Raw genomic sequence first — 576,716 nt, forward strand, 5'->3', positions numbered from 1 at the left:
CCCATCTCACACCTTCCACCTCCAGGCGTCCATGCCGGGAAAGGACCCCCCAGCTGCTGCCGCTGCCGCTGCCGCTGCCGCCGGCGCCGCCGCCCAGGCCCCTTAGGCTGCCGGTGGCGCCTCAGGCGGCGGGTGACCGGCAACGGCCGGGCCCGTCCCGCGCGGCAGGTGCGCGCCGCCGGCAGAGGGGCGGGGGCGCGCCCGGCCTCGCGCATGCGCGCCGCCGCGGCTGCGGCCGGGAGTTCCCTGGTTGCGCCTGCGCGTTCTCCACTCCCCTCGGGCAAGATGGCGGCGGGGAGATCAGTCCAGGGGAGCGACTGAGGGGGTCGGCTGGGCAGCCGGGCTGACGGGGAGAGGGCCCCGGCGGCACGGCTGAGGTGCGCCCGACGGAGGCGGCTGTCGGGCAGCGGGCTGGGCCCGCCCAGGAGGTGGTGAGGAGGCCGGGGCTGCCCCGGAGACCGCCGCGGGGATGAGGAGCTGGGGGGACGGGGCAGGGACCGTCCCTCGGCGGTGAGGAGGGGCAGCGGCTGCCGCCGCCGTATGCGCGCCCCCCGGCTTCCCCTTCACGCCGCCTCGGGGAGGAGGCCCTGCTCTCGGCGCCGCGGCGGGAGGCGGCGGAGGAGGAGTCGCGGCGGCGCTGCCGGGCGGGGAGAGGAAGGCGGACAGGTGAGTGAGCGCCGGCCCCGGCGGACCCTGCCCTCTGCAGCGGGGCCTTTTCTTCGCCCCCACCTTCTCGGGCGGCAGCCTCTATGGGCAGCCCCGGGCGGGTTTGAACCAGCCGTCCGCCCGGCCAAGGCTGGTGTGCGGCCGCCCCTCGTCCCCGGCGGGACAGGGCCGAGTCCCGCAGGTGCTGCCCCCCAGGCGGACGGAGCTCGATCTAGTGGGTGTTGCTCAAAGCTGAGAGTGGCCGCTTTTTCTTTTTTTTTTTTTTTTTTTTTTTGGTGGTAGTATAATACGATTTGACTTAATGTAGTGGTTTTGTTCTTCAAAGTCTGCCTGGAAGCATTCAGATACTCAAGAGCTAAAATACCACTGGGCTATGAAGGCGATAGGGTCAAGGCCCAGCGACTAAGTCTTTAGTAAGACTAAGTCTTTATCTGCTGTCTTCTATGAAAATATACTTAAAGTTCTTGACCTGCAAAAACCTTCGCCTAGCTGTTAGATGAGTCTTTAACTTCAAAACTCACTATTAGCAGGGCTTGTTTCTTCTGTTATGTGTCCTCTCTGACCTCTTGTAATGAGGGGTGGATCTGTACAGGTGTCTGTGACTATAGTCTCAGTTTCCGAGGTTGTTCTAGCCTCAGTGGCCTTTCATAGCTTCAGAAGTGATTGAATGTAAAGTAAAGCAGTTCAGATTCCTGTAAATGTATATCAGCTTCATTGTGTAACTGCAGAATAATGGAGAAGTGAAAATGCAAGTGTACTAAACTATATAACTGACTTGTTGCCTTGCTCCCCCCTCCCCCCCCCCCCCCCCCCCCCCAAGAACTATAAACAATATGATGGTGGTCACTTGTACAACTGGGAAGACAAGCCTTTTGGTAAAGCTGTCATAGAAACTTTTAACTTTCTGAAAAATAAAATAAGATTCTGCAGGAACTGTTTTCATGTGCTTGCTTTTACCAACTACTAATTGAACAAGAGGAGATTTTTCTGTGTACCAGTGGAGAAGCACAGATTTGAAAGCTTTACTTCAGCAGTACTGCTAACATTTTGGTAAGTTAAGGCTACAGCAAGAGTTAACTAAGATTAGGTCACTAATTGAAATGCAGAGAAACTGAATCTTTTTCCTATTCAGGTGCTGTAATCTTATATTTTTAAACTGCGTTTGAAAAAAAGCATATGCCAGATGGGTTCATCCAATACAAAGCACTCAAGGAATATTAGTTGTAAAGTGAATGTCATGAGATCATTGTTATGCTTCAGCTTCAACTTCCTTGATGTGTTTTTTTTCCTTTAGTTATGGTGAAGACTATATATAGAATAGTTCTGCCCAGTGAGAAAGACCTTCCAAGTACTTGCTCTCCTTGGATGTTTTAGGTTTCAAAAAAAAAAAGTATTTGGTAAAAGGTATTCAGACTTAGTGGTATAAAGGAAAAAACAAAACCCAGACTACGGAAATGCAAATGATTATATAGTTGATGAAATATTTTTTATTTCTAAACAATGCAACAGGAAACACTGCTGAGCATAAGAACATGTCTTACCATGTGTCTTATTTCCATGCAATGAAGTCTGTGCTCAGGTATGTCATATTTTGATACCTAGGCATCTTTTGCACAAAATGTTGAGTAACTAACATCACAACTATAGTTTCTTTAGAACGTACAACAAATGCCATGAACAATGTGCTGTGCCACTGCGTGCAGAAAGTTTCCGATACTGTTTTGATCTGTGTTAGTGCTAAATTTAATAGCTGTTGGCCCCAGTGAACACCTGTGTTTTGTATTTATAGTACCTTGTGAATGCTTTAAAAAATAAATATTTGTGTGTGTATATATATTTACTTTCAATAAAGACTTGGAGATTATTTCTAGAATCTTCATATATCTAGGTGATTTCTAGAGTAAGGGAGCTATAGCCCTCTATGATTTTTTTTAAAACTACGTAGCATAGTTAAGAATAACGCTTCCTTAGTCCTGTAATGATCAAGAAAAATTTTTGATTTGGCTAATTTTATTTTGGGTAGACTTTGAAAATTCTTTCTTTGAGTAAAAGCAAAGTACTTTGTATTGTCTTACAGTAGTTAACTTTTCTTGTTTGGTTGGTGTTTTTTGTTTTGGTTTTTTTTTTTTTTCCCCAGCAGCTCAGTAGCAATAAACAGAATTATTCACACAGATATCATATATATGCTTTTGGAAATATTTTATGGTAGCAAGTTGTCCTGAAATACTGTGTGCGGCAAGTAAAAGCATAACACTGATTTAGGGTAGTGTGCATCTTCTTTCCACTTTCAAAGTATACCACAGAAGTTGTTTCATAGCATTATACAGTATAAATCCATTAATTCTGTGATCTTCTCTCATGCTACTTGAAACTCAGTGTGAGTCTTTTGTTGTTGTTGTGCGTCATATATTCTTCTTTGAGTTGTCTCGACTTAATTTGGACAGAAGAAAGCAGTGCTTCTCTTTCCTTTCTTCGTATGAAGTTACCATGTTTGCACAGTATGATTTTTAGTAACCAGTAGAATAGTGATGGAATAAGCAATGGTTTAGTGGGATGAAATTAGGTAGGTAACCAACTTGGTGAATAAAATATGCACTGCAAACTTTTCATGTTTTAATGAGGGTTAAAGGGAAAAAAGTATGTCAAGATTATTTTATAAGCTTTCAATGAAGACTCCATTGTAAGTTTAAAAATGCAGTACGACTGTACTAAATGAATTCCACTCATCTGGGAAGTAGAATCCAGTAGTTGTAACTGATCTTTAAATGGATCTTCTAGTTGTTTTCTGTTTAAGTTCTTGTTAGTTCCATCATCTATTTATTACCAGTATTAGCAAAGCAAAACCACTTTTACTGTACAGTCTTAGCTTTGATTCCTCCAGATTCACATACCCAGCTTCTAATGTTTTGGTATTTAATACCCCACACTGTTGGGATTTTAATACTAATTAACTTGAATTATGGCTAAAAGCATGACTTTGTTAAAATAGTGTTAAAATAACCTGAAATAGCAATTTCAATGGCAAGTCATGCTGTGCTGTTGTAGAACTTGGATTGTTGGGTGTGATTGCCATTCAGGTTTAGTTGAAAATTTGTTGCATCAGTTGTAGGTGGATGATAAAGTTAGTAGGCGGTAAGCGTTTGCTCAAAATACCAGAGGTCTGTATTCAGTGAGGATGGTATATTTCAGTGAAGGTTATGGGAAGGAGGTAGTTGGCAGAAAGGTTAAAAAGAATAATGCTTGTTGGTTTTTGTTATCTCCACAGGCTACTATAACAGTACCTCTAATGCTGCTTGCTGGTCATGGTCACAAGGCTAGTAAATGGTAATTTGAATTAACTGCCAAAGATTAATTGGTTTCTATGAGTATGTTCGTTTGTGTCTTTATTAGAGGATGACTGCTTTAATGTTAGTCATCGCTAGTGGAAATGAGAAATTTTAAAAACATAAATGCTTTTTGATATCAGAGAGAATTAATTATGCCATTACTTTTATGAGAATTTTCAGAAGGTGAAAAATAAAATTCAGTAGACAAGAATATCTTTTTCATCAGTCAATACAGTTGTATTAGAGCACAAATAGTTTGATTTCTCTATGGAGATTATAAACTTAAAACATTCTGAAGTTTGAGGATCAATAGTATTTTGAGGTGTCTTTCATAAGCATAGTATTGTTCTTCAGGGGTGCATTTTAACACAAATTGATAGAATATTAACCTCTACTGGAAGAAGAGACCTTATAATGTAGACTTTTATAATTCAAAATGAAAAGAATTTAGGCTTATGTGGAATAGTATAATGATGTCACTCAATGCTGTGATTTTTTTGAAGTTATGAACTCTTTATTCTTATCCTGTAACAGAACTCTCATGATGCACCAAGGCATCACGTAAAGCTTAGCTTTTCACACGTAGATTAAATTCTTTGAGTGAAAATTGTGTATTTTTTGTGGAAATCAGATACCAATAAAAAGTTTTCTTGTTTGAGCAGTTAATAGTACGAGTGTTGGTTGCTTTCAGTACATTCTGAAGGGTGCTGAGTTTCACAAAACTGAATTTGGCTGTTAGTAGATTGGTCTTTTTGTAGTAACTGGCATGTGGAGGGAACTGGAAGGAAACTAGGACTTCTCATTGTTGTGTGACAAGAGTGCAAAGAAATCATGAAAGCATAAATTGTGTGAGTTGGCTCTCCCTTTATTAATGGAAAAAGGTTCTCAGGATCACATGAGCTTTTTCTTCTCTCTGAAGCCCTTGCTATGGAGATCCCACAGTGCTGCTGTTCTTCCATTTAAAGGGCTTCAGCTAAGAATCTATTCAGAACTAAGCAATAATTTTTCTTATATAACAGTGTTAAAAATCCCAATTTAACACACAAATTTTATACAGAAATTTAGTTATATTACTCAAACATGCCTACTTTGTCTCTGTTTTTTCACTTCAAGCTAATTGAGTCGTATATTGAGTTTTATGACTTGGTTGTGCTTTGCTGCTATTTTTTGGAGTTAAGATTTCCACTTTTTTTTTTACATACTTCAAATTGAAATTCAGTTGGTCAATTAGAAGCATTTCCCTCAAGCCGCCTCTGGCTTGTTTTGTTACAGGCTCTACTGGAGTTTGTGTTTTGATTGCAAACTCCCTGTTCAGGTAGTGGGGTGACTTCTGTCTAATAAAATTATTTGAATGCCTGAGTAAGCGTGTCAGGATAGAACTTACGGCTGTCACTGTAAATGCTGAAGTGGCTTCCTACTCCTTATTTTAGTTTGTCTCCTGATGGGTGATTTGTTTGGTTGTTTGGGTTTTATTTTTGTGGGGTTTGGGTGTTTTTTTCTTTGTTATACAGAAATGTTTTTCTTAACTGGGTTTTGGGAATATGGAAAGGTAGGTATTATGCTACAAGAATAAAAATATGATGTAGATTGAGGCTCTGGTTATGTATACAAGAAATGAGGTTCAAACATGGTGGTGAAAATCAAAAGTACTGTAGCAGTAAGTGTATCCCTATAGCTTTACTGGAAATTACCCACCAGATTGTCTTTGCAAGATTTTTTTTTTTTTTTTTTGGACGGAAGTCCTGTGAAATCTTTGGTCACAGGCAGGTAGGCACAGCAGAGGGGTGTTAATAAACACAGAGAAATATGGCACATTGTGTGCAGAGATTTTTGTTGTTGCAAAGAGTCTTTCTTGTTTGGGGTTTTTGTAACTAATTTATATAATGTAACTAATTTTTATAATGAGTCTTTGTAATAAATTTGTGACCTTCTCTGCTGAGATAGAGTTGATAGAATTCTTTCTTCTCTACAATTCAGTCATTATAATGATAGTTCTGTTTGTTTTAGGTAGCTGTTAGTGCACTGTGGGTGTGAAGTTCTTCCTTACAATATCTTATCTTGCAGCTCATCTCTGTTCTCAGAGATGATTGATTTGTCAAGCTTGTGGAGTTTGATGTGAGTAACATTGCTTTTCATGCCAGTTGCACGTGGATTTGGAGGAGAATATAAGAGGTGTTGATGGTAAAAGAGTAGTTATATGTTGTAATTAAGAGAAACAAAGGAATGTGCTGCAGAGCGAGGTAAAATTGAGGTGAATGTATAGCTGTACCTGTATTTCAGTGCTTTTGTTTGGGGGGAGGAGCAGGGGAAGGTTTAGTTACTCTTGCAGCACAGACCTGAAGATCAAACTTACACAGTCTGTTAAGAAGCAGTAGTATATACTATTGTAAGAGCACTACATATTGAAGTGGCACTTTTCACGTGTATGTGGGTTCTTTGTTAAGGAATGGGATAATCTTTTTTCATAAATGGTGCATACTATTTTTTATGTACAAACTACTTAGATGCTAAACATACGTTTTAGGAAGTCCTGCTGTGTCATTAATGTTAATGTACCTTTCTTTGGGTATGTTTGAGAGCATATGAAGGATGTTGTGGGAAAGCAATTTACCAGGTTGATACCTACTTAGCAGCATTGGAATTTAGTAGTTCAGAGATTAGACTTTTTCAGTTCCTAATTTTCTTAGAAGTGTTTTCAGACATGGTAACGCTACTGTCCTGGCATGTAGTAGCTCTAGGAATTAAGCTTTTCATGAGGCTGTGGTATAAGAATTTGAGAAGATATACATGTTATACAAGAAGCAGTCATGCTACTTGTTATCCTAATAGATGCTTTAATGATCAAGGCTTCTTCTAATAGTGGGATATAACAACAGCTTTCACTTTTATTTGAATGATAATGGAAACATAGAAACATTCTATTCAGTAAAAATTAAAATTAGACCAGCAATTTAGCATGCCTTCATTTGTCAACTTTTTTGTGCAATTCAATGCTGAATTCTAGTTCCCAAAGCTTTGCGACCTTATCAGAAGTCTGCTTAATGCCTTCTAAGGGCCTAAGGATGTGGGTGACCTTCACACTGCTCTTGCCTATTTAGTAAAAAAGTACCTTTCCTGTAGATGATCTAGTGCCTGATTTGAAATTTTGGTATTGTGTTGCAATGTGCTTATTTCAGTGAAAATGATGGCCGTTTTCACATTTTGCTGTTCAGTAAAAGCTTAAGATAGTTAGGTAGGTGTTGCGTGAAAAGGGGCAAAGCGGTTTTGGCAGAAGATAAATCCCCTTGCATTCTAACACTCCTCACCGAGCTGGCAGGCTAGGTGTGGCTAGGTTTAAATTCTGAGTGATGCCCAATTCAGCCCTATCAGTCCAATCGCATTTAATATGTATTAAACTATTACAATTTGGATACACTAATAGTGGACTGCACCTTCAGTCTAGTCATGCTCCTAAACTAGCATGGCCACTCTCGAGTCTTTGGTCATGTTCAGTGAGAAACCGAAATGACCAGCTACTTAAACAGTGCAGTTTATTTAAACAACACATATATAGGTTCTTAGGATTGCTGGTGATAAATACACTGTCTGCAAAGCACGTGCAAATAAAGATATTGTTAAGTATACAAAATGCATGACAAAGTTATAAACAATACAGCCTGTCTATAAATGTAGGATAGAGATTCCCTAGAGAAATTTCTAAGTTCCCCGAGGAAACACTCGGTATGATCTAAGTCTTACCCAAAGGTGTCCCTATGCGGGGGAAGAAAGGCTCAGCCCATCAGCTGGTCTCGGAAGTCAGTGATGGAGTTCTCCTCGACTTGTTTGCGATGGTGTCTTCCCTGATAATCCCCCCTCTCTGGGGCTATTTTTATACTATTTTTTTATCTTCAAAGTGGAGTTTGAGTGACTTTAGTCATTAATACTTTTACTATGATTGGTGTACTCAAGGAGGAGTGGTCGCACCTTGGAGGCAGGTAGCCTCCGGGATGGAGGTGTGTTTTGGTACATTGTAATGAGCAAAGTTCTCACAAAGGACAGCATTTCATCAACATTTGATTAAAAGTTGGCTCGGGTAGCATGTAGGCAGCTTATCAGTTCCGTAGTACCATCTCGTTCCCATATCTGCTGTTCGTCCCAAGGGAAGGCCACGGAGCAATCGCGTTCCGTTCTATCCCTTGTGTAGTTTCGCAAACAACCTTGTACAGGGAATCGCAGATGTTGCATTCTTCGTGTGCCGGCTGCAGCTGTATTCTACCTCAGAAGCCTCTTGATTTTATGACTTTCCTTAAAGTGTGAACAATGCTGTACTTTTGTATTCTTGGCCAATTTAGTAATTATTCCAGAGGAGGCATTTCATTTTCATGAGAAAGAGAAATCAGCTTCCATTCTGAAAGAGAAATTTGTATTTTATCAGTCCTGCTGTAGTGTCCTTCCAGTGCCCATAATGCTTGCCCCAAGGAAGGAGTGTCTGTCTTCCTCATGTTTAGGAGTTCTTCCAGTAGAACGTTACCATTTATGATGTGCAAAGCATAGATTGTAAAGGCCTAAGTAGCTGCAGTTCTTTTACTATAGTAGAATGGATACAAGACTGAAGTTGTATTGAACCCAGAAGTTTGGTTTTGTGGGTTTTGTTTTGTTAGTTGTTTTATTTTTTGGAATTCTGATGTGTGTGTTTGTTCGTTGGTTGTTGTTTTTTTTGGGGGGAGGGGGGTGGGGGGGGGGCAGGGGGATGATTTAGGTATTTGAATTAGACATTCCACAAAGGAAACACTGTACATGCCTTGAATAATGGGATTTCTGGAGTTAAATGCCTGCCTTGTCTCACTGAGATTATTTGCACCTTCTGTATTATTTGCTCAGAAAGATCTACATTCGAGATGTCTACTCTTTCTAAGCTCTTTCCCACAGAACTTGCAATCCAAGGGCTCATGTAAAGTCTCCTTGATTACTCTGTATTAGTCATTAAAGACTTGAATGTGGCATGAAGTTTGGGTAAAATTGTTGGCTGTCTGCTGGTGCTATATGCCAGGATCTAGACCAACCAATAAGAAAATGCTAATTATCTTAGAAATTACTTATTTACTTACTTTTGGCATTAAAAGCCTCCTTGTCAGCAGCTTTGGCGCAAAAGCTTCAGTGCCAGTAACCTTGACACTATAGTCAGCACCCATCGCTGCTGAGAAGATGGCATCAGCAGGCAAACACAGAGATACATGAGATTCTGAGATTAGCAGAATCTAATATATTCCTTCCACATTGCTGCTTTTTAACACAAAGCTAAATGGACTTTTTTATAACACAATGTAACAAAACCTTTGTTTACAGACGTTATCAATAACAAGATTAAGCACAACTCTGAATATTTCCCAATTCCCTTATATATCTGTTTCTTTAATCTTTCATTGGTATCAGTCTTCTTCCTCCCCTCCATTTCAGCAGAGTGACTCTATTGGGATTTTGTTCCCTGGTATTCAGATTGTTCAACTACAAGCCTTTCATTGTATAGGACTCTAATTTTAGCCCAGTCTAGTGGAGCATTGACTCAAACTTCTGTCAAATTCCTATTTCCACAAGAGGAGGAAAAAAAGCCACAGAGTTCCTGCCATTTGCTCTAGCATTTTTCTGTGTTTTTTATTTTGTTGTCATTTCAGTGGAAACTACAGATCTAAATTTGAAATACAAGCTGAAAAAGGGCATTAGCTAATGCGATTTTTCTTCTTTGGTTCCAAATATAGCTTATTTGTTTGTATGTATTCTTATATATATTCACGACTGTTTAAAAATTCTGTATACTGAACACGACTCGGGGTAGAAATGCCAACACAGAATAATGGTACTTAATTCACATGTGTAAGTCTCTAAATATGGTTCAGAATGAGCTCCAAAAAGGTTTAAGATCAAGACTGAGCTTGGAATCAATGAAACAGTTTGAATTCAATCAGACTGTATTTATTTATTTTTTCCACTTGTATGTCACTGTAATTGCATCCAGGCTACCAGGAAGTACGGAGTATGCTTCAGTACCAGTTCATACGCGAATGTGGTTATTATATTTTTGTCTTAGAATATCCTTGCTAGTTTAACATGTGTGCACTGTAAGTCGATGTCCTTGCATTCAGTTAGACTCACTCCACTGTTGTGTTAATGCATGCCAGTGCAATCAAGTAGCCAGAATATTACAAGACTTCTTGTTAGTTAATATAAGACTAATGGGATGTTTGAATTGTCATGGAATTAGGTCTCTGACAAAAGGTTTAGATGCCAGTCCAAGTGATGGCTTGCTAATTAAATGTCTAAATGTCATTGTTAAGACCTTGAGAACTGGACTTGATTCATACAGCTTTTTCCAAAACATGTTTCAAGTGCTGGAAGCTGAAAAGAATTAATTGAATGGAGAAAGAGAGCTTGTCTTCCTCTAAAACCAGTGGATTTGTGTATTGCTTTATTTGCATGAAAAAGTAGTTGCCTGTACATGACTGCCTTTATACTGTTCCAAATCTCTCTCTCAATTTTACTTGTGAGCAAGATGTCCAGGTCTTTTTTTTTTTTTTTAACAAGGGAAATAGTGCCTTGAATGATGTAAAGGTACTGAAGAGTCCATGTGACAGTCTAGTATGCATGCAGCAAGGAAGACCTGAAACTAGTTGCAACGACAAAGCCTGGTTGTAATTCACTGTTTCGTATTTTAGAAGTCTCAGGTGGTTTAGAATGTTCTAACTTGTTCACAGAGTAATGGGGAAACGTCTACCTTCAACGTACTGGAGTTATTATGGCCAAGTTCTACATTTGCTCTCTGCCAATATATTAACTCTTGCCTTTAAAGTCGACTGCTCTGAATATAGGTAGCATAGGAATGTATGAATTTACTTGCCCAATCAGTGCTTACTGCTCAAAAATTTTCTGACTTGTGACTTGTAAGTGGTGGAGTTCTTTAAAAAGCCAAGTAATAGTTTGTGTGGGCAGTTTGCCACCTAGTTTGCTGTTTGAAGGAGCGTTGTCTATTTTAATCCAATTCGTATTCTTCTAATTTTATTGCACCATTTGTAAGAATGGATGGGTAGTGCTCTTCATCATTCTTGCCTCTGCTCTGCATTTCCCAAGTTGTTATGTAGTTGTATTGCAGGAGTCTCTAGAAGCCCTGTAAGCATTGGAATTGCTTTGTGTTGGGCAAACCTCAAATCCATAAAAAGACACAATTCCTGTACTGAAGCAATTACGCTGCTCGTAGCCTGTGGTGTAGAATGTTACCAGACGTTTGAACTGGGGAATAAGGTTTTCATGAGGCTCACTAGTAGCACTTGCCAGCGTTTACTCTTTGGGAAAGAAAACAATAAATAAAAGAACAACAGGAAAGTATCAACAAAGTGTGGACTAGAAAGCCTCTGCTCTTGTAGCTCGCTTGCTTTCAGTGAAGTCCTGCTATACAGCCTTTCGTGGACGTGCTTGGACTTGATGGAGTGGCTGCGCTCAATCACATGATGGACATGTTGATGTACCCTTCCATGTGGCAGGTGCACATCTGGGCACACAAGAACAGTTCCAGTCAAGTCACTCATCCAGATGACTTTAGTCACATACATATTTGATCACATGATGGATGAATGCCATGACGTGAATTCGCATGAAATTGCCAAGTGGTAAGACAGGTCTGGTCACAAGATAGGGCAAAAAATTCAGGGAAAGTGGAAAAAGAAAGAAGTGAGACTGAGGAACAATTAATCCACAATCTTAAATAAGAAAACTTCAGTTACTGCCAGTTGTGTTTCTGGTTTTCTGTTCGTGTGACAGAAGGGATTTTGCCACTGACATGGGATCTCTTCTATTGTTTCTTCCTTGTCAGAAATTGTAATGTGTGCTGTGAAGATTTCTTTCTCTTGGCCACCTGAGATAATTAGTTTGCAAAATTAACCCTTGTGGGAAGTGATTCAAATTCTTGGGTTCTCAGTTTGCCTGCAAGACTACTTTATTTGGAATTTTTGTTTGTGTAGAATCCATGTCTTATGTTTGCTGGAGTTTACTCAGGATTGCTCAGTGCCAGGCAAACTTTAAACTTGAATGGTTTGAGTTCTAACATCAAAGCAATATCAATTATTTCTATTAAGGGATTCAGTACTTGATTAAAAATATAAATGGTTATAAAAAAGTAATGGATCAATAACATGCAGATCCATGCTGAGGAAGATCGTCTGTGTGATTTTCCCTAAATCTCAGCTAGTTAAGACTTGCCTTCTACCTGTCTTGCCTTCGGGATCTTTGAAAATACAACTTTTTGTTTAAGATTGAAGTATTTGGGTTATGTGTTAGGAGGAAAAAAAAAAAAGTGTTCTTCTAGTACACTTTGCAATGGAGAGCTTTTCTAAATATGGTTGTGATTATTTAAAATTTTCCTTTCCCGTGTCTGTAGGGATTGGAATCTGAGATGCAAAGTGTATCTGTAATCAGTAAGATATTTTTCCTCTCAGTGATAGCCTTTTTTTTAATTGTACCGCTAGCCTGAGTGTTTCAAGAGAGTTACAGTGTTACACACTTTAATCATGCAATTGTATCATAGGGTTCTAAGATTTAATGCATGCAACTTAGGTATTTTGATTGTGTAAATTGAGTAGCTGGTGGCCCTGGGTCCAAGCTGGGGAAGGGAAGCTGGCACTCAAATTTGCACTCTAGATCAAGGAATTTTAAAACGCTCCTGGCTTCTCAGTTTTTGGCAGATTTAAGCATGTTTTTCTGCTCTGTTACTCCACTGATGCTTTATTTGTTCTGGGCACAGCTGTCAGCCCTTTTCTTCTTCAGTTGCTTTTTCCCAGTACTTTCCTGAGGTGACTTGGGCAGTGGTAAATTCTTAGTAGTATCTGTCTCAGATGCTGGCTTTGTTACTTTGAAGTTGCACGTTGGTTTCCTAGATGAAGAAAGGCCCAAAGAAAGGCCAGTTTTGTGTGAATCCTGAAAGTGTAGATCGTAGAGCACTGTTGCTACATATATAGATCTTGGTACTGGAAGCAGCTTGCCTGGAGGTGCAATGAATACTTCAATTTTGCATTCCTTTTCTACTGAGCAGGTAGATCAATTTCAAAAAGTATTCATGCTGCTTGAATACTGGACAGCGCAGCTTACGCTTGAAGTTTTGTTCCTTACTGTAAGCAGGAAGCTTTCAGCAGTAAGCTGAACCTTATCATTAGGAGAAAATATCCTAATAGATATTACAGAGTCCTCGGATTTTTATAAAAATGATTCCCACCCTAATGTAAGCAAGAAGTCTTTTTTTCAACTTCACTGGTGTTACAGAAATTAAGATTTTAAATTAAAAAATTAAGATGCTCTTAATTCAAAATAACAAGAGAAAAACATAACTAACTCCTAGCAACCACCCCACCAACACCATAAAACGTATTTTGAAATGAGGCTGTGGATTTTTAACTTTCAGCAAGCCCACTAAACTGTGTGCCAAAGTAGGAGGGGAAAAAATATTTTAGTATGCCACCAATGCCTAGAGGCTTGTGTAACAGCAAATTCCCTAAGGGAGTGAGACCCAAATCAACCAAGAAGAAGCATTTTTATGGTGAATAAATAAGCTGAAGAGAGCAAGAACATTTCCAGAACAAAAGCTAGCCCAAAAATCTGACACGAATCATTACACTTGATGGTTAACAGGGCCGTGAGCAGGAAAACTGCGTGCTAGCCAGGTGTCTGTGGGGGCTGTGCTACCTGGGAGCACAAATCCGATTTACGGGAGTGCTGCCTCCCACAGCGGCTCATCTCTGCATACACAGAAATCAAGTAATGGTGCAGTTCTGCATTGGTACTGAGAAAAGAGGCGGAGGACTTTCTTTCCTAACCTTAACAAGCAATCAGCTAAACCTCAGTAGTGTGAGACTTGATTATAATTATTGCAACACATTCTGAGTGTACGCGTATTGTGAGGAATTAAATTCTTGCAGGATTAAACGAGTTGTGAACATTCATGTATTTCAAGCCCAGAATGGATCCCAGTACTGTTCACTGTGACCCTTATATTAGAAGCTGCAGAACACTAAAAGTCAGTATTTCTTAAAGAAATATCTTATTTCACCTCGTGTGCTCAGTTTGTATTGAGCATTTGTGATTTGATTAACCACACCCATGTTAGGAAATTCAGTTCCAGTTTGTGTAGTTTCCACCTGGTGGATCTCTTTAAACTTGTGACAAATTTGGAAATATATTCAATATACAGTAATAAAAAACAGCCTACTTTTTGCTAAACCAGCTAAGTTGTACTCCTTAAACCATACAGCATAAATCTTCTTAACAAATTGAGCCTTGTATTGCAGTCCTACTTTGAACTCCTTAGTCATTGCTGTTATGTACTGAAATGTGGAATATTTTGAGATTTTTAAGGAAGGTGTCTGTATCCTGAGATTCCTTGTCAATACTATATCTTGTAAAGGACAGCTTTTCGAGATAGATTTGATACGGTTGTCATGTCCTAGCTAAGAGCCTGTGAGGCTCAGGCCTTAATTTGTTTAAAAGATAATTACAGTGAGAGAACACACAGCCACAACTTTGCAAGATCTTTGTGTTTCTGGACCTTGTCACAGCCATTCTTAATGCAGTGGGCTTTAAGAAACTTGCATATAGCTGGAACCTTTTTTTTCTTAGCAGACTTTGACAATGGTGATAGTTAACATACCTTTTCATAAAAGGTCTTTGCTTACAGGATTCTACAAAAATTGCCCTTCCCTCCTTTTCAATATCATGGACAAAAAAAAACATGTTGATGACCTGTAGCTAAATAGATTTTAACTGACTTATTACTGCTAAAATGTCAGAATGCTTACAAGAAATCAACTCTTGCATTGAGAACATCTGGTTCAAACCAAACAAAGGGAAGACTGAAAAGAAGATTGTGAAGAAAAAGGTAAATATTCCATTGAAGTGATAGAGCTTCCATTTGTCAGAGTGGTGTGGAGTTCTGGGATGCTCCTGGGTTCACTATAAAGTGTATATAACTGTGTAGCATCCAGTTTTTTAGCAGTGACTTCTGTCAGCCACAATGTAACATGAAACTGATCATCCATTTGCATGTGCAGTCATCGATTTGTCATGTGCAAATGTGAACACTGCATCTTCTTACGGCTGATGCTAAATATGAAGAACAAGCGAAATAGGGCTTTGTCTTGTAACTCAGGCCACTGTAAGTATTATAGGTATGTGCTCAGTTTCTTCAACTGGTCCTGACCCTTAATCAGTCTCTGAGCAGCTGATGGATATGCAGCCCTGGGTAAAAAGGTGCATCAGAGCCAAGAGCTATGTGACAGTTAAGGACAAAGTATTCGAAGACGGAGTGCTTTGATTACAAAAGATAGCACTGATGGAGACCAGGCAGATACAGAGCCTGTCACTCTCCAAGAAACATTGGAAAACATCAAATTTTTGATCTTTCTCTAAACATGTGATATTTTTTTACTCTATGGCCCAGTTGGGGAAAAGTGGAGAAATCTGTAGTACTGAACAAAGTTGTCTAGGAAGAGCGTTTCCTCTGAAAAAAAATTCCCCAGAGAATCCCTGAGGTACACTAGACAAGGGCTTTTACATGGAAGATGTTCAGCCTTCAAGACCGTTAACAAATCACTGAAATGGAATTAAAGATGGGTTAGAAGGTGCAATTACAGGTTTCCCAAAGTGCTGAATAAGCCCTTAGTTTGATGGAGGTTTGGAATGAGTGGGTAGGCACATGCACGAATCATTTGAGTAAACTAAGCTACACTTGAAAAAGTCAGCTCTTTAGTTTATCTGGTCAATGTGAACTCACTTTCTGCAAATTAGAGACAAATAATAAGTTTTCTAGCTCACATCTTTAAAACCAGCTTTCCAAATTTCTGTAAAAGTCCACCTCTTTAGTGGGCTGAATGAGCACCATCCATTCCTATTTTCTGCCTTTTCAGCTTTTTTATCTTCCTTTTACATTGTTGCAATGGAGATTTTTGGATAGGATTGTTTTTCCATTTAAAAACCAAAAATCTCTGTGAAAATCAGTGCACAATGTTAATATTGGGTAAGGTGAAGATATCTGCAGTTAGTTGGGGAAAGCAAGAGCTTATGTATGTATGTATTGAACTTCTCTGTTGCCTTTCACCTGAGGTACTGCCCAACATTGCTCTGACTTACTGCCTCCTGATGTCCTACAAGTGAGGCCCAGATTAAGTAACAACTCAGTTTGTTGATATTTGAACAGAAATATTTCTGATAAAGACTTGTACTTTAAAGTCCCTTAGAAATGAGGCCTAGCAACTGTCGTGCTTTGCCATAGTAGTAAGAGGAGGTGGAAAAGAAAGGTAAATAAAAGGAATGCTGAACATATAATATGCAGCTGGTTAGAAGAGAAAGAAAACACAAGGCACGGCTGAAGTAAGAAGTGGTAATTACAATACACAGATACAGTAAACTACCTAACAAGCCTGAAAGAGCTGCAGCAGAAGAAACAAAGTGATATGATACCAAGATACTGTGATGTTCTTAATTAGAGGATGAGGAAACCATAGGTAATGTGGCACAGAGTTATGTCAGGTGGGCTTTATTATGTAGCTGAGAGAGAAGAATGGGTAAATGGATGGTGAAGTTAACTGGATTAATGGTTTGCTATGCAAACTCTTCGTTATTATTGTACTGTTTTTAGAACATTCATGACTAGTACTACAGATTTGGCCATGACTCCATACTGTGTCTAACAGATGTAAGTAAGGAAGCAGTCCTTCTCCTTGAATCTTCATTTCTTTAAGAAACCTGCATGCAGATGGAAAAACTTAGTGACAAGGAAGAAAGCATGAGTGAGAGATACCGCAGAGAGCACAGTACTTAAGGACAAAACTGAGGAATCGGCAAACAACAGAGAGCATTAGATAGTAAAGGATTTAAAGAGCAGGTGATACTTTCTTACTTTCTGTACCTCTGACTTTTTAATGAAATAATTAAACAGCATGCATTTTTCTACTTGGCTTATGTTATGTGACTTTCCAGTAGTTAATCAACCCCCATGAAAGACAGATAATTTCATTGCTTGTGGAAAAATCTTCTCAAGTTCAGGAACTTGGAGCACAGCTGTCTGGAAGAAGGAAAAAAAAAAAGGTGGAATTTTAGTACATTAGTATAACAGAAAATCCTGAAAGAACAACTTGATTTCAGGTTCTCTATTCTCAGTAGAAATTTCCTATTTATTTTTGTAGGACTGGTGTCAGAATTGGGTGCAATGTGTTCTGGATGATGCATTAGGAACAGTGGTGGAGTTCTCTTTTCTGTTCTTTATGCATCTGCATGAGAAAGGTGATCCTTTATTTTTTTTATCCTCAGGAAACCTCTTTTTCTGATGATCTTTCTAATGCTTGTAGTTGGAGGCCGTCTGTATGAGGAAATAATATGCAATATTTCTGAGAGAATCCTGATGGACAAAGTAGGGATACAGCTTTTCATGTTCAAAACACGGATATTAATGCTGATGGGAGCAGGTTATGAGTATTCCCAATGTGTGTATATACAAACTACCTTGATCCTAGTCACATGATAAGGACAAGGCTCAGAGGGAACAATACACAGTCTGTGTGTGGTAGGGAGAGACATGAAAGCAACTTCACCATTTCGAAGGAAATGAGAAGCAGAGAGCATGTTCAGCTTCATCGACTTCTAAAATAAAGTTGAAAAACAGGAGACAATCTTTGGTTATAGCAGCTGCTAAAAGACTTTACCAAGTCCTGTGTTAAGATGAAATTTGCATCTATGTAAAACAGATGTGAAATGTTTTAGTTTATTTTGTTAATAAAATCTGTTTATACCACCTTTCTAAAAGACGCAGCCTGGTGTAAGTCAATGTGTAAAACTTACATTAGTAAGTGAAGTTCTGACGGCAAGTTCTCTTAAGTCAGCAACATTACGTTTCACTTTTGCGAGTAATACCAACCATAATGCCTGGCAACAGAGAGAGAATTTAACTCATTATCCAACCCACTTACTGCCCAGAGTCTTGGAGGTAGGTAGTACTCTGCACGTAACAGTGACTAATACTGAAATATCGATCACTTACTGCTGCAGAGGATGAGGTTGTGAAGGCACAGAGAACTGTCCCATTTATGAGCCAGTTATCTAAAAACAGAAAACCTCTTGCATATTCTGTTGTAATAGTCTTGATTTTTTTATGGAGCAAATATTTTGGGGAATGCACTTCTTGTTTTTAAAAACATGTATCTTAAGCTGCTCAGCGATTCTATTTAGCAGGGTTATGACAATTTTATGTGGTCTCAAACTGGATTTTTTAAATGCAGAAAGAAGTTGGGAAATACTTAGTGCATGGATTGCATAAAATATTCTATGAAAAGATTGCCAGTTCCTTTTCTGGAGCCAAATTCCCATTTGGCTGTTTGAGATTGCTGTGCTGGGTAGACTGCAGGGATCTTGTCCAAAAAAAGGGAAGTAATTGTATTTTGAATACTGAAACTGAGCTGATATTTTTCAATACTAAAATTTTGTGTCCCTGGGATTTGATAGCTTACATGCAGAGATTTCATTCTTTTAATAGATTTTAAAGGGGTTTTTTTGTGTGTGTAATATGGAGCAGGTATTGCTAGGTCTGTCTTGGTAATGGTATCTTTCAGTGAATGAAAAAGCCATCTTGTACCTTCTGCCAGATAGAAAATAAGTAACCAAAAATAAGCTTAGTCTAAATAAGACTTTTCTCTGTACAATTCCTTTCTGTGTTTTATTTTTTCCTGAGAGCCTGACCTTTTTTGTTGAAATACTGTTCCATTGGTATCAGTTCTATGAGCAGAATCCGGTACTGCACACAGAAAGCAGTTTTGAAAGAAAGTAAGGTTATGTGTCAAAGTACTATTCACCTGTTTGGCTGTATACCAGTGTTTTCATACCACTGGAAGATACAGTGTGAGAAAGGTCATCTTACTACTAATAACATGCTTTTTATTAAACTGAATTTCACTTAATACTAGATTTTGCTTCAGAGGCAAGTGCATGTGACACAGACACAAAACATAAGCTACGATTTTTATGAAATCATAACAGACTGGGCATTACTATGAGCAAGGAAGGGAAAGCTTTCTGCTTCCCATTCAGCTGTCATTTTGGCAGAACGTTATTAAGAGAATTTGTGCTGCTGCTTATGCTCTGCTTGTTCCGTAAATAAATACAGGACTTCAGGCTGTAGAGCAGTGAATCTAACATTGCTGTTCAGCACTGAATTTATTCCAACTTAGGTGGTGTGTGATGACCAGGCTAAGAAAGGACTAACCAGTACAAGGACTAAAAAGAATCTTTTCACAGAGCGAGAACTATAGTTAGTTTTTCAGAGTTGCAGAAAATGCAGTATAATGTATGTAAACAAATGAAATACGTTATGTAGCCTTCGATAATCCCATTTTGGATTCTGGAAAATTAACTGTATTTCTCAAGCTTAGTTTTTCACTTAGAAGTATCCAATTTAGCTTTAAAGTATATAGGATTTCAGTTCCTCTGGCATTTTCCTTGGCATTGGTTCTCTGGTGTTGTTTTTGCACACTGGAAGTAGTCATTCCAGACTGTGGTGCATGTGCAACTTCTGAACATGATTTAAAACCATTACTGGACCAACCTGATTGGTATCTAAGACACCACTCATATTGCAACAACTTGCCAACTGATAATGTAGGTGTTGAGCTATGTCTATACTTACTTGAGTATACACTTATGCTAATGTAAATAATTTTAGGATGGAGAGAGCTGCACAATAAGAACTGTGAACAGTTTGCTTTGCTTTTGCGAGGGGAGGAACAGTGGTGTTTATGAGTAAGATATAAAGATGGCTTTAGATCTAATGCCTCGCTAGGTTCTAAACTTTAAACCTCCGAAGAGTAATGTGATCATTTGTTACAGCTGAAGGAGTATGAAATCAGTCTCTGTGAAATGAAATTGAGTAGATCAAGAACCAGAGGGATGTCAACTATTGCTGTAATTAATAGAAGCTTTGTAGCAAAAAATCAGGTAGCCTGAAACACTTACCCTTGAGTAGCGGCCCACTTAGCTTTTATTTAAAATGGTTTACTGTGACAGCTTAAGTGACATGACCCCTATGGTTAGCCATACTGATGAAGTCAAAGAGGATTTTGTGTGATACTATGCTGAAAGTAGCAGATGACTTAATGTTACACATCTCCTTAATCATGAAGATATTTGATGAAAGGTTATCTGGTAAAGCGCATCTTTCCTGAGTGTGGAGTATTGCCTTCTATGACTAGAAAAAAGAGCCGTGAGAAAAGAGCTGAAACTAAAGTAGTAGTATTTAAGTATCTGTGGTGCAATTACTCTCATGCATACACAGGTCTGTAATGGCTTTAATTTCTTCTGGTCCCAACCACGAGGTATCACGAGCCCGCATGTTTCATACAAATCAAAGAAGTGATTATAGGAGGAATGAAACTTCCTCAGGCATGTAAGGTTACATGTTTTTAATGAGCTATCTATCCTTATGTCCACTTGTATAAGCATATAATTCCATAATTTATGTGAAGGGCCACAGGGAAGGGCATTCACTTGCTCTAGCTGAGAAACCGTTGCACTTTTCCAGATGTCTTCTCTAACACAGTGTTCTGTTGAGGTGGACTGCGCTGCCCATAGATTTATTCTTGAATACTTCTAGAGAATTAAAAAGACTTAATATTGTGCTGTTTCTACATATCTGCCTCTTATATTATAGCTTGATTATTTTTTTAAACAACATCGCCATAGTACTTGTTACCTATATAACTTTTTTTTTTTTAAGTTAAAATACTGGCTGTGAACTCAAACAGCTGAAATACAGCTTACTTTCTGCTGTCTGCTGTATTCAGTAGTGTGCTGTTATGGGGTTTTAAGTCTTCTTAAATCCTTGTCCTGGGAGAGAGGTCAGTTTGGGGAAGAGATTCTGAAATAGTTTCATGAATTGATTTGTTTATTCATCTGTCTTGTGGATTTTTTCTTCCAACCCATCACTAAACTGGTACTTACCATTCTGTTTGGTATAGCTTAAATGTATACATATTTGATCTGTTATTAAACTACCAAGTAGTAGTGAAAACTTCATATCTGAAAAGCATGTGAAAACAGTATTTCACTGAACTGCAAGTAAGTCTGAGATATGAGATACCCTTGAAGGTTATGCATATTGTTGCCATTTTAATAGGCAGTGTCTCTATGTATTTCTTTAAAAACTAGATGACCTGTATTGGCATTAATTCTAGCGCACGCAGAACTTCCTTTCATTGCTGTATAAAAGCAAAGTATTTCGCTTTATATAAATGCAAAAGATGGGAGTCTCACACGGTGCTTAGTCCTCGTGTGGTTTGATGGGAAGGAGAAGGGCATGGTCATCGTCGTGACTGACGCCATGCGGCTGCCGGTGAGCTCATTTCTGCAGAGCGCCTTCAGTCCCTTGCCCATGGTGATGCTCCAGCATAGAGCAGCAGCATGGGGCTGCTTCTGCGTGAAGGTCCTGCCTGCCTTCTCGGGGGTTCACAACCCGCCGGGCGGCTGGCACGTCACCCTGCCTGCCTTAACAGAAAACCCTAATTCTCTATTTTACGTCATGGGTGCGCTGTAGGTGGTAACAGGTTTTGGCCGGCGCAGGCCCCCGTGGTGTGCGCGGCTGGGGAGGGCCGCAGCCCTGTCCCGCGGCGAGGGACGGCAGCCCTGCAGGCAGCGGCGCTGCAGCTCGCCGTGCGTCCCTCCCGTTAGCCACCGGGCGGCGGCGTGCCCCGCTCCCCGCCTTGCCAGCCCCCGGCCCCGCCTGCCGCGCTTGGCTGCGGGAGGGCGCCGGTGGCAGTGGCGGTGCCGGTGGGGGTGCCGGTGGCGGTGGCCCGTCCGCCGGGGGCGGGGCGGGGTCGCAGCTGTTCGCTCGCGGGGGAGCCGGGGAGGGGGTGGGGGGGTGGAGGAGTGGGGGGCGGGCTCATCCTCCGGGTCGCGCCGCCCCATTGGCTGCGCCAGGCGGCACGTGACCGGCGGGGCAGTATTGGCCGCGGCGCTGGCGCAGCCGGTGGGCGCGGGCGGGGCCGGGCCGGGCCGGGCGCTGGCGGCGGGATGGAGGCGCGGCGGCCGCGGCCATGGGGTGAGTGCGGCGGCGGCGGCGGCGGCTCCCCGGGGCCGCCCCGCACCCGGGCGGCGGGCGAGGAGGGGCGGCTCCCTGCGGCTGTGACAGGGAGGCGGCGGCGCTGCCGGTGTGGGAGAAGAAAGCGGCTTTTGTGGCTAAAAAAAGAAAAAAAAAAATCCAAAAAAACGGGGCTGCAGGCGCGGAGGGGAGAAAAGCCCCGCGGCCGCGGGGACGGGCGCGGCGTGGAGCCCCGGCGGGCGGGACCGAGCCCCAGCCCGCTCCGCCGGGCGAGGGGCACAAAGCCTTGGCGGAGCCCGGTGGCGGCCGTGCGGGAGGAGGTGCCCGCCGGTGGCACCGGCCCGGCTTTGTTAGTGGCGGGGGGTGCGGCGGTGCCGCCGCTGCCGCAGCGCGTCCCCTCGCCGGGAAGGGCGAGTGGCGGGGGGACGGGAGGAGGGAGGGAAGGAGGGAGGCCGGGCGGCGGCGAGCCGGGCCGGGAGCGCCTTCGGTGCGCCCGGGGATCCGCTGACTTCTTACAAATTTATTTAACATCACAAAGAGATGCCCGGGTCCGCGACTTAACCTGAATGCTGTGGGAAATCTTAATAAATTATGTATGAAGCAGTGGGTCCTTTCTTCCCCTTTGTCAGATACGCAGCTTTTATTCTAGTAATTAGGTCATTGCCAGCAGAACGCTCCTTGCTTTTGCAAAAATGTGCAGCGATTTTTGGAGGACGACGTGTGCTGCCAAATTATTTCACCCTATTCGTTGCTTGGGTCAAGGTTTAAAATTCTTCCCGTTGACTTACATGGAGGACCCCGGCTATGACCTGTAAGGAGCATTTTTCATTTGGTAGGGTTTTCTGCAAGGGATCACTGCAGCCTGGTTTTGACTTGATTTGGATAGTCATATGCTGAAAGATGCCTTTTAAAGGCGTAGCAAGAAACATGCAGCTTCTTAGTTTGCGTGGAAGTCTTTCCAGTAAATTACTGTGCATACATGAATAATACAATATAGATCAATTTCAGTTTTTAAATACCTCCGTGCTCTGCTGTTTGATCTGTTGAAAGAGCTCCTTACTGTTCTTTCTACGCTCTTTTCATTATTTAGTTAATTTTTCTGTTACTTCTAATGCAGGTAATAGATTTATGAATATTTTGTCAAAATTACAGTTCTTTGAAAATGCGTGTAAGCATATGTACTGAAAGTAGGTTGCTGGAACCAGACTCTTCTGTATTTTTCAGGAGACTCAAAGTAACTGTTAAAATTTTTTTTTTTCCCCTTCTCAGTTCTGTTAAATACAATGATGCACAAAAAAGGTTTGATGAAGACAAGTCCAACTCACTGAGCTTAAATTTCTGCTTTTTAGTCAACATGTCCTCAAAACATTTTCTGTATATACGGTTGTTTTTAGAATCATAGATTTCCTGTCTGTCAGTGAGAGAGGCTTTGGATGATGTTAAATTTTAAAACATCAGCTGAAGACTTACCATTTGGAATAATTGGTTTCAAAAGGTAAATTGGTGATACTAGATGTTTCTCCTGTAACGTTTTGTATGTTCGTTACAGTTCCTTAAATATTAGAAGATACAATAGATGCAGAGGTGCTTTCACTACTTTTTTCTGAAAGGAAGGAGGGTGACAGAAGCACAGTGTGATTATGATGATTATTATGGTGATGCTTCTTCCTGTACCTTTTTAAGTCTTAAAAAGAATCAGTATTGCTTTGTGTAACAAGCGGAGTTGTTCCTGTAAGAAGCTGTAGTCACATTCTTAAAAATGGCAGCTTGAATAAAAGATCACTTTTAAATACAATGCTGTGAATTATTTATGAGCGTGGACTTTCCTAAACATCGTCCCTCAAATGCTATCGTGATACTTGCCAAAACATTTGTCTAGAATATTCAGTTATGATAAATGTTCTGATGTGTGTTGTCATAGTGCACTGTTAGTGTATCATCAGCATGGACTAATACAGCATAAATTGGAAATGCACATGGGTTACTTTGGTCTCTAAATTCTTAGTTAGGTATCAATATGTGTCTTAATTCAGGTGGTAATATGTTTATGTTGATGAAATGTGATTAATTTATTTCTTCATCGATGTAATGAAACCCTATTTAAAATAGGCTATACTACTAATGACACGCTGTGACCGTACGTTACTGTCAGTGAAGGACAAATCTCCACTGGTGGTTTTCCAAAATTCGTGCGGGACCTGTGTGAACAGATGCTGCAAGACAAGTGGTCTACTGTTCCATAAAAGTGCTGAAGGGAACCCTGAAGATGACCCTGATAGGTCACCCAGTATGGGGAAATATTTCTTAATTATAAAATAGTAATTTTTCTTTTTTTTTTTTAATTAAAGCTGATTTATTTAGTGTTCGGGGTTTAATTTGTGTTTTCAGTTAAAATAGGAAAATGAAGACCTGTTTCAGACTCTTTAATAGCTTAAACTTTTCTAGAATTGAATCCCTGAAAGATTATGTGAAATATGAAAGTAAACAGGAACAAGTCATAAGCAGTGAGGGCATACACAATTAGCGACAAATAGCAAAGATGATCATCATGAAGAATGAGTGTTCAGGCTTGTGAATCATCCCTGGTCCAATATAAGTTATGATTCAAATGATGTCTGGACTACTTTGTGTTCAATATAGTATTTAAATGCAAATCATGTTTCGTATTTTCACAGTCGTATTCTGAATGCAGCATGACTAACCAGCTAAGGAACTTCCCAACCCAGAATTATAAAGGAAGAAGTGGGGCTTTTTTCTTGGCAGTGTAATAAAAGCTGAACTTGACTGTTCATAGCCTGAAATAATGACTTCTGGATTTCAGTTTTTTTGTATTAATAGGAATGTGGTTTTGATTGTTAGCATTCTTTAGTAAAATCCTGAACATGGGGTCATTTCTGTTTGTCACACACACATGCTTGACCCCCATCATACGTGACCTGTAATGAGGAAGGCAGCCCAAGACTTCAGACCATCATCTTCTCTTTCCTTCTCCTCCTGGTCTTTTAAGGAATGCGGAGAACATGGATCGCTTCTTGTTTCAAACCTTCATCAGCCAAGTTATGTTTTGATTAGGAACAACAGATGATGCTTCTGCTTATGGGTGATGAATACAGGCCAAGTATTGAACTTACGGAGGTATCCCAAAATATAACAGTGGATTGAAAGCTCTTGCCAATTTATGAATTCATTTATGTAAGAACAAAACCAAAAAACCTCTCTACCATACCTCCCCCCCCCCACCCCAGTCGAAAGGATTTAGGAAGCTCAGGTATAGGAACACTTCAGTGTTTTAGTCAGCTGTCCACAAGGATAACCATCATGCAGGAAGTGGATAGAAAAACTAAGAAGAAAATCCTCTCGATGCAGCTGACGTTTAGAGAAAATCATGTGGCTTCCTTTTAAAGGGACTAACCTGTTCACACGTTTTATTAGGATAACCGATAACAGTAATGGCTTTTCATCTGGCCCTTGTTTTTTTTCTACACAGATGAAATACCCAGGAATTCAGAGGGTACCTAATCTAGAGATTACCATTTGGTGTAATTTGTTGTGAATTTTTTTGAATGTCCACTTTTGCAAATTTATTAAAAGGAGTAGCGTTATGTAATTTGCAGTTCACTTTCTCATGTCAAAGCCCTTGTTGCTAAAACAAGCTGATGGAGAACGGTTTTCTGTGATGGCTGTTTTCTGCTCCTTCCTGCGTCTCTCTGATGACCCGAGCGTGCTAATGCCGACCAAATGGGAACATGAACAGAAGGTACCAGATCTGCTGTTCCACTCACAGGCAATTCTCATTCAGTATAGAATGACTATTTTCTTAATTCTCTTTAACCAACCACACCCAAAGCTTTATAGCACTTTCAGACTCCTCGTTGTATTTGTGTGCCCACATAGCCCAGATGAGGAAAAACCAAACAAAACAGGCTGCTTTCTAGCTGCTACTGACTAGAAGTTTTGGGGTTCGTTCTTAAATGCAGGTAGGGATAGGAGGATTAAATATGCTGGCAACAAAAGCCATTTTAATAAAGCATAGGCTTATCACTAGGTGGAAATAGCATAGGTCAGTGTGATGCTGCGGAAGGCAGAAATATAATTTTTCTTCTCTGTCTGGAAAGAATCAGTATAACAGGCTTTTACGATCTCGGGTCGATGGCGTATTTTTCAGTGAGTAGGAAAGGAGTGTATTAAACAATGCCTATGAAGGATAAACATTTTTAAATCGGCAAGCCTGGAAAGCTTGCCCCAAACTGAAGTGGGTAAGACAGTCCCTGGCCTACTGATACTCACTTTTGGTAAGTTCCTAAACACAGCACTTGGAGTGCTGCTATTTTACCAGAGTCGAAAAAGGACAAGCAGAAGGATATTTACATATAAACCATTAAACCTGAAGACAAGCTTCAAACAAAATAATGGAAAGTATGATGCGGGATTCAGTCAACAGAGAAATTGAATTAATGCAAATTGACATGGGTTGGTACGTTCAAAATAAGAAAGGCCAAAAAAAACCCTCGCTTTATTCTCATGAGTGTACTGATAAAGGTAGCTGTATGAAAATGGTCCATTTAAGGCTGACGTTAGTCAGTGGGGCTGGCTTACCTTAGAGCAGCTGTGACGGATTTTTGTCCCCTGTCTGTCAGCCTTGCCCCTCTTTTGGAAATAGCCGTGTTAACAGCTGCCGCACCATTGTGGTTAATGGCCCAGCCTAGTAAAACCAGCACCTATTTCAGATTACCTTGGTAGTCATGCAGTAATCTGCAGTGGTTGAGGCAGCTGCCGCTTGAGCAGCTGAGCCCTTGCCTCCTCCCTGGGTGGGAACCTTGCGGAGATGGGTAGGGAGGACAGCTGGGGGCAGGCACAGGGGCAGTCTGCCCTGCCCGAGCACTGACCCCTTCCAAGTCAGAACCCCTAGACCTACTGCTGCAAAAAAAACCCTGTTTTTAAATGTATTTAAGCTAAACTAATTGGAAAAATCTCATGACGGTATGACTGTTTTTCTCCCTGAATTCAGTGTGTTATGCCCTTGAGACAACAATTCCCCATTAGTCACATGGGAATGAATTGACAGAATGGTAAAGAATAATAAGGACAAGGTATTGGGCTCAACACTAAAGAGTTGGGTAAAATTTGTGCATGTAGAAAGAAATCAGAGTTGATGGTCCTTTCCAACCTCAGTAGTCTAGATATTCATAAGCAATTCTAGAATTATATTTTAGATAATATAATCTAGATATTGATGAAGATTAGATTCAACGATTACAAGTTGTTATATTAAGAAGATAAACTGCATTGTGAAAAATCTTCAGTTACAGAGTGCAGGAGCGCATCTGCTTACTGGTGGTGGTGGTAGAATGCTAAATTCTGTTTGATTATTGGAGAGTTGAACATCTGATTTACTACTGTCAATGAAGTTTGTAATCCAAAATCAATTACATGAACAGGGGCATTAATTGACATTGGTGTTTTTTGGATTGAGCCTTATTGAAGAAACTAGTTTTGCCTTTTCTTCACTGAGTTTGATGTCTGAAGTAGCCGTACAACTTATTTGCTAACAAAACTCCAAAATAATAATCACCCTCAGGCAGTTAATGTGGGTGACAGAATAGTTATTCCATTGAAGAGTTCTAAAAATGAAACAAATAGGTTGTAGTTATCTAAAAACGTTATCTAGCTTTACATATAGACAGTGCCAGGTCTCTGTTGTTGAAAAAACATATGGTTTTATATCTTAGATTATTCTTAGCCTTTGTTCTGAAAAGACTAAGACTAATTTGTTCAAAAAAAGTTGTTTCTTAAAAATAGGATGCTCTAGTAACAATGATGGCTTTTATGGATGAAAAGAAGATAGTAATGGAAGCCTGAAATATTTTCATAAGAAGATTTAATTAATATATTGCAAATTGTTGGAGTTCTTAAGTAGGACCTCTTTAGGGCATGTTGGGTATGTATGCTTATTGATTTAAAAGAAAAAGGCTCTGATAAATAAAAAAAATTCAGTTTTCAGAGAAGATTGCAGTTTTTTTCCTTTTTTCTTTTGGGATTTGAGATAAAAAAGAGTGCATCTAAATTCCTGATTTCTTGGCAGTTGTTACTGGTATAGTTCTGTTAATGTACAAAAATGCATATCTAAATCTTAACAGTATGTTTGCATAAATTTAGGCTTCTCATTAATTTTGATTTTAGTGTGTAAAGGAGTTATATCCAGCTTGAAATTCTTCTTTGATGTGTATATTCATGCAAAGTGCTGATTCAGTAAAGCGTGAAATTTCTTGTTGTCATTTCACCTTACTTTGATAGGAGATGGAGAAGAAACCTCTTAATGATGAGAAATATGGGTCAGAGAAGTAGGAGACCTACCTTTTGGGCACTTCTTATAATGAGGGAATTAAATTTCAAAGTTTCTGTATTCCAAGAGGGTTATTTCTTGGAGTAAATCTCAAGAAAGGGGTATCGCCATTCCTCCCTTTGAATGGTGACCGCTCTGCGAAAAGGAAACGCAGTTAGAGTGAAAACGGGAGCTTGACTGAAGCACTGTAGTGAACTTTACAAAGGTGGGTTCTGTTGCATGCATCATGCGTTTTCCCTGGGACTGGGTAAAATGTGAAATGGGTGTTGGAGGCCAGAGCTGTTCCTCTTCCCTTCCTCTCCAGTCCCCCCCACTCTAGTGGTTTCATACAGAGGAGGTGGGGAGAAGAGTCATTTATTCTAGATTCAACCAATTCTGGCCCTGGTAATCTTGAATATGTTTGTGTGTGTATGTGCGGTAGTACGGCTTCAGGCTACTGGGACATGTGTAAACTTTTCCATGCTTTCCTTTTGACTGGTTACTGGTTACTTCTGCTGTGAAGTAATCGTGAGGTGATACGCGGCTGTGAACAATGTCTGGCCAAGAGAGGGTCTAGAGTTTGTCTCCTTCCCCAAGGCAAGTGTTTTGCCCACTGAGAAATTAACAAGAAGGGGGTACATCGATACAATCAGTTTCTATTGACGCCACTAATTCTATGTTTAAAAAAATTTTTAAGTAATTTTTTTGTACTCAAATAATTTGGAGCGTAAATCCAAGGATTAGTTTTGGGACCCGAACTCTGATCTGATGTGTCTAGTTTGAGGCTATTGGTAAAAAACTGTTTGCAGAAGAGAGGCAGATTTTAATTTTTAAGGTGTTAGCTCAATATACGTAGAACAGCTTGTGTGTAATGGAGCCTTGCGATTTCACTCTACAAGCTAAGTGCCTGGGAGGTGTCACGGTGTTCAGTGTCAGGAAGCCTAAGCTGCTTTGTGGTCATGCATTACCTGTGTCTGTTTCCCCCATTTTAAAGTTCAATAATGCTGTCCTTTGTGAAATGCTTTGGCATTTTATTATTTCAGGAGAAAAAGATACAAATATCTTGGACATAATGAAAATAAATACAGTATTCTTCTGTATTGAAGTTTAGGAATATGGTATTGGATTTCTGAAGCCCTAAGTCCAGTTCCTTCCTGTGCGGTGAGCTAGGCAAGGATGTTGCTGAATTTACAACTTCTAATGGATGCTGCCAGCCTGTGTTGATAAATGACCAATTTATACCCATTTGTTCGGTGTCAGTATTGTGTTTTAACATAAATATTGTTCTCTCTCTTGAGTGTTTTCCCCTCCCTAATAACAAAGTGTATCCGTGTTGTTCCAGTCTTTGTTGCTGAGGCAGCAAAAGCTTGCTCGTCAAGCCTCTTCTCGTATGAGAGACCCTCTAGTCCCCTGATCACTTAGTATCTTTCTCTGCGCCCACGTATGTTCACTTTTCTTACTCGAGTCTTTATAAAATGACTTGATAATTCCGGCGATGGCGTTTCCTTTCTTTGTGCCGGTCTGGTGTTGGCAGTGCCGGGGGGCCCTGCAGTTGCTTCTCACCACTCGCTGCTTCCAGGTGGCGAGATTCCTACACGAGTGACCTTACGTTGTCATACTCATTTAATTCCACCCTGTTTCTACTGCTCCATTTCTCAGTCCGTCGAACTCCTCGTGTATGACACGTAGTCCTCTGGCCTTGTGAACCCTCTTGAATTTATGGGAGGAAGTTTTGATGCCACTTCTTGTGCCAAGGTCAATAATGAAACATTTAAAAATACCTGTCACAGACTACTTTTGGGGGAACTTTGCTAACAACCAGCCTCCATCCCAGCAATTTGGCTTGCAGCACTGCCCGGTGTCATCTTGTCTTTGAGCTGCTCCTTACCACGTACAGTTTTCCTGCTGATCTCTGTTACAGCCGTGGCTGGTTATGTGGCACCGTGTCAAACACCTCGGTGCAGCTGGGGTTGGTGAGACCCATTATTTCTAAAAAGTACTATACTTTTTTATTATATTTACTAAAAAATGCTTTACTTTGACTTAAATAGTAGTCCTTCCTTCACAGGCAGGAAAAAGGAGAATTATCTTGGAGGGCCAGGGATGTAGGTATGCATCTGCGTTCCCCCAAGAAGTCCAGAAGCCTCAGCCGGTGGCGTGGCAGCATTGCTAGTAGAAGCAGATGCTTAGGTGGCTCACAGCATATTGCTAACGTGAGACTGGCTGCCTTCGGTCCGGTTTTCAGTGCGGATGTACTGACTGCAAGCACACTTTGACCAAACCTCGCCATGCTCCCAAGGTAGGATGTAGGCTTTTTTTTTTTTTTTTTCTTAACCCCCCCCTAAGAGGTTCTCTTTAAAATTGTTGCCAAATTCTGAGGTGTCGATGTGAATGCCCTGGCAGCGGAGAGCAGCTGCCAGGCATTGCTGCGATTCCGACCAGTGGCTCCGCGGCTGGCAGAGCTGCAGTCAGGCAGCCCGGCTCCTCCGGATGCCAAACCGGCAGGAGTGAGTTTCTGCCTGGGGTGGTGTCGCTTATTGCCCGTTTGGGCATCTGTTTAACATAAAAATGAAGATGTTTTGGATTACCCAGCTTGTGGTAATCAGCTAACTCAAATGTTGTTTTTTTTATCTGAAAATCCACAGAGTAAAGTTTTGACATTTGAATAAACCGGGAAGCGACTCCTAGTGTGAGGCAGAATGCTGTCTCTTAGTGGTGGTGTCCTACTTCCATGTTATGAAAATGAAATACACAAAGGAAAGCTTAGGAACTTAGATCAGGAGGGAGGGAAGTCAAACCAAACCTCCCCTTCAGAAAATGGATCCTTACTCATTTAACATAAGCACACTTCAGCTTATTTTGCATTTAAAATATCAGAGCTGTGCAGTTGCTGTCTTTCTACTGTAGCTCCTCCCCCTTGTTCAGTTTTCTCCATTTTCTTTGTTGTGTGTATGCATCTTGTTAATGTGGCTAATTGTTTTTCATTCCAAATCTGCGCATGAGAATTCCTTAGTGTGGACAGAAAATGGGAAACCTTTATTACTTTTTTTTATCACTACCTGTTCTTTCATACTGATCGTTAATTAAAATGATGGGATAAAAAGAGATTCTAGCTAGAATCAAAATGCATGTCAAATACATGGCACGCATTAGTTTCTGTAAATTAGAAGTAAATTAATAAATGTGTGGTATACTTGTTGAAACAAACAGATTCTACCAATATTACAACACAATACTAATTTGTGGCAGATAATGTAAAATTGTTTTCACTTCCGTCTGCCTTTCCTTGGGCTTGTGTGGAATTGTCCATGTAGTGTATGTTCTGAAAAGAAATGTGAACTACAGCTGTTAGTTTTATTAATAAGAATAGAAGCGGTTACTTTCTAAAAAAAATCCAGCCGTACATGAAATGGAACAGAAGCAGTGTGCCCTTTTTGATTTTTTTTTTTTGTTTTGTTTTGTTTTGTTACAAGTCTCTGTGACAGCTCTCCACCTTTTAGGTGAAGCAGCCCAGTGATAAAAGCACAGAACTCACAGAACAGAGCAGCTGATTCAGATTGCCTTAATTTCTCTAAAAATGAGGTCTCCAGTAAAGCATGACCAAATTTTGAAACAGAAACTTGTTAGGGATTTTTTGTCTTCAGCTTATTGGTAACATCATGGAAATCATAATTCCGTAAGTGGCAGGCTGCCTCCTTCTCCTGTCTTTGATGATGACAGGTGCTTAGGCCATGCAGACTTGCTTCTTGAAAAGGAAATAAGCTAGCCGTGTCAAATGCACTACAGCTTTTGTTATTGTTCCTGTCTTCAATGGTGTATTTTCTTTACATTTTGTTGAGTTTAAATGTAGAAAGATTGAACACAGTTTTCAAAATTTGTATTGGGGAACTAAAACCTTTTTGAATAATTTTTCCTATTTTTTAGTGGGATGGATAGTTTAATTAAGATTTGGAAGAGCAAAGTTGATTACATAAGGAGTTACACAAGCAGTAAGGTCAAAGGCCTAGTGAGAGGATACACAGAAAGTGCTAAATAAGAGCTTTTAATTGTTTCATCTTTTCCAAAGTGCTGCAGTAAAGGTGAAAGGGAATGTTGGCCCATAAGTAAGTTTTTTTTTTTTCTTCCCTTTGAGTTACAGGCCGCATACTTAGGAAATTCCCGCAATGACTTTGGAAGGGTAACTTGTACACATATGAAGTGCTAGGCTTCCTTATATTCCCTTGAATGGCTGATGAATAGCAAATTCATAGCTTCAACTGTAAACAGCTTCAAACACGGTTAGCCATGTATTAGTTAACTCACGTTGCTAGATGAACAACTGATGATTTTTGGTTTGGAAAGTGGGAAACAAGTTGAATTTCTTAATTTAAATTGGAGTATTTGTTTCTTTCTCCATTGTAATACCTGAATAATTGTGATGGCATTCGAGGACTGTTATATTACCCAAAATAATATGGGATATCTAGATATCAAGAATAGCCTTTTATCTTTTTATTTTACCATGCAATATGACCTTTCTTGTGTTGAAATTTTTAATCTTTATGCCTGGGAGGGTATTTTTACAAAACGCTTGATTACTACTACATTTGATGTTGCCTTTTAAAAGTCCTCAGTATTTACTGTTTGCCTTTCATACAACATTTCCTTCAGTTTGTGCTCTTCCTAGGAATTTTGAACATCTGTGACTATCTTTTGTTTCATAAAATATGTAGGCAGTCAGCATCTTTTAGGTATGGTTGACAGTGCTTGTTATCTATCCAAAAATGGTTAAATATAGTCTATTATCTGCATAGTTTCTCAGTGTTAGAATTGAAATGCTGAAGTAAGGATGCTTTTTATGATGCTATGATTTTCTTTCATGTATTTTGTCTTACCCTAATACCTAATGCAATTGTTAATGAATTTCTTCCGTTTGCTTAATCATGTGTATCAAATGGAAGCCCACCAAAAAAAGTCTTTGAACTGACGTTAGTTCTAGGCATTAATAGTTTGGTGTAATGGATTTAAATTAGATGTTTAAAAAGTTGAATGGTAAATGGGAAGGACAGAGAGATAATTTTATGGTTAGACAATTTTTTTTTTCTAAAATGTTTAAATTTAATGTTTTCTCTTACTTTTTTTAGGGCTGAGGGTAGCCCAGGATGGCCGCAGCTTCATATGATCAGTTGTTGAAGCAAGTTGAGGCATTAAAGATGGAGAACTCCAATCTTCGGCAAGAGCTAGAGGATAACTCAAATCACCTAACAAAACTGGAAACCGAGGCATCTAATATGAAGGTATTGCAAGCTCTATGCCTGTGCTCATCAGTGTTTCTTTTACTGCCTTTTGTGTCGTGGACTGGTAGTTGCTTAACAAGTTTTGTGTGCTTTTAGATTCCCACAGAAGTCCTTTTGCAGGCTGTGTAAGGGAAAACTATCAAATCTACTTAGTGAAGAATTTTTTTTTATTATTCTTTTTTAAATTTTGAAAATGGAAATATTTCAAAACAGTTTTTTAGAAACAGTGTCCATTTTTCATAGCTTCTCTTTCTGGTGTGTCATGATAAGCACTACTGTGTTAGCACTGCTGTACTTAGCAGCAGGAAGACCAGTCTGCTGACGTAGTTTGACAAAGCAAGTATTGTTCAGCTTTTGAAAACATGGGAGAGACTGGAGGTTTTCAGTGTTTTAAGGTAAGTTTAAAAATTTTGGGGTTTACTACAGTTACAATGTTTAACCTCCCCAAAAGAAAAGTGAATTTTAAAATAAGACCACAAGTTCTCCAGCCTCTCCCAAAGCCTGAATTCATACTTAATAATTTCACCCAGATCTGTCCATCTGGTGTTTATTGGCTAGGTGTAGGCCTTCAGAGCCACCTGTCCAAGGGGAAACACTAGGCTCAGCTGGAATTTAGATGGATTTTGATCAGTAGGAAGGTACGTACACAGCTGCATTCTTGTGATCTATGACACTGAACAACACAGAATTTCACAAGCATTATAGCTGCATTACTGTGGTGTTCTTTCTAAGCTGACAAATCCTGCGTTTTTTTGCTAACAGCCAGCAAAATCAGGCTGCTTTTGGTACCTTAGATAATGCGGCTCAGAAATCGGTGGTCTCTGTAAGTACTCCTGTACAGGGTAGGCGTATTCTAAATACTAAACAACATTTGTATGCCCATCTCCTTGCTTTCCGATCTTCATATCACAGACCTGCTGTTCCTTTATCACTGATCTTTATTTTTTATAATGTGGTAATCTGATGAATATAGCAATTAAGAATACTTTGAACTGAACTTCCTTTTCCGCCAGCATGTGGCTTGTGACCTGTATATTCACTGTAAGAAGAAAAATTTGCTTGTGTTCTGAAGCACTGTCACTAGTTACAAGACTTGAAAGAAGCACAAATTTTTCAGATACATTTAATCCTCGCATTGCAGTGTAAAATGAAAATGGCTGTGCTACCTAAATTGAAATGAAATTATAGTCCTTTATACCAGCTATTTAAAACAGTGCTTGGCATTAGCTGCTGTGGTAAAAAAAAAAAAGTGTGCTTGCTCAGTTATATATCTGAAAGCTAGTTCTATCATTTATGCTGTTTTTCTTAAGATAATATAACAAATTTGTCAGTAACTCCTCTTCCCTCCCTGTCATTACAGCCTAAAATAAGGGAAGAATAGGAGAGATGATCTTATAGTTTGAAAGAGTGAAAATGTCTTTTTTTCCTTTCTTTGTCCCTGTTCAGTTTTTTCTTTTTTTCTTTTTTTTTTTTTTTCTCTTTTTTACCCCTTTTTTCTAGCATTTGTGCAAATAATTAAATTTCCACTGACCTAGAGACAGACCAGCTGTATAAGCTGGTCTCTAGGGCATTAATTTGGGATGTGGAACAGCTTTCTGTCTTTACTTCAAACCTGGCAGACCACCAAATGGAAAGTGGCTCTATTGCACTGCACGGAGGAGTGCTTATGAGCATATTCAGTGTAGAGGTCGCATTTTTTTCTCTCCTGAAATGCCATTCTGGATCTAAGGGATTTATCCTTAAAAAAAACCTTGCAACTCAAATATCAAGCTCAATATGTTTCTCTTCATGCGTGGAGAGGAGATTGTTCAGATTAATTTGGTATTTTTTTTAATCCATATTCTATGAAGAAATCCTAATCAGCTGTATTCCTCAGGAGTGGTTGCTCCTGCACTTGAACCAAGAGGCTGTTTCTTTCACCTCTTTGTTTCAGATGTGTTTGGAAAGGGTTGAAACCTAGCTTTGACTTGACTTGAACCTGAAGGATGGTATGGGAATGATCTTGGAGTCTGAGTGGAGTCTGGGAGTGAAGTTTGATGGGGATCATTGCAGGATTCTCTTTAGTCAGGAGATAATTTTAGTTTTGCAAGCTTTTGGAGGACGTATGCGGTGGCTTTGTTCCACTGAGAGAAAATGCATGGTTTGTATTGTTCCAGTGTCATAATTAGGGATAATTACAAGAAAAGTAATTAGAAGAACTAGAGCAGGGAGACCGAAAGCCCTTTGGCTACCATATAAGCAGTTAAAACTCCCAAGTATTTTGGAAAAACGATCCTTTGGGAGCATGTAAGTGTCACAGAGACCTAGCAGCCCCTCCCACCAAGTAAAATCCCAAATATTAGTGGGAGAAGGGGAGCAGGAGTGGAGAAGACAAGCTGGGGTTCTGTGGCAAACATCAGTGTTCTTGCACCATGAATTTTGATCTGTGGGCTAGTGCAGAGACATCTCACAGCGGTCCTTTGGACTGCTAAGGTGTTTGCTTGTGTCTCTTCTTTGGCCTTATGTTCTTTAGTTGTCTGTGAAAGGCAATAGTTAGAAAGGGCATTTTAAAGAAATTTGTTTTGGAAGTAGTAGTGTTAAAATGTTGTGTAAGTATGCCTCATCTTTGTAATCGCTCCATTTCAGAAATGTAAGGTGCTCATACTGGAATTAAAAGCTTAACATGAGCTCATCTTGCACATGCATTTATTATAAACTACTACTGACCTATATAAGAACAATGTCTGAATGCTTCATGGTTAAAGCTAAATTTCATATTTAAAAGTAAAAGCTGTTCATTTGCTGACCAGAAAGCAACATAATGGGTAAACAAAGATAAATGCGGTAACAGGGGTGCCAAAATGATTAGTAAAACAGTGTCCACTTTGTTTTTTAATTTGTGTTGTCCTAGGGATTAACTGTTCAAACAAAAAAAATCCCTCGGAGTATTATGACTAACTTGGGAAATTCAGTTGTTACTGTTGGCTTACTGTCAGATGAAATACAGCAGTTCAGTATGATAAAATCTTGTGTCTAAATCAACAAATATGCTGTTTGATGGTCGATGAAATAATGATGTTGGCCCATAAATGAAGAAAAACTGTTTCAGTGTCTAGATGTAGATAGTAACAGTAACTGCATAAAACACAGGCTACGTACAGATTTAGGAAAAAAATGAACATAGTTTTATTTGAATTCAAAGCCTGCAAAATTCCTGAAGAGACAAAAAGCAGTCCAACGTCAGCTATACTACTTTGTGCAGTCTGACTTTTTGTCAGACTCTCCTGCCTGGTTCTTTTTCTTGTTTACAAGCCAAGTATTTTTCTGCTAAGTATGGCTTTTTTTTTTTTTTTTTTTTGTCATAGCTAACTCATGTCAGCATTTTTCCCCATGTAAAATTTTGGCGGAAATAGGTATGTGTAATAAACTTCAAGTACTCAAGAAGTAGCAAAAGAGTAACGTCATGCTTGATTTCCACACTCACTCTCTGAGTGCTTGGATTTTGCAGTAGATGAGTAATGTGTCTTATCTTGTGTAAGAAAGCCATTTTTATTATATGCGGTGCTCTGTGGGCATAGCGTTCTCTCTTTTATCTTTGTATAATATACTTAAAATTATACTCCAGATATGATTTTCCGGCTTAATGTCCTCTGTATTGTGTTCACACGTGTCGATAATAAAACAGGAAGACTGTCAGTAGAACTGATGCAGATTTCTTGAAATTTTTTGAGAAATGTTCTAACCAGCTAAATATATACTGTAAAGAAACAAGGTAATGGTTAAACTCTTGTTCTCAGAAAATCACGAGCTGCTTATTCATGAGATTTTTTACAGGTTTTTGTTTTGTGGAGGGTGGTTTTTTGGCAGATTGTTGTCCTCATATAAAGGTTTTAGTTTTAATAATTTTCCTTGGATTTTTGGGTTGTCATTTTGTTTGTTTGTTTGTTTGTTATAAGGAATTCAGGTTTAAAAGACAAAGTCCTAGAAAGCTAGTTACTATGATGTCCAGTGCAGGTCCAAAGAGTGGTTTATTTTTGACATGGATGCTGTTTGTGGGTTTCTTCCACTAATTAGGTAATAAACCTTGTGATGCTATTATGTTGGATTGGAATGGATTTTGGCTAAATAAAAAAGCAAGTGCTAAGGTATTTTGAGGATTTTTACTTTTGTACAATGTTAAGCTAAGATAATCAAATGTGGTTGCAAAAGAGATTTTACGCCTATAGAATACATTATTCCAGATGTACTGCAGTGTTCTGCATACTTTGCGAGGTTGATTTATTGATACTCAAATTAACAGAATTAAAGGTAAAAATGTGATGTGCCTGTTTTTCGTCTTGTTCCTGTCATGATCTATTTGTGAGAATATGAGAAGATTGTATCTTATTAGAACTGAGTGTGGTTTTGTAATTAAATATTATTAAGTTGCATTTTATTTTATCTGCAAATATGACTTCCTGTAATATATTTCTATGACTATTTAAAGGGATGAATATACGAATCCTTAGCCGGCCTAGCAGACTTACTAGCAAGATGGCAACTTAACAGTTACAGTAGCTCATTTGTCTCATTAAAAAGAGGGAATCTGAAAAATATACTGCTTCCAGCTTGGACTTTGTTAGCATACATTTGTTTATAAAAACAGAAGATTGATGTTCAGAATGTTCAGGAACTAGCTGGCTTGCAGTGCTTTGGTGCTCTGTTATGCTTTTTGGACGTGAGCTCTTTGTCAGCCTTGTGTGGAAGTAAGCTGTAATAGTTAGGAAAAAAAAAAAAAGAGTGCTGGTCCTTTCCATCAGGTATACCAGTGGCTGAATCACGTAATTTTTTTTAGACGTTTACACTTGTAGTGACATAAGATTTCAGATGCTATTGGCATCCTTTATGCCCCTTGCCTGAATTTTCAGTTTTACTTTAAAATGGCTACTGAGGGGTTCTCTCTTTCAGAATGTATGACTACTTTTATCAGGTGTCTCCTTGATTAGGTAAGCAGTGATCACGTTTTCTTTTAACTCACCAAACGCCGTTTTATGGTCTTACAATCTGCTTAGCTACCACTTCATAGTATTCAACCTTGAAAACCTACTTTATTCTGATCAGCTGTCTCTGATCATTGGTGTTTGATGATCCTTATTGTAAAGCATAGAAGGTGCTAGGACATGTTTTTATAAATGGCATGGGAATTTTTATTTCAATGTATCTTGGTAAGCCACGTCCTTGCAAATTAAAATTTGAAGCCTGACATGTTCACAGAGACCTCTGATACATACAGCTTATCAGTTTGTCATGTGCTGTATACATATGTAGTGTGTATCTATCTATCTGTAATGAGGTTCCTCAAGTAGATAAATACACTTAAGAGATTCCCATGTTTGCAATCACATCTTCAGAAATCTAACAACAGTTTTTCTTCTAAGGTACAGGAAATTATACATTTTGCTGGGGACACTTTCTGTGTCAGATAACAGGATTTTCCCGTCTCTTTCCAAAGGGAGAGTGTTTTTAGCTTCATCTTGCTATTCCCCTTTTTCCTTGGTTGGTTTTTAGTTGGTATCACACATAGTAAAATGTTTCACCAAGGCATACAGAAATAAAAAAAATAATTTAAAAATTATGTTAAGCTATGAAAGCAAAGCATTCAGTACACAGAAGAGAAATGCGTATGTTAAAATAGATGTATTTGATCTGGGATTGCTGTAGTAAATAGGCTACACATAGTAAGCAAACTGCAGTATAACTTGAGAAGTTTGTATTTGAATCTTGAATTTAGTATGGTAGACATTTCTTTGTACATCCAGTTACATATCAGAGTATTAGCATCACTTCCAGAACTGTCCCTGGAAATCTGATTTCCAAGTGATTTGAGTTATCTGGTATGTTGTTATTTCTGCTAAGAGGTCAAGTCAGATATAACATAGTCTATTATAATTGCTTCATGAACCAAAACCAATGTGGTGATGCAATATTTCCACAGTAATTGCTCGTATAGATCTTAGGGTTATGTCCCTACTAAGCAGAGAACATCTCAGTGTCCCTGTCTTGAATTTAAGTGTCAACAATAAAGCTTATAGAACAAGGGGATAAAACAGATATAGTGAAATGTCAGAAATAAATTCTATTCACCCAAGTGTTTGAAAGCAACTTGAGTATGAAATGACTGACCTGTCAAAACCTCTTCCACCCTCTCGTCTTCAGCAGCAGTTGGTAGGATTGAGGTATGACCCCTTTGGTGTTAAAGAAAGAACAGACAACAGCCTAAAAGAGCTGTCATTTACTGGAGTGATTGTGAGATCTGGATACCTAAAACTGTAGTCATGCAAATTATAGTCCTTCTGTCAAAAGTCTCAGTTTGTCAGCTGGTAGTTTCTTGTTTGTTCATGGATCCTGAAGTTCCTCTGTGGCAGGTTCCCTCCTTGCAGCAATGCAGCAAGGATGGCTTCTTAGTCAAAACTTCCCTTCTGCACAAGCCACTAATCCCTGCAGTTCTTCACCGGCCCGTTTCCGCTTGCTTCCTGACGTATCTTCCTTTATTTGTTGTCTGTTAAACATAATGATATGTTGTCAAACTATAGAATTCAAACTGAAGAAAGTTCAGTAAATTTTTTATTTTATTTTTTTGTTTGCTCTTCCACCGGACAGACATCTGCTTTGCTTACCAAATTTGTGTGGATGTATGTAGTTTTCCCTGCAAGATCCGTTACATGTTGACGTCCTTCTGGTTATGACAGCCACTTGTGATTGTCAGACAAAGATCAAGATGTGTATTCTGTGTTTAAAATGGCCTCAGTATGCAAGTTACGGAAGGTGGCAGGTGTGATGCCACTTTTTAAGGAAAAAGAAAAGTTTAGGAGAAACTACTGATCTGCATACCTGCAAGCTTGAGTTGGTAATGGGTGTGTTGTCAGAAACCACTGTAAAGAACAGACTACTAGTGGGCAAAGAGTTAACATTTCTTTCTTAGGGAGAAGTGTAGCTCACAAATATGAGTTCTTTGAAGGAATCGTTGAGTAGGAGGTGAGCTATATTGGCACTGATGAGTCTGCTTGGATTTCTAAAATTAGTTTAGTAACGTCCCTCATCAAAGACTCCTGAAAAACCTAAGCTCATATAGGAAGGTTCTTCAGTTACTATCGAACTTGAAGATAGAAAACGAAGAGCAGAGTGAATACTTGGGGATTGGTTTTTTTTTATTTTACCGGTAGCGTCCTAGTGAGATTTCTGCTGTGACCTGTGTTTTTCCAATATACTCATGTTATCTGGAAAAAAAGAATGAGATTAAAAGGTTTGAGTGATGACTTTCAGTGTAGCAAAAATGAACACGGAATGTGAAGAGCTGCAGAAGAATCTTGTGTTATTGAGTGACTGAACTGAATACGCAGCAAATAAAATTCAGTGCTCCAAAGCATAAAACAGTCATGATGCAAAACAGCCTTAAGTTTATATATGTAATGAGGGGTTCTGAATTGCATGGCGGCAACACAGAAAGAGGTCTTAGAAATACTGTAAGTATCCGAAAATGTCTTTTTTTTTTTTTTTAATCAGTTGTCAGGTCAGTGCTTAGTTTGGATCCAAAAAGTCAGGCTGATATGGGAATTACAGTGCATAGATGAGGAAATACAAGAACTATAATTATGTCAGGATGCTGCATCCAGAAGTTGAGGAGTATGTCCTGTTCTGGTGAACCTCTCCAATAAGGTTCTAGTGGAATTAGTATAGGCGCAAAAGAAAATGTGACACGAAAAGCTTCCTTAAGTGGCATGATTGAATAGAATGTGACTTTCAGCTGGAGAGAGAGGGATAGAATGGGGAAAAAGGTTGTTGAGCTCTAAAAGATCATAAAATAGCATGAGGAAAGTTAATAGGGAATGATTAGTTTCCCTCAATACCAGATCTAAGGGGTTGTGAAATAGCATTATCAGATAGCCAGTGGAAAACAAACAAAACAAGGTTCGTTTCTCATTTTAAGTCTTGGCCGTGGGAGCATTAGGATGCCAAAAGAATTGATCAGGAGGTAGTACCACTGGCGATGTGTTTTCAGAAAGTCTGCAAGCCAAGGCCAGCAGGAAGCGAGGGAGAGGGCATACAAGAGAAATGGACAGTAGATTTTGTTTTGTTCATGTGTTCTCACTAGGTTCTTGCTGTTGGAGGTGGAATGTTGGTGTGGACAGCCGTTGGGTCTATCTTAGTGTGAAGGACAGCGTTTGCTCTTGGTTCTGTTCTTTTTTTTTCCCAGCTGAGTTACGCTCCCTTAAAAAGGGAGGAGGAGGACAAGGAGCAATTGGCCTCCTTTCTAGAGCTCCCGAGCATTATGAAGGAGAGGGAGAGGGACATTCAGAGGTTGAAGGGGCTGGAGTGAGGTGAAGGAGGGAAGGTGACAGCAGCAGCCTGGGAGCCCATGGCTGAAGAACAGATCCAACGAGCCTGTGGTAGAGTAGGAAATGGAGACCTCTGGCTGGCCAGTGATGGAGAGCCCTTTCTTGGACCAGGTAGCACTCTGCAGTTCCCATCTGCCCTGCAAAGGTACAGCGGGCAGTGGGAGGGTTGTACTGAGACTAAAGAACAGCAATTGAAGTGTCTCTTCAAGTAACTTTTGTTGTTGTTGTTGTTCAAATGGTTAATATTTTTAATAAAAAGGTTAGCTAATTATCCTGGTTTATCGTTCATCTTTTTATTTTGTTTAAAAACTTCTCAGTCTTCTTTGGGAGCTAAGCGGAAAGTGTTAACGAGAAGGTCTAAGCAGCTCCACTACAAAGCTCTGGCCACCTGAAAAGTAGCGTGGTCCCTAGTGCATTAGTTTTCGTGTACCTGGAGAACACTTCAGCAACTAATTTCAGGAAAGCATTTCTGGTGAAAATTTGTACTGATGCCAAATGGGACTAAAATATGTGGTAATTTAACTTCAAAAAGTCTATATGAGGTGGCACTAGGATAACATTGTCACATTAAAAAGTGATAGGTTTTGGGCGTTGGGTTTTGGGGTTTTTATTTCAAGAAACCAGAGTTGTTAGATTATTATATAAAGGTCCAGAGAATTTGAATAATTTGTCAATATGATCCCATAGTTTCCTTACAATTTATGAAGCAGCATCAAAGCATCATGGTCATCCTGTGATGTCAGTACTATGCTGCTATGAGGCTGCAGGCACGTCACCATTTTTTACTGTATCCCTCAGTTCTGGCGCTTGTTTTTTCCGCATCATCCTAGTTCTGCTTGCGCATGCCCGGCTTACAGCTTTGTGGAGAAGAATCCTGTTTACCTGGATACAGAAGGTAGTGAAAGAAAAATTTTTGCTTGCTACTAGCAGCAGTTCAACATAAATTTTCCCTCCTTAATTAATGAACTGATGAGAACCTTCCAGCATGCTCCTCGTTTGCTCATTGCCATGCAAGCGGCGTACCTCAGAAAGTGGTGCCTGTGTTGAATCTGCCCTTGCCCTGACATTGTTTCCATGCATCTTCCAGCCAACTCTAATGAGTCAACTTCATTTTGTCTGGCTGATTTTTTCAGCATTCCGGCTGATGTGGCCAAAGTTAAGGGTTGGGGTTTTTTTTATACTTTGTACTCCTGGCTCTCAGGAGTTATTTGTATGGCACTATGTGCTCTGCTGACTTAATAGAGCTTGTTTTTCTTCTCTAAACTTCAATTTTTTTTAAGCTTACTTTGATACATGCTCTGTCTGGCACACAGTAGAGGCTTTGTCTTGATTTCTTTGATACTTCACTGAATTTTGTTGTGGCCCAGCTTCAGGGGAGCTTTAAGCAGGAACATAAATTACAGCAGACAATAAAGAGAAACGTAGAAGGAACTAGAAGTGTTTTGAAGAACAGCTCAAGGTGCAGTAGCAAATGAGGAGTTTATGTAATAAGTTTCCTGCTTTTGAGAAGGAAGCTATGCGAGGGAATCAATGAATCGAAAGCATAAATTAAGGAAATTTCTGGTCAGTTCTTTTTATCAGTTTTCAGTGGTGGGGATGTTGCAATGAATGTGACCCCCAGATCTCTCCTTTGCCTGTAGCACTAACAAACCTTGTGACTGAAATAAACTACAAAATAAGTAGTAATTTACACAATAGAGTTTGTTTTTACTTTTTTTCCTCTTCAGGTGAAAAAAATACCACAAAAAAAAAAGACTTAAAATGCATTTTATTTGAGTTTGTGTATTCAAACTTAAGGAAAAGCCAGCTTTAAGATAGACAATGCCACTGTGATTTTGTCAGATGGTTTTTACACCCTATGATACAATTTTACCTGTTCTACAAAAAAACCTTCCAAAATTAGCATGCTCAGTGCTCACAGTTAGGATGGAAATATATCCTTGTCTAAAACAGTGTTCGTTTCTAATTTACCTATGCAGATCAAGTCTTTAAGTACAGATTTTCATGTATATAATGATCTGTAGAGAGTCAGGTATTTCTCTTCAACGTTACTTCTTGACAGAAATGCAGTCTGCAGGAAAAAATTGACCTTTTTTTTCCGGAAAATTATATGTTGGGGGGTTTTTTTGTGGTTTTTTTTTTTTTTTTTTTGTTTTTGTTTTTTTTTTTTTTGTTTTTGTTTTTTACAGTATTAGAACTAAACTAAAACTGCATTCTCTTCTCTCAGCTGGATTTCTTACCCAAACCATGTCTCCTTGAATGAGCTGTGGTCTCACTTATGAGTGGGTCACATACTTCATGGAATTTGCACGACTGCAGTCACTGTCAGAAACGCTGTCTGCAGACAGCTGAGCTAGTAGAGAATTCAATGAGAATTGTGAGATACAGATCTCAAATAGCGCTGTGCCATCCTGGTCAGACAGTGTTCAAAATTCAATTACATTCAGTACAACCTACCAAAATATTTTTGATTCATTGATAATGTATATTTTGCTTTCAGTGTAACCAGATTATGTTTTGTATTCTGAAATAATACAGACTTTAAAAATTCACTGCAACCTAACTGTCTTTGTTGTGCATGGTAATAAATCAGCTAGCTGTAGGAATTTCATATTATACCTGTTTAATAAGGGAGAACTTTGAAAATATAATAGTAACATAGGATCTGACATTTTGAAAGTCAGGTTCCCTTCCAGATGGTTGTCTGTATAGGCCTTTGCACAGCAGATATCCATATACCCCTACGCTTGGTGAAAGCCTATTTTAGCTTTATATTCATCCCATTCTACACAATAGGCGTGATAAAAATGGACAGCGAGTGGTAACACCGGAACAGTCTTACTGTACGTGACAATAGCTAGCTAGTCTAGTTTGAGAGTGAAATGACCTGCGTATTGTCCTGCACACAAAGGCTGTTCATCTAGAGAATTAACTCTTAGGGGCCAGTTGGCATAGTACTACCTGTCTTTTTGCTGCCTAGTAGTCTTACATTGACATCGACAATGCCTATTTTGAGGCTAAATTCCTAACGATTTTAGTTTGTACTCATGAAAATATTGTTTTTCAATGTTTTTCAACAAATGCATTGTCTGGTGAAGAAGTAGGAAGAAAAGGTATTGATTCAGCAGTAACACTCCTTGCCTGTGTAAACATTTGTGGAATATGCACTAAATTCTGAGTTTCTGTAACTTGTGCTGTGTTAATTCATCCAGTGTTTTCTTTCCAGTATATATTTGGTTTCCAATTAATTTCAATTCATCCTTTCCCAACATGTAAGTGCTTGAACTTTTGAAGTCTTTCAAGGGAAAACGGTAACCATGGTTAGCATAGGAAACATTATAAGCCTTTTATGATTATATTTCTTTTTATAATGTGAAGTTGCTTCTTCCTTCTCAAATCAATTCCCTTACTTTCAGTTGGATTTTGCACAGGCTGAAAGTTTTTCTGGTGCCCCACGCACCGATGCCGTTCAGGAGAGAAGAGGTGATGCCAGTCTTAAGGCATGTAAAGGAGACTGTCACATCAGGATTGTGACACGGGGAGGAAGAATACTGGTAGTAGAGTGGATATGCAAGGGAGAGGGCAATGGATAGATCCTCTAAAAATAAAAAGTAACTTCGAAGATATTCATGTGTGTTGGTCATTTGGTAAATTCTAACGTGTGAGTGGAAGAGACTCCCATGAGCTGAATTCATTTTTACAAATTGAATTAAATGATGAATTCTGGGAAATACTTCTCTTCAGTGGCTGCACAACTAATGCAAGTGGACATTTGCGAATAACTCTTTTTTTAAGTTCATGTGAACTAAAAATATGGTTGTAAAAGTCATTTGGCATCTTACAAAACACAGACATTTAAAATATCATTTAAGTTATTTAATCAGTAAAGAAGCAGCCGTGGCATTATATTATGTTTGATTTGTGTCTTTTTAACTTTGTTGGTGTGATTTCACAGTAAGTAATATTTTTTAGCACGATCTTTGCAATTCTAAAGATTCTACCAGAATCCAAATTGGGTGGAAAATTGAATATTATTTTTTTATTACTTTGATTTTTATTTTTTGGAATTTAGGTGAAATTGAGCTAGTGATGAATATGGTTACTGACGTTACTTCAGACAGCATTCTTTCTGAGCATAAAATAAGATAACGTTAGTTGATCTGACAGTGGGATTGCACTAAAAACTTAGTACTGACTTCAGTATGTGGTTACAGCAAGTGACAGCTCTTGAGCATAGTGACACCAAGTGAATATTTTTCTTTTAGAAAATGACATTGTTTGAAATTAAAATGAACAGCGTCGTTTCACATAACAAATGCTTTCCTCTTTCTACAAGGTTAAAAGTTGAGTTGCTCCAGTGTTTCCCCTCGGTCGGCAGCACTGCCATCATTGCTGGACCTGGTTATAGTATAGGGTTGAGCAACCAGAACGATCGCTTGGCTCTTCGGGCAGTTAGAAGGGCTCCCAACAGGCTTGATTAAGTAGCAGTGTAATTTGCCAAAATGTATAGAAGTAAAGGGCCTCTTCCATAGCTCTCACTCAGCCCCTGTGAGTGTCGCACCGTGTGTGATAGTATTAAGTCACTGTCAAGTTCATATATGTTATGAACTTGACCCAAGTTATGAAGGGTCGTGTTAGACCTTGAAATTAAGTTCATGCTATCTGTAAATGCATAGAAAATAGTATTCTGGTGTCCATCCGCCCCTGCTGTTTTGACATCTAATATTGTTGAATTTGAGTGATGGATGTGCTTTTTTCCTGCCCTTTTTTGAATTTTAAACAAATTTTAAATAGTAATTGTAACAATGCGCAACACTGGGTTGAAATTCAAAAATCACTTTCAGTTTTGAGTGCAATTGTATGTTAAGTTTTCTGCATCTTGGGTTAAAAACATGAGTACGGATGCTGTCAGAAATATTCTCATTTAAAAATACTGCTGATTTGGTTAAAAATAATAGTTTTCAGTCATACAGTATAGATATTCCCATCCTATGTGGTACTAAGATCGATGTTCAATTACTGTCTGAAATTGTAAACACTTTCTATGTTTGTGCAGTTAAACCTGTTTTTATACTCAAATGTTGTAAATACAGTGGTATCAAAGGTAAGCATAACCTAAAAAACCTAAACTGAAGGATAACTGGGGTTTGTTTACAAATGTTGAAAGAAACACACAGTGAAGTCTGTGAATATGACAGGAATGTCTCTTCACACAGGCCCAGGTACAGTTATTAGCTGAAAAGGGGGAACAGGGTCTGAAGAGTGTCTTACTAAAAATTGATTGAAAGAATAGCTGTTGTTGGAAGTCTTTTTAAATGTAGACTCATGCTTACGTTTAAAGGATCCAGCAGATGTCAAAACGTCTTGTTGGCCTACTGTTCCAGCTGATAACTGGCCTGTGAGTATAGCTGGTGTACTGCCAGCGGCGATTTCATATATTTAATTTTCGTTATGATTGTCATATGTTTTGGCATTCACTGAATGCAGAAAACTTAGAAAAGTGAATATAAGTAATAAAGCTTACTTTGTTTAAAACAGAGAGGGGTGAGGGAAGCAAGTACTGTTCACAGAAGACCAAATGTATCTGACTTGTCTGAATTGTCGTCGCTGCTCCTTTTTCTGACAAAGGAGGGGTATATGTCTAAACCAGAATGTCTTCTTACAGCTACTGTATTTTAAAAATATTTCTAAATATGAATATTAATATTTACACTTAAAGTTCTCAAAAATTGAATGTACTTTTAAATCTTAACTCATTGGGATTTGAAATCTGGCATTGTTAGCATTGTTCTTTTGTGATTCCTTTCTTTATTAGCAGCTTGAGTAAATTCCCAGCCCTTAAGCAATTTTATTTACATCCCTTACCACTTAGCTGGGTGCATATACTGTTGTTTAAGTGCTTTTCTTCTCAGTAGTTTTCCAGTTGCTTGCTTATGGGTCTGATCTTTGTTATTTAATTATCCATAAAGTAGTTGTAAGGTCAGGACTATGTTCATAGAGTCCAAAAAAAAAATAAATTGACATTGTGTCTGTACTTCACAGTCCAGAGACTGAAGACAGAAACCTTTCTAAATGATGATGAGTCATAGGGCCAGCTCCCTTCCAAAAGCATTCTTTTGTACTTCTGCAGTAGAACAAGATAAACTAGGTTATATTTAAGTGACCATTAAAATAATTTGACTTACGTTCTTTAAAAGAATAGAAACAACTTCTGCAGTATTCCTTAGACACACTTACATTTGTGTATTTTTTCAGTAAATCACTAGTAAGTCAATAAAGAATTTGCTTAGAATAGTGCTATAAACCACTACTAATCTATTTATTCAAAGTTACATAACTAAACAGTATTAATTTAGCTTTAGTTAAATTGACTCAGGTTTATTTATGGAGAAGATTTTACACTATTTAGCAGACATGATATCAAATGTAATATAAAATTATTGTGGAAAATTACTGTCTCGAAGCCCTGTATTAATTTTTTGGGGAAAGTGGGAGAACTGCACCTAAACAGCATTAGTGTTGAGTCCTGGAATTATAATAAGTGAATAAATAAAAAATTGCATAATCACAGTAATGGGTAACTTGCCACGTTTACTTCAAATGAGTTATTGCAGAAAACTTATCGGTTCCTTTATTCAAGTAAAATTATAAATTCCCTAATTTGTCGTTTTAGCACACTGCCTCATTTTCCACCAGTACCTGGCCCAGGGGCTGCATCTCTCTCTGTAACCTTTGTCTGCTTAATCATTGTAGATTTCAAAGTGTGCTGTGATTGAGTTTGAAGTTGACGTCATAGCCTCATAATGGCGTTGTTGTTATCTTAGCAATGGTACTACAGAAGAGAAATGTAGAAAAATATAGAAAAGAACACTTTACCTACTAACTTGGAAAAAAATGCATGTGCTGTTGGAAAAAAAAAAAAAAGAATCATTTAAAAACTAATAGTTACAACCTAAATTAATGAGTTGTAGCAGAGAAAATTGAGAAAGGTGATCCGGTGTGCTAATGTTTAACTGTTGCCAATATTCAGAAAGAGCAGTCCCTAGCTGCCTGGACACCTCAGTCGTGTGATTTGGTACCGCTGGAAAAGGCGATAGGATTTCCACTTAGCTGTTCACATTGGCTCTTGAAGCAGGAATACTCATTATGTCGGAAAGTATCCTGAACATACGATTTCTGAATAGCAGAACTGCCACGCAGGGAGGAGGGGTTGGATGTTTGGGTTGGGGTTTTTCCCCCTGCACCGAGGTACTGCTCTCAGAGGAAAGGGATTCATTAGTTATTTCTAAATTTATCTGAGTTGACAGGTCTTTCAGAAGCCTGCAAAACTCCCAGCACTGCTCCACGTATCCACATTGCCCTTTTAGGCTTTTAAGCTAAGACTGCTGTCTGTAAATGTTATCTGCCCTTACGTCAGATAATGTAGGAGTCCTTCTTTGAAAAATGTGGGAGTCCTTCTTTGAAAAACACCAGATTACTTGTTTGTCTGACTTTGCTGACAAGGCAAGTGTTATGTATAGAGGTGGCTGGGCCATATGGCTAATGAGGATGCCCTTGAGTGTACTTAAAAGCACAAGCACAGTGGAGATGTCTTTCCGAGAGCAGTGATTTTATCACCCCAGACTTGAACCTAAAGCCTCTGCCAGCATTAACAGGTAGTGCAGTAAGAGCAGATCTGCAGATGAATTATGTTGAGGCCCTAGCGTGCTTACTGTATATGTTTCAGGGGATTTGGGGTTTACACTAGCTCCAGCCTGGTCCCGTGGAATGAATGCCTATTAGCAGTCTTAGGTGTAACTGCTAGCTTGGTTTGATTGGAAAGGAATTAATCCCGTTGACGCTCCAAGATCACCCTGCGATGTGAACCAAAGTCCAGCTGGTGGGACAGATGGGAATCTGGCATCAGACTGATCCAAACTAAAACGGGAATACGGACGCACACCTTGACTCCATCAGTCAGGCAAATTTGCCCTCAACTCTACCTGCGGAATTATTTCCGCAAAACGGTGTAAACATAGTTAGTGTGTCTGTATTCCAGTATTCCTCATCCTAGAGTACCAGCATCTAATTACACGGTGGGTGGCTGCAGTGACTGTGCTGCTACCGTTTGCTCCAAGTCTAGCGCTCGGAGATTATTTCCCCAGAACCCTGTGCAGTTCTTTACCCAAAATCCTTTTACTACTTTTGTTTCCTTTGAAAAGAGCAAAATTCATTTAAAAGGTACCTTCTGTACAAATTGCAAGAACTATTAATGTTGACAGTAAGGTGTGCTAAGCTCTTAAAAGAGGAATACAATGATGTGGAGATCTTTTAAATTGCCTAAAATTCATTAGTTTTTAGGTCTGAACAGCAGTACAATTCTGTGTGTAGAGTCTATGTATGAAAAGCGTGCAGTACCTTCCATTATTCAGAATTGTTTTCATTTCCTGACAACTGCTGCTTCTAAAAACATTTTCTATGCCACAGTATGAAAAATTACATCTTAAATTCCAGTAAGGGTTTTTTGCCTTGTGGCCAGTGTTTTCAATGTATTTTTCTATTGATGTATCCACCATTATGATATGGAAGAGGCATTCACTAACTTCCATCTAATTTTCTACCTGAATTTGGGCCACTGAGCATTAGGGACCTGGGGGCTTACAGGCCCCTTGTAGCGTAGCATTCATTGTTTACTGTGAATCTTCCTGTGCATTAGAAGTATGTTCCTTCAGCTGTATAATTTTATCAATAGTACGTGGCAATATTCTTGGCTTTGAAGCTTCAGCTGCGTGAAGGAGTCCTAAATATCTTTCTCGTAGGCACGGTGGTGGTGGTAGTAATAGTCATAGTAATAAGCCAAATAATATGACACCATGAAGAAATCCTGAGTCTTTTCCTCATAGCTGTGGTGACGGTGGCATTGGTGGTAGTGGCAGCAGTAGTAGTAAGAATAATATGACTCTCCTTGCTGGTTTACAGTGGTGCTAAGGCATTGCAGAAAATAAATCCTGGGGATTATGCTGCTCTGATATCTTTGAGGTTTAGAAAGTGCGGTGTTCAAGAAAACTGTTGTAACTTTTCATTATGTATCCAAATTTCATTTTTACAATACTAACTTTAGGTATGCAGGTGGAAAAAATTTAACTAATTTCTCTCTACTTCCATTTCCCCATCTGTAAATTTGAGGTAAGTTGAATGCAGTTCAAGAAGAACTTTTAAATAAGATGGTAGATTAGACTACCAGAGAGGATGAGTTATTTGGGATATACTTTACATCATGACAGTGCTTGTGGAAAATGTAGAATATATTTGATGGCAATTAAAGTTATGACACTTGATGACTGCTCACATGAAATATAGTTTACATCAATTTCTCAGTAGCTGTTACATAAACGTGCACTTGAGGGCAGGATAAGATGTATTTACCTTGTGGTTTATTATTGTAAGGATTTCTTAATTAAGCTTAATTTCTCACAGGAGGTGCTGAAACAGCTACAAGGAAGTATTGAAGATGAGGCAATGGCGTCTTCTGGACAAATTGACTTACTGGAACGACTTAAAGGTGAATGTAGAATTATGTTTTAAGTAGGTTAATTTGTTTCTCAGTTGTTTTTTCTTTGGGTTAAAATTTTCTAACTCGGCTGCATCTTCTTTCCAATGCTGACTTTGATGATTAGGCATCATCTCAGTGACTGTTATTTTTGCTAAGCATTTTAAGACACATTCTCCAAAAGAAAAGTTTCTCTGCTGTTTTTATGTTTTCCTACTGTTACTGTAGAGCTTCATCTTAATTGCTTTTGATATAACTTGCAATTACTTTAAGTTCTTCAGAAAAAAATACATTGGTTTAAGTTAATTATGGATTAATTCCACCAGTTTTCTAAACTTGTTTGCATGCCCTGCCCCTCTCCTTGTCGTATTGCTGGAATTGTAGCTGTCGTGCTGCAGATTGATGCCCCCTTCCCTGGAGAGCATGTGCTGGAATGTGTACCATCCCATTATATGGGATCTGCAAAGCAAGCCCGGACCACTGACTCCCTCTATAAATCCATTTTCCCTATCACTGAACCAGAAATATCGTAGGGTATGTCTGCATTTAAGGGCTCTGTGGTGGACAGAGTTGTCATCATTTACATGACAGTGAAGCATCTGCAGCATCTCTGAGAAGGAATCTATCAGGAAGTAGGCCACAAGAACAATTCATACGACATTTATGCAAAACTCTGCCCATTTCTTAAGTCCTCTGGGAAAGTGGGCAGGCAGGCTCGTGTGAGGATACTGTTCTGATTGTCAGGATTGCAGTTTGGCCATCTGCTCAGATGACTATTATTCTCCAAGTGTACCGTTAAGATTGGTTTTGTTCACATTATGTTCTTCTGTGGGTTTCCATGCGAAGTGTTTCCATCAAAAAATCATGGATTTGCTCAGGAAATAAGAAACTAGGATAGAAATGATCTTTTAAGTTTGTGCTGCTGAACTTCAGCTCTGAAAATGTTTGCTCTTTGTCATGCAGAACTGAACTTGGAAAGCACCAACTTCCCTGGAGTGAAGTTAAGGCCAAAGGTGTCCGTGCGTTCATATGGGAGCCGGGAAGGGTCTGTGTCAAGCCGTTCAGGAGAGTGCAGCCCTGTTCCCATGGGATCATTTCCGAGAAGAGGATTTATGAATGGAAGCAGAGAAAGCACTGGTTATTTAGAAGAGCTAGAAAAAGAGAGGTAAATTTCTTTGTTTATTCATCCAGTATGGATTGACTTCTGACTTTAACATGAAAGTTTATTGACACACATAGTATTTAGCTGTCATGCATATGGTTTTGATCACTGGTATATTTATCTTGATAAACAGGTAAGGAAACCAGGAATCTACATTATATTTAGATGCACAAACACACAAAAAAGTCTTAAAACACATTGTATGGTTTCTAGTGCTTCTTCGTATATGCTTTTCATCGTTACCCTTTGTTGGCTGAAGGTTAGTTTATTTTGACCAGCAGGTTGTCAGCATCTGAAATATATTTAGAGAGAGGGGGTGGAGCATCCCAACACCTCCATATCTCCTCACCACTGTTGATAAGTGCTGAAACTGTAACAATGTGATGGTGCAGTCTCTTTCTCTTTTTTTGCAAATCGTTATAACAGCCATAGCTGGCTGATCAGTTATTTACTATTAGCAGGCATTTACGTAGTGATTCGGCTCTCTCAGCAAAAGTGCCATCTAAACCAAAATGTTTGCTCTTAGCTTCAAGATGTTGTTCTCATCTAATGGTTTTTGTTGACAAATCATGGAATTTTGTTTTCTTGGAAGGTAGTGCTATCCATTTAATAGGAAGAACCTATTTTCAGGGCATAATACAGATTTGTAGCGCTTTATCAATCACTTACAAAAGAAATGCAAAGTAAGAGATGTGCCGCTGTTTCCACTGAAGCCATCTTTATATCTTAAAATGAACCTGACTGAATGATGTTTTCAGAGGCCTATCTGTAAGGCAGGGTTTCCTAGAGATTTGGTCATTGGCAGCTGCTTAATGGATGAGATGTCAGGCTGGAGGCTGCAAAAACAAATAAACAGCAACACAGTATTTTTATGCCTCCTTGTCATTAACAAGCAAAAAAACATCCGCTTTGGAGTCCTAATACAAAAGCTTGGTAGCTAATAAGAGGTTTGTGGGCAGCCCGTCAGAAACCCCTCCTCTAAAGGCCGTTTCCTGACATTCACTAAAATTTGTGCAGTCGAGAGCTGAAAGGAGTTCACTATTCCTCCAAGGTACTATGTCTAGATTCCTTTCTTTCGGTCCTATCAGCAGAATGAAATTAACTTCCCATGGGTCCATACTGAGCCTCTTCTAGCAGCCACTCTGTTTTTTCATTTTCCTCGTCAGCATCACTGATCATATTTGTTCCATTGCATAATATCTAGATTCCTGAGGAGCTGTATAAGAATATTAAGGAATTTGGGAATCTCTTCTTCTCTGTCATTTTCCATCTTAATAAAATGGTGTGCTTGTTTGTATTCTTCCAGTGCTGGTTTTTACCGCATGTGATACTAAAATCTTTAAGTGTAGTTAGGGCTTCCAGTTATGATTCAAGTGAACTCCAGGGCACTTGGAACAAGGAGAATTGATTTATTGCAGCTGGCGTTCTTCAAGGTGGTTAGCACATCTGATTTATGATCTGTGATCCTTTCCCACTCCTTGTGGCTTCTAAGGTGGTAGTTCTTTGGACATTTCTACACGGTACCTTAACACACTGGCACAATGTATGCTGCTTGTGCGCAGCAGTGCTTGGGCAAGGGCCAAATCATGTATTGACTGTGTGTGAGCTTGGCAAATTCACGGCATGTTTAATAAACTAATTCATTAGATGTTTATTAGTGTAAACGTATCAGAAACAAGAAAAAATGCTAAAACGTGTTTTGTATTGAAAAAACTATTTAGCTTGGCTAAACATGGTCTTCTGAGGGGCAGAAGATTAATCAATTGATTCACTTACTAGAATTAACATGAAACTGTTTGCCTGTTTCTCATTTGCTTAGCTCTCCTCTAATAACACAGTCAGAAAAAGAAAAAAGAAAAAAAAGAAAAGAGAAAAAAGTGGGGAGCATATGTTTTTAAGTTGCCAGTTTAGAATACACCATTAGTTAAATATCTCGTGCTGTCTCTCTGGCTGTTTCCAGGTGTATTTGGTAAGACGCTGTATCAACAACAAAACTTTTCAGAGTACGCTGCAGGTTACTTTTTGTGTTGATTTGCCTTTTGCAATTTAGTAAATTTAATAATCTCACCTTTGTAAATTCTGTAATTTACCACTAGAGATTACTATCTTATGATGAATTTTTTATGAAAATGTTTGTATGCCTTGTTTATTCTGTTTTATGCCACTCGTATTTTTATTTCCTTAATGTTGATTTTGAGTATTTCCTCTGTCTCGTGACTTCTTTCTCCTCCTACTCAGATCTCCCTCTGCCTGACTGTAGAACTTACCTAAATCTTCACAGCATCTATCAGCAGAGTTTCATTTTCAAGATTTTATTTTATCGTCTACCAACTGAAGTGAAAATATTAATTATAATTGTAATTTGCATAATGCAAGTAGAGTAGCATATAGTTTGTTTCCCTTCTCCCTTTTAACTTGGAATAACATTGACATAATTATGCAAAAAAGATTTCCAAAAGAAGAAACCAGTTTTTTGCATTCATTCAGCTTCATATATTGTTGGGAGCTTCAGAAACGCCACATTAGAGAAGTCTTTTGAAATACCCACCCTTCAGAAAAGCAGTTCAAATTGGAAACTTCTTGTTAACTCATAAAAATAGTGTCAAGTTCCAAAAGCTTGCTTCATTTGCCTTGCAGCATTCTCCCTGCACTTGACAGTGTAAGACAGAGAAGAGAATTTTCTCTGATACTGTGAAAGTCCTGATGTGAACAATTTTAGGGTATAAAAAGATGAAATAATTGAGCTGGGTTTTTCCATCAGTTTTTTTCCCATGATTGGTAACAGCTCTTGCACCTTAACTACTCTCCTAACCTCTAGAAGTTCCAGAAGGCTGAGAAGGAGCTGTACTTCTGGTTGGTGTAGTATCTGACAGTGATGTGAAGTGCAGGGAGCAGCTTATCAGAGGCATCTACAGAGACTTGCTGCTTATTTTCAAGGAAATGGCAAGTGCAACCTGCTATGGTTGTACCTGCCCTTCAGGCTTTGTGCCGAAAGACATTGTTAAAACCTGAATTCTCATGGAGCAGTGATACCAAACTGGTAATCCCAAATGAAGCATTATTCAGAAGCAAAATTAAATTAAAGGAATCACCCTCAGGTTATGCATTATGTTGTTTATGGTGCACTGATGGTTCCTAAGTTCTTTTCTTGCTTCTAGCATCGTTGTGCTTGTCAAAACAGATTGAGTGACACAGTGCCTCACAAACTCAATACATTTTACAAGAGGAGCTTAATCACATGTTCACTTAGCTGAAAGTAATTCCTCCAGTTTCTACTACCAGTTCTTTGACGTCCGGAGGCAGAATTAGTCAGTCCTTTCACATTTGCAAATCCTCGAATGGTAAAACGACTTTTTATAAGGATTGCATTAATTATGCTTTTGCAAATTTGATTTCACAAACTGGACACAACCGGTACACGAGTCTCCAAGGTGGTAAAAAGGGAAGCCGTGCAGAATGTCTGCATGCGCGGAGATCAGGCACCCGGGGTACCTCGGGAGAGGGTGGGCAGGTGGGAGGCCGGAAAAATTACTTTCCTTATGGACTTTCCCTGAGCACCATCTATTAGCTTTTCCTTCAGTCTGTCCAAAGGACTTAAGAAATTTCGGCCAGCCCCATCCTTGTGGCTGAGGAATTTGTTTTCCTGTAATCCTGCTGCAGTTACCAGCAACAGTATGGTAATTGTTGTTTGTTGCTTCTTTTCGCTGATTTTGAGTGTAAGCCTGTCTGATGTAAAAACTGACTGGTAAATGACTTACTGTGTAGTCTTGACATTCTTAAAACAGTTCTCTTTCAACATAACTGTTGAATCAAATCTGGAAATTTATGTCATTCTGTTCATGCTTAAAAACATTCATCACTCTTAGAGGTGTGTAGTTTTTCAGCCTCTTGCAGTTGAAGTGAGGGACCTTGTCAGTTTTAATTTTCCGTTTGAACACTGGTGAGGTCACTTGCTTTGAGTATGAATGTCGAGTCATCAAAACTAGTTTGAAACATTTTTAAAGCAGGAACTAAGTCGAACAGATCCTTTAAAATACATGTTTTTAAATTCTTTCTTCTGCGTGAAGTTCTGTTATGTGGAAGTTTGATCATCTCAAATCATTACTGGGATACATTATCAAAGTAGTCAGGGGAAATTTGTATTTTTGTTGTATGCTGTGGTTTTGTTCCTTAACATCTTACAGTAATTATCCAGAATGCGTTTGTGTGCTTTATAAAGATTAATATGGCTCTTGCTCAGAAAGACCACAACCTGAGTTGGGAGAGAGGGATGCAGAGGTTAAGGGACGGGAAACAACTTTGGGAAAACTTGTATGCAGCTTTTTGTCTTCTGGCCAAGTGTTGATTTTAGCATTTCCGTTAATGTTAATGAGCAATATTAAAATGCCAGAAGGAAGAAGAGTGCTCACAAAGAGCATTTGTAAGAAATGAATAAATTTGTATTTAAAAAAAACCAAAACACAAAAACCCCCAAGAATAACTTTTATGTATACTCCTAGCCAGATTTTGCCTGAAAGTTTAAAAAATATTTTGAAAAGTGCTGTAACAATGCTATATAACTATATTGACAAAATTTACAACTATATAAATGTAGCTCATGAAGGACTGGTAAAATAGTATGTAAAATTTCTGATTTTTTTTCTTGGTAGTCTGAATACATTAATCTTTGTATCTTTCTTATATACCACTAAGGTATGCAGTATGCTTATGATACCCATTTAAAATGTTTTAAACAGCTGCAATGCTTAAAACGTTTGATGGAAAATACTCTTTTAATACTCACAGAAATAGCTTGATTTTTGTGTGCTTTACCCATAGTTTTGGTATGGGTGACAAAGTTAGTAAGGAGACACTGCAAAGGCGAAGGAGATAATTTAATTCAGTAGTGTGATTCGGGAATGCATATCCTCCTGTAACATCCAGACCTTTTCTTAAATGTAGTTTGATGCATAGTACAAAGCATATTTTCTAAAAGAAGCAGAATAGAAGTTAGCACATGACTAATAACTGTTTTTTGCTCTCACAAAATGCCTCTTAGTTTTAGATTTCAAAGTGGTTTTGTAGAGGAATGTATGTATTTTCGTCTTTTGTATAGGTGTGGACCTGATATACAAGAAGCTAGTGACTTGCTGTAGGACAAGTTCCTCTGTCGCTGTAGGACAGAGAAACAACAGACCTTGTTTCTCATTTAACCCTTTTTATGGGTGTCGATGCATATTTCTGTACCTACATATGGTAATGAGGACTTAATAGTGAGACATTTCTCACGTCTGTTTTTAATAGATCTCTTTTGCTCGCGGAGCTTGAGAAGGAAGAGAAAGAAAAGGACTGGTATTATGCCCAGCTTCAGAACCTGACTAAAAGGATTGATAGTCTCCCCCTTACTGAAAACGTAAGTACCTTCAGTATGCTTGGTCATGTATCTGGTGCTATGATCTCTGTTTAGATGCTGTGTATATTTTATGAATTTGGCGACATTCTCTACTATAATTTTAATTTAAAACGTCTTTTCATTCACTATGAAAAGCTAACTTAGCCAAAATAATGCATTTTTTTCATATATAATTTTACACGTTAAAATTCGTACCTATCAGTATAAATGTCAGTGATAAGGAGGAGCACTGAAAAGTTGTTGTGACAAATGAATTACATGTCAGTGTGCTGCTTCTTAACTCTATCCGCTGAAGATCTTTTCTCTATCAGTTCTGTTATTTAGTGGATTCTTTTAGTTTTGAGAGCAATATTAGCCTAAGAGACAATTAACACAGGAGCTCTTAATTCATAACAATAGGCAAAGTGGTGCTGTAACCTGTGCAGGTTTTGTTCCTCCAAACTTTTACCTTGGCATCTCCAAACTGTTTATAGCCAAGTCACCATTGTCTGGGATAATGAAGATGTCTGATAACCCAGATAATAACACAGGTTTTCCTGTTGTCAGACCTCAGCAACTTGGATATATTTGCAGTGCATTCCTTCACACATAGTGTTGGGAAGACCTGGTTGCCCATCTTTACAGAGTCATACCTGGTCAGGAAGCAGTCAGACTCCTGGAAGTGGGAACAGACAGTGGCAACGCCTTGGTGACTGGGGTGAAGCAGCAGGACTTCATAAATCTGAGTCGTGGCTGAGCTTATCAGAGCACCAGAAGCAAGGGGAGACGGTCTGAAAAGGGTCTTGAGGAAGGGCAGCACATTCCCAAAAGCACTGTCAGCTATACCTGTGTCACTCTATTGTAGGTTTTAAGATTGTGTCCCCAGTTGCATAGGTAATTAATTGACTTAGCTCTTTCTATTATTAGAATGTCTTACTTAACATCTGTGCTAAATCTCTTTTGTGGTAATTTGTATCCATTACTACTTAACTCCAGCCACAGGAGAATGACATATCCCATTCTTTTTAGTACCATTTTACATATTTGTAGATGATTGTCTCGTTTTGACTCTCAGAATTGACCTTAGTAAAGTGTTCTGGGAGGACTGCTCTTGGAGGCTCGTTTATTTGCAAACTGAGTGATTTTCCAAAACCAGTGCTTTGCTTCTGCCTTGAAAAATCTGTTGGTTGGAATGGCTTGCCGTAAGCTTTGTTGCTGTTCCTGGATTCAGCACTTGTGCTTTTTTGACAGGATGGTTAGAAATAGGGTAGATAGCAGTAGTATGAATCACTATGTGCAGTAGTTCGATATCTCTTAATATTTTTGAAAATACTGATTGAGATGGCATGCATAACAGTTTTGTTGCTGTGCTGACATACATTAGTAGCCAGATGTGCCAGGCTTATAATGAATGAGGCTGTCTCAATGTACTCTTAGGTTAGTCATTTGACAAAACTTGCGGGTAGTCTGTTGGTTGAACAACATTATGTGTTCTTGTTTTTAATAATGCAGTCATATTTGAAGGATCTGTTATTGTTTTGTTTATGAAGTTTGGTGTGGAAAAGTAATTGTTCTGCTTTTGTTCAGGGAAATACATAGTTTACATAAATGTTACTTACTAAAACGCCTTCTCTGTGCTTGAATTTCAGTTCTCCTTGCAAACAGATATGACCAGAAGGCAGCTGGAGTATGAGGCAAGGCAAATCAGAGCAGCAATGGAAGAACAGCTAGGCACTTGTCAGGACATGGAGAAGCGAGCACAGGTATAGTTCGTCTATAGTTTATTAGAAGAAATGGACAAAGTTTTCCTGCATTTCTCTTAAATTCTTGGAAGTTGTATCTTTAAACTGTGTGTAAACATGGTGATACCTTAGAGCATTTAGTTAGCTTTTCAAATACAAAAATAGGAATCAGAACATGGGAAGTAACTACTCAGCAAAAAGTACCTTCCTCTGCCTGTTTAAAAGCCGACTTGTGAGTAGGCAGAAGTAGACAATTTCTTCAAAAGAAAATATTTTTAATGATTATTTGCTTATAATTTCTTACCATTTTAGCTTCAAACAAATGTGTATTTGCAACTGCTTTGCTTTGTGTCTGTCATGCTGGGTTTTTTCATGCTTTTAAGTTTAGAATAAAATCCAGCTACTATTGTGAAGTTTCCTTAACGAGAAACCATGTATCAAGGAATAATCTTTGAAAAGAAGGTATTCGAGTAAAATGTAATTCACATACCTATCTGGAAGTTGTTTGCTCTCACCAAGAGTTGTTTTGCATTCATGATGAGGACATGTACAATTCTATATGCAAATCGTGTTACACACATTTGGAAGTATAACTCAGAATGTAATTGTGTGGAACCTGTAAATAGAGTAATCAGTGGCTTGATGGTTATAAAAACTATTCCTCCACAGTAGTAGAGTGACAACTTGAATTCTTTATTACTGTTTATTTCCAGAGATGCTAAATAAGCAGCTTGGTAAGATAACCTGGGGGTTTTTATGGTGAATGTTACAAAAAATGTCCTTTCAATAAAAATAGTCTCTTTAGGCTCTGTTTTTCTTAATGGGTTTACTCAACACAAAATTTTGCTACATAGGAAACATCTCTAATTAATTTTGTTCGTAATTAGAAAAGCTGCTTTATTTTTTAAAGTGAGTGATTTACTAGGACTTCTCAGAAAATTCATGTGGTTGTAAGTATTTAGCAAAACAGATTCCCTGCGATTGTCAGGTATGTCCATAAAGGCTGTGTAGGGATTTGTCCATATAGACCTACTCAGACAGACCCAAATTTAATCTGCCTGCATAATAATCTGATCTGGAAGCCGTACGGCTGCGTTACTGAGGTTTATCAGCAGTGGTGGTGCCTTGCGCGAATTCAGCGGTGCACCTTGCGTCAGCCAGTCCTGAGTGAAGGCAGAGCGGACTGGGGATCGTCTGCGGGTGCCTGGTTAGCCCTCTTGCAGGAGAAAGTGTTATGGCATTGACGCTAGAACTTCTGCAAAAGTTCTCTGGCTGCTAACAGCTTAAGCTAGAGTAGGGTGAATTAAGCTAAATAGGTAGGGTAGGCTGCTGGCAAAATTCTAGATGCGCTCAGGCAGGGAATAAATGAAATTTTTCAGGGAAACAATTTGACTGTAGTTATAGCACGATGAAAGTAATTTAAGTTGTCCCTGAAGTAGCTGCTACCCTGCTTGTTCTTTTTTAATTTTGTGGGGGAAAATTGCTACCAAGGAGATGTTGAAATATTTTATGGTTTTCTGTATTAATGTTTGCCCATGGGTTTATCGTAACTGTTTTACTCTCTTTATATACGTGTAACACTTACATACTTACAGACGTTACAGTGTCTGTTGTGATTACATCAAGATTATAAAATAGGAAGTAACTCCTTTTGCATGTGTTTCTTATGAATTTGGCCGGTAATTCCTCTTGGTTTCATTTTACCCAGAACAGGTGCCAAAACTGTGTAGAAGTTCATTGGCGTACAAATACATAAAAGCAAATTCTGGATTATTTCACTGTGATGTTCGTATGTGCAAACTGAAACATTCATATTTGGCAAGTATAGTGAACTTGCTAGTTTTTCAGCTTTCTTTCTGCTCTGTGTTTTCCTTCCACCCTGACTGATAGTGACACACAATAACAATGCAAAATGTAGATTGAAGAGAGAGAAGGGTTCGGCTATATAAAGGCTGGCGTTGCAGACATCTCTGTACTAAGAGTCCCAAGGATTATTCTGTAAGGGAGCTGATAACCTTCTGTTGCCCAAGTAATTGATGCACTGGCCACCCTTTCTCGTGGACCTTAAAATAATGGCCTTCTCCCTCTTTCATCTGTCATGGTGGGGCTTTGTTTCCTCTGTCCTCCTCTTTCCGAAGCAAGTTAGCTCACAGCATCTCACTGTTGATGTTGTCATTTATGAAGATTGTATACAAGCACGTGCCCAACAGTTACAGTTATTCAGAAAGATGCATTAGAAGACGGTTAGCAATTTATTTTAGCTTGTTTAATTATTTACACTAACCAGTACTATCCCTTGAAGTTCGTGATTTCACATGGTAGTTCTTACTTGAAAAAACAAAAAAGCATACTTCTCTGTGTTTTATTTTGACTAGTCAAATGTTGTAGCCTATATACTTATTACTAAGTAGAAGAAACGTAATTTCTGTAAAAAATAAAAATTCCAATTCCAAGACTGAAGCCATGTTAACATAGAATTTATTTTTCCTTCATGCCAGAACAAGAAGGATCTCATTTTTTTAAGGTTTAAAGTTCCTAAAAATCTCACAACAAATGATCATTCTCCCGAAGAATTTATCCTGAGATCCTTAAAAGTTTGCTAAAACAGCAGACCACTAAATATGTAAGAAAATTTGGGTTCTGGAGTCTAGCACAGATAAAGATTTCAGCACTGTTAGATTCATACAGTGATCGTGTTTGTAAATGTAGACCCATTAATAATTTTGTCTATTATGTATCTTTGTTTTGGGGGAAAAAACAGTAACCTTTTAAAAACAAAATAACATTCCCTATTTTTACTTTCTAGAAAGTTTCTGGTTTTCTATCACTGTGAATATGGGGATTTTTATTTTTTTGGTGAGAAGTCTTACTGGAGCAGTGAAATTCAAATAATTTATAACTTTAAATGTTAAGTTACTTTATCCAACAATTTTATGTTTAAAGGTGATGAGTAAATGTAACGGTGAATGGGAATATACTATGAACAAATAAGAATAAAAAGTGATGTTTCTTGTATAGGTTCTAAAGTTAAAACCATTCCTGGTGCTCGTTCAATTGTGTACCTCTGTTTTTGTGTGTTTGCCGTGAGAGACATATTCTGTCAGTCGTGCATCACGTCACTAATGCACAGTTATTTCCAGCAATATATTTTTATTATCTTTCTAATACTTAAGAATTTTTTGTCCAGGAGCAAAGTGGGGATGAATTATTCATTTGCCTCATGTTTTGCTGAAGCTTCTGTGTGTGCAGCTTTCAAATTTTTATTGGCAGTTTTTCTGATACGTTGCTTTACTAATTCATATCAGATTTATAGTTTATCGTTTGTAGCTTTGCATCTCTACTAAATGCAGATGTTTATGATGTTTTTCCCATAGCTGTGTCTGATGCATATGTCAGGAGTTCTTCCTATTTTGTGGTTATATTTTCTTCTACATTTCTGAAATTTCTGGTTTCTATTCCATGTGTTTCTTTCGGCATTAGCACCTTTTAAAAGTCCATTTTATTTCCATTTTCAGATAAAAAACATGTTAAATAAGATTGGTTATAATGCTGATCCTTGCACTGTACACTGTATGCAGAAACCCTTTGCTTTTTTAGTATAGCTTTGTAAGTGTTAATCGGGCAAAAGAATCAGGATTTGTCTTTGAACTATGTGTCCGTTTCATTAAGCGGTCCACCACGTGAAAAAAAATACTATTTAATCAGTTTGATGTTCTGTTCATATCCTGATATTATTGGGCTAATTATTTTCTGCCCACTCTTAAAGTCAAATAATGTCAATTTATTATATTATCAAGCTCATACAGGGATATATAACTTTATACACCAACTGTTTCACAGAATCATAATGCATCCTGTGCTTCACAATACAACCTGTATGGGGTACGTGTATCCTGTAACATTTGGGTTTTTTAACATTCCCGTTCCTAACCACAGAATAGTTGCGGTGGGAAATGAGTAGCAAAATGGGTATAAGAGACTCTGATTCAGTTGTCTATAAAATCCCAGACAAACCAAAGAAGCAGTATGTAGTTTTCTTCGTACTTAGCCTGTTAAATTCTTTGAGATCTGTAGGAGCAGAAACTGTTCAGAGGCTGTGCATAAACAAAACTCCCAAACCATTAACCAAATATAGTAGAAGTCATTCAGGATTTCATACCTTCAAGACACTCTGCAAATATACATCTCTCTCAAATCTCAGTAAGGCAAGTAGAATTATAACATTTGAGATGAAAGTCAAATAATTTGCTTAAGGTCTGCACAAAATGTCAGTTTCAGAAACAGGAAAATGGTGCAGGTTAACTGGAGCATTTATTTTATACCTGAATGTGTACTGTGTGACAACCTACTGTGTCCAAATGAGTATCGGTTTTATTAAAAACCCAGTTTATCACTATGCTTTGAAAGTTTGCAATCATGCCTGTATTTAATTATTAAGAACATTTGAATTATCATGTGAACGAAGTATCTGTGTTTACTTGTAGTCAGCTGTATTTGCAAAGAACTCTTCATATTGTCATTCTATACAGCAAGTAAAAGGAGTTTTTGAACAAAACCAAACATGAAAATGCATTCATTTCAGGCAAGGGTGGCAAGAATTCAACAAATAGAGAAGGACATTCTTCGTATACGACAGCTCCTGCAATCACAAGCAGCTGAAGCAGAGGTTAGTGAGCAATTACTTGCCTTCTTTTGATTATGGTATAATCTTTTTCTAAAAAAACCTAAATTATTTGAATGAAGTGGTAGGCAGGGTTATTTCCATCAGCTAGTGATGTCACAGTTAATTAACTAGTCAATATACATAGGCTCTTACTTTCTCTCTTACCAGTGAACTGAGGGTGAAATACTTGCCTGAGTCTTGGTTTTAGCAAAAAATTATAAAAATCAGTTGTACGTGCCTTTCTAAATATGAATCTCTGATAAGCGCCTTCATGGTTTGTTTATCTCTCTGAGAGAGATAAGATTTTAAAAGGGTGAATACAGTTTCTGTCGGACTTCCATTGTAGAATCCTGGCATATTTTTAGTGGTATGTATTGGGTTCTATATTAAGAAATACAAGATAATGTTTCCTGTAAATTACAAAGTCCGTAGTCATAATTGCCATTAGCAAAAACTGCTCTCATAGTGGAAATTCACTTACAAGGTCAACTCCATTTCTTGTGCTGGTAAATTAAATATAAATTGAATGTTGGGCCTGAATATTTTATGTTTTGTCTTCCTCCAAAATGACTGCCGTGAAAGCTCAGAGCAGCATTTGGATTACTAAGGGATGTCTGCTTTTTCCAATTTGAAAAATAATGGTTTCATAATTCTAGGATTTTGGGGAAAATCTGGTTTTATAAGTGAATCAGACAGTAGTGTGTATAATTAAAGCTGCCTTATCTTTTACATATTAGCCAGTCCAGGTGTTTATACACATTGATGAGATCCCCCTGAGCCTTCTTTTCTCCAGGCTGAGTAGTCCCAGCTCTGTCAGGCTCTCTGCGTATGAGAGATGCTCCAGTCCCTTAAGTAGCGTTGTGGCCCTGCACAGGACTTGCCTCAGTAAGTCCGTTTCTTTATGGTAATGGGGAGGCTGGAATGGGACACAGTACTCCAGATGAAGCCACACCAGCTGAGTAGAGAGGAAGGAACACCTCCCTCCACCTGCTGGCAACACACTTCTTATTGCAGCCCAGGATACTGGTGGACTTTTGGCCACAAGGGTCCATTACTAGCATGTTCAGCTTGTCCACCAGGTCTCCTAGGTCCTGTTCTGCAGAGCTCTTTTCCACCTGGGTGGCCCCCAGCATAGCCTGGTGCCTGGGTTTGTTCCCTCCCGGGTGCAGGACTGTGCACTTTCCCTTGTTGAGCTGCATGAGGTTCCCATCAGCCCATTTCTCCAGCCTGTCCAGGTCCCTCTGAAAGGCGGCTGAACCCTGTGGTGTATCAGCTGCTTCTCCCAGTTTACTGTCATCTGCAAACTTGGTGAGGGTGGAATGTGTCCCAGCATCCTGGTCATAAATTCAGATGTTGAACAGTACTGATGCCAGTGTTGACCCTTGGGGTACATCACTAGTCACTTGCCCCCAACTGTACTTTGTGCTACTGGTCACAACTCTCTGGTGCCCAGCTCTTCTGCCAGTTTTCAGTCCACGCCACTGTTCACTTACCTAACCGTTCATCGTTGTGAGCTTGTCTGTGATTATGTTACGGGAGACAGTGTCAGAAGGCGTACTAAAGTTGATGTCAATAACATAAGCTGTTCTTCCCTTGCCCAGCGAGCTAGTCACCTCATTGTAGAAGGGTCCAGCCTGACTTCCCCTTTGTAAAACGCTGCTGACTGTATTCAGTCACCTTCTTGTCTTTAATGTGTTCGGGAATGCTTTCCCGGAGGATTTTCTTTGATCCAGGAGGATCACCTTCGGTTGCCAGGGACTGGGGTGAGGCTGACTAGCTCGTAGTTCCCTTGATCTTCCTTCTTGCTGTTCTTGGAGATAGTGACATTTGCTCTCCTTCAGTCTTCAGGAACCCCTCCTTGCTGCCATGGCCGTTCAAGAATGGCCTCACAATGACATCATCCCTCTCCCTCAGCACTCATGGGTGCAACCGATGAGGCCATTAGCACTTAACGTATGTCCAGTTTGCTTAAGCTTCCCTAACCTGGTCCTCCCCACCAAGGGTAATCTTTCTTGCTCCAGACTTCCCTTCTGGTCTCAGGGACCTGGATGCCTGAAGGGTGGTTTTAATGGTAAAGCTGAAGTATTGAGTACCTCAGCCTTTTCTGTGTCCTCTGTCCCCAGGGCCCCTTCCCCATTCAGCAGGAGGCCTGCTTTTTCCCTAGACTTCCTTTTGTTGTTTAAGTACTTTCCTGTTGCACATCACATGATTGCACAGCAATGCTTTGCTCCTGAGACACCTCACGCCACTTCTGCCTCTTATACTCTTGCTTTTAATGCCCAAGTTCAGCTAGGAGCTTCTTGCCCATCCATACAAGACTGCTGCTGCCCTTGCTTTGTTTCCTGCTTGTTGGAATGGACGTTTCTTGAGCTTGGAGGAGGTCATCCTTGAACATCAGCCAGATGCTAGACCTCTCTTCTCTGCAGGGCTGTATCTCATGGAATTCTAAGCAGATAAGCTGAAAAGGTTGAAATCTGCCCTCCTGCAATGTGGGTCTGTGGTCCTGGTTTTTGCTCTTCTCCTTCTTCATAGGATCCTGAACCCTGTCATCTCATGGTCACTGCGGCCAAGGACACTGCTTTCATGTCCTTAACCACTTCTTCCTTCTTTGCAAGTATCAGGTACAGCACAGTACCTCTCCTTGTTGACTCTTCTATCACCTGTGTGGTCACAACTCCCCTCCTTGCCATAGAGTCAAAGAGTCATTGAGGTTCGAAAAGATCTTTAAGATTATCAAGTTGAACCATAAACTGACAAATCCCCCTAAACCGTGTTCCTCAGCACCACATCTACCTGTCTTTTAAATACCTTGAGGGGTGGTGACTCAACCACTTCTCTGAGCAGCCCGTTCCAATGCTTGATAACCCTTTCAGTGAAGAAATTTTTCCTAATATTCAGTCTAAACCTCCCCTTGTGCAACTTGAAGCCTTTTCCTCTCCTCCTATCACTTGTGACCTGGGAGAAGAGAACAACCCCTCCTTGCAGGTAGTTGTAGAGAACAATAGGGTCTCCCCTGAGCTTTCCCAGCCTGTCCTTCCTGAAATGTCTGTATTCCTCAGTTGCAGCCTTCCAGTTGTATGAGCTGTCCCAACATGGCTCCATGATCCCAATGAGGTCATAGCCCCATGTCTGCACACACTGTAACTCCTCCTGTTTGTTCCCCACGCAGTGTGCATTAGTGTAGAGGGGCCGGAGAGGGACCCAAACGTACCCATTCCCCAGCACAGGCTTCAGAGCTTTCCCCACGAGACAACATTCTGCTGCATCTCCTTTCTTACATGCCTGTGCTCAGGGGGATTCCACTTCATCTCAGTTGTGTGGATTGTCTCCATTCTTCGCACCTTTCACCGAATTATTTGGCTGCTGAATACATGGAAGTTCTAATATATCAAAATTCTGTTGTGGTGTGTCTTATCCATAAAGTGTCTGGGTGGCTGGTTGTATAGGAACACATTTTAGGACAGAGTCCTAAAGGAGGTGGTAGGTAAAGGAGGCAGTCACTGTGCACTTTATAATGTGTTTTAATAATTTCCAAAGGATCGACATCTCTATGGAAAACAGATGCATCTAGTTCTGAAGTTCTGGTGGCAAGGAGGAAGGTAGTAGCAGTCAAACTGTAGAGTCTACGTAACTGAAAAACATAAACATGAGGCATTTATTTTATTTTTGTACTGTGCCTGATACAGTGATACCCAAATTGAACGCGCTCTTTATGTTTATAAAGATTTAGTAACAACAGTAATAAATACCATAGCTTGTCTACTGACATAGTTGGCCCCTGTGGTGATGCCAGTCACTGTTGAATCCAAGTGCAATGTATTTTGTAGAATAAGACCAAATATAGTACCACACCATAAAAATAGCTTTTGGAAATCAATGAGCAGAGAAAATTTTGGCTCACATTTTAGCATGTTTTTAAGGTTTAGGGAATTACTAAAGTCTTGTAAATGCTGCTAGAAGAAAACTGAAGTAATTTACCTGCAAGTGATGGTACCGTCAAATTTCGTGAAACTTCTGTTAGATATTTTGCAAGATTTTCATAGTAAAGTTTGAAATCCACCGTAGAGTTAGACCCCCTCCAAAGAGATTTTTTGGCCATCAGGTACAATGTGAAATTATTTAAGAGAAAAAAGCAAATTCTTGGCAAGTGTTTAGTATGGGGTTTTCAACTTATTATAGTGGTACAGGCCTTTCTTTCAAATTACCTGTCATTTGAAATATGTGAGGTATTTCCATTGGGTAACGTTGCTGCAGATAAAAAGTAAAGGATTTATTCTGTACAGAGATTATGCTCAGCAAGCTTTAAACTGTTTAAACCGTGATGGACAGGAGTTCTCTCAAAAGATTTGACTCACTGGACTTTCTTTCTCCTTTGACTCAACTGTAGCAAAAGTGTTTCAGTCTTATGGTTTCTAATGTCTGTGTCTTGCATTGTTCTTTGTCTGAGCTTCTTACTTATACCTGTATGTGTGTTCTCTTTAATATGAGGTAATGGCAAAATAAATGTTTTCTGGTGTCTAGAAAATAAGAGTGTATCTGTAGTTTTCAACACACAGAAAATAATAGGGTAGTTGAATATTGGGGAAAAAAAACCAGTCGTTTATGTGTAGAAGAGTATTCTGTCCTAGTAAATACACAAGAGGTTGCTTTGACAACTCACGCTGACGAAGCGTTAGGTAAAATTATTTGTAATTCGTTGTCTCGGCAAAAATTATCAAGGCCTACTATGCTTGCAAATGTCGTAAAATAGCTAGAGATTTATTATTTTTCTTTTAGTAAATACAGAGAAATTAATAATTGACAGGTGATAGTTAACTGTTGACTTCTGAAGCACTTAGAAAATAGCGGCAAACAAGATGGAGGGAGCAGCTCTGTCCGCCTGTAATAGGCACTTGTGGCAAGAGCCAGCAGGCACGCTCCGTTAGAAGTGACTTTTGCCCTGTGGTGCCAGAATTCAGAAACAGATACGCCCTGTCAAAAGCCACGCTTAGAAATGGGTGGCGCTGTTTAGCGCAGGGTTCTCCCGCTGCTGTACCTCCGGTGGAGGCTGCAGACCCTGCAGCTGTGTGCGTGCTCTGGTCCTTTGCTGGTGCGGTTGGGGGTTTAGATATTTCCATCCACGGGTCCCGTGTTCAATATTAAAAGGTGATGCAAAGAGGGGGCATGCTTGCAGGGGTTATACGCTGTCTTTACAACCACTAATCCACAGTCCATCACGTGAATATTAATTTATTTACTGTAATGCTCTATCTATACAAACATATATTTTAATCGTCCACATGTGTGTGGATGCTTATTATTTTTATATTTATGTAATATGCACATATAATAAGTATGCATTGGTACTTACATTAAATAAATTAGTACATCTGTAATAAGTACCTATTTATATAAAGAATCTGTTTTCAGTAAATACCTGCTATCTGCTGCCTGCATTACTGTTACCTCCTTTGGGCCACTCTGCATGAAGAGAGCAGCTTCTCACTTCAAATTACTTCAGTAGCTGAAGTGGTGAAAACTCCTTGCTATGAACTTGCAGATTTGGCATTCAGGGCCAGCCAAGGACTCTTGTGACAGTAATGTCTGCGCATGTTGTCAGTGCTTTTGAAGTTAGGTAAGTTAGATAAGCCCTGCTAGTAACTGTTTAAAATTTATAATTATAAATCAATTTGGGTGTTAGGTACTTATTGTAGTGGCATATTTTTGAGGGTGCTTTGGGGGGAATGGGAATCCAACTCATTCATAAATAGCATGTAGGAAACAAAATGCACGTGAATGGGAGGAGAAGGACAGAGAACGCCAAGGAGAGCAGAAGCTTTTCTTGTCAGGGAAAGAAATATCTCTCTGTTTGTGCTCTAGATGCATCAAAACCCGTTTAATAGGTACACCGTCATCACCACCCCAAACCCGTGAGTGTTCTTGAAAAGTAGTATTATTGCCCGTCAGGTTACCTAGTGGGTCAGAGCCTGGCTAATGAACAGTTCAGCTTTTCGCCTCTCAGTGTGCTGAATACTACATGTAGTTCGTTATTTAATTGAAAATTACTGTCGCCTACTTACTGGAAACTTCTGCCCCGAGTTACACTGGGGGCTTAGATCTAGATTTTGTCAAAGTCGTCATTACACTTTATTCCAGATAGAAAGGACTGTGAGATGGGGTTTCCGCATATAATACACATCACGTCGTATGGCAAGGCCTCATCTTGAGCGGGTCCCCACTCTTGTATTGGCAACCAAAATTTCTTTAGTCATTGTATGAGCATCAGTAACAGTATCATTTCATATAAAGAGATGGTGATTTTTAAAATTACAGATCAGATTTAAAATAATAGTAACACTGTGTCTCCTAAAAGATTTTGTGAGTTTTGCTTTGTGGGTTGCTCATTTTCCATAACTGAGCCATGACAATGTTAAGAAAAATGTTACCCATCATTGTTTTCAATTTTCTCATGTTATTACTTTGTCTAATACTGCCGTGTTCTTTGACATATCTTATTCTTGCAGTTAAACCCTATGTGTTTAATTTTCTTAAGTCTGTCCTGAAATTATCACTTCACACGTATTTAGTCAGTTGCTGGTTTCTGAAACTTCTTTCAACATCAAAAATTCTCTGACTTTGAGGCTCTAATGTCTTCATAGGAACAAAATAGAGTTATTATGCCAGTGATACTGTATGCGTTTGATCACCAGGTAACTAAAGAGGTTTCAGTGTGTGTACACCGAAGAGAAGTATGTTTCAGCTAATAGTTAAAGAGAGATTTCTATAAAGCAGGATGAAGCAGACTATGCTATCACAGGCTGTACTGCTCAAGAACATTGCAGAACCACGTAGAAACTGAATTTAATATACCATGTGTAGTTAAACAAATTAATTGAGAGGGTTGCAAGAGTGTTGTCTGTTAAGGGGTAGTAGGCTCTGAGCCTGAAAAACGAGGTTTGGCATTAAAACTAATACTTTGAGAATAATTGTGCATTGGGGGTAAGGTGATGGCATTTCAACTCCAGACTTCAGTACGGTTCCATGGACTTACGTCTTTCTGAAAATCTGAAACATTTTAAACACGTTAGTAGATAATATTGGATACTTCACATGCTTCATAACAGCTCAGTTACTCTGTTTGCTTTATTAAGAAACAGTATTTAAAAGTCGGATTTTCGCATTGATCTCATGATCCCCGCCAGTTGCAGGGACACCAGTTTAATTTTCATGTAGATGTATAGAAAATTGGGTCTCCTGAAGGAACTGAAACGTGTCTGTACCAGCTCGCCAGATCAGTTGAATTTATTTTAATAAAATATTAGGTAGATCAGTATCAGGTTATATAAATTTTATTTGCATCAAAGTGGTTATTCCTGCACTGTTTGTCCTTGAAATTTAGCAGGATTCTTACAGTACGGATATCCTTCTGTTCACGCAGAAATTATTGGTCTTTGAATGCGAATCTTGATTGAGCTGTGCTAGCCGCCGTCTCCAGTAAATGCACGGGCCACGTGACAGCGCAGAGAAGACAGTTGTTTGCTCCAATTCTGTTACATTTCTGATAGCGATGTGAGCACAGCTGGTGGAAAAATGGTGTTTCTGTGTCTCACAGCAAATCCTTTGTCTTGCAGGGCTATAATCCTCAGAGGACATGCTTCACTTTCATCTTGCAGTTTTTCGAAGACGCTCGGTCTCAGCTGTTAATTTTTGAGGCAGAGGGTTATGAAATACAAAAGTGCTGTTGAAGGGCTTTGTGAGGGCGCAGCATTGATGCGTTCACAGTCTTAGAAAGCTTTGAATGGTAAAGTGTACTTCATTTCGGCATGTAATTTCATAAACTCTTATATTAACAGAGAGCACCTCAAAGCAAGCACGATGCAGGTCCCCATGATACAGAGAGGCAGAGTGAAGGTCAAGGAGCAGCAGAAATCAGCGTGGCGACTAGCAGTGCTGGTCAGGTAAATTGATTATTTTGTTTGTTGAGAGTATAATTAAATACTCGAAATGTACAATGCTTATATATTGGTATATAGCTAATGGTGTTTGTATGCCTGATCATTTTGAAAAGGTGTATGTTTTTCTTCTTTCTATCTATGTGTGAGAAATTCTTTGTATTTATTGGGAGGAAATGTTTTAATAAGATGAAGTATAAATATTCAGTAGTGCAAGGAACGTTTTTCTTTTGTTTAAATGATTAATGAGCCCACTGCTATGAAAGAGATAACAAGAACGACGACAGAAAATGTATTTTATTGTAGGTGAGCTGTAATATCAGATGTATGATTTAATTATGGAAAATTGTTCAAATTTTCACTTTTGAAATTATCACTGAAATATCAGTGATTTTTAAAAAAGAGAAGAACCGAAGGGCAGATTTATCATTAACGTTTCTTTAATACTGTTTTAGATAAAGCTTTGAAACAGTAGTATCAATGAGGTAATCTGGAAGTGGGCTGAAGGGTTATTTAAATGCTTCTGAATAATCTTTCATTGCTGTTCCTTTTATTAGTGAAATACATTAGTGGAATATTTTGAGGGGTACATTAAATTCTTCACTTGTCTTTTAAAACAAATATTTATCAAAATTTACGACTTCTCTCAGTGGCTAAAAATGCTTTGATTTATTTACCAAGCGCTAATGATTATTCCCTTCATGATTTCCAACTGTAGCTGAGACATTCCCACTAGTAATTGGGGTTTTAAAGCATTACACTACCGATTTAATAGTTGAATTCATATGCAAAATATTTTTGCTACTCCAGGGAAGTAGAATTATTTAAATACTACTGCAAGTGTCTTGTACAAGAAGATTTATCAGAAAGAGTTGTGGTTTGGCTAGAATATGTCACTTGATTAAACATTAAGCACAGCCCATAGTTTTGCTTTTGAAATATATTTGATCACCATTTGGAATTAAGCGCTATCAGCGATATCTGAGCAATTGCTTGAGGCTCTGAGTCTAATTCTTACGACAGCTTTATTGTTTGGGAAGAAAATAGTTCAGTGCTGCTTTGGGGCTGAAAGCGTAATGTATTTAAATAATTGATGCATTGTGGCTGTATCATCCATCTTCAGCGTATGAATCGGGAGGTTTTCCGGACAACATATTCTACAGGGAAGGAAGAAGGGGTTGTCATGTCTTGGCAGAGTTAGGCAAGTGGGAGATTCATTCATACTTCATTTGAGGTCTTATGTTGAGGATTTGTGCAATTGTTAACTTTGCCTCATAAAAACGTATAAAACGTGCATATTCCTTCCTCCTGGAGGTGGATAGAGCCAGGGCGCTCAATCTGTGTTAAAACAGACATCTGGGGATTATTTACTTTCAGTGCGAGTCCAGACAGAGCAGGTTTAATGGATTGGGCATAACATTTATTTCTGATAAACCAGCTCAATATGCTTTGAGTAATCACTAGTCAGTGGAGTGCAAGAAAAGTTTTAACCAAATAATTTGCTTCTAATTGGTTTTGTAGTCATATAATCAGTGTTAATTGAAACATTGCCAATTGAATCCAGGATTTCACAGGATTCAGTTATGTCCTTTCCTGCACCATCTTTCAGTTGTCTTCTCTTTTCCATTACACTTGCTATCCTGCTGCTGAAGTAAAATTTTTTCGTACCTTAGTTTTGCAAGTTTTTATAAAGGAATTCAGTGAGATTCAAGGAGAAAACAAGATGAAGTAGAGAGATGAAAGATTTTGAAAGAGAAGGTTCTACACAAGAAGGGTCCACCTAGCATCTCCTTGTCATTTCCCATTTTCTGAGATGAATGGCTATACATCTTACGCTGGTTCTTTCACATCTTTCTTTAGGAGCCAGTAAGATACACTTTACCTGGGCATCCTGGCATCCTCAGAGTAGCAAGGCCACGTGATGGCTCTGAAGGACATGGTTATCTGAATCAAGGTTGATACTGTTTTGGGGAAATGATAGAAAAATTATGCTATTTCTGTCTACACAATGGGGAATTTTAATAGGTAGTGCTCCAAACTTAGGTCTTTTTTACCTTCTTGGATAAAACAATCATGCTGAATTTAATAATGGAGAGTTCTGACACGTACATTATGCTGAAGCTGTAATCCTCTGAATGTGGTTTGAGGTCAACATGACACGAAGAGATTGCTCGGTGTAAAAATCTAGGAATCATTCCCATGTTCCTAGCACTGCAGATTATTTAAGTGAATAATTGAGAAAATCCAATGTAATTCTCATTCTAAGCTTTAAGATTTTAAATTTTGCCTGTAGTCAACAGAGAAAATAAGGGCTTGTTTATATAGGAAATATATATTGGAATAAATTGTGTGAATTTAAATCATTCTGGTTATATTCTTTTAGCATAATACTTATTCTGGAAAATGCATGGAATGTTCTGGATTCAAAAGGGAGAGTGAAACGAGTATAATTGTGTTTAAATATACCCGTATAACTAGAATTTTTTTCTGTATAGGCGAAGAGTACATGAAGTTATTCCTATCTTTTACTTACAATCACGTTCAGCTTCAAATTTAAAATATTGAATTGTATGAACAGCAAATACTTGGAGAGGAATAAATATTCTTTCTTTATGGTGCACCTAGAGAAAACTTAGAAATTATTTCAAAGTCTCTTTCATACAGTTTTCTTCAGTGGGTTATATATTTCTATTGAAAAAAATTATAGTCATTGATAACTTAATTTGCAAAACAACATTTTCAAACTAATAATTTCATTAATGGATTTTAGCTTTTGTAGAGGATCAGCAAGAGACTGGTGTAAAACAGTGTTCTGATACTAAAAGTGTTTGCTAGTCAAATGTGTTTTTAATTTCCCCAAAGTGAACAGGAAGGGAGGGACATAGTGAGGGAAACTTCACAGGTAGGAAGCAGAGAAAGAACAACAACAACAAAGGGAAAAAAAAGCAAATAGAGCGAGTGGATAAAAGATGCTAAAAAAAGGGAAAACATAAATACATAAAATGGATTTAAAGAGGACAAAGTAGCTAATAACTGAGTCTTGCTACTATACGTAGGAGCATGCTATTAACAATAATTCCTAGGAGAATTACAGCAAATAGCGTCAGCATTATATTAGAGCTTTTCATTAAAAAATTGAAATGTATATATACACTCATAATTTTGCTTTTGATATGGACAAATTCAAGTGGGGTTACTCTGTGTCCAGATGAATCTCCTTTTACTTGTCAGTTCTTGCATTCGTGGTTGTGTTCTGAAGTACTTACTCCTGCGCACTACATAATCTGATGTAAAAGTTGAAGCTGGTCTTTTCTCTCTGTAAAAGTTACAATTCAATTCGTTGCAAAGTCCACTTCTCCTCCTTGTTGGTGAAAATAGTAATTATAAAATAATTCCATTGAAAATACAACCCTATTGAGACTTAATTTTAGGAAAAGTGGTTAATAAAGCCCGGCTTAACGTTGACCTCTCAAGTTGTGTCAGGGCAGGGAGAACCTAACTTAACCGAAGTCAGCTGGCAGTTCATTACTGTCAGTACGATTTCATGATCCAGTGCTGAAACTGAATTAGGCAATAGTTGTTTTTTCACTCAGACTTTGTTTTATACTGAATTGTTGTTTAAATTTGTAGGGTTCTGCTGCTCGAATGGACCACGAGACAGCCAGTGTTATGAGCTCTAGTAATAACTATTCAGTTCCTCGCAGACTGACAAGTCATCTGGGTACCAAGGTAACCGAAGATTACAAACCACAGGTCGCTAATGCTACATTTTTACTAATACAATAACCTCATTGTTTCTACCAATAGTACTAATATTAGCTGAACGATCTATCCACACGTAGTAATTTTAAAGAGTTAAAATTTTGGAATATTTTTTCAACTTTTAAAATATGTGGACAGAGATAATTTTTTTTACTTGTTGATGATCAGTTAAGAGTCTTTACAGTAAGGAAAAAATGATTGGTAGAAACTACTAGAATATCTAAAAAGCTTATGATGTTGATTTATAATCCATGATGAAAACTAACACTTTTAAGAGCAGTGCTTTCAATACTTTTCCAGAGTTCCAACTCCACAAAACGGATGCAATTGCTGAAAAATTAAACAGGGCGGGGGGGAAGAAAAATTTATGTAAGCCCTTCGCGGTGATTACTGTCTGTTCACAAAACACTGTGCTCAAAGTACATGTGCATTGTGAAAAGGGAGGGGAAGAATAGGGCAAATCTGTAACACAAAGTTGTTCATGAACAACTGGAGTTTATACTGCCTTTGGAATCGGCAGCAGTTACAGATATTATCAGCGGTGTGCTGAGCGCCGTCTCTGGGAAGCAAGGCCTATTAGCTTGACATAGTATTAATTACTTTGGGCCTTAAAACAGCGTTATAATGTTGTAATTTCGGTCTGCGCTGTATGCATGTACCAAATGGAGGTGACATCAGCTAGTCTGTCTGTCTGCTGAGTTTTCGTTTCAAATTGTAGAATTCCCAAAAGCTGCAAACAGCGGGAGAGCCCTGAAGGCAGGGAAAAGGACTGGGTGTGGAAGGGTACAGGCAAGGAAACAGGTTGTACTGAGGGTGCTGTGAGGTAGGAAAAGATGAATATTAATGCCTGAGAAGAATCATAGAATGGTTTGGATCGGAAGGGACCTTAAAGATTATCTAGTTCCCTGCCCTGGGCAGGGACACCTCCCACTAGATCAGGCTGCTCAAAGCCCCATCCAGCCTGGCCTTGAACACTTCCAGGGATGGGGCATCCACAGCTTCTCTGGGCAGCCTGTTCCAGTGCCTCATCAACCTCATAGTGCAAAATTTCTTCCTCATATCTAATCTAAATCTCCCCTCTTCCAGTTTGAAGCCATCACCCCTCATCCTATCAGAAGGGAAAGTGGTAAAGATTACAAAGAGAGGAATGCATTTACAGATGCAGCGAGAGATGTGTCTCTGGGCAGTGCGTGTATACAGAGACAGACAGACGGACAATTTTTTTTTACTATTATTTTTTCTCATACTGTATTTGCCACAACCTAGAGGCTGGATTTTGGTGGCTTCTTCAGCTTTATTCTCTGACAAAACCTTTACCTTCCAAATCCAAATCAGACTGGATTAAAGCTGCCACTTGAAATATCTGTCAAGAGGCATGCATAAAGCAGATTAAATTCACTCTCCTTTAAGAATCCAAGTGGTTTGTTTTAATACTGTATTTGATTTTTCACAGACCAAGAAGACAGGATCTCCAAACTGGGATGCTAGGCTGTCATAAATTGTCTCCAAGACTATTTAAGTGGATTTTGCATGTGGTCATACAGTTTCACAGATTCTAAGATTTCTGTTGCTTCAGCAATCCTATAGTATTGAGAGAAGTCGATGTTAACAGACTTGCTGCTTAGTCTACGCACTGATATACAGGTTTTTTTTATAACTCGGTATTTGTACTCATCTTCAGTCACATTTTAGTTGTCTCTGAAGAAAACAAATAAAATCACTCATTGTTCTAGTAACCAGTGCAAATATCTAGTTATTAGTAGAAAACTTTGTCTAACAGTCCAAAGTCTCATTTCTTCCTTAATTGGTACATTCTAAAGAAACACACACTCTGCTACTTTACAGTTCCCTTTGATAGTTTCTTTATGTTGTGCTTTGATTTTGAATGTTCCTGCTTATCTTGGCTTTAGGAGTTTGGAGTTTCTAGGTAGCATCTAAAATCATCCTCTACATCTAGTTATCGTACTAAAACTTCACTAGAAGAACCAAATGTGTTTCTTGATTTAAAGCTATTATTGAAGAAAACAGAATGGGAAAGACAAACCAAATAGTGTGTTGGCCACTATGTTATTCATCAGCCAAGGGAATCCGTCAAAAGTTTCTATCTTGTAATGAGAAATTTAGTTACTCCAAGTTAGATGTGTACTCATGGGTTTTCATGGCTTGACAAATGCTCAGTATTTCATATATATTAGAAGAGCATTTCTTTGCTTAACTGGTTTTATGCCTGTAAACTTGAAAAAGTGTTAATTTAACTCTTCAGTTTTGCATTTGCTATAAATAATCTGGCCCATATGCAAATCAGTAATCATAACAAAAAATAATTAGTTAATTTGAAATAATTTTGAAGGACGACTTTAAAATACATGGATGTCAGATTTTTTTTTAGCACAATGTAAACTAAAAATGCATGTAATCGTTCTTATCCTTTGTCTAGAATAATTGTATTTAATACCAATAACAAATAGTTTTTCACAGAAGAGCATCTTTACATGAAAGTGTGATTCATACAGAACTTTCTTTTTTGAGACAGAATTAATTTTAAATATAGTTCAGATTTCTCAAACTGAAACACTTTCATTAATATGTTTGTTTAATCTTTTTGTACAATGGAAATTTAGAAGTCTTTGCCATTGGTCTTGTAGATTAATGCAGTTACATACAGCTACCACCCACTTCTTCTAGCCATTTAACCACTACGTGAAATTTATTAAGATTATGAATGCTGAAGTAGTAATAGTACTTAATTATTTCTAAATAGCACAGGTTTTTGCCCCATTAAATATGGGGGTTTTGCTCATGTGTATCCGATTCATTCAGATTTCATTTTAATTTAATTAAATTAAGTGTGTTTTTTAAATGTAACTGTATTTTTAAAATCATTTGACCTGCAGGTGGAAATGGTGTATTCATTGTTGTCAATGCTTGGTACCCATGATAAAGATGACATGTCAAGAACATTGCTAGCAATGTCTAGCTCCCAGGACAGCTGCATAGCCATGCGTCAGTCTGGATGTCTGCCTCTCCTCATCCAGCTTTTACATGGCAACGATAAAGACTCTGTCTTGTTAGGAAACTCTCGTGGTAGTAAAGAGGCCCGTGCCAGAGCCAGCGCAGCGCTGCATAACATCATTCACTCCCAGCCTGACGATAAGCGAGGCAGACGGGAAATCCGCGTGCTCCATCTTTTGGAGCAGATCCGTGCTTACTGCGAAACGTGCTGGGAATGGCAGGAAGCACACGAACAAGGCATGGACCAAGACAAAAACCCAAGTAGGTTCCGCAAGCTGTGTAAAAATGTTTCAAGGACATACTGAAAACACTGAATTTACAGAAAGTACAACTTTAAATTGACTTCTTGTTGAATGTATGTGAGTTTTCTGATATGTGTGTGTGTGCTATGTGCGTGTGTGTATATTTTTTTTTAAGTTGAGGTAATGTTAGGAAATAGTGTCTATTGACGTATACCCTATTTATTCGGTATATGTCCCTATTGATAATGATACCCTATTTATAAACTTGTTACTTAAATCATAGACTTTGGTGTGCTTTGCAGATAATAATTTTTATATTTATAATCTGTAAATTAATACTGAATATTTACTCATTCTCTTTTACATTTTAATAGATAATGGAACATATCTGCATAAATAATCCCAAATTGCTCTTCACGCAGATGCATTCAGGAGACAACACATTTCATTTAGGAGAGGGGCAGAGAGCACAAATTAAATACTCTCAATCTATTCAGTATAATATGAACTGTTATTTATAATGCTGTATGTAAGAAATATTTCAATATTAAAATACAAAAGAAGTGACAATGTAAATGAATAGCAGTTTTCTCAGGGCACGGTTAGAGAAAAGATTTAACCTTCTGGATTGCTTAGCTACTTTTCTGAATTGAGGGCATTTTGTAAATCGAGGCTGTAGGTGTCTATGGCAGATGTACTGCTGAAATCAGTGGGCTGCGTCATGGGTGTTGGGGTTTACCGCAAGAACCGTTCAGCAAGAGTGGGGCTCTGAACAAGATGTACCAGTGCCATTTGTGCAGTAGCCAGGATCTGGCTCACTAAAACATGAACTTAAACACTTCTCAGTTAAGAAACAAAGGGTTTTAATTAACCATTCATAGGGACGTAACACTGAAAGAAACACGTTAGGTGGCATATTATTTAATGCCACCAGAATATTTAACCTTATCAATTTGTTTCACTATTAACTTTTAAAATAGTACGATCTTTTTTTTTGTACTGGGAGTCATATTCTTAAGTAATACATACATTCAGGATTCTCCGTAATTTCTTATTCAGCATCAAATGTATTTCTAGTACGCACGTTTGTTGGTAACATTCTTAACTAATTGTTTGTGGATTACTGGGAAGATACAAACTCTCAACAAAACTGCAGTTGATCTATTTTAAGATTAGATTCACTTTGGAAAACTTATGACCTAGGCAAAATCACATAGGAAATACTAATTGTTACCTATTTCTGGATCAGTGCCTGCTCCAGTGGATCATCAAATCTGTCCTGCGGTGTGTGTTTTGATGAAACTTTCATTTGATGAAGAACACAGGCATGCGATGAATGAGCTTGGTAAGACCAAATATATTTCTCTGACTTCCTTTGAGAAGCTTGCTGGAAACGCTGGTGCGCCTTGTGTACTCCACTGGATATATGGCTTTTTTTACCACTAGTTTAAACAGATCAGCTATTAATTTGTGTCAGTTGTTGCCCTCTAAGTGATGAATGCAGTTTAAATTAACCAGACCATTTTCCGGTAGATAAATTATTGTGTCAGTTACTCTTTTCTGACATGCATTGTGAATTTTGGAAGAGTAGTATTATTATGGAAAAACTTGCAATTTTAGAATTATTGGACTTACAATGGAGACTGCTTTCCAGGGTGGGAGGTTTTTTGTTGGTGTTTTTTTTCCCTTTTGTCCCGAGTTGGTTACTGTTCAGCAGCCTGAATTTTTTACTCCATGCTCGGTAAATTCTGTGGATGCAATTTTCCTTAATTATCCACTTTTCATTATCAGTGAAAATATTCTGTGTATTTTTATCAGAAAATAACATTCAGGGATAATAATTAAATCAGTAATTTTCAGATTTACTAAATAGCCTCTTATGTAACTGGTGCGAGTTCATCAGTCAAAGATGATTTTGTCTGGGTGGAATTAAAAGATGAGTTTGCTTCTTACTTCCTCATAATTCCTCCTGTTCCTGAAATCTCAATGTCACACTGTCATACCTTTCAGCTGCTACTATGCATGGGATTCAAGACTCAGAGTCAGTATTTAACAATTTATTCACCTTTCTGAGCCTTCTGGTTTTCAGAAGTTTGAGATTTGTTCTGTACGTGTAAATGCAATTTACTCCTTTGTATTTACGTACTGTACTCATGATATTTGAGTACAGATATTATTTATTTTCTTATTTGTTCGTTTTTAAAGGAGGTTTGCAGGCCATTGCTGAACTATTGCAAGTGGATTGTGAAATGTATGGACTTACAAACGATCACTATAGTGTTACCTTAAGGAGATATGCAGGGATGGCTCTGACAAACTTGACTTTTGGAGATGTGGCAAACAAGGTATGAGTAGAATTTTAAACATACAGTAATTTCAGTTCATAGCCGTGTTTGAATTGTAGTTCTCAAGAAAGGTGATAAAACTCCAGGACAGGATAGGGGGTTTGAAGTCAAGACGGAAGTTCAGAATATCTCTGTCATTCCATCCTGTTCCTGACAGAGAGCATCACAAACTGAATGTTGTATCGTGCAAGCGTAGTGTCAGCTCTCGTAGTAAATTAAACCACTTTTGATGTGTCACTGAAAGTAAGGATTTTATCTATTGGCTTAATTTTTTATGAGCATTAGTTAGTATAACCCATAATGATTATAGACCAATGATTATGGATAGTGAGATTTTTTCTAACAGAAACTGCTAATTGAGTTGAAGTTTGTAAAGTTGTCAGTTATTTAACGATACCATTACTGGCTGATGAAATTTTGCAAGCCTTTTCAGGCTGGAGTTTGCGTTTAAATATTTGGAGAATATCTGGCTCATAATGGACAATACTTCAAATTATTATAAGAGAAAATAGGTTCTCTAATTTCTGACAAAGACCTTGCTTTCAATAATTTCTTGCCCGAGAGTTTGCCAAGCTAAGGATCTTAAAATAACTTCATATTGAGAAGACTTTTATCTTTCTACTCTAGAGGAAGACATTTCAGGAGTGAATGGAAATGACAGGCTTCATATAAGTCGCTTTTTGTTCAAAGTTTCAGACAAGAGTAAAGCATAAATCTGTGCTGCAAATTAATTGCTTCACAAAATATTGGCTCATTACATCATCCAGTTAATAACTGCTACAGGGCTGCAGTTACTGGGTTTATAGCATAAACTAAACTACTCGGAGATGCCAGTGTACATGCTGTCCAGCTGATGAGTAGAACACTTCTAACACATACTCTGGTTTTGAATTTTTTGTTGTGCTTTGTCACAACCAATTTCCAGCGTAAGCCTTGCATTTTTTCAGTTCCTATTGTATTTGTGAAAAGTTGTTCTTCAAACGTTATAGAAATGTTGCTATATTTGTGTCAGTTTTAAATATTCATATTAGTTTTCATATTATGTTTATTTGAAAGAAAAAAATATGATTGTGAGACTTAATAGACAGCTCACAGGTGATTTTTATCTGATGCATAGTAAAGAATGTTTCTAAGGTAGTAAATTTCCAGATCAAGTCCTAGACCTGTTGTAAAAAATACCAAATTTAGCACAAGTTTACCACTTAAGTATGCTCCAGAATAGAGACTGACAGTTACGCTTAACTCTTTAGTAGTTGTAAACCAAATATTTGTTGTTAGCAACATATTTTACTGTGATAACTTCATAACTTCAGCTATGATTAGCTTAAAATATTCAAAACATGTGCAGAAGCAAGCCACCTAACCTGTCATTTAATTCTGTTCGCTTTCTTTTTTCTTCTGATTCCTAACAGGCTACACTGTGTTCTATGAAGGGCTGTATGAGAGCTCTTGTAGCCCAGCTGAAATCGGAAAGTGAAGACTTACAGCAGGTAATGTCCTTTTCAGATAAAACGGTTCTTCAACTTGGACGTTTCCATCACTTTGCATCCCATGAATTTCATTGCGCTGTATTAAAATACAGTGTTTCTGCTCTCCTTTCCTAATACTTAACTTCCTTCTACTCATTTGGGCTCACCACCGGTTATTTTTGTACTTGAATTCTATCATCTTCATGAAGTTTCTAGTGTGCTGTCCACAGCCAGCCCTCTCTTTTTTCAATTAGTCTCTCTCTTTGAAGTATGTTTCGTCCATCGCAGCCTGGTTTGGGGAAGTGCAGGGTGGGGGTGTGGAGGGAGTTGTTCTTATGTTGTCTTGTCTGCCTTAACTTTGATGTAAAGTTGGTACCTGTACTCGTTCCACAAATTGTGCGCTACAACTTTCTTCTTGTAAAAATGCTTATCTGTGGGTCATGTTCTTTTTTTTTTTTTTTTTTTTTTACCAAAGCACATATAACACATGGGCTATAAAATTCACTTTTATGACCCTGATCTGTTAGTGGAAGTCCAGTTTCAAAGACAAGTTTGAGCAATCTTACATCCTCTAATTTAGTATACTAGTGATGGTGCTAATGGACTGGGATTACCTGGAGTGTTGTGGTTCCTCCTACAGTTGCAGCAAGTAAACAATAGGGGAATAATGGTAGACGAAGCTGTATTTCAAAAGTGAATCTGCATTTGACAAGTCATACATAACTACTCTCAATACCAGCATCTCCCAAAGAAGCTTTCTAAATATAAGCAAAGTGTTTGGTATGACACCTGTGTGTCTCTTCCAATGGCTCTTGCTATGTAAGAAAACAGCCTGGAAGTGAAGTCTTTAAGAAGTGCTTAGGGTGATCTTACAGTTGAGGGCACAGAACTGTTCTTCACTGGTATGGAACTTGTTTAAAATTATTAAATATTAACTTAGAATCCATTTTAATTAATATATACTGTTAACAAACTAGAACAGCTTTTGGAAGGGAAAACCTTGTTTTCCTTGCAGTTTGAGTGAATCATCAGATAAAAGAAGAATTTTAAGTAAAATTGACTTAATCTCTTAAAACACCGTTCACAAAAAAATTTCTCCCCTAGAGGATGAGCTAGCTAGTTACAATTGAGAAAATAATAAGAATTACAATTGAGGTTATTGGGTAAACTCTGTGATTTAATATTAGGGCAGATATTAAATATATTTAGGATTCCTGAAAAGGAAGTCACAGACACATGGGCCCTCTGACCTGCAATGACCCCCTACACACGCATGCGCACAGAGCAGGAAGTCCCTCACTCAGGAAAAGTTAGAAATGGGATTTGATAAGAATATGGACAGACAGTGGTCATCAGGCAAACCGTATGGCCAAACAGCCAGACAGCTGTTTAGATGCAGCTGTGCTTTTCTGTCCCCTTATCCCTGTGTTTTCCCATGCTTGTACCTCCCCAAATCACCTAGATCCTTCCTTTTTCCTGCCTTTGGAAGCCTTTGGGTCCTCCCATCCCATTGTAGTCCCAGAATGCTTTTCCCCTGGATCCCATAAGATGTCTCACATCCCTACACCAGGACTTCTGGACTGACCTGCCTAAGTCCAAAAAGTGCAGAGAGCTGCTCCCACTGACTTCCCTGAACGGGTGTCACACCTGGGTCTTAGGGCTGTGTCTCTCCTGGGAGAGCCCTGGAAGGAGCCTGGCCAGGGTGCCCCCTCCTCTGAGCCCTTATTTCGGGTTCCCGGCTGCCTTTGGGCGCCTGCGCTCCTCTGGGCGTGTTGAGATGGGCCTCTGATGGGCTGATGGCTCCTGCGGTGAGACTGGGAGCAGCCAGGGCAGGGCATTACTGGGCTCTTCCATCTGCCACTGCCTCCCCGTGCTCCCTTGTGCGCGTGAGCCGGCGAGCATTCATCACGTAATCTAACAACCTCACGCACTTCGGTGTCAATGAGAACATCCATAGGTAAAAGTTTTCTATCAAATATGTCATGACAGATATACATGCGTACTGCAGCCCTTAAATAGAGGGAGTTTAATACATAATGACTGTGCTCTCTAGTTGAGAGTCTCCCTCCATCTACCTGCTGCCAAAAGCAAGGACATAGGCTGAATGGCTGCTCATCTTCTGGAGATAACTATTCTGATTGTAAAAGACACAGTGTATTTTTAAAAGACTTCAAAGAGCTTTATAAACATTAATCCAAGTAATCATACTATCTGAGAGACAGGCAAGTGTTATTATTCTATTTTACAAGCACAAAAGCTGAGAAAAAGATGATGTGTATCTCTCCTAAGATTACATCGGTCCAGTGCAGACATCAGAGTAGGGCACAAATCTGAATTTTTGGAACAATTTTTCAACCAGTGTGGAAAGCAGGGAACCAGATTTCAAATATTTGTTTTAGGTGGCCACACACAGAAGTCAGTACCTTTGATCAAACTACATACTGAAATGTTAGAACAGTCTAGCAGGCAACACAACAAAAAGCAGATTTTAGCAAATTTTAGTTCAGTGGCTGAACACAACTGCTGTTAATGAATCCATAGCATGCCAGAAATCCAGGAGGAAAGTCTAATAACCTGCTAAAGAAGTAGCTATACAGAGATACATTATTTTTCTTTCACATTTTGCAGGTCATTGCAAGTGTGTTGAGGAACTTGTCCTGGCGAGCAGATGTAAACAGTAAAAAGACTCTAAGAGAAGTTGGAAGTGTTAAAGCATTGATGGAATGTGCTTTAGAAGTTAAAAAGGTATCCTCTATAATTGATTGAGATAAGTTTTGGAGAGATTGCATTTATTTTACACAAAATACAAATATTGTTGTCCTTTTTGATAAAAGCAGTTGGTCAAATGTTTGGGGTGCTTTAGGTATCTTGCTTTGAAGAAGAGAGTTGCTTTGAGTTAACATAGCAGCAGACCACAATGTAGCAATGACATCTCAAAACTATTGGTATTTCTGTGATTTTATTTATGAGGGTTGACAGCTTTTGCTCTTCAGTTTCTTGAGCTATGCTGTTGAAATAGCCTTTTTTATAATTTTGCAATTTAATAAATCCTCTTTTGAGTTAGTGAATAGATAACTACCACTTCTGTAATTTTCTAGATCAATTTTTGGTATCCACACAGGATTATATTCCATCCCAGAGTCTCCTGCCAGCTAGTCTTCAAGCCATTTTTACCATTATGGCAGCTAACAAGTATTGTGGCATATGCTTCTGAAAACCTTGGGGCAAGCAATACCAAATCTGAGGAAGGAGAGAAGCGAGCAAAAGTATTTATGTGTGCACTGCTGCCTGCGTTTAATTTACCAGCCCAGAAAGCAGAAATTGGAAAATACATAACCACTTGCAGCAAATGTGTATATCTGAGAGCTTGTGATCAGTAGTTGAAAACCTCTCTAATTCTGTCATTTTGTTATTTTCCTAGGAATCCACCCTAAAAAGTGTTCTGAGTGCCTTATGGAATTTGTCAGCACACTGTACTGAGAACAAAGCTGACATATGCGCTGTTGATGGTGCTCTTGCATTTCTAGTCGGCACACTGACGTACCGGAGCCAAACAAACACTTTAGCCATCATAGAGAGTGGAGGAGGAATATTAAGAAATGTTTCTAGCTTAATTGCTACTAATGAGGACCATAGGTGCGTATACTTTATCTGAAAATCTTTAGCAGTTCCACATGTGTACTTAGCAGACAGTTTCTGTGACTGAGTCTTAATATGAATGCATGTATTAAGTATAGTAATTAAGTATGGTGGATTTGTAATGCATTTTATAAGGCAAGTATTTCAGTTATGAAACAGGAATATGCAAACAGATTAATACCTGCTGCTTGTTAATGATGAACTGTACTAAAAGCTAACTATTCATATTTGTAATAGGATTTTATTAGCATTCAGATGAAAGCTAGAGGAAATAAGAGATAAATTTGCACTGGAGAATTCATGGTTATCCTTTCTAAGGGCAAAACTTGCCTCTAGCATAACAGGTTTTTGTTTTGCTTTGTATTTTATCCTTTTGAAATGCCACTTACTGATGTTTGTTTTCAATTACTCACCACCAGGCAAATCTTGCGAGAGAACAGCTGCTTACAAACCTTGCTGCAACACTTGAAGTCGCACAGTTTGACAATAGTCAGCAATGCATGCGGGACCCTGTGGAATCTCTCTGCACGGAATGCGAAGGATCAGGAGGCGCTGTGGGACATGGGAGCAGTCAGCATGCTGAAAAATCTCATTCACTCAAAACACAAAATGATAGCCATGGGTAGTGCTGCAGCTCTAAGGAACCTCATGGCAAACAGGCCAGCGAAATACAAGGATGCCAACATTATGTCTCCAGGATCAAGCTTACCATCTCTTCATGTCAGAAAACAGAAAGCACTGGAAGCAGAATTAGATGCTCAGCATTTATCAGAGACTTTTGACAACATTGATAATTTAAGCCCAAAAGCATCTCACCGTAATAAGCAGAGACATAAGCAAAATCTGTACAGTGAGTATGTCCTGGACTCCAGTCGGCATGATGATGGTATGTGCAGATCAGAAAGTTTTAATGCTGGTAATATGACTGTACTTTCGCCATATTTAAATACTACAGTATTGCCTGGCTCCTCCTCTTCCAATAGAGGTAACATAGAAAATTCTCGATCTGAGAAAGACAGAAGTCTGGATAGGGATCGAGCAGTAGGTTTAAATACCTATCATCCAGCTGCAGAGAATACTGGGAACTCCTCTAAGAGAATAGGAATGCAGATTTCTACTGCTGCAGCTCAGATCGCCAAAGTTATGGAAGAAGTAACAAGCATGCATATTCCACAAGAAGACAGAAGTTCTGGTTCCACTTCTGAAATGCACTGTTTGACAGAAGACAGAAATGCCCCAAGGAGATCAGCCACTGCCCATACTCACTCAAATGCGTACTTCCCTAAGGCTGAGAATTCAAACAGGACGTGTCCTGTGCCTTATACAAAAATGGAATACAAGAGAGCTTCAAATGACAGTTTAAATAGTGTGAGCAGCAGTGATGGCTATGGTAAAAGAGGCCAAATGAAACCTTCCATTGAATCTTACTCCGAAGATGATGAAAGTAAATTTTGTAGTTATGGTCAATACCCAGCTGACCTGGCACATAAGATTCATAGTGCAAATCATATGGATGACAATGATGGAGAGCTAGACACTCCTATTAATTATAGTCTTAAATACTCAGATGAACAGTTAAATTCTGGAAGGCAAAGTCCCTCTCAGAATGAAAGATGGGCAAGGCCTAAGCATATAATAGATGATGAAATGAAACAAAATGAACAAAGGCAGTCAAGGAGCCAAAATGCAACCTACCCTGTGTACACTGAAAGTGGGGATGATAAACACATGAAATATCAGTCACCTTTTGGACAGCAAGAGTGCGTTTCTACCTTTAGATCAAGAGGATCTAATGGTTCAGATCAGAACAGAGTAGGCTCAACTCTTGGAATGAATCAGAAAGTAAACCAGTCCTTGTGCCAGGTTGATGATTATGATGATGATAAGCCAACCAACTATAGTGAACGTTATTCTGAGGAGGAACAACATGAAGAGGAAGACAGACCAACTAACTATAGCATAAAGTACAATGAAGAGGAACATCATGTCGATCAGCCTATTGATTATAGTTTAAAATACTCAACAGAAGTTCCTCCTTCTTCTCAGAAGCCATCTTTTACTTTTCCAAAGACTTCTTCAGTGCAAAGCACTAAAACTGACCATATTTCCTCAAGCAGTGGGAGCACATCAGCCCCCTCAGCTGGTTCAAAGAGACAGAATCAGCTTCACCCAAATTCTGCACAGAGCAGAGGCAGTCATGCGCAAAAGACTGCCTCCTGTAAAACTCCCTCTATTAATCAGGAAACTATTCAAACTTACTGTGTGGAAGATACCCCAATATGCTTTTCAAGGTGTAGCTCTTTGTCATCTTTGTCATCAGCTGAAGATGAAATAGGACGTGATCAATCCACACGTGTGACAGATGCTAATAACACACTACAGATAGCAGAACTAAAGGAAAACAGTGGGGCTTTATCTACAGAAGGTGCAGTAAGTGAAATCACATCAACATCACAGCACATCAGAACAAAGTCCAGTAGACTTCAGACTTCTAGTTTGTCTCCTTCTGATTCCTCTAGACATAAAGCTGTCGAATTTTCTTCAGGTGCCAAATCTCCCTCAAAGAGTGGTGCACAGACTCCGAAAAGCCCACCAGAACATTATGTGCAGGAAACACCACTCATGTTCAGCAGATGTACATCTGTAAGTTCCCTGGATAGTTTTGAAAGCCGTTCAATTGCTAGTTCAGTTCAAAGTGAGCCTTGCAGTGGAATGGTAAGTGGTATTATAAGTCCCAGTGACCTTCCAGACAGCCCTGGACAAACAATGCCTCCAAGCCGAAGTAAAACGCCACCTCCTGCTCAAGGAGTTCAAGTAAAAAGAGACGTAGCTAAAGGTAAAGTACCTAGTGCAGAAAAGAGAGAGCCTGGTCCTAGACAGGCAGCCGTAAATGCAGCTGTTCAAAGAGTTCAGGTACTGCCAGATGCTGATACGCTATTACATTTTGCCACAGAAAGTACACCGGATGGGTTTTCTTGCTCTTCTAGCCTGAGTGCTCTGAGTCTTGATGAGCCGTTTATACAGAAAGATGTAGAGTTAAGAATAATGCCTCCGGTTCATGAAAATGAACATGGAAATGAAGCGGAACCTGAAGAGTCAGACGATACAAAGGATAACCAAGAGAAGAAAGCGGACAAGCCTACTGAAGCAGAAAAAGACATTCTGGATGATTCTGATGACGATGATGATATTGAAATACTGGAAGCATGTATTATTTCTGCAATGCCAACAAAGTCTTCGCGTAAAGCCAAAAAGCCTTCTCAAGCATCTGCTCAAAAAATACCTCCTCCTGTTGCCAGAAAGCCCAGCCAGCTGCCAGTTTACAAACTTTTGCCTTCACAAAGCAGATTGCAATCCCAAAAGCATGTGAGTTTTACACCAGGAGATGATATGCCACGGGTATATTGTGTTGAAGGTACACCAATAAACTTTTCAACAGCTACATCTCTGAGTGATCTCACAATAGAATCGCCCCCGAGCGAGTTAGCCAACGTGGACAGTGTGGGTACGGGAGCAGAATCAGGGGAATTTGAAAAGCGAGACACCATTCCTACAGAAGGTAGAAGCACCGATGAGTCTCAGAGAGCAAAAAGCGCAACTGTGACTCCTCCAGGCCTGGATGATGACAAAACAGAAGAGGGTGATATTCTGGCTGAGTGCATTAACTCAGCTATGCCAAAAGGAAAAAGTCACAAACCTTTCAGAGTGAAGAAGATAATGGATCAAATTCAACAAGCGTCTTCATCTGTAAGTAATAAAAACCAATCAGAAGGTGAGAAAAAGAAGCCAACATCACCAGTAAAGCCTGTTCCCCAAAATAATGAATACAGAGCACGTATAAGAAAACCCACAGAGCCTAAAAGCAACGTTAGTAATGAAAGAAGCTATCCAGAGAACAGAGATGGAAAGAAACAGAATCTTAAAAATAATTCAAGAGATTTTAATGACAAATTACCAAATAATGAGGAGCGTGTAAGAGGAAGCTTTGCATTTGATTCCCCTCACCATTACACACCAATTGAGGGAACTCCTTATTGTTTTTCACGGAATGATTCCCTAAGTTCTTTAGATTTTGATGATGATGATGTTGACCTTTCAAGGGAGAAGGCAGAATTAAGAAAGGGAAAAGAAGCAAAAGAAACAGAAATTAAAGACTGCACTAATCCAGAACAGTCTTCAAATCAGCAACCAAGTAGCAGGACACAAGTTTGTCAAAAACACCCAACAGGCAGAAGCCAGCCTAAAACTTTCTCTCAGTCAACTAAAGATATTCCAGACAGAGGAGCAGCTACAGATGAGAAAATGCAGAATTTTGCTATTGAAAACACACCTGTTTGTTTTTCTCGCAATTCATCTCTTAGTTCCCTCAGTGATATTGATCAAGAGAACAATAACAACAAAGAAGGGGAAGCTGAAAAACGTACTGAGGCTCCTGATTCGCAGATGGAATCAAACAGACCACAAACTTCTGGTTACGCACCTAAATCATTTCATGTTGAAGATACTCCTGTATGTTTCTCTAGAAACAGCTCTCTGAGTTCTCTTAGTATTGATTCAGAAGATGATCTATTGCAGGAATGCATTAGTTCTGCTATGCCCAAAAAGAAAAAACCCTCAAGAATAAAGAGTGAAAGTGAAAAAAATAATTCCAGAAATACAGGTGGTATATTGGCAGAAGATTTAACACTGGATTTGAGAGAGATACAAAGGCCAGATTCAGAACATGGTTTCTCACCTGATTCAGAGAACTTTGATTGGAAAGCTATACAAGAAGGTGCAAATTCTATAGTCAGTAGCTTGCATCAAGCTGCGGCTGCTGCATCGCTGTCTAGACAAGCTTCATCAGACTCTGATTCTATCCTTTCATTAAAATCTGGTATTTCACTAGGGTCACCATTTCATCTTACGCCAGACCAAGAAGAAAAACCTTTCACTAGTAATAAAGGTCCAAGAATTCTTAAACCAGGAGAAAAGAGTACATTGGAGTCTAAAAAAGTAGAATCTGAAAGCAGGGGAATCAAAGGAGGCAAGAAAGTGTATAAAAGTATAATTACAGGAAAAGCTCGCTCCAATTCAGAAGTTTCAAGCCAGTTGAAGCAACCACAACAGACAAGCGTGCCTTCAATTTCACGTGGTAGGACAATGATCCATATTCCAGGAGTTCGAAATAGTTCTTCAAGCACTAGTCCTGTTTCCAAAAAGGGTCCCCCACTCAAAAACACGAACTCCAAGAGTCCCAGTGAAGGCCAAAGTTTGACTAGTTCTCCAAGAGGAGTCAAGTCATCGGTGAAACCTGAGCCAGCTCCTGTAACTAGGCAACCATCAGGGTTGAACCAGAGTGGATCAAGTAAAGGACCTTCTAGATCAGGATCTAGAGACTCCACTCCTTCTAGACCTCAACAGCAGCCATTAAGTAGGCCTCTGCAGTCTCCTGGCCGAAACTCAATTTCCCCTGGAAGAAATGGTATAAATCCTCCCAACAAACTGTCTCAGTTGCCAAGGACATCATCTCCTAGCACAGCTTCAACTAAATCTTCAAGTTCAGGTAGAATGTCATATACATCACCAGGCAGGCAGATGAGCCAGCAAAACCTTACAAAGCAAACTGCCTTACCTAAGAGTACCAGTAGCATTCCACGAAGTGAGTCTGCTTCAAAAGGGTTAAACCAAGCTCTCAGCAGTGGTGGATCAAATAAAAAGACTGAACTATCCAGAATGTCATCCACAAAGTCTAGCGGAAGTGAATCTGACAGATCCGAGAGACCTGTTCTTGTTCGTCAGTCAACTTTTATTAAAGAAGCTCCGAGCCCAACTCTAAGACGGAAATTAGAAGAGTCAGCTTCGTTTGAATCTCTGTCTCCTTCCAGGCCGGATTCTCCCACCAGGTCTCAACTACAGACCCCAGTTCTAAGTCCTTCTCTTCCTGATATGTCTCTATCTACTCATTCAACTGCCCCAACTAGTGGTTGGCGAAAATTACCCCCTAATCTGAGCCCTTCTGTAGAATATGATGGGAGACCAGCAAAACGTCATGATATAGCTCGTTCTCATTCTGAGAGTCCATCTAGATTGCTGATCAATAGATCAGGAACATGGAAACGTGAGCATAGTAAGCATTCGTCATCACTTCCTCGTGTAAGCACTTGGCGAAGAACTGGAAGTTCCTCCTCAATTTTGTCAGCTTCTTCAGAATCCAGTGAAAAGGCAAAAAGTGAAGATGAAAAGCAACATGGAAGTTCTCTTTCTGGACACAAGCAAAGCAAAGAAAGCCAAGCACCAGCAAAAGGTACTTGGAGAAAAATAAAAGAAAACGAAATTCCTCAGATAATGAATGATCCTCAGCATTCTTCCTCGGGTGCCACAAATGGCTCCGATTCCAAAACTCTCATCTATCAGATGGCACCAGCTGTCTCTAAGACAGAGGATGTGTGGGTGAGGATAGAGGACTGCCCAATTAACAATCCTCGATCTGGAAGGTCCCCAACTGGAAATACTCCCCCTGTTATTGACAGCGTTTCAGAGAAAGGGGGCATGAATGGTAAAGATTCTAAAGAGATTCAAGAAAAACAAACCCCAGGGAATGGAGGTGTTCCTGTTCGTACCATTGGTTTAGAAAACCGTCTGAACTCTTTCTTTCAGATAGACAGTCCAGACAAGAAAGGCACCGAAACAAAGCCTCTGCAGAATAATCCTGTTCCTGCACCAGAAAATAATGAAAGTACTGTAAGTGAGCGTACACCATTCAGTTCCACTAGTTCAAGCAAACATAGCTCTCCCATTGGTGCTGTTGCAGCAAGAGTGACTCCTTTCAACTACAATCCAAGCCGCAGGAAGAGTAGCGTGGACAATAGCTCTGCTCGGCCATCGCAGATACCAACACCAGTAAATAACACCACGAAGAAACGTGACTCCAAGTCTGAAAATCCAGACTCCAGTGGAACTCAGAGTCCTAAACGTCACTCTGGCTCTTACCTGGTAACTTCTGTTTAAGTGCAACAAAAAATAGATAAAACTGATGTATTATATACAGCAGCTATTTAGAAATTCTGTTTCAAATGAAACTGAAACATTGGGGATCGATTTTTTTGTTGTTTTTATTTGTTGTAAATAGGTTAGATTCTTGTTAGAGGGTCCTTGTTCTGGAAGCCATATTTGATAGTATACTTTGTCTTCACTGGTAATATTTTGGAGGAATACCTGATTGACAGTTTGGAATAAAATTGCTAACGCAAATATATTTGTACAGTATGTTTAACATGTATTTAATTAGCGTCCCATCCCATAATCCTTTAAATATTGCTTGTCATTGAAATCATGGAACATTGCAGATAGAGATGATACAGTCATATTGCTTTATCAATCATTTCTAGATTACAGACTGACTAAACTACATCAGGGAAGAATTGGTATTATTTATGCAAAAAAGTATACTCAGTTTTAGTATCTGTGAGTCCATCTAACCCAATAATTAATCATGTGGCTGTGAAATTCACAGTAATATGGTTTCCGCTGAACAAGCTTTCCCAGCCTGCTTTTCTGCATGAATGGAACTGATGGTTCATTTTCTGAAGTAATGATTAACATTTCCGTGGTCACATAATGTGCATAGATAGTTATGGTGTAACAATTTACACTTTCTTTGTGCTCTGCAAAAAAAAAAAAAAAGGAAAACTGTGTTAACTGTAAAACCTTGAACAAAATTATTTTACCTGAATTAGATTTTATCTTAAAGTAGGTAGAATTTTTTTGCTATGCTGTAACTTGTTGTATATTCTGGTATTTGAGGTGAGATGGCTGCTCTTTTATTAACGAGACATGGGGGATGTCTCAACAGAGACTAAAATGAACATTTCAGAATAAATTATTACTATATGTAAATTGTGTGTGTTACTTCTGCATTACATAAAAATACAGTATTTTATTTTGAGATGTCACCATATAATGTGTTGTATAATGCACTTACACTTAAGGCCTGATCCAGCAGAATCTTGCACCTCCAATATTTGTTCTTCCTTATCACTGACAAATGGCTGTTGTAGGATGCTTATAACAGTTGCAGGATCAGGCCCTAGGTCTTCTGTAATATATTTGTAATTGAGACAGTTTCACACATCTCAGGTGCATAACAAGGCTAATGGCAGGGTATTTCCAGTATCCAAGCAGTATAATTCTTTTCATGACTGCAAGCCTGAAACAATATTGTATCTATAAAAATAATATTTGTAAAACAAAAGATTTTTTTTTTTAATTGGGGGAAATAATGTAGAATGTGAAATAGTGACTATAAGATGAAATTCTAATTCTATTTGAAATCTTAATGCATTTTTTTAATTTATTTTTTAAAAATTATGAAGGGAAAAATTTCACAAGAATTCCACGGCAGCAAGAAATTAGTTATCATAGTAGAAAAACAATTTTATACACAAACCGGGACACTTGCTGCCTCAAGCCTTTTTGATGCGAATATGGTTTGTGCTAGAACAATGCTGAAAAGACAAATTTGTGCTTTAAAAATGTAGTCTGAATTTAGATGAGAATTGGTTTAAAGTAGAAACATGAGAGAACAGAACATTAACCATTCTGTGCAGATAGAACAAACCATGAAAAGATATATCAGTTTTGTTGTATCTCAACTGGACTATTCTAAAATTAGCATTCTAAATAATCGATATTCAGGATTCAAAATGCCCTGATTTCAGGAAGCCCTGAAATAGAGCAATTTACCTTTATGGTAGCTTTAACACAGTTGCAAAGTGTATCACATCTGTGGCTTTTGTACTTCACCTGATACTGAAATTAATCCATTTTTATCTTGAATTCATCATAAGACTGCTTATGAACAGAATTGAGATACTGTCAGCAGACAGAAGGCAATTTAGAGAGTTAAAAGCCGATACCAAAAATACCTGTTTGGCAGAAGTAGCATCTTATTTGCTCTTTTGTTCTTTGCGTCCTGTCAGGTTTGTGACATGCCGTGTTTCTGTATCATCTGGTGAATCTGTTAACAAGCAGCGCTCCTCATGTTAGCGTTTGAAATATTTTGCATATAGTATCTTCACAAAACTCTTAATGTGAATATTAGTGTCCTTTTAAAGGTGAACTAGAGACAGAGATTACATGATGTGTTCAAAGTCAGGACTTCTGTTGGAGTAGAATACAGAACTCTATCCTTGAGTTTAAAATGCAAAACCACTTTTCTTATGAAGTATGTGATACTTTCTTTTTTGTTCTGAGCTTTTAACTAGTACTATGAAGATATACCACATAACCCACTGACTCTGCATCTATATCCTGTCAATTCAAGGTTTTAAAGGTAAACTCAATCTCAGTAAAGAAATTCTGATTTCATTTTTATAACTGAGGGAATCAGAAAAAGATGAGGTGAAACAATAAATAATTGTATGCATATCAAACACCAGAATGTCTTTGAAAATTTTAGTGGCTTCTCTAGATAGTCTTGGAGGTACTTCATGATCATTATAATTGGGAAGTTTCTCTTAGTATCCTCCTAAGTAACCTATATTTGTAGCAAAGACAGATGAGAGAAACTTTCCAACTATAAGGGTAGCGATACACTAAAATATGCTTCCCATGGGAGTTGTTAAATTTCCATTATAGAAGTTTTAAGAAGAGGTTTATGAAACATCTCATAGGGATGGACTATAGTATATTTCATATTGCCTGTATGCAGAGGTGATCTTTTGAAATCCCTTCCAGATCTACATTTCTCTGATTCTTTATCTAAAATACTTAGTATCCACTAAGAGCCTTTTAGAATATTTAAGGACATCCATGATGTTTGATTTATGTTAGTGATGAGGATACAAAGTTATATTCTAAGATTAACTATAAAAACAGATCCCAGAGATATAAAATGGGGAAAAAAAAAAAAAAAGGAAAAATGGCTGTAATAACTATATTTGGTCTGGGATTTTGTTAATGATGATAGTCAGATTTGATTTATGCTGCTAAAGATTTACTCTTATTCCTTGATTTTATGAAGTTGACACAGGAGGTAAGAGGACATTATTTACGTTGAGACAAAACAAAGAAAAACAAGGAGCTAAGGAAACCAAGACTTATTTTACTTATTTTCTTCTGGGATGCACTGCCTTTCTACAGATTTTTGGTAGAACTTTTGTGACTTGTGCTCAGACCTCTAGTTGTCCTTGAATTAGCTTACCATGTCCAGAACATATCAAACTTGTACTTAAAGATCAGTTTATACTGAAAATATACTCATAAAGCTCATTTCAGACTGACTTACAGCTTTGTCCTCTTGATGTGAAAAGCACAAACGTGACCTCCCCACAAATAGTCATTAGTTCTCTTTTTAAAATGTGCTTTCACTTCAGTTTTTTGCACTGTGCCACAGTTAAGGTTATTGCTCAATTTCTGTGAAAGTTCTTCCAACTAAACATTGCAAACTTTAAAGAGGAGCTAATCTATTTCTATTTTTCACGTGCAATTCTCTTATCAGAGTATTTTCCCCTGAAAGCTTAAAGATAATTCTCAAAACTCTGTCAGAGATAACAGCTTAAAAATTGAAAGCCTTGCCAGGCTTTCCTGATGAGATGGGAATATTGTTTCAAGCAGGATTTGGCTGCAGGAGAGAAGTATAGTTTATGCTATAAACTTCAGTAAGCAACAGTATTCTTCAACATAGACTAGTATCTTTGATGGCTTTGGGAAATTAGTTGCTGTGTGATGGGTAAAGGGGGAGGGAAAGAAAAGGGACTGTTTCGGAGAAATGAGAAATTGAGATTTCCAAGAAGATAGCAGTGTATTGGCTTCTTCATTCTTCTTAAGGATAAAGATCCAGATTATTTCTAGAATCGAAGAAACAGCACACGCTGTTGAGAGAAGTTTTCTTCTCCCTTCCATGCTCCTGGCTGTGAATCCTGGCTCTGCTCTGACCTTTCAGTGGACTAGCTTGCCCCTTTTCTAGCAGAACTGATGGGGGGCAGTAGGATTTGTGCTGCATTTAGTATGCTGAATTCGCTCTGTGCAGAGTTGGACAAGTGCCTCCTGAGCCAGCAGAAAAAAAAAAAAAAAAAAAAAAAACAGCAGGGCTGGTAGACAGAGGTTGGGATAGTTTCCTTTATGGGTGGTCAGTGAGTTGGATCAAGCCATTGCAGGCAACTTTAAGCTGATATGCCAAATTTCAGACCTGTTCTTCACCCTTTTTGAGACAGCAAAAACAAATTAAAGTTGGGGATTTTTTTACTCTAAACTGTTGTTCACTCTGAACTTCTGCCTAATGGCCCCTAATGTTTTGCATTTAAATACATGATGTTCAGTTATGTCCTTTATCCTGGAAATTCTGACAACTATCTTCAGAAGTACTACATAAGTCTACAGTTTGTGCTAGTGGAAAAGAAATATTTCTTCATCAAAAATATCCAAATAATAAATTGTTCTACCATATGTAAACATCTAGGTGACAAATTTTAAATTTTCAATATTAAATTCAACGCAGTAAATGCTTTCAGTAAAAAGATTTCTTGCAACTAGTTGCTTTCTGGAAGAGGCTTGAAGAGGGAGAGTGCATCTCCCTTCCCTAATGAAGACAGTACTACGTGCAGCAATAATCTGGAAAATGTTTAGGTGGACTCCTACAAGCTTTTCTATTCTCTTGTTACTAGATGCCTCCCAAAGTGTCTTTTTCTCATCTAGCTTTCATTAAATAGTATGAACAGCCACAAGAGTGTTGCTTACAATTTCCTGTAGACTTCCACCTAAACATAACTTCACATATCTACTGTATTGCCTTGCATCCACCTGACAGCTTTGTTCTTGATGAGATGTGTGATTTGGATGAAGCTGCAAATACAACTGAAGTGTCAGTTGATATGAAGCATGACTTCCTCCACATGCTTAAAACTTTGAGGACCTGCTTAATACCAAATTACTCAAATGTATTCACTCTTTGGTTCCACAGCCATCTTCTTTGCACTTTTATGTTTAACCAGAAGAGATGCCCACACTTTTATTTTCATTTCAAATCACGTGTAGAACTATGATTCCTGCTTCATAGTCTCCTATATGCAGAATAACAGATTGTATCTGAAAATGTGTTTATAGAGAATGTTATGTAGTTGAGTTTTTAGTCAGAATGGTAAGTTAACTGGTTACGTGTTGTGTTTGTTTACATATTGGAAGTGCAAGGGGATTTAATGTGGTGCAGAAGAGCTTAAGAGTTCACAACAGTAATTAAGTAGGTGTCAATTAATTTGTGATACCAAGATTAATATAAAGTATGGACTTAATATATAGGTTTTCTGCTGACAACTTTCAGTTTACCAGATGTGCTGTTTACTAAGACTGGGTAATGCCTCCCTAGCATATTTTTGCAAGTTGCTTTTCTTAGGAAATTTCCACATACTAACAGCCTTATGTGTTTATGAATTTCTGCCACTTCAAGATTTCAGGAAACAATTCTAATTTTGCTGTTTGTGAAAGCATCCTTTGCTTGAGTGGCTGTGGAATTGCAATTAGGCATCAGGAAGATGTAGCGGGAGCTTGTTCACTCAGTGAAACGCACTTCTGTCCAGACCTCAAGCCATACATACGAACAGTGTCTCTAATGACCTACTTCTTGGTGGGATTTAACATGCATAAAGCTTGTGCTGGTTCTCTGCAAGTAATTAAATTGTCATCCAGTGAGATCAGATGCATTTTCCCACCTGTAAATGTTGTTTCTCTTGACAAACTCTGCCCACGAGTATTTTTACTTCAGTTTTGTTGTTTGCTTCTGCCTGAAATGCATTACTGTTTATATCCTAACTCTGTAATTAATTCTTTCTTCAACTATTCTAATGTATTTTGTTTCACAGTATACTTATTCTGAATTTAGTCTTGCTATGCATAATTTATTTATTACTTGCAGTGTTATATAAAATTTCCTCCTGATTGCACCTTGTGAGACTGGAATTGTTTTCTTGGCTACTACGGAAAGTTAGGTGTCTGTTTGCTGTATTAGCAATGTGATTTCATTTAAAAAGGAAGTGGCCGTTAAGACACTTCAGCAATGATTCAGCGTATCAGAACAAATGCTCTAAAAAAGCACACAGTTTTGTTTTGGTGGTAGTCATGTTTCAGATAACTAAGAAGTGGAAAAAAGAAGCTCAAAGACATGTGGTTCACAAGTAGAGCTCTCTGTTCTCTTCTGTGTTTCATTTGAGAACAAACTGCACAAAACAAGATCTAGTTGCAACACAGTGCAATTCCATGATCTCTCTGTTACTTACAAGAGGGTTGCAAGAAGGCTTATTTCATTATGACTCATAAACATAGAAGAGGCTCAGTTAATTCCAAAGTCCTTCTTTTCCATAATGAATACATTCTTTAGTCACCAATTGTATACAGACCATGAAGGGACCTAGACTGATTAATTCCCAACACACACACACAAACATGTATTTAAATATACATGTGTATTTTGCACCCTTACCTTCACTTTAGGCTTTGGCGTAGTTAGAAGCATTTCAACAAAAAAAAAGGGCACTGTTGCTGATTTACTAAGATCCTTTGTTTTCTAGTATTTGTAGCGTTCTGTTTCATAGTTGAGTAGATGCGTTACAATTCCAGGACTGATTAGCTGGTACCTTATTGTTGAAGTGTTCTAGAGAAAGATGCACGTAAGTCTTGACTTAAATGCAGAAAAGGAAATTCCCTTGCTAGTAATTTAAACATTTTTATTCAGAACAAAGAAAAATCATTGCTACTATCACCTGCAGTTTAAAGTCAGCAGGGATCATGAAAGCAAGGAGATTTTGAGTGATTACATTTAATACAAATCAAGGTAGATTATGCCTAATTCTGTTCCTTCTTCTAACAATCCTCTGTACAAAAAGCATATTGTTTGGGGCAGGAGGGGAAAGGCAGTTTGGATGCACCATAACATGGAATTGAAATTTGCATGTGCATCTTACCGAATTATTGGTAAGGTCTGTGATGGCATACATTTAGAGTGGAAGTAGCTATGCAAGAGTAGGAAGGTAGATGTAAAAATTAAGCCATAGTATCAATGTCAAAAAAACTCCCAATTTTTAATCTTTTCTAATTATTATTAATTCATTGTGTGATGAAAGGGAGTTGGCATCTTTTTTTTTTTCGTACTATAATTGAGCAGTTGAACTACCATGATGGATTATTTGACACCTTCAGGTGTTTTAAGTCATTTGGAATTCTTGCAAATAGAAATCCCCTAGCTTAAGTGAAAGCTATGAATTCAGTGCAAATACTGTATTACTGTGTCACAGGTGACTGATGGTTCCTTTTGATCTTACAAACTGACTGTACGCAACTGTGACTTTACACAGCTGTCAGCTGTTCTATAAGACTAAAACAGTAGGCCAAAGAATGACTGGGTGTAAAACTGAAGTCTATACTTAAGAGACATAGTCTTTGCAAATATGAAGGAATGAAAGATGGGTAGAAATCCTTATTTTCCTATTTCCATTTTGCCAGTTCTCCTGTTACCAGCTAAATAGGAGTTTGATAGAGTCTTAGCAGGTGCCTGACAGTCTCCTCTGTATCTCTGTGAAATAATATATATATTGTCTGCTGTGCTGTCTAAATTAATTCATATAAGTCAAGGCTTATAGGTGACATAATTCGAAAGACTTCTAGCTCTGAACAGCATACAAGTCAGGACAACTGTTCCAAGGCTACTTTGTGATTATCAGCTGCTCTTGTGGTGCAGTACTTACAAATTGAAAAAAGTAAGCCTAATGTGGCTTTAGAACAACCCATATAGCTTAAAAAGGCTATTGAGATTGTTTATAGGCCTCTACCATTGAGATGAACAAAAGTGATCCTTCTGCTGATTAATAAAGAAATTTATTAATTTCTTTATTCATGTAGGATAGGCATGTAGGATAAAGAAATTTATTCATCCTATTCATGTAGGATAGGCATGAGGTACTGCCTCTCCAGAAAACATGCAGAAGACAGGATTTCGGATTGTTAACACTGAAAGAACTAGAGTAGTCTATCGGTTTAAAATAACCACTTCCTTGGGGAAAATGGTGTATACCGTCTTTTAAAAGTGGCCCATACAAGAATGGTGTGGTTAATTCACCACATTGAAGTTTCGTGGTAAGTAAATACCAGTTTTATGAAACTAAATAAAGGACAGCATTATTTTGTCCTCTATGGTGTTGAAAGTTCTCTGTTGGACTGACCTAGTTCACACCTGTCTCTTACTTCCACCTTAGGAGTTATATTTTGTGAAATATGTTTCCATTTTGAACAGTTTCTTTTTTTTTCCCAGCTCCTATATTTTATTTAAAAAATATATTTTTTGAATCCTTGCTTATAAAGATTGAGGAGAAAATCCTTCTCAGCTTGCCCCCTTCCCTCTGATGTCTGTTGAACGAAACAAGATTTCACTCTATGTCCCCTTTCTTTGTTCTGCGTTTTATCTGCAGTCCACTATGGAGCTGTTCCACCAATCTAGCTGAAAATATACCTCCTCCTAAATGACTTCACTAGTCCAATTATTGTATAGGCATTTCTTGCATGCTTAGACTATGCAGTGTAACATCAGATTAGATAAATGTGAACATGTAAGCTAGGTCTGAATAAACTGGCATCTCTACATGACACTTCCAGTAAAACACAGAACTCTGTCGCCTCAAACCATCTACATTTTCTTGGGCTTCCCCTTCTAGTCAGGGCATCTGCATTTATCTCAGGTGAAAAGTACCAGCCTGTAACACAACCGCTTTGAATTTTTTTTTTCACACACACAGGGCTCTTGCTGCTGGTTTGTTTTGTTTGGGATTTTTGTTTTGCTATTTTTCTTCCCAGACACCCTTAACAGTAAAAATAGAGTCTGACTAATGACACCTGACTTGCTGGTGACAGTGTGCAGTGAGGGAATTCTCTGCTTGAGATACCCGAGTGCAGCGTTCGGTCCCTGCCACTTCCCCTTCCACTGCTGTTACAGTAAATGAAATAACCTCACCAAGCTATACACAGCTTTCAGAGACCAGTATCCCTGCCACTAACCAAAGGCATTACTTGCAATCTTGAAATTTTGTTGCAGACATACATGAGTCCTATCCTCACCAGGAATTATATGTTCTCTTTGTATGGCTTTAAAGTGTTTAAAAGCTGTCAAGGTTTGATTGCTTCATCATTCATTTTCTGAGGTCAGGGACAGCAGATATTCGGGAAGCGCATGCAGCTACAACGTGCCTGAGCTAGTGTGCTTTGTGACCTACTTCTGTCTCTGAATTCCTCAGGCTAGAAATATGCAGAATTCAAGTTTGAAATGTATTTCTTATGGCACTAGTACAAATACAGTGACTGGATGCCATATACTTAATGAAGTCATTCTATAGTGATGATGGGGATTAAATTGACGTGTCTGTACCCAGTGCTTCATTTTAGGCACGCTAGTTTCAAGATATTGTGAATTCTAGCACCAATAAAAGAGACTGGTGTGTAATAATAGCATCTGCAGGAAAGAACACGTGCTTCCCCCATTGTGGTTAGTCATGTATGCCACATGATCTAATCTGTAGCCCCACAAACTCCATTTCCAACATTTTTTTAATTATTTTTCCATCTGAAAAAGATGCTGAAAATAATTTTTGTCATCGCCACAAATACTGACACAGGCTATGTAGCTTTTGTTCTGTTACAGTAAGTTTAAATATTGTTTTAAAAGATAAGCTATTAATCTGTTGGTATTAAAAAGCTGTATGAATTCAAAGGAAAAAATAACATGCAATTGTCAAATATAACATCAAACAAATACACAACATCTTTCTCAGTAGCGTGAATTAAGTGGAGTGACTAAGAGCACACTTAATATGCAACAATGGTACTGTGCCACTCACAAACTGCAGCTGTGTTCAACACCTTCTTTAATGCAGTGTTGGAGCAGCATTTCTCAAGGTGCTGTCCAGTGGTAATCCATAATGCACCAGAAATTGCTTTACCAAGTAACTGAGAAGCTAAAAACACTCCAGAAATCCAAGGGCTGGTGGGGGGGGAACAGGGTTCATTAAGTTTTAGCCTGTTTTTTATTTAATTGTATATGAAGGTACGGTAATACAAAATAAATATTTCTTTGCGTTTATTCCTAAAAGCATTAGATTGTTCTTCAATGTAAGCTCTGCTAGAGCAGTGTCCTTCAGAGGGAGATCTACATTTATGCTCTTCTGGTGGGTTCGAACCTATGTGTCCCAGAAGGAAAGGGCTATGCATATGATTTGACATAACCAAACAGCAATCAGCTTGGTTTGCAACGTGGTTTAGTGATGTTTCATGCAATGGTCACATCATAAGTATGCCCTGCATACTGCATGCCCACACAGAGACACAATGAATACAACGAAATCTAGTCTGCCCACAGTTCACACTGTACAGAGAATTAAATGGCACAAATGGTTCTTGAAGCCTTTATTAGCTTTAAGATAAGACCACCTTCTCCCCAGTCACAGGGACAGGGACCACAGCCTGGTGTTTGGAAAGCACAACCCGACCGCTATGGGATCTGATTGCCATGCAGGAGGCATGCAAGGGAAATACTTGCAGGCCAAGGCTACAAAGGCCGACGACCTGACCACCTCACTCCTTCCCTCCCCTACAGCCCACCTTGGTCTTGCTGAATGCAGGTGACAAGAGCTGACGGACAAGCTTCTGTCACTGTGGCTGATGCGCAGATATAAGCACTGACAACCTGGACAACAGAACAACTCCCAAGGTAAGGACAGCTCTAACATTTCTCAGGTGGTGGGGATCTCAATGGAAAGTCATTTAATAGATACACAAGTGTGTATGCAATGGAGATTTTAAAAGAAAAACAGCAAAGAAAGAACAACATAGGAAATCCGTTACCAAGCCAGTGTTAACAAGATGAGAACATTTTGTTGGTAAGCAAAAGATGTGTAAGTAATTATTTGTAACAGATTACCTCTTAGAGAGGTACACTTAACACTGTATCAGCCAGCTTGATAGTAACTGGGAGATAACCCCCCAAAAATCTGTCTTTAGCACTGGACAACTGTTGCATCAAATCTTCCTTCGTAACTTGACACACCTTGTTTATATAACCATTTTTTTAGCTGAGGAGCTTGTTGAGTCATGTTTGTGAGGTGCTGCCAAATCGCTGACTTGCTACCAGACAGCTGCAGTCACATTTTTGAAAGCTGCTACTGCTGAGGCTGCACACTTGTACTGTTCATATTTTCTGTTGTACTTTGTACAGTGTATTCACTCCTGACATAATGAGAACAAAGACAGGAGACAACAAAACTGCCCATCATTTAAAAGAATGAATAGACAAATAATTTGTTAATCGGTGCCAAATGCTGATTCTTTCTGAAGGTTTTCCGTAGCTCTTCAAGTTTTCATGACTGTACTGGCAGTTCTTCCCTAAGAATACCACTGCGTTGCACTGGGTCTCAGCACCCTCCTCTTCCGTATTTCATCATGGGGAGCTGCATGCTTTGGTGGAGCAGAAAAAAAATTTAAGAACATGGATAAATATTCAATAATTGCCTTCAGTTCTTTGTCCTAGTATGTAGCTGCTGCATGAATTTTAACTGGTGAGAGTAACTGCACAAAATGTGCCTTGTGAAATTCAGTGTGACTGAATGTTTGAGGGACCTCTGAAAGTCATCTGGTTAAACTCCCTGCTCCAGCAGGGTCACCTAGAGCTGGGTGCCCAGAACCATGTCCAGATGGCATTTGAATATCTCCAAGGAAGGAAACTCCACCTTCTCCCTGGGCAACCTGGGCCAGTGCTCCATCACCTTCACAGGGAAAAAGTTTTTCCTGATGTTTGTGAGGATCCTCTTGTGTTTCAGTGTGTGCCCATTGCCTGTGGTCCTGTCACTGGGCACCACTGTAAAAAGCCTGGCTCTGTTCTTTTTCCACCCTCCCTGCAGGTATTTATATAAATTGATAAGACCTCCCTGAGCCTTCTCTTCTCCAGGCTTGAACAGTCCCAACTCTCTCAGCCTTTCCTCCTAGCAGAGATGCTCCAGTCCCTTCATGATCTTGGTGGCCTTTTGCTGGACTCTCTCCAGTATGGCCATGTCTCTCTCGTACTGGGGAGCCCGGAACCGGACCCAGCACTCCAGGTGTGGCCTCACCAGTGCTGATTAGAGGGGAAAGATCACTTCCCCTGACCTGCTGGCAACACTCCTCCTAATGCAGCCCGGGAGACCACTGTCCTTCTTTGCCACAAGAGCATATTACTGGCCCACGTTCAATTTGGTGTCCACCAAGAGCCCAAGGGCCTTTTCTGCAAAGCTGCTTTCCAGCTGGATGGCCCTCAGCATGGACTGGTGCCTGTACTGGTCCCCACTGCAGGACTTTGCACTTCCCCTTGTTGAACTGCATGAGGTTGCCGTTGGCCCACTTCTCCAGCCTGTCCATGTCCCTCTGGATGTCAGAATGACCCTCTGGTGTACCAGCCCCTCCTCCCAGTTTGGTGTCATCAGCAAGCTGGCTGAGGGTGCACTCTGCCCCATCATCCAGATCATTAAGGAAGATGCTGAACAGCACTGGACCCCCTATTGACTCCTGAGGCACACTGCTAGTTACTGGCCTCTGGACTTTGTGCCACTGATCACCACCCTCTGGGCTCATCTTTTATTAGCGCTCGTAGTCCATTCAGGGTATGTATATCATCACTGCTGCACTCCCCTACCGCCAGTAAGATTTCACACCTCACACGGGTGACAGGCAGAGCTGGCTGTGGCTGCCAGACCTCCCGCCGACTTCCCTCTGCTAAGCGCTGTGCAAAGCACTGAACAGAACAGCACTCCCTAGCGTGCAGTGTAGCCTTCTGGCCGATTGTGATTCACCAAAGGCATCAGTCAGTCAGTCAGTCAGCTCGAAGTGAATCTTGGCTCGCTCTGCGCATTTCCTCCCTTGATGTGGTTTCTCCCAGTTCGCACAGGCCAGGCGGTACGGCCTATGCCGCCTGACGCGCAGCGAGCTACCACGGGGACTCCTCGGCACCGGATCATTCTCCCATAACGTTCCCGGCACCGACCGAAGAATTTGTGCCGTCACAGGCCCGGCCGCCGCTGAGCTCGGTCCCATGAAGGGCCCGTCCCGTCCCGTCCCGCTCCCCTCGCTTCCCGCCAAAGCGCAGGCGCGGCGGAGGCTGCGCGCCCGCGCACGGCCCAGCGGCGCGTACGTCGCGCCTCCTCACAGGGTGAAGCGCTTTAGCGACAGCACCGCCGGCCAATGGAATTGACGGACCGTGCGGGAGGGGGCGGGATTTCCTGTCCAAGGGGAAGTGGGGTGAGGTAGGCGTGGGCCCGTGTCCGCAGCGGCGTCGGTGCTGCCGTTGCTATGGCCGCCGCCGCCACCGGCACGTCTCCGGCTGATAAAGAGAGGTAGCGTGGGCCCGGCCCTATGAGGCAGTGGCGTGCCTGCCCAGCTGCCGTCCCGCTCCTGCCGGGGGCTGCCGGCAGCTTTCCGTGGAGCGGCGCGCGGCCGGGGGCGCGTTAGGCTGCAGCGGCGGTGAGGGGGCGGGCGGCTGCCCGAGTCCCCAGCGCCAGGCTGGCGGCCCGGGCGGCGAAGGGAGGTCGGGGCTCGGGACGGCGGGAGGCGGGTGAGGCCTGCGGCTGTGACAACAGTGCGTGTGGTGATACTGCAGTAACACGTCACGTAGGTCATCTAGGAAGGTTATTGCAGCAGGTGTGTGGCAGCGGGAGGTCTGTTCGGCAGTTTCTGAAGCTGGAGTGCTCGAAGCTGTGTTGTCCTGTCGTTCTTTTAATATATCGTTTCACTTAAAGCTCAGGAAAGGTAAACTGAGCCAGAGAAGGCATTGGTCAGTGTAGTATGTTGGTGGCTGTGAACGTCAGTAATATTCTGCTCTTTCCCATCTCCTTTTTCCTTTGCAGAACTCTGCCACTTACGCAGAAGTACTGGTTTGCTCATAAAGAGGACTGTAGTTAATAGGGGAAAATACCAGCGAAAAGGTACTTAGGGGGAGAAGAGTAGCAGAAGCTCATCTCAGAGCTGAGGTGACAGTGGCTAGTTTTAGAGGCAACAAGAAATGTTTCCTGGGAGGCAGTAAGGATCAGTGATCCTTAACAGTCTCCAACCAGCTGAACATTAGTCTGCTCCAGGTTATTTGCTCACTTTCTGCTTCCCTGTCTTCTTACGCAGTCATAGCTCCTTATTCACATGTAGGCATTCTTCAGTCTCCGTGTAGGCCTCAGATAGTTGGTTTTCTTTATTGTCTAGTAAGAGGAATAATTGAAGTTCCATCACTTTTGTCCCCTGTATGTTCTTGACAGGTTTGAATCTACTGAAAAATCTTAACTTTTTAAGCTCAGTTTTTCAGAGGCTTAATAACTTACACAAATCTGGGTGGTTCTGTGTGTGAATGGAGGGGGGCGGGGGGAAGGCAAATCCATAGCCAAAAAAAACCTTGCTTTTTGCTTCTATCAAGAACTTAGCAATTAGCGTACTGGAAACCTTCTTTAATTCTTTTCATGGAAATGTGTATCTTTCCTTCTAGGTTTCAGGAGTTTAAGAAAAGGGTCGAAACACTCTCTTTCAGCCTACTTTTTTTCTCAAGATAGATAGCGCCGTCCTTTCTACATGCTGTGCCCCAAAAAGTAGAGTTATGCAAGGAACACTTCAGCCAAATAGTCGTGCAGTGTCCTGAATAAAGCAAAAAGGAGTTTGCAATGCCCTTACTAATTCATCCAGGGAAAATAAATGGTTGTTCTAAGCTGCTGTGAGAACTTTTGTGTCGTAGCCATGAGGTCTATTTTTTGTTTTACTAGGAAACTACTGCATAAACAGTCAAGGAGTTGATACTACTTACTTAAAGTCACTATTTTCTCTTTTTAGATTCATCTGCATTTATCCAGCATATTTGAATAACAAGAAGACAATAGCAGAAGGAAGAAGGATACCTATAGACAAAGTAATTTTGTGTGTGGTGGGGAAATGTGATGTTTTGTTATGCTATGCAGTAATGTGTAGAGAGTTAGAAAATAAATCTCAAAGCTGTTGATTTTTCCTGTGGCCCATGGCAAGTAGCTCAATAGCTGGAAATTACAGTGTATTCGAAGATAACCTAGTGTCAGCATATGAATTTGGTAGAAGAGCACTGGGTTTAAGTGTCTGCTTTCATGTGAACAGCACCTTTGGCAATCAGTGATGAAGAAAATTTATGAAGTTATGAGAAACTTAATGCATTTAGCCACCTACATAAGTAGTTTGCCAAATGTGAAAGTGGTGCAGAAAAGAATAGGTAGCTAACGATTGTTTTTTGGTGACTGACTATATATGCCTATATTCTGTACCCTGTCCCCTTTGCTGCTGTCAAAGATAGAACTTTAAAGTGCACGTGGCATCTAGACTTGGTAGTTGATGTTGCTTTTAATCTGCCCAGAAATAGTTTTTGATCATCTCACTTCTTTATAATATTGTTAACAAGGACTCATGGGAATTTAAAGGGCTTTTCTCACTGCTTAGCGTTGGGGTTTTTTTCTGATAGTAGTTTAAAATCTTTCTTGAGTAAGCAAGTTGCCAATCAAAGATCTGTCTATGGGAGGAATCTGCTGTGCTTAGAAGGTTTCTATTCTTTTCTCCTTCAGTTCTTGCTGTAAGTTTGCTGTTGCTGATTTCTGGCTTTTGGGTTTTTTTGTAAATACAGTAAATGCTATTTCATTTCAGTTACTCTTTCTGAGTAATTATTTCACTTGTTCCCCTGTCTCACTGTTTCCTATTTTACTGATATCTTATCTCTTTTTCTTTTTTTTTCATGTTTTCTAGACTGTAGGAGCACTCACAGATGACTTCTACGGTAGATTTGTCATTATTTGAAGTACCTCCTCTTTCCCCATCTGCTTTTTCTAGTTATAGAGTGTAGGGTGGGAAACTGCTAACTATTGCTGTATAGGTAGTTCGTCATTGAAAAATAATTAACTGTAACACATTGTTTCAACAGGCTGTTGAAAATCCGACATCTACAGAAATCCAAGATGTATGTGCAGCAGTTGGATTCAATGTGCTATTAGAGGTAATTAAAAAAAAAAGACACAGCAAAAAACCACTACAGACTTGGTATGTGTCTCTATTTTTCTTTCATTATATCTTTTCTTACAGACAGGATAAATTACAATTGGAAGTTTCTTTAATCAACCAAGACGTTTCCTTGCTTTGAGTAATAACTGACGATAATGATGGAGTAAATGTAATGAAGTAAAACTGTATGCACAGCAGAAATAACCCAGATTTCTGAGACAACACGACTTTTAAGCTTATAAAGAGATTACTTTTATTTAACTATCCTTCTGAGAAGACTATCCTAGATGCTTAAAAGTGTGTCAGAATAAAAGGTGATTTTGCAAGCTGCAACTGCAAATTAAGCTTTTGAAAAGGCATATTTTTAATGAAAGTTTGTTACCTTTTGGAATGAGTGTCCTATAGGAATAGGATTCTGATGCTTGAAGTCTTCGGAGTCCTTTGGAGTTATGTTTTAACCAGAGAATGTTAATTTTTTTTACTCCAATACCTGCTTGCTTTTTAAATGGTTGAAGTTGGTTACTTTTTTCTTAGGGAATGAGTCTGGGTTTCTGGGGAGGTAACTATTCGCAATTGGTTTTCTGAAGTAACTAGTAATTTAAAATACTGTTAAATTTTCTAAGAAAAATTTAGATCCTCATCTAAGAGTGTGACTGGTATCCAAAAAACCAGTACAAAATGACTTTGCTTTTCAGAAGCCAAATATATTCCTATTAGTGTACACCAGCCTGTGAAACCTGTAACATTTTAACAAAAATAGAGGCTATGAGTATCCAAAAGCAGTAGGCCTCAGACCGTGATGTATGACATACTGTCTCTAGGTGACCAGAAGGGATTGTGGCAGTGGAGATGAAACAAAAAACGGTGTCGGTTGGTCTAGACTGATGGGGAAGTAGAACAGTCCCTGTAGCAGCAGGTTACTCGCTAAATTGTTCAGTACCAGTAGCTGGTTGCAGCAGTGCTTCTGAAAAAGTTACACGATAGCTTTCGATACTACTGCAATGGCTAAATGGTGGATGACACTGTTAGAGAGCTAGGGTTATGGTTTACATCTGTTCATAATTCCAGGCTGCTGTGACTTAGATCAGTTTGCAGAAAATTATTCCAGTATTTATTATAATTTTCTCCTTTTGTATGACAGAAAAATAAGATGTATCCTAGAGAGTGGAACAGAGATGTGCAGTACAGAGGTAGAGTACGAATCCAGCTCAAACAAGATGATGGCAACCCATGTTTACCTCAGTTTCCAACGCGTGAGTAGAGTACATGGGTTAGGCACTTTATCTGTTAATAAAACAGACTGTTTATTTTGTTGTGTTACCAGATTGTTTAATTAGTTTTACTATTATAAATTTTACAACTTTACATTAAATCCCTTTGCCTGTGTAAGTGAACCAAATCAAGTTGGTGTGTGAGCGTTGAGTGGAGTTTGTAAAATGCTTGTTGCCTTCAATCCTGCTGTTTCTTCAGTGGTTGGATTGGAGGGGATTGTGGGGAGTGTTCTGTGTATGTTGAACAAAGCAGCGGTTCAGTTTTGGCCTACTGTTTGTTGACAGTTAAAACAGAGGATTTGGTATTGGAATGGCTAAATTCCACCTTTTTTTTAGCTTACATATATCAGCTAGGCGTCAGTATGGACACCAGATTGATAAAGTACAATACTGAGTTCAGTTGAGTATTCTGCTGGCCTTTTTCATAAATTAACAATGGAACAGCTCTCTTCACACTGACTAATAGGAATAGTTCATCTTGAATTACAAGTAATTTAGTCTTTTGCATTTTTCCTGAAAATTAATCAGTGTATAAAATGGAAGCAAATGCATATAAGAAGTAGTATGTATTTTAAGGAAAGAGCAAGGAGAATACTGAATCCAGAGTAGCGTAAGAGTGCTGTGGGTCAGGAGGAGACAATTTAAAACCATATTCCTGCTGGAAGACAGCACTCCCTTTCTAAAAATGCTTGTAGCTTTTTGCCTGGTCATTCTGTCCCAGATATCTCAGGCCATTAAAAGGTGAAGGGAAAGAGTAACAGGATGCATATAGATACTTTGGAAAATGTCAGGTTATGTGCCTATCTGCTGTAACGTTTATCAGTCCTGCACTTTTTTAAAATTTAAAAAAAAGAAGAGGTTGAGAAGAGTTTTTCACAAACTTCTCGCTACACGAGAGAAGGAAATAGAGCTCCTAGGCTTTTTATCTAGTTTAACAGAAATCTAAAGGGTGCTGAAGTTTCTAACTTTGAAAATGTCGGAAATGTTCTTAACATAGTAACATTGATTTCTCCCTGTGTTTTTTAGGTAAATCAGTAATGCTGTATGCTGCAGAAACCATTCCCAAACTGAAAACAAGAACCCAAAAGATGGGAGGTAGCGATCAAAGTGTTCAGCAAGGAGAGGGAGGCAAGAAAGGTAAAGGGAAGAAAAAGAAATGAGCTCCTATTTGGAATAATTGTTACATCACACAGTTGTACTTACAAGTGTGGATGGACACATTACTTGCTGCAACTCTGAAGTGAAAAGATACAAGCAAGAAATAAACAGGGGAAGCTGAGTAGAACTGCTTGCTTTTATTGGAACTGGAATGCATGTAGCTGCCTCGCATCTGTGTAACAATAGATCTGTCTTCACACACAACCTTCTAGCATCCACTTGTAAAGGTGGAAGAACGTAAGCAAACGGGGTGGGTGGGAGAAATATTACTTCCAGAAGAAATATGCAGCTTTGAATAAATAAATAAATATTCTTATTCAGACTTAGATATCTGAAAACTGGTTGCCTTAGTAAACCATTTATCTATGCTAGTGAAGTGACTGTTTTAATTCCAGAGGGTCTTTGTTGCTAACAGAAAAATGTAATTTTGTGGCTCTGTGCACTTCCCTTGCTAATAATCTTTCAAAACTGCCAAGTGTACTAATAAAGGTGACATGTTGATTTAAAAAAAATATAATTTTATAGAATACTTTTTCCAAAAGTGTTAATTTTTCCTCCACAGCCAGTTGTAAAGAAGTCAGTGACACATATTGTAAGGATAATATTGTGAAGTTTTAAGATAACTTGAAAAAAATAGCTTCCTTTTCTGTCTTGCATAATATGGGATATATTACACTCTATACTATCCTATTTTGGTTGTTGTTTGAGAGCTTAGGAAATGTAGCTTTGTTTTCTACCTGTCAAATACTATTTCAGATGTCTGGGGCTTGCAATATCTGTTAAGTTAAATTTAATTTTTTTTGTATGTAGTCCACAGGCAAGGACAGAAAGTTATTTGGAGGAGATGAGTTGGTCAGAACAGTTGTCCACTAGCAAGGCTCCTTCGAAGTAATTAAGAAATGTACTGTGCAAGTTAAATGAGGGATAGTTCAATCTTCAGGAGACTGAAGAAGAAGCACCAATGCCTGTTTGGAGTTTAAAACCAAAAATCCTGCATGAGTTTTTTAATCCATAGTATATGAAAACAAAGTCAGATGAATGCATTCACAGATGACTACTGTGAGCAAGTTATCAGATTTTTTTTGATAAATTTCATGTGACAATATTCTCTTTTAGGATTTTTCTTGTTCATCAGCTTTTTCCCATTTTAAAGATAAAACAGCATTCAGAGTGTATCCAGACATTTAACGACTATTATTCTAAAGTAATGAAACTTGGTAAAATTCTTGATGATATCCCTGCTCAAGTTACTTGTGCTTGTAGTTTGAGTTTTCTTATGTTCTTACATTTCTTGTCTGCTCAACAGCATCTCTTTCAAGTAGATGGTAAGTTACCAGTGCCCCTTGAAGTTGATGCCGATAGGTACTGATAGCGCAACTGTGTAGAGCCCATGACTTGTGAATAGTTCAAAGTCAATTGTGTTTCCTGTCGTCTCTCTAACACTTTGTGAGTGTGGTTGTGGTCTTGCACTGTTTAACAAAGAAGGAGAACGCGTCCTCGTTCTCACTGCAGTTGTGCTAAATCCAGAAGTGTGAGAGCAGCAGTATGTAGGCTGGCTAAAACGGAACGGCTTGGGAGTACAAATCCTGTGTTCTAATGCTGTAATTGACCATGGTGGTGTACAAATGTCTTGGTTTTTTCTGCTGATGTAAGCCGCCTTTGGAGTGTCTGGCCTTGAAAACACACCTAAATTTTGAGAAGTTAGTTAAATAGTATGTCTGAGAGTTGATGGAATGCCATGGGGTGGGAACAGGTGCTATCTGAATAGGGTTTTTTTTGTTACAGAAAACAACTGGATGTGGTCAGGGCTTGCTAGTTACGTCTACTCTATAGAGTTAGGGAAGTGCTACAGGTTAGTTGCAACATGGGAAAAAATACCAAGTGAGGTATGCCAGCAGGAGTGGAAGACAGACTTAAAAGACCATAAGTGCCCATGGATTGTGGGGCTCAAGTTATTCTTGACTTTTCCTGAGTGCTGAGTAACTTTCCTGAAACTTTAAATAAAGTGAGAGCTCTGTGAAAACTAATTGGTATGATAGCTTGGCTGCATAATGGTAAGTGGAGGGGAATGACTCCAGCCATGTCATGATCGTGTTAGGCCCAAGTATTGTAAATTGGAGCTTTCTAATTGGAGCTTTACGTTTAGACTTGGGACAGCTGAAAAATGTGGAGGCTAAGTCTCATGGGAGATTTGTTCACAGTAGCCAGAAATGGGTGGGTGTCAGAAAAGGGTGGGTGTCAGGAGGATGGGGCCAGGCTCTTCTCAGTGGTGCCCGGCAACAGGACAAGAGGTAACGGGCACAAACTTGAGCACAGGAAGTTCCATCTCAACACGAGGAGGAACTTCTTTACTTTGAGGGTGGCAGAGCACTGGAACAGGCTGCCCAGAGAGGTTGGTGGAGTCTCCATCTCTGGAGACATTCAAAACCCACCTGGACACGTTCCTGTGCAACCTGCTCTAGGTGACCCTACTCTGGCAGGGGAGTTGGACTAGATGATCTCCAGAGGTCCTTTCCAACCCCTACCATTCTGTGAAATTAAATATCTTAAGAACTTGTCTGTGCTATGGTATGTATGTTGAGAAAGAATCTTAGTGGCATTGCTTACAAAAATTTCCCAATCAAAGAACCCAAAATAGTAAAGTTATTTTAAATATATGAAACTGGGATTTAATCAAGTTATCAAAGAAAGCTCTATGGATATTTGGGTAAAGCTGACTGGTTGTTTTGTTTTGTTTTATTTTTAAGCAAATAGTGCACTGCTAGGAAATCAGATTATTGCTACCATTAGGGAGTTGAAGTCTGGTTTCCCCCAACCCCTGCCTACTTATCCTCCCCATCTCTAAATGAGTTCATCATTTTGCTTTTTTTATTTTTATTATTTCTGGCTGGCTTTAGAGTAAGTACAGTGTGTGAGCAGTATTTGTTCCTAAATGAGCTGTCACAAGATTAAGCACAACTCCCCCTTTCCTGCCAGAGTTAAGCTTATAAACCAGACTTTAATTTCTGTATTTCCTGTTTTTTAATAAACTGGGTTCCTTAGAAGATTAAAAACAAGCAGTTCAAGGTAGTACATCGGATTCTTCTGCAAGTCTTCCCACCTTCTTCAGCACCTTTCCCCTCTCCCCCCCCTCAGTTCCTGGGAACAGGGGAGGGTGTTGGAGGCCACTGTGGGACTGGGAGTGGAGACAGGGCTGCTGTAAAAATACAGAAGCACTGCAACTGTTGGTCTCAATGCTATCAATAAAAAAAATTTTGTTTGAAAGGAAAAACTTGGTGATAACGGATGTGTTTATTTCACTTGTCTTGCTTTTACAGTTTTCTGTGAATTTGCTCAAGCAGTGTAGTTACTAAAAAGACACTGTGGTCTGTGGCTTCCTGTAGGTGGCAATATTAATGCAAACATGCATCGCTGAGTGGGCATTTACTCCACATCTGAGACAGGAGGAATATGGATGTTGAGCTGCTGTCACTCCAGGAGATAGTAATCCAGCTATTTAAAAGCATATACTTGTTATTTTCCTATACTTTTTTTTTGCGGTACCTAGACAAAGATGAAAACATTTGGAATGCACGTGTGAGCTTAGAATCCTTCTCACAATCCTTCTAACACTTTCTGTGTCAGCAATGGATGGCAACGTTGACATTGGGCATTAAGCGGATCTGAAGACACAGGCAATCAATAAAGGAATCACAAAAAATGAAAGTTCGGCACTGCTGTGAGACAGATGTTTTATTCTTTCAGATGTGTGGAAGGGGGCACATAGCTGCTGTAGCAGAAGCCCAGTCATCGTTATTCATTCTTACTGTAAAGAAAGTGGGTTTCAAAGGGTTATTTTGAAATGTGTTTTATCTTGGAAAGTGACAATAACGTATGGCCCTATGTAGTTCTCTGCTGTCAACCAGGAAGCAAATTTCCCAAAGGCCAGCTCTGCAGAAAATAGCTGTTCTTAAAAGCTTTGCCTTTGTGTATATCCCGTTCCTAGTGTGTGCTTAATGGTTACAGCCGTTTATCCAGAACTCCTTTTGGGGCAGCGTATACATCTGGGGTGTTCATATGTGCTGTACTGAGAGCATGAAAGGTGGCACGGCTCCCTTGTTTCCTTCTCTGTCTGTAGCTGCAGGTGTAGCTGTGTTGGAATGGAATGGAACAGAATGGACTATTTCAGTTGCAAAGAACCCACAACGATCATCTAGTCCAGCTGCTTGAGCCCTTCAGTGCTGACCACAAGTTAAAGCACGTTATCAAGGGCATTGTCCAAATGCCTCTTAAACACTGATAGGCTTGGGGCACCAACCATGCGTGTCCCAGTGTTTGACCATCTTCTTGGTAAAAAAATGCTTCCTAATGTCCAGGGTAAACCTCTATTCATGCAGCTTTGAACCATTCTCATGCCTCCTGTCACTGGATCCCACTTACTTAGCTTCTTCCTGTTACAGACTGACCTTTATGGGTTTGTTTTACCTCTTAGGATAAAATAATCTCGCTTTTCAAAGAGGTGGGGTTTTTTTCCCCTAAAGAAACAAAGACTTAATACAAATACTGTCTTGTATTGCTTTATAACTTTTGAGCCTGTTGAGTCATTTGGTTGACATGATGAAGAGTCAAGGTCTCAAAGATAGTAAATTCCCACAAGCCATGAAGCTGAGTGATCAAATTAGGAGATAAGACTATGTTAATGCATCATCCAGTCAAGAAACTTTTTATGTCCCAGATGGGAGAAGGGAAGGCGAGGAGGATGTTTATCCTTTCTGGCTGGCAGTTTGCTCTGACCAAAGGCATTTAATATGTTGGGTGTTCAGTCAGCACCCAGGCAGCTACAGAGTAAGTACAGATTAGAGCTGGTAAAATAGCTACCAAATGAGCTGCCTTTTGACAAAGGACTTGAAAAGATGGCAAAATTGACTATATCGTAGTGGCTGGTGTAGGGGAGAGAGGAGGAGACCATCTGCCATTGGTAGTGTGGGACTTGGGAGAGAGCAGCACACACAGCAAGTAGGAACCAAGTGGTCCGTAGCACTGTAGCACCATTTCTTATGAAACACTATGTGTGTCTTTTTTCTCTGTTGAGGTTTGGCGGGTTTTTTTGTGGGGTGGGGTTTTTTTGTTTGTTTGTTTGGTTGGTTGTTTTTTTTTCCCCAGATAGAACTTAGCTATGTCTAATTGAAGGCTTTAAGAATTCTCCTCCTGCAAGGATGCAATAATAGAAAATAATAGGTACATAAGGTGTTACTCGTTTTGTGGAATTCCATAGCCTCAGCAAAGGCATTGACGACACGGCCTTCCAAAAGACACTAAATTCTAAGAAGTTCATCTGGAATCATTTTTACTTGACGAGTTCATCTGAGGATGTTTTGCTCTGGAATATCGTAACATTTTTATGTGCAAGTAGGAAATCCGTTCTTCAGAAAGTTCTGTCAACATGCTTGTACAACTGAGGACTCCCTCGGTGGCCCTAGGCTGCGACGCCTCAAGTACTGTCTCATTCCACCACACTGGAAGAAGTTCTCCTTAAAGGCAGGACTGATGGTCACTGTATGCTCACGGCTGCCAGGCGTGCAGTTTACAGGAAATACTGACAGTCTCTCATGACCAGCAAGCATTTGTGATTTCATTCTTTAGAACGCTGCTCTTCCTCCTTTACCTACGGAAGTTACTGTTGGTTGAGTCTGAAATGTGGGTGGGGGGGTGACTAAGGAATTAGTTGTAATATTTTTGTGTTGATTCTCAGACTAAACAGAGCTGACAAGACCAAAATGCAAATTCAAGGAAATCTCTTAAATTTGTCAAATAAAAAGAATTGTGAAGGTTTCACCTGACAAATATTAGTCTACTTAAAAGAATTTCTATTCTTGGTGAACTATCTCGCTTTGGTTTGAAGAATTTGGTTTCATTGCAGTAGCACTGGCAGTGATGTTCACTGTGGAGTTTTTTTAAACGGTTTTCTGAACTTTTTTTCCTTTGTGCTGAGTTTGGAAATGTGTAAGATAAAGCAGAAGAAATGTCCTGCTTACAGTGGTAGCAAAAAGAACAGTGTAACACCCCCCCACCTGCCAATAACTATGCGGTATTATTTGTTTAGGTCATTTATGGAACACCAGAAAATAAATGGGCGAGGAAAAAACTTTGAAATCCCTGTAGTTTACCGTTCTTCCTCTCTACATTTCTAAAGAATGGTAAACTTTGATGATCCCTCAGGTTCAAGGCTATAGAGTCTGGAACGCTGCGCTGCATTGGCAGCTGCTTGTGGTGCTCAATACTGAGAACAGATCTGTAGCCCAAACTCTTCTGTTAGGGCCTGATGCTCTAAAACAGCTCAGTTAGTTACACCCCGAGATCCAGCCACAAAGCAGAAGTACTCCCTTCAGGCTTTTAGAGAGCCTTCTAATTCCACAATAATTAAGTTTGGGTTAAAAAAAAAAAAAAAAAGTGAATATCCTGTAAAGCTCTTCTGCCTTCTTAAAGTAATTGGGTTTTCAGTGTTGAGGTATAGGGTTCTTAAGAAATACTGAGGCATCGTACCAGTCCTGTAAGAATCTCTTTATTTGTGTCCATTTTTTATTTAGCATATTACAGCTTGAGCACAGACATAGAGTAGATGTGTGTACCAACATTTGCACGTAAATGCTGTGAAGAAAGACTTTGAGAAGAGCACTGATCTGTGGGGCCAGCCCCGTGGAGTGACTTGCAGGAAAGGATAACTTGCTGCAGAAATTCAGTCCTTCCTACTTGCGTCAAGGCAAACAAGATCAAATTCTGTTAACAACAGACGGTAGTTTTATTTCAAGTAGAAATCTGACAAAAAGAAGCACTGAATTTAGCCGATGGTCAAGAAACAGCAAGTTGTAAAGACAGGAAGTTGATTTAAAGCCTGTTACATCACTCTTAGAGAATGTTTTAACACTTAACTAGAAATGTTTTATCCCCATTAATAACAGTGGAAGAACTGTTGAGTAGTATGAGAAATGAAACATAAGTTCTGTCTCTACTACAGACCTCATTAGACTTGGAAACTCTAAGATTTACCAGCAGCTTTTAGAGAAGTAAGTTATGCAGTACTTTGTACCTAAATCAAATAGACTACTAAGTAACTTTATTCTAATTTATTACTTCTTGTTTTAAGAGGTGAAACTAAATACACTGACCACATGACTGCTCTGTACACCGTTGATAGTGTTTAAACCACAGCACTAGGATTTAGTCTGGCTTACAGAAAAGGCCAGTGAGTTTAAGACAGAGAAAGAGAAGACAAGAAATTAAACCACTTAAATGGTCTGTCACCTCAAACTTTTCACTCACATCTACAACTTTGTTGTAAGCTTTATCCCCTTCAGCACATCCACTCATAACAAAAAGTTGTTATGGAATGATTAGCTGTGATATCTCCTTCAAATGAAAAACCATGTGCCATCCTACAGAAAATGATGCACTTTCCTACCCCTGTTGACAGCCCTAAGGGCTGTGCTTTCCAGTTTAAAGCTTAAAATGCTTTCCCTTAAGACACTTTTACATCTCTTCTCATAATACCTATCTCTCAAATTTAAAATTGACCCGCTGTGCTTCACTCTTTTGAAGGTCTTGCATCTGAAAATATACAGTGAATGTTTATATACCAACTTGTTGCAAAAAGCCAAAAGTCTTCAAAAGTCCATTTTAAGATTAAATCTTTCGAATCTAATATTGCGGACCAGAAATCACTTTTTATCACATCAAAAGCTTAAGCTTATCTTCTGTGTGTTCTACAAGTTAAGAACTGTCATACCTTTACTGTGGGCTTTAAGAAACATCAGCATGGAGATGTGCACAGGGAGATTTCAGTAATTCATGCTGAATTTGTTGAAAATACTCTGGTGTGAAAAAGTAAATACAGGTTGAGATCTAAAAAATTTATTATTTTTCACTGATTGCAAAAAGGCCTTTAGTCTCTTAACAACTTTGGTTGCATTTTTACTGATTGGTCAGGAATATATCAAGTAACGACAACAGCATCTCCATTCATGAACTTTCAGTGCTCATGCAAAGCTGTTCTTAGTACAGTCATAAGAGACTGCAGATTTCATGAGCAGAAAAAGCTCATGGAGGTTGTAGTCCATCCCATTAACAATGTAGTTCTGCGGAATGACACCCAAGGCAGTTAATATTTCAACAGGTCTTTAGGACCAAGTGATCGTAACGGTATCGCTCCTTAGTGGAAGGTGGTTTGTGCTTTTGAGTGTGATCTTAAAAGGCACTCTACTAACAATTTTAGATGACAACTTTATTTAGCAAGAAGAGGCAAGGAGTTGTACTTCAGTCATCTTGTGCTGATCTTGTGCAATTTAATGTGTCCATTTCTGGCAAATTACTTCACGCTAATATAAGCTTGATCACTTGAATGAAGTTACTCTTCCCTATATTTAGTATCTATCCATTTAAGAATACACACACTGTACCAAATACTGCGTTACAACAAAACATGCAACAGCAAATAATGTCTATCATCAGATGCCTAGAACATGTAATTTCATCATTTACAACTTTATTGGTGGGGAATACATCCATTATGCCGTCTCTTACAATAATTCCCTGTATATTCAAGATCTGTTCAGACTGTATTTTCCTTATACAATATCTTCATGTCACCAGATGCACCACAGTCAAGTGTTAAGAGTAATTACATATGCAAAGAGACAACTAAAGTGCAGAGCCTGTGGGTTATATACTTTTTATTTATGTTACTGCAGAAAGAGATTACTAAAAGATTTCTTCTGCATGAAGATGAATAAAATATTGTCATTAAGCTTCAGATGCTGCCCACTGCATTGCTTTTAAATAAAAATGCTTACTTTCTATACAGACACAGCAAAGTAGTCAGCAAACTTATAACACATTCCTTTAATATATCAAAACGTTTCCAAGGCAAAATTCTCAAAATTATACCACAGCTCCCAGTAACATCAAGCTTCATAAAGGAGGTGGTAGGAAAACTTTATCCAGTTAATAGTTTAAGTGCTCTTCTTTTCTTCACCTAGTAAGTTCACTGTTGCTTTCTTGGCTGCAGGAAAATAAAAGCAAGTTTAATCTTAGACGCCTACGGACTACATGGCTTACTCAGTGCTCCCAAGCTGCACAAAAAAACCCCAACAACTTCCTTTTAGGTCACAAAAGAAAATCATAGCTTCTGTATACACATACACACAGACATAGCGATATAGAACTGATCATACGAAGATGTAAAAATATAAACCAGAAGCAAGAAGCAGCACAATAAACAGCACAGACTGACTTACAACCATTGTATCAATAAAGCAGAGCTGCTCACAGCATTTAGGACGTACAGGTTTCCAGCTAAAAATAATACTACCAAGCTGATGAAACAGGGCTGGATTAACGCTAATGTGTGTCTGTACATGCATGCATGTGTGCATGATTTCTTAATACATGTATGTGGAAACCTTTATATGTGAAAATATGAAAGAGTAAATGATGGAATGAGGACAGAAAAACCCCATGTGCAACATGGAATAACATTATTTAAGATACCTGTCTAACAATAATGATTCAGGAAGGGTCATGCAACAAAATTTCCAAGCGTAGTTAAGAAAGGCAGATCATTTAAATACCAACAGGAAAACTACTTAAGTTGGTAAGAGGAAATGAGACTATGCATTGTTCGGGGGGAAAGGAGACTTAAGGTGCTTTGAAATATCTTATAAATAAATTTCCTTTCAAATTAAATTTAAGTAAACTGTTATTTTAGCTACCTAATACATTTCCTTCCCTTATTAATAAAACTTTCATCAGACATTTTAAGAGTACAAGGGTCCACTACAGAATGCAAGGAAACAGAAGCAAAAATTAAGCAATTTACAGGCTGTGATAATATTTGTTCTAAACAAATAAAAACCTAAGCAATTTCTTTAAGAGTGGGCTCAGAATCCTTTGATGGCCAGAGGAAGGAAAAGTACAAAGACTTACAGATGGGAAAACTTCATTTCATATGTTGCTGTTTACTGGATCTGCTTGACTACAAATTGGCAGCCCTTCTATACTACCAGGTATTTGAGACGCTATTTTAGGAGATGCAAGAATACACTGAAACAATAAATGTATTTATGGAAGGTATCTTGCAAGGATGTTTGGACCTGCCTCTAGACAGAATATTTATAGTGATATAAACTGTGGTGGGAAGACACACAAACTAATTAGCCATTTCTTCCACTCATACAGCTTGCACTCATTCTAGAGTAACTCCGCTCCTAGAACATAAGATCCACCGCAATCCTCTTTTCTTGGCATCTTCACCCAAATTTAACTTCTCCATTATAATTTACACCGTTGTTGTACAATTTTTTCCCCCCAAATGATGAATATTAACTGTACTATTAGAGTTGCCCAGGGAAATTCCTCCTACTTATGTCATTAGTGAATGGTCTTTTCCTCACCTTCTTTAGTGATGGTATCTGCAGTCTCTGCAGCCTTGTCTTTCAGGTCTTTAACAACACTGTCAAGCTGAGCTTCGTGCTTCAGGAAGAAAGGCCGGATAATTCGATGATAGAGAAACTCTGCCCCGTTAGAAGGACTTGGAGCCATGCACCACAACAGGAAGCCACACTACAAGGAACAAGAACATCTGCATAGGCTGAAGAAATGAGCAGGAGACAAGGTGTCGCATGCCTTCCTAAATCTGCCACAGACTTCGGCATATTTAAAACAGTACATTGCCCCCTTCATTTTGTATGGTCACAGTCCCATAACTATGCACATCAGTACAGTTACATACACTGAATCTTTATATGGGAATAATTTCATGGATACTGATAGCATAAACGAGGAAGGCTGTAGCAGTAAAGCTAATCTGGTAACAGTTGTATCAAGATTACATGTGTTGTTTTTTTTTTTAAAGGTAGAAGTATAAAACCTGATTAAACAAAATATTAGTCTCTCTGACTACTTCTAAACTATGTGGCACAGGCCTGACTGAAGGTCTAGGTCCCTAAATCACTTAAATCCATCCAAAAGATATCCCTGTCCTCTCTGTCTCCCTGCTTTGAAAATGCAGCCAGGCAAAGAATGGGACTGTGTGCATCCCAGAGCTGAAGCGTCGAGAAGGAAAGATAGATCCGAGCCACCCATAGCGCACAGACAAGGGTAATGTTTTTGGATCGTGCAGTTTAGGTATAGGTTTTATAGCACAACCTGCTCTCTGGGGGAAGAAAACCCGACCACCACAGTTGTGTAGGGTACTATTTCTGCATCTTACAAATGGGATTAGACAGACAGCTATTACATGTATTACAAATAGCTGTCTTCACTACTGAAGCACCTTTATTTGCCTTCAGTTCTGCTGCCATACACAATACAAACATAGCTATGTAAAACAAAATCAAAACATTTAAGGGACAGGAAGTGTCACAACCAAATTTGCTTGAGCTCTGTAAGTATATATAAGTGATTTTACAGGATAAAACAGCAACAAAATTAAGCAAATTTCCTCACCCATTGTACAGTCATTTCAGACACAAACAGTACAGTATTATTCCATGTCAAAAGCCCCTCCGGAAAATAAAGGCAGAACAGCTTTTCAGACCACCTTTTCTTAAAATGCAACATAAAATGATCCCAGCCTCAGCCAAAATGTGCTTTTTTTCTTTTAATGTTAGACATGATTAAATATTTGAATATTTCTACATATTTTTGGGAGGAGAGGGAGAGAGGAAGAAAACACAACAACAAAACCTCAACTCTTCCTCCTGAAAAAAACACCCACCACACAATTAGCTAAGTTAGGCACCAAAAATCAAACTAATCATTTAAACTACAACAAAACCATAAGCAATTTAAAGCTCTGCATTTAAATACAGTAGCACTTATTTAAATAGCTTAGATTTCAGAAGTTTTCTGGTTTTCACAGCAGTATCTACAGCAGCTGAAGAGATGTTTCAATGCATGCGCTAGAGCTTCTGAAAGTCATTTAAAAAATATGAGCAAAGTCGTACTTATCTATGAGGTTTCCAGTATACTGCATAGTGCAAAAGCATTTCCTAGCAACTAGTCTGATCATAGTATCCTTTCAGAATTTCACTGTGCCTAGCCAGACGTTTCTGCCTCCTCTCCTTCCCTTCATACTTTTGATTTCCCATTGTATAACTGCAAAGACAGACCCACATCCAAGTGGGTTTTTTGGCATTATATAAGAAACTCCTAAATAACAATTTGACCATTACAAGGTGATTTAAGTCAAGAGAGGCTATTTTAAAAGAAAGGTTCTGATTCAAGTTTAGCAAAAAGAAAAAAAAAAAAAAGAGTAAAATCGCTGTTGAATTATGAAAACCACACAGTCTTCTTCAGGCAAGCCTTCCAGGTATGTATTTTGGAATATATTCCCTCTATTCCTCCTCAGACAAAGGACCTTGAGATTGAATGTTCACTAAGTTCTGCTCTTCATACCTGAAAAATTCTGGCTTTGTCTTCACTGCAGCGCACACCACAGTAAAATTGATGCCCCTGATGCACATCAGTTGAAGGGAACACCTACTGTTTTTGGAGAAGATTGCTACTCCTTTTTGCTTTAAGGCCACTTCTCATTCCCCTTGCCCTAGAGAAAATCATTTATGATTTATTTTGAGCTGGAGAGGTTTCTTTACAGTTTGTCTCTTTGAAAAGGATCACTGATTCCTGGGGATAACAACTGCCTTCTACAGAAGATTTTGCCAAACCAATTTACCATCCTTTTAGGTAGGCTTTAAGCTTTCTTCTTTAAACTATTTGATTGTTGTGTCAGAACAGAATGGCTTAAAGGAGCGTTTGCCCAGAAGACAAAAAAAGTTTTTTCAAAGTAAAGTGTATACCAGTGAGAATGCCTACCAGGAACATTCCAATGAATTAAAAGAAATAATTCAACATGTAATGAAATTTGTCACCAGTAAGTAGCAACTCATGCAATATCATTAAGCATGGTCAGAGAAAATAAAGGCAAAAAGTGATGGAATATTAATTTTCAAAAGCTTCTATTATTTGGAACTTAATATAACAGAAAGAAGCAGAGTCAGAATGCCACATAACAGAGTCAGGAGTCTCCTTTCCTTCCCACTACCGAGAATGCTCCTAGGATGGCAACCTCTGCTACTTTCACTGGCTACAGTATTTTAATACCTTAATGCCAAACAAATCTTTAAATAATTAATAGAAGTATTGAAAAACAGATCACATACACATGAAATCACGAGTGGCATGCGTGCCCTGTGCTTCAGAGAAAAAAAGCAGATAAATAAAAAGTAGGCATTACAAAAAAAGCCCCACAAAACCCAAGGAATCTTAAAATAGTTTTCAACTGGAGAACAAAATAATATGCAAATACCATAACATATTCAAAGGAGTTCTTGAACATGCCTTTCTCCCACCTATAAAAACGCCTAGTATGCTGAAAACTTTGGAGTGACGGAGCCTAGGCTCTGGATTTAGGGGAATATAGGAGCAACTGTGATTAGTGCCTCCACCCTGCACATTAAGGTATGTAGAAATACTGAGCAGCTACAACTCAGTTTGGAGTGGAAGCTACAAGCTGTATGAAATACATGTGAATATGAGAATTTAGTATATTTGGAAAATGAAAGTGAGCTTGAAATTTGCATGAATGACATATCTGTGCTACTATTTCATAACGTCATAGAAGAGACACGGAGACATCACAAACTGCACTACCAGAGGTTTTAGTTGTGGATGGACTGAAAGTTAGAAGCTGCCTGCTTCCTCCTTTTCCCCACATGGAGTAACTTCCACCCTCCTACCCAGTCAGCAATGCTTTCTGATTCTCAGCCAACACCTTCTGTCTGCCTCTGTATGACAAAAGTAAACCTCTCCTACTACCCACTACTTAGAGTAAATACTCCTATGTGCCTTCAGCAGCTATTGTAGAAAGATGTGCATTTACCATAATTGCTTCCTTGTGTTTGCTTTTGATGAACTGAGAAAAGTACCTTGCTGTTGATGCCATCACTACATGTAAATGTGGCACTTTGATACAGCATTATCAGAGCCACCTGTGGTTGGTCTTTATTTCCTAGGTCAACCTGAATTGCAATTGCATGCTCTTCAGAATTAGTGCTGTGGTGGCATGAAGTAATCATTGCCACATCTTTTACCACCGAGAAGTTAGAAAAGAAGCTCTGAAAACACACTGTATGAATTCAGAACTGCAAGCATATATCCCTGCTGACAATGGGTAAAGTCATAATCCTGCTAAACTCTAAGGTGAAGCTGAGGAAATGAAATAACTGCATTAAGTGGTTAAGGACACATTCTTCCAGTGCTATAAGCAATTCTTTTGGATCCTATTCAAATCAGATGAACTTGCACTTCGCTCACTATTTGGCCTGGTCTTAATATATTAAAACAGTAAAACTTTCACATATGTGTGAGTATGTGTGAAATTCACATATGCTAAATATCAAAATTATCAGGTTCTTCTTAAAAAACTTGCAAAACCTTTTAAGCTTAAAATGGAAAACATATTTTTGGTTTTGATTAAGGGAAAAAAATAAGCATGTGAGGGGAGAGAATTAACTTTGTGAGACAGGCCAGAACATTTTTAGTTTGAAGCAGAAGTTTAAATATGCGCTTTTTCTTAGGGAACTAGGAAAGTAAGTGTCCAAACGATTGCACAGTTGATGCCTGTTAAAGATTCAAAAGGAACAATGTGGAAGTGTAACTGAGCTGTCCAAGCCAATTTTTGTCCCTAAAATACGTCAGTTCCTGGAAAAAGTGACCCCACCACAATAGCTGGCAAGCAAATCCTTTCAAGAACTTTGATGGGGCTAAACCAGGCTACCAAAGGAAAAGAGAAGGAAAAGAACCGCCCATTGAAAAAGAAAATAGGCAACGGTTCTTTAAGCTAAACAACTGACTTTCCAGTAAGCTAGAATGTCTTCCACCCAATAGTATACACGGTAATTGGCTATCTCCTAGAATAATTGAACATGTTAAAGTTGATTGATGATACACCACACATCAGTTGACAAACAAGGCTTGGAACACATTAAGCAAATCATTGTTGGTAGTCAAACCACACTAACACATGCACAATAGCAACAAGCTCCCATGATACCTGTTGTTTCCCTTCAGGAAAGTAGGCTTAATTAAAAATGAAACCTGTATGATTCAAACTATTATTATGTTGCAGTTTCCTCCTTTGCTCCCAATAGCACAGATGTCAATACTTACTTTTGCTGCCTCTGTGATTTTGCTCTCTACTTCCACTAATGCACTTAAGCAAAAACAGAGCCACACTGTAGGGTTTACCATGTACTGTCATTTTGCCCAAATCTACCTGAACATCAAGACAAAGAACTGTCTTTCCATGCTACAGCTACACCACCTCTTTTTTCCTAAAACATGTCAGACCTTTCCCTGCCACCCATCCCAACTTGCCCTCTTGCCTCACAAAACCATCAGCCATAAACAGATCGCTTTCATAGTGCTAAATTACATGTAATTGGCATCTAAAAATAAGGTGTGGTCCAGGAATGATTCCAAGGAAATCTATTGTCATCTATCCATTCTTGAAGACATTAAACCAGTTATATCAAAGGTCTCATTTCATGAGAAAGGTCACATAAACTAACATACCTTTAGCATGTAGTAGAATGGGAACCAGGACAGAAAGATATCAGAGAAGAATTCCACTATGCTGAAAATGCCATACACAACCCAGTAAGTCAGCCACTGTGTGTCATCATCTTTGTTGGGACTTTCAATTGCCTTGATTCTGCAAGGAAAACAAAACAGGTGAGCAGATCAGTAGCATCAGTCTCATCTCTACTGGTCAAGTTTTTATGACTCAGATTTGCTGTTACATGTAAATCCTCATAATTTAAATACTCTATATGCTATACAGAAGAGAACTAGGTAGTATCTATCACACAGACAACGTGCCCAACATCTCTGAAGAGCAAAGCTTTTCCCCACGTCAGACTTCAAAAAGAAAAGATACTCAAGCTATTTCTAGCTCTGTGATTAAAAAAAACAAAACAAAACAAACAAAAAAAAAAACCCAAAAAACCTGAGCATCTTGACCTTGTTCATAGGACAGGGAAGAGAGGGGATAATCTTTGGGCAGTTCCAGTTCTGGATGCATGGTGGTAATCCTGACCAGAAGACTGTTGTACATTGAAGCATCAGTGATCCATGTAACAGTTAATCTGAGTGAGCCCCGGCCTGTCCTGCACACAGCCTGGCTTTCAGGCCTGCACTGCGCTGCACAAATTCCCTGATCACAGGATAAACTCAGCCAGCTCACTGAAACTGAGGATCCTGCAGCAGCTCCCGCTGGGTACCAGTGACTACACCGCCTGCATGGCCTAAGAAAGATCTCCCTCCTTGACAGTTGGAATGATGAATAGAGTTGTTGTCTTGAAATACAAAAACTACAGTAGCTTAAATTATCAAGATGTGGTAACCTTGTCTACAGATGAGGTCTGCACAGCGTGCTGTGTGCGGATCAGAGGCCCATTCAGTGCTGCTCAACTCGGGGTTCCCAGCACCTACAGGGATATAAGACTGTCTATACTGTTCTCCGTTTCTTTTTAGTGTTAGCTCTAATAAATAGCATTTTAAATGAAGTTTTACAGAATTTAAATTCCTTTCTTACTGGGATCATAACAGACCAGCAACCGCCTGGTACAAAGAGCATCTAGATAAAAATTTTAAATCTCGTTCAGGATTTTGAAGTGAATCTCAAATATCTTTACTCATAATGTACATGCATTAGGTAAACCAAGAAGGTAAACCACAAGATTTGCTCTAACTACTAACAAGCACTTGGTCTACAGAAGCAGGGGAGATCCAGTACCCCCTGCACCATACAGTGCAGGAGAACATATCTGCATCACCAGTTGTTTTGCTCTATAAATCCATTCATACAGGACTTGCAAATTCTGATGTAGACTACGGTATTAAGAACAGGGTGGAGTAAAGTCTTGGGCTTTTTGCATACTGACTAACTGGGTTTTTGTTCCCCAACTGCTACGAGAATGCAGTTCAAGTTTACACGGTTCTGAAAATAGGAAGTTGAAAGAAAGATGCGCACGTGCTTCCTTCAGAACAAGTAATGAAGTGGAGACTCTGGACTCACTAAGTTTCAGATTAGCACTGTAAGAAGTTTTAGAAGTAAATGTTAGCACCTGTAAGCCTGATAATGTGAAGCTTAAGAGTATTAAAAAGCATTTATCCTCTCCACTCATGCTGTAGGATTAAAATCTGTAGACTCAGTTTAAAGAATTTACTTTTAATTATTTTATAACTTATTTCTTTAATAACAGCTATATTGTTGCTGAAGCAGCATCTGTAGCATATATCAAGCTGCAAAGTTTACTTTTAGTACCTAAAAAAGATGGAGAGTTAGGCAGGTTTACAAAATAGAAACCAGACAGACGGCTGGCTGTGAGTACATTTCCTGGTTTGTGAATTAAGAAATCCTTTGGACTCTGTCACTTCCTAGTTCTGTAAATAAAGGAAAAAAAAACCCTAAGAAAAAAAATTCAACCACGTGACATGCCTTATTTTTTAGCAAAAGAACTGTCAAACCCACCACATGCAGAGAGAATTGGTGTAGCTACTGAATTGAATTACTTTGAAACGCAATACAAGGATCTGATACTTAATTTATGCATTATTTCCATTAGAGTTTGTAGCTGGCCAGCAGGGTCCTGCAACAGGAAGAACAACAGCCCTTGCCATACCCCATCATGCACAATAAGGTGCTGTTATTGAGGTACTGCATCAGCACAACCAGAAGAACAGGTTTTCTACAGGTGGAGAGACGTCAGGTCTGCTTACAGCTGTTCCTAACACAACACAATGTTAGGAAACAGTAGTCCAGGCAGCCTGCACAAAGGCAGTGCCAACTTCATCTGCTCCTGCCCTCCCACGGGTATCAACCACATTTTTGCTATGCCCACACCTCTCAGGTATTCTAATACTGCCGGGTGATGGGGTCCTACAAAAATCCAAAACCAACCCAGACAACATGGGAGGTAAAGGAGAGGGCTACTGATCTATTTTCAAGGTGTGAAGTTTCACGGTACTTCTGGACAGAAAGAAAACATGCAAGTGACAAGTAGGGAAGTCAAGAGTGGTGGATGAATGGAGGAAAGGAACAAATTGCAAAGTTTCTCAGTATTAAGGAAAACTTGCTTAGTGGGGGTTCACTGTGTGAATTTCTCTAGTTCTGCTGACAGATTCTCCATTGGAGGCATACAGTGGAAGGCTTATTTTACCACAGTAAGCATGCTAGCTTGGTATTTGTGAGAGACCACTTTGCAGTGAAACCGCTAACAGTGTTGCTATTTTCCAGTCATCATCAGAAGCCATCCATGGATTTAAGGAAGAATTGTTTAACTTCCGTTAACATTGTTAAAGTCATCTTAGTAATCACGAAAATCAGTTTTCATAAAAGCTTAGAATCTCTCATTTTGTGGCAAAGGGCAGATGGCATATCACTGTGTTAATGAGGAACCCTCTATTATCTTCTCTCCTGGAAAAACAGATGGCCTTTGAGAGTTCCTAAACGCAGTGCCATGGGTGCGCTCCCCTTGAACGTTCACCATCTGCTGACGAGTTCCCTAAGGTGATGTCTTGAAGCAAATACAGAAACAAGACACTTTCATGGTCAGTCAGTCAGAAGCAACAGTACTACAAGTAGTCAAAACCCCATCTGATTTAACCAGCTGATATGCAGCATTAAATCCATTCTGCACACTGTAGGAAACAGCGCATTTCGCCTCCCATAATGGTAACAGCCACGTCAGCTCTGAGGAAGGGCATAAACTGCAACTGCTAGCAATGACTGCAGTCCCAATCCCATTCAGTGGGAGGGGAGGAAGAGAAAACAACAGGATGTATCAGGGCCATCAGTGAATGAAAGTTTTAACTGAAGTCAAGGAAAGGCAAGTATTTTATAAATATTCTGCTTCAGAATGGGAAATATGTCCCCCAGCTGAAACTGCCAGTGAAAATCCAGTCCCTGTTAAATAAGACAAAAGTTATCTCCATCCTTTGCTACTTACACACTATTTCAATAGTAAGTCACAGAACATACTCCTTACCCAAGAACAAGTAAGTACTTTAAGTTATGTAGAGTATCTGAACAGATAGGGGTTTTATCCATTTAAAACTATACTTCTTTCAACATGAGAATCCCACCCTAATTAAACTTATTCTTTTAAGTTATTCCCTAAGTTATTAGGTATTTCCCTGGTGTAATGCTCTGCACAATTAACCTTAGGAGATATACATGTTGCTTCAAGCCAAGAACATTTTATTCTTCCCCATGCTAAGTCATGAATCAATCAGTGTGATATTCAAAATGCAATCTCCATCAACAAGTGAAAAGATACAGACCAAGAGGCACTGCCAGCGCAGCTAACTTTGGGACAGCCTTCTTGTAACAGTTACTTATACATTGCAAGAGCAAATAAGACAGTCTCATTAGCACTTAACATCAAGATTTCCTAACAAAGGAGCAAGCATCCAAAGCCTATAGTTTCAAATTTAAAAAGAGATACTGTCAAGTTTTTGTAAGTTTTTTCTAATACTGATTTGACTAAATTACATTTTAGTTACGTGTAGTAATTACACATCACGAAGGATTTTATATGGTGCTGACACACTGTGGGAAAATAACAGAAAATCCACAAGGATGACTGCAAACATGCTCAAGTGACCTGCAGCTGAGGTGTTGAAAAGTACATACATCACACATTGCTTAGACTTGTGAGCTTGACAAGTAGAACATCTATGCTTAGACAACACAGGCCCGTGATAGACTCCAAAGCACCCTATCGAACATGCTTGAGATTCCTGCGCTGCTGTCAGCAAAAGAAAGCACAGTGGAAAACTATGCCCGCCTGAATCCCCTATACACAGGCGAGAATCACAGAATGTGTTGGGTTGGAAGGGACGTTTAAAGGTCATCTAGTCCAACCCCCCTGAAGCAAGCAGGGACATCTTCAACTCGATCAGGTTGCTCAGAGCCTCATCCAGCCTGGCCTTGAATGTCTTCAGGGATGGGGCCTCCACCACCTCTCTGGGCAACCTGTGCCAGTGTCTCACCACCTTCATTGTAAAGAACTTCTTCCTAATGTCTAATCTATACCTACCCTGCTCTAGTTTAAAGCCATTGCCCCTCGTCCTATTGCTCCATGCCCTTGCAAACAGCCCCTCCACAGCTTTCTTGTAGGCCCCCTGCAGGTACTGGAAGGCCACTTATAAGGTCTTCCCAGAGCCTTCTCTTCTCCAGGCTGAACAACCCCAACTGTCCCAGCCTGTCCTCATAGGAGAGGTGTTCCAGCCCTCGGATCATCTTTGTGGCCCTCCTCTAGAGGCAGGTTCATTACACTTTCTAGCAAGGACTGAGCTCTGCAGAGCCTGCGTTCCCACTTGCGTGCCTCTGCCTGGGAGCTGCTTCAGAGGCAGCCCAGTTTGCAAGGTATTGAGATTAAATCTACTCTTTGCACTTCATCCGTGGCATTGTGGTTGTTCCTGCATCCTGCCTGGGTCGGCACAGACACTAACTCTAGAGAACTTTCAATAAAGCCTCAAACAACTATTTACAGTAGTTCCACATCTTGCAGTTAAGAGCAGTCACTAGGAACAGCTCCCAGTAGACTGGATGGTAAACATCACAGCTCAATTATTTTAAAAACAGATGCACGTCCAGTAGTGAAAACGTGGGCCTACATTGCACTTGTGGAGATAGATGGGGAGCCAGGTAAAAACTTCCTTCTTAGCCAGATCTGTCCCCCGATAATCCCACTAGCTGGTGATGCCAACAGGGAAGAGTAGAGGCTGCCGTGCTCTCCAGTAGTCCAGGGCTCGTATCAGCTATGTAGCTACAGTATCAGAGTACCGGCTGAATTTTGACCATGTGCATCCTGGAATCAGTCAAACTGAACTCTTGAACAAGTGTGGTGACTTTTAAGACTAGTAAGCTGCCAAGTTGAGTTCTTCACTTAAAGCATCTGACTCATTTTGACAAAAAAATCAGCTCTTTTCAAATAAGAAACTGTTACACACTCCTGAACTAGCTCTGGCATAACAAATCACTGTTAGAGTTAATTCACACATACAGTACTCAATATTATAAGTACACCAGTTACAAGTTTGTGGTGGGTGTGGGTTGTTTTTTTTGAGCTGAGTCCAGATGTGGAAACCAGAAATAAAGAAAGAAATGCCAAATCAAAATTTTCTCTAGTCTCGTGTGATCACTCAAATCCAAGCAATTTACAAGATGCATCTGATGACTCTTGTATAAATAAAATCACAGGTTTAAGACAAAAGATTAGCCTCCATTAAGCCCAGTGCTCATGTTGTAGTTAGGGAAGACTGGACCATTTTGCGCTTCCTTCCTTCAGTTTTCTCATCAGTGTTATACTAAATGAGTACGCAGGCATATTTGTGACCGTCTTAGCCAAGCATAACTCTTCTCCCCCGCCATTTAACTTAAAAAACCCTGGAATTACCTTACACTTACCAGTCTGCCAAAACTCTTTACAGCAGGTTGTGGTGATTAAAAAATAATTTACTTCAAGATAGCTGTCCAGACACCTCTGTGGGATCAAGACTCCACTGCATGACAGACTTCGTCAGTTTGGTGCCTCCCTGTCATCCTCATTTCAGACTCATCTTGCAGGCTGCCTCCTTGCATTATTTCAGTGAAATAACTACCTGCATATTTGCATTTACTTTATCATTTTGTCTCCTGCACTTACATCCACCAGTTAAAAGCCTTCAGTCTTCCATCTTTCATCCTCGTTACTAATTCCAATAGCAGAGTTGTGCATTTGCAGATACTGAAAACATCTTCCTGCCAAACGTACTTACTTACACAAGTGCTGCAGTCCAAGTCTACCATCTCCCCGCTCAAAATTTTGTGTAACCAGAAGATGGCAGGAGACAAATTCATGAAGGACAGCAAGGGGGGCTCACTGTCCATGCAGACAGTTATTAGAAGACAACAACAAAGAACATGACAAGTAGTACAAAGGGTTCTACCTTCTTTTCTTCAAAGAAAATGGAGACTGAGGCAACAAAAGGAGCACATGCCGTTTTGCCCACCAGTGAAGCGAGTTCTACAGACTACATGTTAACTCATCACAAAGCTAGATTCCTACAAAAATGCAGCAATCCTCTCATTTCATTGCTCTCTGCTCATTCTTGGCCGGGTCTCTTCCACAACAAGTATTTGTAGGGCCATACAATGAGTCAGTCCCCCAGTTGTGACTCAGGTTAAAACCAGCTTCCCCCACACATCCACGCACACACAGACTTTTTTTGCTGGGATTAACATGCATCAGTGCCTCAGTCCAGCCTGCCAAACCATTTGGTTACTGCTTGTTCTGCCACATAGGCCAGGCTACGTGGGCGGTGCTGTGCAGCAGGGGCTCCAGCAGGCTTCAGGTCTTCACTCCCAGAAAAGCCGTCCATGCACACTCTATGGAAGGGGGATTTCCTCCACTTCCACCCTTAACACAGGCAAAGAAAGTCACTGAGGGCCTCAGTGGGGCTTACCTGTGTATGCGGTCCCGGGCTAAGCTTAGCCAGCTTCACTGCTGACTGTACTCATCCACATTAACAGTTAGACCAGTATTGCTACACTGCCTGCTAGAGTCTGAAAGTCCCATTTTGGAAAAGTCTAATCCCAGGCTATATTACGTTGTCTTTCCTGAAGGTACTGACAAGAAGGAGAAGCTCCGTGAAGTGAGGGAGCTTTGGGAAAAGCCATATTTTACCTGCGTAGTGCAAACATGCCACACCCCACCAGAAGGCGGCACTTGCTAAGGATCCACAACACAGTGCTTCTCTGCTTGTGACAGACAATTTTGTCAGAGGGAGGCAAAAAAATGTTTCACAGGCTTTGGCTGCCTCTCCACAGCTGTTACTGTTTAGGGTGCAGGCACACAGATCAAACAACAGTGTTGTAACCAAATGGAGAAGAACTGGGCTGTTGCCACATGCTTACAATACAGAAAGAATAAAAGTTACATTTTCCTGTCAACCTATGCTGCACTGTGGAGACTGTATTTCAAGTGTAATTTTCTTAAAGTTCTACTACTGTTTTTTAGTTCTGTTTACTACAATATTGGCTAAAGAATTATAGTATGGCCTTAATTTATACCAACGTACAGTAAAGCATGAAATCATGGTGCAACGCTTTCAGACTTGTCTCAGTAAAATGCTGATGTTTTGAGGTAATCACTGTGTAAGGAGTTTTTAACTAGAAATGAAAATCCTACAGTTTTAATTATCAAATGTAATTAAAAATTGATTCATGAGGGAGTGGGAAAGGGATTAGAGTTTTAGGCTGAGGACTAACTTCTGGGTTGAGGCTGGTTTGCAGAGACCTGAAGAATTCCCTTTATGAAATTTTGTACTTTATGAGTACAGTTGCTAAACCATGTGGCAATAAAATTTTGAAATTTTTCTTTTTAAACAAAATTAAATTTTATCCAGTGTTCACAAACCCTCACATGAATGTTTGGATTTCTTTTCCTAACAGGCAAAGACAGCCTCATTATCCTCATCTAAAAATCGTGTACCTTGCTCACTGTATGCATAGTGACAAGTAGGCTTCCTTCCTTTTGGGATAGCAAGATGTTGCCAGCTCTCCTGTGTCAGGTAAGTCTCGTAATTGTGAAGAAAGATTTTTTAAATGTAACTAGAGTACATTACCACAACAAAACAAACAGGGAAACAAGAAAAGCAACTAACAATAATCCACATTTTTTTAATCTCACTTTTTGACTCCAGATCACTTTTTCAGCATTTAGGATCTGCAATTACACACATAAAATGTTAGAAGCACTGTGACTCACCAGGAGAAAGGGTACTTTAAAAATATACTCCAGCAAACCCCACTGATGTAAGTCTAATTATTCCATTAACATCTGTAGGCCTACATCAACCCAGTTGCTAGAGATCAATGCAGTGAGAGAGGAGAGTCCATGCAAGGTGCAGTACTGTAGCGCATCAAAATGGTATCTACATCAATTATAAACTGGAAATCTTTCAATGAGTTTTATTCAGGTTCTGGACCCACCTGTATAATAGAGACCTTTATATTTTTAACCTAAATTTAAGATATGGAAGATAAATTAAAATTTTCCTACAGTTATCACAATATCAGACTCTCTTTTGCATCTAACCACTTGCTGTCTCTAGGAAGGAAAGCACATCATTTGTCCAGCCAACAGACAAGACAGCTTTTATTTTAAACATGGCACTCTAAAACCTAAAAGACAAAAAGCAAGGATATTTGGAGGAACTGATCTAACAGAACATATACAAAAAAGTCAAAATACACTTTTTAGTATCCGAAGCCCCATGAAGAGAGTATCAGCTGGGAGAGGAAACAGCCTAAGTGCAGAGAGATTTGGAAACTTTCTGCTTATATTTACCCTGAGCGTTGTGAACCTGGCTAGATACACCAGCTCTCTCAAATCACTTTTATAAAGCAGCAGCAGAGCATTACTGGTGAACACTAGCATATCATGCAGTGTTTTCCATGAAGGAAAAACATAAGCATTCTCCTGAAAACTTGTTAAAAGAAAGCAAATTTGCTGCCCTAGCTCTCAACAAATACAGGAACAATTTTACATTTCCTAAACAACTATGACCAAAGAAAAGCCGTGTTCCCGTTTTAGAGGTACGGAAGAGGCAAAGGAGCTAAGAGACAGGCTCAAGACACCATGACAGTATTCAAATTAAGACCTGAGTTGTGCGTTTGTACTTCTCTACAATCAATCTAGATTGTTTCCTGTTCGTGAAGTACCACAAGCAGCACTTAAATTCAGCTCTTTTTGCTATTGTGTAAGTAACAGCATTACATCAGCCAAAGCAGAGAGAGGTATAATTGTACTATATTGCTTCTCTACCTTGAAGACACCAGTAATAAGTTCAGACATTTTAATGCCCTAAGCTATTTCCATCTTTGTGATTTTTAAACTGCACATGACAGCACTCTGAAATTTCCAATCCTTTGCACGCATTTCTTAGTCATCAAAGGCTGCCTTCCTGCTTGCACTCTCTCTAATTTTTTTGAGGCAGTTAACCACCTCTGGCTATGGGTGGAGTTACATTTAAACAGGCTAGCTCTGGAAAGTTGAGAAAAGCAGTGAAGATACTGGCAGTGTTGTTTACACACTGACAACACTCAACTCCTCCATCTACTAGTCTGAGTATTGCCTTGTGCAGTTAAAGCTCACTGTAAGTACAAAAAGTTGCTTCTATCATATGTGGTAAACTTTTCAACGCTGGTCTACTGCAAACACAAAAGCCTTTAAACAAATGTTAGACTTCAACGTAAGGTAACTATTCTATTTCATCAGACAGCACTTAACAAAATTTTAGGGAATAAGACTAGGGTTTTATGACAAACTTTAATCCAGATTGTCTGATTTACTGGGAAACAGCCAGATAAGGTTTACTTGGAAAACTACTGCTTAATTTGGCCTATGTCAAGAGCCTCAGGTGGGCCCTTGCTGGTGACATGGCATAGAAGACTTTGATTTTTTCAGGACATTTTGTATCCCTAGAGAAGAAACTCCTCCTGAACCGCAGTGATGCGAAAGCTGGCAGCAGCGCAGCTGCAGCTGTACCACTTCATGCCAATAGCCAGGCACACCCCATCTGCTAGATCTAGCCCAGCGGCTACAGCCTCCAGCACCTCTCCACTGAAATTCCCACCTGCTGCACAGCACACACTGACAATGAATATAGAGAATGACATAAACAAAAAATAAACTACAGAAATATACAAGGCCTGACAGGCAGATACCTGCACTTCCGTAAAAGTGTCCTGGGTTTCATGTGTGAACAGGCTGAAATCTGAGCTGAGCATCCTTCTCTGGGCTTGTTTTTTTCCGACACATTTTCTTTCAGGCAAGCACAGAGATGAACAGTAACTACCATGATGAAGGTAACCCAGAACTAAGATCCTAATAAAACAGATTTAGAACATGCCTAATGGCTCACTCACCTGGTAGCCTGTTTGCTATTTTAAACAACTGTAAGGACAGAAGGCGGTCTCCCTTGCAGAACACAAGACATCAGTCCCTTCATGGGGGGAGACTCCTTCATGAATGCCTTTTCTGCTAAACAGAAGCCTGACCCAGTACTTCGTTGTTTTTCACTTCACACAATTCAGTCACTGACAATGCAGAAATGATACACTGATCTATACACAGCAGAAGAAAGTAAGTTAACCAGGGACAAGTAGTCTCCTTTTTCTCTTTCAGTACCTTTCTGAGACGTTTCAGGCTTGGATCCATTGTTGAAACACCTGTGTAAACATCAAACTAACACCCTGCACAATACCTTATGTTTACCAGCTTCTGACCTCTACCAGAAGGCACAGCTTTTACAGCCAAAGCCATTTAAGGGTGTTTGCAGCTATTAAGAGAGCTGAAAACTGTGTTCTGCCCAACGCTAGGAAGCAAATTCCACTACTGTTAGTTATGTATCAGGCTCTTCAGCTGTCTTTTCACACAGGACAGATCAAATAGAAGAGATGAATAAAAAAACCACCCTGGCTAGTGTTCTTTATGCTTTGGGTCTTTATTCTTTATCAGCACGGGGGGCAGCACTTGGCAGCACCCTGACTGCAGTACCGGATCCAGTGCACCAAAAATGAAAGCAGGAGTCACTCTAATAATTCAGCTTCTTCTTCTAACAGCTTAGCCCTGCATTTGGATAGAGATCCTACAGTAGATACAGAGAGTGACATGGTAGCACCAAGACAAAAAGAAACCCATATGGTGGAAGAAGGGTAATCACCAAAGAGGATTCTTACTCTTTTTCATGGTCAGGCAGCCTGTGTTTGATTCCAGACTGAAAGCCATCTTGGGAGATAGCACAGATGTCCTGGTGTGCTGCTGTCAGACTGATGCCGTAACACTGTACAGGCTAGCAAGGGCAATACTGCCTATCCCAATTCACACACCTCACTCCCAAAAAAAGGCAAACTGAACGGGACTGTGAAGCGTGTGCACTAGCACATGTCCTCTCACGTCTCCTCTGGACCCACACAGCTGGCTCTGCAGGCAGAGCAATGCATGTGGGGAAAATGCGTCGCACCAGCTCTGTATCAGGAAGGAAGGGAGGAGAGGGGAGGCGATCAAGACCACCTGTGCTGTCAGCAGGCTGCTTCATGAGCTGGAACCTGTCTGCAGGTTGCTACTGAAAGACATGGGCATGCAGCACATCACATGCGTTTTAAATTAGATTTTCACCTGTGATTATAATTACCTTCTAAAGCTGTTTCAGCATTGAAAAGACAGCTAAAGGGAAAGCGTTAACTGAGCATGAACTGGAAAAAAAAGAATTGGCACTGTATTCATGTGCATGCTATTCATTATGGTTTTTTGTTTAAGTAAAATTTATAGCCAAGGACAACAGCATAAGCACACATTACTGAAAAAAAAAACCCAACACCAGAACACCCTAGTGTACTACTGTCTGGGAGGTAACTTTTCACGTCAAGATATATTTAAAACCAGCTTCCAACATGAAAAAGGGTAGACACCCTACAAAAAAGATTTTAAAAATATATAATTTTCCAGATCTGGGAAAAAAATTGGAAGAGAAAAAACCCCAGTACTCATATTTGATTTGCTACTGTCTTGCCTTCACAGCTCTAAGAGCTTTTATTATTAATTTATTCACCATAGTTGCATAACGGCAGATTTAAACTATAATCCCAAACCAGTTTTTAAAACAAATTTAAAAATTTAAATAGGATTTTATACAGTAATTATGTAAGTTTAGAAGTGACCTGTCAGACACAAAATATTACATAAACATAATTCCTAGGTAGCTATTTTAAGGTTTTGAAGCTTTGTTGGCTGATATTTTCACTTTCAATTTTTGATGAAAAAATATCTTTTAACTAGTCCTTTCACAAAGCATTGCCTTAAAGAAAATAAAACCTAAGTTTCTCCAGAGTTCTTGGCCTATAATGTCCTAAAATTAGTGCTCAGTGGAAAAGTGTTGCTTAGTTTTAAGCATCATAACCATACGATGTTTCAAGAGTGGGTAAAACTATGTCAATTTCCCACATCTCTGAAAAAAACAAAAGAGAAAGAACTTATTTTGTATTGCCCAAGATCTAATTACAGAGAACATATTTTTAAAAGTCAATTTCCCACAACTCTGAAAAACAAAAAAGAAAGAACTTATTTTGTATTGGCCGAGACCTAATTACGGAGAATATATTTTCGAAAGTTGCTGACTGTATTTAAACACGAGTTACTTAAAAGGCAAGCACTGTGTTTCAACAATACAGCAGTATAGCTGGGAAGAAGGACCTCCATTTTATGAACGTATTAGGCTACACAGAAGGCTTTATTTAGTACACTTCTCAAGTCTTTTGGAACATACTCCACTGTGGTCTTACCTAACAGGAAATCCATTTTGGTCTATAACAATATAATGCCCATGAAAGATACCACACATTGTTTTAAAAAAAGGATCTAAGGAGGCTTTCCTTTGAAATATTAGGTGGTTTTAAGTTCTTTTACACCCAAGAGGAGCTGCAGCATTGTCCCTCCTACCTCTCACCAGCTAGGTGGTTTTGGAGTAAACAGGACTCCTTAATGCATCTCTGTGTCCAGCCCATTACATTACCCAGTGCTTCGCACCGAACATATGCTGACACTGCACCAGCGTCTTTCTGCGTATCTGGGAGCGTCCTCAACTGAAAACATCGCTGAGTTTTCACAACCACTGTTACAACAGCGATTCTCCCTCCTGCTACCAGCAGCAGGTAAGACACAGCGATCCGGCCTCTCCCTGAAAATGACAAAGCTGGGGACCTGCAGCTGAAACGTAGCGTGCTACAGGAACCGGTTTTCGAGTGTGGAAATTACCCAGCGTCTCCCATCTGTAATTTATTACGTAGCACTTGCCAGATGGCAGAAACCCTGCTCTTCACTTAGCACCTTGCGCCTATACACGCTAAGGGACGGGGTGGGCGGGAAAACTCAACATTTCGGAGCGGGGTCCTGGCACACCACTCTGACGGGCTGTGATTTTGCAGCCCTGTCCTCTCCCCAGCGGGTAACGCAGGCGATCATCGCGACAAGAGGGGGAAGAGTCGCGACACTCACGACACGTAGGCGGGGTAGCCGAAGCCGATGACGTTGCAGAGCAGAGACGCGCCGTAGCCCACCACCAGGTACACGGCGACCGCCCCGACGATGGCTGCGGGGGAGAGAGAGAGAGCAGAGAACCGTTAGGGCGGGCAGCCCCGCACCCCGGGGTTCGTCTCACCGCCCGCCCGCCGCCGGGAGAGAACGAGGAGGAGCGGGAAGGGCGCGGCCGGAGCGCGGCCGCCGCCATGGGCCGTTCCCCCCATCACCCCCCAGCCCCCCGTGCGAGGCAGCCCCCTGTCCCCTGGGGGGACGGGGGCGGGGGGCGGCAGCTGGAGCTCACCGGTGGCGATATAGGTGCGGTTGACGCCGGTTTTGCTCTCGATCTGTTCGAGCACGGCGGTCATGCAGTTCTTCTCGTGCAGGAACCGGTCAAACCTCTGCCTCATCGCCGCCGTCATGGCTAGGCCGCCGCGGGCGCCCCGCTCCTCAAGCCTCCACAGCCCCGGGCGCACGACGACCAAGCAGCAGGCTCCTCCTCTGCCGCCGTCCGCCCGCCCACAACCGCGGCGGGAGGCGGCCCCGCCGCCGGCGGTAAGCGGCGAGGCGGGGGCGGGGGGGCGGTGGCAGGCAGCGGGGAGCCATCTTCCGCCGGCCCTCGCAGCCTTGCCCGCGCCGCGAAATGGAGGCCGGGGGGCGCCGCCTGGCCTGGGCGCGGGGCCTCGACCTCTCCGTGTTTCTGGGGAGCCCCGAGCCCAGGCCGAGGAGGCGGGGGGCGTGAGGCGTGAGGCGGCGTCCCCCAGCCGTCCTCGCCCCGCGACGGGCGGTACCGCCTGGCCGCCTCCCCGGCGAGGCTGGTGTTGAAGCGTAGAGTGGCGGCCGGGGACATCCCTGCAAGGGAGGTGCGCCTTGTTTCAGTGAGCAGGTGGTGGATCCCCCGTGTAAGCGAAGTTAAGGAGAAGGAGGGCCCATGCATAGCCAGCTCTGGTCCCCTAAAATTGCTCAAAAGTTGTGTTTGTTTGTTTGGTTGGTTTTTAAAAAAGCCATATGCATTATCACTAATTTCAGATGTGATGAGCAAAAGTCAGAAACGGATGGTAGGAATTAACGTGATGTAGAAGAAAGGTTATGATAACATCATTGCACAGCTACCCAAACGGTGTGTTACGACACCAAGGGCAGCGGCTCCTGGCTGTAACTGTATCTTAGAATTTATGGAGTGCACAATGTTCTTGCCAACTAAATATAATTTATTGGCTATGATGTAGTCCTGGAAACTTCCTTGGCCTGGCTGACCCTTCCCAGCAACTCCTCTGCATCTGACTCAGCGTTACAACTAGTAATGCAGACGCTCTATGCCTTCTTCAAATCTGTGCCACTCATAAGCATGCCAGAAAATACAAATCAGTCTTCTAAAGCTTTTGTGTGTGTGTGTCTTATCTTCACCTTGGAAAAATATTTAATGCACATTGTGCTTTCAAGCTGTCATTGTTTTGGGGAAAAGCATCTTGCAAAGAATTTAAAACAAAATCGTTTGACTGCTGAAATACCTTTTCTTCTTTCAAGTAGCTGTCCTACTAAAGGCAGAGGTGATGAGAGGAGGGAGAAAAATACATAGTCCATAGCCCCGGCTAAAAGGCTCATCCTCTAATTTCAACTTGTTTTATGATAAAAGGATCTATCTTGTTTAATGGAATCGTAAAATACAGTCAAAAGGGATTTCTGCAGGTTATTAGTCCAGTCTGCTCAAAGCAGTGCTAATGCCCTGGTATTCAGGGTTTGGACCACTGAGGTCTGAAAATCCTCGTGGATAGAAATTCTGCAGCCTTCTTGGACAGCCCATTGCTGTCCTGAACTGCAATCACAGAGAAGATTTTTTTCCTCATATTTGAAATTGAAATTTCTCTTGATGTCACGTGTGACTGTTTCATCTTGTCCTTTGCTCTGGTCCTCTCTACCTCTGAGGAGGGTCTAGTTCTCTTTAACATCCAAACAGATAGCTGAAGGTAGCAAGCCAATGTCGCAACTTGGCTTCACTTATGAGACAAGCACAACAATCCCAGATCCTGGAGCCTCCTTCTATGCCATATGTTCGAGCCCCCTTCCTTTCCTTTTCTTTGTTTGCCATATCCATCTGATGTGTCTTGGCTTTTACAGGGAATTAGGTGGACTGTCTGGACAGGCGTTAGATAGCATGAAGGGATGCTGCTGCTTTTAAATTAATAATGGCTAGTAACAGTGCCAGATATCCTTAAGAAACGGTCCTTTAAAAGATGTGTGAGAGATTTAATTCTCAGCTGTAGAGAGAACAAAATTCTATACCTGCATTTAAAATACACCAATATTAAAAATGTTAGCAACTTCACTGACATTCCTTTTGTCAAGTAGCAAGAAGTTGCTGTGTAGCAATTCCCCATTCTTATAAGAATACTTTGCTATTCCGATGTGCCTAAGGATTAATAGTGACATAAGGTAAGCATCACCAGAGGATGCAGAAAACAGTATGACTCCTATTTTGTTTACAGGTATGCTGGAATGTGGAGAAATTACAGGACCTGCTGAGTTCTAAGTGAGCAGCTCAAACTGAAAAGGGATCTGCAGACTCGGATCACATTTTGCAGGAGTGCAAGAAGCCCCATGGAAACTTACTCTGGTCTTTTGGTTTTTGTTTTCTCTCCCATGCTCTCTCTCCTCACACTTAATAAAGTCCCTCTAAAAATTCTAGGTTTTTTCATCATACCTGTAAGACCAAGGAGGAGAGCAGATAAGACACAAAACTATTATAGAAAATGGAATCTAATAAAAATGTTAAAAACAACTGAATTCCATCTGACTTTTCATAATAACGCTTTGTATTTTTGTTCTTTTATTCCAAAACATACTTTTAAATGTGGCATTAATATCTCTCCCAGTTGATCTGTGCTAGACAAACATTTTCAGTGTACTACAATGTGCTGAGCAAATTCCTTTTAGCAGTAACATGCATAACTGTTTTGTTTATGATGCTTTAATTGTTACAGAGCAAGAGAAGAATGGGTTGTTAGAAGCAGCAAACTGGAAAAGCAAATAGAAACAAAGGTAGGGTATTGTACTAGAAATATACCAATGCTCTTCCAACACAATACGGAGAACACACAATATTGGGTAGTGCTCCTTCTTGTTCCCAGAAATGGCTGAAACTGAGAATAAGGATGGAATACTTTAACTTGAAGGAACTGGCCTAGAGAGGAAGGTTAAAGGAGCACCGTGTGACCTGCTCAAGGAGCTTCTGCTGGAGATGAGGAAAAGCAGAAAAATGCAGCAGGACTACCCCGTGGAGGACCAAGAGACGAGTGCCTTCCCATCTTGCAGGTTTTGAAAGTAGTGGTGTCCTAGACATCAGAACCAAAGCACATGCAGTAGTAGACAGTTTGTCCAGGCTACTCTGCCTCTAGCTATAGATTATCACAAAATACCAAAGCTGACATCTTAAGTGACAGGCTGCAGGACGCATCTGGGCTGGGAGAGGAATTGCACCCTTACACCACATGTAGACTGGCAGGCTGAGAGTTGCTACCTGCTGAGGGTTGCTTTCTGAAAGGAACTAAAAGAAAACAGCATGTAAGAGGGTTATTTCCTTTCTATTGTCCTCCATTATTAATTTTCCTTTTTTGTACCCTATTTTTTTGTCTACCCTTTTTGCCCAGTTAATGCAAATTAGTATGTTTGCTTCTCTACTTTGATGTTTTAAGCTATTTAGTCTGATTTTAGGATTAGAATGGCCTAGGGACAAGATATGCTCACTGACTTCATCTCTCTTCCACCCTATGTATCTTTTCACCTTGAGCTGTAGTCCACTCCTATCCTCCATCCAGCATTAAAGGTTAGCCTCTGGCTTTAGCACAGGTGCATACTTCCTCCGACAATCATCTTAACGTGGAGTTTGAGTGGATGATCATGCCCAAAGGATGTGTAAATATGTTACCTGGATAATCTGGTTAAGCCTGTTTGAGTTCAGTGTTGCCTTAAGTAAACCATGCAATCATGCCCTGTAGCATGCGCTGTGCTTTACTGCATACTTGTCCTGTATGTATAACAATGTACGTGTGACTGCCATTAAATTAATGATTACTTGCAAAGTCTTAAATCCAAAAATTATTAGGAGAAGCCTAATGCAGATTTTTCTGTGCAGGCTTACCACAGCTCTCTATACATAATGCAAACAACGTGATCACTGACTTTTCTTTTTCCACAGGTTCCCTACCTCCTCTGTAGGGTTCAGAGAAACTCACCAGGGTTTAGTTACCATACTTCATCCAAATCTTCTACTGAATGCATCTTATTATTATAATTTCTTGTGCATCACTACATGTGTGGCCCTTCCTGTAGTGCTTCTCATTTAATAAAAATTATTTTTATTTTTACTTTTCTTAACAATCAGGGAACTGAGACAAACATGGATTCAAGTCTAAATTTTCACTTACTTTTTGTGGGTGATTTGCTATACCTACACCTTGCTTCAAATTTTTTTAACTATTCGTGTTTCTCAGCATGGGTTATATAGTGTTGGTTATATAGTATATCCACCATCCACCTGAAATACCGGTCTGTGTGAGCTCTCCCACTCACCTCATTTCCCATGTAACACGCTAACTGAGCAGAGCAGGGGAGGAGTGCTCGCATTGTCTCCTTGTAACTTTTGCGGAAATCTAACCCAAAATACAAGCTTACAACAGCTGGGGGTGCTGAGCTCACATTGCTTATGAAAGTTATATCAGTGCTTTCAGCCCTCTTTCCCTTTACCTACATTAGCTATCCTTTGCTGGAGATTTTAGCATAGAAACCATTTATTGAAGGGCTGAGCGGAATTAATGCCCTTTTCTGATGACCTAGGCAAGCCTCAGACCAGTTCACTTGGTTGCAGATTCTCCAGGCTCTGCCTCAGTCTTTATTCTAATTAACATAAACTGCAAATGCATGTTTATTGAGTCCTGGGTTTGGCTGGTTCTTGGCTTCTGGGACTATCCTCCTAGTCAATGCAATTCTATCCTCCATGTTGGTCATCTTCTTCAAGCAAAACTTTCTCCACCCTCAATTGTCACTTTTCCTGTGCAATCTAGCTCCTCTTCTGACACTCCTTTCCCATTGCGCAAACGGCTGACCCCTTTTTTTATTTTCTGCTACCTTCTCTCCTTGTCCCCAGTGCAAACAGACAATTATGTTCCAAGTATCTTATTGTTGCCTGACTGACTGCCAAGGCTGACTGATAAACAAAGATTAAAAACCCGTTTGACTACATCACCGGGTGATTCTGCAGGTTCCTTGGAGCTGTGAGGTGTTGCCGGTACCAGGTAAACTTCTCCATGCTATACCTTGCCCTTCTACTATCCTAATTGCCCTTGCAGCTTGACAAGAGGCATTGCCAACTTTGCCCTCAACACATCTATGCACGCAAGTTCACTGGAGGGCCCTATGTGTAGATTTATCTCTGGGGAAATACTATAACCTGAACGTGTCAGCTTTAACTAAACTTGCTTTGCATGAGCTAATGGGTGAAAAGAGTGCATGGTATTTTAGCAAAGAAATCAGAAAACATAACAAAGTTCCAAGTGAGAAAAAAGAAACCGCAATGAGACACAGTTCCAAATCCCACTTGCAGACACATTTTTTCTTACATGTTGGTTCTGGCTAAGCAAGAGTCTTTCAGCAATGTCTCAAAAATGGAGCAAGCACAAATGTTCAAATGTGTCTCTTCTCACTTGTCTGTCCTGGAAGCTTGGGCTCACAGTCTATAAACTTCCATTATGTTCTTCAGTTAGTACGTTTCCACTATGTTAAGCAGCTTATTATCCAAGAGTGTTTCATAACTTAGGTAACATTTGACACACAGATTTTTTCATTGTATCAGGTTTGGGTTTGTTTTTTTTTTTTCCCCCCAGAAACCATGAATGGGATAATAGTAGCATAGATGAAAAAAGGTATCAAAGTATATTTTCTAAAACACTTTTTTTTTTTCTCCTTATCAGTTGCAGGAGCTCCTGGTACCACATCCGCATGGGGGAAAAAAAGAAAAAGAAAAAAACAGATGTAGCAGAGCAGAGAAAAACACTAATAGGAAGAATACCCTGATACCTGAAAGGGATGCTGGTCATGTAACTTTTACAGAACCTCCTATGTCTACCCTTTCTGGTAGAAGCTGAACTCTCTGAAACCCCGAGCAATGGGATTTACCAGTTTGCACTCAGACCCTTCCATTTGTCCCTCTGTCTAGCCATATCAGTACTATCATTAGTCCTTGACTTCCCTTCCTTTGCCAAAGTACTTCTGTAAGTCAACATTGACTTACAGATGTAAGCCACCCATCCTCTCAAACATCACAGCAATAAAGGTAGAGGGGCAATAGTCACTGCCAAATACCACTGCGTGGAGTTTGCAGGAGAGGTACCAATATATGTAAATGTGCTGCTTCTAGTAAGATTGTGCTCTAAAGTCTTCTTAAGATATTGTTCCTCCTATACCTGGTTGAATGCCCTTCCCTTGAACTTCTGGAGCTATCGTGGATTCTCTTGTTCTTTGTTTTAACTTAGGAAATGACGCAAAGGACACATTTCTCATTTTCTGTCCCTGTTAACAGTTAAAAAATGAGTTGTGTATATACATACTTCTTGTATCTTCAAGATAAAACTAGGCTGGTGTCTTTGTTAGCTCCTTTCTTTATTCAAACAAGCTTGTAAGCACACTGAATTAATATTAAAGTGCTTAATTTCATAGCACAGCCTCAGACAAAATTTCTCTAGATCGTATTCTTCTTTGTCGTATTTCTCTAGATTTTTTTTGCTACTAATATTTTTCTTCTAAAAATATTGAAATTTGAACTGGGGAGTTCCATTGGCTCAGTACAAAGCCTGATGGAATGCCAGAGGCAGAGGGAAGCATAAAATGTGACATCCTGCTTTTGGTGCTTTCAGTGAGTTCTACTGTGTAAATTCACCACAATTAAGCCGCTCCAGGCTGGTGCACCTATCATCCCATCATCCTCCTGATCATCTGTTCTTATCCTCTCTCCTCTGCTGGTTTGGCTGCTTCTGGTAGCTGAAGTAGGAGACTATTCACTGCTTTATACATCAATTTTTCTACTGGTTCTGTCCCCTGTAGCTTCCTGTGTTCCAGTGCAGAGGAGGATGGGACAGCAGAGCTGTCAACCCCAGTGAAATTCCCGTGGAAGTGCCGTCAGAGGGAGCTCAGGCACTTTGGCGGGGAGGGGACACGGCGAGAAATGCTTTAAATATTCACTTCTAATCGAAATCTACGCCGGCAGCAGCAGCAACCTCCGGCCTGTGGCGGGTGAGGCTGAGCCGCCACAGCAACTGCAACGGCGAGAGCAGCGACACCCTCTGCCGGCTGCCGCGGAGGTGGCTTTCCACGGGCGCCAACCCGGGGACGGCTTCGTCGGGGGCATCTTCCTCTGGTACATCTCCCTCGTCCTCACTGCAGTTAAAAACGTTTCCCGTACCCGCTCATTCACAGTGCGAAGTCCGAATACTTCCAAGCACTAAAACTTCATGACTTCAGCCCAAAGCCTCGACAGCAGCGAAAATGAATTAACGGGAATATAGCCTGAGAGGCTTCGTGCTTCTCTCCCAAGGCCGTGAAGTTCAAAACGCGGAGGGTGAAGCAAAGCCCGACCGAGAGGAACCCGACTACCTCAGGCGCAACAGCGGGACGGGCGGAGGAACGGGAAAACGGTGTGACCGGGCGGCGGGGAGCTGAGAGAGAAGCTGAGGGGGCAGAATATCGTGCCTCGCCTCAGTGGCCACAGCACCCGCTATCCCGCCTACCGCCGCTAGAGGACGCGGCCTCCACCAACCGGCCACCAGCAACACCCCACATAGCGGCGCAAAGGCTGGCGTGACGCGCTGTGACGTCTCGCGGCACGCATTGGCTGCCTCCCGCAATCACCTGAGGAGGGGGACGACCCCTTCCCCTCAGCAGCTCTCCAGCTGATTGGCTGGCCTAGTCAGGCCCGGGAGCCGCCGGCCCGAGGCGATTGGCGGAGGCGGCTGCCCCTCCGCCGCCTCCCCGCCCCGCTCCCCGCCGGGCGGGCGCCCAGCAGCTCCGCCTCCCCCACCCCCCGCCGCTGTAACACCGTGGTTCGGGCCCCGCCGCGTCGGGATGAGCCGTGTTTCTCCATGGAGACCAAAAGGGCCGAGATCCCCAGCAGCGTCTTGGACGACCTGTGCAGGTACCCTCCAGGCGGAGGCGTTCCTGTGATCGCCTCACGTTCACCAGCTCCGCCCTGCGGCCTGCCCCCCCCATGCGGCGTCCTGTGGTGCCCGTTGCCGGGGGCGGGGTGGGCACCGTCTTCCCACTCTGCCCCCCCCCCCCCGCCACCTTCCGTGGCGTGGGGTCTTGAGGCCTGGCGGGACTCCGAGTGGGGAGCAGGGGACGGCGGGCCCGGGGAATGGGGCGGTGCCGGTAGCCCCGCAGTGGCTGGGAAGCGGAAGGAAGGGGCTCTGTGCGGCCTACCCCCCCTCCTCCCCCCCGCCATGCCCGTGTGGGGATGCACCCGCCTCCCGCACGGCTCCCCGCCCCGATGCGCCGCCCCCTCAGTGGAAGCGGGCCCGGCGGGTCGGGAAGGATACCCGCTGGCTCTGCGCTGCTCTCGGCAGAGCCCGCTGTAGGGCTGAACGGGCTTCGGGGAAGAAGCCGAGTGCGGAAGAAACATCGGAAACATGGTTCGTGGGGCTTTCCCTTGCGGTGTTGGGTAGCTCTCGCCGCTCGGGCCGGGAAGGTGAAACCACTTTGGCGGCGTTTGCGTGGGTGGGAGAGGAGAGAGAAGTGTTGGGGCTGATGTGGCGGGTGTAGTGACGAACTGATGTGGTCCTTCGCCGTTCGTAAGCCTGGTTTCGTTTAGAAGGGATGGCAGGGGATTCCTTCTGCTGACTTACCTCTGCTGGAAGAGACATGTTGCAGTGAGACTGAAAAGGAAGAGCCAGAGGAATTCCTTCCCTTCAACCTGAATCAGTCCTCTCCCGCTTGTTGGTCCTTTCAGAGTGGAATGGTTATCTTTGCTTATCCTAAAGACTACACCTTTAAATTTTCATAAAACATGGGTTCTGTTTTCTTGGGGAGGGGGGTGGCTCTTCTTCCCCCTGTGCTCTCAACCTCTGATCATTTGTGGCATAGCCCTTTGGACTCCTTATCTAGTGCCCAGAATTTGATACCCCAAACTGGATGTGACATTTGACATGAAATAATCCTTCTGTTTTACTGTCTCAAAAGGACCCCTTCTGAAGTATTTATGTACAACAGGGAAAGGTTACTAGATGCGAAGGATAGTCTACTTACAGGAGTTAACAGGAATTACTGTTTTCAAATGACCGAAAAAGCTCAGAAGTGCTTGGGAAGCTAGAACTGCTCCACTCAGTAGCGTTTTGTCGTGTATCTAACGCGAGAGCCAGAGTTTGCAATACATGAGTAGATTTTCAGTTTTCTAAGTCTGGCTTCTGAGGCATGTTCGTGTTTCCATCATGCCCTCTTTGGGCTCCCTACAGAGGGATGGGACTTGTCTTTTAGATGCCTGCTCACAGGTGAAGTGAGGTCTAAGACTTCTTCAGAAAATCCAAAGGGGAATCACAGTGCTTACAAATAGCCTATTAGTGTGGGGTGAGTGGTAGAAGGGCACATGAATAATCAGATCTTACATGGTTATAAGGTCAGTCCCACTGTCTTACGCTGGTCCTCTGGGCTGCTGTTGTCTTCTACCTTTGAAACAGTGTTTTGTGTTATAATTGTATGAATGTAGCTGTGTGCCTTTAATAAAAAAAAAAGCCTCAGAATGGTAGATCGGGGGTTTTAGTTGCTGTCTGTCTCACTCTTCATCTTGTCTTAATTCACCTTGTTGACTTTCATTAGTGATAACGTATTATCCCTGCTTCAAATGTGTTGCCTTGCTTGGATACGCACAGAACAACTGAAAGGTGCAGAGAAGTCAGGCTTTCCTGTGGGAAAGAGAGAAGGAATTCTGGTGTGAACTGGAGGAGTAGCAGGGCGTGAATAGCCCTTGGCTCAAGGGAGAAGATAAGTGGAAGATCAGTGGTAACGTGCTTCGGGTGTTTGGCTATAAACGGGATATGAAAACATCTGTCACTTCCCACATTCTTCAATCTATATATGATATTAGTGGAAATTTTGGTATAAAGAGCCAAGCAGTTTTTCATATTCAGTTATTGAGAAGATTCTAAATATTTTCTAGCCCAATCTATACTCTGTTTTTCTTTTTTAAAATTCTGTCAGCAAATAAATCACAGTACTAAAATAATTATAATTTCAGTATAACATGTTTGGAAAGTTACAAGAACCATACAAATTCTTTAGTATCTTTTTATATGAACTGTAGCAGTGTGAGCTGCAAATCTAAATAACTCTTAGTGAATTTTTAGGAGATGACAAGAATTCACATTACTCTTGCTAAGCTAAACAATGAAATAAATCTGCTTTCAAGTCAAGCTTGGCCAGTGGCTTGAGATTATTTTTTTAGTGGTTTCTTTTTTTTTGGTGTATTTAAAAAACAAAAAGCTAATTTAAAGCTTAGATGTCTGCAAAACAGAACTCCTGGCTTTATTTGTATCCTCAGAGTGCTAGAATACCTGTCAGATTTCTGCACTTCGTCTTTGGACAAGAATGTTTTCCTTTGTCTTGAAGCAAAAGGTCTGGGTTCCCTGCAGAAAACTCTTACAAACAAAACCAAGAAAACTTGTTAAACATTTGTGTACATAAGATATGCAATCATCAGTACTTCTCACTGGTTCTGTGATTCTGTCTGCCATTTTACCTGCTTGATACATTTCCTTATGACAGAAAGACCACCATGAGCTGGTGCTAATTCTATCAACATAATGCATTGCTGAATTAAAATGTGTTTACATTTTACATTAAGCTGAATTCTTGAGATTCCTCACAGGGACTCCTGTCTGGGTGGAGGTTCCACACAGAGGCTACTCAGAAAGGCTCATGTGTAGGTCCTCAGATCACTTGCAGCTGTTCCAACTAATTCAGCCAATTAGTCTAAATAATAATTCCACTGTTCGGGGCAGCTACAGCTGTTTCCATGCCTGCAGGTAATTCTTATAGCAGTTGCCAGCTCCGAAGGCATACAAAGGTGCCTTAGCTGGTATCTTAATTTTGTGTGCCTTGAGGGAAGGGTGTGGTGCTTCTTTTGTTTGTTTTGTTTTTGTTGAGACCAACGGGTTAAGAAAACCCCATAAGTACTGCTGGGTAACCTCTACCACATCAATTATTTTACTTTTGCAATTGTGAGTTAAAACTTCCAAGTTTTTAGGTACTGTGCAGAATGGCTGAATTTCTTTTTGTAGTAATCAATTTTGATCTTAAGTTGACAAATACTGTTCAATTGTATAGTTAATTGGGCTAAGACTCCACATTTTTATTGTCTCTAGTCACTTAAAGCCACTCAGTTTTGAGACACCTGAACTGCTAGAAGGGTCTGGATTGTGTTCTTACACTGGGTTTGTGCCTTGATGTTACTTTTACAAGGTTTCGCTTTCAGTATTTGTGTGATCTTGTATCTTGCTAGGGTAAAGTTTGGCTATTTAGTAGCAACTGCAGCATTTGGCATCGAATTAACTTTTTAACTGGACAAGGGAAATTTAGCGTACCTATTTCTTCCGTGGAAGAAAAAAACTCCAAACCCTGCAGGCTCAGTGTCTACTTGTGGGTGTTCTGTCTGAATGATAATCTTAGTGTTTTTCTGTGCTGTGAGCAGTGGAATATGTAATAATTTCATATAGATTATAGCTAAAATTAAATGTAGAATTTTTAATGCATTTTACTGAAAATTCTCATGCACATTGGCTTTATTAAATCAAGCACACTGGCTGAAGGGCTCTCAGGCCGTGGGCTTTGTTTGCCCTGTGGAGCTCAACATATAAAGTTACCTGCTGTAATGGGTATGTTCAGAGTCAAACATTCATAGCTGACTTCACAGAATCTAATACTGAAATTATACAGCACTGAAACCTGTACTAGAGAATCAGTATAAGCTAGCTCTTAAAAAAACCCCAACAAAACCAAGCAAAAAAAACCACCAAAAAAACCAAACGCCAAAATGCAACAACCAACTCCCCCCCCGCCCAAAAAAAAAAAAAAGTCCAAAAAAACCCAACAAACCAACCCCGAAACTAAACCCCAGAACTTTTTCCAACAGTATAAAATAACAATCAGGCTTTTATATTCAGCTATATCGATCTGTGTGAGAATTGAGTATAAGTGATAATGGTGATGGTGATTATTGTTAAATGCTTTAATTGCAAAACCATGCTCCTAAGGATAACAAAAATAAGATTAAAACAATAGTTTAATGCACTTTCATTTAATGGTTGGGGTTTTTTTGTGGTGGGTGGGTGTTTTTTTTGCTCCCCCACTCCTTGCCCCCCACCCCACCCCGCTGTCCCCCCCAAGCTGTCACAGTTTTTCCCCGTTTTCCCTGCTGGTAAACTAAATTAAGAGACTTCTACATTTAGAGTTCAATTCAGGGAGTAAATGTTACAACTCTATACTTATTCACAGAGTAAAACGTTACTTGCCAGTACTTGAAAACAAGTTGAAAGCTAAAGCCAGGTACATAATGTGTTCAAACACTTGTGGAGTTCCTAGGCTGTTCTAGATCACGTAATGCTGGGATACAATTTATCCTAGTTCTGGTAAGTTGTTGTGTGTTTAAGCTTCAGGTGTAGGACTGCTCTGACCCAGGGTGTTAAATAACAAGTCACAGGTATCCAGGTTGGGGTTTTTTTGTCATGCTGTCAGGTCTTACTGAGTAGTTCTTTACTGAATAAATAAGTGGAGGTACAGAGTAGTAATGTAGGTTCTGGGGCTTCTTGGTGCTCTCTTCCTCCTATAAGCAAGTGCTGTTACTCCATCTTTTGAGTTCAGGACTGCGGTTGGTTACCTCAGCCAACACCCAGATGCCCACTGAGCCACTCACTCCCCCTTTTCAACAGGATGGGGGGAGAAAATAGTGTGTAAAAGCTTGTGGCTCAGGATGACACAGGAAGGTTCCTTACCAGTTACTGTCATGGGCAAAACAGACTCGACTTGCGGAAAATTAATTTAGTTTATTGCCAATTAAAATAGATTTGGATAGAGAGAAACAAAGACAAAAAAACGTAAACAATACCTTCCCCTACATCGCCATGTTTCCCAGTTTCAACTTCACCCCGTCATTCCAGACTCCTACCTCCTCCCACCTGAGCAGTGCAGGGGGATGCAGAATGGGGACTGTGGTCAGTCTGTAACACTTCGTCTTTGCTGCTCCTTCCTCCCTGCTGCAGCATGAGGTCAATCCGATGGCCTGAAATTCCGTCAGGAATTATCCATTTGCTCTGGCATGAGATCCCACGCAAGCTGCAGTTTGCACACCTGCTGCATGGAGCACCTCCTCTCCCTCCTTCTCTGACCTTGGCATTTGCATGGCTGTTTCACACTCTTTTTCTCTCTTCCTCTGGCTTTTTTGTGCTTTCTTAAATACGCTTTCCCAGAGGTGCCACTGTCTTGGCTGCTGGCTTCAGCTGTGTTAAATGGACCCTGCGTTGGGTCCATTGGAGCTGTCTGTGTCCAACGTGGGGTAGGCCCGGTCTCTTCTTCCCGGAGGCCACCCTGCAGCCCCCTGCTGCTGACTCCTGGGCACCTGCACCTAGTACAATCTAGAGATACCTGTTGTTAGCACTTCAGTCGCCCTAAGTAACTTAGGAGTTAATGTTTTGATTAATAAGTAGAGTTACAGTTGGCTTTGCTCTTGTTATTACTCTAAGCCTAATGCTGGCATGTTCTTATTCCTCTTTGGTACTACTTCTGCATGTTTTATCTTCAGGTTTATCTTCACCTGCGGTGCTGGGGCAAGGGAACATCAACTAGTTACAAAACAGAGTTTTATTTTTTTTACCTTTAATCTACAGCAGCTTTATATGTAAGGGTTATTTTCAGCAGTAATAGAGCATTCAAAAAGAAAGAAGCAGTTGGGGGATGGTATTGGCAAGTAGGAAAATTTTGTTGTTGAAGCGAATAGTGTTATTTATGCAAGGGAGACTGTCTGCTTCTTTAAGGGTATCTGGTCAAGGACCTTTTTCAATGTGAAAACAGGATAATAAGAAAAGGAGGAAGCCATAAAAAACTAGTACAGGGACACAAACCTGAGGGAGGAACGTTAAGGGAGGTGGTGATGAGAACCAAACCTGGCCACAGGTTGATGAGGGAGTGTGGGAAAGTTCATCCCAGCAAGTTTATCTGAGCCAGGACCTGCTCTTGGGAAACTAAGGGAAAAAGGGGGAAATCAGAACTAAAAATAAGCAGATACAGACCTAAGAAAACAGAAGGGGAGAAAATGACAAGAAACAAACCTGACAGTCACACTAATTGATGGGCTATGAGGAAACTACAAGCACCATTTCCGGGATGATCAGCCTGGCCTTTGCATCTGATAAGGTTGTAAACCAGGGGGATCCCACACACCGGGCTGCGAGGGATGTGGAGGGGGCAAAGCTAAAAGAAAGGGGTATAAGAGGGGCTGGTTGTGTGTAAAAGTGTGCCGGTCAGCAAGCTTGTCTGGCTGAGCCTTTTGCCTGATTGCCATGGACTGTCCTGTCTTCTTACATCTTATTAAACCTTTTCTTAACTTTCTCTGTGCGTAACCTCACTCTCTACCCCACATACATGTGTGCTGCAAGGATGAAGTGCCAGCTCTGTGTGTGAGCAGATGGGATGTCAGCTACTGGAAGGAGGGGGGATGTCTCGGTGCCAGATACTTGCATGGGTGGGCATCTTGGCTTCCAGCCCCTGGGGTGGGAGCAGTGAATGTCCTGAAGAAGTTTCCTGCCAGGGAACTGTGTGAGTGAGGGGCAGAGTGCCGGCGGCTGGGCTGTGGATCGCAGCCCCTGTGCCTGGTGCCAGCTGCTGTGCTGGTGGGGGGTGTCTTATCTTCCCCAAAACTGGTGTGCACATATACTCACTAGCGAACTTCAAGCTGGACCAGCTGGCAAGGCTGGGACCTGTGTGATGGGTATAAGGGCCTGGGATCTGGGCAGGGGTAGCTGTGCTGGTACTGGGGGGACCTGTGAATGTGCATGTACTTGTGAACCTGGAGAGCATCAAGTGTGCTCCTGCACTAGCGACCTTCTGCCTCTACCAGCCGAAGAACAGAAAGGGACTCGGCTCTCTGTGCCTGTCATGTGTGAGTCCTTATGTAGGTGCTGTTGAAGGCAGCACCTTGTCTGTGCCAGCCTGTGTGCCCAGCTGTGTTAGTGTCCTTTGTGTGTATGTGTCCCTGGGATACGTGCTGGGCTTTGCTACTGGTTGAACCTGCCATGTCCCTCAGCCTGGGCAGAGACCCCGGTGCACGGGGCTGGGCTCCAACGGCCAGGAAGGAGGCAATCCTTGACCAGAGTGCCTGTGACAGGTAACCACTTTTGACATCCCTTAACAATTTATACTTATCAATTTTTTAAATAAAGATGTCTCAGGTATTTCTGGTTCTGGCAGTAATATTGTGAGCTTTTGGAATGTGGCTGGTGGTACTCAGGAGCTGAATGTAAAAGATCTCTGACAAATGGTTTAAGTTCAACTGGGTGTATGACCTTAAATTTCTAAAAAGAAAATTCTGTTGTTCTTGATTTTACAAATAAAAAACTCAAGTAAAGCTGCTTCTGCTTAAGTAAAATAAGCTGTCACAGTGCTACTTATGCTTACATCTCTGGGGCTCTACATTTCTATGCTAGTATCTGAGCTAAAGCATCAAGGAGACTTGAAAAATAAACCAATTGTCCATGTTCTGGTTCAGACTGAGAAAATTAAGAGGATCGTATTGAATTTTAAAATCTACACAAATGAATAGTTTACTTTTGCTTTAAGTGAAAACACGTAGCCATGTTTAACTTGTGTCCAGAAAAAATGCATTGACTTCTGTTATCAGAGTTTGCAGATGTTCTTTACTGGATGTGTAAAAATGCTTTCATCCTTGTAATATAGCCATTTACGTAGGATGTCCTCACCCTGCCTATTTTCACAACTGTTAATTTACTCAGTTTATTGTAATTGACTTTTGTGAAAGAACATCATGATCCATTCTCCTTCTGGATTTTAGAAGCTGTATTTTACTTTGATGTGAAAATCTTTTGCTGTCCAGTCCATTCCTGGTGGTCTGTTGCTCTGTGCTGAAGGATCAGGAATTGCGCTGTTGCAATGCATTTTTGTTGTTAGATTTATTTAAATCAATACATTTGGCTAATCTTACTCTTCTTTCTTTTCTGGCAGCCGATTTATTTTGCACATTCCAAGTGAGGAGAGAGACAATGCAATCAGAGTGTGTTTTCAGATTGAACTTGCCCATTGGTTTTACTTGGACTTCTACATGCAAAACACACCAGGATTACCTCAGTGTGGGATAAGAGACTTTGCTAAAGCTGATATCCTTTTTATTACTGTGATTGTTTTCTGTCTCAGTAGATAAAGTACAAACTGAATATTGTTACCGAAATTTCATGCTTGCGTCAAGAAAATGTCAGTTCACGTGTTAGCGATTAGAAATTAATTTTGGTGGGTATGTGATTTTATCTGTTCATTACTTCCATAATTTTGTGGCATCCACAAAAGAGATGTTTCTCAGACTGCTCAAGAACTATGGCAAACAGGTAATTTCTGATCTTTGAGGATTTTTCATCGTGGTTGCACTTTGGCAGACTAGGTGGGTCTCAAAGATGAGCTGTCAAAGCTCTCCATGTTGTTTTGTTTCCTTAATTTTAATCCCTTTCCAAGTAAATAGTGACATAAATGCTAACGTAGCTGAAGGTGGTATGTGTTCCTCCATGGGCAGTGTTATGTATTTGTTGGAAGTACTGTCAGTTGCTCCTAGAAACAGTTCTTTTGGTAGGGGAGAGGATGTGTTTTTACTGAATTCACACAGTTGGCCTCTGCTTTATTTTTTTTTTATTTCTTACAAGGGCTGCTGAGGTATACACTATCTAGTCCTTATGTGCTTGATGTGGGATTGGAGTATTGCTTTTAGCTTTCATGATTATAATACCTGTGGTTTCACTACCCAAAATACTTCATGATAATATTATCTGTTGCTTCACTGCACAATGTACTTCTCTGTTAGTTTAATAACAGAGACTTACTTTGAAACACTACAGCTTTTGTTTTAACAATAAACTCTTAAAATATGATAAAAATAAATAACTCTTAAAATAAGATAATTTAAAATATAATAAAATATGCTTGATATTATGTAGTTATTTTTAAATTTATTTTAGGTATGTTTTTAATTATACCTGTATTTTCAGACCAACAGAATTCTTCTAGTAATTGTATGCAGTGCAGGAAAAATGCAATGTAATAGATACTATTTGTTCATCCAATCTGTCCCTCTCCAGCTCACATTTGCCAGAAATGTTAGTTCTGCTGCAGTGTCATATTTTTAAGCACTCTGCTATGGAATAATTTTTATTGGTAATATAATTTAATGTGTAATATATAATATTAATACTTTTATTAAGTACTTATGGATTTGCTTTCAGAGTTTGAGTTATAAATGTTGTTCATGTTTTCTCTGCATGGTGAGTTTTGGTAAAGTGTATTAGAATTTAGAACTCTGTAAAGTGATGCCATTAAAATAACTTTTTTGCATAGTAAATACTTAAGTACAGATTCTGTATCGCAGTCTTAACAAATGACTGTGGGAAAAATTTATCTCTTACATCAAGCAGGAGGTGAAACTGTGTTTTTGTTTCTTTCACATCAAAATGAAAAAAACCTGTTTAAGAGTAATACATATTCAAAATAACTATTATGTGGTTACTTTTTCTTCAAAATTAGGGGAGAAGTTCCTTCAAACAAAGCAGCCTTGTGCCATCTTTTTTCTTGTCTCTCCTTTTTTTTTTTTTTCCAATTGACTTGAAATTGCCAAATTACTTGATGCTTTCTGACCTTTAGAATTCGATAATGGATTATTCATAGTATTTTTTTTACTTCCAAGAGAATATATCTTGGGGGCACGTAGGGGAGGGAATGTGGTTGTCGTAAATGTTGAGTGGGTATCTTTTGTATGTCTACCTGTGATTTGAAACTGAATGCTTAAGTTTATCTTCCTTAACATGCAGCTGTACTCTTCAATCACTGCCCTTTTTTACTGCCTCAAGGTGAAGACGTACAAAAGGTTTTAGAGGAGTGGAAAGAATACAAAATGGGAGTGCCAACCTATGGTGCAATTATTCTTGATGAGACACTTGAAAATGTAAGTATGGACATAGTTGTAAAGGGCTAGAGGGAAGGATGTTGTATGCTGGCAGAAGTAATCTTTTTACTGTTTACCTTTTTCATCTGGAGGAGGAGGGAGGGAAAGTGCTTCAGATTCACAGAGACCTAACAGTTTCTTAACACTGTTGAGTGTGTACAGAAATATAATATGAGAGACAGTGAACACACTTCCACTTGCTTTCCTACTCAGTGCTTTTTTTTTTTTTTATTCTGAGTTGCATGATCCCATAAAAATTTTCATAGTTCTGGCTAGAATACAGAAAACCTAACCTTCATCCAGGCTAAAGTATCTCTTTGGAGAAGCAGGGGACAGAGAAGGGAAGATATTTAATAGAAATTGGTTAGAACAGTAGGGTTTTGACAGTTGCATTCACTTGTATTTTGCAGGTTCTTTTGGTTCAGGGCTATTTAGCAAAGTCTGGTTGGGGATTTCCAAAAGGAAAAGTAAATAAAGAAGAGGCTCCTCATGACTGCGCTGCTAGAGAGGTAAGTTATATTTGATTCCCTTAAATTTAAGCTAAATAAATGAAATTTTGCTGAGCATGGGAGATATCTGTTAGATGAAATGACATTTTACTTAGGATCTCTGTATTGAAATCAGGTAAATTAATAGTCTATTCTTGAAGGAGGCTTCTGCCCATGGCTTTTAGTGCTTTTCTGAGTTCCACAGTGATAACCAAGGGTGTGGTTATGTAATTTAAAAATCACCGTTCGGTGTTTTTAATGATTTTGTACTAACTTGCTAAGTTAAGTGAGTACTACTTTTAAATCTCTCTGCTGAACTATCAGTTTACTTTTAAGTATTATTTTTGTTGCTTGGGAAATCTTATGTACTTTGTGGCTTTTGGAATATTAATTTCAAGGGCCACCATAACTGTAAAAAGGTAGAGAACGGGAATTTAGCTTATGTACACTGCGCTATGTAAAGAGGCTCGACAGTTAATTTGGAGGCTGTAGAAGATTATGTAAAAATTGTGAAGAAACTTTTATATTTTTCAGCGATGCAGGAACAAGGATCAATGTATGTGGCAAGTAAAATCTGAAAAAGACAATAATCTGTGGGATTTATTGCTGCTGGAGACCTATATATATATATAGTGAAGCTGTATATTAAAAATAGCCTAAAAAAGAATATTACTGGTATAAAATCAAATGTTCATGTAACATAATACATCCAGAATTTTTGAAAGGGAAAATTAAGATGAGGGAAAGTAGTAAGATGTATTAGTTTTCTTCATGGTTGGATGGGATCAGTATCTAAGAAATAATGGATTTTTTTTTTTAAATATACGTGTCAAAGACGCATGAATGAAAAATTCTGTATTTCTGGTTCCCTGATGGTGCTTTCCATACCACTCATATATTTAATATGGACTTGGAAAAGCAAGATAAGGTGTTAAATTTTAACATTGCACTGTCATGCGATAGACAAAACATGAAATAAACTTTCGTGTTAGCAGTCACTGATCTCTGAGTGTAGGACATTATTTATATAGTATCAAATGACTTGCCAAAGAGTGAAACACCTGAGCTACAAATTCAGTGGGCTGTCATTGCAGAACTCAAGGGCTGGGGAAGGATGAGCAGAGATGTATTAAGGTTGACTTGATTACTCAATGCATGTCTTTTTCCCCTTACTCCACGGGGCTTATGCAGTTAAACTTTTACTTGTAAGGTTCTCTTAGGGTTGTTCTAAAGGACTGACCTGAAGGGAGAGGAGACCATAAAAATGTATGGACCACAGCACAGTGTCCAGGACAAACTAGGCATAACTGCTACAGAAAGGAATGATGTGAAGTATGCCTTCCTCTTTACTTTGAGTTATGCTAGCAAAAGCTTAAAAGCATTAAAGTGGTCACAGTTATACTGGGGAAAAAAAATCTTTTGGTGGTGTTTTTAGTTTTAGAATTGCTTTAGATTACACTAAACAACACCGTTGCTATGATCTTTTTCCATCAGGGTAGATTGTCATTGTGCATAAATTGGCAAATTCTTCAAGGCTTGCATGTGGCCAGGAATCAGGATGTCTATAACATTTGTGCATAAATTTTTTAACTGCTTTTACTGGAGTCAGTGCACATCTAAAATCATAAACTGCATCTCTATAAGGTCTAATTGAAGAGGTATTCTCTGGGCAGTGCCTACAGTGCAGTGGAATTTCAGAACTTGATGAGGACAAAACCATACTAAATGGATGATTGTCTTGGTAAAAGCAGTTTCTACAATGAATTAACTTAAATGATCTGGAAAGATCATTTAGGAAGGGAAGACATGGGAGTTAGTAGTGAGAGTAAGTACAGAGGAAAAGCATATCTTCTTTTAGTTGAGACAGCGTGTGGTGGTGGGGGTTTTTTTGGTTTTTTTTGTTTGGGTTTTTTCCCCCCCTCTAAACTCTGCTGTTCTTAATGTAGTTAAATGGGAAGCTGGCTTTTTTTTTATTTTGATATAAGAGGGGTTGTACATGCTAATTTGAAGACTAACTGGTCAATTCTTTGCTTTGTCTTAAACACTTCTGTGTTTTTCGTATTTGTGCTTAATTTCATCTGCATTTTCAAAAATTGAACTTACAACTATTTTGCTGATACCAATATATACATTGGTATTTTGCATAGCATATTTTGAGTATTTCCTGCTATTATCATTTTATATACAGCTATTTGGTTCTATTTTTCATTACGCATACCCAGAGCAGATGGGGGTTGAGTGAAGATCCTGTCCCTCTTTTTAATTATAAATCTGGTCTTTAAAAAACTTAACTGTGGACTTCACCTTTGGATTATTGCCAGTGGGGCTTGATAGCCCTGGGGGCATACAGTTCTATGAGTGATTGTTGACATGCATGTCTGGGCCGAAATACTTTGGACAGTGGTATCAATCCTGGATGTTTTCTGAGTACTTGTATTTTCTCTGGAGATTTCGAAGACTAGAAAGCTTCTAAAAATGAGTATTTACTTAGCAAGCTTAGAGACATGATCTGATTTAAGTTATTAGGTGTGTTTGACATGAATCTTGTTATATTATAAACCTTGTATATTTGAGAATGTTGTCAAAAGTAAATATTTCGAAGTAAGGCTTTGAGGAACCTGACCTAGCTGAAAGAAGTCCCTTGTTATGGCAGGGGAGTTGGACTAGATGACCTTTGAATGTGCCTTGCAACCCAAACGATTCTGTGAATCTGTCATCCTTCACTGAAAGACCATAAAATATGCAAATAAAATGTTCTTTTAAAATATCATTGTCTTTCTAGTAATCTCCAGCAGGTATAACACTCCTATTTTTTTTTCTTTGCAGTAGCTGACAATGCAGTTTTAAGCTTGCTTGTCACTGTGACTATGCTGTTTGAATTTTGTAGTAAAAGTTTTGTTACCCTATTGATGGGTTTTGTTGTGAATGTGAAAATGATTCTATCTATTGGGGGTAGAAGGTTCATGAAGTAGAAGGACTGTTGGAAGAGAAGAAAAATTGAGGTGCAAGTAAACCTTGCTAGAATCTGAAGATGTCTTTACTCCCCAAATAGTAGTTGCTGTCAATAAGACTTTTCCATGCATCCAGCAGCATAGAGGAGCAGCTAGAGACTCCCCATCCATATCGATAAATTGCTACATGAGGGTGTAATAGGGTTGTTTCAACTTTTATTGCAAGTCTGTCTGTCTTAGAGAAACATAAAACACTTTTTCTATTATTATGCATATATCTATGTGTAAAGGCTTGTTTTTCCCATCAGTGGCCTGCTTTCATGGATAGATCTGAAAAATAGTTGTTCCTTCCCTTGTGATGATGGGTTCTGAAAAGATAAATCTGAATACACACACTGATTTCATCTATATGCTCCTCAGGTGTTTGAGGAAACTGGCTTTGACATAAAAGATTATATCTGCAAAGAAGAATACATCGAGCTGCGAATTAATGATCAATTAGCACGGCTGTACATCATTCCAGGAGTTCCCAAGAACACAAAATTCAACCCCAAAACTAGGAGGGAAATTCGGGTATGTGTTATCTTTTTTGAATTTATAGGAACCTTGTTGTGGAGCTTGATTTTTAAAGCTAGTGGTCTGTAAAATAATGAAACTACCAAGCATGATGAATACTTCAAATACTAGGTACAAATGGCATCTTTGCACTCTAGGGTCTTGTCAATTTCTTGCAACTCTTCTGCAAAGACTGATTCTTGACCGTCTGTCTGATGCCCCCATTCATCATGAAAACAACATTAGAGCATGCTGTCAAACTGCAATTCTCCACTTCTTTTCTTTTAGGTGGTGTATGTGTTAATCATTTCATGTTACTCTCAGTTATAGCTGCATGTGTAACTATATATTCTTCTGAAGATGTAATTATTAATTGGTGATACACAAAAGCCTACATATCAGAAGGAGAAACTAAGGATTGTGTTCTCTCTTTCATGGATAATACTATCCAGATTTAGAGAAAAGTGTATTTTAAGGAGGAGGTTGGAAAGGGGACACAAAATGGGAACTATTTTGGATGGTTTATAGAATCACAGAATGGTTTGGATTGGAGGGGTCTTAAAGATCATCTAGTTCCAATCCCCCTGCCATGGGCAGGGACACCTCCTGCTAGACCAGGCTGCTCAAAGCCCCATCCAGCCTGGCCTTGAACACGTCCACGGTTTGTATACCATTAGGCTTTTAAAAGGTATTGTGAAAGGGAGAAGCAAAGACTCGGGTAGTAGACTTGTTGGAAACTTTGTTCCTGATAACCCATAATTTTTGAAGTTTGAATACCATTCTTGTATTACAATTCAGTTTAAAACAGCTATCCCTGTATTTTCATGCAGATGGTGCCACTGAGCCGGGCTCTGGCTTTCTAAATAGGAAAAGGTACTTTAGTTGACTAGACAGGAGTCTCTTAATTTCTTGCATTAGAGACCTGTTTTTCAAAATATGAAGTTAAAGATGATGAACTCTGAGTGTTTTTAAAATGTGCAGTAAATATCCCCCTTTGTATAACAGTGACCATCTGTGTGGGAATCATAAAGGGTTCTTACAGATTTTTGTCTCCCTGCTGAAACACTGTCTTCATCTGATCTAATACAACCAGGCATGCCATTTTTGTATTCCCTGTAGAATTATATTGAAAACCTGTACAGTTTGTAACTTCTTCCGATAATATGCGTCTTATTTGAACCTGGGGTTTTGGGGCAATAGAAAAGCTCATGTGGGTTCTTTTATACTGCCTATGTTCATAATTCCTGATTTCATTCCCATTCTGCAAAGTATACAGTTTACAGTTAAAACTATAATGTATAAATTATAACACAAATCCTATCCTTTACCCATGTTTTTTTCTTTTGTAACGAAACCTGAAATTTACTCTGCAACTTAATCCCCTTCTTTCTGATAATTTTTGAACTAGTATTGGTGGTCTGCTTTTGAAGGTGTTTCAAACAAAAATAGTAAGAATAGCAGCGGCTTTGAAAATTTTTTTAAAGACTCTACCTTTACTTATGGCATTCAGTGTGCAGTGGTTTGGTTGGTTGGTTTTTGAAACCCTAAAATACCTTTCATATTTTAGGTGCCGTATCTTGTAATGAGTATGTGCTGTACCATCTCTTACTCTGTAGTTGCAGTCAGAAGAATGACCCCATTGTTAAATAACCTTTTGTGAAAAACCCTGTTGTGGTCTGTTAATTGAAGTCTTCCCTTATAATTTTTTAATTAAGGGAAAGAATTGTGGTTTATACACATTTTGTAAGGCTACAGTAGTGGGTATTTTGATTTTTATTTCTTGTTTTTCTAGAATATTGAGTGGTTTTCCATCGACAAATTACCATGCCACAGAAATGACATGACCCCGAAGTCCAAGCTGGGTTTGGCACCTAACAAATTTTTTATGGCAATTCCCTTCATCAGGTATGTTTGATTAGGTATGCTACACCAGTGACTTTCAGACAACTCTAATTTCTTTAGATTTGTTTTAGTAAGTAGATCTTGTTGCACTTCTCCGTGCTCACAGGCCATTGAGGGAATGGATTTCCCGAAGGAATGGAGATTCCACAGATAGTGACAATGGGTGTTCATCTACGGGGAGCACATCCTCTAAGCCCAACTTGGAAAAAGCTAGGTAAGAACCAGGTCAGTTTAACACCTCTATATCCTTTCTATAAAACACTGGTCATACAATGCTGCTTGTCCTTTCTCTTTCTCCAAGTATTTGTGTTGCAGTAATAGAATGGATTAATAAAAAAAAAAAAGAAAAAGCATGCATATCTCCTAGGACTGTAAATAGGATGAGAAGTTAATTAATGTCATGATACACTCTTTTTTGGTAAATTCTCACATGTCAGAAGTGACGTAATTTCATGAGTTCTTTCTATGAGAATCCAAAAAACAGAAGCTAAAACAAGCAGATAACTTTCAGTCCTTCGAGTTAAATGCTTTTGTAACTTCCACAAAGGAAAAACAGGACTCTCTAAAGTAGGACTGTAAAGCACTATCAGAAGTAGCTAGCTAGATAAAACCTGTGGGGGTCATTAGGGGAGTAAGTGCTGATGGCTTTTGATTCAGTTGAGCAAGTCAGGTAGAGCAAATTTTAAAACCTGTTCCCAAAGAGAAGGCTATGCTCCAGTAATTTGAGTCAGGTCAGCACCAGCACCACCAACAACAGGACAAATGTTAATATGGACCTGGCCTGCTGTCTATGCAGAACATAGGTTTCCTACCAGCAGGGAAAACAAAGTTGGGTGAATGCAGTTTCCATACTAAGTTTCTTAAGCTTGTCTTCCAGGTTGTTCTTAAAAAGCAGAAAATTCTTTCATATTTCTCTGCTGCTATCAATAGGTTTGAAGTTGTGTTGTAAACTCTGTGTGTTTTCCTGTACTAGATCCAAACTTCGCTGTAGTCAGCAGGTGTTTACAGATGGCTCTTCAGGAGAGCAGTGTGTGAAGTCAAAACAGCCACAGAAGCCATATAATCATCCTGAGATGTCTGAAGCTTTGAAAATAAAGGTAAGCAAACATATGCATCTAGGCTATACAAAACAGATGACTTTGTTCATAAGGATTCCTCTCTGGCATGAAAATATTGAATTATCACCATTACATGCAAAAAAAAAAAAAAAAAAAAAAAAAAACCAAACCATGGGAAAAAAAGAATAAAATCTTGGGGATTCTCAGATTTATCTGGCGTTAGAGGTGGTGGGTATCAGGTGGTAGTTGTGTTGTTTCAGGCATAGATAGCAATTACTAATCAACGTTTTGGTGTCCTCTGTGTACCATTTTGAAAAATTTTGGGTACCACTAGTATATATGCATCAGTGTATGGGAACTCCCTGAACTGAATTTGTTGTGTAATACAGTGTATATAATAGTGCAGGAGAGACTGAGTAACAGCTGATTGCTGTTTGTAACTTGAGTGTATGTTTGGTTAATTTCAGTGTGCTTGAGTTTGTCTACAAAAGATTTCCTTTACATGTTTTGAGGTTATTTGGAAGAAAGTTTTAACTAATAAGTTGGAAGTGTCAGTGCAGTGATGTTCAGTGCTGCCATTTAAACTCTTTACTACGTTTTGGACTTAATGGCAGAGTCAGAGCTTGAGAAGCAATGGCAGAAAGCAGCATCAAGACGCTTCCACCCAAAAGAAGCGAACAAATGGAGTCCACAGTCAACCATTTAAGCAAAACCATACCTTGGTAAGAAACGTGCAGTGGCTGTCTCATTAACTGGTTCCAATAATGCTTAACAAATGTCCAGGACAATGTCTGATGAAAGAAGGTAGAGCGTGCATCTACCAAAAGTATATTTGATCAGAATATTTGGTACGTATTCGTAAAAATAGGACATTTCTTACTTTTTATGCATATACATCTATAGACAAGAACATTCTACACTTGAAAGTTTTCAGTTTGGAAGTAAGTCTTATTTTAGCAGTTGAAAATTTGTCAGCTGTTTCAGTAGACAATCCCGCACCTTTCCAGGTTCCTGTCAGGTAATAGCCTACTCTAGTGTATCATAGTAAGTCAGTGTAGTACATGTCTTATTTATTCATGTATGATGTATTATTGTAAGAATGGAGTTTTGTTATGCAGTGATTAGATACAAAGTGGTAATGCATATGCTTATTATTTCCCTTCTTTCTAGCAAAAATGTTGAGATGCAGACTTGACTTGCACACCAGAATTTCATATAATTTTTTAATCATACAGTAAAACTACAGCAGCTTGTAAATTCCAATATGACATTTTTGATTTGTTACTTTTTTTTCTTGCAGTAAGTAATTGTCTTTGTGCCCATAGTTCTGCTGGCTGGGAGAAGGCTTACTGAGATCTCTCTCTCTTTTTAATATAATGTCTTTTTGATCCCTCCCCTCCTGTTCTTCGTGGCTCTCTAATTCTACTTTGCTGGCTCTTGTGCAGCAGTGAGCTCCAGTTCTCCATGCAGCTCAGCTGGCTTGTCCAGGCTGTAGTTTTTTCTTGTTTACTGGCTGTAAGATAGATTCTTCCTGTTCTGCCTTGTGGTTTTTACCTTCCCTCTGTTTTTCATGTAAAAGTGCAGAAACCATAAATTCTTGTCCTGTAAAATTCTCACTGTAGCAAGAAATGGTTAGTTGCACTTGGGTCTGGGAGTAGAAGAATGAAAAGTCAAAGAACTGACTGCCCAGAAATTTGGCTGTATAGAAAAAACTGTAATAGGAACCTGTAGGATCTTGATGGAAACAAGTGGAACTGTTAATACTCCACAGTTACTTCGTAGGCTCTTTACAGATTTTGAAAAATACTTCTGTGGTGTTTCATTTGCATTTTCATGATTGAGAGTCTTTTGAAGTTTAAATATTTAATGTCCCAGTGATGATTTTCTAATACAATTTGTAGACCAGGGAACTCTTAATTCACACAGGCTGCAAAGGACCATACTTTTCTCTGTATTTGTGTACTGACAGCAGGACACCTGGGGCTAAAACTTAACTCTTCCCTGGCGAGTTCTAAGTTTGTGTCTCTAATACACACTAATTTAATTGGCAGTAGAAGCATGTTTGCAAATACATTCCCCATGCTTTTTGGAACAAGTCAATTGAAGAATGGGCTTATGCATGTGCAACTTTCATTCCACACCATTGTATGCAAGACCTTTCCAGCTTAAAACATTTAGAAAGTACTCAAAATTTTTCCCTAAAAGCCTGCATTTTAAAAATGGTTTGTAAACTGTTAAAAGGTTGCATGCTTCTGAAAGACTTCTGGACTTGAAGGACACTTACTAGATAAAGTAACACGACAGAACTTATGCTGTGTTATAGGTAAAAATAATCAGGAGGTGTGTCAAAGCAAATATAACCACCATACCTTTTAGCTGATGCTTAAGCAATAACCCTAAGAAACAGAATGCCATTTCTTTATGAAGTGTGTAACATATGATCATTCTCTTAACCAGAAATGTGAAAAAAAGCTTAATGTGAGAAGACTTCAAGAAAACTTTGAAACAGGCAAGTGCAGTCTGAATTTTCATCCATTGTTATGCGTTACAGGTGGAAGGCACCTGAATAATGATGACTGAGGATTTTTCCTCGTATGCTAATCTACCAAATGTTATAAAGCCATGTTTTTCTAAGGCAGTCTCAGTTTTGTGGGTGTTTTTTTGGTTTTTTTTTTTTTACTTGGTTAACTTCATGTGCTGCTTAATTTTGGTTTTGCAGTTCTTCTCCTTAATTGTTAAGACAGTCAGATTATACCTGGTGGTTGAGGAAAAAGTAACTGAAAGCTGGTTTAGGAAAATAGCATCCGAGTCAACACAATGCTGGTTATTGAGTGTTGGTTTAAAGCTTTCTTTCCTGTTAGTAATAAGCTGCAGTTGATATTGGACTACTCTGGAGTGCGTACACAGTTCTTTACTTACTGCTCAGAAAATAGGGCCATATTTCTTTCCTCTTTATTAAGAGATGACTTACAAAACAGGACCTGTGGATAAAACTGGCTATTGAAAGTGTCCCCAGACTGCCATGACTTAAGATTTGTTCTAGCCACTAGACGACTTGTAAATACCGCTGTTTGAGTTCCCTTCTTCTGTTTATGACCAGACATACAGATTTTGTCATAAATATTAAACGAATATACATTTGAGGTATGACTTTGTGCTGTTATTGGTACTCTTATTGATAACTATCTGTTTAAAATTTGTTTCATGCTTTTTTTTCTCTTTAAGCAGATGCAGCATATGAGATGTGTTGCTCCAGTGAAGACCCACTGCCAGAACATGTAGAGGGACATTCTGTGGCATGCAATGGCCATTACAAATTTGCTTTCTCATCAAGAGCTTTCTTGAGTTTCAAGTTTGACCATGATGCCATAATGAAAAGTTTTGACCTCTGACAGCAAAATTATTAGGAGCAAAAATCAGACTTGCCTGTTGCAATTGAGGGGGGTTTCTTATCCAGCCTTACTCTTTCTCAGGACTTTTTTGTTTTATTTTGTTTGGTTTTTTTTTAAATGCAATGCAGGGACTGACTGACAGTTTGGAAGGGTTTGTTCTCTTTGCAGTATGGGAGTGGCATAGTCAAGTGTTGCACTTTAAATGCAGTATAGCCTTTGTCCACAAAAGTACAAAGTACCTTTCCAGTGTTCAGTTCACTCGTTCCTAGCTGTGCGTTAGAGGGCATTCTCTTATCTTTGGTTGTTTGTTTTTTTTTTTTTAACTTGCTGTGTGTTTTATAGAATGTCATTGACTTTTTTTTAACTGTTGGCGTATACCAGCTTGCTAAACTTTTTACTGCTCTGATGTAAATTATTGGATTTGTTAGTCATTATTGTGTAGTACATTGCAATATTATGGCAGTGGCAATGAAACTGATTCTCAGAGGACTCCTCTGTCTTAGTGATTTTGAAACCAAGTTGCACATTTCGAACAGCCTCAGCCTGTCATCCTTTCTCTGTCCTGGTTGCTTGCCCAAAGTACCTTCCCTCCTTCACACTGATAATTTCTGTTGGCTGGCTATCAGTAGAACTTGGAGTCAAATCTATAGCATGTTGACTTCTTGTACCTACTCTGCCTCTGTCTTCAGTAAGGATACATAAACTGGGTAGAACTTACCCATTCAAAGTGTCTAGCTTCAACTCTTATGCATTGTCCCCAGCTGGGTAAGAAGGAGTTGCAAAGTTTTGTGTCAGCCCAGTTGCAGCTGCTTTCAAAAAAGAAAAGCTTAAACTTTGTTTGTGAGAGGTTACTTGTATAGAATTTATACTGAATGTAAATAAGCCTCTGTAGATCTTGCTGAGGAGGAAGGCAGGTGCATGGATAATAGAGTCATTGTGTGACACTAAACGGCTTAATCGGGCTTGCAATAACTATTCTAAGGGTGTCCAGTATTGTATTCTGTGCTGTTGTTCTCAGATCTCTTGTGTAGTGTATGCTCTGTATATATCCAGTAGTATTGAATTGCACTTGCAGTTAGCATTTAAATAATGTAGCCTCAGTCGTTTTCAGCTACAACACTTTCTTAGTGAAAATATCAAAGATGGGCGGGGGGGGACACACACACCAAAAAACTAGTAAGAGTTGAGGTGACAAACTGTTAAATCACCCTCATGATTAAAGTTAAGGGGTTTTGAACATGTGCTTTGCAATTGAGAGAAATGCACTGAAATAATTTGTCATAGCAGCTTGTGGTAGCAAGCATATTGTCCCAGATTTAAAAATAGACTTTTCTCTAAAATAAAGGTAATTGGTAACTTCATAGGTTGAATGAACTACGCCCTTTTCTCATCACAGTGTATGCTCATGCACTGAGTCTTTATGCAACTCATGTGTCATCCAAAACCAAAATCCTGGTCTTCCTTCAACCACCCTACTTCATCTACCCTACCTGATCTGTTACCTAGTGCTTTTCCTCAGAAATAGTTTTAGAACTATCTCCTGGTTTATTTACCTGCCTGGCACCAGGTGATTTGTGGTTCTAATGCTGTAATAATCTTGGTGATAGGAATGCTGGACTTCTGTATCAGTCAACAAGAGAAGATGACTGCAGCATTTCCTCCTTCTGGAAGACAAGAGTCCTGAGGGCCTTGTCCTTCAAGACCAAATTGTGAAATAGCTCAATCTAGCTTTGTCTCACTTTGTTGTTTTTTTTGTTTTTTGTTTTTTTTCTAAAAAAAGTATACAAAGGCCATTCAAAACAATACATGTTGAAGAACAGTAATTGAGAAGGTGGGATAATGCTGGAGGAGGTTATGTTATTCAGCTTCAGGTGATAACTAATCTTTAGTTACTTCTTTAGTGCAAGTAGTTGATTTCCCAGCAAAAGTGCCTTTACTCATGGTGAGGCAGAAGTTTGTATTCATATCCTGAGGCTGCTGCTGCCTGTGGAGTTAACAGGACTCTCCTAAGGCATGATTAAGTATCAGGCTGTGGAAATCTTTAATAAGTTGATTTTTCAGATAAATTACAGTTATATTTCAGCTAGTTCTTTGTGAAATAAGGGGGATAATGATGAAGCAGTGAACTTGGAGCTTCTGCCAACTGTTTGGGAAATCATGTCCTAGGCAGAGGGAAATCTTTAGGATGAAGCAAGTGTGTCCTATGAATAGGAGTTGCTTGCTGCCCTCTGTACTCACTGGGTCATTTTTTTCTTCTTAGCGAATGGTTGGTCTTAGGAGAAATGAGTTGCTTCATTAAGCAACCCAAAGTGGGGCTTATACATATGTCATGATTTTAGTAAATCTAGCCTTAATGTGAGTTGCAAATAAATGTGATAAATATGCAATAACTTACTTATTTGTATAAGGGTACTGTTTCTTGTAGTAGCGTTGCTTTCTGCTTTCTCAGTTAAGGTTTCTAAAACAATGTAAGTGTGGTGGCATGTGATCTACCTTATGGGTTCTGTCATGCCATGCACTGTGAACATTTTTAATTGTTTACTATTGTTTATGTTCTTATTTCACCATCCTTTTATAATTAAGTATATTTTTAAGTTTAGAAGTACAGTTTACATTATGTTCTGTAAAACAGTGAAGAAATAACAAGTGAGATATAGATTTTAGTTCTCTGAGGTTTCATTTTGTCGGAGCTAGACAGAAACAAGTAACTGCATGTCAGAATTGAGAGCTGGTGTCAAGATACTTGAAAAAAAAACATGGCTCAATTTGAGAATGCTTGCTTGTAAGGGGTTAATCACATTATGAACGGTCATTCATTGTTCTTGAAATTAAAGAACTTGTGGAATAAACAAACATTTAACAAAAAAAACTACAAATGTGTGGGTGCTGGGAATCTAGTACTAGTTTGCAGTTTCTAGTACGACACAAACTCCCTGCTTTAGTGTGAGATTTTAGCAGCATCTCTGCTTCACAGAATGCTCTAAATGTTGAACTCAGACTGAAGAGTGATCTGCCTAATTGAACGACATATGTCCTGTGCTGAAATCCTGTTAACTTCAGCTCCTCAATGTACCTGCATGTGTTTGAAAGTAGCTGTGTCTTACATAGTTTGAAGTCTGGAAGCAGTGGTACTGGGAAGAAGAGGGGAAATAGCTTTATTTATTGCACAATCAAAGTATTTTTTTAATACAATATAAATTCTTTAGACCAAACTTGCATAAATAGTTTCTAATAAAATGTTGGGCCTAGTCACTGTTCCAGGCTTCTGTGCTGTGCTCCAGCCTTCCTCATTTAATTCGGTGATTTGAGAACAATTCTTGCTGTGTTTTTCCTTCACTTAGCTGTGGCTGTTATAAACATAACAGTTCCTTTCAAAAACAAGGCAGGCTTTGGGTCTGGCTGTTCCTAACAGACTTGCTCTCAGATTGTAATTTCAGATACAAAATTATTTTTTCCAACTTTTAGTTACTGTAGTAGAGTTGCTTTTGTTGGTTTGCAGTTTATTGCAGCACTCATGTCATTCTGGTGTGAAGAGCAAGAGTCTACAGTAAGAATCCAAGCTCTAATATCCTGTGGTGCAAGACAGCACTGCTGCTCCATAGGTGACTGGCTGTCCAGTTGTTGGGTCAGTGGGCTGTTTAATCCTCAGCTACCTGTTTTTATATAAGTTCTGAGCAACAGAGGTTTTTTTCAGAGGTAAAGTCAGGTGCCTTCATCTTTTAAATGAGGAGGCTATACTCTATAAATGTGTTCCGAAGCTCAAAATTATTGAGAACTGATAGAATAGCCTCTCTTGTTGATTTAAAATCTGTTTATTTACAGAAAATAAGTCATGCACTGTAAATGTTAAATAATCTGGTGCTTATACATGACATCATTCTTTCAGATTGCTTTTGTTATTACAATATTTCAGTTTTTGAAGCAACCAAAATTATTTAAGATACGGTAAATTTCTACAAGCTAACTGAAGGTGCTTTTACAGAAAATTAGGCTTGGAAATGTCACTACTCTTGCATAATAGGTTTTTGTTCTTATGCATTTATAGCAATAGTGTAGTTCGAGAATGAAAGTAGGCTAAATGCTAGTATTTGCACTGTTCTTAATCCTGTACATAAGCACTGATCGATGCAGTACAATTTTTGCTGTGTGTGCATTTCACTGTTTCAAGTAGATTGTGAACTTAAAAGGAAGACAACATACGTAGCAATTACGTTTGCCATATTCAAGATCATGCAAGAGGAAGTATTCTGGATTAGTAGTAGTACACTAAAATTAAATGCTTGGATTTTAACTTGTCTTTTCATTGAAAATGTTAGGTTAAGCTAGACTTGTAGATTCAGCTTTACAGCAGCCCTTCTCTTTAACTTGTTCTCAGCTCTGGGATACTTCTGGGAAGTATCTCTGGGAAGGAAGTAAAAGTGTCTTCAGTTCCTCCTTCAATACTTGCAGGAGAAAAGAAGGCTTGCTTTTAAGTAATTATCAAAATTTCACAGGGTACAGAATGTTTAAATTGGAATAGGTCCACTATGAAATTTACTGAAAACACTATTTTGCCAGTGCTAATCACTTCTATTGTTGATCAAGAGAAATAGCTTCTAGTTTTCATTATGGGTTACAGTTCAGTGCCTTTAAGAAAATGATTACAGCTTATGCAGCGTTAATCATTTTAAAACAAGGCATTCATAGCTTTTTAAGAATATAGATCCTGCAAACTCAATTCTCTACAACACGCTTCGCACTGTGAGAAAAACTTTGCAAATTTTTTAAAGCATGTTTGAGCAAAATTACTGAACTAAGGAGATGAACCACTTGTATCTTAGTGGTTGGGTATATATTTTTGTTATGCAGGAAAAGTATGCAAAACTGCATGATTAAGAGCTCTCAGCAAATACTTCTCAAGCCTATACTTAAAACAGGATACTTAAGTAACTTTACTATGTCTGCATGGCACTGCAGTATGTGGAAGCTGCTCTTCAGCCCTGAGGAGCATTTAGCTGGGTTTGCAAGGCACTTTAACATTAGAAAGCAAAACGGACTCCCCATAAGAAGGTGGGGTTTTGTTCATTAATTTTGGCATAATGCTAGATTGCTGGATGTGTTCCAGGACCCAGGCTGACTCAAGTATTTCTGCCCAAAGATAACACTTTTCTGTGCAGCATTGCATGCCTCACAGAAAATAGGGAGCCGGTGTTCTATTATATGGCTCATTGCATGAAGGGTTATGTCTTCCTCCTGTTTGTTTAAAGCTCAAGAACTTGATCTGTTTTCTTCACTGGTATGTAAGTGGCATATCGGTGCTATTTAAGTAGAAAGTACGTACAGCTAATAGGGTTAAAACCATGTAAAGTTACAGATTTTATTCAATTTCCATTATGTTATCTTGAAGAAAGTTTGCATTAGTCAACTCATCAATTTTAGTAAATAAAATCTGTAACTACCTGTAACATCCGTTGTACTGATAGTTGTGATTTTATTTATTATTCACCGATTCAGAAACTGAAGCACACCATTTAAGAGGCTAAGACTAAACTGACATTTTCTTCTATACTGTAATTTTTCTCTGCAAAATTAAATGACTTTATACATAAACTTACTGAAGTACTGAAGTATGAATATAAGCATTGCTGATCAGTGTGAACTGTAAAGCCTGTGCTGCTGGTACAGGCTATTCTTTCATTGTAGAATGTTTAAATGTTGCCTTAAGCTATTCAGTAGCACTGATTATATATAGTGTCAGGAAAAGAAGTATTATTTAGAGTCAGTTTTAAAGGTGGACAAGGGGTGCATTGAACACAATCGAAAGCAAAAAAAACCCCACCTTTTTAAAAGGTCATTAGATGTACTGGAGAAAGGAAGTATGTGAACTGCAATCAGTGCTTTTAAACAATTTATGAAATAGTGATTATTATTTTTTTCGTCCATATAACTTGTTATTAAAAAGAACTGGATGTGTGGAGACAGTTTCACATGTGCCCTTCCATTTCTGTAAAGTGTTCACTGAAGCTGTAGAGGGTTTGTGGCAAGTAGTAATGTTCTTGAGCGCAGCTAAAACCTGTGATCAGATGTCTGATGAATTCTTACAACTTTGTCAGGAAGGTTCCCATAATAAGAATGTGAAGTGTCATACCATCTTAATAACTTATCTTGGAGAAGGTCTTTGTGGTACCAGTAAGCAGACCCATTCAACAATAAGATGACAAGGTATGGTAAAGCAACCCCCGAGGCAAAGAAACAGCATTAGAAATTTATTCAGAATATAAGAACATTTGTAAAATAAGTATTATAAATGTCTCTGTATAAATAAATGCAGTTTTTACAATTCTATTATCAAATAAACACAAAATAGCTATTTTACAGCAGCTAGGAAACTAAGAAGCAGCAACACATTTAAAGCTAAGTCAGTAAGGTGAAAAGTTTCTAAAATTACAATGTATGGTACAGTATTAAAGGAGGAGAAAATCCTAATAAAGCTAGTAGAACAATACTGACATTAATGCAAACTTACTCACATGTGCTTTGCAATAGCTAAGAGTACATTCAAGCTGGTGAAGATTTATGCATTTAATTAGAAAAAAAGTACTTTTTTTCTGAACACATTGTGAAGTACAAGGTTTTCATGCACTCTTGCGACTTAGAAAATCAAAAGAACACCCTAAGATTAATCTATGAGTGAAAAACTTAGGCTCTGTTGGCAAGAACCACCTATTTTTCTTGCTTTGCAAATGTATTATTTCTGCAACAAGTGTTAAGTGAGTTAGGCTGCTGTGACTCAAGGTGATTGCATGCTGGTCTGTAGGCTGGTGTGCTGGTATTTGGAACAGTTGCATAAAAGTAATTAGTTTTTTGTCATTTATTCTCAGGGTCGATGCCATTTTAAGAGGTACACTGGAGCTGCAGCTAATCATTAATATTAAAACAGTTTTCACAATAACAGTAAACCTTTCACCACTTCCCTATTGGCCTTTTGCAGTATGCCAACAAATGAAGCAGTAGCTGCTCGCTTAGGCAAAATAACTGGTGGTCTGGCAAACTATAGCTACTGCTGAGGCTGTATCACAACAGTCTTGCTTTTTTTGTCTGTAAGCAAGCCCTATGGGAAGAAAGGGGCAGTGGCTTACATTTACTGTTGATTTACAATTTATTATATTATGCTATTAGAGCATAGCTGGCAGAGAAGATATGCACTAAACGTAGGCCTGAAAAAGACACTGAGGAACACTGCAGCTTTTTATGCCTTTAAACCCAGATGCATGAATTTGTATCTTTCCTTTACCGACAGGTTTCAATTCAAATGCTTTAAGCTTCGTTATATTATGTTTAACATCATCTCTAGCAACCACGAAACAGAAAAAATTGAGCCTAAGAGGAAATACAGTGCAGCAGTGGTTTTTAGTCACCTTAAGTCAAAGGTATTTCACATGGACCGTTTAAGATGACCTCAAGTTACATGGGTGTTTTGGACGCAAGAAGACAAAACTGTAACTGCATTCTTGCCACAGTACACAGTGGATAATTTTCTATGTGTTTCTTCAGAAACAAGTGTGATCAGCTACCACTGAAGTTTATGGCAAAAACCCACATTCCTGTTGGTGAGAAATTTGTTGGCCAAGAAGGAAAACACAGTAGATAGATACTTAGCAGAACCATAAAGAAATCAATGTGCTTGCTCCCTCAACAAGCTGGTTTGCAAAAATTTCCATTTGCATTATGAATTCAGAAGTGCAATTATCTTGAGAAAGAGGACTGATCAAAACCAATCCCAGGGCATGGCTACTTACAACTTAATTTTGAAATCAGGATTGTTTTTGCTATTGCAATCAACCGTGTGATATTGGCTTTGTAGTTATGTATCAGACTCCAGAGAAGTAGGAATCACTACTCTAAGAAGAAAACAGCAGCTACAGTAATAAGAGATGTCATGAACACCAACTGCTACAGTTTCAGGTGTAACCAAGACTTAACAATAATGCCATATTCCAAACACAAATTCCCACAGCTATTTTGGCTGCCATACCTAACCCAAGAGTAGACAAAAACAGTTCGAGTCCTCTAAAAATATTTCCTTAGTACTAGAAATTGGAGAAATAAATGAGAGAAGTTATCATAATTCTAAATACACTAATAAAACTTGAGGTGCAACTCGACATGTAAAGCAAAAAGGAGAGCCAACTCCTGAAATCAGATTCACTCAAAAACAGGTGTAACACCGTAACAGGCTAGCAAAGTTAACGGACTCTAGTTTGGCATGTTAAAGCAAACATGGAAGCTGTTTTATGTACTCAGTCAAAAAGAAGAAAATTCTGAATGAAACAGATGTTACAGCAGACTCCTGTATTTTGCTCCCCAGAGAAATCAACCGGATCCCCATGCTTTGCTTAATAAGCAAAATGTTCATTACCATAATAGGCCAATTACAGTAACATGATGTGACTTAAAGAAGAGAATGTTAGCAGTAACAAAAACTAACCTAAGAAGCTGTATGAAGACTTCACCATTCACATTCTGTTTGTGGCTGTATGTCCATACACCTACACATTTATAGTTTTGTGCCTATTAAATATTAAACAGGTACATTCCTAATAAGTACCTTTTTTGGTCAAAACAAGTATAAAAAGAAGACATTCTACCTCTTGATCACAGAAAGCTGTAAAAAGCACTACACATGTGACAAAAATGGCCCAGCTTCTTAAAGAAAACCTTGGTTATAATGTATTAAACAAAAAAAAAAAACAAAGCCAACGGTTTCACAAAATAACTGCAAACACCATGCAATATAAATACCAGGAAGTCTCCTATAATTTCTTACCCAACCTTGGCACAGACTATCTGTCTGGCATGGTGACACTAACTGGCTTTAGTCCTCTTACAAACTGTAAGAAATACACCATTATCACCATTTTTCAGAGGTGTAACTGGAGTTTCTTGGTGTTTTTTTTTCCCAAATGAACAGGAGTTTCCCTACCTGGTCTGCACTATGAGCAGCTATGTACTGCAAGCATGGTGCAAAAAAGCAAGCCTGCCTATCATCTCGCCACTCTGCAGCTGCCCGTTCAGTTGATTTAACCACAGCAGCAAGTCCTGAGGATAAAATATAGAGCTGTGTGCAGAGGGAGCTCAGGAATTGGGAAAACTCTCAAATTCTCTCCAAACTGCCCAAATTAAAACCTCCTAACATGAATTATTTTGCTATGTGACACTGTCACCCATGAGACATACATAAAATGGAAGCGAAGCTGTATGAATATAGACATAATGACACAGACAACATACATAATTATAGCATGATAATTCAGGCACTGCCATTTTACATTATGAAACAGTCCTTAAGGTTAACACTTATATTATCCCCATGGCACCTCTCTGGGATCCCAGAGAAGGTGCTTAAGTGTGTCAGTGTTGACAGTCAGAGCTTTTAACGTTCGAAGCTACCTAAGAGTCAGCCTCCAAAAGACAGACATTTATAATGGCACTAAGCATCTCTGAAAGAGATGCATTTAAAGTGAAGTTTCATTGGTGTGTGGTCTAGAGTTCTCTTCTTCTAGTAAAGCTATTCTTTGCTTGAGCATCCTTACTTGTGTTTCATGTCTCTCCACCATGGCCATCATTTGCGATTCCAGTTTCTTCAGCTTATTTTGATGCTTTTTCTTTGCTTTTTCATAAGCTGCTACCAAGTTGCTGTTAAAAATACAAGGCAATAGAAGGTCATTCAAAAAGTCTTAATCATAGCCGGTGCTACAAAAATCCACCCCAGAACCCCAAAGTTTGGGTAGTCCTCATCTTCCTAAAATTTACTAGTGCTTTAAAAATCATTAGATCCAAAGCCAGATCAATGCTAATCTCCCTATCTTTTTGGGGGGCAAGTACACCCCTTTACCAGTAAACCGATTACTGAAAACACTTTTAAACATGGTTCTAAGAGGCAGCTAGAGGTTGCTGATGACTGTGAGTCAGGATAGCACAACATGTCATGATTTACAAAAACATTCCATGGCCAGAATCTGCTTACAAAATCCAGCACTGATTTTGCATCTTCCATTGAAAGCAGTAACAGTTATATCCAGAGGATGGCATCTTGTACTAATTTGTCAGCTGCTAAGTATCTTCTGTGCCTCCACCTTGACTCAGGGGGAAATCTTGAGATAGGTACTGCTCCTCACCACAAGGGCTTTCAAGTGTAATTTATTAATGAAAACTACATTGTGAGCAACACGCTCCTTGCAGGAAGGGCAGCAACAGTCCACCATATATATTCTCAGTCCATCCAAACCCAGCGCCAACAAAATCTACCGAGTGAGCAATAAAATTTAAGTGATTATCAAAGACAGTTTATTAATAAAGAGGCTGGAGCCAAAGAAAAAGGTGCAATTTTAAACAAAATAACAAGATTCATAAATCTGACTAAATGGAGATTTTTGTTTGTGTTAATAATAATGCATTTACTAGTAACTCATTTAGGATTAATGCATTATTTCCCCGACTCTGTTCTTAGCTGTGTAGTTTTCAGTGTCCTACATGGGAAGTTTATACCTCCCCCATCTATAACTGCGACCTTAAAGAGTCAACTTGTGTGAATGCACGGATCCAGAAACTGCTCATTAAGGTAGGAGGAGGATTACAGTGCATTACCAGAACACGGCAAAAAAAAAAACAATGGTGCATCCATCTGCTGGCAGATCCTTTACCTGTTTGCCCTTTTGAGGTCATTAACAAATTCTGCAGACTGCTGATGCCTGATTTCACTGCTCTTCGTGAGTCTCTCCAAAGCACTCACTAACTCTTGCACTCTAGCTTTCAGTTTCTTCTCCCTGCATCAAGAGAAAAGGAGAGGGGAAACTATTTTGAAAACAGAAGTAATACTTCAGCTTGCAAGTGCATAAGTGGTTGTCCTGTGCTGGGTTGATTGACAGGCTGAAAATATTTTTCTTACTACTACTTGGATAATACCGGAGGTAGTTCTTACACTAAACTTTTCCGCAGGTTGATTTTTTAACATTCAGTATTTTAGATAAAATAAGGGATCAGAGATGCATCAGACAAAAGAGAAAACAAACTTCTCTGGTGGATCATGGTCTTCTATGTATTCAATCACACTAAGGAATAATCACAAAGATACATAAAATTTAAGAATACTTGGCACAAGTCACCTACTGTGTGTTGAATAAGATAGCAAAGAAAACTACCAAGAGAAATCAAACATCATGGTAATCATATAGGAATTTTAATTACAAATAGCATACTATTGCTATTAAAGGTGATTTGCTAAACAAATTTCTTTTTACTTAGAAATTACTATAGAATAATAGAATGTGTTGGGTTGGAAGGGACCTTTGAGGGTCATCTAGTCCAACCCCCCTGCAGTTAGCGCGGATATCTTCAACTCGATCAGGTTGCTCAGAGCCCTGTCCAGGCTGACCTTGAATGTCTTCAGGGATGGGGCCTCCACCACCTCTCTGGGCAACCTGTGCCAGTGTCTCACCACCCTCAGAGCAATTCCACTGATATCAGTTACTGCCTCAAATTTACCCAAGTAACTATTACAGTAGAGCCAAGTACAGCCAAAAGTAATTATTACCCGAGCCTGTATTACAGTAGATTGCTAGGTTTTTTAGGAGGTAGCAGGTTCAGTCCATGTGGCAGTGGGAAACAGAAAAAGTTAAGAACAAGAGAGGGGAGTAGAGACAGAAAAGGGCAAGAACAAGAAATACAGAAGAAGAGAGTGCACAGGCATTTTCTTCTATGAGGTACTCTTTTCCTTTCAAATAAGCCACAGCAGTGAGGGTTAAAATGCTTATATAGTTACCAATAGTTACTTACCAATTGTGAACCAAAAACTAATTAGATGAAGTGTGCCAAAATGGAACTGAGGTACCTTATAATATTGTTACGTTACAAATATCTCTATGAGGGAAGGTAAAAGCGAACAAGGCAGAAGTTCTGGGGAGGACTAAGCATGAGCTTTAAGGTGGCTTTAAAAACCATTTCCCAGAGCAGGCAAGCATGCAGCATGGGGCAGGTGCTTCCTCCGGGGAGCTGCAGAGCTGGTGGCTGCTATACAGACACGGGACGGTCCCACCTCTTGTGCAAGGGTGCTGATGTGGGGACCCCGGAACCTTTCTCTGTGGCCCATCCTCATAGCGTAGGCAGCACGGAGAGAAAAACATCAGATTTGAAAATAAAAAGTAAGGGTGCTAAGAATGGCATGGAGCTGGGCTAAACTGGGACAAAGTTATATTGGCAGTGTCAGAGCTGACACTTGGGAACTTTGCGCGCATGGAGACATTTGTCTGTGCTTTGCTGCCTAGAATCGCCTTGTGGTGATTTGCCTTTCCCTCCCGTTCTTGCAGTGCTGCTGAGTGAGTGACCTGGGTTTCATCTCAATAACAAGGCTACTGCTGGCTCCCACATAAGCCCACTGAGCCCCGCGGAAATCAATACGCTAAAACTCGCGAAAGCTTCCCCACCTCTGCACAGACCACAGGGGATGCTCCTGGAAAGCCATCTCACCAGGCTGCAGTTCCGAGGGTGGCCTGGCAAGGGCAGCATTTTATAACCGGAGAGAAGGAGAGCACATGTGGCACGTCTGGCTGTGCCCGGCCTCTGCAACAGAAGGGCTTTCACAAAGTGAGCCGGGGAAATATTCCAAGTTAGCAGTTTATCCCAACACACTGCAGACGCTGGTTTACTGGCCAAATTAAAAAGGACATAAGAGGGGCCTTGTTGATGAAGAATCATCAGTATTCTTTATGCGTCCTTTCACTGAAGTAATATACTCTCAGTTTTCAAATTACGCAACCTTCTCCCCTAGTAGTTAAAAGCTCACTGCCACCCACCCCAAATATAAATTTTATTTTTTATATCCTATCTTAGCAGTCAGAAAGACTCAGCACAGTCTACAGTCAAAATCTGTGCTCTGCAAAGAAAACAGGAGCGAAAAAGACCCAGTTTTTACTTGCAATAGAAGATAAGTAAGAAAAGACCAGACCTGGCAGAGATCACTGTTACCTAACACATGTGTGAGACACTACTGGTATGACAGAACAGAGTAGGGTAAATCTGGTGCTTGTCCGCTCCAAAGGATGTCACACCCAGAGGCTCTGGGGAAGGCTCAGCACCATGCCCAGCAAGTGTTACCTCGCACGAACATCAAGGCCAATGGAATAAACATTCACAGTATTTGGGGGTGTTGGTGGATGAGAAGCTCAACATGAGCCGGCAATGTGAGCTCACAGCCCAAAAAGCCAATTGCATCCTGGGCTGCATCAAAAGAAGTATGGCCAGCAGGTCGAGGGAGGTGATTCTGCCCCTCCACTCTGCTCTCGTGAGACTCCACCTGGAGTACTGCGTACAGCTCTGGAGTCCCCAACATAAGAACAACCCCAACACAAGAAGGACATGGACGTGTTGGAACGAGTCCAGAGGAGGGCCATGAAGATGATGAAAGGGCTGGAGCACCTCTGCTATGAGGACAGGCTAAGAGAGTTGGGGTTGTCCAGCCTGGAGAAGAGAAGGCTCTGGGGAGACCTTATAGCAGTCTTCCAGTACCTGAAGGGGGCCTACAGGAAAGACTATCAGGGAGTGTGATAGGATAGGATGAGGGGCAATGGTTTCAAACTGAAAGAGGGGAAATTTAGATTAGATATGGGGAAGAAATTCTTTACTGTGAGGGTGGTGAGGCACTGGAACAGGTTGCCCAGGGAAGCTGCGGCTGCCCCATCCCTGGAAGTGTTCAAGGCCAGGCTGGATGGGGCTTTGAGCAGCCTGGTCTAGTGGGAGGTGTCCCTGCCCATGGCAGGGGGGTTGGAACTACATGATCTTTAAGGTCCCTTCCAACCCAAACCGTTCTATGATTCTATGATTCTATTTGGATGGGGAGAGATAACTGAAAATCTCATGAGGTTGATTTAACGTTACATGCAAGAAAGGTGTAGCTGTGAAAACACTGCACACAGTCCCATGGGAAAGAACCCCGTAGAACCACAGTTTACTTCAGCTGCAGTCCTTAACACACCTGCAGTAACAAAAGCTGTGTGGAAAAGAAATGGAGTGTAAGGACTTGGAGGAACTTGTCATGCATGGTAAAGTTTGGTTGCTACGGTGACTGTTAACCTGATAAAACTATTACATCACCTTTTGTCTGTTTTTGCACCCCCACCTTTCAACCAGTCATGTTCAGTCCGAACTCAGCTAAACATTGAGAGATATTTCTTTACATTTGACCTGTAACATCCTTGTCTTGCTGCTTGCCAAAGGTAGAGAGCCAACAGAGTGGTAAGCACCCTGGGCCTCCACAGGCTAGTTAAACAACTTTCAGATGCTAGTTCTGAAGCACCTAGCTAAATAGGTAACAGTGGGTAATCCCTCAAATCTATAGATGCTTCAAATTTACATTTATACCAGTAAAACACATGTATTTCCTGAGCTGACAAGATCCACACAGTTCTTTTGGCTTTTCCTGGTGTTTGAAGTCAGTGAAAACAGCACTAGTTAGTGCCTGCTCCCACCTTCATCTCAGGGAAAGCAATGCGCAGTTTGATTGCATGTGCTGAAACGTCCCAAAATCTTACAAAACCAACACATAGTGAGCTACTTTTACACTTACTGTTCCCAATTTAAAACATGCCCATCTAAATATCCTTGCTTCAAGAGACATTTCACAGAACAAGTTAACACCTGAGTGTTACTTCACAGAACAAGTAACACAGCAGCAACAGTAGAGGCACAGTAAATACCTTGTTTTAGTCTGGGAAATGGCGATGCGTATACACTTGGTTAATGACTATTACACACAAAAAACATGTTAAGGTTTACCCCAGAGTGCTGTACCTTCTATTTTAGTAGCAGATGAGAGACGTCAAGCCTGTACCTTACTAGCTGGCCAGCAAACGCTCTACCTCTTTGTAAAAATCCCATGCCTCATAATGCTAACTCTTCCCACTTCTCTCCGTTTCTATCGCTAATTACCTCAGTTTGGACAGAAAGAATTGTCCTTATTTGTGTCTCTCCAAAACTGATTGCTCAGTTGGGCAGTGAACAGGGGTGATAATGAATCCTGAGGTGCTATTTGTATTCCTCTAATGCATTAAGGGTTAGCTGTCTTTATGGAATTTCTAGCACCACTTCACTTTCCTGATTGCTATTATAAATCAGCAGGATGTGAAGAATCAGCCGCTACAGGCTTAATAAGACAGAATATTTCAAAACAGTAGTCCTAGTCGTATGCAGCATTTTTTCCAGGATGAGAACATGTCACAGCTGCGAACCAGGGATGGAACTGCATGTGATGTGACCACCATATGGACATCCTCTCGATAGGGATCGCCGTATGGCTGTGGCACAGCTGCCTGCTGCCAGACAGTCTTCCAGGGCCTGAAGAGCAAACTCACACAGACACTTACACGCCAAACTCACACCGATACCGTGCCCTCGGGCTGTAATACAGACCAGTGTGGATCCTGAGAAACCATTTATGTGTGTATTTTGATGGGAAGAGGGAAGGAGAATCAAGTGTTTTCAGAAGAACACAATTTCTGTGAGCCTCCAAGTCACAAGTCAATTGGACTGCAGGAGCCAGCACAGCTTTTGCTCCCAACAGTTCCTCTTACAACTGGCTACTGCCGCTGGAGCTGGGGAAAAAAACCAGCCGCAGCACCTCATCCATGAGCACATATTCCCAGAAGAGGGAACAAGCTTATGATCTGAGCTCCCTTCCAACACAAGGGCTCCCTGCTGTGGGGCACTCGAGAAGTCAGCTGGGGAAGTCCCTGACTGCTGCCTTTCCAAGGAAAAGCTCAGAGTTAGTCTATTTAGAGGCCTACAGCCTGCCCCAACATCTGCTAAAGGCACTATTTTCAGTGAAATGCCTGATGCGCTGGTAACAAAGACTTTTGTTTTGTATTTTCACAATCAAAACACTCAGTGGGCAGCTGCTAAGTGGTTTTCAAGGGCTTTTTGTCTCAGACTTACAGGATGGTTTGAACAGAAAGGTAAGCTGGTAAGGGCCTAATGTATTCTCTGGTTTCAGGGCTACTGATGCCGAGAGAGAGCAGGGAATTCTGCCAGAGCCGTAAAGGAAACTACATAACATCGGGCATATTTCTGCAGTTTCTGTCAATTTGGCCTCCACACAATGACACCATGTTTGGCCCAGAATAATGTAAGCAAGGTCTTGCACACCTTATATTTTCCCTCCTGTCTGGGCTGTTCCGGACATGTTCAAGTTTCATGTGCCAGGAGTCTTCCCAGGCGGGTTTTCCCGCCCTTGCTCATTTCACCGAGAATTCCCCAGTGCTGCAAACAGGAGGCTGCTCTTCCCTGGCATGCAGAAAGTTGATTTTTCTGCCCCTGGCTTGGAGTGTACCCAGCTAACACCCCATCTTGTGAAAACACAAGCTATCGCCCCTCTGCCCTGGGGTCAGGAGCACCCACAGCTCTTGCCAAATCTGGAGCAAAAGAGGCGTAACGAGCTCTCCCCAAAACAGAGGGTAAGAAGGTTTCCCACAGGTGGGCAGAGGAGCCAGGGGCCTTTGGGACCTGATTATCCTACGCCTCGCCATCCCTAGGAACATCCTTTTACCCACCACTGCCTAAACCAACCAGACTCCTTCATATTCTGGCTCCCCGGTCGGGGCAGCACCATTAACTTCAGCTCAGCATCTGCCCCTCAGCGCTGCACACACAAAGCCCTGCGGCAGCAGCCAGGCAGCCAGCCCAGGGGGGCAGAGGCACAAGGTTTCCTGGCTGTAGGTGGCCATGCAGGCTGGCCAGCCCCAAGGCATGTGGGGTTCGGGAAGGGGAGGGAGGAGAAGCCTCTCCTGCACGGCCCCTAGCTTTCTGCATGATCCCCAGCTTTCTGCATGGTCCCTGCTTTGAAGGGGAGGCACACACCTTCCATCTCACACTTGGCTCCTAGTTCCTTTCCTAATATCCTCCTGTTATTTTAAGCCTGGCATGTTCCTGCACTCCCCTCTCTGCCTTTCCCAGTTCCAGCTGAACAGGGTGACACAGGATTGTTTTTCCTAGGCATTTCACTCCTCTCCTCTCAGGAGATAACAGCTGGACATTTAAAAGGAATGCAGATAAATTCTCTTTTCATCAGCAGTTTAAAGTAACATCTTACATCAGACTGGCACGCAGAATCCCCAAGCCAATTCGAATGCATGCGTGCCTCACTGGCCTGGGCTGGCCTGACGAGGAGAACAACTAATATATAATAGAGATTTTTTTTAAGAGGCAACAAAACAGGACACAAATGCCAAAGGAGTCTTAAAATCACCCTCTTCAACGCAATGTCTTCCCATCTCACCTCCTCAGATATCAGCGGGCTTGAGAACACCCGTGCTGCAGGCCACCCATGCAAAGGCAGCCTTTTCTCATGACGAAGAAGATGAAGAGTGCTTTAAAAAACGCTTTGGTGGTGGTGTAAAATACTGTACTGCTTTGTTGCTGATTGTCAGATGCTTAGAGCAGATCTGAAAAAAAACGGATGGTACCAGAGGCGGGTGCTGCACCGCCGGCAGTGGGGAGACAGGATCAGGTGTGGTCCTGGAAACAACGGAGCAGCGGCACGAAGGCAGAAGAGGGCTGGAGGGAGGCAGCAGTCAAACCTCCCACCCGGCTTCGTCAGCCCAGCCGGGAAGCTCTCCAGACCTGGAGCTATTTTGGAGCTCCCTGTGAGGATTATATCCGAGCCCACCAGCAGCTCAGCAGCTTCAGATAACCACGCAGTGGTAAGGAGGACTATTTATTCCACGTCAAAAATAGAGAAAAAGAAAAATTATGGTTGTCTGTGATGCACATATTAAAAAATAGCTACCCAAAGGCGCTTCTGAGGAATCTGTCCCTTGTATCACCATGAGTCATTTCTCTTCTTGCGAGAAGGTTTCTCTCAGTGGGGCTCTCCAGGGGGATTTCCAGGGAAAGGCCATGCCTCCTGAACCCCTCAGGCAGCCAAGGGAAACCACAGCAGGCGGCTGCACAGTCATAAAAAAAGACAGACATCCCTGAAATTCGTGGTGACTGCAATCCATGCCAGTCTCTGGCTTTCAAATGTCTGAGTTGCAGATCTCCCCATTTAATGGACGTGATAATGACAGAACAGAAATAGACAAAAGCAGACAAAAAGCAGCCAACGATGCACAATGGAAAAACTCATCAGGAGCTCCTGAATACCAACCCCTGCCTCTGACTGCCCCCTCCCCCCTTTTATCCACTGTGTGTTTATCCTGTACTTTGGCCAAACAGAAAGAGGGTTTTACTGATTCAATTCTTAAGAGCATTTTAATTCTGAATCATTACAATATGATGTGTTTTAGGCGCTTCTCTTTTCATTTCCAAGACTTAGCCTGTGCATCAGAGATGCTTCTACCTACTCCTGGATCCTGCCATCATGAAAATAAGGGTGGCCCTTGAAAACACGTCAAGCTGAGATGTTGTCACACAAAGTTTGTGGAAGTTTAAAATAAAGGAAGGTGGCTTTATTTCTCTCTGGCTGACACTGTGTCAGGAAATAGTCACTGCCATGCCTTGGCACAGCTTTCTGTTGAACTGGTCTCTGTCTCAAGAAGTTTGGTGTAACACAAGGTTGTGGTCTTTGGACAGGCATAAGGACCTAAGACTGCAATGAACAAAAAACTGTGTCTCAATAGACACACGGAAGCTCTTGCAACAGGACGAATTTTCTGTGTCCTACTAGAAATACCTGCAGTTCCCACTTCCAGAGAGGCAGGACCATAGCTCTGTGCAGAATGTACGTTTTGTTAAAAGAAAAAGAACTGCTTGACAGTCCTACTGATTACCTCCCTTTTCCCTCTCCGTGGTGACTTCACAATTAGTAACATCACTTACCAGGTTATCTCTCATTTCAAAAGTCATCAGATATGGTAAATATCTTCTTTGTTGTGTTGCCAAATGGAAAGTCACCCTTTTGTGAGGGAGATCCTGAAACACATCTAGACTGACACAAGTCACGTAACCCTGCACAGCCATCAGAGATCATAATTTTGTGCCAACTGATGACCCAGCTGAGGTCTGAACAGTCAGTTGAGTTACAGTGTTTTGTCTGCCATGGCCCTTTATCTATTATTGTGAGATCCTTCTTGCCCAAATATTTTGATGCTTATAAAGGATTCTCTAAATACAAACACAAAATACAACCCTATGCAGACAGGAAAGCTATCAGTGACTGGAAATACAAGGAGAGACTGCAGGAGGACCTCAACAATCACAGCATTTCTAATAGGGCCTGGGGAGATGGAGAAGTTTTGGTCTTGCCAGCTTGCCATTTTTTTCACAGAATGAAACAACTTAGAAGACAAAAAAAAAAGATTAACTGTATCACCATTATTGTCACCCTGTTAAAGCAAGAGCATTTCCTATCTGGAGTTCTTCTTACTGCCTCCTTCCTGCCACCTCTAATGCATTTATAACCTGGTGTGTGCCTACTAAGTTATAAACTCACACAAGTCAGCTACAGGGCTCCCTTCCCCTACCACAGCAGAGCAGAACACACCAGCAAGGAAGATGTCATTTTAAGGTCTCCCTCAGAGACTGCGTAACGTGCCTGATTTTGGGGAATTCAATCAGATCTCTCATAAAACCGGTCTCTGGCACAATCGTGAAGGTGTCAGTGCCAGGCCATGAGGCTGCTGGGAATACATTTTTGCCCTCCCAAGAATAAAACATTTCCTGCCAACAAGCTCATTTATGGATGTGTCAAACTCAAGAAAAAACTGAAGAGGCCTCACGTCCATTGAAACATTCCATCATTACACCAAGAAAGGAGAAAGGGGAAAACAAAACTGCTAAAGACTCTGGCAGAAAATATTTATGCTTGGCTGGAACAGGACGTGTCTCTAAATTTAGTGGCCTTAGCCTGCAATACCAGAAATTCAGCAACCTAGATGTAACTTTTACAACATGGAACTTGCAGATAATTTGCATTTCTACTAGTTAGCATAGTGGTCATGGAAAAGAAAAGCGATTTCTTTGGAAAGCCCATAAGATGTGTTTTAATGCTGAACACTGCTACGGGAAACCCTGAGTCCTACTAAAATAAATACATTATGAAACCATAAATGAAGAATTGCTCCTGCCTTGAACTTCTGCTGATGGGCACTACCAATGACAACTCCGGGAGCTTCAAAACACGCTTCTAGATTCCAGATTTATGAGAAAATCCACATCTGCAGAGAGAAGACAGGCTACCTCTGTGGATGAGACTGTTCTGCTGCTAAGCCATTTGCAGACTGTGAACAAATAAATGCTTCCAAACCACACCAAAATCCAAACCGTAACCGCGTCCCGCTGTTTTATTTGAGTTTCACTATTTCAATTAACTGAGAAGAACCTGACAGTTCTGCAGTGACAGAAGGACAGAATGGGAAAGCAGCAGAGGAGGGAGCTGCCAGCGCTTTCGACTCTGTGAAGACAGGATGGGGAGGGGGCAGCACACAGGGCTGCTGATTGATATCGCATTCTCTGACAAACAGAAAGGCTCGAAAGAAAACAGAGTTTTTGCCCCTGTCTTTGCAGCTGCTGTCCCCTGCACTAGCATCTACTGCCTGGAGTCACAACAGATAGGTCCAATTGCTGGATGTGTGCACTAATTGCAACCAGCACTTAAATACTCCTGAACATTGGCATTTAAATGTTGCCTCCAGACCACAGATTCAGCGTGCCATATTCACTTGTTTCACAATTCCCTCCTGCCGCCCCAGCAAACACAATTACCAGGCAAAATATTTTTTAATTCTGGTCCTACTTCTTTGGTGGGTGAGAAGGGTGCTAGGGGCAGCCACCAGGGTCTCTCCTGGTTCACACACAGTGCCAGCACTTGTTTTCCCATACAAGTGGGAAGAGCAATGAGGGATTGGCCCATGCTAAGTGCAAAGAGTTAAATCCACTTGGTCCCTAAAGGTATCACAGTCACTTCAGACCATTCTGCATTGTTGCAGCACTTGCAGAGAGGAAAACGCACTTTGATTATTTTTAAAACTCTTTTGTGGATCCATGACAGTGTAAATTTCATTGTCGTATCTGAGGCTCTGTTTATCCAGGATGGCAGTTAGGAACCACTTGTACTTTTTAGCATAGCTGCGGCTAAACAAGTTGCAGTAAGCTTTCTCCATGTGCTAGGCAGACCTTCTACCGACTTTCAGAGAGAAGACTTCAGGATAAGGAGACTAAGCATTCAGCATGATTTGGCTGGCACACTGACTAGGGAGAAAAATACCCTGTCCACACAGCTCACAGGAACTGTGCTTGAGCCCTACTGGCAGTAGCAATCACATTTAGTACAGTCGTATTTCCATTACACAGAGAGTCTTCACTCCAAAATTTATGTGCAGTTTAATCCGATTATTTTTCTTTCCCATTTCTGCCTGACAAACTGTACTTGCTAGGCCCCTGGCTGGAAATCCATGCTAATCAACTTAAGGACTACTAGATAAAGCAAAGTTTTTTTCTCTGTGTTGCCAGCAAACCACATTTCATGACTATACTCAAGCCTCTGCTAACTAGGGTCACCGGCATCTTCTTGAAATCCAGGAGCAAATAACAAGAACACGAAAAAGCTGCAGCTTGAGTGAAGACAGAAAATGCCAGCGGAGCGGCTCACACCGGGACTGGAATGTGGGGGGTATGGGGGAGGCCAATGGCTCTATGCAATGTTTATGCAAATGACTTTGTTGATGGGTTTTACCCGCCCCCACACAAATGACAGTTTTGATTATTTTAACCACAGAACTTTGTTTCCTGCATCAAGCAAACTAAATACTCAGCAACTGCCAGACTATTAAGCAAATGGTATGAGATGTATTGATTCTGCAGTGGTAACGATCTTACATTTTTACATAATGCCTCTCAGGCTTAAGTGTCCCCAGGCGCTCTACAAGTTGCACCTATGAAAAAAGCACTTCAGGAACGAAACACCACAGCTGCCCGGGAAGACGTTCCACCATTAATGAGGGTGGCAAACACCAAAAAAGCAAAATACACTCTTCCCAGCCAAAATTCTTAGTAGCGTTTTGGACAGGTTCTAAGTACAATAACCACATTAGATATTAGGCAGCCATGTCTTAGAAAAGCCGGAACAAGTACTGAAACAACTATCAAAACAATGAGTATCTTTGTCGTGAATTTTACCACATAGGTGGTGCGGCAAAAACTGCTGCACAAACAAATATCTAGTTAATGTATAACTGTACTGAAAGCTTTGGCGTAAAACCTGGCTGTTGATAAAAGCAGTTTGTCAAGACATCAATTTTCTCTCTCGTTGGAAAACTAATGCTTCACACAACAATGCCATTCGTAATTGAACTGTGGCTCTACTTACATACTCAGGAGACAAATGCAGCGTCTGAGTCATCAAAATCACTGCAATTCCCACTCCTGTAACTCCTACCCAAGTTCTAATCTGTGAGAAACCTTCTTACCCAAAGATCACACTTCACATCCTGTCTCCACTAAAGGTTTTCTGCATGCCCTCAAGCAAGTCATGTCACTCTTTTGTGCCTCATATTCTTGCCTGAAAATGGACATTCCTGACATTATGAGGGTTTCTTAGGGATACAATTAATCTGAATTTTAAAGAACCTCAAGGAGAAAGAAGCTGAGTACCATGTGAGGACCTTCATCATCTGGAGAACAACAGCAAAAGAGAGAGGAAGTTTAGAAGAACTTTGATCCTTTTCTGTCCCACAGGAAAAACCTGTGATCACTCTCAAAATCACTTGAGGGTAAGAGCAAAGGCTCAGAATGAAACCTCGCCCTGGACCAACAGAAGTCACCACATCTCTGGTGAAGGAAGCTGCTTACCGCCGGAGTGCATTTGTCAGTTCAGCAGTCAGTTCAGTCTCGTTGTACGGTCTCAGCTCAGCTAGTGTTAACGGTGTTGCGGTGCCATCACTGCATTCCTGAGAAATGAGGAAAGGCCATCTAATTTGAAGTTGCCATTTTAGTGGGAAAACTCTGAAAACCTCTTAGTTTGCAGTTACTTTTAAAATGAGGTGAAATAAACATCACGATGTCACAACAATGTGACAGTGTATCAACATACTAATACTTCACAAATCCTTCTAGATGCTTCCTAAACCACCACAGCTCACACATTTACAGAATTCTGCTATAGTGTGCTTAACTGCTGGTGCCTTATATTACTTTTGACACCACATTTGAAACAAAGAGGCACTGCATCAAACAACTCAGATGATGCTTTGCTAGAAACAAGAAAAGAAACATGCATTTATAAACTGGCTGCAGGTTTTGTTTTTAAACAAATTTTATTACTGAGGTTTTCAAGGGATATAGCACTAAACCAGCAGGCTTGAAGTTCTTCTAGGTATCACTATTTCTTCATGTAAATTATTAATGTAAATGCAGAAATCTGTTTATTTTGCATTACACTAAAGGGGGAATAATCTTCATCCTCAAATTATTCCAAACTGTCTGACTTGGAAAAAGAGACTGTCGTTATAACTGCTTCATAGAAATGAGCTCTGTTTTTTCATATTTTGTGTTTGGAGTAGGGGGAGGATGGTGTTTGGCTTGTATTCTCTTCCACTGTTTCCAGTGAGTGGCAACAGGCAAGACACAACATGCCCAACCACACAGTAGCTTGTATGTTTGGCAAGAATAGCTTTGTTGTGCTCCTCCCCAAAACGACAACCTTATTTTAGCCCAGGCTTAACAGCAATTCTGCAAAGTCCTCGTAAGTCACAGCATGGAAAGAACCACCTAACAACTGGAGAAGAGAGAAAAGACATACATATAGACAAAAGAGGAGAATGACTAACATGATAAAGACTGCTATTGGGAGGTATGATAAACCGTATTTACACCGATTTTGGAAACATTTCGACTTCTGACCTTGCCCAATTTGTCTTTGCTTCCGCTGCTGGTTGAGCTGAGAGACCTCATTCTCTGCTCCTTTTGCTCTTCCACTTCAGACTTCAAGTGCTCAATGTGGACAAGGTAGGCCTGCTCCTGGGCTTCTCGAGTGCTCAGTTTCAATTCCAATGCCTTCTTCTCCTTCTCTAGCAGGTAAAGCTGTGCCTTGAGCTCTGCCATCTCCTCCTGTTGAAGAAACATTATCAGCATGCTGCTTCATGGGACTACATACCTAAAGGAAGATGAGTTTAAACAAGGTCTTCATCCAGTCCTCTTACTTGAGTGTTCTTTCCATGGAGAACACTTACCGGCATCCAGAAGGGTTTTTATAATCACAATAGTGTATTTGTCAAAAGACTGGTGTATTTTGAGAGTGAGTACGACAAGCTGTGCCATCCCTTAATCAGCCTCAGAAATAAGCTCAGAGGCAACAGAGCAGCTATTGTGGTGCTGAAACCAGAGTATCAGGGATCTGAGGAGGCTGCCACAGTTGCTGAAATTTCTTTGGTTCTACCTTGCCCTTCAGAGACCATTGCCAGGACTGTCTGACTTTCTTGTCAAACAGCTCCCTAAATGCCAGATTCCAGTTTCTTACTGATACATAAGAATTAAGAGTTGGGTTATCATCTCATTACAGTGGAATAGGTTTGAGGGACTAGGACAGCAAACACAGATCACATATTCCTGCCTCATAGTACCAGCCTCTGTGGTAGAATAAGTCAGTCAAAAAGGGCAACTGGATATGGCGCTATCGGATGTCCATTTTTAATGTCCCTCTTCTAGGTGGCCAGAATCCCAACTATACACAACTGGAGGTTGACACAATTGCTCTTGCTAATATTCTTCCATAAACATAATCCACAGAAGATGGACACTGCTACTTCATAGAAAGAAGCTCAATTCTGAGAGCTTATTCTTGTACGTAATTCTTCTGCCACTCTGATGTTTATGACAGGGCTGTCAACTGTTGTAACACAACCGCTATTTGGGGACAGACCTCTGCTTTAACATCTGCTCTGACAGTGGCTGGGCACAAGTGTAAGAACAAGGTATGAGCGCAGTGACCCTTTCAGCACTCCCAGCCTCCCAAAAAAAGCAGCTGATGGCTATCCTGAACCAGAAGGTTCTTTGTGTTTAACAACCCTTCGGAAAAGTTTCTTCTGTGAAATGTCTCATTATTTTCTGAACCCAGGAAAACCCAGCACCTACAGAACATTTAAAGAGATAGTCCTAGAAACACATAACATTATGTGTTAAAAAATCACCACCAAACAAACAAAAGACCACCAAAACAACAAAAAAAATCCAACCCAGAATCATGTCCCCACTGTTGAGCTTGCTGTGCCCTACGTCACCTCATGGGTGAATACTGAGTTCATGCAGCCATTTTCTGTATTATAGTTCAGATTTATACTTGTTCACTGCATAAACATCTCTGAAAGACAGAAGTTTCTTGTTGTGTGGCCTGCCTAGGAGAAAATCACTATTTTAAAATATTTTTTTAAACAAAAGAACAGATTCTAGTCACAAAAATATCAGAGGTATCTTACCTTATCTTCAAAAATAATGCTCTTTGTATTATACCCATTATTATCTAAGATTATACAAACACGGATCTTGAATCATATTTAGACTTTTTCTATAGAAAAGAATCTACATTCCTACCAAAAATCTGCTGTCAGGATTAAGATTAAGCAGTGCGCACAGGTGTAGCACGATTACAAACAGCATATAGTAGTTACAGGTAATCATTGGCTTATTCAGAATCACCAACCATGCAAAAATAAAATCCATATCCTAAAAACCCTCAGGCTTGGAAATGTTTGTATAAGCTTTAACACCATTCATTTATTCATCTACTCGTTTGTGAACTGAAGGTCGGGGTACAATCAGTTTCATTCAATGTGGTTTACAGAAATTTAGTTGTTAGGCAAACTTACCGTTAATTTCCTTTGTCAACAGTAAAAATGTAAATACTACTGATAAATAATGATGGGGAAATTTAGTTATAGGAGTTGAACTGGACTGTCTGGTATACTTAAGTGTAGGCATTTAACTTCTTAAGCCTCCATTTCTAAAGCCATTAATCTACTTAGCCTGCCTAGTGAAGGCTGAGAAGTAATTTGAGCAGAGTATTTTGGCACTTCTGTGAATAGGAGATACTCTTGACAGAGGGCTATCTATGTGGGAGGGTCATGACAAAATCTTCCCAGGCTGGAAGCTGAAGCTAGGCAACTTCTAGAAATAAGGAACACATATTTCGTAAAAGAAAAAGGTGAATTTAACCACTGCAGCAATGAATCTGTGGAACTGATTTTCCTCACCACTTAGAAGTTTTACCTTAAAGACTGGATGTTTGTACCACATACCCTAGTATGTGCTATATATCCTAGCTCAAAATAAATTTGAGGATCAAGGGTTAACTCCTTTGTTTATGAAGACAGTAAACTTATATCACCATATATGAATACACAAGTTTGCATCCTGTCCCAGAAGACATATCATGGACTCCAAAAGCACCCCATATACGTTAGTTTTCTCATATGAAGAAAATGTGACTTTGAAGCAGACAAGCAAAGACAAAGCAGGGGAAAAGTGGAAGAACTGTCAGCCAGTGCCTTACAGAGGCTCCTAGGGAAGGAGCAGGAAGAAATGGAAAGGCTGAAGTTAAAAACTAAAACTACAGTTGAGGATTCTGGTATGGACACATACAATCTGGGAGGCAGAGTGGTAACAGTAATGTTTCATGTGGGAAAATTTAAGCAGCTCAGGTTTACTTAGAGAGTTAATTAGCCTTTACATATGCAGTAATTTTTTCCATGAAAATATGTTTTCTAAAGATAGCATCTAACTTTAATTTCAATATCGACATCACCTTTGTATATTTACTATCCCCTTTTTTCCTAATTACAGGATGCTGATGAAATATTTTGCAATTTAACATATCTGCTTCTTCAGAGTGTGGGCGTAAAGCACAAGTGGCGTTTACAAAATGAAACCCTGAAGGAGGAGATAGCACGTGGTCACTCTTACAGTTGATTGCAGAAGACGTACGCAACCCATGCAAATTCACAAGCTTCAATCACCAAATCTAGCAGTCATTTCAGGACTAATTAATTGAATATTGAGGAATATTTTGTACTTGCAGTCATATTGTAATTCTGAATTTGAGGGAAAACTAAAAAGACAATTAAAAACTCCTGACCCAATATAATCAGAAACACCACGACATCCTCAAAATGAAAATTCGTGTTGGATGCGGTCATGTCAGAAGAATAAAACATCAAGGACTCTGAAGTGGCAAGAAGTTCTAAAAGTCAGGAAAAGGGAATCCAGGAGGATCACAGTACACAAGGTGGAACACACCAGCCTTCAGAAGTAAAACAAATATCAGAGCATATAAATGCCATGGTCTAGTTAACTGTATTTTACTATATACATCTATAAGAGCGTGAAATGCTGCAACAAAGGTGGACAACCAGATACTTAACATTTTCCACAAAGAGACTGTAGTCTCAAAGCACATTATAAGCAATATTATCACCACCTGTACACAGAAGAGGAAGAATTATCAGTGTAGAAAGCTGAGACTTCTTATCTAGATTAAGTCCTTTGAAATGCAGAAAGGCTGTAAACCAAGAATTATTTACACCCATCAGAATTAATCTCCTTGCTAAGTGGGGCATGAAAACAACTGACCTCAAAGCAAGACCATTGAATGATGACAAACTGCAGACAAGAATATATTTGGAAACATGGTTAACTGTTGCTTGAAGCAAAGAATTGGATTTTACAGAAGTACTGGCAGACCACTATGCCTTACATGCTGGATCACTAAAAAAATAAACAGGGCAAGAAAGAAACCATCCCCAAACCACCTTTTTATGGGTCATATTATCAGTAATGAAGAACTAATGGTGTAACGGCATTTTCAGAACATTATCAGCATAACACATAGATGCACGAAGCAATATGACTGATGCGGTGATCAGTTTTTACTGGTAGTCACAAATGAAGGTGCCAAAAGATGAAGCAGAGATTCCAACAGAGATACAAATTTCAGGAAGAGAGTAGCAGGTCGTAAGACCCAGCAAGGCAGAAAATCCTTGAGTAGCTCAATCAAGCTGTATCATCCTTCCTAAGAATGTGGAAGGGAGGGAACAAATTAAGAGCTGCTACATGATGAAGTCCTCTGCAGCTCAGACAAGTCCATCCCATGCACTCAGAAAGCGAAGACATCCATTGAGTTCTGCCCTTAGGTTCACCTATGTTATAGCTTGCTGAACATATCAGCAAGGTGTAATGCAGACTTGAGCAACAACCATGGATGCCAACAAGGTGGCACATTCTCTTGGGGCCAAAGTGCAGCAGAGTGTAGCTGTGCCTTTTGTAATGCATATGCATAGAAGGCAGGAGTTCTCAATTTCTATAGCAGGAGACCACTTACCAACAAATCCATTCCAAGCTTTGACAAACTTGTTTTCACCATATCCTTTTCAGAATCCTAGGGATTTCCTGCAGTTGTGAATTCCAGCACAGTACAACAAATTATAATGAATAACAGTACTGTCAGTTTTTCTGTACCAGAAAGGACTGAAGGTGACTTCAGCCACCTATATAAAATGTGTGTCTGTTTTCGCATACACTGCATACAAACGAACCAAGAAGAAAGATTTCTTCTTCTTCTTCTAGGGACAATTCCTGCACTGAAAACCCAACGTGCTAGGTCCAGCCAGAAGTTATGAGTGGATACCACATGTCAAAAATAGTTACATGATCAGTTAATGAACAAAAGGATTACCAGCACTCAAAACTGTGCCAGAATGATGACATGCAAATGTTGATGTTCCTAATCACAAGGGACAGCTCTGCAGTTTGCTTTTACCTATCAATTTAAAGACAGAGGTAAGAATGGCGTACAAGAGATTTCAGCAAAGATCTGGACGCGAAAGAGGAGAAGGAAGTCTGATATCTGAAATATACATCTAATTATCTACAAATGTCTTCCAGTACATCTTGCATGCTTTAATTATGGGGAGTATGTGCCTGTTGGCGACAATATATTCAAACAAGTAACATAAGTTTAAGTCTTCTGACTGGTAGCAGGCAATCTTTTTTTCTGAACCGCAAATATTGACTGCATTATTGCAAAATTGTATTTGTCATCATGAAAGGCAGCACCACTAAGAACATAATTATCATTACTAGGCTACCAGTTAAACACCAGTAGCACATCTGAACAAAAATCTATAGCTTTAGAAGCTTACAAACCTATTAAGAATTGCTGTCCCACATGGTACCTGACATATCTGCCCTTAGTTGACTAAAATAGCACTTGCTAACGTGCAGAAATTAAACTTGTTTAAACTGAACCAAACACAGACAATTTCTAAATGCAGACATGCACTTGTATTGCCTTTAATATGTTCCTATGTTTTAGTTCGCCCTCTCAAAGTCAATACAGAAGCCAGATTTAAAATGATGTAAGCTCTATACCTGGTCAATAAAGGTCAGTTTTTCTAGATCACATCTTTAGAACTGGACGTATAAACCAGGCCCGAGGGACCAGAGTTTTCTCCGAAAACCTCTGTTACTGCAAGTCGTTATGCACCGCAGTCTTTGCTCGGGCTCTGAACTGAGCTATAGATTGCAACACAGTGCCTAGAACAGCTCTGGACTTGTGACCAACCACTGGAGAGCATTAGGGATGGTAGTTTCTGACAGACCATTCCTCCTCCCACGGCAATACTAAAAGGAGGTGAGTTTGTTCTGCTTCAGTTCGCGAATATTCAAGATGCACATTTGCAAGCTTCTAAGTAAAGTAATGAACTGTCTCTTGGGAAGTGCTGTATCATGCTTTTGGTCACCCTCAAGCAACTCAGTTGCCATATCTCTTAGAGAACACATCTGGTTTGCCAAGGAGAGCATTCCAAGTTTAGAGCCACAGATGAAGCCCTCGCCTAATTCAAAGCACACGTAGCTCATCACTGTTAATGCACTGCCTTCTGTCACTTTCTGACTACTGGATTTTCAGCCCTCATTATTTGTTTGAACAAAGTTACCCTTTGTTACCCAGTGATCACCATCAAAGCCTCCCATGTGTGACTGAGCATGTTTTGCAGCGCAGGGGCATTGCCAGCAGTGCAGTTAGCCCGTTGGATATAAATACAATACCTTCATTGCCATAAGCTCCTGCATCAAGACCGCATTTTCCAGGTCTAGCCTCTGGCTGTCTCCACGAGGTTTAACGTCATAACTAAGGGGATCAATGTGGATGCTTTCCAGCTCCAGCATTGTCAGTTTCACTGCTGCCCTGTCATTTTTCAACTGCTGGATGTAATCTTTCAGCCGCTGCTCATCCTCCTTTGTAAATTCCGTATCACAACTGCTTGCAGTTGAGCTGGTAGTACTGGAAAGAGAAAGAAAGGTATTAAAAAAACATTTGGAACGAAATCCACTTTTTTTACACCAAAACACTCTCCCAATACTTCATTCACACATCTGAGTTTTACTTAAAAGTTCATAGAAAGGACACACGTAGCATGGAGTGGATGGTGTAATGTTCAGAAGATGCAGAGGGGTGTGATAAATTCAGAAAATAAATTAGTTCTCTAAGCTGCATGAGAAAATTGAATCATGTGACAGCTTCCCTGCAAAGCCAGATATTTAGTGACATGTAACTGAATTACTTTTTCTGGAATTGTGTCTTCTGAAACAAGTCTTTTTTTTAATTAAAAAAAAAAAAAAAAAAAGGCAGCTACTTAAGATTTCTTAGCAAAACCCTAGCAGGGCAAGCTTCTCTCTGCTGCTTAACCGCTGAGTCTTCATCTTCTTTGTGAACAAGCATCTGCTAAGGAAAAAGAATCATCGCAGACCTCATTTATCTCTGCTGATGGCAATACCAGCTATCGTCTCAGATATTTTTAACGGATACTCGTAGGAATCAACCTGAGCAAAATTCCATGGGCAGATGCCAGGAGGTAGCATCTTTCAATTCGTGTTAAGGTGTACTCCTCGGAACACTGACATTCCTTCAAGGGCTGGAGGGGTTTAAAACCAACCCATAAGTTAGCAGGATTTTCAATAAAAAGTCATCATCAGACTTGGCAGAACTTCTCCTGTCCGCAGGCATCAAACAAATGACTGCCCATTAGTCTGCCCCACAGAAGTTTACAGAGAAATAGCAAAAAGGGAGAATTAATGTCTGAGAGCAAGGGTGTCTCAGTGCTGCCTACCCACCTACATGCATGCCAGTGCTGCAGGGGGCCGAGACTGATACAGCCGTAGCATTCCACGGCTGAATATAGTTGCAATAACACTAAAAGGAAAATAAAATGCCATGTTGTTTCTATAACCTCACTCAGAGCTGCCTGCTGTCTCCTGAGGTCCTGTAATCAGCTGCCGGGTGAGGGATAAGTCATCCATTAACCGTGCTTGTCTGGAATGCTAGATGATCTCAGTTATCAGCAGGGGAATAAATCACTTTCTGTATCAAATTGCACTGCTGTTCAACATTTTTGTAGGAAGAAAAAAAGCCCCACCCGCTACATGCTGTGAGAGTCAGGATGATGCCCTAAAATATATTATGCATTATGTGAAAAAGGGGAAGCCTCTCAAGATAGGCTTGATTTTTCTCTTTTCTTTTGGTTCTACTTCAGCTAGAACTACATTGATTTTTAAGTGCCTCAAATAATTGCCAATCTTCCCACAAATTCCAAGCACAGCCTTGGAGGAGATGGAGAATTGGCAGGTCTACAAAGATTTCTCAAAATCCTTCCCTCTCATGAAATATCACATTACAGTTCTTTGCTACAGTTCTCTGTCAATTTCCCATTATTCCTTCCTTTTCTTAGGGATAATAGGTGCCATATTTACCACAAGTGTAAATTGGTCTTTGCTTGTTTTCGTCCATTTCCATCTGCAGTGAAGCTAAAAACAGCCAGTACCTACACCACATAGAAACCCTTTAAGGCTGAAACAAATTTTTGTTCATACTTTCTTCTTCATTGGAGAATCTCGAAACACTTAATAAATCTTGCTTTACTGAGTCTAAAGATACCTCTCTGAAGTAAATATTGATATAAAAATCACGGGGGTAGACAATGTGAGAAATACTTAATTCTGTACTGAAGTCATGTTGCACATTTCTTCAGCACCCAGAGACAGCAATTGCACAGTTTTTCTGGATTAAATGTAAAACAGCTGTCGCTGGAGGAAGGACAGCTTTTAAAGCTTACACAGGCTTCAAATCTTGGGACACAAAGAGCTCATCTCAGTTTTCGCTTGCAAAGGAAAGAAAGCCTAGCTCTCCTGCTGGGAATGAAACCTGAGCAAAAATGCTGAAAGTCTATTGTTTTGCTGCACTGGACCCCCGTACTCACTGGGTATTCACAGATTTTGGCCCTTGAGGGTCCATGGCTACGGACGCATATTTTAGGGGAGAGCAGTCCAAACTGAGGAAGGCAGTCTGGGCTGTTGCCAGTGATTCTCAGGCTGCTTTTACTTCAGTCCTGGCTGCCTGCCTGCCTGCCTGTCTGTCTGCAGCTGAGTTGGCTCCTCTGGTGGATTGCTAGCAAGCTGCTCTTCTTCTTTTTTTTTTTTTAATATATTTTTTTAAGAAGGTGAGGGGAGCTTAGCGAGGAAGCTGTCTCAGGCAGCACACACAGGTACAAGAACGCTCCCTCCACCCCCACATTCAGCAGCAAGCCCCCCCACGCAGAAGACTGGAAGCAGTACGGTTTGCAGAAAGCCAGGGTAGAAAGCACACTTTGGAGTGCTGTAAAAATGAGGCTGCGTGATGAGGGATGGAAACAACGCTGCAGTGTATCTGAACTCCCACAGCACCGCTCTGCCAGGGCGTGCCCCCCCAAAAGCCCCACCATGCAGCTCTCCACAGCCATAATGCTAGTCCGTTGCTGCTCTATTTAAGGGCCCACAGCTGGTGAGCATATGAATTTCAGATATTGCTCTCCCTTCTAACAGCAATCAGGACAAAGGAAAACAAACCGAGAGAATGCATATGCAGTATAACGCATCCATCCAAAAACCACATGGAACTGTTGCAAAAGATGTGCAGTTTCTCATTGCTCAAGCACATAGGTGAGGATAGAGAAAGGATCACAATTTCACCACCTGGAGGGAATACAACGTCAATCTGCTCGTTCTAACTGCTGTTGTATTCAAAGCAAGCAAAGAGAAATGTTCTCCCCACTCGCTTCATCCCTCAATCCCTTTTACAACAATGTCATGCCTGGATGACGTCAATTTAATTTTCACATACAGCTTGTGGAAAATATGCAGGTTGGTATAGTATAGTATAGCGTGCAGTTTTATTTGCTAGCACGCATGTATGTGTTCGCATGCACGTATGTGTGTACAAAATGCAGTGGATGCATAGGAATGAGGCTTCCAACAGTGCCTCTGCGCGAGTAACTTCTGTACGCTACAAAATTGTGTCCATAAAACCCCGTGTAAGCTTCAGTTCATCTGTTAAAAATCAAGTCAACAAATAAATCTGCAATTCAGCAATGGCTGATAGAACTAAAATAATGCTGTTGGAACTGAATCCACAAAACTTGCTTGAATGTCTGTACGCAACCTTACATTTTAAAGAATGCATTTGATGCCCAGTGTACATGGGCCAGCCATCTCCTACGTGAAGGTTGTGGCTTGAGATCTAAAACAGCACAACGCCAAAAGATAGAAACTTCCTGAGAAACTGAAGAATACTCCCAACCAGCCAAAAGACAAACAACAGTATACTTGGTTAAAATCAGAATCTTTGGTGAAACTACCCTGCTTCCTCCTGAGACTAGCTCAGTCCAGCAATGAAGCTTTACATAGAGAACATTAAGGTATGTATGTGTTGGGATATTTCTAAATAACTTACTTGCATACTTCAGCCAAGATAATCTTGTCTGTCAGCTACTTATCTGAAATCCTGAGGTGATTCTGATGAGAGATATAGTCCTACATTTGGCTGAGTTCAGATATTTTGTGACACTGCATAATACTGAAAAGGATTCCCTTTGCATGTAAGAGACCAGCTCTTTAGCCCGTGAATCCAGAGGTAAGGCCAGGCTTACTAGCACTGCAGGAATAAAATCCACCATTTTCAGCCAGTGTTGCAACTGGAGCCCTTCTCTTTTGTTTCCTTCTTTTTAAGGTGCAATCAGTCAAACCTCGTTGGCAATGTAGGTTCTATAGTTAGCTTCTGTCCACTAAAATAATTATGACTTCCAACTACACTGCAGACCTTTTTCTATTTTCAAAAAATGAATTGGCAACATTATTGTCCTGCTGCCAGCAAAATAAGTTGAGATGCTTGCTATTATTTTTATTCAGTTCACCAGTAACAACCTCTGTGATGCTCTTTCATTGCATTTCATTTCTTTTCATTTCAGTTGCTCCCTTTTACAGTCTTTAACCACTTGTCACTAGTGGCTCACCAAGCATTTATTCTCGGTAATGTGTTCAGTGATTTGACATTCAGAATCTCATTTGAAATGCCAAAGCTAAAGATGGGTCAACAATTTCATTATAAGTCCCTATTCTACAGGATTTCGAACAGCAGGGAGAATTACTCATTTGTCACAAGTCTCAGCAAAGGAGAGTTTTCATCATCCCACTACCTCTTTACTCAGTTGGTTTCAAAGCGAAAAGATAGCAATACATATCTGCAAAACTAAAATCCCGCAGCACTAAAACAGCTATGGCAAAAGATCAGTCTTGCAGATTCAGAGTATGTTTGAACCACATAATGTAAAAATGTTTTCATGTTTTCATTCCAGTGTAGTGGTCCCCAAATGCTGGTTCACACAGCGCTCACTAGTGATGTGGGCTTGTTCTACTCCCCAGTTTTATAGACTGCAAAGTTCTTTAAGACAAATAAAAAACATTAAGCCTGCAGGAGCAGCTAGAAATCTGCAGTCTGCTTTCCTATATCTGCTTGGATTGCTATTGTAATGGAAAAGGAAAGGGAAACCATCAACATCAAAGAATCATAGCGGGCTGGAGGTCTGCGGCATTGGGATGTCTGTCTAGAGCAGCAGGGAGCCGAGTGGCAAGGCAGCACGCATGAATGGGTTGAGAGAGCTGGGAACACAGGCAGGATAACGCCCAAAAGCAGGAGCAGGGGCCTGCAGAGAAACAAAAAGGATCCAGAATGATAGGGAGAGGAGGGTTAAAGACAAAATCTTCAGTTTTTTAAGTCTGAGACAGAACATTTACTGATAAATATAGAAAAGTGTGTGCCTTTTGAACCACCACAGATTTTCCACTCGTGGTCTGGCACAGTGTCACGTGTCTGTAAGCTGAAAAGGGGACGACTCTATTTTGAGACAGGGTCCCCAGGAAGGAGAAATCTGAAAATGCCTCTACCACCTATCACTTGAACACAACAGAGGGAAAGGAAAGAAGATTTGTGTTTCATGGAGAAGCTAAAGTTTCAGAAATATTTTCACCAGTATGTATGTCCAGACAAAGACAAATTACACTGGGCATGGGGGCAGGGGAGAGGGATCACAACATGTAAGTGATGATCGGATCAGGATGCCCACATGACAAGTTCCTCACTTGCTGTGTGCCCTTTGGGTGAGTGAGAGAAGCTTTTCTCTCTCATGTTCCACATATATCAAAGCAGATAATAATAGTTACCTTATTCAGTTCGATATCTTGCTCCATGCCAGAGAAAAATTATCCTACAATGATAATGGCTCAAGCTACAGCCTCCCCCTTGCACACAGAAGCACTGACATTTGCATTCATGACACAGTTTATACTGATGAAATTTGAAATCCTACGCCATTTTAATCATACTCCGCTGAAACTTTACTCGGCCAACATGTTAGGTGCACACATACACTTATTATCAGCTGGCCACCAAAAATTCATGGTAAACAATGAGCATGAGGGATGATTTTCTTCCCCAAAAACACACACTTCCCTCCCTCATCCTCCCCCTCAAAAACCCAAAAATTATGTTGAACAAAGCAAGGACTATAGAGACTATATTCCTACCAAACACCGTCAATGAAAAGCTAGGAGAACAAACACTAAAACAAGAACACCTTCCCCCTCCCCCCCAACTTCCACTCTGTCAATACTGGAAACTATCTAAATTATTTTCAAGAAAAAAAATAATATTATGCCTTAACCAGGTATCTCACAAGAAAAACACTAAGGTAGTTATGAACAACCGAAAATGACCCTTTCAAATAACAGAATGGAAAACAAGCTTAGTCTAGGTATAGGTGTTGCCACATGTGGCCACTTACAACAGGTTCATGTGCAGGTGTAGATATCACGTAAGCACACAGGGATTGAGACAAGTCACATATATGAAACAGTTTTGTGTAACTTCTTTCCAAGGCCAGTAAATACTTCTGGTACAACGAGTGATCGATGCGTTACTAGCGCAGATGCTGCCACATTAATTTCTGAATAAAGATACAGCTTTCTTTGGACTGGAAGTGCACCATAAAACTTCTCTGAATAAAACATTAAAATTTACCAGGCATTTGGACCCTGTTCCCTCAGGTTACCTTTTTGCTCACTTTTTAGCTATTCCATGCTAATCACAAGGCAGGAAATAAGATCCTTTGGAGGAGGCATCAGCAAGAAGAGGAAATGATATAGTACTAAAATAAACTTCTAAAAGTGTCAAAAAAAAATGACAGCATTTGAATAAAGAACTGGCTCAAAAACTGAATTAAAATGACGTTTTAGAGTGAATCTGAGAAACCAAAAATAACTTTTAAAAAGAAAAACGTTCATCTATATTTATCCAGGACGCTTGCCAAATTCGTATCCATACACAAGCACGCATATTCACTGCACAGAGTACAATTACACTGCAGGCAGGCAACGACTCAAAATGAAGCTGCAAGCAGATGTATTTGAACGGGAACACTTCTGCAATAATAGCTCATTTAAGTTTAATTATTTTATAGTTCTTCAGAAAAACTGCCATATCCAGCCTTTCCTGGAAGAATGCACTCTGTCTGTCACGATGCTCATTTGCCACTCCATGTGCGAAAGAACAGCATGGGAAGGAAGAATTTGGAAGGGGGCAACAGAGAACGAGAAGGGAGAGGAAATAGTTTAGAACAAAATGTCTAGATTTGCAACATTTAGAAAACAATTCTTGAGCACTCCAAAATGCCAATGGAAGCATACTTCTGATCTCTGGTTTTCCATAGGTCTGTGCTGTCTGCATACAATAGATATGAATAAGTAGTACATGATTTGAGTTCCAATAAAACAGCAAGAAAGTCACTGAAGTAAAACAAATGTAATGGTTTTGCCCTTTATGAGGAAGATCAAAGTTCAGAATCACCCATTTGCAACAAATTTACACAAAATCCTTCTTGGCTGGAGCTGCTCAAAGTCTAAAGACAATCAGACCACTGAGGCATGGTGACTAACAAATCAAAGCAAAGAAGCCAGTGGACTGAGGTGAGGGAGGTAGTTCAGCAAATACAATACAACTCAACGTTTGGTCTGAAATCAAACACTTGGGGGTCAGGGCAGTGGAGGAGTTGCAGTTACCTTGTGTGGCTGTTGGATGACAGGCTTTCCCAGGGCTGCACGCTACAGCCAGTGACTGCATAGGCTCCCCCGCAGCTCCCATCTAGTTTCATCAGCAAGGCTTTCGCTGCGTTCTCAGCTGTCTTCCTGCAGTCGTGAGCTCTCTTAAGCATCTGAGTGATGTTTTCATCACCTGTCTGGTCCCCTAGTTTTCAAGCAAACAATCCGATTCAGAGCTTTGAGGAGGGGGATAGAAATTACAGCAAGAGTAGAGATGCTTCTACGCGCTCTCAGTTTAGACCAAGACGATGACAATGAACTAGCAATCTGTGATGTAAAAGCAACTTCACTTCTGTGCGAGTATCAGTGGTAACTACTGGCCTGAAGGCATCTCCCTTCCCAGCCACAGGCTCCAGGTACTTGTTGCTCCGGGTTACATGTCTTAAGTGATGTTCTATCTTAGCTAGCTTCTCTGTTTGTAAGGGTGTACATTGTGCATTAGGATTAGATTAGGGCGCTCACATTAATAATACACTGGAAAAGCCTCAGCCTAAATTACAACTCTTACTCCAATCAGTCCAGTGCTGTTTCACAGTGTGGTCATTTCCAGTGCTTTGTCTCACAAGCACCTTTATCTCAAGCCTGACAGTTTGCCAGAACACTTTCTTACAGGTTACCTTTCCAGCTGGAAGCATTGCCTTACTGCTTAGAAGCAGCCTTTCAGAGTTTACAGCCATGCATACTAACTCAAAAGAAAACTAGCACTGGTGTTTATTAATTTGCTATAATTTCTAATGGTTATGCAGCATCTATGCAGCTCATAAGCTGTCCCTTCAGCAGAGGCAGGACAGAAACCACCTCTGTCACTACTCTCATAGTCCTAACTCCAGCTGGACTCAAGTTGTTAAAGACAGACACGTTAGTGGCTACACTGAAAGTCTGAACAAAGCTACAATATATTCATACTTTACCAAACACCACGCAAAGATATCAGAGAGTATAAAAAAACCCCGTTTGCCCAATGTCAGATTTTCATTTCATCCTTATTTGAGTCAAAGACCAATTACCAGTACTTCACACTCGCTAAGTGAAGTGTGTGCACTAGAAATAACATCAATGCGGAAGAAAGGACGGAGAATGTTCTGCTAAGAGCAGCGGGATATGCTCAGCTCTAAGTGATGCAGAAGCAAATCCCACGAATTTTCCACTCACAGATGTTGATATAAAACTTGACTAATCTTCAAACCAAAAATCTGCTATTTTATCTAGGTGTTTTAATCAAATTTCATGGTGAAGTAAAGGTACATAAACCAAACACTACTTCCTCACAGCTGTGCTACATAATGGGAAATTGTCACTATTTCTATCACTGGGCTGTAACTGATAATGCCATAATTAAGACCTGTAGACAGACACCTATATAAAAACTCAACTATGCACTCTTTCATAAAATGCATGCGAGATGAAGTCCTACTCAAACCCAAAGTATTTCTCCCTTCTAAGACTTCTTTCTGCCATCTATGTGAATAGAAAATCCAAGTCAAAATTCACTTTTGCTGGCCACTGATTTCTGCCAGCAGGGAAAGCTCCCTAGCATACGGAGCAAAGGAATGACCAGAGTCTGGGAGAAAGGTGGATGAAAATCTCAGACATCCACTCGAACGTTTAGTGCATGTCACACACTGCACAGGCCAAGACAGGTACACAAGAGCCTGCTTCTTGCACTGGGAGAGATACAAAATAAGGGGCACGGTTAGCAGCACAGCGACTGTGGGCTGAGTGCATCTTAGTCATCTGAAACAAGAGGCTGACCATGGCCAGTCCTGTGGCTCTAAAGCCAGATGGTCACTGTTGTCTCTAAAAGCTCTGCATTTACATTTCAGTGATTCCTGAGAAGCTAGTGCTATAACACTGCTTCAACCAGGCAGCTACCCTGCCTCAGCACAGTACAAAGTGCTATTCTTCTCTCTCTAAAGGTTTCCCCTCTTCGTACTTGAAGATTACTACAGCTACCTTCTCCTATCAGTACAAGGAACAGGACTATAAAACAGAGATTAACATTCATGGTGCAAACACCTCTTTCTATCAGAAAAGTGGAGCCAGCAGCAACAACAACCTCCAAACACTTCAGAATAGTGATTCCAACCTCCAAACACTACGGTAGTGGTTCATTCCATTACTTAGCCAGCAGCATATTAAAAAACAACATCTAGCCACAAGATTAACTATCCACAAAATACAAAAAAACCAGAACATACAGGCTAATATCCCTGACAAAACAATAAAACATACGACAGAATGTTTTGAAATTTCAGAGCAAAGGTAAAATGTGGGGTGAAAAACTAGAGCCATTTTGGGGTTTTTTTTTGGGTAACTACTCAATGCTACCCTTGTACTTCCTTAATCCCAGTTTTTCATAGACTATACTCAACTTCTGCGGGGGTCATTGTTGCTGGTTCAAACAAAATCTGTACTTGCAGTTACCACAGCTGTATGGCCCTAAGCCACATATGCTCATAAGTATTGTTTAATAATTCCACTCTGTACAGTTGCATGCCTGTAACAGCCTCACCACTGCCAGAACAGGCATCCCCTTGTAACAGTATATGTAGGTTAATTTAAATTGATGGTGAATTTTATTATTTAATTCCAGTCTCTCTTTTTCTTTTCCCCTATTTTTTGGGTGTGTAAAATGATCTAATTAGTTAAAAATGAGAAAAGACCGGAGAGCAGTCTTAAGTGATGGGTCATGAGATGATTCACCATTACAACTGCCTTCAATGCTAACTGTCACCCAAAAAAAAATAATACATAAAGTGATTCATTGACATCTTACCAACAGAACCAACACCTGCAGCTCTGAACTGCCCGAGAATGAGACTCTGCTCACTTTCTGCCAATGCCAACAGCAGCTCATATGCTTCTATGCATTGTTCACTGAAAGAGAAAAGAAACCACAGGAAAAAAATATCAACACAAAATATATCTGCAATTTAGAGAGAATACACCCGCAAGAGGAACAAAAAAAGAGGTAGCTGAACTGCATGATTCCCTACTATGTGTCTAGCAGCAGGGGTATTAAATGACATAACACAACACACATGGCTTCTATTGTAAGCATGCAACAGTCTCTCCTTCCTTATGATGGTCCCAGGTTGGCCTCAAGTAATGTAAGAAATTAAAACAGAAAAGAATGGCCTGATGTGAAGTGAGCTCCAGAAGCATGTTTGAAACAGTCAACAATATGAATTGTGGTCAACATGATCCCTTTGAGAAACTTTTTTCAGGCCTTCTTACTATACAAAATACAGTACCCTACTATATAACTATACTACACAAAGTATATTAAGAAGAAAAGAAAAGACAAGAAATATATTTGTTGCTCTGTCCTGGCTGTAAGATTTTCCTCCTTACAACACAACAGCTTCTAAATACAAGTGGCTGCGTGGTTGTAGTTGCTGGCAGGGGTTAAACCATGACAACAGAATACATTCTTTAAAAAGCACACAGTTTGCCTTAAGACCAGACTGCCTGTTCCAAATTAGTTGCAGTTGAAGGAGTTAAACGATACCGTCTTCTTTACATATAGTTTAAAGCAAATTTAGATACTTCTAACCAAATAGCAAGCAATTCATCCACAATTTCAGATGATGTAATATAAAGTCACTCTGAATTATGTGGAGTACAATACTACTCTTGGACCACTGCTCTTGTGAAGGGTGTCACCCTAATACAGAGAACCTGTATCTCAAGACCAGATACAGCAGAGAGAGTTTAAGCCTACACACAACCCCTAATTCAAAAGTTAATTCAGTATTTAAAAATTAAAAGATAAATCCCTATATTTCTATTAGACCAAGTTTGCTACTGCTGGTTGAAATTAGGGTTGAAACACTTGTATCAGTAACTTCAGTTCTGTAGTTTGTCAAGTAGTTTAACCAAAGGAGCATTTTTTTCAGGGAGGAAACAAAGAGAATCAGTGTTACTATGGCACAGCAACAATTTCACTCTCAAAGACTTCCATCAGGTCTCCCCAGCTCCCTCTTTTTCTGGCTGAGACACCCCCTGCGTAGTTTCGTACCTGTACTGCAGCGCAAGCCTGAGGGCGGTGGCGTTGGACTCGTACTTCCCAACAAGCATGCTCATCCTCTCGGCATTGCTCTTGCACTCTTCCAGTGTTATTGTCAACAAGTCATTCTGCGATTTCAAGTGCTCAATGCGGCTGTAGAAAAGGAAGTAATTTGCAACCTTCAAACTTAGCTTGCAGACACTGACCTGAAAACTCTAGAACAATCATAATTTAAAACAACAAATACCGTTTGGTCTAGATAAGGTTTTTAATGAAGATGTCAAAATCTATCAGTTCTGTGTCCCACATCCAGAGCCAAGAGGATAGTAATTCCTCTTAGGACAGATTCTTCCTCCTCCTCCTCTCCTCCCCGTAAAATGTACTCATAACCCTGTGCAACAGCAGCAAGCAGAAAGCTGTACCCTTATTTTGTAAGCCACAAGACTGTGTAGACAGTTTCATATTAACCTTTTGCTTAATTTTTCTGCCTCCATTCCTTACTTCCCGCTGCCACATTTGCTTCTTGTTCTAAGTGGCATGTTCATCAGTGAAGTGTGTGGGTGTGTGCAGGGATCACGCAGCTGCATAAATGCCCCCTTTCTTTGGAACATCCAGAATAACCATTTCACCTGAAGCAGTATTTTGGTTGTGATTGGAGAGGTAACATCCGAAATACGAACAAAGTTCCAATGAGGCAAAGAAATCTCCAAAAGTTCTGGCAATAGTCAGACAGACATATCAGAACTTAACTGTAATATTCTTCTCAATGAGGTTAACCCTGAAGTTGAAAGGGAGGCTTCAGGATATCAGTGTTACTGTTTATTCTCACTGCTGATAACTGCACTCACTATACAGTTGTATACACTGTACACTGTACTATGCCTAATCACAAGAGTTGGACATACACCAAAAAGAGACAGGCAAATGATTTCAAAATTTGGACAGGTAGCTAATGAAGAAATCAGTGCCATCCAGAACAACTCTAAAATCACTGACTTCTTAACAGACACAGGAAGAAAGGTTAGTATACCATTTATTCAGCTATAGGAATAAAGCCCTGACTTTCCCAGCTGCTAGAACTCTCAGATGCTTCATCTCCTATATCTGCTTTGACACCTCCTATAAGGATACATGTTGTCACAGCATGATGCATTGTGCAGTGCACAGAAAAAAGCAAAAGAAAAAAAGGGGGAAAAAAGAAGAAAAAAAAAAGGATCACATTTTGCAGCACTACAAAAACATGAGCTACAAATAAAAGAGATACTGTACTGATCAGACTAAATCTGAGATAGCCATGGGGAAGAGAGAACTCGGAAGGAAACATGCAGAGACATGATTCTCACATTCCTGATCCACAGGTTTGATTTTATGTGCTGAAGAGGACATGAAGCACTGATTTTGACAGAGTGTATTGAAGGATAGCACCAGCAGTATTTTACCTGCAACCAGAAAGCTGCCATCTTTCTTCTGCAGACAGAAGTCTATTTACTGATACATATGCCCCACCACCATACATAAGTACATCCATTGATACAGTTAATGCTATAATTCTGTTTCTTCAGGACAAACCAAAACAAGCTAATTACAGAATGATGGAGAATAGGTTATGGGAATCCTTATTTCTAGCAGTGATGTGTCTTATGAAAAGAAGATGCGCTGTCTACTTGGTCAGCCATAGAGAAGGACACTCCACAGCACAGGCTGTCACAGGTGCCATGCTGACCTAATAACGTGTGACCAAACCTAATTCACACTAATAAATCCTTAGCATATGATTCAGTCTTCTCTTTATCAACTACACTCCATATTTATCTGGAGCTGCCACAGTTGAGCTGGGATGGAACCAAGAAATGTTCAAAAAGGATAAAAATGTAGTAACTTTAAGAAAGCTAACAGCAGACAACACATCTGAGCGTATCTAACTTTTCACCTTACCTATTTAATCTCTCTGTCTCCACTTCAAACTCTCGGATTTTACTTTCAGAGATAGCAGATCCATGTGAATAAAGAGTCTGGAAGATTTCCTGGATGTTTGAGCAGTCTTGGAGGGAATGTGCCAAATGCTCAGCCACAGTACTAGACACCTGCACAGGGCAGTTGATAGATCATTGTGAATAGATAACCACTGGATTCCTCCCACAGGCAGTCTGCACTGAGAGCTGCATTTGCTTGCTCGCGCTCACTTCAAGGCATTCATTATTCAGTTTTTACTATGAATTTTACACTGAATAGAACATTTACAAGTTTCCACTTTAAGAAGCTATTTTGATTTAAAATTCTGCTAACCAAAGGGTGAAGCCCACTATTTCATCATACATTTAGAAAGCCTAATATGCAAGTTATTTACTTTCTTGAAAGCTTAGCAAAAGGTCAGAGCTAAGTTCTTCAGCGAAACAAATATTAACACACAGTAACAACAGCATTATGGATTTACATTGGCATTACAAAGCAGACCCCAGTTCTCTGTTGATGAGAAGCTGCAAAATGCAACTGACCAGTCTTTTCTTGAAGAACAGTATTTTGGAGGAATTGACTCCAAAATTACCCTCTTCAAGTCACTCAGAGAATGGTTTCTAGCCACCAGCTATTAGAAAATGAGATCTTGACACTGGGTGAAATATTCTCTGTTGAAATGTTTTTCTCAAAATAACTTTTGAAGTATTTTCACAGTTGGCTCATATATTAATTTAGTAAAAAAAACCAATGCTGCTTTCAATGGAACATCCTCAGAAGGTATCATGCATGCACGTAATTATCAGTCCTTACCCCTATGCTGCTGATTTCTGATCCTAAGACAGGTCTATCAGATGATGAAGACTCCGATCTTGTCTTTGACAGCTTCACTCTCTCAGCAATCTGTAAGTCAGAATGCTGCACAGGTTACACAGGAACCCACACTCCACAAAGATCACACAAAATGCATTTGTTCATTAGCTACGCTTGCAAACCTGAAGTAAACTACGTAGCATTGGCACCTGTGTTGTAGCTGAGAGAATAACAATCATTAGCACACAATTCCTCTCTACAGCTCAAGTTCATGGGCCTGCTTAGGACCCCAGAAAACTCTCTGGGGATTCCAGGTATCTCGCAGTTAATCGCAAGCCTGCACAGCAGCTGTGCAAAACGAAACCCGCTTCTCCCAGGTAACGAGAAGCGTTACTGCCAGACACAATAGCTCACCTTGGCTATGGGAATGTCATTGCTACTGCTGCTTGTGCTCAGCTCTCCTGTGCTGGGGTTAATGGGCCGATTGGCAGGAGTGAGACGACTTGGGCTGGATGGGCCTGTTGCCTGCACGCTTTGCAAACGGGTTTGCAGTTCCCGAACCTACAACAAAACATAAGGTTCTGGTTTTTTCCACTTTTATGGTTTAAATAGTTCGGAGATTTTCTCATTGTCTAGCCAAGCCTAATGGCTTCTGGCTCAAGCGTAGAAGTTGTATTTTGTCCTGTGGCGGCCATGAGGTTTTCATGTGGGGAGCAGATGAATGGAGGTTGTTTTAAAATTTTATCGTCAGTTTTTTAAACCATTTGCAATGTGGAAATATGCAAATGTAATACTGTAGAGTAATTACTCAAAGTTTCAGTTTGTTTTATATAACCCTTTCAGTGCAGCTGTACTATATGCATAGAAATTACTCTCTGGGGTGAAGCTAACGCTCCAGCCCAAGATTATGATGCCTAAACAAACCAAACGAAGATCCTGTTGTTAATGGAAAGCTCCGGTGTTGAAAAAACGCTTGACATAAATATACCATAGGATAACTTTTTTATATTTAAAGGTCAAAGAAATTCAAATGTTAATCATGCTTTCATAACTACAGTTAAGTAAAGCTACCATATAGTGAGCAATGTACAGACAAGAAAATACCAGGAAAGTACCCAGCCAGCAGTCTGCAGAAGCACTCTATAAACATACGCTGTGAACACTGCATGGTCCTCAGAACAGATCAGATACTTGCAGAAGTGACGTCAAAAGATTTTCAGGACTAAAAAATGAAAAAATAAATAGTCTGCACAAGCCAAACTATAGCGGAGCTAAGGATTATCATGTTTACCTTGGAATAATTTTTAACAGACAAAGAATAAATGGTCTGCTTAACACAACAATTATGCCACAAGGTAAAGTGACAGGGCTCATTTTTCCCACAGAACCTCAAACAAAGAGCGTGAGATGAGAGAAGGGGTAGGAAACCATCTGAAGGGGAAATTTCCCTGAATATACAGTATTTACTTTTATACGCAAGTTTCTATGCCAATTTTGTTGGAACAGTCCATCTGCAAAACAGGACTGGTGAAATTTTACCAGAAGTCCAGTGAAATAAAAGTTCAGTCCGTTTGATATTCCCCTGTAGCATGAAGTGCAACTCTGACTCCTATTCTCTAGAACAAGGTGGGACTTTATACTAAATATAATACATTTACACAAAGAGCTGATTAAGCAAGCTGAAACCCCGTAGTCAAAAAATATCAACATTAAAGCCTAAGCTTGCTTCAGCTATCGGCCCACCAAGTGCATGGTCAGTGCTTTAGCAATCTCTGCTTGAAGAAGTGTCAGTCAGCAAGTTCTCTGCACGACTTATATGGATGCCTTCAACCTACTGCACCAAGGAAAGAGTTCAAACTGGAACTGTTTCCAGTCACCAAAGCAGTATCTTACGCCACATACGATCCCCTACAGTCTGCTTCTCCTTCCCTATAGGGTACTCGTGCCTCTTCCTCAGTTGTATGCAAACTGAAGGTCAGGTTGCCTGAGGACTTACTGTCAAAATAACAGAATTTTGAGGTATGTGCAAATTACAAAAAAGAAAAGAAAACCCCATGTGTTTTATGTAACAGAGCAGAACAATTTCATGTTACTAATAAAAAGCTGTAAATGGCAACAGTAAGAGCACATAAAAGCTAACTATGCTCCTAACTTCCCAGTTCAGATGTAGAGGAGTGCTGCACCTTAAACAAAATGAATCCAAACAACTCCATTGGTCCCTCTGTTAAAAAAAAAAAACAAACAAAAAAAACCCAGATAAAGTACACAAAACCTCAAAGCAAATCCCCAGCGTTTAAAGTAACTTGCTGCAAAATGGATACCGGTGCTCGCCCCAGAATTATACATCTTAACTGTAATTACATCATGAAGTTAACTGAGCAGAGTGTACAAAGTGCACATTCATAGCGTGTATCTTCTACATATTTGCAGCTGAGGCCTTGTTTGTTCATATAGACATATATAATTTCAACACGGGTATAGCTGCACTAATGCAAACCTTAAGGACAGAAGTGCTCCACTGATGCAAACCAATCGTTTCAGCCTGCTGATGTGCATAAAACTGAAATAAATCATGTACGCATGTTTCTGCTTGCAGATATGGAATGCCAGTGCAGATAGGATTTGTACTGTGGCATTAATACTGGGGAAAAAGAAAAAAAGCAACCCCGAAACGTCATTAAATCAAAATCACATTTATTACTATTTCTTTTAACCTGAGCTGTTCCAAATTAAATTCCCCAAGTGCTTAAGTTACAGCATTATTTAAAAGCAACCAAATAGGAAAGCCACTAGGGATGTATTCTTCATAAAATCAAATCCCTGCTTCAGTGTCTGACTTAAAAATTGCTAAAATATTCACCTATGCGCAGAAGCTAGTTCTGGAAGACTTCAGTCCAAAGGCAAGTAACATTTTAAATTTAAGGGCAACCAGGAAACAGAGTGTTAAAGTTGCTGAAAATGCTAGGCATTCGTTGACTCCAAAGTTTAAATCCACCTTATGTAAGGACAATATTATATAAGACTGTAATCATATCGTTTTCCTTTAGGCTATGTTTTATTACTGAACAGTGACTACTGGCCACAATTACAGAGCCAATTATTCTTAAGGATCTGTAAAATAACATTAGCAACAGAAAGAAAAATGAACACAGCTAAGACCATAGCAAGGCAAAGCTTTGCTCAGGAAAGCATTTATAAAAGAAAACTCAGAGCACAGCACAGTTATCAATCTATGCAAGTCATTGCTTTAATACTGTACCATAGAAGCCACCACAACTTAAAGAAACTGCCTGCTTACTCATGCTTCTTGATGTGTTTACCGATTCAGGCCTTCATTTGAGAAATTACATGCTGAATTAATTGCTATAAATAACTGCACTAACTTTAGCAACGCAGAGTACTGGATGGTAATTCTGAGCAGGATAACAGGGCAAGTTTGTCTGACCTCTAAAATCACCCATCTCACAATTCACACATTCACCAAGCCAGAACCTCATGACTGGGTTGCCCACCCACCCACCAGACTGCCCAGAGACCGCTTAGGTAACTATTTCTGGTCACCAAAACCTCCGCCATAAATAGAGCAGTATGTACCACCTCCTTGGAAAGTACTTTTCCACACTAGTAGTAATTCTACAGGAAAAATAAAGGAAGACCAATGAACAGGAATCAAGAAAAAAGAGCTCAGAAGAGCCAGTTCCTTCTCTGGATTGGTGAATGCATGAGTTATGAAAATAGTTTAAAAAGTACGATTCAAAATTGTCTGACCACCTCTGCTCAATATTTCTAACAGTCTGCACTGTCGTTGTAATATAAATTATTCTGAAGGTTACGTTTATCAGTAGAATGAAGGCAACTGCAGCCCTGCACAAGAGACACAATAAACACTTGGAAATGGGAGAGAGGGGAAGTGCAGATCTTACAGGAAATGGATCGGCCAAATCTGACGGGTGAAGACAAGCAAAGAAAAAAAACCAAAAAAGTTCCACTGAAAGACAGGAAAGTGGATTTGTGAGTTGGGGAGGAATAACAAGGAAAGATTTAAAGAAAAGATTTCTTCAGCCCTTGCATCACGCCAGTTTAAAGACGGAAACACCCAGAAGGATATAAAAATTGCCATTACGTCCTAAACTCTAAATTGAGATGGAAAGTGGCTGATAGGCAGATCTAATTATATGACCAGGGGAAAAAAAAGGAAGAGAGAACAGAGGAAAAAAGGAGAAATTCAGGGAAACATCTGTGAAGCTCACAATTAAAATAAGGAAGGAGCAAAAGATTTTCTAAACAGCTGGAGGAAGTCCAAAGGACTACAGAAGTAAAGAAGCACTGGAACCTTGTAAAGAGCAGGAGCAGGGGCCTTAAGTGAGGCACAAGGCAACAGAGCCGTTAAGACTTCAGATCAATGGATAGCCTAGATACCAAGATAAGTCAGGTGCAAAACAGACATTCTCAAGTTATTAATATAAACTGAAATAACTGGAAATTTTATTTATTAATATTTAATGTTTAGCAATATGAAGCGATTGTTTAGCTGCATTTCTAATTTTTTCCTTCGAATGCTGAGAATGGGAGTAGGAAATAGGGAAAAATAAAGCATATTTTCTCATGGGTACCTTAAGAGCTAGATAAAATCATAGCAAGGGTAGAAAAGAAAAGGGGCTGACACACTACAGTGACGTTGGATTTATGAAAGACTTCATAAGCGACTAACAGACATCATGGACACGTTTGCAGAAATGCATAGTGGCTTATAGAAAATACTTCAGCAGAATATGCTCATTATCCATAATCATGTATCTAAGAAACATGGTTTTAGTCTTTGTATTTTACACATGCATACTCACAACTGCATGATTTGTTAACATATCCTAAACAAAAAACTACAGCTACAAACTGCCTGTTTTTGTCACTGATTTCCACATCCAAAGGACACCTGCTGCTTTTGTTCCCAAACCAGTTTCAAATAAGGAGTATGCCTGTGATTCTTTTCCTTCTACCCTACTTGTGACCTGTTTCATCATGCGGTATCTTTGAACCCTTCGAGTAATAACATTTTTTTCCCCCAGCATTTTAATACCACTTCAATTTTTTCCCCCTGCTACGCAGAGGAGGAAGATGAAGTACCACAAACCACAGGAAGTGTGTATACCTCCCCCACTTTCTAATTTATTCACGCATACAGCAAATCTGTAGAGGGGAAGATGGAAAATGAAGTATCAGCGTGACAATTCAAGCTGCTCTGAGGGGTGAGGGCCCTTCCCAGCCTAAAGCATCCCTAACCTTTCCATCAGGCGTAGTGGTGATTACGTTCAGCCAGATAATTTTCAGCCCCTCTTAAATTGTTAGCACCAGAGCTAACAAGGTCTGATTTACTACAAGTCGTCTGTTGTGGTTGACTGAGTATGGTAAAGACGTTCTTCCTGGTATTTATAAGGGCAATCTCCTCCGTGAATTCTCTGGAACTGAATGAGGTTAGGCCTGTTACTCAAGAGTTCAAAAGAGACATTTACAGAATCTCTCTCCTCTGCAAAGATGTCTCCTTTCAAGGAACAAGTAAGAACTCAACTGTCACTAGGAGCGCTACTCCTCTGGCAGATCTGAAAAGCAACCTGCAGTTTGAAAAATTATTTTGAGGAATACAGAAAGGGAACACCACACAAACACAACACGGGAAAACAGGTACTCTGCTAGTGTTTATACCTGCAGCTTTTTTGAGTAGCAGGAGAAGCTACAGTGCACTGGGTGATACCAAGCAAGCACCCCACTGCTTTTGATGCCTTTCAGACAAAATCCCACATGCAGTGCTCCACGAGGAAAGATCTGGGTGCTGCACCTCTATAAAGGATGCAAAGCAAGGAAAACCACGGACATGGTAGGACGTGGCATGGGAAGTGAAGGGTGGATTCCCTAAAAGCTCCGAGCACAACTGACATGTTTTGATCCAAGCGAGCACACAGTGGAAACAAACACAAGCGAGGACAGTAAGCCTATCTCAGGCTTTTTTTCATTTATTTTCAGATTAATCACTGAGCATTTGCATACAAGCCTGGAAACAGAAGCAAAGCCCTAGTTCGTTAACAGCTAAGCAGAGATACTGCTGCATAAGCAAATACCATGCAACTGAAGGAGGCGGAGAATGGAAATAGCTTTTGGCTGCTACCTCAGGTTTCTGGTGCGCACCAAGAGACGGGGAGCCAGAACAGTTCAAGGATCGCTTTAAGCTGTGCAAGCTGATAATAATCTCTGAAGGCCCATAACATAATCAGTGTTCTCTGGCAATCTGGAATGATACCTTCTGATCCCAACACAAATGACGCCAAAACAAGGACAGTCGAGCAGCTTGTGCCAGTTTTGTGTCATCTGAGAACAGCGTGGGCTCAGAACGCCTGCGAGGCCAAGGACCTGACTCCTGCTGTGGTTTGGGTAGGTTTCAATGCCTCGCAAGAAGAAGGTATTTTGGGACAGCCCTCATGCTAAAAAATGAAATTTCTTGGAATGGGGGCAATCTGGCAGCTGGAGGGATCATGCATTAAAATGGCACTTTTCTACTCCTCTGCACACTATGTTTTCATGAAGGTCTTAAGTTGAACATAGGTAAAATATTAAGTCTGGTTTTGTTCTGGTCAGTTTGGTGAATTAAGTTGAGTTTGGAGCAGATACAGAACAATCCTCCTAACTACAACTGAACAAGTTGACGTATGGCTTATGCAGAGAACACACTTCACAGACTTCCAGAGCTGGAACCGCCTTTTCACCTTAGACTTAGTCCTTCAGAACAGCCTCAGGGAACCCTGAACGCTGCCTGCACCCACTGCTTCTGATGACAAAGGGCTGCTTGGGACTGTGCTGAGGCACTGCTCATCCGGCAACTTTATGGGCAGTAACTAAAAACCCCACAACTTCTACTTTGCAGTTGTGATGGAGTTTATATGCTGTACCAGTGCTGCTCATCCGACTCCCCCGGAGAATATAAGAGATTTTGTGTAAGAACACAAATATTACTTTTTCTACTACTATTTAAGCCTGTTACTACATATAGAAGCTGTAAATAGTGCTGACCTGATTACAACCTTATTCTCATGTAATAAAAATATTAATCCCATGAACTGGTACAGAAGTTCCCCAACATCTTATCTGTATTACTGACTTCAGGATTACGGTCAGCTGTGTGTAAGCAGTTTCTAGGGCATTGACTGGCCCAGGTTTAAATAAATTTTATTTTTAATATGGCAATATAATACAGAGGTAAAATAAACCTCTGCGTTATGAAATTAGCTGCTACACTGCAGGCACCCTACAGAAATAAGTGATTACCTCATTTACTAATGACTCGTGAGAAACAAACTCCATATGTAGGTTGTTCCTTAGCTACTGTTCTAGAAGGCGGCTCGATCTGTTAACTGAGCACAATAAATACCTAATTAAATTAAATCTCCAACAAGCCTGAGAAAAATGTATTGAAAGCACTCTGCTTGATTACAGACATTGGTCTAACGTAACAGACCTATTGATCTGGTCGACTTCAAGCTTATTCACTTCACCCAATTTAATTTGAGAAGAACAATAACTAAATTTTGGTTGGATCTCCTTTCCCACTCTCCAGGGAAATAATCTGAAGTGACTCTGAGTTCAGGTGGCATACAGAAAATATTTAATAGGTCAAAGAAAACATTTATTTTGTTGCAACTATGGACGCAAAGTTACATTAAAAATGCAAATACGTTTCCACTGCAACAATTACATAGTGCTGCTGACAGGGTCATACACCGTGAACAAACTTCTCTGGCGGGGGCAATAAACCAGTTGTTCTGCAAGTTCAGGATGATATTAAAAACCATATTTCAATAAAGTACTGTATAGGTGCAAGCTAAATGAAAACAACTGAAAAAAAATCCCCAACCTGCCAGCTGAATATAGAGGCTGCTTGATTTTGTGATGCTTTGTGTCAATGCCACATTAACCCTCCATCTACTGGGCAAGACATCTACCCCATCTGTCTACGAAGAATTTCCATAATCAAAGAAGAATTAACATTTTAAATGGCTTGCTGTATACGAAAGACAGCTCCCAGTCTCCACAGAGCACTTCAAGACTTGCCCTGTCCGGGGTCACTGGTCTGAACACAGTTCGGGTCAGTAATGCCCCGCTGCTGCTGTCACCCGACAGTTGCTCTAGCCACTTGCAGGAAACAAGCCGATGACCTCAATTCTGTTTCCACCCGAGATGCTTCCAGAACAGAGAGACAACAGGAGCACATGCAGCATCCCTGCTAACAGTTCCAACAGGACCGGCCAGCAACTACTAGATCATCGTGTTTAACATGCTATCCTTTCAGTCCCAAGCCCTGCCTATACTAAGGAAATTGTGAAATATTCAATAACATAGCCAGTACTTGGGTGGCTCCACAAACACTGGGTTCACTGGGGATTCCAACAGACTGACCAAGTCAGCCAGTATCCGCACGCACAGAACTAAACTGCATTTTCCTCATCATCTAATCCAGCCCTTTGCTACTGCTGTCAGACAGACAAAACGTAACAGTTTGGTGCAGAGATACGAACGCTAGCTCTAGAATTAATGCAGCTGTATTAACTGCACCAATTTAAAGTACATTTTTTTTATTTCCTTTAGACACAATCCTAATGTAACAATCCTGGTTTTAATAGGTATCCCTGCATGGTCATACATTCATTATACAAACATATCTTTAATACTTTACTTCTTAAGTACTTTACTACTTAAACTACTACTTCAATACTTTAATACTTAAAGCTCCATTTTCAAAGCAATTAGTCTTACTCCTCACTGTTTCTTTAGAACCACAATCCTCTTGTCTGTTAGACACATCATAGTCTAATTTCTGGCCTAATATAGCCAGATGTGGCTTATATTGCTCTGCTCTTGCTCCAGTTTTGTCCCTGAGTCTGAAAAGACATTAGCTCCCATTCTTACTTGCTTTCTCCAGCACTTTTAAGGAGAAATCAAATTCAGATTTTGCTTTGTCAAGTTGAACAGGACACTCTCTTTAAGTCACTTCTCCATGTAAGCTGCCCATTCCTCTGACCATCTTCTACACCTTTTTTTTGCCAATTTAAACTGAACCTCTTCAAGCATAAGAGATAAGAACTACATATAACATTCCAGATCAGATCTCACCACTCTTCCATTAGTCTTTCCAACGTCTACTGGAAATACCTTCTCTGAATTTGCCACCATGCATCAAAGGCTCAGCCACACTGATGCCTGAAGATACAAACACCAATTCCTTCCCCTTTTCTGTTTTTCAACTGAGGAGCTTCTGGCTGTCAGCACAAATTCTTTTTACCAGTCTTTTCAGCACCTTAACTTGCACTCCATACTTCTCAAAATTTATTTATTTTCTCACTTCTTTCTTACTTCTCAAAATTTATTTCTATTAATTCTGTCCTCAAGGTCACCTGTTTTTCCCTTGTTTGATATCCCAGTATCGATCTGTATCTTCTGTAGTGTCAATATCTGCATTTATGTAAGCAAGTTTCACAAGCACACGCCTCCATTCTCTGCCTGCTTCCCGTGCTCCAATCCTACAATAACTCACCAGGTGCATAAATGCTGCTTCTGTAGCTCAAGGTGTAGTACTGCCTCTGTTTGAAAAGAAGCATCACTATAAAACCAATCCACAACCTTCAGGACTGAAAATGACTTACACTTAACGGTATATAATTTTACAGAGGAATAGGTGAAGTGGTCTTGTTTTTATATGATAGCAGATGACTATTCTTCCCTCATCACACATACCTTTTTTCAGTGTTAAGAGAGGCTAGAGAATTTGCCAAGGCAATTTGTGGCTCAACATCTGAAGACTGGAAGTCTCACAAACGCAGTGTCATGCTAAAATGATACAGTCACTACAGAACAACGTTGTTTTAGAAACACAGCATTTGCATAAAAAGTCAATCTGCTCCTAGGAGGTAAAGAGCAACACTTCCAATAATTTTACCACGATGCGGTGGTCCAAATTGTCGCTCAAATTGAACACAAACTTGAAACTGCCTGTTTTAGAAACAAAATTATTTCATATCTAGCCAAAACTCTGCAGATTTAACAGGGACAACGTTCACACATTTTAAAAGTAACAGAGACTGAGATCACATTCTCTTGGATTTTTCATCTTTTCTGTGAACAAGTTTCCAGTTTTTTGTTTTGCTTTGTTTTGTTTTTTTACTTTGGACTCCACACAAAGCACGAGGCCTTTATCTGACCTTGCAGCACCACAAAATGTAGACAGGGAAGCAGGACATGGCTGGGACTACTCATTGTTCAGTTTTGAGAATTATTACCCACTGACAGGAGTCCTGCTCTTTTTCTTTCTCCTAATCACAAATTGAATTACCATCAAAAACAAAGAAATATTTGTTGTTTACAGGAAAAACAAAAAAGCCTCACAGGAAAATTCACTAAATGAACATCTGCTTTCTCTATAGACAAGTTACGTATGCTTCCTTGGAGATGAATATCAGGTTTTCTGTTAAGACATGATTTCTGACGTGAGGTGGTTGTACACCTTGGCTGTTCATCACAGTTTTGTCCTAGTTCTGTAACTTGTATAGGTCAACTTTAAAAACAAAGAGCCCCCGAGCCAGTACAGGAAGTGAGATTAAAGAAAAGCCTATTCTGGTGACAAAATTACACAGGCTAGAAGCCACCATCATCTACACGGCAGCCTTACCCTTCTACGCAGTCTGTCCCTTTCTTCACGAATAGCATTCATGGTGGCCTTGGTCCTGTTCAGCTCCTCCTCTTTGCTACACAGCATGGCCGTGAGGCTCTCATTCTCTTCCCGCAAGCCAGCGAGCTCCTTTTCCCATCGAGACCTCTCTTCAGATAGATTTGGATAAAGGTCACGTCCCAGAACACCCTCAATCTCTTCCACGGTCTGCAAAAATACAGTCATCAAAAACCAGAAAGAAGTAGAGAAAGGTGACTGAACAAGACTAATGGTACACAGGACAGACGCCTGCAACAGGCAACTATATATACTTATATGTACATACCCAGCCCCACAACACCATTAGTTTGCTTCTTTTGCTTGGTAAGTAGTATCAAAAAATATTATTGCTTATTTTGTTCGATAGTTTGACCATTTTATTAAAATATTTCATACTGACCAACACCAAAGCAGATGGATGTTTTATATGCAAATAAAACATATGTTACCCGTGAGTGACATAATGAAAAGTTGGTTATTTATTGTCATCAATACATTAATCTTAAAGAATAAATCATGGCTACAGCAAGATTCCTTAGCGAGGAGGAAAATACAAAAGGAAAAAAACCCAATTTTTAACACCTACTTCAAGATGCCTCTATGGAAGAAGCAGGCACAAAACTTTTAACTTTTGTCAGGTTCAGTTTATCCTTTTAAATCCTATTTCATGTCTCTCTCTCACAAAACTGCAACATGTTTAGAGTCATAAATATAAAACTCCACTGAGAGTATATGCACTATAATTCTTCTTACATATTTGGTAGTAAGCCTAAATTACTCTTCTAAAAGAGCAACGCTTTGCAACATCTCTGTAAGATGAAAGAAGCCTTATATTAGTTTCACTTGGACCTATACGTCTCAAACTATGACAAGGTAAGTTATTTCAACACAACATGAGGATGAGTTCAAGTTCTGAACAAGCATAGGGCGGTTAATCTCACAATGTGAAGAAAAGCTCTGTAATGGCAGGAGCATTCTCACTTGAGGATGCCAGCTTTATTTTAAACTGTGCCTCTTGGTTGCTGTCTTCTCCTCCGTCTTCTCCCCTCAAAACTCCTCTCCTCTTTCACACAGTTCCCCTGCTGTTTCCTCACCCCTCTAATGCCAAGTTCTGCTGCTGCCTCCTTCCTCCTTATTCCCCATGTTCCTAGTGTTGCTATTTTTCCAACAGCTTCCTTTCCCAACCCTCTTCTCCTCCTCAGAGTGCTACCGTGTGTGATAAGCCTGGAGCAACACTGAAAGAGGAAGGACCGTCACGAGGACACAGCAGCTGTGGCTTAACACCACAGAGGTATCTTCAGACAGAGAGGCTGGTTCTCCAGAGCCCATTGCTACCATCTGCCCACACAAGTACAAAGTTCAGGCAGTGAACAGCAGCATCAGCATGGGTCTGACTCTCGTACTTAGGGCCACCCTACAGTCCTTAACAAAGCAGAGGGACCTCTGTGCTTGCTTCTACACTCTTTCATTTTGACATGATCAATAACATTTGGCTGACCAAACTACTAATGCAATCCTCCGGTTTGACAACCAACATGCTACCATCCTCCATGGTAAATAAAACATAAATATTGTACATGGATATATCTGTTTAAACTACTGGGTTGTTTTATTTTTCTTCAGAGCAGTATCACAGAGCAGTTTTATCCAGCATGCTGCTGTACAGCAGATAAATTCAGGTACAATTTCACGCATTATAGCATTGAATTACAATGTAATGTTTGGAGCACAGGGCAGGATGTCCTGTCGTGGTAATTCCAGTCTTGTCCCTGACACTGCCATCAGTACTCTGCCTTAGTGTTGTGTTACAGACATGGTATCAGATTAAATCAGCAAGTATCAGGTTTAAAAAAAGCAAAAAGCAGCACTTTTTCACAAGGCGTAATTCAAGAGTAGAATTTATTCCTACCAGAATTTACGGAGGCCAAAAATTTAGTTATGTTAAAAAACACATTAGATACAAACGTGGAAGAAAATTTCCGCCCATGATTATTAAACGCAAAGACATAATCTCTGGCTCTCCTAAACCCACCTTGCTAGAAGCATCTTTGAAGGAAGGAGAAGGACACACTATGTGTGTCCTTTTTGATGCAGTTTTTCCATTGGCATCTGACACTAGACAGATGGACTTTGGTCCAATCCGGTGCAGCTGTTCTCATGTTCTAAACAGTTCAAGTTTGTAAATATTTACATCTCTTTTTTAATCCATAGAGTTTTAGTGGTAGGTGTCTGTTACTGATAGTTATTTACTCTTCAAAATATACGAAGCATTAACCAGCCTACTCTGTGGAAATTTTCTTAAACAAAGGGTAGTTTTGTAACTGTTCAGTTTATCAGACAATCTGATAAACCTCATTTCAAGGTCTTTTTGTTCTTTGTGGGACAAAACCAATTGAGCTAGCCAGTGTCACATGATTCGTACGAAGCAAAAAATAAATTTACCAGCAGCAGCATTACAAGAAACCCAGTGAAATGTAATCATCAAAGCAGAAGGATTCAAAATGTTTAAATGCATTAGTTCACTGCTGAAGAAAAAAGTCAACAGTCAAAGTAGAAGACAGTCAGAATGTTTCAGGTTTCCATTCATGATTACACCTGTTTTAAAAACCTCCCAGTTCTCTGTCTGAGGAAGCAGGAAAGGAGAAATGACCTGCAGCCGCGGGTGGAATTGTGGAGAGGGGCTCTACGTGTAGGTTTTGCTATATTAAACACATTGGTGACAAACTTCCCTAGCACATCATCAGAGCTTGTCAGAGAGATTCCTGTCTTCCTGAAAAGTTAATAACCTTTGCATGCTTTCACTTGTCAAACACAAACAATCCCAGGCTCTACAGCACAGGCAGTGGGGAAAAGCCTTCACCAAAAATGGCTATGCATGTAGAGATCACATGAAAATAAAAGGCCTGCATTTTGGACCAGGAAGAAGCTGCTGACAGCTACTTATCATTACAAAAGTTTGACTGTAGTTAATTTGAATTAACAGTAAATAATGGGGTTAAAATAAAAAGCCTGTGAATTAAGTTTATGGCAGCTATTCTGACATTTTATTGAATCCATCTCCTGCAGAATTTTTCATCTGATCTTACTTCAGAGACCTGTGTGGACCTCACACAGACCAATCTCTACCTGTTTTCCAGGACCCATAATCTGTCTTGGTGAACACTGACTTCTGAGAGCACTTAACCCTGAAACTCCAGATAATACTGGGTAACATTCAAAGTATTGATCCTAATCCTCCAAGACACTCAAATAAACTGCCTTAAGAAGGTTCCCAAGAGTCCCAGAAGTCGGTCTGTCTCTATCAAGTCTATCAAATATACCCATGTTCTTCGAACTACTACTCAACGTTAATTTCTTTGTAGGCAATTATATTCCTCAGGCACCACCAGGGACAGAGGGAACCTTTCCCAGCAGTATGCCAAAGGGCTGTCTAAGCCATCTAGAACGGTCACAGAGCGCTCCACTTAAGAGAAAAATGTCAATATATTTGTTCTTACATAAATGAGTCACTGACACCTTTCCATCTGACACAAAGAACTTGCTCAGCGCTTCCCCAATACAGTGAGACACTCTACAGTTCCCCTGCTTTCAGGTTCTGAATCGCAATCCCTTCATTACATGTGCTGTCAGGCATCCCTCCTCTTCTTCTCTTACATGCACAGTAAAACCAAGACATACAAGTATCAGTTGAACTATTTGTTCCTGTGTCTGGCTTGTCTCATTAGAATTAACATACCACACACGATTTGTGTTAAATACTAGCTTCATGTTTTAAGACAGCAAAGTCACAACTTGCACACAGTTTATGGCATCTTACCTTCAAATTTCAGCGAGTTATTACATATTGTGTTTTCGGTTACTGGTCAATGACTAGCTGTGTGACCAAGTGATAACTTGTTTGCAAGATAACCTTCAGAAAGTAAATTAACTGCTGAGTGTCCCCGTTTCTCTTATCTCCGAAATAAGCATAAGACAAATAGATTTCTGATTTGAGATTGAAGGTCTATTAGTAGCTCCTCCTGCTCCTTGGAGAATTCAGTGTGAAACAGGTGTACTACTGCTTACCCAGCACACGCTGTGAGCTGGTGTTGATTTCTGTGAAGTACTTTGACACTTTTGGAAGTAAAGCGCTATTACTACAGAATGCGATCAGGTGTCTCAGGCAATGTACGTGCTGCATTTAGAGCCTAAGGTTGCCGTTACCTTAATGGCTAAATCACAATGTTCACTGGCGGTAGTGAGTTGTTCAATATGTCTATCCACTTCTGCCACTGATAAACTGCAGCTGCTTTTCTTCCTCCCGCAGACAACATTTTCCAGACCTGTCAGCACTCTTTGCAGTTCTGAATTCAAGTCACTACAGTTATCTAAAAGAAAGCAAAGCAAAACAAAACAAATATCGCAACAATTAGTGACTCAGTGCAAAAACAAACTCTAACCCAGGAAGCGCCTGCTGCAGAACAGCTAGGACTGATATTGTTCTAGGAATGTCCTTGCAATCCCTCACTTCTTCCTCACCAACTGATAGGCTTGAATACCACAACGACATTAACTGAAATCACGAGTTACCTCCCATCTGACAAATAACACTCCCTCTACTTATCTGTAGTGTTTATTCTTTCTTCAAAAACCTCTCTTTTCTAAAGGTCAACATTTTAAGACACCATGTGCTCACATGCTATGCTATTTCTTTTTTCTTTTTCTTTTTGCCATTCAGGGCCTATTATCCTGATTTTATTACCCTCAAAGCTTTTCTTCCCTGTAAATTCAACATTTGCTTTCTGCTAGGTACATTCATTGACATTATGACTTGACATTTTTCAGAGGAATTTTTGTGGTTGTACTTAGGTACTGCCTGATTTTAAAAACCCTGGTGTTCACAGAAATGATCCCTACTCACTATCTGAGAGCCTATATTTCATTTTTATAGCTATTTCTTCTTCAAATCCAACTGAAGAATGTTCAGGGATCATAACAGCACACCTTGCTGTTTGTTATGTTCCGTACTACAACCCTATTAGCAGCATACATAACACCGCTATTTTAATTATAAAATGCAACAGAGAATCACTTTGGTTTCTGTCTTTAGGCAAAGCTCTTCTAGTGCCTTGGGCACGGCCACCGCATCCTCCGTTTCTGTGAGAACAAGTGGGTCTCAGTACCTTGGTAGCTCACTTCATAAATTGTTTTTGGTTCTCTTATGCTCACATCTGGCAACAGACAGTGGCAGTTCCTAAGACAGACACGTGGTAGAATTCACCCTTGTGCCATCATGGATGTCCTAGTTAGTTCTTCTGGCCTACTTGTTAAGAGTTTGCAATAACTACCAGCAGCAGAGCACACAAGGGGTGCACTATGAGACAGCAGTGCACCAGCAGTTCCTATACCTTACTGAGAACAGCAGCACGCACTCTTGCTGGAGGGTTTTATTTCTACACTACTGCTGCAAGTGTTTCACCATGATCAAGAGTTCCCTAGGAGCCTCATAGCTGTGGTTCTTATAGGGGACTAAAGCAGCGTGGCATTGAACTGCGTCTGAAATTTAACAGACATGAGACACCAGATTATTGTAGACTGCCTTGAAATCTCGCTGTACAAGAGAAGACAACACCAAAGCCCTACCCCCAAAACAAATGCTGAAAAGTAAATTACTTTGATTTTTTTTTTTTTTGTAAAAATACAGGGAAAGAAAAGGAAGGAAAACTAAAGGAAACAAAAGTCCTCACATTAGAATCCGTTCAAGCAGAAACTTAATAATAACCATTAACTTTTGAAAGTAAAAACATTCATTTTTTAAGAATATAAAAACCTCTACTAAAATATCTTGACCCCATACAGTATTTTGCTAAGTATACTTTGAATTCTGTATGTCAGACACTTTGTGATTACATTATTATTGATATTGTTCTATCAATGTTTCTAGAAATTAAAGACACTGAAATATAAAAGTGCCATGGCAGGTCCCGCATTTATAAACAAATACAGCTCCAGAGCTGATGTATTCATTTCAATTTAAGAAATCATGCAGAATATCTCTTTTATATAGTTGCTTACAATATCAATATGTTTTCTATATTATTAAATTCCACTTGAGGGCAATGAATACTACGCCCAAAAGTTAGCCTACTCTTAGGTCCATCCCTCTAACAGGCACTGTATTGGAAAAAAGAGCAAAAAGTTCTCAATAAGGAAGTGCACTACTCCAAACAAGGGGAAACTGTTTCAGTACAGTTTCTTATCTCTGGAAGCAAATATTGCACGTTGCATTAAAACCATCAAAGCCTCAGGTAGAGTTAATAGCTTAATATTTAAGGATCACAAGTTCTGCAACAGGGCTTATGACTGCTGTTTCAATGATTTCCTAAAGCACTGCTCGTGTACAATACCACTCACAGAAGTTCCCACGCACCCAGCTAGTTTACCTAGGGAAGAAAATGAAAACAAATTATTTGGTTTTAAATATAAATCAAGAAAAATAATATTCTGAAGAGGATTCTGAAAATTAGTCATAGTGAGGATTACACCAGGTTCCTGCTAGTCTATACCTATGGTGCTCAGCAATTGTGCCCAAGCACTTAAGGATTATCATCCTGAAGGCCTAGTATCTCCTGATGCTTATATTGCAAACTTTATGGAGTAATTACTCCATACTTGGATGTTCTTCAAACGTAATTGTGCTTGGATGACAGATGAAATTCTGAAGGGAAGATGCTTGCCCTCTTAGTTCTTAGCCAGAAAAAAATTAGTTACAGACTGTAACTGGAGTTGCTTCCTCCTTGCACTGTATTTGAACGGCTTGCGTCAGATTTATCCTTGTCTAAATCCATTTCAGTAAGCTATCCCTTTAAAAAGGCTCTCAATTTTCAAAGAGTGCAGACATCCTTTATAATTAGGCTGTAAAAGAACTGGACAGACAGCTCCCTTCCCCATGCTTTTCCGCCTAACTTTTACTCTGTTTGCAACTCTTTTATAGAGACTACTTTACAGGCACATTTAAGGTACGTGAATAGCTTTTTCCCCACTCTTTCCCAAAAGTCATGAGCTCTCCTGAAACAATCCTTCCATTTGAGACTCCACAGCTACCCTACATCATGGCACAGAGGTTACTTCACATGTAAGGTTATAGTCATGGAGAAGGTCAGCATTTGTTGCAATTATCGCAGCCTAGATTAATTAATTTCCTCACCAACCATTTGGATTTGCGTTTCAAAGGCTATGATGCCCTTCTGCAGTGAGAAGGCATCATGTCTACTAAGCAGCATAACTCACCCATGTCGGCAGTGACCATGGTGGACTGATTCTCTGGTACCGAAACAGAATTCTGGTCCATGCTGCGTGAGTCTTCATTAACCTCATGCTGGCTTTGGCTGAGCTCTGACCGCAGCTCTGAGTACTCATCTTCCTCCCTGGGAGAAAGAGCAAAGGCAGAAATAAAATCCTCCAAAGAAATACATGTCTCTCTGACACTTATTTCAGACCTATAAGCCGAGGCACAGGACACAATCCATGCAAGTATAAGTGTTTTATCCAGCCAGTAAAGAAGACTTTATACCCTTTACCACAAAGCAACTGTGCTATGCCCATAACACCCACTTGCAGAAGCCAGTGCCAGGTTTCCACTTCTTTATTCCCAATTTCATTATTATTCCCAATTTCATTATTATTCCAGACCCCTGTACAAGGAAACAATGGGTGGAATGGAGTGCAAGCAAGGATGTGCACAAGAAGGACATACACTGCAAGAACTCCCCAGCTGACAATTCTTAATCAGCACAGTGGCTTTTGATCCCAAAGTGGATTATCAGTAACCAATTCTGGTCTCTTTCTCAGTTCGAGGATGCTATCACCTTATGTGCAAAGCAAGTGTGCACATGCACGTACCCACATGTGCGTATCAAAATGCTCCTGGGGACAGGCAGGCTTTTCATTTTCCCTTCCGAAAAGGAAGAGAACAGATAAGTGAATACAGCACTGAACTGCTGGAGTTAGTGGAAAATAAAAAGCCTCGATTACCTAGGTTTTAACTTATTTGTCAAGCTGGTTCTGCTAAAATAATTTGGGACACAGAATACTTTAGCTAAAGCTAATGAGCTTAAAAAATCAGGGCTTTTCCCTCCTGCCTCCACACGAAGAGTTCAAAGCACTGGGAAAGAAGATAAGTAAATGAATAATAGCTTTGCCTGAGAACATTTGTAAACATTTTTTTCTTTTGATCCACTTGCTGATTCGACTCAGAATTATTTTCTTTACTTCCATAGTAACTGTTTTGACATTAAAGTATATATTTTAAACATGAGAAAAACACCAGTTTATCCAGGTGCAGAGCCCCCCTGATAAGTAAGCGAACAGACATCATGTCATTACACACTAAATCAGATACAGAGATTCATTTTGCTGCAGATTCAGCAGAAAAGTGTGAGAATGGAACTGTCTGGATTTGGAAACAATCAGAAATAGTAAAGAGCTATCTGGGGATCTGTGTCTGGGAGGGGCACCTGTAATGTTAAGTCTGCTGTGCGTATGTTACACGGTGATGAGTGTTTCTTGCAGAAATATTGCAGGATTTAGCCTGGAGGAGTGTCTGGATTTGCCAGGCAAAATAAGAGAGAAGATGGCCCATACGTACAGGGAACAATGACAGAAGTAAAGCCTGCTTTCAAAGTAGCAGAGGTGACAATTTATGAACCAGGCCAACTCAAAAAAGGAATTTCAGTTTGCTTGCCAAGCAGGGTTTCCCAAGGTACTGTGATGTAATTTCTACAGGAACTATTATGCTCTTCTACCTCTTAACATTTGCTTCAGCGCAAAGAAAGTCTGACTTTATCAGAAGCACTTAATGACTATTATTAAACAAAAATGCAGGACAGCTGGTTAAAACTGAGATTTAATCAAAGAAAGGTCTTTAAGGTACCATGCCATACATGTTTAAGAAAGTGTGAGAACTAAATCATGAATAGCAGGAATTAAAACAGTGTAGTGAAGACACAAGCATGAGTTAATGTTCCATGAACTTGTTTATTATTAGCCACAGCGCAAGCCAGTAGTAATTAGCTTTAGACAAAAACAACTACCAAGCACTCAGTTGCACTTTTTTGATCTGAAGGTCATTCATTTTTTCATTTATGAAACAATTAGCCCTACTTTTTTAAAACCTGAATTACCTCTACAATTGGACAAAAATTGATCATAAAACAATGCCACACACAATCATTTCCCACCACTCTTCTTTTGTCTCTTGTTGCATAGATTTTATGTTTCAAATCCAACACGGCTTCATCTAGCTAGCACTGGTGCTCTTACTGTTCAGTTTAAGGACCCTCAGTATTTTGGGGCAGTGGAAAAGTATGTCAGGTGGCAGAACTCACGCCCTTCTGACGGCTCAAGCCAGAAGTCAGTTTCTGAACGAACTAATGCTTCTAAGACCTGACCAGAAAGATCAGAAATCCATTTCTGGTAAAGCAACAGCAAGGTCAATTGGTCTCTCCACCACCAGTCTCACAGGGGTCAGACTGAGGGCTAAAAACGCAAGGGGGAATTCAAGGGGAGCGATGTACCACAAATACAAATTCTGCCTTTAAAACTCAAGTTGGCAGTACCAGATGACGCTGTTTGATACCCCTTTCCCCAAAACAGGAGAAGAGTCCTCCAGTGGCACTGGAAATGCAAGGTGCTCAACAGCCAACGGTGACGAGCCACTGAGCTCCTGCCACACCACCCAGAAGGTGGAGGCATTACAACGCCCTTGTTGCTGCCACCATCTAAGGCCTGGCTGGAGAAGGCAGGTATTTGTTCTCCTACAGGCCCTGGTGGTTCCCAGTTCCTGGACCGTCATGTGGAGGCAACTGAGATCAGATCAAGCTGTTCTAAACAGAGTGGCCTGGGATCAATGTTTGTCCCAGTTTCAGCTGGGATAGAGTTAGCTTCCTAGTAGCTGCTGTATTTTGGATTTAGTACGAGAATAATGTTGATAACGCATATTGTTTTAGTTGTTGCTAAGTAATACTTACATTAAATCAAGGACTTTTTCAGCTTCCCGTAGAAGTTGAGAGGGAACACAGACAGGACAAACTGGCCAAAGCAATATTCCATATGACAGACATCATGCTCAGTGTATAAATGAGGGTTGGCCAGGGGGCAGGAATCCACAGGTGTTGCTCAGGACAGGCTGGGCAATTGATCGATCGAGTGAGAGTGACTTGTGTTGCATCACTTTATTTGGTATATTCTTTTACCATTTTTTTTTTCTCTTCCGTTACTGTTCCGTTTTTATATCAACCCGTGAGGTCTTGTTCCCCCTCCTTTTTCTCCCCCTTCTCCCTGCCCTACTGGGGGAAGACAGTGGGGAGAGCGCGAATGGCTGTGTGGTCCTAGTTGCTGGCTGGGGTTTAAACCATGACAATGTTGCACCAAACAAGTGTGTTTTACAGATAGGTCTGCACTTATTGCTTTACTTATGTTCGGGTGCAACCAAGGATCACAACTGCTGCACAGACACTGAGAAGAACTTGATCAAATAGTGAGCAAAACAGCACACTATCAGCATCCTTTCACGCCACTGACGAGTTCTGCCGGGACACTGGCGAGGTGCACATTCTCTTCGCAGCTGCAAACAATGCACTGTTTCACAACTTAGGTGCCAGCAGTTTTTCAACAATCACTTTACTTGAACAAGTATTTTCAAAGCATTCTAAGACCATCAGATAGAGAATACTACAGGTGCATGTGTGTGACTGCTCCCTGTGTATACACACTTGAGGTCCCTCTGAACCAGTTCTCTTGTGAACAAATAGAGACACACTTGAGACAACATGGGAACTAATCACTGAAGGCAGGTGGGGCAGGGCACTGTATGCTGAAGCCAACACTATCACACCCACACTGCCATGTGAATTGAATCCAAGCAGCTTCCACCCAGCACATATTTAGAAGCTAGAATCAGAACTCCAGATCCTTGTGTAAATATGACTATACGTATCATGTGTTATTTCTTGTCATGCTGTAGTCTATTCTCTCTCCTTCTTCCTCATTAACTCCAACACAACCTACTTTCTGAATATATTTCAGATTAAAAGCTGTAACTCTGAGCAAATGGTTTTACAGCAACGGGTTACAACCTTCTTGACAACCGTTTCAAATAATCCTTCGCAGACCCCAATGTTCAATGGAGTATATTTCTGTTTGGTATTGGCAATAATAATAATTGCTTATTATTTTTAGAGTTGCACAGATGTACCCAGACAGCCACTGGTTTAGAACTGAAAGCAATTTGATCTCTTCCTTTTTCCTTTTGCTGAACCTCAATTTGACATCTAAGAAAGACCATCAGTTGGTAGGCTGAAGCTGTTTCCAAACAACCAAGTTACAGATGATTTTGCCAGCCAAAGACATGGTTAAGAAAAAAAGACCTGAGTTTGAATGAATTTAAGGCAATAGGAAAAGCTTTCAAGTCAAGAATATTCACTTTCAGTGTAGACATAATTCCTTTTTAGCACGCTACTGTGTAATTTGTAAATCCTTTCTGTGCTTCAGAGTTATCAGGTGTTCAAGTATTTACAATATGCCTACAATTGGGAGATTGGCTTTGCTGTCTTGTAAATTGGACGCACTTGGAGTGGAAATGGGAGTAGGCATACACCTTGTCAAAGGACAGAGAACCTTTGCAAGGCAAAAAATTTGTCTACAAATTGAAACAGCAGAAGTGGGGGTAATACTGCCACCAGCATCCATTTGACACTCTAACAGGAACCCCAAGCTAGGACCGCTCACTTCTAGAGTGAAAGGTGTTCACTGTAAAAGCAGCAGACAAAATGTGCTCTGCACAGTCATCACAGGCTCTTCTGCCCAACAGGCTTGCAGGGATTGACAAAAGCCTATGACTTGAGTTTTACAATGAACTTAAGCAAAACACCAGCCACCTCCTGCCACTCTCTCCCTAATAATGTAGGCAAGAACAGTGAGACACTGTCACACAATTAAAATTTTCCAAGAAAAAACAGAACCAAGGTTTATGTCTCCAGACTGCTCAAATAAAAAATAAATAAAAAAAAAAGCATCCTCATCCTAGTAGACCACTTCTTTAGTGTCTCTGTGCTCCCAAATTGCCACCTTTCTAGCTGGTAGTGGGTAAATTCTGCATTGCCACACATGAAGAACTAGGCAAGCAAGAGGCTTGTCCACTTGCACAGTATGAGTATAGGCAACTCTCTTCTTAGCCTTACTATCAAATCAGTTACAGCTGTATTTCAGCTTTTTTTTTCTTTCCTTTTTTTTTTTTTTTTTTTTTTTTGGTGAGGTTGGGCTTCCAAACCAGCTGGGCTGTCCAGAGCAGCAGCAGGGAGATAAGACAACTGCAGATGAATGTTGGCTTGCTCCCACAACCATGGTGACCTAATTTTCCTTAGGGAATATTGGAAGAACATAGTGCAAGAGCAGCAGCTAACTTCATGTGGCCACACACATGGAACTTGTTGTACCCAAGAAATGGCTAGCAAACCTAGAACAATCCTGGAAACTTCTGAAAATACTCCTGTAAGATTACCGTTACTAAGATCAGCACATCAGATATACCTGGGAATAGGCAGAGGCACTAACAATACGACTCAAGCCCTCTAGAGCCGGCATTACTAAACCACATGAGCAAAAGCCATGACACTTCAAGCTGTGTAAAACCCCTGACATTGCAAGGGACAAAAAAACACAACAAAACAAAAAACATCAAAAGACAAAGAGAGAAAAATTCTTGGTATGGAGAATATTAACTAGCTTATACAGCCTGCCAATGCTCCTCAAGCTGTTGCAATACCTTATTTCAGATTGAAACACTCTTTCTGCTTACTTTCTGCCCTACTTTCTGAGGGTACTACTCACATTGAAACAAAGAGCTACAAATTTAAAGATAACACAGCTTAAGGAGGATAGTCAAATACTCTCCGTGAAATTCTGGTTTCTTCTAATTGTTTCCAGAATATTTTTGGGTTCTGGAGGGAACGACAAAGAATGCCATAAAGCAGCAGTACATCAAGCTACATGTTAGTTTATTTTTACAGCCTAAAAACGACACATGAACATACTGAACAATCTCTGTGTCAGCACTGGGGAAACATTTATGTGTTATGCAGTTAATGGAAACTCAAGAAAACTGTTTCCAGAAAGACAGTTGTGACAGGAAGAGTAAAGCCTCCACTCAGTATTACTTGCAGGTAATCAAGAGTCAAATCAAAACTGAAATCCCTTCTGAGTTCTGGTTTAGAGGAATGTGTAAACGCCGCAGTTCTAGCAGGGCCGTGCTCCCAGAACCCTGCCTTCTCAGGACTGTTCTGCTCCAGCTCCGGGGCTCGTGGAGCGCTGTGAGTCACACCTGTCCCAGCAAGGACAGCAAGTACACTGCCCTTGCTCTGCCCGATGAACGGCTCCTCAGGAGTGACGCAAGCCGATCCCAGAGCAGATTTAGCAGGAAGTATCAGTTTTCCTTCTTTCAGTTGTCTTTACAAACCCTATGGAATCCCTCCAATTCTACCTCTGCTTGACATTTTTAGGAGAAATATTACGCCTCTATTCCCCAGGCACCAAATTATAAGCCTGATAAAGATAACAAGCTATTCTAATCATTAGAGGAAATAAAAAATCCACTAACTTAATAAACATTTTTGTTCTTACTAAGTAAAAACAGAGGAGGCATCCTAGCTCTCTGAGCAGGACGAGCTCTTATATGGTAAGACCAAACAGGTAGGGCATGACAGTGGTGTGGCGTCTGTTGCAGCAGCGTTGTTCTGATGCCTTCAAAACCCTGCACGCCCCCAAAAGGGGCAGCAGAACTGCACTCTTCCCAAGAAGCAGCAGACACTTCATCAAGCTCAGTTCTTATGCCTCACTTTCCTGTGCGTGCCACAGCTGACCCGTTTATGGGCATGGCTAAACATTCACACTATCCACCCGATTCCAGTATTTTGTAAATGAACACCAAAAGCTTGCCACAAGGACTCCAAACAAACAACTTTTATGGATTCTATGTAATATTTTTCTTAAATGTCATAGAGTTCTTCTGCCACTCAAGAAAAAAAAAAAAAAAATAAATCAATGCAGCTCTCATGCTTCTCAGATTTTGCTTTTCAACCAGTCTTTTCAATTGGTAGAGCTTTACCACAGAGGAGGGTGGGATGGACAGCCAGTATCATGCTGAAAGGAAAGGTGACTTGAAACAAGACTAACGGGAAGTCTGTCTGCAGAGGTATCGAGCATGAATGAACAAGGGAGCCACAGGGATTTTTTTCAAAGAAGGACTAACAGTTTAGAAAATACTTACCTGAAAAATCTCACCATGATCATCGATAGTTATGATCATCTCAGAGTTGGCAGTATTTATTTTCTTAAATAACATTAACATAATGTGATATGATCACTGCTTTTATAGTGGTATATACGCGTGATGATACTTTCTCTTATTTGTGCATATCAATATTTTCATGACAGGTTAAGTGAGCAGTTGTAACAACACTAAAGGAATATTTAGATGGTACAGTGCAGTTCTTTGCAGGGCTCATTAGTCTTTGCAAAGTGTGATTTTGCCATAGAGAATGTAGCACTTTTGAGCTTCAGGATGATACTCTGCAGAACACGTACTTTAATTACGGGCAGCTACTCAGTACCAGTCCTAATAAGCCTAACTACCTTAAAGTCATCATCAAATCATATTTAGAGTATAATTCACACCATGTTTTGCACCATTCTTACATTGGCCCAGAATTTCCAGGAAGCTGCTGTACCTTATTGTTGTTCCCTGTAGTCGATCGATTTTCTTATTTAATTCAGCAATGATACTGTGCAGCTCTGTAATTCGTTCCTCATAGCGTAGCGTTGTTCGCTCCTGCACGTCTTCATGCTCTCTCATTAGGTGGGATTGTTCACACTAAAGCAGAGAAAATAGGAACAGAAAGGGTCGTATGAATAACTGCACAGAGAGCAGTTTCAAGGCAAAAGCACACACCATTACTCGTTTTCTTACTCATCAAACCAACACTGCCTTAGCAAGAGAAAAGACAGATGCAAAATACTGACAGGTATGCAAAGATATGTAATTACAGGATTTTAGGAACTGAAAGCCTGTGCAGTTCCCTTTATACTATTTTTTTTTTCTAAAGGGTGAAAGTAGCCCTTCCTGCTTGAACAAAAAACGCCATTTGCAACTCAAAATAGCTATAAATACCACACCTTTGAAGCTGTGAGATTCATGATGCTTCATGAATCTCCAAAGATCTTCCAAACGTGGTCTGAATTAAAACAAGTCCTAAGGCAGAAACCACCCTATTATAAAGAAAAGTAACCAGACTTTGAGGTTATGACTTCTTGTCTAGTATGAGTATTTGTTTTTATCAGCCTTTAAAGATAACACGGCATATTTTTTATTATTTTAATTCTCTACAATAAAATGCTTATTATTTGAACAATTAAAAGGCTACCTGGCTGCTTGTTTTTTCATACGTATCACAAAATCCTCCTGTTTCTTTCCAATATAATTTTAAATCCAGCGTCTCTGGATTACTCTTCATGCCAGCGAACACTCCACTTCAATTACAGCAAGCAATTACAATCTACTGCAATTACAATCCAACACTGCATGCTGATTGAAGTTACGCTTGGTAGTGTCTGAAAAGAGCAGGGCTTGTAACTTTTTGCTTCTGACTCCCTGCAGGAAACAGTCAAGTCTCTTTGCAACCACAGAATGGAATGTACTATGCTGTCAATAAAAGAAAATTCACAAGCCAACTGACAGTATAAAAACCACACTCCTTAACTGAAGACCTACAATGCAAGACCCTAGTAGCATTTCTAAAAGCTACAATTTATAGTAATGTATGAGGTCCTCCAACAATGCTGCATCAAAACTTATTTTTTCAGATCAAGTAAACAGTTTATGCAGAGGTAACTCCCTCAATCCTTTGTATAATAAATATGAAAATTATACCCCAACTAGCAGCTATGCCACAATTTTCATAGTTTGCCCTCAGTTTTTTTTTGCCACTCACATTTACAGCTTGAGAACAACATCCGCATAAAACTCTGCTTGAAAACTAAAATTTACATTGAGCTTCAGGAACATATTTTTTTAAATTTTAAATAAAATTTATTTCAATATTTTTACGTTCCAGGAATATGCACATTGAAAGGTAGCCCAGACATTAGAGCACGCTTCCGCAGACTACAACAAAATAGCTTCTTACTCCAGCTGGAGTCAAAAGCACTTTCACCTAAACTAAAACAAACAGACCATATCTTCACACTGAAGAGGAGAGCAAAGGGTCACATTTTAGGAGACTGATCATGTTCACCTGGCTTTTAAGACTTCACGTTAGGAACTGACATGGTTATACGCATAATGACTCTACTGCAGGATCATTCCACAACTTATTTCTTACGTTTCCCTATCTTAACATCGCATCTGCGTGAAGAACTACCACGGCTTTCAAAGAAATAACACAGAGAAAATATTTAACAGAAGTTCTGGAACAGATTTAAGTGCAATAAAGAGTTGCTTATTCTGCCTTTCTAATCCTAAATTTCCTCTGAAACATTGATACCCACAAACACTGCCTAAGCATTATCCAGATCAATCAATTATGTGCACTGTTTTGTTTTTTTTTTCTTTAAAACCAAAAAGATGTTTCAGCTAGATTGTGTAATAATTATTTTCAGACAATAAATAAACCCCCTATCACAACAGTTTTTGCCTTTCTAAGCTGTGCACTGAAAAGTAGAATTTGTTTATCTTGACTGAAGATATATGGACTCTTGCTAATGGACCTCAGCCACATTACCAGATTTGCTTTCTGTTTTCTACATCCATTTCTCAGTTACCATTTTTCAGGATAACCATCATTTAGTGACAGACATACTTTGTGAACAACCAGCACAGCAGTCTGGTAATGTAAGACAACAGCTTCACGCTTGATTTTTTAAAAGCGCTCTTGGATTATCTTGGGCAAAAGTAATGGGAAAAGGCAGAAAGACAGGACACGATGTTAAGAACGACTGCTGTGCCTTGGAGGTGGGTGCAGAGTTAGGTCTCGTAAGTTCTGGTCAGGTCAGACGTAACAAGTCTAAACTCAAAAAGGCAAAACCATCCAAACAATGGAAACATAGTTCAGTATAAATCCCAAAACGCAGCAATGGAAAATTCTTCTGGTTATACAGGGTTGCTCCTTATTATGGCATATTCATCTCAAAGCTTAAAAGGGAAAAGAAACATGCATGTTTTGGTACCCATTGCTAAAGTTTTTTTCCGGGATACTGAATCTGTTCGTCATCCTCTTTAGCTTCTGTGTCCCTTGAGTCTCAGAACAATGATCTGCCACTTTCCAAGCAGTACACATTCAGCTCTTGCAGCTTATTTCCATGCCAGCACACAAACTTTTAAAGATACACACCTTACACCCTTTTCCTCATCCCTCTTTGAGCCTCCTACTTATTTTCTGATCACAACCATTAAGAGCTCTAATTCTCTGAGAAAGCAAACACGGGGATAATCCGCTGAGAGGCTGCAAAAGATGAGCAACTGTTAAGGTCAGGAGAGAAGTTTCCATCACAGTTCACAGTTTATGTGACCCTTGGTTGGTTTTTGGTACAGACCGAAAAGGTTATTTCAATTACAGTATAAATTAACAATGCCTGGAAACACCTCTGTCTGACCTCCTGATGCTGGGAAACCACCACAAGAGCGAGATGACTATGAGAGAGGATGATGATAAGTGAAAATATTTTAACCCAAGGATATTGTCTGAACACATGATTCTACTGCCTGTTACTGTACACAAATTCCTAGCACAAGAAACACTACCGGTGCAAACTTTTATGTTAAATTTGCAGTGTTTAGTCAGAGGATAACAAAAGAACCATCAGCAGTGCTCCTACGTGATTCCCCAGTGCCTGGGGCCCTGCAGAGACAAACACTGCTATGGCATTGTTCACCAAGAATACAAGTCATCGCCTGAACGAGCCTCAACACAAACCTGTTTAACAGGCTCACAGGAGCTAAAAATCTTCGCTCAACTAATACAGCATTTTAATCTAAGAGGACTGGCAGATTTTAAAGTGGCAATCCATTCACCTAATTTTAAGTATAAACACAAGTCCACTGTGCCAGATCCCCTATCACAAAAACATGCATGGTCAGAACTAGTTGTCTGGTAGTATATTCTGTGTATACTTGATATGGAAGAATAATACAAGTACACAGGGCTAATAAGACATCACACAACACAATGAGTAATTTCAGCCTTCACCTGCACACCATGCATTTCTACTTCAAGTTACTTTGTTAAATGAGAAACTGAAGCCTTCCTGTGAACTTCTCATGTTCTTACATGCCTACAGAGTATTGGTTTTATTCTTACACTGAAAATCTGCTGTCCCCCGTATATTCTCAATAATCAAAAGGATAGTAAAGAATTATTAGTGCAGTTTTGGGACTTATTGCCATGTGACAGAGGATCCAGAATGATGCAGCACAGACTTTGTTACCCTGTCTCTACAGCTGTTAATTACAAAATTACAAGGACTAAGCACAAAGAATGAGAGAGCAGGACTACCTTGTGAAAGGAGATGAAATGAGAAGAAAGATGTAGTAAGTGAATTGCCTATTCTTGTTGTATTTGCTGAAACGTTCAGCATGTACTAAATCCCATGTTCTACCATAAAACTGCAGAACTCAATGTCACAGGATGTAGGAAATGCCAAGAATGTAGATGGATTAGAAAGAAGATTAGATAAATCCATGGAGGATAGGACCATGGAGGACTATTAAATGTGATGCAGCCACCTGCTCACAGATGTTGGCAGAAAGGTGGGGGGGTGTGAAGGAGGACAACTCTTTATATGCGTTCCTTATGCTTTCCCTTCAGACATCCACCATTTATCATTACCAAAGCCAGGATACCGTGCCAGACAGAGCTAGTAGAAAGCACTACTTTTCTTCTCGTAACCACAGAAAGATTTTTGGAAGGAGACATTAGTTGTGGTTGACCAGTACTTTACAGCAAATTTCATTCAAGGGATCACTCCATTGCCAAATTGTACACCGATACAAACACAGAGACAAGGAGATCTGCTGTCTTACTGAAATAATAGAAGGGTGTAGGCAAATGCTATAGCCGGTCTCCACAGACTGCAGTTTTGGAAATGAGCATGATACAACAACCAGTAACCAATTACGTCCTTTTACAAAATTTTAAGCACAGGTTATCCAACTATCTTTCTTCACCATTTGTCATCCATTACTGGAATCTCCTCCACTCTGCAAATCACTCATCCTTTCTTCCAAAGGGTCTCACATGCCTCATGAAATGATGGGAAAGGTATTACCAAAAATACGTTTTAAGAGCTATTTGTTCCAGAGAGCATTTACCATGCCAGATGAAATAAAACATGTGCTGCCTTTGTAAGTATAGTCCAGATGCAGAATAGAGACTTAATACTTACCCACCAGCATCTGAATATGGTTATGCAGAACCTCAAACACCTCTTATTTAATTTATGACTTCTGAACCTCTGATTTGCATTAGTGAGAAAGAAATGCATTAGACAGAGGTTGTACAGGAAAAAAATGATATGATATGATATGATAGACGATACAAATTTGGATGAGTTCAAAAAATTATGTTAAATGGAGCAGCTACTTGGAAGTGATGCAGCTAGAAAAAGAAGAAAACACAAAGTGGCTTCACCAGAGTCTGTCTCAGTACATAAACACAGCCAACACATTAAATACATAAATTGTGCTTGTTTAATGGTTTATTCCTTAAGAAAGATTGTATTTTTTTGAATAAACACCCCAAAAAATTCTATCCATTTGAGGGCTTTAAAAAAAATTGAAAAGAGCTAAAACATTAAAACTTTATAGAAATTGTTCATTAAAAAGTATTTTTTTTTATCTGAAAGCTAGCTAGCTTTCAGATATCCTGATTTTGTGTTATTCACAGTTTGGGTAGCAGTGGTCACTACACTAGTGTCCACAAGCACACAGCCCAAGATCATGTACAAACCCTCAGTATTACAAATCGAGCACTACATACATACGCATAATGGGTAACCCATCAGAGAAAACACCAAACAATCTTGTGCTAACAGAGCACGTGTTAATTGGGATTAAGTCCTTAACCCCAGCCACCATCAGTGGGGATTCATTACTGTATGGGAGCACCTACTAGGCAGTCTTCGTTGTCTGAGAGATGATATATGTGTTTTTAAATAAAGATCTGTAAATAAAACCAAAACACTGATAAAAACCTGTGGTTAGCACAAGACCCTGCAGAGTTATAAATAACAACAAAGTCAGTGTAGTCATGCAGAATGATGTGGAACGTTTGGATACAGTGGATCCATCTGACTAACGATTGTCAAATGCAGCCTCATATCACACTGTATGTCAGAGAGAGGACTCTCACCTCAGAGTGCAGCAGAAACTAGAAAAGGCTCTCAGGGTTATAGCTGATAAACAATGTGTGGCTCTGGCTCACATATCGAGGGGAATAAAATCATTGAAGTGTTTATTTCTGGATGTTGCATTGATGGTCTGCAATAACAGTATCACTTACAAGCCCCAAAAGCCTTAAAGATAGCTGAAAAAATACCAGGAAATGCAGACAAGGGCCAAAATACTGTTAGAGGACTGAAGTAACAGCCTGAAAATCCAGACTGCTTAAACGTTTCCACATTTGGCTTGAGTTTAAGTAACACAGAAGCCCCTACCAAAATGCACTGAAGACTCTGAACGCGCAAAATCACAGAATGGCTGAGGTTGATGACAGGGACCTCTGGAGGTCATTTATCCAACCCCTTACCCAACTCAAGGAGGGTCACCTAGAGCAAGCTGCCCAAGACCAGGTCCAGGTGCCTTGATTACTTCCAAGGCTGGAGATTCCACAGCCTCTTTTATATTTTACAGGACAAAATGCTTGGATGGTCTCTATGCAAGTATAAATGAGCATTAATTTTGAGTGAGTTTTGAAATGTAAAGTACTTATAAAAGGTGTTTGCCAGAATGACAGTATCTCAAAACAAAGGTTTTGTTTATAGAAGAGAGGAATCTTAAGAATAATGGCTCAGTTCTCACTGTCTGCATTTGCCTCTCTACATTTATCTTGATCTGAAATTTTTTTTTTTTTATTTTTTTTTTTTTAAGAGCTGTGAAAGCATGAGAGTTCAGACTTTATTCTTATTTAATTCCTTGGCTTTCCACTGACTGTGTTTTCCACAACAGATACATACAAACTGGCTTACTAGAAGCTAGGCTGAGATCACAAATACTTTCTCACATACCACCAAAGTACTGCCAATTCGCAATAGCTTTTGATCAGTGTTAATTTGTTCTGTGTTTGAATCTGACCCAGGAGTGGAAGGTCTGCAATCAGTTACCTAATCCGCTGAGAGTATGTAGCAATTTTTACATTCTAAAATATTTCAAAGCAGTCACTTCTACTTTGGCTTCAAAACAAAACTAATACAATCTTTCTTTCTATTTTTTAGAAGAATGTCATCAGCACATGCAACTTAAGACCCACGGCAACTGTGTTTCTTGCAGTCTTAAAATTCTTTTCACTTGTGACATTGTTCAGATGTTTTATCCTCTCCCCACATACCATATTCCTCTTTGAAGAGCAAGGACAACACAAAATCAACAACCATCTTCAGAATCTTGAACTATTGCTCACCTGTGCTTTTGCCAATTTCTTTTCCAACAGGTCACGCTCCCTTTCTGTTTGTTGTAGACGTTTATTAAGCTCCACTATGTCTCCCTTTAATGAAGCCAGGGCTGCTAAATGAAGCTAGAAGACAAAAGAAAAAAAACCAACAAATTATCCAATTCTGAAGCCATGTAGCAGTAGCATTTGAAAGAAGAAATGGTATTATACAGCAGCTACAATATCTGTGGATTTCTGCAGTAGTTAATAGGAACTTTAGTGTAACAAAAGTCTGAAAGAAATCCACACACAGCTATAAATACTTTTTACATGGAATTCTCCTCTCCGGACAGCACAGACATTCCTTCTTCAGAAAACACATTATGAGGATAAATACAAAGAAGCATAATTCAGCTGGAAATGTGTAGATTGGTTCTAACGTTAGCTTAATAGGAAGTAGCTCGAGTCTTGTGTTATAGAACCTTACATTAAATGTTTGACTCAGATTTGTACTATAAAAGAAGGTGTATCACGTTTTGACGCCTCCAGACATACAGAGGTTATGAGTTTAGTGAAGGGAGTAACTCCATCCCTAGGATTTGGGTTTATTTTGCAACTAAAGCTTACTCCACTTTGAGCTACTGCTCTGTAGCTGTTTTTCTCCTCGGTCCCACGTCAGCGAGTTTCAATGATTCTAATCTACTGAAACCACACATGAAGAACCTGAACTATTTTTCTTTCTGCAGCAGATCCTTTTGATGAAAGACATGTTCTACATTTGGAAATACACAATATGCTAGGATAACTAACATAATCTAAATTATGTTAGCTACGTAACTTAGAAATCAAAGACAATTCTTAAAAGAATCCTATACCTGTAACTCATTCACAGTCTCTTCCTGTCCTTAAATATCCCATTCAACATTACACCGACGGCATCATTTGGAATTCACCACTCAGTATTAACAACTGCGACCGAAAAGTCCGGGAGGAAAACTAGTCACTAATACCAAAGTCTTTCTTTGTAGTATTAAAGAAACAACTCCAAGTTATATTGGGTGAGAAAACAAAAGTGACCTTTCACACTGGACCCAGTGACATGGCACACACCGCTCCGCTGCCAGGACAGTCTGAAACATAAACCCTGTTTCTAGTCCTCCAGACAGTTTCAGTCCTTCACTCTGACATTTCATCCAGCAGGTCACTTTTATGTTATTTTTCTTGTTCCATCTCCAGTCAATCTGCTAATGAGTCCTATTTTGATATCAGTTTTGCTTTTACAATACGGGAAGCCAGCAAAACCATAGGTGTTTTCAGATACTGACATGTGAAAATAGATGTGTGTCAGCACAGAGACTGGATCGTTTGGCAACAGCTCCTTCACATACAGTATTCCCATTGTTATAGAAAAGGCCACCTCTGGCTTCAAGACAGAAAATGTAACTTTTTTATAAAGATTTTTAGATGTGAATTCTGCAGTTTTAAGTGCAGCGTAATTATTTATGCTAGAAGCTCTAGACATCCTCATTCGTGAGTTCAGTCAAAAGCATTTTTATTATGTCAGCTACAAAAATGCCTTATGCATGTACAGTTATTAACTTCAGTACAAATATACACATACACAATTCTACGTTGCAGTAGGTTTAAGATTCTCTAGGCAGCCTCATTTTTCAAGTTAAAAAACAGTAGTTCAGGCCTGCTACAGGCATCTACTACATAGCTTCTTTCAAGTAAGTATGCTGAAATCTATTAATAAACACAGAAACTCCCTGAATATCTTTAAGTATTCTTGGCCTTCAGCAGAAGGCCTTCCTTTCTGCCACAGGGAGGTACGCACTGGTTTTACAGTGTGGAGAAACAAGAACCAGCCTAATTGTACCAATCTGTTCATAATTGACTTCCAAATTTCAGGAAAGCTAGTGAATTTATAAGCCACTGTTTCATTTTCTTTCCTTAACAGAGGAGAAATTCTGCAATGAAGCTCACCATTTTTTTCATCAGATCTTGCATACTTCACCACAGCTTTCAAATAATAAATGAAAGAATGTCTACAATTCTCTAAATTGAATAAAACAATGCTACATAGTCCAGTAAGTATCATTCCCTTTCGTACACTATAATTAAATGATCATCATCTGCGGTTTTAATTAAATACCACACCAATAATGTCCACACACATGGTGCTGTAATATAAAAGGACACCGTTAATTTAAAAATCTCAGCAAAAAACTACTTGTTCTCTGAACAGTGGAACCAATGAGGCAGACTTCCTATGGCTTTGTCTTTGTCCTCTTCCCACACTGCAGACAGCTCAGCTCTTCTTCACATCCCCTACCACACCCCAAACTGGGTAAAAAACAGCATTAATTGCGTCTAGTTTTGTATCGACGCTGCTGCCTGGCCTGGTGACTCCTGCCCATACAAGGGTATCCAACACATCAGTTACATCAGGCTCCCCATTCAACACAGGGTCTCTCCTCTCCAAGTAACCAAAGGATTTCCTTACTAGTTACAAGGAAAGGTTCTTACATCTTTTACTATCCAAAATTATCCTTTTCTTTAATAAATTGGACCAGTCCAGTTCCCAAGTACTAATAAAATAATAACGAAAAAAGGAAATTACTGAAAGTGCAGGCTAGTCAATGGGAAGGTATCATACACCAGGAAGGGATGCTTGGGGGACTCTGTGGTTTCATGTATGTGCCCAGTGCACACAGCAGTAAGTCTACTCTGCCCTGGTGAGACCCCGCCTGGAGTACTGCATCCAGCTCTGGAGTCCTCACCACAAGAAGGACATGGACCTGTTGGAAAGGGTCCAGCGGAGAGCCACAAAGATCCTCAGAGAGCTGCAGCACCTCTGCTATGAGGACAGGCTGAGAGTTGGGGCTGTTCAGCCTGGAGAAGAGAAGGCTCTGGGGAGACCTTATAGCAGCCTTCCAGTACCTGAAGGGGGCTACAGGAAGGATGGGAGGGACTCTATCAGGGAGTGTGACGATAGGATGAGGGATAACGGTTTTAAACTGAAAGAGGGGAAATTCAGATTGGATATGAGGAAGAAATTCTTTACTTTACTTTACTTTGAGGGTGGTGAGACACTGGAACAGGTTGCCCAGGGAAGCTGTGGATGCCCCATCCCTGGAAGTGTTCAAGGCCAGGCTGGATGGGGCTTTGAGCAGCCTGGTCTAGCAGGAGGTGTCCCTGCCCATGGCAGGGGAGTTGGAACTAGATGATCTTTAAGGTTCCTTCCAACCCAAACCATTCCATTATTCTATGATATGCAAGTAGTGCCTCCAGCTACTACTGCAACACAGTATAAGGTTAACACTGCTAGCGTAGCTCTGTATTCTTGTCAGAGCCAAGCTCTCCTCCCCAATTCCTTAAAAAAGCTGTTAAAAAGTATTGCTGCATCCTCCCTTAAAGCATGAGCATTGCCACAGACCATGCTTCCCAGTGTGTTTGTATAGCACACAGCAGGGTGGGAACTGGAACAGGGAACTTTGGGTGTTCCTGTAACACAAACAAGGAAACATCTGAGCAAAGAGCTACAGTCAACAAAAAAAGTCATTCCGGGGGGGGGAAGCTCACATTTAGAATTCAAATTTAATAATCCAAACGATTGACGTTGGAAAGATTCCATTTAAAATCTCAACTGGAAGGCAGTGGGTCAGTCACGACTGTAACTCTGCAGCGCTGAATCACTATGGGATATGATAATTGAGAAAGAGAGAGGAGAATGGAGGTAGCCATATGGCATACCGCTTTTTTTTTTCTCCCCTCAAGCAAACAGCGACAGACAAGGCAGAGTTACTATCACTAACATTCATACCAGATATTTATAGTTCAAGGTGGGCTGCCTCTTAATGACACAAGATCATGAAACAGATCAAAACCTTAGTAACTCGTAAAAATTAACACTGACGCCAGAAAGATTCCTCTTTGTACAACATATTGGTCTGAACCTTCAAGCAACAGCTCCCACAAAGAACTACTTCATACAGAGAAAAGAGTTCATTGACAAAGTCTATATTGTTCATAAACTTTATATTGATCCAATAGCTAGAACTGAATTCCAGCAGGTAAAAACCCACTATGTGATGCTGATGCACCCAAACTGTCCAACAGGACAGACAAGGTCAACACATGCAAGAACAATGACTGAAATGGGATCAGAGAAGCCAACCAACATGCTTCTCTACCATCATCCAAGGAAATAAGAATTATTTCAGAAAATCAGACACACAGTATTAATAAAAAAATACAGCACCTATCTTAACTAAGAAGCTACAATTTCTATGAAAGGACAACAGCAGGTTGTTTACTGGAACATATATAGACCACATTTTATACCCAACACCATCCTGCCAGGTTTATATATATTAAACATATAATAACAATTATTATTTATTATTATACATTTTAATAATAAAAAATAACAAACTGTGCATAGCATTCTATCTCTAAAATGCAAACCACTTTACAGCTAAGTTTTGAAAGATGAATAATTAAAAAAAATAAAAAAAGCACAAACTTAGGAAAAGCAACCTCCTGACCGCACTTCCAGCCTCCTTTACGACTGCAGTCTCATCCCCATTATACCCGCTTCTAGAAACATCTCATACAATACTGTAGACATGATTTAATGACCTGTATTTTGCACAGTGCTTTAAACACTGCTTTTGGTGCCGGGCTTTGTGAAATATTCTATGTGGGTACAATTAAAAACAATATTTGCTGGCAGTCAGATTTCTCAATGATTTTGTGGGGAAAAGAACACAAAAGCAGATGAGATAGTAATATGAACTGAACGCCAAGGAAGCAGGGGACTACTGACATGTCAGTATTGCTGGAAGTGTTCTAAGGCCATGAACAAAACAAGAGAAAGATGCAAAGGGCAATGAAGGAGGGTGCTGAAAACACAATAGGTTAAGGTTAAAACACTGTAAAGCAGTATAATTACTCTTATATTCAGCATTTTTCCCTACCATTGTGAACTGTGATCCTCATCACTAAGTTTGATCCACGCTTTTCTTTCCCTCAGCCTGGAACCAGACTAATTAAACCACATTGCGAAAAACAGTTGTAGTCACTGCATATTTTTGCTATTTTCAACAGAGAAATCACAAAAAGGACCTAAGCACATCCTTCTCTGTGAAGTTAAGGAACTTGTCTTACCTTTTTCCTCTTGTTTCCCTCCTTTCTCGGCTAGGAGGAATAGAGGCAATTCAGGTTCAGAAATTCAACCTCTGACACAACAAGGGAGCCACAAAAGCATCAAGATCATGGTAAGGAGACATCAACCCATATACCAATACCAATCTGCCAAACACCAGAAGACAATTTACTTGTTCTATGTCTGCCTTGTGCGACTGTTGGTAAACCCTACCATGGAAGAAGGCTCCAGAGGAGATGTGCCATGTGAAGGGCAACGTGCCTGTGGAGCTCTGGGAAGAATGCAGGGTTTTATCAATCACAGCAGTTGCAAAGAAGCTGACTTGATCCCAACACCAAGGGGACCTGAGGGTGGTCTTTGTTTGAGATAAACAGCTATCAACAGCTGAGTGGATCGGCTGGTGGTGCAACGGTTTCTCCCCGAGTTCATTAAAAGAGTGTGAATGTCTCCCTGCGTTAGCCAGCCCAACAAGGGGGAGGTGTGTATGTCCTCAGCACAACATAGTGTATAAAAATCAGAAAACTAGCACAAGAATTTAAAAGAGAGCAATGGGCTTGAGCTGGCTTCAACCCATGGATGCCTTCCTAGCGAGACTGGGGATGCCCAGCACTGTGAACGTATTATAGAGACCGGTAACGGGAATCACATTAGTATCATGACTGAACTGTGTATTGCAATTGCTATATTCTGCTACGTGTGACTCACATTTGTATTGTGTTTTCACGGTACGTATCACTCTGCTAAATTAGAAATTGCATGTAACATCAACTATCTTCAAATAAGTAAATCTGATGCTAAACATGACACCCTCCATGTGCGGAATATCGAAAAGAATTTGGTCAGAGAGTACTGGGCTCCAACATCCCCTCCTCTCTTTTGTTTTCTATTTGCATTTCACCTGGTTTAGTGCAAATAGCACACAACACAGACGTTTTCTTTGTATTGCTATTACTTATTTTAATGACAGGCAGTATACACAAGAACACCTGATCAAATATTCAGAATGCTGCCTCACCTCTGAAAACCTCCCCAGGTTTTTGGTTGGGGTTTTTTTGTGTGTGGTTTTTTTTTGGTTTTTGTTTGGGTTTTTTTTTGTTTGTTTTTGTTTGGTTTTTTTTTGGTTTTTTGTGGGTTTTTTTTTTGCTATCAAATGACACTGGACAGTACACTGGATTTGAAAACCCAAGCTGCTTTGTAAGATGAGAGATGGGAAGCGTAGAGGATAGCATGGAAAACACAGTCAGAATCCCAGCTAAAACTGCAGAAAGGGCAAAACAACAACAAATGCCTATACATTGTATTTTCTGACACCCTTCCTCTTCAGGGAAAGAGGGAAATATGACTAAAACCTACAACTGCTGTCAAAGAAATAAAAAGTTTGTTAATGTAAGTTCGTAATGAAAAACACATTTTAAGACACAGAACAATAAAACCATGTCTGGATTTTGACTCCAGGAATCTTAGGGCTGTGATTGTGCTGTGCATTGCGAACATTCATTAATGGCAGTAGAGAGCAGTATCAAGGTTAGCCCAGGAAAAGCTTAGACAAGGCTGTCACTTGTCTGCTGATGTGAATGAGACCCTGTCATGCTGACACGTGGCAGATGTACTTAAGACATGTAATAAAGGTACAAGAGGAAAAACACAGAAGAAAAAATATGAAAGAAATTACAGCACAGGCTCACGCAAGCAGGAAATATCTTAAAAAAAATTCAAAACAAAGGAAAATGTAGGCAAAGCTTAAAAAACTTTTAAGAGGAAGTTAAAGATACAAAACCTGTGTTAAGACATTTGCTGTATGTAGAAACTCAAAGGCATTGTCTAGTTTACATTTTATCAGAAGCACAGATCAGCACTACTTGCAAATAATACACTGACTTAAAGTGATCATTATATAAATGTGTAGCTACTCTCAACTATTTTACTTCTCAGTTCAACGCAATTTTCATGCCACCTTTTCCTGGCCGTGGTCCACGAAAGGTGCATTTTTATGGTTCAAGAGATGAAATAAATGTAATCAAAGTCCATTTCTGTGAATGTACTGACAAGATGGGAGTGGAAAAACTTAAAAGAACAACCATCTCCCAGAACCAGTGACAGAACAGCTTGATATTCCCTAGACAATTTCAGTTATGATCTTTAGAGCACAGCCCTGAAATACCACAGTCAACAGCCCTTTCAGTAATTGCCTAAGGCAAAGTCAAAATGACTAAAAAAGCAGCACCATTGAATTGTTGGATGTGCCCACACAAATGCCCTGAAACTGTAAGTTTGAAACAACTGTTATGTGCTAATAAAAAGCCTACAAATTTTTAGTAACATAGAAAATGGACATTTTGTGACTACGGTGCTGAAGCAATTATTGTCATATGAAGCACTAGACAGTTACTTCATATACTTGTGCAATACTAAACAAATAATGTGCCAACACAAGCCAGGATGGAGCCATCCAAATTCCAGAAAAACAAAGATGAAGTGTTTGTAAGACATACTCTGTTATAATTTGAAAAATCTGCAGAAGATGTGTTCAATCTGTTTACACTATTTATAAACAATTTCAACTGAGATTTTTTTTTTAACTGGAAATTAACATTTGCAGGCACTTGTGAATATTTCAAACCATTTTTTAAAACAAACAAACACAAAACTCCCAGCAGAATCACAGTAAAATTGTTTGATAAAGAAAATACACTACGAGATTGTTCAAAAAGTGTCATGGAACAGGTAATCTAATGCTATTCCAATGAGTAGGATCAGTTTTAGAAAGTATCAAATAAATAATAAAGGATGTAATCATGAAAATGATCTTCCTTTGAAAAATTAATCTGACAATTCACACTTGATGAATGGAGCACGGTGCTACTTTGTACTTCTGCGTGTGCCTGAGGGCTAGACTAATGGCTCTACTTCTGTTACAACAGATGTTTACACCTACATGGAAAAGAACATTTTAGGTGATCTGAGGAGAAAAGCCTAATAGAAGAAACCAAAAGAGATAAACATCTGAATTTAGAGATTGCACTAAACAACTACACTGCAAAGTTTACTCCTTTGGGATTCCTAAGAACCTCAACTGTCCCTCTGCAGGGCAGCCCGTGTGTCCACTCGGATAGACTCTTACCTGGCCTCGGCACCATGTAGGAAAGCTCATCCTCGCTTTTGCTCTCCAAAGGAGGAAGCTGCTGCCGCCTCCAGTCCCAGCGAGGGACCAAAGTAACAGCAATGCAGGGGGTGGAAATGGGGCGGGAGGAAGAACCGTGCTTAGGGCAAAATACTGTCTTCATTTCAACTCAGTCTCAACACATTGTCTGCAACCAGAGCCTTGCTTTAAGTAAAAATAAAAAAATGATATTAATACCATTATGAGGTAGGCAGGGGTTGATATGTCCATTCTAAGCAGGATTTGACCCTATTTCAGTGAACTTATTTAGCATTCCTACCCTCCTTACAATTACTCTCAATATAATTTAAGCAAGGCAAATTATCTCTTTATCACTGAACTGATGAAAAGAGGAAAGAGAGAAACAAACCTTTTTTCTTTTTTCCCCTGACTCCCCTTTTGCCCAACACAACCGGAGAAAATGAACTGAGAAGGGAGAAAGACAGCGAGGTTCAGTGCACGTCCTTATCCCTTGTAAATCTCAGGATGTCAAAACCAGTTTCTCTGTTCCTTTACAGTTTGCAAGGATCGCTGCCGAGGTGATGGGCACACAGTCTTCCACTCAGGAAAAAAAAAAACTAATCCCAAGAATGCACCTCACTCAGTCCCCTGCATTTAGCATTAAGGAGACCCACACTCTAGTGCTGGACACAACAATGTCACAGACAGACTGTAAGCTCATCCACATTGACTTGTTTTCCAACAGCCCCACCATTTTTTGTATCACCTTAACTTGCTCCTTCAGCCTCTTCTGACTGAGAACAATCCATATCTTTTGAAACAGAGATCGCCATGCAAGAGCCGCTCAAAAATCAGATACTACTTATTATGATAATTTAATAATTTTAAAAGGCATCCCATGGTTCTTGTGTTTCCTTTCAAAACTTCTCAACCAGACAATTATTTCTGATTTCCAAAGATAAGACTGTGGACTAGCAACAAAGCTGTACTTACAGTGATGCAAGGATCTTTGTCTCCAGCATGACCCCCATGATCTGCTGTCACCATAAATTTAGAGAAAGAAAAATTGTACTGCCAGGTCAAATCAGTGATCCACCACATTCAGCAGTCTGTTTCTGCCATAAACCAAAATCTGATGCTTCAGTAAGGACAAAAAAACCCCCAAAACAAAACATAACAAAAAAACCCCAAAAAAACCCAACCCACACCAAACTCATCAGCTAAATCCTCTACAATGTGCTTGTCCAACTGAAGTTCATAGAAAGAAAACATCTTCCCAGCTTTTCTCAGTCAGCTCATGCCCTAAAGTGCTTTATTAGAACATCCATTATGTAGCTTTCAAAACTACAGCTCTAAAATGATTTTTAAAAGCAGCTAAACAAACAACTTCAGAGCCCCTAGTTGTGGCAGCAAAATCCCCTGGATGAGTATGTGCTTGCTTAGCAAAATACCTTCAGTTCAGCTCTTAATTACTTCAACATTCCAAGGTTCGCTGCATCTCTGAGACCTTCATGTTCCCCTCGCTGTTTCTTTAACCTCAGGCCACCAGCCATCCCCTCTTCATAGGGCTTCTGATGGCCACTCCTCCCAGGACCCCTGCACCTGTAATGGCACCCACCAGTTACACGTTCTCCAGAATGAGTGGAGAACAAGCGGAGAACGAGTTGAGGTCTCCAGTGAAACTCCTGGCTTACAAGAAAGTAGCATTTTTAAAAATGTTTTTAGAAAGATAACATACTATAAACACTCAAGTTGCATACAGCTTGCCAAGTATCATCCACCTTTACTCTCCTGGCTGCAAATCTCAGACTTGTCCGTGATACATTCCCAGGTCAGTGTCTCACTACTGCAGGTCAATTCTTGGCACAAGCCAACAGTCCCCTTGGTCAGACTTGCCGTTTTAGGCAGATCTGAGTTCTTTTGCTAAGCAATCTTTACCAGCCAACCAGTTCAAAACCGGATGCACAATTTCCCCAACAGGAATTAACTTCTTCAAGCTTAACACAAATCCCTAGGCAGGAAAATGACTTACGGTACTATAACCAGTTCCTGCAGGAAGCTTCCACAATTTCCGTCTAGCTACATGCCTTATACCTTTGTAAAAGTCATCTTTCAGTACTTCACTCATAAGCAACATCCAGTGCATTCTGGCACTTCCAGACTTCTCAAGCCCTGCATCTTTCATGGACTCCTCTTTCTTATTACCTGGTCAATACATCAGTGGAAAGCAGACTGATTTTACTGAAAGCTTTGCAGATGCATGGCAAACTGTGGGAGACTTTGCATTACTTCTTGTTGAGTTTTCCCACTACACTGGACATTATTAGTGAAAGTGTAATTTTAACAAATTGGATAGAAAACAATCACTGTCGCAAAATACAGCCCTGATACGGCTCTGTGATGAATCAGTTTTAAAAATAAGTATGTTACAAAGACAAGGTTCAAGAAGACAGTAACTACAACAGTGGCAGAGGAGTTTGTTTGCAACACAAAAAGCTAAAAAAGCATCTGCTTAGCTGGGTTTTAGTACATCAGTAACTAGTATTTTTTTTTTATATTCAGATGAACAACTAACCTCAATTCTTCATGAAAGCATGTTAAATAAAGAAAACTCTCAAGCACAATTTCTATGTTCTATCCTAACAAACTCCCTTCCTTTTAAAAACAGTCCACAGGTCTATCCAAATAAGCTCTTACTCTCTATGGCATAACTCACTTGAAATAAACCTCTTATTGAAGAGCTCCACTTAAAACCTCTTCCTCTTTCTGGAAAAAAAACACGAAAAAAAAAATTGCATTCATGAAAACCCCTACATTTTTTTCTGTGAGGCCAAAGCAGTGAGTTGGGGGACTGAAAAAGTGGAAATGCCCTCTACCACCTGGTTGTCCTCCAACTGATACCCGTTGTTTGCATGTTCATATCTGGTGCTAACCATCAGAAAACCTTATGCAAGATCTCTGCATGATGCCTCAAACTCCTGCCTGATATTAAGTACCTTTAGAAGGAAGCAGAGAGCACAGAGATACACCGTTCGTAAACCAGACTTTTTGAAAGAAATTCTATTGCATGAATGTATTTTTCTTTTCAAGTCACTATATGGCTTACATTTTAAGCAACGGAACCTCCAGTGCACAAACAACGGAAAAGGTCAAAATAAACACTGATAAATGTTTATTATCAATTGCACTAGCACAGACAAGTCTGCACAGCTGGCACACTTCAATCTGCTTACTGAATAGGAACTTACGTAGATAGGTTTTTCAGTATTTCAGTAACACTTGGATACATTATTCCATTCAGGAGAAATATTTGATTTTGTTGTGCATAGAACTAACAATCCAACACGGTACCTTTCTCTGCAGCATCAGGCATAGCATTTTGTTCAAGTAGCTTCATACTTTTTCAGCCACCTATTTAACAGGCTTCTCCAAATATAAAAGCAAGTAGCGGTAAAACTTGCAGAGAATCAAGTATTTGTAGCATGGCAAAACCGTAACAGAATCTTTGAGTCAACTGGTGGTAGCAATTTGTATAGGCGGCATCGAAAGTAATTCAAAGGTACAAGTAGGCAGTAATTAAAAACCTGAAGCTAATCAAACTAAGTGTCATTCATGAATGTAATAGTTAGAATTTCAGCCCAGTTCACAACTCTGCCTGCACAACTCACGGGTGCGAAAAGGTGTCTGGTAAATCCTAGTACAAGATTAAATCTGTTTCTCAAATCTGTCTCTCCTCCCACAGCAAGCCCATTTTTGTTCTTTTGTATCGTAAGTTCAGATGCAGGGACTTGACAGATGAGCTTTAGTTCTTCTTCAAGTGAGGACACCTTTATTTTCCTTTTCAATTGACGTAGAAAAAAAAAATAAATCCCTTGTTCGTCAGGAAAAAGTGCATAACAATTTTCTTAAATGTCAATAATTTCTGCGAATAGAAAAACAATTTTCTAACGACACCACTATGTATTTTGGTTAAGACTACTGATTTTATGTGACCTTTTCCCTGCAATTTCTCTGAAAAAGAATAAAAGTTAAGATTTAAATGTTTTAGAGTGTCTACTGGACAATTAATCTTCACTGGTATAGAAACACACTCAAAATGTAATTGCACTTGATGAAATTACAGATGCTTATAATTAGCAAAATTGAAAGCTTCAAACAAACATTAAAAATAGCAATTTAGAGATTAATTTACATAGCATTTCCACCATTACGTACCTGTCTCTGCTAAGCCCAAGGCAGGTTCACTCTGTACCCTGGACTCTGAATGCCAAATTTGACCCCATATTTCACCTATGCAATCCTATTAAATAAACAGGAGTCGCATAGATATTTATGAGTCCAGAGCACAGTTCCATGGAAAGTGCACATCCCATGAGATTGTCATTCTCTCCTTGAGTGTAATTTTCTTTGCTTTAAATCATCAAATAATAACACAAAAAACATTACTAATTCTCTAAGGAAGTCAGGACAGCAAAGGAAATAACTTCTAAAGCATTTAATAAAATACATTTTTTATGTTTATATCATACAAATGCATGCCCACATACGTACATATCCAAAAGAAAATCAGGGGTCACGATAAGACAAAATTTATAATTTAGAGGCATTGCACGTGTCACACATCCCACTTAACACTTCAAAATGTCTGCATCCTTCTTATGACCACTTTCACTAACATACACAAAAAAAGACTTGCTGTGAACGTGGCTCACAAAGAGCTTTCAAGCAGTAACTGGCACAGCAATAAATCTACATATGGTTCAGGAAATAAATCTTGTGCTCTCTGCTGCCCATATAGGAACATTAATCTTAAGAGGAACACAATACAGTACCTCCTTATCTGTTTAAAGTGGGGCAAATATTTTACTCATGTTAATTGTCCTGACAGAAACGGATCAACACTGCATTAATCCATTTAACACATGGCTTATTTTTCACCCCTGCACATTACATAGGCCCAAACGCTTGCTTGTGTTAATTCTTCATAAAACATGTTGCTCACTCACATAGCATTCTCCTTTGTATCTTTATATGGCATGTGGCACATTATTTACATAATTTAGTAGAATGAAAGTGGAAGTTACCTTTTTCATATTCCGTGCCTTCACCATTTGCGTAACACAATACTTCACAATTCAGGTGAAGAGTTACATTGCTGCATTATTTTATTTTTAATTTACATTCTCAAAAATAGTTTCTGTGGGCTCTAAAATCATGACATATTAAGAAGTATTATCTTTAACATAATTTTAATAACGAAACAGTAACCACTCCAATGTAACTGAAGAAATATTGGTGAAAAAAAATAGGGTCATATTTTTCCCATCTTAAAGCAAGTTTCCTGGTTCAAAGAGCATAGTTAAGAAGTTGTATCAAGCCAGACCACTGGCTGACAGTCCAGCATCCTGCCTCTGAGTGGTGAATCACTGGAGTTGGACAAAAAGTGTTAAGAACTGGGTACGCATTTGTAATGCTTCCCTGGTATTGCTTTGCATGTTCTGCACCTCAAGGATAACTTTTGTCCCTTTTAATCATCTTTGTATCACTCATGAATTTATAATGCTCTCAAAACACATACCTCTTTTTCTCCCTTACCTTCTGAGGCTGACATGCCCTAATTAACAGAAGGTGCTCTTTCACTTTTGATCCTTCCTTTTGCCTTTCCTTGCCTTTCTTTGAAGCACTCTGGTTTTACAGTTCTGGTTCTTGACACCTTACAGCCCTGTGGGACAGTGCTTGGCCCACAGCTGACAAGACTAACCATTTCTTGCTGTCAGCAACCTAAATCTATGCATATATTACATCACTGGCCTTTGCTATATTAACATTTGGGTAAATCTAGCCCATATGTAAGCAGTTCTTGAGTTCTCAAGTATGTCTCTGGGGTATATTCCATGGTTCTTTTGTGGAGAAGTTCGAAGTTGGTTTCTCCCCGCTCCTCAGCAAACTGTATCAAATGTCTTTAGGGGAAAGCAGTGGGAAAGACATTAGCAGTTTCCTCTTGATGAAGTGGGTAGGCTCCAGCTTAAGCTAAAGCATTTCTGGGGCTCTAATGAGTATTCTCAGCCATCAGTTCAAAATGACACAGAGGCATCTGGTGAAAGTTCTTGTGTGTGAACACCGGTAACAACTACTGGTATGTAAGTAGGAACACAAGATAACACAAGATATGTCTACACACAGGACAGGTGTAGAAAGAAAAGAAGCCAGCTTTCAGGTGACAACATCGTGGTATGTACCAGAGATGACAGTTAGCCAAATCATTCATATCCTATAGAGCTGTGGATAACTTGACGCTTGTGTTGCTGACATCAATGAACCTATTTTCATTCATATTTTGACATCAGAAGTACGCAGTTCTGGTGAATCACTGCCACATATACCCAGCATCCATCCTGAGCAACATTCCCCCGCTTTCTCACAGAGCCAGCTAGCTCCGCTAAGCATGCCGTTACCACACCCGTGCTGTTTCAATATGCAAGCACACCTACAATATACCATGTTGACTTAACTGTAAGCCCTGACGTGCACACAGAGAGGTCAAGGGCATGCAGGTGGCTGCACCCTCTCCTCCAGTCTGCAGCTCCAGCCTGAACTCTCCCTTCCTTCCCTCCTGCCTGCTAAAATTTCCCCTCTCTCAGGGATCCAGGCCTAGAATACTTTTCTATGTCCTTTCTTTTCTGGACTGTTGATTGTCTTCCCTACGTACTGCTCTTCTCCCGTTCCCTCTCTTCACCAAAGCTTCCAGGCTCACCACAGCATTGCCCTGTGCGGCCCAGAGCCTGCAGTACAGCAGCTGGGGTCCCTCTGAGGATGGAATTAGCCCCTCATTAACCCTCTCACTCCTGCTGCTATGCACCGATGCAGCTAATTTACCTAATTGCAGGGAGGGATTAATGTTGTCTCTGTTTGCAGGCACCATTTTTGCCTACTTCAGCTGCAATGCTGAGTATGCAGCAGAAGCAGCGCTCTCAGCTGCCACAGATATCTAAGCCCCAGAGAGCGTAACATCTCAAAGCCTCTTTCTAGAAATCGAAGTCGATAAACAGATTTTTTAAAAAAGACTTTGTGACAAGGATCAGATTTAAAACAGCAAGGGCCAAGTCTAAAATGTGTTATTGCTGGAAAAGAGCAGCAACATTAAAAAGTAAACTGTAACTTTTTTTTTTTTTTAACAAGCTCATAATTGTGGAACGCATCATGATTTAACTTGGCTGAAATGCACCTAACTGCCGAATCCTGTGCCAGAATTTTGGAACATCTATTGAAAAAAAAAACACTTTTAAAACCCTGCTGAGATAAATCTGCTTTTTAAAAAAAAGTGATAGTTGTAGGAAACTAACATTAAGCAAGCTGTCATTAATTCTTCACAAGGATATTCTTCCTCTGCAAAAAGAAGGTGCTCATTCCTCCTCCTCCTAACCCCATCCCCCATCTTTCTCAGTCCATTTTCAACTAACATAAAAGCATTTTGCCTGTTCGAAGAACCTAGACAAGGTACTGCTGGCTACCTTTCATACACAGCTACACCTCAGGTGTCTCACCATAGAATCATAAAATGTGTTGGGTTGGAGGGGAGCTTTTAAAGGTCATCTAGTCCAACCCCCCTGAAGCAAGCAGGGACATCTTCAACTCGATCAGGTTGCTCAGAGCCTCATCCAGCCTGGCCTTGAATGTCTTCAGGGATGGGGCCTCCACCACCTCTCTGGGCAACCTGTGCCAGTGTCTCACCACCCTCATTGTAAAGAATTTCTTCCTAATGTCTAATCTAAACCTACCCTGCTCCAGTTTAAAGCCATTGCCCCTTGTCCTATCGCTCCATGCCCTTGCAAACAGCCCCTCCACAGCTTTCTTGTAGGCCCCCTGCAGGTACTGGAAGGCCACTTATAAGGTCTTCCCGGAGCCTTCTCTTCTCTGGGCCAAACAACCCCAACTGTCCCAGCCTGTCCTCATAGGAGAGGTGTTCCAGCCCTCTGATCATCCTTGTGGCCCTCCTCTGGACCCGTTCCAACAGGTCCATATCCTTCTGCTGAATTCCAATTCTCGGAAGTTGAATCTGCCATTAGATGGACTCAGAATGGTTTTTTACACAAAACTATTATCAAAAAATAGTCAAGCTTGACACAAGTTGCACAATTGTCACTGAAGTACAAGCAGCAAAGCTGGAAGCGACAAACCGGGCAGAAGCAGCAACCCTCCAGTGCTGGCAAACCAGACCCTGATCAGCCAAATGCACACATCCCTCCTTCCACCCTCCCCACGTTCCTGGGGACAATCACAGGATAGCATTCTGTGCTTGGAACAAGGGTTGCTGTCCTAGCAACACACTTTCACCATCACTGCTTCTTTCACTCTTCCTCTAATCCCACCAGAGGCTGTTTCCCCTTTGGAGGAAATCTCACTGCAGAACCTGGGACTCACAGAGCAAACTCTTGGCATCACACGACTGATGCTGAAACATATGCTTAAGTGTTTACTCAATTTCCCTATATGAACCTAAGATTGTATTTGGGGCTCTTCCTTCTAGCCACGCTGATGTTGAAATTTCTGAGAGGATTAAGACTGGGCAACAAACTAAAAGCATGCCAAATGTTTCCTTCTGAAGGATGAAGCCTTACCTTGTGATCTCAACTTAATGCTCCAGACACCGTTCCATTTCAGTCGCAGAGCACTCAAAGCACGCTCAAAATACTCTCGCAGTCTTAACAACTGGAAGGGTAGAAGAGCTATAGATGCCACTGTGAATTTGCTCTTACTTGAGCCACACAATGGCATACCTTCCTGCCAGCTCAGTTGCTCTGACATCATTCTAAGGCAATCTAATCAGCAGGAACCCAAACATCCACTAGAACAAAGAGGAACAAGTAAGATTGGATTTTACCCAGAAAAAGGGGAAAGTAGGTAATTGTCTTCTCTTGTTCTAAGGTTCCAGAACCAGACAGTGTATTTGAAAGTCTGGGCCACTCTAGATAAAAAACTACTGATACACACTATATATTGCTAGAGTAAAAAGTTGTCAACCTCTGTTAGGACACACTTTGAAAGAGCTATTCCTAAGGCCTAGACTGAGACAGAAAGTTTACAAAAAACGTATTCCACCAAACTTCCATAGTGGAGAAAAAGCAAGCCTCAGCCCTACTGTTCCCTTCCCACTTCAAAGAAATTGTAATCACGAAAGTGTAAGTGTACGTACAGTGTAGTTTAGCTGTAAGGATATGTAAATTTCAGTGCAATTTTTCATGTTCCTGACACCCCATATAGCTACATCCAGTCAAATTTAAGTGCAGGTATTTCTTGAAGAAAGGGAGGTGAGGGGTAGGAAGGGAAGAAACATTTCCTCAGATTGTGTCCACCAACTATATGAGATTTTCAAATTTATGTTCTCAAGTAACTCCAGTAGAGTATTTCTGTAAAAGTAATTTGTAGTGCTCTTTAATCCTGTCACTGAGATTTCCCATTTTTCCAGTGTCAAAAGCCGAGAACCGGAGAAATTCATAATCTGCTTCTCTGAGCTCTGATCATGCACAGTTCATACACACTCAAAACCTCCACTGAAGCTCCATTTATATACGTATTATGAGACCAAAACAGTCCTCCTTGCACCAGCAGAACATTACATAGTCCCCTCAATGTACTGTGGGTCAAAACTGGATTTGTATTAGCCTGGTTAAAACTTTTTCCTGAGGTCAGTTCCACTGCCTGGCAAAAGCATGAGATTCAAGAGTAAGACTACAAAAGTGCAACATGCAGGATACCACAGGAACCCTTATCTCACCTATCTTTCCCCCTTTTTCACATTTGTATGAGAATAAATGCCAGTTTGGGCTGCTGTTAGAAAACAGAGCAGGAATGCTTATATATCGTGACTAGCAGAGCTTTTTCTGAGTCACCGCAGTCCAAATTCTCCAGTGGTGACAGAAAATTTGTAACTCCTATTTTATGGCCCTCCTTGCAGGTAGAAGCACCTGTCTCCATAATTCAGTACCGTCCACCAGCCATACTCTGGAATCGTCAATTCTGCCTTCTCTTCCTTTTCATATGAGGATGCAGCAACAGCAGCTCATAGCTTCCTTATCAGGCTGTGCACAAGCACCTACGGAGACATTCGGCTGTAGAGCTTACCTACACTTCCTCTGGAGTCACCCCCCCTTTTCCCAAAGGCTGTGATGGCAGACTGTGCAGACGTGGTCTGTAAATGGTGCTGTGAATTAGACCACCCTGTTCTGAATTAATAAACTTGAGTTTCCTGAGATTTAAGTTAGCTGCTTTTCTTGAGTAAGGACATTAAGGGCTTTTCTTTTCTAATTAATAGCAAATGTTCCATTACATTAAAAAAATCAGAAAATAAGACAGAGATCTGGAAAAGAATTTGAGGACAGTATAAACCAGATGGCTCTAGGCAAGAACATTACATTTAAACATAAACATCTTTCTGCACAACTCATGCACATTTTTGCAGTGTTACTGACTTAAGAGTTCCAGCATTATCCCATGTCCCAGAGCTATATGCTGCAGGAGATATAAATGCAGCACAATCAGCCAAGGGAAAATTAGGTTGGTGTTTTTTTTTTTTTTACATCCTCAGCTATCAATGGACAGATTTGAACTGCCAAAAAAAATTATGGAAACTGTGAGAATCAACCACTCCGTCTGCTCAACCCACTCCTCAGCCACAGGCAGAATGTATGCAGATGGAAACGTCCCAACCCTCTGAAATCCCAGCAGGCCTTACACATTGTAGCTTAATTTCTATCTGAGCTGATTTTGGGTTTCTAATCCTTACAGATGGGATGGAGCTGTTTCTCCCACCAGTCTGAATCATCCAATTTAAAACTATTACATCCTCCTCCTCCACGCTCCCCACAGACCATGGGAAGTCTGGAGACTCTTCCATGCCCAGTGTGACAGAATTACGCTAGGATCTTTCAAACAATTTTAAAAAACTATTACATGGGCAGAGATTTAAGAAAGTCCTCAGCTGCCCTTCACTTAAGTCTCTCAGCTAGGTAAAACCAAAATAGCATTGTGGCATTTAACTGATGCAGTTTACATGCTGCACTAAAAAACCCTCAACAACAAACCAAACCACACAACCCCCCCCGCCATCTCCCCAAAACAACAAGAAAAAAACCCAAGATAATTTCATATTCCTGGTATCCAAGTCATTTAGTCTGATCTTCCAAATAATACGAACATAGAATCACAGAATCATGGAATCACCTAGGTTGGAAGGGACCTTTCAGATCATGTAGTCCAACCATCAACAATAGCATTACATCCAAAAATTCCTGTATCGCATTTAAAGACAGAGTTGGGAGGCTCATTATGGTCAACTCTTCTGAATTAAAGCCTGCAAACACCACAAGCTACTGGCAAAGGATCTTTGGGATTTCATAAGATGAGTCAGAATATAAATTAATAATACTTAAAATATTATTAAATAAAATAATGCTTAAAAATCTTTGAGTGATAAGTACCATATAAACACTTCACACAAGTAGGTAATGATATTTTTCTCCATAAACAAGAATAAATGAGATTGCTTTTCTTTTGCAAACATCAGACAGGGAATGGCAGACCTGGCACTGGAAGCCAGGTGTTTCATTTCCCAGACCAGTGCTCTAAGCATTCAACCATCTTGGCCCCCAATGAATTTTATGAATAATTTTGGCAAGCACAACATAGTGTTAACACTGCTTACTATCCTATTCTACTGTGCATGAATTATATACTATAGCATTGATATAAAAATGTTTAGTTCTTAGAAACTAATAAAACTCTTAAGTCAATAATCTTTTTTTTTTTTTTTTTTTAAAGTGCGGTGACATTGCCCGGTTTTTGGTGACAAAGAATGGATTTTTTTAGATTAGGACAATGGAATTAGCAAGCTTGTTTTGAAATAGTAATTGAGAAAAGACATTTCATTCACATAAAACCACAAATGCACCAGTGATTTTATCTGTCTGAAGCAAAAACATGGAGGGAATGAAAGAAAAGCTTTTATTGTTGTACTACAATGAATATGGAAATGAGGTTTTTTTTCCATTGCAGACATTAAAATTAGGTAACACTTTTTTTGGAAATTGTGTAGTAGGTATTAAAGTCAAGATATTTCAACCTGTCTTTGCAGAACAGGGAAATGAGAAAAGCTTACACAGCCTCCCTTGTACCTTTGTACCAAACAAAAAAGACCTTATAGATCAACACCCTATACCTTAAAATATTTTAATGCAGCAGCTATAATGCAGAAGGGAAAGTAAACTAAAAAGGAACAAAGATATACACAAGCTACACTGAGCACTAGTGTCCAGAACAGAGTATGTAAAAGGGGCTGTACATTATTTATGGTTAAGAAAGCAGGATCTCAGATGGGAATTGAAATAATAGATATTGCTTATGTTAGTTCCAACTTGTTCACATTTCATGGAGGCTCTGTGGTTGCTTCAGAATGCCCTGTTTTCTATTATAAATTAATCATAGTAATGTGCTCTGTTGTCAGACATCATGGAAATATAGAACCAGCTGACAAACAGAGTTCTTACCCTCATGTGAAAGATGACCAAATTAGTTCTTCACAAAGCACCCATCAATAGATAAAAATACATCTGTCAGTGTACATAAGAGGTATGATTGGAAATGCAACCTGGATTTTAAAAGGCCTGCGAAACTAGAGCAAATTCAACGCACTTACTGTTATTTGACCAGGGAAGCAAACCCTGACACACAAACAGTCTGAAAGATCAGCAGTGGTATAAAGCTGATGAATGAATGGTACAGAACTGTAGGATGATTCACGTTGGACAGAAGGTCTCTAGCCCAGTCTCCTGGTCACAGCAGAGTCAAGGTTGTTCAGGACTTTCTGTACAGCTGGGTCTTGAAAACATCCATGGATTTGAAGGTTTGAAAGCCTCCCCGAGTAACCAGTTCCCTTGCTTGACTGTCCTCACAGGGAAGTTTTTTTCCCCATATATTCAGTTAACCCTCATTTCAACTTATGCATGTTGTCTGTGCACCCTCCCACTGTGCACCTCAGCAAGGGCCTGACTCCCTCTCCACGATAACCACCCTGCAGGCACAGGGGGCTTCTCTTACATCCACCTGAAGCCATCCTTTCTTCAGGCTGAATAAGCCCAGATGCTCCCACAGCAACTGCTACCTGACCATCTTCGTAGCCATCCACCGAACTCACTCATCTTTATGGTACTGAGAGGCCCCAAATGGGATGCATAGCCAAAATGGGCATAGAAAATAATGGATCTAGAGTACAAGGTACAACTGATTTAAAACCACAACAGCACGTATTTGTTAGCTAAACAGCTTCACCAATAATGCCCAGCTGCTAAGAGATAAGAAAAAACACTGGAAGTAATAATGAAAAGTCTTTCCAAGGACCCTTACAGAAATGCAATAAGGCTATATCAGGAAGTGGCTTCACTTCCATTCTGCCACCATTACTTTATTAAAAAGCAAACAAACAAAAAAAAAAACATTCAAACACCCAAACAAAAAAAGCCCTAGATGTTGCAACCACAGAACACGTTCAATTTAAGTAGATATTTCAAGTATCTCACAAACACTTCATTTCCCATTTAATTAACTTATACTTGGACATAAACAATGCCACAATACAGTAAACAAACAAGGTACTAAATTGTGCAGAGATACTTAACTGGCAAGTCCCATCTTAGCGAACTTCTTCAATACCTATGAAAGGGAACTAAAAATGAACTAACGACATCTGCAAATGAGAGCAAATGGGGTGGTGCTGCAAACATCAGTGAAGACTGAGAAACAATACAAAAGACCTACAAAGATGTTTTGGAAATTAAAGAGAATTTGGAAGAAGGCCAGATAATATAACATGAGGGGATATTACTCTAAGAGTGAGTTAACATGTAGGAGGGCCCTGAGGGAGGCACAGAGGGAAAGCAAAGCAGCAGGAGAAAGAACTGTGAATTTACGGAAGGGTTCTTGTTAGGGAGTCAAGAAGATGACAGCTCTTGTCTGTGCAGCTCAGGTAGGAAGCCATCTGGAATAATGCGTTCAGTCCTGAGAAACTGAATACCAAGCAGAGACTGAGGTACTGAGGGAAATTCAGAAAAAAACCCAAACAACGAGAAGCACAAAGCCACGGACCTGATTGCTTTGTGTGTCTATCTACCTGCTCTCAACTGCCATTTTCATCACAGCAGATTTGAACATCGGGGAGGCACGTGAAGTTGAGATGCATAACCTGAGTAAACAGCAAGGAGCATGAGCAACTAATTCCAGGGTATGGAACCAATGAGGAAACGCATTTTGGCCCACAAGAATTTAGATACGGAAGAGTAAGAAAAGGCTGTATGTCACCATTTTTTTTCTAACGATATGATTTCATTCAATTCAAACAATCTCCAAAGAGACATTTTTGAGTTTCCATTATTTAAAACATGTTGAAGAGTTGGAAGAGGCTCTAAAATACTACACAGTAGTAGTAGACAAAGATATGTACAAGGTACACTGAGCACTAGTGTTAGGAACAGAATAGGGAGAAATCCTGCACTAAATGCAACACCTGAGCAAATAATCTCTGAGGCCTTTGCCACATCTGGTGTTCTATGTCACCTTTAAAAACTGCCCCTGCATTTAGTCTTCTTAATCTCTTTAGAACTTAAAAGTATAGGTGAAAACAAAAAAAAAGGAAAAAAAAACAACCCAAGAAAAAAAGAAAGTATAGAATTATTCTTTCCCTGAAAGCCTTTAAAAATATAATTTACATGTAGAAAAAAAGAAAATTTACCTGCATAACTAGATTCATACCAACAGATCTTTATTACTATACTGCTACTTCTAGTGCATAAGCTAATAGCTTCTCTTAAAATACACCTCTGGTAAGAATAAAAGAATTGTGCCTGAATTCTTTAGAAGAGTCACAGTTGTCACACATGAGGAACACTACGGGAAAGCATGTAAATCCATTAAACGGGTCGCCTAGTGTAGTTTTGATTTGCGTTCTTGTAATCTTGCTTTAGGTTGGCGTTATTTCTGGCTGTCCGCAGAAGGCACCTGCAGAACACCTGCCCTTCTGATTCTCTCCCCCCATCCTGCTGGAACATCTCTCTTATGAAGAAAGGGATTTGGGTCTTTTTAGTCTGGAAAAAAGAAGACTGAGGGGGGGGTCTTATCAACGCTTATAAATACTTAAAAGGGTGGGTGTCAGGAGGATGGGGCCAGGCTCTTTTCAGCGGTGCCCGGAAACAGGACAAGAAGTAACGGGCACAAACTTGAGCACAGGAAGTTCCACCTAAACATGAGGAGGAACTTCTTTACTTTGAGGGTGGCAGAGCACTGGAACAGGCTGCCCAGAGGTGGTGGAGTCTCCTTCTCTGGAGATATTTAAAACCCCCATGGATGCGTTCCTGTGCAACCTGCTCTGGGCGACCCTGCTCTGGCAGGGGGGTTGGACTAGATGATCTCCAGAGGTCCCTTTCAACCCTACCATTCTGCGATTCTGTGGGGCAGTGAGCGAGGGACCGGCTGGGGGCTTGGCTGCAAGAGGGGGACAACCCACCACAGTGCTCTACAGCATGGAGCCACCCAGCGCATTCCCATCACGGACAGCAGCACCTTGATCCACTCCCTTCCTCCAAATACACTCCCAAAGACTAATTTCATTTCGGTACATGACCATAACAGCAACAATGACAAAGAAGGCAAATGAGTAAGGAGAAGCAGGAAGTTACTAAGTCCAGCAGTGGTTTGGTTTTTTTTTTAAATCTACCTAAATTTAAGAACTGAAAAGACACGCGAATCCAGCCTGTTAAAATGAACTTTCCAAAACCTAAGCAAGATGTTATATAACTCACCAAAACGCAGAAAAAATCCCCTGTGCCAGAGGAGAAGACTGCAACAATCGGCTAAAAATAGCTTTTAAAAAATGAGGGAGTTCACTTCCAAATGAGCGATCCTGACTTTGCTGCTTTCATGCTGGCTGTAATCCAACACAGCAAGGAAGAGGTTTGCTTCTGCAGGTCTGACTAATGCACAACTAATTTCAGAGAGAAGCAACTTGCAAAACCATCAAATACCAGTCTGTTCCTCATTCTGTAACGGCCAGAACACAAAATGACTTATGGGTATTGCACATAGGTAAAATACAGGTAAAGCACACATGCACTGTAGCTTTTCACAGCTCATCTGAAATGGGTTTTACCACATCCAAAAGGTTCCTTCTGTTGGAATGAAAACTGCCAAAAAGCCATGGCCATAAAACCTCTTCCAGACTCTTTACAATTAAACCTCTGTTTTTTATGGAAGCTCAAACAGAAGAAAAAACTGGACAAAAATGATAGCAAAGCTAACGGTCAAATCACAGAGGAAGCAAGCAAACTCTGCTTAGGAAGCAAGCCCAGGAGATTCTATAACTACAAACCTTGCTTCTTAGTCAAGAACATGGAATTAGCCTGCAGTAAAACACCCATCCTAAAGATCAAGGGGGGAAACGCTGTCTCCATTGTCAGAGAACGGCATTTCTTTCTCCTTCTGAAAGGCTTCTCCAGAACAGAAAAAGACTCTCTCAGCTGAGATACTTCAAGGAAGCACCTACTTCCTCAGTCCTCATGACCATCCTTCATGAGTCAGTAGGAAATTCAGTGGGTCACAGCTTAAGCTCTGTTTCATGTTACCGATGTGTACCTGCACCTTCATATACTCCTACAGATCTATGTTGCTGCTTCCTACCTGCACTGTGTTTGGAATCAGTCTCAAATCATATTGCCTACTCTGTCCATATCACCATTAAGGGATGTATCAATTACCTCTCCTTTTGGCAGCACTCATCAGCAAGACAGCAGGGCTAACTCTGCTTGCTTTAGTATGAGATTCTTCCTGAAGCTTGTCATTTCTTCCTCTCCGGTGCCTTCCTCTATCGTTAAAGACCTGCTTTGTGCTTTGGTCATCTTGAGTGCTCCCATAAGTGCTCCCAGCATACATAAAAAGGCATGGAAAAATGCTGTTGTCTACGCGTCCTAGACTGTACCACCTGTCAAACATCTCCGCTGCCTCTGTGGTGAATTTTTTGACCCTGTCTTCACAAGGTGTTTTATTCAGGTGTTGACGGAGTTCCATGTGGAAAGGCTAACTTTTGCCTGTTTTTTGAACTACTGAAGCCATGCACCAGAGGAGGAAAAAAAGCTGTCAAGTAAGCAGGACTGTGACAGATTTCCACAAATTTAAATCTGAAAATTAACGGTGTAAAAATAAATATGGTGTACCCAAATCCCAAAAAGCAGAATGGTAACACAAGTGAGAAATGAGCAAGTCTGCTACTGGTCCATGATCTCGCTCTCTCTCAGCCTCTAGATGCTTGCTTATGCCTCCCAGAGCATCCTGTCCACAGGATGTGGATCCTGTGACACTTATCCCCTCTCTGAGTGACAGAGTGTGAGAGCAACTGGGTTGGGGATGTTAATAAAAGACAGTCAGAGAGAGCATGTGAGCAAGCAAGAGTGCCAAACCGTGCATGCCTGCCTCTCCAGGCACAGACCAGCATCCCAGCAACAGCTGTAAAGCATGCCACGAGTTCAAACAAGGAAGAGGAAGAATGCAGAAGAGGAAGGCCCGTGGACATGGCCGAACATTTAGACCACACATACAAGCTCTCTTTGTTCTCTCTGCTACAGCATCACACAGTGACAAAGGGATGGGAAGGGAGGTCTCCAATAGAAACCATAATGTGTACTATTTTGGCTGGTAACAGAGGATTTGTCACACTGGGTCAGAAAAGCAACCTATCTGAGGGGTTGTCTTTAGTGTTGACTAAAATACTACATTTCAGAAGAAACAAGGACAATAAAATTCATGTAGTAAATAAAATACCCTGTGTGGAAGATTAAAATTGTTCCTTATTCCCTACCGTTATTTGGGCTGAGGCAGTCTGTGCCACATCACCTTCTAATACTGAGCAGGACTAGACAATGTACTGGTAAAAATAAAAATACCCGAATTCTGTCCATGCAACAGCTGCCCTCATGATAGCAACGAAGGAAGTGAATAATGTATCTGAACTTCTATCGCTGCTGATGCAAGGTGACGAACTGAGTTAATAACAGAGTAGTTAATGGTGAAGGTGACTCCTCTAAGTCCAGAGCGGCATTCTTACTCAAAGTTTGGAAAGACCCTCCTTTAACAGGAGGAAAAGGAATGTAGCAAAAATACAGGTGGTGGCTTCTTCTCTAGGTGTGAAGTTTTGGTGTATACTGATTCATACAGGATGGATACAGTGCTAATGTCAACCAGCCCAAGCACCTCCAAAAGGAAGTGGAAAAAAAAGAAAACAAATAAATAAGGTCAGACACATTGAGAGGCCCGCACCAATAAAAACCATAAACGAGGCATGAAACAAAGCAAGAACTGTTTGCAATGTTACTTAGAAGATGCCAAAGAAACATACAGCAAAAGGGAAGGCTGCTCTACACCTTTCTCTTATCGTAACTGCTAAAAAGCCTTCAAGTTTGAGAACCAGGCTGGAAAAAAAAATATTTTTTTTTAAAGCAAAGATATCTTTGGAAAAGAAAAGATTCCTTGGATTTCCCAAGAGCATGTTTTGGAGCACAGCTCCCTCCCAACTTCCTCAACAACAGGAAAGTAGCTAAGCCACAGGGAAGTAAGTGGAAAAGAGGATCCTGCACTATAAATCCTTTCTGCCTTGTCTCAGCCTCCCAAAACTAGTATCAACTATTTAACAAAGCAGAGGTAGTAGCATTCTTCAGAAGCACTGGCCAATGTAAAGTGAGAAGTGACGTTTAGAAGCAAGCCTGGATGTAGCGCAGGCACATTCATTTATCCAAACAGACAGGTGGAAGGAAAGAGTGAAATGGACTGCCCTTTTCTACCTTCTTCATTGTGGACTTGGTAGCGAGAACTTCTCCTGTTTGAGCAAATCACGTACAATTCCCCCCCACACGGACACCCACTCCAGTCCTCATGAGCTCTGTGGCTGTCACAGTGGTGCTAAATTAGAGAGGGTTCCAGGAGTTCTTCACCATTGCCCTGTGCACCCTTTCTCATATGAAGGAAATAAAGGAGATGCCTTACAGGCTGCTGGGGCTTACCTGTGTAAGCATGCACGAGAGCTGACTGGTGAGGTTTGCTTTGTTTTCTAGTAAAAGAATCTAATGTATGCAAAGATGTGGAAGGAGGTTAAGGCAGGAACAATAGCTGTTAGACAATGATTGAGATTAAAGGGGAAATGCTTACAGAAAAAAAACAAACGTATTTTTTATCAGAAAACCTTATTACCATTATCTGTTGCAACCATTTTGCGTAGGCCCTGCCACACACCAAAACCACCCACGTAGTCTGGCCCAAAAGAGTTTACCCTCTAGATAAGAGTGTGCAGAAACTAACTTTCCCTCAAATACAGTGTATTCAGATGTGTGGTCTAAATGCTAATGATTATTGTAATTAAGTATTATCTCGTATTTTTTATTTGTCTCTAGCTGTTCTGTACTGCCAGGTAGGTTCACATCAAAACACCATTTACAGCCAACCTGTATTTGGCGTTCCAATAAATGTACTGATGGGAATTAAAAGGACTGATAACAGGTCTATTCCCGCAACTGACCTCTGCCCTGTTTCCAGTTGGCAATGCAAGTATAATGCCGATCAAAATATATGGTATGAATACTTAGGTAAAATTTGGTAAAAAGCCACTTTAAAATGTTGTCAACACCATATTCACTGCAAACATTACTTTAACTCAAGCGCAGGCAGAATTTGTTAATTACTTTAAAAAAAAAAGACATTTTGAGTTAAGGAGTTCAAGATGCTGTATTTATTTCCACTACATAACTGCTGCACAAACTTTCTGAACATTTTATATAAAACAAGCTTGCTAACTGCTTCTGTTGTATTAGTTGTGGGGATGGAGGTGATTAAAAGCTATGGAGAAGCTTTCAGATCAAAGGAAAGAACAGATTTACTACAACATGAGGTTTTGTTTGGTTTATTTTTCAAGAGCACAAAGTTTCCCTGTAACTCTAATCTTTCACTGATTTAACCTTCCTAGTAAGCCAAAATTCTTTCTCATTTTTAAAGTTTCAGTGGTCATCTCAGTCATGTAATTCATCTCACCTGTATGTCCAATACGTGACCTCCTTCTGTCCTTTCGCTGCAGCTCCCATTCCCAATATCTCACATTTGAAATCTTTATATCCAGGCCACTTAATTGCCACCAGCACTTCCTCTCCATGTAACCTACACTTACCTCCGACATACAGCGTAGCAATCTCAGCGCACAACTGAGAGAGTTTATACAACTGCTCCCAATCCTTCCTGAGATACTCAGTGAGCTAATTACTCACTCTCTTGTTCATATAAAGGTAAAAGGTATTTACAGCGCAGGGAAAAAAAAAAAAAAAAGCCAGAATCACGTCTTAAGTTGCTGGTTCTCCTAGTTAAGACCATGCAGAGGTTAAACTCGCAGGGTGGGAACACCGATTATCCAAAGCCCTACACTCGGCATGTTGAAACTTAGATTAAAAAAAGTTCCGTTTTGTTCACACAGGCCGGCACCTGTCTGAGGTCCCCCTCGGTACTTCTCCCGTTATGAAGCGGGGGGGGGGAAGCTTTAGCTGCAGAAAATGGAAGGCGGGGTTGGCATAAACCCTCCCGCTGCCTTACCTGGCTCTCTCATCCTCAGCGCCGCGGCGATGGCACACGGCCGGGGGCAGGGATGTCCCAGCACATCGCTCCTTGCGGAAAAACGAGCTGTCCCCCTCCGCCGCCTTCTCCTGCTCCTCCTCCTCTCCCTCCCTTCCCTCCCCCACCTCCTTCCCCGCCTCCCCCCGGCCTGGCCCCGCTCCCCACGGCCACAAAGGAAAAGCGGCCGCTCAGGAAACACGCACCGCGAGGGGACCGTGAGGCAACGCCAGCGCCAAATAAAAGTTGTGGGAGTAAGGAATGGGGGGCGGGGGGGGAAGAACACAGACTGGTGGAAATAAAGATGCCTTAGTATTCTGCCCTCGCGTCTACAGAGCTTCAACGGGACGCAACGGCGGCTCCGTCCTGCTTTTAGAGGAGAAATAAATCAATAAACTCACCTAGAACGCACAGTTTGTGGTTGGCTTGTTTGGGTTTTTTTTTCCTTTTCTTTTTTTTTTTGTTTTTTTTTTTTTTTTTACCCCGAGCGGTATTTCTGGCTGCGGGTTTTCCGCCGCCCCCGGCAGGCACAGAGGGGGCTGCTGCCGACCGGAGGAAGGGCCGGGCAGCCCCCGCCAGCCCTGCCCGCCGCAGCGCCCACCCCGCACGCATCCTTAGGAGAAGAAGGGTCGAGAGCTAAATGCCCTGGAAGAGAGGAGTGGCCAGGCCAGCAACTAGTCCTTCAACTGCTCCCCAAACACCATCAAAGTTGCCTTCTTCAAACAGGAGGAAAACCTCCTCCGGCTCTGCCCCCTCTTTCTTCATCTCCAAACCTCGGGCCCTCCCGTGTCCCCAGCGGGGACCAGCGTGAACACCCTTCAACACACCTCTCACCAAGCACCTTCAAGCACGTGAGTCCAATGCTGGAGCGGCACTTTGCATAATTCTGCATTTTTGGCCGCTCGTTTCTCTCAGTGCCTTCTGCACAGCCCTCCATATTCTACAGATTCTTATTTCTGCTTCGTTTACAATTTGTACAGAATGTCACAAAATGCAGTAGAATACTGATTATTTGTGAGAATTTCTGTTTTCCTGTTTCCTTACGAAAGCTCCTTATCCACACGAACAGGAAACCTTGTGGTAATCAGCCTCCTCCCTTTTGTCAAAAACACTGATGCTGACTGCCTGGGAAGCAAAAACAATTCCATCCTGAGTTCAAAGGCATTTCTGCATTCCAGTTGTTTCTCTGACAATGCTATGTTACAGAGCAGCCAATTTTTATTTCCGATAGCAAAGCAGCAAACTGCACTTTAAAAAAAAAACAACGAACATATACACAATAAACACAGCTCCTCATATCTGCTTCTGAAGAACAATGCCCTTACCTTAATAAACTGCTTACTTCTCCCATTAGCAGTGAACAGAGCATCTTACGACTAACAAACTCCGCAATTTTTTAATCAGTGCAGCTTAATGAAGCACTAGCTCCTTTCACACCCTCAGTCTCTGCAGCATAGGAAATATCTCAGCTTCAGCCTCCTCTCTGAGTAGAGCCCCCTGCCCTCAATCAGTAAATGATGAACATGTGACAGCAGGACTTCTCCATCGAGACTCATCTCATATCAGTAAGAGCTTTCACGATGACCCAAACCACAGATTACTTTACGTCTCAATGGTACTTTACAGACCTTATCTGGAGGCTGGGGAGTGTTCCCTTTGCATATCACATTTCCAGATCAGCAAAAGATTTATTTTCAGGTGCTCACATTTGTAGTAAATGTCCAAGTAACAAACCTTCAAAAATAAACATGCATATACAACAACAGAGGACAAAACGCTCTACAGTTGAACATAAGGTTAGAAGTCACAGGTTAGAAACAGAGGAGAAAGGCAAACTATTATTTTAATCTAAAGACGTGCACATTCTTCTGTTTCTGCAGTGCTAAATATCACTTTGACAAAAAAGTAATACATTATTTAATAAGGCAAATTAAAACACAAGATTTTTCCATTCAAGTGGCATCCAGAACATCCTATAAGAAGTGTAAAAGCACAACAGGAAGATAGTCTCCTTTTCTGTGATGTATTGGAATTCTTAAACCTTTATCTATAGTTGTCATCGTCATTAATGAAAAAAATAAGGAACCATGAAAACGTGAAATATACAAGATGATCATTAAGCTCAGCAGAAGACCAATAAAATGAACATATATCATCGCCAATACTCAGCTTACAAATGTCACCATGCTAAAATCCATTCCAAATAAAGTTCTGCGTTGCAGATACTAACAACACAGGCAACTTCAGTATGTCACAACGTAGACTGTCATGTTACTATCCACGTATGATCCTTTATATTTGAAAACACACATGTTATTTGTCACTGCTGCTTGCAAGCCTTTGTTTAGAAAGGCAACTAACTAGTCGTCAGACTAATATTTTTGTCTCTTTCCCTATGGTTTAGTACAAAAATAGTACGAAGCACTTTCTTATGGAAGGAAGCCACTCTAAAAAGAGTCAATAATTTGCAAGAGAATGCCCATCTCTCGCACAAATTGTCACAAAAAAATCTTCATTGCTTGGCACTGCATGGTTGGATGATAAATTTCGTCACAGGTTTGGTTTGAATATGAATGACAAAATTCAATTTTGAGCTATTTTACTGAAAAATGAATTCCCTAAATACATACACTCGCACACAGGGAGTTAAACACTGGAATACATGAATACATTTGTATAGATATGTGTTCCTTTTATAAGCAGTAATTTGGAAATTTGATTGAATACCATAAAGAAAATTAAATTTTGTTCATTATTTCAAGATTAGCAACATATTTACACAAAACTGAATTATTTGACAATACATCTGTAAATAATAGCTGTTAGCTGTCGAGTGACATGGAGCTTCCTTGGATAGAGAGTTTTTGGAGCTCCTAACCTCACCCACCACGTGAATGGCACTGGTAGTCATCCTCAGTTTATATCTCCAAGTCATTGGCTCCATATACATTCGACAATAGTCCTGCCTTGCACGCTCTTACCATTACATGATTTTTTTTTAAATAAAAATACCATGTTTCCACATAGTCCTGATGTTCTACTATGCCAGTATTAAATGCACAGGCACCTCCAGTCTATTCCTCTTAATTTCTCTATAATTGCTCTGTTCCAAAGTGGTTCCAGAATCTGCCCCTGCCCCAAGTGCCATGCTACCACTGAGTTGTGCATTTGTGACACATGACATGTTCTTCCAGTTCCCTTCCTCATAACTGATACCGGCATGCCTCTGTAACCCTGAGGAGCTCTTCTGGGTTCATCACCAAATTGTGATGTTTTAACAGGTGGTTTAGATGATGTGCAGCTTCTCAGGATTTGTTTGCTTCAGACACTTGTGTGCTCAAAAGCTTCCTTCTGGGTTTTTCTCCCCTTTTGTGCTGTAAATAAGTAAAAATCAAACCAACTGAAATCAGTGGAACACTCTCTCTGATATCCTCATTTAAATGTGTCCTCAAAGATACAAGGTTCTGACCAGCACATTGACATCATCAAAGCACTTTAATAAAACTGTTTTGAAAGAATCAGACCAGAGCCAGGTGCTTCTGACAATGGTTTACGTCACCGGGAACAACCAATGCTCATACTATCAGAAGGAACTTCTGAAGAAAAATAGTAAAAACTTCACATTTATAGTACAATGAAACAGCCAATGAGCACACAAGTGTGTGTGTTATGGCAGACCAGCCTCTGAAGCTCTCACATTTGGAAAATATTTGACATGAGACACAGACAGGCATGCTGCCAACCAGTAATGATAACCCTAAAAGCTGTAAGTAGCTATAACCACCTCCCCACTCCCAAAATATATCTGTTTATAGCTAACAAACAAGTAAAATAGTACTACTGGAGTAATCCCTGGGCACCTTGCAGAAACGGTAAACTCAAAAATAGCCTCTGTAGCAAATCTTCTTTTTTACTTTCAGCCCTTAAATCTTCTTCCTGTTCTTCTAAAAGCAAACAGGATTTTACAAAGATTTTTTTAATCATTATTTTTTAAATCCATATTTTTGTTTCAGAGAAAATAAATCAATATCCAGCCAAACCACACCAAATATCCAGCCAAACCATATAAACAAAAGCAGCAAGGGGTGTCAGAAAATACAATAAAAGCAACTGCTCTATACACAAATTTCCTTTGGAAAGGTTGCAACATATTCCTCAGACAATAATCCGAAAGATGTGCTGTTGTACCAAAAAGCCTGTGCTATGCCCAGCGCTCCTGAATTACATTAGAACAGTTAGCAGCTTCATCTGACCTATTTATGTTCCCTCTTTTAATGGGCATAGCTGATTCCACAGAAGAGCTATGCAGACCATCTGTCGGAAAGACATTTAAAAAATGTTTGGAACATATCAAAGATAACAGCGAGTGCAGTATTTATTCATTTTTCCATTAAAAATAAGCCTTCTCAGTAATTTTTTAATGAGGTTTGTTGAGTAAAATTTATATACCGTCTCAAAAGGAGTATTTGTTTGACTAAGAAAAACACTCAATGGATTCATCATCCTATCCCAGACGCTGCAAAGAAAGGAGGGAAATCTACAGTTACCAGCAAACTCATTAATATTACATGACAGTCGTTCTACCCGTAGCAACTCTACCATTTGCATTGCTCCAAATAAAACTAAGTATTCTAACAGACAGACAAATTGGGGCAGGGCAGTAAGTGCATAGAGCGGCGCTGACTGAAACCTTATTAAAATGAGCGCAGTGCTCTGACATGCATGCCAGTCTTGTCCTCCTTTGAAAATCATGTCTTCCCTTCCCTTCTTCAAAAAGCAATGTGCCTGGCAAAACAATTATTTCCGGGAAACAATGAACTCGGGGAGAGGAGAGCTTCATATCTCACAAACACGGCAGACAGCGCAGCAGTAACGTTAACCAGTTCAATATGACCAACAGATTTTGATCTGCACAGCTAAGAATTAACTCATACTTGTGTAAGCCAAAAAAACCCCAACAAATCAACAACTTTTTCAACAATTGGTTTCTTCTTTTGTATATGTATATATGTACATTTACGTAACAGCTTTTACATATTTCATGCATACAAGCTCTGTCTGAAAACCTAGCCTTTTATCTCTCTCTCGGTAATTCTCATGCAAACAGAGTTAAACTTTTGCCACTCAGGCATTCAGATTTGGCCTAAAATTGCACGCACAGGTAAATTCATGCCTGTAACCAGCACTTATAAAAACAGGGAGAGATGAAGATTTTCCAGAACAAGTATAGGGCTGCTCACACATACCTGAACTGCAAAAAGGCATTATTTTCAAGAATACCAAATACATCCGATTGAACCAATCTTTTGGCCAGTCCTGACCCGTACTCTGAAATCCCAACGACGGAAACAGACTAAATGTTCATTTGAACGCACCCAACATCGTACAAAGGGCTTTCATGCGACAGCAGTTTACTGCAAGCTGACCCATCTACTTTGTCCTTAATTCTGCATTAAGAACATAATAATATATAATAACAACGTGTTATATGTTATAATATACATGATATGTAATAATAACATGCACAATACATAATAATAACAAAGTAATTCTGCGTAACACACAATTCTGCATTGTGTGTTTTTATTAATCCTGTTTCTAAACATGAGCGAAGAGCCGCCTCAGTTTAAAACAGGTTCTACTCATTTAGCTTAAGTTAGTCAAGAATACCTGAATTTCTAATTCAAAATTCCGTAATTTTCAGTTCCCTTCTCTCCCTTAAATTAACTCCATGTCATGCAAGTATATAATTTTTAAAGTTGCATTTTGCTTACCAGGCTGACCTATGGGAAAGCTCCTCATGCCCTGGAAAACAGGCAGCTCTATTACAGCACAAGCCACGTAGGGATGCAAGCCGATTTGGGTGTGTCAGTGATAAACAAGTATGGACAGTGATCGCGTGGAACAACTGGTTGCATTAGAGTCACAGAATTTAAAACCAGAAGAAACAGTGATGATCTAATCTGACCTCCTGCATAACACAGGCTGTATAACCCCACCTAGCAATTAACCTGCCTCTGTGACAAGTTTGATATGGTAACTCAACCAACACTGGTTTTGCCAGATCCATTTTGAAACATTCACCTACAATGCTAATTTGGAGCATGCTGCATCAGGCAGGTTCTGCACCTCCCAGACGCGCTTCCCAGAAGACAGAGGGATGTCCTCTTCTGGATCCAGAGATTGCTGCCCCGCGTTACCTCACACCAGGACACCACCCCGTGGTTGTGCCGACTGGCTAACTTGCACAAAGCAGCCGAATTAGCTCACCCTCCAGCAGAGCAACCGTCTGTCCAGTGCCTTGTGGAGCACACACACTGGATGCAGCAACACCCAGGCATTAGCACCAAACAGTTGGAACTGTCAAGCTGGCAGCTGTTCCGACAGGGGATAAGGCCAAATGTGCTGTTTTGGCTCAAGGACTTGCATCACACCTCAGGATGAACACCTGGGGATGACCCAAGGCGGTTGGTTCTCTTGCATGACTTCAGTGGGCTTCCACAAGCCGTGTGAAAGCAAGGTATCCCACAGCTGTAACACCTAAGTGAAACAACCCCGGCAAAACATTTATTCAACTTCTAATTGTTTTTGGCATCGCCAAATAAATTATTCATATGCAGTAGTGGACACCTACCCTTTCAACACAAACATTTGAGTAAGATTTATGTTGCGGGTATGTTCTGTAAATACTAAGACATTTTTATGTCACAGAGACAAAACCAATTAGATTGACAAGATAAAATTATTTTGGGTTTTCATATTCTTCGTTAAATTAGGTTTTGTACATACCTAATCTCTTACATGATTATTTCAACCAATTTGTTTGACAGCCTGAGCCCATATATAGAAAGAAATATATTTAAGATTGAGTTTTAAACTCTTGCTTTCTTTAGAACAGAGGAATTTCCAATGAATTAATGTAACTGTTGTATTTTACAAATCTACAAGATTTTACAAATCTACAAGATTTTACAAACTTGCCGCTTTTTTTTTTTTTTAATTTAATACTTTCCTTATACCCACGGCCATTCCAATACTGAGAAAACTCTCCCAGAAAAACATTTGCCTTCTGACTGCAACCTACTCCTACTCTCTGCTCAGGACTAACTCCTTCAGTATTTATCATGAGTAAAACCAAAAGAAGATAACCAAAGTGGTCTACCTCAGAAATCTATCTTCAAGTTAACTATCTCTCCTGCCCTTTCAAGTGCAGTAGTTGATCAGCAGATCAAGCATTAGACAGAAAGCTTTTGCATACTGTACCTATCTTCCGAGTCATTTCACACAATAAAACCTGTTTGGAAGAGCTGCAGCACTACAAATTGCTCGGAATGTGGAGGCAAAACAGCTGAAGCGCGATTAGAGTTAGAAAACCCACACTGCTGTAACTGCACTGTTCAGCTCTGTGCACCTCCTCCTGCCTCCTCAGGTAACAACAGCTTAATTGTACTGTTAAACAAAAGGGGGTTTTTCTGATATTATTTTTTTCTGGTGCTGTATGAATTATTAAATTAGCTACTGTATTCAATTCTGCTTTGTTTATCACTAATAAAACCACCAGTCAAGTTCTAAAAGCAGAAGTATTTCCGTAAGATTTGGAACAAGACCACCATTTGCCTTTTATATTCCAGGTTTTCGTGTTGAGTTACACATATGGCTACATGTTTACTACCAATACAGAAGAGCAAAGATAAAATCTTTAAAAAAATACAAGGGCTTTTCTATTTTGCAGATGTGTAGGTAAGTCTTTTGGCAGCTTTCAACCTGACATCCATCATACTGAGGGACACATTATGTCAGGTCTCTGTATTCTGGAGACACATCTGTCGAATCCCTGTTCAACATCAGACTCAGTCCACCATAACTTTCTGAAGAACATTTTCAGCATTTATCAGAAACAAGGTCAACTCATAAGTGTATAATAACTAGAAGTGTATGAACTGCTGTGTTTGTTGGTTTCCAAATACAGTAATCCTTTAGGGGAAACACTGTCAGCGTAAAACATTTTATGCAGGAATACTATTTTCATGCTTTTAATTTTTATATAAAAATACGGAGACAGAAAATGCGAGAGCACGTAATCCTTAAGCAAACAGAGATGTGGTTTTATGGGCCAACAGGCAATATGGCTTAAGGGAGAAATTTCCGGCAGAATGCTCTGATCACAGGTCACTTGATTTAGTTGTAAAAAGTTATCCAAGTATTCTCTCAGCTTCTAATTTTTTTAATCCTATTGAATTGTACTGTCTCCATACTTCCATGATATCACACTGCTTTCCACATTTCAGATGGGGAAATACTTTTAAGAAGATGCATAGTTGAAAAAGCAAGGTTTCGTGGATGTCAGTATCACCATCTTAACTACAAAAAAGATGTGTTTTGGTGTTCAGAAAACTTGGCATATAACAACTCTTGGATTTCAGTTTTTATTTATCACTGGATAAACCAGGTACAGTGGATTACAGCAGATGACTGCAGAGGTTTAGCTCAGACAAACAACCTTGTCTCCTCTCCATTAGGAATTTATAATGAAACACAAACACATCTCTTGTTGTAACAAAACCTGCAGCTGTATCCTTTCCGAACTGTCTAAGGAGGGCGGGAGGCACGGCCAATGGTGCTGACTCACACTGACAGGAAGAGTTAGAGACAGTGCAGCTGAAGCAGCTCTTCCCTCCTCACCGACCTCTCCGATCACCTCCAGAATACATACCTCTTCCCGAGCCACTGCAGCTCACAGCCATCGCCACCGAGTATGAATCATTCCCGGCTCCTGGCTGCGTCACCATACAACAACGCAAACCATGTGGCTGAGAAGCCCAAGTGATGTCCAGCTGAGACGGACCTCTTACAGACAACAGCAACCTCAGGACGGCGGTAACAGCAGCTGGACAGCCTCAGCCATAAAAACTCACTCTGCCTGACAGCATGACTGAAAACTCAAAATAACCTCTTTTAGAAATGCTTTTGACTTTCCCCCAAGAGGTTTACTGTATGAGCAGATATATGTCCACTGTATGCATATATATTAAGAGCAGATCACATGGTCTGCTCAGGTGTGAGACAAAAAAATAGTAATTAAGTAAATTTCACACTTGCATTTTTCAGTAGCATATGTGATTCTTACAGTCTGTATTTACTACAGTTACTAAAAAGTGTGATCCTGATAGCTTCTGTAACTTTCTCAGGTCAGTTATACTCCTGAGATAATCTATATACTTATATATGTATACTTATATAGATATAAGATATATATATTTGTACTGTTGTATAAGCATCACAGAGGTTACAGATTCTAGTCTAAATTTAAGCCTAAATCTAAGCCATTCATTTGTCACCCAAAACTATTACTGCAAAAATATTTTCCCATTACAAACAGCCACATTTTAGAGTTGATTTCTCACTGGTGTCACAAAATTATTCCTTTTTACAGTGTTGCATAAGTACAATTACTATTACAGAGAAATCTCCCACTGATTTTCCTCTTGCATTGTCTCAAAACTTTTCCCAGAAATATTTCAATACTTCCATCCATGTAAAACAGTTTGTGTGCACATGCACTAAACACTAAACACATTTTATCCAATCAGCAGTCATATTAACCTTATTTCCGAGTATTTTAATAAACAAATATTTACAGAATCATGTTGCCCTCCTATCACTATCCTTCATCTAAACAACCTTACATCTTGAGTTTGGAAACCTTACATCTTGAGTTTCATTTTTCTGAAGCTCTTTGACAAAATTAACCCCCATTGCTCTTTTCTTTCATTGCTAGGCAGTTCTCATTAACAACATTCCCAGCAGTGTCTGGTAAAAATCTTTATTAATGGTAAAAGCAGCTCCTCAGATTAATATGCATCCAAGGTAATATTTCATCATAACATTAGCCCTTTATAAAAAAATCACAGAACGACCGAATGTTTGAGGGGATGTAGGGGACCCCCGGAGGCCATCTGGTCCAACCACCTGGTCAAGCAGGGTCACCTGGATCCGGTTGCCCAGGACTGTGTCCAGGCAGCTTTTGAGTACTCCAAGGATGGAGACTCCACGACCTCTCTGGGCAACCTGTGCTAGTGCTCAGTTACCCTGTAGTAGGTTGACCCTGGCTGGACACCAGGTGCTCACCAAGACAGGCTATTACTCCCCCTCAACTCGACAGGGGGAGAAAAAATACAATGAAAAGCTCACGGGTCGAGAGAAGGACAGGGAGAGATCACTCAACAATTACTGTTACAGGCAAAACAGATGTGGCTTGGGGAAATTAATTTATTACCAATCAAAAGTCAGAGTAGGCTAATGAGAACTAAAAAGAAATCTATAAATCACCTTCCTCCCACTGCCTGGGCTCAGCTTCCCTCCTGGCTTCTCTGCCTCCTCCCACTGCCAAGCTGCACAAGGGGACAGGGAATGGGGGTTCATCACATGTCTCTGATGCTCCTTCCTCCTCACACCCTTCCCCTGCTCCAGGGTGGGGTTTCTCCCATGGGAGACAGTCCCCCGCAAATTTCTCCACTGTGAGTCCTTCTTCACGAACTGCTCCAGCATGGGTCCCTTCCATTGGGTGCAGTCCTTCAGGAACGCACTGCTCCAATGTGGGTCCCCTGTGGGGCCACAGGTCCTGCCAGCAAACCTGCTCCAGCATGGGCTCCTCTCCACAGGGCCACAGGTCCTGCCAGGAGCCTGCTCTAGCTTCCCACAGGGTCACAGCCTCCTTTGGGCCTCCACCTGCTCCAGCATGGGGTCTTCCATGGGCTGCAGGGGGATGACCTGCCTCACCACGGTCTTCACCGCAGGCTGCAGGGGAATCTCTGCTGTGGCGCCTGGAGCACCTCCTCCCCTTCCTTCTTCACTGACCTTGGTGTCTGCAGAGCTGTTTCTCTCACATATTCTCTGGATGCAATTGCCGTTGCGCAGTTTTTCCCACACCTTCTTAAATATGTTCTCACAGAGGCACTACCACCGCTGCTGATGGGCTCAGCACTGGCCAGTGGTGGGTCCATTTTGGAGCCGGCTGGCACTGGCTTATCGATTGGACATGGGGGAAGCTTCTGGCATCTTCTAACAGAAGGCACCCTTGCTGCTCCCCTGCTACCAAAACCTTGCTATACAAACCCAATACGGACCCTTCACATGGAAAAAGCGTTTCCTGATGTTCAGGAGGAACCTCCTGTGTTTCAGTGTGTGCCAAAGCTGTTAGGAAGAATGCTGAGGTGATGCAGCATGATCTCCAGTGAACTACAGACTTTACCATATTGCAAAGCTGTACCTGAGTTAATATCATAGCTTACTGCAAATCAAGCAACTAACATTAAAAACTCAAATGTTAATAACTGGTTCTGGTTAGAGGCTTTTGGCCATTACCATATATTACAGCAGATGCAGCAAATAATTTTTCATCTTTTTTAAATCTTTATAATTAAAAACAATGCTCTTTTCATTCTGTTTTAATTAAAGTGACAGTGAAGCACTTGCAACACCAAACCATAATCCCTTTTTACACCTCTATCTGTAGAATCTGAATATAGACATGCTCTATTCCCCAAGAAGGTGGAACCACACACATTCTATTAAACAATAAAATGTTTAGAGAGTTGTTGTGGACAATCCAAGGCTACAACAAGAAAAGTAATTTGACTAGGGAAGAGCTGACTGTTAAGGAAATCCAGACACCATCTGAAACCAGACCATGGGGTAGCTGGACTTCTGGTCTACTGTCATATGGTCTTAGCTCTTAGATTCAGCTTAAGAAATTATCTTCTCATTTATCAATTTAAATTCTACAACTCCCAAAAGCTTGTTTTCCTTATTAAAGCTTTTCCATTTCAACATGGAGCTGTTGGTCCCACTCCCACGAGTTTGTTTCCAGACCCTCACAGGACATGGTGCCTTGGAGGCAACAGAGAACAAGCCTCCAGAAGCAGGGCAGCCACCAATGAAACAGAAACTCCCCTCTTAGGACAAGAAAGCTCCAGCCCTGCTCCTGCTTTCTGCCCAGAGCATTCCACCTCCTCACCCATGCCAAATCGTTTGGCTTGTACTCCAGCTTGTTCAGCTGCTGCCTGAGCGGGCAAGCACAATTTCTTTTACCTCACTTCCCCTCAAATGCAGTGCTGCTTGTTTTCACTAACATCAACAAACTCCAGGGGAAAACTGGCTGAAAAGGAAAAGAATCTGGAAGAGCACAAAGAGTAAGAGGAACAGGAGAGGAACACGGAGACAAGTTCTTCAGGAAATTGAAGCTGAGGACTGGAAGTACAACACAGTATAGCAGAAGCAGCAAGTGATGAGATCAGTGATCAATCAGCAAGGAGGGCACTTTAAACATACGCACTGAGGTTTTACACCAAGGTGTCTTTGGGATTTAGGCAGCTAAACAGCACATAAGCTTACTAGTAAACACTATGGGAATGGGAAAAAAAGTAATTTTAAAAGGAGGATTTTCCTTTGGGAGAATGCAATACGGAGCGGTTAACAGAGACTGCAAAACACAGAGGACAAGATTAGGATTTCTGAGGTGTTTAAACTCCTTGAAGTTGGGATCACATCATTATACAGGTTTCATACATCAAATCAGCCAAGAACATAGCGTGTGAAGGAAGAAAGGACAGCTTGGTTTTAAACAACCTGCATTTGAGAGTGTAGAAAATATCGTGGGAGCAAAGAGAGATGAGCAGCAGAGGTATTTCCATCCAGCTGCAGTGTCAACTACTGCTTCAGCGATGGTATCGGAGGAAACCACTCAGTGAACATTAGAGGAGAGTAAGGCTTGTGTCTACAGAAGGAAAATGTTCACTGGTATGCTAAGAATGGCACTGTTTCTTTCCGCTGCCAAAGAAACCAGAGAATCTAATCTAAAGAGGTAAAGGACAAATTCTGCACAGGGGTTTCTCCAGAGCAGGTCAGCAGCACAAACACGGCTGTGAAGACGAGTGAGTAAGAGTGGAATGCTCGTCACTTCCAATTAATGAACCAGGCCCCCAGGACTACTAGTCCTGCTACCAGGAACATTCTGGTTGTTCTCTGTTTATATCATGCCCCGATGAGACTAGTACTGTTAGAAGTACTCCTGGAAGAAAGGATTGCAGCTGAAATTAATTAGCACAGGCAGGTAAGCTATGTAACAGCACTGTGAAACCCTACAGTTTACATCCCAGACAAAATTTACCCCACAGTGGGTTAACTGAAAGCTAAATCTCTACTCTATTAAACATACAAGACCTAGACAAATTTTGTCTACCAAAAAAATAAAAAAAGTCAAATTTTCTTCATGTGTTTAGCAGTGCATCAGCAGAAGTTTAAATCATCATTAAAGTTTAAACATCACATGAACCCTGTGTCATTAAAAGAGTTTCCACTCTGCAACAGCAGCAACGATCCAGTAACACTAAACAATGGCACTCAAGTGAGAACAGAAGCAGAAGAATCCTTTAATCAGTGGCCAGCAGCATGAGACATCAGAAGTGTGAATTCTTTGTCTCCATTTAGCTACTTAGCCATTTCTCTCTGCACATCTCTTCCCAAAATAAAGCAACAGGCAATGTCTCGAAATGACTCAAAGAAGGCAATATGCTACCAACTTTTATTCAGAAAAATTCAAAATATAGAGAAGGGTTGAACCAGACATGCTGGCAAGCCTCTTTGTTGGCAATGAAAGTTTTCAAGCAGAAACAGAATGAAGTCTGTTTCAGAAGAAGGAAATACTTGTCTGTAACGACAGTCCATTAAGCTTAAGGGAAAAACAAAGCTGACACAGAGATTTTTGCTGATGGTCTCATGTGATGCCTCAAGATCACAGGCATACTTTTTCATGAGACGTAATATAACTAACAATTCAAAAGCATTTTGTGTATGAAATAGAATCATCTGTTGTCACCTGACACTCGGGGAGAGACATGTTCTTTTAGGGATCCTTGGCAGAATGATGATGGCACTAAATTGTAACAGAATATTATGATTAGTACAGCACAGAATTTGTGATTAGAATGGCACAGGATTTCTACAAGCAGAATCAGTATTGTAAAATCTGTAAGTAGCATAATACAGAATTTATAGTAACAACTTAACTTATAACTTCTCATTACCTGGACCCTCTGCGCATTGGGTCAGATCTTAATGCATGGTTTGCTGTATCAGTTTAACAATCAGAATCTAGATTTGAAAATCATATAAACGAATACGAGTCACTCAGTCTGCGGAGGAAGCAGATGACAGTGGAAGCGTCCCTGGCCACCGGAGGGTCCCGGGTCTCACTGTCCAGCAGCAGCTCTGGTCCAAGTTCCCCACTTAGGACTCGTAACTTGTTGATTTTAAAGACCGTGTGGTGGGTGCTGTTACGCTGCCCTGTTCTGTGATAGGGTCATCACCACCACCGGGTTGGCCGGCTGCCTGGGGCCTTCAAGGCCTGTAATGGAGAAGTAATCACCCTGGTGCCCAGAAACTTTGAGGCTGGTAGGGAGGGGAAGAAGAAATCTGTTTGGTTTGTCGACTTGGTGCACAGGACCTTCAGAGCCTGAAAATGAGGGGAAGGGAACGAATATGTGATCAGGGGTCAGGAGCAGGGGATACTGGTCACACCTGTGCACTCAGGTGTCAGCAGACAAACAATGATACATTTGAGCACATATCTGAATAGAATTCAAGTGTAACCAAGCTTTATGATCTTTCCCTTACCAGAGCCAAATACATCACTTTGAAGTTCCCCATAGTATTCAGGAGCACGGTACTCCCTGTGAATACTTAAACAGAGGGCAATACCCATCAGAGCAACCTTGCCACAGCAGAGAACAATCTTGACTCCCACAAAGCCGTCATGAAACCACACGCTGACAAAGCACTGGTGTGTACCCATGCCCAACGCAGACCCTCTGGACATGTCCAGTAAACCAAACAAAGCTCAGAAGAGGTTTTCAGTGCATATACCTTGATTTCCTGACCACTTCCCAGCATCAGAAATTGGACTGACACAAGAACAATTCACACAGCCTGCTTCTAGCTACCGTTCTTCCTACAAGCATTTAAATGTGAGCTGGAAGTGAAGCAAGACAAACTGTTCTGCTGGGGGACACAACTGTCCCCAGGAGTCTATGATACCAACTTTTCATCAACAATGTAGGTACAGTTGTTCAGTGATTGGGATGTCTGCGTTTCAGTCATCCAAAAGGAAAGAGTCATTCACATGCAGATCACAAAACATAATGAGCAAAACAAGAACAATTTTCAATATCAACAAATAAACCACTAGATGATAAAATTTCTACCCATATTCCATCACTGAAACATTCTGTGTAAATAGCAGCCATGTGAATTTGGCTAAATTTAGGACAGTGGGGTTTTTTTTATTTTTTTAAACTACTAGGAGTATTACTAAGGTGATTTTCAGTGACTGAAGCTATGCGCAGTACTCTATGACTACATGAAGAGGAACAAACGAGTAAATGTGCAAGCTTTGTGAAATCTACCCACGTATTTGCTTTTTGCAACTACCAGGGAAATCATCTGAAGAAAAAAATATCCCAGGAAGCTATAAAAAGAATAGCAGAAGGATTCTTTTGAATGCTGAACAATCCTCAATCATTGGGTCAGGTATGTTTAAAACCTTTTGAACTTGTAGCAAGTCCTCCTTCAACCAGGCCCACCTTATCCTTACACATAAGCAATTCCAAATAACGTCTATTTTAAAATAAACACAAAATACCTAACCATTCCAAAAACAAGCTAGCATGCAAATCACCAGTAAACTGAAATACGCGATACAGTATTACTTCTTAATTTTGTTCAGGTACTTTCAAAGTCTAAAGTGGCAAGAGAAGGAGGATATTATGCAAGTAGAATAAGAGAAGACACACTGTCACTGATTTTCCACAGTAAACATTTTGAAAGAAAAAAGACCTTTCCTGGTAGGAAATATTAACCATCAGATTTCTGCTTAAATGTTGCTTGGGGGTTTTTTTGTTCACAAAAACGGCTTGTTGTCCCAGCTCCCCATCTCCATTTAAAATAAAACTATGAAGACAGGAGGACTTGGCAGTGCATCTGACAAACATTTAAAATTACTTGATTTTTCACCTGTGAGAGCATCTATTCTCTTTGCAGTTTAAGGAGATGGTCTATTTGTTAAATTGGCAGGGCTCAGATAGCAATATCTAAAGCAGCCCTTTTTCTCCAGAGCTGTTAACGTGAGCGAGTAAACGTGCATACACATGCACATATACAACAGGTAACACACAGTCATACACAGCCAGCAATTCTTGTATTACAGCAGGATCAAGACCCCAAAATATTTCAGTAATCCAGTGCAATGCTCCTGAATTATTAAACTTCAACCTCAGTATTAGTTGAACCCACAATTAATTACTGCTTTTGATCAATTCTCACTACCATTTCTTTATGCAAAGCTTTTCTATATATGCATGGAACCAAAGAAAGAGTAAAAGTAGAAAACTAAGCTATAAACACAACAGTACCACTGTCATCACATTGCACAGATAAGGGTCTCTGCAATTGCACATGTATTTTAAGGGTATCATGAGATAAGTGTTCTGTTTGATGTAGTCTTTAATTGTAAGACAAAATGTTTAGTCAAAATAGTCTTTATCTTCAAGATAAAAAAACATTCCCAGCTGAAAACAGAGGAAGATTGTGGGTAGTAATGATGTAACAACAAAAAGTCTAAGGTCAACCAAAAGAGATTTCAGGGCCCTGGGAAGAACGCGAAAAAATACAGGAGCACAAGCAGCGTTTTCCTCAATCCTCCCAGTAATAGGGAGACTTTGGAAGAAACAGGTGAGCCCAAGATATCAAAACCTGGCTCCAGGACTGGTGCCTCTGCCAAAACTTTGTGTTTTTAAAACATGGAAGAGTCTTGGAGGCACAAGGTATGCTGGAGCCTGATGGCATCCACCTGTCCAGGTGGGGAAAATGTGTCTTTGTACATAAGCTGGTGGGACTGATCGAGAGCGCTTTAAACTAGAATCAACGGGGAAAGGGGATACCAACAGAATTTGCCAAAGGTAAGCCAAGGATTGGCATGGGATTGTCTGAGGGTGGCGATACTAGCGGGAGCATTTACGTTGCTCCTGGGAGCTACAGAGGGTTCAGGAGCATATCTGGAATGCTTGTACACCAACACACGCAATACGAGAAACAAACAGGATGAACTGGAAGTGTTGGTTAGTTCCCAGAACTGTGATATCATTGGTATTAGTGAGACTTGGAATGAGTCCCTCGGCTGGAGCGCTGGGATGGAGTGCTTCAGGCTCTTCAGGAGGGATAGGCAGGGCAGGCAGGGTGGAGGTGTCGCACGGTATGTAAGGGGGAAGTCTGATTGCACAGCCCTTACAGTTAGCGGTGATGTTCCTGAGAGCCTCTGGGTGAGGATTAAGGGGATGGAAAATAAAGCAGATGTTGCAGTGGGTGTCTACTAGCGATCACCCAGCCAGGATGTTAGCACTGATGAGTTATTCTGTAGGCAATTAGGAGAAATTTTGGTAGCCCCTGTCCTTATGGCTGCACCTGGGGAGGTTTAGACTGGACATTGGGAAACATTTCTTTCCTGAGAGGGTGGTCAAACACTGGAACAGGCTTCCTAGAGAGGTGGTTATGCCCCAAGCCTGTCAATGTTTAAGAAGCGTTTGGACAATGCCCTCAACAATGTGCTTTAACTTTTGGTCAGCCCTGAAGGGGTCAGGCAGTTGGACTAGATGATCATTGTAGTCCCTTCCAAATGAACTAGTCTAGTCTAATCTAGTCTAGTCTATGATGCCAACATTATTATTGTTTTCGTAAAATCCAAAGACTGCTATACCTCTATGACACAGTAATATTCACTGAGGAACCCTTTTTGCATTTGTGTACATACTTAATTTTAATAATAGGTTACACACATGAGGTGATCAGTAAGTTTTTTCTTTTGGTGTTTAATAGATGCAGTGCTCTACGTATGCAATTACCCTGTTTCTAAAATAAGCACATACCCACCTTTGTTTTCTTGGGGAAACTTTTCCTGGACTTTGAACAGCAAAAGCATTTCATGCTATAGTGAGGTACTGCAAAGGAATACTAGTCCCTGTCTTCCAGTCTTCAGCTGATTCACGTCTTTATCTCTACCCTATTCTACACACTTTGTATTTATTCTGTTACAAAAAGAATCACGGCACGCTGCTGTCAGTTGGTATACTCCACTGCACCTTAGCCTTTCTTGGTTCTCTAGCACAGCAGCTGACAGTTTCACTAGTACTTCCTCTACACTAGGTAATAAACTAAAGTAATGCCTAAATTACAATTGTAACAGCATTGCAGGTTCAGAAAAAGCCCTACTATCTTAGGGACTTTGATCTTAGACTCAACCTCTACCCACAAAACGCAACTGCTGCAAAGGAGAATTAACACTCAGAAACCAGCATGGCGAGCTCCAACATGACATCAGCTCCTTTGCAAAGCTGCTTTCTCATCTCTGCGTTGCAAATGTAAACAATAATAACTGGTCTTCAGCTGTTACTATCACAGTGAAAACTGCAAAATGTGATGGGAATGTAATTGATGCAGAGGCAAGTCTAGAGACTGACAAGTTCAACTTCTGAAAGATGTGAGCAACTGATCTCTGACAAGAAGTAGCATAGTTGCTAGTGATAGTAGTGATCTGTAGAGTGTGAATCACTAACTCCTGTACTGCTTATTTGATCAGGGGATGATCAGCAGTCTTCCTGGCACACCGCAAGTGGCAACTGATTGGGGCAGCAGAAGGCAAGCGGCATCAGATACCAACTTTTATTTTTATTCACTGTTTGAAAGGGGAAAGAGCCCATTTCTCTTTTTGCAACAGAGCATGACATTATTTTAAGTTTCACTGAGATGGAGAGAGCATAAAGGGACCTGGTGGATCACACACACTCATACTGCTTGAGGTATTTCTCTTTTCATAGAGGTTTATTTTAGAGAGACTCTTCTAGGGTCTCATTTAGAAGTGTACCTGTACTTTATTCTCTCGTTGTGATACTATTGTGACTAGCAATATTGTTCTAGTGAGCGTACTCAAGATCATGCTCTCAAGAGTATAGCCTGAATAGTTTGCTTTGGTTCTGGTCTGCAGAATCTTACTCAGTTTTAAATTATTTGTGAATCAATCTTCTCACAAGAGTCAAAAAGGGGAAAAAACCAACAGGAACAGAAACAAGATGTATAAAAGCTACAGAAATACTAAGTGACAGCAGAAGGATTCTCAGAACAACATAAAACCTGTTTCTAATCCAAAGGCATATTTTTCCTTCATAAACCATGCTTCCCTTGGAGACAGCTGATGCTTGTTGTATTACCCCTTCTGTTTTACCCACTATTTTTATAGGCAAATAGACTTCAGTTCACAAAAAAACTAGTCTAGACAGCAGCCTCCTAAAATCCTCAATCCAGATAAAGTACCAGCCTAGCAACTGCTAGCACTCGCAAAGGTCAGGGTAGCCAGCCATCTCTTCCCTCCTGGGAGACAATGCCTTGGCTGGGTCTCCTTCCCATGGAATATTTTAAACATTCAACCTCGCTGTGCTCTGAGAGACTGTGTGGAACCAACAAATAAGCAGGTTGACTTTTTCCAGTTGCCTATGCCATTGGTGTGCAGTGGCACAAACATACAGAACCAAATGCCACAGGGTTCTGGTATATACCTATGTCACAAGAAAAGAAATCCGGCTTTGCTCCGGTAGCTAAAAGTAAGTAAACAGATTAAGAGCAACAAGGAGTTACAAAATCAAAAGGTTTATTCTCTACTTTGTGTAATCTGTATTAGACGCCTCCATTTGATGTACACAGGATATGAAAGTGCGCATCAGTATGGCATTTGCTCTTTAAATCTCAATTCTGAATGAACTTCATTCTAACTGAGTTCTAAACTATTTTAAGTTCTAACCCAACTTTCAAGAGAATTTTTCTACCCATATATGAGCAGGCTTCTGAAATTTCTTTATTTTTGAGGAAAAAAGGAGTGAAGGGAAAATCACTGGATTTACCTTGTCAAAACAGACAAAATATTGTCCTCTGAAGCAATACTGAGATTTTACTTTTTTTTTTTTCCTTAACGTAATAATGATTAAAACTGGTGTGTTTTCTACACCCAGAACAGAGAGACAGCAAAACATGACTTCCTCTCACACAAAGCTTTAGAGAACACCGCCACACACTTACCTCCTATATCTTTCCAGTGGGTTCTAAAGGGAATGGTCTGGGCAGTGAGTGGGTGAATCAGTTTATAGTTTTTCACCAGTTCCACTGGTGTGGGAACAAGCAGTTCCACTCATTATGGAGGAATTCTATTACACAGCAGGTCCAGACAAAAGCAACAGTTGTGCATAGACTAAATTCACTTGATTGTGACAACGCTGCGGTACTCTGTCAAAGATGAGATTTTCATTATCTTAGAAACACAGAAAATATCCTGGATTGCTATAGTGTCTTCCACCAGTGTCTTCCAGGTCATGCTAATATTTGCTTATATCCGGCTTTATTTTCTGTAGGAAGCAAAAAACTGGCTGACGTGACCACATTAATGCTCAAACTATGTTGCACCATCAAGACCAGCACTATTTTTCTTATCAAAAAAAAGTCTTCATGCCTCCATATTCTACCTCAAGATTTCTAAACTTTTTTTCCGTAAGCACTACAGAATTCAATCAATCCGCTAAAATCTTCTCTTAGGATTCCACATTCAACCACATTGCATACTGTATGTAGTTACAATTCGTTAACTACTGGCAAGTGAGAAATGAGAGCTTCGTTTACAGGATATGACCTTTTACCTGTTACATTCCTTCTGTGCAGCCAAGTCTGTTACAAAACATCATTTAACCACTTTTGCTACTTCCTTGTTAGTCTGATTTCCAGAAGGAAATCCTGCTCAAATTCAGGCAAATTTTCTTGACAGCTGTGAAACTTTAAACAGTGTAGTACAGTCTATGCTAGCCAACTTGTCAGTAACTCTGAAAGGAATGGCTTGGGAGGTTGCGATCGAGAAGTGGAGTTTAATAAGTAATCAGGAAGGTTTTAATATATGTTCTGTTCTAAATTTGCTTTAAGATTATTTAACCTGGTCAGCATATCTTAAAACGTCCAAGCTACAGCTGACTATACCTCAACTCTATTTGCACTAACATCAGGTCTCTTCTATGACGAACAACTCATTAACTGGCACTATGCAAAGCCTGTTCAAATTTGAAATTTTAAGAGGCAAACTTTTCATTCTTTTTAAGTGACTTCATAAGCTATAGTTGTCTTGATGTTTTTTTTTCACTCGTAGCACCAGGAACCACGTGTTATTTTCAGCATCTTTCATTCTTCAGAAAAAAACCACAACCCTTCCCCTTTTTCTGCCACATAAAACACACAGAAAAAGTTTATGATGTCCTGTAAAATTGACAAAATTTAAAAAGGCACCCACGCATGAAAAGCCATAGCCAAGCTTTGGTATTCTGCCATATTCATCTTCATATCAACAAATACTGTATCCTATTCTTCAATTACTGTGGCAAACTCCAGGTAACCACTATAGTTTCAAAGTTAATCCCTAATATGATATCAAATTTACATGGCTAGAACTGCAAAAAATAAAGCATCCAATCCCCCAATTTCAAGTGACACTCAGGTATAACTTCTTTTCAGTGAAGTTTGACTTCAGTATTTTTTCCTGTAATTTAAAAAACAGGGATTTTAATTGGATTATGTATCCAACCTCTGCCATCAGTTGACTTTTTAAATTCAGTTGTTCCCTATGTGTTCATGAATACCTCTGTGATCTACTAAAAAAAAAAAACCCAGAAAACAAAGTCTTTGAAAAGCTGGCATTATTTACTTATTTGGGCAAAATCCTTGCCAAATTAAGATGACATCATACTTAAATTCAGTTGACCAAACCCAGCTTATTCTGCAAAAGGTATTTTCACATAGTGCTTTTTGAAAATAATTTCTGGATGCTGCATCTACCAAACAAAGGTAAAAATGGAATCTGGAAAATAGGTACCCTACCAGGAACAATCTAGAGTGGTCACCAAAGACCAAGAAAGTTACAAGAGCAATTCTAGTAAAAGCAGTTTTTTGTTAATCTGGAAATGCCCCAAACCAGAAGATTCCTTTCCTATTTCAATAAAACATTCTTCATTATTTATTAACAATAGCCAATCACACATTTACAACTGATACAGTGCTTAACACTGGGACATTAAGTTGCTCATTTCTACAGTCATATTTGCTTTAGTAGGCAAACTAAAATAAGAGTTAAGCAAGACATTTCAAAGCTAATTAACCAAGGCAGCATGTCATAACAACCAAGTAATGCTACACTAAGATGCCAAAATGAGGACTTATAATGAAATCAAAAGTTGTACTGAAATTTAATCAGTAAAGATTCATTACAGGAGGTCACAAAGAAAGTCCTACAACACATCTCTGGAACCTACACAAAACTGATCCCTAAACACACCGCTAACTCATTCCCTGTGCAAAAGAATTCAGGTCCTGTGAATTTCACAGAAGGTATTACAAAAAGGGGCAAATATGACATGGAGAAATTACAGAAGAAATATAGACCATATGAGAAGAGGAAAGAGGTTTCATGCATAAAGGTCCATATAATAAAAGATTTTTTAAAAACCTTCCAAAAGAAATAATAGCAACAACAAAAGTCTCCTAACCACTTTCCCCCCACTTAAATATGTATCAGTGACTTGGATATAACTCTGGCACTCACTGACAACAATTACAAACTTTGATCTTCCTGGCACTCCTTATTTTTCAGAATTTTTAAACTATACTTGAGCCATACTTTCAATACTTCACCCATAACAAGGTTTTAATTTACTTCTAAGTACATCTTTTTTTCTTAGAAATCTTTATAAAAACCCAGGCTACATGCATAAAAGAAAGCTTTATCTTAAATGCTTTTTTTTTTTTTTTAATCTTAGGTTCCCATTGGCACAAATGGTTCCTCTTTAGTAGAAGTATTCCCAGAAATATTTCTCATTATCTATAACAGTTTATCAGATCTTTGACTCTAGACAAGTGTCCTGAAATTAACACTTCACAGTACTTTGTAACTAAGCCATGTAACTTTCACAGTATAGTATATTATTTAGTACCAACATGGGACATTTCTCTGTAAGCTTTATGTAACCCATCAAAGATTTTTTTCATTCTTTCTACTTTTCTCAACTTCTCATTACATTTTGTGACTTCGTATTTCAGACAGGGAAAGCAGGCACTAAATAAAGCTTTGATCACACACACACACACACATAAATACGTATCGCATTGGGAGTTAAAAACTAGGCTTATCTTCCAGACCATTCCATTAAGAATAATGTAGGAACCCGCACATAATATCTCCTACATAGCAGTGTACTTTACATACAAGAATTGATGGTTGAAAACAAACCCTGTAACTGACAGAAGCCAAAGTACGTTCAGTGCTAACACAGAAGCTATGTGACAATGGAAAAGTATCTCTGTGCCTCAAGATAACCACGTTTTCTTTTAGCGAATACAGAGGTATATTCACTTCCTCCAATTCACCATTCACAGCTGCTCCATGCATTGTAGCACTGTGCCTGAAAATGGCTATATTTTAATGGAGAAGGTATCATACAAAGATTATGGTATCTTTTTTCCCTGCTTCGATTAAACTTTGGTTATCATTATTAACGATGTCTGTCAGCCTCCATTTCAATGACACACTCAAGGGCAGGGTTACCATTGAGAAGGACATAAACAGGCTGGAGAAGTGGGCCAGCAGCAACGTCATTAAATTCAACAAGGACAAATGCAATGTCTGGCAAACATTGCAGACTAAACTTTGCAACTGGACATGCTGGGAACTGACTGACTGGGCAACAACTCTGCTGAAAAGGGGCTGGGGGTCCTGGTGAAGAGGTAGGTAACCGGAGCCAGCAGTGCGTGATGGCAGCAATGAAGACCAACAGCATCCTGGATTGAACCAACATGAATGAAGACAGGTGATTAAGATAGGTGAATACTCTTATTTACTCTGCACTCTTGTAGACCACATCTGGAAGGGTGTGTTTGGTTTTGGGCCTCACAGTACCTGAAAGATGTTAAGGAACTTGAACAAGTCTAGCCAAGGGCCAACAAGACGGTCAGAGGTTTGGAGCACTTGAGGAAAGGCTGTGAGAACTTGCCTTGTTAAGACTTGACATGACAGCTTTGGGGAACCTCCCACAGCCTGCCAATACCTACGAGAAGGTTATCAAGAAAATATAGCCATGCTCCCTACTAAAGTGCATTGTGGGAGGACAAGAGAGTATGGAAATAAGTTGAAACAGAGGAGGTTCCAGTGAGATGTATGGAACAACCTTTTACCTGTGATGACAGCCAAGCAGCACAACGGGTTGCCAAGAGACGCTGTTGGAGGAAATCTCCTTAGAGGTTTCAAGACCTAACTGAATAAAGCCTTGAGCTGCCTCGTCTGAATTCAGTGTTGACTCTGCTTTGAGCGATAAGTCAATTTAGAGGTACCCTAAGGTCCTTCCCAGCTTGAATAATTCTGATACACAACTTCTGCTGCATGAAACAGAACCTGGCAGAACTTAGTCAGAGACAAGCCACCAGCTATCACAGGCTCAGTATTAAAACACCATTAAAAATTAGCCTGTATCTATGAACGCCCATGTCTTCATTGTTCAAGCAAGTATTCAAAACCCTGAGTGGAAGAGAAGACTTGAAAAGGACAGCTACTAACTTTGTATTCTATCTTGTTTGGAAGTATGGGATAAGGAGAAGCCATTTCAGGCTTCTGAACACCAGGCCAGGAATCAAACATTACCAATTATCCATAGTCCACCTCCCATACAGAGGCACTGTTGAATCCTTGGTCCAGTTACGGTTATTGGTCCAGCTGTTTAGTTATCTGTGCAGCTGTACAGATCACAACAGACAGTTACACAGGTCTCAGGGAAACCACGTCAGTAAATCGAGTCCCCAGAAGCTCCCTTTGTGTACTGTACTACAGATCTGACCCACTACTGGTGGTGCAAAAGCTCCATCGTCATCTAATTCTAGAAGAGCATTTGTCACTGACTCTGCAGCTGTTCAACAGAAACATTATCTTCTGTAAAACACAAAGTATTTTATCACCATGAACTGCTGAACTGAACATGAGAAACACTTTTAGGTAGTTGTTATTTGCCTAAGTAGATTCTATTAAACATCCTCCAACATTTATGAATTGGCAGAGTAAGCTTTACTTACTGCTCCCATTGTGTACTATTTGTAAAACAACTTTTGGTAAGATTTTTTATCTTACAGAAAGGGCCAGCTTCTACTCAACAAAATCCAAACAAAAAGAGGAAAGACCAGAATCCTTGTCAGAGCAAAATGGCTTTAGGTCCCTGGATTACTGGAAAAGAACATAAACTGATTTTAAGGTCTATATATATAAATGCATTAGGGTTATTTTACTAAAGTCTATGATCTCAAAATAGGAGATCAGAGGCTGAATAAAATGATCTAGGTTCAGACCTGTCATTGAGACAAAGCAACAGCTATAATATACAAACACAGCCAGATATGAGTAGAATGCAATTTGAGAAAACCGTTTCTCTCACTGCCTTCTCTTTTATTATGAAGTATACTGATATAGGAAAGCTAAAGAAAAAATGTAGATGCAAGCAGGAAAAAGTGGTATGTGCCACATTTGTCCTAAGGGGGATAAAGAAAAACCTGAAAAATTCTTAGATGGAATGGAAATCTTATTGCAGTTGCCCTGCATCCTGTATCTGAATTACACCCTTCAGCAACAGCAGCAAAATCAAGTGAACTAGGAAAATAAAAGTTTCTTTCAGTATTTCCTGTTCTTCCTCTTGACTATCATTAGCACGAATCTAATTCTGGCTAGATTAATATCACAAATCATGAAACAAAAATGCTGCTCAGATCATTGCATGGGAATATCATCAGTCAAGGCAACAGATTTGTGTGTGCCATCTCAGCAGTGAGATTAAAAAGAAATATAAAAAAATCAGTATATAGATAATATCATATTCCATTATCCATTGAGGATTTTGCATTTTAGCAATGATATAAAAATAAAGAAGAAATATAATAAGTTGTGTTTCCTCAAACAAAGGTCGTTTGCCCAGAGGTAGTAGTAGCTGTTTATATTCTTTTAGTCCAGAAAGCTTTTCTCAGGATGACAATTTCTTAAGCTTCAGCGTTGGGACTCTCTACCAGTTTTGTTTGGTTTTTTTGTTGTTTTTTTTTTTTTGTTAGCTTTTTTTTCTAAGCAGTAGTAAACTCAACAAAGATTAGAATTAAACTTTGCTTTTGCATTCCTGTTGATAATTTTCAGTAATGATAATGAAAGGTCCAACTTCCTATAACATGTCAGAATTTGGACCACAGAGCAAAAATAAATACATATGCTTACTTTTGAAACCTGGAATTAGCATCTATGAAGATAAACAAGCATGGGTTTATGAAAGGCAAGTCCTGCTAGACTAACTTGATCTCCTTCTATGACAAGGTGACCCACTCAGTGGATGAGGGAAAGGCCATGGATGTTGTCTACCTAGAATTTAGTAAAGCCTTTGACACCGTTTCTCACAGCATTCTCCTGGATACACTGGCTGCTTATGGCTTGGATGGGTGTACTCTTTGCTGGGTAAAAAACTGGCTGGATGGCCGTGCCCAGAGAGTGGTGGTGAATGGAGCTAAATCCAGCTGGCAGCTGGTTGCAAGTGATGTTCCCAGGGCTCAGTACTGGGGCCAGTTCTGGCTAATGTCTTTACCAAAGATCCTGGATGAAGTGATCGAGTGCACCCTCAGCAGGTTTGCAGATGACACCAAGTTGGGCAGGAGTGTTGATCTGCTTGAGGCTGGACTGATGGGCTGAGGCCAGTGGTATGAGGTTCAACAAGGCCAAGTGACAGGTCCTGCACTTGGGTCACAACAAGCCCATGCAACGCTTCAGGCTTGGGGAAGAGTGGCTGGAGAGCTGCCTGACAGAAAAGAACCTGGAGGTGTTGGTCAACAGCCATCTGAATACGAGCCAGCAGTGTGCCCAGGCGGTCAAGAAGGCCAACAGCATCCTGGCTTTTATCAGAAATAGCGTGACCAGCAGGAAGTGATTGTCCCCCAGTACTTGGCACTGATGATGCTGTACCTCGTGTACTGTGCCCAGTTTTGGGCACCTCACTACAAGACAGACATTGACATGCTGGAGCATGTCCAAAGGAGAGCAATGAAGCTAGTGAAGGGTCTTTAGCACAAGTCCTACTTGGAGGAGCAGCTGAGGGAACTGGGGTTGTTTAGTCTGGAGCAAAAGAGACAGAGGGGAGACCTTATCGCTCTCTACAACTGCCTGAAAGGAGGTTGGAGAGAGATGGGGGTTGGGTTCTTCTCCCAAGTAACATGAGAGACGACAAGAGGAAACGGCCTCAAGTTACACCAGGGGAGGTTTAGATTGGATATTAGGAAAAATTTCTTCACTGAAAGGGTTGTCGAGCATTGGAACAGGCTGCCCAGAGAAGTGGTTGAGGCACCATCCCTGGAGGTATTTAAAAGATGTGTAGACGTGGTGCTCAGGGATATGGTGGTGCTGAACTTGACAGTGTTAGGTTTACAGTTGGACTCAATGATCATAAAGGTCTTTTCCAACCTAAATGATTCTATGATTCTATGAAATTAATGACATGCACAAATGCTCATCATATTATGGCTAAATCTAATTTTAGGCATGTTAAATGCTCAAAACTGAATATTCCTCTTCTCCAACACATCATGTTTTGTAATACAAGACAAAGTATTTGAATGACGAAACAGGAAAACTAACTACGATCATACTGGTTAATTCAATACATCCTAAGACAATTTTCTCCTTCAAACAGTGTGAACATGTTAAAAATGATTTTCAGCCGCTGGTCAACAAAATAATGAAGACAACATAGTTTGATTCACAAAGTTAATGCATCAGTTATCATCCACTGCTCTACCCTTTAAAGAAACAACTCTTCAAACCAGCACCAACCAGTAACGAGTTTCAAAAATTAAAGGGCTTGCACTTCCACATAATTAGAAGATTATATAAATGCTGATGAAAATGCAACCTACCAGCCAACCCTGCTGCCCTAATCTTTACTCTGAAAGTCCCATATGGGTTCGGATGGGATTATGGGGTGTAACTGGTGTGGTGAGATGGGAAGATTCCCAAATGCAATGTTTCCAATGAGAACTGCTTTCTTATGTAATTCTCCAACAAATATATTTTGCACCTTTTCTCTTGTGCCTGCACTGGTGGCTACCCAAGGATGTTTCTTGTAAGGACCAGGAATATTCAATGACTCTTTGCAGCCTTAGGTTAGAAACCTTCACCAATGTGTCAGAAACACAAGACAAGAAACCGATGAAGTAGTAATAAGCCAAATACTGACACACAGGACGCAATTCTGTGTGCTAACATAGATTTTATTTCATCATTAAAGAAAAAAAAACAACAAAAAAACAACAACCAAATCCTTGGCACTTCTATCCCCAAGCTAACAAATAGACTTCCCCCTCATATAGCTTTCCATCCTCTCTCCTTTCAGCCTGCCAACACCATAGGGGGTAAATACTGCCACCTTAAAGTGAACATAAATAAAAATTTGTATCATTTCCCAAGTTTATGCAATATTCCCATGGGAAAAGACAGTCACTAGAAGTTATTCTTACAAAAAAAAAAAAAGAAACTCAAATATACAGAATATATAGCGAAAGATGAGACATACTCTGGCCTATATCCTGGAACAACTTTCCTGCTGTGAAATTACACAGGGCGTAATTCAAGAGTTGTAAGTGCTCTTCATAAGAAAGACTTCTGGTCTAATGCCTTCTCTTAACGTCTTACAGTGTGACTGCAAGACTATATAACACCTCTCCAACAGCATCCAGATGTAAAGATGTACACAGCCACACATATATGTAGAAAAAAAGAGCACTTGTCTTGTGAAAGAAAACTCTTACGAAAGAAATGACTTCAACTTTCCTCCCTTCACTGGGAGGAGAAGAGGCCACTTTGCTCATTTTCCTATTAGTGAGGGGCTTGTACCACTTGTACCAATTCATTAATGATGTGGTAGTTAATAAGAGCCAACATGCAGATGAAGAAAAATATGACCAAGAGCATTTATAAACAGTGGGAAATCTCACTGAAAGGCAAGAAAGTAATTATGATTTTGAGAGACAAAGGTTACTCCACTGAATGGTATTTGGTTTACCACTGATTTACCATTATGAGGTGTTTCTAGGTACAGGAATCTATCTAAGCAATCGTGTAATTTAACCATATTAAGGATGGGAAGAAGAAGAGAAAGAAAAGAGCAAAACCAGTTTAAAGACTGGGAATGAATGATCGTCCAGGAGAAACTACTTTGCAGCACTCACATTAGTATCACAATTAAAAAAAAAAAAAATCAACTCTGTCATGCACATGAGAACACAGAAATGCAGAAAGAGAGGGGTTTTTTTTAAAAAAAAGAAGGTAGATTTAAGAATGTTGGGGTAAAACAAAGACTACTTAGACAAAGTTTAAAAAAGGGGGTTCCTCACAACAAAATTCAGAAGAGTTGTATAATGACCTCCCAAGGGAAATGCTAAAGACTCAATGATTTGTGAAGCATACATGTAGACTGGATAACAAAACGTACATTAGGAAGCACTCTTATACTGGCAGAGATGTGGAATAGATGATTTTATGGATCTTTCCATCTGTAACTTCTAGTTTTCCAGTTCACATGATTTCCAAGGTCATCAAGAAACCATAAAAAAAAAATTATCTGTATCTTCCAAAAAAATTAAAAGCAAAAATACCAGCTGTACCAGATTGCAAAGAACTTTTGAAGTGACTTAACTTAGTTATATGACCAAGATACCCAAAGTAATACAGAAAAACAGATTAAGAGACAATTCCTGCTGCATTTCATGTCTTCTCTTTTTCCACTTTTTTCCCCAGCGCTGCAGCATCAGCAAGAATTAGCCAAGTCTGCAGTAGACTTTTTAGCTTATCGAGAGTGAGTTTGATCTAACAGGACAGACTTGAGTTGCAGAGCTTGCCACATGGATATTTTTAATTTCAGCTAAATGTTAATAGGATTGTATTTAACATCTGGCATTAATACAAATAAATATTATCCATCCTGTAATAAAGGTGATACAGGTCAGAATACTGCCCTTAGGTCTGCTTTTGCACTACAGTTGTACACATGAACTCTTCTGCAAAAGAAGTCCTCTAGGCCAAGCAAAAGGTCTGTAATGTATGTAGAAAAGGGAGAAGACAGTGGAAACAGTAATACAGTATTAACAAGTATAACGAACAGTGACACAAGCACATTGCTAACATATTCAAGGCTTGTCTAGCCAGGAAAGCTATACAGGATGAGGGAAATGATTAAAACACTATAGTTGCTGAGTATAACTTACTGTGTATTTGGTCTTATTTTTGGATTTAGCGAAAAAGCGGAGGTTGTTTTTAATTTTTTGGCTCAGTTCAAATTACTTCCAAAGCAGTACACCTCAAACGAGGAAAGGGCATGTTTCTACTCAGCGGAGAGTCTCACTCAGGGAATTCTACCAGTATAATTACAGCTGTTTAAATACAGCAGTGAAATGGCTAACAGCACAACTGCAAAACAGCCCTGTGTAGACAAGCCCTTACTGTTTTCTCAGATATAATATGGGAATAACTCTACTTCCTTTCATCACAAGGGTGTTAATTAATTACAGCACTCTAGATAATAGAACATGCATTTTTTTCACACGAACATTAAATCTCACCATGTTTTTTTCCAGACGGAACTGTTTTCTTAAGCTTTTTTTCAAAAATTTCTGGCTTTAGCAGCCCTGTGGCATGACTGCTATCCCTGTAGCTAAGGGCGATGTGCCTTGCATGAAAATATTGTTGAAGTTGTTGTTCACCTAAGTCATCTGGAAAGATCATTACAAAAAGTGAGTTGTCACTAACCAGAACTGAAACAGCTGCTGGGGCTCCTGCCACCACTGGAATGTTCCCAGCTTCAGACATCCCAGGTGCACTGAAGCCAGGCTGGCACACAATGGGTTACCAGTAACTAGCTAATGCGCCGCACACACAGGAGACTATGGAAAAACAAGACTTCTGTGTTTATTCTTTAAATGAGCAGACGATGGTCAGCAAAGTTCTGAGGTCAAAATGCTTGACGTGGGCTTTAAAAAGATGCCATTAAAGGATTCTGCAATGCCAAGCAAAGATATACTGTATCACTTCACCTCTTTGATCATCATCTGAAACCTGATATCAAGTTAATCTGCAGAAATTTAAAAAAATGACAAAGAAAATATTTAAACACTTGGTTACAGCTACCACCAGCTCTTCTGGAAGAAGATGAAAACTTGGACCAGTATAAGGATGGCCACCTCAGATGTGAAACAGTATCATTTCGAACCATCTAATGGCTCAAAAGTTAACAATATTGCTCATGTGGACCAACAAAAAAGAAACAGATTTGGGAGGACTGAGGAACACCTGAAAGAATACAGAAGACCATCATAAACATCTCTCCTGGTAAGTTTTGGGATAGGCTGCTTTTTCAAAAAATAAATTAAGAAAAGCAGAGAAACTGACTCGATTTACTGTTTTTTGTGACTTTATTGGACACATACATTAAAAGTGTATTTAGCCATCTAACTTAGGTATTTCAGGCCATCAAATTAGCACCCTGGCTATTTATATATTCGTAGCTATAAATTGCTATGTGGAGAATAGTAGAGCACGCACTCACCAATACCATTCCTGTTTTGTTTCTATATGGAGGCTAATATTGGACTATACTGGTACCTCCCTTAAATGTCACAAGGAAACTTATGACACTTCTGTGAATTGAAAAGGTATGGGTGAAGAAAGCTCACTTGAAACAGGACTACAGTCTTGCACAGATTTAGAGAGACAATCTTGGAATCTACCTCCAGAAATGCAAATTGGAGTTTTCCAAGAAGTCTAACAATTTCAGAGTATAAACTGATTTCCCTGGGATTTAGGTATTTAGCTTCCACAGACTTTTAAAAAAAACCTCAGCTGTAAAGGAATACCACATTTTTTCAAATTACAATAGGGACTACTACAGCCTCCAGAGACTCCTAGCTGCAAGGCCCCTGCTTGTGCTTCTCGGCATATGAAGCACACTTAACAGAGGTAGGGGTACCTCCAAGGGATGCACAATTAATTTCATGGCCTAAATACCCGAAAGTCAGTAACAAACCAGATCATTAATGTGAGGTATGGGAGTTCTTTAGCAGGGAATGGGGAGGCGAGCTGTTATTGGGGGGTGTGTATGTGATTTTATAACTTAAATCCATAAGGGTAGGGTAGGAGAACTACACATTGTAAGTAAGAAAACCTGACATACAGTATACCTCTTGTCCAAGACCAAGTAATAGAGGATGATATACAGGACTAGTCAATGCAACTATAGAGTCTGTAGATAAGGCACTATGGTTTTGTCAGCATAGGTCCTTATGTGAGCACACTTGTAATGGGAATGCCTTTTCACCGTTTTTGCTACACTTCTATTTTGTAAACATGAAGTATATTCTCATTCATAATTGTGTTGGACTGCCATGTATGAACTAAATGGATTCAAATATAAGAGGACAGACAGACACTTACTCTACTCTTATACTCTCTCCTACTCTTTTGCTGCTCCATCAGCTGGAGACTCAGGCACTTTATTAACAATTAAGCCCGTTTAGACCATGACAGTGTGTATTCATGTGTACTGTAGTCTCACTTTTCTCTCCTCCCTCCGACTGCAAATTCTTTTTCCTTAAAAGTGCTATACCTGTTACTGCTGCTCTTGTTGCATTGCAAATCAGTCACAGGTAACACACAAGTAACCTTGCTACTTGCAAGTACGGGTTAGTATCACATTGGTCTGTTTTGCTAGGCTTTGGCTGAAAGTCATACACACTTGGCTGCACGAATGGTAGCTTGACCTGGAAGACAAAGTACTTGAAAGTTCAGGTCTACGAACTGTACAGAGCCTTGAACTAGATGTGAGATACAAAGGATGAAATTTCCCCACCACCTGTCCTGTCCTTCCTTTTTACCCCTTGTTTTTGATTAAACCATATCTGATGCCTGCTTCCCTAAGCAACAGATCAAAAAAAAAGAGTGACAGAAATCCATCAGCTTTCTTGTAAGCTTCATGGAATCACAGATGGAAGTTCATGTTTTCTCCTGTATCCACTTTGCATATACAGTGCATTTTACTAGAAGGAAAAATACAAATAACAACAAATAACAATAAAAAAAAACAAACAGAGAACTCCCTGCACTTAAATGAAGGAAGTAGTTTTAATATTCATTCTATACTACTGCTTTTAACTTGTGCTTCTCCCTTGCTTTTTTAAATTGTTTGTTTTTAAAAAATCACATCTGGATGCTTGCGCTTAAACATAAGCATATAAGGTAAGTATCTCCATAAAAATACCAACTGTAAAAAATACTGTATCCATGAAAGAGGGAATTCAGAAGCAGAAATTATGCAATTTGATTAAAACTATCTACAGAATCAATGGTAATGCTGTAGTGAGAACTAGGCAATAGCATATCACTGGCAGCAGCGTTTAACTTCAGAGCAGGAAAAATCTGAAGAGTAGGAGCAATTTCATAATTGACATGTTATAGCTCAGTTTCACTATTTGCAAAATAGGTAATTCCTCAGGGTTTACACAAGAATGAAATAAATATTCATAGTTGTAAAAATAATTTTATGATTAATAAAATATATAATATTATTTTTACTTAGATAAATTAGTTCCGCTTTAAGCCTAAACAAGTAATTTTAGGGATATAAATGTGCAATTTTAACTTCCTCCCAAGCCAGCCAATAATTCCTAGTATTTGTTTTAAAATTAAAATGCCAAATGGATTAATGTGTTGACAGCACTATTTTTATCATGGTGTTCTGTTGCACTTTTGGTTTCCTTATTATGTTATGAACGCCTTAAGACAGAGGAAAATTAAGACGCAGTCCCTATGTACAATGCATTGTACAATCCCAGAGCTTAATATCAACGCAGGGCAGCAACTGTTGAAGTGTACACTTTTTTAGTCATCTTTTTTATGAAATCTGTCTTTCAGTAAACAGGACAGCTGTAAACTCGTATTCAAGAATAAATGATTACATGTACATCTGAGTCTCCATAATAAGTAGAAATGTTGAAAAGTTAATTTAAGGAAGAACTGACCCAGAGAAGTGCCCAAAACTAGGTGACCTTAGGACTTTTTTTATTGGACGGGACACTCAAACTGTACAAGGGGCAGAGTATTTAAGTCCTGTGAGGATATTTCCAAGATGACTGGAAACCTTCAGAACATCTCACTATCTTCACGATGAGTTTGTGGCAAAACACGTAAGGGAAAAACCGTCCTTGCGATTTTTTTTTTTTTTCAAAAAAAATTTTTTTTTTTTTCCAAAAGAGCAAACTACAGATTAATGTTAATAGAGCAGGCCGACTGTTACTCAGAAGACACTTTCAAAGTAATGTATCAATGGAATGAGCTGCTCGACCCTCCTGCTAACTTCAGAAAGTGAAAATATTAACACTACTCTGAAAAGAATTAAGTTATTCATGCCATTAACTTCTAAGCCTCAGGAATCTGCTGTAGACAGGGATTAGTTTAGTGCAATAAGCACTCCGTTTCTGACTGGCAGATGTTATAACCACATCAGAGTAGTCTGAAATAAGTTCGTTGGAGTCAAGAAGAACTTACTTTCAGAAATGCTGCATACTTGCAAAGGGAATGTCTGGACTGTAAAAAGTAAGTAAATAAAAGCTACAGATGTAACTTTTTCTATTGAAATAGAATGTAAACAACTAAAGCCACTGCTGTGTTTAAAAAAACCTGCAAAACCAAATAAAAACCATTATTTATTAAAGGTTGGTACAATAAAGTTACGCTATATAGGAAACGGCTTACTTAAAACAGATGGGTTTGTAAGTTTTAGAAATTATTTCTCCACAATGATTTTGCAACCTCTATTATCTATATTTCATTTAATAAAGTGAACTAGTTAGTGGATTTCCTTTTTGCTTATTTAAATAGATCTGAGACATTTCTGGTGGCAAAGGTAAAAAGTCACAAGAAAAGATCCGTAAGCTAACACACAGGCAAAAACTCCACCTGGCTGAGACACTCCAGAAGGGAGTTTGAGGATTTCCATGTAGAACAGAGCTTGCTTGCATTGAAGTATTAAGTACATTTGAAATCATGACACTTTGTGTCAACACTTAATTCTGCAGAAAAAGATCTGAAGAGGGTTTTACTCTCCCGAGTAAGGCCACAAACCCCATGACTCACACTATCTGGTCTGATGCGCAGCCTCCTTCACAGAGTCTCTCTGCTTGGTATTGCACAAGGATCTTTACGGTGCAAGGGGTGTGGTACGAAGGGTGTCACGAAGTACTAAGAGCACTGGAAATACTTCACTGCTCTTTCTTCTGCTACCAACAGAGGCTGGCTGGAAAAACAGCAATTCAAGTGAACAAGAAGAGTTTCTATTCTGATTCGTGGAAATTGTGATTAAAAAAATACATGCTAGGTGATATGAGACTAATTCTAAAACAAGTATCAAAAAGTTATGTGCAAAAAGTAGCCAACAGTTTTGGGATGCTAAGAGTTACAGCAGCCATGCTGGTACCTATGGTGTCAATGCATAGTTTCTCTAACAGATTTTATTTTAAGCACACTCAGTTTGTTTTTGTAAGGCATTTTGCATAACGCTCCCTAAGGTGCCCACTTCATTTCAAGGAAGTTTTTTGTCCTCGTGTTAAGGTGCTGGGCACGCCAATATGTACAAAAAGAGGGGTAAGAAGAACCTAGGCCTTTGCTACTTTTGCAGCTTGTTTATAATCAGTCTCCTCAAATATTTGGCACGGACCAAGCTTTCACAGAATATCCAATCTCCGTGAAAATATTTCCAGAAAATCTGGCACAAATTACGCGTAAAAGAAAAAAAAAAAAAAAAGTTATTTTGTTGCAGAAATTGATTGATGCTACTTTGAGGGGGTTCTTCCTGTGTATTTTTCTGCACTGCCAAGCGAAGTACAGTTAGAGCACAACTTTGCATTCCTCATTCAGGTAGAGGAAATAAATGAGAATTCCTCATCAGGTTTAGACTTCTGGAGTTTTGATAGCACACCTACCTCAACCAGCAACAAAGAGAAAGCATGTTTCTAGCTATCCTAACTGAGCTGACAAAAACATATCTGCAGTTAAATTGGCAAGAAGACAAAGAATGATTATTCTGGATACATACTATGAGCAACACATCCATTCCAAAAGTCAGCAAACTCACTGACATAGACAAGACCGAAGAAAAAGATGCATGCCTACTAGGATTAAGCCTTTCACAACTAGAGTCACAGATAGAAAACTTTACCTGAGAGCACTCCATTCGTGTCAATAACCATGATATCCCTGTGATTGCACCCATGAACAGAGCACAGAATCATGGAATCACAGAACGGTTCGGGTTGGAAGGAATCTTAAAGATGATCTAGTTCCAAACCCCCTGCCATGGGCAGGGACACCTCCCACTAGACTAGGCTGCTCAAAGCCCCATCCAGCCTGGCCTTCAACACCTCCAGGGATGGGGCATCCACAGCTTCTCTGGGCAACCTGTTCCAGTGCCTCACCGCCCTCACAGTAAAGAATTTCTTCCCCATATCTAATCTAAATCTCCCCTCTTTCAGTTTGAAACCATTAACCCTCGTCCTGTCGCTACACTCCCTGATAAAGAGTCCCTCCCTATCTTTCCTGTAGGCCCCCATTAGGTACTGGAAGGCTGCTATAAGGTCTCCCCAGAGCCTTCTCTTCTCCAGGCTGGACAACCCCAACTCTCTTAGCCTGTCCTCATAGCAGAGGTGCTCCAGCCCTCTCATCATCTTCATGGCCCTCCACTGGACCCATTCCAACAGATTCCAGCATGTTTATGCTCAGTATGGCATTTGCACAGTTTGGAGCAATACAACCGAAGAGAGACATCAGTGGCGAACTTGGCTTCATGGAAGTCAGACAAGACGTCATGGAAGCCATTTACAAAGGTACCAGCTGTCCCTTGTGCCACAGGCTGCCATTCTTAGAACGGAGTCAGCAGAACCTCAGTGACTTCCTTACAAACCTCGATGTTTCATATGATCTCATGCTAATCTGTGCTCAAACCTCATTGACAGGCTTTACATGGAAGTGGCATTAGCACATGGTCATTTCAGTACAGTTCAGGCAGAGGATAGTGCATTGACCAAAACATCAATTCTTTTGCTAAACTTCAGCAAACGCTGGCAATACTTGGCACAATATCATGTCCTTAAAGTCCCCGATGAGTGAAATAAATGGGATGCATAAATATGACAATTTTATCTTATGATTATCTATTACAACCTTAAATGCATTAAAATAAATTTATAGCATTTTGTCTCACCAAGACTCTAAAAATCTCAGAAAACAGAACATTTATTTGTGCATAGTTATAAAAGTCTGTGGAACAGCTTGTGCAGCCTTGAAGCAATGTGCAAACTGTGACCAACAAAGAGACATGGATGGTATGATTCCACTGAATTTGGAGAAAGGGTTTAGTTGCCCTATCTTTGTCAGACTAAATCACTATTATACCACTGGAAAATCACTGTTAAAACAGCTGACCAAGTAGGTACTTAGAAGAGGAAAGAAATGGACACTTCTCAAGACCCAAGTTCATAGCAAGCAATACCAACAAAATATACTGTTACTAGAAATATTGCACAATCCAATCATCAATACAAGAATTAACAATACAAGAAAGTACTGGTTTATGTCTTACTTGAAAGTATTTACAAATATACTTAACAGACATAAAAACCCATACAAATATTCAAAATTTATTTCTTGAAAAAATCCAAAGATTGTTTCTGGGATTTTTTTAAAAGATACATTTAAAGTGTTTCCAGTTACTGAGTAACGTACCAGATATATATCTAAAGATTAATTTTGTTCAATGAATTTGTAATAGCATCGATATCAGCTGCTGTACTGATATTCAGAAAACGCAACTGAAAGTTTCTTCCATCCTGCAGGGAAACTTTGCTCTTGATTTCAATGCAGTCAGTGGCAGGATACTGCTCTTTAAAACAAGGAACACAATAGTCAGCATCTGACCTCAGGCAACCACTAACTTACATGTCAAACACAAAAGGGTATTGTGCAGTGTTTCAAGGGCTCACAGCAGCTGAGATGCATTTGCAGAACACAGCTAGGACTTGGAGGACATCAATGGGAACGTGCATCCACGGCATATACAGTTAACAGGCACTACAGGAAAACAAGGAGTTGAACACAGATACTGGAGGACGTATACTGTTCTGGAAAGAAATAAGGGAAGAAAACAAGCAGAAGCATGTGTTGTAAACTATCTGCTGGGCTATAGGGAGGTGAGGTCATGGACGAAATGGAACCTGAGGATCATTTCAGAAAGAATGAAAGTCTAAGATTCAATTGGGAGTTTATGATAGACCAGCCTGGCTGCATTTAAGCAAGAACAGAAATCATTGTATTATTTATGGGGCCTCACAGGAAACTAACTGCTCAGGCATCAGTGGCCGAACAAGCACCCCCAGCAGTGGTGAGCCTTAATGCTTCTGGATGACCTACCTGGATTCTTCACGGGTTGCTGAAGGGAGGGCAATACTTCCACTGAAGAGGGATTTAAAATAAAAGGAGCTGGGCTTTAGACTGAGGAGAGTTAAAGCAGAGGCATCTGTTGGAACGGCGGCCTCCAACAGGGGAGGCGCAGACAGCTGGCGAATGGCAGCCTCTCAGACTGCTGCAGCAAGATGTGCAGGAGCTTGTCTCTCAGCTCCTTCACGCAGCACGTTTGAAACTGAAGTTTCAACTAACTAGTGAATGTAGTATTTTGTAACAAAAGAATCGAGAATCTAAATGCTGAGAAGGTTCAGAAATTCCTGAGATTAAAATATTAATAATAATAATAATTATTATTATTAATAATAACAAATTTGAGGGCACAACACCAGATCTTACCAAGATTAATACTTAGTTGGGGAAAATAGTTAATGTATGTATAGTACATATATATAAAATACATACAACCTATGTATTTTACCTTTTGCATATTTTATAAAACTTATTATACACTAAACAATTTTCTTATTGTTTGCTAGAAAGAAAAACACCTTGAAAAAAGCAAAAACCAAAGCGGCCATGAAATCACAATGCTGGCAGGGGAATTGGCATAGTCTCTGAGGCTCCTCTCAACTGAAAAAAAAAAATTAAAAAAGGAGTGTGTTTCATGTCGACAGCATCCCTTTAAATTAAGCATTTATTACTGCATTTACTTAAAGCACATAAGACAAACCTCCAGCAATCAAAAAAGAAAGTTTACTTTGAATATATACCGTAAATCCAAACTCCCTTGATGATTAATTCCATTGCATAATTGTGGCTCTTAAAAGATACAGTCAATAAGACCAAAAAGACATGGTTTGTGCAAATTATGATTCCTCGTGACTCGCACAGACCCCTGAACCCTGAAAGCCATGCTGATTACGCCAGGATGTTTTTTATGAAATGAGCTTGACATTCTTGTTTTATTTCATCCACAATTTTCATCTCCATCAAGACCAATCACTGTCTGTTAAAGAATAATTTATTGCTGTGTCAAGCCCTTTTGTTATTCTTTAGGAGATGAGTCATCAAGGGAGAGCAGCTCTCTTAAATCTTTGCTTTATCAAGATAGTGAACTTGTAGTCAAGAAAGCATGACGTAACCATCAGGCTCAGATAAAACCTGGACAAAATTCAATGCAAAACAAATTCTTAATTGATTTGAGATTAAAAAGGCATTAATATAACAATTTTTTTCAAGAGAACCAAGTGCAAAGCAGAGATGTTAAGATCATGTGCCCTAGAGTTAAAGACTCTCATCCTAAGAACCTCAGCCAAAGCTACAGAATTGCACTATTATCAAACAATATAATTTCAATCAGAGAGAAACATGGAAACACTGAGCTTGTGAAAGAGCTAGTTACTTAAAAAGAAAATCTAAAACCTGCTAAAGTCTGCTATGAGAGTGAAAACTCTCCTGTATTGCCACCTGCTTTAAAGACATGCTGCATAAACGGATGCACTAATACGAGTACATTTACTTCCCACATCCTTTATTGTGAGTTACATATCAGAGCAGAGATAAAGACTTGGTCTAATTACTGCCATCTCTCTTGCTTCATTGATAGCTATGCCCTGTTCAGAAGATGCCAGACAGAACATTACTTTGGAACACTGGGCAGTCTGGATTTTCAGTAACAGTGAAGTCTACCTCATGATTCATAGCAGATAAGGTTTTCAAAATACCAGAGCCCTTTGGACAGCTGCCCAAGTAATTGCTTTTAGATTATTATTACTACCACAGTAAACCAGCATATTCATTTAATAGGTCAAATGATCAGTCTTCAAAAAGGACCAGAAACTAATCAGGATGAGAACTGGCAGAAAGCAAAGAGGGGCCTTATTTAAAAAATTAATCCTACCTACTTTTATGTTGGCTGTAAGACTTCAGACATGCCTCTCAGACATGTTCTCTAGTGCACTCAGTCTAACAAAGACCAGTATTTTGATATAAAGAAACAGACCTTGAGATTGTCAGGTTTTAAATTATATTTATAATTCAAGTAACCCTTTAGGGAAACAACATCCTTTTCTCTGGAACACTGCCAGAGAAAGCAGGGCTCAAAGGAATAGGAAAACATGAAGAAACACATGGGAAAAATATTTAATGTCACACTGTTAACAAAGGAAAACATATCAGTACAACAGCAACAGAAAAAGTGGATGGCATTGCTAAAAAAATCTGGATCTCTCGTACATTCAAAACTGGAGGCAGGGGGAAAGATGGGGGAAGAAACATTTTAGAGAGGCTGATGGAAGCCCTAAAATAAAGTATTCCAAGAGCCAAAAAGAGTACAGCAGTTCATTTAGACTACAACAAGGCGAGGACAAAGCTAGAATATTACTGACCAGTTTATGAGAAACAAATGGCCAGACTTTGGAGGTTCAAATCAGTTGTGCAAAGGAGGAAAAAAATGAAATCCAGATACTTACAGAACAGAGTGTGTCAGCCTCATTTCCCAAAACATGATTCTGCAAATAATTTAGCTTAAAAAAATATATTAAAAAAAAATATAATCCAAACAATGACTGGTTCTTTCCATCAGCAAATACATTTCATACAGAGGATCTTCGTCTAACTTAAATAAAAAACAGACGTCTTTTTTCCAATACAAGTGATATTTTAAAGGGGTAAGCAATAAATAGTAGATACACAGTGTCTTGTGTTTTCAAAACACTGTATAAATACTAACTAATGCTCAGAACAACTCTGTAAAGGTAGAGAAATAGACACAAACAAGCGTAACTTCTTTTCTAATTAAATTCAGCATGGGAAGGGAGGGATCGCCAAGTTTCCCCTTGCCCTGGGACAAATACACTACATGCACTTACTGCTCTTCCTTTTAAAACAATTAGCCATTTGGAATCTCTGATGTCTCTAATGGCATTCTGCTCCACCTCGACTGGAATTCATGCCAAGAGTCTTACACATTAAAAATGGTCCAAGTAGTCCTGCAGTAACTCTTGAAAGCTATATGCCACAAACAGCAATTCACTGGATTGCAGCTTTAGAAGGCTCAAGGATATTAAATTCCCATGTGTTTTTGCTCATGTCCTGCAGCTACCCCAGCATAAAGCTCTGTAATAGAGCATATACCTTGTCATTTGGGACCCAAAAGGAAAGCACATTATCTTTTACTTTTTTTCAGCTTCAATATACTGATTTGCCTTTTCCTGAAGGAATTTATTTTTTTTTTTCCTCTGTGTATGGAATCCACCCATCGCCAAGTGGTTCACAAGCTTTACAGGAGTAGAAAATGGACCACTTTTAATTATTTCCTTTTTCCAAATTACAACCAACATCTATTTTCTGGAACAGTTAAAAAACCCACCGTACAATGTCTCCTAAGACTTGCAAAAACTTTTCAACAGAATCACATGACATTAGTCCGATTCTCATTCATCTACAAAACACTTGGAAAATGTTTTAGTAAAATCTACACTGAGCTTTTTAATAAAAATAAGAATTAATTTCATACCAGTAACTTCAGCTTTGATATAAAAACTCACTAAGAACATGTGTAGGCCTACCTTGGTAAACATCAATCATTTGCAAGATGTAAACATTGAACATTTGCATATCCTCAAATGTTAGTTTGTTTTAATGTTTTACCATGTTACCCTGTGAGTCCCAACATGTGAAAAAAAAATGACTGTCTCTTATTATTACTTTGAAGCTTGCCTTCTGCATCCAGTCTTCCACACAAAAAATAGCAAATTTTTTTCAGATTATCTGTAGGAAGAGCGCCTTCTATTCTGATTTTCACCTCCTTCCATACTTTGCCCTTGCAGCCGTGCCCCACCAGAAGCAGAGCACTGGGCTCAAGCATCTCCATGCTCCTCCACACCTCTGTACTTGGTAGATGTCTGAAAGCTACTGCTTAGACTGTGGTACCACAATTATTAAAACTGTATCTCAACACCACCAGACCCCTTGTAGAACAAATTCCATCTGGATTGGGCAACATCGCATGTCTGTATTTCCAATGAATAATCCAGCAGGAATGATAACAGCACTTATACCAGCACATACCTTTATAGTAAATACCGGAGCACAAACAACAGATAATCAGGCACAAAAGTAAGGTTGTTCACGCATTACTTGATCTGGTGTGAGGCATGCTGGTAAAAAACGAGCATGCCAAAATATTTTGAACAACACTAAACAATGAGTACAATTTTTTTTCTTCTGTTTCCTTCCTCTTCTTCTCCCTCTCTCTCCCTCCCTCTCCCTTTCTCTCACCTCTACACTGTACAGGGCTCCTAATGCTAAATTTACTGTGTTGCTGAACTGCAGTCTAGGACACAACTGAATGTGCACTGCAATACTAAAATTCACCCATTGCCTCTCAGGGTTCCTAATTGCAGTGACAGCTTTGTAAGTGCGTGGTATTTATCAGCAAACCAGAAGACATTGTCAGCCCTGTTGTTCTGGTGGCTCTGATAACTTACTTTGTAGATTATATTAGTATGACAGAGAGCTTAAAAAATGCTAGTATCAGCACTGCCTTGTTTGGTTAAAAACCCACAGGTTTAAGAGTAAGGTTCTGATATACAAGAAATAACTTCCCTTTCAAACATAACAACATGAATCCAGGAAAAGCTTAAAAATTCAAATGAAAGTGAGAAATAAAGAACAAAATATAAAATTGTTCCAAGGAAAAATGACTGTAAATCCTCATCTAGTCAACTAACATAAAATCATGTGATCTTTATTAGTCTACTACTAAGACGATCAATATTTTTCGCCAGCAACTATTGATCAAGCAACAACATAAATTAATTACTTTTTTCATGTCACCCAGGCTTAGACAGAAGTATGCTATCTACTAAACCCAAACAGAACCCTCTCAGCAGTACTGTAGAAACTGCAGCTTTCAGACACTCTAGGACTGCACTTTATCTTTCTTAAAAAGCACTTTAAAAAAAAAAGGGTCACCAAAAAACCTGAACAAAAATCAGGGTATTATTTTTATGTTTGCCAAGTTATAAATGGATATGTTTCAATTAAAATTTTAACATATTGCCAGGCTTGCAAAAAATATTCCTTGGAACATGACCTATCAAAGAACTGTACTCTCTGCCCTTTGCATTCTGTTTTTACTTCAGTGTTCATTTTGTTTCAGCCCAATAAGAAGCAATTTTTTCATGTGGCTTAGAAAAATTTTCACTAAATGAGAAAGACTTGGATTTATATTGACAAATTACATTATTATATTGCAATGACTCCATAATCATAATCAATGTACTGGGTGCATAACCATAAATTGTGCACTATTTATTAGATTTGCTACTTAGGAGGTTGCAAGGTCTTTAGCTTTCTGCATATAAAATTTTATGCATGAAATGCAGCAGCAGTGAAAGCAAAACACTTGGGGTAGTACCACTAATGAGTGTAGCCATGCTAAAACGTCTATGACTTCAGTGTGGTCACAAAGGTCTCAGTTTATCCAGATCAATTGTTTTTCATAATTTCTATTAAAATGCCAAAGAGAAGTTAGTAGACCACTGGACTGAACAGAACTAAGTTAAACTTCAAGGCCATTTTTTCTCTAATAAGGAAACAAGCATATTTGGTAGAACAACATCAAAACATTCACTTATGTTTTCTTCTCTGCTTAAAATATTTTGTTTTCCCTCTTAAGTTGCCATAGGACTCTGGCTGTAGGCAAGGAGAAGAAACATTAGTGGCACACTGGACATAGGACATTTGCAAATTACAATTGGGAATCTATCTCAGAACAACCAGAACTAACTACACTCAGACAGCTCTCAAATGCTACAGCAGGAAAAAGTTATTGAAGAGGAGGATATTTCAGGTTATTGCAGGAGGGCTCATAGGGAAAAGGAAAAATTATCCTCATATGCTACTGTCTCTTACAGTCAAGCAGAGCTGTAATCCGACATAAAATCTAAAAACATAGCTATTTGCAAAATAGTCATCTGACACACTGGAATTTCAGCAAAACTCAACCTGGCCACCAGCACTTGTGAGTTCTCCAGGAAAACCACTCCTCACAATGTCAAAGTCTGCCAAGGAAGCTTGACTTTTCAAAGTACTCTGCAGCAAAAAAAGCAACTCCTGAGGCAGAACACTTAACTATAAATTCTCCAGAAATCTTTGGTTTACTGTTAGGATTTTAGGCACTGTGTAATCCTCAGGAACTCTGAATGTATGGGTACACAAGCAGGAGTGGCCTCGAGTCAAAGCACAGCACTGCATTATGGCTAGACCAACACCACCTGGGATCACCCCGCTCGCCTCAGCACTATTGCTCATTGTATTCAGTTATTACACTGGTTTAATTGTGACTATTCATTTGCCACAACATCACACTAATTAATCACAGTGCAGAAACATGCCATTGTGCCAACAGAATTGACCCCGTTCTCTAAGCAGTTGCAGCCTCACACAGTCAACCCTGCAAGACGCAGGAATCCTTCTGCTTTTACTGAAGGCTATCAGTGAGAACTCCAGAGAATGGTGTGCAAATCTGGAGTGCAATATAAATAAAAAGACAGAGACAGAGGGAGATGGGCACATGTAAAAAGTGAAAGGATCAAGGGCAGCAACAATAAATTAGCAACGGCAAGAGGCTGAAAGAAACGGCTAGTGAAAGCTGAGAACACACATGGCACTTAGTAAAGCTCTAAGAAAGCGAGAAGAAGTGAGAAGAGCTGCGGGCACAGAAAATCGAGAAGCAGAAAAGCTTACCCAGAGGCAAACTGTAAAATTCAATAAACATCTGCCAATTGAGCCTGCAGCCTCTAAATACAACTATTATGAGGTAGGAGAAAAAGGACTGCCAGCAGTTTTGCTAACAATTTATCTTCAAATACATAAACAGGAGACACCATGATCTAAAAAAATCCTACGTGTCACGGTCACCATTTTTTTTAATCTATTCTCTCAAAATTATTAAATCACAACAGCTCTTCAAGCAGTGCCATCAAATCTGCTTAAAAGCTGCAACAGTATCATTCTTAAAAAGTAAAAGTGTCTCAACTCAGCCTACCATTAAAATCCTCTAAAAATCTTTTATATAAAATGTTTTAAGTGTAATTCCATAACCATATCCCAATAAGACACATTGTTCTCTGTAACACCAAGCCAGGCAGCTGGAACCGAGTTATCAGTTTGACTAACAAGATTTCCGATAAAGCATGTAACATAATGTAATTAACAAACTGAAATCTAAGTTCTCGTACACTACAATGACAGAATAGCATCAATAATGGTGTACAGCTTATTTCAGCTCCTCAAATGAAATGCACTATAAAGTACAAAGCATCACTGTCACTGCAGTGGTACTGACATTTCAAGTTTAACACAAAGCTTACTCTATCAGTTGTTCTATTTATCTTTTCTGTACAAAAGACAGGGTATTACACTTTGGCCTAAATAATACCCACTAAAACTTGGCAACTTGGTCCTTTAACCATTCCAGGATAAATCAGACAGATAATTTGAGGTTATCAACTGTTCAAATAAAAACTGCAGCCTAGTTGGATGGGGGAAAAAAAAATAACTTATCCATCTTCCCACTTCTTCCTGCCCCTGTCCCAATGGATGCTAACTCCTGTTCTCTGCTTTCCCCACACTGTAGAGTACTTCATTCCTGATTATGCCAAGTACCGAACTGAGTGTTCACCACAATACAACAGTGGTGTTAAGAGAGAGTCTCTTCACTGGGAAAGGAGAAGGGAATTACTAATTTTTAACTTTGTTTTAATCCATTTGGAGCTGTGCTTATAAACTGTGCTAATTAACCAGAGTACGTATGGGTTTTGATCACTGTAGGATTTCCCGCTTCTCAGAAATAGTGTCCCATTAGTCGCTGACAGTAACACGAGGATATGCCAGATAGGTCTGTCATCTCCAGGGAACTTGATATTATGCAGTACAAGACAACCAGGAAACCTACACACAGAAATAATAAGGAATTATTCAGATTCTTCTTAGATGGAATTTACTGTGACTATGTCTTTGAAATGGAAGTTTAATTTCAAAGCTGATATAGGTGAACAAACTGAGCTGGATTCTGGATTAACAGCAAACTCATTACCACTAAAAACTCCCATATTACTGCATTTCAAGAACAAAATCTAATTTTAAACTTTCCTTCTGTGATTTCTACAGTACTGCTTTTTCAGATCCTTATGAAGGCAGCAACACATGTGATAGAACATACATAATGTCAACATCTGGTAAGAACTAAAACTGCAAAATCCGTCCTTTGTTCTCTTGGAAGAAAAATTTCTTCCATGAAAAGCCACTATAACTTACTCTAAAAATCAGCAGCAAAGGCACAAAGTGGAACAGTGAAAAGGTTTTCCTCTTTTTCTTTTTTTTTTTTAAAGCAGCATAGGTCATCCTTTGTAGTAGTTTGCAGTTTATGGTTTGTTTGTTTGTTTGTTTGTTTTTAAAGCAGAACCATGCAAACCATGCAACCATCTACTAGATACAAATCATACCATTTGTTCTGCAGAATGACACGAAATATTTAAATAAACTGACAATTTCTGATGTATATTTCTTGTAAGGAATTAAACATGGTAGGACACTACTTTCTTTTACCAGTCCAAGACAGAGAAGTTTCTGACAGAATTAACTTACCAAGTGTTCTTGCAAGCAAATACTTTGTTTATTCATAGCAAGTTCCCTAGTGCTTTTTGAATTTTTTTTTTCCTTTTTGGTTCCATTATATCCTATGCTGCTATTATCTTCAAAGGCACAATAGTCCACAGACTTCAGAAATATTATTTGATCACCCTGATGACCACAAAATGTTGGAGTTCAGGATCCTGAAAGGAGACAGGAGGGCAAAACTCAAGATCACAACCATAGACTTCAGGACAGCCTACTTCGCCTTCCTCAAACATGTCCTTGGAAAAGTCCCATGGGATGAGGTCCTGGAGGAAAAGGGGCCCAAGAAAGCTTGTTAATATTCAAGGATCACCTCCTCCAAGCTCAAGACAAGTCCACCCCAGCAAGTAGGAAGTCAGGCAAGAACACCAGAAAGCCTGAATGGATGAGTAAGGAGCTGCTGGCAGAACTGGACAGAAAAGGGAAGCATGCAGAAGGTTGAAGCAAGGGCAGGTGATGTAGGAGGAATACAGAGACGTTGTCCAAGCATGTAGGGACGAGGTTAAGAAAGCCAAAACTCAAACGGAATTGAATCTGGCCAGGGATGTCAAAGACAAGAAGAAGGGGTTCTGTAAGTAGGCAGGTGACAAACGGAAAGCTAGCGAAAACATGGTCTCACTGCTGAATGAGGCAGGGGATTTGGTGACACAGGACATCGAAAGGCTGAGGTGCTGAATGACTTCTTCACCTCAGCCTTTACTAGCGAGCCCAGCCTTCAGGAATCCCATGCCCCAGAGGCCAGGGAGCAATGCTGGAGCAAGGAAGACATACCCTTAGTGGAAGAGGATCAGGTCAGGGAAGACTTAAGCAAATTGGACACACATAAGAGCATACCCTGATGGGATGTACCCACAAGTGCTGAGGGATTTGGCAGATGTCATTGCGAGGCCACTCTTGATAATCTTTGATTAATTATGGGAGTGGGAGAAGTGCCCAAAGACTGAAGGAAAGCAAATGTCGCTTGTCTTCAAGAACGGCAAGAGGATGCACCTGGGGAACTACAGGCTGGTCAGCTTCACCTCAACCCCTGGGAAGGTGATGGAGGAGCTAATCCTTGAAATAATTTCCAGGCACATTAAGGACAAGAAAATCATCAGAAGTTGTCAGCATGGATTCACCAAGAGCAAGTCATGCTTGACCAACATGGTCAGCTTCTACAGTGGTGTGGTAGATGAGAGGACAGCACTAGGTATTGACTAACTGAACTTCAGGAATACCTCTGACAGTGTCTTTCATAAGATCCACCTAGAGAAGCTGCTGATGTGTGAGCTGGATGACCAAACATTGAAGTGGATTGAAAACTGGCTGAATGGCCAAGCACAGACAGTGGTTGTAATGAAGTCTGCTTGGAAGGACAGGAGCCAGCAGTTATCCCAGGGGTCATTATTATTGTGTCCAATACTGTGTTTCCTGCCTTCATTAATGATTTGAAGATGGAGCAGAGCCTACCCTTGGCAAGTTTGCTGATGACACCAAACTGGGAGGCGGGGCTGATACACCAGAGGGTCGTGCTGCCATCCAGAGGAATCTGCACAGGTTGGAGAAATGGGCCAACAGGAACCTCATGAAATTCAACAAGGGGAAGTGCAAAGTGCAACACCTGGGGGGGAACAACCCCAGGCACCAGTACATGCTGGGGGCTGCCCATCTGGAAAGCAGCTTTGCAGAGAAGACTCTGGGGGTCCTGCTGGACACCAAGTTGAATATAAGCCAGCAACATGCTTTTGTGGCAAAGAAGACAAATGGTGTTCCGGGCTGCATTACACAAAGGATTGCCCAGCAGATCGAATGAGGTGATCCTTCCATTCTCTCAGCACTGATGATGCCAAACCTGGAATGCTGGGCTCGCCAGTACAAAAGAGACATGGACATAGTGGAGAGAGTCCAGCAAAGGGCCATCAAGATCATGAAGGGTCTGAAGTATCTCTGCTAGGAGGAAAGGCTGAGATAGCTGGGACTGCTCAGCCTGGAGAAGAGAAGGCCTACGGGGATCTCATCAATGTATATAAATACCTGCAGGGAGGGTGCAAACGGACAGAGCTAGGCTTTTTTCAGTGGTGCCCACAGTGACAGGACCAGAGGCAGTTGGCATAGATTGTTTACCTCTGAACATCAGGAAACACTCTTTCACTGTGGGTGCACAGGTTGCCCAGGGTGGTGGAGTCTCCATCCTTTGATATATTCAAAAGCTGTCTGGACATGGTCCTGTGCAACCGGCTCTAGGTGACCCCACTTGAGCAGGTGGTTGGATCAGATGACCTCCACAGGTTCCTGCCAACCTCAACCATTCTTAACCATTCTGCAACTGAAACTGAAATCTCATTACCGAAGAGTATTACCATGTAACAGTCTGAATGAGCTATGACACCCATACCTCATTGGCACCAATTACTATGTTTAAAACTGTTTAAATAAGACATAAAAAGAAATTCAACGTAACACACAATAAAGAAATATAGGAAGCTGAAGAAATTCTCAGAGCAAAGGAGAAAACCTACTTTCATGAAAAGCAATTAGCATATTTATTTCTGTTGCAGAAGGCGTAGGTATTGCAATTTAACTGCATGGAGTTTCATAAAGCAAGATAATTATGGGTAGTCACACGTATTCAGCCCTGCAGGATGTGAGACAGAATCTGTACATTTTAAAAAGCATGAAAAAAAAGTTTTATATTTTGCAGAGATCTCTCACAGAGTAACTAAATTAATACAGATCTCCATGGCATCATGGCTTAAATGTTATGAATCAATACACTTTTTTCTACTTTGCACCACAAGGAAGATCAGTGAAGAAGGAGAAATAAAGAGATTCTATCAATTCTCAAAACCAGTATCTCAGAAGAAAAGCATAATTGGAAATATTGAAACTTTTTTTTTCCTTCACATATAGAAGTCACCTTAATATTGCTATCATAGTGGTATCATTCACAGTAGTTAACTGACACATCTTGCTACAGGCAGAGATAAATTTTCCCTCAAAGATTTAATTTATTTACTGATTTTATTGAAAGAAACTGTAGACTTATTTAGCATGGGCCAGACCTCCCACCAGTTTAGTTATATCTGGCAGAACACTGACTTCTGGTATACCAAGCATCATGAGAGAATCATTTGTTCCTAGAGGAAGCAGATTACTGCATATAAAGAGAAAGAACTAACTGACAAACAGGTAGACCACCATGAGTTTAAATAATAAGAACCAAGTTTGTCTGCCAATCAGTTTAAATAAAAAGATCCACTAAGTCAGTAAATCAGACAACAGCAGCATCAGTAACTTGCAAAAATTATGCTGTACAATGTTATGCAAGCAAAAGAGAAAAAGAGATGAAGGGGCAGAAAAATGAACTTATCTCATGCAGATTTAGCAACAACAAAGGACAGTCCTCAGCGCACCACTCTTAAGTGGGTACCTGTTTTTTTCTGCAGGTGACAATAACCGCCTTGGCTTCTATAGATGGCTGCAAAACCCATCTCAAGCACACTAGCCCAGGCAGTCCAAGAAAGGATGATATAGCTGACGTGCCACGTGAAGAATGGTTGTATCAACCCCAGCTACAGTTAACAACAAGCTAGATGCTACTACTTAATACCTGGCAACAGTTTAAGAGTAAGCAACTTGTGCAATTTAGATAGGATGCAAAGTGCAGAAGATTATCAAAACTAGATGCACTCAGCCCTCTGAAGGATAACTCTTAATAGCAAATGACAACAGTCTGGGGTAGGGTTATCTCAACCTCTTGTAGACGAAGGTCAGAAAATAGAATGACTTTGCAAGCAAATGATACATTTGGGCTTACAGTCTGCAAAGGATAGACCTTGCAGGATAGGTAAAGTTTGGTGGAAACACCATCTTCATCCAAACCACTGTAAGCAGGGTTCAGAAGGGAACTGAGTTGTCAATGAAATAATTTTGGATTTACCACATAGCACAGTAACGATCTTATATTTCTCTGTCATTACAACCGTATCATAGTTCTGTGCTGACAACTATAATTCCATCACTGCAACTAAATAATTTAGTCTGTTGGAAACGTTTCAGAAAGTTGTTCTGGCAGATCAGAAACCTGAGGTACTGTTATGATTCTAGCAAACACTGAAATATCCTCACATTTTAAAATGTGTAAATGGGCTATTTTTAAAACAGTATCTCATTTCAGTTATCAGCAGATGCCCATTTTCCATAATCCTGATGCAAATTTCTACTTTGTGATGTATACATTCTAGTGACACCCTGGTAATCTGCAATAAACTCCAGCAACCACCTGCTGAAGCATTTCCAAAATTCAACAGAAGTCAGTGATGGTAATTTTCAAAATTTGTCATGCAAACAATAATACTACAAACAACTGGTTTTCTTAAAAAAAGAAGCATTATTACGGTTTAAAACCCAAGAGCTGAAACTTAGAAGTCCTGGATTTACAATGTTAATACAAACATAATTCAAAGCCTTTGCACTAATGTGTTAAAACGGATACTACAACTGCACAATGTTCTTTCTCTGCACAGATGAGAAGCTTGCATATATTTCTTATACCCACATATATTCAGGTTTAGTCTTTCATTTCTGGGCTTCTTTTCCATTCTCTTCTATCCCCAAACCTGTTCCACAGGCAGGTCTTCCCCATACTCCTCTCAGCTGCCCTCTGTCCCCAAACTCAGTGGCTGCCCCATTCTCATCTCCCAGCACAGACACCTTTTAACATACCCAGCCTCCTTCTAGTGACCTCTGCTGCCCTGTCCTTCTATGCCACCTCCATACTTCAAGTCCTGGTTTCTCCCTCCATCCCACCTTCCAGCCTCCTTTGTACCTGCCAGTCAGAGTCTTCTCTCCCTCATGCCTTTTCCTTATTTCCAAGTCCAGCTGTTGTCCTTTAAAATTTCTCATCAGAAAGCGTTACCTTTCTGGAATGGGTAAGAGTGGGAATTGTCTGGAGCCAGAAAAGAGCGGACATCTTCACACCTTGTCACAGTGACTGTAGCCTAACCCAAAAACCCAAGCAACAAGTGTGGAAGACTACCACTAACCCCTGAGATAAAGCAAACTTACAAAAATCTTCACTGTGGAAGCTTTAGCTGCAGTGATGTAGCCAAATCTTGTACTCAGCACTTGCAAATATTTTTGCCTCCATCCCTGAATACCTTCACAAGATCATTTAAAAGAAATATGTTTCTTTAAAAAGAAATAATAAAAAAAGAAAAAGAAATATAAAAGAATATTTATCACATAAATGCTAAAAGACTGGCAAATTCCAACTTCTATTGCAAACCTGCATGGCAACAGACAGAATTACCAGCTATTCTTGTATTTTTAACATGAGGAAGCTCTGTCTTCACTAGCTTCATTTGTGGAAAAAACATAACATTTGTCTGATAGTTTTCCCAAGAAATTCAGCTTATGAAAGACTGCAATTTCAATGGTCAAAGTCTTGCAAGATAGAATGTAACAGGACTCTACATTAGGAAGCAATATTAATCGAAGTCAGTATCAGTTCCACCTAAAAAATATTAATTCTGTCATTGCATTATAATACAAATTTTTAAAAAGCTTTATTATAAAGGCAAGGCCAAGCAAAACTTTTGAATTTCTTTAATATTTATATATAATATATATTATATATAAATACATATATACACATGTATAAATGTATACATATAAATACATATATTTTTATACAGACATACATATTTTGGTGTATATATATAAAAATATGTATTTTATAATATATATAAATATATATTATTTATATATATAAATTTATATACATACGGTATATATACATATTTAACACACAAAGGCAAACCTAGCATTTTAACAGGGGTAAACAATTTCCAACTTATTTTGTTCAATGTTCTATAATAACAAAAATTGTGTTTATTACTACGGTAGCAGCCATTAATAATTGTTCTTCATAACACCTTCTCTTTTGGCTGAAAATAGACTCTTAATAGGCTCTTAAGACATTAAGTAATGCCAGTAATTTTTCAGTCATTGCACACCGATCACATTTTTGTCTGCATTTAGAAATATTTAAACTTTAAAACAGAGACATCTGGATATGGCAAAAAGAAACATCTGAACAAAGTTAAGTCATGTTTAAAAATAAACAGAAATTTAAACACCACAAGCTTTTCTGCTTCAATTTCAGGTTCACCTCTGAAAGCCAAATATTTACATACATATTGTTTTAAAATATTTTGTATAATATAGGCTTGCACTGAATGAAGTAGCTTTTTCAATGTGCAGATCAAGGCAGCAGTTCAACAGCGTACAGCAACACTCCAAACAGAGAAGTTCAGACTATGAAATGGAGAATCGGACTGTGGAAGACTCAATGCCACTGTGGAAACTGTTACCTGTTACCATGACTGCTTCCAGCTCATGTAACGTATCTGTAATGACAGATTCTGAATTCTACCACAACTTTTTGCTGACATCTGACTTTTCATTGTAAGCACCTCGGGATCTTTAGGTGACTCAAATCATTATTAATTACGCACATTCAAATAATGACAAGTAGTCCCACCACAGCTTCACCATACTAACAATAAGAAAAAATCCTTCGTTTAGGAGAGTTTACAGTGAAGGCACGCAAGACAAAGAAAAGATCACCCCTGCACAGAGAAGCAGGGGGATTTACTCAGAGTCAACACAAGAAGGCACAGCCCAAGTCCCAAAGAGCTCTGGTGCCACCTTGACCCCTCTTCAACCAAGATGCTGCCTTAATGTCCTACTTGGAAAAAAAAAAAAAGTCATCGCACATAGCAATACTGAAAAACTGAGGGGAAAATAAAAGCAATTGACATTTTCTCTCTAGAATTTTAGATACTAACTACACGCTTTCAGAAGCTTTCACTTGCTAAAAAAAAGACAATATTCTCTAGTCAACTTTACAATCTCGGACAAAACCTTATACATAGGTGAGGTATATCTAAGCACACTGCAAGTATAATTCTTTCTGTATTTCTTTAAATTTGGCAGGACTGAAAAGATTTTTGTCAAATAATATTTTAATTTCAATGAGAAATTTTAACGTATAATTACAACAACAAAGTTGGAATAGGTAAGCCAATTTCCAGAGTCTTAATGAATATTTCTATTAATTAGAGATGGTAGAAATCTAAATCTTCAAAAAATATAAATCATTCATGAAGAAGGTTCATTTATGTGGCAAATCTTGACATGGGACTGACTAATGCAGACTGCCACCATTGTCAAAATACTTTCTGTAGCAGCACCAGATCCCCATGCCAAACCTCCATCCTTCCATTCACAGAGAATCTTTGAATTCAGAGATCATCACATTTCCCTACAGAGTACACAAGTTGATATATTATTATTACATGTAACAGCAAAGCTCAAATAGGCTTTTCCATGCTATTTAGGAAGCAGAAATTCCCAGCACAAATAAAACCTGCAACCAGAAATACTATACAATGTCACAAAGACAATAAAACATGAACATAAGGAAAAAACCCAGAAGCGACAAGAACACATTTCCTCTTCAATCATCTATCAAACTACTCAGAGCTCCAGAACAAAAATACCTCATTACACCCCACCACAGCTGCCCAGTCTCATTACAAAGCCTCTCTCTGTGTCCCCTCTTCACACATACCTACAGCATAGACACTTCTGCCTTTGCAAACATTAACTCTGCAATCTATGGATTCTTCTTTCAGAAGATTTAGTTTACCTGTTCCTTTACAGACTACAAATCCATAGATTATAAGAGGAACACATAAAAATACCTTCTGAGAGGAGAATCTTGCAATTGTTCCCACACAGAGCCATGTCCTGGTATGTCCAAGCCTGATCAAGGACAAAAATACTTTTTTCTTTTCCAACACAGGTTGGAAGGGGAGGAGGGAAAGGATGACAATCTTTATCTACAAAAATCTCCCAGGAATGAACTCTGGCTTTTTTAATCTAAAAATAAAACCATCAAGTCTCTAAAAGCATTTAGAATTAATGTGACTAACATTGTCAGTGTTACTTTCACAGCATACATTTGTCCTAACTGATTTTTCAGCCCGTAAGACATTTTTCAAACACAATTTTTTAGGAGCAAAGCATATTAAAATATCAGGCAGATAAGTTACATAATCTTTGTCTTTTTTTCATTAGGAGGCTGCAGAGGAGCATTATCTGTGCTGACAGTGTCTGGGCATTTTGACTAATCTTTTTATAGTGCTTCAATTTAATAACATCCAAGCCTGGAACACACTCTGTGCCTGATAAGCAGCTCACACAAATCCAGGAAAAAAAATTTCTTTGAAGTCACTACGTTTTTTACACTGGAAATACCATGCATCAGTCACACTGTATGTAAATTACATACATTGACCATGCCAGAGCCCCCTTAGCTCGACTATGGATTCACGTTCATGTTCTAACCCATGTTCATAAAACCAGCAGTATAGCTCACTGATAACATACCTGCAAACCTGTCTATTAAAAAACTGTAGATGTCCAAATGACTCCAGAAGAGCTGACCTTCCCCTTTCCAAAGGATGCTTTCACCTATATGATTTAACGTAATATTTCAAAATAAGCTATATAAATAAATCAGATTTTTCAAAGAGATAAATAATCTGTAGTAGATCTATGAAGAAAGCAGAAGTGTATCCAATCTAAAAGTTGCATTCAGACCTGATGGTCATTATCCAGGAGCACATCCATTCAAGTTTCCCATTGAAATCTATTCTTTAAATTAAGGCAGACGCATCAGTGTAACTGAGACATGCAGTAACTCTTTAAAGTCTGTTATTGTATTTCACATTTACTGTCTCAAGATCCTTCAAGACAACTGTATGGGAAAATATCACATGTGCAAGGTTGACTAGTAAGTACTTCACAAAGCCCATTTGAACCAGGAAAGAGGAGAGAGTTCACTCAAAGATTTGCAGACTCTACCTCAGCATCTCTGAAGCAATAAAGCCTCTTGTAAGACTACAGGTGTTATTGCTACCATAGGATGAAAGTTTTATCCAGATCTCCGCTAGAATCCATTTAAGAAAGTTTCTCCTTAAGATACTTTGATCTAAGCATGTTGGGTTGCTGTGCTCACTTTTCTAAGACTTTAGCAGTCTACAAACACTGTTCGCTTTTTTGGCTTGTCCATCTTTGCCAAAGAAATCAGTTATGCAACTTTTCAAGCTTAAAATAACTAAAAACTATGTGCCATGTTTAGTATTTGATAACCACATTCCACTCTGTTCTACTGCAAGGCTGCAATATTTCACAGGATGAACAATAAGGATTTATCACACTTCCCAAAACATCTCGTTATTCCTCTTGTACACCATTTTTTCCTCAAAGTGTGATTTTTAAGTATAGCAGCAGCAGAACACGAATCTTAAAATAAAGTGCAATATTGTCCTACGGTAAAATTATGAAAAAAGTCACAATTTAAGCCTTTCAAACTTTGCTTTACTTCTTCACATCTTGTATTACATGTAAGATTTTGGTGAAACCCTGCTTATGAACTCACTATTCTGCTTCCTACACAAATACAAACTTTGAATCCTATCTTCCCTTCCCCTCCCCAAAATTTTAAATACCCCATTGTTAAAATAAACAAACAAACAAGTTACTCATTACTCTAAAACAAACAGCCTATCTGTTTATTCCAGACGATGTAAAGGGTTAAAGAACATGTAGGTTTATCTAATGCTGCAAACCACAACATTAATCTCCTAAACACTTGACTTCCAAGCACAAAGAAGCAGAAGGAATAAAGTATGCACCTAAAGCAGCATGGTATCTTCTAATTTTGCTGTGCAGAAAAGAGCATATTCTTTTTAGAAGTTATACACCATCAACTTATACAGTAAGTGCTAAAAAACCACTATAAACAACCACATTTTATAAATCATCTGCATCTAAAGTGCTGAAAGTATTGCAATACTATAATACCAGCCCTTACCCACAACAAAATCTCTTAAGCTCAGTCTTACCATCATCAAATTCACAAGGCTCACTTTAATGAAGAATATATCCGAGAACATAATTTGGCTCTTAATCAAGGATATAATTTAGCCCTTAAGTATACAACTGAGAAAAATACCATTAAGCTCAGTGCTTGTATTTCCTTCATGTTCCTACACTACTAATTTAAACTGTCCCAGAATTATGCAGGGGCATACCTGCTGACGACATTTAGCTCAACAGGCGTACTAGGTCAGACACAGATCTCCCTACCTCAGCACACCATCTCAACGGTAGATGGTCAAGGGAGTGTATAAGAACAAAGCTGGCATGTAGCGATACCTCCCTAGAATGCTGGAGCTTAAAGCCAGATAGTGTCTTTGAATTTGGAAGAAGAAGAAAATATAGATTAGATAATCCAGCTCCTTCTAGATCAACACCTCCTTCTGCAGAAAAACTGAATGATATGTACAAAGCATATAAACTCTGATATAAAGTTTCATTTTTAACTACGTAAAAAAAAATTATGTAACTGCAGTTTCTGTGCACTGAACCATCTACTGTACATGTTTTCAGTAACGTTCATGATGTTGGCTTTAAAAATATGCCTTGTGATTACAATAAAGGTTTACAGTATTGCATAACTAAAAAATAGAAGTGATCCAAAGAGCACTTACCTAATTTGTGTGTCATGTATTGCATACAAATCACATCCTTCCTTGCTCAAGCCTTAAAAAGCAAACTCTACGCATCATGTTAAGCCATAATATTGACAGGGGAAGGCCCATTTCATAATAGTAGAACTGAGCTTGTTTGGACACTGTTACTTATTTACAAAGGTACATTCTCATGGAGTACAGCAAGAGCCATCTGCAAATTCTAGATCTTTTAGATTTGCCTCTCTTACTGTTATCATATATTTAAAAGACCCCAACCCTAACACTACCACCAAGCAAACCTTGCTACATAAGAACCATTATTCTTCTACCTCTCCATGAATCTACAACACACTGAATCTACTATGCAAACGGCACGTTGGCTAATCTTTCTTTCTTTCGACAGAAGAAAGAGAAGGTTGAAAGGAGGGAAAAGCAGAAGGAATGGGGTAACATGTACGGGTACCTGTATCAATAAATAACAGCTTCAACTCTGGAGCTAGGGAACCACAGAGCTCAAGCTTTGTACAAGTCTGACTGACCTACGCCAGAAATCAAGGGGGTTTTTTTCTGCTTTCTGCATGACCTTTGGCCGGGGGTAGGGGGAGTAAATAAAGACTATCAATATCTCTGTTTAGTCGGACAAGAGTTTAGGAATAGCAAACATCAAGCACACACAAGTTTCTACAATCGCACTGTGTCTTGGAAAAAGATATGCCTTAATTTTTGCCCATTTCCCCAAGAGAGACGTAAATCTCAAGTAGCAAGTTTCAATACAAACAGAATGAGTTGCAATAATTTCATTTTCTATTTTGTCTAATGCATCCATTTGAGAATGCATTTACTATATCTTCAGGGCTTTGTTGTTTTCCTGTTATTTTAATAACAGTAGTTTCATGCCTAGAGCTCCATGTACTGAGACAAAGAGATCAAGGCACCTACCCCAAAACCTACTGTGCACCATGTGGATCATAGACTTTCTGTTACCATATTTGCCATTCAGACATATACACCGGTAGCAGCCCACTGTAATGTGAAAATTATTGAGCTGACAATAGAGATAGAGGTGTGGCTGAAAACACACTAAGAAGTCATTTAACCAAATTCCTATTGTAGCCAATTCCAAACTTTTCCATCGCTTAAACGAACACAATGCGACTGTCTTCCATTGATCAAAAAATAAACTTGGCATACAGAAGATTTAGCCAGAAAGGCAGGAAAAGGGGGAGGGCATGACAAAGAAGTGAGAAACACAGATATATATAAACCACAGGTACAGGCTTTACCCAGGGCTTTCTGTCTTCAATTACAGCAAGCAAAACAGTACCAGTCACCAAGAGGAAAAGGCCTAGTATGAGCGTACAAGTTACAGGGAGTACTTACGCATCTTCCTCCCTATGGGAGGTGGAATACAATGCTTCTGTAAGGCCTCCATGTTTCATTCAAAACACACTGTTTTATCCAAGACCAGGACTAAAGCTGACCCAGCCCTTGGAGTGACTTGGGCTAAAGCACGCTCACGCAAGCAGCTCAAATAGCACAAATGACGACCAGCAGCGAAAAAGTGATGATTAGCAGCTAGGGACAGCTAGGAGCGTAAGATCTTCCCTGGTATGTTTGCAGTCAGAAAGGGGCCTATTTCTAACTCACCTGTCGTGCCAGAGTACAAATGTCAATTAAGTGTTAAAGTAAGCTTGTTGGAAAAAAAAAAAAACAAATAAAAAAACCCAACAAAAATGTTGCACAGTGCAGTGTCACAGACTCCTTTCAATATTTCCTATGTTAAAACATCAGAAGAAAAAGGGATTTCTTACAACAGAAGTCTTACTTCCTGGATGCATAAAGTAACCTTGAACAGATAATATTTCTAGGTAGCAGCGCTACCAGTAAATACTGCCTGCTCCACATAATGACCCAAATAGCAAATCTTTGCAGCACTCCATGTTTTCTGTGAATCTGCATAGTCTTGAAAATTAAATGTTGTGAGGATAGAAAGCCGTGATCAGCAGGCCATCAATACAACCATTGCCAGAAACACCATGGCAGACTCGTACCAAACGTAACCCAGGCTTTTATGCTGAGTTTATGAACTCTATTTGTGCTGTGTTCCCAATACACAAGTTTTCAACTTTCAAAAAGTAACATCAAGTTAATGAAATTGAACTCTTTTGTACGTAAAGGAGGAACACATATGAAATTTCTTTTGTAAGAACTGCCCAGTTACCAACCTACTGTTCCTCTTGCGTGGCAGGGTACTGCACTTGTTTGTATCTCACACATTTATTCTGCTTCCCCCTGTGCTGTTGTCCCCCTCACTAGCCTACTGATTTGTTTTCCATTCTATAACTCACTGTTTCCTTTCTCAGTACAATTAACTCCAGAAATTGCTAACTGTCTCATTCTGCCAAGCAGAATCTAAATTCCTAAAAAAACCAAACAGATAAAGTAAACAAAGGATATGTTACAGTAAAAGGTGTATCAAGAAATGGGCAAAAGGGAAAGAGAAGCATTTCAGTTAAACTGGGATAATACAGACTGGAGATTCAATTTTCTACAAAATGACCTTAATCAAATGCTTGGGATTTCATAGCATAACTAAATTAGCAGTTCTCAGTAAAGCCCCTAAGGATGACATATCTACGACATTTCAGTAACTGACAAAATATGCCACTTCTAAAATATTTATTAAGCATTTGCACAACATCTGATATGGCTTTAATTTCAAATTTATTAAAAACACACACACAATCATGTTATACAAAAACCAGACATCCCACAACTGTAAGAAAGAACAGCTTGCTATGGTTTCCAATGGAAAAAATAAAGTTTCCCATGGCTTGTTTTCTTTTAGTCAAGGAAGGAAAGTAACCTAATTCATCTAACCTAAAGAAACAACATCACCTTGGCTAAATACAAGCAAACACAACTTCTGCCAATGTTGTTGTCTTACCAATAAATATTTGTCACCTTCCGCTCACCCCACTTTCCTCCTAAATTAGTCACCATCTGCTTAATCTCAACTGAGATCTCCATATTTCACCTACTGCAAAGATAAATGTTGGGGATAAACACAGCTCTTGGGAGGCAAGGCAATCTCTGCTGCAGGATAACAGGAAAAATGTCTCTACGTGGTTACAATCATTTGCTTTTCACCACTTATTCAGAGTAAAGCAGCAAAAAAGTTCAGGTCATTTCCTGACTGGCACAGCAAGTTACAGCAAGATACACATTCTATTAATTTTTAATTGCGTTGATTGCAGACTGAAAGCCCAAAAGGGGAGCGTTCCTTTTTAAAGCATAAAGAAGGGCACTGAAACTGCTTACCTCACTGAGCTCTGCAGGGGAGTCATTTCCATATTTCATAGCAACTCCAGAATTCATGATTAGACTTCTCAAGGCTTGACGATTTCTGCAGATTTTAATGCTTCGAAGCTTTGTTCAACTGATTCAATACTTTCTTCTCCAAAATTTTTCTGTCTTACACATTTTGCTCTAGACAGCCATTTTTACTCCACATTGATAGTTTAAATTAATGATGCAAGATCTTCTCAAAGAGCCACACTGGTTTTGACTTCACAGACAATCCATTGCTGTAAGAGAACTATTAATATTGTGAAGTGCTCCGAGAACGCAGGGAAGAAACTGCTTGCCAGGATCCCAGGGCTGTCTTAGTCCATCTGCAAGGCGTGCTTCATCTCCGCTGTCTGTTTTATGCTGCTCTTCTCCACAACTCTGTTTAAGGGCATCTCCCAGCGCTGCTTAATGCACTCAGAAAAAATTGATGAGCTTCACGCAAGTTCACAGAGAAATTAAAAGGCTGCTACAGTCTTCAGTGTTGAGGGAGGGAGAAGGGAAAAGAGAAGAAAGCTCCCCTCCCCGAGACAAACCAACGCTGCACTTCACGCTAAAGTTTCCCCTGCCAGTGAGCCTGGAGTTTAAGTGGTTTATGATCAAATACAGCTGTCTTGCTGCTGGCTAAAGGGTGCATGGAAGGGGCGGTACTAAAAGGAGAGTGCAAGTGGGAGGGAGAGAGCTACAGAGAGTTCATTTTGGAATTACAGGCATCTTTCCAGCTTTCTGCATGCTAATTACTATACACAAAACTATAAAGATAAGTAACAGGAAATGCCACCTGGATAACAATAAATTGGATTCCTATTTCCCTATTCCCATGTGCGATTAAGTAAGGAAAGTTGGAGGGGCTTTAGAGGGTGGGGGTTGTAACCATTTCAAAAGGTCACAGTAAGCCCCAAAGCACCATTAGAAAGCTGCAGATTTTACGTAACACACTGACATTTTACAAAGACTTTAGGGAGATGCTACGGTAGAAGAGGAGAAAAAAGCATTTGCTTTCGAGATTCAACTAATAATCTAGAAAAATCTTTAACAAGCTGGATTTGTAGACATGCTGCACCCATTGCACGAACACACAAACTCCTTTCCCCTTTCCTCCATCCCCTAAAACATAGTGACAGCCTCACACACTCTGTGATACTGGATTATGATGTACTTTTGGAGTTAGAAGTAGGAAGTGCTATAACTCTGCGGAGGAAATTTACCTGATCATCTTAATACAATGTATTATTATTGTGTCAACTTAGAATTCAGAAAAATTCAGAAATTAAGAGAAAAAAATCAGAAAAAAAACCCATGAGAAACAGGCATAAATGCTATACAAGCTGTGGCACAATTCTTGCACCCTGGCAAAAAACATTTACATGGGAAATAATGCACTCCAAGAGCAACATTTTGAAAATTATTTTGTGTTTGTTTTTTTTCTTTTCTCCTCTGTTAATCAAGATGAATATCAGTATGCAGTCATGGGGATAATTCATTCAAATGACAATACAGAAAGTGCAGTAAGAACAAGAACCAAGATAAACACATCTATATCACTCTACAATACTAAAAGGCAATAGCACTTTCCCTGTCCCTGTCCATCTGTGCCCAGCATCAGGAACTGCAACTCTCCTCTGGCACAAGGGGCAAGCGACATGCCACAATCTCTTTACAAGACTTTTTACTTTTATCCTCCAGGTCTATTTTCCAGCCTTTCCTTTCTCTTTGCCGTATTTGTGCTGTTCTCCTGTTTGCTTTCTAGTCGCCTGCATTTTTGGGTTTCCCTTCCTCTTTTCATGCCCACCTCACGCTGCCTCCATTCTTCGTTATTTTCCTCCTTGAGAGCATCCTCCCCATCTCACCTTTAGATTCAGTTCTGTCTCTACGTTTAATGCTTCTCTGTACATTCCTCCTCACTCATCCGCTTTGTTCCCGACATATGTTTCCATTTATGGCCCCTCAAATACCGGCAAGGGGCTGCACTGCTCTCTGCTGGCAGATGGCTGCTGTCTCAGCCACAGCAAGTGCCACACTGGGCAACCCCCCCCTCCACTCCCCCTCCAGTGGGTAGGAAGCCTGGAAGATGCAGGGTCCTCCGGACTGCAGTATGGAACAGCGTATCCACAGCAGTTTCGTATGCTGATTTCCTGTGCGTTAAAATGTGATTAACAGCGTTTTACACCCAGGAACAAAGGTACTGTATAACGACTTACTTCATTTCTCGTACATGAGAAAACAACTTCAGTTCAAAAGTTCCCGCAGCTGACACAGTACATTTAAAAATGTTTTATCTTTTCCAAGTCATGCGTTCACAAATGGGAGGGTGAAAAAGCTTTAGTATTTTGCATCACTACCCCTGTTGACTTTCATATTCCTTCGTATAATCTGCTTTGATCTGATCTTTGTCCAGTTCTGTCACACGTATCACAGGTTCACTAACACAGGAATGAGTCTCAGAATTACTGAAGAATAAAGTTCTAAGGTTTTCCTTTTCTAAAGAAAAGACCATATTAATTATGGCTACAACATATTGCTTTTCCCATACTATATCCCTACACTGGCAAATACTTCCCAGCTGACTTACTATAAACAGGCATTCAGAAATTAAACATTTGATTTGCTTTTCTCATTCACCATTGCCACGCACGGCACTATGGATGCATCCTAAGGATAACGGTGCAGGACATTTGAGGATCTGAACTAGATCCACTCTGTACTGTACCCATATGCTGCACAGGATTCTTTTCCTGCCTCCTTCCTGCTCCATACAGTAACATGATGGAAAGAGACAGAGATACTGACTGAAAAACCACAGCAGAATTCACAGTTTCAGATATGCACAAGAACATGGGAGATACATGCAGATACTTTCAGAACAATTTATATTTATATTTAAAAAATCTAAAACTAATTGCAACTCACATGCAAATTAATGAAACAGTTAAACCAAACTCTGATGATAAATGATTTCACTTTAAGCCCAGCTGACTCCCATTGCAATGTCTGCATGCTTGAACTGAGTGGTACAGGATTACAGATTTCTCATCTGGAAAGCATCAACTGTTACTTTCAACTGACCTATAAGTACTGGCACTGCTTGTTTCAATGTCCTTACAAACTTTGCAGTCATTTCTTTATTGTGGAGGGCTACCTAAGACTAAATGTAATCATTCTTCTAAAATAGTTACTATTATATCACATTTTTAAATACTCAATAGTATCGAGGACATATTCTACCTGAAGGTGTAGAACTTGCTTCTCAGTGAAATGACGTATTATCTAGCACACCCCTGAGACCACTTACTAACTGAATGAAAACCTTACATCACAAAATTAAATCCCCAGATAGACCTGACCAGTTGTCTCCAGGCAGTTTCACCATTTTCAAATACATGCAAGTGATCTAATACGGTAGCAGGGTACTAAGAACTTTGTTGAAGCCAAAGTATATTTTCCTATTGGCTTGTGCCAAAGGCACTCTTCAAAGAAAACAAAGGAAAATCTCAAGTATGCCAATTTTGCATTGCCAGGAAAGAACAGAGTACTCTATGATCCAGCAAAAGAGAGGTGCCTGTTGGATCGTTTGATGACTGACTGTTCATTCTCTCCCCCGACTCAGCTCCTCGCCTAGGGTAGTGATGCTCCCTTGCCCTCAACCTTGTGCCTGTCTTCTTTTTTAGCCTCTACAGTCAGGAAGGGGGTCGAGATGGGCATGGGAAGAGGAATCTCTTAACCTACAGATGTACATTTCTTAGCCCAAGAGGACATGCTCTCTCAGCGGATGCCTCAGTGTGTACTATGATACAAACAAGAAGGGGGAAAAAAGAAGCTGGATGAACCGGACTGTCACTGAGGCTTTCAGAAACAACATCCGCCAAATGTCTTCTGTCAAGACAGAGACACTGGCCTGGGCTTCCACTCAATCTCAGTGCATTCTGATCAATTACTGCTTTCTGTACCTCTAAAGCACTCATGATGCATACTGCTTGTAGGTAAGTGCATTTGCACTGACAGATTCTTCCCAAGATAATTTCAGAATTATCCAGTAACAACCATTAGGGTGGCCAGTTTGCTGATTGTTGATCTAATAATCCTATGGCCACTCTATTCCATTTGTTTACTCTTATTAAACTGTAGTAAAAGAATCAATGACATGTATCCAAGATTCCCTGAGGAGTCTACCTTTTGATTCTATCTGAATAATCATTTAATAAGATTTACTCTACCACCTGGTGTAAAAGGATTCTTATGGGACAAGATACAACTCTCTTACCCTTCTCACCTTTACTTTTGAAACTGCCACAGAATATGGAAAAAAATAGCACTGTAGTTATTTTACAAGGCTTCTCCCTCATAGTATGTCTCAGTAGTTACAATACTCTATTTCTTAACAGTTACTGGAGCAGGTGTGACAATTGCCACACATGAATGTTCCTTCCTTGTTTTGATAGCTGCAGAGTGAAAACTACAGCATAAAACAATTATCTATTAATACCTATGTATCACATATTCTTCAGCATAGCATGTACCGCTTTCTGAGAAGCAATTTCACTCTGCATACAACATGCACAATCAGCTGATCACAATTCCAGGATGTACGAAATAAAGCCTTCTTGGTTGGTTCTGTGTAATTAGCTCTGGAACTGGAATGCAACCAATTGAAGTCCACTGAGCATTTAGTTTGTGTTTGTGTGTTTCAATACCATCTCTACAGTTAGAGCAGCACCCGGCACAATCCCACACAAAAATAAATTACACCTTTGAACACTGCAACTCTACTACACACAATTTGAGTACAATATGTTTTTGTTCTCACTCTGGCACAAAATACACAGGTGTAGTGCCAAAGCCTAAATTTCCACAGACAAAATAGTAGCACTCAGAAGGTTAGCATGAATGCTACACTTGGAAGCAAAAATTCAATACAGTAGTTGGATAATGTTTCCAGAAAATTCTTTATTCAATAGCACTAATGCACTATGATTTAAAAGGAAAAGGCTGAAAGGGATGGTAGGTTCTTCTTGATGGAAGATGTTCTCATTAATGTTAGTTAAGGTTACGCACCTAGGTTGAGAGAAAAAAAAAATCCAACTCATTTGAAACAATTGCAAGTAACCTTATACGAAGAATGAAGCACTCTCTCTGAAGAAAACACATGCAAACTTCTCTTCTTCCCTTCAATCGTACCATCTCGATTAGTCTAAAACAGATAACACGTCAAGAATAATGTAATTTCCAAATAGCACTTCAATCAGCTTCTCTCACCTGTTCATCCTTCCTCAAATACTTAATCCACTTAAAAAGTCATGTCCTTGACCTGACCAGTCTCCTTGGGAGTTCACATTTGATCCCTTTTTCCATTCTCCAGTATTTCACACCATGAAGCCACTCACCAACCTGTCAAACAGCCACTCTCATTTTCTGTCATCTCATCCACAGCCATCACATTCAGTTTGACTCCCCCTGACCCCAAAGAGCCTTAGCACCAGGTCAGGACAGGAAAAGGACCAGGGAGTCAATGTGTGCCTGTTAGTCATATTAGAGACTTGTCTGTGAGAACAACAGGGAGACACGGTAGCAATTTCTATGCTCTTTTCATGTTGCAGCCACGTAATTATAATCACCTTTCATTTGTACCTTGCTTAAAAACACTAACAAGGCCATTCTGTAAACTACAATTCATGCCATCATGCTTAGCTTCCTTTCATTGTCCGGCATTCCCTCAGTTCAGTCATGCATTCCACCAGTTATTAACCACAAGGTAACATCACTTATTTCACTTTCAGCCCCTACAGTCTTGGTAGCCATTCTGATTTAACTTCTCTACAAGCCTTTGGCTTTGCGTACTTATTGCACTAAAAATACAACCACTCTTAATAAAATGCCTGTGGGTTAATCCTACCTTTAAGATATCTACTCTTCTACTTTATCAGAACCTGTATTCCCTCACTTTGTTAGTAGTTGTGAACTGAACCTGTTTCAAAAATTCTCACTTGCATAAGAAAGATTCACCAGGACTGGCCTGCTAAGTCTCTCCCATTTTTCCCAGTCCCTGATAGTGATATTTCCTTATTTACATTCTCTTCTTACTCCTAAACTCCCTTGGTTTTGTTTCTTGTCCTTCATACAGTCTCATTTCCAGTTCCAGTCCCCACTCCACAGTCATGATCTCATCTCTGCAAACATTTAGCATCCCAGTTCATCAGCTGCCCACTTCTCTTTCACTCTTGAACTCTTCCAAAACATCTACGTGTGGTCAGTCTGTAATTATTTTCTCCAATTATAAGATTTCTCTCCACTCTGACTTACATTACCACTGGACACAACTCTGTGACCTGGATCAATGACCACATAAGTGCCCACAGTGACACAAAGAAGGGGGAGGGATCCTGGCCCCTGGTTTACATCAGAACTGTACTTGGATGCTTCACCCCCCACCTAGACATGCATCCCATTTCACCATCTGCAGTCAAGATCTCTCCTGAATGTTTAACAGATGAACTGATGGATAACTTCTGCCTGCATGTGTATGTATATATACGCTACATGTGTATATATAGACATACACACATATATATACACTACATGCGTATATATACACACACGCACATATACATATTTGTGTATATGTAGTGTGTGTGATGTTTGTATATATATACTATACATACTTACACAAACACACACATATATACACTTGTATTATATACACGTGTGTACACACACTTATCTATATAAATAAAATATTTATATAAATAAAATCTACATCTATCTTATCTATATAAATAAAATACTTACAGATGTATGTGTATGTAAGTATTTTAAAGTTTGGATTCACCGAAATGCTCCATTTGAAACATTTTGAATCAGATGAATTCTGGCAAATGCAAGGCAAGTGTCTGACAGATCCCTACTTGAAGCTCTACAAGATTTTTTGTCTGGCATGAGCATTTAAATAACAGGAGCATCAACTTCACTGAGCACTTACGGGGTTTAGGGAGCTTTCATTTTGGCAGAAATTGTACCAAAAATTACTTCAATGATGTGAACTGAACTGATATATATGAAACCTCTGGTGAATCAAACCCCCTAGTGTTCAGCCAGATCTATTTTATTATCAACAAACTTAAGATTATTGTAACTGAATTCCTACAGCCCTCATCTGAAGTTTATTTTAACTTGCTATCTTCCTTGGCTGCATAGTTTAGTGCCTGCTCACGAAGATCAGCAAGTTAGTCTGCAGATCACTTCTCAACTCCCTATTTACTATCCAGTAAATATGAGTATTTCTTTATTTTTCTAAAGGTCTGTGGTGTTTTTTTTTCCTCTCCCTGGATAGCTAATCATAAAACCCAAGCTCTGTTTTCTACCCACCCATCTGGTCTATAAAATTCAGGTTTTTGCTCTTCTAACTGCTTTGCCATGTACCCTTCAATTCTCTCCCGTGACATTTTTCCTATACATCTTCCTACATTTAAGCTTCTCATCATAATCTTCAAGACTGCCTTACCTCTGCCTCACTCATTTCTACTTCAGCCTTCCTATCTGTCAGGCTCATTTTACATTGGGAGGGACAGCAAACAACTCTCCTTCAGCATTTATGATACTTCTGACTTTCTTGTATTGTCTGTTTTGTTCTACAACCCAAGACCTGTTTACACTTTTCTCAAGGCTTTTCTCACTTTTTTACTTACTTCAGGTTCATGAAACATGATTACAAAGCTAAAATCCTCTTTACTTTCAAGCCTCATCTGGATAGTCCCTTACTTCATTAAGTTTAGAAATGACTTGCTAAATATTTCTAGCGTTTACTCTCAGATAAGGGTCTATCAACCAACTAAACCAAAGCAATAAACAAACCCATTTCTAAAAAAATAAAAATAAAAAAAGTCTTGTTTGTTCTGTCTTCAGAATTTAGAATCCTGGCACAAGACACTTCATCATTATGAAGAAACATCTGGCACCCCTGTAGGTGCTACAGAAGCAAAGACTTTTCCCTCCTTTTCTATAATGTACACCAGACAATCAATTCATGTCAAAATCAGATTCAACCAATAATACGCACTTATAATCTCTTTAAAAATTCATAGGGTAGAAAGATTGAATCTCTTTTTCTCCAGTTACTTCCCTAAAATAATAACGTCAAGTAGGTAAAGTAATACAAAACTCAGTGTAGGAAATTAGAGATGGGTATTTAACCTAAAGGCACAAGCCTCACTTGGATACATCAGTGGGGTTCTTATTTCATTATGAACTCTTCACAGAGCAGACACTGCCCTTCTCGAACTCAGAGTTTACTTTGATTGCTTCCTACCATGAGAAAATGGGGAGTTTACCAATACATTACAACATAGCTATTGTCATAATCTGTCTCCCAGATGAGAAGTGATAATGTGGTTTTCTAGCACAAAATGAGGCAATCATGCTGAAACAGTTCTTCTCAAAAAGTAGAACCATTAAGCACAAGAGAGTGCCTGTGCAGAAGTACTCACCTCCCATTTTCTCTGCACTGGCACCAAAATACTTCCCCGAAACAGCTGTGCTGACAACCATATATTCACCCAAAAAAACCCCGGAACATAAAGAGAAGCAGGGAGTTTGAGCAGTGGTTTGAACAGCATCCTGCACTGCCTCAGATCCATGTCCCAGACCTGACAGTGACAGAGAAACAACTCCAGGGAGCAGGAGCATCTTGATGAATTTAACCACAGCACTGACAGGCTTCTGTGGAAACCCTGCCTTGTCTCGCTTGGTTGGCAGGATACGATTCATCACTCCATTATAACTGAACTAGCACTGAACTGCAAAAGCACTTAAGAGTCCATTTTCAACTGTGCACTGCGGTTAAGATTTTCACTTTTTAATCAAAATTCCTATACATCACATAACCAAAACATAAGGGTTTAGTATGTGTGCAGAAGGGGAGGGGGAATAAGTCTTACCACCTTTTCAATAAATGAGGATTCACAGATGCTCAGCATTGCCAACTGCAACTATGTCAGGTCAACAGTTCACACTCAGAGAACAGGCAGAAAAGCTGGTGAGACAGAGGACCCTGTGACAAGAGCTACATGGTCATCTTTATGGCACATCGGGATCCAGGAGGTTAATGTTGCTTCAAGAGATTAATCCTGGGCCTCAGGTTCAGTTTACCACTGCCAAGCGATGTAATAATACTGTATTCTGTACAGCTGTGTGCAGTGCTGCTGGCCCAACGTACCACCAGGAGAATTGTTCTCCATTCCACACAACTGGGGGGAAAAAAGTTTAGAAAAGTAAAAAGATCTGAACACCTGCATGGGAGCCACAGCTCCCTTAACTACAACAAACAAAATGGGATGCATAAAGACAGTTTCTAAGCAATGAGGCGGGGGTAGATACAAAGTCCTTGCAACTAAGTTGAATTAGAAGTTTTGAAACTTTATCCATAGACCTTCAAAATGTCTACTTACACACACTTGTTAAGACCCCCTTTTCTATAGCACCCAATCGCCACACACCAGTTCCCATCCAATTACAACCACAGAGCTGGGTCAAAACCCATTATTCTGTGCACTTCACCTTCATTACATGCTTGTAAGAGATACTGTTCAACTCTCACATAAAAGATCCAATTAAAAGCCTCAGTCAAAAGGATCTATTAAAAGGCTGCCTGAATGAACGTGCCCTGTGCTGACACCCATCACGTTGTGCAGTGATTGTCTGCAGATGGAAACAGCAACAGAATTTTTTTTTTTAAAAAAAGAACCTCAGCATATACGCTACTGAAGGGAATTTTCAAGGAAGTTTATAATTTGCCTAACCTCTGTGTCTGCCACCATCCAATAAGTTCAAAAGACAGAAAAACTACATTACCTATAAAACAGATGAGTCCTGGCAGACCTAATCCATAACATCCATTTTAAGAGAAAAATGAATAACTGAGCACTATTAGAGGGCTATGGAGGCCAGAAATGTATGAACACAATGCAGAATCCTGTTACACCTGATGCCTGCTTCAGACAAACAAACTTGCTTACAATGCTGGCTTGAAATCAAAGACAAACAGCAAACAGCTTCCCACATCCCTAAACATAAAAAACATCTGTCAGACAAAACTGCCTTTGTGCCTGCCTTCTGACAAGCCAAGCCTCGCCTCCTGAATCTATATTCCAATAATCAGTTTTTCCTTTAATGGCATTCTTGGATTCTATTTTTAGGCTGTCAGAATGGAAATGATGCTTACTTTGGAAGCAAAAGCACAAAAGGCAAGGCTATCTTGGTCACAAATCTTTTATAAAGAGTAGGGTCTACTGTCCACACCACTAGAAACTTGTTCTACTTCAGGCCTTCCTACCTACTGGGATTCCAGCTGAAGGAATCATTAAGCTACGTTTTTACAGTAATAGCTTTTATTGGCACGAAAACAAATTGTAATACAAGTTGCATGTAGGACATGGAAAACAAATGGCTGCAAGGGTGGGGGAGAGGAAGAGACCTGGCTCCTGCGGTTTACTGTAACAGTATGCACTCGTTCCCCAATACAGAACAGACTCGCCAACAAAACAACTTGGGAAAAATCAATCCATGCACAAGTAACTGAATTCTGACATATCCTACAAAGTGGTTATAGCATTGAACAAATTCCCTGAAATACACAAAATCTAAGTTGTTTCTTACCCACACTAGCCTCATGCAGAGGGACTAGAAAGGCACTACTCTCTTCCATCCCAGAAGTTGTGCCTTGAGTTTAAGGGACATCTGATGCCTTGGGGCCAAATTTCCCTGTCTATAAGGGAAGGGGTGGGGAAGCTGGAAGAGAGCTTCCCAAACCATGGAACAAACAGGCTTAATTTAAAAACAAATAAGATTTGGAGACAGGGAAGAGAAGAAAAAGGGGCAGACTTTGGCAGAAAAGGACATACCAATAGTACTGAGTCATAAAACCATAAAAACTTTAGAAATTAGACGAGACACTTTAAGTAGGTTCTCCTTAACAAGGACACCAAACAGAAGTAGTCTACAAACCAGCCATTGATTTATCTTTCACAGTACAGTTCTATCTTCAGACTTTCTTAATACTGTGACTTAAAACATCATTTCGAAAAAGAAATACCTGTGTGATTTCAGTAGAACTCATATTTAATTTACTTCTGATGGCAATAAATTAAACAATAGAGAAAATGGTTCATATTTAGGATGCTGTAAGAGTATACCTAGACTGCCAAAAATCTCTATGAAGCCCTTTTTTCCCCATCCCCTACAAAAGTATTTTTGCTTTCTTTGGCAAAAAGACAATCCCTCCTGGTTTTAAGGAGTAAATTTAAAAATCTACATTTACTAGCTTAGTTAAAATGAGCCAAAAATGTAGCTTAAAAAATTACATACACATACTAGGTTTACAGCTTTTGGGGAGGGTGAGTGGTATGGAGTTTTTAAGCAGTATAATTTTTACTCTCTAAACATGCTATCATTACAGTGACTTGTGCCATATAAAAACTTACATACATAAGATGGACAAGCAGACATCTGTTATCAGCGGATAATCTGATCATATCAGTCTTTGTAAGGAAAGACTGTTGGTTACATAGGCGTCCGCTGCTAGTCACAGGGCAAAGGACACTAGAAATATCATCCGGCTGTCTTACAGCCAAACTGGGAGGTAACAGAATAATTGACATATTGTCGAATGGTTTGAAAGAGCCAGACAAAGAGATTAAATTCAGCGTTTTGAATTTCATCATAGAATGTCCTATGTGAATATATGTCAAATACCAAGCATCTCTACAATATTCTCTTGATAAAGTACTGAATACACTTCATAACATTAAGGCATTGCAAGAAATCGTTGTATGTTCAATAGCATGACAGCAGTAGAGAATTAACATGCGAGTCACTTAATTTACATTTACACGCATCTCAGAGAACAGAAATGGTTATTGTGACTCAGGGTGGAACAGCCCATTAATGCTATTTCAAGCCATTATTCAGAACCAGCTGCACTACAGTCTGACATAAATGTAAACACAACATTACTATCAAGTGTACACTTTTATACCCAAAAGCTATTCACATAAATAGGCCACAGCAAGTTAGGTTTGCCTGATTATGAAGCAGATCATCTAGGTGGGAAAGGAAAAGCCACCTCTCCCTGAAAAATGTAATAGGGACTTTTGAAATATGATCATTTGGTATAAACTACGTCAACTAAAAAGAATAGCTTTCTCAAAGCAATGGTTCTATCTGTCATAACTTGCAGCTCAATGCTCTCAAGGAGGAAAAATTAGCATTGCAAACATTCACTGAGTCTGACTAAGGAAGTGGTATCGCCATAAGAATATCTGTTTTCAGAGAACATGAGACTTCCTAAGACAAAGATATTAAGTTCTCATTTGCTAGTGAGAACGCTGAGAAACTACCACTAATACAACTACATATTGCTTTGCTGTGAATATTTCCAGTATGCCTTTGTACTTTATAAACTTTTGGGTTGTGTACCCAACAGAGATGGTATCTTTACTTGGCACAGAGATTCCACAGAATTAAATTCGGCTTAGTCACCTTAATTCTGCTGTACGGAAAGCACACCCTGTCACACAGATGCACAATCAAAACAGTCCATTCTCAAACTCAAAGTCTTTAGTACCTCCAAATGAGGTACACACACATGCAACTCAGACAGGAATAGCTGAGGAAGAGCATGTACCAGAGTAGTTAGATGCATTAAGAATCTTGTTGCATTAGCTTTCTGTTTTGTTCTTGATGGAGACATTCCAAAACCAGCTCCCCTTAAGACGAGAAGTAAGCGCAGATTTGGCCGGCGGAGCAATCTGCACCAATGCCGTCCTACCTAGACACATCCATCTTGCATTGACAGCACTGCACAAGATAAAGCAGGATTATGCCTGCTTAGTTGTTGGCCAGAACAACGAGATGCTGCAGGAAGCGATGCTGGCAACTCTGTAAATATGCCTTTCTCTCTGAGTCAGTAGGAGCAACCACATCTGTGGCACTTACGTGGCCGCTTTGAGGATGAAATGGCAACACAGGCATCTAAAAGCAGGCAGTCATGAAGAAATCCTACCACATTTTTTTTCTCAAAATACAGCTGTACTCTTCCTCGCTGCAAGTCAACTATACCCTGGTATATGGGGTTACCCAAAAGAACTCTGGCAAGGAAGGTGCATTCCAAGAGCTTCCAATACAGCTGAAGTGTCTTTGGAAGGAAAAATAAGAAATTAAAGGACCCTGGATTCACACCAGTCCAGGGACTGGATAGTTAAAAAACAAACAACCCATATATCAACATACTTGGGGTCACATTTTAAAAATGTAAGATCTTTGTGCAGATACTTTCTCAGCAAATCAGAGTTATTTACAGTTAAAAGAATGAAGGTATGAGATCATATAGCCGTGGCAAATAAAACAATCTCAATTATCTAAATGTCGCTACTTGTGACAACAAATACATGAATCTTGAAACAACACTGAACTAAGGCAACAGAAACTAACAATACGCACATAGCTTATTATTATATGCACACATTCTACTGGTCTATTTTAATCATGTGCAAGGACAATATGAAAAGGGAATTAAACATATCCAAATCTTATTGCTTCTGTTTATTAGACTTCAACAGAATTCTACTGTGAGATATACCTATCATATCAAGATGCTGCCCTGTGCAATGTTTCCAGAGAACAGGAATACTTCGGCTCCTACAACAGAGCGCTATCTCTCATGTTAGCACCACAGGGAACACATCAAGATCACATGGCCGCCTGGGCAGTGAACAGATGTGACACCACACGCATCAGCTATTTCACTACAGTTATATGACTATCCACATTAGCGATCCTTGTCTGACTTTGAAGATTCAAGTACAAATTAAAAACAACTCCCAAACATGCACATGCACAAAGAAATCCTTTGAAATGTTTGAATTGTTTTCTATCCATGAAGAATATTTAAATTCTTTACATCCCAATGCAATACAAACAAAGGTCATAAATTATTACATTTGGAACACATGCAATGGTTCCCATCAGAGATATCTGAGGTAGTATTTAACCCACTGGCATGAACAGCTACCTCATCAGTAAGTGGTGACAGGTCATGTTAAAGCTTAATATGACAGTCATAAATATTGGAACCAAGGTGAAGAGCTATAAAGAGAAATGTGTTCTTAATATTTAGGTGTAAAAATGTGAATCTGAAAAATGCTGAGTTACACAACCTATAAAGACTACAGAATAAAGTATTCAGGCAAAGCAAAAGCTGAATATGAACATGTGTTAATAAACCAAAACAGCAAAATGACATGAAATGAACAGATAAAAACATATGCAATGAGTACAAATGGTTAAATTTCAAGCAGAACTTTTTAAAAAAATTGCACCACTCCCATGAAGGAATAGCAATAACGCTTCAGAGCAGGTATTATGTTTTTATAAAGCTCTGCACAGCTGTACATTCATAGGATTTCAAAAATGCATTAAAAAATTCACTTTTTAAACTAAGCAAAGTGATAGTGGACTGAAGCTCATTTTGCTTTTGCAGACGGAAAATTTAAATGTCAATGGCAGTGTGGAGACCCCCTGTATTGACTGAGAAGTATAATCTATGCTGTAGAAGCACATAATCACCACAGAGATGTCTTTAGCCTGACTGCATCATTGAAAATCAAAAGAGGAATGTCAGAAAGAAAAAGAGGAAATTAAGTAACAAGAATTGACACTGCAACAGGGAAAAGCACTTCAAGGTGCTGAGAGAAAAGCCATTACAGGACTTCTAACCAGAAAGCACCTAACTGATTTGTGTTCACCCATACAATAGTTACCTTGTTAGACCTCTGAGTCTAAAGTCTACGCATTTACAAAGAAACGTGAAAAACACTGCTTTCAAGAGTGCGTCCATAGGGTCCGTGTAGATGCATTTGCATTTGGGAGAAGCTGCCGGGAACTGTTCATCCAGGAGCAGGATGACACAGAAAGGCTCTGCTCTGCTTTTTCATAAGCGTTCTGAAGAAGATAAACCTCTCTGGTTAACTTTAAGAGCATTCAGAGTTCCAGAGAGAAATGTCCACAACAGAGTCTGTTTTTAAATCTTTGTCCTTCTATTGCACGGCTTTACAAAAAGAAATACTATCAGCTCCCAAAGGGAAGAAATGCAGTTATTAAACCTCCATCAGTTTTTTTGAAGTAATCCTGGTTAGAGTACCAAGGAGTCTGCCCAGCTCCTTGTGTAAACTGGAAAAGTTCCCTGGATTCAAACCACAAAAATGTGAAAACTGAGATCTGTCATTTCTGAGAATGAATGCAAGGGAGCAGCTCGGCTTGTCATTGTGGCAAATGCAGCTAGGTAAAACAATCTGAGAAAGAGAAAGAGAAGGAAGTACCCACATTAAATCACAGCTCTAAGGCGGCTATGTTTATCTCTTTAAAGACTCTAAATTTAGACTGCAGTAAGCATGCCCCTCAGTATTAAAAACTGTGTAAAGGGAATAAATGTAAACAGTGAAAAACAAAGTAAACCATTCTCTCATTTTCTCCCATTCCTTTTTCCCTCTTTATTAACAAAGCCAAAGCAAAAATTTACATATGACCCATGACACCAATGCTCAGGAGGAGTCAAATGGAGATGTTATTGTATTCATCTACAAATAAGTGAGAGATTGCTGATTCTATTATTATTTGAAAGAACATAGAAAGAGTATTTAAAAGCAGGAGAATAACAGATGCTTGTTAAAACAAAGATCAGGCATATTTCATGACAGTAAGCATAGAAGGAATTTAGAGATGGGAACAAAAGGAAAGCCGTAATACCTGCAGATCTTTATTTCTTATGAGCCTTCAGAATTTCTATTTTTAAGATTTCTGCATGTCATAGCAATGCAGTAGCCTTCACCCTGTGCATTCTTGAGTAGCACTGCACATCTGTGTCTTCATATTTGCAGATGTACAACAGGTTACCAAGGCCCATCATTTCTGAACCATCATCAGCCAGGAGCATAGACACAGGACATATTAGTACATACACACACAAAACCTGATTTAACTCCATATCTAAAAAGGACACAGCAATTCACAGTTCCTGATCCAGAAACAGAAGTACGCAAGCCACTCTTATTGCACAGCTATACTGGTCTTAAGCAGCTCTACTTAAACTTCTGTTCAAGAGTATTCTACATCCTTTAAAATAATCAAATGTGAAACAGCTCATGTCTTTCCAAAATGGTAATTTTTAAGCAAGTCAATCACAGCAACGGGATATGTATAACCGAACAGGAAATTTATGTTGTTACACTCACTATCTTCCTTAGACCTAGACTTGCACCTTTTTAATGGATTATTGTGAGAGCAGTTTTCAGTGTAAGGAAGTACTTGTCTCACCAGTACGGTCTGATTTGAGCTTGGCAATGTTTTCATACAAGTCAGAGAACACAGGACAGAATGAAGCTCAGGAAATATTAAAAAAAAAAACCAGTGCCTTACAAGTTTCAAACCAGTTCAATATCCACCTATTAGTAGCTACATTTAGACGATGCCTCTTGCCTTAATGATGACAACGTTAGTCAAGGCAGGGTCAGAAGTCTCATTGGAGAAACACGACATATACTGTTTCTCTTCTATCTCCAAAGTCTACTATTCTGTTAAAGGAGATATTAGATGGATGAACATGATTGTTCTTCTACAAAGCTATACCTTCTTTCTTACTTACATCAAATTGCTCACACTTCCAGAAAACTACTGGAATATAGAAATAAAACTGCTAACTGGGATATAATTTCCCAGACCTTCCATTATATCCTCTTTATAACACACCTGTGCCTGCTCATTTTCTGTTCTTTTCAGTTTCCATATGCTTCTGTCTAGTTTTGACGATCAAAGAGTTTATGATTTATTCCAGCTGATCCCTTACTATCCTTCCTAGGGAAAATGAGCACATCATACCTTTAAGGAACTGCCAACTTCCTTGAACTCTTTTCTTCGTTAGATAAGTTTTAATACCTATGTGCTTTCACTCTGCTTATGGAAACTTTAGGTGTTATATCAGCTCATGTTCAGAAACTTATATAAAACTTAGAAGGCTTTTGAAAACACTTTCAGAATATTTTTCATCATTTTCTTTTCACATAATGCAGCTTAAGGAAGTTGATTCCCCTTTGTTGCCAGCAATCACTTCCATCAGACATTAAGTCTTGAGCAGGATGTTGGACTATATGCCCTCCGAAGGTTCTCTTACAGCTTCAATTATCCTACGATACTATGAACTAGGACTCTTATTTCATCAAGGCCAAGCTTGCCAGTAAACATTAACTTTAAAAATGAGAAACTTCTTGCATTCATTTTAGCATCTCTTTACTTCTCCACTTAAATGGCTGTGCAACGTAAGTCAGAAACATGCTACAAAACGGGTGGTCTTTTATAACATGCCTGGCTTAAAATTAAAATGCAAACTTAATCCCAATACACTGATGGGGAAGCAAAAAATAATGCCCTACTCCTTCAACAGTTACATGGTTTTTTTACAACGCAGAATTGTTCTTGCCTGTAGAAATAAAAAAGCACAGTGCTAGCACACCAAGGGTTTAAAATAATTACCACACAATTTAGTGTGCAGTAATGAAATACATAGGAAGGATTTTTCTGCACAACACTTCTGAACAATCTGACACCACACTTAAAAAAATTAATTGGTAGGCAGTTTTCAGACACAACTCTTCTACTGTTAAATCGTATAAATTAAGAACTTCTGTATGGGTGCTCACAGACTCCTACCCTTTCTAATGAAACTCATTTATACAAGCTTTGGAAATAATACACACCTACCAACTGCTAAAATCACATTGGTTTTCTGGTAAATGAAAGGCAACAGCAGTGTGGCATTTTTTCCGTGAAGGCTCAAAGGCTCTAAGGCTGGAATTAATATGATTCTTTGGAAAAAAAAAAAACAAGAAAAAATTTCTACAAAAATTAAAAGCAGAGGCAAAATGCACTTACAGTGTTGGCAAGTTCCAAGTAGCTTCCTCCAACAGAGTTGCTAAAATTTGAGGCCTGAACTAGAAGTCTTTGCAGAGCAGCCTGTTGAGTCACATTGCTTCCACCATACTCCAACATCTTTTGTAGTGTAAAATGACTCTGGAGGTCTGGACTCTGAAGGTCTCTTGCTCCTGAATCATACTCCCAGCTTTCTCTGGCTCCTGATAAGGCACCTAAAATGCAGAAATGGAAAAATATTCTAGTATGGACTATATATAAAGAACACATAGAATCATAGAATATCTTGAGTTGGAAGAGACCCATAAGCATCATCAGGTCCAACTCCTGGCTTCTTGCAGGATTACCTAAAACTTAACCATATGACTAACAGCACCACCCAGATGCTCCTTGAACTGTGACAGGCTTGGTGCCGTGACCACTTCCCTGGGATGCCTGTTCCAGGGACCAGCCACCCTCCCAGTGAAGAACCTTTTCCTAATGTCCAACCTGAACTTCTCCTGATGCAGCTTCATTCTATTTCCCCTGTCCTGTCGCTGGTTGCCAGAAAGAGGAGATCAGTGCCTCCCCCTCCACTGCCCGCCTTGAGGAAGTTGTAGACTGCAATGAGGTTCCCCCTCAGCCTTCTCTTCTCCAAGCTGAACAAGCCAAGTGACCTCAGCCGCTCCTTCTAAGTCTTGCCTTCGAGACCTTTCACCATCTTGGTTGCCCTCCTCTGGACACACTCCCATAGTCTGACATCCTTCTTATACTGAAGTGCCCAAAACTGCACACAGAACTTGAGGTGGGGCTGCACCACTGCAGTCTAGGGAGGGACAATCACCTCTCTCAACCAGCTGTCTATGCTGTGCTTGATGCACCCCAGGACATGTTGGCCCTTTTGGCTGCCAGGCCACGCTGTTGATACATGAATAAACCTGCCTGTCTTTCCGTAAAGAAAAAAAGCAAACAGCTCCACCACCGTTACTCCACATCTTGCACACGTAGAAGTAATAACATTTTCAATGCACAAACCATTTACTAAACTACAAGACTCAGAAGGAAAAATAAAACCATTTGCATACATTATTTAGTATAGAGTAAACCCAGTGTAATTTACAAGAGCTAAGGACCACTGAATGAGTGTCAGTTACCACATCGGACTGAAATGCAGCATGGACCAAAGAGGAAAACCATAATTCACTTCTTTTTGTTTACTGAATACCAACACAATAAGTGAACCTTTTAGCTGTATAGTTCATCACTTTTTATGTTAGCCCTGCCTTTCTTATTATCTCAGGATTTCTTGTTTCAGTTCAAGTTTCAGAGATGCGTCTATCACAAGGTGTTTCATTACAAATCAGTGCAAGAATATGATCATGTAGCTAGTGACAAACAATGAATCCTTCAGAGAAACTTTCTGTATCATGAAGCTGTAGCGTTGCTGTTTCTCCATGTACAATCCTTCCAATTCCCTACAGCCAGAGATGGGCTTAAACCCTAGAACAGATTTAACAGAATTTTCTTATTTTATCAGTAACTGTTTCATCCCTGGGTGCTTGTGCTTCCCATACAACTCTCCCACTCCTTTTAAAATCATATGGTTTAGGCTCAATTTCCTACGGCAAAACCTTCCACGGTAGACATTAGACAGCAGCACTGTAAAATTTCATATATAGCATAACAAAGATTAAAAACAATTAAGTGACTTGTCCATGCACACATTCTAAGTTAATAGAAAAATCAGAACAGAATCCAGAGCTACAGACTAGAGCAGAACTCTAAATCCACCATGCAATCATCAAACCGTAAGTAATTGTCATGCCATCCTATTAGTTTGAAAGCTTTTCCTTTTTATGAGCTAGTTTTCTCTCAAATATTCATTAGCATTCTAAGTGAGCGTCTACTAATCAGTGGTTATTGCTTATTCAGTACAAGGCCAGGGAAAAACAATAAACTATATAATGAACTATTAGGAGAATGCCTCCCCCTGGCCAAGAAAGTTGAAGCTGCAAAAGTGCAAACAGAAAACCAGCCAGAACAGAAGCAAGACAGCAACTAATCTGTAGCTTTATGTCAGCACCCTAACACCCTGTAAAGCAATTATGCATGACAAACACGCTTAGGAAACCTAGAGGTGGTTTCCCTGCCGTACTGTAACGAGAATATGCTAATCTGTAAACATGTAAGTAGAAAATAACACAAAGCAAAAAAGAATTACATTTTATACTAATGTAATTACCATGATTCATTACTGCAGGTACAGGTAACAACTAAAGATTAATTCAATTACTTTTACACCAAGAGGTGTAAAAGCAGCACCGTACTTAATCTAGCTGCATGCTTCAAGCTCTCCAGCAGAGCTGAACTAAGACACTGCTACCAACAATATTTTACTTTGTGCGTAGCCTGTACTGTGATTAGTGACTATGTGCAACGTTGGGTATCTCTGCCCTCTTGTGGCTACAGTACACCGTATAGCAAAAAAACACCGGCATTCCACACAGCTGAAGCATCAGAAACATCTGAGGAGCCTGAAGGAGACAGGGGATCAGTTCTGCCATCTCCCAGACTTGACAAGAACACAGGAAACAACTCTATCTGCACAAGCATAGCCACAGCATTAAGAGAGCTGGTTATATCATATAGGTAACTCTTCTTTTTATAGAGCTAAACAAATTCCAGCAGAGCACGTGCACTAAATTTCTATTACTCAAACGACATTGTTCTGCAAAAGAGCTTTCACATTCATTCAATTAACAACAGTAGCTTTGTTGGAGACCCAAGTGGCCTTCATAGATTGCACCATCTGCTATCAAATTCGTAGCACTCAGAACACTCAGAGCACTCATCTGGCTCAGAAGTCACCTGTCAGTCACAGATGGATCCAGGAAAGATTGATTTTTTAGGACCGTATTGTGACTGTATTTTTAACCCAAGTTTTCTAAAAAGTTCAACTCTGTACTTCTGATTTAAACCATACATACTAAAAATGCAAGCAGAGATGACTGTTATTTCCAGTATTTTATTTTGGGCTTAAAGCTAATCTCTAATTTGCCCACTATTTTTCCAACAGGTTCCAAAACTCTGTGAAGATGCCGTTCTCCGGGATCATGCATCTTTCAAGTCTCAGCTCTGCAGGGAAACTCTGGAGCTGTCAGAACGGATTTCAGTTGTGACTGCAAATTCAGTTGGGAATTAGCATACAACTCTTGTATGTTCCTGTAATTAACATACAACTCTTGCTCTTAAGAGTAGTAATCAGAAAGAAGGGATCATTAGGTACAATGGCACACCAAAAGCTGATAGCTGACCTGATAACTAGGAATCTGTAGTTCCCAAACCTGTGTTTAAGAATTAGTCTTTACAGAACTACACACATCCCAGAGTAGTTTTTCCTGTTGCTCTACACTTACAATCATATGAAATGTGACATTTCTGTATTAAATGTAAATGTAAATGAAACAAAATTACTGTCATGAAAATGCCGAGGTAACAAGCATGGCAGAAAATTGATGTTATTACAACTACTAAGCAGAAAAAAGAATTAGTTACACAATATTTGTATCAGCCAAGTAATATAAGAGCATATAATTGTTTTCAAATTATATAAGTAATGTTTCAATTCTACAGTAAGTTAAATTAATCCTTTTGGACAGAATAGATACATCATACTCCACTAAAAGTGCTGTATAAAAGCTTCTGATTCTACACAAGCTTCTACACAAGTATTCCTTTAATTGCTTTCCTAATACTACTACCACTTGCCTGTCTTGACCTGGGTGAAATTCACGTTACTGCAAACATTCAGTATCTAACAGGAACTTTTTGCTTCTAGCCTTTTGCACAGTAAGTGAGTAGAGCATCTGAGTATATGTGGGCCCATTAGTAGCAGTCTGGTCAACCACAGCAGGGCAACCTAAATCTCATCTGAAACATTTATTTAAAGCTTTTGTCTTCTGCAGGTTTTCCTGTTCTTTTAGTTATCCCCAGCTCTTACTTATGTCCTTACAATCTACAATTATTTAAACTTTGACATATAATATCACGCATAAGAAAAACAAAGGACAGTTTAGTTCGATGACACATACATATACAAGATTCCATAATCACAGATAAAATTCCAGTTGGCGAATTGTACTGAAGCTGTTCAAAGTAACTTCAATCGATTCCTTTGACAAATATCACTAAGATAGGATACCTCGCCCATCTGCATTGAGACTTCTTGCTAGCTTAATCTTCCCTTATCGCCTGCAGATCTCTCAGTAACAGCACAGAGGTCTGTAGCCTGGTAATGGTGTCACCCCATACTGATCTGAAAGAACATGGCATTTCATCTTCTCGACTAGCAGTTAATTTTCTGCCTAGACGGTTTGCACTCCGCAACAGAGAAGCAGGTGCCTACCATAACTACAAGTCTACCCATACAGCCAGGCTTTTTAGTTTGGTAAAGGTTAATTTTACCAGGCTACACTGATGGACCAAGCATTACGTGATTTCATCTTTGCTCACAGAGTAGGAAAGATAACCAGTCAAGATGGTAGGGCACTGAAGAAGTATTAGTTGCTGGAAGGATCTGGGATACCAAGAAAAGTGAGGTACTGTGAGATTAGCCCTGCATCAGCTTCTCAAATGAGTCTGGCTTACGAATGACCAACACGAAGACAGCTGGCAATGTAAGACGCTATGAGCACACATAGCTACACCTCACTCAATGAGGAGAGTCTTAACAGCAGAGATCCAAAACCTGATCGCTGTTTTCCATGTGGTATCAGTGACATTTAGTTACTTAAGATTTATTTGAGGAACTCTGACACAGAATATAATTTCTATGCGCAGTGGGCACAGCTCGCAGCTTCGGGGAGAAATTTCATTCTAGAATGTGACGATTCTATGGCTGAGTGGACAGAGAATTAAGTCCTCTCAGTTCAGTGTTAGCCTCTGGCCTCAAAACCGGTTTCAATCATACATAATTTTGTAATCAGATATGGCATGAGTATTTTAAAGAATTTTCTTCATGCCTTACTACATGTATACAAGAATTCTTGGAGATATGGTCCATTTGATTCTACCATCTCACTTCATACACCAGATCACTCAATAGGCATAAACAGGTTATAGATTTAGGCTGTTAGTGAGTGACGTGGCAGTTTTCTAAGGTGACCCAGAGAGTTCCTCTCTTTTCCACTTCCATTTTGTTCAATATTCAAAATTTAGATTCTGACTGAAGACAGTCCTTCTGTATTCCAAAAACATTATCTTACCAGAAAATAGCTATTTTTCAACTTTTTTGCTAATCTTTCATTCAACAGTTAAAATGTGACAACCTATCAAAAACAGCGAGAATTTTGCACACTTATTCTGTTATTCAATGAAGGCAACAGGGAGAGTTGTGAAAATCCAGAGGGCTGGAGCATGTCTCCTATGAAGACAGGCTGAGAGAGTTGGGGTTGTTCAGCCTGGAGAAGAGAAGGCTCCAGGGAGACCTTACAGCAGCCTTCCAGTACCTAATGGGGGCCTACAGGAAAGATAGGGAGGGACTCTTTATCAGGGAGTGTAGCGATAGGACAAGGGGTAATGGCTTCAAACTGAAAGAGGGTAGATTTAGATTGGATATCAGGAAGAAATTCTTTACTGTGAGGGCGGTGAGGCAGTGGAACAGGTTGCCCAGGGAAGCTGTGGATGCCCCATCCCTGGAGGTGTTGAAGGCCAGGCTGGATGGGGCTTTGAGCAGCCTGGTCTAGTGGGAGGTGTCCCTGCCCAGGGCAGGGGGGTTGGAACTAGATGATCTTTAAGGTCCCTTCCAACTCTAACTGTTCTATGATTCTATGAAAAGCACAGGTCATTTCAAAGCTCTCTAGTAACTTCAGTAATCATGGTTTTGGAGGTAAGAGCACCACCAAATGAAAGGAAAAACATACAAAATTAACAAAGAATGGTCATTCTGCGCTTAGTATTCAGCTGAATAAGACAGCAAGGAGTGGGCCTAGCTATAAAAAATGGGGGGTAGGGTAGGAAACCAAGAGGAATGGAGAATAAGTCTTTGGACACTTAGCCATTTGACTCCCATAAGCTGATGCAAAAAATTACAAGGGCCAAATGCACTTTAAAGAAAATCTGGATGTTGAAGAGAGCTCTGATTGCTCATAACCACAAAAGGCTCTATGCAAGTCAGGGAACTACTCCCACACAGGAATCAAAGACCAAAGGCTCCAGCTTCACTATCCATGGTCACCATGTGGTACATGCCCAAAGCCTGTCAGCTAGAGTAACTCTTTCCTATTTAGCAGGAAACACACTTTAAAATCTATTTATTATTTTGCATCATATGACAAAACAATACGAATGATAGCATGGCAGCAGCGTGGTGATAATCACTGATCCTCGCATGCACAGGTGGGTGAGAATGTTTACTTAAAAATACAGAAAGCTGTCCGCCAAACATCCATTACAAGCTCTAGGAGAATTCAGAATAAAATAGATTTTATTTAGCTTTTTTAAAAAAGAAAAAAGTCTGCAGAGGCATAATTTTTAAATGCCTTCTCAACTCAGTATTAAGTCCTAGAGGAAGTTCTCAGCAGGACTTTTTGCAACTCTTCTCCAGTGACCGAGAAGGAAATAATTTGCTAGGAAGAAGCAGTTATGGAAAATGAGGACTGTCTAAGATGAGCGTCTGTGGGATCACTACCTAGGTCTTATTCCTCCCATTATACCCTTATCTGGTTTGAACACTGCATAGAATGTACTGTGTTAGGCTATATTATTTCAGCTTTTTTCTCATTAGGACTGGAAGTGAGGATAACAAGCTCTAAGGGAAGGAAGCCACAGCTATACCAAACCCTGACTAACTAAGGCAACTTACTCCATAGAAGAAATATGTTCCATGAAATTAGATCTAAGAGGAAAACTGAACCAAATAAATCATTTTGCTCTAAAAAAGAAAAGACTTGGACTTCTCAGAAAAGCGATTCTGACACCTTTGATAATTTTTGTTTAGATTTAGTGTTTTCTAAACCCCTCAAAGAACAAAAAGCTCCGTAACACTTTGATATTATGCCAAGACAAGCAAGTATACTTTGAAAGAATATAATGAACATTTTATATGCCTTTACTAGTACTAAGAACATACAATACAATACACATGCCTGATAGCATTACAGAGATCACAAAAATACACATCAGCATCAAACAAATGACCTAATAGAGCATAATGGTTTTGGCATGAAAATATGACAAACAAATGGAAAGAGAAGTCAAGATTCTACTGAAAGAGAAAATTATTTGCCTTTGAGAACGTATAAAACTAATACAATAGACAAGAATTCTGTTGTAGACATACCTCACTAAAATAAATATTCTCCAGTTATGTTTCTCAATGCCCACTGAAGGCTCATGCACAGTTCTAGGTGTATATTCTAAGCACAGTATGTACATCAAGTGCAGTCAGCTCATGCTTCATCTCCCCTGTGTCCCTGAAGTACAGTTATAACATTTTCACTTTCTACTGGAATGTTTCTTCAAATCTTCACAAAACCTCAACTGTATTTCAGGTTCACTGCAGTATCCTCAATATCAGTACATTCAGAATTCAGGAATTCTGGAATTTTGTGCTGCCAGAACCTATATAGGGTATAACTATAGAGTAAATCTGGGAAATACTTAAATGCACCTTTGAAGAAATTAGAACAGTTCGAAACTTAACCAGCACTCTCACTTACTAAAGTAATGCTAACAACTCGTTTTTTAGGCGTCTGGGTTTTGATTTTTTACACTCCATGACATATTTTTCTAAGCAGATTTTTATGAAGTATAAAAACTACCTAAAATCTTAAGAAAAATTAACTGAATACCTACATGAAAATTAGGACACGTACAAGAATAAGCTTGCCAAGAACAAACCCATATATTAGACAATCAAAGTTTGTATCAGGTAACTCATTCCTCATAATGTCTTAAGAAAGCAAAACATTCAGTGATGCATCTAGTGAAACAAAAAGTTCCTCTCATTACAACACAGCTTTGTGGATGAAGAGCCGTGCTTGTTAAATCAGTAGCCCAAGCCATGCATATTAACAACTGTTTGTGGAATTTCAGCCAAATGACCTTCAAATTTATTTCGGTTACTTTAGAAATGCCTATCTGTAAACTATCACAGTTTCAGTACTTGCCAGCAGACTGACATTGGCCATATAAGAAATGATGAAATAGAAAACAAAAATCTATCATTATCTGTGACACCTTCATACACCTGTCTGAACCTGAAACGATTTAGTATTATCGTTGAGACATACAATCTTTAAAGGTGTCATTCTGCTCTGTTATAGGCTCTCATTTGCCAAGCAATACACTTCTATCACTAGATGATTCACACAGATTCATTGTGCCCATTATGGCTTTCAGTCTCCATAACTGGAAATAGGACTCACAGATCTGATCAGAAACTGACAGTTTTCCTGTATTTCCTACTGAAATGATACATTAAAGAGTCACATAGCATATGGTCACTGCAAAACTCCAGCAACACTTTCGAAAGTTACTTTATTCATTTTTATTATATTTTAAACAATGTCAGAAGAACATTAACAGAGTTCATATTCCGTTTCACTTATAGAAGAATTACTGGTTATTACTTGCAAATTATTGTTGGAGCTCTCATTGACCATTAATAGTGTAGACTAAGAACTAAAATACTTTATAATAGCTTTGAGTTGCTGGTATCCAAGCAGGAAAAGGCATCATTCTAATAACTTGAAAAATGTCCTTTTTCATGCATTTTAAATAAAACATTAAACTTTTTAATCCAGACATTAATATATTAAACTTTTAAATCCATCATCAAGATGGTAGCTATGGATGCAGGTTTGGCTTACTGAGCACATGTATGACTGAGCATTAATAAACCTGAATACCTTGACTAAAACAATCAACTAGTTTCCTTACTTCTGCATCCCATCTGGAAACACAGGAATAGAAACATTTGTTGTACAAAGTTAGGTAAAATTATTAGAATAACCTTAGCAGTGATAAAAAATGATAGCCGAGACAAAGTTCAACAGTCCTTTGGATGTAATTATTGCTTAGGACCTTTTTTTCAGGTTGTTTTCTTTACAATGAAATGCAAAAATTATAGGTAGCAAAGTTAATCTTTTATTTAGATATTTGCATACATTTTTTTCATGCTTTCCTAAGAAACCGTGAAAAGCTACAAGAAAAGCCCACACAAAATGCTGTTTAACTGGTAATCCCTGCACAATTACATCCAAACTCGGAGTGTAAAAATGCCCATGACAGAGGCTGGATTCCTTTGCTTTAGATTGCCAGGACCACTGCTACTCAGAGACATTCAAATGAATTTCGAGAATTTTTAATTTGTGCACCCCTACATGGATACACGATAACAGCTTTCAAGGATTATCAGCAACTGACACATCATATAGAAATTAGTCTTGAAAATAGCCCTGTAAACTATCTTTCAAAATAACATTTATTGTAAACACTGTTCTTTGTCTGAAAAAAAAGATACACAAAAAAACCAACATCCACCAAGTTCATATGTTTGAATTTGCACATGGTGATATCCCCCGTCTTAAGCGATGTTTAGAAAGCAATAGCAAACAGTCAATAAAATACAATCAACTCTTTGATCACTAGTGAGTACATACATGAGCGCTCAAAGACATGAAAGACGTAGAAGCATATGCAGATCATAATTCATGCTTGACTGCAAGTGTAATTCCTCAGCTGTCATTATGTTCATATTCTGTGCAGTGTTTATATCACGGAAATACATTACAGTGATGTTTCCTTGCCTCTTTAACAAAAAATAATCTGTAGAACATCTTGAACAGTGCTGCCACAATGGTTTTCTTTTACAACCAAATAAAAACCAGTTGCATTCTAAATGCTCATTATTATTATTTCCACCCATTTTGGTTTTTGTTTACATAGGGGAGCATCTCCGTATGTTCTCTAATTATTAAAAAGCCTTGCAGAATCTGCAAGAGTCAAGGCAGGACAAGTACAAAACCCATGAGTTCCCTATAGGTTTAAAAACACCGTACAGTAAAGGAGTCAGGCTTCATGAGCACAGAGCAAAGTATACCAAGGCAGGAAATTCAAAGGTCTTCTGGACTTAACTTTTGGGGGGGGAAAAAAAATATGAAAAGAAATATGAATTCACTCACCAACTTCCAAAATGCATCAAATCACTGTTATATAACCAACAGAAATTGGAAAATAGGAAAAAACAGTAGGGATTGAATTGTATGCATTAACAAATTTGAACGTTCATCTATGACTATTTTTTGACAGCAATTAATAACATTTCTGTGTGGGATACATTTTGAGACTGTAATGTAGATCTTTCTCCAATAAAGCTTAGGGCCTATCTTCTACGGCTGATTATTGCAAACCATAATTTATTAGGCTGGTTTGTCTATGAAAGAAGATTTTAAAACCCAAGTTACCAGAAATCTGGTCAGCAAACAGTGAAACTTTTTACTGCAGTCTGAGGGCAGAAGTAGTTTTCTGTTTTGCAGGAAAATACAACAGGGGATGCATTGAAAAAACAGCCAACAGAGGCAGAAGATAATAGATAAGCTAGGGAACACACACCATCCTTAATCCAATAAAACAAGATATTAGGCACCATCTTGGTTTTGAACGGTTGTTTGATACTGCTCCTGAAAGAGATTCATGCGCTGGAAATCCAGTTGAGCCCAAGGATTATGAAGATTAGACAGTGATGAAGAAATGGGCACAGAAACTATGGAGTTAATCGTCTTGCAATGCAAGAATATATATGGAAGAAGGATAAACAGAGGAAACATTAACAACTAAATACCTCTACAACAAAATATGACTATGAAGCAGTAAAAGAGATGACATGCAGAATAAACAGAGCTATGAAACATATTTGCTAAACTGAGAAGCCAAAAAGAAAAGCCAATGAGCATGAGATAATGGGGTGGTGAGGGAGAAGTGCAGTCAATCTAAAAAGCAAGAAGATAAGGAATTCACCAAGGATACAAAGCAAACAAGGAAAATTTGAATTCCTGAGGTGACAAGCAAAAAATACATGCAGAGTTACTAGAAGAGAACAACATGCTAAACAGGCCAACTCCCCTCACACCCCTCCCCTCCAATAAATAAACCCCAAACACAAAACCAAATCCCCAAACGAACACACGTGTCCAGTTTTACTCTCTAGGAGACAGACTACTGAGAAAACAAAGACAGGTGTGACTGACCACTAAACCCCTACCACGGAAGAAGGCTCAGAGGAGATGGGCCAGGGGAATGTGCCCATGAAGCTCAGGGAAGGATGCAGGATTTTACTGATAACAGCTGTTGCAAAGAAGCTGACTTGATCTCAACACCAAGGGGACCTGAGGGTAGTCTTTGCTTTAGATAAACAGCTATCAGCAGCTGAGTGCATCAGCTGGTGGTGTGTTTCTCCCCGAGTTCATTAAAAGAGCGTGAATGTCTCCCTGCCAGGCCAAAATAGGGGAGGTTTGTATGTCCTCAGCACAACATAAAGACTATAAAAACGTAAACAATTAACAAAAGAATTTAAAAGAGAGCAATGGGCTTGAGCTGGCTTCAGCCCACATATGTCTTCCTGGTGAGACTTGGGACGCCCAATGTTGTGATGGTGAGCATATTAGAGAGATGTTGGGAATCATGTTAGTATTGTGATTGAACTGCGTGTTGCAACTGCTACATTGTGCTATGTGTAAGTTTTACATTGGTATTGTGTTTTCAGTATGTTTTATATAACTCTGCTAAATGAGAAGTCCCATGTAACATCAACCGTCTTCAAATAAGCAAATCTGATGTTAAACACAACATGTTCCACACAAGGAATATCTGAAAGAACCTGGTCACAGAGAACTGGACTCTGACAACAGGTCAGCTACATGAGGAGGCAGAACACACAGATAAGCAAACTCTCCAGGTTATCTGACTGCAAAACATATTCCTAATTTAATTTTTTAGGACACGTACAAAGAAAGACTATTGGGACAACTAATGGAGAATCTCTTGTTAAGAGTGTCTTTTAAAAAAAAAAATCTAAGCTCATGTAGTTTAAACAAAAGGTTGAGGGGACACAGCTCTAACTAAATACAGTCAGAAGTTGACGTCTGCCTTCTGAACCATGGATGTAGGTCAGTTCCAGATCAACTGCCAGCTAGCCATGTTTAGCTAGTATGCAGCTGCTGTAGGGAGCTAGAGCACTGACAACATCCACAGCTTTTTTCACAGTACCTTGCATTTTGGGATTTTTGACCACAGAAGCTGTGTCCTCTGGACTCATCCATCTGTTACAGGGTGAAAGGAAGCATTTTGTAGGTGTTAAGATTTATGATCTAATGACGATTGATCACAGTGCTATCAAGGACTGGACTCAACGACACAGACAATCCCTTCCTACGTCCCATGTTTCTGTAGGTGGCATAGCACAGTGGGATTTTTCTCTTTTTTTTTTTCCTAGGTGGAGGGAGAGCAAAAGAAATGGAGAATTTTTGTATTCTCTAAATTACAAGGCACTTCCAGCACTCAGGTCCCCAGCTAAGTGAAATAATTTTTAAAGCATCCAAGAAACATCCACATTCCTACAGTTTATTACATCTGAAAGACAAAAGACTAAGATTATTTCTCTTCTCATTTTTCATATTTCTACCTACCTACTTGCCTGGGCTTTACAGACGACAAAAGAGCTCACTGGATCTTCAGTTACCAGCTGAGCTCCACAGATACTGTCTTTTCAACACAGATTGTTGTCCTGCCCAACTAGGGTTTTTAGAAGAGGATGTTCTGCACACATTCTAGTCTACATACCAACGACCAGACTGCATCAGCTACAACAGCACTCTCATAGATGACGAAATTATGTCACAGTATATTCACAAAGCCCTTTAGGGCAAATCCTGATGCCAGTAACATTGGTAACAAAACCCACGGAGTTTATGTTTTGTTAAGTTACACCAACAGGACATTTAAAAGCCATACCTACCTAAACTGTTATTGCTGCTAGTTGGCCAGGAAGCTATCCTATCCCTTAACTTTTTCTTTTTACAAGAGTCATCCGATTTCACAGAGAGTTCCACTTCCTCCTTCCTGATTTCTCGTACCAGTTCCATGCGGCACTGACTAAAATCCTGGAAGGAAATTTTTCCATTTTCATCTGCTCCCAGCTGGTGCATGATCTCTGCGACAGACTCCTCCATATTCAGCTGGCGACACACCATCAGCAAGTCATTCCTAGGGATATTTTTAGAGAGAAAATGGGGGCAGAGGAAGGATGGAAGTGGAAGAAAAGATTGGAGAAGTGGGAACAGAGAAGAAAAAAACAACAATTTAATTTAAAAGAAAAGGAATACTAACTGTCTAATCTGGAAATGCATTAATGCACAGACATTTTAAACCAATAAACCAACTATTGTTTCTGTTAATCCAACAATGGAACCATGAAGCTGGCAAGAAATTACAACATAGAAAGACTATGGAAAAGAAGGGAATATTTTTCTTTGAGTGTTAACCTCTATTTTCATGCCATTAATAACTCTGCTACTAGCAGAGACAAACACAAGGGAGAGTTGAATCCCGCTGTTGATCTTCAAATTGTCTTCTGAAAAGGTGACATAATAAGAATGTAATTATCTTCTGACTAAACCAATGGCTACTTAAACTTCCATTTTACTCAGGACAGGCCAAGGAATTTCTTTTGCCAATGAACAGCAGTAAGCTGAAGAGGAAAAACATACAACGCAGAAAAAAAAATAGCAGAAAACAGAAATACTATTTTAATTAACTGGCTTCAAGACTGTGTCCAAACATTCCGACTACAAAACCCTCCTAAGAAGCTTGCTCGGTACTATTGTTCAATAAAACTTACACTACTCTATCTTTTTTCTTTTTCAAAACTGAGGTAAAATTAAGTATTTTTAAATAATTCTCAACAGTAGCAGTTGGTAAAAAAACCAAACATATAATGAATTAGAAGTTGGTAACTAAATAAAGAAAGGTGAATAACCCTTAACAAGTCTACTCAGGGAACAGGAAAGAAGGTTTTGGATGTTAATTGGATATGAACGGAAGTGGACTATTAGCAAACACCTGATATGCTCCAACAGTGGCGGATGGGTAGCTCAGTGAAATTCCCCAGTCATTTGCTTCATTGGAGACTAAAACTACCCCTCAGTAAACGCAGGGGTCTTTTGAAGATATTGTCATACAGTCTTTTTTTCAAAATGTCAACCACTAAAAATCCCAGTGCTGTTCTTAGGAAAATACAATTCTGTAACTGTAAACACAGACCAAACAATCTTCCTAAGCATACAGAGAAAGCACCTCTGCTCCTTTCCAGATGCTCACAGCTTTCATAAAGAGCAGGAGACAAAGCTGATACTGAGACTTCCCTCATTCTGCTGCTACTCAGAGAGAAACAGACACCAAAAAGAGGTTGAGCCAAAAGACCCTCTTTCATCCTCTTTTCTTCCTGTTCCTCTCCCACCTAGCCCTACCTCACTTTAGAGAGAAAGAGGCAAGTGGGGAGAGAAGGAAACAAAATCTTGAAACAACTTCTCCAGCAACTGAATGATGACAGATACATATTTGTCAAACAACAACTAATCACACTCTAAATAAAAGTATAATAAAATAATCTCTAAGTATAGCTTGAAAAAAAAAACCAAACCAAACTCTCTCCCTTACTGTTTTGCTGCCTTGACCACAACAGTCATAAAACAACATCAAAAGCCTTAATAAAGACAAGACAGAAGGCATCTATTGTTTCACTTCCACCACTAACTTCTCTTACTAGACGTGAGAAAGATCAAATGGGTTTGGCACAATCTTTTCTTTGCAAATCTATATTCACCCAGTTATAGGCTGTCTGCAGACTAATCCCCATCTCACCACACTTTTAAAGAAGAGAAGCATATTTTACCTTTCTTCATTTTCTGTCACTTCTATCTTTAGGAAGATCTCAGGAAAAAACACTGCAGGCTATCTTTAAGAATCTTACATTCAAGATTTTTCAAGTACAACTAATTGAAACAAATCCAAGTTCTCTCTAACTTGTTTCTTCCCACTTCCTTCCAAGTTCTTTGTTACCAGGCCTATATGCATACTATTTCACTATACCTGATATTTTCACTGTCGGAAACAAAAAAAGAGAAAACATCTCATCCTCCTTAGTATCAGCCATCAGCAGCTCACTGGCTCCCTCTCTTGGGTACTCTTTCCCTGGTTTTCCCCCTACTGCTTCCATATCCTGGGGCAGTTTTTTGTTACACTTCACACTCCTTGATACTTTCATTTTCTTCTGCCTTGTGTGTTCCAGTGCCAGTTCTGTCAGCTCACAATTAACTTGCAACCAGACCCGGTTCCACTACGCTGAGCTGCAGCAGGACAAAAAAACAGGGTTAACAGTCAACCAGCCCCCAAACCCTGTATGCTTTATTCGTAAATCAACCAGCTAAGCTTTTACTTCACAGCTCTGTCCTGGCTTGGACTCCTTCTTCTGGGAAAGCAGGGGGGAAGGTGCCTTCGACACTCAGTACCTCCCAACACAGCGTGTGTCTCCCCCATTTCATACTAGATATGGACAAGGCTGCCCGTCTGTCGCAGGAACTTCCAGAACGGAAATGTCTGTTTTCTAGGCAGCACAACAAATGCACATCCTGATCATCAGAAATAACTCAAACGGTGTACTCTGGACATCTACCTCAAATTGTTAACACAGACTGCATCTCGCAACCTGTGAGAACAGTGTGTCTGTTTTCGGCTGAGGCTGTCATCTCTGGAGACAGGACTGTTAAGGCAGACAAAGGTCCGTTTATCAACAGAGAAGCAGAGCTTGTCAGTAGAGTCTCTGCCATTCTATGCTTTCCTTTGTGCTGCTTTCTAGTTTCAAATTTTGCTAAAACACAGTATCAATTCAACCTACAGACTCTACCACATGGAAGGAACTACCAGGAGCACAGTCTTCTTTCAGAGGTAGTCTGGTCTTTGTTACCCAACTTACCCTTAAAAATTACATAAGGGATTTCATTGAATAACTGCTCATACTACATAAATACTGCTTTGTTCTAGTAAATACAAGAAAGTACTGCTGCAGAACTCTCAGAAGAAAGGAAACATTACGTATGCTGATTAAAATTAATCATTACAGCTATGTTAATTAACATACAAGATCATGCACATGAACAGACACTATCCTAGGATGAATTCCACATGTGTAAAATTTATTCTAAAAGATGCATGTGAATGTTCACAGTAAAAATAAGGTGGATTTGAAAAGCCGTGTGTCCACACCATAGCTACTTTTTCCAGATGCCCTTTGAAACCCAGCCTTTGGACAACGCACAATTAGGCACCACACTAGCCTTGCTAATCTCCTTCGCTTACCAGCTGAGACACCAAGAGTCTAAATAAAACCTCTGCTGTAGTTTTACACCTCTTAAAACAATGCCATTTTTATGGTCATGAAACAAATTTTTGAGAATTTTCTTAGTTTAGAGCATTTGGAGTGAACTGTGTTTAAAAATCAGGCAGGCATAACCAGAAGGATCACAACTAAACCCCCAAGCTTGAGTTTCTTACCCCTGTCTTGTGCCAACACTAAAAGTCACACAGTTATATAATAAGCCAGAACCACAAACTGACCATGCTGGAAAGAAATATTTCTTACTGAGATAGCTTTCAGCCATGGCAGTTCTTTAACTGAACAAAACTTTGACAGAGGGGAAACTTCAGGATGGTGTACAGTGGAACAACTCATTCGGCAGCACAGGATGACTTCAAAAAACCATGAAACCTCCACTTACTTTTCGCAGTTAATTTCATAAGAAGTGCAGACACCTGGCTTAGGGCTGTGTATTTGCAAGAAAGACCAGGTGCTCAAGCATCTTATGAGGCTCCTTGCTTCGCATCAAAACATGCATGACCTGTTGCTTGAATCAATTTCAGATACTACTACCCCACCCCAGCAACCTAAGACAAGGCATTCTTTTTTTTCCATTGTTTTAGAATCCATCCACAATGGCCAGCAAAATACCTGCATGTGGCATCCTCGAACTGGACAAACAATGGGAGACAAAGAAATACAAGGAGCTAGTCACCCACTGGTGGAACTCTTCTTTCATCCAAGTGCCTCCCAAAACAGTCAACTGATCCATTAATTTCAAACTATAGGTTTTGGCGAATTAATCCTGAAAACATCTAGAAAGTTTCTCCTTAGAAACATGAGTTTATTGAGGAGGATACTAACTGCCTTGTCTGCCGTAAGCACAAGATGCAATCACACATGAATGAGACAAATTCAAACATTCACTGTAGTCACAATCATATTCCTAGAACAGTTTCTATGTTATAAACCTAGGGCTATGGCTTTGCCAGAAAGACCAGGTACCAAAGCATCTTGTGAGGTCCCCTGCTTCCCATCACCCTTAGGAAGAGAGTAACAGAGTATGTTAGTGAACTTACAATCTTTCACAATTGCCACTAAGAAACCCAAGAAAAACTGGGATTTTTTGCCTTCTGTTAACAACTACTTTTTTTTCCCCTCCAGGGCCACAAAAGGGAAATTACTGACTTTGAAGAGAGGTTCAATTCTCTTACACTTATAACCTAAATAACATGGTATTAGCAACAACCTCATTAAAAATTAATAAAATTAAACAAAAATCAATAAAGACTTCAGCACTTACAAGTTAACTGGATGGTAACTTTCAAAGGGATCAAAAAATTTGACAATGGTGTTCTCAAGTGACTCACAATTTGCTCCGTTTTTCCACATCTACCTGGACATCAAACTCACAAGAAAAAGATTACAACACCACCATGTAACAACAAGCCTGAGATACATACTCAAGTCACTTTTCCCAGATTACTAATGCCAACGAGGAAAGAAAAATGCAGTAACCTGTATAAAACACACCAACTAACTTTACTAACTTTGAAACATTAATAGCTCCAGCTAAAATATTGCATTATATCCCTTCAAGTGTCTGATGTTTACGTAAGATCTAGACTGCTAACTAATTAAAAATGTGAAAGGTTCAGAAAATTCAAGTTTGAATATATTCCTCTGTCTTTGTATTAGTTGTGACAAAAACAGACTTTGAAATACATAAGCCTTTTAAGAATGTTGATTCTTGGTATGTTTTCTAGACACAATACTTAACAACGGGATACCTTTTTCTTGACCCTAAACTAAGCATAGAGGGTGTGTCTCTGGCTTTTCATCTATATCCATCCATCTTCCCCCCTAACTTATTCCTTTTTTGGTTATGATGCTCTGAGAGGGCCTGGGGAGGACAAAGTGAAGACTAAAACCCCACAAAATTTTATACAACTGTGGAATCATTGACTAAGGCAAGTCTCAAGAGAAACAAGTAAAATAGACTACAATCATGTAAAAAACAGCACAGTGCTTCCACTCACCATCTCATTTGGCATACAGTAAGTATTGTGCTGTATCCATACAAAAGCACTCCTTCAGTTACATGGATCACAGACCCTGTGACAGCTTCCTAATGGAGATGGATGAAAAATAAAATTAAGTCCAGGAACAGAATCTGTGAGCTGAAACTGTTTTCAAGACACACTCAAAAACTAGTGCAGAGACACATTTCAGTTTTACCAAGGTTCAGGCATTTCTTTTTGCTGGAATTCCTAAAACTGAGTTCCATGAAGCTTTCAGGTGATTAAGGAAAGCACAAAGCAAATAGCCCAGACCTCAAGTGAAAGTAAAATCTTGTACTGGGGGTCCAACAACTTTTCCAACTCCATGGTAAGAATAGCCCAGCAATATGAAGAGCCAGACTGAACACAAGGACTAAGAAAAAGCCTTGCCCCCGTCTTGGTGATATGTTGCAGACTGCTTCTAAATGATGTTCCCTTGTTAGGCAGCTGGATTGAGGACAGACTTAGGACTGTACAATAGTGGGACCAAACTGCTTTTGAAATCTGAACCCCCAGTACCTGCAAAACTAGCAGAATAATATTACTTCTCTCACAAGTCTTCAAAGGCAGGTTTTTATTTCCACCTGTTCTGTTACAGAGTTGATCTGTTTTTAAACCTCTTGCTTGTAGTATATAGGCGTTTATTATTCCTTAGTCTGCTGACATCTGAGCACTCACAGCAGCTTCTACTTACACATTTTGTTCCTGATGCTGCTTCCAACCAGCACAGAATAACCTGCAGGGACTACAAAGCACCTACATGCAGAATATTAACTCATGCCCAAATTAAGTTTTCAGATATCCTCACTGAATGTATTTGCTTGGGCTCATAAACGATCATCTTATGGGTAAAACACATGTTTTACCACCATGGAGCTGCAGAACTGCATGTAGTTTATAAAACTTTATGCCCTCAACAGCAAAAGCAGCTGATAAAACGTTTGGTAAACTTGCCTCTACTCACCTTTCCCCTAATTGATGCAAGACTATCTATGAAAGGAAAACAATTTCATCACAGCAGAGCATAACCACAACTTAAAGAAAATATAGCAACAGGAAAAGCCTGCTCATGTTTTTTTCCTATATGTTTTCTTGTGGCTACCACTGTTAAAACTGCTTTGGTAAGCACAGCCTTGGAAAAAAAAGGCGTTTTTATCTTGTCAACACAGAAACCAACCAAATTTCCCACCAACACTGGGAAATTATTAATTGCTAAACACAGAAATACACAGCGGGAAGTAGGAGCCCAAGAACCTCACGGCCATGCAGTAGGTATGTTCTTTAGATGGCTGAAGACCTTGATCTACTGCAGTCAGCCCTCTTGGGAACAATAAATGCTTCACCTCAACATTAACACAGTGTGCCTCTGCACACTGAACAGTAGCAGAAAGACAGACTTGCAACCACACAAGGCCAAACCTCTGTCTTCTTTAATTCTAGTAGAAGTGTTAACAGTTACCCCAGTGATGACTTTGGAACTCAGTATCTAATCACTTAGCTCTCACTAAATATCTATGTTAAATACTACATGCTTGCTTCATTTACCTGTTTTATTTACAGGAGCTTTCAAAAGTTCATCACAATTTACCCCAGTAAATTTATAGATTTACCAGCAGCTTCTCTGTGGGTTTTTTGGGTTGTGGGGTTTTGTTGTTTTTTTTTTTTTTTGCCCCCTCATAACAATGTGCAGGGCAGTTCTGAGCTCATCATTTGCTCATCTTCTGACATTCAGATCACTACCTCCCATTTATATATGAATTTTAAAACATATGACGCTTGGACAAGTTCTCTGACAACACTTTGTATGAACGTGATTTGTGGTTTCGTGTGGAGCTATAGCCTAAAGTATACTGTATTCTCTTCGATACAGTAAGGAAAAAGTCACATTACAGTCTTAGGGAATACCTATACTCACTCTAAACACTTTAAAGTAATCACCTATTTCTAAAGGCGAGAGTGAAAAAAGGAATAGCAAAGGACTGTTTTAGGGAAAAAGTAACTTTTATACTACTTTTTAAACACAAAAATCAAGGGCGTTTTTGTCATTTCATAGTTCTGTTTCATATATGTTCTCTCCTGAACACCCATCAAGCCAAACTCAACAGGACAAATTCCGTGCTACTATACTACAGTCAATTAAAAGTTTTGCCCGCACTCAGGCAAGAAAGAGTAAAACATTTCATGTTTTACATAAGGACCATACATTTTAAATAACTAAAGGATTATTTTTATTCCAAAATTCTCCAGTTATAAGGCCACTCTCTACCCATTTGTTTAAGAAGATGCCAAAGCAGTCAGTTTGGGCACTTACGTTTCTCAGCAGTACTTATTTTACTTACAGAGAATTGAAAGAAAAGAAAAAAAATTTTAAAAATAAACAAGAATCCTGTAAGTGGATCTAGTTCAGCCAAGTTAATAAATGAATTTAGATGAACACTAGTTTGCAACATTGATTATAGCAATAAATACTTTCACAGTCTCCTATATGGCAACAAAAATGCAGCTTATTTAATTATACACCAAAAATTGTAACTGGATGTCATCCAGAATTACTAACCTGCTACGACATAGCATATGCATTTTGAGTCTTATATACCCCAAATAACAACAGTACTACACCCTACTACTTGGCTGATCACCAACAACCCACATCGATTTTGTTCCTTTCATTTAATTGGTCCTTCTGTGCTTCAACACCTATCTCTCTAAATGCTAAGCAAAGAAGTTCAAGCACATTAGCAAAAGCAACCACCTAAAAAAAAGTTTAATGGTAATGGCTGTGGTCGAGAGTAACAGAGCGCGTGAAAGCATAAATATCTTCCCTGAAAAACACAATGAATAGATACCTACTTTGTCTTTGAAAAGATTTATTTTATTTTTCTAATAGCACATGGCCACTAGTCACAGAAACACTAGGGGGGGTGCCAAAATATATTCGGCAAGAAAGCTGGGAACGCCCTACTACTGCAGCCCATAAAGACGGGAAGTACCAGCTTGTCCTTGTAACGGTTTTGACTTCCCAAAGTTATGTACCACTAAAACCACTCAGATAACAGATCAAATCCAAAAAGTTCCTTTTAACTGCTTCTGTGAAAGGCTAGCAAAGGAGGCAGTCTTTCAGCATGTCCTTTTAACAGGCTGTATAAACTCAGTACAAAAATCAGTAGGTTTACATTTTTTTAAACATCTCATTCTACTTTTATCAGAGTTTCTCTGTAAGACATTGACACCAGCGTAAAAAAAAATTGTAGAAGAAAATATTTTCAAACAAACTCCACAAACGGAACTTCATTCCATTATTGTTAAAATGACAATTGTCCCTCTGAATTAAACACTAGTTTTACCTTTATACTTCAACCCTAGAAATTACGTATCCATGCTTAAAAGATAAAATCGGAAAACTAGCACGTTTGTAACTTAATAATGAAATTAATTTTTTCTTCACCCATTATCTTCATAGCTCATAGCTTCATTTTTTAAGCCAAAGTATTTCCTGCATATTCAAAGTTACCATACTTAGACCCTGCAGTGTCAGAATAATCTGGAAACCCATTTAGTGAATTCTGCAGTAAAGATGAAATTCACTATGCGCTAAATGGAACTTCACTACAATCCACATATAATAAAGCTACAAGGCAATTAAGTTTCTAAAGAAGACATTAATCTAGCCCACCACCTGTAAAAACCCAGCAGGTGTCCTCCCCAGTGCACCAACCCTGGGAAGGTGAATATATTTTTAACTGTAACATCAGATTCTGAAGCTTTTCAAAGCAAACAGAATAAAAAGCAAAACAAACGAATGCAATTACTGCTTCTTCAGTTAACAGCTTTTTGTTAATAGCAATGCAAGCCAGCTACAGCTGCAAAAATAAAGTTCTGCTGTAAACAGTGTTCAAGGTTGCCTTTTGCTCCCAGCAAGGCTGATCCAGCTGATGTCAAGCACTCAGAATCCATCTTTAATCATGGACTGTTTTGCAGTTGGTTTGGGTTGGGTTTTTTTTGGTAAAGTCACCTTTCATCATTGAAGTATCAGAAGAATGCCAAGCCCTTGCAAGATAACTAATATTAATCCCAGAAGAAGCAAAAAGCCATTTCAGTGCAAACCAACAAGTTAAAACTCTCGTGTTTTTTTAGTACTTTTTTCTAGCTAGATCTTGCAAAGTTTCAATGTGCATATCAAATGCAATGCTCAGAAACACGGGCTTAGCGTTTCATGCCCCATCATTCAGCTTCTTCTGGGTTATAACCACCAACAGTACACACTTAAATACGCTTTATCATTCTGATACCATCTTAACTATTTAGAGCCTGAAAATTAATCAGTATCTCAGGTGAGAGCCTGAAAATTAATCAGTGTCTCAGGACATGCTCCTCCTCTCCATCTGTGCCTTTACTTCCCTGCTGTTATTTGAAGAGGTTTACAGTTTGATGCACAACAAAGCATTTCCACAGCTGAGACACCCTGTTACTTCATTAGGAATGCAAATAGCTCTTTTCCCCATGCAATATGAACTAAATAAACATGCATACAAAATGCCTGCCTTTGCTGCAAGAAGAAAGAGCTTCTTTTCTGTAACAGCTCTGGAGTTAGAAAGAAAGAAATCTTATAAACAAACTGCTGCATGTCTTACGCAAAAAAAAAAAATGACTGACTGAGCTTCAGCCCTGCAAGCAGAAGAAAAGGGATATTAATTTTGAAAGATATGACAACGTATGCTGAGTAACAGCTGCAAAACTGCAAATTTCAACCCCACTGCATTGAAAATAAGCAAGTTCTAAAAGAGAGGCTCAAACTAGTAAACGCCCTAGTCCGCAAGGAAGCAGCCGATTTTACAGCGCTGACTTCTCTGTTTTCAGCTCTTTATACAGATGCCCAGGCATTTATTGCAATGTTTAACTTGCTGTAAAAGGTGCAGTAATGTACAGGAGTCAGCCCACCATCTCCACTGGGGCTACAAGAAAGGCAACAAAGAAATTGTTGCCCTCGAGGATGAGCAAAGAAAAGTCCAAGGAAGCAGGGCAAGAAGGAAGAGGAAAATCAAGTAAGCGGCCTGTATGAAAAAGAAGAAGCAGAAACAAGACAAACAGAATGCACAGAATGGCAAGATCAAGTTTAGTGTAAAAGCAGATGTAATTTTTTTGTCTTTATTTTAATTCATTACATTAAAAAAGATGCAATTACCCAAACACTAGGACTGTAAATAATAGCAACAAAACCCCAGGGTTTTTTTTTACTTTCAACAGGGATGCTATGTGTCCATGAATCAGAAAGAGCTGTCTGTAAGACTATGGCGGTGCATACTACAAATATATCCAAAAACCACTGGGCAAGTCTGCTCCTGCGTACACCATTGCCATAAAATAGATCATGAGGGAAACTGAAACACTACAGAAAGCAAGGAACACATTCCATTTACAAGACTGATTACCCAGGCTAGCTAATAAAGTCAAGAAAAGTAAATGACCGTCTCATGTCAAAGATCATTTGTAAATATTCATTCACTACTTTCTCACAAATATGGAAATTTAAAGGAAGAAGTAATTTATAACACGATGTTCTCTAATCAAAGCCGTACCAGTTCTGCCTTGAAGGCACGACTCACTTCTGAAGCAAGGTATTAGCAACTTTCAACAATGGATCCACCACCTCCTGAAGGACTTTGAACCACTGTCCTCTAGGCTTTATTTCCATTTCCTGCTGAAATCCAATGTCCCTCCTCAGGTGTTGGACTTTTCAAAGCTTCCAACAGTGTAGGTCAAGCAACATTAAGAAACACCCATTTTGAAGCACACAGAATACAAATATGGAAAAAAACTTAAGCAATGTAGAAAAGTCAATCAGAAATTAATGGCTTGTGTCAGGGTAGCACTCTCAACTGTCTGTATGAAACACTAAGACATCACCATTCCCTCAGTAAGGTCTTTAAACTATATCTATTGAGTTTACATTGCAGAAAAGCCTCACAGTACAGATCAGCAAGCGTGCTCTGAGGAGGCAACGTATGCTTTAAGTGAACATCCTAAATTTTCAGACATCAGAATAATTTCCACAAAGCCAGCAAACAAATGGAAAGAGAAGTGATCTTAACACACTGGCTGGAAAGCAGACATTTTCAAAGTTTACACTTTGGAACCACAACTGTCAAAATAATCACTAGACTGGGGAAAAAAAGAGCGTTTGGGGAGCTGTTTAGATAAGAAATATCATGACCCTTAAATTTTATTTTTAAAGTCACTGCCAGCTGTTACAGATTTTCAACAACTTTCTGCCTCCAAAGAGATGACAGCGGGGATTGAAGTTTACTTAGCCTTTTTGCAGGGTCATATTCTTAGGTTTCAGGTTAGATGACAGACTTAGAAATTCCCTCGCTCTGACTCAGCTCTCTAGAGGCACTTACTAACTGCAACTAGCATAGGTTTCATTTTGAAAAATGCAAGTTCCCACCACCTCTGGCAAATCTCGCCTTTAGAAGTTCAGTATTTTTTAAATTACGGTGTGAGGGCAGAGGACTAGCTCCAGAAACAGCCTTCCAACAAAACCCGGTCCTCACCAAAACACGCTGCCAGTACTTCCTGACACATGAGCATTTTATTACGGCTCATTTCCAACTATCTATTGCAAATGTACAAGCCCACTGCTTCCCCCTCAAAATCTATCAGCCTGGGTCGCAACCCCAAAACTAGCTGGGGACCAGTGGAGGAATTTAAATGAGATCGGATGACGAGGATATTGTCAGAAACATATTAAAAAAAATAAAACCAGATGGTCCGGGGGATCAGTACGAGTTTTCTCCTAGATTACCTGTGACCCGTTTTGCTCGTTTACTTGCAAAAAAAATCACCTGCCTCCTGCGTCCGGTGACAAAACCCACCCCGGCTGGAAGGCGGGACCTCCCGGACCCGCTGGAAGTGGAAGTTCTCCTGGTGGCGTTTGTCTGCCCTCCCCTCGGAGCTCTCCGTGCCGAGGCGCGCCTAGAGCCCCGCTCTCAAGCCCCTCGCTCCGGCAGCCACGGGCCGCCCGAGAGGCGAGAGAAGGAGGCGAAGAGGGGTGGGCGGTCGGTCGCCGATCGAGAGGCGAGGAGAGGCGGTCCGTCGGTCGGTCGCCGCCCGGGCCGTCCGGCCGCCGCGCTGGCTGAGGAACGGGCCGGGGCCGGCTGGTCCGACCCCGCAACCTCCCCGGCGCTGCCCGCGGCAGGAGCCCTACCGGCGGCGGGGAAGGTCCGGCCTGGCTACTCAAACTACTCAAACTCGCCGAAAGTTGAGACGCCGCTTCACGGGCGTCCAAGGAAGGGGGGGAGGGAGGGAGAGAGGAGGCGGCTGTTGGGGGAAGGACGGGACGGCTCCGTACCAGCGGCGCAAAGAACCTCCTCCCGCTGTCGCTACCTGCTGATGAAGCCATCCCCATCGCCGTCGCAGGTCTGGAAGAGGCGCCTCATCCTCTCCTCCTCGCCCGTGCTGGAGGTATCGCTGCTGCTGCTCCCGGCGCTGCTCACCTCCGCTTCGGCGGCTGCCGCCATCATGCGCCCAGCTCCGGAGGAGGAGGAGGCGGCGAGGCTGCCTCAGGCGCCCGGGATTCCCGGTCCCGCCGCCCCTGCAAAGTGCGAACGGCAGCACAATGCCGGGGCGGGGGCGGGGAGCCCCGCCGCGCCGCCCCGGCCCCGCCGCCACCCTCCGCCAGGCGCGGCCCCGCGGGGGCGGGCAGGGGGCTGGGGCCCCGCCGGCAGAGGCCGGAGTGGCCTGGATGGGGAGGCCGAGGCCGTCGCCTCGACCGGGACCCTCCGGGGGCCGCATGGACTGGGCTTGGAGCGGGGTGCCTTCGCTGCCTTCTCCCCGCTCCCCACGCCATCATCCTGCCTCCCCACCTTGGCCCCATCTTTCAGCCGTCCCGGTGCCAGAGACTGTGGCGGCACCAGGGGTGACTGGCCTGGCCAAATCAGGGCTAACTGCCCTCCTAGTCATGGATGGTTACACACCCCACTAGAGTCCCGGCAAACCTCACTTGGTCCGGGGGTATGGGAGTCACTTGTTTCCCTGTCACTGGGCAGGCCCACCTCCCCGCTTCGGGACTGCCGTGGCCTTGTCTGTCTCCGCCTGGCCTGTGGAAGCCAAACCTGGACAAACTACAACAAAACCCAGCGTTTTTTCAGTAGCCCTGTGTTTGTATGCAGGCTGTTTGATGGGGTATTGAACAGGTGGGAGCATTCTGGGGCAGAGCGCACCAGCCTCTCTTGAGTCTTCCGGTTCCTTTCCACTGATCAAATTTTACCTGAAAAGTACATAATTTGTTTTCCTGTTCCAACCATTCATTGTCAGATAGTGCTCTGAACTTGTTCGTGGCTTGTACCTCTCCCTGCCTTTCTGTCTCCTTGGCATTTAGATAAAAGTCATGTTGCTAGATGAAAAAACATTTTCATCTCACGTGTATAGGATAGCTTCTTCAATTCCGGCACTCTTTGCAACACCTAATTAAGTTTTAATCAGTCCTCTTATTCGTGTGAAAAGAACTGATACACCAAGAGCACCAATGGCAATATATTTTATCTTTACTGGAAATATGTATTTTGAAACAGCCTAGAACAGCATTTGCCTGTTTCACAGCAGTATTACGTTTCTTACTCCATCATCTTTTGATTAATTAGGTCAGCTAAGTTTTTTCCTAACCTATTTCTGTATATGGAAAAAAATACCCTGTTATTAAGGACATGTATTTCTCCCATACTATCAGATATTATCCTTTTATTACTTCAGTCTTTGAAGACATCCAGTTCTTCCCATGTAACAACTTGATCTTCCTTGTTGTTGACAATGGCTCATGAATATGTAAAGTCAGCAAAGTTATCGCACTTCTCTTGCTGCAGAATCCCTTTTAAGTATAATAACTGACGGCAATAGTTCTAACTGTTAATATTTATTGTACCTTGATTAAGTAAGTCATTACAAGGCAAAGAGTCTCCATGGTGTTTTATTAACTAAAACTATTTGCAAGTGCAAGCATGCGTACACTCACTCTCTCAGTCTCTGCAGTTTTCCAAAGTAGGTTGCTCACACTGGTTCTTGCTGGATGACCAGAGCACTGGGATATGGAGCCAACACACTTCCATACTCTTTCAAGAAAATTTAAGCAAAGAATACTGCAAGTATCCTTCTTTCAGATTGTAGTGTGTAATCTTTTAAAATTTACATCATGTTCCATCTTTTGACCTACAGTGGTCTCGGTCTCAGCACGTGCTTTTTCTCGGTCCTATGTAGGATGTTGCTCATGTGTGAGACCGGTTGTTTACTGCGGCTGTTGGTTTTACACTGAGGATTGGATGAGGTGGGCAGTCACAAGACCATTTTCTTCATCCAGATCCCATAGACTAGCTGTTCAACACCACACACAAGAATTCTTGCACACATTCTGCAAATATAGCACACACTGCTTCTTCCTGAGAATTAAAATTCTCAACCATACAGAGTCCTGAAACAGTGTTTCCTGAAAAAGCCACCAATACCAATGTAGTAACATCGAATCCAAAACACAGCAATGAGAGTCTCCAAGAAAGACCTCCCTCCATCCTGATGCTATCTGCCAAGCCTCACAGTTAGCTCATTCTTATTCTTTTTTTAAACTAATCTCTCACATCTCTCTAATCTAGCTAAATTTCCTAGTTGGCACTTTATCTTTTGTTCTCATCTTATCCGCATGCTTCATGCAGTAGCTTGCTTTGTGGATCAGGAATTCATGCATTCCTCATATTCTCCCTCCTCCTTGCTAATGACCTTTCTGAGTTGGTTATTTATACATTGAGTTTTTCCTGGTAGCTTTTGCCATTCTGGGGGGATCAGCTGCAGTTAATTTTTGCATCTTCAAGGCAAGTCCCAAGAAAACCTAGTGCAGTAGTTTCTGACTTTTCCTAATAAAAAATCACACACACCAGTTCCTCCTGGCTGATAGAAACAGCTGATATCCTCATTGTGGTATGGCATGCAAGACAGTAAAACCAGCTGAGCTTGCTGGCATGTATCTTGATCCACATCTGACTTTTAAACACATATATCACATCAGCTGAGAAGCAGCGTTCTAAATTGTAATTCCCCACATTCTGGTGCCTGCTATGAATTCTGTGGCAGCTCACTCCTGCAGCTAAAAGTTTGAGTTTCAGGTGGCAAAAAACATGGTTAAAACAAAGAACATGCTGTGCAGTAGAAGGTACAATCCTTCCTGAGGTGCATTCTCACTGTCCCTGGTGGGAAGGCTGCGTGTTGTCATGAAAGTTACAAAGAGAGAACAAGGAAGGAGGACAAGGAGTGAGACTTCCATACTGCTGCCTATCCCCTCTCAGGTAATAGGCTTGATATTTCTCAAAAGAAGAGAGTTTGTACGTTTTCTTTTTGAAACTGGGGATCTTAACTGTCGATCTGTTTTTTGTTTATCTTTTCATCTAAATTAAATTAATCCGTAATTTTTCAACATTGGATTATTTTCTACAATCAACTTTTCATAATGGCCTGATTGCCAAATGCGTGTATAAAAATATGCCAGACAGACATTGGAAAAATGAATAATAATGCTATGGTAGTACTAGCTGCGTTTATTCTCCAATATTTATATACACAAAGTCTCTGAAAAGATCTCTGAAAGATAGGCATGAGACATCTGATCTCCAGACGTGCTGAACTCCTCAGACTTCCCACCAAACCAACAGGAGTTTTAAGTTTGTGTGATTTCTGAAAGTCAAGACTATCTCTAGTTATGTGTTGAACAACAGAAAAAGAAAATCATTGTAGACATCTCAAAAATGAACTACAGATGGTTTTGCAGAAAAAAACAGCTAAAATGACTGTACATAGAAAGCTGAGAAATGACCAGAATCAATTGACCAAAAAAAGAAAAAAATTCCTGCTAAATAGCTGTCAGTCATAGCCCTCTAAGATTAACCTCCTTCAAAACCAACAAACAAAACAACCAGTACCTTAAAATTTCAAGCAGTAAGTTTTAATTTAACAATATTCAATCAAGGTAGCCAGGGTGTGCAATGCAGAACTTTCTTAGCATCAGGAGTCCCCAGAATACCATCCCGTCACGTTTCCTAAATGCTCCATCCAGCCCTTTTCCAGTTGTGTGAAACACACCTCCTAGAATTCCCTGATTCTCCATGAGGTTCTCAGGTAACAGGCTTTTCCCTGTAAACTGGCTGACACCCTGTCACCCGATACAAAGGGGACAGATGGGTTCTTTTAGGGATCCTTGGCAGAATGATGACGGTAGTTACAATTAAAGCTTCATATTCTTCATGTTCTGATTAGTGTAGCATGGAATTTATGATTAGAGTGGCACAGGATTTCTACAAGCAGAATCGATATAGTAAAATCTATAAGTAGCGTAATACAGGATTTATAATACAACTTAACTTATAATTTCTCATCACCTGGACCCTCTGCAGATAGGGTCAGATCTTAATGCATGATTTGCTGTATCAGTTTAACAATCAGAATCTAGACTTGGAAATCATATAAAAGAATACGAGTCACTCAGTCTGCGGAGGAAGCAGATGACAGTGGAAGCGTCCCTGGCCACCGGAGGGTCCCGGGTCTCACTGTCCAGCAGCAGCTCGGGTCCAAGTTCCCCACTTAGGACTCGTAACTTGTTGATTTTATAGACCGTGTGGTGGGTGCTGTTACGCTGCCCTGTTCTGTGATAGGGTCATCACCACCACCGGGTTGGCCGGCTGCCTGGGGCCTTCAAGGCCGGTAAGGAAGGAATAATCGCCCTGGCACCCGGGAGCCTTCAGGCCAGCAGGGAGGGGAAGAAGAAATCTGTTTTGTTTTGTCTGCTTGGTGCACAGGACCTTCAGAGCCTGAAAATGAGGGGAAGGGAACAAATGGATGACCTCCTCAGTCACAGATAATGGGTGCTTGCCTTCTAAAATGGCGTTAGTTATGCTATCCACATTACCAGGGGTCAGGAGCAGTAGTCACACACCCCTATAAAGACAGTGCAATCTGTCAGGCTATTTAGCTGATTTAAGCAAATTTGCTACCCACTTTTTTTAGCCGTACTTGGTAGTTTGGTCCCGGAATACACTTCAGTGATGGGACAGCAATGTTCTGCCTTTGCCTCAACCAATAAGTAGAAATGGGGCCAGTAGCTTCATCATTCCCATTTTTTTTCATACATGCCAGCATCTCTGTCCACGTTTGTAAACGCAGCACATTTTAACCGTTACTAATTGCCCAGTTATTCAGACATGGTTAGACTCATGACAGAAAAATGAGAATATAGTAGGAACGGCTGGGAAGTAGAGCCAATTCTGGAACACTCAGACCTGATGTCTCAAAATCGCTCAATTCTTTGTGTTTGATGCACCATTACTTCTGCCAAATGAAGAAAAGACTTTGCATTCCTAGAAAGCAGTAAATGTCAGGCATTAGGAACATGTTACAAATATTACAGAAAACAGTTTGCTTTTAAAGCAATTAATAAAGTGCAGCTATTTAATGTCCCAATCACTTTTAAAAATTTTTTTTTAGTTTTTTTTTAGTTTTGAGGAAACATAACTTTCTGTGCAGGTTTTGCGTACTGATTTTATAGGCACATGGCTTTTCTGTCAAAAAGAAATGAGAATGTCATGACAGATAAGCGTGATTTGAAAACTTCTTGGATGGCTATCTGTCTTACAGCTCAAGTGTTTTTTTCCCAGATTTAGTCCTTTGGAGTCCGATACATCTTTGCGCACCAGCTGGGGTACAGCTGGGACTCCTGCAGAGAGTGGCTTGTCCTGCCAGGGTACAGCAGGGATGGCTCAGGAGGCACATCCCCCTGCCCCAACCAGGGAGCAGGGACAGGGGCTCAGCCTAGCCTATATAATCTGTGCCCAACCTATATAATAGCCAAGTAAAAATTATTTCCTATGTAAACATTTTTTTTTAATTAGAGAAGTGAAATTAATAGAAATATTTTATTTCTTATCACTTAACTTACAAAATGCGTATTACTCATGTTAGTGTAACGTAGATCAGCTACCTATTTAAATTGCTGCAACTGCTTAGGTATGCAGACTGAAGATTTTCACATACACAAGGATTGAAAGCAATGCCTGGCGGTATCAAAGGAGAGATTATCCTTTATTTCAGGTAAAGACCATCTTTGTTTATTCGTCTTTACTGTAACAAAATTTAAAGTAACAGGCATATAATGTGAGTTGAAATAAATATTATTTAAAACGTCTTCATATACAGCAAAGTGCATTTGCTACCAACAGAGATATGGTTTAGTTAGGAAGTTGCTAGTTAAATTCTTCTTAAAGTGCTGATCTCTGAAGTCACTGTATTATACTTCTCACATTATTTGTTTTGATACACCTCACATCAGAGACCTAGGATTTCAACCTCCAGCTACACATGTAAGTCCTGTGCGGTCTTTGCTGTGGAGTTGTTACCAAGCAGAGCTGGTTGAAAATTCTTAAAACAGTATTTTCAAAAGAAAAGATTTTTTTTGTTGAGACAATTTTTTGTGATTTTTTTCTCCAGCTCCAAAATCTGATACGCAAAACTGAGATATTTTATCTAAGATTGAAAATAGTTTCATTTAGATAGACTATTAATGCCATTTTTTAAGAAGCCTTCAATTCATTCTTCACCTTTAAAATGCTCAACTACCTTTTAAAACCGTTCTGTTTTAAGGAGTGTACTTTTGCTTGATGATAATGAATATAAATGAGAATGGGTTTGCCCCTTTTTCCAAGAATGTCCTCGACCTCAACTGTCCTACTCCATACAATTTGCTAGTCCTGGATCTTGCATATGGATCCACAATTTGGATCTGCATACATGACAGAACGTTCATTTCCTGCATTTCTTTATATGCATGTAAACAAAGATATTAAATATTTCCACTGTTTTTTATTGAAGTTTATTCTTTGAATCTATATCTCTGTTAACAACATACTACATTGACTAAAAAAAAATGGGGACACTTGTAAATACAAATGGCCTTTTTGTAGACTGTGACTATGAGGTAATCTTGATAACTTCTTATTTCTGCAGACTACTGATGGCTGAAATAGTTAAACATGTTCTGTGCTTCAGAAAATTTCTGCAACGCAGGTATAGTTTTGTTCAAAATATTTCAAACAGTAGTCTATCATGAAATGACAATTCAGTGTAAATAAATCTCTTTAGGGAACATACCAGTTCCACTTAATTCCAATTTCAGCAGAGGCAAAACATCAAAGACAGGTATGAAATCTTTCTGCCTTCGGTCTACCCCTCAGCCTGGTAAGACATGGGATCCCTGCAGTTTTCGTGCTGCCTTTGTGATATGTTCCAGACGTAGTAAGATCTGCTAGTACAGATTCATTCCACTCTCCCTCCTGTCCTCTGTCATTTGCTCACCCTGGAAACTACAGCTTCTCTTTTCAGGAGGGAGGAGTAATCAATGGTGTATCAGTGTAATCAATCACTGGTGTATCAGGAGTAATCAATGGTGTATCAGTGTATGCAAACATACACTGAGGTGTGCTTCTGTCTGTCTGCTCTCAGTACTTCCTTAAATAACGTTTGAACCTTTTGAACAGTTTAAGATAAAAATGAAGGAAGGGGTTAAGGTCTCAGATGCCAAATTCCTCAAAGTTTAATGAAAATAGGCAGCAAAGTAGAAGAGAGAAATTCTACTGCCATTCAGCTGACTAGGAAGGTTGCAGCATGAGCTCACACTCCTTATTAGGCAATTGGAAGACTTAAAAAATGCATCAAGTCCAGGATAAAATTTAATCAAAGTTTGTATCTTATTAACTCTAGAAAATCTGACTAACCATACCCCTCTGTTAGGGATTTAGGTAACCAATTCTTTTATTTGTTGCCACTCTCTGACAAGTTACACTAATTTTTTGCTCATTAAAATTATATTGGCATTCGGACATATGGTGATAGAAGAAAATAATTCTTGCTCCAGGATTTATTTATTTTCTGTAAGCCTCAGCCAGAAGCTATTTCTGAGGCCAACCATAAAAAAGGATTTTTCAGTCTTACAAGTTTTTAATAAGAAAATCTACAGCTAGTAATTTTTAGCAACAGAAAATGTATAAGAATATATATAAACCACCATGTCTAAGAAACAAAGGCAGAATGTGTTTCGTATATATGTTTTCAGAACAATCTGTTGTGTGTTCCTGTTGGACTTCTACACCTAATCTGGACCTGAGCTGGAGCTAGAATGCTGGGTGAAGATCTGGATGAGTGCAGTAGAGCACTTCCTTTGCTTGTAGGTATGGGCCTGTCTGTAAAGGTCTTTTCAGAAAAGCCTGAGAGAAGACACAACTAATGGGAAGCTGGACCCATGTTACACCACCATGAGGCATGCCACATGCCATGCTAGCATGGGCATGTTTGGATCCCGTGTGCTCCAGAGGGTATGTTCCTGCTCCTCCTTCCCAGGGCCATCACCCACACACAGGCCAGTTAGAGCTGGAGGGCCACCTCAGAGGTGGTCCAGAATCACCTCATCTGTGTTTTTGGAAGAAAATTCACCAAAACAGGAGACTAGTTTGCACAGCTGCCCCAAGAGGCGGGCTTAAGGCACAATTCTGTCTTCCCTCAGTGCAGGTTGCAATCAACTAGTTAGCAGGGCACAGCACTCTTTGCAGTGCGCAGTATATGAGTGACAACTCTGTATCAAGACAATCTTCCTCCTGCTTCACTGTAGTGTAGAACTACTCTGTGTTCAGTAAATTTTGTTACTTGAATGCTGACTCCTGTAATTTGTATCAGCAATTTGGGAAGAATGATTTATTGGCTGTTTGAGGGGGTTTTTAAGTCTATTTATACTGAAAATCTATAGCAAGCAGATAGTTTAAATCATACTGTGTGCCAGCGGTGCACTCGTCTTTACAATGTGTTAAATTCAAACACTGTTAGTTTACTGACTCAGGATTCCCTTCATTTCACTAATATTTTATGAGTTCCTGTCTTAAACTCCTGGAGACAGATTAACCTCTAGTGTAATGCTACCAACAGTTACATTAGGTGTGAATTCAGGCTGCAGCTGTTTTTTCCAGCAGGAGTATATAAAAATTATTCTTTCTTTCTCCAGGTGGATCCTCACTGTGTGCTTTGAGTCGTATCTTTTTAATCGAGTGACTACACTTTCATGTTCATTCACAATTAGTAGCACTGGAGAGTCAACACAGCAATAAAAGAAGCAAGCTATGAATTAAGAAATTTGTTATGCAGGATGCACTCAGGCTTCACTGTGCTCTTAACTATATAGATGAGACCTAACATAACAGCTAGTTATTATTTCTGTGAGCTGTTGTACACACAAGATTGCAGACTGAGATCAGAATAGGGCCTGAGGAATCATTTTGCAGAATCACATGCTTTTTTTGTAGGAAGGCAAGACAATGCTGTTATACAGGATCTGTAACAGATCTGGGTTCATAATTAAACATTTCTTATGTGACTCTTTCAAATGAGTTATGATCTCATATTTATCACTCTTGATACTAAGGAAGATAAGATGAATCCTTATCTTGTTAAGCTAAAGTGTTTAAGTTTTCATAATAAATATGATGTCCTGTAACATGACAGTACTAAATGTCACAGAAACAGCTAGACGGGAACAGCATTAAGTACTTTGTTTGAAGATGTATAGGAAGGTACCTGGATTATAAAAAAAAAAAGAGTAAATTTTTAAAAGCAACCTTGTAACAGGGCAAACCTTCAGCTCCAGTGCCACTCCTCAGTACAGAATTATGCTGAAGTGAGCTTTGTATACAGCTTTGGTATACAACTTTGGTAGAAGTCTCCTGAGGTATTTTTCAGGCAGCTACATCAGACAGACAGCATTTATTTGCTATTTATTTGGTTCTTCACTGAAGTTCACGCTTGAAGAATAGTTTGCTCTTCTTCAAGGTGTTCTCCTTCTGACTGAATGATGTTTTCAAAGTACCAACCTCCAACAGTTAATCCTGCATCATGTCCAAGAGGTTTATTTGGTTTTGGTTTGGTTTTGGTTTTTTTTGTATCGCCAGCGTGGAGTCAAAGGACAGCAGGAAAAGACAATTGTTTCAGCCCAAGGATTATTTACTTATCTAAAGAATAGTCCAGATGCCATCAAATCCCCCATAATGCTAAATAGCTGAGCAACTTCTCCTTGGAGTTCCATCTTGAAAAACTGCTTGCATTTTACAAAATGGAGGGCAAGTAATACTTTACAGTGAGGAGGCTGAGGAATGCTATGATCTTACTCACCTACATTTAATATCATTCAATTAAATCACATAATTTATGACCAGATGCAGTGCTACTTTTTTAACCACTGCCAATTGTACGCTATTTCAGTGATACACACTTTAACAGCCTAATGGAAAAAACACGATTTCTTTCCATTTATAATACAATTTTGTATTTAGCCAACATCAGTTCTGGGCATGCACTGTTAATGGTACTTAAGGCATCAGCACTGAGTGCGTTTGCCACCTCGCCCAGTTAAGGAAGGCAGGTTTCATTCCTCAGCTTCCACGTTCACCAAAGCAACAGCGCTGACAACCGTGTGACATGTTGCACCTCCCACGCCATTTACTTGTGCTAATTATAGAATCATAGAATGGTTTGGGTTGGAAGAGACCTTAAGGATCACCCAGCTCCAACGCCCCTGCCCTGGGCAGGGACACCTCCCACTAGTCCAGGTTGCTCAAAGGCTCATCCAGCCTGGCCTTCAACACTTCCAGGGATGGAAGGTCTAACTGTCCCAGAAGAGTACGTGGCTGAAAATAACCCCCCCGACTCCCTGGCGGGGGAGTCGGCACGTCCCCTCCAGGACCTTGACAGTCAGAGGAAACACCATCCCGCCGCCACCCGTGAGCCCAGAGGCCCCCGGGCGCCGCCCCCGATAACCCCGCTGCTGCCGCCCGTCGGCTCTGACGGCCTCGCGGACAGCCGTCCCACCGCCCGCGGCGGCCACCCCGGGAGGGCGGGGCGCGCGCTGACGTCACCACGCTGCGCCGTCCTGGCCCTGCTCCTCCACAGGCGCTACGGCGGCCCCGGCAGTTCTCCCCGCGCCGCCGGCACCCGGACCATCGCCCTCACACACACCCCGCGACGCCCCCGGTCACCAACCCCCCGGCTGCCCCCCCGCGGTCGCCCAGCCATGTCGCGGCTCAGCAGCGTCTCCCCGCGGCAGCCCGGCGCGGCGTCGGGGGTCTCGGGTAACCCTGCCGGGGCCGCCTCGGCCGCCCCCGCGGCAGGCCGCGGCAGAGGCAAGGGGCTGAAGGATATCCGCGTCGACGAGGAGGTGGAGATCGCGGTGAACCTGGCTCTGGAGCGGTTCCGGTACGGAGAGGAGAGAGGTGCGTAGCGGCAGCCTGGCGGCGGGGCAGGAGCGCCCCGGGGGAGGCAGGAGCGCCCCGGGGGAGGCAGGAGCGCCCCGGGGGAGGCGAGGCCCGGCCCGGCCCGGCCCGGCCCGGCCCGGCCCGGCCCGGCCCGGAGTGGGGCTGACAGACTTTTAGGCCCGGAGGCTCTTCATGGGTTCACCGGCAGAAGCCTCTCCTCAGCTTCTTTCTGCCCGAATAAGATGAGCCGCTTCTGAACCCTGCAGCGTGCGCAGGTGTGAAGGTACAGCACTGTCATTAGTCCCGTTGTTCATGGTAGAATGCGGTAGCTTTGGGGACTGGAAAACTCGTGACATCGAGGTGATGTATCAAGAATACTGTGTGTTGCGTTGTTATGTTTGCTTTTTTTATTATCTTTCTAGAAATGGAATTTCCTTCTTCTTTCACTAGTACTGAAAGAGCATTTGTTCACCGGCTCTGTCAGTCTCTTGGACTGATATCTAAAAGTAAAGGGTAAGTTGGAGTCTGATTTGTATTTCTTGTTTTGGTTTTTTTGGTGCGAATGTGTGGAATTTCATGACTAGCGTTAAAATGATCGTTGTTTCTAGCATATCCTGCGCTGTTGCAGGGAATAGTACTAGAGAAAAAAGCTTAAAAAGTAAGATAAAAATTAATGTCTTTGTGCTTTGCTTTATATCTACTTAAAAAAAAATGCCGATGACACCAAGCTGTGTGTTGCAGTCAGCCTGCTGGTGGGAAGGGATGCCATCCAGAGGGACCTGGACAGGCTTGAGAGGTGGTCCTGTGTGAACCTCATGAAGTTTAACTAGGTCAAGTGCAAGGTCCTCCATGTGGGTTCAGGCAGTCCCAAGCACATATCCAGGCTAGCCAGCTAATTAATTGAGAGCATCCCTGAGGAGAAGGACTTGGGGGTGTTGGTTGATGAGAAGCTCAACATGAGCTGTTAATCACAGAGTCACACAAAATCACAGAATGGTAGGGTTGAAAGAGACCTCTGGAGATCACCTAGTCCAGCTCTCTGGGTTTTGAATGTCTCCAGGGACGGAGACTCCACCACCTCTTTGGGCAGCCTGTTCAAGTGCTCTGTCACGTCAAAGTAAAGGAGTTCCTCCTCATGTTTAGATGGAACTTCCTACATTCAGGTTTGTGCCCGTTGCCTCTTGTCCTGTCGCTGGGCACCACTGAAAAAAGGCTGGCCCCATCCTCCTGACACCCACCCTTTAACCCAGGGGAGTTGGAACTAGATGATCTGTAAGGTCCCTTCTAACCCAAACCATTCTATGGTTCTGTGATTGCTTTGGAACCATGGGACAATATTTTGGGTCCTTAGTTTTTTCCTTTGAGTTAAGCAAGCATATATGGAATACTTATGGTAAACTTATATAAACTCTTTGTAGCTAGAATGTTTTGCTGTAGACATTGTTAGCAGTGTACTATATTGGGTCTGGCTGGGATGGAGTTAACATTCTGCATAGCAGCCCTTGCAGTGCTGTGCTTTGTATATGTAGCTACACCAGTGCTGATAACACACCAGTGTTTTGACTACTGCTGAGCAGTGCTGGGACAGCATTGGGGCTGTCTCTCCAGCTCTCCCAGCAGGGGTTTGGAGCGGGTGGCCTCCAGAGATTACTTCCAATGTCAGTGATTCTGTGGTTCTAAGTTGCTGAGATACAAACTACTGAAGACTGGGGGCATAGTAGGGGAGCATTGCAGTTTGTTTTTGCAATTCTGCCAACCTTTCCCTGGATATGCACATTCAAGTACTGTTCCAGATTCAGTATTTTTGCTACTCTGAAATGTTATCTTGTATTGATCAGGAGCCGAACCCAAGCCAACAATTTAGAAAGCAGCCATGTTGTGGTGGTTGACCTTGGCCAACTGCCAGGTGCCCAGACAGATTTCTTTGTCACTCCCCCTCTTGAACAGTACACAGGGAGAAAATAGCATGGGCTCTTTCACACAGGCTGAAGTTCCTTCAGGATAAACCTGCTCCACAAAGGTCTCTTCTGTGGGCTTCGGGGGAATCTCTTCTCCAGCAACTGGAGCGCCTTGTCTCCCTCCTTATTCACTGACCTTGGTGTCTGCAGGACTGTTTCTCCCACATTTTTCTCACTCCTTTCTCTTACAGCTGCTGTGCAGCATTTTTTCCCTTTCGTAAAGATGTTGTTACAAAGTCACCGCCATCGTGGCTGAGGGGCTCAGCTGTGCCCTGTGGTAGGTCTGTTGGAGCTGGATGGAATCCACTCTGTCCGGCATGGGGCAGCCCCGGCCTCTCCTCGCAGAGGAGCACCTGGGTACCTGCATCTTGTACACATGCATCTTGTGCCAACCCTGCCAGAGATGGTGCACTGGGCTCTTATTGTGACCTTCTGTTCTTATCCTGAGAAGTCATTTCCAATGTGTTGATATGTCATTGTAGCCTAGGCACAAGATAGTTCAGTTTTAAAACACATTTAGAACAGTTCTTTGCATTCTAGTATCAGAGTTCAGTTCTGAGAACAAATGCAGTGTTATGATTGAGTGTTCTGTCTCTAATTCTACATTGCAAATCTTTGATAGTGAACGTCATGGGAATCTAATTTGTTCTACGGGATTTTGTTAAGGCTTGCGTATCACTAGAAGGCTGCTTGTTTATTATGTCTATTTCTTTATTTTTAATCTCTAAATCTCTTAAATTAGTCCAGAAATCAGTTTTGTGTAATACCTCTCAGTATTGATCGATAGAGTGATTAATGGAGTTGTCTGTCTTTTGGAAAACAAATGGAGAGAGTTGGCAGAACAGTGTTATATTATGGAGGCCTAATTGTAAGGTTGTGCTGGGTGTAGTCATCTGAAGTCTGCAGTGTCTGTGCTGCACAGCCTAGTACGAATAGAGGGTGGTTTAGATGGTGGACATTGTGGATGCTTCTGTTATTTTGGTGTGCGTTATGCTACACAGGACGTTATTTGGAAGTTTCTAGTTATGACATTATATTTGAAGATAATCTGACAGCCATCTTGAAAGAATGATGGTCAACGATCATTACATAGGGGTAAATAGGTTTCTTGTTCCTAAAACAGATTTTTTTGTTTTTTCTTCCAGAAAAGGAGCAAATCGATATCTGACCGTAAGGAAGAAGGATGGATCAGAACTAACACGTGCAGTAATGACTTGTTGCTTGGCTCCCAGTACGAAACATGCCATTCGGAGTTTAATTCAGAGATTTCCTGTCACAAATAAAGAACGGACAGAACTTCTGCCAAAGACGGAACGAGGAAATTCGTGTGCTGTTGAGTCTGGTAAGTTCAGTGTATCTTCTGATGTGGACTTGTGAATCAACACTGCTTAAAAAAACCCCAACAACCCGAAAAAAACCCACCTGCAACTCAACCACAAAACAAAACCCTTTTTTTTCTGATCTCCCATCCCAACTGACACTCTCCCCCCAAAACAAATCCATTAATTTTCTTGACCTTTAATTGTTAATATAGGGTCTTTAAAACTGGTGTAATGAGGAACTTAAGCAGTCATGTCACCCACATTACAGTGTGTCCCTTGTGCCAAATTACTTTTGAGTCCTTGAGCCAGTTCCAAGCAAATGTATTCGGAAGCACATTTCTGAAATGTGAATTCCTACAAGTTCCGTGAGATGAGATTGAAAAAAGAAATGTTACTGTGACTGCTGTATAACAACACCGTTATGAGAAAATGAGGCTGGCTGTTCTGCTTCTAGAAATTCATGTTCTTGATAAAATAAGGGATTTTTTTTGTTTCATCATCTAAAATACATTTGGTTCCAAAGACACTATTATCTAGACTTCTTGATTTCTAGAATATGGAAGAGTTCACTGGAAGACAAACTTCGAATATATTGTGGGTTTTTTTAAACAATGCTTTTAACAAGATTATTGCTTTAACAGTTATGAATGTAAGAGTTATGTTTCTGTGGGGAAAGTTGGGTGTAGTGCACAGAAAATACTTATACCAGTATGCCATGTTTCATTGGATATTTCTGATTTATGATGGTTCACACTTCAAGTGCTTCCTTTCTAGTTTTCTTTTTCAATTGTTTCAGTTGTTTAATAGTATTGTTTAATAAAGAGAGGGAAGCTATAATAAGAGTACTGAAAAGCAATTCCTTAGGAAAGCAAGACACAAACTAATGAATAGTATGAAATTCTCCATAATGGTTTTTGGCTCTTTTAGTGTGCTAGCCTGTGTCTGCTTTGCTAAGACAGTGCTTGTAATTTAATATATTAATCTGGTATTCACGTTAAATATGTATAATTGAATTTACAGCAAGCTTTTCATTCTTCTGGAAAATAATTACTAGGGAATTGTAGACTAGCATTCACAATACTGAATTTTAAATAGTCTCCTCGGAAGATAGGGGGAGGTTTGTTGGGTAGTTATACATTGCTTTCTAATACACGACACTGTCCAGGGGTCTAGATACAGCATGGTTCAATTTGTATGACATAAGACAAACCTTATGGACTGGAGCATTAGATTATGTAAGACTGACTTAAAGGAGGTCATAAAAGACCAGAGAGGTTGTGAAAGAAGACATATGAATCACAGTAAATTTGTCTTTTCCTCAGAAGACATGCTTGTCAATTTGGAATAACTTAAAAGGTTTAACTGTACAGTGAATATTTCTAGGCAAACTGTGGAGGTGTGAATGTATAAACATGATGGAACGTCCAAGAAAATATGCCAGGCTGCTTTTCTCGGGTTTGGTTTCTGTTTCTCTTTTTGCTTTTCATGACCTTTTTTGACTTTGAGCAATGCATTGGGATAGCCTGTTTTTGTTCAGAATGCCTATGAAAGTAGTAACTCCTTTGAACAATATTTACTTCAAGAACCGTAACAGGATGCGTTACTATGAATATGTCTTTTAAATGTGTTTGTTTGTTGCTTACTTTCTAGTTTTCTTTCAATCCCCCAAAAATGGGTTTGTCACTTTATCTAGAGGGATGCATGTAAAGTCAAAATGTTCATTTTTAAGTACAATTTTTAAGCAATGTTTGAGTGGCATTCTTTTGTATCTGTCCAAGTAAATTGTTAACTTCTGTTCACAGAAAACAGAGAAGTGAACAAGACAAGCGGACGACTTAACAACGGCATCCCCCAGGTTCCAGTGAAAAGAGGGGAATCAGAGTTTGATTCCTTCAGGCAATCACTACCAGTTTTTGAAAAACAGGAAGAAATTGTCAGAATAATAAAGGACAATAAAGTTGTTTTGATTGTAGGAGAGACTGGATCAGGAAAAACTACTCAAGTAAGTTTTTTTTAATGAAATAAAAAAGATAACAATATTTGTACAAAACTAATGCCAGTTTTATAATATTTGTATAGTAAGGGATTTCTTTATGGTAGTTTTAAGGCTTTTGTTTTCCTGTATAGTTGAAAGTTTTCTGTTCTAATTCACCCTCTTGCTTTTGAAATACTAAGCCAGTAGATACTGCAAGCATAAATGGTTCTGCACAATTTTCTGATAGATACTAGTTAAAATATTTTAAAATATTGAAGGGAAAGTAGCTATGATTTTGCATAGCCCTTTTAGTTCTAAATCTAGTTCTAGAGTAGAATATTACTGTGTTAAAATGAAAGATTACCTACAGGTATTTTTTTTTATAGATTTCTCTGAAGTAGGAGAGAGAAGCTTCAATTTTTTTCTTAAACAGATTAAACTTAAAATCAGAAATTTATTTTTGCTGCCTTTCTGCCCCTTCAGGTACTTTTGCGATTATAATCCTATAGTGAATCCTTTTGCAACGTGTGTAATGTTGAGACACAGTTAAATTGTTTCACCATGGTAAAAAAAGCTATGACTTTATCAAACTAAAAAGTAAATTTAAACCACTTCTTTACAGATCCCTCAGTTCCTTCTTGACGACTGTTACAAAAATGGAACTCCCTGTCGTATATTTTGCACTCAGCCAAGACGTTTGGCAGCTGTTGCTGTGGCTGAAAGAGTGGCAGCAGAAAGAAGAGAAAAGATTGGGCAGACAATTGGTTACCAGATCCGATTAGAAAGCAGGTACTAATGATATTTCTTAAAGTCAATTAATCCTGTGTTGATATCTTTAATCTTGCATACATTTAACTATAGTATATTTGGGATACACCCTAGTAAAAGCTCAGTACATAAAGTACAGGTAGGATATGTTATTTCAGTTAATGGAGTATTTAAGAGTGAAAAAGAGTTTTTCTCCTGTATTTTGCCGTTTAATGTAGTAAGTTTTCTTACAAAAGTGAATTGCAAATGCTTTTTCTGATTTCTGCTCAGGTGTGTGCGTGTGCTGGTTTTACTTGCACACCTAACTCTGCTACAGGTACTAGAATAGTAACTTTTAAAGATTTTGAAACTCTTGAAGAGAAAAATGAAAGCATTTGAAAAGGATCAGCTGATTTCTTTGTGATTCAGTCAAGTATAGGCAAATACAAAGACCATATCCAAGCATATGCTTAAGAATTGGAACCTGTTTTTTCCAAAGTAGTCCACACTGCATTTTCCAGTAAATTAAACAACATGAAGGGGTTCTCAAGGTACTGTTCCACTTGCTTATTTATTTATATGAATTTGAATCTCAGTTGATTAATCCATTGTCTGAAGTTTTGGAGCATAAGCACTAAGATTCCTTAGGAACTTCCTGGGAATAGGCATAGTTTAAAAACAAGTAGTACGCATTAAATCTTTGGTGAGAGAACTATAATCTCGTGCCACTTCTGGTGCGCAGCTGTTCAATCCTTTAATTTCCAGTAAGTAGTGGAAAGCTAGCATGCATTGGAGTGGTGCAGAAGACTGAAGTATCTTTATGTCCCGCTCAACAGGGTTTCTCCAAAGACACTGTTAACGTTTTGCACTAATGGCATACTGCTTCGCACACTAATGGCAGGAGACAGCACTCTATCAACAGTGACACATGTTATTGTGGTAAGAGTCCTATTGAAGATCAGATCCTAGTTTTCTTCAATAATTTGCTAAGCATTTTGGGTGTCCTTGTTTGCTTAGAATCTGAATTAATGTTTAAGACTTACTGAGTCTTTTTTGTAGCATGTACGTTTTGGGGGTTTTTTTTGGTAGAAGTATCTTGTTTTAGGTTCATGACAATAATTAATTTTGGAATCATGATGCAGTTGTGGAGGACAGAGCTCTAAATTTTTCGGAACTTTCTTTGTCATAAAGCAGAAAATCCTTAGGAGGCTTATGTAGATATGATTCAAAGTGAGTGTGTCAGAATTTCTTGTATCATGTACTTGTTATAGCAATACCAGGTTTGCAGTCCATTTGTTTGCCCAGATGTTTTCAAGGTAATCATTAGTATTAATTTTTAGCAAATAAGCGTGTTCATTTTTGATGATGTGAATATTCCTATTGTGGAGTTTGATAAGTCAGTGGAACCAGAGTGTTTATCACAAGATTAAGTTCTCCACTGCTGAAGACAGAAAAAATAATGATAATGTTAGGTGCCTGCCTATTTATCAAAATGGAAAAAAGTATAAGAATGGTTTATACATTCTTGACTTCGGACTAAAAATGTTTTCTTCGGGTCCCTGCTTCATAAGTTCATAATACAAAACAGAACAGAACACACCAACAAAGATGATTACTGTAATCTGTCATGTGCCTTAATTGATGATAAGCTTTGTGCATGACTTAATGGATCTAAGCAGTCTTGACTTTTTTTCTGATTATGTGGTATCATACATTTCTTTAAATGTTCATCAATTGTGAAGTGAGGATTTATTAAAGTATTTGTAGGATTTGTGTTTTTTGTCATCTTGAAATTGAGATTCAAATGTAAGAATTGGAAAAGTTTCGGATGTTCTCTTTAACTTCTGAAATCAACGTACATGTGGCTTGTGCATTAACAGAGCAGTCTGATATTTTTATAAAACTTCTTGAAACATTTTTTAACTTTTGGATAGTTTTTTTAAAAAATCCTTAAACTAGACTTACACATTTTAATGCGTCTGTAATGTGTCAGCAAATTACTTATTTTATTTTTTAAAAAACTTTATGTTTGTGAAAAGTTATAATCTTGGATCTGTGACATTTATTTGGGATTTTTTTTTGTTTTTCCTTTTGTTATAGGATGAAGTACATGAGAGGGACAGGTTCAGTGACTTCCTGTTAATAAAACTGAGAAATGTGTTGCAAAAACAGACTAATTTAAAACTAATTATTTCTAGTGCTGCTCTAGATGCAGATCTCTTTATTAGGTATTTTGGGAGTTGCCCAGTAATACACAGTAAGTATTAATGTAAACTCTTAAAGCTGAGTACACCTGGCCTGTGACTTGCAGATCTTACTAAACCGTAGCAAACCATTCTGAGTAAGAGAACATGATAAATGCACTGTGTTTTAGCAATGATTGTTCTTTATATGTATATTTTTATTTGTTATTTTATGTTGTTTCTTAACTATTTGCACTTACTTCAGAGCGAAGTAGTTTTATCATAGGGAGTTCTGTAAGTGCAGGGGTGTCCTGCTCTCCACCACGTTCAAGAAGCAGGAAGAGGTTCTTAAAGTGCTGATCTCCATGGTGATACAGACCCTAGGATATACAAGAGTGTGTTGTATATTAACTCATTCTAGTAGATTCTAGTACTTCAGGCCTTATAGAGATTGTTACTTGTTACTGGATAAAACACAGATAACTGCACCTGGTCACTTCAGAAATACAGTCCTAGGCAAATTGTGTTTTCATGTTTTAATCTCATGATTCTTTATTTTAAAGGAAAGTATTGGTTGTTAATCTAGGGAAACATTGAGAAAAGACATGGCAATTTATGTTAATTTATGTTCAGGCTCAGTAATCTGCAGTTAGATTACATTCAAATGCAAAGAAAAGTTATCATTATTGCTCATTTAATTTCATTTGACTGATCTTTAGTAGAGGTAAAACGTAGATGTGTGGGAGATGCTTTATTTTTTTTCTTCCCCTTCCTTGCAAGTTTTCTGCATGGGTGACCTCTGCTGGCACCTTGCAGTCCTCTTCCTTTTTCAACAATGACGTCTAAGTATAAGGTGTTTTGAAAAGAAGCCTTTAAAAGAAAACTACTCAATACACTGTCTTTTCCTAAGAGGCTCAACAGTCCCAGGACGTGGTTAGGATCACTTTCTTAAGAATCTTGTCTACAAATCACTGGTTTATTTTGGTGAATGCTCCTGAAAAAGAAAGCTAGCTATCTTACAGATAAAAATGTTTATTTCTAGTTCCCATTTCTGATTTTCTGCCTAGTAAAATAAGGCTTGCAACTTGTTGTAAGGAGAAATCTGGAAATTACACATGATTTCAGTGTTTTCCAAACTTTTTTTTTGGACAGGGGAAACAAGTTAGAATTGTTGTGGGGCTTTCCAGTTTACTCTTCTTTTAGGTTCCTGCTCATTTAGATCAGTATGTTTATCCAGGAAATTCTGATGATGGTCTCTTTCTCTCGTTTACCTCGGTGGTTATACTGTTACCATGTACTAGTCTTCATAGGCTAATTACAATTCAAAAGACAATTTCCTTTTTCCATTTTTGCGAATTTAAGAATTAAAAGAGGGTTTAGATACTTTGTCTGTTCATGTCATGAAAAAGATCTGATGCTCCTTCAACGATATAGCTGACAAAATCCTGACCATAGAAACCAACATTCTGTAGTTGTGGGTTCCTTTGGTACACAGAGTTTGTGACCAGTGTTGGAAGACTTCCTCCATGACAGCTTCTAAAAGTATGCGATTTGTAGCTTGTCCTTTCTGAAGAAGTGAAAGGTCCTAGGTGATTTAAACTCAGCTATGGCAAATGTCTGCTAAGGGACCGGAAGTTAAAATCTAGATATTTTACTTCTTCACATGAAAAAAACCCTTTAACGTCCATAAACAAAGTCCAGAAAAGAGTGATATTGAAAAAGAAATGAGAGTAAATTGTTAGATGGTAAAGACCATTTGGGATGTCTCATCAGGAAACATTCAGTAAAGAAATTCAATTTTGGCTGAAATGATTGAGAAAATTGAGGGGGGAAAAAGTTTAATACAAAAGTGGCAGTCCGCTTGTAGGATGTTGCACTAAAGCTGTATTAATTGCTGTTACATTTTGTAATCCAGGTGGCAGTCTTAGACAGAGAATTCTTTTCTGTAACCCTAAACAAAAATGGCTATTTTCTTTTTCTCATTTTGATAAAATTGCAATGAATAACTGTCAGTCATGTGCATCTCTTGCTGTAACACTTCTGTAGAATTGAAGAGGTTAATGAGAAACAAGCTGTCATTTCCCTTTTGAAATGTTGTTTTATTTTGCGGCCCAGTAATCTTAAGAAAGTAAACTCCAGTGAAGTTACTTTTATAAGATTTTTCAAGGGAACTAGTGATTCCTTAAATCAGGCCCTAATAATTTTTAACTCACTTTTTGTGTCTACAAAATTTTTAAAAATTAAGATTATGAGTGAAGCTAGGGAATATCTAATATTTTATGAATTATTTATACTTTCAGTACAAGGAAGACCTTTTGAAGTTAAAGAGATGTTTTTGGAGGACATTTTACGAAGCACTGGGTATACAAACAAAGAGATGGTAAAGTACAAAAAAGAGAAACAGAGAGGTTGGTGGACTTCTTAATTGTTAGGGTTGGCTATGACTCTCATTGATTGATTGAACAACTAAATAGGATGATTCCGAAGTCAGAATATGAAATGAGACATGATTAGATGACAGCAAGTATCTTTAAGCTCTCAGTGTTTACATTATTGAGGTAGATTATGTAACTTTAAAAAAAATAATTTCACTTTCTTTTAATGATTGCATTCTTTTTGCCTTCAGTTGATAAAGATTATATTTTTCCTAGTTATTATGGAATAGAATTGCATATAACTGGGGGCTTTGCCCACAGGAGAAATACAGAAGCAGAAGATACTATATGCTGACTTTTGGATGTAAATTAAAGTGCAGCCATTAAGGAGGGCAGGATTTTGTACATCTTGCACAGAAGTGGTTCCTTAATAACATTTTTCACTGCATTCATCAGACGTGGATATATTTAATATATATAGCCCAGAAGGGTTAACACCCTTGAACTAAATATAGTTATTTTTCAGTGGACTGAGTAGATATATTATTTGAGAAGTTTTCCTGGCAACTGAAAGTAATGATCCTAATGTGTATTTTAAAAAAAAAAAAAAAAAGGCAAAATCCAAAGCTATAACATATAGTCGTAACTGTATGTTTATCATGGTGCTCAGCTCTGATCACTGGATAGAAAAGTTCAGTTAAGATGCTGGTGTCTTCTACTTGTATGCAAAAATTAGTGGTTATGTGCAGGAGCTATATCACTTCTCTTTGGTATTTCACTTCTGGATAAAGATCTGGACTGAGAATTGTGTAAAAAATACTTAAGAAGCTCATTTGAATGCAGTAAGTTGGAATACTGGAGATTTACGGGGCTTAAGCACCCAAATGGTATTTTTTACCTGGTTCTTATAGCAGATGTTTGCAATGCTGCCCTTTGGGTGCCCTTAATCATGGAGTTTGTATCAGGCTGGTAACAGCATTCTAGATTAAATAAAAGAGATTGAATAGATAAAACTTTGTGATTTGATGGAACTATTTTTTGTAACGAAAACAATGGATAATTAAGACGACTGTAAAACTGGTTTTGGAAATACTTTTATGTATTATAGAAGAGAAACAGCAAAGCACTCTTACTGAGTGGTGTTCTGCTCAAGAAAATAATAGCAAACTGGAATCTCAGAGAGAAAGATCTGTCCCAAGTACAACTGAAGAGGATAATCTGTTGGATGATGGTGGTGATACATTATTTAATCAACTGGTAAGTTTTTCCTTTTGTTGGAAGAGATGTTTAAATCTGCGTTATATTATTACTACCCATTTAAAAACTGTTTTCTAAAGGTATTACTCCTGTAGAGTTTCTAGAAGGATATCAACATATTTTAAAACATTTTGTTGTTGTTAGCATGGACTACTTTAGCTAAAGTACGGTTTTCAGTTTTGATGGTTGTACATAACTTTTGTTTAGATCAAATGGCTAGTACATTCGTATGTTACAATAAACGCTTTAACTGATACCTGAATGCTGTATTTCTGATTGTTACTAGGAAAACTAACTTCAAATTCTTCGTGTCTAATATATGAGAATAAAGGCAACTTTTTGAAGAGATTAATCTTTCAATACTGTTTTTTCTTTTCAGACTGAAAAAGATGCAAATTGCCTTGAACCATGGCTAATAAAAGAAATGGATTCTTGTCTTTCTGACATCTGGTTGCATAAAGATGTTGATTCCTTTGCTCAGGTGTTCCATCTCATTTTAACTGAAAACGTCAGTGGTAAGTTTTTCGTCTTACTACATAAGGAAAAACAACCACAAAATGACTTGAATTTCTGTGGCTACTTTATTTCCAATTGTTACCTTCGAATTCTGATGCCTATTGAAAAAATTAACAGGGTTAGCATAATTAATGAGTTTTGTAGTTATTTGTTGTACTTCTTCTGAAGTATTGACATGTTATAATATGCCTCTAAAATACTGTTAAATTCACATGAACTGACTGGTGGTATTAAGAGAAGAAACAAATTCTCTTTGGGCTGGGTTTTGAAAGTCATTTAGATGAAAAATAACAATGTTTGTATTGGTTTTGCTGATTTTTTTTTTTCTTTTTCTTCTCAGTTGATTATAGGCACAGTGAAACCAGTGTGACTGCACTAATGGTTGCTTCAGGGAGAGGATTTCTGAGTCAAGTGGAACAACTGATCAGTATGGGAGCAAGTATCCACTGCAAATCATCCAATGGCTGGTAAAAACACACAAATAAACTGAAAGATAGATTTATTTGTCAATATAAGAATGAGAAAGAAATTTTGTAAGATCTAAACTAATTTACTAACTTATCAGACAACTGTTAGCCCTAATAGGTTTTGGCAGTCTAAACAATTTCTAACATCTGTTCATCACATTGTTTCTGTCAATTCTAAATTGAGTTCTTGATTAAGCAGTCTCGAATATGAGATACACGTTCTTGGTTTCAATGAGCCTCATTTAACACTGTGTAGAAGAAAAATTGGAATCTTTCTCACTGGGTTAATTGAATTAGACCCAAAATTTTTGGCGCTTCTTATTTTAAGAGAGTAACCTATATTGAATTTTAAAAGTGTGTTACAGGTGCGAAGATCTTTGCTGTGTTATATCTGTAAATATGTTGTATTGTGTAAAAATATTTGTGAATCTATAAAAATTCAGATTTTTGTGGCCATGAGTTGTGTCTTCATACAAACGGGCAACTATAATAAATAATTGTAATAAGGAAAGGTAAGAATTAGGGTTCCAGAGGTCTGATGTTTAGTACTACCACTTGAAAAACTTAGGAAAGAATGCAGTTTAAAAGGAAGACAGAGTGAGCTGCATTGTGAAGAGGGGAACTTCCTGGAAGACATCAAAAAGCCCAATGTTTCACATATTTTGGAGAAAAATGGTGTGACTTCTCAGGGTGATTTGAAGGAGCTAGTAAAGGGTACTGCAAAAAGACATGCTTATCTCTGCACGTTGGTGTGTGGTTTTTTGAAGGAATGGCACATTATTCTTCCTTATTTCCTTCCGCATGTTTGCATGTGCTTCTGTGTAAAACTAAGAGTCTTTCTTGCTGAAGAATTGCAGTTATCTAAAAATCATGTAACTATGACACCTGTTCATACACTTTAAAATGGGAAGTTGCAGATCCAGCAATAGCGGCACTGATTAAACAATAATGCAGAAATTGATAGAAAAGTGCAGTGTCAGTAGTCGCCTCACATAACATGCTATTCACATGCATCTCTTGAAGTGAGAAATCAATAAAGATTTTATGCAATTCTTTCAGGATGGCTTTGGACTGGGCTAAGCGCTTTGGACAGACAGAGGTTGTTGACCTGTTGGAGTCCTACAGGTAAGCGATAACTGCTTTGCCGAAAGAGTTGTATAAGATGGTGAAGGGGATTTCATGTTTTGCCTTATTTTAATTAGAACAGTTTTTAGCTTTTTATGCTTTAAAATCTGACCTAAATAGCAAGATTTATTTGAGAATAGGAATATTTCAAAAACACAGGTATTTAAGAAAACGTTTGTATTCAGTATCGTAGTGATCAGTTTTGCACAACTCTTAGGAGAAATATAGTTCAAGTGATGTAGGACGACTTCTATATTATTAGTGTTTGTCATCTTGATTTGGATATTACTACCATGATTGTATATCTAGGCAGGTTGTGATCATAGTAACAAACTAGATGGTCATTGTAGGTCGCTTCCAACTGAAATAGTCTATTCTGTTCTACTCTGTTCTATTCTATATAAATATGCAGAGGAGATGCTGATTCTATACCATGTATCACTTCAGTTTCAGAAACAAACCTACTGTGTGTTTTTATCTGTATATTGTTGATACATGACAGTCATATTAAAGAAACATTATATGAGTAACATGTGCACTAGGCCATTCAAGAATTGTTTTTTGATTAACTTTTAGTTATTATAGTTTAGTTACAATTTTGTCGAGGCCCATTTTGTAATTTCTCTTGGTATAGTTTCTGTTAGTGCAGTACCTGCTTAACTGTTATGATGGGGAAGTTTTTTGAAAACACATTTCTTTTTAATATTTTTCTTTGAACAGATAAACAACTGATGTCTTTATATGTCAGGTTCTGTCACATTTGCTTATGGTTGTGTTTCAAGAAAGTATAATAAAATTGAAGTTAACACTAAAAATTGAAGTTGCATGCTTTTCTGAGTTAACACATCAGTGGACAGTAGTAATATTGTGGAGATACTGTTCTGCTACACTTTGAAATTAAAATTAGAGATGAGTAGTCTTGTTGGTCTTGATCTACATTTGATTTGATGGCTGAATGCAAATCCAAAGCAAACAACCTTGACTCTGGCCTGTGTATTTGTATATTTTAGTGCTTCAGTGGAATCTGGAAATCTGGATGAAAGTTCCCTGGTCCAAACAAGCGATAGTGACCTTAGTGCAGAGGACAGAGAACTGTTGAAAGCTTACCATCACAGTTTTGATGACGAAAAAGTGGATCTGGACCTGATTATGCACTTACTTTATAACATCTGTCATAGTTGTGAAGCTGGTAGGTATATACACACACTGCCAATAAATTGCTGTGGATTCAGCTTCTTTCAGTAGTACCAAATAGGTAAAAAACTTCTGAGTGCTAAGTGTAGACAGTACTGACATGTATTTGAACTGAATTTTCTGTTTAACTCTGCAAAACAACTTCTTTTTTAGGAGCTATTTTAATATTTCTTCCTGGATATGATGAGATAGTTAGCCTGAGGGACCGCATTCTTTTTGATGACAAGAGATTTGCTGATAGTGCTCACAGGTAAAACCTCTAGTTTCTACGATTGTCTAGAGTTTTTATTGTTTCTTTTAAAGATCCTTAAAAAGTGCTTCTTGTCTTGCATTAGATACCAGGTTTTCATGCTTCATTCAAATATGCAGACTTTGGATCAGAAGAGGGTGCTTAAAAGTCCACCTCCTGGCGTCCGCAAAATAGCAAGTATCAGGGGACTTCTCCAGATACTATATTGATCTGTTTTGTCTTTGCTTTTACGGTTACTGTAGTTGTGTTTGGTTTTATTTTGTTTGTTTTTTGTTTTAATTGCAGATTCTTTCTACTAATATTGCAGAAACCAGCATAACAGTCAATGATGTTGTGTTTGTTATTGACTCAGGCAAAATGAAAGAGGTACGATTGGCTTAAACTTTCCTTGGGAATTAAACTTCCTAGTGTTATTTTAAACCACATAATACATAAATTTTGGGGAACTAATTTTTTTTTATAGTAGGCGGAGAGCTAGTGCATGTCAAGCAACAAAACTCACTGAGAAGTTTTGATGTCCATTTGTTTTATGGCAAATACTGTAAATAGCTAGCTGTTTAAAAACCCTATAAAAAAGCTATAGCAGGTTGATATATTCATATATCTGTATCTTTTTTTTTTAAATTTAGTATTTCTGTTTTATTTTTAAAACAAGTCCATCAGTTTAGACCGCCATCTTCCTGAGACTTAGAGAACCCTGGGAGTTCCCTTTGTCTTACTATTGTATCTAGACCAAGTCTAATCCATTAAGTTTTTAAGCATTGTTTTTGATGTGTTTACTGCCCATTTGCTAAGTAGTTGCTCAAGAAAAGTGAGATAATGAGGCAGTTTAAGGGTCTAGCTTAGAAAATAAAATTGGATTTCCTAGGAGATTCATACAACCAAATTTCTGACGCTCTGTTGGTGATACAATTTTTGTGTAATTTACCATCAAATATAGGAAAACAAGGACATAATTTCCAAGTGAGGAAAAGAGGGAAACTTTATTGCACATAATAACATATTTTTGCTTGGTTTGTGATACCACAAAACACAATCCATGTCTTTTAGTGACTTAAAACTACCTATTGACTTGGAAAACTTTCTGAATTTAGAAAACTGTGTAGCATAAAGATATTCTGAAGGATGTAGCATAAATCTACTTGCAACTAAGTACTTTAGAACATACCTTTGTGCCAGAAGCTGCTGGTGCTTATTATTCATTTTTTTAGAGAGCTTCTTTTGATCTGAATCATTAGTAACTTTTATTTCATGTACCCTATTCAGTCTTGTTTTTATGTTCCTTGCTTTGCTTTTATAGAAGTCTTTTGATGCACTAAGTTGTGTTACAATGCTAAAAATGGTGTGGATTTCAAAAGCCAGTGCTATCCAGAGAAAAGGCAGGTAATAAATGCTTTGTACTGAATTTTATTTTGCAAATATCCACTGTCCTGTGTGTTAGGGATAAAGTACGCAACGTAATAGCAGCTACACTGTGTAATGTTACTAGCCTAGTCCAGGATCATGTTGGACAATGGCCAATGCTAATTTTCTGCAGAAAAGCATGTATTTAGTTGGAGTAATTTCCCAAGTTGTGGAAAAGCGACACTCAATAGTTTCCCCCCATGAACTTCTCCTTCCTCTTTCTCCCATGTAGCACCAACAGCCACAGTGTCCAATAAGGTGTTTCAAAACTTATCTGTGGACAAAGGGCTGCCTATTGCTAGCTTTTAGTTGATGCCCCTTCTTCCCTATATTAGACAAGACATTGAGCAGTGATTCCTTATTCATCTTCTCTAAACTATTCATGACATAACAGGCCTTTATCATACACTTCCCAACACTGGGTGAGGTCTAAGAGGATGTGTAGCAACAAATGCCTATGTTTGGTGGTATGATATTGGCGTTAACCTGCAGGAATTTGAGTGTGAATGTGAGCATTTGCCGTTTCTGTCGCCTCACTCACAAGTTGTTGGGTCTTCATTCTACCTTCTGCTCCCAGAGTAACTTCCAACTGTTTGGGGGATGTGAAGAGGAAGAAATGAAGTTTATGACTTATATTCCGTACAGCAAAGGACAGTTGAGATTTGGATTGATCTTAGGTTAGCAAAAAACCCACATCACCTTATTTTTAGATAGGCCTTATTTTTGATTCTCCAGATCTTTCAAAGTTGGGGTGAAATTACAGTAACAAATTTCCATACTATCAAAAATAATCCATGTACTGGAAAACTTTCCCCTCATGTGTGGTACTTACACTTAATGACAAAGTTATCTTTTTTGTAGACCTGCTTCTACATTTCCATTCTAAGTTTGTGTGTTGGTTTTTTTTATTCTTATTTTTTAATTTTATTTTTAACAGAAATTCTAATTTTCAACATCTATTTCCTATGTTTTATTTTCAAGGGCAGGGCGCTGTCAGCCGGGAGTCTGTTTTCGTCTCTTCAGCAGGCTCCGATTTCAGAATATGTTGGAATTTCAGACTCCAGAACTTCTAAGAATGCCACTTCAGGTGCACATTCAGTTAGAAATTATAACTTCTAAAGAATGTATTATCATCAAACCATACTATTACTCCAAAAAAGTGATGTTTCCCCCTCCCCATCTTCACAATCTATTTTTTTACTTGCAGGAGCTTTGTTTACACACAAAACTTCTGGCTCCAATTAACTGTTCAATTGTCGACTTCCTTATGAAAGCTCCCGATCCTCCACCAGCTTTAATTGTGAGAAATGCTGTGCAAATGCTTAAGGTCAGCAAAGGAATATATTTAGGTGCAAAGTGTATTTGATTCTGTATTTGTTGTGTGGCAACATACTGAGTTTTGTTCATGCTGAGACCGTTGTTTAGTTACTTAAGGATTCTTTGAGTTTCTGCGTATTGTCTGTCTTCATTCTGTGTGTGTGTAAGTATTTTTCCATGTTTAGGGAAGAGAGTGCTTAAAAATCTCATCTCGAACTCTTAAGAGTTTGATTTGCTTTCTTAGTGTTTGGGAACAAGTCTAGTGAATGTCCAGTGTTCACGTCCTTTCTACCTTTATTGTAAATTAATTTTATCGACTTTACCCTTCCTTTTTTTTTTTTTTTTTAACAGACAATAGATGCCATGGACCCTTGGGAAGATCTTACTGAACTTGGTTATCATCTCACTGAATTACCAGTAGAGCCACACCTTGGTAAAATGGTGTTGTGTGCTGTTGTTTTGAAGTGCCTGGATCCTATTCTTACTATTGCTTGCACTCTTGCATATCGAGACCCTTTTGTCCTGCCTGCACTGGCCTCTCAAAAGCGGGCAGCCATGCTGTGTAGAAAACGTTTTACTGCAGGAACGTTTAGTGACCATATGGCGCTTCTCAGGGCTTTCCAGGTATTATTTCATCTTCAGAAAGAGTACTAATCACAATAGATCCCATATCAAAGTAAATATGTACTAATCAAGTTGTATGTAGAATGATAGACTATGATTAAGTCCTTAGAGAAGAAATTTTATTTTTGCCTAGTGGTTTTGCTGTACGTTGGAGTCATAAATTTGTGAGGGAACATTTTCAGTCAGATTTTTTCTTTATAATTTCAAAGCTGTTTAAATTCTGAGTGTTGCAACTTTGTATCCTGCTACACTGATAACATAAAATAATGATTTTATAATAACTTCACATAATGATAATTATGTTAATTTCGGGAACGGGTAAAGAGAATCTAGTACTTAACCAGGAAAAAAACCAACCTGGTTTGGTACATTTCCTTTCTTTCAGAATGGTTTTTGCCTTCATTTTATTGATGTAAATGTAATTTTTTTAAAAAAATGCATTTTTTTATTTTAGCTAATCAAATTAATCAGCAAACGTAAAAAAATATTCTTTACAGGCATGGCAGAAGGCACGCAGTGATGGCTGGGAGAGAGCCTTCTGTGAAAAGAACTTTCTGTCTCAAGCCACGATGGAAATCGTCATAGGAATGAGAACACAGTTGCTTGGCCAGCTTAGAGCCTCAGGTAAATAGCTCAGAAAAAATTTTGACAAAGTTTTGTAGTCAAGCATATGCCTAGGACGAGTGTATACAAGTTGTAACAAGAATAGTGTTCACTGATGTAATTTTCCTTCCTTAATTTGAAACAGACCAGTACGCATTCATGCTGAGCATGGTGCAGATGCTAGAGTGAGGAAGTGTGGCTGGGGAGCAGCTGATCTAACTGAAAGCACCCTCATTGTTTCACATGCCACTGGCTTTCAGTGTGAGATATATTTCCTTGGATTTTTACATTCTAATAAATTATTTCCATAGGAAATGTCTTTGTACTGTAAAAAGTAATTCTATTCTATGTTAGTATAAAACACCTTATCAAGAATGATTTCAGTATAAATGGTTTCTTCTTGGTGCTGTTAAGGTTGTCAGTAGTAGAAAAAATGCAACAAATTTATTTCACTTTTTTTTTTCCAAATTCCTTTTGAGAAGCAAAAAAATAGATCTCTAAATACAGACAAATATAACACATTTTTGTCCTCTTCTTTCTTCAGGTTTTGTTAGAGCCAGAGGAGGAGCTGATATTAGAGATGTTAATACTAACTCTGAGAACTGGGCTGTAGTTAAAGCTGCCTTAGTGGCTGGGATGTATCCCAATCTAGTGCATGTAGACAGAGAAAGCCTGGTTTTGACTGGACCGAAGGAGAAGAAAGTGCGATTTCATCCTACCTCTGTTCTTAGTCAACCTCAGTATAAAAAGGTAAAATTGCTTTGAATTCATAGTTCACAAAAAAGACCACTATACTCTGTCAAATGTTTTTGAAGTGTCTCTTCATAGTTGTCAGTACTTTTAAAAGCAGCATGTGCATTAAACATGACATGTCTAGAGAATATTTTTCCTGGCAGTTGATAAAATAGAGAATTGTAGTTGGTTTATTTTTCCAATATTATCTCATCAAAACATTTCATTTAGTCCTTCTTCTAGATGGAATGAGACAAAATGGTAAAAAAAAAACTAGTTAAGGAACTGTTGTAAAGGTGTAAAAAATCCCTCCTTATAGTAGCAGGAAGAAGTTCTGCTCTGAAACAGATTTTTCTTAGATTATTTTTAAAGCAGAATATTTTGTTTCAAGGTGGTAGGGTAATTTGTGAGTCTGGTTGAATTTTCTCTTGCTTTTTTATTTGTGTGTATAAGTTTACGTATATATAAATATTTATGTATTTATTTCTACATATATAAAGTAAGAAATATGTTAAAATTTATTTTAATTACAAATAGAGGGTAATATAGCCTAGTCTTATTTGCTCTTGAACAGATTCCCCCAGCAAATGGGCAAGCTGCAGCTGTTCAGGCACTCCCTACAGACTGGCTTATATATGATGAAATGACGAGAGCTCACAGAATAGCAAATATCAGATGCTGTTCTGTTGTAACACCTGTCACTGTGGCACTTTTCTGTGGACCAGCTAGGTTACCAAGTAATGCTTTGCAGGAACCTTCATCCTTTCGAGGTATGGTGGGGTTTGGATTTTCAGCGTTTCCATTGGTATATGCTTGTATGTGATACTGAAGGCATATTTTTCAAGAGTATTTAATACATATATTGGCTAATCCTTAAAACAACAAAACTATAGTTCCTGTAGCTGTTCGTAGTAGTTTATAGGCTCTGTAATCAATGTCTCAGTTTTGTGAATCCTTATAGATTCATATCCGTAAACTACACTTACATAGTTCTGAAGTCTCAGAAACTACAGTATAGTTTGTAATGAATTAAAAAGTGCAAACAAAATGTCTAATGACAGTACTAATGCTGAAAAGTGTAGTATGTATATTTTGTGTACAGATGAGTTTATTTGATACTTTGAACCAGATTATTCAAACTGAATAATAATTTAGAAACTATCAATATGGCAAGTACTCATATTCATTACAGCTGAAACATGCATTTTAAAGATTATTTTCTACTGATAGATGACAATTAGCTATACTACTAATTAGAAGTAATAGGGAGTATATAGAAATTTCTTTTTTATTAATGTAAATGGAGTGCTGTATGAATAGAAGCAAAAATAATCTATTCTGTTGCCAGTTCTCTAGAAATACTAGTTTGAATGAAAGAGTCCATGTTATTTTTGAAGCTTTCCTGTCTTGGTCTTAAGCTGTTACCTTTAAAATAGTGTTTATGCTGATTGAATTGCACTTAATAAAATTAGAATCCTACTTAATAGCCATATATATATACACTTTTTTTTTTTCTTAATGGGCTTTTAAATCTGCTGGTTTACAGGGAAATAAAGCATAGATTAATGTGTGGTTTTGCAAACAGCTTCAGGCAAAAGTTTGATAATGGTCTGTTGATAGTGATGGAGGTACATGAGTGAGTCAGATCACATCAATACAACTGCTTACATAGCAGGGCCCACAGCAGGTCTGGGTATTTGAGATCTGCTAAGTGAAACAAAGGCTTTTCACTGGGGTGTATTTGCAGAAAATAGAAAGTGATTTAACAAATGCTTACATTTAAAAATAAAATTTAGAAGCAAAACGGGTTTATTTCTGGTAATCCAGTAGTGTTCAGTTTTTTGTATGTAAGTGGAAATAATATAGAAAAGTTAATGCACCTTATATATTTAATTCAGGAGATGGGATATCTAATGATAACAGTGATAGTGAGATGGAGGACAAAACAACTGCTAATTTGGCACTACTGAAGCTAGATGAATGGCTCCATCTCAGACTGGACCCTGAAGTAAGTAATGCGTCACTTAAATGCTTGATTCTTGTAGAAGGATATTTATGTCATATCTTCCTAAAAAGATTTCTGAAACGTTTGGGTAACCAAGAATTTTCTGTAAGAATGGCTGTCACGGTCCGTTTGGGTCTCAAATTTACAGGACAACATACTCAAGAGTAGTATTTCATGAGCTTATTAAGAAATACAACAAAGGAAGAGGGGCTCAATACACTTTTGCCCAGACTTTTCCAGTTTATCATATGAATTCACGTATTCATTATTCAGGTCATAAGTTTTCTAATATTTGGAACCCGTAATTCTTAACTTGTGCACCTATGAGCAAGAAAAAAAGAATATAGTTACCTAGCCAATGGTGAGACTGCTTATCCTTCCTCTTTGTCGCAGTGCGGGTCTCCCCTGTATCACACTGGGAAGCAGGAAAGTTTCAGCAGTTCAGCTGCTGTTGGATCCACTTCAAAAGCTTTTTGTGTCAGCTGATGTTTTCTAACTTTCAGCATGGAGGTTTGGTCTATAGCATTTCCATAAATTAGCAGATTGTGACAAAACTGACAGGCAAAAGATAATGGCTTCAGGAAACAGCAAATTGCAGGTGATAGTTCCTGCATAATGGCCCTTTAGCTTTTTCTGGCCACCTGTCCTGCCTACCTTGTGCTCTCGCTTTGACCTGGGGCTGCTTTCAGCACACATCAAGACTTAACATCAGATGGGTTAGCCAAAATCTGAGCAGGAGTTGAGTCACAGTGGCATATTGTGTATTTCCTTCTCTGAGAGGATGACTGAAGTTGGATCAAAATGGAGCCTGTGAAGTTGGGAAAGAGGGTTGCTGTCAGATTTTAGAACAAAAAAAATAATATCCTTTTGAAGATAGAAATCTTCAGGTCATTGACAAGCTCTGGCTGTTGCAGGAGGTAGAGCAGTTTATGGGTTATGAAACACTTGGACTTATCAGATCTAATAATAATACTGTCTCTTGTAGAGATGTTCAAAAGTGTGATTTTTTTTTTAAAAAAAGGGAAACATTTCTGATAACATGGGAATTAAACTATAGTTTTGTAAATTCAGTAATATCATTTGCGCAGAAGTCTGCGTAAGAAAAGTGTGTCGCTTAGACCTCTTTTTCCTCAGGTATGAAGGAAGAGTGCATGAAAACAAACTGAAATGTGAGGAAAGGCATAAAGCATTAACAGATTTTTTTAAAAAGATAAAATTTTAAAGTGAAAAATAAAAAATCCTGTGGATTTGCAATATAAGTTTGGTGCAGAACTAAATGAAATAAGATGTTCTAACAGTGATTTTGCACCCAAGGAAAGAAAAGATAACAGCTTAATTTAAATGTAGGGTTTTCTCCCCCTCCCCAGCACTTTAGTCTTGCCTTTCAGTTTGGACCCTGTTCATTTTAGAATGCCAGATGCCGCCTCATAGGAAAGGCGTTTGGTACGCTTACCTGTCTGGTCTAATTTTTACTAGCCTTTAACAGAAATGAAATTCATTACAGGCTGCTTGTTTGCTGTTGCAACTCAGACAGAAGTGGCATAGCTTATTTCTGCGTCGTATGCGAGCTCCTTCTAAGCCGTGGTCTCAAGTTGATGAAACAACTGTAAGAGCAATTGTAGCTGTTTTAAGTGCTGAAGAACAGTCTGCAGGTTTGCAGCAGCCTTCAGGAATTGGTCAGAGACCAAGACCTATGACTTGTGAAGATCTTCCTTCAGCATCTACATGGAGGTCAGCCAACAGCAGAAAAAGCTCAGCAGAAACTGAATTCTCTGATGACTCCTCTAATGCTGAAAAGTAAGCTTTTGAGATCTTCTAGAAACTGTAGGTTGTAATTTATTTAGCTATAAAATCATCACTTGAATTTCTACTAGTAATGAAAAGGAAGAAACAATATTGATGCTGTCCAGTGCTGCATTGTAGTTGTGATTTCACTGAGGAGTATTTCATATGTGTGCCTGCTGTTTGAAAGAGCAGTCAGGAATATTGTCCATTAGTTATGATCTCTGTGAAGAAGTAGCAGAAGGGGTTTAACCGTAGTATTCAAAACCAATGCATGATCAATATTTTTTTAGTTAGTTTTTAATGTATTTTGGAATTACTGTAATATATATAGTAATGCAGAAGGCTGATATGTAGATGTAAATTGTTCCGTGACTGCTTATGTAACTCTTGGCATGTCCTGTATCTACCTTTACTTTTTAGACTTTTAATGAAATCTACACCTCCCACACTTCACCAGCCAAAGAAGTACAAAGAAAAAAACATTTTGCACTCCAAACGAACTTCAGATGACAGGTCAGATCAATCATCAGTGAAGTCTACAGACAGCAGTAGCTATCCTAGTCCCTGTGCTAGTCCTTCTTCTCCAATATCTGGAAAGGTAGAGTTCTCGTAAACAAATTACCCTTCTCTTCAAAATTAACGGAATTTCAGAAATAAATTTGTGTCTTGTTATCTTTCAGGAACTATCAAGTAAATTAATAAGATAAAGATGGCAAATTAAGAAGCTAACTTAGATTTTCATTTTTAACAGCTGCATAATAGTTATTTCTTTCTGCAACTTAAAATCTAGACTAAATATCCCTGTTACACTAGTTTAAAAATAATATTCTCTGTAGACTGCTGAGGCAAAGCCATCTAAAGTAGGAAAAAATATGATTTTTTTTGAAAACTTGATACACCAGTGAAAGTGTATTAATTTTTTTTTCTAAATTAGTATGCAGTACCTGAACTTGTGAGTTCTTTGGATTCTGCTGTCCTCTGTTTCTGCAATAGCATACATTGATACCGATTCTCTTTAAGTTTTGTGTTATCTGCTTTATTATGACTGCTTGTTTTTTTAATGATGGTTATTTTAACAAAGCACACATTTTTAATGAGGTTATTGGCATAATTCGCCCTATGTACTTGAATAGTAAATTACTGCAGTAATATTAAACAGATCACTGAGAGGAAACCCCATTGTTCCTCTAGGCATGGTCTTGTTGAAGGATTTAATAATTCCTCTTAAGTCTATCAGTTTTTAAATTCAGCCAATGTAAGAGGGAGAAAACTTATGTTTCCTGAAGGTGGAAATGTGAGTAGTGTGCTTTGAGCTACGGTCTAAAATGATTAATTTTGTGTCATCTGAAGGTGTGTCAGGTTAGACTTCAAAGAATTGTAATTAATCACTAGACTGTTTAGGCTTGTTCTGCTATACTTGTTTGCTGCTGAATGTATTATTGTTTTGAAAAGTGCTTAAAAAATGTAAAATAGATGTGAAATACATTTTAAAACCAATTCAGACAGTACCAGTTGATAGATTCTGTGTTTCTTATAGAATCTGGGGGAGGAGGGTAGGAGCGCGGTCAAGGGATTTCTGTCTTCATGTGTGTAAAACTTTAGAACTAAAGCCTGGTTTATTTTATTGTAACTTAATTTAATTTAATTTTTCCAGGGTTCCAAATCTCCATCACCAAGACCAAATATGCCAGTTCGGTACTTTATAATGAAAAGTAGCAACTTGCAAAACATTGATATTTCTCAACAGAAGGGTATATGGTCTACTACACCAAGTAATGAACGAAAACTAAATAGAGCCTTTTGGGAGAGCAGCATGGTTTACTTAATATTTTCAGTTCAAGGGTCTGGACACTTTCAGGTGAGTCCTTAGTTAATACTAAATATTAGCTTTGGTTAATGGTTGAGGAGAGTGCAGCAAATGACTGTGTAGTGTGCAGGTTTTTGCTTATAACTTCTGACCTTCTAATAAGTAGAGTAGCAAGCAAATACAGCTGATCGCTGAGGAAGGAGTAGTTCGTTCTTCTCTGAAATACACCCTTTTAGCTAGCTCAGTCTGTCACTCAAAGGCTAAGACTGAATTGCTTCCAAACATCGAGTCAGAGTAATTTTTATACCTACATCAATCCTTTAAAACAACAACAAAACCGAACAAATACAAACAAAGCAGGGGATTGTTACTCTTTCTTCTGCATGCCAAATAAATATTTTAAGTGAACAAGCAGTTATAATCAAGTCACAGCTTTGTAAAGCCGGGAAACTCATATATGTCTTTATTACAGATTTTCATAAAGTCTGTTTTGCCTGAACTGTAGTTTCTAAAAGTTAGGAAGCTAGAAAATCATGGCCATGATTCTTCCAGAGCTGTGTCTTGGCTACAAGTTTAGCAAGGTATTTGTCAACAATTTGTTGACAAATTTGTAGCTAATTTGAAGTTAAAGGCTTGACTTGGTAGTGCAAAATTGCAGGTTAGCTGCGTTGTAGAGAGGGCTAAACTCACTTGTTCCGGGTAAAGAAAGGTCAACTTCTTTATATATAAAGTATTCATAGAAGTCAGCTAAACTTTAAATCGAATGAACTAGCCCAAATATAACTGTCTTGGTGATACCACTGAAGTATTACAGTGAGATATACATATGATTTGGTAAACGCAGATGTAATATTGGAGAGTAATTTTTAGCATGCCCGTTGATACTGAAAGTGAGTGTTGTATTGGTGCCCTTAGAGGGGAAGCTGGGAGGGAAAGACATGCTGAAGTCAGGAGTGTAGGTGGTTGATGTTGTCTTGCCCTCCCAGTTTGACGGTGCACTGAACATTCATGGGAAAGTGAGATTTACATTCCTATTAATATTCACTTGTTCCAAGTGTCTCTTTACTTTCCACCTTTGTTTTTCCTCTGTTCTTTTTATTAATTTCCATTTAAGTCTGGCTTGAGCTGTCTAGGACTACCTGTATTTACAACAGTAGACTGTGGTGGTAACTTATATAGTGCACTGCATCTCTTGGACTCCTAAGTCATAACTGGCATAAATTTGCCTGAATAATTGATAAGTTGGGTGTGTGGTGGTTTTTTTGTTTGTTTTGGTTGTGTGGGCAAGTAGGGGTGTCCTTAAATAAGTCAGAAGCAATCTTGGATTTGGGGGATTCTTTTATTTTCTTTCTGAATACTTTTCGTGTTGGAATTCCTTCTTCCTGCTTCACTGAAGAAAGAAACAAAAGCAACTTTGATTTATTTCTCTGAAGAACAGCTACACTCAGTTCTGTGTGAATGTTTGTTAACATAGAGGGGGCATGGGAAGGAAGGAATGGATTTCTGCGAAAAATATCTGCAACTAACAAGGAATAGCTATTGGACTGTTACGTAGTAGAACATTCATCATGATTCTTTATGCTTAAAATGGGTTTATGACACCTTTTCAACCTCTCTCACAAAGCTTCAAAAAACTTAATGGCTATTGTGAAAGATTTATGAACAGACATTCTCTGTGGTCAAACTGTAGAAGGCCTATTTGAAGTAAAAAAACAAATAATGCTTCTCTTAACTTTCTAAATATAAACATTTTAAAAGATCCAGCTTTAGGGGGGAGGGTGTGTGAATCACTTTGAAACTAATTTGAAAGTTTCATATGAAATCCAGTTATTTATTTAATTCCAATGTAAGCAGATATGCTCTAATTATGTCTTTCATATTTCAATTTTTGCTCCAGGGTTTTGCTAGAATGGCTTCAGAAATAGGGTGTGAGAAAAGTCAAGACTGGGGATCTGCTGGTTTCGGAGGTGTATTTAAGGTGGAGTGGATCCGAAAAGAAAGCATTCCTTTTCATTTTGCACACCATTTGCTTAACCCCTGGAACGATAATAAGAAAGTACAAATAAGCAGAGATGGCCAGGTACTGTTATTCTCTTTTAAAGTCTTCTTTACTTGGTAGAACTGTTTATTGTTTATTAGCTTGTTTAGCCTTGACACTTATCTCAGGTGTTCTCATGTATCTGTTAATCTGCATCGCAATTCATTGATCCGCATTGTACATTCTGCTAATGCTGTACTGTTGAAGTAATGGAAGCTTTTTGATAAAATCAAGGCAATTTCTTGCTTAATATGTCTTAAAAAAAAAAAAAAGATTTAAAGCTGGATGCTTCCAAAAATAAACCTTTTTGGAATTTGTAGTTTTGCTTCAGGAGATTTGTTCTGTGTTTGATTCAGATTTGTTCCCTGAGGTAGTCTGTCACACCCAAATAACTATTTGTAATTATAGCTTTGAGTTTCCTGTAAAGACTGAAGAGAAATTTGAGGCAGAATAAAGCTTGGGACAGACCTCCAATCTGTTAAAGCTAAATGCAGCTACAAAAAGCTGGAAGAGAATTGGCACAAGAGTTCTCTGTGACAGTTTCTGTGTTTTCCCCAGTTCTCCCTCCCTCTCCCTCTCTCTCTCTCTCCTCCCAAAATATCTGCTTGATACGAGACTGAGAGCTCACGTTGTTGTGTCATCTTCTCTCACTACTTCCCAAAACCTCTCCAGTTGTAAGAAAGAGGAAAAGAACATAATGTAAGAACGAGGAAAGGCCATTGTTGTAAGTGGCTCTTAAGACCTGAAGAATCTTAATGATCTTACAAACAACTGATTTATATTAATGTCTATAATTCTACCAAGAGCCACTGTATTACCTGTCGTGTGCCTTTCCACATTGTCCATCGTACTTGACTGAATTAAACTTAAAACATGTGAAGAATAATGTTCTTCACTTAATAAGTTGTGAGCTTATTGGTGGTGCTGTGTTCACTCAGAATTCTCTTCTTAAGAACTGACATCTTACTGTGAATGAAAAAAGACCCCAAACAACCTGTAGGCCAGGGTTGCTTATGAAAGTTTTTAACTCCTCTTTGAGCTGCAGTGAAAAAAACCTTCCTGTGCGGGGAGTTCTAATGTATGTCTCGATAGCAAAGGGAATGAGCTCTTTCAGAATGACTGAAAGCAACTACCAGTAACTTCATGTCACAATTTTGTTATAAATGGTTTTTATGTATTCAGTAGTAGCAGTGCAAATAATTTCTCTAATTTCCTGCTCATTTCTAGGAGCTGGAACCGCAAGTTGGAGACCAGTTGCTACAGCTTTGGGACCGTATTCCTTTGGCAGGAAAAAGCTCCAGTGATTGAGCATGTCAAGTAATGTAATAGAGGTAGTTATTTCATGCATTACTTGCTGTTTTTATGATAGAGGAAAAGCTATCTATATACAATGTATCATTACAGTACTGTCTTTCCTTTGTAATTTGTGGAAGAACAGGTACTGATTTATACTAAGTATTTTTTCAATTTTTTTTTTTTTTTAGCTGTGGTTGTTGAAACATCAGCTATAACCACTAGAACCAGCAGTGTGCCTACAATATAAAGATGAGGAAGAAGATGGTGCAACAAGCTTCTGAAGTTGTTAGTGATGCTGTGCAACTAGCAGTGGAAAAATAAGAGGGAATTACATTGGTTTGAGTATTTCCTTGTCTTAACAAATGTCATAACATTATTCATCAGTCTGTTTTTGACTGAACTTCTTACTGTACTTCTTAGAGTAGTATGCAGTTGACATTTAAAGACATGGCTAAGTTCAAAGCTAAGTTTGAAACAAGGGACCACATAAGTTTTTTGTGGGTTTAAAATAGCACAGCAGACAGTTTAAATACACAGTTTACATTTAAAGCTTTCTCAACACAGTAAAATGTATGAGAGAAACCAGTGTAATATTAATTAATCAAACTTGCAGTTTGCTTAAAATAAATAAATTGAGAACAGGTGTCTACAAATATACTGGAAGATTCCATAAGTATTTGTTGAACTATATGCACAATGCGAGAGAGCAGGATATATTCATACAAACAACTGGGCAGCTGGAGAATGTAAAATTTTAGTTTAAATACATAAGTGAAAGGAGGATGGATTGGTCCAATATGTTTCCAGTTTCAATTATTTTTCACCTTTAAAAGGTACTTACACTTTGGCAAGCTGAAACAGTCTTTCAGAGGCTGCTGCCAAATGCTACTCTTGGGCATTATTAAAATATTTTTATTTCTTACAAAAAAACCCACCAAAAACCCCAAACCTGTACAACTTTCTTCATCTTTCAATGTAGTCTTAATGCTTTCTTTCTATACTTCTTTCAGTTTCTTTCTTCTTCTATACTACTGTTGTGTTGTTTTATTGGGCTTCTCCTTAGTCTTTAACTGACTATACTAAAAGGCTGGTATAAATTCAGTCTGCTCACTGTCAGTACTACGTTTGTGTTCATTCTTGGAGTAAACCGAGAGCTTTTCCCTCTTTCTGCTTCTGAGCCTGTACTTAACATTTTTCCTGTCTGCTAAGAGTATTCACACAGTTCAGAGTACCTGGAATATTCCTTGTTGCATTTTGCGTAGTGACTTCCGTCGGGTCGTGTTTGCCTTGGCAAGACTAACTGGGTCCATATAAGACTAGTATTGCCTGATACATTATTTCTGGAGATGGTGCACACAACAGTGCTGTGAGGCTTGTATTGTGTTATACGATACTTCCAGGCCTGTGCCCACAAAGGAATGTGGGGTGGTATTGCCTTGTACAGGATGCCCAGGCCACATGCACAGCAACGACGGAGCTGGCACAGGGAGGGAGGAGAGGTGGGTGTAACGCTTGGTTAACAAGCCCAAGTAGTGCTTCTGTGGCTTGACGATAAAAGGACATTCCAGCCGAGGAATTTGGTGTTCCCCAGGTTCTTGGCTGGTCTGGGTCACTTGTCTGGAGGAGAGGTCATGCCTTGCTGCCTACCTGGCAGCCATGGTCATGTAAGGTCGTTGCACACCTGGGTGTTAGATTTAGCCACTCTTGGTAAATTACTTGACTTGGTGTTGTTATGACCCAGATGAGTGTACTACTCATCTGTATTTTTACCTCTGCTGTTATTTAGAGATAAACTGTTTATCCCTGGAGATGTTGGTCTGGTGTCTGTTACCATATCCTGAACTTAGAACTCTGCAGGGCTGCTTTAAGCCCTTACACTCTGGTGTCAGAAGTGGGATATGGTACAATGCATCATGACCAGCCCTGACCCTGTGGTGGGTGCCTTAGTTGCTTATTTTGTGACCTTGCCCTGCCCACGGACGTCAGATTCTGCTTTGATTAGAGGAAGTCAGAAAGACAGAAACATTGTCTTAGAGATAGTGAGCGCCGTTTGAACGCAGCCGAAGCCCAAGTTGACTTCCTAAGAAAAGAGCAGGACACTGGGGGTGGAGGGGTGGGAAGACTCTAGCCCTCCTGTGTTAAAAGCCATCAGGCTAATGTGGGACAAACTAGAACAATGTGTAATCCTCCACATTGCAGTATCTTGTCTGCGAAAAACTTGACTGTTGTCTAGAAGCTTTGGAAAAGGGAATTTCTTTAGAGATCTGCTTTCTCTCCTTTTCCCATGAAGTTGCACATAACTTTATGGATATGCATTCAGGATTGCTGTTAGCATCTGAACTCAGGAAAGACCGTATCAGAGGTGAGTAATGTCTAGAGAGCAGATCTAGGGGACTTTTCTTGAAGCTACCAGTGCACTGAAAGTTCATCTCTAAGGAGATGATTATGCTGGTTTTTAAATGATGAATTAAAAAGAAAAAAAGCTTACCTCTGACGTCTGTAATTGTACGCTCAGTATGACAGTGTATTAGCACTTCCTAGTGACTTCTGAGACCACCTTTACAAGATAAACAGTAGTTGCTGCTGCTCATCCTCATCATTCAGCAGCAATTAACAGCTGGTCTGTAAAATGGAAAGTAAATGCTTTATCCATAAAGAACAACACTGCAACTTGTCTATGCCACACTTTGCAAGGAACATTATATAGTATATTTTATGCCTATAGTAGATTTAAGTGTTTTCATAATTGAACTAAATTACTAGAAGAGGTTATTTTGAATAAAAGAACACTGACCAATATGATGCATAGTAATCTTGTTTTGCTGTGCAAAGTCATTTGCAGAAATATTTCTAAACAAAAATACATTTGCTGTCATCCCTTTTTCATCTGAAATGAACAACTGTTTCTTGTTAATACCATAGTAATACATGCTTCTGAATTGTAACTTTCAATAAATCAGCATAAATTATTTTTGAGTGAGTCTGGCTCAATGTCTACAATAAAATATTCCACTCTTGAAACTCAGGGGAAAACGACGTTGCTTTCTCAGGTAAACTCCTTTTATTTTCTGTTCTTCCGTATTGTCATCCATACAAATTTTCCTAGTTTTCATCCAGTGAAAATAATGGTGTCTTTATGGCAAGACGTTACTTCAGCTAAATCCATGTAAAATGTCTGTATGGTTATTACACTGTGCAGCAATAAATTTTCTGATGGCTTTTTTCCACATAATCTTCTGCTCTGGTTTCATGTTATGTCTGTAAAACCACCACTTCGCATGTTTTGGAAAAGCGCTCTTTTGAGCATCAAGCACATTCGCATTTCCTGACCTTGTGTGTTGACGATCTTTGTTTTCACTCTGCTCTTCGTATCACCCTGGTCTCCAAAGAGAGGGTTATCTTGGTAGCTGTGTGCGTGGTGATACCAGCAGTATCGTCAGTCTGTGGAAGAATTCCATCACTGCAGCTCTCTACTGGGATTCTTAGAGCCACCCAGTCAGCCTGGTAACAACTGAATGTGATTATACCTGAAGTGAGAACTAAAGCATCGTGAAGGGCAAGGAGGTGAATCTATCTGAAAAATACCAGGGCAGCAACAGCACGCAATTCACAGAATCCTTGTATCTATGGGACAAACGGCCCACCACCATCTTCCGTGCAACAGTAAAAATCCCAGCTTGGAGGTTGTCAGCCAGGAGTTGATTTATTCTGCTTTAGAGAGGCAGGCTAGACAGTTGTCCGTGAACACTAGAGAGAGGAGGAAGGGAACAGAAGTGGGGTTATGGATGACAGACATAGGTTTGTGACAGGCCCAGGTTTGCAAAGTTTGTTCATACCTGAGCAAAGCTTATCTGAGCAGTGCTGGTTCAGGACAACTCCGGTCATGTTCCTCATGTGTGAAAATGCTGAGGCGTGCTGCCTTTTTAGGAACGTATTTCTGAAAATAAGGTAAAGGCGCCAAGCTGTTTTGCTACAGACAGAATTTACTTCCTTTCTATAGCAACCAAAGAAAGTTCGTTAAATATTTTTTTTTGTTAGATATTTTGTTTGTTAAGTATTTTGTAGCCCAGAATTGTTTATTTGCTGCAACTACTTCTTTCAATGTTTGCTTTTTTACCACTATTGAACTGGTATAATTTCTGCTCCATCATCACAACATCTCCAAACGCACTTCCTCCAGTACTTGAGGGTTAAATTTCTGCTGTGGAATTTTTCACAGCTTCCATTTTAAATGCCTGATACTGGCTATTGTCAAAATGAAATCATAGCTCACACCTGGCAGGCCAATTTCTCTGGGCTGTGGTTGGATCAGTTCGTTGTCAGCCCTAGATGCTTTGTCTTTAAAAATGAATTAGAGGGGTTTCTGCAGCTACACATTTGTGTTTTTCCTTTTCTTTTTTTCCTCATATGGAGCTGAATTGATTGCCCCAGAGCAGCCACTTTCTATATATATTCAGTCACGGTTTTTACTATCCGAGTAGTATTAGCAGTTTGTCTCCTGTTTCTCTACATCTTTCTACTCACACCTAGCTGCACGGTTTCTTTCCCTATGGAAAGAATGCTACTATGGAAAGAATTCCCTATGCTACTTTGCTTTCAGCCGTCATTGCTGCTGTCTTGCTCCTACCTTTGTTGCATCTTCTAACAGGTACCACAACACAGAAAATAGGTGATGCTGCTCTGGATTAAAAGCTGTATTTGTTGTTAAGATTCTTAATGTTGGAAAGGGTGTCGCCTAAAACGGAAGTGTAAGTCTGAGTTTAAAGACAAATCATTTCTCAGGAAATCAGACTGAGGGAATACCTTGCATCACATTAGAGAAGTTAGAGTCCTGAAAATACTAAAAAGCATGGCACATAATTGAATCAGGCGATTCAGAAAGGAGGCTGTATTTTCATTCGTGTCAAGCCCAGAATGAGTTTTAAAGCTAATTCCATACCATGAGGGTGTGAAATTATTATTTTTTTGCCTGTGTTGTATAATGCACAGCTCTGAGATTCACAGCCTGATCTTTTAACTTTGCCTGTGTTAGTGGGCATATTGCATTTGGTACTGTTGATGTATGAGCAAAGGTTGTAGCCCGAGGCTCTTAAATAATGTACCACTTTGTTCTATCTATAGGGAATATCTGCTGAAGCCTAGCAGCAATCAAATAAGATTAAGGAACAAAACACAATTGCCAGAATTGCTCCAATATGAGGACATTCTGGACGATGGCAGAAACTGAGAGTGAAACTGTATGACAAATTAAATAAATTTAATATCTTCTGCTCTTGTAAAACATCTTAATAATCTTTTTAGAAGCAAGCTGTGCAGAAAAGGGTGCCAACTCTGTGGGCTGACACGCTTGTTGTGACTTCTAGCTTACAGAGCGTCCTGTCAAAATAAAAGGACAAACCTTCCTTTTTTTGATTGTTTTCACGGCTCTCTTCAGATTAAGGAACTCTTTTTGCACTCATACCTTTTGTATTAGTTTAAGTGCACTGAGGAATGAGGAAATCTGTCCTGCAGCTTGGCAAGACTAGTGTTTCAGTGGCTGCTGCTTTCAGCAGTTTAGCCACTGCTAAGTTTTAACGTGCCCTAAAACCATATTAAATGAGGTGTCATCACTGTAATAGAATTACTGTGCTCTATCCACAGCCTTTATACAAAAGAGGGATATACCTTTTATTCTAGGACAGGCTTAGAGCCTTGATAGGAAGTACTGATCTAAGAGGGAGAAAGAAAAGAAGGGCCATAGGACGACTTACAAACAGGCTGTGAGAATTCCAAGAGACTCAGGGACTGATGCTCTAGCTTCTTTTCCTAGTTACCTGCACTGATTGAACAGAACTCAGTAAGGTAATGTATATGTGGCATAGATTTCACGTGTGAATTTCCCTGGGTCTTCTGTCTTCAGAGGCACTCTGCAAATATGTTACGTAGGACTGTGGCCCACCTTGGATGCTACAGGACTGCAATAGCTGTATTTATGTTGCTCTTTAGTCTGACGTTGAGGTATAGCTTAGCTGCTTTGTTCTGCTTTCATTCCTCTTCAGAGCATTGAAGCTGGATGAGGTCAGAAAGTAATTAAAAACTGTGCCGTGGTGCATTTACCCAAGGGAGATACACAAGAGCCTGCTATTTTGTTTCCCGGTACTCAAGTTGAAAAACTGCAGAAAATGGGCTTTTGTCAGAATTGAAACTTAGCGGGAACATACCCATTTTCATTTAGAAGTCAGAACGATTTTGATTGAAGTCAGAGATCACAGGCACCCTGTTTTAATACTCCTAGAAAAGTAAATATTGCTGGAAGTGGGACCAAGGGAGCCTTTGACTTCCCAGATGCAGAATCAGCAGGTGGTGGAGTTCACATGTACTGAGATTTATTTTGATGGGTGGCACTCCACTCAGCAATGAATCAAACAACAACAGATGCTGTCAGGCCTTGCTAGATGTGGACACAAGAGTTATAGGCGGTATCCATGGGCTGAAAGGTCACACCAGTCTGTGTAAGGTAGAAGAATGGAAGGGTAAATAAAGTAGCTCTATTACGCTCCCATGAAGACCAATACTACATTTTTTTTTTTAGGTGAGAGGTTTCTTGAACTCTGAACATGTCAAAGGTGTTGATTTTTTTTTTGTAATATCAGTGGTGCAACACTAGGTGAGTAGAGGTGATACTGAAAGAAACATTCACCTTGAAGGAATGTAAACACTGGTGTCACAAAAAATAGGAGTCTGAAAATCCTTCAGAGCAAAGCTAGGTGGTGCAGTTGGCTAGCGTATGAGCTCTCATCTGATGGGGACTATTTTAAAACAAAACCTAGATTTATTAGCAGGTGCAAATGGAATGGCCTCTCCAAGGAAAAGCAGAGAATTATGAAAAGGAATTTGTATAGTAGCCTGTTGCCTCATATCTGACGTACTTATCCATGAGTCTTCACTTCTCTAAAGAGGAGAAATGACAAGGCTGCAGGTAAATATTAAAAGATACATCTTAAAAGTTGATTTTAAAATACTTTTTTCTCCTGTGGAGAGCAGATATCGTGAGACCATAAGAATGGGCAATAAGAATGTGTTAGTTATTAAAAGCTTTAAATAATACTTTACTTGTGTAAACATTACTTCTGTGGAACACTACTTACCTGCAAGAAATGATGGACACGAGGACGTTTTTTCTACGTAAAAAGGTCAGCTTGGGACAGGGTTCAGGATCCAGCTCCCAGCCTTGGTGTGGCTTCTCTCCATGACCTTTTATAACTTGATAGTGTTTAACTTGCTTATAGCTTCTTGCTATAGCCTTGCTATAACTTGCTTATAGCCTCTTAGTGAGGTGTTTAGCTGCGTTACTTCTTGGGAGCTTTCTCGAGAATGCTTGTGAGGTGCCTCTTACTGAAATACTACTGTGTATAAAAATGGTTTAAGGTTTGTTCATTAGCTCTTGGTCCCTCAGCACACGAAAAATGTGAGTCTCTGCCCACCTGAAGAGATCAGTAGGCTTCTCCGTAACACTGTGAGCTGCTCTTTGCTATTTCTGTTGTCCTAGATTGCTAGCAACATAATTTTTCTAGAGCAATTTTGTTGTACTCAACTTAAGAGCCATCTTTTAAGAATACAGGAGAAGGCAATTCCAAAGTGTTGGAAGAAAGCAAAAGGGGCAGAAGGCTGGCTGGGCTGAGCAGGGACCTCCTTCGAGCACTCAGGTGGAAAAGGAATGTGTATGGACATTGGAAGCAAGGCCAGGCAACATGGGAGGACTGCAGAAATGCTGTTTGCCATTGTATGGAGAAAACCTATGCATCCAAAGCTTGATTAGAGTTCAAGCTGGCCAGTACTGTGAAGGACAACAAAAAGGGCTTTTAAAAATACACTAACAGCAAAAGGAGGATCAAAGGTAACATTGGTCTATTGCTTGACAAGGCAGTCACCTCACAAATCGTGACATAGACTGGTAAGTCCTGCTAACCCGACTTAATTTCCTTTTATGACAAGATCACCCATCTAATTGACCAAGGGAAGTCAGTAGCTGTGGTGTTGGGTTTGTTTTTTTTTTTTAGCAAAGCTTTTGATACTGATTCTCACAGTATCTTTCTGGACAAAATGTCCAGCATACAGCTAGACAAGTCCCTTATATGATGGGTGAGCAATTGGCTGATGGGTTGGGCTCAAAGGTTTGTAGTAAATGGGTTGACATCATACTGGCAGCCAGTCACCAGTGGCGTTCTGCAGGGCTCAATTTTTGGGCCAATGCTCTTTAATGTTTCTATAAATGATCTGGATGCAGGAATCCAATGTACATTAAGGAAGTTTGCTGATGATACTGAACTAGGATGAGCTGTGGACTCCCTTGATGATAGATTTACAGAGAGAGCTGGGTAGACTAGAGAGATGGGCAATCACCAACTGTATGAAATCTAACAAGAGCAAGCGCTGGATTGTCCTCCTGGAATGGGGTAATCCTGGTTATACACAAAAACTGGGAGATGTGAGCCTGGAGAGCAGCCTCACAGAAAGAGATCTGGGGGTGTGGGTCAATGGCAGTTGAATGTGAGGCAACCTTGTTCCCTGGCAGCCAAAAAGGCGAACTGTGCGTGCATCAAGCACAGCATAGCCAGCCGGTCAAGGGAGGTGATTGTCCCACTCTACACTGCAGTGGTGCAGCCCCACCTCGAGTACCATGTGCAGTTCTGGGCACCTCTATGTAAGAAAGACATCAAACTACTGGAGTGTGTCCAGAGGAGGGCAACCAAGATGGTGAAAGGTCTCGAAGGCAAGACTTACAAGGAGCAGCTGAGGTCACTTGGCTTGTTCAGCTTGGAGAAGAGAAGGCTGAGGGGGAACCTCATTGCAGTCTACAACTTCCTCAAGGCGGGCAGTGGAGGGGGAGGCACTGATCTCCTCTTTCTGGCAACCAGCGACAGGACAGGGGAAATAGAATGAAGCTGCATCAGGAGAAGTTCAGGTGGGACATTAGGAAAAGGTTCTTCACTGGGAGGGTGGCTGGTCCCTGGAACAGGCTCCCCAGGGAAGTAGTCACAGCACCAAGCCTGTCACAGTTCAAGGAGCATCTGGGTGGTGCTGTTAGTCACATGGTTAAGTTTTAGGTGGTCCTGTGCGAAGCCAGGAGTTGGACTTGATGACGCTTATGGGTCCCTTCCAACTCGAGGTAGTCTATGACTCTACAATTTTCTCTCTCTTTTTTGTAATCCTTCTGTAAGGAGTTAGTAACTACATTTTCAAGAAGAGGTAAGATCAGTTTTGTGTGCTTTGGAAAGGTATCTGCATTTCTGCTCTCAGTGACTGCTAGAAACAAGTAGAAGCGAGATGAGAAAGTTCAGTAGTCCTGTACTTGCTTGAGACTTTGAATAGTATGTGCTGGCACTGTTTGCAATAATGTTAAAACAAGAACAACAAAAACAACAACAAAAACAACAAGAACCACTGGATTTTTGGGCCTTAACTCTTGCACAGCATCATTAGAAAGTTAGGTTAGACTTAAAACAGGCTGCTGTGGGACCTGGTGTAGTCAGTAAAAATGCTACCAGGGATAGGAATGGATCAGAAAGAAGGAGAGGAAAAAGATATTGAAAGATTTAAAAGAAAAGGAAGCTTTAAGCATGAATGCAAAAAAAAAAAAAAAAAAAGGAAAAGAAAAAGAAAAAAGTTTTTGAAATAATTATACATGTTTTAATCTTGAATCCAGAACTGAATATTCGTTTGTACCAAGTAGTGCTGTTTAAATCTATCCTTGGCTCTTTTTTTTTTCTTGGGATAGATTTATTACTACTTTAGCATTCTATTTAATTTATACAAAAATGGTGAAGATAGCCTATGAGAACCCTAGAGAACCTGGACAACAATCAAAGTCTTGGCATGTTACTGCTTCTCTCTGCCAGTCAAGGTGCAATCCTTTCAGAAACAGCCCTTCCCGAGAAGAATCTGTGCCCTGCAGATTCTGCTTGTGTCCACTGTCTGAGGCAGCTGGAAACTCCAAGGCAGTTTTTAGCCGCATTGCAACCATTTGCTCTTGAAATCAGCAGTAGGAAAACTGGCTCTCTCAGTGGGAACATCGTCTGTCAGTTTTCTTTAACAGAGGGTTTCTTGTGAGTTGGTTGTTGAGAATGCTGGAGGTAAAACATGGGGAGTATCTAATGTGAAAGAGAAATGAACAGAAGAGGCCCCCAGATCAAGAATGGAAAAAGAATGCATTTACTTAGTAGAAAACTCCAACATAGCAGGCTTTAAAAAAAAAATAAAATTAATTGCATGTGTGTACAAAACGTCTGTAGGAAAAATAAAAACAAATCAGCCAAGTTTTCTATTCTGTTCTGCCCCCAAATTTTGCAGTAAGTACTAAGTATGTACATTTTAAAATTATTTTTTAGCATAAGTGAGAGTGCAAACGAGACTTAATGATTAATTTATTTTAAAAAATACACAGGAAATAAACTGAACCCATTTTTTGATACTAATCATATGAAATATTTCTGAACTTTGTGCACAAATGAAGATATATGGGGTCTCCACTGCTGTAGTCTTGCTAGGACTGCTCATAACCTCTTCATTATTTTGACTCACAGTTGAACTATGTTTAATGTGAGCCGTAGAGGACACCTGACGGTGTCCATTTTATGGAATTATTGGAAGTTTTGTTTTCCAACCGTAGAATGTTCCCATGAATTGTGAAAGCTCAGAAAGGATCAGCCTTTCCCTGTTGCCGGACTTTGGGTGTGGATGTGTTCACAAAGTAGACAGTTTCTGCTATTCAAGTCTTTCTCTGCTGGTGAAGAAAACAGCTACTACACGATGAAGGGAAATGACAACTGAACATCTCTGTTGAGGACTCCTGATTTGCCCTCTTCCCCAGCTGCTTTTGAAGACTCAGAAGCCTTGACCTCCATCACGCTTTTTGCCACTTCACTGGAAGAGCAATCACTTCTGGCTTTGATGAATATTCAAAATGACACCATCTGTCACCCTGTCATCTCTGAGGGCAGAAGCAGTTTGACTCTCCAAAGGTTTCCTCTTCTCTTTTTTTTAAAGGAAAGTTGAATAATGGTCCCTATCATCAGGGAAAACCACAAAGTGACATCTACAGAACAGTAATTAAGAAAAACCATACTAAGTATTGGAATGGAGGGGAGGCACTGGAGATGTTTCTGACTGGCGTTTCAGAAGCCTTCTCATTCCCTGAATTGGGATGGGAGGGAAACACCAGCTCATTACATGGAGAATGTTTTTTGGCATTTATTTTGAAAAAGGCCGTGCTGTTACTATCATTTGTGCTAATACATGATTTGTCTCCATCACTTCTTTATCTTGGGTAACTTGTGATTTTACCTGGATCTGACTGCAGGAATGCGGTGAGGAGGATCTTCCCCCTCAAGAGGGAACTGAGGGTGGTAACTCTTTTCCCTATGATTTTGCTGAAATGCATCAGGTCTAACACTGAAATCGGAGGAAGGAATTGGTATCCTTACAAACATGTGCTTTATGCACTGTAAGCCAGGAGACTGAGCTTATGTTGGACATGTAGTTTGGTTGTGAAAAATTAACATGCGGGTTGTGTTCCCTCTGACTGCAACCCTTTCTCTCCGCGTGATCGAAGTGGTCATTCCACTTTTTTAACACAGCATTCGGAGGAAGCCTGCTTACAAGAACCTCCATGGCCTAAAAAATGTATTTTTTGTTCTGTAAGAGTAGAAGCAGGAACATGCATTTTTCTTCCTAGGTCTGAAACTGGCTGATGTATTTAAGGGAGAGAGAAAACTTGTACTAAGTTTTCAGCCTCCGAGTGTTCCCATTGCACAATATACTCTGTGCCTGGCATACGCTGCGGATTTTGTGGACTGGTGTCTTTCTCAAATCTCCAGCCTTTGGTGTCACCTTCCCCCCCCCCTGCTTTTTATTGTATCTTTGTGCTGTCAAAATGGAAGCTGTATGAAGCATTGTGTAATGAAACAATAGATAAAAGCTTTTGTATTGATCTGACCTGAAATGGCTCTGCGATGAGTTGTTCTGCAGTGTCCTGGAGCACAGTCTCAGTGGTCTGTGGAGAAACTATGATGTACCTATTTAGTGTTTAAGGGAGCCATAAAAATTTGGGGTTGGTTCGCACTTACTGATGGAGCGAAGGTGCTGAGTAGCAGATGTAGAACAAAATAGTATCTCTGAATTTGGAGGCATCACCAGAAGCTGCCCATTGCCTACACTTGCTTTAAGGTCAGGTGAAGCATGGAGCTAAGCTCCAACTCCATGCCGGAGACATGGGGAATTTCATAGTACTTTCTGATTCACTGTGTTCATTAAAATAAATGCCTCTATCTTTCCCTTACTTATGTGTAGTCTGTGAATCCTTCTGCAGGTGGGCTCTGCAGGGGAATCCTCTTTGGCTGGATTGCAAGTAATTAGTACCAAATACTGGCAGAGGTAAATCTGGCTGGTGCACTTTTTCTGGAGGTGCCAAAATCAGAGGGAAAAATTAGCTGTCTCACCTGGCTCCTTTGGTGGGGATCCTAGACCTAATTGAAGTGTAATGTGGGACGAAGCCTATTGTGGCAGGAAAAACAAACAGACCTTCCTAGAGAAGTGTGGCGAAAGCTTAGAAAATACCTGGCTGAAGTCCCTCGGGCTCGTGGCAAGGGAAATAAAGGGTGCATAGGCCAAGATATAGCTGGGGAGTAATGTCTAGAAGTCAGTCCAAACAATTAGGTCTCAGCTGCTGCATGCCAGGATTATTTTGTCATTTCCACATATTTTATTTGAATGTTTGGTCATAAATCCTGTGCATTGTTCTTTCCATTTGCAAAGGAGTGTTTTTTTTTTTTCTCATTGCCAGAAGGTTCTAACTTCAGTTTTGTTTGTTTTGCCTGTGACAGGTATTACATGGTCTTACCATAATCCAAAGACTTCAAAAGCCAATTAAATAATATCTGACCATGCACATCTTGAGCAAGGTGAGCAGGCAGAATTTTTAAGGCCAGTGAAAAAAATGTTGAGGTAGGGAAAGGAGAGCAAGTCGTGCATTACTGACTCTACTTGACCCTCCTCCTTTCTCTGATTTCAGCTGAGGCTCAAATAACTCCTGTTTTTTCACAGGGCTGCTTTCTCTCTGCTGTTTCCTGTGGGAGACTGCCGGTTATTCTGCTCAGGATGTTCCCAGACTTTGGTCAATCTTTAAAGACAGAAACAGCCATTAAATTTTGTAGTTTGACCTCCTGTACAACATAGACCATTGAATCTGACCTAGCACAGAACATGTGCATAAACCCACCTTGTACCCGAAAGCATATGGTGTCGCTAGAGATAGCAGCGGTGTCTCCTCCAGACTCCAGTAATAGGCTTTCTTCTGCGACAACTGTGGTTTGGAAGTTGGAGTCAATTTTCAGAGGTTTTTTTTTTTTTAGTTCCAGGCAAAAGATGGCACAAGAAAAAAAGCCCCTTCTTCTCCCCCATCTCCTTCAGCCTGTGGTATGTGTCGGGAAGCTGGTCTGTGTTTCTGCAGAGGCAGTGATTGCTCAGACAGCTCCGAACCAGGCTTGCAGGGGCAAAAGGGGACCTGTTTACTACAGGTTGTATCTTGTGGCATACAATCAATTCTTTGCCTCTGTCACTTCACTATCCTCCTGATTTATGGTTTACAGATATTTAAAGATGCTCATAAAGGGGCTGCTGCTGAACTTTCTAAATACATATTAAAACTACTGTACAATTATTGGGAAGAAAACAGTTACATTTATTTGAAGGGTTTATTTTAACTATAGGTAAGCAAAATACTAATGGATAGGAGTAAACTTAGTTGTTTCGGAGCAAGAAAAAGTATGGTAAAGTCGCTTTGCATTTAGCCAACAGAAGTTTTGGGTCAGAAATTTTTGAAACTAAAGCTTTATTCTTTTAGTTCAAAATGATGGCTTTAGTTGGAAGTGATCCCAGAAAACAATCAAGAAAGTTAAGGAGACTCTGGAGAAATCATTGTATTTTGTGTTGAATCTAAATGAAACTTTTCTCTTCCTTTCTCTTTCCCTACCAAATATGACTTGTTTAATCAAAGTCTAGTTTCTAGTTTTCCATATTTTCCTGTATTTACACTCCAAGTTTATCTACCAGCACACAAGACCCAATATGCCCAGGCTAGATCACAATTTTTAAATCTTTATAGGTATTATGTAATAGTGATAATTTTATAATTCACATTGGCTATAGACATTGGATTAGAATGAACATTGTACTATGAAAGTAATACGAAGCCACAGCAGAACTGTAATGCGCTATTATAAAGAAGTGTAATAGTGAATGTTCCTGATGGTATTGTGATCAGGAAGCCAAAAAGGACCATCTTCATCTCACATTAATTTGTTGCATATTTATTTTTTGGTTCTGGAAACACCTGAAGTGAAACTGACAATTTATAAACCTAGACTATGTAAAAGTGCCCTGTTCTTAATTGGGATGCTTCCTGTTTAATCTCCTATAGTTGTCTTGCTCTTCTTGCTTACTGCAGCCTGTTTTCCGTTAAATCACAAACTCCGAGTAGTACGTGCATATTAGAATACAATGCCTAGCACAAAGAGCTTTGGCTGTTATGGATGTTTTAGCCTGCAGTGCAATATGGGTAGTAAAATTTGTGTCTGCAAATTGAGTCGCTTGCAACTAGACTTCTGCTTGCATATGCCATGACATACAGCAAGAACACGGCAAATAGTCTGGGAAACAATCAGGACTGCAGTGTGCTTTGAATTAAAAGCATTTCTGTTGCCATGTGTCTCGAGGACAGTTTGATACTGGTTTTCCCAAGGGCTGCTTTAAGAACACCAGGATGGAGACCTGGCCGCTTGGCACTGAATGAAAACTTTTTAAACTTCAAAAGGAATGATGTCTTGTGCTTCTGTCCAGAAGGAGGATTTATCCCTCTTTCTTTTTTTGGGGTGTATGTTCACTCCAAAGCGCATAGCTGATTGCATTTCTTTTTAAAGCTTGGTTATGGTTATTTTGCTCTTGGGCTCTGCTGCCATTTGTAAAGAGGAAGAATGAATGTTACCAGGGTCCCTGGTATGTTGGCCTGTTAGTCTATAATCAAATGAAATAGACTCAAGGACTCTGTGCTTCCTTTCTTCTAGAATCCCAGATGCTAATAGATGTGCAGGATGACATGACCTCTAGCAATCTAATGAGGTTTGTGATACATTTAGAGATCCAGGATACTGATAAAATGGAGGCTTAATAACTGATTTCTTTTTAATGCAAAAAATATCCAGATATATGCTATGCCAGGCACAAAATACTGTATGTTTCAAGATAAGATGTTATTGGGTTTTGAAATGTTTGGTCTGATTGAGTGCTGCTTGCTCAGTGGGCAGTCTGTGGGATGGAGAAAGGCAGTAGCCAGCCTTAGCAGGGGAGAGAAGCAATGTTTGGATTTGCTACAGTGGCCCTGTTTGGAAGATGGGTAAGCAAAAGTTCTATAACATAAACCAGTTATAAAAATTGATAGGTAGTTTTGGAAGTCTTTACTTTTTTTTTTCAGGTGGGAAAAATTCCCTCTTACTGCCTAATTCAGCCTTAAATAATTTCCTGTAGAGCTTAGAAGAGTAACAGTCTCTGCTTTGTAGGTTTAGAACCATCTGCTAATCAATAGCTTCAAGAATATTTTTGATGGACCTAGCAATGATGCATGCCAAGTTGTCTTACCTGCTTTCTTTAAAAAATCCCTTATGCGATGTGTACATTTTACTTTCTTTTGATTGTAACTAATCTTGGTTTCCAGTGACTTAATCGCTATTAGTGATACCTCTTAAATACACAAAATTGAGTTACTGGTTTGAGTTAAATTCACAGTGAAAAGACTGTACTCTTGCAAACAAAAAGGGATTTATTTGAGTGGATCTCATCTTTAAGAAGTTCAGGAAGATAAGCATAAAGCTGTGTGTTGTAACTTAGTTTTGTACCCCGTTTTAACCGACAGCAAAACAAGTGTTGGTTCAATGGGCCTGTACTCAGATTTTTGAATGCAATTTTCTTCACAGGCCATCCAAATGGCGCCTTTATTTCTTACTCTGCTTTGTTTGTTGTTGAATTCTGCTGCTGTTATTTTTAATCACACATGCGATATATGTGCAATTCCCCCTGAAAGGATTCCCCCAGCCAGCTGTGGGAAAAATGATTCATACAGCTTCGGAACAGGGCCAGGAACTGAACTTTATTGGCAGGAAAGGCATAAATATGATCCTTCCAATGTACTTCTAAGCAATGAAAGAATTGGGAGAAAGTGCTTCAGCAAGCATTTTAAGAGGGAAAGCACTTTACCAACATGCTGGAGTGAACTTCCTTAAAAGAGCCCTTGCTATTGAGGTCATTATTCCCAGGTTAAACTCACTGCAAGGCAATTTGATTGTCTGGTTACTCCCTTACTTTTGGCAGAGACTTTTGAGGCTGCTCAGTGTTAGTTATAGCTGCGCTCGGTGTCTGATCGAGCAGAAAACTCCAGGTACGTCCAGTTTGGAGAAACGATGTTGGGAACAACGTCATTTGACCTGCTTTTAAGTGTGTGTTATCTTCTGCTCATGTCAGCGCAAGATAATAAGGACATTCAATTTTGCAGGTCTATGTCACATCTTAAAAAATCTGGTTTGTTTCTTTAAAAAAAAAAAATTGGAAAAGTTACAATACATATTGAGTTAGTCTTTATTCTGTATTTCTGTCTTGTAAAATGACTCTGAAGGTGAACAGCATGTAACTAGACTGATGGTATGGTCTCACAGAAAGAAACACTTTAGTAACGGTTGCAATACTATGTGACTTACCTGAGAGAAACTTAACTTCAAAAGAGATCTCTATCTTGATTCTTAGTTATCTCAGAGCCAAAAAAATTTTGAGAAAGAAAATATCCGTTGGACTATATGCAGTGGTGGTAAATATGGGCTTGAATTCCACGGTATGTAGAGCCTAGTTTTAAAATATGACATGGAATCAAGACACTGCATCTCCAGTGAATAGGTCTCACTGCTGGAAATGTTTTCCTGATGTTGTCTGAATTTCCTCCTTCTTAATATTTTATATTTTAATTTAATTCTAATTGTATCTGATATTGCTGAGCTAAACTGATCTGGGATAGCATGAGCTAAAAGCCTAGCTTTTCTTATCTAAGATAATAAATATTGTTAGTTAATTGCTAATCATTTAATAAACCTGTAAAAATCTTTTTGCATTTCATCAGAATGTCTTCTTTCAGATTGCTTAGGAAATTTTTCCAATGCAAATAACAAAAAGGATTGTTCCCCACTCTCATTTTATTTTTACTTCCTAGCAGCCTTCTCTTTTCAAGGTCTCCTAATCTGGTTTCTGGAAGCTCCCATAAGCACTCACAGGCACTAGGGGGTGATGTTCTTCCAAGAAAAGATTAAAATGCGTGAAGTACAGATTCATGAATAAAAGACGAAAAAAACCACAGAACATAGAGATTACTCTTCTTTAATTATTGTGGCTTTTTCTTTACATTGTCACCAGAAACTGCAAGTTTGGAAAAAACCTCTTGCTGGTCGATTTAATTCAATCTGAGGAATGATTTGTTACGGACCTTAATTTAACTGGGGGGTGAGGAGAAGAGTGTGTGTGAATAATTACATCTTCCATCATCAGGCAGTTAGCACTATTGCTGTGAAGACCTTGGAAAGGTTGGTGACGTCTGATGTTGCATTTTCAAAGCTAGCGCTTAAAAATGTGCTTGGAGCCAGTTTACAGAAGGGAGTAAAGAAAGTGCTGAGCTTGACATATGGTTATGCTAAGTTTCTGTTTTGATAAATCTATTTGCTCTGCCTTATGCTTCCTTGATCTATAAGGAGGTACAAAAGTGTTCTTCAAAACCAGGATGGTCTTCTCCCTTAAAGAAAAGGGTAGTTGGTTGTATCACAGAGAATAGTGTACAGAGGAATTCGACTTTCAGAAGAATCATGTCTTCATAATGCATATTATGCTTAATTTTCAAACAGTTGCTAAAACCCCTTTAATTTTATCGCAGTTACTGCATTTCCAGTTGTCTCCCAAAATTTTGATCAGATGGGTAGAATTTGCCTTTCCAAAGTATAACACACGTCTTGCTCTTTACCTACGAAGAAGCTACGAAAAGAAGCTGCAAAGGCATGCTCAATTCTTTTTTTCCCTGGCAGTTGCTGCTTGCAGCTTATGTTATGAAACTTGTAACGGAATGCAGAGCACCTGTTTGCTAAAATAAGTGAATTCATTTCTACCTGGCCTTTGACTTGTGCCTCTCTGTATCCTGCTTCTCCTTTTCCAGCAAATACAATTTTCCTTAGACTGGTTACCATTCCATCTGCAGAGTTACTTGTCTTTGCAATCTCCTTAATATAGATTTAAAGGGAGCAGAAAAACACTGGAAGCAATGAAATAATATAAAAAGCTTCTGGATAGTCATCCTTGATCTTGTAGGTTATCAGAAATTCTAAGCTATGAGCACCAGACTTTGGCCTAGACAAGGCGCGGGGAGAAATATTCTCCCAAGCCCGCAGCAATCTGTCTAGAAGTTCCAGCATGTCTTTTGGGCATTGTGCACGTCCCAAAAGGTACCAGAAAAATTTTCCACCCAGAGCCTGTCCCTGAGAATTGCGCTCCAAAATTAATTTCTGGGGTATCAATAAATAAAAATAAAAAATAACGCTCCTCCCTCACCTCTGCCCCTAAGAAATGCTTCCTAAAAAAGTACTGTTAAGGGAAGTAAACAACAAATGCTTAAGGATTTATACAGGAATATGGCTACCCACCAACCTTATGAACAATAGAGTAGTTTTTGAAATGCAGACAAGAGAGAAGGGAGAGGGAAAGGCATTGGGACAGGTTGCTGCAAAGTGCTTTTTCAAGTCTGGTGATGTCTGTGAGGGTTAAAAATAAAGCGATCATTTTTTTTTTTATACCAGCAGAGCAAATACCTAGTGCAAATGCAACTCATTCTGACAAACAAGTCAATATAGGTTATTTCATTTGTGGCAGTCGTAATAAGCTGTGTCAGCACAATCAGTCTTGCTGTGTAAGCTGTATCTGCCCTGTGAAGGCTCGTTAACCTTCCCTGCTGTAGACCAGGCCTTTTAGAAGAGCTTCTTCCTCACTTACTGTCAGCAATCAAGAAATTAGGAGAGACATTAGTGACTTCAGATTTTAATCAGAAGAACTTTTAAATTTGTCCCTTTTAAATGTCATGGCTGCTCCAGCATCACCGTTGTCAGTGTTGCTGTGGGTACCGATGATGCCCTGTGATATGGAGGTGGCTTCTAGGTAAAAATCACCCACACCGTGTTAGTTTGCTTTTTCACACCAGGAAATGTGCACCCTGTGCAGCTCTTCAGCTCTTACTTCCCCAGATGAAGGTTTTCGTCTCTTATGCCATGTCAAATCAGGCTGCAAAGGGAAGTTTTTTTCGGAGTGGAAAATACCAAGATGCTATTACTGACCATATCAGGAAGACAAGAGGGCTTTAAGAGAGGCAAAAACATCCCATCGCTATATACTGAAATCTTAAGAAGCGTCTGGAGAACTGGCAGGACACTCTGGAATCAGACTATGGCACTCCTATAAAGACGCCTGTGTTTATTACACAGAATTTCTAATTTCATGCTCTCATTTTGCAGCCAAGTACAGAGTCGTATCAAACAAGCGAGGAGGAAGCTTGTCTTTCAGGTCGCTTGGGTTTACCATGTCCAGCGGATGAGGCCATCGCATTGCTGGTGAGAGGAGTGTTTAGCAGGAGTCTGTGGCTATCCGGCTAATTTTTTTTTTTTAATTTAGCCAGAAACCATATTTAATAAGAAAGTGAAACAGCATATTCTAGCACTTTCCCTTTGCAAGTAAACATTTTAAAGCCACAGGCTGATGGCATTAAGTCCTTTTGAAAACTCTAATAACCTTTGAAATGTCCTCATTCATAAGGAAAACCTGTTATATTTTCTGAAAAAATAAGCTTTCAGCTGTGCTTTCTGTACTAAAAAGTAGGCTTTGGTTGAGAGAATATGATTCATATTTATATATGAAAATTGTGCTGCCTCTCTGACTGAATTCTGTAATAACTTTTTAGTTTTACAGCTTTTTAATGCTGCCACTTAGTAACCCTGCAGATTCCACATCTGAAATGAAGGCAGATCAGCTGTAATTATGATAATATTTTAGGTTCATTTTGTTTACCCTTTTTAGAAAGCTCATTTTTAATGTACTTAATTATGCCACACTTTTTCCTCTATTGTGAAGCATTAGGAAAAAGCACAATTTAAGCTTTGAGGCTCTTGCTCATACCCTCAGTAAAGCAGCTCTGCTTTTCTCATACCCAAGCAGGGCAGGTCTCAATAATACTGATATTGCTTGGATTTTATTGCAAAGTAATAAAATGATGAAGCCTGTTAACTGTGTTAGTGATGTATTCAGAACGGCCTTCAGGCTCTCAAAATTTAACTGATCTTATTTTAGAGGGAAAGGAGATTTTGGTCACTCAGTTAACTTCAGAACTGGAAACGGCCATTGGCAGCGCTCTAGTGCCAGGGTTGTGCTTTTGGGGCAGTCCCTTCAGGCTATACCAGGTAAAACTGCTGCTGAAAAATCAGTCTTATAACTCTTTTTTTTGGCTGCTGCTGGAATGATGGGATTGTCATAGCAGTTATTTTATTTACTTATTCTCATTTTGAAGATTTTCATTCGTAAAAACCCTCTGGAGATGTCTGCATAGCAAGGATGTTTTGGTGGTCCTAGTCACAGCGAAGCAGTCGGGGGAGGCTGTGGCTGCGGGGTGGTCCGGGGGTGCCTGGTGCAGGAGGCAAACCTGCTGCGCCTACAGTGGGATGGTGAAACCAGCAGCCAGTCCTTTAACTTGGCAAAAATCACAAATACAATGAGAGGGTAGCATGGGCTCCTTGCTCACTGGGAACAGAAACCTTGTACTACACCTTGACAGCCCCCAGATTTTGGATTTGAGGAGGACGCTCTCTTTGGGTCCGGTATGGAAACATCCATTAGTTTCAAGCCATTTTGTGTAATTGCTGTCAGATGGTAGTACCTCTCCGTCCTTTGATGCTGCCCAGCTTTGAACTTGTGATACAAAGGCAAAGGGTTCTGCACATCAAAAACTCCCTGTTGCTGAGCCCATGAGCCACTGAGTCCTTCCTCAAACTTCTCAATCATCTATTAGGTTTTGCACATCTAACTGAGGTAATTAATAGAGGGGTTTTAAGGAATATGGCCATCTGTATATCCAGAAAAACTATTTGAAGAACATTTAAGATTACTCATCTCTAATAAGATTACGTTTTGTAAGGTTTTTTTAATAAGCTAATAAAACATTTTACAAGAGGAGAACGATATTGGCAAGATCATGGACTGCATCTCAATATTTTTTCCTCATTTTCTTGAGGAAAAAGACTTCTAGCTTTGCTCTCCTCAGCTGTGGGTCTAATTGAGTCTAAACTCTGTATTACCCAGCTGCCAGTAGGTGACAGTGAAGGGTGGGTTTTAATCCAAGAGAGCTATGGCCTGTCTGCATGGCCACAGGTATTGTGGAGAAAAATGTAAACAAAACCAGAGTAAAGAGTTGGTTTTTTTTCCTAAAACTTCCAAAATATCTTCTTACTATATAGTAAGCTTTGTCAGAGGTCTGGAATGGAGAGAAGCACTAACATATTTTGTATATATTGTTATAAAACTTAAAAATGACCGTGTCGTGCTGCCCTCCAGAGCTGTGTCCTGACAGTGGCAGGGCATTGATGCTGGGGAGGCTTCTTTCCACACTGAGGTATTCCTACAAAGGTGACATTTTGCAATTAGAAGTGGTGCCTCTGTTACTGAAGTGATTAAACTCACACCTCCCGTACACCTTCTCTTTTCTATCTAGTGCTTTACCTCCACGAGGAGCAGGCTGACCAGCCTGTCGCAGACTAAGCAATAGCGGAGCAGTTCTCGCAGGATGCTCTCCCACCCGAAGGCACCGCTCTGCAATAAAAACTGATCAGGGTCTGGATTCATTAACTGTCTTGCAAAGTGGATTAAACGTTCCAGAATAACTTTTATGAAATAGTTAATGCTGGGTAGTCAACCCCCTGCTCTTGTAGATGGGGCCTAACAGGTTTCTTTGTCTTCTGCTTCAATTTATTTGCAAAACATCTGTTATCCATGTGTGTGTTCTGATGCTTACTTATAGCCAACAAAAATATAAAATTGGACTAATTTGCACCATATTGTTTGGCATGGCTACCAAATGAAATCCATCTCATTTCGTAATTTTTAATTTCTATTACTAGATTTTACTTTGGGAGTCTCAAAGGCTCTATCTCACTGAGTTGTTGTAAGCTGTCACCTCTGTGTGTTCTGCTTTACCTGCTGTTTATCAGTTATTGCTGCTAGCAAACCTGGGTCACTTTTCCTTTCTGTCCAGTGTTTTAACTTCATGACTTAATTGTAAAATTTGGAATCAAGCTGCGGTAAAAATATGGAAGTGTAATTGAACGTATCTAGGCGGTGCTCATCTGGTTAGTATTCAAAGTATGGAGTCAGCTTTTGACCTTTTCATTTTATTGGCATCAATTTTTTCCCTTACCTCCTTGCTAATTATTAGTGATCTGCAGGTTCCCAACTGCGTGTTTCCCTGTAACTCCGGTCTAAATCACATTAGGGACGAATCCAGAAAGCAGAGTGCCCATGATGACAGGCTGCAGTGGTTTTACCATATGAGGTGACAATAAAGCAAAACCAAGGATTTGTTTCCTTCTGTGTGTACGTGCTGAGATGCGGGGAGGTTTTTCATTGTCCTCTCGAGGGAACATAAAAGGAGAAAAAGACAATGCAGTTTCCCTTCTCTTTGTAGCTGGGGAACTGGAGCGGCTAGAGCAGCAGGGTGGGAGGTGAAAGAGGGCTCCTGAAATATGTTCGTGATCTCCTAGTGACTGCATGGGTGTTGGGTTGCTGGCTCATCCCCTTTTCCCACCTCGGCAGGACTGACCCCAATGTTAGTTTTTCATGTAGATGAGTAGACAGAAAAGGGCAGGGGAAGGGAAGTGAGTTGGAGAGGAAGATGAGGGGGAGATGTGTCTGCTGCAGGAGTCCACAAGAGAATTTTTATTGCAAGTTGTTTGGCAGCGAGGAGGGAAAGCTTATGGCTGGTGATGTTTTCGCTACCTGAAAAGCCTTTGGGTCTAGTAATTGGAGGCTTTTAATTCATTTTCTCAATGCAGGAAGGCACCTCTGCGACACGTAAACACCTTCCCAAAACATAAGCTTTCAGCTCCGCTGGGGCTTCCAGCCACCTGCCATAACACCAGGCCAAGCTGGCAGGGGAGAGCATGGCCCCCAGCACCTTCCTGGGACACTTATCTTGTAGAATTTAGAAACAAAACAACCGACACAGAGAGAGGAGACTGGTGGTACGTCAGTGTTTCTTTCCCTGATGCTTGGCTCTTCGAGGCAGTTTCCAGTTCAAGTGATTATTTACGTATGAATGCAGTGTGATTGGCATTTCTTCCTGGGGAAACCTCAGGATGTGGAAGTCAAATTAAATGTGAGTGACACTTCTGAATTATGAAAGAAGCCAGAAGTATTTCACAGGGATTCCAGAAAACTTTTTTTTTTTAAATATAAGATACAACTTCTGTAGGAGACTGAAAATACCTTTTTTTAGTATTTAGGCTAATAAATTTCTTTCACGCTTAAATGTGCTGCTTTATGAATAGGATTTGCATGCAGATAGCTCAAAAATTATTATTAGGAATCAAAATAATCATGTAGCATTCATATATTCAGTGAATGAACCTCTTGTTGGGGTGATTCCCTCCGCCTTCCCCTCCCCATCTTCTTTCAGTCTGCCACAGATGAGGCTGTTCAAGGTTTTATAGTGCAGCGAACAGTATCACCTAGAAACAGACAATTGATAAGAGGTTGCCTGGGAAACCCTGCGCCCATGGATTTTTCATTTTGCTGCATTATGCACTTGTAGGTGCAATTATTTATAATTTAAAAAAAATTTCCTCCTGTGGAATCAGTGAAGTGATTGGGAAATTACATTAAATTCTCTGGAGAATCTAATCCTAGTTTCTCATTTGATTTTTGAACATCTCTAACGCTGGGGGTGGGTGGATGGCGGAGTGGTGGGGTGGTTTTTCTTTTTTTTGAAAATACTTGAGGCAGTAGAAGTTCTGCTTGAGAAAGCAAAATGGAAATATGCTGGTGGCTGCTTTAAATGCAGCTCACGTATGACGTAGTCTGCCTGCCAGTGGAAAAACCCCACCAGCTCTCGAGAGAGCCCTGCTCTGATCAGTCTGAGTAGATTATTCCTTCAGCTTTAATAATTCAAACTCCCTGTCTGCCTTACAGGGAGTTTTCCTCTCGCCTGGAAGACACATGATGCTGACTGGGGAGATCCCCAGTCTGCTGCTCGTATTTTTAATGTTAGGTTTGTTCTTGACGCTATCTTTCAAGGAAAAAAAAATAACAAGTACTTTTATCCTTTCCTTTTCAACAGGAAAATCCATACGGGATCTAAAAGATTTATGTGGATTTCCACTCTCCAGTTACTTGGGATTTTTTCCTCAAGTAAGAGAAAAAAATTAGGTTTGACTATTTAACTTGTGCTAACAGTAAAAGATTAATCAAAATCACGATCAGCCTGTATCATCTGACTTGGTACCCTGTGCTTCTTTACACCCACTGTGCATCCACAGTAATTTCTTGGTATAAGATTTGATGCTAGAGTGTTTAAAAAGAAATAAATGAAAACCCCACTCCATGTTCTGCATATCCTCTGTGCAATTTGCTGAGTTTTGTGTGTGTGTGTGTGGCCGTGGTGGGAATATTTTGCTGAGTTTCATGCTGCAGGGTTTCAGCTCTTACAACCCAAGTAAGAATGGTGAAACCCCAGCCAGCCCTGCTGCGGTCTACCAGTAGCCTCTGTTCTTCTTGCGTCAGGAGGGGACTCCCTGGTGGGTGCCTGATCTGAAACCAGCCTGGCTGAGATGGGGAAGGTCCGTCGACATGTCGGTGAGAAGGGAGCATCCAGCCACGGCCACAGCATTATTCTTCCAGGACAAGAATTAAGTCTGTGACACAAACAGGATGAAAGCAGGAGAAAAAGGTGGTGGCTGGTGGTGGAGAAGCCCTCCATGCAGTCTAACTGTTCTTGGTAGGTCAGTGCTCTGCCGGACAGCCGCAGGGGGAAGAAGGTTTCCCAGGGCTTGGTCATGGTTTTGGTGTGCTGTCTCCTGTTGCAGTCCACGCAGGCTTTGTGGGGGCTGTTGCCACCTGGTCACAGGAGAGGCGGGTGTGTGCTGGGGGGCTGAATCCCTGCACAGCTCCTGTGCGTTAACAGTGGGGCTTGAATGCATGAGGCAGGAGGAAACGACATGCTCTGTACTAAATACACCCGTTTTCTTTGCCACCCTTACTCATGGAGCAGCAGCAAACCAGCCACGGGTGGTGGGGCAGGGAAATGAGGGAAGCCGATGTTTGAGCAGCAGCTTGTTTCTGCAGGTTCCCACACTTGTACGCTCTGCCCTGTGACTGCAATGCTCTGCTATGCCAGTCGGGGCTGTGATACAGCATCCACCTGAAGGCACACCCTTGAAAATTTTCCATCTGAGGTGAGGACGGCAGTCAAGTGAATTCAGAGCAATGAATTGCTTCTCTTAGCTGCCTCTCACGTACACGACGGGAGTGGTACTCAGGCCTCCAGGTGACCATGAGCCAGGGCGGTGGTTGAAAGCTGCTGCAACACAGCATAAAGGGGGAGGGGGGGGCGCTCCAGAAATGAGGACAGCTATCTTTGTCCTCTTTGCAGAGACAACTTACCAATGAGGTCAAATGGTACACTGGTAAGTGCAGTAAGTCGAAAGGAGACCAGGGAGTGTTTCTTTCTCCTCCCCTTCTCTTTTTTCTGTAAAACCTAATTTCTGCCCCTGAGACTACATTTGTGCTCAAGCACTCTCCTTGCTGTCCAAGGGCGATGAGGATCAACTCCCAAATTTTCTCCTCTAAAAGTAGCTCTTATACCAGAGAAGTGGTAAAAGAAAGACACTGATGTTTTAAAAAGCGAATAGCACAGAATGTACGTACTTATATCTGACTGTCAAATTCACTTCTGTTGCTATGCACAAATTTAGATTCAAGGTTATGCAGCTCCAAATGCTTCACTGAAAGAAGTGACACTTCAGTTGTTTAAAGTCCTTGTTTGCACACAGCTAATATTTTAGTTTATTAATTTTTTTTACATTCATTTTCTGCAATAAATGTATATTTTGTGTCTTCTTGGTAATGAAGTAATGCAAAGATTTGGTTTCTGTATAAATATATTACATATTTCGGGGGAACTGCGAATTGCTAGCAACATTGCTTAAGCACAGAAATTCATTTAGTAAGACAGATTTATTGTAGAACTACTGAATTAGTTCTCATAATATATACCCTGCAGTTTGATATTGCCTTCTGCCCTCTCAGCTTTACAAATATTAAGCAGATTAGCTTGACCATGCAGTGCGCTGTGCCTGCAATTTCCTTTTTTATGGAGAGGTTAAATGAAACACAACAGAATAGTTGTGCTGACTGTGGTCATAGAGCAAATCCGTGACTGGACAAGAAAGAAATCTCTTAATTCCCTTGCCTGTATTCTACCTCAGTGATGACACCCTCTTGTTAAGTGTCATACCTGTCGTTTTATAGGCTGTTTTTAAAAAAGAGACAGAAGCTGCAGGATACTTTTTAATAAGTAGCTCTTCCTAATTATCTTTTGCCAAGGGTATTTACGGGTTTAGCCTGAATCCAGCTCTTCCAGTCTCTATGAGAGACTGAAAATGTGAATTATAATGATTCATAATCTCTTACGTGATCATTCTACCCCTGCCTGTGATGCTGTTGTCCCTAGCCAGCCATTAAAATCGGTGATCACGATGCAGAGGCAGTTCAACCATTCGGTGCCAGGCAGCACAAAAAGCCAATCTTAAAACCTGTTCCATGGCTCAGGCATCATCACTTGAAGAACCGGGGAGAAGAAGGGCACGGAGCCCCTTGCAGCAACAAAATTCCCTTTCCCTGCATAGGGAGGAGAGTCAAACCATCTTCTGTCATGGAGCAGACACGACCACATGCCTCGGGCTGCTTGCAGCCGGTACTCTGGGGGTACAAAAGCTGCCTTTTCTGCTTATCTTGGGCACTTTTTTTTTTTCCCCTCCTGTCTTCCCTGTCTATGTCTTCTAAACTTTCACTGGTGCTGGCTTGCTTAAATTTTGCGGTTCTGCTAGCTTGACCTTCACAATTCTTAAACCCAGCAACAACAGATGTGTCCCTGCTGCTTCTCCAGTTGGTTTATTTAAGCATTTCTTCGATTTGTTTGCTTTTCCTCCTACCATTCACTTGCATTTTGTGTTTGCAGGATCCTAATTATAGAGGTGGGGCTGCTCTGTATGACTCTGCAAGGACATTCTCGTTATTGAAATAAAAATAGTCATATGTTCTTTTCAGTATTCTCTTGTGATGTATAGGGAATACTGTGTAAATCTTCAGGTGATGTTACCTAAGCCAATGAGCTCTTAAGGGCAACCTCTAGTAATAATACATCATTGTACATAATAAATTTGTGTCTGCATTGTGGTTATGAATTAATTAATGACAAGCTGAGACAAAAACACCAGCAAAAACATTATGTATTACAAACAAAAGGGTTACAGATGAAACTTTGACTTTGCTAAAGAATCAGGCTTAACTCTGAATTTTAAATTCCTGTACATTTGTTTTACTCTTTCTAGTTTTTTTTTCAAAAATAATAACAAAAATTCGTATCTGTGAGCTATAAATTACCTCTAGAGTCAGCATTGATACAACAGCATACAGCTGTAAGTGCGAAATCAGCATGAAAGCTGCAGTACTGCTTCTTAAAGTACTTCTGGAACTGGCAAAAAGGGAACTTTTTCAAAGCTGTTAGAAGTCCTCAAAGTTGTTGAAAACTGTAGCCTTCAGAAAGGAACTGTGCCTGGCATATTGTGTTATCAACGGTGATGCTACTAATTTCCTGTGGATTATGGAAAAGTTCTTATCATGTATTTTAAATTTGTAGTGAATTCCTTTTCAAGATATGCGCTGCATACACCTATAAAAATACAGATGCATAATACACAGATGTATGTGTATATATACATAAGTTTTCAAATCACATTTCCAGTTGAGTATATTACTGCCTGGTATATTACTACTTAAAATGTAATTAGGTTATGCAATCTGTTTTTACCTGAACTTCAGAGTTTTCAGCTTTCTCTTACTAAAGTGTGTGAGTGTGCCTAGGTTTTGTTTTATTGAGTATTCTTACAGTCTTATTCCTCAAAAGCAGATTCACTTTCATCTCTCATGTCAGAAGTGAGTGACAATACACTGCTATGGGTAAAAAAATGTTAGCCAAGCACCCAAATGATAGAGAAAAGCAGGAGACTTCAAAATGTTGATCTTAAAAAGACACACAAAAGATAGTAGGAGATGAGACATATGGGGACACAGCATATAGTCAGAATAAAAGCATAAGGGAAGTTATTTCTTCAGTGCTCAGTAGTTTTTCCTCGGTGTAATAAGAACTGAACAACTTCCACTCTTCCTGAGACAGATAGTGGCTTAGACACTTCAGCACATCATCCGATTTTACGTTATACTGATAGTCTGTATTCAATTTAGGGCCCAGTAACCCTAAGATTTCCTTGCATATGGAAGAATCCAGTGCCAATATACACATACGCTGAGCTGAGCCATTCTAGTGTAACTTAGAGATACTTTTGTGCGTCTGAAATGGAGATGAGCATCTTGGCTGCTTCTGCTGAAGTTAGACTAGAAGTTCAAGTGAAGTCTCTAACAGCTCCAAAAATAAGTCATTGGGATACCAGGAAACCAGCCCCATCTGAAAAACAGTTGTATCTAGTAATGGTGTCTGCCTGCAAACTGTCTACAAAGGTATTTTGTGCAAAGGTTTGGGGCTTGTAGACTGGTGGAAATATTATACATCTAATAAAAACAGACAGCTAACATTTGCACAAATTGACTACCGCCATATTCTAACTCTAATGTTCCTCACCTCTACCCCTTATTTTGTATCCCCTTCATCAGTCCAAAGCACAGTTCAACATTAGTGAAAACGGGCAAACAGCTGTCCAAAGTCTACTGGAGGTGTCTTTCTCTTAGCGTGGTTCCCATTGCCCTGGGCAAGCTCCCACTCCGAGCAGGTGTCTCAGAGTGTCCTCAAGGTGCAGCTTGCCAAAGGTTGGTTCTACCAGTGCATCTCCTTTCTGTCTCTGCTGTTGCATACCTCTACTCTAGGTATTCCCATCAGGGCTTTCATGCTGCTGCTAAGAACGCCCCTGTCCTTCCTCAGTCTAGTTTTTCCATCTCTTTGGTTGGCCCTGATCTTTACCTCTTTGTGCTCTTTGTGTTCTTGCAGTCTTCTCTTTCACCCACAGCCCTCAATGGTGGGACCTGGATTCATCCCTTCTCCCAGGAAGCTAAGTGAATTTTCTCACCAAAGGGCTGTTGGGCCTAAGGCCCTTAAACGACAAGCTAGTCTGCAGCAACAGACTTTGTGAAACCCAGAAGATTAATGATCCAGCTTCCTTTACTCTTAGCTGACTATGAATCCAGTCAAGCCTCAGTACTCTTCAGCTGCTCTCGATTTTTAAAAGAATTAGAGCAGTGTGCCAGCTCAGCTACAGCTAAGATGGTGAATTGCCGTCTGTTTAAAAGGTCAACTACTCTAAGATCTTGAAAATCCACATGGTAATTCAGATGATTGTCTCAACATTTTCTGTTTCTCTGGGGACAAGGTGCAAGGCAATTATTGAGATTTGGGCAGTCTGAAGCTTGCAGCCTCCCCAGAACATGGTAGCTGCAACCCCACCAGCTCCTCTCGCTTTGTGTGCACAGTGGAGCCTAAAACCGCTCTTTGGCTTCTCCTCTAGTCAATCTGAGTTACTGGAGATTTACCTAGTGTCTGGTGTCCTTTGGCAGAAGCAGCACAGTGTTAAATGTAATTAAGGAGGAAATTTGTGACACCAAATCAGGATGAGAAAAAGAGTGGACTGGGAGACCAGAATGGATGTGTGCAGCAAAATTAAGTCAACCTAAGGGTTTGTTGGCAGCACCTTGCTGCAGACCTGAGCATCTCTAGGCAACTTGCTGTAATCACAGTATCTCATCTGCATTCATGCTTTATGAGTTTAAACCTTACATTCAGAAGTTTCTGTTAAGGTGTGTAGTGAACTGCCCCAACTGACACCAGTGCTTCTGGGTTGAGGGCAATATTACAACATATTCTACAAACCATGAGCTCATCCTGATTACATGTTAGAAGGCAATGGGCACCATCAGTAACTCCACACCCGAGTGGTGCAGATATTTGTTGTAGCCCGTGCCTTTCTTACTGCACAACACAAAGATCCCAGAAGCAGTAGCCTAATACTACTCCGTGCTTCGTCACGCAACAAAGAAAGAAATCACTCCAAACATGGCTATGTACAGCTCTTCTAACTAGTTCCATGCTACTTTCCATTTCTGCTCCTAGGAGCTTTTCTTTCAATGTGACAAATGAGTAGAAGGCAGGAGGTGTGGCTCATTGAAATTCTGTTTCATGTCTTTCTCATGTCTAATTAGGCCAACTAACACCATGATTATTTCTTTCATCAGCTGAGGAACCTCCTGTCCCACAACAGTGACAAATAAAAAGAAGACATCTTTTTTCCATTGCTATCTTTCTCCTAAGGATAGATAAAAGAAGCAGTACTCGTTTTAATGCATTCCTTAAGCTAAGCAGGCACTTCAAAGAGGCTGCATCTGTTACTGATATAAAAATCAAATAATAGTATTAATCGAGTACATCTCACCTCTCAACTGCTGCAATGTCATACTAAATTTGGGAGAGGACTGTAAAATAGTAAATGTTACCCCAAATGCAAAGCACCAGTCAGTCTGGTTATCACAGCTCTTTCGCTCCTGATCATGATCATATTTTTTTTTTTCCCTTTTCACTCATATGAACTGCAATAGTAGCAAAATCAAAGTGACAGCAAAATCATAGAAGGAAAGCCACTGATTCCAGTCATCCAGAGGAAGACACAACATGATTGATAATATTCTTGTGCCGATGGAGGAAACACAAACCCATTTGCCATGAAGAACAGAAACACAAGTGAGAGGTTGTGCATCCCCTGTATTGTCTGAACAGCTTGGTGCAAGACAAATTGTGTAAGAATAACTGACCACATGAAGGGAAAATAATCTGGGGCTTGGTGGCAGCTGTTACTGTTGGTTTAGCTGTTAATACGTGTCTTGGCTTATTAGTTCTATTTACACTTAAAAAAGGAAAAAAAGACACTTTCCTGGAGCCCTGCACTAACAAGAGGGTTGCCCTCTGGAACCTTAAATAAGTTATGAGACTGATACAAAAAAACACAACTCCTTTTTCTTTCCTTCCAAGCAGTGCTGTACTTCAGGATTTGAGTTATGTTAATGTTTGGGTAATGGTCAGCTTTCAAATAAATAAGTCATATTGACATGTGATCAGATATTGCAATGTGTGGAAAAAACAATTTGCTCTTTTTTTTCTTTGCTTTGGTATTTCCCTGTTTTTGCAGTCATGACAGTCTATGACCTTAGTAGCCTCCACCTTAGTTATGCTCTGGGGAAATTATGCTCTGGGGGAAAAGGGCTTAATTTTCTTTTTCCGCAGCTACTACTTGTAAATTCCACTGGATGTCTCCCAAATCGTATGCTTATCACAACAGTTAACTACCTGCTCATCTTTTCTGTTGACATTCATGTACCTTTTTTTCCCCTCAGTCGTTTGTCTTCTAGGGTCAAGGAATCCTAATCTATTTATCTTTCCCTCCTCCAGGAGCCGTTCTGCAACACTGTTCAGCCATGACACCTTTGCTGTACCTCTTCAAGTTCTACTGTAGCCCTCTGAAATGAAGATGTCTTTTCTCATATTTTTGAGACTATGTTAGACTTCATTTTGTAATTAGATGAAGCTGCACAGAAGATCTGTATGGGGGCAGAATGGTATTTTCTGGTCTCTTCTTGATTTCTCCCCTAATACTTAATGTTCTAGTTGCCTTTTTGACTGCTGTAGACCCCCACACCACCTATTGGTGGTACACAAAGAATAGCACCAGCGTCACATCCTAAAGTGGACCCAGCATGTGAGTGTGTAGCAATTGCAAGAGTGGGTTTGCAGGACTCCCTAATGAACAAGGACACAGAGGCTTTATTTCCTAAATTTCTTTATTACAGAATTAAGAATTAATACAGAATTAATAGCACATGAGTAAAGGACAGGATCCAGGAGAAGCCCACCATGCAAAGTTCATCCAACCATACACCCGCATCCACCAGTGTTACCAGACAGGCATGTAAAGTATCAGTAATTGGAGATGCCTTACTGAGAAGCACCAAAACACCCATTTGCTGTCCAGGCAGCTTCTCTAGAGAAGATGGCTGCCTGCAGGAGCTCACCTTCATGATATCACTGAGAGGCTGCCGAGCTTGGTGAACCCTGCAGATTGCCATCCTCTCCTGCTATTCCATGTAGGCTACAGAAGGTCAGTATTAGAGAACTACTGTAACCTTCCTTCCTTTGCTTCAGGAAAAATGCCATTTAAAAAGTTATTTGCAAACACCTCCACTAGTTGGAGATCTTACCGGTGAAAGGAGCAGGGAAATGTGGGAGTCTTCACACTTAAACACTTACTCCTTTGTGACACCTTTGCTTTTCTGCTCAGAAGCGACCAGCACAGGGAGTAAAGCGCTGAATAGGTGACCCAAGCAATACATTTTATATCCGCGAAGTGTTGATCTGCCTGGGGGAAAGTGCTGGATACATGACTTCACAAGGCACAAGAAGTTGTCTGAGCCAGCAACCCCCAAGTCTTCCATCAAGCCATCCTGTTTGCAGAGCTGGCTCACGTAAGCCAGTGTGACAGTGCCAAAATAAGTCAGCATAGCCTGTGCTGATTTGGTTCACAAGGCAAGGGAAGGCAAAGGAGTCAAGGATGGAAGAATACCTTGCTGTGGTTGTGTCCTTCTTCAACTGGTGAAAGAGGCCTGACTGGCATACCAAAACCACTCCACCCATGACCTCATTTTAATTCTAGATCTAACAAGTAAAGGGAGGCCAAAGACTGTGCCCCCAGGCACCTGTCCCTGCCAGCTGTCGGTTCTGCCCCTGAGTGGTACTTCTTGTGGGAGGCTGACTTCTGCTGAGCTGCTTGCTGCTCTGGCTGTGTGCAGTCTTTCTGTTTCCTGGTCAAATAGAAAACAGGCCAGCCTTCTACCACTAACACAGCACTATCTCTGCTCAGTGCATAAGCATAATAGATTGGAAACCACTTGAGTTTGCAATTATGTCTTATCCAGATGCTCTTAATTTCCCTGTTGCTGTTGCCTGCGGCTCTTTGTGCGACTGCTGCTTTGTGAGCTCTAACATCCTGCAGCTCAGAGGGAAAGGGTGTGCATGGCTTGAGAATGAGCATTGTGTTTTGCTACTTTTAAATATAACCGACAGGCTGGAGCACATTACTCCTGCTAACATAATTAGAATGATGAACTGCCACGTTTGATGCATGCATCCTTGATCAAATTCTTCCCTTGCTCATCTCTTCTCCTGTCTGTGTTCACTTGTCTTCAGAAATCACCGAGTCCCCTGCCACTGCTTTTCAAACTATGCAGTCTGTCTGCAGGCACTTGTTCTTCAAAGCCTTTAATACTAACATTAAAGGAGAGATAACCAATAAACAGACATATGTAGCTGAAAGGGAATTCCTCTCTTTTGAGTATTCACACACATCAATGCATTCTCCCATGGAAAATATTTAAATGTTTTCCTGCAAGGCAGATAAATTCATCATCACCGTAATGTTGTCAAGTGAAGTAAAACTTTTACCCAGAGAACTTCCTTCCTCTAACTTCTATGTCACTCTTCTACAGCATCTTCCATTCAAGAATCTCAGAGAAGTTTACAGATAGCAATAATTTCCGGGCACTGCTAAAAGATGAAGTAGATTGAGCCTTACACCACAGGGGATGAATGCAAGGTGCAGGAGGAATCATTTACCAGGTATTCAATAAACAGTCATTATATGGCAGGACTCAGTACATATCCAGGAGGCGCAAGAACCTCCTACTGTCCCCCACCCATCTGAATGTCCAGGGCCAGCTTTCTGTATCTGCACAGTCAGTTTGACAATACAGGAAAAAAATGAAAACCCCTGGCTGTGCTGTGTATTTTTCAGATTCTACAGGATAAAGAAGCTTGGAGTCTTGAAACATATAGCACTGCTGAGCTTTAAGTAAAGTACAGGGCTGGACTCTACAGCAGAAGAAAGGCTTAGATGTGAAAGGACTTCAGCAATACACGCTGTTTAAATAAAATTATTTGGCTACTGCTGAGCAGCAGCATGAAGAATCCTCCTGGTCACCTTCTCTATGGAGAGGTCGCAGGCTGAGAAGCATGAAAGTAAATGCTGAGAGTTTGGGAAAGGGCCTTGCAAAATAGTCTGTAATGAAACATCCACTGAACTATGTTAAAGGCACCTGTGATTAATTTCAGAGCCCGCTTTGACTGCTATAGCTAGCTCTGGGTTATTAAAAGAATATTTCTCTTGCACTCCCCCAAATAATTGCAATAAGTTCTGCATCTGTCATTTCTTCCCTGTTGTGAAATCCAACAACCAGAGATATCTTTGCAGACAGCAGAGAAAAGGAGAGAGAGACAAGTTCCTGCTGGACTGAGCAGAAGTTTTAGAAAACTTAGATTGAACTTTGTCTCTGGCTTCTTGCGGGTAGCCAGGACTGGAGCAAAGAAGAAACTCTGGGCCCTCTTCTTTGTGCTGATGCATGCCAGTCACTAGTGTGGGCAGACTCATTACTCAGCCCTACTACATTGCAGCCAAATTTTGTCCAAAATGTCCAGTTTTGACTGCCACAGTGGTCTCTGGGCCACCCAGGTCACTGAAGTCTGAGAACCACCACTTTTGTGGAAGATTGATCGAAAGTCAGGACAGGCTGGAGACAAAGATAGCGCACACCTGGAGTGAGAGCTATTGGCTCCTGGCCCTCATGAATTTTTTTGTGTAGTCTTTCTCCTGTTATGTCTCTTGCCTTGTTTTACATCGTTAACACCCTTATTGCTTTATATAGTGACTACCATTACAATTTCATGTTATAGTTGGATTAAAAAGCTCTTCTTCAAGTCATATACAGGCTCAAAACATTTCCGTAAAATCTCACTGGGTAGATTTTAAGGTTAGGTAAACTTCAAAACTGAATGTAAACCTCAACAGCAGCTCCTGACTGAAAGATGTGAACAATAAGTTTCTTAATGTGTTTTGTGTTGATGTGAGATCCTCTGAGAAGTCACGGCACTGAATGGGAGCACTTTAAAACTTGTTTACTCTTATGCTTGTTTACCTTCATGTTTGTAGGGATGGAAATTACTTCTGTGATTCACCAGGGAATCTCTCTTCAAAATCAATCAAAGATGGAAATATTTTCCAAAGACTGGAGCGAATTCTGCTCTGATGTTAAGATTGTACAGAACTGAGAAAAAAAAGATGGAAACAAATAGATGATACCTATTGCAGTGTGAACATATTTGACAAGTAAATACAGAATTAAAATGTCCTGAAAAAGTGAATTCGGGGTGGGGGGAAGGAAGTTAAGTTTAAGTTTATGTTTGTATTGAGGCTTTGTTGTAAGTTTAACAAATCCATTTTAAATTTTCTTTGGGGAGAAAAATGTAGATGCCATATATATTCTAAATACTTAATGTGGTAACTGCTTGTTTTGAATATATTTCTTTGATCTAGTGGAAACTCTCTTTCCAATTTTTTTTTTTGCTACATACTATTATTGACATTCCTTATAATTCCTTAGAAATTAAAATATCAGTTTACTGAAAAAATAGATGGATGAATGCAAGTATTTTGTACAGTTTCCAGAAAGACTTGCTCTCCCTGATCAGTACCAGTATTATTAGACTTTTGAACCTGAAAAGTTTATTTTTAGGTAATAACCTCACAAAATGCAAAGATAAAAAACTTATAACGGCATTTGCTATTGTATTCCAGTAGTCCTTCTTTTCTGAGATTATAAAGGCAGTCAGATAGGTTTTACATATTGCAATATGCAATGTAAGTGTGAGCATAGCTGTGAGATGTGCGGTCTCACTGATATGAATGATTTTGTTCTTGCAGTTTATGGAGAGACTGGGATGGGTCAGTGAAATGTGCTAACCTGGATGAGTCAGCTGATGGAGGTCAGTCTGTGGAGGGAGCCTCCCAAAGATTTAGCTCACTTACAACTTCAGTAACCAAGGTAATTTTTTCAATGGTAATATAGTCTGCATTTATGCAACACTGGTTTATTTAACTTCTTTTAAGTCTTGAAAGTCATAGATTTTTTTAAACTTTTCTAATTTCAGTGTAGATGGCATCCCCTTGCAATATCTTCATCCCCCCAACACTAAACTGATTTTTTTTTCCCCTGACATTTTTCAACTCTGACTGCATACATTTCCCTTGTTCCTACTGTTTCTCCAAGATCCCAGGAAAGAATCTTAAAAAAAAAAATTAGTAAAATTTGGTTTGAGAAGCAATAGGTATGCCCACACATTGTTAATTTTGTTCTTGGCATTGTGGGGATACATGGTGCGTGTATAATGAATGACCAGTCCCCACCCTCCTTTCTTCACACCCACATATATATATATATTTATATGTTTTTTTTCCGTGCCCATCCCCTTCGCCCTCCTCACGCCCCCCATTTTTTCTCTTTTTAAAGAGAGCAGAATTTTATTCTGACTTAGCCTACTGTACAACCTGGGACCATAAAAGCCTATTGCTGTAATTCAAGTCAATCAGAAAACGTCTATTGAATTAAGTGGGACCAGAACCAGGCTCTAATAGAATTTTCTGCAGAGGTGCAAATATCACAGTCCAGACAGTGGCCAAAGAAGCTCATTGTTATGAGAAGTGCTTTTAGAACAGAAACTGATATGCCTTAATGACTATGCAACAAATACACACCCCAAAGAGCTGCTTACCTTTTCTGCTGGCAAAGATGTGTCGGCAATATATTGTCCTGATGAGAGTGATGCATAAAGCAGGTTAGGAAAATGGGTATGATCTCATCAGCTATCAGACTGCTACAAGCCGTTCCCCTATGTTTTTCTTCTCTAATGTGTTAGGTTGTAAGAAATATTAGTGAGCTACAATGTACACTTCTTTTTTTGCTGTTTGAAAGACAGATGATATGAGAAATGGTGATACAGTTGACCTAACTCAATTTGGCCTACCAAAACCCAGCCTGCTGGTTCTTTTTGCAGCATGATTATAAGATATGCATAAATAGGACTGTGTTTCCATTTTGGAATAGAGGGGCAAGAGAATAAGAGATGAATAATAGTACTAACAACAATAATGTATAATCTCATGAAATAAAGCCTGGAACACAGTTTCCTCTGGGGACATGTTTTTTCTCCTCTTAGCTTACCGTAAGTCCATTGAATATAAACTGCATGACTTGATCACTACCTCTTTTACAATACAACTGAAGGAGCTGTGAACAGCATTTGTAGTCTTTACAAGAATGCAAATACAATAGCACATTTTTTGCCAAAAATAACCCAATAGCTAATTTTATTACAATGCACGTTGAATCATAGATCGTTTCCCCATCACAAAATAGCTTGCAGAAGGGCATTCTTGGGCCTGATGTTTCATGATTATTGTGTTATTAAACGAATTTTTTAGAGAATCATAGAATACCCTGAACTGGGAGGGACCCATAAGGATCGTTGAGTCCAACTCTTGACTCCACAGAGTGCGACCTAAAAGTTAAACTATGTATCAAAGAGCACTGACCAACCACTTTGTGAACACTGACAGACTTGGGACCACAACCATTTCCAGTGCTTGACCACCCTCTCAGCAAAGAACGTTTTCCTTATATCCAATCTGAACTTTCCCTGATGCAGATTTAAGCCCTTCCCTCAAGTCCTGTCACAGGACACGGGAGAGAAGAAATCAGCATCTCTCTCCCTGCTTTCCCTCATGACAAAGGTGTAGACAGCAATGAGGTAACCCCTCAGTCTACTCTTCTCTAAACTGAACAAACGTAGCATCCTCAACTGCTCCTCATAAGCCGTGCCCTCTAGTCCTTTCAGCATCTTTGTTGCTCTCCTTTGGACACATTCTAATATTTTTTGACCCGTTAGCTATACTGCGCTTAAGGAACCGTTGGCCCTTTTGGCTGCCAGGGCACATTGTTGACTCACATTGAGATAACCATCAACCAAAACCCCCAGATCCCTTTCTGCAGGGCTGCACTCCGTCCTCTTGTGCCCGAGTCTATACATACATTCAGGACTACGCTATCGCAGGTGCAGAATCCAACACTTGTTAAATTTCATACGGTTTGTGATTTCCCAGTGGTCAAATCTATCTATATCTCTGTAAGGCCTCTCTACCACCAAAGGAATGAATGTCTTTTCCTAATTTAGTATTGGTGGCAAACTTACTTAGTGTGCACTCGACTTCTGTGTCCAGGTAAATAATAAAAACACAAGCCCTACACCGAGCCCTGGGGAACACCACTAGTGACTGGCCACCAGCCAAATGTTACCCCATTTACTACAACTCATTGAACACAACCCTTCAGCCAATTGTTCACCCATCATATTGTGTACATGTCCAACTGTATGCTGCACAATTTGTCCAGAAGGATACTGTGAGAGACAGTATCAAAAGCTTTGCTAAAATAAAAAAAAAAGCCACATCCACTGCCTTTCCTTTGTCCATGAGGCAGTAACCGTGTCATCAAAGGATATTGAGTTAGTAAGGCATGACTTTCTCTTCATGAACCCATGTTAGTTTTGACTAATAACTGCACTGTCTTTCAAGTTTTTCTTTAATTCCCAGATAATTGCCTCATAATATTACTGGGCACCAAAGTGGGACTGACTCCAATCGAGCTTTGGCTGTATGAATTTTGTCCCTATGGTGGCAAACAGCACCTCTGTAGTCCTCCTGCGTAGCATGACCCTGCTTCCAAAGCCCATACACTTTCTTTTTCCTCCTAAATTCCCTAGGAATTCCTATTCCTGTTCCATAGAAAATATCCATTTGGACCATGTGATCTATTTTATTTAGCTGCTATTCAAGGTTCAGTGTTTGATTAGAAATTGCACTTTTAATCTGATAACATGGTTTCTAGTCTCGTCAAAGGCTGCAGATTGGCTTGAGGCTGTCTAAGCCTCAGATATGAAAATTTTGGTTCTAGTAGCATAGTTCAGCATAAATTTCTGTAGTACTGGTCTTCATTTTATGCTGTGGAAGGAACCCTTACAGCCACATAATGCGAACCTTTCCATCTGAAAGTAAGGCTGTAATCAAAGCCACTCAGCTTCATTATTCCTTCCCCTTTTTGCCTCTTTCCCACTTCAGCTTGAGTCCAATTACTGCTTCATACTTTCATAACAGTTTTAAATATAAGAATAATTACTGTGATATTATTGTCCTCGCTGAGAATGTTTTTAATCAATGATTGCTTATAAACAACAGTGGAAAACTGGGAGAAAACCTCTAAGTCAGTCTCCATAAATGGTGAACATGTCACTGTGTGTTTGGTAGCAGACTGTGTATGGTCGGTGATTGGCAAGTATACTCAGATAGATTCATCTAGTTGTATATACTGCCTCCCAAACAGAAAAAAGATGACAAGAGGGAAAATGTTTTTTTTCAAAACCAGGACATGAAATCAGCAAGTCACCACTGCTGGTTTGGAAACTTTACTTAAATATAGAATTTAAATTAAAAAAACCCTTGATTGCATTGCCATGTTTTGGTGGTCATCTAAATAAAAAGCAAGTCCTAACTTTCCACCAGTCTCTCATAGGTAGGGTGTTGACTTTTGAGAACAGAAATTAATTTTGTTTTTTAAAGGAGAACAAAGGTTTCAATTATTTGTTAAATGAGCACCACAGGTTTTAAGTCTAACTCTGTGAAAATTGTGTTCTAGTGTACCAGTCTAGTTCAGAATCCTTAATGATATTTATTTATTCTTGGTAATTTTAAAAGCTCTGAAGCCATGTAAGAATTCAAGAGCTCTACTAAATTAAGAAAAGGGGAAACTGAAAAACGTTGCAATCCTAGCAAAGTAAAAATACCTCATTAAAATCTTTGTTGTCTCTTTCCAGCTTGGAATGCTTTTTAAAAATAGGTTAATGAGATATTTCTTCAAATGTCTGTCTGTGCCTGGGGAGAAGAGTGTCAAATTAGTTCACTTGGTAAAATCTGTGTAATTGAAAATGCTGATAAAAGAAGAGAGCTTTTTCTGCATTAATGAGTATTTGAAACTTCAGTATTTTTTTGTGTTTAAAAGATGTGAAGATACTTCAAATTCTCTTCCCTGACACAGAAGATGCCTCTCTAAAATACGTTTTTGATGTGAAACTGTCTCTGTCTAACATGAACACACTTCCCTTGCTAAAGGAAACTAACAGTATCAAAGCAGCCAAGAGTCTTACCAAGACTAGGCAGATTCATTAGTGAAGGAGGATATACAGAATAAATTCTAGTGTCCTGGTAGAAAGCTTCAGGACTTGTCTGCCAACATGACGGCTGTATACCTTGGCACAACTGGCCTGGAGACACTAATTTTCACCTATCAGAGGACTGGTAGGATTCCCATTTCACATGCCTGAGAAATAACACCAGGCAAGACTAGTTCATATTTACATGTATTTACAAAGTGGTGAACTCTGAAGCTTAGCATCCAGTTCCAGAAATTGGGATTAATAATCAGAAAATCCAGCAGGAGCTGAGGGAGGAATGGTTGTTTCCCTTTCAGCATGCCAGCAAATCCCGTTAAGTGTCTTTCTGTTGCTTCAGGTGAGCTCAGCTGTACTGGGGAGGGTAAAATCAGTGAACACAGCTGCTGTGGACCAAACTAGCAGTTTCCCAGTCTTACCTTTCCAGAAACACAAAAGTTTGGTTGAGTAGAAGAATCATAGAATAACAAAATGGTTGCCCAGGATTTCTATTTTTTTTTTTTAAATCTTCAAGGATGGAGACTCCACCACCTCTCTGGGCAACCTGTGCCAGTGCTTAGTCACTCACAGTGAAGAAGTGTTTCCTGATGTTCAGGAGGAACCTCCTGTGTTTCACTGTGTGCCCATTGCCTGTGGTCCTGTCACTGGGCACCACTGAAAAGAGCCTGGCTCTGTCCTCTGTGCACCCTCCCTGCAGGTATTTATATACATTGATGAGATCCACCCGAGCATTCTCTTCTCCAGGATGAACAGTCCCCACTCTCTTGGCCTCTTCTCCCAGGAGAGATGCTTCAGTCCCTTCGTGATCTTGGTGGCCCTTTGCTGGACTCTCTCCAGTGTGTCCATGTCTCTCTTGTACCAGGGAGCCCAGCACTGGACTCAGCACTCGAGGTGTAGCCTTAACAGTGCTGAGTAGAGGAGAGGGATGACCTCCCCATATCTACTGGCAATGTTCCCCCACTGCAGACCAGGACACCATTGGCCTTCTTTGCTGCAAGAACATGTTGCTGGCTTATGTACAACTTGGTGTCCACCAGGACCCCCAGGGTCTTTTCTGCAAAGCTGCTTTCTAGTTGAGCGGCCCCCAGAATGGACCGGAGGATTGTTCCTCCCCAGGTGGAGGACTTTGCGCTTTCCCTTGTTGAACTTCATGAGATTCCTGTCAGCCCATTTCTCCCGCTTGTCTAGGTCCTTCTGGATGGCAGCACGACCCTCTGACATATTAGCCCCTCCTCCCAGTTTGGTGTCATCAGCAAACTTGCTGAGGGTACACCCTGCCCCATCATCCAGATCATTAATACGAAGTTAAATGGCACTGGACCCAGTATTGACCCCTGGGCTACACTGCTAGTTACTGGCCTCCAACTAGCCTTTTTGCACTGACAACCATTCTCTGGGTCTGGCTGTTCAGCCAGATTTCAATCTGCTTCACTGCATGCTCATTCAGCCCATACTTTATCAACTTCTCTGTGAAGACCTTATGGGAAATGCTGTTGAAAGCCTTCCTGAAGCCTAGGTAGTCAACATTCCCTGCTCTCCTGTCATCTACCAACCCAGTCATTTTATCATAGAAGTTTCTTAAGTTGGTAAGCACGATTTCCCCTTGGTGAATCCATGTTCGCTAGTGCTGATGACTTTCCTGTCCTTCATGCCCCTGAAAGGAGTTTCCAGGATTAACTTCTGCATCGTCTTCCCAGGGTTTATACAATCAAAGTGAAGCAATGACCAGCTCATCAAACCTTGCTCTAGCATGCCACAAGCACTTACTCTGCTATGTTTAAGCAGCTCGTCCTTCCTTCCTTCCTTCCTTCCTTCCTTCCTTCCTTCCTTCCTTCCTTCCTTCCTTCCTTCCTTCCTTCCTTCCTTCCTTCCTTCCTTCCTTCCTTCCTTCCTTCCTTCCTTCCTTCCTTCCTTCCTCCCTTCCTTCCTTCCTTCCTTCCTTCCTTCCTCCCTCCCTCCCTCCCTTCCTTCTTTCCTCCCTCCCTCCCTCCTTTCCTTTCTTCCTTCCTCCCTTCCTTCCTTCCTTCCTCCCTCCCTCCTTTCCTTTCTTCCTTCCTCCCTTCCTTCCTTCCTTCCTCCCTCCCTCCCTCCCTCCCTCCCTTCCTTCCTTCCTTCCTTCCTTCCTTCCTTCCTTCCTTCCTTCCTTCCTTCCTTCCTTCCTTCCTTCCTTCCTTCCTCTGGAGCAAGGGGTGGTATAAGATAGGGAAGAAACATGCCCATTCTGAACTCTCCTCTGTAATTCTGACCTGGGTGAATGAATAGCATAATGATAAAATAGAAGCCCCCACAAAGTGTAACTTATGCTGTGCAGAAAATGTTTTGAAAGGGGTAACATCAGGACTATGCTGGTGGAGAGCCACTCACGATCTCTACACCTTGTACTAATCGTGCGGTAGCAAGTACTATTTACCTTGTACTGTAGCCTTATTTGTAATTAGAGTATGAAACATTGTGTAATAATTCATTTATTTCTTCTATTTGTATCCCCTATCTCCTACAAAAATACTGGCTTGTGTCACTGCCAGCTGCAGAGCCCAGACTGTCTAAAAACAGCAAGGCCAAAGTCAGGACACCTGCTCTTGTCAAAGGAAGACAGTCAAGGCATCAGTCCAAAGTCTTCACTGGTTGTGAAGTCAATTATAATGCTCTTCCCATTGCCACAGCAGTCATGAGAAGCAGCTTTGTTTTTATGCAAAGTTGTTATTATACTAGCAATAATTTCCCCTCTTGTTTCTTTGTCTGGCCATTATTTTCAGCAAGTTCTCCCTGCTAATTTCAGGCAACTATTGCGGAAGCCTTGTTAATTAAAAAAAGCAATAGCATCTCCTCACTTAGTGACACTATTTTCTGTATCAGGTATTGGCGGAATATAGAGGTGCAGTCTGGGATCTGCACCATAATTGATTAACCTGCACTGCAACTGAGACACAGATAGCATCCCAGCTCTGCAACACAATGTTCCTCGAGTGACAAGAAATGATAGGGACTTTAAAGCTTTGTTGCTGAAATAGAGTCCCTGGAGTGTTACCTGCTTATCTTTTGCGAGGAGCATCACAAAACCCTTCAGATTTTCTGTTCATCTGTACAGTGATTACATTTTTAATCATAAATAAGTAAGTAAAATGTGTCCAGCACCAAAGAATTTTCCTTTAATTCAGCCCATAATTTGTAAAGTGTGTGAAACAGATTGTGTGACTGTCAATATTAGTAATGGTTGAGTAAGACAAATTATATCCAATTACTCATCCATACTATATTCTCTATTTTTCTCAAAAGCCCAAAGGTTACAGATTTCTTTGCATTTTTGCTTACAGGAATAATAAGTGATATTTTATGATTTGCTTTGGAACACTATTAATAATGCTTTTATCTCTGCACACAGCAGACCTATAGAAGAAATATATTAAAGATTAGAATGTTATGTGGTGTGTATCTGAAGCCTGACTTATGCAGGTAAGCGATCCAGCATAAGAATGCGTGTTGAGTCCATTTCTACAGATGGCAGAACACAGATTTATAAATGAAAAAAAAATGTATAATTTTAGCTTTAAATGCATCTTTTTGATGCTGTTTTTTGGAAGCTTTTTCCATTAAGATTTGGTAGAATTCCAGTAGCTGTTGTGCAGAAGTTCTGCTCTGCTTGTTGTTTGATTTAAGCACATGAACATATTGACAAGAATGGATTGCTTCCTAAAAATTAACTGCTTACCTCACTCAGATTCTGTGTTGTATTTCCTGAAGCCTAATTTTTCATTACCCATTCTGGGATTTCCCAGCTCATTCTGTGTGTAGGTGATATTCCTTAAGAGCAAACAGAACATTCTTACTGTTTCCAAAAAAGAAACAAGCAGTAAGACTTTCATAGACCTGCTGGAGAGAAAATATAGAGGTTTAGAATGCTTATTGTGTCCACAAATTCATCTCTGCTGAATAATAAGTCCCACAGAATTTCATAGAATTTTGTTGCAGAGTTATCTACCACTAAGCGGGATCTACTTTAGTAACTTAGTAATTAGAATCTAACTTAGTAATTTAGTAATTCTGCAGATTTTCTAAAACAAATTTATAAAGAACCCTTTTGGTTTCATCCTGATAATGGTTTCATAATGAGCACAAAAGTAAAGCCTTCAGGATGAAAGGCAGAGTTGGTTTATGCAGCCTGGAAACAAAATTTTCCAAGCAGCTGCTGGTGTCATTTGTACGTAACGTTGATACTCCACTGCCTCTAGTGGGCTGTGTGCTCCATTCTTCTTTTACAAAGAGCCCAACCTTTTGTGGTTGCGTAGACCCTTGCTTTCTTCTTTGATTTTGCATTCCCTCTCTCTCTGTCCACAAACTGTTGAGGTGAGGTGGACCCTCTGTGACTACCTTCCACAGCCATAGCAGCTATGACAGAAGCAACCATGGAAGGAACCATATCAGGTTTTGGGATTAGGGCTGAGGAGCAAAGGTTCAACTGAATGTTGAGGCTGGCAGCGTAAATGTGGTGACTAAATACACTGATTTACTACAGGACTGGCATAATTCTCTGGGTTCAGAAGCGACAGACAGATATTGGTGAAGTGGCATCCACTGCCACTTCCCTAGCCTCCCCTCCATGCACACTCTCCCCAGACTGCTTTATAGCCTATACATTCTGATTTGTTTGGGCTTTCATTAAGCATAGGAGATTAACGAAAGCATCAGTGAGGCAGTTGTTACTGATGGAGGTGCCTGCATTAAGAGTATCTTTGGGATGGTATGTGTTCTGCAGCGAAGTCCTGGAAGTGCCTGATCTGCACGGCAGTACTCATAATAATGGCCAGACAGTCACAACGACCTGTGCTCTCATGCTGCTGTGGGCAGCAAATGCATATTGGCTGCATCAGTGGACAAGGGAAGAGCTATGGATGTCGTCTACCTGAACTTCTGTAAAGCCTTTGATACAGTCCCCAAGAGCATTCTTGCCTCTAAATTGGAGAAATGTGGGTTTGATGGAGAAGGAATTGGCTGATGGATGCATTCAAAGAGTTACGGGCAATAGCTCAATGTCCAAGGGGAAACCAGTAGTGAACGGTGTCCCTCAAGGGTCCAAACTGGGACCAATACTATTTAATATCTTCCTCAATGACATAACCAGTGGGAGTGAGTACACCCTCAGCAAGTTTGCAGGTGACATGTGGCTGAATGGTGTAGTCAATTTGCTAAAGGGGAGGGCTGCCATCTGTGCTGGTTTTGGCTGGGATAGAGTTAATTTTCTTCATAGTAGCTAGTATGGGTCTATGTTTTGGATTTGGGATGAAAATAGCATTGATAATACAGGGATGACTTATTTACTGCTGTTGGATTGCATCTAGAGGAAGGCCATGAAAATGGTCAGAAGGCTGGAACACCTCTGCTATAAGGACAGGCTGAGATAGTCAGGGCTGTTCAGTCTGAGGAAAAGAAGACTCTGGGGAGACCTTGTTGCAGCCTTTCAGTACTTATAGGGGGCTTAAAAGAAAGATGGAGAGAGACATTTTACTAGGGCCTGTAGTAACAGGGCAAGGGGACACAGTTTTAAATTGAAAGAGGGCAGGTTTAGATTGAACGTTAGGAAGAAATCTTTTATTATGAAGGTGGTCAGACACTGGAACAAGTTGCCCAGAGAAGCTGTGGATGCTCCATCCCTGGAATTGTTCAAAGTTATGTTGGATGGGGCTTTTGAACAACCTGATCTAGTGGAAGTTGTCCCTGCTAATTGCAGGGGGGTTGGACTAGATGATCTTTAAAGATTCCTTCCAGCCCAAACCATTCTGTGACTTGATGATTCTATATCTGACATATATGCCATTTAGGAATTGGGTGAGGGAGAAGAACAGGACCTAGGGCAAGCCTGTCTGTAAAACATCCGAATACGGGCATATGGAGCATTCTTCATCTCTGTTACTAGTGTGTCTATAATCAAAAACATGTTGCCTCCTAATCTAAATATAGGATAATGCCATGCAAGCTAATGGCACTACTCTGCATTTACACCACTGCATAGAGAGCAGGATTCAAGTCCTTGTACTTAATCATCCCAATAATAATGGTTTATATTATAAATTCTATCACAGTTTGCACAGAGACAGATGATCAGCGATGGATGCCTTTGGATATTAGATGAGGAATGGTTATTTATCATATCAAAATCTGGACATTTTTATATTAAATAGATGGCAGTAAAGCATTGCACAGTTTATAATCCTAATTAAATTGTTGTATTTTTAGTATGGAAGCCTTGAAAACTACAAGCCTTGGTGATCTATGATGAATGATGCAGTCATTTTTGTACTGTAGAGTTAATGTCTTTCCTTGCTGTGCAGTGCTAATTTAAGGAAGGTTCACCCCAGACAGTCTAAGATTCTGCTTCCTTTCCTTTCTAGTGTAGAAATACACCACCAATAAGACAGTTTTGCCAAGTACTTTAACCTTTTTCTTGTAAGTAAGAGTGACAGTATTTATTGTGCATGATTTTGGGTGACGTTTTTCTGTCTTTCAGGTGGAAGAAAAATAAGTTTTCCAGATGATTAATATTTCTGAAGTATTGAGTTCTCTCAACTATTTGACCCTGTCTGAATACATCAGTGAAAAAAATTTTGCACTTGAAAATCAACAAGGCAATGAGCGGTGTTCATAGAATCACAGTATGTGTTGGGTTGGAAGGGACCTTTAAAGGTCATCTAGTCCAACCCCCCTGGAGCAAGCAGGGACATCTTCAACTCGATCAGGTTGCTCAGAGCCTCATCAAGCCTGGCCTTGAATGCCTCCAGGGATGGGGCCTCCAACACCTCTCTGGGCAACCTGTGCCAGTGTCTCACCACCCTCATTGTAAAGAATTTCTTCCTCATGTCTAATTTAAACCTACCCTGCTCTAGTTTCACTAGAAACTAGGTAGATCCTACCACTACATGCCCTTGCAAACAGCCCCTCCCCAGCTTTCTTATAGGCCCCCTTCAGGTACTGGAAGGCCGATATAAGGTTTCCCCAGAGCCTTCTCTTCTCCAGGCTGAACAACCTCAGGTCTCTCAGCCTGTCTTCGTAGGAGAGGTGCTCCAGTCCTTTGATCATCTTCGTGGCCTTCCTCTGGACCCGTTCCAACAGGTCCATGTCCTTCTTGTGCTGAGGGCTCCAGAGCTGGACGCAGTACTCCAGATGGGGTCTCATGAGAGCAGAGTAGAGGGGGAGAATCACCTTTCTCAATGTGCTGGCCATGGTTCTTTTGATGCAGCCCAGGATGCGATTGGCGTTCTGGGCTGCAAGCGCACACTGTTGGCTCATGTCCACCTTTTCATCAGTCAGTACCCTCAGGTCTTTTTCCGCAGGGCTGCTGTCTATCACATCATCCCCCATCCTGTATTGATAACGAGGATTGTCCCGACCCAACTGTAGGACCTTGCACTTGGCCTTGTTGAACTTCATAATGTTTGCTCGGACCCACCTCTCTATCTCATCCACGTTCCTCTGGATGACATGCTGTCCCCCTGGCCTGTCAACCATACCACTCAGCTTGGTGTCATCGGCCAACTTGCTGAGGGTGCACTTGATCCCACTGTCTAGATCATTGATGAAGATGTTGAACAGCACCGGTCCCAGTATGGACCCCCGAGGGACACTACTTGTCACCAGTGTCCATCTGGACAGCGAGCCATTGACCAGTACCCTCTGAATGCGACCATCCAGCCAGTTCCAGAATCCACCCATCAAATCCATATCTCTCCAACTTAGAGAGAAGGATGTTGTAGAGGACCATGTCAAAGGCCTTGCAGAAGTCCAGGTGGATGTTGTCTGTTGCTCTTCACTTGTCCACTGATGCAGTCACTTCATTGTAGAAGGCCACCAGGTTCTTCAGACAGGACTTGCCCTTGGTGAAGCCATGCTGGCTGTCTCTAATCAACTCCCCGTCCTCCATGTTCCTTTGCATAGCTTCTAGGAGGATCTGTTCCATGATCTTCCCGGGCACACAGGTGAGGCTGACAGGGCGGTAGTTCCCAGGGTCCTCCTTTCTACCCTTTTTAAAAATGTGTGCGATATTTCCCTTTTTCCAGTCACCAGGGTCTTCACCTTGAGATCATGTGTGAGACTGAAAGAAAGACTTCAGTCACCTATATGGGATACAGGGACGCGCAAGACTTCTGATGAGTACCCACCCACTACTGGAAAGGATCAAGCATATTACCACATCTTCCCAAGATAAGAAAGCTCCCCAGGCATCTGCTACTCTGTGATGCACTTTTTTGTGAGCACGTCTGTCTGAGCACATTGGTGCCTAGCTCCAAAATAAGCCTTACAGAGGTCCAGATAGGGGATGGGGAAGTCCTTAGATTTTCTGAGCCTTACTATATCGTAGTCATGCTTAGAATATGACTCACATAGACTGACAATGCTGAATTCACAGTGGCCGTACCTGCTTTCATTCAAAAATGCAGAACTGAAAAGCACAACCCATTGCAAAGGAAAGATAAAAGATGTTTTTAAGATACAACTTCATTGACTTCAGGGCCAGGAAGAAAATGTACCAGAACTGGAAACTAGGTCAGATGGGTAAGTGTGAGGATGGAAGTACAGCGTAAGCTTAAGCAAGAACAAAATACAAAACAACTACAAAACTACCAGGATGCCACGGAGTCATTTTATTAATGTACTAGCAGCAAACAGAAGAACAAAGGAAGAGATGGTTGGCTGCCAAAAAGAGAAGAAAAATTATTGGCACATGAAGTCGAGAAGGACAAAGTTAGTATCTTTTGGTAGTGATCTTTTCCAAGGACATCAAGCACAATCAGAAAGCTAGCATAACCTTCAACGGATAACATCTCAGTGTGTAACCTCAAAATAATGGATTAGTCCTCAGGTAAGTAAGGTGTTCTCAAACCAGCTTGATATGAAACTGCAGCACTTCATCCTTCTTAAAGAAGTGCCTACAGTAGTCTCAGAGCAAGTACTGATTATCTTTGAGGACCAGTGAAGGTTTAGTTAGGCAAAGGAAGAACGAACAAGAATGAATGTAGTATCTATCCTTAAAAAAGGAAGTGAAGAACTGAACACCAACTGCCATTATCTTCAGTTCCCAGTGAAAAAGTCTGTATGAAATGAACAAAGAAAATATTTGAATCTGGAAGAAACCAAGGAAAACAGTCAACATGAGTTTGCTAAGAATGAACACAAAAGGCTTTTTAGCAGGGGAAAAGAAGAAGGTGTCATATGGTAACAATATAATGGTATTTTGGTACTGTCATCTGCTACCCTTAAAAAGTATGTATGCACAGTCCAGAACAAGATTTTTAATCTCTACACTCCTGAGTTTGCAAAGCCATTCTTTGATTATTACTGTAGCATTCACCATCAAAGTGGAGAGAGAGATCGAGTGCAGGGATACAGTGCAGGGACTCAACTCTGAGGCCAGCACTATTCAATATCCTCAGGGAACTGGATGGTGGGCTAGAACCTAAGAGCTGTACATGAACTCCTGCTAATGCTGTATCCTTCTGCAACAGTAGCCACTGAGCAGATGCCCAGGAAAAATAGTAACTGGGCAAATATGCTTTCTACTTTTCCCAGGTCCTCTCCCAAGATTCATACTTTTTTTTTATCTGAGGGGAACTTAATGAATCTGATGTCATTTGTCTATCTAGAGGTCTTTAAAGGATCACTGTTTAAAGTGTTTGCTTTCTTTAAAGTGCTTGCTTACTTTTCCATTTAATCCCAATACATGTTTTGCATGATAGCATACCTTGGTAGGGTTTTCTGGAATGCTACTACCTCTGGCAGCAAGAACGACCTTTTTTTATTTATTTTGAATCCTGTTCCTTCGGGCTTCGCTTGATGGTCTTACATTCTGCACTGGAAGAATAGCGAATAGGTACTTTTAAGGAGGCAGTTACCTACCTTTGATAGTCCTTATTTAGAAGCAGTTGGAGGTGAAATAAACATTAAGCTTCTACTGAATCCCACGATGTGGGAATAAAGGTATTCTACATAACGGTTTCCTTGCAGCAGGCTAAGTTATTTCATGGACTGTATCCTGTAATTATGAGAGCATGAACATTCATCTACCCCCTTCTAAGAGGGGGAATTGTTACAGGGGGTAAGACTATGTACTGTCCTGTGGTCATGCTAACAACAGATGTTATGCTAACTTGTGCATTAGACTGGGGATTACTGACAGGGCAACTACCTTGAGGGAAAGAAGGATCATCATGTTTTAGTTCAGTGTCTTTCAGCACAAATGGTGCTAAAACAAAGAGGATACTTAACATCCCTGTGAAAAAAATTCTACACAGTCAGGGAAACCCCTTTCAGGGATCTATCAGGTTCATTGTCTGACTTGTTTTAATTACCTGGAAAGAGGTAGATAAATGCGCAATTTATTTTCAGCAATGAGAAACTTTAATTATCAGTAAGGTAAGCGCGTACATGTTCAAGAATGGGATAATTGGGTAAAGCAGCCTGAGAAATGCAATCATGCACAAAAGTAATAAATAAAATTGATATACAATTTAACAAAATAGCAAGCAATTGTATAGATCACAGCAACTAATACATGACCTGTGACAATGAAATACATGAAGTAGTGGGGTTTTTTTGTATTTTTTTTAAAATGTAATTTAAATATTCACATAAGATATTTACTGAAATTCTCATGGCTACTGACACTATCAGTGTGCTAGTCTTGATAATCATTAACTTAGATACTTCTGGGTACTAAAAAACCCAACAGAATCATCCGTACAAGATGTATGAATCCTAGGAGATATTAAGCCTTTAACGGCAATATTTCCTTTGGGTTTCTTAATACAAGAGCCAAATAATTCCACAATATGAACTCTTAAAGAGTTCAGAAGGATTGACTGTGGCCCATTGCAAGCAGCCTTTGGTAAACACTGTACACTGCTAAGAATTATTTTTTTTCTCTAACAATTTAAAGTTAGAGCACATTTGAAAGGGGAAACAATGGGGACTTTGGACTCCATAAGAAGGTCAGCTGTCTGACTCCTGGGAATTGAAATGACTGACTTGTATGGCTGTGTGAACTGTTTTTAGAACTTAGATTTTATCAAGCTTAAATTTTATCTACTTAATGACCGCCTAGGCAAGTTGAGTGAGATCCTGTCTTGGTGTGTATCAGTAAAACCAACAGAACTGTAAAAGGATTCTTCCAGTTCTGCTTACTGTCATTTTTGTACTGGATTTTAAAAGTGTTACTTCATCAGTGTGTCAGTCCCCATCATCTTCTTGTAGACAGGGAGATCCTTTGATTAGCAGCAGGAGCTCCCAAGGCTCTAAAGAGATGTTTAGAAGTATGTAAACCCAAGGGTTTACACACAGGGTGACCCTTTTTGTCCCCATTTCCAGAATGTTCCCCAGTTACGGAATGATTGAAGTGTGTCTTGGATGTTAGTGGTAACTTGGCAGTGCGATGTTAATGGTTGGACTTGATGATCTGAAAGGTCTCTTCCAAACAAAATGATTCTATGAAGAAGTGCAGCTGGGGAACTTGCCCAACAAACAGTCAGGGCTTGTACCTGTGCCTTCATGTTTGGCAGGACAATGGGGCACAAACTGCTTAAGATGACATAATGTCACAGTATAATAAAATAAGCCCCAAAGTTAATCCTTCTGTATCTCATATTTCTTCTTGGAACCGTGAAAAATTGAGGAAATTCTTTTGTATTTGATATCCACCTGTTCTAAAGTCTTTTCAGGGCCCCACCAATATCAGTTTAAAGGCAAACAGTAACTGCTCTGCTGCACTGCATTTTCCATGCTGGCCACTTTTCTGATTATTTCACTATAGAGAACTTGTCAAATACAATATCTGCTGTCCCATTCTGTTGCATTTATCTTAACAGTGGCTAGGGTACCAATCTCTTCTAATTGCTCTTTTGCAATTCTCATTATCTTATTATCCCATGAATGGTTATCTGATCGGTTATCTGTGATTTGCTTAATACAATTTGGGGCAAAATTATAATGAAGATCATCACCTCCTTAGAGAAAGAAAGGAGATCACGAAGCATGTCTTCATGTGTCCTGGAATAGCTAATTTTGCAAAAATATCCACACACTGGGAAATTTTTCACTGGGTGTACCTACAGATATATCTATATTATCAGGTCATCAGAATCCCCTAACAGGTTTATAACCTGCCTGGTTCTTAGTGATGCAGATAGAAACAAGCTATGCTTAATATGACTCCGTGTCATGTTTATCACATCTTTTAGCATTGTCTCTAGAAGGAAGATCAAAGCAAGTGAGCTCAGTTTCAGCTTTGAATTTGTACTGCTTTTTGACACCAGACTTTCTGAATGATCAACATCATATGACTGAATTTAACACTACTGTGAACTTGTTGCAATGACAGTTGTACACCTTAGCACGGACTATAGGAAAGGACAGCTCCATAGTCCTTCATTTACTGTTGTTCCTGCAGGTCTTTAATATTTAGGTAATGAATGTTGAACTACCTCAGAATAACAATAGGTCTTTAAAAAATAATTGGAGATGGAATTTTCAGAGTTTTCTACATAATAATAGCATAAACACTGTGTGTGTGTTGCAGTTTGCTTTAGCAACTGAAGAGTTTAATTTATATCCTTATTGATGAAGAAAGACTTTTATGCCTATGCAGAATTTAGTAACACCTAAGGGGATGCCATGATCTGTATGGGGTGTTTCAACTGGAGGTAGAGAAAAGAGACCACACTGAGGAAACTATCCCATGCATGTAGCTTCTAACCAGTATTATAACTTATTAGAGCTAAATTTCTTTACTGAATCAAAAGCTAATCCATCAATTAGTCTGCGCTCTGTCTTTCCTGTTTGGAAATTATGTGTGAAATCCTCCTTCCTGATCTTCTAATAGAAATTTATTAGAAGCAACAAAGGCAGTTAGGCATCAGGCAAGCCAGTGTTTGTAGGGCAAGAGGTGGTAGCTCTTAGACCAACCAATGTAGCTAGAAAAAAAAGATACTTTTAGGCACAGAACCCCTAGAGACATACACACATACATACAGAAATAAAAGATACAGAATATGTAGGTGTGCACATATGTACATACAGAAATAGCTATCTGCCAAGCTAGCTATGGGTTGAGAACATGTGTTGAGTTTAGCTTGTATTAAAAAACTAGACAACTTGGAGAGAAAGATGTCTTGTAGAAGTGAGGTATGGGAGGTGTTAGCGTAGGGACAGCCAGGAAGCTCATTTAGCTCATAGGGCAGAGAGATGGATGTCTTGGACACAAAGAAGTTAACCATATGTGGTGTCTGAGGAAGATTATCATGACACATAAACCCAACGCTTGACCATTAGGATGACCCATAAACCCAATCCTGAATCTGTGATTTTTAGTGTGTAGTCATCTTACTAGTTTTGGCATAGAAATATAATAATGCCAGTTGGAAGGGACCTACAACAATCATCCAGTCCAACTGCCTGACTCCTTCAGTGCTGACCAAAAGTTAAAGCATGTTATTAAGGGCATTGTCCAAATGTCTCTTAAACATTGACAGGCTTGGGACATTGACCACCTTTCTAGGAATCACGTTGCAGTGTTTGACCGCCCTCTTGGTAAAGAAATGCGTCCTCATGTCAAGTCCAAACCTCCCCTGATACAGCTTTGAACCATTCCCACGAATCCTGTCACTGGATCCCGGGGAGAAGAGCTCAGCACCTCCCTCTCCCTTTCCCCTCCTCAGGAAGCTGTAGAGAGCAGTGAGGTCACCCCTCAGCCTCCTTTTTTCCAAACTAGACAAGCCCAAAGTCCTCAGCCACTCTTCACAGGACATGCCCTCCAGCCCTTTCACCAGATAGGTTGCCCTCCTCTGGGCGCATTCAAGGACCTTCACATCCTTCTTACATTTTAGGGCCCAGAACTGCAGATAGTACTCAAGATAAGGTCACACCATTGCTGAATACACTGGGATAATCTGCTCTTTTGACCAGCTGGCCATGCTGTGTTTGATGCACCCCAGGATGTGGTTTGCCCTCTTGGCTGCCAGGGCACACTGCTGACTCCTACTGAGTCTGCTGTTGACCTGCACCCCCAGATCCCTTTCTGCAGGGCTGCTCCACAGCCACTCCTCTCACAATTTATACTTGTGCCTGGCATTACTTCATTCCAGATGCAGAGTCCAGCAATTCTTCTTGTTAAATTTAATGCCATTGATGATTTCCCAATGCTCTAATCTATCTAAATCCCCCTGCAAGGCCTCTTGTCCCTTGAGAGAGTCAACAGCACCTCCCAGTCAGCAAACTTGCTAATGGTGCATTCAACTCCTGAATCCAGATTACTGGCAAATATATAGAACAGAATTGGCCCTGGGATTGACCCCTGGGGAACACCACTGGTGACCAGTTGCCAGCCAGATATAGCCCCATTCACCCAGCGCACTGTGAACCTGCTCATCCCACATTTGTACATCTTGTCCAGAAGGATGCTATGAGGGACAGCATCAGAAGCCTTATTAAAATGCAGAAAAACTACGTCCACCACCTTTGCTTCATCCACTAGGTGGATGAAAAGTCCCAGACCTATCTTTAGAGGATATTTGTAAGTGTGGACTAGGACATCAGACTGCCTCCCCATTGGTCACAAACATTGTTTGTCCTTTTTAGTCTGTGCAGAGTAATTTTAGTGCTTATCATCTGATCAGTTTCTGCCACTGTGTTTCTGCCAGGCTGTAGCCAGGGCCAACAAGTACATGAAGGTGAGCTGGGAGCTGAGCATGGTAACAAGGCAGATGGGATCACTGAAAAGCAGGTGGGATGCAGAGCAGCAAGTCCAGTCAGGATCAGTGCCAGAGGGAATGATCAAGGTCAGACACGGCCCAGTGTACATAATATTCTGGATGTGGACTCATGGATTTTGATGTTTCTGTTTTGGATTAGGCACCTACTATTGCTGAGTGGGTGCACTGACAAACCTTGGTACATGGCTTGTTCTTGGTCTTTGCTGTTTTTAGTGTCTATGGATAAAGGCAGCCTTTGACAAACTATGGTATGGACTCTTAAATGAGAGCAATCATCTCTGAGGTGATGCTTTGAGAGAAAATACTGTTTCAAACAGTATTGCCCATCAGACCGGGGTGGATATCAGTTAACGAAGAAATTCCAACAGCTTAAACCACTCAGTCTCACCTATCAGAAAAGCTGTCACATTTGAGGGGTTTCTGATAGGTCTCCAGATAAATTTGCCTTTAAGGAGGTCCTGTTTCTCTTGGGGCTTCTCTTCTCAGTTTTCTCTCTCATTCAAGGTGAGCAGCATTGCCTCGCAGGACTCTACGCTACTTTGGCCAATGTGTAGTAGACATGCCCATCACACAGGGTTCTGAGCAATCCTGTGGCATAGGAAAAGCTTGCTTGGTAGAAGCAATGTTTCCCTGTTTACCTGTTTCAAACTGCGTGGCCTCAACAGTCTATTTCTGGAAGCAACACGCAACTCCATGCTCACCTCATGACAAGGTTTCCCTCTATAGCTGGAGGGTACAACACATTTTGAAATTCTTCCTCTATGGACATTCTGCTTGGTTTGTAAGGAAAAGCCCAATTAAAAATGCTTCAGTAATCACACAGAGGACTCCATTTTATGGATGGTTGAACTGAAAAATAAAAAGTCACTACCTATGAAATATCCTAATTGAATTCTTGATGGCAGGGCCAAATGTGTTTTTTTAAAGTAATGTTCACAAGAGATTATAGTTTCAGAGGTGTGTTGGTTTGTTTTTCTTTTTCCTTTCCATAATTTCCAAATACCCCTTTCAGTGGTACTAGCATGTTATGAAGCTTAATGTGCACTTTTCAAGTTCAACAAGTGATGGACATTTGTGTGGAACATGTAGTTTGCAACAGAATACAAGAAGATTTCACCTGTTGCTGAAGAAGAATCTTGAATCAGGCAGATCTGGAGATCACAGCTTTGGAAATGCTGGGTTTAAAAAGCACACCTGTCCAGTGCTTGACAGGATGCTCTTGGTCTGCTTGGAAAAGTGCATGTAAATCTGGCACTTCTGCTCAAAAAATTACTTTCCTGAAGGTATTCGATAATATTTTTTTTGGTGATTTTAGAAACTTTTTTTTTTGTTGCTACTTTATTCTTATAAGAAATGGAAATACCAAGAGACCTCAGTGTCATATTTCTTCCCGTGTATTGCTAACATGATTACCATCAGTTTTTCAGTCAATGGCAGCTCTACAAATCATTTCTGTAAAGGGACAAAAAAAGGTGTTTAATGAATGTCACAATTACACTGGAAAATATGTTTACGGGGCTCTGAAACTACAAATTATCCTGACAAAACTTTATTACAAAAAAAGAATGGGCCCTCCTTTATTCTCAGCTTCTTGATCGGGGTAATACAAGATGGCAATTGAAAATATGGGTTTATTTGAAAACCAAGTAGGACTGAAGAAGACACTGTTGGCAAAAGTAGCCATGGAACCACTGTGTTGTTTTTACTGTTATTTACAGAGTGACATTACTTTACTAATACTTTGGAATATTTGTAACTAAATTTCACTATCATTAATAATAATAGTGACAGTAACTGTCATCATCATCACAGAATCACAGAATAGTAGGGGTTGGAATGGTCCCCTGGAGATCATCTAGTCCAAATCCCTGCCAAAGCAGGTTCACCTAGAGCAGGTTGGACAGGAACGCATCCAGGTGGGTTTTGAGTATCTCCAGAGAAGGAGACTCCACAACCTCTTTGGGCAGTCTGTTCCAGTGTTCTGTCACTCTAAAAGGAAAGAAGTTTTTCCTCATGTTGAGATGGAACACTGTTCCAGTGTGTGCCAGTTGCCCCTTGTGTTCCAGTGTGTGCCTGTTGCCCGTCGTCCTGTTGCTGGGCAGCCCTAAAAAGAGTCTGGCCCCATACTCTTGACACCCGCCCTTTAGATATTTGTAAGCATTGATGAGATCACCTCTCAGTCTTCTCTTCTCCAGGTTAAACAGACCCAGTTTTTCTCAGCCTTTCCTCATACAAGAGGTGCTCCAGTCCCTTGATCATCTTTGTAGCCCTCTGCTGGACTCGCTCCAGTAGTTCCTTGTCTTTCTTGAACTGGGGAGCCCAGAACTGGACACAGTACTCCACATGTGGCCTCACCAGGGCAGAGTAGATTGGGAGGATGACCTCTCTCAACCTGCTGTCCACACTATTTTTAATGCACCCCAGGAGATCATTGGCCTTCTTGTACACAAGGGCACATTGCTGGCTTATGGTCAACTTGTTGTCCACGAGGACTCCCAGGTTCTTCTCTGCAGAGATGCCTTCCAGCAGGTCAACTCCTAACCTGTACTAGTGAATGGGGTTATTCCTCCCTGGGTGCAAGATCCAACACTTGCCTTTGCTGAACTTCATTAGGATCCTCTCCACCCAACTCTAGCCTGTCCAGGTCTCACCGTATGGTTGCACAGCCTTCTGGTGTGTCAGCCACTCCTCCTAGTTATGTGTCATCAGCAAACTTGCTAAGGGTACCCTCTGTCCCCTCATCCAGGTCATTGATGAATATGTCGAACAAGACCAGACCCAGTACTGACCCCTGGGGAACACTGCTAACTACAGGCCTCCAACTAGGGTCTGCATCACTCATCACAACCCTCTGAGCTCTGCCATTCAGCCAGTTCTCAATCAACCTCACTGTCCACTCACCTTCCACTCAGACTTCCTAAGCTTATGACGATGTTATGGGAGACAGCGTGAAAAACCTTGCTAAAGTCAAGGTAGACAACATCCACTGCTCTCTGCTCATTTATCCAGCCAGTCATGCCATTACAAAAGGCTATCAGATTGGTCAAGCAATTGGTGAATCCATGTTGACCATTCCTTTTCCTCCACATGCTTAGAGACAACATCCAGAATGAACTGTTCCATCACCTTTCCAAGGATGGAAGCGAGACTGACTGGCCTGTAGTTTTCTGGGTCCTCCTTCTTGCCCTTTTTGAAGACTGGGGTGACATTGACTTTCCTCAAATGCTCAGGCACCTCTCCTATTCTTCATGACCTTTCAAAAATGATGGAGAGTGGCTTAGCAATAACATCTGCTAGCTATCTCAGCAGTCATGGGTACATCCCATCGGGACCCATGGATTTGTGGGTGTCAAGTTTCCCAAAATGATCTCTAATCCGATCCTCCTCAATCAAGGGAGAAAGTCTTAATTTCTCCAGACCTTTTCCTCTTACCTCCAGGATCAGGGATTCCTGGGGGCTGGCCTTAGCAGTAAAGACTGAAGGAAAGAAGGCATTCAGTAACTCCACCTTCTCTGCAAGCTCCGTCACCTGGGCACCCACCTCATTCAGCAGCTGGTCCACATTTTCCCCAGCCTTGCTTTTACTACTGATGTACTTGAAGAAGCCCTTGTTGTCCCTGACATCCCTTGCCAGATTTAATTCCAAGTGGGCCTTATCCTTTCTTGTTGCATCTCTGCATATGCTTACAACATTCCTATATTCTTCCCAAATGGCCAGTCCATTTTTCCACATTCTGTAAACCTCCTTCTTCCATTTGAGTTTTTCCAGAAGCTCCTTGCTCATCCATGCAAGTCTTCTGCACCCTTTGCTTGATTTCTTACTCCTACAGATGCACTGGTCTTGAGCTTGGAGAAAGTGGTGCTTTGGATGTTAACCAGCTCTCTTGGACCCTCCCTACCTTCTAGAGCCCCAATCCATGGGATTCCTTCAAGTGCATTTTTGAAGAGGACAAAGTTAGCTCTCCCAAAGTCCAGGGTTGTAATTTTTGCCCTGCTTCTTCCATGCAGGATCCTGAACTCCACCATCTCATGGTCACTGCAGTCAAGGCTGCCCCCAGCATTCACATCCCCAACCAGTCCTTCTGTGTCTGTTAGTACAAGGTCCAGCAGCACACCTCTCCTTCTTGGATCCTCCACCACCCGTGTCAAGAAGTTATCATCAGTACTCTGCAGGAACTTCTTGGACAGTGTTTGCCTGGCTGTGTTGCCTTTCCAGCAAATATCAGGGTGGTTGAAGTCCCCCATGAGAACCAGAACCAGTGATCGTGGAACTACTTTCAGCTGTCTGTAGAAGTCCTCATCATCTTCCTCTTCCTGATCAGGTGGTCTGGAGTAAACACCGACAACAGTGTCTCCCATATTAGCCTGCCCCTTAATTCTTACCCATAAGGTCTCTACTAGTTCTTCATCCACGCCTAGACAGTGCTTGATACATTCTAGTTGCACTCTAACATAAAGAGCAATTCCACCACCTTGCCTTGCTGGCCTGTCTTTCCTAAAAGTACGTAGCGATTAATGACAGCATTCCAGTCACGTGAGCTATCCCACCATGTCTCTGTAACTGCAATGAGATCATGGCCCTGCAACTGCACATAGATATCTGTTTTTTTCTGTTTACTTCCCTTGCTGTATGTGTTGGTGTACAGGAATTTCAGAGAGGTAATTGAGAATGCAGGTTTCCCTGGAGTGGTGCAAGAGGATCCATACACATGATAGCCATACACACCCTTGAGGTGGTTGGCCTTCTGGTCTTGGGAGGCAGCTAAGAAACACTTGTCACTGCTTTGGTTGGCCTGGCTTATTGTCCAGTTGGATGCGATGGCATGAGCATTGCCATTTCGGACCGTCATTCCTTTCCCCTTGTCACAGAATCATAGAATGTTTTGGGTTGGAAGGGACCTTTAAAACTCATCTAGTCCAACCCCCCTGCAATGAGGAAGGACATCTTCAATTAGATCAGGTTGCTCAAAGCCCCGTCCAACAAGACCTTGAATGTTTCCAGGGACAGGGCATCTGCCACCTCTCTGGGCAACCTGTTTGAATGTTTCACCAACCTCACTGTAAAAAATTTCTTCCTTATATCTAGTGTGAATGTACCCTTTTTTAGTTTAAAACCACTACTCCTTGTCCTATTGCAACAGGGCCTATTAAAAAGCCTGACACCATCTTTCTTATATGCCCTCTTTAAGTACTGAAAGCCTGCAATCAGGTCTCCCCAGAGCCTTCTCTTCTCCAGACTTAACCACCCCAACTGTCTCAGCCTGTCTTCATAGAAGAGGTGCTCCAGCCCTCTGATCTTTTTTGTTGCCCTCCTCTAGACCTGCTCCAACAGGTCCATGTCTTTCCTGTGCCGAGGGCTGCAGAGCTGTATTGGATGCAGTACTCCAGGTGGGGTCCCACCAGAGCAGAGTGGAGGGGCAGAATCATAGAATCATAGAATGTGTTGGGTTGGAAGGGACCTTTAATGGTCGACTAGTCCAACCCCCCTGCAGAATCACCTCCCTTGATCTGCTGGCCATGCTTCTTTTGATGCAGCCCAGGATATGACTGGCTTTCTGGGCTGCGAGCAGACATTGTAGACTCGTGTCCAGCTTTTCCTCCACCAGTACCCCCAAGTCCTTTTGCTCAGGGCTGGTGTCAATCCCTTCATCCCCCAGTCTGTATTGATACTGGGAGTTGCCCTGACCCAGGTGTAGGGCCCTGCACTTGGCATTGTTGAACCTCATGAGGTTCACATGAGTCCACTTCTCAAGCCTGTGCAGGTCCCCCTGGATGGCATCCCATCCCTCAGGTGTGTCAACAGCACCACTCAGCTTGGTGTCACTTGCAAACTTGTGGGGGGTGCACTCAATCCCACTGTTTATGTCACTGTTGAAGATGTGTCTCCTTAAAGTTCTTCTACAAAAAGGAATCCCTTCTGGCCATCTCATGCCACCTCAGACAACTAGATTGCTCTCTTCTCTACCCCATGTTTTGGCCTTTGGTAGGAAATATTTTAGTTAGAGCAGCTAGTCCGTGCATATTGCTAAACCAATATTAATTTAGTAGCAGCTATATCTCCTCAGCTGTTCTTTGAGTATGCAGTATTCTTGAAATTTAAGTCAGTAACTCTGTATCCATTTTGTTAAAATTTGTCACATCTATGCGTCTTCTAGTTAACTGATAACCTGTTTTTTCCCTAAGTAATTTAATATTTCAGTTTAAGAAACTTATTTTCTTTTTGCAATTTCTCCCACTCACTCTGTGACAATTATTTGCAAAATGAGGAATGACTGTGTGTGTGTGCCACCTGGAATGCTTTGGCACTTGCTTGATTATACTTGTTCTGCTCTTCTCTGTATGAAAAATTTGGTCTCTTTTGCACACACACAGAATCTCATAAAGGCCATTGTGAGCAGATGCCAAGAGCTCCAGTCCTTTACTCTTGGAATTCCAATGAGGTCAGTGAAGATATTTGTGATTTACACTGTCATAACTGAGAAGAAAAGTAACTTCTGAAGTCTACAAGGGTGTCACCTCTGACATACTGTTTGAGGAAAATGGTGACTATGTACTGAAGTTCAAATCTGGCAAAATGAAGTCTACCTAAAAATAGTGCCTTGTTTTGCCTAGTTTTTCTAAGTAGGCTTATTCCAGTTTAAATAGAAAAGTGGTATGAACTCTATGAGCAGAATTTTTAAAAAATCTAGTGCTTAAAATTGTAGGCAGATAGTGGGCCTTTGAAAACTGCTTTGGAGTCCCTTTTCCACCAAAATCAAGGATGCTGGTATACAGCTTTGGGGTTTTTTTAAACTCTTGCCTGGAAACTTTCTTCATCTTTAAGAACATCAGCATTTTTGAAATGGTCTGTTGCGATACCTCTGCAATACTTTGATAGTGTTCTAACGTCATAGGATGATATACATTACAATCTCATATTTCATGTTCTGGGAAAGAGAGTTGAGAATTCTCGTCTTTTAAATATTCTCATATCCAGACAGGACTGTTTTTCTGGAAGGTTAGGAATATACTTTTGGTAAAGTTTAGTAACCGTTTCTAGTTCCTAACTGTCCAGTGCCAAAAGGATGAATAGTTATTTTTATATGAGAGGAAAGATGACATCATATGTGACTTTTAGGGAGAGCATGGTTAATGAGTTTATGGTAGGAAAGTGGGAAGACAATACTCAGTTCCTGCAACTGAGTATTGCAGGAAGTTCACTGGAACACTCAATTTTAAAAGAACCCAGCAATTTTCACAAGAAACCCTTCTCTTTACCATGTTAGCTCTTTGGTGCAGCTCTCTGGTGCAGAGTAATTTTTCATTTGTCTTTGCATGCTATATCTTGTGCGGCATTGTATGCAGTGGTATAGGAAAAATAAATTGCAATAACAGTAGTCTGTAAAATTACAGACTGTATTTGTCAGCCTTCCTTTGTGTTTAGACTAGAAAAAGCTGCAATATCCACGCTGGCTGGAGTGCATACCTTTGACTTAAGGAGGTATAGAGCTTTTGTGCAGAAATACTATAAATACATTTTAAAAAGACTCATATGCAAATAGTCTAAATGCTGGACTATGTTTTTCTGGAATGTAGCAAAATTAAAACATCACATAAATCTAATAATTTTTGAATTATAATGCTTTCTTACTTATAATTTACAAATATGCATTTCCTACTAAATTTTTTACTGTAATTTCAAGCTTTGCTAACACTATATTGCATTTCAGACAGTCACAGGGGCAAAGGAGTCAACACAAAGATTTAAAAAAAATAATTTGGCACATGACAAACTTTCCATGAAACAAACAAACCTCTCCTTCAGTGTCAAATGTGTTGTGATTTACATGAGTGCAAATGGAATGCAAAGATGACTAAAATACTGCTATTGGAGAATTTTGTACTGGCTTGACAGTGAGGCAAATCACTTGCATCAGGGCATCAGGAATCAGTATCAGGGCTGATCCTCCTGTCAGGTTCACTTTCTGAACACAGATGTCAGTATAAGGATCATTTCCTGGCACCAGTGTAGCAACTCTTTATAGTTTTGCTAATACTGTTATGCTAAGATGTATTTTATGTCCTAACCAAGTAAAGACGAAAAATCAAACTGTCAGAGAGAGAGAGAAAGTGAGAGAGAAGAACTTTAAGATTCAAAGAAGGTTTTGAGCTCTTCTTTCACATCATCCTAATGAAGTCTGAATAAGACCGACCCAAACAAAACACTGTATCTACAGGTCCAGAGCAAATGCAGTGTAACTTAGTGAAGCCTCCAAATTCATATGAGAAATATACAAGGGCTTTTAGGCTTATGGACGTATTCCTCAATACAAAATTATTTGTCTCTCCAGGGGCTATACCCTGAAGAAAAGCTCCAGGGTGGGAAGAGGTCTCAGCTGGCTGACTGTGAACGTGAGCGCTGTCACTTCCCAAAGCAAGTGCAAAATAAATACATTGGGTGAAATGTTATCTGAGAAAGCCATGGCCTGACAGCCTAAGTCTGTCAGTATGTGACAGCAGCGGAGGTGAGGGGAGATACCATTGCTGTGGTGAAGGACAGGGAGAAAAGCAATTTATGACATGTGAAGAATAGTGAAAATGAAATCTGCATACAGTGTGCAATAGATATCAGCAAAAATGGGAGCTAAAGAGAAGATGGAGTGCAAAATGACCAAAGCCTGACTGAACTGGTCAGTTTGTGTGCTTTTTGGCTGCTTTGCTACTTTGATCTTTCCAGGAGTTTGATTTTTTTGTTGTTATTAATTTGTGGGTTTTGTTTGTTTGTTTGTTCATTTGTTTCCTCTTTTTCTTTTCTAACCTATCTTGTCTGTAGCTATACTTTCCAGATCTGCTTGCACCCTGTCCTGGACAGTGAAATGCAAGCTGCCTTTGATGTATTCAGACCAGGGATGAGGTCCTCCTCTGGATGGGTATTTATGATGTTTATGTTGGAGATACCTGTACCAGCTGGGCCTTTGGCAGTGCAAAAGGTCTGTTAATGTCTGCCAGAAAACATTTTTTGAGGGAGATATTTATATTACAGTGTTACACTTAGGGCGTTGAGGGAAAAAAAAATATTCACAGTTTAACTATTCAGTCTCCAAAGCTATGCAGTGACTGTAGTAGTTTGTTTTGCATTACAAAGTTTGGTCGCCAGCCTGTGCACAGCACTGGGAAGAGGGGACGGCCCCTGGGCTTTCAGTGGGTGCATGGCAGCGTAAGCATCATGAGTTCTCCCTCGGTGCACAGCTGAGCAAACACAGTTGGTTCCAGTCCCAGGTCTTGGCTTGCTGCAGCCTCAGTTAGCTCCTGCAGAAGAGGAGAAGCATGGCAGCCACGTAAATACAAACTGGTACAAATTTAAGTCTTAAACCTCTCTCCCACTTCTTGCTTCTTCCAAGTTCCTGTGACAACTGTTCCCAAATTTTCGATGCCTTGCTTCCACATAGGGGATGTCCCAGCCAAGAGCTGCTGGGGGAGGTGAAAGCTTCCACCAGCAACTCCCATGTTGCTCAGCCGTGAGGGGATACTGCCCTCCATACAGTGTTTATACCCCTCAGTCTTGATTCTTTCTCACATATGCCACAAGTCACATCTTTATATTCTCATCAAAGTACGCTTTGCCTGTCACTGATTATTTTACCCGTTAACACCTCCTAGCTTTTTTAGCCTCTTCCAGAGCTCCCTTATTTCTGCAACCATTCACGCACACAAAGGTTACGGAGACTTGTGGCAGTCCACTTGGGATGCCTGTGCAGGAAGACTTTCTAGACAGAGGGATGAGCGAATAAATAAAGGTCTTCCATTCCTTGCTATTGTGTCCTCATGACGATAGTATCTTTTCTGGATGTATGGAAATAACAAAAGGTTGGAAAAACTCTCATCAGGTGTGGGAATGGTTGTTCTGTCCTGGATCAATCCAACTTTTCCCTTCAAATACTTTTCTCCTTCCTTCCTCATTTAGCATAATTTAATAGTATTGCTACCTTTCCTCCTGTCTCCCCAGCTGCCCTGTGTTTGGGCAAATTCCCAGATTTCTTACTTATGCAAAAATCCTACTATTTCCTAAGGGAACCTTGAAAAGGGCTTAGGTTTAAAGTAAATGAAGGCTTCAAAAGTAAATAAGGCCTTTTTTTGACATATTTTTCTATCAGTTTGGTCTGAGAAATAAGATGTCGCTCTTAGAAGGTTTCAGTAGTGATTTCTAGTCTGCAGTCTAAAACTCAAATAGCTACCTCTTGCAAAACATAGAAGCTAGTACAAATCTTCCCAAACTTTATTCCATACTGAAGTTATTTTGAAAGGAAATGGTGCATAGCTAAAGCTCACTTGTGGAACACTCATAGCTGACTTTAAGGTAAATGCCTGCCAGCACATCAAAGTTTTGACTTGTACCATTTCTTTCTATTAATAGACTTTCAAGATGAAAATATATACAGCATGTGAGTTTCAGCTTAGTGCACAGCATTATTTGACAGAATCTTTTCAAATTCTTATCTTCTACCTGTGGAAGGAAAATCCATACGCTGATTGTGTGAGTTTAATTTGAAAACCAATTACTTTTAAAATTGGTTCTGCTGCTGCCCTTTACCTTGGGTTGAACTAGAGGTTTGCTTTGTTTTTACTTATGTTTGAAATAGAAAGGTACAGCATATGCTGGGCTCTCCTTTCACAATCAGATTTGTTTCTCTCGCTGTGTTCTCACATACTTTTGCTACTGTCTAGTTCATCTCTTCAGAAAGTGCAAATTATTTTATGCAAAAAATTTCTCTTTTGAAATATACTCTGTGAGCAATTTTCTCCCAAATCCAAAAGGAGTTTCAGAAAGAGCCTGTCCAAATACTTGGCAGATTTTTCTTCTTTTCCCAGCCCTGTGAAAAATCCATCTTGTAGCTTTACTCCGGACCTGAAGAGGCTGTCCCATGGCTTTGGGACAGCCAGCCAAGCCAAACTTTCCTGGCTTTCTAGGTCGGTGAGGATCTGAGGCGTCACGAGCTGAATCCCTGCCACTGTTTGGCTGCTGGTGTTCCTGGTGGGAGACAGCGGCTGTGAGAGCTATGGGCTTCCAGGCACTCCTCTGCAGAGCTGGAATTCTGGGCCTGAAACTGTTGATGCTGGATCTGGGTCAGCCCAGTCAGGGAAACCTGGCATGCCACCTTGAAGAGCCGGAGACAGCTTCCGAGGAAATGCCCATGACACTTTATCAGAGCAGCAGTAGGGACAAGGTGTTCCTGAAATGACATAGCTTACTCTTTCGGCATTTCGCAATCAATTTTTACATAAAATTCTGAGTTTGGGAGAATACCCCCTTGCCTGGAACTTCAGCTTTTTTTGGAAAGATGTATTCTGCACCTACAGTTACGTATGATCTTAAATGCTCCAATCTCTTCACAATCCTGAACTGACAGAGCTGAAAAGGGTGTTGAGAGGACTTTCCTCTCCTGTGACGTATTGTTCAAAGACAGAAAATGAATCTTGCCTCTACATTTTTCTTTAAATGTCGCCTACTTAGATAGTCCTTCACAGCAACATATTTACAACATCTAAGGAAATGAAAAACAATTAAGTGCTTTACATCATTAGCGATTGAGTTTATTTTACAATAAAACCCTTCCACATAAATTGAATTTTCAAAATGATTTAGATGTATTACTATTTCTGCATTTTTATGGGCTGTTGTGAGTTTGCTTTTGCTCATCATCAGAAATGTTATTTGAAGGAAATTCAGGAAGTCAGAGAGTATATTTATTTGCTCTGAGACAAGAACAAGTAAACTAAGGTCATCACACCCATAGATGTTTAGCAAATGCTTTCTCAGAGCCAGAAGAGTCTCTCTTACTGGAGGTTTTAAATTGTCTTAATAATTAGGAAGCTTTCTCAAACATCTATCTTAAGTTTGCAAATAAATATTTTTCTGAGTCACATCATGCATTGGACATGGGGAACTTTTGATCATTATTCTCTTCTCTGTAACCTTCTATGCATTTGCAGACTGCTTTGATGATCAGTCTCCATGTTGTTTGTAGACTAATTAAGCCCATTTCTTTCAGCTTTTTTTCTTGGCTGCCGTTTTCTCTGCTTCTTGTAGCTTTTGTTGTCCTCCTCTGAGCCGCCTCTAAATAATCTGTCTTTCCCTAAGTGTGTGTTGGGAACAAGATGAAATACTCCAGCTCATGCCTTGCGAGCAATAAATTAAGCAGAATATCAGCTGCCGTGTCTTGCATACAGTATTGCAGAATGAGATTTCCTTTTTTTATCATACTGTTATCTTGTTCACTCATCTTCAGTTTCTGATACTTTCCCTTCAGTTGAGATCCCTTCCCTGATTTTTCTTGTATATGCATGTGGTTGTTCCTCCATATAGGTACTATTTTCCACTTTACAGTGCATGTTAATCTCACTGATTTCAGATAATTCCTCCAATTTATCAGAATCATTTTGGATCCTACTGCTTTTCTGCACAGTCCTTGTAACCTTGAAATATTCTCTTCAGCCATTTAGTAATGTTAATCACTTTGATCTGGATTCTGAAATAATGAAAGATAAATAAAGTTTTTAAAAATTTGTGTTTCATTTTACACGTCAGAAAAGTTCTTCTGACTCACATTAACCTTTAAAATGTAAAGGCTTTTGCTGTTACGGGGAAAAAGCACCTTTTAGAGACTTCTGTTGAGATATTTTTCTTGATTCAATTAAAGCAGTTGTGGGTCCCATTCATATATGACAACCACTCTTCATCAGAATCGTCAATGAAGGGAAGCACCGTGTTAGATATCGTAAAATGAAAAGTAGTAACTTGATATGTTAGTACTTTCAAAACACGAATTACTGTTTCTCCCTGAAGTAAACATTTACATTTGTATTATTTCATAATATTTATTATTTTATAGTGTTATTTGTAAAGTTCAGAATCAACTTAGGCTCCCTCTCTGAGGAATTAGTGCTAAGTGCCTTAAAGCTGCCTTTGTAGGCTGTAACTTTTATGTGTTTATCTACCTATGAGAAAGAAAAAGATGAAAGTTGGATGCCTAGGGTTCCTATGGGATAAAAGAAGTGAATTGGGTAGCTAAGAATAGGATATAGAAAACCTTGTAACCTCTGAGAAGAATCCTTCTTTTTGTGTCCTACTTACAGAAGATCTGAAAAAGATTCCTTCCTTCTCTGCTGAAATTCTATGCTTAGCTGCAGACAATTTTCAGCTCTCTTTCCAGTCCTTTCACAGCAATCCAGTTCCTTACATATTTTGATCTTGTCTTCCTTGTGTATTCAAATCTCCAATCCCCTTTTTTCGGACTCATCTGGCCTCCTCTCAGTTAAGCCACACTGTTCTTGAAGTGTTGCGTCCCCACTTAACATGCAACTGCATCCTGAGCAACAACCATGTTGATATGACCCATTGTGACTTTGTTGCTTTTTGGTAAAGCTTCTGCTGGTGGTAAACAGTGCAACACATGGCCATGTTTGCTCCAGCTGAGTGCTATGCTTGTTCTGTCCACCCAGATGCTATGGGGAAATGTTTGTATAAGAGGCCTGACAGATATTTCTGGAAGCTCTAGAACATCAAGTAGCTTCTGCTGGTCCAACATTCAGTAATTTTAACTCTCCAGTAAAATAAAATAAGCATCTAACATGAAAGCAAGGACTAACACCCTGCAAAAATGCCACTGGATATTTAAAATATTTATTAGAAAACATAGGAATAAAAATAAGGGAAAATGGTTAGATGAACTTTGATTTCCACATACAAAATAAATTGTCCCTGGAAGGGAAAGGAGGTTTCAATTGTTTTTAGAGGTGAAAAAGTAAGCTATGTCATACAGTCATTGACTTTGTATTACATTCAGGTTTTGGAAAACAGAAAACACTGCCCTCCACCCACAGCTCTGCAGCTGCAGACAGTATTTTTTCCAATTTTCCACTGTAAATTGTGAGGAAACAGGTTGGAGCCCAGGTGAATCTTCAAGCACTGTGTTTTTTAAAATTTGGACTCAACATAGAAATGAAAATGCTTCTTTTCCCCACCATGTCTACCAAAGGTGGTGTGCTTAGATGACACTATGCCTAGCAATGAAGTGATGCAAGGCTGAGACAATGTCCCTCTAATGAGTGTAGCCCAGAGTCCACAACATTCTGAATGGTCCCATAGCCCAGGGCAGTACATGGGATTATAGACAGAGATTGCCCCCAAAAACGTACAAAATATAACTTGAAAAAAAATCTAGGACTTTCTAAAGGTGTAACAGAAACCACAGTGAGATCCTCATGGACATCCCTCGTCTGTTCATTTGTTTTAAATTACCCTGCATGGTTGCATAGTTCAAGGGCTATATGTAAAAGCTTTTAGTTCCAAAGGAAAGCAAGGGGCTTGTGATTCCGGACCGTGTATTTCCTATTGAAGAGTCCTCTTGTTCCCTGGTGTATAGAATGTAAGTTTTGATTTCAAGGTATGGTGTTTAAATCATACCTAGGTGAACTAATGAAAGACGCAAATGCTTTAACAAGTTTTTGTCTGATATGCCAAATGTATTGAACCTAGAGCTAAAAGAAAGTCTAATGCTCACTTTGTCACTGGCCTTATGTCACTTTGGTAAATCATTTATTCTGATCCATGTCTATTTCATCTTCCTTTAAACTAGAATAATAATACGGAGATGCTGTGAGGATGAATTAGTTGCATATTAACAAGGTAATAGTTCAGTAACATGTCAACATTTTCCTCAAAACTGAAATGAACACTGAGGAGTCAGTATTTTATTCTCCTGCAATCTACTCCAAGCTGGCCCGAGTGGCTGGTTGGAGCATGCACCTTCTCCATGTTCTATTCCAGCCAGCAGGTGGGATTTGATCGACAGATAACGTGTCATTTTTAAACTTACTGTCTTCAGGAAACATCCCTACACCCTCCTGGTCCCCCCTACCCCTGCCTCTAGGTGGTTTCACTTTCTGTAATGACACTTTCTCCCTTTTCTTCAAAGTGAAAGTTGTTTATCCAGTAATATTCTACTCATGCACATTTGTTTTGATTAGAAGAACATATTTTCAAGTTACAATCCTGCAAAGGAATTTGAAATATCTGTGTAAGACTGTAGTCTTTCACCTTTAACAGATAAATGCCCTTTGTTTTACGTGCACTTGCTTTGTATTCTGTTGTGAAATAGCTCTACTTCAGGTCTTCAAGGGCAAAATGAAAAATTCTTCCAGCACACAGGCTTCTTATTAAACATTTCACAGGACCCTCTTTCCCCACAAAGAGTGATCCCACAAGCAAAGAAGATAATTGAATTTGTTATAGTCCAGTGGTAAAATATGAGTGTCTGTAGGGCAGATTTTTTTGTTGTAGCAGTGGCTGAAAGATGCTGCTGTTAAACGTGGTGTTTTGTACACTTATCCTGCGCTTTCTGGAAAGGATTCCACCTAAGTGAGTGTTTTTGAGTTTTGAGGCCAGTTAAGGAGACTCAGCGTTATTTACTGATGAACTTGAAAAGTGACATCAGTCAGGACCTCTACAAACATCCGCTTTGCCCACATGACAGGGGACTGTAAAGATTTCCTGTCTAAGGCACTCTGATTTCTGGTCCCTCAATTTGTTGTTTTTATTTTTCTTCATTTCAATTAATTCTTTATCAGTGCAATGGAAAACTGATTTTTCAACTTAGTGGCTTCCTCCTTCTGATATGTTTTCTTATTTTTTTATTTGGTTATGTACTGCTAATTGGCAGTGATAATTCTCAGTGACATATTGACCTTTTTCATGGTAGTTCCAGCATGATGGAAGGAGTCCCAGATAGCTTTTCTCTACACCTTATTATGCTGAAAGTTGCCTTATGTCTGCAGAGCACAAGATCTGGAAGAGGCTGGTGGGTGGGTGTTGTATTTGTATAAAGCAAGCTGCAGTGAATGGAAAGTGGTAATTTCAGGTCAGAAGAAATATGTGGTGTGAGAGCAGTCGTGGGAGGGGGAAGTGCCTTTTCGGGTTCCTCAGCACTGCGAGATCGGCATGTCAATGAAAAATCGCAACCCTTGCTCACCACACCTGTCCATGTGTATTGCAAGCTGATGAGAGGGCATTGCTGCAATCAATGCAGCTTCTGGGAAACTGCCTGAAGGCTTATAGCCATGTTAGAATAAAAGCAGTGGCAGTTTGCATTTCCCTCAATGAAAATTTCGGGGCCTGGATGAGTCTAGGAGAGGAGGCATCAGGAAGGCTCCCTTGGCAAAGGGATCCATGTTGTCAGTGCTGCAGGTTGAAATTGGAGATGCTGCAGCTGTGACAGCCACCGTCTTCATTAAAGTGCTGGGGAGCGGGCTGGAAAAGCTAAGATGAGCTGCTCTTGCTTCAGCAAACATCATTTTGACAGGGCTGTAACAGATTCTTGTTCTCTGAGCTGCAGGCAAGGAAAGGATCTGTGAAACACATTCACCTGGGTGATAAACATCCTCTGCTCAAGGAAAACCCAACCTCCGTATCATCAGCCTATCTGCATCTGAATCCTGATCAAACCGATATTTATACATGGTCTGATGATTGTTGGAGGACATCAGGAACAGCAAGTACAGGTTCAAAGAGGCAGGTGGGCTTTTGTGCACTAGCGCTGACTTCGCACCACATAAAAGATTCTCTGTCCTGGTTCAAGAGGAATTTGCTGTCTTTCTCTGTATTTCTTCCCATCCTGAAGGCTGTGCTCTGAACTCTGAAAATCCAAAAGAACTTTGTTTACCCAAACTCTCACTGTAGCCAATAGGGAGACAAGGGCTCATCCTAGGATTTGGTTTGCAGTGCATTGTGCTTTCACATGAAATTTCCTGAAAATTAACTTTTTCAAACTGTTCCTTATGAGGGGAAAGATTAAGGATATTCAGCTTTCCTTTCTAGTCTAGGATGACAGTGAGTTGACTCTGTACTTATGTGTGTTTGCATATTCGCAAGAGTCTAGGAATTGTGGTTGGACCCAAACTTTTCACAGAAGTTGACTTAAGAGTTCAAAGCCAAAGATCTGAAGTTTAGGGATGCAGTAGGAGTTCTTCAGCCCTGAAGCTTCATCCCTGATTGTAGTTGATTTGGAACTTCAGATGAAGAATGAAAGGGTGTGTTTAACTACAAAATATTTCTGTCAGCAGAGTTCAGAAGCAAGAACAGATGGAAGATTCATTGGACAATCCACTGGGAAGAAAGCCAAGAAGAAGCCATGTGTTTTATTTTAAAATCTTACATTTATTTTTTTTTTAGACAATAGACTGCTTCCCAAAAAGAGAATGACAACAACATGTTAAGTCAGCACCAGAAGGCCTTCATTTGTTTCTGCGGTGTGATGGAATAAAAGAGTCATGAAGAAAGAGAAAGAACTGACTAAAGTATGAGTAAGCGGTTGTGAGAGAGAGAACTTTTTCCCTAGTTTGTTTTGTCAAGACTTTATAGCCACGGCCCCATGTATAAAATGCTTTTGGGGTATTTATTTTTAAACGGTCTTGCATTGTGAGTTCGTAACATAGATGTCATGAGGTTGGGTTTAACTCTTATCCTAAATAGCTCTCAGAAAACTGGGGTCTATGTATAATAGAAGACAACCTAAATGAAATGAATTAATTATTTATACAAAATTTATTACTGTGAGAATAATGTAATATGTACTAAAAGCTGTTATCGTGAGACAGTCATGGTGTCTGCATGATTGATGATCTGAGGATGACAGAGAGCAATTTTTAACAAGTCAGAAGAGGACAAAAAAAGTCTGGAAAATTTAACTTCTGGAAGCTGGAAGGTAAATTTAGGAACAAGACATTTTAGTGCATATGGAGTTGTGCTTCTGATAAAAAGTAAAATCTGTATATCATTCTGTCTTCTGTTCCACATGCCACAATTATGGAAGTATAATGTGGACTTCTTGTAACCATAATAATAAAATACAGAATTTAAGAAGTCTGAAATTTGGATGTAATCCTACCAAATGTCACCGATTTCTGGTAATTAGGAAACTCAGATCCAAACCTCTCCAACATAACAAAAAAAACCTGTGTACAGTTCATTTCCATACAGAGTGAGAACTTCAGACTTCTCTAAAGGAAGTTTTGAAAGCAGAGACTAGAATTTAGCTATGAATAGAATAGCACCTTAAAAATTAGGAAGTGCCAACTGGTGTTATCAGTAACAATTTTCTGTCCTTCAAGACTGGAACATCATTCAGACTAAATTTCTTATACCTAGAAGGCTTCATGTATGTATAATTTCCTGGATTTATATATATTTAACTTCTGCTTTCAGATACAGTAAAGTGCAACAGGAAGAGTTTGAATCCTTGGTTTGGGGGTAAGCTTTATGTCAGAAGAATGACATTGTAAATATATTTTCATCAAAAGCAAGAACAGATATTAATTTGTCTAAGCTTGGAAGCATGAAATGTTCTTCAAGGTTAATTGTTTAGCCCATTAAAACTAACTTGCTTCCTGGTTTATAAAGCAGCAATTCATTAATGTGCTAATCAGTCTCACATAGTCTGTTATAGAGAGTATCTACTGAAAAAAAAACAACCAACAGTGTGATACATGAAGGTCACTCACACCTTTTTTTTTCCTAGTTTTTATTTTAGTTCAGTTTTTATATGTGAAGGTGTTATGTCTGTTTTTTTTTTTTCACACCTTTATTTTATTTCCTTTTATTTTATTTTGGAAGTTGAGAGAAAGCTAGTGAATTTGGAGATTGTACAGATCTGGCTTTTGCTACAGTTAAGATAGGCCGTTGCCTCAGGCTGTAGACTGTCTTCCTTGTAGACTTGAAGAAAAACTGCAGAGGTGCTGAGCACGTTCTTTTTCCTTACACCTTTGTTTACGCTTTTCTCTGCCCTGGAATACTGCTAGATCTGGCTCTGCTAGTCCAAGAGAAAAAGCAGTATCAAGCTTAAGCTTATGGTAACATCACAGAGACCCAAAACACTGAGAGGAAAGAAGACTGCATTTGTTTTCATGAAAATACCATTTGTCCGAAAAAATTTTCTTGAAATGTTGGAAGATGACTCTTAAATTCACCTCCTTTCCTTTCTCAGTTAATGACTGTGAAAACTTACAGCCATGGGATTCGATTCTTCATATAACACTATGAACAACATTTAATATAAATTGACATCACTTGTATTTCCAAAGTAGAAAAGATGGTCTTCTACTATTCTACTTAAAACAAGTAAATATACGATCATTTAGATCCTTCTACATTTAACGGGTAAGACAGTAACTCCTTCCCCTTTCTTTAACTGTAGTGTTTCAGAAGATAGGAATTTCACTGCGATAGTTTGAATCCTTGTTTCAAGCTATGTCGGTTTGCAGGCTGCTTGCTGGGTTTTAATATTTGAGTTTTTTAAAATGACTTCCTTTTATTTGTCATATTTAATCTCTTATTGTTATAGTATGTGAAACAGAGCTGCTTGATAACTAGAATTTAGTTCAATAACCTGAAATGTATTTGAGAGTTGTGGCAGTAAAAGTGGTATCGTAGTGTTTAATTTGAAATTATCAGAGCATAAGAGAGTCTACTGTATTTTAATATTAAAGTCACATTCTTCCAGTTGGCTTCGGAAGTAAGGGCTATTTTTTTTCTCCTAGTTGATGCTTTTCTATTCTGTGAAGCACTTCTGTTGCTGAAGTTTTATCCTAAGTGCCTCTGTCCACTCTGCACAGCTCCACTCAGTGTTCGTTTTAAAATGAGGTAATTACGTCACTGAAATCAACAGGACGGTGGGAGCATAAAGTGTCAGCTCAATAATTAACTAAAAGCTACTAGCAATATTAAACTTGACAGATCTCAAACAAACAAAAAGGGTTTCCAGAATTGATCAAAGACAGTTCTCCCAAGGAACACTAGACTAAGAAGAGAGGACAGTATATTTTGCAAATCAGAGAAAGAAACCAGGGAAAACTGTTGCCTTCCAGGAATGAAAAAAAAAGAAAAAAGAAAATGTCCTCAAAAGAAGAGGTAACCTTCTGATGTTGGTGATAAGGATTGCTTTAGATGCAGCTTATGTGAGAACTCATCAAGTAGTATTCCAGAGGTGCTGGAAGATTGCATGGGATGGGACTAAATGGGAGAAACAACCAGATGATCTTGAAAATTTGGCCTGGAAAGACCAACAGAGAAAGAATAGGGAAGATCTAGAAACCACTGTAGGCAAATAGTGTTCTTTTGCAGCAAGAAACCTTGTTTTGTAGGAATATGTCATATATGGCTCGTGTACCCCCACCACAGTAGCAAAAATTAAGTCCCTGTGTTATTAAAGTGCACTTTGAACCAACTGAAATTGAAAGTCAAAGGGGATAACTGGGCAGTTGTGGTATCATATAATATTTAAAATCATTTAGTGGATGTATTTATACAAGAAATATAAAGAAAAAGATCTGTATAATAAATAAAGTTGTAAAGCTAGTGATGCTGCTTTTTAAGGAAATACATTATGGTCGCTTTTACTGAACGGTGGTTGGTTGGCTCTTATAGATAGAACATTTAAAAGCATTGGTTGAACTATGTTGAATTATGATGAATAAACAAAAAAAGAAGGCATTGCTGCCTGTATCAAAGATACTAGGACATGTAATTAAGAATGAAGTGTGCATGGATAGCTCTTACGTATCATCAGATTCACCTGAGAACAACAAATTACTCCTTACACACCTATTTGTAATGTATTAGGAAGAATGATCGTCATTATATTTTATTCCAACATGGGTGACATCTCAAATAGCCAGAAACTTCTTCAGAGTTCCTAAAAATGGTAGGGTTGTTTTATTTCCTTAAAACTATTCCAGCCAAATCCAGGTCAGATATAGGTCATTGTTAGAGTCAGATGGTAAAATTACAAAAGCTTTTCTTCTTTTCTTTTTTTTCAAATGGGGCAACCAGATTTGGTAGATATTTCCAATTTTTGTTTGGAATCAAAGAAGGGGATGTTTCCTTCCTAGCTGGTGATTTTGAATGAAATGGAACTTTTGCCATCTGTAACAAAGGAAAGATGGGAAGACGTATCTGCTAAAGTATAAAATCACAGGATAAATTTGGTGTGGAAGAGATCTTGGAAGGTTATGTAGTCCAGCCTCCTTCCTAAAGTGGGACTCACCTCAAAGCTGGATCGGGTTGCTTGGGATCTGGGTCAGTAGAGGTTTGGAAATCTCCAAGGCTACGATGACAGGCTTTTTCCGCCTTGCTGAGAAAGGCTTAAAAAGTCCTGGAAATTGAGTTAGGAATGAGGTTCAACCTTCATATAAGATGTATTGAGGAAAAAGGCAGCTGAAAGGGTACGAAGGGCGTATTGCAGCTTGGGGGCTTCTTAATCAGAAATGTTCTTAATCAGCTTCTTTAATCAGAGATGCTCTGAATTGTACATATAGAACTGAGAAGGAAAGCAGCAGATTGAAGAGTATGTTAATCCATGATGTTTTTTGTATCTCGCTCTTAAATCCATGAATTCTGTAGTTGTTCCCTTACTTAGAGGATTGTGAAGAGAGCAGGACTGCATCTGCTGGTCCTGACACTGACAGCTTTTAATTAGGTTCATAATAAAATCTCATGTTTCAGGATAGTATGTGGGAGTTCTTTTTAACTTCTTCATGTACAACTAGTAAAATATAGTGTAATAAAGGTGGTAATAGTTACAAATAGGAAACCAAACACCCTCTTGGAGGCTGGACACCACCTGAGGAGAATGAATGTTCTGCAGTCTTGAGGGAAACCCTCTTTCTGAGATGCTGGAGTCTTGCTACCACATCACCAAACTGAGTAAGATTTGGTTGGAAAAGAGACCTATCTTACAATTGTGGGTGCAGACAGAGGAGCAGGGGTGGGTGGAAAAGGCCTTCCTTTGTGCCATTTGTGCAGGGAGCAGATATATGAGAGCACGTGCTTTTTGGTGCTGTGCCTCTCTGGGACGTGGGGTCCTGAGCGCTGTGGCTGGGACCACATGTCACTGGATCAGCCCTCATGCAGAGCTGGGTCTACAGGGCATAACTCAGTCTAATCTGTGTTGAAACTCTGTTTTTGCTGGCAAGATTATGTTACTGAATGTCGTCTTCTCTTCCTTCTAGCTATAACGAAAATCTCTGCTGGTCCCAAAGCTCACTTAAGCGTAGGGCTGTGAATTGGCAGAAAAAGTTTGCTCTGCATGTATTTAGGATGGCAGGATGAGAAAGCACTGAAAAGTAAGTGATATGTAAACAGGAGGTCATTTACACCTCTTGTGTATTTCAAGATACTTGTATGGTTTTTTTCTCACATTTGCTTTAGTACGATGCCTTCCTTGGAGTATATTATCCATCCCCACAGAGGGCCTACTGGAGATTGAAGTTACAGTTACTACTTAGAGGCAGGGAAAATAATTTGCTTAAGACTGGAAGTGCCTATCCGGGATTCATCGTATTATACTTTGCTGTAATATATTTTAAGGGTTCAAGAAGCTTGGATCAATTCACATTTTTAAAAGATGTTTGTTAATACTCTGGTATCTCGGAATCTCAAATGGGCTTAGTTAGGGACCTTTTGTCTCTGAAACGTGCACTACAGGTTGGTTTGTCACATATTAGACAATGCAATAAACTGTGGATCATCTTTATGTAATGTCAAAATTTCTACCTTAACTTCTAAAGACAACTGCTGTGTAATTTTTATTTTTTTCTCTGACACGGAGAATAAATGTTCTCCACAGCAGCTGGAACATTGATGGAGAGAAAACCCATTTTTTAGACTGTGCAAATTTGGACTCGTTTGTGATGTTACTTGTCTTTATTTCTGATTTTAAGGTCAGGCAAACTTAGCCTTTTATGTAACAATTTTAGAACACCTTTTACCTATCCAAAGAAAACAGAAGCTTCTGTGTCAGCTACCTCTGTTTGACCAAAAGATTCAGCGCAGAAATGAGGTTAGTGATAGCGTGGGTCAGTCTTGCACGGTGGTCTGTAATTGCCATGCTCAATCAATGAGGACAACACAAGTATAATTACATAATAGAATGCAGGGTGTTATCAGTATTCAGCACAAGGTAAGATCAAAGGGCCCGGAGAAAAACATGTTGACAGGAAATGAAATTTACTTTTTATCTTTCCTTATCTGCACCATAGTGTTGGCATTTGGCCCTATCTTTCCTCAAGGTGAATGTAACCTGCATTTGTTAGACTCATTGCAATCAAAAATGCGAACTGGAAAGGCTTTGTAAGATCTGATATGAAGGTTGGGCATGATAAACATGAACTTAGATGAAATAGTCTAACTTTTTATCAAACATATATGAACCTTGAGGAGTGTGTTGGTATTTACGGCATGTGAAAAGAATCTCACGGAGAAGCATGATCCCGCTGACTGGACTGCCATGGTCTAAATAGTTGTTCTTGCCAGTTGGTTCTAAATTATTGTTTCTTACTGCACCAAAAGAACATATTTGATGTTGCAAAGACAGTTGCTCAAAACCTAGTTGGATCAAGATTGCTTTTGCACTTTTTATTGCTTTTCTATTTTTCCCATGGTATTGTGTTAAAAGGGTGTATCTAAATATAAGCTAATCTCCAGCCCTGTTTTCCTTTTTTTCCTCGCCCATTTATCAGGTGAACAGGATGGATGGTTCATGCTTCATGAGCCGCTACTCAGTATTTTTCTCTCTCTTTTTTTTTCAGGGTGTATGCTTTAATTACTTATTGAATAATATTCAAATGTTGTTTTGAAGACAGATGATGCACATCTTTATAGTACTTGCGTGCATCCTAAGCATCAGTAAATCTTTTCAAAATTCCTGAAAGCTGAGGGGATTTTAGCAACCGCATTTTATAAAATTGAGGCATGGAGGCAGCTGAGAGTTGGTGGTCTTCAGTAACTGAGACACCCAATATAATTTTTAGAGTACTTAGCTTTATGTGGCACTTATTTATATATAAACTGCAATTGAATATTGCCTTCAGTTGCAGGCTAGAGTATTTTGTTCTTCTTTAGTCAAACCTCAGACACCTCTAGAAAATTTAAAGTTTACAAGAAATGATCAAGTAGGCAACAAATGGCTTGTGTACTTGCAACTGTTCTGTAGAAACTCCATGACAGAGCAGGGAGAGATTTTCTAATCTTCTGATTGCCTAGCCCTCTAATATTCTAATTTTCTAATTAGAATCTCATTTTGTAATTTTAAATCTAATTTTAAAGGGCACTGTACAGTTGTTTTTGTGTTTCTCTTCCTGAGATGATCTGTCTTGCTCACAGATAGGTAGAAGGAGACCGCTGGAAATCATGTAGCTTCAACCTGTTCAGAGCCAGGTCATCACCAAATGTAGTCTAGGTTACTTGGAACATTGTTCGGTTGAGTTTGGAAAATCTCCAAGGATGAAGACCACAAAACATCTCTGGATCACCTGTTACAGTGCCTAACCATGGTTACAGAGAAGAATTTTCCCTTATTTCCATCTGGAATATCCTTTCTTGCAACTTGTGGCCATTGCCCAATTTTCTTTTAGCGTGACCCTCTGAGAACAGTCTGGCTCTCTTTCCCTGCCACCTCAGTGTAGCAGTAGGAAAGACCAATTAGATCCTCTTTTAGCTTTTTCACTTCTAGGCTAGAGAAACACAGTTTTTTCAGCCTCCCCTCATGCATGATGTGCTCCAACTCCCAACTTACAGTAGTGACCTTGAGAGATGGACTCTCTGAAGCTTTTTGCAGACTGTCAAGCTTTTTACTGATTCTCTTGCACTGACAGCCCCTTAGCTGGGCACAGAAGTCCAAATCTGGCCTCATGAATGCCACAGAGAAAGGAGTAACCTCTTTGCTGGCTACACTTTTGTTAATGAAGTGTAGGATGCAGTGGAACTTCAGTGCTGCAAGGGCATGTTGCTGATGCATGTTAAACTTCTTGTTTGCCAAGACTCCCGAGATTTTTCTCTGCAAAACTTCTCCCTAGCTGTGATCAGCCTGTAGCGAAGCATGGAGCGCTTCTGTCCAAGGTGAAAGGCTTGGTATTTATCCTTGTTGAACTTTGTGGAATTCCTGTCAGCTCATTTCTCCAATTTGTTGAAGTCTTTGTTAGTGGCAACCCTGACCTTCAACTTATTAACCCATGTGTCCCATCCAGATATTTAGGGTTCACCCCCTGCCATTGCCCAGGTCACTGATGAAGGTGTTAAGTGGAATTGGTTACCGTATTAATTCCTGAGAAACGCTTCTTGTAGCTGTTGGTTATTATGTTAGAATAACACTAAAGTTAGATTAACTGGTAAAGAGGTGGGCTATGAATCCTTCAGCACTGCCCTTTGACCCCAACATCCAGCCAGTCTTTTATGTAGTTAGGTTCCAATCAACTCATCCTCATTATCTTTTAAGAAATGATGGGAGACCATACCAAAACCTCAGGATGCCATTTATATCCATTGTTCTCCCTTCCATTTATATCCACTGGTCTCCCTTTGTCAACAGAGCAGGTCTTCTCATCACGAAAGCAGTCCGGGTGGTCAAGCATGGTAAATACAGGATGGCTATTCCCTGTAACTGTTGTGCCTTTCGTCTACCTGGGAAAGGCTTCATAATCCTATCAGGGAAGGTAATGCTTTCTGCTCTTCTGAGGCACTGACTTCAGGTTAACTGGCCAGTAGCTCCCCAGATCTCCCTTTTTTTCTGAAAATGCATGGAAAATTTGCCTTTTTGCAGTCACTAGGAACCTCTCACAACTGTCATCACCTTTCAAGGTCGATAGAGTGGCCTTGTAGAAACATCTGTGAGCTCTCGTATCTCACACATTTCTGCGCAATTTCCAGTGAGTGTAAGGGAGAAAATGCATTATAGACAGGAATCACATTACAACATGACATTGATTCTTTCACACGTGTACTGAATCAGGGAGAGATTTAGTACAGAAGTAAAATACAGTTGGGAAACTATTGTATGGTTTCTCTCCAATTTATCAGAGTATTTGGAAGAGAGAAGGGTTGAGACAACCCAGATAAAGTGAAAACACAGATTATATAACACTTCTGTAAATGAAGCTGTAAGAGCATACGTAGTATGTTTGTAAGTTTAGAAAACTTGTAAACTGTAGCCTGGAGACAGCAGGGACATCTTGGAAGAGCAGAAGGTGAAGTGGGTGTGACCTGAGAACTATGTGCTCTACATATATCCGTGATGCTGACACTGTGCCACAGACTGGTCTGTGGGTACAGGGCAGGGTAACCTGCATGCATCAATGAGTTACTGAGTAATTGAAAGTTGTCTGATTGATAATGCACATGTGACAACTGGACCAGAAAACTCCACTTTATGTTTTTTGGTAGCTTGTGTGGAATTACACCTGAATACATAAGGCACTATCTATGAAGAGTTGGATACCTCTGACATATTACCAACTAAAAAAGCTTTCCTAAAGATAAGGACTCTCATAGCCTTGCACCAGCAAGTAATCTTCTGCGAACGCGTACAAGGTTAGGCTGTTCCAGGTTTAAAAAGCAGTGAATGTGTGACGTTGTTCTTAAAATGCAAGTTTGCTCTGTCTTAGAAGTGTCAAACTTACCTCTGGATATATTGAGGCTTAATGTATGGTTTTTTTCCAAATGCTTTTTTCCCAAGTGCAAAACTTGCTCATTCCCTAATTCTTCTCCTTCATTTTTTAAATCAATAGTATGCTCCTACAGTTCAGTGTGCTCCAGATATAACCATTGAACATGTCCTTTCTACCTATATCTTCTTAGCCAAGGCTGGTTGTATAATCAGTTTGGTTGAATTCCGTAACTATGGCAAGCCTTCTGAATTAATCTCTGCTAGGTGGGTTTTTTCCTGTTTTATTTTGAGATTACTCTAAGATTTATCAAAGCCTCATTTCTGAAACTGCTATTGCCTCATTGGAACATAGTACAGGCAAAGTAGTAGGATCCTAAAAAAAGAAAAAGATAGTGAATACCATTCTGAACTTGGCTTCAGTTTTAAACACCCAGAACCAACAAGTGTCTTTATGAATAATACATAGCATTTATTTGGGGCATTGCAGAAATCAGTCCTCACAGGATTGTTAGGAGGATAGCCATATGGTAAGATTATTTTTATGGATGAAGAATCTTATAACATATCCGTGTAGGATGAGAGGAAGAGCTGCCCTAACAACACTTGTGGAACTAGGAGTAGACCAGTCATGTTAGCCTAAAGCAATGTCCAAGTCAATAAACTAAATCACAGCCAAGCAGAGCTCAATGTGCATATGGGTTTGCCTGGGTTGTCTCACTTGTGAAGTCTTTGTCTCCTCCTCTACTGTTTTTAATGCTCTGCTTTTCCTTAATGAAGCCTTAGCTTTGTTCATAAAGGCTAGGTGATCAATTGACATTAGGGTCAAGTAAAGGTTGAATTCTCACTACATCTTAGAAGTTGGTCTCAGCTATTAGTGTATTTTTTAATTTTTTACTTTTTTTAACAGTGAAAGTGTTACTTCCATAATCAAACTTCCACAAGAGGAGATTATGAAAAGCGGGTAGGTGCCTAGCCAACTGGAAGTGCTCTCCTTTTTAGGTCCGTCTTTGACAATTTACCACTTTTCTTTTAATGTATTTCTGCAGTTGGAAACTAATAAATCACGTCTAAGAGTCTGACTTTTGTTAGTCAGAACTACAGCAAATACTGAAGCAAGAATGAAACTGTTGGCTTTGAGTTGAAAAAATATAGCACAAGTATATTTTGTATTACACTGTGATTGGCTCTAATCTCATCTAATGTAAATAGGAAATAGCTCCACTGACTTAGAAGCAATAATTCACTTAAAAGTTGTCAGAGGTGAGTAACAGGCTCCGTGTCTTTATCCTACGTGGCGAGTGTGTTTCATTAGAGTCAATGTATTTGAATCTTTAAAAGTTTTTGTGGATGTCACTTCACCACTCTACCACAATATGATGAGCTTTTGTAAGATGTGTTTCTGCACACAAAGAAGCTCACTCGTTACTGCTGTGATTTGGTAATTTGCTTCTCCCTGTGTACACCAAAGCCTTGGACAAGGGTACAGGGCATTTGAGAACCATCTCAGCATTTGTCTGTTTAGACATTCCTCACATTCTGTTGCAAAAGCACACTTCTATCTTATTAACTATTTAAGCTTGACTTACTCAATTATTTAGGAAAATAAACCTTTTGGTGTGTAAATTTGAAATATGTTCTTATGTAGTAGCTGTTAATTCAGCAGTGTGTAAATGTGTACAGTTGTGTTTTGTTTTCCACCCATGTTGATGAGTCCTATATTCGTCTTTGCATATGAGACATGGAACCTACCAGAGGTTCTGGACCTGGTTGTGGCTAATAAGAGGCTTTGTTTTATTTCAGACATGAAGAATACACTGAGTACTAGCATGCAGTGAAGTCCCTGTACTGCAACTACTACTCTTACAAAATTCCCGCTGAAGTGAAAGCAATTTTGAATTCAAGTGGTTGGTTTGAGGGCAGCTGTTTAATCATTCCCTTATTTGTTTGAAGTCAAGAACTTTAAGTACTTGTCTTGATTTTGAGATTTACGTTCTGTTGCATGTGAACTGATACTGCGAAATGTGGTTCTTTTTGGACAGCCCAGCATTTAAAGGTATTGCACTTTAGATCATAACTTTATCTGTAATTAAACCAGGCATATTTGCAAAACCAACTGGAATCATAATCCTGGCTCAGAATTTTTGGGGGTGTGTTGGTGGGAAGCTTTGACTCAGGTGTGTAACTGTGAAAGAGAAAAGCAGAAACTGAATGAAAAATTTAAGACAAGCCACTGAATAAAGCATTTTATTTCTGTGTACTGAATAGCACATAACAAAATGAGGAAGCTCGTACTAAAAGATGCAACATGGAAGTGCTAAATGAAGAATGCACTGAGTGTTAAGTTATATCCCAGATTAAATGATTCATTGTACCTCATAGGTACAATAACGGCAAGTCCTTTAATTTTTAAGGCCCACAGCTGGAGTTCTTGGCAGAATATTACTGGGAGGGAAAGCCTGAATGAGACTGGAATACTTTTAACTCCCAACCTCAAAAGAAAAAGAAAACTAAGGACTCCTTACATGTAAGTCTCTCTCAGTAGATTTTCTTGATCCCAAAATCAAATTCTCAGGGCCTCATTTACATTACAAAAGCGAAGTACCATTGTTGATACTGTAGCAAGGGGGGCCTAGCTGTTTTTTTATCTACACACCTGTCACTTCACATGGCTTCTAATTATGGGGTAGGTGGGAAAGAAAAGATGTGATAACATTCTTAGTTGAGATAAGTTTAGCTCTTGGACAGATTTTATGGTTATTTATACTTTAAATTTTTAAGATGTGTCTTGCAAATAGTGTATAAATTAGCTGTCCATCTTTTAGGAACTCTTAATTTAATTAATTTACAGTTATGTCAGTTGACAGCCTTTTCCCTCCATTGGGCTGATCGAGTGTTAAATTCCCTTACATTGCAGATTTTGTAAGACTGATTGCTGGGCAACTGTTCTAGTGCAGCAGCATAAGGCAAATCCTTTCTCCTTCACCCTTCACATAGTGTGCCTTGCCTAAGACTACCTCATAGGCAGGTAGAATCAGTCTGCTTAAAATCGGCTGTTTGGAGGAGGCTCCTATGACACAAAAGCTGAAGTGTCTGCATATGATGCAATTGTCTTCTCTCAAAGGCTTTGTCAATTGGGCATGTACAGTGGGCTTTTCTTTTTGAACCTTTTAAAATCAATTCATGTTTGCCTCAAAAGTAAAACCTGTGCAGACAGGCCTGTGCCAGGCACGTGCTACAGGTGTCTCCACAGAGGGTCTGTCTGCCTTACTTCCTTAGGCAGTCAGAGAGGTTACTCTGATTTCATTAGTGCATTGACCTTAGCAAGCAATAGGAATGAGTCAGTGGGTTGAAGCAGGTGATGCTGGAGACCTTATATCCACTCTGAATGTGGTTTGGACATTTTACATTGAATCAGATTTAATCTGTTTTCCTTGATCATCTATCACTGTTTCGTCTGTGGTTTGAGGTTGTCCGAGTGAAACCTACCCCACATATTTTTGATTGATTGCCTGCTGTTCCTTTAAGCGTCGTGCCTGAAGGAATGCCACACTGTTCTGTCTTACACAGATGGTGCCATGTGATAGCTCTTACTACCATTATCCGTACAAAACCTTGCACGTAGAAGCAGGGACAGTAACATTTTGAGTGTTCATGTGCCTCCCTGCATTGTGGGTTATGCCCTGCCTGCACTGTTGACGCTGCACAGCAGCCCGTGCCCCATTTCACCGTCTTTACCACATTGAGCCTGGAAGTGACTGTGTCTGTGAGAAGACAGGCACTGTGTTATGGACCAAATCCTCTGCCCTGAGAGTGCCTGCTGTTCTTTGTGCAGCCTCTGTGGGGATGCAGATGAACTTTTCCATCATACTGAAACAGCGAGGAGCAACGCCTTCAACATCTGCATGCTCAGCCTTCTGCCAGTTGTTTGTGTTCCTCAGCAACACTTTTACAGGATGTCATCTGTCTCTCCATGGATGTGGTGGAGGGACATGCTGAGCACCTAGGAATGAGTCAAATAGGGTGGAGGAAAAGTGGTTAACTGTGAATGTCATTTGCCAGTGTGGTAAGTGTAATGGAAAGGGGATGAATTCCCAGTTTTTGTTGGAGTCATCCTCCTCCTTTTCTCCACCAACCATAGGTATCTTTGTAGCTGGTGAGACTTCCCTTCTCCACCTGTTACCTCCTTGGCCGCACTTGTCCACGATCAGCTTTGTGCAGACAAGGTTTTTTTGATCATGTCATCCCAGGTCTCTTATGTCTTTGACACTTCCTGGCTGTTGGCGTGTGCCTGGTATCTCCACAGAAAACCTTGTAGGCCTATACCTGAGTGATTTCCCAGGGGAAATGTCGCATGCGGTGACCGGCACTGCTTAGGAGGAGGGTGAAGAGCCAGAAGCCTTCAAGCTCCTAAGAAAGGGTCGGAGCACATTTGGTGTGCACAGTGAATGGAAATTCTGGTTTTGCTTCCTCGTGTGCACCCAGACTGCTTTGTGGTCTGGCCTGGGATTTGGGGACAGTGGGGGATTTGATTTGAAACCGCACCCCTGCCCGAAGCCGAAACACACAGGCAGGTGCAGCTGTGGTGCCTGAGGCTCTGTGATGCTGGGCCGGAGGCAGGCAGGGTGGTTTACCTGCCAAAGTCGTGTCGTGAATGAGTCGCATTGTGTCTTAGTTGCTGTTAGGGAAATTAATTATCAGTGGTTTAGATTCAGATTTAATTGCAGGTTGGTCAGATAGCATTTCTTGTTCCTTGTTTGTGGTACAGTAACGTTTGTGATCTGCAGCATAAAACCCCAGGTGATTTTTCTTTCTGGACTGTGTAGCAGAATGATTAGGAAAGGAGCCAGCACTCTCTTTGATGTTACTAAGAAGCAATGAGGACAATTTTACAGGCTCATATGGTCAAGGTTAAAACACTTTTGTTTTGAGACCCATAGGAAAAAAAACCCTATTTTTTTTGGCTATCATTGTGTTCTGTAATACAGACCAGCATTTTTCTTTTCAGTATATGTGTTTTTAGGGTCCTGTTGACCCTGTGGGTACAGAAGCTAAGTGGCTGACTAAGTGTCTTGATGTGGGTCCAAAGATGAGTTTGCACCGCTCTTCAGTCCTGCACCAAAAGCTGCCTTCACTTAACCCGAGTGTAAATGGATGCTGGGCTGCCCAGGCTGGAGTCCTAGAGGAGCAAGGGGGCCTGTTAACTGCAGTTCTTCCCAGTGAACAGAGGAGCACTAAGGAATAGAGGACTGAGGGCTAATGAGCTGTGTGTTGGTTGGATGTGCTGTTAACAGTTAGACCACTTGTTTTTCATATGTCAAAAGATATAGTTCTAAGGTAATATTAAATTGTGTTTGTTACGCCCCGTGCGGAGAGGTATAAGAAGGCATGCCTGTAAAACTCTGTTGTTCAGGGCCTCTGAGATTCTGTAAAACTTGAAAAGGTAAAAAGTAGTATGAATTTTATAGTATAGTAAGAAACCCGTGTTAACATTAACTGGAATCATATTGTTGAGTGGTGAAACTAAACATCTTTCTCTGTTGATTTCATCAGAATTGACACAGAAACATACTAGAAATGCAATTTTTTTTGTACGACTGTGGTCTCCACTGTGTGGTAACTCTACGCACTTCTTGCCCGGAAGACCCTCTGATACTGCCTGTGATTATAGAAAATTAAACAGTATCACTGGTGTCAACAGGGAAAGCAACCTATGTTATTATTTGTTCAGTGCAGTTGGCTTCTGATCAGCTCAGTTAGCTCTAAGATAGTGTCTGAATAGCTAAAGTACCAGTAGATGGCACTCAAGAATATGCAACGTAGCACTTGGATTTTGTTGAACCCGTTGAACTTGTTCATTGTGAAGACTTCCATCTGTGCAGTGCTTTAGATAATGATAACAGTACTGATTCTGATAGTAGACAACGTAAGAAAAGCCTGCTATGTGTTGGACTAATTAAATCCCACTCTGTTATACAGAGAAAGAATAAGTAAAAACACTGATTAAATTTTAACCAAGTGTGATCTCCTGGGGAAAGGGGAATTAGGAGACCTCTGGAATCTCCTTCCACCCTTATTTTGGTAAGCCAATTGTTGTGAAATGTGTATATGAAGTTGTAAGATTTTCTAATACAAAGAGTTTGTAGTTACTCAGGTTGGTGTTAGTATGAAGTACAACTTTGGCAAGTAACCAGCAAGGTAATGGAAACCGTGCTTTACTTCTGGTTAGACTTCATACACCTACAAAGGAGAAGGGTATTAGAAAAAACATAAATGTGTACACAGCGACACTTTAAGAATGGCATTAGACGGCAGTTTTCAAATATGTAAAGGTTTGCTGTAGAGAGAAGGGGAGTAATCTGTCTCCGTGACTGTGATGAGTAGGACAAAAAATACTGAGCTTAGAAGGTGATGAGTAGGACAAAAACTAATGAGCTTAGAAGTTATGCAACAAAAAAAGCTTAAAGTTAGCCATTAGGAAACACTTTCTGGCAGTATGGATAATGGAACACTGCAGAAGATTGCTGTGGGAGCTGATATTACTATCATCACCAGGAGCCTTTTTAAAAACTCCTTGAAAAAGATTTATCTGAAATGGACACAGACAGCTGATCCTGCCTTGATGCATGGCAAGGAGGAGACCCTTTTCAGCCTTCTTTTTCTCTGTAGCTCTACTGCTGTGATTTTACTGTTGTGAGGCATAATGGGTGACAGAGTAAACTTGGGGAAGTCACCAGGGCATCACAAGCCTGAGAGTATTTCCTGTTGCTCCAACAATAGGGAGCTGTATGAATCTTCCCCATTGACTTCCAAGAAACTTTAGTCATAATTTTAAAATGTTAAGCAGTCTAAATGTAAGCCAACACATCAACTTTTTTCTGCTTGCATTTACTTATGTTTGGTGAGAAAAATATTTTTGGATTGGATTTATAAATATCCACCTACCTCAAGTAAGTTTGGGTATACATTATTGTAGCAATCTGAGCATTTTCTTTTTTCTGTAAAACTAAGTCAACTGAAGAGTGATATACATGTGCATGTTGGTGAGTGTTCTGTTATTTTCAGCAATATTACAAACTTGATTGAGTTTTCTTTAACTAGAAAACTGTTTGAGATAGGATGATCCTGTGAGAATGCCAAATTGCTGCCTGAGGTTTTAATGCAGTATTTTACATCATGCTTTCTCTTCCTCTTAGTAACTGAAGAATGATATGATCTCCAAGTTGATTAGTTTAAAAACTACTTAAGTTTTTGCAGACATATATCGATGTCGTATGCAGCTTTTCTGAGACTGTAGGTTTGCAAAATCAGACATTAGCCAAAATTAGTAGACTGATACTGGTAAGTGGAGCTTTCATTGTATTTCAAAGGTTTGGCATATAGGTCTTTCATGTAGGGTGTAATATTAATTTTCCTGACGAGGCCAGTGAGGTGTGCTCCTACCGAGGAGTTATAAACTGCAAATGCTGTGGTGTATTTGGGAGGCCCAGACTGTAAGGTATCCTTAGGGATAGGGTTGACCTGGGTGACCGTTGTGCAAGTCCTGTGCTACTTTGGTCTAAGGTGTCAAGGTAGTTCTGACTGCAATTCAGCAATAATGTGAAGGTGAAATAGGGGTCAGTTTCTCTGCCCTAGAAGATTCCACTTCCTTCTAGAAAAATGCATAGTCATCCTGTATACACACTTCTCTGTAAGAGTTCTCATCTCCCATTCAAACAAACTCTGCCCATCCAGTGATGTGTTGATCATGTTTGTCAGGATCACAATTATGAACGACTCTGCACAGGGCTGTTTATTGTGGTGTTGCTTTTCTCTTTGGGTACACTTCCAAAAAACAGGGAGACAATCTTGCTAAATAGTAAGAATATTCGATTGTGTTATGATAGGGTTGCTTTTTTTGTGGAAGCAAATGCACTGCGCTATAATCACAAGTAGAAGGATGGGGATTTGGGGAGTCCCTTGTGGAAGCACTGGCAGCAGATCACTGGGTTTGCTTACCTTAAGTGATTCAGGCCACTTTTGCTTTCATTGTACAATGTATGCAAAGCAGAAATCACTGTCTTTCTTTTGATCAATATTTCTTGCTCTATGACCTGCACGGAATGAGTGCTGATCAGTCTTTGTGCTGCATTCAACTCACAACAGGGAAAAAAAGAAATATTGATTAAAGAAAAGATAATTAGTTCTGGTCTACACTGTTACAGAGGTCAAAGCTAAAGTGCTTAATTTAGGATTAAAGGATTCAGACTGTGTGGAACACTGCAGGAGAGCCCCAAGCAACAATAATTTCTCTGGGGAAAAAATCATAAACATCATTAACAATTTGTCAAGTGACAAATTGCAGGGACTGTATAGATATAAAATGCCACAAATTGGAAAGATTTAGATTTAGGACTAGGTGAGCTTTAGAGGTGCCTTCCCACTGACATTTCCATGTTTCCTTTGTATAGTGCCTACTCACAATGAGTACTTTTGAGAAAAGATTAGGTGAGTGTTAGGAGAAAGTTAGGAGAAATTTATGGTTTGAGTTAGAGGGAGGCTGCAAAGGGTCAGCCAAAGGAAGAAGTGGGCTGCAAAAGTAGTTGTCATCTGAGAACTTGGTCATGGCTGGAGACCTTGTGCAAAGGCTTAGCTCACATCTAGGGAAAGGGACAGGATTTACAGTAGGCTGAGGTCAGTACTAGGAGAGAGAAAAACCCTAGAGCTCCAGCTGTGGTCAGGTTCTGAAAGGTCTCCCAAAGGAAAAATTCTTAACGACAAATGCATTAAAATGAACTGGGGCTAGTGAAGGAAACTGTCATTTAAGCTATCACATCTGATGTGTGCTGGAAAATGTAGTGTATTGCTGTCATTGTAAGAAAACACATTTTTTGCAGATGTATTTTTTGGCTATGTTGGAAAAGCTGCCAAGTGGTGGCACCGAGTAGGTTTTCTCTGTTGTTTTATTTCTTATGCCAGGCACCTGCTTGTCTTTCTAGGAACTTTTGAAATCACAGCAGCACATCAAGATCCTGATGGCTACTTGTAACTACCTTGGACCACAAATAAAGTTGACAACTAATTTTGTTCCAGCTGTTGTCTTAAGCTTAGTAGGAAATAATGTTGGGGATTTGGGGTTTCCTTTCTTTACAGTTTTTGTTTAATTGCACTGTATTTTGGAACTTCTGTGATAATTTTAATATCTAGTACTGGACTTGCAACCATGGTAACTTAATAAATACAACCGTTGTAGTCTGTTTACATGGTTTAAATTAAATAAGAGATACTCAGTTCAGTTTTTCTTTACCAACTAGTTCAGCCTAATCACTTGTTTATTCAAAGTTAAGAAACTGAAGGAGCAATGAGAATGCAAGGGATCACCTGCCATCTGCAAAACTGCAGATTTCTGCAGTGTAGAAGTTTCCGCCTGACCTACTTGTTTACTTGTCTAGTTTGCCTTTTTGTTTACTGGAGAGGAAAAAGTGTATTTCAAGGGCCTGACTCATCTAATGGTAAGGCAAAGGCCTAACAGGGTGTGGAGAACCTGACCAGAAGGCCATTTTACATTGAGGAGGTGGTGATCCACATACCAGTTAACCTGAGTAAGTGCACTGTGCTGCACATACAGGGTGGCCTTCAAGGATGTGCTTTGCTGCACAAATTCTTCCCAACTATTAGTGAATTTATAGTTTAAAATTGCCTGCGCTTAGATCCCATTCTCCAAACTGCCACTTGGCTTCAATCATTGTATAAAGGACCCATGAAAACATAGGTTGGAAGGGACTGATTTGGGCAGTACTAACAAGAGTGGTGTTTAAAAGCCCAAGGTGAATTCCTGGGCTTGGTGTTTGTGAAGCCTCAGCTGAAGTTGTGTGAGTTTTTGGCACCGCTCTTAAAAAGGATACAGAGAGATTAGAGAATGGTCAGAAGAACAGTCAAGAACCAAAAATTATAATTTTATGAAACATGATGCAGGAGAAGTACAAACTACAGAAGAGAAAACTAAGAGGGAAGAGAAAAGGTTTCAAGTATGCAGCAGGTTGCTACTAAAGATGACAGCAATCAGCTATGCTGAGTATCAGTTAAGAGCTGGGCAGGAAGAAACTGGTTGGTTTGCTCTGATGGAGTTTAAGGTTGGATATCAGTTCTAGATGCGATTACATTATGACATTATGCAATTATCATCACAAGAGGCTTTTAAGAATGGATTAGCTACAGTATACCTTCTTCATGAGATCATGCTTAAAAAAAAGAGGTTGGTTGTTTCCTTGCAATCTGAGCTAGCTCGTTTTTCTGTCATTTCTCTGAATTTGGAAGAAGGAACGGTTTGAGTACCAAACCAACACGTGAGCTATATGGAAGCTTCCTCTTCACAGGTATTTAAACTCAGTGTGAGACTTGGCACATCAGCTGTGAGTACGGCAAATTAGTTAATCTAATATGATTAAACAGAACATCATAGTTCTTTCAACTTATCATAGCACTCTGAGGCTGGAAAAGGTTCAGTGATCTGTACTTGGCTAAATTTTCTGGCAAAATGCTTGTATGTGAAACTTCCACCCCTTAGTGCCAGCTGGGAACAGAACCAGCAGTACTAGCCTGGATTTGGGGGCCCTCCTCCCATCAGTGTTGCATAATTTAAGGATCCATTTTTTGGAGTAGCTCATATGAACTGCTAGGTTTCCTTTCTTTTAATGCACTCACCACAAATCTGAATACGTTGGGCTGAAGACGCATTTAATTCTTTTTCACATATATGTTAGTAAGACATTGGGTGATAAAGATCCTGACTATGAAACTAAGGGCTTCATGAAGAAACTTCACACTTCCCCACTGGCATAGCAGGAACCCAATACAGAGGCAAAGACCTATTTGTGCAATGTTCATTGCAGTGCTTGGAACTCTGGCTACAGCAATTTTAAAATAAATTAATTATGAACAAAAGTGTAGTTTTGCGCCTGCATGGATGGCCAGTTTAAGAGATGTTACATTTGATTACTTTCAGTTTTGTTTTTCCACTTTGCAGAATGAAAAGATAGGAACGCCAAATAGGTCTGGTGCTGATCACATATTTATGTTCATAAATACTTCCTTGGGACTGTCTTTGGTGGCACCTTACTGGGATACACTTGCTTTGCTGCTTTTTTTTTTTAAATTGTGCAGAGCAGGCAGCTTCTGCTTTGTTGCCATTGATGTCGGTGTTCATGTCAGAAGCACTCACGCTGCCACTAATGGAATGGCTATGCAGTTTCTCATTCTTTCTGTTTTGTCACAAGCAATTTCTCATTAAGAATATATTGTTTATTGGTATTGATGAATTTGGAAGACAGAGAATGCAGAAAGAAAATTCGACTTCTTAACAAATTGTGTGTCTGTCCTTGTTTACAGAGCAAACTTCAGATTTCTCATCCTCAGCAAAATATATAACCACTCTGGAAGACCTGTACATGGGAGTAAATAAAACAAATTTTGACTTCATTATTTGGCTTTTTGCCCCTTCCATGCTTGAGATCTTTTCTCAAGTTGCTTTGCAAATATTAACTTAGACCAGATGATAGAAGAAAAAAGGACTGGGTAGGTAAGTAAGTGTGCTGTTGGTTGCACATTTATCTGTCATTCATGCATGTATGACGGGATATTTGCACTTATAATGTAAGTGGATGTCAGTTAGACACGTGAGGCTGAGGGGTTCAGGGGTAATTGAAACTTTCAGGTAATCAATTTTTGTAAAGAATGACACAGACTTTTCTAGCAGTGTTGTATTTGTGGCACGTCCACAGAGTTTGGATAAACTCCATAAGGCCAATTAGGATTTTGATAATAAGAAGTTGCTTATTAAAAGAAAACATGGACCAGGAGATGAAGCTACTTATCACTTAGCACTATCAGGAAATTGTAAGTGAAATATATTACCCACCAGAGAAGAAGATCTCTTTTTTTGAGGGTCAATAATTACAAAACCTTTGGAATCAAAGTAATGATGATAATTATATTCCTATTTTAAGTATCAAGTATTATTCCCAGGGCTAAAGAAAAATTCGCTCATGGGCAGCCAATTAGCAACAGTGCGGTCTCAACACAGTACAGCTTTGGCACTTACAAAACCAGCTCATTCCGGTTTGTCTTCTGAAGAGGTCTAAGAGGTTGATGTGATAATAGGCCAAAGCCATTCCAAAAATATATGGTACCCGATGAAAATGCAAATTTTTCTTCATCTAATTATCTCCCTGACATGATAATAAGGTCCTTTTATGTTTTTGGGCTTTTATTTTTTTTTTTCCAGTGTAAATGACAAAGAAAAGTCTCTTTTTCTTCATGGAGCATGGAGAGGTACTTGGGGGGGTTTCCACATTGCAAATGCATGCTTTTCCTCATTTCTTTTCTCCAGATGTACCAGTTAGCACAATGTAGGCATTGGAATACTAGAGTGAGATGAAACACCATCTCATTTTCCTCAGTGTGTTTCTTTAAAATACTCATTCAATATATTGCGTTTTAAAACCTCTGTTGATATAAATGCTTATCCCTGAATTAGCAGTTGTATTTCAAAAAACTTGTGGCCATTTACTTATGAACAGGAAATTTGGTGGTTGCTAACGGCACAGAACCATGGCTCAGGTGATGTGGGTCTGATTCTTAGCTATGCTAAAAACTTATTTTTTGACCTGGCCAATGTTTGTTCCCCAGTTCCTGCCAATTCTTGTGACTTGTAAACTGCTCATTCCTGCATATCTCTATGTGGACCTCGGAGAAGGGACACGGGGAGGAACAGGAAGGGAGGAAGAGCCTGTGTCCCGCTGTGCCTTAGATGACCGTAGGCAAAATGGAGATAATAAAATTGCTGCATTATATTCTTACTATATCCCATTTATAACTTGGAGCAATTACTTGTAGCAAGATAAAATCTCTGGAGCAGCAAATGTACTGTACTTTTTATTGCCTTGTACTTGCTTTTCAATACCAGATTGCAAAGCAGCAATACCACTATAGCACTGGGCAGAACTCCTGAAGAGTACAGTAATGTGGACAGTAATAATCAGAGGGGAAGGAAGGAACTAACACACTGCAAACTTGGGGTAAAATGACATGCCAAAATTTGAAAGAACTATACAAAATAGAAAAAAAACAAGTTGCGTCTTTTTCTATTGACAATAATTTCTATAGTTTTCTACCGCTTTTTTGTAATTTTGCCAATTAAATCTACGTGCAAATGAAATCAAAGCACTCCTCCCTATTGGCAAATAGGAAATGAGAGCTGACATGAGAGCTCTCATGGGTCCTCTGTTTTAATTTCCTTTGTACTTCATTGTGATCACCTATGAGCCAGTTGAACACTCATTTTGAAGTTCAAGGGAATAGTTAATTTTTGGGTAGTGTGTCAGCAGCAAATGATTCCTATAAATAGCTGCTTATAAGTCTCTTTGATTTAATAGAGCTATATTTTATTCTGCCTGACTCGAAAGCCGACAAACAATCATTTGGCTGTCACAGTAATCTTTGTGCAGAGGTAATTTCAGTCTGGAAAGGAAAAAGAGCTGCCATAGTGTAGGTAGAATAACTGGGTCACTATTTCTGAGAGGAATCACTGGAGCATATTATTTAATTTCCAGTCAAAAGACTTACATTGTTGGGTTCTCCTATCATTTGCCACTGAATGATAGCAATATTCAGTGTCACTGGTAGAGGTTTCCAGCAAAGTTCAAAGACAAGAGTATGTTTCCCCTCTTCCTCCCAGTCGATGTTTGCAATGTAAGGGTGCACAAATAAAGCATTCTTATTTGTTCAGTTCGTTCAAAGAGATGGATTCCTTTCCCTGTTAAGAAATAAACCAGGAATCAACTGGGATTTTTTTCCTGTTTCATAGTAAGAGATAGTCAGAAAAGAGCAGGATCCTCTTGGGAAGAGATATTCAGTAGGAAAGAATTCTAGGTAGGGGTTGTGTGGAACATGGTAGGAGATGAAGAAATTATGGGAAAAAGATTTGGGCAGTAGACAAACCACAGTGTGGTGTCTTGGCAGCGAGATTTTGAAAACATTAAGGTCTAGTAGCTAAATCTAGTTTGGGATTTGTAGGCAGATACCAACTGATCATGCTGGTCTCTGTGCAGGATTGCTCCATCAACTCACTGGTTTACTTTTGTGTGTGTGTGTGATACCAGAACATACATGTGTTAACTTTGTGGATGTTGCTGAAATTTGTCTGAATTCTGTTAGCTTTATGTTGAACAGCCCTTATTAATTAGGGGAGCTGTAGTCTTGAATGCTGCAGCTGGATACGTTGTGGCTAAGTTAGCTCTAGTTGGTGAAATACCTTTGCACTGAGAATTTGGTGCCGCAGCATTCCTTAGGGACTGGAGATGAAAAATGTTTCCAAAAGCATTGGAATTTTCTAGCTGGTACATTGCTTTGCAAATTTATCCAATGAGGTGTATGAAAACACCACATTGGTCTTAAAATTGACTCTGTTTTTATTTTTCTGTGATTTCTTCTTTGCACTTTCTCTTTGCAGTCAGATGTACTGATGATGAGAAGCCATGGCGCAGGGGAACTGCCTGGTAGAAGATAAACCATATCCTTCAGTTACAGCTTTTATTGAAGACTATCAGAGTCTATGGATGAAGTTAAGATGATCACAATAAGATTCCTTAAAGTGGCTTTAATCCTCCTGGGCGGTGTGCTGCTTTCCAGTAGATTTATGGAGTTGTAACAAAGAATTTAGTAATTGCAGCAACCTTGCAGTGGTCTAACACGTTCTGAACTGTGCTTGCTAACTGCAATTGCAGCCATCAGCAAGGTAGTTTAGACAAAATGATTTTGATTCTTGTACCTTTACAGTCACGGTTTTCTGCATCCATGAAACTTCCAGTTGTCAAGGCAGCTCTCTGTGTCTCAGGTTATCTGTTTCCTCGTGCGCAAAAAGTTGTTAAATTCCACTCCAGTGGACTTCTCATGCCAACAAAGATAGATGCAGATAACCTCATGAAGGTGACTTTCCTTTTCTTTTTCTAGCTTGGTCTCCCTACCTCACTCCACTCAGAGAAACTGATTTCTGAACAGGTGTAAGCATACGTATCTGAGGGTAACTGTTGGACCACTGTGCTTTTTAAGGCAGAAAATTGAGTAATCTAGATCTTTCTTATACTAAATAACTAGAAAATCTGTCTACCTTTTGCAAAAAAACTAGTAATATGAGAATCATCTTTCCCCAAAAGAGGGAATTTGAAGAATTTGTATTCGCTGTTGTGGCAAAATTATTAGATAAAAAGGGAATAAATGGAGGTTAAAGGTTTTTGTTATAGTTAACAGCAATTTCTATTCACTCTTTTCATTTTTCTTGGCAGGCCTGAAACTGAAGTCTCCCGTGTCTTCCTGAATTTTAGGCTTTAAATAGCTTTACAGTTTTAAAACCATAATAGAAAACTACGGTGTTTCAGGCAGTTACTGAGAAGTGTTTTGCCGTAGCTAATTTTCTGGTGACCACTACATGGTGGTTATTAAACCAGTCAGCTGGTAAATATGCATGGGCAGATTGGTAAAGTAGTTAAATTTTTCGAATACAGCTGCATTGCTCTTCTGATAATCTAGCTGGTTTGCTCGTACATACATATGAGCACACCCCTGATGTATGTTTATGGTTAGATATGTGTAAGTGAAGAGGGGTCAGTGAGTTCTGGACAAGGGTGACTTTATGCTTGGATGAACCCTGGCTGCCAGAGTGTTCTTGAGGGGGCTATAAGACCCATCCTGTTCATGCTGAGGAAAATGGCCAGAGCCTTGAACCATGTGAGTAGCTGTGCCCAGAACAGCCTCTGACTCTGTCCTGTTCCAGGCTAGTGTTCTTCTGCTGCATCATCCTTGTGCTATGTGAATATTTCCCCTCTGCATTTGAGAATGCAACTCAGGATCTGACACTTTGTGTGTGTGCGTGCGCACGTTTCATTCCCTTCTAGTTTGAGTATCAGGCATTGCAAGCGCTCTGTAGCTCTCTAAAGTAATATGGACACAGATCATTTACATACAAGAGCTGTTTCCAAGCCAAAATGAACAAACAAAACTGTGAAAGTGATTGTAGTGCAGCTCTGCTGACTTTGTGCATAATGGATCCCACCTAAGATATTTTTTGCTCTGCCCACAGATGGCAGTCACTTTGCCTTTACAAGTGTCTGGATAAGGCAAGCTGGTCAGCGTGGTGAACTTCAGAGTGAAATTTTTGGTCTGCTGATGCTGTTTGGTTATCAGATGCAACGGAAATATGCAACTTGGCTGCATTCCCAGCTGTCTTAAGTCATCTGACAGAGCCGTGACTGGAATGATTTTTAATTTAATTCACGGGTAAAAAACTTGTACCTTATTTCTGTGTCGTGTGTGTTGGTACCAAGGTGTCTTTGATACATCTCAGGCAGGCTATTGCAGTGTCCATGGGGCTGGACGTAGGGCTAATGATCTTGAATTCATATAATGGAAACATATCACAGAATTTCAGAGTTGGAAGGGACCTCTAGAGATCATCTAGTCCAACTCCCCTGCTAAAGCAGGATTGCCTAGAACACATTACTCAGGACTGCATCCAGGCAGGTCTTGAAAGTCTCAGGAGAAGGAGACTCCACAACCTCCCTGGGCAGCCTGTTCCAGTGCTCTGTCACCCTCACCGGAAAGAAGTTTTTTCTCGTATTTGATCAGAACTTCCTATGTTCCAGCTTGTGCCCGTTACCCCTCGTCCTGTTACTGGGAACCACTGAAAAGAGTCTGGCTCCATCCTCCTTAAACCCACCCTGTAGGTACTTGTAAACATTAATAACGTCTCCCCTCAGCCTTCTCTTCTCCAGGCTAAAGAGTCCCAGCTCTCTCAGCCTTTCCTCATAAGGGAGATGCTTCAGTCCCTCAGTCATCTTTGTTGCCCGATGCTGGACTCTCTCCAGTAGTTCCCTGTCTCTCTTGAACTGGGGAGCCCAGAGCTGGACACAGTATTCCAGTTGTGGCCTCACCAGTGCAAAGTAGAGGGGGAGAATGACCTCCCTTGACCTGCTGACCACACTCTTCCCTACGCAGCCCAGAATTCCGTTGGTCTTCTTGGCGACAAGGGCACATTGCTAGCTCATGGATAATTTACTGTCTGCCAAGACCCCCAGATCCTTTTCTTCAGAACTGCCTTCCAGCAGCTCCACCCCTAACCTATACTGGTGCCTGACATTCTTCCTCCCCAGGTGCAGGACCCTACACTTGTCCTTGTTGAACCTCATTAGGTTCTTCTCTCATTTGTTCCAATGAATTTGAATCAGTTAGGAAATACCCATGAATGCACAGATGAGCTGTCTGCTGGAGTACTTTATATGAGTAGGCTGTGATAACAAGTTAGCATCTTGGAAAATGATAAATGTGAAGACATGCGAAATAGCTCTCCGTAAGAAGAATGGACAAAGTCCACATGGGTTTTCTGTGACTTCATTGTTCTGCGCTTGCTGTGAATGTGTGAGATTACTTTTTGAAGCCAAGCCTGTGAGCATTTTGAAGGCGAATTTTGCTTTGTGTTGAGGAATTGCATACAAAGAAATATAAATTTAATATGCTGTTGATCTGCAATAGGCAAACCACATCTCAGGGTAGTGCATGAGTGACTGGTCTTGCTGTACATAATTATCACTCAACATAAACATTCTTAAAGAAGTCACGTATGCTTAATGAGAACTGAGATATTATTACTCTTTACACCTGCGTGACTTTGCAGAATCTGAATTATACATCATTCCTGATAGAAGGAGAAACTGATGGCAAAATATTTATTTTATATATATTTGCAGCCTTGTTTTTTTATGCACCCTGTGCATGTTCAGAGAATGCAGATGAAGCTTGTTGCCATGATTACTGCAAAGATCTTCCTTCCTTCCTTATAACAGCAGAGGTCCTTCAGCCTCTCAACGAAATAAAACCCCTTTTCTAGGCCTCTGTATTTTGAAATTCCTTTCTTTTCCTTCATGGTTATTCCCTGGTCCATTTTTACTTCTTCCATATAAACCCCATTTACTTTATATAATGCTACACTTTCTCCCCTTTCACTTTCTGTCCTGTCTCCCACTTTTGATGGCTAAAATTCTTGAGTCAGTTCTAAAGGAGGGTGTCTGCAAATTGTAATGTGGGTCACTGCCCCCTCTCTGATTCCCTGCTATTGCTCCTTTGAACTGTCATAGATCAAGGAATAATAATTATACAGATGAGTTTTCACAAGACGTTATCCACACTTTTATGTAATTAAAAAAATGATTTTAAGTGATCCACTTGAACATGGGACAGAACACAGGAAAAGAATTCTGGATTGAGTCCACTCCCTGCTTTTGATGACAGCAGAGTCACATAATCTTGCTCATAAATTTATTGAATGCGGTCCAAGGTTAGTTTGATTGTTGGACTCACTATTAGTGGAAGTCTGGTCAAGTGTATTTTCTTAAATGGCTAATGTGCATCTGTTTCTCCTGAGTGAATATTACCCATAAACTTTTTTTCACCTCTCTTGTTTTGATCTATGTTGGTATCTTAGAGTAAGAGCTATGGTTTCATTCAGCCTCCATTTTACTAGATTACCTGATCTAGCTCTATTTCTTTCTTCAGGTGACAGAGACTTTTTTGTTCCTCTGGTGGTCATAGACCTTCTTTGTGTGTGTTCCAGTTAAAGGCACATTTCATGAAGTACGAGCAAACTGGACCTCAGTGATCTATCTTAGTACAATCTCACTGTAGTTCTGTGCAGAGGTACTAATGTTTCCTGATTTATATATTTTCTGAAGGAAATAAATTTTAATATTTATGCATATAAATTTTTATACTTCCTGAAGGAAATCCATGAATGATATGTCTTAGGATTGTGTATTGTTTTTCACTGTTGCTGCACTTTGTGGTTTATAATCATTTGGTGGTTATACAGCTCTTTCTTCTCTCTCTGAAGCTGCCCATTGATAAACGCATATCCTGTAACAGAAGTTTCTCTTCTGGATTTGCATAGTGGGACAATGGTGTTAAATGTTCCACTGTCCCGTGCCTTTGTATGACATTACAGTCCTTCTCTATGTTGAAAATGCTTTATGACTTCAGCAAATTTCATTAGCATGCTTTTGCTTTCTTTACCCTTTTCTAGACACAGTTCTTATTAAGTCACCTACCTCCTTGTGACCTGATTTCTTTTGGACTATAAAGCTCCTCTCACCACACCAGACCACACCACAGTGTATTTTCTCTTTTGGTTAATCCCTTACCTGCTCACAATTCTTTTGCTGAGCTGGGTTCTCCAGGTAAGTACTTTACTTTGTGGTACTTTGTAGGGGATTGTTTTTTGAGATTCAGGTCTAGTTCAGATCTAGTTCATTTTCTGTTTTTCATTTTCTTTTCTTTTCCTTCTTGTTGGCAACATGTTTGCTGTCTCTAGACAAGCAGCCTTACTGACAAAATATGTAAAAAATCTTTGCAACTCAGTTTGCAATTCCATGCAGGGATGGGAATTAATTTGTCCCCCCCTTTTCCTTCATCACATGAAACTTCTCCAGTTTTTCTTTTGCCTAACATGGCGTAACTCACCACACCTGGAAACTCCACCAAAATATTTAGTTATCTTAAGTTTCTCCATTTGCTTAGTTGCTCCACTTTTTTTGCTCTTCTACTTATATCACCAGAGGATCTTTTATTTTTTGATGGAGTTCATAGTCAGCCTGACATCTGGCAGTGCTCGCTCTTCTGACCTTTAAGATGTATCATTATGTATTTACCAGTCCCTTTTACCGAAGCCCTCAAGTTTTTCTTTTTCTGATTTAAAAAGAAAATGTTGCTAAAAGAAAGACCTTGTCTGTACTTTGATGTATTTTAGATTTATTCCTAATAGACCAAAGACAAGGCCATGAAGTAAACATAAGCGATTCTGAATGCCATCTTTGGTCTGTCTGTCAAAATGAGTACATTTATGTATTGATATAGCAGTGTGAAATTAACGGTACAATTTGACATTTATAGAGTTTTGATTTGCTATTAGCATTTCCATTTGGCAATTACTACTCAGTATAGCAATTCATTCACTTTATACTTTAATGACTAAGAATTCTATGTATTTATATGAATTAAAAATTCAATAATGTTCCTACATCTTATCAGCATGATGAATCCATTCTATTACTACCAGATTAATAATGCCTCCATACTCTTCCTACAACATGAGAACAAAATTAGTTAATTCTTTTATTAGGAGCCCATTCTCTAGCGGTGTGTGTTGAAGAAAATAAAAAAATTCTTCTCCATTTTTGGTTTAATAACTGTAGGAAAAGAATCTTGAGAATTAGACTGTATATAGTAAAATTAAAAAAGGTAGTTATATTATTTTCAGTTTATGAAAAGGAGTCCCATAGTATACTCAAAAGCCTTGATCTTTTTTGATCAAATTTCCTGAGCATTAACACTGGGCTAGAGATAATGACCTAGCCCTGATCAATGCTGTAGTTAGATAGCTCAATTTATAATGTTTATAAATTTGAGATATCCAGTTAAAATGTTATTGCAATAAGGTGATCCATAAGCACTAGTTAGCCTATATTATTATTAAGAGGATTTTTAATGTGAGTTATTGATACCTTCTTTCCTGTTATGGATACCTTCCTTCCTGGGCCAATACAAGAGACACAGTGATGGGATGGTAGAGAAAACTTCTGATTTTGAATGAAAATGCTGAATCAAATGGGGGCAAGTCGAGAGTTAAAGGTGGCAGCTGTAGTCAGGAAGAGCAAAGTAAACTTCCTGCATCTGCTGGAAATTAAATCCTGTAAAAGTGTAAAATTTTACTGTGCCCTGAGGAAATCCAGGTTTGCATTTGGTTAGTTTATTTTTGTACTGAATATTTTGATATATAATATATATGTAAAAAAATGCCTAGGTCTGCCTCAGTATTACTGTGTACAGAATTTAGGGCCAGACAGGACACTTAGGACAAATAGCCTGAGATTTACAGCCCAAACCTGAAGTGCATGTTTGGATTCCCAATTTGGTCCATTATCAAAGGAAAGCATTGCTGAAATTCAGATACGATCAAGGTCTGGGTTTTGATACTAAGGAAATTCAAGTTTGTGTCTAATAAAATCAAAAGAGCATGGTGAGCATTCATGGAGCAGTGTGGTCAAGGAGACCTTTGCAACTAATATGGAGAGGGCAGGTTCTCGGTGCCACACTAGTTGCTGAATGCATGCCACCTTAATCTACAATAATGGCCCAATTTAAATAAGACAAGTAAGCACAAATGGAAATTAATGACAAAAAAATTTGGAACAGATGGGAGGAAACAGTTTTTCATGCAGAAAATGCTAAGCTTTTGTAATGACCACAGAGGTGAGGTTGCTGCAGAGGTAATTTAGAGGAAAGAATAATGGACTGTGTTATGACTTCAATGTGATAATAATCTGAAATGACATTGTACGGCCTTTCCTTAATATCTAAGGCCATGCTGTCTTTTAGGTTGCTGTCTTTGCATCTCCCAAGATGTCTTTCACAGTGCTCTCTCTTATGTTGGAGGGGGGCAGCAGACGGCTTATTATAATGCTGCCAGAGACCTGGCCTCCACTGCCAACCATTCCCCAGTTCTGTTTCCTTTTCTGAGGGGAAAGGAAATGATGGGAAAGCTGCTAAAAGAACAGTTTCACTGTTGGCCCTAGGAATCTAGAAATATATTTGAATTGCAGTTGAGATTTACTGAGCCACAACAGAAGAGAGTGAAGTGTGATCCTAATCAAGCAAGCTAGGAGCTCCAGGTGGCTTTACCTTTAAACCATTGTAGAGTATTGAATCATAGACGAAGATACACAGAACTTTTACCGTTATTCTGTCAATTAATTTTAAACACTGTGTTGCACCTTATATTGCAGGAGTTTTCTGAAATATCTTTAGCTTAGTTCTTTGCACTTCAGATAGATAGACTGTATGGAAATATAGACTCACAGGAGCTCATTATGGAGGCAGTTTTTTGTATATCCAAGCAAATTACCAAATCAATTAGGAGCCAGAAGGGAATCTGCAACACTGTAGATAAAGCAAATGGTAACACTAACATATGGATTCTTTGCATTTCTAATTTTCTCTTTCCACTAACATGTAATACATAAATTGGTGGAGAAGCAAAATCAATCCTGATAAATAATGTAATTATATACATAAAGGGTTTATAATGAAAAAGAAACACAGCTGCTATTTGCAGATTTCCCCTTATGGAAAACTAATATTTTTCAGTACAATTTTAGAAAATTCTGCTATGCTTTGACACAGAGGTGTTCCTGTGAACAAGACCCTATGCTTTGCTGCACTTGTAAATCACGGTTGAATCAATGAAATAGAGAGAGAAAATGAAGACACTTCTTTTATCACTGAAAGATACCCCCTAAGCAGGCAGCAAAGTTAAGAATTACATGTTCTGATCAGCAGCTGGGGACAGACAAAGAAACAGCTTGGCTGTTTTATTCCTGGGAACATCCTGTTCACGAACTGGAATACAGCTGCTTGTTTGGACTCTGCACCATTAGTCACAGGTTAAACTGCGATAACGCTGTTTCAGTTAAGAAACAGAAAAAATTTGGTTTCTTGTGAACAATTTCAATTCATTTCCTAAATGCTACCACCCCTATGTGACTTTGCAACCCCATACAAACATAAAACTTTCAAATTATTTGAGCTTTTAGGAGGATTATGCTGCACTCATGTACCTATTTTTCATATGCTTTCAGAATGGGATTTCTTAAGTATCTTTACGTTTATGAAATACAGCCTCATTTGCTGGGCAGAAGCTTTCATAGGTACTTGGGTTAAATGAGAAGTATTTTTTAAGATTCATCATAAAGCAGTTGACATGGAGAGCAGGGTAGAGAAAATGTATTCCCAGTTGAATTTGGGCCAGTTTTATTTGTGAGTCCTGGTGCTTACGAAGTGTAGTGGGCTATCTTCTTCTGCTTCAGCAGCAGGGGCAATGGTGGTGCGTTGCTATACCACCCCCATTTGACAACACAGTGTGCTGACTTTTTTTAAAGAAGCTGTTTTCCTTGGTGCTTGCTGGATGGGACACATGGCTTGGTAGGGATTCTTATTGCAGGTCCCTGATTTTGTGGAAAGGTTATATAACAGTGGTTACAAAGTAGCCACAGAAACCCTTGAGGTTTTTAAAAATCCTTGATTTCTTGGCTGCATTTCAGTTCATGGTATCATACCGAGGTTGCCTTGTATTCCTATCAATTTGGCAGCGCCATCATTTTGTGTACTGGTGGTGGTAATTTTAGGTACATCACCTGTCTTTGAGAATGCTGACGGCAAGGTTAAACTGGCCATGTTGTAGGTCAGAGGGGAGTAGGTGTCGTGCTCAAGGGATGTGGAGGAGACATGCAGGGCAGTGTGTTGTGTGATGGCCGTAATGATCTGAGGGTTTGCTTATGGTGGAGGAGATAAAACAGGCAGAACAGAGAGCTGTTTGACCCAGCCTCCTGCGCCTATTCTTCTGAAGGATCTGGGAGGTAGGCCAAGGGGTGATGGGGTGGGGTTTTTTTGTGTTGTTTTATTTGGGGTTTTTTTTTTGGTAGTAATTTTATCTTATGGAAGATATCCAGCTCTGCAAGGTTGTTTCATTTCACATAAGCTGATGATTGATTGGCTAGGTGTCACTTAAGATTATCATTCTAGTGGTAGCAAGCTGGCTGAAGTGCAGCCTCGGTAAGACAGAAGTAAATTTTTTGCTTATAGGGACCAATTGGTAGTAATGGACTAAACATCAGCTCCCTCAATACACGGTTGTTTGTCCATTTTAACTCTGCTTCCCCCCAAAAGAAGGAATAGCTTTGTTTACCCCACTTTATCTGATGAGGAGAGCTTTGAGCAAGAATGAAAGAATGGCTAAAAAGCTCTGTGTGTTAAAATAAATATGAATAATGTGCACAGATACATTAAAAGTTGGCAGTATGAGGTGTTCGTAATAGTGCTTAACTTTCTAGTGGTCTGAATGATGAAGCTTTGGAATATTTTGCAGCAGAACAATTTCATAGTTGAGGGAGCTGGGGTTGTTCAGCCTGGAGAAAAGGAGGCTGACGGGAGACCTTATCGCTCTCTGCAACTATTTGAAAGGAGGTTTTAGAGAGGTGGGGGTCAGTCTCTTCTCCCAAATAACAGGCGATAGGACAAGAGGAAATGGCCTCAAGTTGCGCCAGGGGAGGTTCAGACTGGATATTAGGAAAAATTTTTACAGGTAAAGGGTTATTAAGCATTGGAGCGAGCTGCCCAGGGAAGCAGCTGAGGCAGCATCCCTGGAGGTATTTAAAAGCCGGGTAGACACAGTGCTTAGAGATATAGTTTAGTGATGGTTTTTGTCAGAGTTAGGTTGATGGTTGGACTAGCTGATCTGAAAGGTCTCTTCCAACCTTGGCAATTCTATGATTCTACGACTCTAGTTTTATGTGTCTGTCCTTGGGTTTCTTTAATAACAAGGGCGTGGAGGCAGAAAGAAACTGGTAACTGCCTTGCACTAGAGGTCAGTGGGACATCCTGCTGGACTCTTTCGTGTGGTTGATGCTGCCACAAAGTGATTTGGGAAGTGCCTTGGTTGCTGCAGAATAGTCAGTCTTCCTATTCCTGTGTGCAGTGGGTCTCTTCAACTTTTAACAAATGCTTTCCTTCTGAGGTAGATTTTTGGTTATTACTATTTATAGAGTATTCAGATAAAACATTAAATACAGACTCGAGCTGCAAAGTTCAGTTCTGTTTCCAGTTTCCCCCAAATTCTGAATCACTTAGCATAGTATGTGATATATTGGAAAGAAAGAATATATGGCAGTTATAATTGTGTGAAATACGATTTTTTCCTTACAGTGGCAATAAAAAGGAGCTGTTTGTGGATGTATATATATACGAATCTTAAGCAAAGAGTGAGGTGGCCAGTCATTTACAGAAAGTCAAGTATTTACTAACAGATTACTATATTTAAGCAAATTTATAATTTAAACTATTTTTTTAAACTCAAAAGCAGAGTTCTAAACAGACTGTTAACCTTAGCTATTAACAAAATTAAGGTAATTAAAAGACGTTGTGATATCCACCATAAAATTGGTAGTAATTAGATATTCTTTGTTTGCTGAAGCTCACTGTATGTGTGAAATTGTCTGCCAGTTTGAAATTAGGATTAATGATGTCCCGTTTTGTCAAGCATTTCTGGATGATAAAGATAAATTGATGTAGATTGAGACCACACATTACAAAAAAAATAGTGGTTGTTTGCCATGTATACAAAAATGAGAATACATCTTCACTGAAGAGTTTTTTCCCCTGTAGAAATGTGAAAATTTATCAAAGCATGAAACATAATTGATCTTTGAATACTTGACAAATCAAGGACAGATTTATGAACCATTTGGAATAGAAGTAAGAAAATGTTGGCTTTTGAAAATTGTTTCCATGAAGAAAGTTCGTGTTTTCATGCCACTCCTAATTGCATGCCAGGGTTTGTTTTTGAACTCTGGAAAACTAATTGCCAATTTTAGATTGATACAATGACCTTGATTCCATAGTTTAATAGGAATCATTAAATATGGATGTTGACACTTGGTTAGTACTGTCTCTGCATATTAAAGTCAAATAATTAATATAAAATTGTCTGGCTGCATAATTCTTCCTGTTTTAGGCTTAAGAATTCAGTTCTGAAAATGCTTATGTGCAAAAATAATTTAGCATGGAGAAAAATATTCCCTTGTGCAAAAAGAAATTGTGCGAAGTAAAGTTTTATATAAATTATCTAGGAAAATATTTTTTGGCTACTTGGAACTTAGTAAAGGCTTTCTTTGTGTGTATTTAGCCCCCTAAGTGCTGGGACAATGCTGATCTTTTTTCTACAAAGCCAAGAGGAAATCTAATTTTACTGTCTCACCTGCCAGTGATTTCACCTTTGGTTTTAGCAGCACCAGAAACATGCTTCTCATGAACGCTTTTAAAACATCTGCACTATGTTCCTGCCTGTATCACTGAATGTTTTATTCTCTTTATTTTGATTTATTGTTTTAGGGGAGCCTGTGAACTTGCTGCCATTGTAGCGTCTAACTGTGTAAACTGCATGAAAAATTGTGCAAGTGTGGTAAGAAAGCCCTGCATTGTCTGGTCTTCTAAAAAATACAGTAAATAAGCTGTACTTAAGTCCCCAGGTTTGCTGTATTCTTGTTACTTTCAAAGAGTCACACCCAGCGTTCAGAAGCCGGCTCTGGATAAAGGACTGTGTTGCTCCTCTCCCTGACCGCCAGCTATCACTGTGGAAAACATCATTCATTCACACCCTTTAGCAGGTGACGTTGTCACTTTTTATTTGAACATACAAGTGTTAAACGACAGGAACTTGGTGAATGAAAAGATCTGTATTCACGCCAGCATTTTCAGTTGGAAAGGAAGATGCTGCTATGTGCAATTCTGATGAAGTGGAAGTTATCTGTGTAACCACAAATTAAAGAAGGTTAATAGCAAATTGCTGCAAAAATATGTTACTTCAAAGATGCAGTGAACTATTCTGTCTGCGCACAGTTTGTTATGATTTTCTGAAACTATTGTCACATGAATCAATTACCTTTACTGTACTGCCAGTTTGATGCCAGTTTTTTCTCACTGCTGCTGCACGTGCAGTTGAAATGGACTGTGTAATGCTTCTTTGCAGTGAAGTTTTAAAACACATACTCACGGAACATTTTCCCATGAAGATACCATTTTTAACTTTTAAAGCTGATGAGGTCCGTTTTCCATCTCACAGTGGGGCTCCTAAGATGTGGAGACTGGCCTAGCTTGTAGGAACAACCTGTGACTTGTATCTTGCCCCTGCGTGATACAAAACGTGATACTTCAGCCCCATTTTCTCTGCCCAGGGCAAATGGGGAAAAGCAAGGAGCAGAAACGGCTGGCGAATTTGCAACTATGGTCTTGCTTTTCCTCTGTCTCCCTTCATGACGTGCATCAGGAATACAGAATGTGACTGATCTTACTCTCTGTGTGCCATTGCCAGAACTGTCTGAGAAGTCCAAAAAGGAGAGATCAGCTGTTAAGGACAGCAGTTGCTTTATAGATTGTTGTTTGAGATCTTGGTCAGCGAGCTTTTTCTTACAAGCTGTCTAGCAGTGGGAAGGCAGCATGAGCTGTATGTGATGCTCCAGAAACTGTTTTCTGGTGCACAACAGTCTCTAAGGCAATCTCATTTAATGTAGGTGAAGGAAAAATAATTTCAAAAATCCTCTTAATCTCCTTTTGCTGGAGGTTGAATGTTTCTCTTGGCATGTGAGATTCAGAAAGGGGAGTTCTATGTTTTCGCAAGAAAAGCTGATAGGGTACATTAAGAGCCTACTGAAAATAACACAGGTTTCCAGAAGATGTTTGTAGGCTACAGAATTACCCTGAAGCAGCTGAACATTTTGAATTTTACCAAAATAACTGTCTGAGATTCTTCTATAGTTAAAAATTGACCGGGGTAATTTTTCGTGCTTAGTGGAACATGGCAGAAAGATGTAAAAATAAATGCAAAATATACCAGCCCAGAAACAATTTGAAGAATTCCAGTGGAAGTTTCATTTCTCTTTCAGAAAATAATTGTCTAAGAGAAATGTATGGTTTCTTCTGAGTAGGTGTGCCAAAGATATTGGTGAAACATCTCTTATTTGGCTTTGGGCTTTTTTTTTTTTTACTGAAAGGAAAAAGCGTATAAAACAATGGTAATGAGGAAGATCAAGTTGTAGAATGTGCTGACTCTTCTGAACCTTATCCATGGCATGCTTGTCTCTGACCAAGGGGACTCAACTCAAGGACCCCAGCAGTCTCATGTATGAAAGGAAATTTTATTTTTGCTAATAAAATACTCAGTTGGAACCACTAGACAGCACCGTGGGTATTTGGGTTTTGGCACAGATAGAGCAGAAAGAGGAACACCTTTCCTTTCCTGCTGTTTTCGTTCATTCTATATGTGAATCACGACACCATCTACTGTGCAATTCAGTGTAACAAGTGTCATTACAGGGGCAGGTTTGCATTTGTCCCAGCAGCTTGGAAAAGGAGCCATTCTTTGGTCTTTTGGCTAGCACAGATGAAATGAGAGTAAGCCATTTGGCCTTCTGGTTTTGGCTGTGTTGCTTGCTGCCTGCACATTATTAAAAATTGCTTACAGTAATTTTCCCAACCCAGTTTCTTCAGAACGAAAAGGGGGGAGATCATAATTCTTATTATTTAAAAGACCTGACCTTGGTAAGGAGAGAACTGGTTTTGGTTAACTGTACTAAACCCAGTGGATTGGGAAAACAATGTTTTCACCATTTGGGAAATGTTGACATTTCATCTTCCTTTCAGATTGGAATGGAAAATCAGGATGCTTCAGGGAATAAAAAAATGTTTTGAATAAGGAATGGCTAAACGCATAATTCAGACTTTATTTAAAACCAATTAGGCTATTTCAGAACAATACATTTAGAAACGGTTGAAATGGGAAGTTTCATAAAAAAAAAGAAATTACCTTGGTTCTCTGGAGCTGCAAAGAAAAATGAGTAATTTTGTTGACTAATCCAAATATCTTTGCACAATGCTGCACTGCACAATGTAGACACATTCTTAGATATGACAGGGTCATTTAGGGCAGCTTATTTAAATGAGATGAGGATTGTAATTCATTATATTTTTGCATTATTTTCAGTTCAGTCTACTTGGAAATGACAAAAAACCCAGATGTATTCATCATCTGAGAAATTATCAAAAATAGTAGGTATAGTTTGAATTTTTTTTCAGAGAATGCTGGAAGGGAAGTTGATAGTGTAGTGTGCTGTTAGCCAGTGATTAATTTGGTGGATATAGTCTAATTTCTGTTTCTATTTCTAAGTTCTTGGGGGAGACAGAAAGAATTTCAGAATTAACCTTTTCATTATAATGAGCAATAAGATGCTGTGCTGGTGTCCAAACAGGTTGTGCTTTCTCATCAGTGGAGAGGTGGCCAATGTTGGGAGTGAAATTTTTGTGGTGTTCATCTCATCCTAAAGTGGACTCCACACTGGCCAGGCAAACCACACCCTCAGCTGCATTGGTGGGATAATCACCACCTCTCCCTTGACTACATAGGGAAGAAAATGCAGGTGTGGATGTGTACATGGTAAATACCTGAAATTAAGCGAGATGCACTTCACTGCTGTAGGGATCCTTTTTTCCATTTAGGTTTTCTGTTTCCCCTATCCTTTTGCACTCCCATTTCCTACGTATTTTTCCTTTTTGATTGACATTTCTTTTTTCTTTCTTGCATGTTGCTTCCTTGGAAGTTCTTGAAGCCCTTTTTTCAGTTTCTTTAGTCATCCAAAAATGCTGTATTTACATCCTGACATTGTTTTCATCAGTATTTCTGATACCACTCTTACAAGGGAGTAATATTTGTGGCAACTGGCCAATGTCTAACTCTAGTACGGGCAAGTAATTTCTTCTTTTAAGATGCAGAAGATCTTGCTAAGTGAGTAGAACAAGTTCCTCAACAACCATATTCTGCCTCCTGTTCAAAAATAAGTTCTAATAAAATGAGTATTTCCTTAATTGAATAAGGTTTTTTTCCTCTACAAGTCAGGAGCATTTTATAAGGGTGTGTAGAGTGAACTGAGGGTGGAGATGAAGTCCTTTCTCTAGCATATTAAATGTAAACATCCAGCAGGGATTGCAAAGGTGGAGCATGGATTGTTGATGTTAGTGCATTTTTGTTGGCCAAGCCAAAGCTTTTCTTACACCAAGTCTCCATTGCCCTTGCCAGGGGTGAAAAGAAAGCTGGTGTGATTTTAGTTCAGTTTTGTAAACTCAGTACAGACCCCGTGTCCTTCTACTAGCAATGGCAGTGCCATGTTCTTGGGCTGCAGGACTCAAGAGCTAGGGTGCAGGCGTACCCCACTGGGGCTACTCAGACCTCACGGGGAAGCGGGACAAGGACAGGAGATCATGTGGGGTTCAGGTCCAGGGAGGAACAGAGGCACAAGCCCCCCTGCTTTGATTTCCCTGGTGAAAGGTGGGAATGCCTCACAACAAACTGTTCCTCAGGGGATGCTCTGGTGTTAGCAAAGGTGCTGTTCATTGGACATCATGCCCCTGGTGGGATCCACGTATGTTAAGAATGCTTTGGAGAGGTCTGTGTGGATCCCCAGCACTTTGCAGTGTGCCTTGTTAGTCAGGGACGTGACAAGAGTTACTGAATGCATGTAGAAATTGCAATGCCATCAGTCCATGCTGTCTTCTCATTTCCCTGAGCCGTTTCAAGTGTGTGTGTGGGCTTTGCTTGTGGGAGATCTGCTGTTTCTCTCTTAGGCTTTTGAAAACCAATGCCTGTAGCCAGAAATGACACGCCGGGGGTCTTGTTCTGACCTGATAGTGGAAAAACTGTACAGTTCACAAAAGCAATAGAGACTGAACTGTGACATTGTTTGGTCTGTCACTGTGCCACCCCCAAACACCTGGTGTCTCCTCTGGCTGCTTTCCTAGCAGGGTGAGAGTACAGGGACACTGACCTCCCCTCTTTGGAGCTATGAACTTTCCCATCATTTCTGGAAGCAGGTGTCAAAAATCCACCTTTAGAATAATAAATCAGTAAGAAATGTTGAGTAGTGATCTGTTCTTAAACCTAAATGTGTTCTGAAACCCAAGTCATTAAGTTGGAAAGTATGTCAGGATGCAGTTGGGAATAATTCTTATACCCACAGACAATTTCCAGAAGTTGCAAAGGTAATGAAGAATTTGCAATTCAATTTTGTATCGTACATAACTTCCTTCTTTTATCTATATAATAAAGACGTATGCCCATAAAAATTTAACAATGAAGCTCATAATTTATGTTGAGGGTATATGTCAAACTTTTTAGAAGAGTAACAAGACACCGAAAATATAACTGTTGTTAATAATGGGGAAAAAAAAATGTAGATAAAAATCAGTCCCCAGAACACAGCAAGGATGTGACCATACAGCATGCTATACTTCTGTACCATAACAGTTGCCTGAAGTTAAGTTTTATTTTCCTCTTGTTCCTCCCCTCCCCCTACTGCTGGTTGCTTTGCTGAACCAAGACTTAAAATGTATTCTGTGTTGTGATATTAAAAAGCTTTCATCACAGTAGGCACTGTTATTTCAGTAAATGATTTCCATGGGAATAGACACTGTAGCAGAGCATTACTGATGCATAGCCCACATTCAGCAACATTGATACAGTGGTCTGCATGTATGTTTTACTCTGTTTTGGCCATGATGAAAATTTACCTGGGGAACATATAAGAGCCTAACTGAAGGTGTAACATGGGTTAAATTCTTCAGTTTACTAGTTGTGAGATGAAATAGAACAACATATTTTGTTATTGGGTATTCATATTGGTGAATTTGGGGTTCCAAGACAGGGAGGGAGAAAAGGTGGCCTATTCTGAGCAATGCGAACGACTATTTTTAACTCATGCTGAGAAGTGATATGGTTAAGATCACCAATTTCTTTTGTCTTCCCCAGCCCAACAAACCAGGTACCTTTCATATGACTACTTTCCTCTTAAAGGCATCTGATGGCCCAAAATGAAGCTGAAACTTGTGCCTTTGTGATTCTTTCTCAGAGACCTCACTAATGTACATCCACATATCTTCTAATACTATAGCAGAACTTAGACCATGGGCTTTCACACCTGGACGGAGAATCATGACCAGAAACTGCTGCTCTCCTGTGGGGTGGGGAAGATCCACTCCTCCTGAGTCCAGCAGCAAAGCCAGCATTTCCTAAATAGCACAGAGGACACTGCACAAGTTAAAAATACCTCTCAACGTTTCTTCAAATATCCTATGATGTTTGCTCCCCTGTGTGGGTAGTCTCTAATCAGTAATGTAGAAAAATTTCATATGGAGAAGTTCAGACTTCACTAAGTGACCTCACAGTCTCATTGGAAATGTACTGTTTGTTAATTACATGTGAAGACAATGCTGTTGGGTTCCAGCAGACTAGAGGACACATAAACTTGGTGACTTGTAGCCTCTAACAAGGCACCTGTTTACCCCCTTCTTTCCTGAAAAATGCTTTAGGGCTACTTCCTTTTAAAACACACAGACCCACCTGCTCTTATGCGTTAGGCATGATATTGCAGTTTTTTACACAGAAAAAAAAAATTAGTAATCTAAGAAGTTGTAATCATGGCAGGTAGGAATAATATTACACCGATTTCTAAGAGCTTGTTTCCTTAAACAAGGTTTGAAAGTAATGATCTGTTCTTTGCAATGGGATGGTTATGGAATACCCATTAATCAGAACTTTGCTGTACGCCATTAGTAGCTTAATTTTGCTAGGTATTTAAGTCTTTGTTGATCCTCTCACTCTACAGCAAAGTTTGGCAGTATTAAGAGCACAGGTACGAACAAATGTAAACTGCCTGCAGTCAACTTTCTATTCATATAAAGGAAAATAAAGTGATTAACCATTCTAATGCTTGTGAGGAGCACTAGAAATATGAAAATGCATAGCACAGTCATCGGAAATATAAGTGTCCTCCTGGCTGGGATGTGATTTGGACATGGGTATGTAAGATCTCCATGGCAGCCAAGAGGTGCAGTTTAGAAGTCATTTCATGATAGCTTAACAAGAAGACAGCCAGTTTCCTTGAGCCTCCAAACTGCATGCCAGAATCTTTAAGGATAGGGTGTACACCTAATCTCACCCCAGGCTGCTGGTGCTGTACTCAGTAGACTTTGCTGGCTTGCTTCCTGCTGTGCTTGGGAGTGGGGACCCTGCAGTAGCTGGTGACCCCCCATTACTGGTCACACACTGTCATACCAACGTTGGGGTTGTACGGGAAGCGCTTAGTTGCTCATTGATTGCTGCAACCCGGCTCTTCCCAAAAGCTGGGAAGTCAAGCCACTGAGCAACTGGATCATTTTGTCTTTTGGGCATAGCTAGTATGAAAAAGAAGAGTTAGGATATAGGGAATAATTTGCTGTAAAGCTGTAATTTCTTATAAGACTTTTGTCCCTGAAAAGCAAAGTAAGGAATATTGGAAAAACCCCTAATTACCAATGGGAATATACGAAGTCTCCCAAGAAAATGAATTTTAGTGAGGTGTTGGTGATGTAATTGATAGGAGTAGAACTCAACAGGGATTATTGACCATTGTGTAATTAAGATACATTTTAAAACTGGTTTCCTGCAGCTGCATATTGAAAGCATTTTTCATCTTGCCTTTTCAAGGTAGCGATGCCCATTTTGTCTGGAAAACGGTGCTCTCAGTAAGATGTAAGTAATTAACCCTAAAAGTGATGTTGGAAACAATATATTACTTATATAAAAGTTTGGAGACGTTGTTATTAAGCCCTTGATTATATGGTTGAATACTATTTTACAGAGAAAGATTCTTTCTGTGTAGAAGAGAAGCTACTCTGAGGCTTAATTAGGATTCTTTTGCAAAAGAGGCTGTTGTGTGTCAAACAGATGTCTCATTTATTGCACAATCTGGAAGATGTGTGGTGGACAAATTAGGGAATACCAGAAAAAGAAAGGATGATCTAGCAGCTATGACAGTTCAGTGCTACCCTGGAATGCAGTGTTACCTGCATTGCAGTGAAAATGGTTAATGCTTGGCAAGGTTTTAGTAAATTAAAGAAAGGGAATTGCCAGAGAGCTTTAATAACGATTGCGTTAACAACCCCACTGTTACAGTAGTCAGAATTGTTCTGTTCCAGGTTTTCTGAACTGTGTGTTCCTCCACATAAATATAGTAATGCTTCACCCAATAGAAACCTTCTGCAATTTTAGATTTACTGGTGATTGTGTAAACAAATGGGGTAAATAGATTCTCCTGTACTTTTCGTTTTGTTATCTGAACTACCTCAGCTTCTTAGAGCCTTCAAAATCCCTCAGCAGAGTCAGAAACCTTTTTTACATGTTTTTTTTTAGGAACAGTAGTATTGTAAGATAGCCTTCTTTAATGATTTTGGGGATTGCATGTTCTCTTCCATAAGCATCCATACAGTTTAAAAGTGGTTTACTTTCCATAATATTGAGTGAATATTTGACCAAATTCTCAATTTTCTTGAACTACCATACTAGCTAGACTAAAATACTAGAATAAAGCAATTATGTCAGAATAAAGAGTAAGACTAAAGAGCGCACAGTGATTTGCATGCTGTGGACCAGGGGAGGAGATAAGGATTCCTGGGTGTTACCGAAACAGGATGAATGCTTCTTTAGAGTTGACTTTTGGAGAATTTTTATAAGATGATGACAGAAAGCTGCTGACTTTACTTTTTTTGAAGTATCTTAGGCTAGGGGACTTGGAAGGGTTATGCCAGTACCCCTGTGTGAGGCATTCTCTCCTGATCTCCTCTCCCTGAGGTAATGATCTCAAGGAAGAAAGCTTCTTCCCAGGAGTATTTCTTGATGCTTCCTGACAAAGCAAGGAGCTGCTAAATTAATCCTTTTCCACTGTACAAAATGGAAGCATTACAAAACCATTATAGAGTTTTTTAATGGTAGACTTGCGTAGGGTCCTTTGTGTTGGCTATTCACATTTTTTTTATATTAGCAGCACTGGTTTTCCATTTTGTCCTCTGCTGTGTCTGTTAATCAAAGAAATTCTGCCCATCCTTCATCATCTTGGCTTTGATTGATTTTTTACATAATAATTCCAGACCTTCATTGGTGTATAGTCACTCCAGCTATTCCAGATGGACATTCAACAATTCTATAAGAGGTATTGTTTGTACATTAAATAGTTTCCTTTCTGGGCATCCAACTGTACAGAGCACAGGAATATGATAGATAATCTTTACCTATATTTTAATTTGCAGGCTGCTTTTCTGCAAGCTGAGCTTCTTTGAGTAGTAGTCCTCCCACTATGTGAATGTATGTGTTTTATTCAAATACAGATCTCTTGAACCATTGCCCTGTTTGTGCACTGAAGACTGAGTTCTCCCTGAGGGCAGGAGGCTTCCTACTCCAGTGCAGTCCTTCACAGGAACTAGGGCCTTCTTTTGCAAGCAGATCACAAAGATGCTGCCACTTCCCAGTATGTACTTCCCAGGTCTTTTAGAGACTCTGATCCATACTGGGAAGGGGAGAGGTAGTGAGCCTGGGTATCCTGGGTCTAGCCTGTGGGAGTGTGCCTGAGCAGGGTACACAATAGAGTGTAAATACCCTAGGCTTTCTGATGATGGGGTAAATTTCAAGTCTCTGGAGCAAGTGCCTCTCCTATCTAATGATTTTTAGACATTTAGCTGGATTAAGGAATATTCAGAGAGCTTTACAAATGAAACCCCCTCCCCCCCAAAAAATAAAAAAAGTGATAAAAATACTCAAAACAGAGGTGTTGTTCATGGAAGAAAATAATCATAAGGTGTGCGAGGAACCAGCTATTGATTGTCTTAGAGAATCAACATTCTGGGAAATGAAATCTGACATAATGATACACTGGTTACTATGATCTTCAAAACAGTAGTTTCACAGAGGCTTGCTGCACTTCTAAAAATTACTCTGAGTCGGATTTAATGGCTTGTAAAGAAAAACTGGAAGTCTCTTTGAGACTTCCTGACTGCAGTAACTGGAAAATTTTATTCAAATGAAAATAGTGGTAAAATGACTGAACACTTTTTAAAGTTAAGGTCAAGAAACATGTGAATTCCACTAAGGTCATAAAAAATACAGTGCAGCAAATAAATAAGTAAAAATAATTCATGTTGTCACTTCCAATGGCATTATTTGCCAGTCAGGGTACTGAATCCAGTCAAAGCTCTTGTACTTAACTGATCCTCACATTTTCCACATGGAAGAGAGACCTTGCTGTTTCCTAGAGCTGCATAAACAAAATAGGGCTGATATCACACTCATGAATTTCCTATTGTGCTGCATTTAATTCTTATTTAAATGCCCCGTAGCAGCTGGAATAGCTTGGAAACCAAGGGCTGGGGTGGGAAGTCATGGAGGAGTTAGTGTTAATAATGGGACTTCATGTTCCTCCACTCTAATTGTGGAAGTGCTGTTATTCCGGATATACCTGTGTGAAGTGGAATTAAATGCAGGTGACTTGTGTGCTAACAGTTGTTCTTTCCTTCTGCTGACTATACAAGGGCCCAAGGGTAAATATCTCAGTTGTGGAGGCCTGTTTCGTAGATACCTGAAGTTACATGAGGTAGATCCATCCCATCCTAAAATCTGAGGGTGCTACATGCATTTACATGGTACATATATATCATATCTGTACATATACATGATACATATATATTATATATATAATTTAGTACGTGTATGTACTATATGTTTATTATATAGAGAGAATATGATTTAAGTAATTATTAATGATTAATTATACATATGATATATACGTACATTTATATGATAATTCCTATGCTATTAAAAAATTGTGATTAAAATGTGGTGTTGTAATTTTCAACTGCAGCTGTCATGCCTTTTGAGGCATGCCAAATGCTTAAATGTTTATTTTCTCACTATACTTTTCCCTCTTCAGTGACAAAGATGTTTATAGATACCAGTCCTACAGATATTCTGTCTTCCCACTGAATAATAAACTTGCCTGTGAGGTTGCCTTTTTCCTTGTGACAGAGTACCACAGCAATTGCACCGCTGTTCTGTGTGTAAAAGATGCTGACAACAGGACATTCTTTGTGAGCACCAGAGGACTTTGACCCAGTTTGTTGGCACACAGTAGCTCAAATGGGATGACTGTCAATGATACAGAAGCTTTTTCATTGCTAGGGCTTTTAAGATAGGGTTGAGTGTAGATTCCTGGAATTAAGAGTAACTGAAATTTGAGGAGAAGTTTATCTTAAAGTAGATCTGAAGTTGACTGGCTGAATGAGGGTGGCAAATTTGAATTGTGTTTGTCTGAACATTTGTTTTTGGTTTTTTTTTTTTTTTCCCCTTTAATACTTGCAGGACCATTATGTGTATCTTCCAGTAAATAATAGGGTGCCATTAGCTCCTAAATAAGCCTCTCTTTATTACTGGAATGTAATCAAATAGTATTTTATCAGAAGAGTGCTCACAGGCAAGCTGTACTCTGAGACCTTTCCATCCTTTATTTTCTCTTTCCCTTTGTTTTAGACTGTTGCTCTGGCACTGAACTGCGCCTGGCAGGTGTGGGTCTGGTATGGGTAGGACAGCTTTCTATATATTATTGTTATAACTCTTCACGCACAAAATAACAATTCTGCAGAAAAAAAGGCAGGAAAGTCAAACCATTGGTCATTATCACCCAGGATGTGTCAAAAAACTTTTCTTTGGTATTGATTAAATTTTCAATTTTGTCTACCTGGGCACAAAGTAAATGAATTCCACAGAAGGACTATCGATTTGACATACAGTTGGAAAGAACAAAAGTTAAAGTTCCTTTTTTTTTTTAAAGTTTTTGTTTGTCAGTGCTATGTAAGCAAAGCTAACTTCCTGAAATGGGGAAGAGTTTCTTCTTGGAAACTGGGTTTCTTTCACTGCATTTTAACTAATGTGCTTACATGTTAGGGGTCAAAGTTACAAATGTCATTTGGGTACACTCAGTTAAACCCTGTAGGCTTGAATTAAGGAACTGAGATACTGTCTTTGGATCTCAAAATGTACAGCTTGTTGAGAAAACGCATGCTGATACTTCATGCATTTTGTGATGGGCGCGAAAGGAATAACCAGAACATGTTGTAGCAAGCCCAACACCAGCCTCCCAGTGCTCTGTTTCTGGAAGAGCTCTTTTTTTCTCTAAGAACTAGATTAGATGGAACTAATAACACCACCACAGAACACAGAACAATTCATAGCCTATTGTTTTGGGCTGGAAGGAGTTGGTCTGCATTTCTCTACAAAGGGTGGTGACTTACCTAATACTTTTTTTTTTGTACTGGTCTCTCCTTGTACAAAAGTACATGTGTTACAACATAATCTTTTACACATACAAGAACAGGGTCTATCACTTGCACACAGGAGGCCACCAGAGTCAATTACTTGCAAATTATGAAGTTTGCTTAATTAAGCTATTATAAAGCTTTTAATGCCACTCATTTTCTAATTTGAATTTGCAGCTGTAAGCAAGTGATTTCGTAGCTATAAATAAATATTCTTGCACGTGAATATATAGACATGCAAAAAACCCTGGGAAAATACTTTCCAAATATTAAAGTGTTTTTTTTCATAGAGAGTTGCAGAGAATTTACTTGACCAAACCTAGCTTTCAAAAATGTAATTTTCACCAGATAGAACTGTGTATTAATGGTCTTTAACACTTCCTTGGGGTAAAAAAACCCAAATACAAATTAACAATAAAATTGAATTCAGAAACTATGTTGAGCAAAGAGAAGTTTTCTTCAAATATTATGGAGTTTTATTAATTTGTAAATACTAGGACACACCTTTGGTTTTCTGTAAACATCTTCTTTTCCACCTGAAAAATATTTCTTGTTGGCATTTGAGAATATGGAGTATTGATTTGGCTTTCCTGTTGTCATGCTTTTGGCTGAGGTAGAATTAACTTTCTTACTAGCAGCTGGTATGGTGCTGTGTTTTGGATTTACGATGAGAATAATGTTCATAACATACTAATGGTTTTGGTTGTTGCTAAGCAGTCAAGGCCTTTTCTGCTCTTCAACCCGTGAGTTTTCCTTATTTTTACCAATTCTTTTCCCCATCCCACTCGTGGAGGGGAGAAGTGAGTGAGCGGCTGCATGGTCTCAGTTGCTGGCGGGGGTTAAACCATGACAGTCCATTTTGATGTCTAATGTGGGGCTTAAAGGGTTAAGTAGATTGCAATGAGTGCCCAGACCCACCTCCTGGAGAAAAGGAAAGCACCTACAAAAGCTGTGTGCAAATTGTTGATCTTTTGCGTCAGGTGGCTGATCAGCAGGAAAGTTAAAAGGCTGCGCAGTATTAGAAGGGCGGAGACGGAGACAGATAAGTGGTCTCAGAACCATGTGGCGGACACCACAGAGAACGGGGAGCCTTGGACCCTGGTGACGCACAAAAGCAGGACTCTGCCTCAGTCGCCACGCTCCAGCATTACAACCAAAAACAGATATGAAGCTTTAACACCTGTAGACACCCACGAGCAAGTCTGCAAGGAGAAACTGTACCCATAGCACACAGCAGATAGATGTCACACTCTTAGCGCGTGACTCTCTGTTAAGGGGCACTGAGGCGCCCATCTTCCGGCCTGACAGGGATCACGAGAGGTATCCTGTCTTTTGGGAACTAAGGTCCAAGAAGTTGCTGGGAAGGTGCCATAACTTGTCAAGAGCACAGAATACCATCCATTGCTACTCTTTCATGTCGGCACAAATGACAATGCAAGCTGGAACCTGGGCAGAATCAAGGAAAACTACAAAGCCCTGAGGGTGCAAACAAAAAGTACCGGTGCTCAAGTAATCTCATCTTCCATTCTACCAGTTAGAGGAAAGGATGCAGCCAGAAATAACGTATAATGGCTCTCACTTCATGGCTGGTGCCACCATGAGCATTTTGGCTTTGTCATAATGTCATAGGACATTCTTTGATGACTATAGCCTGCTAGGGAGGGATGTCTAGCGGAGGCAAGGGAATCATTGGCAGCAGGCTGGCCAACTTGGTGAGGTGGATTTTAAACTGAAGAACTCAGAGGGCAGGGTCCAAAGTGGCAACACTCATGCCATTGCAACCAACTGGGGAACAAGCCAGGCCAACCACAGCAGTGACAAATGTTCCTTAGCGGCCTCTCAAGTGGAAAACTGGAAGGACAGCCACCTCAAGTGTATATATACCAATGCACGCAGCCTGGTGAGCAAACAGAAGGAAATGGAGCTCCATGCCCAGTCAGAAAGTTATGATACCATAGGAATAACTAAAATGTGGGACAACTCATGTTCATATGTGGGACAATATATATTCAGGATTGTGATTGATGGCTATAGGCTGTTTTGTAAAGACAGGAAGGGAAGAAGAGGAGGAGTCGTCACACTCTATGTAAAGGAGAACCACCTTGAATGTATAGAATCCAACTACAGTGATTGTGGAAGCCCTATCGAATGCCTCTGGTCAAGATCAGAGGGGTCATCTCCAAGGGGGATCTTACAGTAGGCACCTGCTAGCGACCTCCAAATTCAGATGAAAAGGCCAATGAAGCAATATTTGGGTCACTTAAACAAGCTTCAGGTCAGTAGAACATGGTTCTTATGGGTGACTTCAGCTACCCAGATAATTGCTGGAAGAACAATACACCAGCTCACATGTCGTCCATCAACTTCCTCAAAAGCGTAGACTACTGCTTCCTCATACAAATGTTAGATGTGCCAACCAGGAACGAGGCACTGATGGACTTGCTACTCACAAACCAGGAAATTTGTAATATCTCAGTTAGTGATAACCTTGGTGCAGTGATCACAATATCGTGGAGTTGGGGATCCTGCTGAGTACGCTGAAGGTTAGTACAAAGACAAAGGTTTTAGATTTTAGAAGAGCAAACCTCAGCTCACTCAGAGCTTAGCTGGGGGGGACTCTGTGGGAAGCTTCCATGGAGGATAAAGGAGCTAAGGAGTGCTGGGAGTTTTTCAAGTACACTCTCCTGGAAGCACAAAAACAGTTCATCGCCTTTAAAGGTAAGGGAAGTAGGTGGAGCAAGACCCCCGCTTTGCTTAACTGCAGGCTTCTGAGTCTGCTCAAAACTGAGAGAGAAGCGTACCAGAGATGGAAAAGTGGTCAAATACCTATTGAGTACTACAAGGGCATTGCCAGGGTGTGCGGATATGCAGTTAGAAAAGCAAAAGCTCAGCTCGAATTGAAACTGGCCAGAGCTGTCAAAAACTATAAGAAAGGGTTCTTCAGGTACGTAAAGAACAAGCAGAAACAGCAGGAATATATCATCCCACTGTTAAACAGAAGTTAATTAGTCACCGACAATGCTGGAAAGGTAAAGGTTCTCAGCACTTTCTTCACCTCTGTCTTTACCAGCACTGTTGGGCCCCAGGTTGATGCAGAGAGACCCACTGCCAATGAAGGAAGAGTTGGTAGGCGAACTATTACAGGAACTTGACCCCTACAAATTGATGGGCCCTGACAACACACACCTGAGGGTGTTAAGAGACCTGGCTGAAGTTGTTGTGAGGCCACTCTCCACCACCTCTGAGAAGCCATGGAGATCAGGGGGTGTCCCAGAAGACTGGAAGAAGACTAATGTCACCCCCATCTACAAGAAGGGCTTAAAGGAGGATCCAGGAAATTATAGGCCCATCAGTCTTACTTCAGTCCCTGGGAAAGTGATGGAACAAATCCTCCTGGGGACTATCACAAGTCAAATGAAGGACGTGATTGGGAAAAGCCAGCACGGATCCACCAAGGGACAATTGTGTTTGACAAACCTGATGGCCTTCTACAACAAAGTAACGTGTTGAGTTAATGAGGGACGAGAAGTGGACGTTGTCTACCTGGATTTCTACAAGGCTTTCAACATAGTTCCCTGTAGCCTTCTCCTAAAGAAACTGATGTGTTACAGTCTAGACAAGTGGTCTGTGTGGTGGGTTGGGAACTGGCTGACAGACCGCACACAGAGGGTGGTGGTAAATAGCTCCTTTTCAGAGTGGCAACCTGTCACAAATGGGGTCCCCCAGGGATTGATATTGGGCCCAACACTGTTTAATATCTTCATAAGTGATCTGGATGATGGGAGCAAGTGTATCCTGATGAAGTTTGCTGATGACACCAAACTGAGTGGGGAAGTGGACACTTTGGAAAGGAGAGCCACCCTGTAGGAAAACCTGGATAGGCTGGAAAAGTGGGCTAACAAGAACCTTATGAAGTTCAACACAGACAAGTGTAAAGTCTTGCACCTGGGAAAACAATCCATGAGTGCAGCACAGGCTGGGATCTACCCAGCTGGGGAGCATCCCTGTGGAAAGTGACTTGAGGGTCCTGGTGGAAAACAAGCTCAATATAAATGAACAGTGTGCTGCTGTGGCAAAGCAAGCCACCAGGATGCTGGGTTGCATCAACTGAGGCAGAGATAAAGAAGTCATCATCCCACTCAGTGCTTGTCAGGCCACACCTGGAATACTGTGTTCAATTTTGGTCCCTGCTATGCAAAAAAAACTGTGGACAGGCGTGAGAGGAGAAGAGCCACAAAGACGATCAAAGGACTGTGAAGCCTGCCGTATGAGGAAAGGCTGAGAACTGGGTTTGTCCAGCCTTGAGAAAGCAAGGTGTAGGGGACACCTTATCACTGTGTTCCAGTATTTAAAGGGTGACTACAAAGAACATGGAGACTCCCTTTTTACAAGGAGTCACATGGAAAAGACGAGGGGTAATGGGTACAAGTTGCTCCTGGTGAGATTCTGATTGGATAATTGGACAAAGAGGAAAAATTTTCACAGTAAGAACAATGAGCCATTGGAATAGTCTCCCCAGGGAAGTGGTGGATCCCCATCATTAGACACTTTTAAGATGCAGCTGGACAGAGTGCTCGGGCATCTTGTCTAGACTGCTTTTGCCAAAAAAGGTTGTACCTTTGGATCCTTTAGGTCCCTTCCTACCTCATATTCTATGATTCTATGAGATAATGACAGATTTGATTGGAATGTGATAGATAGAATTTATAGCTGTTATTACTGTTTAGCTATTACTTGGCAGGCTCCTGTGCTTGCTATGGGGCTTGCTTACTTTACTGTAAATTAGAGTGTTGTGCTCCTTAGTGACTGCTTTTTGCTTTCATTGCTTGCTGTAGTGCTATGCTGCTTATCATTTTACTCTACTGTGCCTGGGCACATTTTGATAACAGCAATGGCGATGCGCCTGGGCTGGCTGCCTGGACAGGCTGGAACTTCAGTGTAAACTCGAGATGAAACAACTCTGAAGACACCAAGGTCAGTGAAGAAGGAGGGGGAGGAGGTACTTTAGGCGCTGGAGCAGAGATTCCCCTGCAGCCTGTGGTGAAGACCGTGGTGAAGCAGATTGACCCCCTGCAGCCCATGGAGGTTAATGGTGGAGCAGACATCCACGTGCAGCCCCTGGAGGACCCCGTACTGGAGCAGTTCATGAAGAACTGCAGCTCATGGGAAGAACTCACATTAAAGAAGTTCATGGAGAACTGTCTCTTGTGGGGCGGGGATCCTGCATTGGAGCAGGGGAAGAGTGTGAGGAGTCCTCCCCCTGAGGAGGAAGGACAAGCAGAAACATGTGATGAACTGACCACAACCCCCATTCCCCATCCTCCTGCACTGCTCGGGGGTTGAGGAGATAGAGAAATCAGGACTAAAGTTAAACCCGGGATTTGAGTTGCATGTTATGGGAATTACTACAGCAGGAACCTCTTGTTGCTAGCCAAGCTAGGAGCAATGGGAGGAGTTCATTGCAATGTTAAACCCTATAACTCGGCCCATAGGGACCAGTGATGGAGATGGTAATGGATATACCTTGAAACTGTTGAAACCCATGATCAGAGTTGCATGTTGTAGGAATTGCTATAGCAGGAAACACCTGAACCAATGGAGAACAAGCCTTACAAGAAGCAGTGCAAGTGCAGCAGTGACCTGATCTGAGTTGGCTTTGGTGCCAGTAACTCCATGTAACACACCACCTTTCCTGTCCTGAGTGACCACCATAAGACATGGAGCACAAAGTCACGGACTAAATGAAGTGAATGGACATTCTGTGGACATTTATGGACATTTTACTCACATTCCATGCGGATGGTCCACAGACTAAGGGAATAATATCTGTGTATTACGTCAAAGGATGGGAAGGGGGTTCTGGCTAATGAGGATGTATTGGATAGTGTGGCACCTGAGCATGATGTAAATAATATGGAATAAGAGGTGGAGAATGTACTGGTTTTGGCTGGGATAAAGTTAATTTTCTTCATAGTAGCTTGTCTGGTGTCATATCCATGACACCTGGATATCCCTGACTGTGAGATATGTAGAAATTTTGATCATGTCCCATTGGGTGTGTGTACTTACACAGACCACACTGGCAGCCCAGCACTCCTTGAGAAAGTGTCAGTAAATATCGATCTGACATGCATCAGTGTTCCTTTTACAGCTTTGTTATTCCTCTAAAAAATGGAATCAAGACAGCAAATGTGAGAATTTCTTTGTGGGCTGTGAGAACAGCAGGTTCAGATGCACCATAGACAGCCCTGTTTAAGAGGACTTTGTAGGCTTGTTCTGACTTCCTCTCCTTATCTCTATCCTTTAGGGGATAATGTCCTCCAGTACCTTGCCAGGCAAAGATTTTCATTCAGAAATAAGACAGGCAGGGCCCAGAAAGTGAGAAGATGCTTGAACTCTGGCACATTTTTCAGAATATCTCACTATTTACCTCCAAAAGTTTTGGGTGTGATTGGTACAACTCAGTACTGAGTTTGCTCTGATCTCACTGAGCTGTCTTCATGCTCATGGAGACACTGTTAGCAGCCGGTAAGTAGCACTGGTTATTTGTCAGAGTATCTCTATTTTCTGGTATTTTAAGCAGCTGCAAGATAGGTGTAGGCAGGACTAAATAACAGAAAGGCTTTTATTATTCATACTTTAAGGAAGATTGGATTTATTGGAAGAATAAATAAGCAGAACTTCTATGACCATGTCCAGAGGTACTGGCAGGAAAGATGTTGCTCAGGGAGCCAATGCTTCAACTAAGGCTTGTGTGAGCAAGAGAGCTTTGCTGTTAACTGGATCCGGTGTGTTCTTCAGGAGATGATGGTAAAAAGTACTGATTTCATATCACCTCTGCTTTTCTAATCAGTATTTCCAATTGTATGTGTCTTGTCTGTCTTCTCATGGATCTTCTCCACCACTTGAAAATAATTTCAGACTTTAATGTACTCCAAGAGAAGTATTTTCTTGCTGTGAGTCTTGAAATGGTCTCTTCCTCTGTCTCCTCAAATACTGAAGGACTGTTAGCATGCTGCCCTGCTGTTGGCTGTTTTCTATCTTAGACACCGTTAATGCTAAGAAAAGTGTCCTAAGATACTGATGAATTCCAGAAGTGCTACAAAGTTTGGAAGTGGAAGACACACGTCTTTCAAAGCCACCAGGTAGTGGCTTTATTTGCATCATGCCCCTTCTCTATTAGAAGAGTATTCCTTAGAAGTACACTGGGGTAGAAAAATACTTACGAAACTTCCAGTATAGGCACACTCTGATTTCCCCAACTTAACCTCTCGAATGCAAGTGATGAAGGACTGTGCCAAAGAAGCTTTTTTCCAGGATGCAGATGCAGCCAATGCATTGTATGGAAGTGATTTTCCAGGCTTTGCTTATAATTGCCTCTTATTGCTATTATTTAAAAGGCCAGATACATGAGCTACTCTTAAATACAACATTACACTTTTCTTCGGGCCACAGAAATAAAATGAGATGCATTATCTGTGAAATTATTTGAAAATTATCTGTTTTGCAAACAAAATTAACATGTAAAGTGGCACAAGACCTTATTCATGTGTAAAATTGCTTTGTACTGATTCTATCTGACACAGCTTCAAATTGAGTGCTTTCTGAGCCTAGCAATTGGATTGTTTAAAAATCTCTTAAGTAGAACTGTGCTGGCATTGAATTACTGATGGATTCAAACCAAACACGGCTAATTTAAATTACCTTCTTTTAGTTCATATTCAAACTATTTGGAAGTCTGCCAGAATTGTTAATCAGTTACTGTCCCAGAGAAGGGGACCTGGGTTTAAGCTTTCCTACGAATATCTGAACAGAGTCCTAGAGGACAGATGGCCCTCTGGCCAGTACAAGAGCAATTTCCCTTTTGCATTTGGATTCACAGTTGGACTCAAAATACTCTTGGTTCCTGAAGCATGCAGTGATTACTAATTGAAACACTTATAGATGGGTGTCCCAGAGCACTCCTTGCTCCTGCCAGCCTGTCAAAAAGCTTTTGTACCTTCTGCTTTTTCTACCCATTGGTAATCTCGAAGCTTGCTTTTTATTTATCTTTTTTTTAACAGTACTGTAGGACATCCTGCTTTCTTCTATTATGCCTGTGATGCTTTTCCCTTACTTCCACAAATGGTAAGAGGAAGAAATTGAAGATAGTAGCTGGATGTAAGGCTGCTGCTTTCTGAAAAGTGGAGCTGGATGCCTCATTGCCAATAAAGAACCAGGGTGGGGAGGAAAGCTGTGAGTATTTGCTCAAAGAAAGAAATGAGTCATGCTGTTATTTATTCTACTTTTCTATGAAAATCACCAATGAGCAGGAATTAATGAAGTTGTTTCCAATACTGCTTGTGACAGTGAGCTCAACTCTAGGGGTACTTTCCAGAAAATGAAATTCAGCTCTGTGCTGATCCCCCGCATGCGATCCAGGTGACAGTTAAGTTTTTTCCCAGCTAAATTCTTCCTCATAGAATCATAGAATCTTCATGGTTGGAAGGGAGCTTTGAGATCATCGAGTCCAACCATACACACACAAAAAAACCCCCCTTCAATCTCTGCCACTAAAGCATGCCCTGAAGTGCCAAATCTACACACTTCTTAAATACCTCATCATCACATATGTGATCTTAAAGCTAGTACACTTCAGTTCAGCATTGGCAGACATTGAATCTAGCCATTTTATACACTGATTTAAGTTCAAGTATTTTCAGAGAACTGTTCTGTACTCTTAAGCCATTTTAGCATTGGAATCAAGACTGCACACTTGTTAGCTTCAACTTTGCCAGGCAAGTGAGTTTTGTTTTGGTTTGTTTTGGTTTGTTTTGTTTTTGCAGTTGACTTCCCTACTCAATGATAAAGCACAAAGTGAATTCCATTGAGCAGTCTGTCAATTTCACTGTTTTAACAAGAAACTAATATTTTTGGAGAATGTTGGATTCTTACCATTTCCAAATTTGCTTTACTGTCAAGGGCAGATGACTGTTTATTTCACACACCCCTAAATCTGGCTCTGCTCACAGTAACATAAGAGACCTGAAAGAAGACATGATACATACTCCTGGGCTTTTGTATAAAAACAAATGTTCTCTTGCTTTAAAGCTGTTTACACAACGATTTTTTGATATGTGACTTGACATCTTGATCTTCTTATGTCTAACGAGCAAGCACGCTTTTGAGACATACATTTTGTCAGAGTACCATTGGTGTGATGCGTAGCCAGCATGCTGTTTCCTTGGTGCTGGGCAGTGCATGCCTCAATCTATGAAATGCTAATTGTGAAAACCAATGTGTGTGCTACCATTTGTGGGTGGGCAGAGCCGGGAGAGAGTTTCTCAGGTCACTTTCTGTTTGTGCTGTGCACCCCTAATCACCTTGTAAAGACAATTCTTTAATGATCGCATCCAAAATGCCTCCATGTGCCAGCAGTGCAGACCAGTGGCTTGTCTGAAAGGATTAAGCGGGAAGGTCACGAGTCACCTTTTTTTACACTGCTGTAAACTGAAATACAAGTAGGGACCAACACTTGTTTCACAAACTAGCTAAAAACCTTCCGAACAGTGGAAGAGATGAGTCAACCAGATGAGTAGTATCTTTGCGTGTTCCTAAATCTTCTCAAAATCCTTCCAAGGTTACATGGTGAGTTTTTCTCATCCACATCACACCAGATACAATAATGTTTCCCCTTAGTATCAGTTGCCGTTCATTCCCCATTCCCCTCTGTATATTATTAGAAATGATTGTGTTGCATTTTTGCCCATCTGACTTTCACTGAAGAAGATGGAATGCTTATAAACATTCTAAAAATCTTGTAAAAATAATCTTTAAAATCTCCTTTAAAATCCTTAAACACTGCCTTTCGCTTATGCCTGGCTGTTATCCCATGTACTATTGGCCAGGTGAAAAGTAAGATAATACTTCTGTTTTGTTTTTTTTTTTTAATCTTTCACAGCTTTTTTGTTTATCATTCCTGTTGAATGGTCTTATTCTTTTTACATCATTCATCAGTCCCTTGCTCTGAAATCTGTTGCAAGTTCGTGCTATTACGTCTTTGATAGGTACCTGAAATAATGCAATCGTATTCTTAACTGAGGTATCTCAGGTTCTGATGTAATTGCGCGTTAATTATGATAACAGTGGTTAAGCATAGAAAATCTCTTTACAAGTCTGGGATTTTATGAATAATCATTAATTTCCTGTATTGGTGTTGTAACTGTCAAATAGGAGTGTTAAAAGGTGATATCATAACTAGATCTATGTCTAAATTCACTGGATGTGTGCATATGTATGTGTCTGTCATGTCATGTCACCATGTTTTGTTATGAGGAAAGTGAAGATAGTTGGCAAGCACCAGAGCTTCTTTGGGATCTTTCTTTTGGGAATGGTAGGAATGTTGGCATTACTTCTTCGTTGTTGCCGTTATATGTTCCAACTGCTGTTGGAAAGTGATAACAGGCATGTGCTACAATGAGTTTGAATGGTATGTATAGCAAGAAAATGTCAATCCTACACTTTCTGTATCCAAGAACTCACTTTTTTTTTTTCACATGGAAAATTTTCCTACATAGTCTTGTGTTAATTAACTGCACTGCCATCAGAAGAGGTTTTGTTATGAAAAGGTTTCTGTGAGATGAAGACTGACACTGCTGCCAGGATTACATCTTTTCTGCCTTAGAAAGCACAAAGTCAAGACTGCATTAACAGAGGATAGTGGCAGCAAAGAAAATGCCAGTGACTAGAGCACTGTATGAAGTGCAAAGCATCTGGTTGCACAACTTGTCTTTGTAAATGATTAGAGAAGGTATTTCCTTTGAAGGTTTATTCTGTTCATAATCTTGCAGAGCAAATAAGAATAGTACTGAGTTGCCACACCAACAAAATAATCACAGTTCCCAGTGTTGCCGAAGACGAAAGCCATCAGTGACAGGATCTGTATTTTTTTTGGCCATGAAACAACTGACTGGAACAAAAAGCTCCTGTATGCACTATCAATCATCTCTGATTATTTATGTTCTGCTTCTATTCATGTGTTTTTTAAAGCTTACAGAATCAAATAAGTAATTCTTCAGTTTTTATTGAAGTTGTAATTTGCATGTTTGACTTCTTGCCACTGTTGAATATTAATATACTCCGTTTTATTTCTCATTTCCACAAGAAACAGGCTGGAATCGGAGTACTGACATAATGAAAATTTGACCTTAGGTATCTGACAGGAAGGAGGTGCATCTACTGATTAAAGCAAAGGGTTGAAATACCTTTGTGTTCCCATCTGACCAAAAATTTGCTACTTTTAATTTGGGATTAAATTTACAGAAAAACACTGTCAATAGTTACCGTTAGAGAGGACAACAGAAGGTTATTAACTAAACACTACACGCAGTTTCTTTGCAGAGCGTCCAGTAGAGAAGAGACCAGTGTCTGTGTGCTTGCTTTGTTCCTTCCAGAGCTGTCCTAGGACAAGTTCAGTTCAGGATTTGGAGAAGCATCAAGTGTAGCCGGTCCCAGTTCCTAACATCCCCCTTCCATGTCACAGTCACAGAGGAGGGCACACACAGCTCTGCTGGCTCAGGCAGATAAGGACTTCTCTGCTGCTGGGTTTCTCTGCCTGCAGAACATTCTCTCAAGAACCCAGTGTGCCTTATGGGTAGTGTGAAGGTGAACTGATAGCTACAAGGTATTTGAAATTCTTGCCTGAAAAAGTCTATTTAAACTGGAGCTGTGCTGAACACATGGGAATGCCAAATATATTCCAGTGGTTGGGACTTTCAAAGGTGCCTGGCAGATGTTTGCCAGACTGTGATCCCTAGGCAAAATGGTGTTCCTGGAAAAGGAAGATTGACTCAAAACCACTTCAGTGTCCTTAAGTACACCACATATTCGTGGGATTATCTGATGGGCTTGTGTGCTCATGTATTGTTTGTGCAGTTTATTGATGAGTGAATTTCCTCCAAGTTTAACGTTTCATGCCTTATAATTTCCTCTGCGTATAGTTTTCCAAATACCTCTCTCTGCAGCACAGCTTTGTGAAGCTCAGCGGCTTTGCTGTGTGAAAGTGAAAAATGAGACTTCTTAAGATATCTTTCAAGGCAAATGGTGGTGATCTCAGTGGGGGTGCTGCTGGCTTTTTTCCAAGAACAGACTGAGCAAGAATTGAGCAAACAATATGTTTCTGGTCCTGCACGTTTTCAGAGTCCACAGTTTGTGACTTTTGTGGCATTCATAGGCTCTGAGAAACAGATGTCGTTTTGGATCTGGACCTGTCTGACCAGTCATGGGCATAATGAATTAAAATATGGACCTGAAACTAATGTCTTATTTTTCTTCAGTTGGAACTGCAACTGCATTGTGATTTTTGAAATGTGATGCACTCCAAACTGTAGCAACCTTAGTCCCCACTGAAACTGACTTGGAATCAAAGCGTGTATGGTTTTCATCCATAATTGCTGTTCTGTTTCACTGAAATTTAAAATTTTCATCAGCAGGATATTTGTAACAAGTGCCATTTTTATTTAGCAACATTCCTCTTCTGATTGTCTCAGAAAACCGGGATTTTTGCTGTTGAGCAATGGTAAGACCTTTTTGTGTTGTTCTACTTGGCACTGTTTGTCTATTCTGAGCTTTTGGTAGAATTTTTGTCTTTTCAGGTAGTAAATGGTGGTTTTAACACTTAGTATTGGTAATAACACCTTTATGGGAATCTTCAGTGCAAGCTTATTCTGTACTACTGTAAGGACATCCTGGAAAAAAATAAGCTTCTGTTTACTGTGCCTGTAACAGTACTTTCTGCACTTCAGAGGAGGTACCTGGGTGTACAGACTGACTTTTGCTTTGCTTGTATAAATGCAGAACCAAGCAGGTTGGGTCCATGTCTTTGTGCAAGCACTGTGGTTGAGACTGGAGTGCTGGGGTTGAATCTGCTCTGGCTTTCAGACCTCAGTGGAAATGAATTGGAAGTTTGAGTTTTAATCAAATTGACCTTCATCCTCTTCCTCATAGCTTCTAGACTTAGGCTTGAAGTAAAGTATCAGAATTCTTTGAACATAGTGTTTTTTCATAAGGCAATCCCCCATAGGCATTCAGCAAACTCACACAGTTCAGGATATCAGTCTTTTAATCTATTTCCATTAGAGGGTAAGAACTGAAAGAACCAACATAAGGATGTGTGAGAACAATTTGAAATGCTGTGATATGTGTTTAGTCTCTAAAAAACTTCTCACACTTAATCTTCTTTAAAGGTAGGTCACTGCTTTTGGGAGCTTTGAGTCACTTTTATTCCTTCTATCCTTTCCTTTATTTTGGATGATCTTTTGCTACAGTTAATTCCCTGCAAACCTTTAACAAAGAACTGCCTAAGAAGCAGCTGTTCTCAATGATGTGGTTTTGTGCTCTTTCCTTTGGATCGTGAAGAAAATCAAGTAACTCTGAAAGTCAAACAGAAGTTGGATGTTTGGGAATAAAATAGTTCGCTGGATCCATAGCAATAATCAGGATTAAATACTGACTCCATTTAAGCCAGGAGGACTTTAGTGTTGACCTAACATTGAATTTCTAATAAAGTTTCATGCAGCATATTGTGCAAAATATGGAGGTTAACTATAGTGCTTTGGTCAAGACCTTTGTTCATTTTGCCATATCCATTCAGTTTCAAAGGGCTGAAATACTTGGTTTTAATTTTGTCCTGAGCAGATATGCTATATTTCATTGATATCGTATTTCAAATGAGAAAATATTTTTTTCTAAAGCCTGTGTGACATGATTCCCATAAATCTCCACGTCAGGTGAAGTGCATACATTAATTAATTAAAGACAGTGATTAGAGATGCCTGCATTAGAAAACACTAGATACAGCAGGTTCAAGTGCTATCATTTGAAAACCACCGATATTTGTGCTACTACTGAACGGGTTGGTAAAGAACCAGGGACCCAATCCAAACAATCCTCTTGATATGGAAAAGTTCAGACAGGAATTCCAGTTACAATCTGTATAATTAAAATCTGCCAGAACATTTTTGCTTTATAGCACTGAAATTTGAGGAGAAGTAGAGGGGAAATAAGGTTAAAGATGAATGTACTCAGAGGCTGGCTGATTCCCCTAAGTCTTTTGATTCCAGTATATTTGGAAGGCGCTTAGCTTAAAGCTAAGCTTTAAGCTTAGTCAAAGAATAGCTGCAGAAATTACACCCTCAAGAAAATATTACTTTAATTATTTCTTCTCCAGATAGGTTTGTGGTCACCAGACAACCTGCCAGCTTAATATATTTGTTTCTAAATTATTTGCCCTATACAACGGAGAAAATTATTTAGTTTTTTTTTCCCCTTTCTCTACACAATGCAGATTGGAAGAGTAAACTAAATTCATGAATACATAAGCCATAAAGCCTGACTTTATAAGATTATTACTATTGCTCTACTATGTATAAATCAGGATGCATGTGCTTTCTGTACCAAAGTTAATTTTCTTTGCACTCTTGCACCATCTCTTATTAAACCGTAAGTCTGAAAGCACTCCTTTGCTAGAGTCCTGCTCTTTGTGCTCTTCAAAATAAGGCTTCATTAGAAAAAGAGAAGTTTATAGAATTTTTTTTTCTTTGTGAGAGCTTAGATTTTATTTGCATCAACTTTGAAGGGCTACAAAAAAAGACTTTCATTTTAATGCTGAGCTTACCTTACGCTACACAGAGTTAACAGTGCAGCAACCAAGAAAATGAGGAAAGAACTACAACAGATCTGGACCTCTCTTTCTTGGCACCCACATAATTTTGTTCTAATTCTGAAATTCATTTGCAGATAAACCCACATCTGCAGATTTTTATTGCTATCATTCCAATTTTGGACAACCAAAAATAAATAGCATCAATAACAATTAACATTTCTCTAACATTTGAGACAATATATCTCATATTACTTTTGTTACCACCTGCCTCCAAAAAAAACCACCCCATCTGCCTTGTATTGTGCTCAAGCACCTCTTTGTGCTTGAGAATACTCCTCACTTGTAGAAACATTGAGCAATTTCTTTAGCTATTGTAAACTAATTATCATAATTACGCTGATAAAAGGAGAACTAATTGTCAGTTAACAACATGTTCTCAATCTATTTCTGTCCATCTGAACAACGCCATTTCATTTGATCTCTCTCAGGGGTCATATTATTTAGATTTTTATACCACTTTCATTGCTTTGTGGAGTTTCTCTGTTAATGCATAGCCTACCAAAAGAGGCCTTAACAACACTGAGAGGAGCAAAAGGATTGCTTCATATATCGTGCAGATTTAACTCTGTTTATACCTCCCAGAATGTTTATTGACACATACTCTGTTTTTTTTTCTGCAGCGCTAAACCTGTTTCATGTAATTATATAGTCACGTATTCATGCCTACATTAAAAATTTTGCATTCCTCCCTTTGTATTTTGTCATAATCTTGAAGCGAATTTCTTCCAGTTGTCCAAAATAATTTTGATTGTCAATCTTTTTACTCAAGTCTAAACCAGAAATCAGTTTTTTGAATGCTAGTGGAACTGCACTGCTGTGTAAAGTAGGGGGGAGGACAACAAAGGGATGAATTAACTTCTAAAGTAATTTTGTTTTACAATAACTTTCATGCTAGGATAATATGAATAGTACAAAAGAAATGCTGTTAGTCCTTTATTCTGTATCATTTGTATACATGCTGCTAATACCATATATTTATGTGTCTGTGTAAGTAATACTCTGTATAAATTAATATAAGATCCTTGATGTGTTTTTCAGTGCTTATCAATCATCATTCATTTTGCAGCATAAACGCATGGCACTATTGTGTACTTCACTTGAACTAATTTCTTTTTTCTACTTTTATGGTGTGAAAAAAGAAAAAACGATCTGTTGCTTTGGCTTTCTGTCTTAGTTCTATGCATAAATACATTATAATTCAAATATTATTAAAATGCAATCATAGGAAAAATTAGGTTAGTTGTTGATTGTGCGGACTGAAGAGACCTAACTTGAAAGCCATCTCAGCTTGTGCAAGGCCCCTGGCCCACCCGAGTTTTGAAAATCTCCAAGGGTGAACATGCCAGTACATCTCTGGGCAAACTTTTCCAGTGGTTGACCGTGACTTAAGTACTGTAGCAAATATTTCAGGTTTGTATTTGTTTCCTCACGCTGAGTTAATTAATTCATAATTATTTTTACAAATTAAGTTGTGTGCTTCCAGTTCTTAGTTGCTATTGGTGATATAGAATGCCTTCAGTCTCAGCAGATTTCTCAAAATCCTAAGCTTCTGGAAAAACAGTGTTCAATTTCTTCTTTAATATTGTGTGGACAGAACGCCTCTGCCCCCTCCTATAGTTCTTTCCTGTGGGTGGACAAAGAAGGAAACATTTAAAGCAAGTAACAGTAGTGACATAATGCATCCAATTACTTTTAAAAATGGATCTAGGAGCCAGAATATTTGCAATGGTGAAATTTAAGCGGTGGGAAAATGTAGAGCTGCTATCCGCTAAAGACACTTGCCCATTTCCTCACACTATTACATAGAGCACTGCAGGGCTGTAAATCACCTTTATTCCTGCGTCAGCAACAGCCTGAATGCTTTCACTAACCACGCATTACAGTTGTTTGTCTTTAAATTTGAAAATTGTTGGGGGAGAGGATAGGACATTTTCTTTGAGTTTTCGCTCTTCATCCATCCCTTTCAGCATGGAAACACAGTGTTTCATCTTGCTTTTCCATTTTGTCTGCTTGTGCTCCTTCTTGCGCTCCTCCTCCTGAGACCCTCGGACAAGGCAGAGCAGTTTCCACCTTTGATACCCCACATTGGCACTGTTTGCCTAGAAATGAAGAGCCCACCCAGAGCCCCTCAGGCTCAGGAGACTCCCACTCTCCCCTTCAACTGTCTGTGTGTTGTTAGTAGATAACAAAGCTAACACCTTGGTCAGGAATGAGCATCCACAACCTCAGCAGTTGTAGATCTGGTGCTGCTCATCTGGGCCTAAGTCTGACCCTTCTGTGAATGGAGATACAAGCTCACAGCGTTGTCAGCAGGCTTGGGGTTATGTCCTGCAGGCTTTGTCTCACCAGGACGTCAGATAATCTGGCAATGGCAGCATGTTCTGCACTACAGGCAGAGGGAGACCCATTAAGTAAGTGCTATGGATAACCTATGAGTTTGTTTTAAAAGCTGAGATAACATGATAACATGACAATATTATTAGAAAAGCTAAAGACCTGGCGACATAATGGAAATAAGTATCAGGGTAAGGACGTGTTCTCCCAAGTCTTTTGCTGTCCCTCTAATCATTGCACTGTGCATCCTTTCATTTTCCAGTGTGGAATGATTGCTTGCCAAAGCCAAATGCAAATTTCAGCATGGAGTGACAAGGAGAAGGATAACACTGGTGAACTTGTAAGGGGATATGTTTTTACCACTTGAAGTCCTAGTTAAAACCCATAAATTCGCACTTACGTCTTGGCTTTTTCTTTCAAATTCAATTAGAACAAATAGAGCTCATGAAATTGAAAGCTGCTCTGCCATTTATTGGATGCTTATGGACATAAAAGCTTCAGTGTGTGAAAATCATGAATTAAACATAACACAATGCTGGGATGTGATGACATCATCACCAATTGGTTTTTGTACTCTATGTTGCTCATAGCGTCAATGTTTAGATGCGGTTTGGAGTTGTTCCGACACACCCAGTCTATCACTCAATCTATCCCTTTTCTGTGTTGGCCGTAATGATATGGTATCAAAGAGAAAGGTTAAATTTTCCATTGGTTACCAATGGTTAAAGGGAATAGTTAGATTTCACTTCCTTGGAAAGAGTTCATCTAAGGTACTGCCTCACATGGAAATTATTCTTAATATTAGACAATGGCACTACTCGTGGTTTCATTACTGTTCCTTCCTAGAGACATATGAATTATTTCACAACTGAAACAGTTTTATGTCCTTCTGTTAAAGAAAGCAAAAAAGAAGTAATGGTAACATATATAATTTTTAGGTCTTATAAAATTATCACTTTTTTTAATTTCTTATTTCTAAATAGAATTTTTTGGGTTTGGCTTTGGAGTTTGTTGTTGTTGTTGTTTTGGTTTTGTTAATGAGGACTTGATTCTACCTTTTAATGCTTGTGGACAGTACTTTGCATTAAAGATTGGATTTTGAGGAAGCAGCTTCTGCTCCCAGTGCGATCGGTGGAACACAGTTGAATTCTTGACCCAGTGGTCAAAATGCTGCACTGGGCTGAAACTGGGTAACAGGAATGGAGTGTAAATTGGGCCAGAATTACAATTCAATTTTGTCTGGTAATTCAGAGATGGGAGCATAGCTACACCCTATAAAGGGGTCCACCTGTGTTGTAACAGATAGAAGTGATCAGGGGCAGAAACCCGATTTTGAATGTTGTCCCTAATCATTATGGTGAACCAAACTGGTCGGTTTGTAAGTGTTCTTAGCTTTTTTCGCCATGGAGTAGACAAGTAGAAAGACAAACGGCAGGGCTAGATAATTACTGTGTAATTTTCACCTCAACTATGCCAGCAGACTTGGTGCTAGTGTACAAATACCATGGGTGTTTATCCAGCACACAGTACAAAACTACATGTTTTGCTGGCATGCAAATTAAATCTTCTTCATTACTATTTTTCTTTTAAGTGGAAGTCTTTCACGCTTCGAGGCATATGAATTTTCAACATGGAAAATACCTTCCCTCAATGTATCTTCCCTCAGTGATGCTCTGTGTATCAGCATGAAGGGCTGAACATAGCCCCTATCTAAAAGGTGGAGGTGGTGTAGGCGTGAAAGATTTCCCTCTAGCGCTTCCTCTGGTGCCCCATGGCGAGTTTATTTTCAACAGGGCAGCTCTGATTGCAAGCTGTGTGGCTCCTCTGGGCAGCGTCTGCTGCCACGTGCCTTCCAGAACTCGTGCTCCCACCCTGCAACTGCTGCTGCTGTCTTCAGGGAGAGCAGGCTACACATCTAATGCCCACAGCTGGAGAAAAGAGAGGATAATGTGTATCCAAAAGGATGTGAAGGGGAAATTCAAATTGTAACTGCTCAGCAGTGGTGATTTGTGACCAAGGAATGACCTGGCATGGAGGGCAAGAAGGCCCAACTGCAAGGAGTGAAACTGGCAGGAAGCAGGGATGGCAGACATAGAAGGACCCCCTTTAAGGGAGTGAAGTTCCCCTTGGTGATGAGATAAGAAACAGCACCAGCTTTGTTTTTTAACCATTCTGAATGGGAGTGCTCAGGGGCCACCTCTGGGCAGCAGAGCTGGGCTGGGAGATGGTGTAAGTCCAGGCTGGGAATTGATGCCTATGCAAATGTATATAAGACATTGGCTCTTATTGGTGATGCATCTATGCAGACTCCTTGTAGATCAACTTATGGTGGTAGGACTCTGCCCAATGCATTGTTCACTAACTAAGCACAAATATGTTTAATTCACCTCAAGTGGTAAAATAAAAATTCCCCCAGAGTTGCAAGACCATTTCTGGGGATCCTCTGTCTGCCTCTTGAAGGTATGGGTTTGCATTTTGTTTGCCACACACAGGAGCAGAGGAGTCTTGCATCTGTTGCCCCTGCAAGTGCTGCTGCCCAGCACTCCATAGCTGGCATCACTCACTGTCCTCTCTGTGGTGCACAGAAAGGCCTGTGGAGGAGCCAAAGCAGCAAAGAGAAAACTGATGCCACAAGAGCAGAGTTGTAATCAGCTCTACCTGGGGACGTTTTCCACTGACTGTTTGGTGGGCTACTCTACAGTCCCAGATCCTCATAATTACAGGGACATTGTGGAGGTTTTCTCCCCAGTCTTTTCGACACTTGGCATTTTCCCTGCTGTGCCGGGTTTTGTGCACCCTGTTTATGGCAGCCTGAACTTGGTTGCTCTTAGGGAAGTCTCCCTTGGTCTCTGAGTGTCCAGTTGAGACCCCCCTGTGTCGCTGGAATAGTTCATAGACAGGGAAGAGAAAAAAGGCAAATAACTGACCTTGTTCACTGTAGTAGCACACTGTGCCCGGGGTTTACTGCAGCAGCATCAAATGAGTAGCTGCATCTGAGAACTGAGCTTGCCATTTATAACACAAATGGATCTACATTTCTTTTTCTGTACGGTGATGTTATGCCAGATGATGATATCATATCAAATGAGTCATCCATTTTCATGAATAAATTTAGTGTCACATTCCTTAACTTGTGCTTGCGATATTTCAGTGCTAGTTTTTCTGCAAGGCCATACTAGGTAGTGCTATCAAAAAACTGTATAAAATTCTTTCCACAGAGGCAAGCTCATTTACTGCCTTTGCATTTCTATTATGAAATTAATGAGGACATTCTTTTAACTTAGAAAATGGCAGTAAGGTGAGATTTTACTTGTGAAATATAAAGGCAAATGGAATATTAGAGGTAGCCTCGGTGCCATTCATAGAATTTATGAAAATACTGTGTCCCCAGAGGCTAGCTGAGCGCAAAATGCTGTACAGCAAATGGTGAGTTCCCCACTGCAGTTGAAAGCAGATCTATAAATAGAACGGCAAAGGAATAACCCTCCAGCTAGTGAACAAGAGAACAAGAAATTCCCTCCTTTGACTGGCTTTGCATACTAATAAGGACAAAAAGTGGGGGAAGGAAGAGACAAACAAAGAAAAATGGCTGCAGATGGCTCATTTACCAGATTACAGGGATGCTGTGTGCTTGCTAGTTCATTTAGGTGCACTTTTCCCAGCACTGAACAACAGGAAAATAATAGAAACTATTTTTTAGAAGGTGACTTATTTGTGGAACTCCGTGACAAAGAGGATGACTTGTGGCATTTTTCTTCCAAAGTATGCCTTTTATTGTGACTAATGTAAGCAGCCTGTGGGATGTATAAAGCAGAAAAGGGTCTGTGAAAGAGGAATTTCATTATAAAAGAGCACATTTGGTCTTTTGCGGTGAAATCAGATGCTTCCTGTTATTCCAGCATTGGAGGTTATGAATAACTCATTGTTCCTACTGTCTGTGATATTGCAGTGATCCTTTGTCATCTTTTGTTCCCATTCTGTCTGCTAACAATTATTTACCTTGTCAAAGTGAAAATCTTTTCATTTGGTATCTAGCATGAATTATATCACAGCTACTAATACTTGTAAAGGATTGACAATAGATAGATGGGAACACTCACAGTGTAGTTTATCATTTTGGTAGCTCAGTGTAAGAAGAAGAATCAGCATGCAAAAAGCAGATATGCAATCTTTGTTATGAAGTCTACTTTTCCACACTTGTACACCTGTTTAGCTGTATGAAATGCTTCTTCTATTACATGTTAGATCATGTTCTTAAGTAGGCAGCAAAATTCAACTCTGTATCCAGAAGTCAGCAGAAGTGAGGCAATAGTGTGTGTGTATGTGTGTGTGTGCAAAACAAAAGAGCATCTTCTGATCTGTACTCCTAAACATGTCCAGCATTACTCACAATGTTCCTTGGTCAAACTCTTGCTTTTCAATTTTTACTGTTTGTTTTTATTATTTGGGTTTTTTTTATATTGTGGAACCCGTTCCTATTTCTGTTTGCATGCTTAGCTCATCTGCCCTCAGATAAACTCTGGTAAATTAAAATAGGTTGATCAGCATTTCTGATTTACAAACTGTGTACCCCAAAGTTCATCTGGTTTACAGCCTTAAAACAGTAACTAGGTAACTGTTAAAGCAAGGGAAAACTCTAGGAATATTAGGATGGGTATGACAACACCTACTCAAAAGTCCCATAGCTTCATGTTGAGTTGGTGTCAAGTGAGGCCCACAGTTAGATTTTGGGGTGTCTTTACTATATCAACTTTACAGAATCAGTAACTCGGATCACTACCAGCGGAGCCCTGTGCTTAGCAATACAATATAATCCCAGCACTTAGCACATATTGACAAACGTATTAGCTATAGGTTTGTCACCACTAAGCTAGATGCAAAATTTGGAGAGGGAGAGTCTGTAGCAGTTAGAGAGGGATGGAGTTTATCTCCTCATTGCTGCCAAAACCGCAGCATTTGGTCTGCAGTGGACTCTCATCCATGTGCATGTGGGACTTTGGGGCTCCATCAATGGATGCAAGTAGTCATAGGTGTACCGAGCAGCCCCACCTCAGCCATCTCCAGATGAACAATCTTCATTGTGGGGAGGGCATGTGGTCTTCTTTCACATGCACCCATGCACCACACACTTCTCTGCCCCAGCTTCACACTGTTTGTCCTGATTTGTGCTGCAGTTTTTCTGCACCACAAGTCAGGAATGGAGCCTATTCACAGGCATTACTGACCTTGGGGAGATAATATGGTGATGCCAAAACATGAAACATGAAATGAAAAAAAGAACTATTTTAAGACAATGCAGCTTCCAATCTCTTATGCCTGTGTGAAGCTCCAATATAATAAATATGGTATTATTATTCTTAATTTTGTGCACCACTGTGTTTTTGTTGCAAAATAAGTAGTATGTTGCAAAATAACAGAGTAAGTATGGGGACTAGTGAAAAAGCTAAATGTTTGGAGCTACTTCCTTTATTTGCCCCGTACCTCACTAACTCACACATTTGAAAAAGACAGTTTTATTCAGAAAGCAGAACTGAATTCCAGTACTTCAGGAGTTACACATGCTAAACTCAAACTGATTCTCAGATGGTGAGGCACTCGTATTTTTAAGGTGTCACATGTACGGGGAAAATAAATAGAAGAACAGGCCATTTCATGTGTCTTTAGCATTTATGCCGGTTAATGCATATGAACTGAAAAGTCTTAAGAAGTAGAGGAGATCTCCTTTTTGCCTTACCAAAGCTTCTTGCATAGCTTTGAACACAGTAGAAATTAATATGAGCAGTAAGTAATTTTGTCACTTCAAACCAGGCACCCGCAGAGAACTACCGGTTAGGCAGCAGCTGCAGTGTTAAAAAGTGGTCTTTGGTCATTTAGAGGCTGCTGTTATGTCCTTTGTCTCCTGAAGCTGTGGCTCTGATTCTTATTGACAGCTGTGACATCTTCTGAGGGAGCCTGTGCTCGCCAGCTGCACATCGCTGTGCTCAGCAAGCAGAGACCGCTCCCCGGTGCAGCTCGTCTTCTTGGTATTTCCCCCCAGGTTTTAAATACAGTTCCAGTGTACACAATCAGCAGAACCTCTGGGCAAAATGTTTATTTGAAGTGGCTGGCTACACATGATCAAAGCACACATGAATTTTTACATTCTAAAGTCTTCAGTCATCAAAAAGAAATAGTATTGCAGTGAGAGTGTGTCACAGCAGAAGGTTTGCTACCAGGTTAATAAATGAAAATAATATTAAGTGTATTAACAAGGAAAAGATACAGTAATTGGGCTTTCCTGGTATTTATCTACACCTTATTTCAAAGACTGTCTCAAAATCAAGACAGCACTAATCTGCAGAATAGTGATGGTTCTGCTTTTCAGACACCTACTCCCATATGCACATGTGCATACATAAATCAACCCTCATATATGAGCATTTCTGTCCCAAAAAGTGGCCATGGAAGCAGATAGTTGTGAAGCTTGCAAGTGGTCAGTCATGAGCTTCCTTTTCTTTCAGTTGCCCGTGTAGAAAAATGTCTAAATCAGGGCACGGTTTAGATCCACGTATTTTGCAGAGGTTTTTGAAAAAATGACATGGTTTTGTCTAGTAATCTGTGTTTTGTTGTTAAATTGTGGTTCACATTTTATTTTCAGATTGTCGCATATTAAGATGCAATCTGATTTCTCTGAGCTCCTAATAAACAGGCATAGTTAACACTCATAAAATCAAGATTTTATTTGTAATTGAATTCTTTGTTTTATCTAAGTAGTCATGGTACATGGCACGAAAATAGAACCAAAATTTTGTTATTTTAATATACTGAGAATGTAATGATTTTCTACACTTTGCTCACTGAAATTAAGGTAAGCATCAAAGATTAAGAAGCTTCATATTTCTGTATAGAAATTAATAGAGTTCCTTCAATAACAGAGAGAATAGCCAAGTCTATATCAGGTTAAGAATAGAGAGACAGTGTTGTAATTTGTTACCATAATATACTATAAAATAATCCGTTTGAAAGACAAAACTGTTTGTTGACTGGGAATTTCTCATTCAGACAGATATTGCATGAATATATGTTTTTAAATGAATGTATACAAAGTACAGCCTAGTTTTATGTCAATTACAGTTTGTTATTTTTGTCCTTATGTCCTTTAAGAATGAAAGTTCTCACAAAGCCAGATATATTCGTAGCTATGGCTTCAGTCTTTCCCTGTGCATTGCCAGTACATTACTTATCCTTCACTGCATATGTGTACCTGTCTGTGTGGAAGCACAGTCTAAGGAGAGAATAAAAAGAAAGTGAGCAAAATAGAGAACTTAAAAGGTAGAAATAAGAAGTAGTTCAACTGTCTTTTTCTGTTCTTTTTTGATTTATTAATTGACATTTATTTCACTTGCCTTCTAACTCTTTGCTGAGTACACAAGACCAATGTTAATTCTTGAGAAATGAAGAAAAGGTAACAATGGTTCATGTATTACGTGGGAAGGAAGACGGGTGATTTCTACAGAAAATTTCCAGAGTGCCTTAGGGATTTCCATGGACTCTTTCTTCCTGTGTACCTTAACAGTTTTTTAAAACCTCAGCACACTTTCACTCTGCTTTAGTGTCCACATCAGCAGAATACTTCATCTGGGGAGAGGGAGGATTTTGGAGACTTATAGGATTAGCATTAGGGATCTTTGGGTGGGAGTTGCCAGCTAACCATTTGTTTATGCTATAGTGAGTGAGGGAGAAGAAAAAGTCTTGAAGATTGCTGTTCTAGGTGATGCCCTGCTCTGTATCAGCCACTGTGAGAACTGCTTTTCCCATGCACAGTCCTCAGTTGTGCCCAGGAATATGGTTTGCTGCTCTCGCACGTAGAAGAATTGTGGTGCACCATCCTGGTGAGGGAAAGAGCTAATATTTGGGGTGGTGGGTGAAGGAAGAGAGAAGGTGCTTTTTCATATCTGCTTATTAACTGTAGAAAGGATTAGTGACTTTGAACAAGAAAATAAGAGTTTAAACAAGCTCCTCCAGTGTTTGCCCATCCGGCAAGTGTGTAAGATGTTTTTGCCCTGTTCCTCCACTGTGTAATACTGGGGACGCAATGAAGATGACCATCAGCTTTCTCTGGGTCAGAGCCCTGTGCTGGTCTCTTCGTTCCCCATAGGATGAAAGAGCTATGGGTATGTGTTCCTATTTCCTAAAATCCAAGGCCAAGACACAGAAGAGTGTACAATGTAGAAAAGAGTGTGTATGAGAGATGCTGTGGTTTTTGTCTGCAGAATTACTACTGAATAATGAGGTATTGTGCTGACAGCAAGCATACTCCTCTTTTGGTAAAGGTATCTTGTTTTGCTTGATTTATCAGCTGCGTCCCATTCAGTTTCAAAGACATCAGAGAGGACCTAGTTGTTCTCATCTCTTGTTCTCAACAGGTGGAAATAGAGGGGGTACTAATGGAGACTTTAATTTAATCCAAAGCATAGGAAGCAGTGTTTGGGAGCAGTGACGCCCGATTTTATTCCCAGTAATGATCCTAAAGCCAGAGCAGAACAGATGGTGGGTGTGAAGTCCTGCACAGTCACAGCATAATTAACTTTGTTTAATTATTTTTTCCTATGTACTCATTAGGGAGATACTGCATCCTTGTAGATCGTTAAAGCTTTTCTTCCATGCAGCAAAAGCCCATTTGCATCTATCTGAAAGTTTCATATTCATGTAATAGGTCTGATTCTTACATTCTGTCCTAGCGAACAGATTATTCAGAGGGATGCAGTGGCAAATGACTTGCTAGGTCAGCTGTGTAACCTTGAAGGACAGTTTTATCAGTGTTGCAATACTAAATGGTTTAGCACTCACTGGAAAGTGTTTTCCCATGTCCTGTGATCCTCGTTTGTTACTTCAATGTCCCTCACAAGTATGATTGAGAAGAAAAGCTCTTATCTTTTCCCAACCTCCGTCAGTGATCAGTGTTTTGTGCTGCTTTTCCCAGGACAGACAGTGCAGTTAAAGAACAGAGAAAGGTTTGAGGTTTGGACAGGAGCCGTGTGACTGCTGAATTAATGTGGTGGTTGGGCGATTCAGACATATTAATCCAATTCTGGATTCCTCATACATTTTCAGATTGCATGGTTGAACGTGTTATAGGTAAATACCCCTTTTATTTTTTTCCCTTCCTTCTTCATATTGTTAATCCACAATATATCTTCTTCATAAGTCTGTTTTCCCTCAGATGAATTGTCTAGAGTTAGTTTCAAAATAGCAGTGCTTCCAGAAGTCAGTACACCTGTGCAAATATAGAATAAAGGCCAGGGAAAACATCAATAAACATGACCCAAGGTGAGGACTTGTCAGATTTTTTTCAGTTCTGTCAGGTTAGTCTGAGATACATAATACTTCTTCCTGCAAACCTTGACTTGTTTATATCCTTAGACTGTCACATATGCAACAGTATTACTACTACAATGACAAATTTCTCTTAAAACCTGATTTTCCTTAACTTGCATATGACAAGGAAGAACTGAGTCACAGACTAATGAAATGTTTGTTCTTGTTCAACCTCAATTGTATGAAGAAAAGAGCTTTCCACTTCAATGTAAGAATTCACTGGAATATTTTCAATAGATCTTAATAATGTCAAAGAGGCTATATTAGTCTGTGTAAAAGTAGAAATCATTACAAAAATCAGGCAAACAAAAAAAGGTGTCTCAATTATGCACAGTATTGCAGCTAAAACAGGTGTAAAAAGCACTCCGTACATATATTATGTGCTGTTTAGTCTGCATTTACAGACACACTGCTATGAATTAGGGAAAGGGCTTAGTCTGAAACCTGTTTCTTACACTGATCATGGTGATCATCACTGATCAGCAATATCTTGAGTTTAATTCTGAACATCTCATCTAGTGAAAAACAGAGGAGCCTTTGTGCAGCATATTCAATATCTGCAAATACCCATCAGTCAACAACTGTTTCATTTATGGGATAAAGTATCTGTCAAACCTGAGCAAGTAGCAGAGAGCTTGTTCAGGATATTTGTTCCAACTCTTTATAAATATACATGAACTGGAAAATGGAAGACATGAAATTTACTTCTTCCTTTTTCATTAAACTAACAGGATATGTTGTCTTCTGTGTTTTTCTGAATTAAAAACTCTCTCCAGTTTCTTGATCTTTGCACTGCTTCTCGGGGTATGAAGAACAAGCCAGCTGGATACTGCTCCTAGTATTGCTTTACTGATTATAAGTCTGTAATCTAGCCATGTTAAGGTATTGATTTCCTGTAGGTATATGGGAAAAATATTTTGCTGTGTAGGACTCTGTAATGCTAAAATCATACTTCATGACTTCATGACTTCATCGAGGTGATGGATTTTTTGAGTACTAAATCTCGTGAAGATTTATTTGCTGTAAAATTTCAAGAAGTAGAAATGAGCTTGCAATCAATACCTAACTTTTGTAAGAAGATGTGGTTGGGGATGAGAGAGAGTGAGAAAATGCATTTCTATTTACATATTGTCTCTTGTTAGAGGAAAGACATGGGAGCGGTTTCCCTTTCACCGGAAAATAAGAGAGAATATCCCTGTTTGGAGGTATTTTGCTTTAGGTTAGTTACTCTGCGCCAAACGTGCAGAGCGCAGGGAGGTTCCTGGTTATCGTTCTGAGCCTGCTATAGGTGATGCTGGAAACTTTACAAGATTTTCAGAGGTGATGTTTTTTGGCAGTAGTAAATTTGCAGTATCAAAAATGATGTGAACTGGCATCGGGAGCCCTGTCCCCAGAAGGAAGGGCTGTCTGAGAGTGCCTGGAGAGCAGGAACACCTTCCCCTGCTGTGCTGCCTGCTCGCAGCCAGGGCTGCACAAGGCAGGCTTTCATGTGTTTCTCTCTGCCCCAGGGGAAACGGCTGCCTGTGACATTGCAAATATGGGTGGCAGCCAGGTGGAAAGGGTAGTGATGCATGTGTTTGTGGGGGGAATTACATCCTGAGCGGCAATGAAAGTAGGAATTTCCTCTTGGTAAAAGGAAATCAGTAGAACTTCAAGAACTGATTCACTCCACACTTCGCTGGGCTTTAGTTTGTTATTCACACAGCAGTTAAATAATGATTTCTCCATCTGTGAATCACTGGACTGATGTTAGCAACTTGAAGTAATCTATTTAGAAACGAGTTGTATGTATGACCGGTAATGGGATGTTCCTCCAGTTCTTTACTTACTTCTGAGGAAACAAACTCTATTAACAGCCTTTGTCATGCATCTGTAAACATCAAAGTGGAACTGAATTTAATGCTGAAGGCCTATGTCCCGCCCTCTGTGGTGTATTTCGTCTTCAGCATGTTTGCCTACCTCTTTGCTTTTTCTTTAGGAATTTCCAGTGATGAAATATAAAGTATGTGAGGTAAGAACTAGTGAAAAAAATAAAAAACTCTCCTGCTGAAGTTAATGGAAAGACTTGACATTGTGAAAATACTTGAAAGCAGGCTTAGACAACCGCTGGGGATGGGTGGGATAAGTGGATTTGTTGAGGACCTGTAGTGTTGTAGACCCTCTGTTACTCTTCTTCCCCCTAGTAACACTGATAAGGAGCTAAAGTAACTGTTAAATACAGAGTGGCTCCAGATCTCAGGTGGGTGCTGATTATGTGCCCTGTATTTCTCTTCAGAACATCATGGTTGTGCATTTGGATCTGGACCTAAAATGATAATTTTTAAGGATGTTACCACGTAAGTCAACCGTAGGCTTGGTACTAACCCCCTGTAGCCAGGCAGGTGGGCAGATAAATGCCTTTGCTTGTTTCTGGAGTCTGTGTGTGGTTTGAGGGCAACTAGCAAAATGCCTGTTAGATGCTCTGCTGCTGGAGTGCAAGGTTGAAGCCAGGGAGAGTGGAGGTGTGAGTAACCTCAGGATGCACGCTTCTTGCTCTGGGCTGCTCCTTTGTAGGCAAATGGGCTAAGTCTGGTGGGCTACCTCCCCCAGACCTCCTGCAGCTTTAGGTGCACCCAGGATAGTATACACTTGAGTAAAACTGGAGTTTTGGTGGTTATTTTCATGGTAAGAAACTAGGCATAGTTCTGAAAAATTTGAAAGACAAAACTGAATGACAGGAATCCTTTGTGTTGAATAACCAGTACGGACTTGTGAGGGATAAATAATCCAAGTTTAATGTTTATTGTGAATTCCACTGTTTTTGTGAAGAATAAAGGAATAGGGGAGCCTCTTGCCCTGTCAGAGTTGCAAAGTGTTGGGTGACACTGACAGGTTGAATTTGCAGTTTACCAGGCAGATGCATCACGAATTTGTATGTGGCCTCTCATATTGCTCAGTTGGTTATTTGCTGAAGATCTCAGGTGTGTACAAAAAAATATTTTTAAACTCTGCCCTTCCTGATAGAAAAATAAACAAAAAAAAAAACCTGGTAACAAAGTTTCCCTAATAGTTAGAAATGAGAAGATTATTTTGCTTTATTTTTCAACCAATGCAGAGCATGTAAAGAATAAGGAAAGCCCAATCATTATGGTGCCTATACAGTCTAATAGTTACATCCTTGTCATTCAGTCAGAGCTCAAATTGCCTGGGAAAGAATGACTTTTAAAAACACTGTTATCCCAAAATAGGAGAGTGTACTGATACCTGATATATTTTGAAATCTCATTAAATTTCGTTGAAAGATCATTTTTTATTATAGTAAATGAGGTTGAATTTTCACTTTGATAAAGTGCCTTCCATTTGGCAGAAACAGAAAGATTAATCTAAGAGCAGAGGTAGCTTGGATTGTGTCCTGTGTTTTATTTTTAGCTTTTTATGTTGATCCAATATAATTAATCAAACCATATTATAACTTAGAGTTAGACCTACAGCAACTTGGGCTGCACACTGCTATCATTTCTTCCTCCTTTACCATCTGTATCAATGAGGTCCTATTCTTCAGTTAATGCAACAGCTACAAGTGTAATACGAGCCATTAAATCATATATCAAAGACAGGAGAGAAAGTAATGTCTCATTTATCTATTTGTTAGATGCTGATCTCTGTCTTTTGTTCTGTATAAGGGAAGCCACCCATGTGGCTTAACTGATACCAGACTGTTGCCTCCTACCAGAAGCTGTATTTTTGCACCCCATGTGAATAATCCTTTCCCGCTCCGATGGGAAGACTGTAATTAGCCCTGTAATTGTTTGCTGTGGGAGATGACTTCAGAATGTGTTGGAAAATAAGTTTAAAAATTTATGTTGCACATTTACCCTCCTTTCTCTTCCCTCATTAATTGCCAAATTGTTTTTTATCTTGAAAATGAAATTTAGGTGTGGTTTTTTATAAGTTCTGCTGAGCTTTGTACCCGATGTCTGTGAATATACTTCATGTTTCCCTGACTTCAGGCTGAATGTTTGCAGCCCACCCCATCACTTTTTTCCTTGCTCCTTTTTCAGAGAAACTGCATACAGGCTTTGGCTTTAACCTTTTTGACCCCTGTGCTTCAGTGGTCACTTGCGTCCAGATCTGCCACCTGTTTGGCTTTGCTAGTGGGAAGGCGGATGCGACCAAAATCTGTTTTGTGGCAAAAGTGTTAACACTTTGGTGCTTGTAGAAGAAATTAAAGGGAAACGTGACTTGTAGATGAGGCCAAAGAGGTGTTATGAACCCCTAAAAGCCTGAAAATAAAGGAGCACTTCCTCTTAGTGAAACAGTATAAATTTTAAAGGCAGTTCCTGAGGCCAGAGTTACATCGGTGGATTAGTTTTCCAACTGCATGTTGATATACATACCAGATGCATGGAAATGTTATATATGTGGAAAACTTTCATGCTTTCTGCTGTATTCCTGCTTTTCAATCTGGATTTCTTGAGCTCATTCCACTGTCAAAACCCTTTAAAGTTTTTGCCATTTTGGTAAAAATCAGTCTGCCCCAGAAGTATTTCCTCTTTTCCCTTCTGTCCCTCAGAGTGGATCTTCAAAATCACCTAGGGTGGGTAGGAGGCAAGAAATGATAAAATACATTAGATTTTCCAGCTCAGTATCTTTCACTAGAAAAGTATGAATCGAACTGCTATATTCTGAAACTGTTAACTAAAATTAGTGTAAAATTTATCAATAATTCCAGTGATCTCTGCCTTCCAAAAAGAAACTTTTAAAATTCAAAATTTGATTTTTCATTTAAAACGTTCTTTAATTTTATTAGGGAAGCAAACCTAAACAAAATAATTAATTTGAAGAAAATGTGTTGTTAAAAATCATTCAAACCATTCTTCTTCTCAAAATATATTAAAAGCTGAATGCTTTTAAAATGTTGGTACATAATTTGATCAAAAGAATAATTGTTTATACAGTTTAGGTCCTAGACCACCATTGCTTTTCTATACCTCGAACGGAGTTCTTAAAAAAGTTTCATGTCACTAGTGAATTTTTTAGGTCAGCTGCTGATGTAAAAACACACAAAAAAATATTTGTCTTTAAAAATAATAAAAAAACATGCTTGTGGACACTTTCTCAAGAACAAGAGCGTCAATCCAAAAAAGGTATTTTGACTTCTGGTTCCTAGCTAGGTTTCTAATTACTTTATTTTTAATGAAGCTGGGCTTTAAGCCATGAGGGGACTTAGGAGTCTTTCACAAAACCAGGGAGGAAGAGAAAGCGGTGCCAGCACCATTATAAGCTGGCAACTACGACATTTGCCTGGGTGCTGGAAGTATGAAAATCTGGCTTTGAATAAAACAGAGATGAGACTTGATCTTAGATTTTCTATAAGCTGGAGGCATGATCCATATACTGGACTTAAAGGAGAACACTTGCTTCTTGTCTTCCCCTTCCCTTTAATTAATGATATCTAAATTCCTTCTAAATGCAGAATGAATTCATTTACATTTAAAAATGTTAACTCAAGGTTATTTTATATATTATTTATTCATTTTAGTATTTATTCTAATTTATTCTCTGATGTTGACTTAAAATCAAAACAAAATGTCCAAATCCTTGTCCTTTGGACAGAGAATATCCCCCAGGGGTGGTTTTATGTGTTCTGAGAATGTTTTTTACAACACTTTTGTAAACGGATTTTGTGAGATGTATCCCAAGTAGTGGAACTAGGACTGCAGGAACAGCTCCTATATTGTGATTACTTAGTTATAAAAGGTGGAGTTATGGCTGTGGAAACACACCAGGGGTAAGCAAGCACCAGAATACAATGTCCTGAAAAAATTGTCTTGCTCAGGGTCTTGCAGCAAGTAGCTTGTGTCTGGGATGGAAGTCTGTTGAGGGTCTCTCCACTGTGTTGGCTCATCATGATGTCTTTCGTGAATAAAGTAAGAAAAAAGAGCGATCTTTTTGCAGTATTTCCCACTGTATCATAGAATAGTACCTTCTTATAGTTTCTTCCTTTTTTCTCTCCCCTCTTCCTCATTCAAAGCTCTCTTCTTGTGCTTTTTTTTCATCTAGACATTAGGAAATTTTATGTGACTCTATTAAGCTTTTTATTAATGGATTATAATTTTTGACAGGTGAACTCAAGGCTGGCGGTAGCAGCTATGGAGCAGTGCTGTCCCTTAGAAGCATTATTCCCTTGGTACTGGGACAGGTAATTTTTCAGCCAATTCACAAAAAGCCTGTGCCTATGGATTACAGAATCTGAAGAGCAAGCATGACTAGAAACATTAAAAAAATCATATGTGAAGGAAAGAAAGTGTGATTTCAAGTGCCTTGCTGTGATCGAGAATATGAAAGTACTTGCTCATGTTAGAAATTCTTTATATTGCATTTTCAGCACTATGATAACAATTTAGTTCGCTTTAATGAGATACTTTAAAACTAACAGGACAGAAGCCATTTCAATAACAATCTGTTGCCACCGGGAAGTTGTACTCTAAAATTGATGTGATAATAGAGTAAAATTATTTTAACTAACTTTAAATTAAGGAAGGAATGTATATGCTTCTTTACTGGTTGTAATAATGGTTGTCCTAAATGGCCTTCTGCATCATGTGTGTGGATTGCTGGATCGTGTTCTTTCATGAAGGCACTGAGAATTTCTGCCACATTTAGTCATCTCTAAAACAGAGAAGTCAACAAAGTGCTGGAAGGAACCCTAGTTTAGGTTCACTGAACTGGGGTTCAGTGTTGCATTACGGTTTTACTTGTCTGGCAGGTATGATGACAAAGATGATGCCTCCTCTAAAAAGTAGCTGGTAAAATAGGAAGGGATTCTGGATCACATTACGTAGTCCTGCCGTACATTTGTGAAGGCTGAGCATAAAATCAGTTAGGTTTTCTGCCCTGCTGTTCCGATGGGAAAAGCTGGTTCAGCACCCCGTTCATTCCCATGTTGGTTCTGGCAGCTCCGCTGAGCTGAATGATGGAGTTGTTGGGCAATGTGTTTCCTTTGCTGATGTGTTTTAATTCTAAGAGATTCACATCACGAAAGACATTGTACCTAACTTCAGTAGTGTTTCCGGTCAGCACACTGACAATGTGTTTTATTATTTCTTCCCCTTCAGACTATGGAGAGGAGATAAAATCTCCACAGTTTTACAGTGTTGTTCCCTTAAGAAGGAAGTTTGATTTGATCCTGGGCAACTGGTGGTGGTCCTAAATTATGAAGCACTGTGGTGAAAACCTTTATATATATTTTTATCTTTATTATTATCTTTTATTATCTTCAGACAGCTGCAACAGTTCTAGATTTTTATGAATACTTATTTTCCATATTAAGAAGTCATTTTGGAGGTCTCAGTTGCAAGGGACCATTTTGAAATACTTGACACAGTCTTGTCAAGTACAGAAATGCCAATTATGTCTATTCTGATAATCTGATTCTTTTAAGGAGTGTCTAACTTGGTGAATGGTATTTTGAGGAATGTCATATTGGTGACTTCTGAAAAAAAGGCAACAAATATGTAGTCTCATTTTTTAAATCTAATTTTTGTCTCTGCAATGTCTTGTGGCAGTGAGTTCCAGACATGAATAATGTGCTGTAAACAGAAAATTACAGCTCAACATGTTACAGTTTTGAGCTCGAAACTCACATATATTCATATTGTTGTACAGAAAGCAGATCTTCTGTAGCTGCCCATGGCAAAGAAAAATTAAAATATGTGACTCATCCTTTTTCTATTAAAATAATAATGCCACTTAGCATTTATATGTCTCCATGCTTAAAGCCTTTTACAGACATTAACCAATTAATCCTCATAACAGCACTCTGCTATGTTTAGCCTGCAATTAGGGGCTGTATTGAAAACTGCCTACTGTCCTCATTAATTACCTTATGAAAGCAGAGCTATCAAGCATCAGGTTTGGGTTTGCTCATTTGCAGCAATACACTGCAGCATTCCCCTGGCCCCCGGTCCTCTGCTAGGAAGCTTTCATAAACGTTGCTGCTGCCTGCATCCTGACCTGATGATACTTAGAATCATGACTTCTTCCTGGTCACTTTGGAGAATAAGATATAAGTAAAGAAATGAATAAGTCACACTGGTACTCTTTGTTGTCCTCATGTTTTCTAAGCTGGTTAAATTATAAATAAGAAATGGGAAAGGCACTTGTCGTATAAGCAGACTGGAAGGAAGTTTTTTACAGAACACGGAATTTCTGATTAGGTGTTCATAAAGTCTGAATATCTACTTGACTTTTGAAATTAGGATGATCACAAAAAAAAATTATAAAAGAGCCTTGTCTATGATATTCCTTGAGATTGCCAAAAATTCTGAAATCATAAATGATTTTTAATACCAAGAAGATCAGTAAGTAAGTGAATCTTCATTACACATCAGGAAGATATTACTATTTTGAACTAAGTAAACAAAAAGATGAAAATTAAATTGTCACATAACAAAATAGTGGTAAGAAGAATTCACAGCTTGTAGTTCCCAGTTCTGTGCTTTTCTCTTGTTCGTATTTGACATTCTGCTCTTAAGCCTTTGTAACCTTCCTCTGATGTCAAACCCCAAAAGCAGCCATAACGTGCTGCCCTTAGAATTATAAATATCCCAGCCTTGAACTGTGAACTTCTAGATAGAAATTCCAATTACTTTGTCTTCTGCATCACTTATTTCTGTTCACATCACTGTAGGTGAAAACGTCACCTGAAACTCACACATTACTGTTTTGATACCATGGCTGAAATTAGGCCTGCAGTAAACACTGTGGAAATGTTTTTTACTGTCTTTTTTTTTTTGTCTCTTAAGTGACATCTTTCAAAAAAGATGAAGCTTTTTGAAGTTACAAAGCATCATGTTTAATAGTGAGTCTGTTCTTGATTTGAAAGTAATAGCATTGATTGATACACCTTTATATTATCCAAAAAAAGTATCAACTCAAACTGTGTATAAGCAAGGAAACAGGTTTGGGTTAAATTCCACATGTTGGAGGGTGCTTTGAGATTTACCACACTCAACAAGAACTTTTTCAAACCCAAGGGAGAGTTGAACCTTTATCACTCTAATGAAAAGACAATTAATTTTCTTCAGTGTTCAAATCTATTGTTACAACATATCACGAGCCACTACTCTGTTATAGGGGTTGATGGAAAATATTGGAATTCCTTTAGGCAAAATTAACTTCTAATCACTTGCACTTTATTCTGTTACAAAAAGCAGACCCGCAGACTGCTTCAAATGGCTTATACTTACAAATGCGACAGTCCTTGCTTTTAAATCTCTCAACAGATTTAATACTACAAAAACAGGAAGCACAATTGTATAGAATACACAAAAGCTGTAGAAACTGTGTTTTGAGCAACAAATCTTTATTAGTTTACACATTTGCAGTGGACTTTATGAGATCGAGCACAGAGTTGCTCTTGCAGCAGATTGGGCAGGGGATTTGTGGGTGTTTAGGGAGCACGATCTGCCCTGGGCATCCTGCACAACCATCCACACCAGTTGTGCTTGGTTCTCGTTTTCTGCTTGGATGCAAAGGGCGTTGTATCTTCAAATGAAGGGTTGTTAGAAAAGGCAAATGAAGGCATCAATACGAGTGGTATCTTACCCCACAAGAAGAGGTATTTTTCAATTAGCAGAGGGTGGTTACTACTATACAATAGTAAAAAAAGCTTGTCCCTAGACTTGTGGGAACAAAATGGTAAATCGCTCCTATGAACAGAGGCATAAAGTGAAGTGCAATTAAGATAGCTGGTGTTCCTTAATTTCAGGCGTATTTGGCACCGCACAACATCAGTTTCTTTGATAGACTGATGATCTCTGTACTGTATGTAAAATGAGTCCTTCCTGGTACTGAAGTCAGAGAAGGAGTCATGCAAAGTGCTGCAGTATCAATTGGCTACTTGAGCTGATTATACAAATATTCTCAAGGTTTACATGAGAAATGGTCATTAA

The 576,716-nt window shown here is 39.9% G+C and overlaps 6 protein-coding genes and 1 long non-coding RNA gene across 17 annotated transcripts; 5 read left to right on the forward strand and 2 right to left on the reverse strand.

Moving 5' to 3' along the window:
• Positions 1-278: 278 nt before the first annotated feature.
• On the forward strand, positions 279-99,819 carry APC (APC regulator of WNT signaling pathway). Of its 9 annotated transcripts, XM_074570915.1 has the most exons (17): positions 21,929-22,083; positions 33,529-33,681; positions 51,492-51,576; positions 52,528-52,729; positions 58,010-58,118; positions 59,747-59,860; positions 64,422-64,505; positions 72,335-72,439; positions 76,064-76,186; positions 79,090-79,468; positions 80,699-80,794; positions 81,655-81,794; positions 83,207-83,284; positions 85,892-86,008; positions 86,685-86,899; positions 87,322-93,440; positions 93,542-99,819. In XM_074570915.1, the coding sequence occupies exons 2-17, from the start codon at positions 33,547-33,549 to the stop codon at positions 93,589-93,591; spliced, it is 8,151 nt and encodes a 2,716-aa protein (XP_074427016.1). In that variant the 5' UTR covers positions 21,929-22,083; positions 33,529-33,546; the 3' UTR covers positions 93,592-99,819. The 9 variants fall into 9 exon arrangements, with proteins under 9 accessions (XP_074427012.1, XP_074427009.1, XP_074427013.1 ...); XM_074570911.1 differs by lacking the exon at positions 21,929-22,083 and adding an exon at positions 279-666 and having other exon boundaries at positions 76,064-76,162; positions 87,322-99,819; XM_074570908.1 differs by lacking the exon at positions 21,929-22,083 and adding an exon at positions 295-666 and having other exon boundaries at positions 87,322-99,819.
• Positions 99,820-107,152: 7,333 nt separating this feature from the next.
• Positions 107,153-113,591, forward strand: SRP19 (signal recognition particle 19). The gene is made up of 5 exons (XM_074570916.1): positions 107,153-107,274; positions 108,746-108,821; positions 109,851-109,922; positions 111,069-111,180; positions 112,225-113,591. The coding sequence occupies exons 1-5, from the start codon at positions 107,231-107,233 to the stop codon at positions 112,356-112,358; spliced, it is 438 nt and encodes a 145-aa protein (XP_074427017.1). The 5' UTR covers positions 107,153-107,230; the 3' UTR covers positions 112,359-113,591.
• Positions 113,592-118,881: 5,290 nt separating this feature from the next.
• REEP5 (receptor accessory protein 5) lies at positions 118,882-141,955 on the reverse strand. The gene is made up of 5 exons (XM_074569833.1): positions 141,820-141,955; positions 141,495-141,588; positions 127,963-128,101; positions 122,781-122,949; positions 118,882-121,390 (listed from the first exon to the last, which is right to left on the reverse strand). The coding sequence occupies exons 1-5, from the start codon at positions 141,935-141,937 to the stop codon at positions 121,341-121,343; spliced, it is 570 nt and encodes a 189-aa protein (XP_074425934.1). The 5' UTR covers positions 141,938-141,955; the 3' UTR covers positions 118,882-121,340.
• LOC141736115 (uncharacterized) lies at positions 141,061-144,297 on the forward strand. The gene is made up of 3 exons (XR_012584899.1): positions 141,061-141,151; positions 141,902-142,070; positions 144,002-144,297. It is a non-coding gene; the product is annotated as an uncharacterized LOC141736115 (long non-coding RNA).
• A 5,105-nt stretch (positions 144,298-149,402) lies between these two features.
• DCP2 (decapping mRNA 2) lies at positions 149,403-172,963 on the forward strand. The gene is made up of 11 exons (XM_074569178.1): positions 149,403-149,697; positions 157,782-157,933; positions 159,632-159,759; positions 160,170-160,268; positions 163,619-163,771; positions 165,546-165,658; positions 165,762-165,869; positions 166,629-166,752; positions 167,328-167,435; positions 169,171-169,222; positions 169,942-172,963. The coding sequence occupies exons 1-11, from the start codon at positions 149,645-149,647 to the stop codon at positions 170,103-170,105; spliced, it is 1,254 nt and encodes a 417-aa protein (XP_074425279.1). The 5' UTR covers positions 149,403-149,644; the 3' UTR covers positions 170,106-172,963.
• A 3,372-nt stretch (positions 172,964-176,335) lies between these two features.
• On the reverse strand, positions 176,336-381,081 carry MCC (MCC regulator of WNT signaling pathway). Of its 2 annotated transcripts, XM_074569176.1 has the most exons (19): positions 380,841-381,081; positions 368,002-368,249; positions 355,011-355,222; positions 246,799-246,912; positions 239,860-240,002; positions 232,367-232,503; positions 229,301-229,464; positions 225,059-225,265; positions 214,765-214,911; positions 214,351-214,440; positions 213,520-213,668; positions 211,597-211,737; positions 210,352-210,452; positions 207,537-207,720; positions 200,163-200,397; positions 193,968-194,174; positions 192,918-193,015; positions 180,788-180,910; positions 176,336-179,780 (listed from the first exon to the last, which is right to left on the reverse strand). In XM_074569176.1, exons 1-19 carry the CDS (start codon positions 380,975-380,977, stop codon positions 179,600-179,602), a joined length of 3,018 nt encoding a protein of 1,005 aa, XP_074425277.1. In that variant the 5' UTR covers positions 380,978-381,081; the 3' UTR covers positions 176,336-179,599. The 2 variants fall into 2 exon arrangements, with proteins under 2 accessions (XP_074425277.1, XP_074425278.1); XM_074569177.1 differs by lacking the exons at positions 355,011-355,222; positions 368,002-368,249; positions 380,841-381,081 and adding an exon at positions 337,017-339,000.
• A 10,328-nt stretch (positions 381,082-391,409) lies between these two features.
• On the forward strand, positions 391,410-423,719 carry YTHDC2 (YTH N6-methyladenosine RNA binding protein C2). 2 transcript variants are annotated; one of them, XM_074570043.1, is made up of 30 exons: positions 391,410-391,786; positions 392,191-392,281; positions 394,872-395,068; positions 396,851-397,050; positions 397,646-397,812; positions 398,607-398,709; positions 399,871-400,027; positions 402,254-402,361; positions 403,437-403,585; positions 403,965-404,100; positions 404,442-404,568; positions 405,628-405,693; positions 406,704-406,882; positions 407,041-407,137; positions 407,223-407,310; positions 407,423-407,503; positions 408,438-408,520; positions 409,523-409,628; positions 409,749-409,868; positions 410,210-410,482; positions 410,980-411,106; positions 411,630-411,835; positions 412,392-412,587; positions 413,716-413,825; positions 415,327-415,619; positions 416,028-416,205; positions 417,262-417,465; positions 419,312-419,494; positions 420,680-420,783; positions 420,937-423,719. In XM_074570043.1, the coding sequence occupies exons 1-29, from the start codon at positions 391,588-391,590 to the stop codon at positions 420,758-420,760; spliced, it is 4,305 nt and encodes a 1,434-aa protein (XP_074426144.1). In that variant the 5' UTR covers positions 391,410-391,587; the 3' UTR covers positions 420,761-420,783; positions 420,937-423,719. The 2 variants fall into 2 exon arrangements, with proteins under 2 accessions (XP_074426144.1, XP_074426145.1); XM_074570044.1 differs by lacking the exon at positions 392,191-392,281 and having other exon boundaries at positions 391,742-391,786.
• Positions 423,720-576,716: the final 152,997 nt, after the last annotated feature.

The sequence above is a fragment of the Larus michahellis genome, chromosome Z (genome assembly GCF_964199755.1).
Source record: "Larus michahellis chromosome Z, bLarMic1.1, whole genome shotgun sequence".
NCBI classification, from domain to species: domain Eukaryota; kingdom Metazoa; phylum Chordata; class Aves; order Charadriiformes; family Laridae; genus Larus; species Larus michahellis.

Excerpts from the sequence above, each read along its gene's own strand:
- APC (XM_074570908.1), top strand. The coding sequence starts at position 33,547 with ATGGCCGCAGCTTCATATGATCAGTTGTTGAAGCAAGTTGAGGCATTA. Across the intron at positions 76,187-79,089 it reads CCGAAGATTACAAACCACAG|GTGGAAATGGTGTATTCATT; the intron begins GTCGCTAATGCT and ends TTTGACCTGCAG. Across the intron at positions 83,285-85,891 it reads AAAGTGAAGACTTACAGCAG|GTCATTGCAAGTGTGTTGAG; the intron begins GTAATGTCCTTT and ends CACATTTTGCAG.
- SRP19 (XM_074570916.1), top strand. The coding sequence starts at position 107,231 with ATGGCCGCCGCCGCCACCGGCACGTCTCCGGCTGATAAAGAGAG. Across the intron at positions 108,822-109,850 it reads GAAGGATACCTATAGACAAA|GCTGTTGAAAATCCGACATC; the intron begins GTAATTTTGTGT and ends TTGTTTCAACAG. Across the intron at positions 111,181-112,224 it reads TTTACCTCAGTTTCCAACGC|GTAAATCAGTAATGCTGTAT; the intron begins GTGAGTAGAGTA and ends TGTGTTTTTTAG.
- REEP5 (XM_074569833.1), bottom strand. The coding sequence starts at position 141,937 with ATGACGGCGGCGATGAGGCAGAGGTTTGACCGGTTCCTGCACGAGAAG. Across the intron at positions 128,102-141,494 it reads GGCTACCCCGCCTACGTGTC|AATCAAGGCAATTGAAAGTC; the intron begins GTGAGTGTCGCG and ends TTTTCCTTGCAG. Across the intron at positions 122,950-127,962 it reads CATTCTACTACATGCTAAAG|TGTGGCTTCCTGTTGTGGTG; the intron begins GTATGTTAGTTT and ends TGTTCCTTGTAG.
- DCP2 (XM_074569178.1), top strand. The coding sequence starts at position 149,645 with ATGGAGACCAAAAGGGCCGAGATCCCCAGCAGCGTCTTGGACGACCTG. Across the intron at positions 157,934-159,631 it reads AAGAGACTTTGCTAAAGCTG|TCTTCAATCACTGCCCTTTT; the intron begins ATATCCTTTTTA and ends ATGCAGCTGTAC. Across the intron at positions 159,760-160,169 it reads TTGATGAGACACTTGAAAAT|GTTCTTTTGGTTCAGGGCTA; the intron begins GTAAGTATGGAC and ends TGTATTTTGCAG.
- MCC (XM_074569176.1), bottom strand. The coding sequence starts at position 380,977 with ATGATGGCGGCAGCCGCCGAAGCGGAGGTGAGCAGCGCCGGGAGCAGC. Across the intron at positions 355,223-368,001 it reads TAGCAGCAATAACAGTTTAG|GTGCCTTATCAGGAGCCAGA; the intron begins GTAGGTATGGCT and ends TCTGCATTTTAG. Across the intron at positions 240,003-246,798 it reads AGAAATTGGCAAAAGCACAG|TGTGAACAATCCCACCTAAT; the intron begins GTGAGCAATAGT and ends TCTCTGCTTTAG.
- YTHDC2 (XM_074570043.1), top strand. The coding sequence starts at position 391,588 with ATGTCGCGGCTCAGCAGCGTCTCCCCGCGGCAGCCCGGCGCGGCGTCG. Across the intron at positions 391,787-392,190 it reads CCGGTACGGAGAGGAGAGAG|AAATGGAATTTCCTTCTTCT; the intron begins GTGCGTAGCGGC and ends TTATCTTTCTAG. Across the intron at positions 395,069-396,850 it reads TTCGTGTGCTGTTGAGTCTG|AAAACAGAGAAGTGAACAAG; the intron begins GTAAGTTCAGTG and ends TTCTGTTCACAG.